This window comes from Felis catus, chromosome A1 (genome assembly GCF_018350175.1).
Source record: "Felis catus isolate Fca126 chromosome A1, F.catus_Fca126_mat1.0, whole genome shotgun sequence".
In the NCBI taxonomy this organism is placed as follows: domain Eukaryota; kingdom Metazoa; phylum Chordata; class Mammalia; order Carnivora; family Felidae; genus Felis; species Felis catus.
In genome coordinates, this window is record NC_058368.1 from 111,515,518 (window position 1) to 112,087,081 (window position 571,564).

General features: G+C 49.1%; 5 protein-coding genes and 6 long non-coding RNA genes across 27 annotated transcripts; 5 read left to right on the forward strand and 6 right to left on the reverse strand.

The window, feature by feature from the left end:
- Positions 1–20,316: 20,316 nt before the first annotated feature.
- On the reverse strand, positions 20,317–26,946 carry PITX1 (paired like homeodomain 1). Its single transcript, XM_023255424.2, has 3 exons — positions 26,453–26,946; positions 23,891–24,123; positions 20,317–21,867 (listed from the first exon to the last, which is right to left on the reverse strand). The coding sequence occupies exons 1-3, from the start codon at positions 26,616–26,618 to the stop codon at positions 21,325–21,327; spliced, it is 942 nt and encodes a 313-aa protein (XP_023111192.1). The 5' UTR covers positions 26,619–26,946; the 3' UTR covers positions 20,317–21,324.
- A 4,376-nt stretch (positions 26,947–31,322) lies between these two features.
- LOC109500635 lies at positions 31,323–32,250 on the reverse strand. The gene is made up of 2 exons (XR_002158318.3): positions 32,072–32,250; positions 31,323–31,519 (listed from the first exon to the last, which is right to left on the reverse strand). It is a non-coding gene; the product is annotated as an uncharacterized LOC109500635 (long non-coding RNA).
- Positions 32,251–94,224: 61,974 nt separating this feature from the next.
- On the forward strand, positions 94,225–316,525 carry LOC102900331. Of its 5 annotated transcripts, none has more exons than XR_002158304.3 (6): positions 94,225–95,291; positions 206,993–207,179; positions 209,693–209,898; positions 227,375–227,575; positions 227,921–227,999; positions 315,618–316,525. It is a non-coding gene; the product is annotated as an uncharacterized LOC102900331 (long non-coding RNA). The 5 variants fall into 5 exon arrangements; XR_006599095.1 differs by lacking the exon at positions 315,618–316,525 and adding an exon at positions 257,728–260,044; XR_006599088.1 differs by lacking the exon at positions 315,618–316,525 and having other exon boundaries at positions 94,241–94,316; positions 95,150–95,291; positions 227,921–229,120.
- LOC109500634 lies at positions 101,652–109,782 on the forward strand. 2 transcript variants are annotated; one of them, XR_006599112.1, is made up of 4 exons: positions 101,652–103,141; positions 104,020–104,265; positions 105,506–105,661; positions 106,052–109,782. It is a non-coding gene; the product is annotated as an uncharacterized LOC109500634 (long non-coding RNA). The 2 variants fall into 2 exon arrangements; XR_006599111.1 differs by lacking the exon at positions 101,652–103,141 and adding an exon at positions 103,171–103,657.
- An 11,890-nt stretch (positions 316,526–328,415) lies between the features above and the next one.
- Positions 328,416–407,635, reverse strand: MACROH2A1 (macroH2A.1 histone). Of its 8 annotated transcripts, none has more exons than XM_023255437.2 (9): positions 407,481–407,635; positions 397,085–397,289; positions 375,710–375,816; positions 375,085–375,282; positions 354,057–354,164; positions 344,210–344,300; positions 339,267–339,356; positions 336,629–336,803; positions 328,416–329,170 (listed from the first exon to the last, which is right to left on the reverse strand). In XM_023255437.2, exons 2-9 carry the CDS (start codon positions 397,254–397,256, stop codon positions 329,005–329,007), a joined length of 1,107 nt encoding a protein of 368 aa, XP_023111205.1. In that variant the 5' UTR covers positions 397,257–397,289; positions 407,481–407,635; the 3' UTR covers positions 328,416–329,004. The 8 variants fall into 8 exon arrangements, with proteins under 8 accessions (XP_023111205.1, XP_023111196.1, XP_023111201.1 ...); XM_023255428.2 differs by lacking the exon at positions 344,210–344,300 and adding an exon at positions 346,059–346,158; XM_023255433.2 differs by having other exon boundaries at positions 354,057–354,167.
- Positions 329,170–337,362, forward strand: LOC123385891. 5 transcript variants are annotated; one of them, XR_006599125.1, is made up of 3 exons: positions 329,170–329,386; positions 330,043–330,151; positions 330,796–337,362. It is a non-coding gene; the product is annotated as an uncharacterized LOC123385891 (long non-coding RNA). The 5 variants fall into 5 exon arrangements; XR_006599130.1 differs by having other exon boundaries at positions 331,632–337,362; XR_006599127.1 differs by having other exon boundaries at positions 329,170–329,381.
- LOC123385894 lies at positions 344,508–348,628 on the forward strand. Its single transcript, XR_006599132.1, has 2 exons — positions 344,508–344,838; positions 348,416–348,628. It is a non-coding gene; the product is annotated as an uncharacterized LOC123385894 (long non-coding RNA).
- Positions 407,636–449,790: 42,155 nt separating the features above from the next.
- TIFAB (TIFA inhibitor) lies at positions 449,791–453,598 on the reverse strand. Its single transcript, XM_003980889.4, has 2 exons — positions 453,463–453,598; positions 449,791–450,839 (listed from the first exon to the last, which is right to left on the reverse strand). The coding sequence occupies exons 1-2, from the start codon at positions 453,501–453,503 to the stop codon at positions 450,236–450,238; spliced, it is 645 nt and encodes a 214-aa protein (XP_003980938.2). The 5' UTR covers positions 453,504–453,598; the 3' UTR covers positions 449,791–450,235.
- LOC123385895 lies at positions 453,493–461,332 on the forward strand. Its single transcript, XR_006599139.1, has 2 exons — positions 453,493–456,676; positions 461,072–461,332. It is a non-coding gene; the product is annotated as an uncharacterized LOC123385895 (long non-coding RNA).
- A 62,347-nt stretch (positions 461,333–523,679) lies between these two features.
- On the reverse strand, positions 523,680–525,888 carry NEUROG1 (neurogenin 1). Its single transcript, XM_019832334.3, has one exon. The coding sequence runs from the start codon at positions 525,587–525,589 to the stop codon at positions 524,858–524,860; it is 732 nt and encodes a 243-aa protein (XP_019687893.2). The 5' UTR covers positions 525,590–525,888; the 3' UTR covers positions 523,680–524,857.
- Positions 525,889–559,679: 33,791 nt separating this feature from the next.
- Positions 559,680–567,827, reverse strand: CXCL14 (C-X-C motif chemokine ligand 14). Its single transcript, XM_011282200.4, has 4 exons — positions 567,570–567,827; positions 567,290–567,395; positions 563,408–563,521; positions 559,680–560,851 (listed from the first exon to the last, which is right to left on the reverse strand). Exons 1-4 carry the CDS (start codon positions 567,631–567,633, stop codon positions 560,836–560,838), a joined length of 300 nt encoding a protein of 99 aa, XP_011280502.3. The 5' UTR covers positions 567,634–567,827; the 3' UTR covers positions 559,680–560,835.
- Between the last annotated feature and the right edge of the window lie 3,737 nt (positions 567,828–571,564).

The window sequence follows — 571,564 nt, forward strand, 5'->3', positions numbered from 1 at the left end:
CCAATGTGAGGCTCAAACCGATGAACCGTGAGGTCATGACCTGAGTCGAAGTTGGATGCTCAATTGACTGAGCCACCCAGGCTCCCCTGATCTTGGAATCTCTTAAAGCTGGGCTCATCTTTGTGGGTGAGCACCAGGCAGAGCGTCATCTCTGTCTGTGGACCTGCTGTCACGGAGACCCCTCTTTGGAAGTTGACTCTGCTTTCCTCTAGGCTCACAGTGGTCATGGTGCCCCAGCAGGTGCAGCTGTGACTGACAGGACTGTGTTGTGTGGGCATGGAGCTCACAGTGGCCCGACCTGGGGGACTGACCTCCCAGCAGTGCCAGGGCACCTCATATAAGGGTCAAAGGAGCAGCAGGATCAGGCGCTTTGGACTGTTTCCCCTCCTACAGTTAGTGAGGACTCTTCACTTCAAAAGGTGGCATTTTCTGTGTTATTCCTGGGCCAGATGACTAGCAGAGTTGGCAAGGACCTGTCCCTACCTTGATGCAGCCATGGTGGAATCTTCTGAAGGCACGGGGAGGACAGGGTTGGCTGACACCCCTTGCTCCCACCTGGCCAGGCCAGAGGCCCTACAGTGCGCCACCGGCTCCCATTGCTGGGGAGGTATTCTTGAGGCCCTTCCCTTCAGCAGTGCCACCTCTCACGGAGGGAGGAGTGAGCTCTGGCTGGACTGGGAGTAGGACAGCCACACCTACAGCTGAGGGAAAAAAGGCCCCACACCCACACGGGGGAGTCAGGTCAGCAGAAAACACGTGGGGCAAAGTTGAGAGCGGCTGGACAGAGGGTCCCCTGGGTGGCCCCAGGATCTCCGGGCATGGGTGACAGCCCCTCTGAGGCCACAGGACAAGGGCACGTGGAACCCTTTACTCGGTGTTTTGTTCATACATCCAACTGCTATTTCCTGAGCCGTGCTGGGCGCTGCGGGTGCCATAATGAGAAACCCACAGTCTGGTCCTGGTCCTCTTGGGGCCCTCGGTTATACAGGGGAAAGAGTAATCCAGCCAGACTGGTTGAAAGAAATTTCCCCGAGGAAGTGCCTGTTGAATGCAGAGAGCACGAGTCTTCTAAGATACTCAGATCATTGCTGCTTGTGAATGTTCACACTCTCAGGGCCAAATTGAGAATTGTGTAAAAATGCCAGGAAGGCTTGCCATGGTGTATGAGACCCATCACCATGCCGTAGGGGAGCCCTCTGAGGGCAGAGGGTATAGCCTAGCTGTTTCCTGAGGTGCAGAAAACTTGATGCCAATGTCTTGGGAGGTGGGCCAGAAGTGAGCGGGATGTGTGTGCCCTTCTTGGAGCAGGGAGAAGCCCAGGGCCTAATGCATGCGGTGCTTGAACATGAAGGCTGAGGGCCTCCAGGGGTGCTCTGGGGGCACAGCCCTGTCAGTAGAACAGGCAGGCAGGCCTCAGGCCATGGCTCTGATTCAGGGCTGGGGCAAAGCAAACATTGCCAGCTGCTCACACTGTTGTGTATACTGTTGGCACGCTGTGTGCCTACGTTGCTTGGGAGAATATGAAAACACATTCCCTTGCTCTCACTAGGAATCTTGAGAATTGCCTTAGGCCTCTGGAAGTGAACAAAAGATTAAAAAATTAGCCTCAGGTAAGTTGGAAAGTACCATGGTTTTGGAGTGAGGAGATCTGGATCCCTTAATGGGGTGACCCTGGTCAAGGAGTCTGAGCTTCTGAAAACTCAGCTATTTCCGTAGAGAAATGGGCTGATAAAATGGACCCACTCTAAGGATCAAATGAAATACATGTGAGAGCGTGAAAAAAGATGCAGTCAGCTGTGGCTGGTGTGTTCTCGCTGTCAGCTCTGCCTCTGTGCTGGGAGGCCGGCTACTCTGGGCCGTGCTGACCCAGGGCAGAGAAGGACGGCACAGATGTCAGGGTGGCAGGGAGGACAGTATGGTGCGGAGAGCAGGCAGCAGAGGTCTGGAACCTGCGTTGGGGTTGGGCCGTGAAGGGTCTCTGTCGGGACCTGGCCCAACAGGATGGGCAGATGGCATGTGACCGGAAGGCCTGGGTCCCCTCAGGGAAGCCCCAGGTATGGGGCTCTGGGCTGTGGCACGGGAGGGCACGCTGCCTTTAAGGGCACAAGCGGAAGGTTGTCACAGAGCAGAGAGCTGGGAGAGGGTGATGTGCAGAGGGCTGGCCCAGCACTGCTGGCAGAATAAGCCAGCGGATATTTGGCGCAAAGTCCCAAAGCAGCATTTCTCTTTGGCTCTATTCGTCTGCAGAGCAAACACTGGCAGATTGGAATTCCCACTTGGGCCCTCACCAACTCAAACAGGCTTGGCCACGACTTTCAGTTGATTTGCTTGGGGCAGAAGTGCTCTGCTTGTCCAGGCCTGGTTGTAGAAAGCAGGACCTTTCTCACCGCCCCCCAGCCCTCTGATCCAGCAGAACTGTCCCCAGATGGCTTGTTTGTCTCCATGCTGCCAGCCTGGTGGTTTGGTAGCTGCATTGGGATGCAGGGGACCTGGGCTTGAGTCTTCTGGTCATGCTCAGGCCCTCCCCCAGCTCCTGTGGGAAGGAGATGGAATCCGGGGCTGGAGGTGTTTGGAAGGTGGCCGGATTTTTTTTTTTTTCTTTCTTATTTTAACAGCTTGTTGCTTCCACCAGCAGGAAGCAGTCTCTATATTATGGAGATCCAGGCAGTGAGTGAGAATATAAACTCTGCTATTTATTCCAACAGCCCCTAGAAATCCTACATGGAGAAGCTGGGAACTGCACACCTTGTATTTTCTTCAACTGTGGGTGAGATGGGATGCTTCCTAAATCACAGCGCCCTTCAGCCAGTCAGGCTTTGCTGTCAGTGGTCTCTCTCCTGGTTTTGGGCTCTGTCCCTGGCTCCAGGTTGCCTGGGCCTGCTCCTTTGTCTCCCAGGCTCTCAGGAGAGAAGATGACTCTGGATTTCTAAGTAGGCTGCTCAGCAAGGAGAGGTGATGGCTGCCGTTTCTAGTCTCAGGGCTTGGGAAATGGGGAGAAGGGGGCTAAATGTGACAGAGAGAAATTTGTCAACATGTGAGAGCCTTGCTCTTTCCCACGTTCCACCATCAGGAGCCCTGTCTGTGCTTGGTCAGCCCCATGCCTCACCGTCCTCGAGTTCCAGCTCTGACTGTATTTCAGGCTCTGGGTGATGCGGCACTGGGAGGGTGGGGGAGAGCCAGGTCTGGATTGGAAAGGAAGGAGGGGGCGCGTTTGTGATTTCTTGGTCTCTTCCATGATGGAGAATCAGGGTAATGGGCAAAACAGAGAAAATGAAGAGACCAGTCAGGCTTGATGGGTCTGCATAATCAGGAGCTGGGACAGGGAGGGAAGAAGGAAGTAAAAGTTGAGGGCTAAGAGTCAGAGACCTTTATTTGTTTGTTTATTTGTTTAGAGAGAGTGTGTACAAAGTGAGGGAGAGAAAGTGTGCAAGTAGGGGAAAGGGACGGGGGGGAGAAAGAAAAAGGGGGGGGGGAGAGAGAGAGAGAGAGAGAGAGAGAGAGAGAGAGAGAGAGAGAGAATCTTAAGTTGGATCCATGCTTGGCTTGGAGGCTGACCCTGGTCTTGATTCCACAACCCTGGGATCATTACCTGAGCCAAAATCAAGGGTTGGATGCTCCCAGTGCCTGGGTGGCTCTGTTGGTTGAGCATCCAACTCTTGATTTTGGCTCAGGTCATGATCCCAGGGTCATGGGGTTGAACCCCACATTAGCCTCTGCACTGAAAATGCATCCTGCTTAAGATTCTCTCTGTCTTTCTCTCTGCCCCTCTTCCCACTCCTGTGCTTGCTCACTCACTCTCTCTCAAAAAGGAAAAAAAAGAAGGGTTGGACGCTCAACCAACTGAGCCACCCAGGTGCCCCCAAGAATCAAAGACTCTTAGAGGTTCTGACCCAGCTGGAGTGTTAGGCCTGCAAAGGGGTGGAAGGGGGGTGGCAGGTCCTTGTGGGGTGACAACCAGATACTGTCTGATGTTCTCTCTGATAGGCAAGTCATAGCTGGTATCATTTAAAGATAACTTTTGGTTGCTGACTGTGCCTTTTAAAAATGGAACCCCATGAATAGACGTGACCACGTGGAATCTGGATTATATTCAGGCAGCCTCAAGATCATCCTGTGTAATTGGGACCTCTCAGGCTAACACTGGGAAATGTTAAGAGGGCTTTACACACCACCACCTGAACCCCCAAATGGGCTCAGAGGCTCCTAGGTGAAGCACCCCAGGGGGCGGAGGCATCATATGTGGCTGGCTTTTTGTAAAATGAAACTGAAATCTCAAAAGGAAGTGGGGAAGATGAAGTGTCTGTTCTAAAACTCTTGGGAAACTGGGGGCTGACCCCAGCCTTTGTAATGGGACAATGCTGGGTGATGGGACAACGCTGTCCTCATAGCAGAGGCACCCCACCGCCTCCCAGTTCAGCACACGTGCCACTAGACTCCCTCCTTTCCCCAGCAGGACCTTGAGACCCGGAATGGCAGTCTGAGGTAAGAAGCCTCTTCACGTCTTGCTGCTAGCCGAGAGGAGGAGGAATCCAGGCAGAGTTCAGGCCCAGGCTCCAAAGGTGGTATTTTCGTTGTTCCCATGAAACAGGTGATAAGACTAAGGTTCAAAAAGGTGATGTAACCTTACCCGTGTCTGTACGACTAAGGGGGAAGAACCAGGATTCACAACCATGCAGCCTGGCTTTTTAACCACTGTGCTACAATGCTAGCCACAATCCTCTAAGGAATTGTCAGTTCCATTTTATAGGTGGGTGAGCAGGCACTCAGAGGGACTGTCCCTTGGCCAAGATTGTCATTAAAGCGTGCAGTCAATATTTGAATTCAGGCTACACATGTGCCCCCCTGTTCTACAGCCCTAGAGTAACCTTAGTTTTTCTTCACAAAGCTATTTTTTGAACTTTAAAAATCAAACCATGATTGCCTTCCGAGCAGGGCCTGGGGCTGCAGTCTGCTGGCCCAATGGCTCCTGGCGTGGCTCTGGGAGCTCCAGAGATGGAGAACATGGCAAGAAGCAATCTGTGTGTGCAGATGGGTTTTGACTGTGGCGCCTAATCAGGAAATTACAGCCTAGGCAGAAGAGGGTTTGGCTTACAAGTCACCCTTCCCTGGGTTTCAGTGAGGCGGATGCACTTGGAGGCTTGGCCAGCAGATGGGATGTGTGCTCAGCAGGCAGGATGAGCCAGCCTTGTCTGTGCTGTCGAGCATCGCCAGCCATCCCTGTGCCTAGAGGGTTGGCCTCTTGGGTGGTAACCTTGAGGTGCATACTTTCTGTCTCTCTGCCTGCCCCTGCACCCACTGATAACTCATCAGCAAGGGTAGAAGCTGTGGGCACCCAGAGGGGGCACTTTGTGAGTGTCTTGGCTCAAGTAGGTGGCTTTTTACCTGACCCTTGGATGAGCAAGTGGAAAAGGAGTGAAAATTGGCAGGTGGAAAAAGCCAGGTGTAGTACTATACTTATATGACACCATCTGTATTTTTTTTTTTAAAGGAGAAATAAATAAAGCCACACACACAAAGTGGCATGGAGATATTTGTTTCCTTCCAGGTGGCGAAGATGATAGACAAAACCTAGTATTGGCCAGAGTTTGGAGACTGGGCAGCCTTGTCTTCTGCTGGCAGTGTCCATAGGTGTGGCCTTCTCCTAAGACAACTTGTAGTAGAATTTGTTTGTTTGTTTGTCTGTTTATGTATTTTTGATCTAAAAAATGTTCACTTTACACTTCCTGAAGCTGGCAGTCTCTACTCTCAAGAGTCCAGACAACTGTCCTGATTAGATTTTATGTACACATTCCTGTGGCTCTTCAGTTCTTCTTTAAAAAAAAATTTGTTTTTTAGTTTATTTATTTTTTTTTGAGAGAGAGAGAGAGAGAGAGAGAGAGAGATCGATCTGGGGAGGGGCAGAGAGATTCCCAAGCAGGCTCTGCACTGTCAGCGCAGAGCCTAAGGTGGGCCTCGAACTCATGAATCATGAGATCATGACCTGAGCTGAAATTAAGAGTCAGACACTCAACCGACTGAGCCACCCAGGTGACTCCTCAACAGTTCTTCTTGAAGTTTCCCGAAGGTGCCAGCTGACAAATGCACAGAGATGCATTGATAAGAATGTTTACCGTGGCCTGTTAATGGAAACACAACAAAAGAAAATAGGAAGTTACCTAAATGTCCACTTGGTGAGGATGATGGTTAAAGTATTATGAATCTATATATGTGGCCCTTAAAAATAGTGATTTTTTTTTTTTGGTAAGAATAGATGTTCTTGATATTATACTGATTGAAAAAGTGGCTTCTTGAGCAACATGTGACAGGATATCATTTATGTAATAGTGTGTGCACATGTTTACGTACACATGTGTGCAGGCTGAGGGATGTCTGAAAAGGTGTCATTAATAGTGGTTTGGTGCAATCCCTATCAAAATAACACCAGCATCCTTCACATAGCTAGAACAAACAATCCTAAAATTTGTATGGAACCAGAAAAGACCCCGAATAGCCAAAGCAATCTTGAAAAAGAAAACCAAACCAGGAGGCATCACAATCCCAGACTTCAAGCTATACTACAAAGCTATAATCATCAAGACAGTATGGTACTGGCACAAGAACAGACACTCAGATCAATGGAACAGAATAGAGAACCCAGAAATGGACCCCCAAACGTATGGCCAACTCATCTTTGACAAAGCAGGAAAGAATATCCAATGGAATAAAGACAGTCTCTTCAGCAAGTGGTGCTGGGAAAACTGGACAGCAACATGCAGAAGAATGAACCTGGACCACTTTCTTACACCAGACTCAAAAATAAACTCAAAATGGATGAAAGACCTAAATGTAAGACAGGAAGCCATCAAACTCCTTGAGAAGAAAGCAGGCAAAAACCTCTTTGACCTTGGCTGCAGCAACTTCTTACTCAACATGTGTCCGGAAGCAAGGGAAACCAAAGCAAAAATGAACTATTGGGACCTCATCAAAATAAAAAGCTTCTGCACAATGAAGGAAATAATCAGCAAAACTAAAAGGCAGCCGACAGAATGGGAGAAGATACTGGTAAATGACATATCAGATAAAGGGTTATTTTCCAAAATCTATAGAGAACTTCTCAAACTCAACCCAAAAAACAAATAATCGAGTGAAGAAATGGGCAAAAGACATGAATGGACACTTGTCCAAAGAACTCATACAGATGGCCAACCGACACATGAAAAAATGCTCAACATCACTCATCATCAGGGAAACACAAATCAAAACCACAATGAGATACCACCTCACACCTGTCAGAATGGCTAACATTAACAGGCAACAACGGATGTTGGCAAGGATGTAGAGAACGAGGATCTCTTTTGCACTGCTGGTGGGAATGCAAACTGGTGCAGCCACTCTGGAAAACAGTATGGAGTTTCCTCAAAAATTAAAAATAGAACTACCCTATGACCCAGCAATTGCACTATTAGGTATTGATCCAAGGGTACAGGTGTGGTGTTTCAAAGGGGCACATGCACCCCCGTATTTATAGCAGCACTATCGACAATAGCCGAAGGATAGAAAGAGCCCAAATGTCCATGGATGGATGAATGGATAAAGAAGATGTGGTATATCTATACAATGGAGTATTACTTGACAATCAAAAAGAATGAAATCTTGCCATTTGCAACTACGTGGATGGAACTGGAGGGTATTATGCTAAGTGAAATTAGTCAGAGAAAGACAAATATCATATGACTTCACTCACATGAGGAGTTTAAGATACAAAACAGATGAACCTAAGGGAAGGGAAGCAAAAATAATATAAAAACAGGGAGGAGGACAAAAACATAAGAGACTCTTAAATATGGAGAACAAACTGAGGGTTATGGGAGGGATTGTGGGAGGGAGGATGGGCTAAATGGGTAAGGGGCATTAAGCAATCTACTCCTGAAATCATTGCTACACCATATGCCAACTAACTTGGATGTAAATTTAAAAATAAATAAACTTTAAAAACTTTTTTAAAAGGGAAAAATAGTGGTTTGGTGGTCTTGATTTTTATCCTCATGGTTTTTTGAACTTTAAAATTTTTTTTTCAACGTTTTTTTTTTTTAATTTTATTTTTTATTTTTTTTCATTTTTGGGACAGAGAGAGACAGAGCATGAACGGGGGAGGGGCAGAGAGAGAGGGAGACACAGAATCGGAAGCAGGCTCCAGGCTCCGAGCCATCAGCCCAGAGCCTGACGCGGGGCTCGAACTCACGGACCGTGAGATCGTGACCTGGCTGAAGTCGGACGCTTAACCGACTGCGCCACCCAGGCGCCCCTGAACTTTAAAATTTTTAAGAATGAATATATGTATAATCAGGGCAGATAACACAATTGTCACCTTGAATGAAAAATGTTAAGTGGAGTGTGTGTATATGTGCACCCACACCTGTGGCGGGTGGAAGGGCGTTCCAAACAGAGGAATGACATGCACAAAGAAACAAAGGTAGGGGCGCCTGGGTGGCTCAGTCGGTTAAGCGGCCGACTTTGGCTCAGGTCACGATCTTGCAGTCCGTGAGTTCGAGCCCTGCTTTGGGCTCTGAGCTGACAGCTCAGAGCCTGGAGCCTGCTTCAGATTCTGTGTCTCCCTCTCTCTGACCCTACCCTGTTCATCCTCTGTCTCTCCCTGTCTCAAAAATAAATAAAACGTTAAAAAAATTAAAAAAAAAAAAAGAAACAAGGGTAGATCAGCAGAGGGTTTAGCAAGTACTGAGAGGTTGGTGTGGTCGCAGCTTGCAGGGCAGGGTGGGGTGTTGGGGGATTGGGCAAGTAGATTGGGGCCAGATCCTAAGGACCATGAGTACTCAGCTTGCCAGTGTGGAAGCGGGGCGGTAACCTGTCCAGATTTGATTTCTGCTGCCTGAGAGAGGCCTTATTACCCTCGCTTGGCACTTAAGCCTCCCCTAGTCTCTCTCCCCCTTTCTCTCTCCATATCTCTCAGGACCCCCTTTGCCAGGACTCAGCCTCACCTCCGCTCCTACACACCCATTCTAAACCTGTTTGTCCTTCAAGGTTCAGGGCCAGGCTTCCTATCACAGGAAGCCCTCCCAGATTGCTCTGGTGACCTTTGATTTCTCCTTCCTCATACTCTCACCCTTGACCTTTTATACCTGACCTTAACTCAGACTTAATTCCTCCATCCACAGATACTCCCAGGGGAGGGCCGTGGACTGGGAATCTTGCCCTAACACCTGGATGCCAGTGATGGACAGCCTGAGATGTGCCAGTTTTAGAGTCCTGGTGGATAGAGGATGAATGGGCAGCAGAGACCCAGGAGTGATCTGGAGCCTATGTCATGGCACAGTGGCAAACACTGTACATATCTTTTCACAACTAGCCGCACTTTGCAGATGAGGAAACGGGGTCTTGGAGAGGTTAATGTGGCAGTAAGTGGCGGCACTGAAAGTTGAACCCAGGTCCCGTCTCACTCCAGAGCCCATAGTCTTAACCTCTGTGATACTCTGGTCTTGGACCCTCACCCCAAGGAGGTCGGCCGGGCTGGGCTTGAGGTGGTGCCATCGTGTGCCTTGCTGCCCCATGCCCAGTGGAAATGGACTTCAAGGTGGAAAGGTGATGCCATCTCAGGTGGTAGCTCCTGATCCAGTGGGGGATCTGGGTGCATTGCAGCAGCCCTGCTGAGGCCTCGGCGGGTGTTATCATCCCCAGTGAAGCCAAATACTTGCCCATAGGGCCACCTGGCAGCGGTGTGGTGGGGGAATCTGGAGGGGAGGGAGGCTGAGCCTGCTGACCAACAAAGAGCTTGTAGGTTAAGAACAATTTTGTGCCTCTGAAGCAGTAGCCTACCTGAAAGTCTTACATGCTGGACCCAAACCTTGACACTGAACCTCTCAAGAGGCATGATGGCAGGTCCAGTGCCCATTTGACAGAGGGGAACACCGAGGCTCCACGAAGGGAAGGCTGAGCCCCAGGGAGAAGCCCGCCCCAGGGAGAAGCCCACCCCAGGGGCGAGGAGCCAGAGGGGTCCTGGCCTCCCCCAGGTGCCCCACCCGGCAGCCCCACCCGATCTCTGTATCGTGGGAGAGTCCAGGAGCTTTGGAGCAGTGGGCACCAAGTTCAGGAGAAGCCGGGTGTTCAGCATGAATTGCGTGTGCCAGACTGGGTGACTCAAAAGGAGTGCCAGCTTGGGGGATAGAGGAGGGGTCCTTGGCCACACCGCGTGCGTATGTGTGCATGTGTGTTTTGTGTCAACCTCTTTCATCAGGCCAGGTTTATCCACAGAGACAGACAGGTGTGTGCATGAAAAGGCTGGACTGAGGGTGGGGATAAGCATCCTTCCCAGTGTGTCTTGGAAAGTTCCCAGATAGGCCACAGGCGGGAACAGTTTGGGGAAACCTCTGCCGGGCCCTGCCACAGCCTGGCAAGCGGCAAAGTGGCCGGCTGCTTTGTGGCTGCAACGTCCGGGAGACTTTGCCAAGCACTTTCCGTGAAGTCACTGGGACGTTAAGCCCTTGGTTCAATTAAATGGGTTAATATGCTTTGTCTGATTCTGATGAATAATAATACTATAATGTGATAATAGCAATAATGGTGCTATTAGCTGTGGTTATTACACGTGCCTGCACTGTTCCAGGCACGGAGGGGAGGTACATTCCCACACACTCAGGCCTCATTTTCCTCTCATAAAATCCCATTCTTCAAAGCCTCCCAGACCGACTCCCCTATATCCATTTTCAGGACAAATTACCAACACTTAAAAAAAATTGGTCCATTTTGTGTGAAAGCCAAGTCCAAATTACTGTTACTTTCCCCTTTATGTTTTGAAATTTAAAAATGGGTAGGGGAGGGGAGCTGAGGGGGACACAGGGGATGGAGAGAGGAGGAGAGGAGGGAGAGGGGGAAAATGTATGATCGAAGAAGAAAAAACAAGTCTTCTTGTTTCAGTAAAAATGTATTTCTGGAATGATGTTTCAGTTTACTCAGGCAGAAAAATTAGAAATGGTGTGCTTATTAGGCAGGCTAAGTAAGCATGACTATTTTTAGTAGTGTAGTAAAACCTTGGTAATTTGGACCTCTTTAATAAAGATTCCATGATCATGCTGGCTGGCAGGCACACCCTGCATGCATGTGTGTGCATGTGTGTGTGCGTGTGTGTGTGTATGCGTGGGCTAGGTAGCAGTGCAAAGAGGTTGCTGTGTTGGAGGATTGGGGCCAGGGATTGGGGTGCATTGAGGGGACAGAAGGGACAGGATGGACTCCGTGCCTATGACAGCTGTTTTAAAAACGTGGGTCATCTTTTCCTAGCAAAAAAAAGAAAAACATTACAAATTCTTCTTCTTTCGAACATTCCTCTTGGCACCTATTAATTTGACATCCATTTAAAGAAGAATGTATTGAATGCAAAAATTTCGTTTCTGTAAAAATCTGGCCTGCCCCCTAAATGAGGCTGAATTCTGAGGGTTGACAAGTCATTTCAGGTAGGTGATGACTGATACCTTTGGGATGAGATAGGCACCTGTGGGCCGGCCACTCCCTGTCCTGCAGATCATAGGTCTTTGTATTTTTAAAATAATATTTGTTTCACGTCATCATTACAAAAGTAACACGTGCTCAGTGCCAAACACTTAGGACGAAAAAAAATGCCTCATATCCCACCACCCCAAGGTAGGTGGTGTTAACACTTCATGTACATTCAGATACTTCCCTGTGCATATGTAAGAGCAAAAATGGTACTGTGTTCATATATCCATATATATATATATATATATATATATATATATATATATATATCTAGGAATATATATATATATATATATCTAGGAATATATATATATCTATCTAGGAATATATATATATATATATCTAGGAATATATATATATATTTTCCTAGATACATTCATGTACATATTCATATACAAATTCATATACATACTCATATACATACTCATATATCTGGGGAGGACCCTGGAGTGGGCCCTGTGCTGCAGGACCACTGCCTGGGGACCAGGGGTGGGCAGCAAAGTTTGGGGGAGAATTGGGAGACCAGGTTCCATGACTCCCCACTGGCGGAACACCCCAACCCCAGGCAGATGGGCAACCCCCAACCCCAAAGGATCTTTAAACCTCAGTGCCAGGATGCACCAGGTACATGGATAGGGTGGGGATGGGCGAGGTGGGAGGACAGGTGTGGCACGGCCCACACCTCAACGCTGACCCCAGCTGCGGACCGATACTGCTGGCATGTGACAGAGGCACGACAGGCACCGCCTCACAGACCCCGCTGCCGCCACTGGACGCCATCATCGCCCCACATCCCAAGGACCCATTCCTTCTCCGAGGCCAACAGGGCTGACCAGCGGGCCCCATCCTCGCTTCTGAGTGCACTCCTGCCCAACACCAATCAACCCTTGCTGCATGAATATGCGAATATGAATATATATAAATATTCGCTACCGAGCACAACCCCACATAGCACCAAGGAACCCTCGCTGTAGGAATATGGGAATATGAATATATAAATAAATACATATTCCAATATTCATTCCTGAACGACCCCCGCCCATCACCAAACAACACTAGCTGAATAAATATGTGAATATGAATATATATGAGAACACATATATGAATATATATGAATATATGAGAATATGTATGAATATATAAGAATATACAAGAATATATAACAATATATGAGAATATACATATGAATATATTTGAATATATAAAAAATATATGAGAATATGTATATTAATAAGTATATGAATCTATGAATATATACATGAGAATATACATGTGAATATATATGAGAATATATATATGAATATGAATATATAAAGTATATATGAATATATATGAATACATATGAGAATATACATAAGAATATATATGTATATATATATAAGAATATATATATAAATGTATCTCAATATATATGAATATATATGATTATTTATATGAATAGGTACATGAATATATGGATATATATATGAATATATATGAGAATATACATGAATATATATGAGAATATATACATGAATATATATGAGAATATATACATGTGAATATATATCCATATATATATGAATTTATATGAGAATGTGAATATATATATGAATTTATATGAGAATATATATATGAATATATATGAATGTATATATGAGTAATATATATATGAATATATATGAGAATACATATGAATATATACATGAATATATATGACAATATATAAGAATAAATATGACTATATATTCATATATATGAATAAATATATGAATACATAAGAATACATATGAATATATATATGACTATATGAGAATATATATGAATGTATACAGGAATAATATATGAATTATGAGAAAATATATGAATATATATAGGAATAATATATATTCATACATATGAATATATATGAGAATATATGAGTGTATATAGAAATAATATATAGGAATATATACAGGAATAAATCTATGAATAAAAATGAGAATATATGAATATATGAGAATATATTTGAATATATATGAACATATGAATATACATGAGAATATATGAGAATATATGAGAATATATACATGAATAATATATATGTGAAAATGTATGTAAGTATACAAGAATACATATGAATATATATATGAATATACATGAGAATATATATAGAAATAAAATATATGAATATATATAGGAAAATATATATGAATATATATATATATATGAGAATATATATGAATATATATGAGAATATGTATGAATATATATGAATATATGAGAATGTATGAAAATATGAATATATGAATATGTATGAACATATATTTGAATATACATGAACATATGTGAATATATATGAGAATGTATATGAATATATGTGAATATATTAGAGTATATATGAATATATAGTTGAGTATATGAAAATATATGAGGATATATATGAGAATATATATGAATATACATATGAATGTATATCTGAATATACATATGAATATATATGAATGTATAGTACCTATGAATATATAGTATAGTTTTCTGACAGTGGCAGACCTATTGTTTAATTTTATGCTAAATTTATAGACAAAAATCATCCATAACAGCTGTACTCTCTTGGGTGCATAGTGGATACCCAGAAGAAGAGGGTGAGGTGAGGGCCTGGTCGGGAGTAGCTGTCACCGGGGCTTCTGAGTGGTTGTGATTAAAGATAGCTGTAGGGAATCGTTTTCCAACAGACAGCAGACCACCTCCTGCAGTGGTCTCAGTCCCTCAGAGTCCTGGACACCAGCCTCTGGTCACCACTCTGCATAAGGTAGGGGCATAAACACAGATCTACCTGTTAAAAAAAAAAAGTAGTAGTAAAATACACATGAGACATGAAATGTACCATTTTAACTTTTTTTACATTTTATTTTTTAAAATATATATTTATTATTGAGTGAGATATAGAACACAAGCAGGGGAGAGGCAGACAGACAGGCAAATCTGAAGCAGGCTCCAGGCTCTGAACTGTCAGCACAGAGCCTGATGAGGGGTTTGAAACCACGGACTGTGAGATCATGACCTGAGCTGAAGTCGGAGGCTTAACGAACTGAGCCACCCTGGTGCCCCTGGAAAGTTTATAGTTCAGTGACATTGCATACATTTACATTGTTGTGCAACCATCCCCACTATCCATCTCCAGAGCATTTCTTCATCCCCAAATAAAGCTCTATTCCCATCAAACACTAACCGTCCATTTCCCCTCTCCCTTGTCCCTGGCAACCGCCATCCTATTTTCTGTCTGTATAAATTTGCCTCAGATAAGTGGAATCACAATACTTGTATTTTGTACCTGGCTTATTTCACTTTAGTATAATGTCTTCAAGGTTTGTCCGTGTTGTAGCACGTGGCAGAAGATGCCGTCTGTTTTAACGCTGATTAGTAGTGCTTTGTATGTTTGTTGATCCATCTGTTGACGGACAGTTGGGTAGCTCCCTGGTTTTGGCTCTTGTGAGAAAGGCTGCTCTGAACTGGCGTACAAGTATCCTTTTGAATCCCTGCTTTTGTTTCTTTTGGTAAATACCCAGATGTGGAATTGTTGGATCACGTGGGAATTCTAAGTCTTCTGTTCTCAGGATCCGCCATACTGTTTTCCACAGATGCGGCACCATTGACATTCCTACCACCAGTGATCACAGGTTCCAATTTCTCCACATCCTTGCCAAACCTAATGTTTTGTTTTTGTTTGTTTGTTTGTTTGTTTGTTTTCCGTGATGGATGTGTAGGGGTACTCACTGTGGTTTTGATTTGCATCTATCTACCTAATGACTTGTGATGCTTAGCTCACTGGCCACGCATTTATCTTCTTTGGGGGAAGTGTCTATTCAAATCCTTTGCCCATTTTTGAATTGGGTGGTTTGTGTTTTTTTGTTGATTCCCTTTTAAAAGCTGTGCCCAGAGCTGCTTGTGCTGAAAGGGAGGAATAGGTGGTGTAGAGGAAGGAAAGAAGAAAGAGAGAGGAGACAAAGAAGCAGGGAGAGGGAGAAGGGTCCAAGAAATGTTTTGTGGAGTGAGGGGGAAGGGAAGGTAGCTCCTCAATTCTTGTATTCAGGAAATATTTATTGAGCATGACCGCTGGGTACACCTGTTGGCCTCTGCATCCTGGCTCTCTGTGACTGCAGCAACCGTGCCTCCAGGAGGCTGGGCTCATAGAAGCCAGTGCTGTGGGCACTGTGCTCAGGCTAGGAGCTGAGTTCCTAAAACCTGTGCCCACTTGGGCATGTTACACGACATCCCTGAGCCCCAGCTTCCTATCTATAAAGTGAGACTAAGAAGAGAAATAAAATATGTACAGGATAGCACAGAGTGAGATACAGCCACATGACCCAGACAGCCAAAATGGCTTTCCTCCACCCCAGTCCCAGTGCAGTTTCCTGCACCTTGACTTGCTCCTCTGCAGTGTCTCTTTTCCCAGGGTCAGCACCCCCAGCCTGGCTGGGCTCTGGCGGCTGCATCTCCTGAAGTTCTTATAGCCATTCAGTAGGTGGACACCTGCTCTGGGCAACACCAGTCAATAGGGAGGCACGGTCTAGGGCCCTGCAAAGGCAACATAGGAGTGTGAACAGTGGGGTTCCAATGGTGAGAGGTGCCAAGGAGGCAGGCTAGCAAGGGCTGAGAGGCAGCCTAGGAGGGCTTCTAGAAGGAGGCAGACAGGAAGCACGCATCTAGGAAATGATAAGTTTGTAATACTGCATGAGACAGAAGTTTGGATTGAATGGTTGATACTCCAGGGCCCTGCCTTCGCCAGAGAGTTTCCCTATGCCCTCATGTGCTCACTCCATTCTGCCGCCCTCATCCTGGGGCTTCCTCAGTCCCCCTGTCACCTGTGCCATCTGCTGCTGTCCCCTATAGCCAAGTGAGCTCAGTGAAGGCACATCCTGGGGCCTGGGGCCTTTTCCTTCTCCCTCCCAGAGCACCCCTGAGCTCAGCTTCTTGCCAGGAATCTATATGAATTATAATTGTTTATCTCTCTGCCCCTCCCCCTGCCACTGCCCAATACAAATATCAAGAGAGTATAGTGTGCAGTAGATACGACCATGGACCTGGGTCAGAGGATCCAAGTGACGTCCCAACTCTGCCTTCATTAACTGTGTCATTGCAGGTGAGCTATTGATTCCCTCTGAGCCTCAGGGTTGAACAGCGTAAGGACAGGGTACCCTTCCTGCCTGTGAGGAGTGAGCACTGTAATTGTTATAAAATGCATCATGGGGCCTGGCACTCTGTAAGGGCCTGATGTTAGCGGTAAGATAGCAGAACACAAAAAGAAGTGTCCGGGCCTCTTTATCCCATGATGCAGGGAGCCCTTAGAGCAGAATTCTGGGGTGACTGGCCCCTCTGCTCCCCCGGCTCGTGTCTCAGAGTACTGACTGCCAACGTGCCTCTCCTCAGGACCAGTGGATGGCAGGGATTGGACACAGTTCCTCTGGGCCTCCCAGGGCCTGGCCATAGGACACCGGTCTGGGTTCCTGAGGGTCCAAGTCCAGGATGGGTCCCAGGGTGGGATGCAGTGGGGAAGACATTCAGCAGGACAGTCCGTCATGAATCACATTCACAACACCCAGCAAACCTGGAGGGAAAACCAAGTTGGGCCCCAAACGACACTTTCAGAAATGACCTGTTGAGAAACTTAGAGAAGCGTTATTAATGTGGAAAGTGGGGAACAGGGCCCTCAAGGGGAGAGGCCGGATGTGCCATTTTAACAACAACATCACCAACACCATCAGTAATAACTATATGCCAGCACCACAACCAATGCCTTATGTGTTATCTCCTTTAATCCTTTAAACAACTGTGTGAAGTGATTGTTATTCCCTTTTATGGAAGAGGAAACAGGCTCACAGACGTTAATTGTCTCTTGTCCAAGGCAACTCAGTAGTGGAGCCAGAACTCAAACCCTTGCTCTCAAAGACCACACTGAAGCTTCCTATGGATGCCAGAGCCAAGAAACTGGCCCAGGAGATGGGGAGTTCATGGGCATAAACCACCCTTCCTCTCATTTCCCACGCTGGCTCTCCTGTGATTGAGGCCTGCTGCTATCTGCTGCAATCTCACAGGAGAGCAACAGACTCAGGCATGTGGAGCCGAAGGACAACACAGAGCCACCTCCAGGGCCTCGACTCCCTGGGCAGTGCCCCCTTCGAGGCAGACCTTCCAGCTGTGACTTCTTCACCCTTCTAGATGACTCTGCCAGCTGCACTCAGGGATGCCGTGGCTCAGGCGGAGGCCTGCAGCCTGGCTGGGGCCATAAAGCTAGGGGAGGTAACTCGGTTCCTCAATGACCAGGCACTCTGGAGGTTGTGCACTTGGCTTTGGTGGCCCAGAGTGTCTGCAGACAAGTGCTGGGCACCAGCCTCTTGCTTCCTGTTTCTAATTCATAACCTCTCTAAACCTGCAGCTGCCCTTTGGGGCTTTCAGGACCAAGTGAGACCAAATCTGCTTTTCTGTTTCCTGGGGTTAGTCCTGTGTGGCCAGTAGAAATCACTTATCTCTTCAAGGTCAAACTCTGCCTTCTGCCCACCATGTTGCCCACGGTGCTTGGCATGAGGTAGTCCAATGCAGAAGGTAGAGTGGGAGCTGACTGGGCTTGGATCTACTCCATCACTCCTGCTCTGGACCTTGGGCAAATGACCTGACCTCAGGGACTTCATCAGAGAAATGGGATAATGAGAACTCTTCCTCATAGGGTTGTTGTGCAGGTAAAGGGGCCAATCAGCGAGGAGTGTACACTTAGCCCTGGGCCCTGGACCCCAAACGGGCTCAATAAATGGTAGCGCTTACCCATTAAGACAGAGACAGAGCCACCTCTCCAGAGCAGCCTTGCCAGACAGAGCATCCTGTTAAAAGCAGGACTCTCATTTTTTTTTTCTTATTCACAGCACCCTGTTCTCTTTCTTCAAAAGCACTCAGCTCAGTTTGTAATTATACACATTTTTGTTTACTTGTCCATGAGAGCAGGGACTGTCTGTTTTCCAGCACTCGATCCCTAGCACCGAGAGCGGGAGCACAGTAAATGCTGCATCAATGAATGACACCCCCTCCCCAATCTTCTTTAGGCAGAGCAGGACTAGGACCTTCTTTTTTTTTTTTTTTTCAGAGGATTGGGCTTCCAGAACCCCATATATTTCTCAGCCTCCCTTCAGAGATGATTCTGTAGATGGTGCAGCTGGGAAGGGCTGGCTACTATCTGCAGCCACAGGAGAGCTGGGGGGAGCCCGACCCAGGGTCTTACACTCACCTTGTTGGCCATGGTTCTTGCTGGATGATGAGGTCATTCTGGGATTGCTTCTGCCCTGCCGCCCATCTGCAGCTGTTTGGTCTGTGGCCCCAAAGCCACACTGAGTCTCTACCAGAGCCCCTCGTTGGCCTGGCCGAGTCACCTGAGGCGGGGCCTGACTTCCAGGAGAGGCCTCTCTGCCTCCCTTTTTCCTCCAGTCCCATCTCCTAGGTCTCTCCTGCCTTCTGCCCTCAAGAGAGACCAGGGCCCCCTGGCCTTGGCAGATGTGTGAGGCTGGGGGAGGCACTCTGAGTCCAGATGTGATTATGTTTATGTTTCCAGAGAATGAGGGGTCAGAGCTCTGGACTGGAGCCGTTGGGGGAGGGGTGGTCTGGCTCCAGCCCCCTGCCCCAGCCTTCCCTCCACCCACCTCCCTCCTCTAGCCTGTGTATCTGGCCCTGTCCTTCTCAGAACCCCACAATGCAAATCCTACAGCATCATCCTGGGCCATCCTCCATTCCTCATCTTAATGTGGGAAGACCAGAGGAAAGATACTTTGGAATCTAAAGACTGTTGACTCTCTGTGATCTTGGCCCAGTTGCATGACATGATGAAGTCTTGGTTCCATCATCTGTATAATAGGGACAACACTCCTGACCTCAGAGGCAGGGCTGATCTGGTTTGTGAATGTGTGCACAGGGCTCTGCAGCTATTAGCTCACGATCAAGCCCGTGGCTGTGCCCCACTCCCGTCTAGGGCTTGCCTGGGTCCAGCTCCAGGGCAGCGCCAATCCTAGTCACAAGGTGATTCTAAAGCAGAATACCAACCCCTCCTTCCTCCCCCGCTGCAGCTGCAAACATTTTGTTTTGCCATTGGAAGTGACTTACTTAAGGGAAGCAGAATTTTACAGGCAGTTTACAGGCTGGTCTTGTTCAGTAGTTTCCAAAGCCTGGGGAGGGTGGAAGTGCCCGCAGCCTCCTTCCAATAAGTTGGGGTGGAAGGGAAGTGAGAAGTTAATTCTGTGTGATGGTCACTTTCTCCAGCACAGCTATGCCGGATGCCCCTGAGTGTCATTTCAGGAGGGAAAGGCTGAGGGAGGCCCTGGCTAGACACCGGCTGATCCTGCACCCTCAGTCCGCCTGGAGCAGTTAGGGCAGGGCTCCAAGGTGGGAGTACTGGGCCCACAGGAGGAAAGGCAACTCCCGGACCAAGGGGGCTCTCAGTGGCCCTCACCCCAACTCCCCCGGTGAATAAGGGCCACGAAGCACCCTGAGGGCTTCGGGGGTCCCCGCAGACATAGCTTGGGAAGAGCCTGCAGAGCCCGGCTGCCGGGGAAGTGGGGGTGCTGGCTAGGACGGCTGAGCACAGCGCTGAGGCTGAGCGGCCCAGCGGGTGAGCGCCTGTTGGGCGCGGACTCGGAGCCCGGAGCGCCAAATGGCGCCCTCTCGGGAGCCGGGCAGAGCAGGTCGGGAATTGCGGTGGGAAGAGAGGGCACCTCCCTTTCCACTGAAGGGCGGCTGCCTAGGCTCCTCTCTTTAACCCTCAGGACCCGCGGTGGCGGCGTTCCCTTTCTAACCCGCCTCCCTCCCCAGTGGAATGAAGCAGTCGGGGCTCGGCAGTGGTTAGCACGCTTGTACTATGGTTTTAATAGACGTACATGGACAAGTCGATATAGACAGATTTATAATTCTATACAGTCAGTCCGACATACACAGGGACGCTGTAAACAGGGGCGCGGGCCGGAGAGCGGGTGTGCAAAGTGGGCGCGGCGCGGGGACCCTGGCCGCGCCCCGAGCTCTCCCGGCTCGACTCTTGCACGGCGGGCGGTGAGGAGGGGGCTCTTCGCCGGGCCAAGGGGGCCACCTCCTAGCCTGGGAGCGGAGCGGAGGACCTGGGCCTGCGGCGAAGCTCGGAGGCCGGGTGCTCGGGAGACGAGCCCACCCCGTTCTCCTGCCACGTCCGCACCACCAGCTGCGTCTCCTTAGCCTTAAAAGAGGACTCCGGGGCTCTGGGCGGCCGACGGCTCTTCCGGGCGCGCCGCGGCCGCGTGCGGCTCCACAGCGAGTCCCCGATCCCAGGCTGGGCACCGTCATCCCCGACCCAACGGCCGCTCCAACTCGGATCCGAATCGAGCTAAGGTACGCTCGGCCGGGGTCAGCTTGGAGGGGGCACCTCGGTTCGTACGGGGCCGGGGCCAGCCTGCCCGGGCTCCGCACGTCCAGTCCGCAGGCGCGGCCACTCATTCCGGGTCCAGCGCGGCGGGAACGCGGGCTACGAGGGCGTCCTCTCCGGACCGCCCGCCTCCCGCGCCGCGTCCCCTCCGCGCAACGGCCCGCCGGGGCCCGAGGGAGCCAACACACACCACCCGCGCCATCCCGAGGGAAATTGCAACTCATCCGTTTTTTTTTTTTCGCAGCACTTTTCTCCGACGTCTTTTTGTTTTGTTTCGTCTCGTTTGGGAGGGCAGAGTGGGGTCCAGAAAAGCAAACACACAACCAGCCCGGAGGTGGGGAGGTGGGGAGGAGGGGGCTGCGCGGGCGCGGGGGCCGCGGCGTGGCGAGGTCCTCCGCGCCGCCCCCGCCCCGGCGCCGTGCCGGCCGCGGGCCCGCGGGGCCTGGCGGGGGCGGTCAGCTGTTGTACTGGCACGCATTGAGGCCCGAGGCCGGGCCCTGCAGCCCGCCGTAGCCGAACGACGAGTGCTGCTTGGACTTGAGCCGCAGGCTGGCCAGGCTCGAGTTGCACGTGTCCCGGTAGACGCTGTAGGGCGAGGCGGGCGTGCCGTACGGGCAGGCGCCCGGTGACATGGCCGAGTTAAGCGAGGAGCCGGTGAGGTTGTTGATGTTGTTGAGGCCCGAGTTGGGCATGCCGGGCACGGCGGCCGGGCCCATGCTCGACGGCATGGTCATGGAGGAGATGGAGCTGGGCGCCGAGAACATGGACTGCGACGACAGCGGGCTCATGGAGTTGAAGAAAGTGAAGCTCTTGGTGGAGAGCGGCGCTGGCGCCAGGCTCTTGGCGGCCCAGTTGTTGTAGGAGTAGCCGGCGGCGTACACGTCCTCGTAGGGCTGCACCAGGCCGCTGAACTGCGGCACGTAGCCGCCCTTACACAGGTCCAGCTGCTGGTTACGCTCGCGCTTCCGCCACTTGGCTCGCCGGTTCTTGAACCAGACCTGGGGGAGGGGGCAAGAGAAGGGTCAGGGCTGCCGAGCGCGGGAAGTCCCCTCCACCTCCACTCCCTCCACCGCCCCCCCACCCAGCCCTCCGCCGGGTTCCTTCTCTCCGAATTTCGTCCTTTTTCTCCGATATTTCCGCCCCTGCAGCCTCTCCTTAATGGTTCCTTTCCTGTCCCCAGAAAACATTCCTCTTTCCCCTTTTCTGATCTAGATCCTCTCCCCCCGAGTTAAATCTATTTTCTCTTCCTAATCCGGAGCGATCCTCTTTTGTTTTAGCAAATATTCGTTTGCTTTCTTCCTCTCTCAACCAGTCCATCTCCGGCCTTCTCCTCCAAACGGGTCCCGGTCTGTCTCCTAAATATTCCATTCTTTTTCTTCTCCCTCGAATACAAAAGGTATTTCTCTTCCCAGAAATATAAGATCTCCCGACTCCCTTCATTCTTCATTCTATTTTTCACTCCTCAAATAATCTGTTTCCATCTTTATCGGGAATGTTTGATATGCCCATTTCTCCTCCAAACGTTTATTTTCATTTGGTCCACCCCGCTATCTGAACTATCCCCCCCAGTCCATTTTCTCTGTTATCCCTCATTTTTGATCCTTTTGATTCTTCCTCAGATATTTAAGTTTCTTCCCCGTCTTTCCAAATATCTGACCATTACTGTTTCTTAAATAGTCAATTCTTTATTTTCCTCAAATGTTTGATCCTTTTGCCCTCCCTTAAATGTTTCTCTCCTGCTGCCTAAATATATGCCAAATATGTTTCTCTGCAAATATTTAATTTCCGTTCACTTCTCACTAGTTTCTCTCTAATCTCCCCTCCACTTTCTCCCACAATTTAGTAAGAACTTCTTCTTTCCCAACTCTTGGTCCTTGCCCATCCTCACCTATCCTCCCACTGTATGACCTCTACCCTCCTCAGCCCTCCTCCAACCCTGGGCTGAGTTTCCTGAGCTAGGCTGTGGGTCCCCTGCATCTCAGCCTTTTCCAGTCCCCCACACTGACATTGCCTGATTCCACCCCCACACCACTCCTGCCACCATAAACCCAGGCAGGATTAGTGAGTTCAGGATTACTGAGTGCTGTCTTCACTCGCGTCCCACCGGGCTGGCTAGCCTGACGGGAGGGGTGAGAGCTTGGGTTATAGGAGGGAGTCAGTAGGCCAGGTAGCACTCTGGGCTGGCTTGGGACTTGCTCACAATATCTGATTAAATATTTGCACACCCACAGAAGAAATGATTCTCTTGCTGCTCTGGCAAGAGAACATCGAATCTCTTGCTTTTACTGGGAACCAAAGGGCGAGGAGAGGGAGTGTGCAGACATCATGTGGTCATGGCTCAGAGATCTTACATCTCCAAAGGGACCCAGCCTGGGGGTCACTCTGGCACCAGAGCTGCTCCTCCTTCACCTGACCCCAGCCCTACAGGAAAGGGCATGAGGGAAAGGGTCGAGCTCGGCACTGGCTGAATGACTGGAGAGGAGTCAGGTGGGGACTATACTGAGATTCAGGAGAAGCAGGCTGTGGTTGGATCACCGCCCCAGGAAGTGTTGAGACCCCCAAGCATAGGTACCCTTCAGGCCTCTCCCAGGTTGCCAGGCAAGATCTGCCTTTCCCTTTCGTTTTCAGGGGAAGGCGCCAGCAGGTCCGGAGGTCCTCATCAGCGGGGAACCCTCTGCGCAGTGTAGGGTAGTAACACCCCAGAGGGCCCTGGGCCCTGGGCCCTGCAGGGCAGGGGAATGTCCCTTGGGGCCACGGATCTTGGGGTGAGGCTGCAGGAGAGCCCGAGGGTCAGGTAGGACTCGAGGTGGGCAGCAGCCAGGGTCACTAATCACCAACGGGCTTAGCAGCAGCGGGGCCTAAAGTGGAATCCTCTCCGGTGGAGGGAGGGAGCAGGTCTGAGTGGTGCCAAAGAGACAAAGTCTGAGCGCGGGTTTAAAGCTTTTCGAAGACTTAGGACCGCGGCAGAGGTAGCCAGCAGCCCTTCTCGCGGGTCCCCTCAGACGCGCACCCTGCGCTCACCCTCACACGAGGCTCGGTGAGGTTGGTCCACACAGCGATCTCCTCCCGCATGCTCATGTCGGGGTAGCGGTTCCTCTGGAACGTGGCCTCCAGCTCTTGCAACTGCTGGCTTGTGAAGTGCGTGCGCTGCCGCCGCTGCTTCTTTTTCTTGGCCGGGTCTTCCGCACCACCGCAGCCTGCGCCTCCTGCACCGCTGTCCTCCGGCCCCTTGACTTCCCCGCTGCGCTCCTTCTCTGAATCGGGCAGGACAGGCCCCGGTCACCTTGGGCTTCTGCCCTTTTGCACCCCGTCCCGGCTCCACCGAAGCGCCTGCCATCAGCGCTGGCGGCCCTCCCTCCCGCCAGGGGCCCTAGGATTGTCCCTATTGGAAAGAGCCCGCTGGGCGCCTGATCGTCGGTAGTCACCTTTGCTCAGCCGTGCCCCAGAGAAGAGCCCGGGAATGAGAGGCACAGGCCTAGGTTCCTGCCGGGCTGGGCCTGCTCTTGCGGCTGGGCTCAGGCTCAAGCCTTACTGCTTATGTCACCCGCAAATGTATGACAATTTGAGGGCTCTTGGGCGTCTAAATCTGGGGGTCTCTGCTTTCCTGAACTAGGATCACATCTTTCTAGCCCAAAGCTAGTGGGTCCATGGAGCACGAACCAGGCTGTGGCCTGCAGCCCCTGCACTTTCTTCTCCCCAGGGCTGTGTGGGAGCCACACTGGGCAGGCACAACACAGCTGTGTTCTCGGCCTTAGCTCCAGGCCTCAAGTCCCAAGGCCCAGAAAATCCCTCAGGCAGCAGCCCAGACCGACAGACTCTGTCTAGGTGACCTGGGGCTCTAGCCTCTCTCTCTTTCAAGCTACACAAAATACATTCAATCATAGACACATTGAAACAAACGACAAAAAAATGAAAACAAAACACAGAAGCCCAGATAAACTCAATTCTGTGCCTAACACCATAGAAAGGGTCACAAACTCTTAAAAATAGGCACATAGGGACACAGGGCAAATGCAAATTAAGAAGCCAAATACCTCCGTGCAAACACACCCTTAACTAAATACAGTGCTGCATGTGTATAAACTCCAGGCAGACACAGGCATTTATTTCTTTGAGATTAAAAAAAACCACCACCACCAATTTACTGTACTGTTGTAGATAGATTTTTTAACCCCTTCCCAATAATCCCCTTCTAGAGATAATTTTTAAATCCCAGGAAAATACAACACTATAGTTAGGTAACTGAAATTACCAAAATAACACCACTGCAAATGGATTTTGAAAAAATCCTGTAGAAACGCGCCATTTTGGATTGACTTTTAAAAATCTCCCCAAGAATAATGTTGCACGTAGCTATTTTAAATTCCAGAGAAATATGCCTAGTGTAGTGATTCTTTCTATATTGAAAAATACAGTTAAAATGTTAAATATATCCACAAAGATTTGGTTTTAAAAAGCAATCTATAACTTTATATTTCTCTGGATCTTAAAAGTAAAAACCAACCAAAGGCCACGCTTAAAACTTTTGAAAACAAAAGTACAATCCAGCGTTGATTGTTTTTAAGTCAAGCAAACAGAACCTCTCAGAGAAAGTCACTTAGGGATGCAAAACAGAAATAAATAGAGATTAAAAACGTGTAGAGAAACACTCAGCGGTGGATTAAGAAACGGACACAGCAGAGGCGCCCACGGCCCGGGAAGCAGAGAGCTCTGCGGCAGTGCCGAGTTAGGACGCCGAGCCCGGGAGCCAAAAGGAGACCCTGGAGGCCGGGACCGGCCGAGGATTAGTCGCGCCACTGCCCGCACCGCCCACCCGCCGGCCCAGCTCGCGGCCAGCCCGGGGTGGGTAAAAAGCTTGAGCTCGGACAAAAAGGCAGCGCGGAGGGAGACTTGCCCGAGCCGAGTCGGGGCCCTGGCTGGGCGGCCTGGCGCTGCCGCGTCCCGCGGCCCACGTGGGGCCTGTCTCCCTCGATTAGGGGGTCCTACTCCGAGCCGGGCCGAGCCCCTCGGCCCGCTCGCCCTCGCTGTCCTGTGTCTTCTATTTACTTGAAGTTGTCCTCCCCCCGCCTCCCAGTGTGTTTTTCTGACTTTTCCCGCCACCCCTTCTCTTCGATTTCTCCCTCTCGATCGTCGCCCACTGCCTGTCGGGGTGTCTGTCCCATCTCTGTCTCTCTGGGCACTTTCTGTCGCCCGCCGCCCCATTCCAGTCTCGAGGGACTCCCCTCCTGCGGTCGGAGAGGCCCTTGGGCACCCAGTTGCGCAAACCGAATTTTTTCCCCGTTCTGTTTGCTGCGGATCCAGAGGGGCTGTCAGTCCGACCTTCCCTCCCGTTGTAGGTTCGAGCATCTGCCGGTCTCTTGGCGCGTGGGGACCGGGTGGAAGTAAAGCACTGAATTTCGATTTATAAAGCGTGTAAATTTCTGCGTACACCCCCCCCCCCCGATCGAGAACGGGAAAAGAAATGGTCGTGACGCCCCTGGAGCGTAGAGGGAGACTGACGGCGCGGCGCGGGGGCCAGGCCCTGCTCCCCGCTCCGTGCGCCCGGCTCGGCTCCGTGCGCGCCTCGCGGGGAGCAGCGCTTACCTGGCAGCTCCGTGTCGGACGACTCGCTGGCAGAGTTCTCGAGCGGCTCGCGGGGGTCGGCGGCGCGCGCCAGGTGGAAGGCAGGCCCCATGTCGTGCGGCGGCGGCGGCGGCCGGAGTCCCTCCGGCAGCCGCTCCAGGCTCATGCCCCCCTTGAAGGCGTCCATGGAGGCGGGGACCGCGGCGGGCGCTCCAGGGGCCGGGGCCGGGGCTGGACGCGCCCGGCCGCCCTGGCTGCGACCTGCGGGGACAAGAGCACAGCGCCTAAGCGGCTGCCCCCCAGGGCTGCACACGCCCGCAACGACGCCGCGCCCGCCCCATGGACTGCCCGGGGCTGCGGGGCCAGGCGGGCGGCAGCGGCAGCGGTTTCTCGCGACCGGATACCCGGCTTCGCGCTCCGCGCTGCGCTCCCGCCGCTCGGGCCTCAGCCGCCCGCCCGGCCCCGGCTCCGGCTCCCGATCCGGGGCCGGTTTCTAAGGCTCCGGACGGCGCCGGCAGAGGCTGTCTTAAAGCGACAGTGCGCACCGCCAGGTTCCAGCAGTCCCTGCGCCAGGGGTGGTGGGTGGGGTGGGCCTGGGTGGGAGGGGGCTGGGGAGGGAGGGAGCCAGCGAGCGAGGGAGCGCGGGCGGAATCCAGCCCCGAGCCGCCCGCCCTCCCTCGCCCGTGCCCTCCCCCTCCGCAGCCACCTTCCCGCCGCCTCCCCGCCCCCTCCCCCCCCGCGGCCTCGCCGCGCCGCTCCCTCCTTCTCCGTTGACGCACCGACTTCTCCCTCGGCCGCACAAAAGAAACGCATCTGGCCTCCAAGTCCCGCGCGGCTCGTGCCCACCTCAAGCCCCAAATGACTTGTTTTGTTCAGAATCGACTCCTGTCTGGGCCGCCTCGAAGTCCCCAGCCCCTGGCGAGAACAGCCCAGGATGAGAGAATGTTCTCGGAGCAGGATCGCACCGAGCGGGCGCCTCCGAGCCAGCGCCAGGGCGGGGGCAGAGCCCGGGGCCCGTTCCGGCAGCTCCCAGAGGCGTCCTCGTCTAGGGGCCGCCGGCCCCTCCTTCCTCGGCCTCTTCTCCCGGGACCTGAGCCCGGCTGAGTGACAGCAGCCTGCGTTCTAATGGGCCCCCGGATGCTGCCTCCTAATTAGCTTGGACCCTGTCCTCCAAGGCTGCTTCTCAGGCCTCCCCCTCTGCACCGCAGTCAATTTTCCGGGATTGGGATAGAACTGATGGCTTCTAATCAGACGAAACGTTTCTGTTGGCTCCAGGCCTCTGGCGAGTGCAGCAGGAGACCCCAAGAGCCCCGCCAGGCCCCACAGCCTCTCCTGTGGGGCCCTCTCCCCTTGTTTTGCACCAGTCCGGCCAAATCAGCCAGGCCCAAGCCTTGGCAGCCAGGGGGTTGGCTTCTGCCCCCTTCAGGGCAGGTTTGCAGCGATCTGCGGCCTCTGCATTGGCTTCCCAGAGCTGCAGACACCTGGCCCAGGCCAGGTGCCTGCCGTTTCCCAACCCTGGGCCAGCAGTCCCGGAAGCCTTCCGCCTTCAAGCCTCTCCCTGGTACGGTGGTAGCTAAGCTGCAGCGCCACTGGGGCCTCCATGGGTGCAGGCAAAGAAGTTCCCCTCCTACCCTTCAGAATGATCCCCTCCTACTTCAGTGAAGTTTGTTGAAGGATTTTGCTCAGCGATTGTTAGCCGGCTCTGAGACTGCAGAGTCTTGAGCAAATAGACGGCAGATGGGGTGGTAGGGTGCGACCCTGACCTGTTCCTCTGGCCAGAGCTGGACCCCATGCTGCCCTCTGCTCCTCACCTGCGGACCAGCTCCCAGATGGGAGCAGCGCTGGGCAGGACGGCAACCTGGGGGAGAAGCACTGCCCTACACTCCAGACCCAGCACCTCACCCCAGGGCCTGGTGCACTCCCCATCTCTCCTGGGGGTCTCTGCTTGGGACTGTGCAGGCTGAGGATCTGGGATGTTCTGCAGGCACTGCCTTCCATCCCTCACCCTGGCTCCTCATCAGGAGACCCACAGCCTCAGGCTGACTTCTTTGGTGAGGACTGCAGGGATGCGGTGGGTACAGGGTGCAAACAGGCCTGCCTCTCACTCCCTGAGTGTCAGCCCCAGGCCCCCAGCTCTGGGAGCTGGGAGAAAGCACAGCTCTTTGGGATCTGGCACAGCCTCACTGGGTGCCTGTGACTATAGGAGCAGGGGCTGGGGCTGAGGCCAGAGGGAGGGTGTATCCCACGGGTTTGAGTTGGGGAGGCTCAGCAACTCTTGCCCTTTCCTCCCAAAGGGGAGTTTCTCGAAGTTGAGCTCCCCAGGATGAAAATAATCTTGGGTGTGTGTGGGTGGGGGGAGGGTGGCAGGAGGGGGACGTGGGAAGTATGGTTGTCCAACATTTGCCCTCAGCCTCAACTTTTACCGTATTTCTTGGCTGAGTCTCCTGCAGCAGCAGGTACCTCTTTTTGCGACCCAGCCTGCCTGGGTACAGACAGGACACTGGAGCAGGCACATACACACATGTAGTGCATACCCACCTAGGTGTGTGCTGTTCACACACATGCACACATGCTCCCTGCACATCGTGCACACACAGCCAGGCTCTGGGTCCCAGAACACTGCTCGGCACCAGATCGGGCTGGTAGGGGACAGGAGGTTTGTTCTCAGCCCGCCGATGTGGGAAGCATAGTGTTCTTCTGGGTGGGGACCTGGAATAAATGTTCTGCCTGTAGGTGTTCAGAGGCTGAGGGCCACCGCTTTTCACTATCCACGGAGTGTAGAGTCAGGATTTTCATAGATGGGGACTGTTTTGTGACTCTAGCTCTAGCTGTTCAGTCTGAGGGGCTTGGATCCCTCACTATTGCATTTAATGTAGTTATTGAGCACCTGCTGTGTGCTCCTCTGGACCCAAGCCTCCGGCAGTGTTTTGGACAGTCACATTAGTCCCTATATTTGGAAATCTTGATGCCTGCTATGTGGATGGAAAGGACTTCAGACTATTGCCGGTGAGGCCCCAAATCCCCAGAGGCCCTGGGCCCCAGAGAGAGACCGTGACTAGTAGGGACTGCCCGGGGGAGTCTGTTCTGCTGGGCCCAGGGAATGGCTGAATGAGAGGAGACGATGAGGATGCTGGCCGGATAGGGTGTTGGCTGGAGAAGGGACCTGGGCACTTTCTTCTTCCCCAGCCTCACCCTCTACTGGCCACTATCCCCGGCAGGGAAGGGTCTTTCTTCACACTCACAGATACATCATACACACGGGACAGCAGGCAGCTCCCTTGCGGGAGTAAGAGCAGGGGTTTAATGTTCTCCCAGCTTTGCTGTGTGACCTTGAACAAGGCTCCACCTGCACTGTGCCCCAGTTTCCATGTCTGACACGGACTGGGCAATCCCTACTTGCCGCTTCAACTTGCAGCTCACTTGAGGATGGGGACACGAGGAGAGGAGGGAAGAGGCTTACTGGGGCTGGAACCAGGTGTCCTATTCCCCATCCCTTTGGGCCATGCGGAGCTAGCAATGATTCTGTGACTTTCAGGAAATTTGGAGGCTTAGAGTCCGGGCTGGGTTGAGTGGAGGCGTCTGGCCTGTTGTAGGGTTTGAAGTAGTCACCATAGGGACCTTTCCTAAGGCCGGGCTCACTCAAAACAGATTCTGTGCCCAAGAACGGGTTAGCAGTTTTATTTGGGAAGAGTGGTTAGAGGGTCCTCATGGAGGGCATCCTTCCACGCACTTATATGGGGGTACGCTGCCCTAATCTCTGCACCAGAATCAAGGGATTTTAGGAAAAGGGAAGGAATGTGCCGTGGCTTGCCCTCGAGGCCATCCATGACTCTCTGGGACATTCCAACCCTAAGCCTCTTAGGCCGTGGAGAAGTTCAAACTAGAAAACCCAGTTTTGGAAGTGCATCTGGGACCACCTACCTCCTTCTGTCTGTTTTATCCCCCCCCCCCTTCCAATAAAAGCTCTGGCTTCTTTGAATATAAGCAATTACTGGGTGAGGGGGGAAAGGGGTGCTCAGGTAGGGGCTGGGAACCATCTCACCGGATTCTTTAGGCTTCCAAGGACCCCAGCCTCAGCCTTCCTGTTATTTGGGGTTCCCCAGCCTGTCCTGGTGGGAGACCTGGGATGTACTCAGGCAGGATGGCCAAGTGGGGTGCCTCAGGGAGCATGCAACTCGGAACTTTGTCAGCAGCTGGCAGGGCTGGCCTCATGGCTCACCCGAGTCCGAGTCCGCTCACTGGTCGTTCTCTGCTTCCTGAGAATAGCCGAGCGGAGGAGAAGAGAAGGCTGGGCAAGTGGCAGAGACTGGTCACACAACTGGGGGAGCCTAGGGTCAGCTTATGCTGTTACCATAGCTTCCCAGGAGCGGCTTTTCCGAGAAAAGCACACTCTGAGCCTGGCTGGAAGAGCAACAAATTCTGCCTCTACCTTCTTGAGTCCTGGCAGCCAGGTCTCCATGCCCCCGTCCACGTCTTTTCCTTTTCCGAGCAGAGCTGAAGAAAGGGGAGGGAGCCAGCAAGCCCCCTCCCGTGTCGCCCCTGCTGCTCTAGACCCGTGTCTTTGGCCAAGTGGACAGCAACCTGGCCTTGCTCTAGCCCCGATCGCTGTCAGAGGCCCCTGGGGTGCCAACGGGACACCCAAGCCTTAGTTTCTCAGTAAAGTGGGCTCAAATATTTTTAGATTCAGGGAATTCCTAAATCGGGAAACCTTGGAACCAGGATTCCAGCCTCGGGTTCCCTTTTCTGTGATCCCGGCCTCGGGGCCATCGCTTTACTACCGCCGAAACGGCTCAGATTTGGGAGGCTGGTCAATTTCAGAATTCCGAGACCCGGTTCTAGAGAAGCGGCTGTGTGCCCGGGAAGCCTGCGTCAACAATCAAACCCCGGAGAAGCCGCGGGAATGTCTTTATTGGATTTTGCGAAGAGCATTTGGGGTTCCTCTCTGGGTAAGGAAAAGCCCGACCCGTGCGGGCGAGGGCAGGCCGCCGTGGGCTGGGGGCGCCTCCGAGCACGGGCGGCGAGACGTCGGGGTCCTCGGCGAAGAGAGCCGGGGCTCCGGCCGATGTCTTTTGCTTTTCTGCGGCATAGCTGCCCGAAGGAACCAACGAACGAACGAATGAAGCGGTATTGTTTAGAAAAAATACCCTCTTGACACGAAGCTGCGGCTGCAGTCCCCGGGCGTGCAGAGGGGCCCGCGCTTTCGCTCGTTCTGGGGCCCCCATTCCGGGGCGCAGCCGGGACGGCGGGCGGCCCTTTCGGCTGCCCAGTGTCCTGGAGTTCCCCAGCGACCTGCGCCGCCACGAGACGTTGCGAAGGGCGTGGGGAGCTATGCCCTTCGCAGGGCTGGGACTCGCGTCCCCGGGGCTGCTGCCCTCTTGGGGTGCCCGGGGCCGAAGCGTGGGGTGGGCTCACCCGGTAGGCAAGGTAGCGCCTGGCGACGGCAGCTGGGACTGCGCGCTGGGCGCAGGAACGAGCTCCTCGTGCTGCCTCGATGGCGCCTGGCCTTTCCCGGGATGCGCTCAGTTGCGCGCCACCGGCTGGACCTCACAAACGCCTGGAGCAAACAGTGCGGAATCCGCCACCGCCTCCCTGCGCCCCAACACCGCGGAGACCCAGCGCTCCTAGCCCAGTGACTCTTACCCCACGCGGGTTGCGCTGCGTACTCCGCTCGTCGGCTCCGGGCTCGCTCGCCACGGACTCTGAGGTTTCGACTTCGGCTGGGGCCCCGGTTCCAGCTGTGTCTCCGGCTGTGCGCGCAGCTTCGGTCCTCGCTGGTTCGCTACATCGCAGCGCGCAAGGTCGGGGCTGCCTCGGCTCGGCCCGCTCCTCCCGCCACCGCCGCCGCCGCCGCCCGTCGCCCGCGGGGAAGGCGGGGACACGGGCCGGGGAGGCGGGAAGGGGGGAGGGGAAGCGAGGCGCTCGCCTGGACCAACGGGGAGGGGCGGCGCGCAGTCCTGCCGGCTAGGGGTCCGGGCCTCCCTCGGGTCGCAGGCAGGGGTCCGCGCGGCTCGCCGCCGGGGTCCGAGGCCGGGGAGCGCGCCCCGGGACTGCTAGCGCGGAAGGGGGACCTGGCCGCATGCGGACGAAGCCGCTGAGGGTACCGGCCTGGCCTCTGCGCTCTTTCCCACCTGGCACACGAGGGGTCCAGCCCGACCTCGGCTTAGACGGGCCCTGGTCGGAGTTTCCCCCCCGTCCTGCCTGACGCCAGTTTTAAGATTCGACCTTTCCCCTTTCTGCTCAGCCTTCGGGAGGAAGCTGGTCTTGCATTTTGGCAGGGAATGTCCGCAGCGCAGATTTTGGCAGCCAAGGAGGTTTGAGGACAGACCCCAGAGTTTCTGGGGAGGGGCAGACGCTGACCCCTGCCCTGCTTGGAGGATACCCCCCACCCCCCCACCCCTCCCCACTTCTCCTCCTCCGGGGGCTGGGCTGATGAGCAAAGAGTAGACCAACCCTATGGAGCACAGACAGTTCTGCGGCCACTTGTTCAGCCCCTCGCCTGCACACCCTCCAGCGATAGCCCTGTTCGGCCCTTGCACAGGGGAAGACTCCATCCCTATGGCCCCGTTCGCCTTTTCAGGGGAGATGGGCAGGACGAACGGGAACTGGGTCCCACCCGTGTTGCCCACGGACAGATAACCCCTCACAAAGCCTTGTGGGGAAACCAATTGGCCGACCAGGCTCCTGCCTTTCCCAAGCCCCCGGTCTGAGCCTGCAGCTGCCGGTCTGTGGTGGTAGGGACGGGGGTCGGGCGGGTCAGTACATCAGGCAACCACCCCGGGGGACAGGAGCCACCGAGCCTGTCTGTAGACGGCCACCGGGCTCTGGCGCTGCCGCTTTGGCTCAAGGTGCCGGGAGATGGCAGTGCGGCGGCCCGCATCTATGTTTCATGAGGTGCCGTCATCGGCGGCGCCTCCCTGCCTGGTTCTAGCCGACAGCTGCCGCCGGAGAGGCCACGGCCCCGTGCCGGCTTGCTCTGACGCTCTGCTTGCCCGCAATCTCCAGGGCCACCTGGTCAGGGAAATGCAGAGACAGGAACCCTTCCCAACAACTCCCAAAGCCTACCCGACCCTAGCTTGCAGATGCCTCACGCTCAGGCCCCGAGAAGTGGCCTCTGTTCCCTGTCTTGCTGTTTGGGGATTCCAAGTCTCCCCTTGACTGTCAACAGGAGGAATATCTCTCTGGTGGCTGTGTATGGTTCTGGTGCACACAGGGTCATAAGGGTTAAGAGCTAAGTCCCCCGTGCACAGGATTTCAGACCACGACCTGGGGGTGGCCTGGCAGAAATGCAGTCTCCCAGCTTGGACGATGGACTTTGGGAATTCTAGCTTCTGCTTCTCCACTGCCACGATATTGGCTGTTTTATGTGTGAAACTGGTTTGCTGGCAGATTTGGCCCCGGAGGCTGCTAAGCGGAGACACTTCCCACCTTGTCTCAGGCAGCCTCCCCACACACCCAAGGTGTCCCTGCATCGTGGCCATAAATGCAACTGCTGGGCCTTTACTCTGCATGGAGGGTGCAACAGTCACCTAGCTGGGTGGGCAGGGGTGGGAGGGGCGCTTACACTCTGGCACCTGCCCTGGGAAATCAGACCTTCTTACCCCTGCACATCAGCTGTTTTCCAGGTTTTGTTCTCCAGCAACCACTGGGCGTGCGTGCGTGTGTGATTCTCCGTATGCCCTTGTTTCCAGGCAGACCCTGTGGTACCATAGAGCTGCCCCTGCGACCTGAGGGCCAGAGGAGGAATCTTGTCTGCATCTTTTACCAGTCATGTGGCCTTGGGCAAATGATATAACCTCTTCTAGCTTCAGCTTTCTTACCTGTGAAGTGGGAATAAGAAGAGCTGTCATTTCGTTGAGCAATCTGTGAGATGATGGGGAGGACTGTCGCCCTGTGTGGGGATGGGCAGCCGGGCTGGATGTTCATGGTGAAACCTGGCATGTTGCTTTTCTCCTCAAGATGCTTTGCTCACTTTTGTTTCCTTCTTTGCGGTCTTGTTGTTTGAGTCAGGCAGAAGTAGGCTCCTTCTCTGATTTAGTAGACCTGCCCCTCATACCCTGCTTGCCATCTAGGAAGTCTCAGACCAGGGAAACTAGGCAGGTAAATGGGGCGGGACCAGGGCTTGAAGTCCTCAAAGTTCTTGGTGAACTGGGGTGGGGTGAAACCCTTTTGTTATGATCTTATTTTCACTTCCTCCACCAAGAATTTTCCACAATTTCCCTTTAGGTTGTGACATCTTGGGGGCACGTACTTTCCACTTTGGAGGCCGAGGGATCAGGCAGTCAGAGACAGCAAGGTTGGAGCTGGATCAGGGGAGAACAGGATTACTTCTGTTCTTATAGTACTTACACAGTCCTTGTACCTGAGTATCACGTTCGCTTTGAGCTTTCCTGGTACCTACCCAAAAAAGATCAGCAGAACTGCGGGTGCATTTGCTTTGTTTTTCCTTCCAAACTGATATACTTCCTCTAAACAAAAGTTTTTTCCCTAGCACGAAACTCTGACATGAATTCGTCACACGGGTTCATGTTAAACACAACGGGCAAATGTCTTCAGCCCCATTTATGCAGAAAGGGATACAAATTCTTCAAGCAGTTTATTATCTTAATATCCAGGAAAAGTAGGGAGAGTGTCCTTTCTCTTTACTGCTCTTATTGCGATAGTATTAATATCAACATTTGTGTAATGATTGATTAAAACCTGTTGCCCCTACCAGGGTCCTAAGCTCCTTAAGAGCAGGGCTGAGTCTCTCTTGCCAAGCCTAGGACCCTCCCTAGGGTGGGCAAAGGGATTTGATTATGCTGATTGGCTGGATGCAGCTCACATGCCCACAGCTGAACCAATTACTTTGTGGGGAAGAGTGGCTCAAGGCTGTGGTTGGCCAGGCTAGGGTCACAGTCTCCACCCCAGGAGGGTGGGAGGGGGAGCTCCACCATTTTAAGGAATAGTCACCACTCTACCCCAAGAATACTGGCTGCTGTCCTGGAACAAGTTCTCTGAGCTCCTTGTGGCAGGGAACGGGTTGGTTTTCAAAGAAGTCCCTGCCCTGTGAAGGTTCTCAGAGGGGTGCTCGTGGTGTTGGTAGGGTGTCTACTGCAATGTGATAGGGAGGCATTGGTTCTGTTGGGAGAGTTTGAAGTCCGTCAGGATTGTTCCTGCACTCATCTGTAGAAAGAGTTGGAGGGCTACCAGAAAGTCTGAGGGGAGCTTAGAGTCTATTGACCCTTATATAAGGATGGATATGCAGAGCAAATGAGGGACCTATTTATACTCTTTTTCATCTGTGAGGAGAGAATTAGAGGCTCCAAAGGCAGAGAGGAATCCCTACAATCAGGTAAGATAGAGGGGAACCCCTACGTTCAGGTATGATATTGATTTATTTGAACATAATTATATTGTACTCTGAGCATCCTGGCAGCCAAAGCAAAAATAGAAACCATTGGGACATCTTAAGTATTTTCTTTCATTGCAGACCTCCCGGCATCTGCATGGAGTAGTGGAAAGAGCCCTGACCTTGGGACCTTCCTGGACTGGTGTCTATCAGGTCAGCAAGTTTAGAGAGCACGTATTCTGTGCCTGTGATTGCAGAGGTACAGAGATGAATGGCTCCTGCTTGTTTGGGCTGAGCCAAGGAGGCAGACATACCAACCCATAACCATGTTTGGAGCACAGTGCTGGAAAGGAAAACTATAGCCTGATGTTGAAGGGCCTTGAGTGACACACAGGCCTTGAGATTGCCTGGAACAGCTTTTCCACTCCCCATTTCTCACTGGAACAGCACTAAAGTGGGAAGGCATTGAATGGAGGAAGAGGAAGCTGGAGAATTAAGTAGGAACCAGACACCGCAGGGCTTCATAATCCTTGTTAAGAGGGTGGGATGCTATCCCGAAGGCAAAGAGGAACAGACGGCAGGTTTAAACAGCGGGAGATCTGGTCAGATTTATATTTTACAAAGATCACCGAGCTTGGAGAGTGGAGGATAGGTATGAGATGAGATAAAAGCAGATTAATTCGGCACCATCACTCAGCCACTCTGTCCATCCTTTTACGTGTCTGTCTGTCCATCCATCTACCATGGCACAGGAGGCCACGGTTTGGCCTGAGAGCTGTAAAGGTGAGAAGTTATGACCCCTGCCTGCCTGGAGCCGTCCCTTAGAGCCCTCACATCACCCTCTGCGGGCCTGGTCTGTCCATCCCATCCTCACAGGCTTTGCAGTTGGGGCCTCGGCAGCCCTCCAGATGTCTGCTTGCTGCACGGGGAGACAGGGTGCCCAGGGCCTGAAGGGGCGCAGCCACTACTGCAGACAGACAATCCGGGGAGCCAGCTCAGGGCACAGCACTGTCGGAAGCTTTTAAAATAATTACCCCTGCCTGCTTTGGCTGACTGGCTGATGGCAGCCTATTAGCCCTGAGTTGGAAATTCTGAATTGTTTCATGACAATTGAAAACATGATTGGAGGCCAGGAGGAGCTGCCCATGAAATATTGATGTTTCTCAGTGTTGTGGGGCTGTTCCCCCTTAGCTGGGCAACCCTGGGTGCAAAGAACTGGTTGCTGCAGAGCAACTGTCCCCGGGCTCCGCAGGCTGACTGCTCCGAGGGGAGACGGGAATGTGTTTTTGTGCAGGGTTGGGAGGGTGGTTTGGGACCTGTACCTCTAATGCCTCACTCCAAACTATGCCCCCTGCCCCCCATTCCAGTTTCACTACCAGGGCCAAGCAGGAAAGAACTTGGGGACTCGAGATATTCTGTGTGTTCATGTCTGGCCTAGATTCTTCCTGGCACTCAAGGCTCATTTAGAGTCAGCCTGGGAATCCCAGTTCTGCCCCTTAGCATTGTGAGTCGCACCTTCTCAGCCTTTCTGTGGGGGATACTGAGTTCCTACCTCGCCGGGCCGTGAGGTATAGGGAGGCCCTTGTGTATGTGCTGGTGTCAGTTCAGGGCCAGCTAAGGGAGTCCCTTCCCTACTGGGTGCCCAGGGCTTCATGGCCCTTCTCCTTTGTAGAGTGCTTTGAAGTACTTTGTGTTTTCCCTTCTCTGTAAATTCTAAATAAGTAGTGCTCAGAAGGGGAGTGCTGGTCTGGCAGGCACCTCTGATCGATGAGGTGCCCTGGAGTCTTGGGGAGGGATTCTATGCCCAGCCCAGGCCTTTGCTCCCGGAGGTGAGGCTCTGCTGTAGCAAAGGAAACTGGTGGGTAATGGCTGCCTGGATTCCTGCCCTTAGAATCTGCCCAGGACACCAGGGCCTCTGTCTTTATGAGCCCTTGATTTGCCAGGCACAGTACATGGTTCATTTTCTTTATCCTGGGAGGTGGTATTCACCCATTTCATAGATGAGGACAGTGGGGGCCATAGTTCATTCCTTCCTTCAACAGACAGTATTTAAGCATTGCCCTATGTCCTGGCACTGAGGGACACAGGGGTAATGGACAGTGCCAGTGCAATCCTTCATGAGGCATTGGATCTAAAGATGACCCAATCCTAGAAGTATCCTAAGAATTAGGGCAGGTTAGGAGCCATGGGAGCCAGAACAGGGGCAGCAAACCTAACCCAGGGATCACAGCAGACTTTCCGGAGGAAGTGACCTTCCCACTGAGCTGTGGGGTAGCAGGCGTTTGCCGTGGGACTGGGGTGGGGCAGGGTAATGACAAAACTAGTGAAGGGCAGGCTCAGTGTGGATGTTCTTATGCACCTGACGATGGGCACAACTCATATCCACCTGCCCTGCTGCCGTGACGGGAGCCTGAAGAGGCACCACAAAGAGCCCCACAGCTCCAGGGTGCTGGGTTCATTGCCTATGGGCCTCTCCGGGCTTTATTGTCTTCATGTGAATAACAAGAATTTAGATTAGTTGTAGCAGCCGGGCACATTCGCAAATGCAACTTTACCAGGACTCCTAGGTAGGTAAATGTAGCAGTGCCCTGGCTGAGGGTGGGTATATGTGTGGGCTCGTGTGCCCTCCCCCTGTATCCCCATCTGGAGGAGCCTGATGAGGAGAAGCTCCAGGGCTGAGGCTCCCCTGAGGAGCCCCAGGGCTCCCTGGACCACAGTTTGCAAGCAGAAGGGTAAGGAACCTCTCCACGGGGCTGTCCAGTCCTAGCCTCCTGGATCCAGGGGGTGGCCAAGAAGCTCCCTCTTGAACCCTGATGGTAAGACCCCCATGGACCTGCTATTCCTTGTTCCTTTTCAGTTTCCTAATAGCCATTTGTGCTTCTTCCCAAGCATCTATTAAATACCTATTGGATGTGTACAGAGGGGCTAATGTTTTTGAGCATCAACTGTATGCTAGGTCCACGCGGGGCTCTTCATATCGGGTCATTTCCTCATCACAGATAGCTGTCAACCCGTTTTACAGATGAGGGGGAGGAGAGCTAGGAGAGGTTCAGTGATTTGCCCAAGATCACAAATCACAGTGACACTACCACCAGCCTCCATGGATGGATTAAGCGCCTGGTGTGTGCCAGGCCTTTGCTGATACGTTCCCGTGCATTAGCAACATCGTCTCTCAGAACAAATCTGTAAAACAGGCCCCATTTCCATCTATAAAGATCGAACAAGTGCAAACCCAGAGAAGGGAAGGGGATCTGCCTCTGCCTCTGGACTCTGCCCGCCCAGCCTCTCCCTCTGCCCTGCCCTGTGCTGTGGGGTCTGAGGCAGCTACCCGTGTGCCCCCAGGTGGGTGAGCTCCCTCCCATCTCTGTTCCGCTGTGAATACAGGGAAACCGAGGCCCAGAGACTCACTTCCCTCAGAACATCTCTGCCCTCTGGGACCCCCATCTGGCACAAGCCTCTCTCTGTTCCCTTGACAGTGACCGTGAATTCCAAGTCTGGCTTTTCTGCAGAGTACCCGCCTTTCTGGGGGCTGTCTGCCCATCTGGCAGCATTGGTCAGGGCACATTGACCTTGGCTGTCTGAGCAGCACCATCCTGAGGAGTTCAGGACACATAGAGGGGGAGCTGGGGGTGGGGGCGGTGAGCCAGTCATGGCTGCTCCTATGATCCCTCCCCTGTCCTTCCGTTTGGTTCTAGGTCATACTCGGCACCCCCACCACAGGGCCCTTCCTCCCCTCTCCAGACACCTCAAACTCACTGCCACTTAGGTGTGACTGTCCCATGGACAGGGCCTGCATGTGAGCTTTGCCCTGGGGGAGAATGCGTGACATTGAGGACAGGGTGGCATTTCAGACAAGGTGGAGGGAGGCTGGACTTTTGGTGGATGGAGGGACAACCCCCTGCTGTACCTGCAGGTGGAACCCCAGAGGATTGGGCTCCCTCTGAGCCTTAGGGGCAAAGCTTGTCTGTGCACAGAGCCCAGATCTCTGCCGAGTAGACAAACACACAGTGAGGGGACGAGTCTTGACAAATGTTTGCCAAGTCCCTGGCTGACTTGGAAGTCAGGAGTGAGCTTGTTTGGCAGAACAAAGAGGAGAGCAGCCTGCAAAGGGCCATAAATAGTGAGGAAGGAGGAGCAGCCTGGCCTGAAGGCTCCATGGGAACTTGTCCTATGCTTGTGTCCTCTGCTGAAGGATTCCCGCGTCCTCTCCCAGAGCTCTGGGCCTGCTGGCCACCGCCTGGACCACGCGAGTGGCAGCTTCCTGACCCTTGAGCCACATCTCTATGGGAACCCTTGGGTGCTGGGTCACCTGCTGGGAGGTCAGTGTGACCTGCACATCCCAACGTCCCCTCCCTCTATGAACCAGGAAGTTTGGTTATAGTCAACAGTGGCAATACTTCCGAGACAGAGCCGGTCTGGCACTAGACCCTGGGAGATTGTGACACCTGGATGTACCCAGGCTGAAGGGATACAACCCCCTCACCACTCTGGAAGGGTACAAGGTGACCTCCCTCTATCTGTCCACAGTCCAGGCGGATATGGCCACCCATTTTTTCAAGGAGCAGGGCAGAACAGGAGAGGTGGAGGGTGGAGGGCAAGATACCCTACTTGGGCCTCAGTTTCCTCAGCTCAAAATGAGATCCTTATCTTTGGCTAACCTCCAACCCTTGGCTTACTGTGGGCATCAGGTGAAGGTCAGCGGGCCTGGGGAATGGAAGAGGCAAGATTTCCTCCAGAGCAGATGGGGAGGCCGTGTGGGATAGGTGGACACATGCACATGGGAAATATGAGGGCTGTGTGGGAATCTGTAAATTAGTTTGGATCAGTGTGACCAAACCCAGAGGATGATGGGGGTGGGATGGGAGCTAGGCCAGGACAAAGGATCCCCTGAGGAAATGGGGAGCCCTGGAGGGTAACTGAGCTGAGAAGTGCTCTGAGCAGGGCTCTGCTCTAAGATGGTGGGGAGGGGGCAAGAGGCAGGTGAGGCAGGTCTGGAGTGAGAGGCCAGAGGTGGACTGCAGAGGGCCCCTGGCTCTCCTCTCTGGGCTGGGGAAGAAGGTTCCAAAATTGGGGAAGCCTGGTTGCTACCTTCACTCAGATGATCTGGCCTGTTTCCCTGGGCCAGGCTCCTTTCTTTCTCAGTAGAGGTGGCCCAGAGCCCCAGGCTCTGAATCCCCAGACCCCACACCAGGGACCTGGCCTGAGCTTCTAGGGCCTTTCTCTGACTTCCCATGCTTGACCATCGATTCTGTTGCCCCGTACCCACTATTCTCCAAGGAGCCTGATCCAGGGGTCCCTAGGAAGGGGAGGGGTGGGCAGCAGGCCTGGTAGACAAAGTCTTGGTGCTGAACTCTCCCTGGGCCCACCTGGAGTTACTGTCTAAGCTTCCCTGACTGTGCACCTCACTTTGAGGGTGGGGCTGGGGGGCCTCAGGACCTAAGAGGGGGAAGGGACTCAGTCAACGTCATATACGCTCTTTCATTCAGCAACCTTATGGGGCTCCCACTTGGATGGGGTCCATCTGTGTCATTGGCGAGGCCATGGAGAAGCCCCCTTCAACCTTCAAGGAAGGGCAGGAAAGGATTTGGGCAGGAGGTAGGCTACTCACTGCTTCAGGAAAAGGGGCAGAGGCCACCTGGAAGCCTAGTTGCGCACCCTGTTGGCGGGATAGAGAGATGCACGGTCCTGGCTTTTGTGGGGCTGGGTTCTGGGTCCATGTGTCTTCTGGGTTCCCCCCTGTCTGCTCATCACTCTCTGCTGGGGCTGGGGTGGGGCTGGGGGGGTAGGAGGGTGGGAGAAGGGAAGCAAGGTGCCTACCTCTTTGTTCAGGTGTGGACATTTGACCAGTGTCCGTGATGCTAAATCTCTTGAGCTCAGTCTCTAGTCCTCATCCTGATTTGCTTTTGGGGTGTGTGTGTGTGTGTGTGTGTGTGTGTGTGCGCGCGCGCGCGCGCGGGGGAGGGGTAGTTTTATTGTAAGTACTTAAGAGAAAAGGCCACTGCAAAGATCAGGTTGATGGAACAGCTTAGTATCTTGATTTTGGTGGTGATCCCACGAGTCTCTACATGTGATGAAATGACAGGATGCTACACACCCTTTATAGCAATGTTGGCTTTCTGGGTCTGGTGATGTACTAGTGATGTGAGATGTAGCCATTGGGAGACTTGGGGGGAAAGGCCCACAGGTCTGTCTGTACCATCTTGGCAACTTCCTGTGAGCCTGTGTTATTTTATTATTTAAAAATTTTATTTAGTTTTGAGAGAGAGAGAGAGAGACAGAGAGAGAGAGCCAGCACGAGGGAATCCCAAACAGGCTCTGCACGATCAGCGAGGATATAAGGCTCGATCCCACGAACTGTGAGATCATGACATGAGCCAAAATCAAGAGTCAGACGCTTAACCGACGGAGCCACTCAGACTCCCGGAACCTATACTGTTTTAAAATAAAATGCTAAAAAGCCAGTTTGGGGTCCTGTTTGGGGCAGAGGGCATCTCCCCACAGAGCACCGTAGGAGCTGGTAGGGGGTCCTTGGAAAAGAAGGAGGGCGAGGGCCAGGGAGTAGAAGGAGGGATGGACGATCATTGGCGTAAGAAGCTAGAGGGAGGCCTCACCTGGGCTGGAGCCCATCCAGGGGTGTGGCTGGTGGGACTCACAGATCCTGGGTGGCTACCAGTGCCATCTAAGGGGAGTGGGGGGCAGCTGGGCTGAGCTGGGCTTGGAGAGGAGCAGGGAGGAGAAGGTTTGTCATTGTACCTCCACACATACCTCAAGAGCAGGTGCTTGGGTGTCATCCAGCAGAGGAGAGGCATACATGGGTGTGTGCACCTCTAGGTGCCCAGGTTGCTCGGCGGCATGTGTCTGTGTCCAGGCCCAAGGAGGCAGGTGTCAGAGCCCGCTATGGCCCCTGGGAGCTCTGGAGCTCTCAGGGCTGAATTCTGGGGGCCTAGCTCTGGCCTCTTGGTTGCCCTCGAGGAACAGGTCCTTGAGAAAGTGCCAGCTGTGGTAGCAATTGTCTGGCCACGTGGATTTCCTGAAGTGCTGGCTCTCTGGTCTCGCATAGTTGACACCCCATGCAGCTTCCATGAGCCAGATTGCAGGTCATTCCCCCAGCTGCAGCCGCCTGCTTGTCCGATCTTCCCCGACCCTCCCCGACCTGCCGTCCTCCACTGTGATCCAAGAGAAGTTCCCCCGGAGCACCGTAAACTGATGTCACCACCTTGCCCCGCACCCTTCACTTGCCCTGGATCCCGCGTGCGGCACATTCAACATCAGGCTGGGGCTGCCCAGCCTGCAGCAGCGGCTCTTGCTAATTGGACGCCGGCCACCATCCTCTCTCAGCCCCTGCTGCCTGTGCCCAGCTGTCTCTGCCTCCCCTCCAGGGGGCTCGTCAGCTACCCAGTACCAGCCATTAACTGCAGGCAATGGCTTCCTTCTCCTCTTTCTTTTGGTAAACTCCTACTCACTCTCTCAGACCCAGCCCGGCCGTGCTTGTGTCTACTACCCTGCTCTCTTTGCACAATCCCAGAGTTTTGCTCTTAGCGTATCCTGTATTTGTAGGTTTAGTTTTGGCTTCAGCCTCTGGACTCCTTAGGGGTCAGGCTATGCTTTTTTCCATTTCTATAACACTGTCCCTTACCCCCAAGCACAGTGGCCCATGTTAGGAGCTCAGTAAGCTATGCCACATTGGTGGGGAACAGGGCCACCGTCATTCAGGTGAGGCTGATATGAAGGCTTCCGGCTTCCGGGGCATGGCCAGTCTGGGAAAGTAAGCAGTGAACACTGGCATCCTGGCTACTTTTGCTGGTGGGAGACCCAGTCACCTAATATGAAGACTGCTGCTATCTTTTGAGTCCCTTCAGTGTGTCCTATTTTGCAAGGTTAGGGACTGTTTGCATGGGCCATTTTACAGATGAAAAAACTAAGGCCGGAATGAGTTACTGCCCTAGAAAGCAAGGGAAGGAGCTGGGATTCAGACAGATCTAGGTTGCTTGATGGGAGAGCTCCCCAGTCCCCATTTTTTTCATCATTACATAATCCTGACAAGTTTGGGAGGCTGAGGATGGCACAGTCCCAGCCCCAGCCTTGGTGTGACCCTTGGGAGGCTGTCATGTCCCAGGCACAACGGGGAGCACATCTGGGGAGGAGCCCTGAGACTCAGTGGGTTTTGCGACAAGGGATCCAGAGGGGCCTGATGGGGGCTGCTTACTGGTCTCAGGAGAACCTTCGTCCCAGCCCCAGCCCCATTTTCGTGTGCCTGCAGCCCAGTCAGGACTGCCAGGAGGGCCTGGCTCTGCAAATTTACTGCCGTGCTCAGGAATTCCTGTCCAGCCCAGATCAGGGTGTCTGGGGCACAGCCGCCTGGATTGGGAGGGAAGCTGGGGTTATCTTGATCTCCAGATGAGGTGGTATCTGCTCGTGGAGTTGCTGGGGAAGGCTCTTCGCCTTGGATCTTGCTCACTCTCTCCTTCCGGCTCCTGATAAAGAGCCCCAAACACAGGGCTGTAAAGGTGGCCATAAAAACGGAGAAGAAATACTGGCGCAGCTGGCTTATCAAAGCGCATCTCAGACACCAGCCAGCTCTCCTACTTCAAGTTTATTTCTCCTCCTCTGCTTTCTCTCAGAAGGTGTCTCGTAAACAGCTAAGAGGGTCATTTATGAATGTCTTCTGCCTTCCCCTCTCAGCCCAGGGGCCGCTGCTTTGCTCTTTCTGTTCCTTCAGGCACAGAGATGGTGCAGGCACTCCCTTCTCCCAGGTGCCCGCAGAGGTGAGAAGTGGAAGTCAGAAAGGTCCTGCCATCTCCAGACAGGGGTGAGGCTCCCAAAGGTGAGTGAGGATGACGTCTTTGTCCTGGTCCTGTCAACATTTCCCCCACCCTGAGTGCCATCCCATTGATGGGGGAGGGGGTTGAGCTGGCCTCTGGGAGGGAGCTCCCTGCCCTGGGCTGGCCTCAGGGCTTGACCCATGTCACAGAGTGATTCCTATGGCATCAGAACAGAAAGGACTCAAGAGACGGCCTTATACAAGTCTCTCCTGATTCCACGGAGCCCAGGGATGGCGGCGGGGGGGGGGGGGGGGGGGGGCAAGTGAGAGGTGGAGCCAGGAACAGAATGCGGACTTATAACCCTGGAGCCTGTCTCAGGATGGGAAAGACTTCCATGTACCCCCATGTTGTCTGATCTCCGCAGTGACTCTTTGGGCAGAGACTATTATTCTCATTTTACAGATAGCGGAAAATGGTGCTTGCGGGTGCTGGGTGGCCGGCTTAGCTGGGGAGGGGTGGGCTCTCGTGACCATGACATAGCTGTGTTCTCTCTTTGCCCCTGCAGCTCCTTAAGAGCTTTGCTTGTTGAACTGCTCCTCACTTTCAAGACGTCACTTAAACACAGCCCTCAACCCCCCAGCCCTTCGATTCTAGCCTCTTGGCTTATCAGGCCCACAGCTGCAGAGCCACGAATGAAGCGGAGTGGGTAGTTTCCTGGGCCTTTCCCCCTTCTTCTCTGGGGGGTGTTTGGGTTCCTTCCAGCTGGGAGGCTTGTGGATGTGGTTGGGCAGAGCTCCCCAAACGGTCAGAGGCACTGAGCATTCTGGGTCATGGCTGAGAGAGCCCGAGATTTGGAAGGTGCGTGGGTGGGGGTGGGAAGGGCCCCCGGCTACGGGAGTGTGAACCTTGTCGGTGTCCCTATCTCCCTGGCAGCAGCCCAGGGCTTGGCGGGCAGCAGGAAATGCTAATTGCACAAATTAGCTCAGTCTACAGTGGCCAGAGAAATTGCACCTGCCTTGACCACGGTGGCTTCCTGCTTTACCCCTTTCTGTTAAAAGGTATCCGTGTATTATAACATGTTCTATCTGTATTATATCTAGAACCCCCTCCCCCCAGCCCCTCCCAGTCAGACGAGTGTGTTTCCACATTGGTTGCTCCTCAGCCCAGCAGGACTTAGAGGGTATTGCTGTCTGCTGGAGTGGAGCTCGCCTCTTGCATGGGGCCAGGAGCTCATTCTGCATTTCTGCACTTCCTGGGTCATGACCTTTCCACAGCTGATCCCTTCATGTGGCCTGATTAGATATGTGAACAGTCCTCCAGAAATAGTTACTGCCTGTTTCTAGAGAAGAGGCACTGCCCTTCATTCAGAAGGAAAGAGAGGCTTCACGTGGGCAGGTGACTTTCCCGAGGTGGGGGTCCCAGAGGGCTGGCGGCAGAGCCGGGGCTATAATCCTGGGCTCAGTGTTGCCTCTTGCCCCTTGTTTCTTGTTCTTCCCCGGTAAAACTTGCCGAGTGGTTAGGGGAGTGTGCAGAGTGCAGGCTGCCTTGGTGAGACCCTTGTGAGGCCATGTGGGGGAGGCCCGGGAGCAAGGGGAGGAGGCTGGAGTCTGTAATATATTTGAATTATCTCTGCAGATGAGCCCTGATTTAGCAGACAGTCTAGAGTAAACCACAGCTTGAAGACAAATACAATTGACACTGGGCTTGAGTGGTTCAAAGGTTATTGGCACAAAACTGTCGGCTTTGTTTAGCCGAGGGGCTGTATTTATGATGGGTCATACGGCAGTACCATCTATAACTTGTCGGCAGCGCGGCTGACGTCGGACCAGAGACAGGCTATTTACACTGAGCCTGGAGTTTAGTTTCTCTGCTGGGAAGTGAAAAGGCAATTCTATTCTTGGCCAAGTTGCTTTATGGGTTGCTGGCTTAGGTTTGGCATCGTAAGTTGGGTCGTCAGTGAAGCTTATTGGGGATGGACAGCACTCTAGGGAATAATTTCCTGGGTGTGTGCAGTCGGGGGAGCTGGGGTAGGAGAGGTCCTTGGGGCTGTCTGGAAGGACCCGGTCAGTGGGTTTCACTTTGACCCCTGAGTTAAGGTCCACATACACAGGAGTAGGAGCTCTGGGTCTCTGAGCCCCGGGGTCTTGATTTCTTCCTGTGTCTCCCAGATGTCGTGGTTAGTTTAGGAAAAGGAACCATGGGTAAGCGTTGCCCTGAAGAGATGCATTTGTCTGAGGTGCTAGACAGGCATGTGTTATGGACAGAGAATTCCTTTGGAGAGAAATTATCCCAGGAGTGAGGAAACTGTGGATGGAAGGAGCCATGGCCAGAGCTGGCAGAGGTATGTGTGGGGTGGTTTTTTGGAAAAGAAGAGGCCGTCTGTAATCAAGGGCCTTAACATGTGCCCCTCTTGTGATCCATTCATTCCACTGCTGGGAATCCAACCTGAGAAGATCATCATAGATGTGGACAAAGATTTGCGTACCTAGATGTTCACTGCAGTGTTATTTATAAAAGCACAAGGGGGAAACAGCTTCTATGATAGGGGATTTTTATTTCATTAGTTATAGCATATTAATAAAATGGAATATTATACATAAAGTGGATTAATATGAAGGATTAAATTTTGTTTAATGTTTATTTATTTTGAGAGAGAAGGAGAGTGTGTGCTCTTGCCCACACGAGCAGAGGTGGGGCAGAGAGAGAGAGAGAGAGGGAGAGAGAGAATCTCAAGCAGGTTCCGTGCTGTCCCCACGGAGCCTGATATGGGGCTTGATCTCACAAACTGTGAGATCATGACCTGAGCCGAAATCGAGAGTTGGATGCTTAACTGACTGAGCCACCCAGACGCCAAATAAGAAGGATTTTTAAAGATTTTAAAAATGATTCTACGTAGAGGAAGAAAATCTTTTACAGACTGTCTTTAAAGTGTGTTTTCTGTTGTGTAACACAAAGAAGGAGGGAAATACACTGGACTGGGAGTGGAAGTTAGCTCAGATGATGGGGATGGTGATTTTCAAATTCTCTTATCTCTTCATAGAATATATTTTAAATTTCTTCCAGGAGTATGTCTTACTTTTTTCCTTAGGGACAGTTACTGAGCGAATAAACAAAAATCCAAGTTCCCACCCCTTGAGTGGTCCTGCTGTTCTCTAGGCCTCAGTTTCCCTGGCATAAAAGGGGACTCTGGGCTGCTCTTGTTCTGCCCTGGTTCAGGTCCTGAGCAGGGATGACCCTCTGGGCAGCTTTGGCAGCCTGCCCATGATTGCCGTGTCCTGGGTCTGACGGGTCACCTAATTTTAGTGCCTGCTGGGGCAGCTGCCTAAGTGTGGCCCCAGCCGCCAGGCAGACGGTCAGGGTGGTGCCCACAACGTTGGCAGCATCTTTGCCAGGCTGGTGAGGTCACAGCACAGCTTGGGACCCAGGCTGGTTAAGTCACAGAGCCTCAGGGGGATTCTCAAGTGTCTGTGACACAGAACATCACAACCTGTGTTGGGGAAGCAATCCACTAGCCAGGTTCCCTGGACTGAGTGGAGGAATAGTGGCTCTTTGGAGGGCTGAGAGAAGAAAGGGCTGTAGGCCCTAAGTACTTGAAAAGTCAGTTCTCTGGAATTCCAGAAGCCAGTCTGCCATCAGGGGTCTCCAATGTATGTCAAGAGCTCGTCTCTCAGCCCAGTTCCATCTGTCAGCTGGGGATTTGCATGGAGACGTGAACATTTCCCCAAACGTCTTGGCCACTTCTGATAGCAGACCGCTGTGGGCACCGTGTTCTTAACTAGAATAGCTGCAAATGTGGGGTCGCTGGGGGTGTGAACTTGAGAACATCTCTACCAGGAAGAAAGTTCAAGGGTAAATGGAGACCAGAGCTCAGTTGGTGAGGGAAGACAGGCCACCATGGCCTCCTCCCTGGTCTGCTGTCTTTAGTCCTATGTCACCTGCTTTGCAAGTCAAGCCATCTTTCTAAACCCAGTTCTTATTTGTCACTCCTCCTCTGACTTGGCCCTGTGGAGTTGTGAATAAAGCCAAGAACCCTTAGTATGGCATTCAGACCTTTCCCCAAGGTCTTTGTCTCAACCTATTTCCTGCTTTTATGGCCACAAACTTCCTGTTCTAGCTAAACCATAGTCTATCCCTTCTCTATCCTTGAACAACCAGAAAACCTCAGTTTCCTTGGCTGGAATGTGCCTCTTCTACTCTGCCTCATTTAGTCACTACCTATTTGTGGAACACCCCCTATAGGCTGGGTGAGATTCAGCTGGTAAACTCCTGTTCAACCTTCAGAACCCAAATGGCTTCTAGTCTGATATGCCTTCACCCACATGACCTTCCACGTCACTCTTCACTGCTCATGATGCCTTGTATCTCATTTTCTCAGAATGTTGTGTCTACTTTTCCCACTGGGCCTTGGTAACTTTCCTGTGTGTTCCTAGCACGAGGCATAATTCTCTGTAAATAGCTGCTGGGTGTTGTCATACAGAGAAGAGCCATTAGTGAATGCCAGCAAAGCCAGTGGGAGGATCTATTCCCTGGAGTTGTAAGGACATGGGATAATGATAGCAAATAGTGTCAGCTTACACTTACCAAGCATGAACCATGTGCCAGGCACTGTACTGAGTGCTTCCCATGTGTTAGCCCATTGGATCCAACCACAACCCAAGAGATTGATGTGGTTAGCTTCTTGTTTTACAGTTGAAGAAACAGAGGCACAGGAGGGGTAAGTTGCTTGTTCAGGATCACACAGCCAGTAAGCCGATGAGCTGGGATTTGAACCTAGACAGGCAGGCTCTTAAGCTCAAACTCTATTGCTTCTTCCTTACCAGGTATCAAGGTGATGTTTGACTCCTGGGAGGTGAAGGGCAGCCCCATACCAGGTGGATCCTAGTGCTGATGTCTGTTGGCAACCTTGCATGGATGCATGGCTTGTGGGGGATACCCTCAGAGGGTGGAGAACTTTCCTGAATCTGTCTTAGTGATATATCTGGACATGTTTTTACATCTCTTCCCCCCGCCCCCCCCCCCCCCCCGCCTGCCATGCAGGGCACAGTAGTACCTTTTGCTTTGCCTCTTCAGGAAATGGATTCCCTTTATACACATTTATGAAGCTTCTCATGCCTGTCAATCCCTTGCTAGGCCTTGAGGGTATAGCAGCCCTTGCCCCGGTGGAACATGGTCAAGTCAACTAGCATGGCTTTCATGTGTAGTCCAACATGGCACAAATCCCAGGTGATGCCCACTCCTGCTGGCATTTACCTGGAGCCCTGGGGTGGCCTGGACATGTCTGAGGACCCCATGCCTTCCTCACCTTCTATCTGTTTAGGGCTGTATTTGCTTACTGTCTGGACAGAGGAGGCTGAGCTTTCGGCTGAGTGACATACTCAACATTAAATCTCTGGAGAACTTATTTTAATATTGTGGCAGAGGGCCCAGCTGGTGACAGCAATCCTCTAATGAGTTAACCTGAGTAGTTGGGAGCACGTTGGTGAGAGAAGGGACCTGTCTCATCTTGAGACCAATCGTGAGCTTCTCTGTGCCCGGTTCTCAGTACCTGCCCCCTGGCTTGAGCCAGCGTGGAGATGCCTAGATGAAGGAGTTGCAGGTGGCCATGGACTTGGAATTAGTGTCCTGGGGCCGTCCTAAAAATGTACTTCAGACAAAGTGGTTTAAAACAGCAGAAATATACTCTCTCACACTTCAGGAGGCCAGAAGCCCAAAGTCAGGGTGTCACCAGAGTTGGCTCGTTTCAGAGGTTCTGAGGGAGAACCTTTCCCATGCCATTCTCTTAGCTTCCAGTGACAACCTTGTCATTCCTTGGCTTGTAGATTTATGGTGCTTTTCTATGATTCCATCTTCATATGGCGTCCTTCTTGAGTGTCTGTATCTGAATATGTTTCTTCTTCTAAGGCCAGCAGTCATGTGGGATCAAGGGCCTACCCTACTCCTGTTTGACCTCATCTTATTTACATCTGCAATGACCCTATTTCCATATGAGGTCACATTCTGAGGTACCAGGGGGTTAGGGCTTCAGCTATCTTTTTGGGGAACACAATTTAATTCATACCACACTCCCTGAGGGAAATGCTTGGGGACAGCTGGTCTTGTAGCCTTGTTGCCCCTAACTCCTCAGGGGCACCCAGAAGAGGTGAGCTGCCTGAGGGGGCTGCTTGGTGTTGGTCCAGAGCCCATCGAGGCCTCAGCTGGAAGGGTTTCCTGCAGGGAAGGCCTTGGGAGAGACAAGATGATCAAAGATGGTGGAGAGGTTGGGGAGCCTTTCCTCTTAGAAATGCAAATGGCGTCTGTGGAGGAAAGGGATGAAAGCAGTTTTAAAAAAGACATTAATCTCCTCACTCATTTCCTTCTGATGGCTGGAGATGAGTGACAAAGCCTCGTAATTGAAGATGGTGGGGCTGATAATTCAGCTGTAGCCCGGGGAGGGATGTCTTGGGCTGTGAATCACTGCGCACTACACAGATTGGAGTGTCTCCCTGATGGTATCTCCTGGGCCCGTGGAGCCTCTTGCTGGCGCATGAAGGCCACATGCGTGTGAAGGCTTGAGCTGAGCTGGTTGTCAGGCTGCCCAGATGCAGCTTCCTGGCCCAGGGAAGTTTTCTGGGGAGCAGCTGCTGCAGCAGGCAAGAGATGAGTGCCTACTGTGTGCAGGCACCTTGCAAGGGCTGGGGAGAGTGCCTGGTATATAGTAGGTGGACTGGGAGCGTGAAAGACTCAGGGTAGGAGCCCCAGTGGTAGGAGCCCCATCCCTCCTCACAGTGGCTTAGAGGGCCCAAGCAACTCAGCCCATGGGGGTCCCTCTGCCCAGGAGGGTGCTGGGTCAGTGTGGGTACTCAGGGCAACTTGACCTTTCTATTGTAAACGCCCTCAGCCCTCTGCTTGTGCAAGTACATTTGGATCCCCTACCCTTGACCAAACCCATGCAAGAGGTTGCTTCAAAGGCAGGCAGGCAGCAGAGGGCAGAGAGGAAGCTGAGGGAGGCTTACAGACGGGGGTACCCCCAAACCCTATACCCCTTTCCGGGCTTCTGATGGCCAACACCTGGTTGGTGTTGCTAGCACCTCGGACAGGTCCAGTCCTGAGCCGGGCAAGGTCTGAGCAGTGGAGAGGAATGGGTGACTTCTCCCCTACCTCCTTCCCTGGAACACTTCCGGTGTGGGTGCTGCGGGGCCCCCGAGAGTGCAGCTCTTGGGTGTGTGCTATGGACAGTGTGCTGAGAGGCTGGGGAGAAGATTTGGGGCTACTGTGTGTGTGTGTGTGTGTGTGTGTGTGTGTGTGTAGGTAGGTAGGTAAGTGGGTAGGGAGTAGGCAATAATTTGTTCACTCATTCATACAATTATTCATTCACAAGTGCCCATCACCGTGTTTGATTCTGGGCTTTCAAGGTGGGAACAAAACCAGCATGGTCCCCACTCACATGGAACTCACAGCGCATATAGGGGACAGTTGTGATTCCAGCAGTCACAACAGGGGACACAGATGCACTAATGCCGAGTGTGAGGTTGGGGGGACTCTGCTGAGTTTTGTCACTGATTTGTGACTTTTCACTTCATGCCAGAACACTCACACTTCTTATTTATCTAAAGCCCCTTTGCTGAAGTGATCTCTTGTGTATATGACAGCAGAGCAGCTGGGGGCATTCTGGATCCCTGTTTACTTGCCTTTCAGACTGTCTCCCCCAGCCCCCAGAGGCCTCAGCATTCTGGGGATCAGTTTGGATGTCACGGCTCTGGGCACCGGGGAGCTGGAGAGAGTCTTGCAGCAGGGCAGTGAGATGTTGAAACTGCTGTATCAGGAAGATGCACATGGCAGGGTGGTCTGAGCTGGACTGTGGCTGAGATGACAGGCTGGGTCATCCAGACTCCTGCAGGTGGAGTGGCCTTGTGCCAGGAATGAGGGGTCTGAGCTGGCTGATGGCAGAAGGTTCTGCCAGGAAACACAGGCCTGCCAGGGGGCCCCCTGGCTCCCTGTGGGCTTGGACCTCTCTAAGCACACACTCTGGCCCTTCCTCAGAGAGCAGGCTCCATCAGACACAGGGCTGAGGCCCTTCAGCAGCCTCCGAGGGGAGACTCTTCTGTCCAGAGCCTAAGGAGTTGGAAGGCCAGGGTGGCTGACAGCTGTGGGGCAGTATTAGTTTTCTACCGCTGCTGTAACAAATTACAACAGACTTGGGGGCTTAAAACAACACCCGTTTATCATCTTACAATTCTGTGAGTCAGAAGTTAAGGGTCTCACTGGGTTACATGAAGGTGTCAGCAGGGCTGCGTTCCATCTGGAGGCTCTAGGGGACAATCTGTTTTCTTGCCTTGTCCAGCTTCTAGAGGCTGCCTGCATTTCTTGGCTCACGGCCCCTTCCTCCATCTTCAAAGCCAGCAACAGTCACATTTCTCTGGCTCTCCTTGCACTGCTGCTTCTCTCTGACCACAGCTGGGAAATGTTCCTCGTTTTTAAGGACTCCTAGGATTGGACTGGGCCCGCCCAGGCACTCCAGGATAATTGGCCCGTTTCTGGAGCCTTAAATTTAATCAGGTCTGCAGAAGCCCCCTTTTGTTATGTAAACGACGCAATAGAAAATTCTGGGAATTAGGACATGGGCATTTTGGGAGGGAATGGGGGGCTCATACTGCCCACAGCAGAAGCCCAGGGATCTCCACAGTCAGGAGCAAGGAAGCATGTGACTTCTCTTTGGCTTCCAGGGTGGGAGGTCCCCACATGACCCACAGCCATGGAAACCTCCCAACCAGAAATGGGTGTGGAAGACCCCTCCTCAGACAGCCCTTTCCACACCTCACCTGTGTCCTCTTCCATGCCCGTACCCCATTACCTGCAGTTCCCCAAAGTTACCAGCCTCTCTCTTGCTTCTGGACTTTGCACATGTTTGCTCTGCCTGGAACCCCCTCCTCCTTCCGCTTGCCTCTCACCCCAACCTGGTGGAAACTGCTTGCCCCTGGCTAACCACCCCCGGAACGCTGCCCTGCCTCCTTGCCTTCCTGCCTCTGCTTCTGGCTGGGTTAGGCAGCTGCCGTGCTCCCTGCCCGTGTCGTCAGGGCCCACGCGTGTCTTCACCTCCCCCTGTGAGTTCCTGAAGGTGGAGAGGGACTCTTCATCCCTGAGGCTCGTCTGGGCCCTGCCCTGAGCCTGTAACCAATGAGCTTTGTGAAATAAACGAATAAAGGAATTAATCAGTGGAGGGAGGAGAGGGCCTGGACTGAGGCAGGGGCATCAGGAATGATGATGGGGAAGGTGGGTGGGTGTCCCCAGCTGTCTAGGGTAGGGGCTGTGGTGGGGCAGCAGGAGACATGGGGCTGGGAGGTCTCTGGGGGCCGTGCGTCCATGTGGCCTCGGTCACATGGTAGGGATGCTGAGGGGCTTTGGGCAATGTGGGCGTGGCCTCACCATCAAGGGTCAGGTGCAGGCATCCTGACTCTGAGTACTGCCCTTCCTTGGCTTGTTCTACCCCCAGGTGGGTTTTTCTTCAGGCTTTCTCTGCAGCCTGTCTGGGGAGAGGGAGGCGAAATGACACAGGACCTTGAGCAGCAGGGGACAGTGGCTTCTGAGCTCCTAGGCTGTGAACCCATTTCTGACATCAGGGAAAGACACAGGTGCATCAAGGTACGTCTTCCCCCTGTCCAACCCCTGGATGCTGACAGGCTCCTGCTGAGCTCTGCATACTTCCTTCTCCAGAGAGGCCCTCAGGGGTGGGCGATGACCTCTCTGTGTCCTCACATAGGGAGACGTTGCTACAGGGTGGTGGAGGCCCCTCGGTTGGAGAGGATGGGCTAGGGGAGCATGCCTGCTCAGAGTGGCCTTCCTAGCGGTGCTGTGTTGAGCCGTAATGGAGCCTGAGGCATTGGAAAAATCAGTAACACGGGTCCTGTCTGTACTTAAAATTCTGGCATTTTATTCATCATGGACTTTTGCCTTAATTTTGATTTTAAAAAATACTGCGCGGAAATATCTCTAATCTTGACTACTGGATTTTTCAGCGCTCCCTTAAATTTGTGTCCCTTACATTTTGTGCCTCGCTCACCTCCCCCTGGTCTCGGCCCTGCCTCCAGGATAGGGCCCTAGGGTTCTCCATACCCACAGGAGCTCTCTCTGGCCTCCAGTCCTCTCACCTGAGGAAGGAGAAAGGGAGTGTTCGCTGGGTGCCCAGGACAGGAGGGGCTGGTGACATGGCCACCGGCAGGCATGATGGCGGGGGCCGCTCCTGGGTCTGCCCCAGCCCAGCACTGAGCGAATCCTGCCCTTCCTCCTGTGGGGTTGGAGGCCCAGGCCCTGGAACTGCCGGGCTGCCCAGTTGGAAGACGTCTTCCTCCTGCGGTGGGCGAGAGGCCCAGGGGCATGTGCTGCTGAGCCGGAGGACAGGAGAGGAGGCTCTCGGAGGTTAGGCCCCGAGCAGCCAGCCGTGCAGCTGTGGGTGTATCTCCGTCGCAGGAGAGCCGTGCCGTGTTGGCTGTCTGACGGCAAGCCGTGTTGGCAGGGCCTGGGCTCCCAGGCCTGATGCTCAGCACACTGTCAGCACTCAGCAAATAATAAATAATAATAATATCTCCAGCATGTCGGGGAAGCCCGAGGAGGGAGAGAACTCAGAAAACATGTGTTCTGTCTCATGGCGGGTGCCGGGAAGCTGAAATGTGTTCAGCGCCTCTCTCTGGGCGGTGTCTGAGGGGCGCCTCCCTCTCCCCCACAGCTTGGCATGGGAAGATGGTGAGCAAGCAGCCGGGGCCTGCGCTGGGGACTGGGGGCTTGGGGAGAGTTGTCTGGGGTTGCCCTGAACTGTCCCTTAAAAAAAAGGCTACGGGGCGCCTGGGTGCCTCAGCCGGTTCAGCGTGCGACTTCGGCTCAGGTCATGAGCTCGTGGCTTGTGAGTTCGAGCCCCGCATCCGGCTCTGTGCTGACAGCTCAGAGCCTGGAGCCTGCTTCGGATTCTGTGTCTCCCTCTCTGCCCCTCCCCACTCCCTCTCCCTCTCCCTCTCCCTCTCTCTCTCTCTCTCAAAAATAAATACACATTAAGCAAATTAAAAAAAGAAAAGACTCCCACTACCCTCAGATGTCCTCTGGTATTTGGGGGTGAACAGACTTGGGCTTACATCCTGAATCTACCCCTTCAGACAAGCCACCTTAGCCTCTCGGAACCTTCTCGCTTCTCTCCCTTATAAAATGGGATGGTTACAGTAACTGGTAGGCTGGGTTCAGTGAGAGTGGCTGCAAAGTGCTAGCACAGGGCTGGGAACTGGTAGGTGCTAGCATTGCTGGTGTTGTAGCTCAGTGGGCCCTTTCTGTGGTCCTCGGTGAGAGGCCCGAGTTTGGTCCTGTGTGGGGAGGCCGTGAGGGGCAGGGCTGGTGGGCGGCTGGCACTGGCCCTGGGTCCGGGGGAGGATTCTGCAGACCCTCCGTGTGTGGCAAGTTGCCCCAGTGTGCTGGCCCCTGCTACTGTTTGTTGACTGACTGACTGTGGGGCCCCAGGGGCTTTCATGGAGCCAAGGTTGGAGCTTGTGTACTTGGCGTGGAAGCCCAGTGGGGCCTCAGTGGCATGGGCGAAGTCCCCTCGACAGCTTCTATGCACGGCGTTCAGTGCAGACACTGGGCTGCAGCTTCTTGGGATGTGGGAGAGCTGACGGGGGCTGAGACGGCAGGGCTCCGGAGGGCTCAAGCCACAATCTGCCATGACCCCATTGCTCCCTGGCCTGCTTGCTCACGAGGTGGAGAGGGGCTAGGGACCCACTGCAGGAGTGTGGGGAAGTGGTGCCTGCTGTCTTAAAACAAATTTTTTTTAATGTTTATTTTTGAGAGAGAGAGGAACAGCGTATTGAGTCGGGTAGGGGCAGAGAGAGGGAGACACAGAACTCTAAGCGCACTCCAGGCTCCACACTGTCAGCACAGAGCCTGACATGGGGCTCGAACCCACGAACTGTGAGATCATGACCTGAACTAAGTTGGATGCTTAACTGACTGACCCACCCAGGCGCCCCTGTGGTGTACTGCTTTCTATCTAGCGAGGCCCAGTCTCCCTACCAGCTCTGGTCTCTGGGGGAGGGCACCTTGCCACGACCCTGAATCTGCTCCTGTGGCTGCAGGTGGCCTCCCAGCCTCCTTCTTCCCAAAGGCCTTGTGGTTCCCTTTCTCCCACTCCTCACTTCTCCCAGATGGGCCATTGTCCTACTTAGCCTGAGCCTCCTGCCTCCTGCCTCCTGCCCTGAGGTGAGGGCTCTCCCCGGGTGGGCTGCTGAGGCCTAGGTAGCTGTCCCCAATCCTAGCTCAGCGTGGTGCCACAGGGGATGGGCCACTTGTCAAATGTTGTTGTTTGATTTTCCTCGCTCAGACTCCGCTTGTTCCAACACCCTGCAATGACACGGGTGTTAACCGAGCACCAGGGACTATAATTACAGGGGTTGAGAGACAAGAATCTCCTGGTGGTGTAGCAGCTGCAGGCATGAGCCCCGCCTGATCTGTCCCCAGAGAGGAGCCGCTCCGGTCTGACTCGTGTCTGAAGAGCTGTGGGGTCCACTCCCCTCACCTTGGCATTTGTCTGACTGTAGCCCCACGGGGACTTCTCCCTCAGGGGGCCCCCACGTGCTTCTCTCGGTGGGGCAGATACATGGATGTTATTCAGACCGAGTGTGACGGGGAGGCACTGTGAAGGTGTGGACAGGACAGGCACCATGTGTGGTCTTGCTGACTGGTCCAGGCTGCCAAGCTGGGAAGGGGCAGTTTGCACATGGGTACTTAGGAGGCAGGGGGGGGGGGCGGGGGCGGGGGCAGGGTACAGCCAGTGACTGGGGGCTTTTCTCAGGACAAATGCAGTGTTTGTGAATCAGTTCCTGAATGCTGTCTGTGGAAGGACAGACCAGACTCAACAGCAGGGATTCTGGCTACAGAATTGGAGTCAACTTGTCACATGCAATGATTGCTTAATTGACGTCTATGAAGGCCACGTCCAAATGCTCTAATAGACGTTTAGTGCGTAGGTTGGGTGAGGGGATAGCATATCCTCTTGGGGATGGTTCTCACCGTAAGAGGCACGGGTAGCCTGGAATTATGAGGGTGCTTTGGGATCTGGGAATGGCCTGGGAAGTGACACTTACCTTTGTCCAGGTATGTGAAGGGCATGTGTGAGGGGATGGCGGCAGATGGCTGGTTTTGTATGGATTTGTATGGATTGTCACGACTGCTGATAGCCCGATGACCCAGAATGGAGACGATTGGGTTGCCAGGGACCGAGGTCCCAGCCATCAGGGTCCCCAGGAGGCAGACCTAAGGTAGTTGCTGTTGACATTTGGAGAGAATGTCAACATTCTACCTGGGGAGGGGCTCAGGCCAGGTCTCTGTGCCTGGGCCTGCGGGCCCTAGCCCTGAGGCTAGTCTTGGCTCTGCCACTAATGGACACCCACCCTCTGGGTTGGTCCCTTCCCTTCTCTGTGCTTCTGGTCTTACTGTCTGGGACAGGGTGAGGTCCTGCTTCCTTCCGATTTTGTCCTGTGGGTGGGGAGTGGGGTGTAGATGGGGGCTCTGGAAACTATCTGTGGGCACAGGGCATGGGCATGGGTGCTGTGGAGCCCACGGAGGTCAGCATTTGTGGATGGGCCACTTTTTTCTAGGACTTCGGGCTCCCAACGAGACTTTGGGACGCTGTGGCCTCGGGAACGTGACGTTCCAGTGAGAGTCTGTACCCCTGCGGCTGATTTTGGGATCTAGGACTGTGAGCGCCATCTGAGGCTGGAGGGCTGGGGGAGGAGCAAGCCCTCATCAGGTCTCCTCCTGGCCTAGCTCCAATGAGCACTTGCCTGGGCCAAGTGCACAGTAGGCTCTTTCTCGGTCAGCATATCCAGTGGGCTTGGCTAAGGGCACAGTTCTGGCTGCCAACAGGTGAGCCTAATTTGTGGGAGCCAAAGAAGGACTTGTTGAGGGTCCCCCGGCCTTCTGGGCTTGCTCTGGGGCAAGGGGACAGGGTCTAGGGGGGAAGGAGAAACTGGAGCTCACGGGGAGCATCAAAGGGCTGGTGCGAGGTTTATTGGGGCCTTTACTGCCCTAGTTTTCATTATTTACACCCTGTTGATTCTAGGAGCTCCTGTTAAACGTGTAATAAATATAAAAATATTTTACAGGCCAGTGAAAATTCCACAGCAAAAATAACTCTATAAAGAGGGATTTCGCCCCGCTCTGCCCGCTGCCGAGTTCTGTGTGGCATTGCTCTGAGCCTGTGGGCTGGCAGCAGGGCAACGAGGTGGCTGGGTTCCCGGGTCATGGGGGGCGTGGGCTGGGTGTTTAATTAGCCCCTTTACCAGCCTGTGAATGAAGTTGCTCCTCCCAGGCCAGGCCTGCCAGCTCTCGCAGGTGGTGGTGGGTGAGAGCCGCCCAAGTGCAGCCGGTGGAGGGCTGGGCTGTGGAAGCTGGGGAGCAACGGCAGGGGGTGATGGTGAGGGGAGCAGCTTCAGACTGCCTCCTGGCACTGCCCTGCCCTCCTGGACCTCTGGAGGTTTGGCCCAGGGGGTGGGTGGAAAGGGTAAGGCTGAGGAGACAGGGTAAAGCAGGGATTTGGAGCCTGGGCTGTGCGTCCAGCCTGCCTGGGTTCCAGTCCCACCTCTGCCACGTAGTAGCTGTGTGACCTTGGGCAGATGACTTGCCCTCTCTGTGCCTCGGTTTCCTCCTATGTAAAATCCTATCTCACATGATCGCTGTGAAGCATGTGCCTGACACATAGGAATGACTCAATGATTATTATCTTATACTCTATAATTAAAATGACTTTTAATCAAAAGCAAGGCATTCATGGTTCCAAGCTTGTCAAACTAAGTATAGGGAGAAGGACTTCTGCCACCTCTGTGAGATCTGGACTATCTAACTTAGGAGCCACTAGCCACATGATGGCTGTGGAACCCTGGAAATAGAGCTAATCCAAAGTGAGAGGTGCAGTGAGGCATGCCCAGGGTTTTAAAATCTTACTATGAAAAAAAAAAAGGCTGTAAAATATCTGATAGCTTTTTGATATTGATTACATGGTGCAACGATATTCTCTATTATTTTGAGTTAAACAAAATATGACATCTTATGTTTCTTTTTACTTAAAAAATTTTTAAAGTTTATTTATTTTGACAGAGAGAGAGAGAGAGAGAGAGAGAGAGAGAGAGAGAATCCCAAGCAGGCTCTTCATTATCAGCACAGAGCCTGATGCAGGGTTTGATACCATAAACCGTGAGATCATGACCTGAGTTGAAACCAAGAGTTGAATGCCCAACTGACTGAACCCCCCAGGCGCCCCACTTATTTTTTTTAACTTGTTTTATTTTTTTAAATTTACATCCAAATTAGTTACCATATAGTGCAACAATGATTTCAGGAGTAGATTCCTTAGTGCCCCTTACCCATTTAGCCCGTCCCCCCTCCCATACCCCCTCCGGTAACCCTCAGTTTGTTCTCCGTATTTATGAGTCTCTTCTGTTTTGTCCCCCGGCCTGTTTTTATATTATTTTTGTTTCCCTTCCCTTATGTTCATCTGTTTTGTCTCTTAAAATTCCTCATATGAGTGAAGTCATATGATGTTTGTCTTTCTCTGACTAATTTCACTTAGCATAATACCCTCTAGTTCTATGCACGTAGTTGCAGATGGCAAGATGTCATTCTTTTTGATTGCTGAGTAATACTCCATTGTATAGATATATCACATCTTCTTTATCCATTCATCCATCGATGGACATTTGGGCTCTTTCCATACTTTGGCTATTGCTGATAGTGCTGCTATAAACATGGGGGTGCATGTGTCCCTTCAAAACATCACACCTGTATTCCGTGGATAAATGCCTAGTAGTGCGATTGCTGGGTCATAGGGTAGTTCCATTTTTAGTTTTTTGAGGAACCTCCATACTGTTTTCCAGAGAGGCTGCACCAGCTTGCATTCCCACCCACTTATTTTTTTTTTTAATGGGCTATTAGGAAACTTAAAGTTATGTATGTGGCTTGCATTGATGGCACATGTTATATTTCAGCTGAACAGCTCCACCTTCCTCTGGGAAGGTCAGGCCAGAAACCCATGGACTCTCGTGTCCTGGCCTGGTCCGGCCACCCGTTTTATGGAAAGGGGGACCCAAGCAGGAGAGGGCAGTGGCCTCCCTGACATCTCCCAGTTGTTGGTGGCAAAGCTGACCCACAACTGCAGACACTTATCTCTGTGGATCTCAGAGATGTGGTGGCGGTTGGCGTTCCTTCCGACCCGTTTAGGTTGTAGGGAAAGATCGGTTCCAGGCAGTTACGACTGGAACGTGCGTTTGCAGGTTTGTTCAATGAGGTCTGTGGCATTTGGTGAACTTCATGACATGTCAGGGCCACGTCGCTTCAGGATGGGGGCTGAAAGAGAGATGCAGGGGGCTCATCTGGCCTGATGGAACGCACTCTGGTACTGCCCCTTGGAGGCGCAGCGAGAAGCCACCTATGCCTCCCGAGAGCCCTGCAGTTTGGGCCATGACGTGGGATGGGCAGACAGAAGTTTCAAGAAGGCTGGTAAAACTTTGCAATCACTATGTCCCGACAAGTGCCAGGCCTGCTGAGTGCTCTGAGCCTCGTGGCAGCCCCACTGGGGCTTGGGATTAGAGCATGTCTACTTCAGAGGTGAGAAAACTGAGACTTAGGGTGGTTAAGAGGTGGCAGACTTGAGACTTGAATCCTGGTCTGCTTAGTTTTAAAGCCTGTGATTGGAGTTCAGCTCATGCTACACCTGCTCACCTTCTGAGGGCCCCTTGTCCTCTCTGGTCCTTGTGGCCACAGACGTGTCCCGGTGTCCAGGTGTTTTGGTGTAGACTCTAGAGTCAGTGGCTTTACCACTTCTTGCTGTGTGGCTTGCGGTACGTCACTTCACCTCTCTGAGCCTTGTCTTCCTTCTCTGTAAAGTGAGGGAAACAATAATACCTACCTTCAAGTGCTGGTTAAATGAAATACTGTGCTTCTGGCCCAGAGTGGGCACTCAAAAAAAAAAAAATCATGGCACAGTGCTCATGCTGATGAGGTCAGCAATTTGGTGAGGACCGCCAAGCATGGAAGTACTCTACTTTTCAAAAGTAGTCTTCAGAATGGAGACAGATTAGAATTTTCCTTGAACTCATGTGGGAAGTGTGTCTCATGTTTGCTCCTCTCCCACTGGTGGAGGGCCCACGTGGTCCGGAGTCATGCTCAGGTACCTGGCCAGTGGGCGTGAGGGTTGCTTCTGAGTATGGCTGTGGCATGGCTATGCCTCCTGGTGCCCACTGAGCCTTGGTTCTGTATGCCCTGGGTGGTGGTCACTCTCCTCCCCTCCCTGTTTTCTCTGATGGGCACAGAAGCCCATTCTTGAAGGGCACAGAAGAGTGAGGCCGGCTTTGGCTCTGCCTGCAGGGCAGGACTGGACAGCCCTCACCCCCACGGCAATGCTTAGGGGACCTGGCCTCAGTTGGTGCCCAGGCCAACAATGGCTGTAGAGAAATGGCCCTGCAGTCGGGAAGCTGGCCAGATAGGTCTCAAGGCATTTGCCACTTGTTGCCTCCTTTGGTATGAGGTACTAATCTGGGGGTTGGGATAAATGGTGGCTGTTGTCCCATCCTGTAGATGAGGAAACTGAGGCCTGGGGTATGACTGTTTCTGGGATATATTCAGGGAGGAGTATTTATTTGGGAAACTCAGGACCCTTCCTTTTAGGACAGTTGCTTCCTAACTGTGCAGAGACTCAGGGACCTGCTTGGATTCTTCCCTCACTTGGGATGACCCCACCATAGGACCCTGGACCCCTGTCCTACAGATCTTGGCTCATTCTGTTGGAGTCCTCCAGACCCCTGGACCTGCTCCTCTTTGGAGAGAGACAATTTTAGGATGCTCACAGGTGATTGGGTTTCCTCCCTGCTGTCTCTGACTTCCCTGCCTCTGCCCATCCTAACTCTCAAGGAGTCCTGCATGGGGGCTCCTCCTGGTTAGTGGGGACCGGGAACAGGGGGCAAAGAGTGGAGGCAGCATCATCATCCCTGACCGACCGTGGGGCCAAACCCCTAAGCCCAGGAGTGGGGAGGAGAGAGGATGGCAGGATGCCAACCTTCCTATAGCCACTGCCTAGAGACCAGCTGCCCAGCATAGGCCCTTTGGTATGTGCGGCAGGGATGACGGTGTTGGGGAGGCTGGTGTGACAGCCAGTGATCCCTGGGCTGGACACGAGCCAGGATCTCTGCCGGTGGCTTTACACACTATTCCTCTTTATACATATTCAACCCCCAGCGGCAGGTGCTGTTGTGACTCCCATTTTAGAGATGAGAACACTGAGGCAGGGGAGTTTAGCCAGGAAGTAGTGGAAGCACAGTCTGAAGCCCGAGGAGTCTGAGCCCAGAGCAGGCTGCTCCACCCTGGGCCGCTCTGTCTGCTCCTGAAGTGGTGGGGACTGCCTTGTGCCTAACAGTGCAGCTTCAGGGCTGTTTTCCCCAGCACTCTGCTCTCCCTGGCCGTGGCCAGGCCACCCACCGTCTCTACCCCCTTGATGCTCTGCCTTTTCCTTGCTGCGCAGGAAAACAAATTGGAAGGCCAGTGATGAAAGGGATGTTGCTACAGGAACTTCCTTAAATCTGCTCCAAATCTACAGAAATGGTAAATTGTTACCAAATTTTGGTACTTAATCTTAGCCACAGATTGGAGACGCATATACGGGGATTAGAGCCTACTAATGAAAAGGAGCCCCAGGGTGAAAGCCACATGTGTATTTTGAGCTACACACTCCACTGTAATGCTTCCTCCTTTCTCTTTGAAGCAGGGTTACAATGGTGACCATTTCACAGATGGGGACACTGAGGCCCCGCGAGGTTATTTTATCACTCTTGTTACAGTGGATGGGATGATGCTTTGCCACACTTCCCAGTGGGTGGAGCTAATGTGGTGCTTTGGGTGCTCTCTTAGCTCCCAGAGTGGCCTAGACCCACAGGCAAGAGGTGACCAGCCCAGAGCTCCGCTCCCTGCTGTGTTGTCCACCAGAAGGGACAGCTCTGGGGACACTCGTTTCTGGGGCAGTGAGAAGTGCTGGTTTTCTGGCCTGGGCAAGTCTCTGCGCCTGGTGTGTGCCAATTACAGCCTCAGGGGGTCTGGCTGGGGCGCCACCAGGCTCCGAGCACAGTGACAGACAGCACAGATGTAGCCCTGGGACCTCAGCAGGGCTAGGAATGTGGAGAGCATCTCAAGGCAGCTGAGCTGGCACGTACATCAAAGGCGGCACGGACGAGGGCCTCAAGTAGGGCTTAGGGGCCGAGGGGTCTAGCCCCCTCAACGTGGGGGTTCGCCCTACTCCAGGGTCCCTGCTGCTGTTCCAGAGGCCCTGTGCTCAAATCTGTGGTCCAGGCTTTGTTGCCGTCTGTCCTGTAGACTGGTGGGTGGGGGGCCTACCACATTTGTGGGCGGGGCGGGACCCGACGGGACATGTGTCTGTCTGACCCTGCATCTTCCCGTCCTCCTGGCCCCTGCTTCTTCAGGGCAGGGCAAGAGCAAGGCTTGGGGAGACCTTTCCCTCTGCCAGACTATTCCTTGACTGGGCTGCCCTGCTTTGCTCCCTCCCCTCTACTGACACACGTTGGAACCACCCATCTCTGTTCGAGGGATTGAGCTTTGCTGCTGTTAAGACTCAGCCATGAGTCGTGATTCCGCACCGGGGCCGATCCTGGGCGGGTGGCAACCCTGTCCTTCTCTCTAGGCATGAGGGCCGGGATTGGGGGCCAGTCTGCAGCACTGGGGTGAAATGACTCAAACAGGATACCCGGTCCACAGTATCAAAAGCCTTTGTCATCCCCTCTGCCCTGGGGCACACACATCAACAGAGAGGCCTCATAAGAGAGAGCATTTGGGCTGCTCTGGGTTTCCCTGACACTTGCTGTGCCTATCTTTTTTTTTTTTTTTTTAATTTTTTTTTTTTAATTTATTTTTGAGACAGAGACAGACAAGCATGAGCAGGGGAGGAGCAGAGAGAGAGGGAGACACAGAATCCGAGGCAGGCTCCAGGCTCTGGGCTGTCAGCACAGAGCCCGAAGCGGGGCTCGAACTCACGGACTGTGAGATCATGACCTGAGCCGAAGTCGGCCGCCCAACCGACTGAGCCACCCAGGCACCCCTGCTGTCCACTATCTTTAGGAACTGACCATAGCGCTTTCCAGATGTGGTTTGGGAGGGCCAGACCCACCCAAGGCAGAGGGTTGGCAGGCGTGGGTGATCAGTTTATGACAAGAGCCGTGGCCATCAGGTCGTGGCCCCACAGAGGCACAGTGAGTCCACTTCGGCCCTGCCTCCCCCGTCACAGCTGGTAGCTTATTCTGTCCACATGACTTGGCCTTAGCTGCAGAGAAGACGACAATGTGAGGTTTGTGGCCATCTTTTGGGGTTACGGCCACCAAACAAGAAGGCCTGAACTGGGCAAGAAGTCTATGGGCACTGGGGCCATTGAGAAACCTGGAGCCTTCTGTACTAGAAGGCCATCATAGTCACAAAATATTGTGGAAGTAGATGCAGAATTTCACACAGATCATGGCTGCTGAAAACCTGTCCACCTCCTCCCTCTTGGACCCACATTCGGCTCTGGTCTTCTCTGCTTTTGGGATACAGTCTTGGCCTCCTTGGCCTGCGGCAGGCCGTGCTTAATCTCTCCTTTGTGTCGTCACAGGCTGGGGTGAGAGTTCACGGGAGAGGAGAGTACCTGGGCTATGTAATTAAGTCACATACTTGGCACAGAAACCTGGCTTTAATGCATGTATCCCCTTTGCTGGCTTTTCCAGGCCATTGTCCCCGGCTCGGGCCCATGGACTAATTACAAGGTGTGGGCCCTGGGGCGGTTCAGCGGCCTGGCTGGCTGTGCTGAGTGCTGTCCCTGGCCTCTGTGATGGCTATGCTGTGACTTGGCAGGCCGGAGGCCTGGGGGCTGCCCTTGGAACGGGCATGGGAGCCCAGCGCAAGGGGCCCTTCGCTGGGGGAGGTGTCTGAACTCTCCCATGCACTACTGGTTGGCCTGGCCTTTGGGGTGGGCTGCTGCTTCCCATGGAGGAGAGGGAAAGAGCGGGGGAGCAGAGCTCCTGCTGGGGCTCTCTGGGGGACACAAGAAAGTGCATTCTGGAGATGTGGGCTCTCTGGTGACCACGATGTGGCTTCCAGAAGTGTCTGTGAAGCTCTTGGTGTCTAACACATCTGGCTGAGCTTCTCTGTTTGAGGCTTCGTGTCCTGGTTCTTGGTTGTGGAGGAAGGGACTCCATTCATACAAAGAGGCAGGTGCCGAGGGAGTTGAACATGAGACTCGACGGCCTATCACAGAGGAAGAGCCCACCCGGTCGTCATCATGGTGAGTTACAGGAGTCCTGTGTGGATTCCAGCTGTACAGACAGGGGTCGATGAACTGTCCACACTCGCTATCCATGGTGAGCCCAGGAACCACGGGTGTGCACGGTGCACCAAGAATAGCTCCCCTCCCTCCCAGATTTGGTTTTGGATGAATATGTTCATTGTGATTCATACTGTGCTCTACAGCCTTTACTGTTTGACTTGCCTTAGATTTTAAAACAGATTTGAGGGATGGTGTGCTTGGTGCTCAAGTCTGTTAAAAAAAGTGCCCATAAAAATTATGAATGAATTTTTTTCTCCCCGAACTTCCTCTTCTCCCTGGCAAACAGATTTCCAGGGTTGTTTCTATTAGCCCCCATGTGTCCAAGCAGTGGAGGACAGGAAATGCTACTTGGGGAGGCCAGTGACAGCTTCCCCACTGGCATTGCCCCTCCGGAAAAGTACTGGACTAATAACGCCTAACATTACTGAGAGCTGGACTATGCCAGGATCTCCCGGACCCTCGATAGTCATTAATTTAAAGCTTCAAACAACTTCTTGGGCTACAGGCGATTAGGAAACCTATTTATGGGTGAGGAGGCTGAGGCGCAGAGAGGGTGAATGACATCCTCAGATCACACGGTGAGGAGGTCATGGTCCAGGATTGGACGGTGGGCTGTCAGCTGGCAGACATTCCCCACAGGGAAGGGCTGACTGGCCTTCTTACCTGGCTTATCCTGGTTGTCTGAGCCATGCAATGAGTGGCTTAGGGCTAGACTCTGACCATGTCAGCTAGGATGGATGTTGGTGACCCCACTGTCAAAGGTCCAAGTGGACCCTTGCTCGGTGTTCACAACCTACCCCATGGTCCCCTTGATGGCCAGGCCCAGCTCTCCTGCTCCAATCCCTAGCTGCCTGCCTCTTGCAAAATCAGGTGCAGTAGGGCAGTTTACCATTCTGAGACAGGCTTTAGAGCAGAAACTACAGAAACGAACTCTGTTTTAAAAATATGAACCCCTGGGGTGCCTGGGTGGCTGTCAGTGAATGTCCTACTTTGGCTCAGGTCACGATCTCGCGGTTCACAGGTTCGAGCCCCGCGTTGGCCTCTATCCTGACAGCTCAGAGCCTGGAGCCTGTTTTGGATTCTGTGTCTCTCTCTCTCTGCCCCTTCTCTGCTCACACTCTGTCTACCTGTCTTTCTCTCAAAAATAAACACTAAAAAAAATATGAACCCCAAACCTCAATCCAACAAAGGGCAGTTGGTCCCTACACTGTACAGCAGGTATTTCTGTCTATGAGGTAGCAGGAACCCTACCTCCATGCCAGGTGACACGTTGGCAGCAGGTTGCTGTGTGTGTGTGTCAGAGAGAGGCCATCAGAGGCACAGGGCAGGCCCCACTGGGGGTCCCGGGGGGGGCTCTGGGCCCACGTCCGTAAACATCTCAGCTGAGGCAGGCAGGTTCTGCCTGGATTCCGTGGTCTGAGTCAGGACCCTGGGATCCTGGAGCCAAGTGGAGGGTCTTACTCTGCCCATTTGTTCCACTGGACCCAGCCCAGAGCTGCCTTGAGCCTCAGTAAACACTTCTTTCTAGATGTTTATTTTGGAGTTTAATGAAAAACAAACTGGATAATTCCTGCACCTGTACAGGGGTAAAGTTCTCAGTGCCCTTTGGCAGGCAGTCCCCTTCATCCTCACAGTGGTCCATTGAGAGTGTCCCAGACCACACGTCCCTCACCAGTCCATGCTGCCCTTCTGGCCTGTATCTGTGAACATGCTATTCCACCTGCCTGGACTGTCCTCTGTTCCCCCTCCTCCTTTGGCCTGGCTTGGATAGCACCTGCTTGGCCTTCGGGGCTCACCTGGGATGTCTCTTCTTCTAGGGGCATTCTCTGATCCCCATTTGGTTGGGCAGGGGCCCTCCCCTGGGCTTTCCAGCGATCAGTGACCACTGTACAAAGCAAGCACCTGGGCAGTTCTTTCCCCCTTGGTGACAAGGACTGTCTTTTCTTCACTGTTGGATCTCCAGCATGTCATAGGATCATAGTAATGAGTGGCTATAACAATAATTAATGATAATAAGCACTTAGTAAATGTCAGTTCTGTGCCAGGCACTGTTCTTAGCATTTGACAGGTGTTTGCTGATTTACTTCTCACATCAGCCCTGGGAGGCAGGTGTTCCTCTTCTCTCCATTTGGTGTCTAACTGGTCCACAGTTACATAACTAGTAAGGACAGGAGCTGGGATTCCAACCCAGGCAGTTGGGATAACCTTAACCACCATGCCGGGCGACCTCCCGTGGGTAGCATCTGGAGGTGTTCGATCAGTATCTAGTCACTCAACGATAGTGAGTGGCTATCCAGATAAAGGCTGGGACTACAAGGGGAAGAGGCATGGCCAAGGTTATGTGCTGGCAGTGTGCCGCGGGGTGACTCCTGCCCACACTACACAAGTTCCTTGAGGACAGGGACTTGGACCACTTTGTCCTTTCACGTGTCACCACCTTCTGGCTTGGAGCCTGGGACATGGAAGGTGCTCATCTTTATAAATGACATCCTGTGAGACTTCTATGATCGCTTGTCAGTTACACCCCCAATCTCAGTACTGGGATGTGGGCCTCCCAAACGGGAGCCCCTGTAAATCGGTATGTGAGTTGATGGCTGTCAGATGGCAGACAGGCAGGGGCAGTGGTGTGGGGGTCAGGGGAGGTCAAGGGAGGAGCACGGCTCCTTCTTCCGGCCTTGTGGGGTGCTTTCCTTCCGCACGGCCGAGTTCACTTTTGTCTGGGGAGCAGCGCCGTCTGGGATCTGGGATGTAGACTCCCACAGAGTCCCCCCGTGGGAAAGGAGGTGCCTGCCTCAGAACGTAAGGTTTTGGTTCTCGTGAGCTTCTCCTGGGCCTGGAGGCCCCTCCTGCCCGTGGTGAGCAAACAACGGGCGCCGCGGGTAGTGGCGGTGGCGTTGCCTTTTGTTGGGCACACCTGGCTCAAACATCTCCCGGGATGGGAGTGACTCTGTCAGTCCCTCCTCCCTGCATAGCAGCACGGAGTCAGTGCAGATATTCTCATTTGGGCTCTGACAGCTGTGTCAGCTTCTGGCCCCACTCAGAGGCAAAAGGCACGTCGAAGATGAGGTTTAAACCTGTTGCCAGCCGCCTTCCTGCCTGTCCGAGTCCTGCCGCCCTGGCCTCTGCTGCAAATCTGTTCTGCTTGCCTGAGCGCCAAGGTCCAAGGCCCAGCTCATGAGAAGTTTCTTGATAGCCCCTAGTCACAGAGTAGGCTTCTATGTCATGCCCCCTTTTCTCCAGAGAAGTCCAGAGCCCTCTTTAAATAGGCATTGAGAAATTAGTGTCGCCAGATTATTATACCCAATGCCCTGTGGGGGGACACTGACCATGGCTAGCTTGGGTTTCTTCATCATTTGTGTTGAGGTTAGCAGCAAGCCAGAAAAAGGGTAGATCAAAGGCTGTTATTGCTGGCCCTTGAGCCTAAATTGAGAAATCCACAATTAGGCTGTTCAGTAAAATTATTTTTGATAATTCTCTTTTGTACTAGTAAGTCACGTCACCTGTGAAAAACTCAAGCTTTGCTCACCTTAGGCTTGTTATACAACAGTAATTAGAGGTATCTAGTCCTCTTTGTAAACTAGTAGCACAATGGCTGTTAAATAAAAAAAGGGAGCTATAATTTATTTTAAGATTCAGGGATTTTGTATGTGCAAGTAGGCAGTAATTATGGAACAAATACTGTAATTATAATCACTCTGGAGAAGTGAACGAGGTGGTAACTGGCTGAGATGTATTTTCTGGTTAGAAGATAAATTATCTCAGTTCTGAGAAAACTCTGCTGAGTAGCCCTCCTGTCCCTAGATTCTTGGGAGCTGAGTTGGAGAATGAATAAAACTTGGAAAAGCTCCATCTCTGTCTGGAGATTTGCCCAGGGATGGATGGACCTGACGCTTTTGCTGATGAGCAGAGATGTTCCCTCAGAAGTGAGGCAGGTGAGAGGTCCAGGCTGAAAGACAGTCCTCCTGTACCCCACGAGAGAGGCAGGTGTGAAGACTGCCCCTGTCCCTTATTTTGTCCTTGGGTGTCTAGAGCTGCCCCAATTTGGAGCCTCTGATGGGATCTGTCAGACCAGATCTCCTGCCAGGGATACATGCCTGGGACAACATGGCACTTCTTTCTTGACTCGCCTTTTGGAACATACTCTGGAACTCACAATTAGATCCTTATCCAATGTGACTGGATATGACCTATCCTTATCCAGTGATGTATTTTTCCAAGAGACGGTTTTAGCTCTCGGGTACTGCTTTCTTGAGGGCATCACCGAAGCGTCTCAGGACTTGCTAGATGTTTTGAGACCTCTCTGGATTCTTGGTAGGTGGTCTGATGCTCAAAGTTTTCCCACAGCTGGATGGCAACGCGTTCAGAAATGTTGAACATAGGCTGACATCTGACCTGTCTGGGGAACTCAGAAACAGAAGATAGGACCCCATGTTGTAATTCACGGGTCTCTTTTCTCAGCCTAGAACTGACTTCAGGATCATGTGGCCCTTTTAACAGATACATTGATGGGAACCAAGGTTTAAAAATTTGAGAAAAATCAGACTTGTTGTTGTTGTTGTTGTTAAGAGACAGCACGAGTGGGGAGAGGGGCAGAGGGATGGAGAGAGAGACTCTCAAGCAGGCTCTATGCTTAGCCCAGGGCCTCATGTGGGCTTTGATCCCACGACCCTGGGATTATGACCTGGGCCAAAATCAAGAGTCAGATGCTCAGCTGACTGAGTCACTGAGGCACCCCGAGAAAAATAAAACTCTCGACAGAAGTGTGAAGTTAAAAGGATTTTGTCACCTTGATTAGGAAGCAAATCAAGCAAAAGCAAAAGGGTAAGGATAAGGGTACTAAAATGTGAGCTCCATGAGGTTAAGGATATGCCTGTTCTGTCTGCTTTGTTCATTGCTGCTTTTCTAGGCTCTGGAACAGTATATAGATCGTATAGATACTTAATAGCTAAGATCGAATCTCAAAAATAGCTGGGCTTGCTTGTGTTCCCTGGCAGAATGAGACGTATGTCATAGATACACATTTGTGGTTAGGGCCCACCAGGTCTCCTGGAAAATACTTCTTTTTTGGGGACAGAGAAAAGACCAATCGATCTGTGCTCCAAAGGAGACCTACCCAGTTTCACTGCTCAGGAACACACAGAAGCAACAAGTGTTGATTTTTAAGGGTGTTGATTGAGCGAGAACCACATTACAGGTTTTTGTTAACACTTTCCAGCCTGTTCGGGTAGCGTTGACATTAGGCAGATTTTGTACATTAGCTACATGCCTAAATGTGTCTGTCTTTATTTATGTACATAAATAGCAAAGATCAATACACACGGAGAATTTAAGGCATAAAGTTTCTAAGTATCATAGTGGGATGTATTATATCGTTTGCTCATCTGAGCTCATGTCAAATATGTAACTAAGTAAATGTACCTCATTTTTCATGGACAGAAGTGGGCCTTGCCTGGTGTTTGTTGCTGTGGAAAATCAAAGCATTGCCTTGATCCTGATTCATTCTCCTGAATCCAGGCTATGATGGGTGCATGCAGCCAGATCCCTCTTGTCCCCTGGGTCTTGTGCTCTGAGGCTCCAAATGGGTATGTGTGTATTTTCTTTTTTAAGTGGACTTCTAGAAAAGATTTCCTGTGTGCGGGTTAAGTAACTGGCTTGGAGGGCAGCTGGTAGTTAGTTGCTGGCTGCTGATCCTGGGTTATTAGGGCCCCACTGTCCCTTGTGCCCTGGGACCAGAGTGAAGGTCCCCTTTGAGGTTTTGCTGGCGCTGGTGCTTCCTGCCAGGGTATCTCGAGCCCCTTGACTGTCTTCTTTCTAGGGCAGATGTGCTGGCAGAGCAGTGGTTTCCGAACCCCCAAGCTTTGGTTGGGCTGATGGATCAAAATAAACACGTCACGTATCGTCTCAGTTCCTGAGGCCCCTTTCCTCTCCCTCTGAATGCTTGGGGGTTCATCATCATTAGTATGGCTATTGTGGGCCTGATCTATGTGAAAGAGGTGGCCACAGGCCCGAAGGCCCTGTGGTGACAGACGCGGCCTGTAGCAGGCACCGCTCCCGTGGTGTGTACACAGCATGGGTTCGGGCCCAGGTGAGTCAGCGCCAGCCTGGGAAATGCACAGGCGATGATGGATGGCCACGGTGCTCGGATGCGCCCCTGACACTATTTGCACAAACAGGGAACTCAAAAGAATGGGGTTTTCATGAGCTTATGTAAGTTAGTTGGCAGTGCGCTGAGCCCCAGCTGTGTGGCATGACGGGACAGAGCTTTGCGTTCCTCTTCAGAAACAGGTGACTTTAAGAACCAGTTTGCCTATGTCAGGACTTGAAATGGTTTGCTCTGCCCTTCTGTTGTCGTTAACCCGCCCCCCCCCCCTTTTCTCTTTGCCTTTCTCTTTGTAAAAACTTTCTTTGCAAAGGGATTCTTATAACTGGGACAGTAAGGCTACTGTTGCTTCCAGAAGCCGCCCAAAGGGTTTGCTTTTCTTTGGGACTCTGACTTCCTTGAAGACGCATCAGGGAGGGGACAGCAGGTGTGTGTGGCTGAGCGCTCTGCGAGGTGGCGCGGGGAGGGGGGATGGGTGCAGTGGTAGGAGTGGGGGTTGGCTGGAAACCTACCTCCGCAGCTTCCTGGGGGCATCTCCAGATTTATGTCCTGGCTCTGTGAGAGTCAGGCATGGAATCGATGAGGAATAAGCTCATTCACATGTATTCCACTAGTGCCTGGCACACATTAGGCCTCTCATTTGCTCCTTCTGTCAGTACTATTGTAAGGTAGGCAGGGCAGGGGTTATGGTCATGTATAAAGATAACAGTGTCAGGGAGGGGCTGTGGCCCTTGCAACGTCCCCCAGCATGACAGAGCAGGTCTGGCCTGGACCCCCGACACAGTGCATTTGGTGCCATGCTCTGCTCCCACACTGCCAGCCTGGGGCTAGCCCCCTGGGCTGCTGACCTCCTGTAGGCCCAAGGGGGCAGAAGGATAGGGACTTGAGATGGGGAGCCTGTATTTCATGACCACATCCTAGTGTGGGTACCACCTATTGTCAAAGCTGGGGTACCATTCTTTCCCTGGGTGCTGTGGGATGTGCCGGTAGTGAGTTACATCCGATGGCACCCCATGATTGGGTGTTTTCATCACTCGAGATTATGGAAACCATTCAATGTATACAGAGGCAAGCATCTCACCCAAGCCTTTGCTCTAGCTTTATCATGTACTTATAAAAGTTTTTTTCCTTATTAAAAAGCAACATATGATTATTCTAGAAAGAAAATAAAAGGAAAAAAGTTTAATAATCTCACTATCTCGATATAAAAACCAAAATGGTGTCCAGACCACCTTTTTGTGACTGAGATTTTCCTCTTCTTGTACTGTGTGTGCATGTGGGTCTCCATGGGTATTCCCGACCATCTGCCCTGAGGCTGTGGCTCCTGTTCACAATGGTACTTTGTGGATGGAAACATAGGTTGCTTCTTCCTTTCTTCTTCCTCCACATGGGCGAACACCCTCCTCACTGGCTTTATGCTCACATTTATTATTCATCAAATATTGGGGGAGAGCATGGCACATTTTTCTTGGGTAAATTCTTAGAAGTGGATTTTCTGGCTTAAATCATATGGGTACTTTTTTGTTGTTTTATTGTCTTCTTTTATTTTTTTAATTTTTAAAAATTTAATTTAATTTTTTAATTTACATCCAAGTTAGCGTATAGTGCAACAATGATTTCAGGAGTGGATTCTTTAATGCCCCTTACCCATTCAGCCCATCCCTCTCCCACAACCTCTCTGTAACAGAAGTGATCATATGGGTGCTTTTATTTTTTCTTTCTTTCTTTTTAATTTTTTTAACAATTTATTTATTTATTTTGAGAGAGAGTGAGAGAGAGAGAGACACAATCCCAAGCAGTCTTTGCACTGTCAGTGTGAGCCCTATGTGGAGCTCGAACTCATGAACCATTAAATCATGACCTGAGCCAAAACCAAGAGTTGAACACTTAACCACCTGAGCCACCCAGGTGCCCCTTTATGGGTGCTTTTAAAGTTACCACATTCGTGGTTAAAGCTTAGAGTGCAGGAGGGAATATAGTGAAAACTTGAAGGCTATCAACCTCTGCTCCCTAAAATCACCTCTCTTAACAGTTAGGGATCCTTCTACAAGTTGTGTGTGTGTACCTCTTTAATATAAACTGACTCATAACTTTGATAACAGCGTGAACAGTGATTGTTCTACTTAAGAGTGGATTCTGGGTAACTTCCCACATCCACATGACAACTTCGTGGTGGAGCTGTATCATGTTAAAAAATGACAGAGCATGCCGCTGTGAACAGCCTTACATCTTGGTTTAGTTGTGCAGGTGAAAATGCTGGGCGTGGAACCACTGAGTTGGAGAGTCATCCATTGAAAATGGTTACAGCTATTGCCAAGTCAGTGTGGGTGTTTGAATGGTCACATGTATTGCTGGTTATTTTACAGAAAGGCTCTGCTTACACTCTTACTGGCAGAGGTTGAAAATGTCTGCTTCCTGATGTCTTTTACTAACTCTGGATTATCAATTAAAAAAAATGTCTATTGATTTGGTAAAAAAAAAAGAAGGGGTTTAGTATTTTTAAAAAATGTTTATTTTTTAGAGAGAGAGAGGAGAGAGAGAAACAGCACAAGAGGGGGAGAGGCAGAGAGAGAGGGAGACACGGAACCTGAAGCAGGCTCCAGGCTCTGAGCTGTTAGCACAGAACCTGATGTGGGGCTCGAACCCACGAACCGTGAGATCATGACCTGAGCCAAAGTTGGATGCTCAACCGACTGAGCCACCCAGGCACTCCATAGGGATTTAGTATTTGTACATTAATTTGCATTCTTGTTACTGGTATTAGGTCCTCTGTCCACTGGGACAATGCTGTGGAGCTGACATCTGTTATTTTGTTTTTAGAGGCTGAATTCATCTACTAAGTGGGTAACTTTGGGCAGGTTACATTGAACCTAGTTTCCTTATCTGCAAAACGGGGATAATAATATCTACCTCTCGGAGTTGTGGAGGCTTTCTGACCAGCCTTGCTGGTCTCTAGGGAGATTGCCTTATGGAGTTCAAGGAAGCTGTCCACTTCCTCATGTGTGCCTCTGGAAGGCTGTTCTGGTTAAGAACCTCTGCCTTTCTGGTAAGGGACCTGCTGGTGTTGTGTTTTGACACAACACTGTCATCCTTTGAAGTTGTGAGCTCCTCCACTCACCTCCGCACCCTCCCTGATCTCCCCTCTCCTCTGGTGCCTGAGGCCACAAAGGGAACCAGCTGTGGCTGGTTTTGAAGGAGGGCGGGCAAGCGATCTGCCCTGCTAGAACAGGTCTTTGGACCCCTCTCTGAACACCAGATAGGGATTAGTCAGGCACCTACCGGCACCAGGCACCTCGCTGACTACTTCATGTGGCTCATTCCGATGAATTCTCCAGCGAGCATCGTTATCTTGGCTGTGGAGGTTCAGAAGTGGTTGAAGGCCTTTACCACAGTCCCATAGTGTCAGCAGCAGAGCCCAGAGCTTGCTGACTCGCTCCCAGGCCTGTAGTCATTTCATGCTGCTGAAGACAGGGGGATCCCTAGCCCATGCCTGTTAGGAGTTTGGAACCCCACCACCAGAGAAGTTCTGTTAGTCAAGATTGCAAAGGTGCTTGGGGCCTTATGCAGGCTGCCAGGGCCGGCTTCCAGGCGCCAGATAATATTCCTACTTCACTGTAGCAGAGAATTCCTAACTGGGTTTAGGCCAGCTAGTCGCTCTCCTGGTCCCGGCCAAATGTCCCAAAGAGCCTCTAGGGAGCAGTGACATTGTGCCAGGGAGATAGAGAGTCCTGTTCCCATGGGGCCGACTGTAGGGCTAGTGCAGTTCAACATGAGTGTGGCTAAGGCTCCCAGCTCAGGAAGAGGGAGAAAGAAACACTTACAGATCCCAACTTTCTGCACTGGTCCCTTTCTAGCCTGGGTTGATTGGATCACACGTCCTTTTATATTCTCTGGGTGACATTTTATTTCGTAAGTGAGAACAGGGGCGCCTGGGTGGCTCAGCCGGTTAAGCGTTTAACTTTGGCTCAGGTCATGATCTCATGGTTCGTGGGTTTGAGCCACATGTTGGGCTCTGTACTGACAGCTCAGAGCCTGGAGCCTGCTTCGGATTCTGTGTCTCCCTCTCTCTCTGCCCCTGTCCCACTCACGCTCTGCCTCTCTCTGTCTCTCAAAAATAAATTTAAAAATGTTAAAAATTTTTTAAAAAATAAAAATGAGAACAAGTTTTAATTAATCATTTAAGCATTTATTTTTGTCTTACTTCTAAATCTTTGTTTATTTTCTGCTGATTCTTGTGATAAAAAGTCCAAGTACTATAGTACATACCATATTTAGGTGCTCAATAAATATTTGAATAATAGGTGAATGTAATATAGAAAGTGTCAGTTCCCTTGGTCTATCTCCCAGAAACAACAACCATTGTTATCAGTTGGCTGAATAAAGGTTTACCATTCTTTTCTAGGTGTGTGTGTACACACACACACACACACACACACACACACACACTTGTTACTTGCATAAATGGACTCATGATACATAATGGTTTGCATTCATTTAATAACATGTCTCGGGCATTTTTCTATATCATTAGCACACACAGTTCTCCTCTTTTCAGACATCTGCTTTGTGTTCCATTGTATGGAGAGCCTGTAATTTGTTTAGGTCCTTTATTGGTGAACATTTGGGATGTTTCCAGTTTTTCATTTTTTCAAATACTGTTTGCAAATACTGTATTTCGAAAAGCCTCTTTGAGATGGACAGAAAAATTCTGGAGCATGTAACTGTACTGGAAGTTACTGATCACCTGCTTTTCAGAAGGCTTTGCTGACCTTTGCCGCTCAGAATTCAGTCCCTTTCCTCCTGGGTCCCTCTTCCCATGACCTGCTTCTTGATCCTGTACTTGTTTTCCTGCCTGGCACGGGTGGGTTTCTTGCCTGCTAGTTTTTGTGCTTTTGATAGTGGCAAGTGCACTTTCTCTGGCTTTTCTTTCCCTTTTTTGAGGGGGGCAATTTTTTCTTTTTAATTTCCACTTGTTACCAAAGTTATACACTACCATGAAGAATCAAATACTTACACAACACTTGTTTATGGAAAAGAAGCCCTCCTTCCCCCTATACAGTCATCTGTCCTCAGTTTCACTTTCCAGAATCAACCATTTTCAGTCCTTTTAACTGATCTTTTTCAGTATCCACTTCCATCATGGTACAAAATGTGTTTGTATTGCTACTTTTTAGTTTTTTATTTCTAAGCATTATCTATTGACTTCTCACTGTGGAAAGTGAGCATCTAGCTTCTTTTTGTACGTCTTGTCCACTTGTTACACACATACACATGCACACACACACACACACACACTCTCTCTCTCATATGGTTCTCCCATGCTTCCAGGAGAGTTATAGTACATGTTTTAATGATCAGTATTCATTGTTTACATTAAATGGCCTATGTCCTATGAAACTGTATTTTCCTTTGGCTACAGAATGTTTTGTTTTCACCACAGTTAATAAGTGCTGCTGTTATTTGCTTAATTTCCTATGCCTCTATAATGCAATTTTATTTCTACACTACCTCCAGTTGTACAAATCTCCCTCAATGTATTCAGACACGAATATTCTACCAGGTTTATCTTCCTGAGAAAGTCTCTCCTGGAACCTTCTGACTTGCCCTGTTCTGGACTGGTTGCTCTCTCTGCTGGGTATCTAAACAAATTCTTGAGCTTTTCCTTCACCTTTATCCTGGGAATTGGCTTTACTTCTCTTCTGGGTAGGGTTTCCTGTTCCCTGTGTCCCTCACCTTCCTCCTCTTTGGTTTACCCCCTTTTTTGGCTTCATATTCTCCATGGCTTCCTGAGGAAACAAGCATTGGAGGTGAGGTTTTTAAACCTTGTACATGTTAACAGCCTCTTAATTTTCCTGTCACACTTAAAGTGATAGTTTAGCTGGGTATGGAGTTGTAATTGGGGAGTGTTTTCCTTAAGAATTTCAAAGACATTGTCCATTGTCTTTTAGCTTTTGAAGTTGCTGTTGAGAATTCTTATGACATTTTGATTCTCCAAGTTTTGTATGAAACCTGTTGTTATTTTTTCTCTAGAGTCTTCTGGGAACTTCTTTTTGTTCTCAACAATCTGAAATTGATATTTGGTATGATTTTATCTCCTTTCATTTGGTAGGCACTCAGTGGGCTATTCAATCTAGAGAATCATGTTCTTTAGTTTTAGGGCATGTCTTGGAATTATGTGTTTTACAATATCTTCCTATTTTATTTTCTGTCTTTCTTATTTATTTATTTATTTATTTATTTATTTATTTATTTATTTATTTATATGTTTATTTCTGAGAGACAGTGCAAGCAGGGAAGGGGCAGAGAGAGATAGAGAGTGAGAAAGAGAATCCCAAGCAGGCTCTGCACTGTCAGCACAGAGCCCGACACAGGGCACGAACTCATGAACTGTGAGATCAAGACCTGAACCAAAGTCAGATGCTCAACTGACTGAGCCCCCTGGTGCCCCTCTGTTTTCTATCTTAAAAAAAAAAGTCTGACTTGGGTTGATTGCAAAAATAGCCTCTTCCTCGAATCCATATCCTTTTCCATATAACATTGTGGTCCCCTCCTTTCGGATTCTGGGGTGAGGCATGTGGCTTGCTTTTGGCCAGTGGGATGTCATAATCATGATACAAGTAAAGGTCAGAAAGTCCCTTGTGTGATGGGATTTTCTTGCCATCATCACCATGAGAAGAACATGCCCAGGTCAGCCTACCATTTCCAGGAGGAAGATGAGAAACACGTGGAGCAGAGCCAACCCCCAGCCAAGATCGCCAACTACCCCAGATGCATAGACAATACATGCTTGTTATCATATGCCACTGGGGTGTTTGAGCTGTTTATTTAGCATTGTTGTGGTAATAACTGGTGTATCTGATTATTTAGATGTTGAACCTCTTAGCATCGATTGCTCTTTCTTTTTTTCTATTTACTGTTCCTTCTAGGAGATTCTCTCAACAATATCTTTCATCCCTTTGACTGCATTTTTCATGGCCATCATCCTATTTTTAATTTCCAAGAACTCTTAGCTTCTTTGCTTGTTGTCATTGCATTGTAGCATCGTATTGGAGTTTCATGGAAGCATATAATTTGACTGCATGAACTATTATTCTTGAAAGTTTTACTCTCCTTGCTTTGTGTGTTTTCCTCCAAGTTGCTTTTTTATTCTTTTTATTTTGTCCTCTATCTTTCATATTAGAGAATCTCTTCCAATGTCTGATAATCCTTGCCTGTTTATTCATATTCACTAAAAAGTGGGTTGAAAGCTGTGTGTGTGCTGTTCACAGAATAGCAGTCCTTTTGGGGACTCTTTTCCTAGGCCTGGCTGGGTGACCCAGAGAAGCCTCCTCCATTCTGCAGCTTTGAGGACATTCGCCAGGCTGCCAGCATTCTGAGAATCTGATGGGCAAACAAGTGAGGGGGTCTTAACATTCAGAGTGTAAACTTACCCTTAATTCCCGTTTTCAGTAAGGTATCCCTGCTCTCAACTGTGCCTGGTGTTCCCAGACCAGAGTCCTTCTGCATAACCCTTCAGAGAAAATAATCCTCCAGTCTTCTGCCAGGAAGGTGAGGGGCAGTCACCTGGCTGCAGGGAGCTGGAGAGGGATCTGTGCACCTAAGAGCTGATCACAAGGGCTTTCTGCCGGCCCTCCTGCTCCATGCCCCGCCTCTCTCTGGTCCCCGGTGCCTGTAATTCCTAAGGCTTTGTGTAATTCTCTGGTGAACATCAGGTGGCTTTTTGGCTTTCCTGACTGCTGACTTAGGATTTAGCTTGCTTAGGTCTGTTAAGTCAGCTCCTCTCATCTACGCGCTTCCTAGTTCCCCACGTTTTGTTGCTCTTGTTTCCCCTCCTATTCCTTCTTTCTTTTTTTAAAGTTTTTATTTTAATTTCAGTTAGTCAACATCAGGGTTGTATTAGTTTCAAGTGAATTCGACACTTTCATACATCAGGTGGTGCTCATCACAACACGGGCCCTCCTTCATCCCCATCACCGATCCACCTGTCTCCTGCTCCTACCTCCCCTCTGGTAACCATCAGTTTGTTCTCTGTAGTTAAAAGTCTGTTCCTTGGTTTATCTTTCTCTCTCTCTCTCTTATTTTTCCCCTTTGCTCATTTGTTTTGTTTCTTAAATTCCACGTATGTGAGTGAAATCATATGGTATTTGTCTTTCTCTGACTGACTTATTTCAATTATAGAATTATACTCTCTAGTTCCATCCGTGTCATTGCAAATGGCAAAATCACGTTCTTTTTTATGGCTGAATAATATTCCATCACACACACACACACACACACACACACACACACACACACACACACCACATCTTCTCCATCAATCAATGGACACTTGACCTGCTTGGCTATTGTAAATAATGCTGCTATAAACAATGGGTTGCATGTATCCTTTTGAATAAATGTTCCTGTATTCTTTGGGTAAATACCTAGTAGTGTGCTTGCTGGATCATAAAGTAACTCTATTTTTAATTTTTTGAGGAATCTCCACACTGTTTTCCACAGTGGCTGCCCCAGTTTGCATTCCCACCAATAGTGCATGCTCATTCCTTTTTTCCACACCCTCCCCAACACCTGTTGTTTCTTGTGTTGTTGATTTTAGCCATTCTCACAGATGTGAGGTGATACCTCACTGTGCTTTTGATTTGCATTTCCCTGATGGTCAGTGAGGATGAGCATCTTTAAAAAAATTTTTTTAAAAAAAATGTTTACTTATTTTTGAGAGAGAGAGAAAGAGACAGTGCAAGCAGGGAGGTGTAGAGAGAGAGAGGGAGACACAGAATTTGAAGCAGGCTCCAGGCTCCGAGCTGTCAGCCCAGAGCCTGATGTGGAGCTCAAACCCATGAACCATGAGATCATGACCTGAGCTGAAGTCAAACGCTTAACCAACTGAGCCACCCAGGCGTCCTATGATGAATATCTTTTCATGTGTCTGTTGACCATGTGGATGTCTTCTTTGAAGAAATGTCTGTTCCTCTCCTGTTCTACCCATGTGTATTTAGGTCTGTTTTTTTTCTTACCTAGTGCTTTCTTTTAATGGGATATCTTTATTATTTATTTGATAATACCTGATTCTTATAAGAAGTTAAAACAGTCCAAGGTAAGTGAATCTACCTCTTAATCCACCTTCTTTGTCCAGAGCTGATTAACAATTTATCTTTGCAGATAGTTTTGCCTTTATGATCTTTATGCCCATGTGTGCTGAAATACTCACACTTGCGGACCCCTGCCCCTACACTTTGTGAATATACATGAAATCATACTCTCCCAGCCTATCCTGTACCATACTGTTCTCTAACTGGTCTTGTTCCCTCAGCGCTTGGAGAAGGGTGGTGGGCATCCTTCAATCATAAATTAGAAATGACTGCTTTCTTTTTGACATGCTGCACAGTGTTCTTTTATGTTATAATTTATAGAGTGGACATTTAGTACGCTCTCAATTTTTTGTTACTGTAAAGAGTGCTGCTCTGAATATCGGTGTAACCAAATCTTTGCATACCTGTCTTTTTGTCTCCTTAGATATTTCCTGGGAGTGGAATTGCCAGGTGGGTGTACAACAGCTAAGACATTGGTAGACAGTCCCGATTGCCCCCCAGACAGGTGTACGGTTTATATCCCCCACTCTTTGGTGTATGAGAGGGCTCTTTTCCTCTTCTCTTTGCTTAATCCTCTCTTTTCTGCTTTGTAATTGTTGCCAGTAGGTTGGGTGAAAATGGCATCTCATTACTGTTTTGATTTGCATGACTTTGAGCAGTAAGGCTGAGCCCTTCTGTGTGTTCTGGCCATTGTGTGAACTGCTTGCTCTCTGTATGGTGTTTTTTTCCCTCTCTTCCAAAAGGAGTTCTCAGACCCCAGTTCATCCCTAGATTTGCGAGTGTTGTGGGCCGTGGGGTCCAGAGGCTGGCCGGCCGTGTGGATGGTGGGAAGAGGCGTCTTGCTGGGGAGTGCCAGAGAGCATTGTGCTCTCCCCAGTTTCTCCCCTTTCCTCCCACAAAGGCACTTAATTAGGTGTCGGCATAGTCTTCTCCCCCGTAAGTGCGGGCCTGGTGCTGGCAGGCCCTAGGCACAGAGTGGCCCCTCTGGGGTGCTTGACTCATTGGGCTGCTTTTTGCACATGGCCCTGTTAGTGGCTGAGTCCTGGGTGGTGACTCTGGCACTGGTCTGAGTTTTGGCATTTACCAGCGTTTATGCCTGGTTAACTGTTCACAAAGATGCTGCCTTTTTTTAATCTTAAAAAAATTGTGAAATACAACACATATAGAAATGTTTAGTTTACCAAATTATTATAAATTTTTTTAATGTTTTATTTATTTGAGAGAGAGAGAGAGAGAGAGAGAGAGAGAGATGGATGTGAGTCAGGAAGGGGCAGAGAGACGGAGGCACAGAATCCCAAGCAGGCTCCAGGCTCTGAGCTGTCAGCACAGCTGGCAATGAGGGGCTCGAACCCACAAACCATGAGATCATGACCTGAGCTGAAGTCAGACACTCAACTGACTGAGCCACCTAGGGGCCCCCAAATTATTATAAAGCTAACACCCATGTTACCACCTCCTTGGGAGATGGTTGACTTTTAACAATACTGTGGCAACTGGGGCTGGCGCCTTGCCCTGACTGTTGGGCTGTACCATTCCCTGGCATCCTACCCTAGGACTCTGGGCCAGGGAGAGGTACTCCTCCATCGTGGGAGGACCACTTCGGGTGTGGCAGCTGTGGGCAAGGGTGCTGTGCTCTGATTGGTGGGGGGATGGGCACTTGACTCTTGTGACTTTTGCTTTACCTCTCACCCCCTCCACTGACCTGTGTCCTGACAGACTCAGGGAACCTTCAGACCCCAGGAATTTGGATGGAACCCCAGGTAGCAGAGAAAGTCCAGGAATCCAGAGTGTGAAGATTTGGATAGGCCTGAAGGCCATGTCTGATTGGCTTGAGGTTTGGGGCTAGTCACGAAGCACTCACCCTCCATGACACAGCTTGGCCTTAGCCTGTGTGGGAGTGAGGCCATGTCATGTGGGTGCAGCCTCCCTCTCACAGAAGAGGGTTCAGAGGAGGACCACTCTCTGTGTGGGAGAGTGTCCTCATGGACTGGGCTGGGATGTGAGCAGCTGAGGGAATGTAGGACTATGGCTCTCACTCTGGGGTGGGCCAGCTGAAGAACATTCCTGTTCTGGTGCCTCACTTCCCTTTGCTGCATCAGCCCTTGGTGATTCTCCAGATGGGATGTGTTCCCCCAGTGACAAGCCCCCAAGGGGAATGCCCACAGCCATTAAAGCGCAGCCCCTACACAGAGCCCATGTGCCCACCTCTACTTCCTTCCCTCTCAGCTGCCCCATTGCTTGTTCAGCCCACATGGAGCTTGCCACTGTGTGCCAGGCACTGGGTGATAGTGAGGGGCAGGTGGATTCAGCCTCTGCTCTCATGGAACTCAAGGCTGAGAATGGCACTGTCCAGTAGAATTTTCTGTGGTGATGGAATGTTCCATCTGGTAGTGGACAGTGCGGGGAGGGACATGGATAGACAAGTTAACTGGGAACTACTGGGCTTAGAATGCAGCAGTGGAGGCCAGGGAAGACTTCTTGACTAAGCTAGTCATGAAGGAGGGAGAGGATGGGCCCGGCTGAATGGCCAAGCAGAGGGGTCGAGGAGGGGGCAGTAACAGGTGCAAAGGCCTGCTACGGACAGGACGTGTGCACGTTCAGGAGGAAGGAAGGGCAGCGCCCCTGGGGAGGAGAGGATAAGGGAGGGGCCATAGGAGCTGGGATGGGAGAGGCCAGAATTGCGGAACCCTGGGAACACACGGCTTTACCTGCAGAAGTGTTCGGATATGGGACTGATGTGGGCAGCTTTGCATTTGAAGATGTTCACTCTGGTGCCTTGTGGAAGGAGAAGGGTCTGGAAGGCAAGACCACTTAGGAAGCTGAGGCGGTGGCAGCTGTGGGATGGGGAAAACTGGAATGAGAATTGGAGGGGTAGATGCTGAGGGGGAGAAGGAGAAGCAGGGGTCACTGGGGACCTGACCCTTCCTGTTTGGATGCCCGGGGGCAGTGGGGCCTCTGTGGAGTCAGGGAATGCTGTGGAGGGGCACGTTTCAAGGGAAAGAGGCAAGTTCTGTTAGGTGAGCTGTGTGTGAGGTTCCCAAGCTGTTGGATGCAGGAGTCTGCTGCGAGTGGAGAGATCAGAGCTGGGGACAGGGCTGTGGGAGTCCCTGGCATGAGGGATACAGGCTTATCACTGGTTCTCCCACTAAGCTGTCACTCTTGAGTGGCGCAGCTCCAGCCAAACCTGGGGAAAGGGCGTCCCAACTGGGATGTGGCCACGGCTCTCCCATTTCTACCTGTGGGCTGTGCACGTGCACCTGTGTGCCCATGTGCACAGTGGGGCCTTTGCCTACCTCTGGCCTGCAGTTAGGATGCAGGGGGCTGGGAGTAGGGGAGGGAGGAGCAAGAAGGGGCAAAGTAGGACCTGCCTCAGAAAGATGGATTTTGCTGCATGGGGTTAGGCTCATCTCAGGGACACTAGCTGACCCTGGAGACTCTGGGCATTGGCTGGAGGCAGAAGAGCTGTGCCAGCCCCAAATGCTGCCTCCCGCCTACATAGTGCAACAGACTCATTTCTCTTTAGATTTTGATCTGACCACCAGCCTGTAGGTTGCCTAATTATACCAGTGTCCCTCTGGGGGACTAGTACTTTGGAGTACAAGCTGAAATTCAGTACATGCCAAATCCACTGTAGGCTGTTCATGTACAGAAGGTATTCTGTGGCCTCCTAGGATGCATGCCAGCCCCTACTCCTTGCCAGTCCATAGACAATCTGGACTTGGCTCCAGCTTTTGGTAGGGAATGCATCCGTTTGGTGTTCAAAAGTACAAAAATGGGTCATGTTAAGCCATGTGATGCCTGGATGGTATGTTCTATTGAGTCTGGTGGATGGGGCTCTGAGCTAAGGTTTTAGGATTATTTTGTCCTTACCTCCAGCAGTGCCAGCTGGGAGAATCTGCTCTGTCGGTGAGGACCCGGGCTATCGGGGGGAGCTGTAGAGGGATCAGTAATCTTGGCCTGTGGCCTTATGCTGGGCCACCAGTCATGGCTCCTGACTTGGCCAGGTACATAGCTGGGCCAGGTGCATGAGCATGGCTGTCTTGGGAGGCCTACCTTCAGGACCGGGTTTGCTTAGGATGCTTGTGCCTTTCTGACTGTGCCCCCATCAGCCAACTTTATGAACTCTGCCTTCATATTTTCTCCTAAACGTATCTACTTCTCTCCACCTGAGCCATTGCCCCTGCTCTGGTTCAAGCCTTCCTCCTGTGTCTCACAAACCTTCCTGCCTCTCTGATTCATCTGTCCCTCTGGGGCAGTCAGACCTGATCCTGTGACTCTTATCTTTGATCTCTTTGCAGATTCTGTTTGTTTTACCTAGAATATTCCACCCCTCCCCGCCCCCGCCCCTCTGCATGGCCAATTTCTAGCCACTCAGTGTCTGGCACATAGTAGGTACTCATATATTTTTCAAATGAATACATGTAAATTAATGTAGGATGGGTATTTTTGATCTCAACTGATTTTTCCTTTTTAAGGAAGTCATTCCTTGCTCACCTAATTTTACATCTGTACTCTGTGTTAGTAAGTGTAAGTGTGTGTTGTTCACCCGGCTCAGCAAATACTATTGCATTAAATTGTGTAGCATTATCTTTCCATACTAAGAAAATCCAGTGAATCTCTATTAGATCCTTCTTACCGGACACCTTTCCTGATATATGGTTCACCTATGATGAGATCTAGTCTTGGTTTTCAGCCTCTGGTTTCATGGACAAGGTGGCTTTTTGTGTGAACCTTGCAGGATGGGAACGTGTGGTCCTATGGACATAAGGTAGAGAAGGTCTCTTCAGGCAGAGAAAATCTCGAGCTAATGTGAGAAGTGTGAGGTGTATTTGTATTCCACTCAGCCCATAGGTCACCATCCCAGTAACCAGATGAGTATTTGTCAGTAGTCTGACTTTGAACATTGTCCTGGCGTAAGGTACCTCTGAAACTGAATCTGACCTTGTCTTGCCTCCCATCTTCTTTTTCTACTACTTCTCACCTCTGAGAACTTTGGGTTGTTGTCCTTGCCTAGGACACCATTTCTCAGGGGACACGTCCTAGGAGCCTCTGCTTTTCTACCTTCTATTGCCACTGCAAGTGTTAGCACCAGCACATTTTGCATCTTCCATGATGTTGCTCTTCAACTGCATGTAGCTTGCTGTTCAGATGACTTCAAGCATCATCTATCCATACAGTGTCCTTAGTTGTTCACTTATTTGTGTGTCCACTATGTGCTCGGCGCTGTTGGAATCTATGGAGGGATCAAGCACATTAGAGGTGTCTGCCCCCATGAAGTTCGTGGTCTTCTGAGAAGTCAAGACGTGAGAGAAATGGCTCCTCATGATGTTATTGTACAGGTCAGAAGAGGGAGCAGTCAACCATTGCTTCCACCTAGTTCCAGCATCAGGCAAGACATCATGGAAGAGGAAGACTATGGGTTGAGTCTTGGCATGTGAGGAAGAGATTCGGTCCTGCAAAGTTGGGGCAGAGAACATTTCCAGATGGGACAGTCTTGAGCAAATTTAAGAAGACAGGAAGGGGGGGGGGCTTGTAGAGGGGGATGGTGGATGTTGAGAGGATGCATGGAGGTGAAATGGGAGACTATGTCTGGAAAAGTAGATAGGGCCTGGGTCTTCGAGGGATGGAAGGGCTCCCCTCTGGGGATGGAGAACTCTTGCCAATATTGAGCAGTGACATGTGTTGCTATTTTTGATGAGTCAACATTGAGGAAAAGAAAGAAATGTGATTAAGTACCTTAGGTAAGATGGTTTGGGGTGGAGAGAGGTGGTTGTGATGGTCGTGGGGGAAACAGAAATGTTTTTGTGTTGAACAGAGCAGTACTGAGGGTCACCTGGCCCCTGGTTTCAGAAATTGCAGGTGGAGTGGAATTGTGTGAGCCGTACTCGGTGACTTCCCATAAGCCAGCAGAGAGTCGCAGGCCGTGGGATCTCCTGAGAGGAAGGGATGTTGCCACCCCATCTGCCCACAGTCCCTGTGTTGGGGTTTGGCTTTCATATTTCAGTTTGTATTCCCTTTGGTTTCTTTTGAAATTTTTACAAAAGTACAGGCTACTAATTCAAATGATAAATATTTTGTTTTAATTCAAAACAAAAGAGAAGACAAGCTGTCCGAAGTAATCTGGGTGCTGATGAGCTCTGCGGGCAGAGCTCCACAAAGTGGTTCTGAACTGTAGTGGGGCAGAGGTGTGTGGTTGCAGGGTGAGATGAAGTGTCTTTAGAAAACTGTGGCACCCAATCAGCACCTGCTTGGAAAGGGTATGTCAGGTTATGATACAAGACAAACTGTCATCACGGATTAAAGTGCTTCTGTGATCCAAGGGTAGTAGTCATTTCTTGGGACCTTGGCTAATCTTAAAAAAATTTTAAAACAAATGTGAAACAAATCAACTGCTTGAGACTGGCTCCTTAAAGGGTGGGTATTCATTCATTCGCATAAGTGATATTTAATTGATTTGTTGAACTGATCTGTTGATACTAAACTCTGCGGAACATACACTGGAAAACAAGGTGAAGAAGGTGGGTTCCCAAGAAGACAGAGACTAGCAAGTGTTCACTTTTTACCCCCGTAGGGACTAAGATGCTCTAGTTCCTGGAAGTGGGAAAAGCAGATCAAAGTGCAGGTTTATTATGATACTTACTATTGTCAGATTAATGTGAAAAATAGTGAAAAGTGCAGCTTAGGAAGGAAAAATCACAGATGCGCAGCATTTTGTGGGGGCCCCACAGGCTGCACGTTTTAAGAAGAGGGGTGGGTGCTGGGAACAAAGATGAGAGGTGGTAGGACCAGGGGAGAAACCACCGTGTTGTCTCAGGGCAGTGGGTCACATTGATGCCGGTGTAAAATCCCGGGTTCTGGCTAAGCATGCAGGTTTGGGGCCTGCCTCCAGAGATTCCTCTAGAAGTGTGGTCTGGAGCTCTGCAGCCCACAGGCTGAACCAGTTGCCCGTCTCAGGTGTTTCTGAGGAGTAGCAGTAACCTGGAGAGATGAGTCCCAGCCTTGCATTTTTCAAAGATAACTATTGAAGGAGGGGCGGTCATACTGTATCCGTTCATTTGAGAGGATGTAAGTTCCAGGCCCCTCCTTTTAATTCCATAGCCATCCCTTCTGCCTCTTATGTCCTAGGTGTCAACTTCCAGAGGCCTGGGCATCAGAGGCAGGCCGGCGGGGCTCAGATAGCAGGCTGTAGACATGGTGTGGGCTCTGCGGGGCAGAATAGCTCCTGGAGGGGAGGTCTTAAAGGGCTGGGAAAATCCTGGGAGCCGAGAGGCACTGAGGGAGAGACTGTTCTGCGTCCCAGACAGGTGGTGGAGGCTCTCCTGCTCCAGCTGTGGCCTTAGAACTCTGCTGGGGGTGGGGAGGCCTGTGTCTCCACATACCTGCTAGCCTTCATCCATGCCAGATCTTTACCAAGGGATGCATTAGAATGTTCTGATACCCGTCAGAGAAGCAGTGGGTGCAAGTGTTGGTGGGGGTTGAGAAATCATTTTTCCAGTCATATCCCTGTGCGGGTGGGGAAACCAGGGCTCAGGGAGGAGAGATGACCCATGGGGAGTGAAAAGATGATAAGATGAGGCAGAAATGGGCTTTTCTCCATCTCTGCCAGCCTTGCTGGATGAGCTTGAGCAGATGATATGGTCTCTCGGTGCCTCACTCTGCACATCTGTGAGATGAGGAAAATGATCCCTACACCTTAGGGTTGTTATCAGGATCCAGAATGACTTCTCTTGGAGCCTGGTACCCACAAGGCACGACCACTGTTGGTGCCCAGCATCTGGGTCTGGCTGCCCAGGGTCCAGCCCAGACTTCTGGTCCATGCCCCGCTGCTGCTAGGACCCTCTGACTCTCTGCAGCCTGGTCAGGCCCTTGCTTCAGCGATGGCAGTTGGGATTGGGGTGTGGGACAGTGAGCGGGTTCTGTTTGCTAAGTTTGTGTATTGCTTAATAAGGAAAACATGGCTTGTCCTGGCAAACAGTGGATCCGGCCATATATGGGGAAAAGGAATAACTTGGATACGGTCAAGGATACAATTCTGAGCTCTTCTTATTTAAAACAAAATCAAAGACAATATGGAATTGCCACTCTTCTTGGTCCACTTTAGTTATGGAGGAATTTCTGGTTATAAATAGGCAACATCTTGCAATGTCAACTTTAGAATAGCTGTGAACTGTTTGGGGAGCACATCCTTTCCACACTTGAAAGAACTTGGCATAGAGCAGGAGTCCCCAGTGGATGGAAAGAAGGCAAATGTTTTGCAGCCGTGCAGAGCAGATTAAGTCCTGCTGTGGCCCAGCCATCTCCAGAGTAAGCACCGTGTCTGTGGGCTGGGAAGGGCCAGGTCATGCCCCAAATCTGGGGTCCTCCTGGCCTCTCTGCAGTGGTGCCCCACTGACTGCATACACCTTCTTTCCTCCAGCTGTCTGCTTCGTGGTCTCTGTGTCACCTCCATTCCTTAGCCGTCACTTACTCATTAATTCATTGACTCAGCCACTTGATGAACACTCCTCAAGAGAGGTGGTGCTCCTGGTTTTCTCCTGCTCCTCTTCCCTCCTCTCCGGTGGCCTTATCTCCTTTGGCTACTCTTTGCTCATGGCTAGTGCCCTGGGCTCTGTCCTTGGTCCTTTTCTTTCCTTTCTCTGCACATTATCCCATCTCCTCTTGGCCTGATTTCCATCATCATCAGAGTGATGAAGTGGGGCCATCATGTCTGGGTCCAACGCTGGCTGTACAACTTCCTAGGTGTGTAACCTTTGGCAAGTTTCTCAACCTCTCTCTGACATGCTTTCCTCACCTGTAAACTGGGGGTGATAATAGTGCTTACCTCTAGGGTGGTTATGACGATGGATTGAGTTGATCGCTACAAATCTCCTAGAATGGTACCTAATAGCAGGTTAGCACTCACAAAGCTTTGGCTGCTGCCCTTCTTTGCTCATAGTGGCTCATTCTCTCACTGGCTGCATCTCTGGTCTAACTTCCAGAGAAAGATCTCCAGCTGCCCACTGGGCATCCTCCATTCAGTTCAGGATGAGCTCCTGTGCTGTGCAGTCACATGCGTGGGGTTCAGTCCAGGTGTATGGTATTGAGGAAGACGCAGTCCAGGTTGTGAGGTGTTGCAGTATATGTGACCAAGTATTACACTGCATGTCCTGACAGGTAGTGGGTGCCCTCTGGGCCACACTCAAGCTGATGGTCTCTGTCCACACCCCCTTCCCAGGTTTGTTGCCTCTTTCATGGGCAGCCCTCTTTTGGGGGGCAATTAGGCCAATGGCATGAGGAAGAGGCGTGGAAGATCCAGGTTTCTAGCCTTTTGGGTGGATGGTGCCACCCATTCTGATGCTGTAGTATTTCTTGATTCTTTATCTTCTCTCCATGCTCTTAACCCCTGCCTAGGTCTGGCCTCACCACCACTCCTCCACCCAGATGGTCTCTCTGAAAAACCTCTTCTACTTCCTCTTACTCATCCTCTGGCCTCGCTTGGCTAAAGTCAGGCCAGGCCTGCGTATAGCTCCCCAGAGGTTTCCTATTACCTGCTGTCAGGGTTTTCTGTGTGACGGAACCCCATACCCCTGCGCCCTCATCCTCCTCCATTGCCCCTGTGAGTGTTGACTTCATTTCCTCCTATTGGCTGAGAGCCAGCCCCTTGGGGACCTGAAATAAGTGGGTGCTGCCTACCTGGGGAAGGCAGGCTGGCAAGTACGTGGGCTGCCACAGGAGCACGGGCCTGAGCGATTCACCATGTTCTAGCCCTGGCTTCTTCCAGTCAAAGAAGAATCACTAAGTCATTAGCTCCCAGGTTCTTGGCGGCTCCCGGGTATCCCTGCTACCTCTCATGTGCTCTCTCCTATCATTCCTCCTGTTCTGACCAGAGCAGACCCAGCCACCTTTTGGCAGGGACCTCTTCTTGGGCTTCTCCTGTGGGTGTTTCTTCCCTGGATTCTGAAGTAGACTTTGCCTCATTCTTAGATTGGACCTCCAGATCTTCCTGAACTGTCTGCAGTCTCTGCGCCAGGAGTCACTCTGATCTCCAGATGGCTAATGTAAGCACTCACTCCTCTGATTTACCTCTGTAGAGTCCCTTTTCCTCACCAGACTGTGTGCTTCTGGAAAGCAGGGCTCTGCCTCCTCCTGATGAGGGAATGCCCCCTCACAGAGGAATAAGCACAGAGCTAGCACACAATAGATCTTTATCCCCCAAGCCTTCCTGACATGCAACTGCCTCCATGTGTGTTTTCTATCTGGGGTTCCACTTTAACCTTTGTTTGAGCAGAGTTTTCTGTGCTAAGACTTTCTTCAGACAATGCCTGAGATCCCCTTGGGTCGTTAATCTGATTTTCCAAACTCCCTTAACCAGATTCTTCTGTGTCCTGGGTTCCTTCTTGCCCCACCTTCTCCCTGCATTGTAGCCCCCAGGGTTGAGGCCTGGTGATCTAAGTACATCTACATATAATTGGTGGATTCTGAGCCAAAGCCTGGACCCAGGTGGACTGTAGATCTCAGGCAAGGCGTAGCAGGTGGACTCTGTGTGTCTAGGGCAGAGTATGGGTCATGGCTTGAGGACACTGATTGCCCAGGTGTTGGCCTGGCTCCTGAGCCACTTATCTGCACCCAGATGCTGGGCCCTTGTTGCCTACCCATTAATCTGGGGGAGGGGTCTTCCTGCCTGAGATGTTGGAGCAAAGCCATAGTATAGCCACCTTCTCTCCTCCTCACCCTATTGAGGGCAGGTGGCCAGGGTGTAATTCACAAACCTGCCCTCCATCACAGAGCATGGAGGTAGTCCCCTGTGGGTGCAGCCTCTTCTCTGGATTGGATCCCCAGGGCTCAGTGGATGCCTCCCCCCATCACCCCATCCCTCACACAGTGGGCAGAATTGAGCTGTTCTATTGTTTGTCAAGGGTCATGCTCAAACATGCCCTCCCCTCTCAGATTGCATCGTGCTGCCACTCTTGTGACATTGCTGATGGAGCCTTGAGCTTCCCACCTCTCTGGCTCACTTAGGCAGTAACACAGTGTTCTCTGAATACCCTAACTTAGTTGGCTAGTTTTCCCTTCATGAATATTCAGGTTGTTGTTTCCAATTTTTCTTTATTATAACAAACTTCAGTGAATATCTTTGTGGATATCTCTTTGTGGGGTCAAAGCATCTGCACATTTATAATTTTGATACATAATGTCAAGCAGTTCTCCTTGAAGGGCACTCACACAGCATGATGATGCATTTCTCCACATCCCACCCAACCTATTTTTTTTTTAATGTTTCTATTCTTCACTGGTGTGGCTGTGGAAAAATTATATATTGTGTCTTTTTGCATTTATTTAATTCTTAGTGGCCATTTTTATTTATTTCACAAATTGCCTGTTCACATCCTTTGCTCATTTTTGTAGTGGGGGCTCATTTTAGAGAATTGAGTAGTGAGAGCTCTTTGAATGTTAGGAATGCAACAATAGGTACTCAGTAGGCCCTTAAATGTTTGTTGACAAGTAACTTTTTTATGTCTTGCAAAAATTTCATTGAACTATAAATTTATTTTAAATTAGAAGTGTAAATCTTTCATGTTGTTAAATTTTCATTCTTGGGGCGCCTGGGTGGCGCAGTCGGTTAAGCGTCCGACTTCAGCCAGGTCACGATCTCGCAGTCCGTGAGTTCGAGCCCCGCGTCAGGCTCTGGGCTGATGGCTCGGAGCCTGGAGCCTGTTTCCGATTCTGTGTCTCCCTCTCTCTCTGCCCCTCCCCTGTTCATGCTCTGTCTCTCTCTGTCCCAAAAATAAATAAAAAATGTTGAAAAAAAAAATTAAAAAAAAATTTTAATTCTTTAATATTTTTTTAATGTTTATTTATTTTTGAGAGAGAGAGAGAGAGAAAGAGAGAGAGACAGACAGACAGAGAGACAGAGAACGAGCAGGAGAGGGCAGAGAGACAGGGAGACACAGAATCCGAAGCAGGCTCCAGGCTCTGAGCTGTCAGCACAGAGCCCGACGTAGGGCTCGAACCCACAGGCCATGAGATCATGACCTGAGCCGAAGTTGGACACTTAACCGACTGAGCCATCCGGGTGCCCCAAATTTTCATTCCTTTTTTTAAAAAATATATGAAATTTATTGTCAAATTGGTTTCCATACAACACCCAGTGCTCATCCCAAAAGATGCCCTCTTCAATACCCATCACCCACCCTCCCCTCCCTCCCACCCCCCATCAGCCCTCAGTTTGTTCTCATTTTTTAAGAGTCTCTTATGCTTTGGCTCTCTCCCACTCTAACCTCTCTTTTTTTTAATTTTTTATTTTTAATTTAATTTTTTTTTCCAAATTTTCATTCTCTATGGCTTTTTATTTTTATTTTTTTAATGACACACTGAAAGAGCATCCCTTTTCCCTGCAGGATTTTAAAGCCATTCACCTATGTTTTCTTCTAGAACTTTTAAGGTTCTATGGTTTATATTTGAATCTCTGCTCCATCTAGAATTTTTTATAGCTTAAGGAGAAAGGTATGGATCTAATATTCCTTCCCATGCTTTTGCCACCAACAAAAGGTAGCAATCATGTGTCCTGATACCATTTATTAAATAATTCATTTTAAGGCCATGGAGTAGAAATGCTACCTGCATCATACACTAAATTCCAATCGGTGTTTGCATCTGTTAATGGATTTTTCTCCTTGTCCATTCGTTTGCTAGTATTTCTGGTTATAAAAGTGCTTTTGATAATAACTACCAATCATTGAGTTCCTACTATGTCTCAGATACTTTATATACTTTATCTCAAATGTTTCCCAGCACTCTATAGGGTGTAGATCCAGTGTTCCCAATGTCAATAAGGCTTGTGGGATATATGATCTGGACAAATTCAGACAGGTAATGGGTGCAATCATTCAGGAATCAAACCCAGGAATACCTGGCTCTGAGTCTGGCCCTTCTCACTGCTCCAACCTGCCTCATGTGACCCCTCTCCATACTCTCCATGGCATGAGGGTGATGGGGCTGAGAGAATGCCAGCTGAAAGGTAACTGGCTTACTTCCCACCATTGAAAATGGAGACCATGGAGAACAGTGGCTTGCCCCAATCCCAGCCTGGTTAGAGGAGAGCCAAGTCTGGGACTGACTGTCAGCTCATTGACCTTGTATCCTCAATTCAGTGTCATAAGAGAGCTGGCCTGTTGGCATGGTGATGGGATTATCTGTGCCCTGTCTCAAAGCTGTTACACAAGATTGTGCTGCAGACATGGCTGGCTGGCGGTCACCCTCATAGAAGTAAGTGGGTCAGGTTAGTGCCCAGGTAAACTCTTGCCCCGATGCTCAGTGGATGGGAATTGCAGGATTCTTTTGGGTCTTACAGTCGTACAATAGAGAGGTCCTTAGAGGTCATGCAGTCCACTCCTGCCATGTTTAGATCAAGAAGCTGATGCCCAGAGAAGGGACGAAACTTGCCCAGAGTTCCCTGTGCTGTGGCGATCTTGGGCACCCTCTGAAATCCACACCTTGTAATGAGGTCTGTTGAGTAAGAAGTGTAGCTGAAACAGGTCTTGGTTGCCAGGGACAGTGTTAGGAAGGTATTAGGTAAAACCCCAGCCTAATCTCCTGGAACTCTGGGACAACCCTGCAGATAGGCCTTGCTAAACAGCTGTAGGAAGTGTTGGGAGAGTGGTGTGCTGAGGCTCCTTTTCTAGGCCTTCCCTGTTTCAATGATCTTTGTGGCTGACACCTTGGGAGTTCTACAAGAACAAGATAAGCATACACGCTGAGATTGGCACCTCCTAGTAGCACTTCCAAGAATTGCCTGCCAGCTGATTCCCACGGGAGAAGTGGCCTGGCTTCAGATTTGAGTAATCACCGTGGCCAGTGACGCAGTGTGTGATGTGTGTGTCCTTGTGCATGCACACACATGCCACATGCACACATGCATGTGTAGAGCTGTTAGTCTTTGGGACGGCTGTGTCCCCACATCCTGTCTGTGCCAAATCATAGAGTTACTTGGCCAGAGTCTGTGGGTGCGATTTTGTAGCCTAGTCTTGGGAGTCCCCTCTCTTGTGCTTTTGCTTGGGCCCTTCTGCCCAGCTGTACTCTTGTCTCCCTTTTCTCCACAGATCGAAATTCGGGCTCATGTTGAAGTGTCAGCTTGAATCTTCCTTTGGCTCTTCTGTGAAGTCCCCAGCCCCAGCCCAGTCCACAGTTCTACTGTTCTCACTCTTTTGGATGCCAAGAGCTTTCTTCTCTGTCAACCACATGGTACTTGAGCACTTTTCCATAGAGCTTGTATTGCTATATAGTTTTTCATGAGACGCAATCTTGTTGACTGAGGCAGTAATCTCATGTTTCACACCATTTTATATCCTCATCAGTGTCTGGTGCATAGAAGGCCCCCAGGAAATGTTGGTTGCCTGGTGGGTCTGGAGTTAGCCAGTATATAAGCACTGACTGAAACACTTTCAGGCCTGGGAGGGCATGAGGTGCTCACCTGTACATGCTGGTGGCCATTCAGAGGGGGTAAGATGGGCTCATTCAGCCCTGCAGGAGGCTCTGATCTGAGAGGGCCATGGTGGTGATGTGCCAGAAATGGGATGAGGGGTTAGTGAGCTCATAGGGCTCTGATGTTACAAACCTGACCATGCTTTATCTGCTGTGCAGGGGGAGAGGGCACCTGGGTGGTGGATGAGAGGAGGGGCTGAGTCTGAACTTAACTGCTCTCTCCACCTGGGAGGCTTCCTGGACAAGAAGGAGTAAGGGGTTTGGAATTCGACAGCGGATATGGTTAGTTCTCACTCTCTTTGGGCCTAGTTCTCTGTCCTTTCCAGTCCTGGGAGCTCTTAGAAGATTGTATCAGGAGCAGGACACGTTTCCTCTTTAATTCTAAAGGACTTCTAATTGCTAACTGGGGATCATTTTTGAGAGAGAGGTGTATTGCTTTTGCCTCTTGTTCGTTTGCTCATTTGTCCGTTCTGTGGTGGGCCTGATGATGTGAAGCTGGTCTGCTAACATGGTCTAACCTCGGAGTGCAGTACGAAAGGAGCTGGTGACTGTCTCTGGAGCAGGGGACAAGTTTGTGTCCTGCTCTTGGCTGTCCATGATAACACTCTGACTCCCAAGGCTGGCATGCAGTGGCCTCCTTCCCCAGGCTCTGCAGACTGCTCTGGCTTTGTGTTCTCTAGAACTTCTTCCCACCCTACTGTACCTCTTTTCTTTCTCAGATGTGTTGGCTGCCCCCACCACCATGCTTTTGCTTGTGCTGATCCCTCTTCTTGGACTCTCCCTGCTTCCTCCACTATCAGTATGACTGATTCCCAGTCAACTGTGTTAGACTCCCCAGTAGCATCCTGTGGGAGAAAGCATGGACTTTGGAGTCAGCTAGATGCAGGTTCAAACCCTGCCTTCACCACTTCTTGGCTCTTCATGTTACTTCTTTGGGTCTATTTCAAATACACAAGGGCATTGACCTCACAGGGCTGATGGGAGGGCTAAACTGAGGGAGGATGTGCCTGCCCTTTCTTCTCTTCCTGCTTCTACTTCCATTCTCACTGCTAGGCCTGTAGGTGCCTCGTCCCTTGGTTGTTTGTCTCGGTGAAGCCCTTTCATTCAACAGATGTTTACTGAGCACCTACTGTATGCCAAGTGCTGGGCAGTGAGAATGACTTTAGTTTGGGTGTTTGGTACCAAGGGTTGTGAGAGCCCATACCTGGCCCTGGGAGGGAATGACATTCCAGCTGAGCTCTGGTGGCTGAGAGGTGACGTGGAAAAGACAGGAAGGAAGACAGTTCTGGGCAGAGGGAAGCAATGAGTGGGACACAATCAGGCATGAGCTGTGCTAATGTCTTTATCCTAAGAGTAGTAGGAAGGATTCCCCACAGAAGTAGGACATGGTCCTATTTGCATCTCCCCAAAGATTGAGAAGGCCCAGGAGGAAGCTCAGTTGAGCAAGGGAGAGCCTTGGCTGGTTGGCGTGAGAGTTGCAGCCATGGAGACATGCTGGTCAGGTTGGTCAGCATGCTGGTGGGTGGGACACGGGTGGTAAGAGAGAGGGAGGAAAACAAGGCCTCCTCTCAGGTTCTGGCTCTTGTGACACGATGGTGTATGGATGCATGGAGAGCAGGTTGGCAGCCAAGGGAAGACCAGACCTTAACTCATCTCCCCCCAGGTGTGCAAGCTCCCTGCCTTCAGGTTCCAGGGCTCCTGTACAGCCCCTTAGGGCCCAAGAGGATTCCAGAAGACTGTTCCTGGTTGATGTTGGAAAATTAGCCCTTAGTCCTCTGTCAGCACACTTGACCATGGACATGCTCCCTTGGCCTCCAAGGCTCTCTGTGTTGGCCAGTTGGTCTCTGGCCCTATCTCCTGGAGGAGGCCCAGCTTCTCCTGGGGGCTCCATGCTGGGGCCAGTGTGCTGGGCCTCCTGGGTCTCAGGCAGAGCCAGCAAGGGTGGAGCTCCCACTGCCTTGCTGAGGTAGGCATGGGATCAGCTTCCCTCCCGGCTGTGCTGTATCCACAGGGAAACATTTAGAATATGTGAATGTAAGTGGCTGCTGGAAAGAAATCTACCATTTCTCCTAGTATTAAGAAAGAGCAAGACTACTGGAGGCTACCAGATGTTCTGTGTCATATAATGTATGTTTTATGGCAAATGAAAATATATATAAAATCTGTACCCAGAGAGCTCCCCGCTTGCTTAAAGGGAGCTGGATCCTTCTTTTCACTCTTACCCTTTCATATTTTAGGCAAGAATTCCCTTCCGGGCAATGAACTTATCTGCCAAGTTGGGGCCCAGAGGGAACTCTTATGGGGGACTTGTAAACCCCGTCTTTTGAGGAAATCTTGGGGCCGAGGCCACATTCAGCCCCACATGTTTACACAATAGTCTCTCTCAGCTCTGAGGGGCCATTAGAGTTAATTGGGTGAATAATCTGTGTTTAAAAAGTCCCCAAATACGTATTTACATAATCCATGCTTTGCCCAAGCCTGTTCAAGCCTATTTGTGGGATCTGGAGTGGATCCTGGGCTTAGCGTCTTATTCTCATGTGTCCAGAGAAGCTTCTCCTCCTGGTGACTGTCCTGTGGTGGGTATGGGGACAGGTAGGTCTACCTTCTGCCTGGTGTTGTGGCAGGGCCTGTTAGCCATGTGATCTTGCTGAGCCTTTGCCAAACATGTTTTATGGATCTCTGGTGGTGGCAGGTTCTACGTGGGAGAAAGTTTCCATGGTCTACTAAGTTTGGGAAGCACCCTATCTTATGTTGGCTCTTGGAGATTCCACGGACATTATTATACCAAGACTCCCTGAAGTCATGCAGTAGAGAGCCTGACCTAGCATGGTCTACTCTAGCTTCCATCAGAGGCATGTGAATTTGAGCATCTCTCTCTTGCATGGTCCTGATGAATATCCCATAGAAATAGTATCCTGTAGAAACCGTACTGGGGAACAGCAGTCCCACTCTTGTGTTTTGCAGGGGACACCTTCGGTTTTGGCCATCCACACTCAAACACTGCGTTCGCTGACTTTGGTCATGTCGGCTGCGAACACACGACCCCCAGGAATGCTTTTCACACGGCTACAGTTCTTGCCTGGTTCTTGGAGCAGGAAAGAGTCTGAGTATTTGAAGCGGGCACACGGGGGTTGTGTGGAGACACGGCACTCTGGGTCAGGGAGCCCTCAAAGTCCTGTGCCCCCCTGGTTGCTGGAGTCTGGTCTCTGTGGGTCACTCCAGTCCCAGGGATTTGCTCGGCATCAGGAAGGATGCATCCAAATGCGGGCTGAGGCCAGAGCCTGCCTGGAACACAGGTGGACCGTTCACACTCAGGCTCTGCTGCTACTGTGAATTGTCCTCCTCATCAGTCATCACACAGCTCTCCGTCTTGGCTGCATATTAGAATCACCTGGAGAGATTAAAAAAATAATCCTGATGCTCAGCCGGCAACCTGGGTTTGTTAAATCAGAATCTAGGTTGATGGGAAACCTGGCCCGAATACAGGCGATTCCGGTGTGCAGCCAGGGTGGAGATGGGGAAGAGTCTCGTGAAGAGAGTAGGTGTCCTAGGAAGCGGGGAGGCGGGTGGCAGGAGTTCACGGCTCTACTCCTGGCGTCGCCACAACTGCATCTCTTTGCTCTGGAGAACCAAACCAACCACAGTCCTGCTCAGGCCACCCTCGGCTATGTGGCAAGCTCCTGGGGCGAGGAAGTGGAAGCATCTTGCTGTGTTTGCATCAAAGCTGCCTCTGTCAAGTGGGTGATGGGGAGGATAATTGCCAACATTATCGGGTATTTACTGGTGCCACATGTGGCCTCAGTTAGCCCTCTGCTTCCTCATGACCTAGCATTTCCATCTTCGTGGAAGGTAAGGTGCAGCATAGTTATGGAATGTTCCAAGTCACATAGGTATTCTCCAGCGACGAGCCGTGATTTCAGTGGTCTGAGCTGTGGAGTTCTTGGTGTGGTTCCTCCCAACTGACTTCAGTGACACCCCCTTGGAAGCTTGGAGTCAGCCCCAGTGTGCGTATTGACACCACAGAAATCGGCAAACACCACAAATCAGATATTTATTTATTTTCTCAGAGAGCTGGCTGTTAAATATTTGCCAGTGCATCGTTGGACAGAGCCCAACACCCTAGGCCTGGCTCCTTCAGATTCGGGACGGAGGAGAAGCTAGAACTTAGGAGAATTGAATGGGAAGCTGTTTGTGCAGTGGAGTAAATAGTTGCATCAAGGGAAATGACACGAGAGGGGAAGGCACGAGCTCCTGTGACTTAGGGTGACACTTGGGGTGAGACATGGTTAATGCTGAGTAAATGTTTATTTCTCTTAAAATTGAGGTTACTGCAAAAAAAAAAAAAAAAAAAAAAAAAAGACAGTGGAGACCAGGCTAGAGATGAGGGAAGGCTAGGGACCATTCTTGAAAGATCTGTGAACTGCTAGAAGGAAGTTGTGCCACACCATGGCAGGCGATGAACTCACGGGATCAAGTTGCAGCTTGCACATGCTGGGCCACAAAGCCATTTGCGTGTCCATGTTCTGAGTCTGCCTTTCCGAGGGGTGTGGGCAGGGGCTCCAGCCACGAGACGGTTAAATCAGAATAACAAGGGGTGATTTAGCCCGCAGCCCCAACATTCCCTTGCTCACTGCTCCGGCTGGCCCTGCTAATGCTCCTGGGTTGCAAATCTACCTATTTGTCAAGCCTCTCTCCACTGCCTGGCTCTCTGTGGCTGCTTGTGTGCTTTATTAAAGAGGCGTTTGCTACCTGTCATCTCAAACGGCCTCCTTTATCCAAAACAGAATAATAGAGATATCTCCCTCCAGGGACTCCGGATGCAAATGCCCGAGGACAGGTTGCCAATTTGCTGTGTGTATTAGGGGAAGGAAGCTGTCAAGGGAAACGGCTGGGATCCAGACTCTTCTAACAAGCTCATTTCTGGGTTGAGGGGAGACATGGGCCGCTCGAGTTTAGATTACGCGGGCACGAGCCTCCGCTTTCCTACGGACAGCTGTCAGCAGCAATCTCGTTTCTCTCCGGGAAACAAAATTGGCTTTTCTTCCTTCTTCCCCTCCCCCAGCCCGTCCTTGGGTAATAGAGGCCCTGCCAATAACTGTCAAGAAGCCCTTGCATGGAGTGGAGATGTGGGCAGCATGCTCTCTGCTGTGTGGCGGATCGGGCCTTGGTTTGCAGCCTGGAGGATGTAGGTCCTGGCAGGTGCAGCCTTGTTTCTGGGGGGCAGACAGGAGAGAGCTCATTTCCTCCTCCCTCCCCCAGGGGAATCTAATCAAAGCAAGAACACTGTCCTGGCCACACCTGGGCAAAGATGCTCCTCCTGGCCCTCATCACAGAGGGATGCACCGGCTTCCTTCCCTCCCTGGAATCTCCCCACCCTTGGTGCCCACCATTAGGGAGCCCACATAAGGACCTTTGGTTTGACTTTTGCTCACCCTATAAAGGGGAACTGTCCTAGCTCTGGGATCATTCAGCATCACACTCTGGATCCAGGGACTTTTTGCCCCCAGGAAGACTTTTGGCAGTGGAGGACTTGGGTACAGGAGAAAGGTCCTGCAGCACCCACCTGGGGATCCTTTCCTCCCCTCCATTTCTCATAGGAAACCTGGGCACCCCCCCCCCCCCCCACCGCCCTGCCCAAGAGGTAGCTTCTAGGGAAGAAGCTGTGGCTCAGGGCCTTACTGGCAGCTGGCAAGTGCCAGGCTTTGGGTTCAAACCTGAGATAGGACTGTTCCATGTTTTGCATGGCTCTGCTTAGGGTCACAGGGGCCATGCTTTGCAGGGGGTTCACTAGCTTCTACCTCTTCTGGGTTACTCTGCAATGTCACATCCTTGTGGGCTCAGAGCTGTCCAGCCACCCCGGGGAGCCTATAGTGACTCCCCTGACCAGGGAGTGGTAGTCCGGTGTATGTGAGACCTCCTGTTTTTTTCTTTTTAATGCTTATTTATTTTTGAGAGAGTGCAAGTGCAGGAGGGGCAGAGAGAGAGGGGGACAGAGGATCCGAAGTGGGCTCTGAGCTGACAGCAGAGAAGCCTGTGCAGGGCTCGAACTCATGAAGTGCAAGATCATGACCTGAGCCAAAGTTGGGTGCTCAACTGACTGAGCCATCCAGGCACCCCTGTCAAGTGGGTTTTTTTTTTTTTAAAGTTTATTTCATTTATGGGTTTTAAAGAGTTTTCTTGACCAACAGGACCTGCTTGCCACCATATCCTCACCTCCATCCCTAACCCATGCAGCCTCAGGATCGTGAGCATCCAGGGAAGGGCCTAGAGTGCACACAAGTGTTCCCTGAGTGTGGCAGGGGGTTGTTTGGGACTGGGCAGAGGTGACCCAGTATGTAGAAACACCTACTGGGTCCTGTGCCTGGAGGCACAAGTTGGCTTCACTGGGAGTCAGGCAGCGCCCTAGGGTCATGGAAATGAACCTCAGGGTAGAGTCCAAGGCCATGTGGGACAGGGAGGCCCCCTGAGCTGTGGGCACCATAGCTCTACACATTTGGTTTCTCCCCTGTCCTCTCACCTGTTTTTGGTAACTGCTTAATTAATGTTTGTTGCTAGTCTGTCTCACACCTTTCTCTTCCTTGGTGGTGTTCTCACCCATTTGGGGCTAAAGGGTGCACCGAGCGTGTGCCATACCAAGCCTCCCTGGTAGGTCTGGCCCTGCACGTGCTTTGCCCGTCCTTCCTTCACAAGGAAGGTGCCCTAACTTTCTTGCGCACCTGTTGTAACCTGCCCTCTCCCAGCCCTTCTCCGAGGCAGGAGGCTTGGCCCACCCAACCCCACCACCCTGTCAGTATCCCCATTTCACACACGAGGGAACAGACCCTCAGAGAGGTGAAGGTCAGAGCAGAATTTGAATCCAGACATTCTAGCCCTTCTGCTGCCAGGACTGCATGTTGGAGGTAGCCGAGATTTGGGGTCAGGAGTAAGAACTCTGTAGGATAGAATAACGTCAAGAGTCTACATCACTTGGTTGTTGTGGGTGTTGGTTCTTCTGTGGGGAGGGTTTAAGATGTCCCACCTGGGGGGAGGAAGGACTGTGTGCGTAAGGGGAGGAGGAAGGGAATCGGCAGAGCAGGGGCATGAAGGCTCAGGTCCTTTGGGGCTAGGCTTGCTGCTTTGCCCTCCAGCTTTAAGGGTACTGGGCTGGGGCTGGGTTTTCCTGCAGACGGGGCTTTGAGCTGTGGCTCTGAGCCAACACATGCCCCACCCCCCAGCCCCTGTATGCGGTCCCTGTGGGGGCTCTGGTAGTGTTGGCCACCTAGACACAAAGCAGACTTGACATGGGTCCCCACAAGAGCCTGTGCTCTGGGGCAGGATAGCTGTCCCCACTGCCAGCCCAGTACAGCTAGACATAGAGTCCCACTGTGGCCAGGGAGTGCGCAAGCCTCTGTCATGAGTTCTTTGTTCACAGTCCATGCTTCCTAGAATACAGTGTCAAAAAGGTAGCTTCGAGGATGAAGAATGACAAATCCAGGAAGAAAAAATGGAGTATTTGTGGGATTCTACCCACAAAAGACATTGGTATGCTTGAGGTTAGAGTCCAACTTGAAGCAGGACATCACGGCCGCCTCACTAAGCTGCCAGCTGTTTCCTCCAGTGCCTGACACATGGTGAGCAATCACACAGTAGTTGAGTGAATCTGTAAAATGGGATTCATCTGAGTTCCTATCTCAGAGGCTTGTGGGAGATGGAATCAGATAAAAGCACTGGGTACACAGTAGACGCTAAGGAAGTGCTCATAGCTCTTCCTTCTCGTAGGTGGGGCGGGGGAGCTTGGAACGTGGTGCTTCCGACTTGTTCTAGCTTCCGTTTCTCATCTGCTTGCCCTCTGTTCTGGGACTCTAAGGCCTCAGTGCAGAGCACAGATGCTGTGATTTCTCTAGGGGAGATTCCCCAGGAGCAAATGTCATGGAAGTCTTGGGAGTAGATGTGTGAATGCCAGAGCTGGAAAGGCCCCCAGAGGCATCATGGAACAGGCCAGATGGAGCTGCATCTTCTCCCAGCACTCCAGCCTACCAGCTGTGGCCTGGGGCAACCCACCAGCTCTTGGTCCAAGGGACCTGGTCTGTCAGAGCCTGGGCCTACATGGAGGGACTCTCCTTCGAGGTCTTCCATACGCCCTAGAGGTAAATGAACTCCTGCCTCTCATGCTGCTGCCTTCCTCAAGGCCAGGAAAGCCCAGGCCAGCAGACATCCTTTGCCAGGGCCTAGGGAGCCAGGCTCAGCTGAGGGAGAAGGCATCATGGAAGGGTTTGTGCATTAGGGGAAATCAGCCCCAAATAACTCCCAGATTCAGGTCTAAGCATTGCAGGTGAAGGCAGGTAGGAAATTACAGCCACTTGAAGCTTTCTCTCCCAGAGACTTGATTAAAGCTGAGGAGTGTTGGAGCCAAAATAGCTGGGAAAAGTGCCCTTTGATATGCTCATTTGGTTTTAATTTTGGGGGGCACAGGGCAGCCCCAGCTTGTTTTATTTCTGCTTCCTTTTAGCGGCTTTCACTTGGCTCCTATCCCCCACTGCCAGCCCTCCCCTGCTGGAGTTTGTGAATTTCAAGGTCAGCTGAAAGTCAAACTTTACCATGTTGGTGATGAAATGCAAGCAGATGTGGCTGGTTTGGCTGATGGCGGCCACACCCTGAGAACCGTGCTCAGTCCTGTGGGTGATGCCTGGCAAAATTAACAAAGTCTGATCGCTTACAACCCTGGGTTTCCATCTCAAGAGATTCAGATTTCAAAGTGAGTGCCAGTCAAGCTTGTGTTTACCTCGGGGCGGGGGGGTTGAGAGAAGTGAGGCCTGTTGGGGAAGGTGTGGCCACCCCATCCCAGTGTGCTAGTGACTGAGACCGGGCGGATGGGTGCCTGCTCTTGGGGTTGGCCTTTGTCACGTGGTACTGGCTTTGCTGGGGACGTGGTGCCCTGGCCCTTCTTGCTGGAGGAGGGGACTGCTGGATTTTCCAATGCTGGTGACATCACATGCCCATCTAGTTGCCCTCTCCCCCTTTGAATCGGCTTAAGCCATTGGCAGATGCTTGCCATGTGACCAGCACTGTGTTGGCAGTGACCTCAGGGAGAAGGTCAATTTTCAGCTCGGCTTTCCGGCGTCACCCACACCCCTCTGTGACTCAGAAAGTGGCCCAGCCGGCTGCCTCCTGCTCCTGCAGTCTGGCAGACATGGTCGAGTGGTGCAGAGAGAAGTGGCTTTCTGAGGTCCCAGCCGCTCCTGGCACGACCCCAGACGCTGCCCCTCAGGCTCCAGGAAAGGTCTCCTAACTGCTCCCTGACTGGGGATCTGGTGAGGGACTGTGGCAGCTGTATCCCCAGCATACCTGGGCATCCAACGCCCAGTCACATGCCAGGACTGGCTTACCCAGCAAGCAGGGAGACCCACACTTGGGTTTCCTTTCCTGGGCTCACCAGTTCCGCCAGCACAGCCCAGCCATCTCCCTGCACCCAGTGCTTCCCAGTTCCCCAGTCGCAGGGTGGAGCAGATGTGAGCACAGCCCGAGAGGCAGGGGGGGCTGAGGGACGGGCGCTTGGGAGTCAGCACCACGTTGGAAACCCAGCTCCATCGGTGGTCGGCTGTGGGACCTGGGCACCCTCCTCAGCTCCTCCAGGCCTCAGTTTCTTTGTTTGTAAGAGGGGTAATGGTGCCCTCCTCAGAGCTGCTGTGAGCACGAAATGAAATGGTGCGTGTAAAGTGCCTGGCTGGGTGCCTGCCGCCTGGTGCTCAGTAATGCCAGCTATTATAGCTATTGTCCAAATCCAGTGAGAGCCGTGGGGAGGGACCTGCCTGGGTTCCCCTGTGGCCCGCTGGGCTTTCCTAGCTGTAGAGCCCAATTACGCAGCCTTTCCCTGGTCCAGGCGTGCTGCCTCTCCCCCCAGGGTCCTTGCCCCAGCTTGGCTGGGAGCAGGGGCAGATGGGCATTGGGAGTTAGCCCTGAATCCCCCCTCTCCACCCTGCCTTTGTGAGTGGCAGCCTCGTGCAGAGAAGTGACGTATAGAAAGTGCCCTTTAAATTGAGGAGTTGTCCAAAACGGGGCTGGCTTTCAAAGCACATTTTTGGATCAGAAATCCCGGAATAAGAAAATTCTGAACGCAGAACAAAGCACAAGAGCCTGCCACAACAGCACATGTGAGTCAACCCGGAGCGCCTCTGAAACAACCTGCCTTGTTAAAATCAGTCCCTTGGTGCGGGGGGATTAGCGCTCTGCAAACTTCCCATCCCAGGCCTGCCTGCATTTTTACTTTCCCTGCCCTGAATCTCTTGCTCCCCGCTTCATACCAGGGGGGACTTCCCACACAGAATGGGGGCCACTCCCATTGCTACAGTGATGGAGAGATTTTTTCCTTTGCTTTGGGTGGAGAGGCAGACACATTGTCTGAAACAACTCTCCCTGCTTCGTCCCCCACTCTGGCTGTTGTCAGATCAGGGAGACCTGAGTGAAGGAGCCCCAAAGGAGGGCCCTCTCTAGGTTACTGTGTGGGAGTTCCAAGAGTCCTTCCTTTCCTCCTCTTCCTCCAGGGTGGCTTGCCTGGTCTATTTACTCTGCAGAGGTGGGACCCCCCCCCCCTGGGGTTCACAGACACAACTGATCACACATGGCACCCCAGGGGCTCGGCAACGTGCAGCACCCACAGGACCTACTGACTGCCCCCTGTCCCGCTGACCACCTGCTAGTGTGGCTTGTGTGCTAGGAGAAGTACGTCCAAGATGGAACAGCAAGGACACACCCAGGAGCAGGTTCCAGACCTTCCTGCCCCACTGCTTCCCTACCACTCTGGGCTGGCTGGAGCAAGACTGGCCGGCTAGCCTGGGTTCTGGAGCACAAGCCTTTTCCTCACTCTGTTTGCCGAGCCTCCCCAAGCTTTGGCAGCTCATTATTTCTCCACTGGCGGGTGAGTGGGAGAGGCCGCGCCAAAGGGACGGCCAATTACCAGGGCCTCGCCGCCACGCACCGCCTTGGATGCGTTTTCTCAAATGGCGAAGCCCTCTTCGGGGAGAGGCAATTTGTGGGGAGCTCAGGGCAGCATAATTTATGGGCCCCCTCTCTCCTGGTTAGGAAAGAGGTGGCTGTGGCTTAATTTAATTAGCTGGGTTCGGCTGAGCACATGACCAGGATGGGCCTGGAATCCTGGTAAACGAGGCACACTTCTTTTGTGAGTAAAGCACAGCCGAAGAAGAAAAGGTCTAAAGTTACTTGATTCATTAGGATCCTTGGGTTAGAGTTGTCTTCCAGTTTGAAATATAAAGCCACTTATTTTTCTTAACAAGAATCCAGCCCACCAGCTACGGTGTTCTGCTCATGCATTTAATAGGAATAATTGCATGGAGCTCAAATTATCATAACCTAATGCTCTTCATGGTAGATCCAGCCTCGTCACATTTTTCCCACAGGGAAACGAGTGTGTTCTGTAGGGCGGGGAGAAGCCGCCAGCTCATTCGCCCGGTCGTTCACAGCCTGCCTCTGCTCTGCCCTGCCTTGTTGGTTGAGTTTCTGGGGGTGCAGGCCACCAGGCTGGGAGCATTGAGGGGGCTTCTAGAAGAAGGGGCCAGGGTAGCAGTTGCTCTCTATAGGTGATCCATAGCTCTCAGCTCGGCCTAGCTCTCTAATTTCAAAGGAAGGTCACAGTAAGAGAAAGCTAGGTTTGTAAGGGATCATGAAGTCCTGATATTTCTGGTGGCAGTAGCAATCATAATGACTGGGCATAATGTCAGGGCAGTGCCCTTATTTTATAGTTCAGGGAACTCGGGTGCTGAGAGGCTATAAGAAAGGCTGGTCATGACAGACCCTGGCCCCGGGTTTTCGGATGTCCCAGAGCACGGAGGGGAGGTGCCAGCGATCTTAGACACAGATCCCTTGAGCAGATAGGATGCACAGACTGGGGAGAGGGCCGTGAGATCTCTGTCACCAGCCACTTGATCTTAGGTAAGGCTCTCTCAGCCTCAGTTTCCAGACCTGCGAAATGGGGATCCCAACACCTGCCCTGAATCCCTCCCAGGGTTGGCTCATGATGCCCGTGAGAGAAAGAATCCAGGTGCGAGGGCTCAGCAAAGTGCTGCCAGGTTGGTTGAATCATCACAGCCAGAGTGCTATCACCTGCAGAAGGAGAAGCTTCCTGGCTCAAGCCAGGCATCCCTCTGAGCTCAAAATGACCAGCGTGGCCAGGATTGCCAGAACTCGGGCTGGGCTGCTGCCTGTGGGGGGCCTGGATTTGAGTCCTGGGGCTTCCCCAGGTATGGCCTTTGTGCGCATCTTGCACGGCGAGCCGAGGGTGCTGTGTTTCTGAGCTGTCCCTGCAGGCCACAGAGGCAGGCCCCCCGGTGAACCACTTGTGGGAGGAGCAGGGGCATGTGAACGGAGGACCACTGCATGTCCATTTTGCAGCCAGTGTGGGCCACACAGGAACTGGAGAGGGGCCTTGTCTATGTAAGTCCTCCATTACCCCGCTTCTTGTGTTTCTTTCTTTGTGGAGCCCCAGGTAAAGTCACCGGGAAACCCAGGCTGGGTTCTGCCACGGGGGCTGGGGCAGATGGTGGCAGGGGCCAGTCACGCCGTGAACACTGCGATCCTCACCAGGCCAGACTCAGAGGCTCAGGGCATTTGCCTTCTACCCTCACGGAAGCTGTGCGGCTTCTTTATCAGGAGATACAAGTGTTGCAGAGGCCATGGTGATCCCTTTCCCCCGAGAGCACTGCTTGTTATCCTTCGGTTACTTCGCAAAGCAAACGGTGCCTTCGTCTTCAATCGCAAATGGTGTTGTCGACTACTTCAAAAAAGCAGAGTGAATATTATTCCAATATTTATCTTAGCACAAAACTAACATTTCAAAGCCTGTGCCCATAATTCAAATGTTGATGGGGAACACATTGTGTGGATGTGGTGCAAATATATACAAGGGGGAAGTTGCTTATATTTAATAGGGAAACAAGAAGTAAACATTTTTGAATAAAAATGGCAAAGCCTTGGGTTCTACGAGTTGCAGTTTTTCAGTTGAACATAATTAACTGGCACCTCTTAGGAGCTGTCATGTGGTCTGAGGGTTCAGCAGGGTTGAAGTCAAGTTCTTATTAGCAAGCAAGGATGCCTCTCAGAACCGGGGCCCAGGATTTCGTGTTCCTGGCCTTACTGGGCTGATCTAGAAGCTGGCGTGTGGCTGGGAAGTTCACTGCCGCTGCTTTGTCTCTCCCCATGTTTGCTTCACGCAAATGCTCGAGCGTGCCAGGAGCCCTTATAAAGGCGCATGGGAAGGGGAGAGCGGCCCCTTCTTGGGGGCGGTTGTCTTGTGGCTGCTTTGTAAGAGTACCCCCTCATGCTGAAGGCTGACCTGCCCTGTAGCATCCCCTGTGTGGAAGAGAGAGGTGTGGGCCCCTGTGGTCTTGCTCTAAGAATTCTTGAGCAACGGGAACCACGGCTGTTTCTGGCATCTTACATCATGTGAGAAGGGCTTGCAGGCCTCTGTAAACGCTCGGGTGCCTGTCTGTACAAATGTGGGGCCTTGACACTGGCAGGCTCCGTTTTTGTTACTGAATCAGGGTGTGGGCACTCGCACTTCCTTCTGGAATCCTCCAGCCTGTGTGTCTGACTGGGGAAGCAGCTGTGAAGGTGGCATCTGCATAGCCCTGGCCCCATCCTGCTGCGACAATTCGCCAGGTGATAGGTTTGTGGAAGTGGAGGGGCTCTGTATTGCTGCACTCTGGTTCCTGGGGCATTAGTTTCAGTCCTGAATGGGCTTTTCCTGCAAGGAGACAGCCACGTGACTTCTCCAAGTCAAGCAAGGACACTTCGGATTTGTCCTCATGGCTCTGTTCGCCATCATTGTCTTGTTTTCCAAAGTTGAATTGGTGCTTTTTTGGGGGGGGCGGGGCTTCCTTAGATGGCAGGACCATATAAATCCTCATGCCGCACTTAGCAAGGACACCCAGAAGTTCATGGGTGTGAGGGGGCACCTGGAATCATTCTGGACCACTTCGGCAGATGCTGCTGGGCAAGGCTGTGTGCTCAGAGCCGTGTGATGTGCTGGAAGGGGATGGCAGAGAGGGAGGTGTGGCTCTCACCACGTGAGGAGGACAGAAGTTAGGATTTTACACAGGAGATTTGGAGGCCATTTGTTTGAGGGGCTCTTCTCTGGAAACTAGAAGTAATAATAATTAAATTGAAAATTAAAAAATGATAAAGCTGGGGTGCCCGGGTGGCTCAGTTGGTTGAGCGTCTGACTCTTGATCTTAGCTCTGGTTGTAATCCCAGGATTGAGACCTACTTCGGGCTGTGCCCTGAGTGTGGAGTCTGCTTGAGATTCTCTCTCTCTCTCTCTCTCTCCCTCTCTCCCTCTCTCCCTCTCTCCCTCTCTCCCTCTCTCCCTCTCTCCCTCTCTCCCTCTCTCCCTCTCTCCCTCTCTCCCTCTCTCGCCCTCCCTGCCCTGCCAGCTCTGCCCCTTTCCCGTTGCTTGCACACACTTTCTCTTTAAAAAAAAAAAATCATAAGGCTGACGGAGTGTTTATAAATAGGTCAGAAAGCGTTCTGGGTACCTGATGGGAATTAATTCTTGTAACTCTCACCACAGGTGTGTGAGGTGAACATTACTCCTCCTCTTTTACACATGTAGTAATAACATTTCATGGGGGTCAAACAGCTAGAGTGGTAGAGCTGCCTCTGACCCTGGGCAGTCTCCTGGGCATATGTGCCTATGGCTGGGAGGTTCTGGCATGTGCCTGTGGCTGGGAAGAAGCACCTGCTTCTTCACACTATTTCTGCTGCAGCTTTTTTTCCTGGGGACTTGGTATTTTCCTGAAGGCCATTCCCCCTCTGTGCCCAAGGATGTGCAGGATAGTGTTAGGTGCTGAGAGGAGAGAGCAGGTCAGGATGGGGCTGCTCACTGTCCAAACCCAGGGCTGAGCAGCCTTCCTCTCTTCTTTTTTAACAATGTTTATTTATTTTTGAGTGAGAGAGCGCACAAGCAAGGGAAGGACAGAGAGAGAGGGGGACAGAGGATCCGAAGCAGGCTCCGTGCTGACAGCAGAGAGCCCCGGGCAGGGCTCGAACCCGTGAGCTGCGAGATCATGACCTGAGCTGAAGTCTGATGCTTAACCGGCGGAGCCACCCAGGTGCCCCAGGCTTCTTCTCTTGCTTGCAGAGTCTGGGACTGAGAGCTTTGCTGTGGCTCAGGTCCGGCTTGCTGTCTGGGGAGAGCATGGGGCCAGCTCCGGCCAACCAAAGCTAAAGAGCCTCATTCCAAGGTGGGAGGTAGAGCTGGAGCAAGACTTAGGTGACTGAATTGAGATCATACCATGTCGTTCTTCCTGGCTGTTTCCAGGGGCCGCTTACCAGGAGGTGGATACCATAGCACGTTCTTGCCCAGCTCACCGATGGTGCTCTCAAACATGTCAAGAGTTTCCAAGGCATCACACTCTTACATTGCACCCCTGCCACTACGATTATTATCTATTCCTGGCTGAAAAGCAGACAGCAATATGGCTAGGTCCTGTCTGAGAAGTGGGTGGTTGGAAGCTGGGACATGCTTGGGTATATGTGTGGTGTGAGAGTCGAGTGAGGAAGAAGCAGAATGTATCTCTAGGCTCAGGCTGGGGCAAGAGACGGGGGCAGCTGGCTGCAGAGGTGTGTGATGGGGAGGAAGGGGTGGCGGCGGTGGTGGTGATGTTGCAATGAGATGCCAGTTGTGAGATTAGTTCTTGATTTAAGGCATCGTCAAGGAAACTGCTGGATCTCCCTGTGTATAGTTTGGGGACATTTGGCCAAAATGGATGGGTTCGTCCACTCTGTAGGTCATCGGGGAGCATTCAGCTTGGGGTCGGGGGCTGTGGGAATAGTTTTGGGGAAAACTTGAGTCCTTGCTGAGATGGCTGCATGGATAGCAAGGGAACAGGCTTTCGCCAAGCACATTGAGAGAAGATACTTGTTGAGGCTGAAGGATGAAGTAACACACCCAGGGCCATCGGTGTGTCCGGGGATGGTGAAAACTGTAAAGCTTGGTACAAAGATTATTGCTTCTGAAAGCCCTTTGTCTTCCAACATCAGCATATTGTACCCCTTCTTGATGGGGTCGCGTGTTGTCTAGCAGCAGCCTAGCCAGGTGTCTGCTGGGTGTCTGCCACCCAGGGAATGGCCTCAGGGGCCACCTAGTGCAGTTTCTGAGGAAGAACACAGTAGAGGGGGTAGAAAAAGCAGGAGCATTTGCCAAAGCGTCTAGTTTCTTCTTTCCTTGAAGTGGGCCCCCTGGTGTTGCCGTGTTGGTGCCCGGGAAGGACACGGGTGGAGCCTCTCGTGGTGTGAAGTGACACCATGTCGCTCTGGGGGCAGTGAGGTCTCCTTGGGTGATGTGACTGGTCTTCAAGGCTTGACAAACACCTGGATAGAGGACAGGCAGTGGTGTCTCATTTTAGGGGAGCTTTTAGACGAAGAAAAACCATTTGTCTACCTTGAGAACCATCTCCTGTTGCCATGGAAACAGCCGGATGGCAGGGGGTGTGGTCATGGCAGGAGCTGCAGGGTGGCCCCATAGTCTCTGTCCCTCTGTGCTCTTTGTGGACTCAGCTAACCCCCTGCAATGCCCTCATGGGGCAGAAGGCACTGGGTGTGGAGTTGAAGTGCTTTGAGGGCCTGCTGTCCTTCTGAGCTGCTGGTCTAAGCCCCTCTTGGCTCTGCCTCCTCGCCGCTTTCCCTGCCCTAGGCGGCGCTGGGTCCCCAAGCATCTGGCTGATGTCCGCCTAGCACCAGAGTGAGAGGCTCCCGCCGTGGCTCCGGACCCTTTTTCTCCTAGCTGGGTCCTCTCCTCCCTCAGGCAGGGTTTTCTGGAGTGATACCCTCCCTCTAGGTTGATGTAAGAATTACGTGAGTTAATCTCTGTGAGGCATTTAGAAAGTGTTTGGCACATAATTCGTACTGTGTTGGCGTCGGCTCTCGCTGCTGTTGAATATTCTTGTTAAAGAAAAATATCGAGCCCATAATAGTGAAAGACGTATGCAGACAGCCGACCTGGAAGGTGTTGTTCTTTCTGCACAGACCGTCCTGGGATTCATATTTCTGCTCTGCAGCCCATCTCTGTGTGTCCTTGGGAAGATACCTTTGCTGTCGAACTCCTCAGTTTATTTATCTGTATCATAGGGAATGCAATACTTGCCTTGCAGACTTGGGAGCTTTACAATATAAGAGCCACCTGGAGAAGCCGCCATGAGCTTCTAAGGGATGGGGGCCCTCTATGGTTGTGTCAGGTGCTAGACAGGCCCAGGGTGGAGAAGATGGGGCGGAGAAGACTGAGCAGCCATCTGTTCTGAGAACAGGTTCCTTCCAGTGAGGTGCCGGGCGCATAGGGCTGCTGTCTGAGATGGTCGTCTTGCTGCAGGGAGATATGTGAGGACTGGCGAAGAGAAGGGTCGTGTTGGGATCTCAGGCTGCCTGGAGTCTCAGATCTCCACTTGGGGGAACAGCACAAGAGGAGACTGGGCGAGGGGGTGTTTGAGCCCTAGTCCCCTGCTTAGCCCTCCTTGGCCACGAAGGCCACGACTCGCCCTCCCAGGACCTGGTGACGTGTCATCTGTGAACTGAAGTTGATCTTCGCAGAGCCTGCCTTCCCATCATGCCCTGGGCTCCACAGCTGACTTTTTGTTCCCAGTGGGAACCAGGCTGGCCCCTGCCTGCCTTCCTCCAATCGCTGGAGTCACCTGGGCTGTGACGGCCCTCAGGAGGCACCTTCAGGAGGCTGGCACCACGGCCAGCCGGGCTGCTTTTGAGGCCTAAAGAAGAGGCTTCCCCAGACCTTATGTGGGGAAACCTGACAGTTCTCCTGACACTTGGCCTGAGGGCATGTAGGGTATAGGGTTGGGAGCATTGGAGGGGACACTGGAGGGGAGTGTTAAGAGGCCCCTTTTGAGTGGCCTGGAGCTCCCTCCCAGGGAGAGGAAGTTAAGGTTCTGGTATCTGGCCTTGATACTTGTTTAAAAAAATTTCTTTAATCTTTATTTTTGAGAGGAAGAGAGACAGACAGTGTGAGTGGGGGATGGAACATAGAGAGAGGGAGACACAGAATCCAAAGCAGGTTCCAGGCTCCAAGCTGTCAGCACAGAGCCTGACTCGGGGCTTGAACTCACGAATCACAGGATCGTGACCTGAGCTGAGGTCAGACGCTTAACCGATTGAGCCACCCAGGTGCCCCATGGCCTTGATACTTCTGTCGGGTGAGGTCCTCATTTGATTGTGTGGGAAAACAGAGCAGGGGGTGAGGCCATAGCTGTCCGGTCATGAGCTCTGGAGCTCTGTGGGGGCCATGGGCTGTTTTTGTGAAATTTCCTTTTTTGCCTTCATATTTTGCTTGGAGGGAGGGTATCCTAGTCTCTAGGTTCTTTGTCTCTCGTTTTCAATTAATGTGTTTGTAACTTTATTTTATAGCTGTGTGTATCTTCAGGGGACAGAGGGTGGCCATCTGTATGGGGGAAGAGTCATAATAATCAAAAGATAGTGTTGCCAATTAGATTACTACTGTTAGGTCCACATTTAATGTGCGCCTCTCTTTGCTTTTACATGTGCTGCCTATGAGCCCCAGGAGGTAGGTGTTAGCTCCATTTTACAGATGAGGAAACTGAGTTTTAGAAATCGTAACTGACCACTCTGGAATTAAAATAAATAAAATAACTCCTCACTGACTGTTGTAATTACTAGTTGTTAATATTATTTAAAGGAACATGATACACAGCGTAGTAAATACACTCAAACTCAGGACTTAAAAAAATTCAAGTATAATTACTGTACAGTGTTGTATTAGTTTCAGGTGTACAATATCATGATCCAATAATTCTATACATTATTCAGTGCTCATCTCGATGTGTTCTCTTAATCCCCTTTATCTAGTTCACCCATCCTCCCTGCCCCTCCCATCTGACAACCACCAGGTAACTGTATTTAAGAGTCAGTGGTTTTTTTTTTTTTTTTGGTCACTTTTTTCTCTGTTCATTTGTTTTGTTCGTTAAATTCCACATATGAGTGAAATCATATGATATTTGTCTTGGGCTTACTTCTCTTAGCAATACACTCTCTAGATTGACCCATGTTGTTAGAAATGGCAACAGCTCATTTTTTTTTTTCAAAAAATGTTTTAACGTTTATTTATTACTGAGAGACACAGAGCATGAGCAGGGGAGGGGTAGAGAGAGGGAAGACACCGAATCTGAAGCAGGCTCCAGGCTCTGAGCTGTCAGCACAGAGCCTGACGTGGGGCTCGAACTCACGAACCGTGAGATCATGACCTGAGCCGAAGTCAGTCGCCTAACCAACTGAGCCACCCAGGTGCCCCAGATCTCATTCTTTTTTTTTTTTTTTTTATGACTGAGTAATGTTCCACTGTGTATACATACCACCTCTTAAATGTCTTTTACTCAGGAGTTTCTGATTCTGAAGTCCATACTCTTAATCTCTTTTAACAGCTTTTATATTCTCTCGATCTTGGTCCTATCATGTTAAAACAAAGACAAGGGTGGGGGTATGCTTTCATCCTCCTGCATCTGATTGCTCTCAGAGCAAGGATTGTGTGTTGGGATGATTCCGGTGCTTAGCCCTTCCTCTCCAGTTTGTGGCCACAAACCCTTTGCCATCCTCAGGGACCATACTGAGTGTGGTTGGCTGATCAGGGCTCCACTGAAGAATTTGTGTCCAGTATTGGTGGTTCTAGGAAGTTTTCCCTCCATTGGTAGGACCCCCAGGGATGATGAAGTCCTATCTAGAGCCTGGCCTGGGTCTGTGATACCTCTAGAAGGGCTGCTCTGGTGGCAGGGGCACACAGGACCCTCTCCCTGGCGAGCAGATGCGTGGCCTGCCTCTGACTCCGGTGGCACCTTCCTGAGAGACCCCAGACATCCTCTGGGGGCAGATGGGTGATCTTTGTCCTTTTGAGGCCAACTCTGAAACCTGTGCTGTCATCAAGTCAGAGAGAATGTGATGGATGTGATACGTGGGATTTGTAAGATCTGATTCTCCTTCCTGTTTAGCCCCAGACCTTCTGTGTGAGGCTGCATGGGCTGTTGTCCATGTCTTGGCCACTGCCCCTTCCTCTGTAAAGTGGGGATGGCCATCCCTGTCCAGCCTCTGAAACGGGGTTGCTTTGAGGACCGCTGAGATGAGTTAGTGAAGGGCTTGTGGGTTCTAAATCTAAGTCAGTGTCTGCCTGTACCCACCCTCTGGCAAATCCTTGATTTTCACTGGGTTAGAGGTCGCATGTCTGCAGCCCCTCATATGTCCTCCCATTGGGTTATCGTCACACTGTAGCAAGACTGCTAGTCGGTGAGGTTATGTCTCCCCCATTCTGATTGCTCTTGAGGGCAGGGACTGTGCCTTGACCACCACAGAGTGGTGTGATGACACAGAGTTGACATTCATTAAATATTGTTGAATCAATAGATGATTGAATGCATCTGTTTCCAGCCCTGGAAATTGGCTGGATGTGCTTGGGTGTCTCTTCTGGTCTCCAAATCGGCAAAGGACTTTGTCAGAGAAAGATTAGGAATGTGAGGGATCACATGGGATATTTCCTTAATATTCTCTGAGTTGTCTATGGCTAGATCAGGTTTGGCTTGATCCAGTACCCAAACTGTCTCTATGACAAGGCTTATTTCTCCCCATTCCTTGATTCCTTTAAGCAAAGTTCTATTCTCAAGCTCACATGGTTTAAAAGGTGGCTGCAGCAGGTCTCTCCCCACATCCTCCTTTATTTGGTCCCGAGGAATAGATGGAGAATTCCCAACTTTCCTAATGGAGATCCTGGGGCTCTCTCTGATTGGACAGCTTTGGTCACGTACCCTCCCCTGAACCAATTACTTGGCCAGGGGAAGGCCCTGGCTTAGATTTGGGATGTGTCCTCCACCCCATATGGAATGAGAGTGTGGGAAGGATGGATCCTCCAATAAAATTAAGTCCCCTGCTGGAATGAGGGGAGATGGATATGATGGAAATACAAGGTATTTTCACCATAGAGAACAAGTTATATTAAAAAAAAAAATCTGTGCATCAATTCTGGGCCCCTTCAAGATCAGAAGGTGTTTTCCTCTTCAGTTATCAGCTCCAGCCCCTGAAGTACTGTGTTTACCTATCCAGTTAGGGCCACATTGCCCTGCTGGTGCCGGCTCCCTAGCTTACCTAGGGACTGGCTGTTGGTGCTGGGCTCTTAGGTGCTTTCTGGCTGAAACATCTCTCCATCTGCCTGTCGTACTCACGGGATGTCAGCTGTGTGGGTCCCTAGATGTCTTGTGTTCCAAATGCCCAGGCAAGACAACTAAAGCCAGAAAGGCAAAGGCTTTTCCCTGATGGCACAGCTAGTCAATGCCAAAGCCAGGATTGGAACCAGGCCTCCTGGCCCTGTCCGAGCTCTCTTCCTTATACCCCCCTCCCCCACTTCTCTCACTATGATTTCTCCTTTGCAAAAAGATTTTAGAGCCGTGGACAAAGGCAGGAGAGACTCATTGCAGGAGGCTAGAGGTCTCATTATGGGAGGTCAAGCACCAGAATGACGCCCTGTAGGTGGGCCCAGGCTCCAGACGCAATCCTGAGCCTTCCTGCCCTCGGGTGCCCAGCTCAGAGTGTGGGGTAGGTTTCCATCTCCAGAAAGTCAGCAGTTATGTGGGCCAGCCTTTACATTTCTCTGAGCTCAGTGATTAGGGTCTCTAAGACTAACCATTATCCGTGTGTCTTGGGAATGAATGTTTTTCACACATGGAGCCTTTGCAGAAAGATTTAGCCTGGGGATGAAGCGGACGGGCTCTACATTGAGGGCAGATACCAATCATTTTTACAATTGTTTGCAACAGGAGAGGAAGCATGAGCTTAACAGTTCTGTTGTGGATAGATTTGGGGGAGAAACAGGAATGAACTGTCAACAGGATGGCTTCTGCTTTTATCCTGGGATCTGCTGCCGTTCCCTGCAATCCGGCTGCCCTGTGCAGAGCCCCGGGATTTACAGACATTCTTGCAGGTGCGGGCCTCATTGTGCGGAGCTGTCCCAGGGGCTGGGCCGGCATGTGTGGAGGGGAATCTGTCAGGTGTGTTAGGGCAGGGAGCACCCTCCTTAGGGGGAGTCTGGAGCAGGCCCCACATTTCTCTTACTTGGGGGAGGAGCCCAAGCCAGGAACCCAGACCTGAATGAGCACCCAGTGGCCTCCTGAGCTGGACTAAGCCCCGCTTATGTTTTCAAAAGCACTAGACAGCAGTAACCACGAGGAACAGTCTTTTCAGCAAGGGAGAGAAAAAAAAAAAAAAAACAAAAAAACCTCCTGCTCAGAAATCCATTTGTGGGAAGTTTGAAGTTTGAAGCCCTCCAGCTGCAGACTGGCGGCCTGGGTGGTCGAATGGGTGGGACGGGTGTCCTCGGAGTGGAAGGAGAGCAGAGCCTGGGGCAGCTGGGGAGCAAGGCAGGAGGGCAGCAGTTTGCTTGAGCCACAGCAGTGGATTTGCCATGCGGCAGACCTGGATTCAGGTTTTGCCTCTTATTTTGAGCCAGCTGCAAGATCTTGGCAAGTTACTTAGTGACTCTGAACCTCAGTTTACTTACCTGTAAAATGGGGACAATGCCTTCTTGGTTATTAAGAGAATTAAATGATAGGATATACGTAAGCCTCTTGGCACAGTGCTTGGTACAATCTCTGGTGGTGGTGGTTGCTATTAAAAACAGGGTTGGCGCCAAGGATGACCGTGTCCCAGTCTCCATCAACACCTCCCAAAGATACTTGAAATAAACGTATAATCCACGCACAAACAGTGTGTTTCTAGACAGGTTGCTAGCCTTCTAAGCAGCTGGCCGCCTTTATGCCCCTGTGTTGTAGACATTCTAGAGCCATCACGGATTAATATTGATACAGGAAATACTTCCACATGATTTGTCACTTTCCAAATAAGAGGCAGTTATGGGTGGGAAAGGACTCTGGACCTAATTTGCATGATTCCTGGTTCAGGGAAGATGCAGGTAGGAGCTGGTCACACACACACCTGGGCTGCTAAAACGTGGGACAGGTGGAAAGATCGGGAGAGAGAAACAGAAATTGGGGTCCAGGATGGTTTCCCATACTGCACCCTCATAATAATCAGAGAAGGAAGCCAGGGGAAAGGAAGTCCTCTGTGGTCAGCCTCTGGGGTCTGCCAGCAGCTCCTGGGCAGACAGTTTTACTCCATCTTAGACAAAAGGGATGCCATTTATCCCAGATCTCACAGCTGGGAAGGAGCAGAGCTGAGACTCAAACCCAGGCTTGTGCCTCACTTCCCCAAGTAAGTTTCTTCAGAAGCTTGTACTTCTCCATTTCTAGGAGAGCAAGGTGACCTGGATGGTGCCACATCATGACATTGGGGCATTGAGAAGCCCGGAGACAGCTGGCAGGGGTGGTTTGATAGTCTTAGAAAGTCACCAAGATAAAGAAAAGTGCCTGGGGACTTTGGGGTTCCATGTGTTCTGGGCATCAAAGGACCCTGTGAGCCCTTTCATGCCTGTTGCCTCCTGCAGGAGAGCAGGGACCTGGAACTGAGTTTCTGCAGGAAATCCTCTCCAGGCAACACCCTGCCCCACCTGGTGGCTGGTGACATTGCTGAGTGGGTAGTCTTCTATGGTGGAGGGGTGTGCCGGTGCCCGTGCTGGCAGAGGCCAGGGGGTGTGGGGTTGGCCCACTGGGAAGGTGGCAGACTCCTTCTCGCTCAGCATCTGGGTTCTTCGCTTCCCCGTTGGGGAAATGTTCCACTGTTACCTTTGTCTTGCCTTTGCGGGCATCCTCATGGCCCTTATTGTGTTTGCAATTTAGTTTTTAATCATCTTCTGATTTGGTTAACTGCATTTCTGGCATCAGAATGTAAGCGCCATAAGGCGGGGACCTGTGTTGAGTTTGTTCAGTATCAGTTCCTGAAAATCCGGCATCATACTTGGTATTCATTCTTTCATTGACGTGATACACATTTACTGAGCAACTTTTGCTCTCATTTGATGCTAGGACGGGGGTGCAGCAATGAGTCCTCCAGGCGAGTCCCCCTCTCCTGGAGCTTACAGTCTAGCGGTGTGCACTGGGAGCTCCACAGGTGGCAGGACCAGTGACCCAGTGAACGGGGTCCGGTTCACAGCCCTGTTAGGTCCTCTGGCTGGTGGGCGGTAGGGCTCCAGCTCTTCCCTCCTGAAAGTGGACCAGACCGGAGCTCTGCTCTCCTCTGATGAAAGAAAGGGGCTGGCGGGAAGCCTGGGGCTCACCCGCCCAACCTGTTGGGGTTTCAGATTTGTTCCATGTGAGCAGTCAATTAATTAGTAATTGGAGCTACCCATCGTCCTGGGCTCTTGTGCGAGCTGTGATATAATTTGAAACTGGGCCAAGAAGCAATTAATGTGCTGTTTGCTGACAAGGATTTGCTGCTGCTCCGGGAGCAGGGGCTTGGGCCGGGAAGGCCAGTGCAGGCGAGAGGAGAAGGGAGGGCAAACATAGGTGTGGACGGAGGTGCTGCTACTGGGCTTGGTCTGGAAGGCCGGGTGGGAGTGGCCCTGCTCTCCTCGGACCCTGTATTGCCCCTCCCTGCTCAGGCTCGTGTGCTGCAAGGATGGGGTTGGGACAGGTTTCTGGAAATTCTGATGGCAGGCACCAGTTACTGAGCTCTTGGCATGTGCTGAGTGCCCTGGGTAGGAGTCCCTTCATCCCTCATGGCACCCCTAAAGGGGGAGGGTCATGAGCCCATTTGAGAGGCAAGGGGACTGAGGTACCAGAAACAAAAGAGTTGGCCCCGCGTGACCCAGGCAGTGAGTGGCCGGGTAGCATCTGGGCGCCTGGAAGAGCCTGTCTGTTCAGGCAGGTACCCCGCGGGGACAGGAAGGGTCAGTCCCGGGGCCTACTGCCAGGTCACCGTGACTTGCTGGGGATGCAGGACTTGATAAATGATGGCATTTCGTAATCAGCGTCTGCCTCTGAGGGGTGGTGAGGTGGAATCTGGTAGAGTGGGCTGGTCCGGCCCAGCCCACGTGATGAAGCACTGGCCTGAGACAGAGTGAGGGGCCAGTCTGGAGTGCTGCTGAGGATCAGCGAGCACTTCCCCATCCTAGGTATTCGTGCTGCTCCAGGGCCTGGGGGGATTATCTCTGCAGAAGCCACTGTAGATGGAGGTGGCCTGATTTGAGGGAGGCCTGGGGCTGGGGGCTCTCTCTCAGTGGCTGGGGCACCCAGTGCTCTGCCCTCTCACCCTTCTCAACAGCTTTGGGGCTGGCCTGTGTGAGTTCTGTCTGCCCTGCTGTTGACTCATTCTGGGTGGAATTATGTACAGAAATTAGTCAACAGAAGCCATTCCCAGGACCAGAGGCAGCTCTCTGCAGGCACTGTGCAGGTACCCTGCCTACCCTGGTGGTCTTTGCAGGACACAGAGCATTGGCCATCATGGGTACGCTTTTGGGGATCGTGGGGTGCTCACTGCAGAGCAGTGTGGTTGCGGGCTGGTGGCCTGGCCCAGCCGCCTCCCCCATATACCCTGGGTGTGAGAGCGAGGCCTGGTCTCTGCTAGCTTGCCAGGGATAAATGGAGACCTCGGACCTGAAAGTGCTGGTGCCATCCCAGCCAGCCCCTTGCTGAGCACGCCATGTGCCAGGCACAGTATTGGGCACTGAGGATTCAGGGAAGACCTTTCTGAGTGTTTTCTTGAGGTAGGGGCTGGAAGAGCCTAACAGATGCGTGTCCCATGGGAGAGTTCTTTGATTATTTTTTTCTTTAAGGTTTATTTATTTTGAGAGAGAGAGAGAGAGTAAGAGCAGGAGAGGAGCAGAGAGAGGGGGGCAGAGAATCTCAAGCAGGCTCTGCACCAGCAGCGCTGAGCCCGATGTGGGGCTCAGACTTATGAACTGCAAGATCGTGACCTGAGCCGAACCCAGGGGTCCGACGCTTAACCAGCTGAGCCACCCAGGCGCCCCTTTGTTGGTTTCCTTAAGGTAGTATGGCCACACGGTGACCCTCTGGTTGGTTAGTTGGTACTTAAGGTGAAAGCAGCATCCCTCTGCCTGCTTCCAGCCTGCTTTCCAGGTGCCTGCTTGGTGCCCTCCCAGAGGTGTGCTCAGTCCAGCAGGCAGGGATGTGCATGGCTGTGACCCCTCCATCCTTCTTCTTTTCCGTGGACAGTAGCATTCTCTACATGTCGAGCTCCTCCATTGCCTTTTTTCCTTTTCATGCTTGGTGTATCTTGGCCCTCCTTCTGTATCAGCTCATGCAGAGTGGACTCCTTTTTAACGGCTGCCTATTATTCTGTTAGAAAGCCGGGCCATACGTATTTTTATGTTTTGACTCGCACCCCACTGATGGGCTTCGCACTTGCTTGCTTTCTTGGCTCTAATAAGCCACGCCACTGCAGTGGGTGTCTCAGTGAACGCGCACACCTGTAGGAACAATTCCTGCAAATGGAAATGCTGGTTGAAGCGTGTATGTGTTGTTGACTTCTGTTGATTCTGCCATGTTGCCCCGTGAGGAGGCTGTGCCAGTTTCCTCTCTGAGCAATAGTGTGTAAAAGGTGTACTTGGCCCTAGCTCCACCCATTCAGAGTGTTGTCGAACGTGCTGACCTTTGCCGGTCTGACTGGTGAGAAGTGGTATCTTCCTGCACTTTTGGGTTGGTGTGGTTGTATGTGGGTGAGCTCTTGTCCATATGTGAAAAGCCAGGTGTGGCTCTCGAGGCAGGTCGAAGCAGAGTGCTCTCTGAGTGATGCTGTGACCTTCCCTCTGCAGGTGGGTTTACTCCCTCTAACAGCCTGTATCGAGTGCTCATTCCTTTATAGACACCGGGTGGGAAGGGGCAAAGGAGAGCTGGGACAGGGCTGGTGGGGCCATACCGTCAAGGGCTGGGTGAGGAGGGGGACGCCTGTCTGTGGTGCTGGGGAGGGCCTGGCTGTGTCTCACTGGAAAAATGGAGCAGCCCTTTAGACCAAGGGAAGGATGGGGTGCAGCTTTCTCCATGCAGGGCCTGGTGGGCAGTCCTTCCTGGAGGCACAGAAATAGATGCCTTAGAGAGTTAGGGTACCTGCTGGGCGACACCTTGCTCCTCACTGCCAGGCTCCAAGCCAGCGGATGCTCACTGCCTGGAGCTTGCTGTGTGGCCATACCTATGTGGTGGGGGAGCCCCACAGGTGTCCTTAGGAGGCATAGCCCTGCTCCCCAGCTCCCTGCCCTTGTACGCTATCAGTTGTAGAGGACTGTTCCCAATGCCCTACCTTCTTCCCTTCCATGCCCCCCCCCCCCGCCTGATGCAAAGGCATCCCTTGGCCCTCCTCACATTGACCTCAGTGACTCCATCCGCTCCCACTCTCTTCCCACCCGCTGGGCCACTATGGCTCCTTAGCTAAGTCCATCACCTAATGGCAGTGCTGGGCATGAGGCCGCACACCTAGAAGCTTCGTGGATAGAGAGCAGAGTCCACCTCTGTGGCTGGCCCCTGTGTCATACTCTTGTCTCCAAATCTCCATGTGTATACACATCTGCCAGCTCACCCTCTCCAGACTTACCCGGGAGCTTACCCTGTTCCATCCACCTCTCTAGCCTGGGATGTCCCTCTTTCTTTGCTTCACACCTGCGTCCCTTGAGACGGCAGGCAAGGCCACCACCAAGGTGGTGTTCTCCTGCTGCACTACATGCTCTGTTTGCCCAGGGGTCATGCTGAGGCCAGTCTCTGGGGTCCAAGGGAGGAGTCGTGGCAGTGGTAGTTGTGGAAATGACAGCCAGCACATGCAGTGAGTGGCGGATATGAGTCTTCAAGTCTGACTGTGGAGCTCGTGCTCTTAGACGCTTAAGATCTCACCTTAGCAGGGGGAGCAAGAATTGCTTACTCAACTAGGACATCAGCTTTGGTGTCTTACCTCCAGCACATGGCAGGGGCTCACGAGCTGGTGGATGTAGGGAAGATGAGAACCACTGAAGGTTTTTGAGTGGCAGAGTGGCGTGATCCGACAGTCACCTGGTCACGCATGGATGGACCGGAGAAGAGGAGGCTGTTCTCAAGGGTGATGGAGCAGGAGTGCCTCTCCGGTACCTTCTAGACCTCCATCTCTGGGTGCCAGGCATAGATCTGCCTACCAGGCTGGGCAGGGCAGGGCAGGGCAGAGTGGGGCCGGCTGTTAGAGCTTCACCTGCCTCCCGCACAGTGCCTCGCACATGGGTAGCTCAGAGTAGGTGCTCAGTGGGGAGATGCTGGCTGAGGTTGGATCTGGACCCTGACATTGGGTAAAATCTGGGTGGAAAGGCATTCCCAGTGGGCTGCCTATCACACTTTGTTCTTTGCAAGAAGAGACGAGAGTCAGACAGAGCGAGATGTAGGTGGTGTTTGGGTTCTCCTGTTTCTCAGGCGGTGACCAAGGCAAGTTGTTGAATGGGTTAATAGGGTGATGATGAGGCTTTCCGTGAGGATCACTTCGGGCACTGTCTGTAAGGAGCCTAGCACACCTGGGGCACAGCAGGTTCTTAGCTCACGGCAGCCCCTTGATGGCGGTGAGAGAAGTCACGCAGAGAGCCAGTTTGGGTCTGACCCTCCAGGAGTCAGATCACAGTGAGAATGACACCCTGGATCCACTGCCAGAGCACTCCCTCTTGCCAGCCCCCCTGGGTCTGCTGTGTGGCCCACCGTGTGGCCGTGGTAGCAGAAGCCCGGCCTTGCTGCCGTGTCTGTGGCCTTCAGCGGGCGGGGTTGGCAGGATGTGGTCAGGATGCTGATATTTGTGCCCTGCTGGCCTGTCTGATGAGGTGACCATGTCACCGACCTACCTGGTCCTCATGAGAGCCCTGATCCCTGGCTGCACTGGCCATTGGTGGACATGTTGGCCTGAGGCTGGCTCGTGGAGGGGAGGGAAATCGTTGACAGTATCAGGACCTGGTGTGTGGCCAGAACCTGCACTCAGCCCTGTGCCAGGCTGACATCCCCGGGTGTGAGTCCTGTCACCAGGCACAGGGGTGAGAAGGGGGAAGGAATGTCTTGGGAGGCCGGGCAGCCATTGTTGGCTGGCTTATTTGGATTAGGCTTTTCATGTGAGGGGAAGAAAGGAATCTGCTTTGTCGCAACTAGGGCATCGGGCTGGAGGCACAGTTGGTGTTTCTGGCAATCCCCGGCACTCTCCAAGGCTTATTTGTTGCTTTTCCGAGACACATCCAGGTGCTCTCTGTTATGATAACAAGTGGTGACACAGTTAGCTTGAAATGGGATAAACAAACAGACTGAAAATAATTGGATTTGGGGTGGCTTGGCACTGAATCTAGGCTGCCACTGCTCAGCCGAGGGCTGAAGGTAGGCACCATCAAAGGCACCTCTCCCCCCCCCCCCCCCCGGAGCCATGGGGGCGCTGGGGTTGGGTGTGGCCAAGTCCCTCTCCCCTATTTCCTCTTCTACTGCCATGTAGCTGTGGGCTGCCTGAGGGTGGAGGTGCCAGATGGTGCCTGAGGTCCAGAGCAGGGGCGTGGTGGGCCCGGATGTGAGTGAGGCAGTTTATGTCTGTTTGGAGGAAGCTGGGCCAATGTTTGGACATCTTTATGGCTTTGGAAGTTTCTTGGCCTCACCCAGAGGAGCCATGGTTGCATCAGAATCTGAGGTCCTCTCCTTGGTGGCCCATGTAGAGGGAGAGAAGAGCAAAGAGCAAATCCGGAGTCTTGCAGGACGAATGGACGGAAGTGAGATGCCTTTCTAACTCTAGGCTGCTGCTTCGACCCCCTTCTGCCTCATGAAGGGATTCACATTGTGCATCTGGAGGCTAGTCTGGGCAAGGGAATGAAGTAGGAGGAATAGGTCTGGTATGTGCAGGGCCTCTTGGGTGGGTACTCATGATTGAGTCTGCATCACAGCAAAAGACTTAGAGGGGGAAGTTTCACTGCGGGGAAGGACGGGCAGATAGGCATGGTTTTGGACCTCACTTACTCTCCCGTCGTCCATCGGAGTCCTTGGTTTCATTGGAGACATTTGCACCTGTCAGTCAGTGACGTTGGTCCTACTGACCACAGGCCAGTTTCACTGGGACCCCAGGACCCTATGCATTAAGTAAGTATTTGCTATGGTATTTATAAGTCCTGCCTATCAAATACTTCTGTTCTAATCCTGGCCATGTAATAGGACTGTACTTCTCTGTCCTCTTGATGTTACATGTCGCCGTATACAAACCCAGAGTACCATGAGCCTTCCTTTCTTTTTCACTCTGGTGCAGAATTCCAGAGAGTGGCTGATCTGTCTGCTCAGCCCCAGAGTGAAGTCAAGGCCAGGTAGAAGCTCCAGCTGGCTTGTGGCGAGTGTGTAATATGAACAAGGAGGAGCCCTGTGTGGGTTCAAGCCATTGAGACTTTGGGGTTGTTTGTAATTGCAGCATAATCTAGCTCATCCTGATGGCAAAAGAGGGGGGAGAATAAAGGGACTAAATCCGGTGTCCAGCCTAGAATCAAAATTTAAGAGCTTATAAAAGTAGCAAGTGGCTTTTTTGCACTGCCTTCTTGCTCATTAAGCACCAACTACACTGGATTTCTTATTTGAACAAACCACCATCTCTCCCACCTCAGGGCCTTTGCACTTCTTGTTTCCTCATAGTGAAGCACTGTTTCTGCAGGTTTTTGCAAGGAACACCTCCTTCTCATTGTCTCAGCTTAAAAGTAACCTCTCAGAGCATCTTATCCGGAGTTCCTCTTCCCCCTCTTATCACTTAAATACCTTACTATATTTACCTTCATAGCACTTAACCTGTTTGTTTACTTGTTTATTCACTGTATGATCTCTGAGGTCAGCTGCATGAAGGCCAGGACCCTGATCATCACGTTTACATTAGGCAATGTGTTCAATAGTGCTGGTCCAGTATGGGACACCTCGACATACTGGATGAGTACACACATTGGAGGGTGAAGGGCACGGGATTTATTGCAGTGATCTAAGGGTGGTGCCTTTTTATATAAATAAAAAAAACTTAATGTTTATTTTTGAGAGAGAAAGAATGTAAGTGGGGGAGAGGCAGAGAGAGGGAGACATAGAATCTAAAGCAGGTTCCAGGCTCTGAGCTCTTAGCCCAGAGCCCGATGTGGGGCTCAAACTCACAAACGTGAGATCATGACCTGAGCCAAAGTTGGGTGCTTAACTGACTGTCACCCAGGCGCCCCTGTATAAAATTTTTTAATGTTTATTTATTTTTGAGAGAGAGAGGGAGTGCGAGCTGTGGAGGGGCAGCAAGAGAGAGAATTTGAGATTCCTAAGCAGGCTCCCCATTGTCAACACAGAGGTGGATGCAGGGCTCGAACTCACTAACCGTGAGATCATGACCTGAGCAGAGTTGGACACTAAACTGACTTAGCTACCCAGGTGCCCCAGGGTGGTGCCTTTTAAATACACTTGTCGAGTACCGACAGCAGAGTGGAGCTTAATAAGTGTTGAGTGAGTGAGTTCTGGGAGGGAAGGGGTAATGGTAGTGCCATTTCAGAATCTGGGAGAAGACTGAGCTCTTTGAGGGCAGGTACTGTAGTACCTTGCATCTTCTCTCTGCCCCCAGCGTGTACATGCAAACAGCAGAGAAGGTGCCATGGATTCTCTAGGGAGGGAGAAAGTTACTAGGGTGGCGCCTGGGGCCATCCACTGCCACCCCGACTCAGTTTACTTGGCACCAGAATCCAGTGACGTTAGGGCAGAGGCATGACTGGCTGGAGAAGCTTCCCAGGCTGCAAGGCAGTGCCCTATGATGGTTCTAGAGGGTGAAAGAGATAGAGTCCACGTATGAGAGAGAAGAATGAATGAATGAATGAATGAATGAATGAGGGAAGGCTGGACACCACCAGGGCCAGCTAGAAGAGGAGGCTGTCTGATTGTGTGCCCTCGGGGCGGGGGGCGGGGGGGGGGAAGCAGGGCCTAGACTGTTCCATGAAAATTGGTGATAGATGTCAGCTCACTTTAAGGTGGAACTTTTTGTCTAACAGAGTGGCCTTCTAGGGACCCAGCCTGGGGCCACTTGCCATCTCTGGAGGTGGGTAAGCAGGCATGGCATGAATTCCCACCCCTTACCATTCCAGAAAGGAGACAGAAGCATTAGATTTGCCAGCCCCCTGTCAGAGATTTTAGTGAGCCCTTGTGGACTGGGGTCTGGAACAGATGTGACACGAGGTAGCTGCCAAGGGGCTGAGTTGAGTGTTAGGGTCCCAGGTGTTTCCCAGATGACCAGGGTGTGGGCCCTGAGGGGTGACATCCCTGAAAGGTAAGGTTGAGCAGCTTTGTCAAATGCCCTGAGCACTGGAGATGGGAGAGGAAGGGTTCCTGACCCCACGATGGGCATGAAAACTCTGGTTCCGTGTGCTTGCATAACAAGCTGGGCAACCTGGGCAGGGCCATGCCATGTGGTGGCCTCTGGCCTTTCGAGTCTCCACTCTCCTGCATCCTCATGGGCTTTCCTGAAGGAGGCAGTCACACTGTTGTCCTCAAAGGGCTCAGGGTCCCTCTGGCAGATGTTCGACCCCCATGCAATCGGTACACCTGGCCCTATGTTTCTGAGTTGCCCTAAGGCAGGAGGAGGAAGAGGCATCCCCAGGGGCAGGTTGTTGGTATTGTGAAAATTAATTAAGGGCAACCTCATTGGAATAGTCAGTAGGTTGGCCAAAGGGGAGCTCTCAAGCTCTACCACTCATTGTCAGTTGCAGACCCAACGGGAAGTGATGGACCTTGCAGGTGGATACTACTTTACATCACAGCAGGAGGAACAAAGGCTGACCTTGCCCGCCCCCAGCGATAGCCCAGCCAATGAGAGATGTTCACAGCTCACCCAGTGAGGAGCCACTGTAGTTCCAGCTCCCAGTTTACTGCAGTGGATTTTCTGTATATAACAGGGTTCCCGACTTCCCCTTTCCTCCATAAAAGAGCACTCCTCTCCTGTGTTCTCCAGACTTGCCTATAGTTTTGCTATGGCTTCCTTGTCTTGGATCGCAGTTCTTTCCTATTCCTGAATAAACCCATTTTTGGGGGGAGTTTTTTTTTTTTTTAATGGAAGTTAATGTTCATTTATTTTTGAGAGAAGAGTGTGCAAGCAGGGGAAGGGCAGAGAGAGAGAGAGGGAGACACAGAATCCAAAGCAGGCTCTAGGCTCTGAACTGCCAGCACAGGGCCCGACGTAGGGCTCAAACTCACAAGCCTTGAGATCGTGACCTGAGCCGAAGTCAGATGTTCAACTGACTGAGCCACCCAGGCGCCCTGGGAGTTGTATCTTTAAGGTTAACTCTATTGGGGCGCCTGGGTGGCGCAGTCAGTTAAGCGTCCGACTTCAGCCAGGTCACGATCTCGCGGTCCGTGAGTTCGAGCCCCGCGTCAGGCTCTGGGCTGATGGCTCAGAGCCTGGAGCCTGTTTCCGATTCTGTGTCTCCCTCTCTCTCTGCCCCTCCCCCGTTCATGCTCTGTCTCTCTCTGTCCCAAAAATAAATAAACGTTGAAAAAAAAAATAAGGTTAACTGTATTGTAATCGGGAGCATTACTGGACTGGGGCTCCGGGATCTCCATCTCTGGCCTTAACCTTTGCCCTGGCATACCCCACCTTCCCCTGCAGTCTGGCCTCCCCTCCCCCTAATGGTGCCAAGCCCTGCTACCCATGTAGCTGTTGCTATCTCACCACCACTCACCATGACTTGTCCAGCGAGGGACTAAAAGGAACCTCTTCAGAGTCCCCCACCCCCAGCCAGGGCTTGCAGACAAAACTCATAGGTGTCTGCACTTGGCCCTAACTCTTTGTTTGTCTAGGTCAGAAGGTTCTCCATTCTTGGAAAGTAGATCCCAACTACAAAACATATTCTTCTCTAGCCTGACGAGCCCCAGAAAGAGCCCCCAGAGAAAACTGACACTTCGTGTTCTACCTGGCTGAGGGCCGACCCCCTCCTCACCCTCACCGTGGGTGCAGCTACACCCCTTTCCCATCCTTAAACAGTGAAAAACCTTGAGGAGCCCAGCCCAACAAAAGCTTGGGCTGCCGTCTTTCTTGATGTCTGGCCCCTCTCCTCCCGTGGGGAGTGGATAAACTCTCGGTGCAATTCTTTGCTTCCCGAGTCACTAGCTACCCTAACAGGCACCCAGTGGTAATGGCTGGAGGACGTGCGGAAAGAAGGCATGGGTCGTTATCTGCCCTCTGATGGCAGGGCTGGTGTCACTGTGTCCCCATGCCAGTTGAGCTGCTCAGCCGAGGGCCAGGTGTGCAGCAGAAGGCCAGTCACACACTGTGGTCCAGGCAGACCCATCTGGCCCTGTAGGAGGTGAGATGTGGATGGGTCAGGGTTTCTCCATCAGGACAGGTAGTATACTGGTACAACTTCAGTGTGACCTTGTTGCATGGCTGTTGCCTCAGCTGCCAGATGGGGTTAGTGGGTCTGGCCCATCACCCTGGCTGCTGGGGTGTGGTGGTGGGCCCGAAGGCATGTCTGAGCTGGTTATTGGGGGTGAGTGATACAGTCGTGGCAGGGAGGGATGTGGAGAGGCATTCCATGAGTCTCTTGTCCTGTCTGGGTGTTACTGTTAAGAGGGACAAAATGTGGGGTGGCCCTGCCTGTGGGGTGGATGTGTTTTGGGGGGGGCAGCTGAGGAGCACTTATTGGAGCATCTCCTGAGTTCTGCTTAGCTTCTTCAACCTTCCAGAGCACCTGCTGTGTGGTGGTTACTGGGCAGGACAGACGAGGTCCTGGCACTTAGGGGAGGTCATACAGACTCACTATGAGCAAGGGCAGGAGGTCTTGGTGGGAGGGGTATAATTTGCCTCTGGGCTGAGCCTTCAGAAATCATCCCTGATAATGAAGTGGCAGCAGCAAAGACAAACAGATTCCAGCGTATTCCGTGAGGCTACCTGACCTTTGGGGCCTTGTTCACGATTCAGTGAGCCCAGCTATACTGTGATGTAGGATAATAAACTATCATACACCACAACTAATAGTGATAGATGATTCTTAATATATTAATGTAGTACAATATTACAGTAGCTCTATTTTCTAGCCCTATCGGGCTCACATGCATGGCCTGGTGTGACTTTAATCCCTGCTCTGAATTAGCACCCCCAGTGCTACCATGGCTCCCTGTCTGGCGTGTTCATGCCGCCTGCATGATTGGAAATTTAAGTCCGTTCGTTGGTTACTTGCTGCTAGAAGGGAAGCCGCGAGGATGTGGATCTTGTCACTCATTGTTCTGTCTCCTGTGCCCAGGGCAGGCCTGGCATGGGGTAGTGACTCAATAGGTATTTATTCAATGATTAAATGAACGGTTCAAATGCAAGTTGGATTTTTATGTCGTTCAGTTGAATTCAGTCTTCCTGCTGTCCCGTGCTCCAGAGGAGGCAGATAAGACTCAGTGAGATGAAATGGTAGGTCCATCTGACTCAGCTGGTAGGCACCAGGGGTGGAATTTGGACCCCTATGCATGCACAGGTCAGGTGAGTATGGGCATCGCCTAGTTGCGGTGTGTGTGGGTAGACCCTGGCATGCGTAAAGGCCACGTTCGAGCAGCTGTCACTTTATTGCACGTGGCATGTTGAGATGGAAAGGCTTTGCAGGAATTTCGCTTTATAGGCACATAAAGGCCTTTATTACCCATAATGTGGACGTGGGTCCAAAGAGTATTCTACTCTGCTTTCTACCAAGGGGTTTGTTTGTTGGAGGTCCCTGTGGAGGCCTTAGCTCCTGACTCTCTCTGAGGCTGGACCCCAGGCAGGAGGAAATGCTGGCCGTTGGCAGGGCTTGGGACCCTGGGCGGCTTGACATACAGGGGGCAGGATGGAATGGTGGCATCCTTGGGTGAAATGCAGGTTTAAGCTGCCTCAGTGGGAAATGTGACGTTATGTGGCTTGTTAAATCCTACAGGAGCATGGAAGAGAGCTGCTTCCAATTATCAGAATGAAAATTAATGAAAGAAAATCTCTAGCCAGGCTGCCCAATGGTGGGGCAGGGAGAGTTTTTGTTCTGTGGTCACGATTGGCCAGCAAGTGTTGGGGCCATCATGTGCAAGCCAGGGGAGGAAGCATAAACTGTCTGCAAATGATTGGACTGGGGGCCAGGGGGTCCTTGCTAATCCTCACAGCTTTGTCCCCTTCGCCAAGACCAGGAAGGGAAATGAGGCTGAATAGGAAGCTGGACACAGCTTGGTTTGCGGAGAGTTGAGACAGGAGGAAAGCCCCTTGGTGCCCTGGCCAGCCTTGAGGACCAAAGGAGACCTTGGATTTGGTCTCTTGAAGGAGTGACGTGGAGCTGTGGGCTGCCAGTGAGATTCAGACCTAGGGCAAAGCTGGGATGGAACTTGGGCTCACTTTTGAGCCTTTGCTTGAACACCTTGTACTCCGGTGTCTTGACGGTGAGGGGCAGCCCCCAGTGGGCTTGACTGTCTTTGCTTTGGGTCCTGAGGACAAGTGCAGGGTACCACAGTTGAGCAGATCAAGTCACTGGTTACACCAGCCATCCTCTGCTGCTACTCTGGATAAAGGGGGTGGTGTTGGCCTGAGCTGAGAACCACAGGCTGAGTCCTGGCCTTTTGGGTGGATCAGAGTCTGTTGTTTGTGTGTGGGAGCAGGTTCCAACATGCGCAGCCTTTTTGGAACTCATTCTCGAAATGGTGCCTGAGTACCGTCTTCCACCATCTAGCCAGTGGGCACTCAAGGCCACTCACGTGATCTCACCTGGCTGTCTTCAGGTTAGGAGACTAGATACTCAATACGTGTTCAGTATTAGTAACAACCTAGGAGGTTGATACCACATCATCTCCGTCTTACTGGTAAGAAGCTGGGGGCCTGGTGAGGTGACTTGGCCCAAGGACATGCAGTCAGGAGAGGCTGGGCAGAAACTGGGCGGTGTGACTCCCATCAGAGCCACTGCTGTGAGGCACGGTTTTCTGCTACCTCCTTGGATGGCTGACTCCCATGACCTCCTGTGACTCTTAAGCCTTCCCCTGTGGTGTTTCTGGACTTCTCATAGCACTCTTTGCAGGTGGCGAGTGTTGGGCACTGTCAGCTTTGCTTTGCCAGTGGGGAAACTGAAAAGCTGAGTGGTTTGCCTGACTCACACGGGAACTACTTGATGGCTGTCTGTGGAACATGGTGCTGGGATGATGGCCATGTTTTGGTTAAAGTAGTTGAGGTCCTTGGATGCCAATGGTTTATCACATGGGCTGTTGTCTGTGGTTCCCTTGGTTTTGGTGAGCTGGCTGTCCTGTGTCTGGACCCCAAGGAGAGGTTAGTGATCTCCTGTGCTTCTGGCATCCTTGGCAGAGAGCTTCTCTTTCCTGGGGACTGCCCATGCTGGTGGACCACCCAGGGTGTTGGCTGGCGGGGTCCCGTGGGTTAGTGCCTGCAACCCTGGACGGAGCGGGCGGTGGGATGCTTGGGCTCAGTCGGCTGAACTGGACTGTTTCCTTGGATAGTTGTGTTATATTTATTCCCGCTAATCTACTTCTCTGTTTATACATTGCAAAGATCTAATAAAATGTATTTGAGGCCAGAGCAAAAGAGGAACATTACAGAAAGAAATAGAAGAGGAACGATCTCTTAGAATACCTAGCTAATCTGAGCGGCTGTTGGCTCTGAAGTCCTGCCTTCTGAAATGCCATTTCTCCTCTCCTTCCCTGTAAAAGTGAGAGTGTGACCCAGAGCATGGAGCACGGGCTGCTTTTGGGTGGGGTTTGCATGGGGCCGCTGGAGGGCAGGAAGCTCTTCCCAGTCGGGAAGGCTGGCATCGTGGCTCTTCCATCTAAGGATCCCTGAGGGAAAGCCGGCTGATTTCGCTGCTTACGTGCCAGGACCCCGGATGCCGTGGCAGGGGAATGCAGCAATCTAAACATTTACATTCTGAAAAATGGGAAAGCATCCGCTTAGATATAAATTAGCCAGGGCCTGACGGGTTTATTACATCCTGGAATGCTTTCATGAGGCTTTCAGAGGGGTCCATGTTGCAGCCCCAGGTCTCCAGCTGGGTTGGTCTGTGGCACGCTCCTAGGGGGACCCCATGAATCCATGGCTGGGCCTACTTGTCCTTCAATAGCCATGGGCCCATAACCAATTGGTTGGGGACACGGGAAGAGGGAAATGCAGTGTCTCACTCTGAACAGTGAGGCAGCCGGAGCCACGATCATCTTGAAGCTGACTGGGCGAGGTTAGTTGAGGAAAAGGGGAGAGAGGAACCAGATGTCCAGGCCCAATCAGCGGCTCCGGATGAAGGTGGGCGGGAGTAATGGGCTCTGCCCTTGCATAGCTCCAGAGCATGTGAGACAGGACTCACCAAGCAGGAAGAGGGCAAGGAGGGGAGTGGAAAGTGTCCAACAGAAGGGGATCTTATGTGCTAGGTGGGTGAGGGGTGCTTTCACACGTGTCTTGGACTGTAAGCCCCAGGGGCCAGACTGGGTGTGAACTCTGCAGGGATCCTCCTAGCTCGCTTAGCTTCTGGCTCCCCTAGAGTGGACTCAACAACTGTTGGGGTAGATCATCAGGGGTGGGCCCATGCTCCAGGGAAAGCTAACTGAGTCCCAGGCTCAGGAAGTGTAGAGGAACTTCGGAAATTAGTGGCAAAAACACAAAAACATAACTTGTTAAAATTATTGTGGATATATTCATGTGCTTATGTGTATTTCCCCTTCAATATTATATATACTTGTGTATATGTAGGTATATGTAGACATACATTGATCAGGTACTGAATAAATGATTCTGGAGGAATTTGATATGATGCTAATAATGCATAATCTATGACATCAAGACATCAACTCCCCCCCCCCCGCCCCCAGAGGAAGAAGTTTGCTTTGTACAGGGTTTGTGGGCGGGTTTTTATCCAGAGCAGTGGTTCTCAAACCATCTTGCTTTAGAATCACCTCCAGAGCTTATTAAAACAGATTTCCAGGTCCTACGCATCTTCAGAATTTCTGATTTATTAGGTCTGGGGTAGGTCCTGGAAATTGACATTTTTAACAAGTTCCTGGGTGATGCTGTTGCTGTCGATTGTGGGACCACACTTGAGAAGCAATGATCTAGAGAGAGAAGTATGTCAGCTTTAGTGGCAGGGGGCTTCTTTATAGAACTCCTTTGGGTCTGAGAACTGACCATTCGTGCCTTTGATAGAGTGAAAAAAGACTCTGGTATCCAGGGAACAATTACCTTTTTTTTTTTTTTTTTCCCTGAAAGAGGCCAGAACCTCTTATAAAGTGGGCAGAGCCAGCTTGCTGGCACACAGAGAATTGTGGGTTTACATATTCATTCAGTAGACACTCTGTGCCCAGCCCTGTGAGTGACCCATCTTCAGTATCAGGAAATGCTCTCAGGATGTTTTTAGTACAGTTCAAGCTAACAAATGTTGGGGGAACACCTCCTTGTGGCCAGCTGGGCTGCCCTGCATGGGAGTTTGGAGGGTAAATGATGTAGCTCTTGCCTTGGGGATGCTGGCCTGCCACTGTGCTCTCCCCATGACCCTGGCTCTACTTGGTCCTCAGGAACAGCTCGGGACCTCTCTGGGAAGTCAGGTATTTCCCCTAAAGCCTGTGGATTGCTTTGACACCCAGGCATGTCTTTGTCCTCTTGGGATTCCCAGTAGCAGACTTCACAAGCCTGAGTGTCTGGGGACCTGGACCTCAGCCCTGCTCCCTCTGCAGCCAAGCTCCACTGTGTTCTCCTCTTGACTGGACCCAACCATCACGTATTGTAGTGTCTGTTGGCATCCATTCTCCACTGTTGTCACTGAAGAGGAAGATCAAAACTGGACTTTGGAGACCCAGGAGTGGTTCTTCATGCTTATCAACAGGCCAATCCCAAAGCTTGAATGAGGACAAGGAAGGGGCCTATTTTGGGTAGAGCTGAAGGGCTGCCTGAAGGTGAGTCAGGCCAGCTGGGTACCTGTTTTGTGGCTTCACCCACTTCCCTTCTTCTCCCTGGTCTAAGCTTCCTTCTCTCTCAGAAGAGGTGTAATTCTGCTGGTCCTGCGTCCTTGCCTGCCACAGTGATGTTCCAGTGGCACATGTCAGCTTTCTTTTAAATATATGTGAGTAATTGAGGGTCTCTGGGATGATGGGCAGACTTTAAAAGACTCTTGAGGGGAGCAGGTGATGCTCTGAGGTTTGCAGGGAGTGGGAAGGTGGGTGAGGATGTGGAAGCCTCAGGGAAAGAGGTGACAGCTGGCTTGGAAGACGAACGTGGGTTTGAGAGATGGACTGAGCCCCTGGCCTCACATCCCCGCTCTGCAGCTGAGGAACCCTGGGGAGTAGGTCCTGCCTCTTGGCGTGGCTGAACATCACTCTCATCTGGAGAAAGGAGGCAAATGTCGGTGTCTGGCTTAGTGGGTCCTATCATGCTTATGAGGCACCTACTGTGAGCTAGACCTTGTATGAGGATCCTGTGAGTGGCAATGACAATGACAGGGCTGGTTGGGGGTAGCTTCAGTATCAGCGACAGGAGAGGTGGGTCACGCATTTGGACAGAGGGACCCAAACTGCCTCTACCCCCTAATGATGCCAGGCTGCCTACTCAAAACTGGCCCCATGGTTAAGGGTTAGAGGCAAGTAAAAATTCAAGGAATGTTTATTAGAGGCTGAGAATGAGAAGGGGAGTTTGGCTCTTCTGGTGACTGGGTAGTTTTTAATTTCACTTTTATTTTTATCAAAGGAATACATATTCATGGCCAAGCAGTAATAAGCTCGTAATGAAAAGCAGCAGCCTGCTGCCCCATGCCTCCCACCATGGTTCCTGCTTTCTAGAGGTTGACTGTTCTTAATTCTTTCAGTTGTTTGTTTTGGTACCTCCCATATTTCTAGATAATTTACGTATACTACTTCAGGTATATTTTTCAGGTTTATTGTTTTTTGACTTCCAGTTATGAGAGATGGGGAATTCATGTTTCCTAGATCACTTCTCTCGTGATCTAAAGAGATAAGAGAGATTCTTTCCAAAGTGTGGCAGCACACACTTGTAACTGTAAATACCCGAATGATGCCTGTATCCATGTAGCGTCCTGCGATCACCTTCTTTCCGATAGACTTTTTGTTTTCCTTGGAATTAGGTACATAGCAACCAACTTGCTTCTCTGTTGGCTTGGTTTTCTATTTATTCTCCAGTTCTCTGACTTCACTGAATATATTTCCTGAGTATGTTCAAAGGCATCAGGTAATACTTGTTTGGTTTCTTTCCCCCCAGCGTGGACACTGCAGCCACACTGTGTGGCCCCTTCACCATTGTCCCAGGAGTTTTGCTGCCTCACCTCTGTCCTGGGCTCCAAGCCTCACTTTTCCTGTGTCTAGACTCCCCTTCAAGGAGCATACCTTCCAGGATCTTCCTGAGAAAGATGTGCGATGTAAAAATTGAGCGATATTGCATGACTGAAAATATCTTTGTGTGGCTTTTATACTTGATGACTGTTTTGGCTGAATATCAAATCCTAGATTGAAAGTGCTTTCCCTTAGAAGCTTGTCCATTATCTGACAAGGCAGGTGCTGTTCGGTGTCCCACTTCTCAGGATGTGCCCGTTTCCACACATTCGCCACGTCTGTGCACCCTACCCCCACCAAGGAGCTTGGAGGATTGTCCCTTTCTCACCAGGGTACCAAAATTCACATTTCCATTGCTTCATTTGAATTTTTTTTTTAAAAAAAGGCATTGCTTTTGGCCCTTGGTGGATACTTATAGTCAACTCTAGGGATTTACCTTATGTATACGATAAAAATTTCTGCCCTCTGTTCATTTTCTCCTTTTTGGAATTCCTGTTTTGTTTTTGGTTTTGTTTTTGTTTTTTTTAGATTGAGCCTCCTGAGCTGATTCTCTCATTAACCTTGTCTCCTAATTTCCATCTTTTGGTTGCTCTTCTCCGACCTTTTGGTCTCAGGTCCCTTTCTAGTCTCAGGATCTATTCACATTAAAAAAAAAAAATTTTTTTTTATTTGAGAGACAGCGAGCGAGCCTGAGTGGGGGAGGGGTAGAGAGAGAGGGAGACTCAGAATCTGAAGCAGGCTCCAGGCTCCGAGCTGTCAGCACAGAGCCTGATGTGGGGCTCGAACTCATGAACCACGAGATCGTGACCTGAGCCAAAGTGGGATGCTTAACCGACTGAGCCACCCAAGTGCCTGAGAATCTCGTCGCACTCTTAAAGATCATTGAGAATCTCCAGGAGTCTTTGTCTATGTAGATTATACTTATTGATATTAGAAATTAAAGAAATTAAAACATAGATGTATGGAGTAATTCATGAAAAATTATAATAAACCCACTGCATGTGAACATACATAACATAATTTACGAAAGTATGAATGTATTTTTTCAAAGCAAACATTTAGTGAAAAATGTGACTGTGTTTTCTATTTTTGCCACCCTTCTTAATTTGCTGGTTCATAGAGATAGCTCTATTCTCACCAGGTTCTGCCTTGCCATCTGTGTGATACATTGTTTTGATTGAAGTCTGTGAAGAAACTCTAGTTTGATTCAGATGTGTAGTTGGAAAAAGGCAGAGTATTTTTACTACCCTTTCATGCACTCATGGGTTCTCTTCTTTGATGTTATACCAGAACTCTACAATGGTAAATTCTTAATGATTAGTTTCAGTGTGGAATCTGAAACTTGATCGGTGAACTTTGTGTTCTCTGTTAGATTAAAAGCCATTGGTCTGTCTTGTTCTTTGAGTGGATTTTACCTCTGCCTGGTTTTGTAACATCATTCCTTGATCTTTTGGCAAATATTGGTTCACTGAGTTATACAGATCTATTCAATGTTGCTATGTTTCTTCATATAATATCAAGCAATTAGATAGGTAAATATCACTACCAGTCTAAGTAGGAAAGTATGTTCTCAAGCTTATGACAGTAGATAAATTACCTATGATTCTAATTTTGCTGGAAAACTCAACTTTGATAGTAACGAATATTGGCAGTTGCTTTCCTTGCATTGAAAAGCTGGCTTTGTCCATTATGGAGAAAAGATTTCCTGACATTTATTTTTACTGTGGGTGCATAGTGGTAAAGAATATAGGACTCCTAGTACATTTTGCTGCCATGGTCTTAATTTTTGTTATGGCATCAGGAGTTTGACCCACAGTTGCTCTAGCATCATCAGAGTAATATCAGTGCAGTAGAAAAAGCAAATAATGGCTTTGTGTTATTATGAAAATAATTCTGGTTTTATGGAGCCCTTGAAAGGGTTTCAGGAGCCCTTAGGTGTCTGAGGACCACACATTGCAAACTGCTATTCTAGACCAAGTTTTCAACTTTATCTTACAAACTTCTGTTGAACTTTTTACTCTTGCTTTCCAGGTTTTGATTTCTTAGAGCTCTTTTTTGTTTTTTGTTCCTTGCAGCTTTTAGTTCCTGTTTTATATATTGTTTATGTTGTCCTCTTGGTTGTAGTCCGTGTGTGTGTGTGTGTGTGTATGTGTGTGACACGTGTGTGTGTGTGTGTGTGTGTGTGTGTGTGTGTGTATGTGTGAGGCTCTTAGCAATATCTGGTGATTTTTGGTTTATACTTTTTTTTTTTTTGGTTTTTGGTTTATACTTAAGAGGAGACACCAACATGCTGGTGTGAAGTCCTCTGGATATGGGTGGGACTTGTCGACAAATGGGCTTGTCTGCAATGTGATTGGGTAGGAACCAGCTGGGGACCATCAAATAAAGGTGTCTTGAGTTTTTTTCAGGAGCTGGTTAGTTTCAGGGAGAAATGTCCCATCATGGCATATGTAAGTCTTAGATGCAAAAGGACAAAGGGGTCTGGGGGATTTTGCTGTTCTGTATATTACTTTTCACAGAATGGTACCCCATCGCTTCTGAGTTTTGCTTTGTTGTTTTTGAATCCAGAGGATAGAACTGTCTTCTGAAAGTTTGGGAGAGAAATAATAATGTGGATGATGAGGATTAGGGAAAGCATCTAGGGATGGAGGTCTCACCTGCTCCTTTTAAAGACTTTATTCATTCTCTTTTCCATTTCAGCTGCACCTCTGCCTTCAGAGGCATCATTACCTCTAATTCACTTGAACTTCTGAGCTTCTGGAACACAGCAGCTTGCTTCTTGAAGGCTGGCCCAGTGCAGGCTTAGCAGGCTGCAGAATGCTGGAGCCTAAGCGAGCATCACTCATCCATTTACTTGCTGGCTTCCAAAACAGTGTTGACATCTCTTATCTACTATTGTTTTCTTTTCCTTTCTCCTGGTCATTTTGGATTTATGCGATAAATCATTCTAATTTATGCAAATAAAAAATTCTTTACTTTGTAGTTAGGCAGTGTGAGGGACACTATAAATTGACCCCCAGTTATCCTTTCTTCCTGGTACTCATGCCCTTATACAGTTCCTTCCTGTCTTGGATGTGATCGACAGGGACCTGTGACATCCATCCAACTACTGGAATGCGGCAAAGGTGATGGGGTATCACTTCTATGATGGCTTACATGAGATTGTGAACATCAGCTTTGCCAGAAGGCTCTCCGCCTTGCTGGTTTTGATGAAGCTATGTGGGAGGCCCACATGGCAAGGAACTGAGGGCAGTCTCCAGCCAACAACCAGCTAGAAACTGAGAATGGCTTCTGGCTGAAAGCCAGCAAGAAACCCCGTTTCAGGTTGCAAGTAACTGACTTATGCCAGCAACCACGTAGGATGGGAAGAGTTCAGTCCTTCCCTGTTTGAGCCTTGAAATGAGATTGCAGATCCCTTTCTGCAGGTTTGTAATGTGGTCGTGTGCCATCAGATAGTCCTTACAGGCAGTATTTGAGGTGCTGGGTTCAGCTGGAAGACTAGGTATTGTGCTTTGGCCTCACAGGCTGATAGCCATGTATAGCTGAATATGGGACGTGGCCCCTCAGGGCAGGACTCCAGGTCAGGAATCTGGTGCTTAAAGACTCCATTGACATTGGCTGCTGGTGGTGACAGAATTCAGAAGACTCCACCACATCAGCCTCCTAAGTTCAGAGAGGGGTTCCTCACAAGGGGCCGTTCTTTGGTGTTGTGGGTTGCTGAGGTCTGCAAACCTTTGCACCCAGCCCCTGGACTATGCATCCTCAATTATCATGCTTAGAAGGGGTCTGCAGCCCAGCTCTCCTCTACTGGGGAGGTTGGGGGATGCAAAACGTCACCTGAAACACTGGAATTTTAACTGTAAGTGTAGATTACAATTACAGAAGGCAAGAAGGACTGTTTCTATTAATTTCTATTAGTGTTGAGTGGGCCCGAGGGAAGCAACATGTCGCTGTGGCAGGTACATTTAGTCAGGAGCCCGGGATTGGCTGCTCATCTTTGATTTATCCTTAACAGCTGGGGCACCTTGCACAGGTGACTTGACTGTCCACCCTCAGTTTGTCATTCATTCAATCGATCATTTACCCAATGGTTAATGAGTCAATCAATCATTTACCCAATATTTAATGAGTATGTCTTGTGTGCCAGGCTCCGTGTTAGGTGCCAGGGCAATAGACACGAAGGTGATGTGGTACCTGCTGTCAGAACTTGATTTGAGGTAGGTTAGAGGGGCACAAAACCAGGCAAACTGAGGACCGCTGAGCTTGCAAGTGGGATGTGTGTGTGCCTGCAGACACGTTTGTTTGGTTCATTCTGTGTTTTAAATTACTGGAATTGGTTGCTGGTATTTTTTATTACTATTTGAAAAAATTTGGGGGGTAATGTTTGTTTATTTTTGAGAGGCAGAGAGCACGAGTGGGGAAGGGCTAGAGAGAGAGGGAGATACAAACTCGGAAGCAGGCTCTAGGCTCTGAGATCACGACCTGAGCTGAAGTCAGACACTTAACCGAAGGAACCACCCAGGGGCCCCATTGGTTGCTGATATCTAAAAGTTAGGATATTTTAGCTAACACTTTGAATTTATGACTTGTCTAGAGAAATAGAGAAATTTTGCAACAGTCCCCAGGAACTCCCCTCTTTAAATGGGCAAGGACATATGTCTTTATAAAAGAATAAGAGAGAGGCTGGGGGGGGGGGACTGTGTTTTAAGGAAGAGGAGAATGTGCACAGGTAGCACCTGTCTTTTGTTGAGGTGCACCCTGGGGACTTCCCTTTGGGTGAACCCTGCTCTCAACATGTGCCAAGTGGGCCCATGGATCAGAGGACAAAGGGCGTGATGTCTGGGGTCGCAGGTGCCCCTTGTGCTTCTTAGGGCTGTTGTAAAGAGCAGTGAGGCTGACCAACACGAGTGAAAGCTTCTGGGTCCTTTGTAATAGGCATCCATTCATTAGTCTGAGGGCCAGGCGCTTTACTGGTGAATCTCTCCACACCACAATCTATATCATGCACACAATTCCTTGGGTGCAGGAATTCCGTTTGAGCACAACCAGAATATGGTTATGGAAATGGATGTTGGTTCCAGGTGGCCAGTGGTTGGTTGGCTTTTCCTGATTGAAACCTCCTGGCCAAAGACAGTTCCCTCCAGTATCTGCAACCTTCCCCCTCCTCTTCTGCTGCCACAGCTGCCACTATCTTGTAGCCCCAGGGGCCTCATTGTCCTGTGGGGGCCGTGCGGATCTGCCTCTTGGTGGAGGGTCCTGTCGAAGGAACCTTTTAGGAGTGGCATCCTGGTGGGCTTGAACTGAGTGCCCCCACCCTAGACTTGCCTGAGGCAGTTCTGGGGGGAGGGCTAGGGAGTCTGGCTACTTATCTCACACCATTAGGCTTAAGGCAGTGCTGCTAGCAGACAAAGGCTCGAAGGGGATTAGGGGTAATTACCAGGCCCGCTCTTTATTCCCAAGGTTTAATGGGCCCAGCCACTGTAATTGTACCTGCTAGTGTCGGACTGTTCCCTCCCATCCAAAGGCCAGGTCCCGGGCTGGGGTATGGGTGTCAGAAGCCAGGGCCCATTGCTTGCCCACCTGCCCATTTATTGCTAGGTGGCAACTGGAGCGTCCAGTGACCTTAGGTGAGTACATTGTGGAATGCCATCCTGGCAAGGATGGATAGCTGAGCTCATCAGGGAGAAAACAAAGAGCCCATTGTGTACTAAGGACCTTTGGATGGGGTTTAGGAGGTCCTCTCTGCCTTGTCCAAGGCCTGAGCTGCTCCAGGAGTCTCTACCCTTGATGCAGGGGTTATCTCTGTGGCCTCTGGGTCTGTTGGTGTGTCCACGAGGTCAGCGGAGGGTCCTTCTCAGCCTTATAAGGTGGGACCTGCCTTAGGGATGAAGGAGGGATGAGGCTTGAGCTCTGGATGGGGGAGTGCTGGCCTTTGCACCCTACATGCTCTGGGGGAACAGTGGACTCAGGTAGTCCTTCCTGGCTGTGGCCATGGGCATAAGCTGGAGGGCCTTGGGGTTTTAGCTGATGGAAGTCACCCAAAGCAACAGAGGAACTGCTGTTTTGTTCAGGGAATCCCCGCTCGGACCCTCTCTGAGGAGCCTTTGCCTAGAAAAGACTCCAGAGGAGTTCAGCAGAGGGCATTTGAAAATTCAGACTATGCATCCTTTTAATCCTTTTGGGGAGCCTGTAAGGTGATATGTTGGCGATGTTTTTATTTCTTAGAATTATTTTTCCAGCCATTCACGTGAACTCAGAGTGCCATATCGGTTTTCCACCTTAAGTAAGAGGATTAAAAACATTGCATAATGTAGGACCCCAGTTAAGTGCTCCAGCCCCAGCACCTTGTCACATCGTGTAATTGGGAGTAATTGCCAGTGTGGGGTTAGAGAAAGGCATCCATTCGGGGGCGGGGGGGGGGGCACATCTTGTTTGAACCCTTATTATGGGGAGGCAGATTAATCTGGGAGAGTGGGCTCCTTCATTCAGACAGGAGGGTGTGTTTTGAACATGTTTACCTGGGTATCATCAGAGGAGGAAAGTGAGGTAACTTTGAGAGTGCTACAGGTGTGGGGGGGCATGGAGGCAAGGATGACTCGGGGTGGGGGTCACAAGGACCAGTATCATGACCTTTTTGGGCTCTTCTACTCCCTGGCTGCCCCTGCTTCACTCTGGAGATGGGGGGCTGACCCAAGACACTTAGTCCTTCCAAGCTGCCTCCTACTTTAGCTTTGGTCAGATGAGATTGAGGAGATGAGGTGAGAGGATTGTAGTTGCGGTGACAGGGCTCACCTTCTATGGGGTGTGGGCCTTCAGATGCAGCATTCCTCAATTCAAACCAAACTGTGCTCCAGGTCCTGTGCAACACAAGTGCCTTGACACAGTGCATAGACGCTCCTCAGGTAGAGCATTGCTCGTTGCTAGGAGTGTGAGGTGGAGGGTGAGAGACCCTCAGCCCTCTTGGAAGTGACTGAGTCACATGGAAGTGTTTTGAGAACAGTGTGTTGGGGCCCTTGAACTGGCCGTGTCCCGTCTTTGCCCTGTGCAGTCACCGTCTAGCCATAGATGTTACTTGTCTTCCCCAGGTTTTGGTGCCTCCTGCCTGAGGTGGGTGGTTTGAGGTGGGAAAAAGAGACAGAACCTGGCTGTCTGTCCAGAGTTCCTGGCTGAGTGGTTTGTGGAGGCTCTAGGAGGTGTGGGGGGAGCAGAAGAGGGAATGGAAGTGAAACACAGTTGGGAGCAGGGATTTTGTCTGCCCTGCCAGGATGGTCTGTGTGCCCCGCAGCGGGCTGGGAGGAGAGAGGCGGTCTTGACCCTCTCTTCCTCGACTTTTATCAGTCCTGCCTTGTCTTCCTGTGGTCACCGTTGTCCCCAGGGGAAGGAGAAGAGGTTTGGGCTCCACCACAGTCATGATCCTCTGTCCACCCAGACTGATTTTCAGTGTAGGGTCCTCTTGGGTGTGGAGACAGTTGCAGGTGAGGTTGGACAGGAAGCAGAGGCTGAGGATGTCATCGGTCTGTTGCACTTTGAAGCAAATCTCAAGTGCCTGGCCCAGGCCCATGTTGCACCAAGCCCTGTGTGGTTCATTGCTCCCAAGGTCAGCTTCTACAGGTGACTGTAGCCCAGCCACATATGCCCAGCACATGTTGCCTGTGAGGACTTGTGCCCCTCCCAAAGGATTCAGAGGTGAGCAAGACTCTCCCTTGTCTTTAGAAACTTGCTGGTCATGGGGGAAAGGACAGATGGATCCGAGCTCCCTTCTGAGGCTGAACCATTGTGCAGGCTTCAGCCTCTGCAATACTTTATTTACAGATGGGGTACTTGCAGCACAGAACACAGGTGGACTGCCACAGGCCACACAGCCACTGAGACAAGAGTCTAGACTTGATCTTGGATCATTGCTCCCAGATAGATGCCCCAGGATGTCCTATATGAGGGTGGGGCTGATCAGGGGCCAAAGACAACTCATGGGTCATCCATCTAGGTGCATTGCTGAGGACAGACTGAGAGAGACAAAATGTATGTGTGTGTGTTGATTTCCCAAACCATCTGCTGGTACCATTTACATTCTGGACCTGTAATCATGTTTTTTCCAGGCCCTAAGAGGGTTAGGGAAGTTCTGAAGAAGGGACCCTTAGTTTCCAAGGCCCCAAGTTAGATGGCTCTCATTTGGATTCTGGTCTTCCAGCTCCCTTCAATCCTTTGGACTGTCTAGTTGAGGTTTCTAGTTGAGGTTCGGCATTAAGAAAGCTGTATTGACTAAGATGGGGAGGGTATCAGAGGCTTACCCCTCTTCTCTTTCTGCCTCCTTAGTACCTCCCAAGCCACCACCCTACAAGTCTAGGGCTCTTTGGTAAATACTTTATAAACCACTTTCCTTGGCCAGGTCCCTTTTGTGTGAAGGTGTGGAGAAGAAAATAAGGGGCTGTAAGATCAGGCTGTGTGGGTTCAGTTCTTGGATCTGCCACTCACTAGCTGTTGTGACATTTTGGCATGGTTCTTTTTCTTTGTGTGTGTGTGTTTTTTAAAATGAATGTTTATTCATTTTTGAGGGAAAGAACATGAGTGGGGCAGGAGCACAGAGAGTGGGGGACAGAGGATCCAAAGCAGGCTCTGTGCTGACAGCAGCAAACCCGATGAGGGGCTCAAACTCAGGAACTATGAGATCATGACCTGAGCCGAAGTCGGACGCTCAACTGACTGAGCCACCCAGGTGCCCCTGGGCATGTCTCTTTATCTAAGTCTGCTTTCCTCATCTATAAAATAGGCATAAGAATACCTAAGTCATAGGCTATGAGGAAGATTAAATAATTCCACCTGTGTAGAATGTTTAAAACTGTGACTAGTGCATGTGCTAAAAATGTTAGTTATTAAGAGGGAATTCCTCAGTCTTACCCTGTCTCTGGCCTCCGAAGAAATTCTCTCTAGTAATGAGTACTGAAGCCACGAGAAGTGTTGGGAAAGATTTTAGGGTGGAGGGAGGGCCTTCCTTCCCTCTCAGGGTCACCTCCAGGTCACGCCAGGCCTAGTCCTCATGGGTAGTGACCTTGTTTGCAGGTGAGTCATGGTGGAGACCTGCCTCTTTCAACCCCCCTCCTCCCAGCTCTTTGCTTGCACGGAGGTTGAGCAGGATTGATCGGGATGTTGAGGTGTCCTCCTGCCTCTGCCTGGGGCAGGAGGGATGCCTTGTTCACAGCTCTGGGGAGACGTGGGGTGGGCCTAGACTGTGAACCTGTTGCAGCCTGGAGACCTGTTGAGAGTGGCTGGGAACTGGCAGGACCTGAGGACAGATTTGAGAACCTTTCCTGAGGGCACCCGGACCCTTGCTTCCCCGCCTTTCTTCTGTAGAAGGAACTGAACAGTTAGGATAAAAGGTATCACCTATGCTGTTAGGCCCTCCTCTTAATGGCTCTTTTGGAAGTACTCCTTTTATCCCCATTCTACAGATGGGCTAGCTGAGGCTGTGAGAGTTGAAGCTGTGGGCATGGGTGATTCAGGATCTGAGGCCATGGTCTCCTGACCATGCTCAGAGGTCTTGGTGAGTCGTCTTCAGGTTGGCCTCAGAGGGATTCATGGCTGTGATGGAGGGCAAGGCCAGAGGTCTGGAGGAAAACACAGCCTGAGAGAGTTCCATTTGCTCCATCTCCAGTTGAAAGGTCTCTGCCTGTCCCCATTGTGCTGGAAGCACCTCTAGTTCCATGCTTGCTGCTTAGTAGGCACTGAAGGGAAGCTGTGGAACAAGTGAACGTTGCTTGGCGGTATCTCTGAAACATGACTGAACCACTCAGCACTCACAGAATTAGAATCGTAACTTGTGCTGTACAACCGGTACAGCTGCCACAGTATAATCACGGTCACATGAAAATAGATAAGTACTGTCAGTTGAAGCATCTTATGGTGGAGACCTGCCACTGCTACACCCAGATAATTTACACCAGTCCTAAAAGATCTCACTCATGCAGATGATCATCCTTAATTTCTCTGTCCTGGGGAAGAAATCATGACTTGGAAAAGAAGTCTTCCAGAATGTTCTTCAGTGCAACTGCACGACAGAACACAAACTGCTGTTTTCCTCTGGGCACTATTGCTGGTGTCAACCTGGTATTCAAGGCAGGATGGGGTGGTGGGGTGTTCCCTCTGAAGAACTTGCTACATCAAAGGGTCAGTTGCCTCAGCACTGTAACTTTGCATACAGCTTTTCATATGCTCTTTTGAGTTCTGCTGTGAGAGCTGTCAGGGCACGTGCTTCTTGCAGTGAAAAAGTCATGTAAGCTTCTCTGGAGCCTGGTCCCCGGGCCTCTTGTTGACTTGTTGTACACGTGTAGAACCAGGTCATGGACCAAAAACTGTGTGCTCTGTAGAGCTTACAAGTCTTCCCTAACAATGGTATTGTTCAACTGATAGAGCTTCTTAGAGCAAGGAAAGCTGATGAGCTGATTTCATCTAGGTAAACTGAGGCACTGGGCACTTGAATGACTTTGAGAATTACAATGTCAGGACTACAAGCACAACACATGCTCATCAGATACTACTGTGTGCCAGACACGATGCTGGATGCTGGGAGTCTGGGGCTTGTGCAGCCTTGTCTGTGACTTCATGGGTGCTGCCTCCCACTAGGGCAGAGCCCCATGATGTGCCAGTTCCCATCCTGTGGCAGGTTATAGAGGAGGGCTCATGTAGCCAGCCCACAAGGTCATGAGGACAGGGGAGACTGATTACCACATCCTATGCCAGTGCTCAAGGTATCAACTCATCCAAATCAGATGTGGGTTTTATCTTGAGGAAATTTCAAAATTGAATGAGATTTCAAAATAGTTGTCATATAGATGTTTCAAAATTAGAAGACCCAAAACCCTCTACTGTCAACCTATCCTGGCCTGGTCTAGGCGGGACACTGCTTCGGCTCTTCACGCTCTCTTCAACCTCTTGCTACAGCTCTGTGGGGTTGGGCTCCAGAGATGAAATCTTGGCCAATCATTGGCTCTGCAGAACAGCATGTTGTGAGAAGGAGCCCAGGTCATATTAGTGTAGCATCCTTTGATGGTGGCTGGGCCACTGTTTTTGCAGCCAAGCTTTGGGCACGAGCCCCTACATGGCTGGCTGACTGCTCTTGGAGAAGTCCCTTTCCCTGTAGGCTGGACTATCCCTCCTTGAACAACAGTGATGATGGTGGCATGGCTTATACCCAAGAGGTTGCCACCAGTCTGTGGTCCCAGGATGAGGGTCCTCACAAGGCACTATGCTCATTCTTGTTAGACAGTTTATTAAGCCATTGCTCTGTCTATATTCCACCCAGCTAAGCTGGAACTAATCAGGAAACCTGCCTGTCTTATCCATACCAGGATATAGTACTTTTCCTTAGGAATCCCACTGACCCGTTAACTGGGCATATACCCTACATGTGCTACAGTCTGTGTGTGTGTGTGTGTGTGTGTGTGTGTGTGTGTGTGTGTGTGTGTGTGTGTGTGCTTTCCCCATCTAGACAGAGAGCTCACTGGGAATAGATTCCAACTATTTTACTCTTTGTCTTTGCCATTTCCTTGGCCAGGTTTTGTGGACCTTTTTGGAGACAACAAACATGACCATTTAGCAAAAGCCATTCCATGGCCTATGGAATGAAATATCCTCTTTCCTGAGGTCCACTGGGATTCATGAAGGACAAGGATGAGGATGGAAGTTATTGGGATCCCACTGCATAGATTGACGTTGTGCCTACTGTTCCCAGTCTTTCCTGGGAACATTACTGGGTTGAGTCCAGAGGGAATGGGGGCAGCTCAGCCAGTGTTGTGGTTTTAGCCTGCTGGCTGAGGCCCAGTATGTGCAGATTATGGAGATGTGGCCCCTTTCTTTCCATGCTGGAAATGAGCCCCAGAAAGCTACTGCCAGTCTCTCCTGTTGAGAGGGCAGGAGGAAGCATGCACTGCAGATACTGTGAAGTCTGCAGGTTTCACTCAGTTGGGATTTGTCACTTGGCAAACAGTCAAGTATCTGCCATACCTGTCCATGTCAGCTGCAGCCTCCATGGCCAATCCGCATGATGAAGTATCCAGTCAAGTTTTGGCAATTCCGAAGGTGTGGCAATCTTGGTTCTTACAAGGGGCCAGTGGGGAGCATTGCAACAGAGGCCCATGTGCCGAGCCTGCAGGATGTCCTGGGAGGGAGGCGGAGGGTGGAGGGCACCTTTGACAGTTGACATCTGTGTCAACAGCACTCAGTGACACACCGGGGGAGGACGAGCCTGCGCTTGGCAGGCCAACAATAGGCTGATTGACGAAATGAACTTTTCCTCAAAGGCCCCAACACTGCCAGGGGTGCTTGGGCTGACAGTGGTCTCCCCTGCACCACACACTCCAGGGACTCCCTTGGCATGCTCAGAGCAGGGAACAGGGGTGGGCTTTGGTCCCTGATGGGGTCACGACCTGTCCATGGTCCTCTGGAAGGCTGCTGTGGGGTGAAGGGTGGGCTGGTGGCTCCATGGCATGCAATAACAAAGACCTGGTGGCCTGTAGGTAATGAATGCTGTATGGGTGGGAGTGCTAGGGCTCCAGGTGAGTGATGTATCCACAGCATCTCCCATCTGGCATGAGGAAGGAAGAGCTTCATGAGGTGCTCCTGAGGTATGCTTGTTTTTCCACAATATGTAGCTCAGTTGGTGGGGGTTACAAGTGCTCCCCTCAGACCTTAGCCACACTGCACTTATGAGCTCAGTTCAACATTGAGGATGAAAATCTTGGCCCTTGTTTTTTCTTGCCCCACCCCTTCTCCTACACATACATACATGGGCATATACACACGTCCACACTACCTTGCCTGCTGAGGGTACATGACTCAAGTCACCTGGGAGCTCACACTGCCCAAGGCTGTGCCAAGAGTGTCTCTCTACAGATGTGGGTATTGAGGCCTAGCAGGCCTCAGGCAATGGGACCGCCTAGTTGACTGTCAACAGGGACTGCCCCACCTATATCTTTTCTGTGTTGTATTCTCAGACAAAATGAGCCCAAAGAGACTTAGGTTACTCTGCAGGTCCCTTGACACAGGCTACTGCCTTGCTCACTTACTCTTGAGGGCAATATTAGTTCAGTGTGGATCTCAGGATTGTTGTGTGAGTTCCCCCAGGGTAAAGGGAGAAAGGGTCTGTCCTTTCAGAGATGAGCAGAAGACTAGAATGATCCTCTAAAACCCCAGTTTATTTATTTCAACTTTTATTTAAAATTCTTTGATGGTAACTTTAAGTAGTTGTTCTCAGGACGGAGACCAAAATGCTTATCAGAGTCTAGCCTCTGGTCATCTTGGTTCTTTAACATTGTACCATGTCTTGTCCCTTGTTTTCTGCCCTTGAGCCCTTTTGGCCTCTTTCCACAATATCTAACATACAGTGGCTTTGTGGTGGGATAGAACATGGAGCCTCTTGGCCCTTTTGCTGGGAATGCCTCACCTCTCACATCCCATCTCCCTCGCCCTTTATACCTAGTTAACTTTTATCAGCCCTTCAGTTCTTTGAGCATTTGTCCCTGTAGATGTTTTTCCATCTTGTTTTTGCTTTTTTAAAATACATTATAAACACAATTTTTTTCTAGATTGTGAGAAGATTCTGTTAGTTGAAATCTTTGTAAATTTGTTTCAGTTGTTTGTTTCCTTATGTGCCTGGTTATTTTTGACTATGTGCTGGTCATTAGTTTAAAAATCTATTTTAGGAACAAGTCTTTCAAAGAAGATTTTCATTTGCTTCTGCTGGGCTATGGTGGTCCTACTAGCTATTCAAACCTGAGATTCTTTGCTCCCAGGTTATTTGAACGCGAGCCACAGGCTCACAAGAGGGCCTGTTTATTTCTGATTCATCTTCTCTCTCAAAGTGAAGTCCTTCAGAGGCTCAGCTCACTGCATGTGTTGAGTTCAACTCCCCACGTTGGGTGGGACCTAGATTTTGACTTGAGTCCCTCTCATCCCAGGAGGTCACCACAACTATAGTTCAACTTATATATTTCTTCTGGATCAGAAAATGACCTCAGGCCTAAAGTAGCTCTGAATGCTTATCTTGTCTATGTCCGAGTCTTTTTGGAGATGTTGGCCTGGTAACTCTTCGCTATCTTACTAGATTTTTTATTCTTTTTATAAGATTAAAAAGTATTTCGTTAAAAGTTTCTAAGGTGTCCACTGTAAGAGTTCAGTTCAAATTAACTAGCTCCTCTTAGGAGGGCAGAAATCTCTTGGTATAATTGTAATTTCCCCAATGCAGCCTTCTCTGATTTTCTACATAGGTCTGAGTTCCCCATTCTATCCTCTACTGGTACAGTAATCCTCTCCCTTTACTGGTTATTACTATGCCTGTACTTAAGAGTTTATTTGACTAATACCCTTAGTACCTAGAGCAATACCTGATATGTAGTATTTACTTAAGGACTACTTAGGATTGTGGTGACCTCCACTTGCTTCACTTGGTCCACCAAGTTTGTTTTTTGTGTAACTTTTTGCCATTACTTTGAACATGCAAATCGGTGATCCTTTACATTATATTTTGGTTTCCTTGACAATCAGTGCAATGCATGCCATGATTGAGAACATGAACTTGAAATTCAGAGACTCTTGAGTTTTATTTCTGTTCCTTCCTAACTATATGGTCTTCTGTGAGTCTCTTAACTCCTCTGAGCTTCCTTGTCTGTAAATTGGAAATAATATTTGTGTCTCTTTTATTGAGTTGCCTTGAGGATTTAATGACATGATATTTAGCATAATGGGTGACTTTGGGTAAACTGAATTGGCACTAGGTATTCATTCCAACCTCCTTCTAGCATACCTTGCTGTATACAAATGGTGATAAGACAAAACTATGTCTCATATTCCTTTATAGCTCAAGTCAAGTTGTAAGTTAGATGAAAGTAGATCCTATTAGTTAGATGTGTTTGTGCAAGATTTGGAAGATAGGAATGAGGTAGAGACTGTCGTCTTGTTGCCCTGGCAACAAGCCTGGTAACGGCAAGCATGGCCATGATGCTGTTGACTTTTCCATGTTTGAGTTCTAGTGTCTGGTCACTAGCTTTGTGGGTGTTAACAAGCAATCGTGGCAGTGGCAGTACCTTTATGTCACTGGATTGCAGTTACAAAAGTGCATTCTTGAAGTCAGTTTCAGTGGCAGCTTCTTAATTTTCCCTGAATCAACTGTGAGTGAGGCTCTGGGTATAATCCATCCTGAAGCACAATTCCATTTCACCTAGGAGACTGTGGAATTAAAGAGACAAGTTTTCCGCTTCAAAAATGCAATGGTTAATAGGGTAACAGTTAAAGACATTTCTGTTCAAAATGAGAGAAAATAAAAATTGCTGGTCCCAAGCAATTTTGAAATCCAGCAGAGCAAACTCTAGATTTGGTTTTAAGACCTTGTTTCTGATTCTTGGCTCTGTCCTTGGGGATCAAGGCTCCACCCTCTGAGTCAGTCATCTTTCCTTTTTCATTAAGGGTAGCATGGTTTGCAGCTGAGGGGTTTTAGCTGCCTCTTCTTGCCTGCAGAATTTTGGAGATCATACAACTTTTTTTTTTTTTTATCATTTTTGTCCCCTTTCTGCCTCTTTAAGTACAAACTGGCAGTGTTTCTACTAGTATAATATTCTCAAGAATCTTGTGGCTCTCTTCCTCTATAGATAATCTCATCTGTCTTGCCTTCTACTGAGATGGCTGAGGGGACCTATGAGTCACACACTTAATCTTTTCAAAGAGCCTTTTGTGTGACTGAATGCTCTGACCTTTTGATCTTACTGAGGTACTAAAAAAAGATTTTTGTAAAAAACCTTCAGTTTTTTACCATAGAACATGTTTTCCTGACAGTGAAGTTTTTAATTTTAGTCTTTTTCAGTCTGGATTGGCTGAGAATTCCCCAAATGATCAAATCCAAGTTCCTCCTTGGTTACTATTTCTTCTTTCCGTTTATCTCTTTCCTTTTGCATTTTACTAAGCAACAAGAGCAAACCTGGCCGTACCTCCAGCACTTCTTGGCACTTGGCATGGCTAAATATCCAGGTTCATCTCTTACAAGTTGTGCTTTCCACATAACTGCGGGGTACAATTCCACTAAGTTTTCTGCTGCACTATAACAAGGATCCTCTTTCTTCCAGTTTCCACTGACATTTCCTCATTTCCTCCTGAGCCCTTCCTGGCAGCACCTTTAACATCCATATTTATACCAACAGTCCTTACACAACAATTTAAGGATTCTCTAAGGTAATTGAGGTTTTCCCTACCATGTTCCTCACTCCTTCTGAGTCCTTACTGGTTGAACTGTTAACATCGATATTTCCGCTATGTTCTGTTCAGGCCAATCTAGTCTTTCTAGCATGTTCCTCAGAATTCCTCTAGTCTTTATGGTATTTGTTAGAGGAGCCCCGTCCCCCAACTTCTGGTACCAAAGTATTTTTAAATTTATTACAGCAGCCATAGGAAACTATGACAACACAAGTTTATTATCTTACAGTTAGCAGGTTAGAAATCTAGAATGGATTCCACTGGGCTAAAGTCCAGGTGTCAACAGGATTTCATTCCTTTCTGGAAGATCTAGGGGGTAGTATATTTTCTTGCCTTTCCAGATTCTGGAGGCTCACATTACTTGGCTCATGAGCCCTTCCGTCTATCTTCAAAACCAACAGTAGCTGGTTGTGTCTTTCTCACATGGCATCATTCTCATATGGACTCTTCCTCCTCTATCTGCCGCATTTAAGGGCCCTTAAAATTTCATTGGACCCATTCAGATAATCCAGGCTAATCTTTCTATTTTAAAGTCATCCAATTTGAAACCTTAAGTCTATCTGCTACCATCATTCTCCTTTGCCATAAAATGTAAAATATGCATTCATAGTTTCTATGGGAGGCTGTTACTCTGCTGGGCACATCTGCCTTCAGATTGGCAGGGTTCTGAAAGTCTTTCTTGAGGCTTCACCACCACCCATTTTTTCCCCTTTGAATAATTTCATAAGCCACCAATAACCTGATGATGAGTAACTGTCTTCTCCTCTTAGGGTTTCCATTTCTCTATCTGTAAAATGGTGTGACAGCATCAGTTTTCAAGTGGCAGTGGAGATAAAGAGAGTACCGATCCATCTTCCAACCGTGAGGGAGGCATGCTGTGTGGACTGAGCACCTGCTACCCCAAGAGGACTTCAAGGAGGTGGCATGAGCAGTGACAGGTCACAGGAGTGACTAGAAGTTATGGGAAGGGTGAGGGGTGCTGGGCCCTGTGCTGGGCTTCTCCTCCCCCCGCCCAACATCAATTGTATTAATCAGTTTCATCTGTGATGAAGGAAATGTTCTGTTCTGTTCAATATGGTAGCTTCTGGCCGTGTGTGGTTCGTGAGCGTCTGAAATGTGGCTACTATGAGTGAGGAAATAAATGTTTAGTGTTATTTAATTTTAATTAATGTTCTTTTAAATTTAGTTACCTGTGAGTAGCAGCTACTGTATTGGATAGCACAGCTCTGACAGTTTGAGTTGTCCAAGGTTTGACTGTGACACAACTAGTCACTGATGGAGAAAGGGTCTGGAGTTGGGCAGTCCTATCTCATCATATTTTCTGTGACTTGCTTTTGGGGGCACTGCTCCTTGACCTTGGCCCAGCCTTGAACATTTCACTTCCCTCGCTATCTGGCCATTGGCTAACACCGCTCCTGTAAGCCTTTTCTGTAGCTCCTCCAAGGCTGTCCCCACCAACCCCCACCCTGGAGTTGGGCTCTTCTACAGTCCATGATGTTAAGGGAGCCAGTAAGAGATTGGGGTGTGTATGAAGTAGCAGAAGCCCCTGTGGCCTGGGCTGGTTCCTCTTGGACACAGCCTCTAGATGCTGCCACCTGAGATGTCATTGTAGCACCTTTGCCCCATGTGGGTTTGGCACAGTCCTAGAGCCTGCTTCCTCAGGTGCCACCAAATATCACTTGTCAGTTCAGAGTCACTGGCATTCGCCCTCTTGGGGTCTCCTTTTCTGTCGTGTCTGCATAATCACCTTTCTTGGCACCAGTAAGAACAGGTGCTGTCACAGAGGTGGAGGTTGGCAGGGCTGTGTAGTGGGGGCTTGTGGCGTTGGGAATGCCAGGGCCCCCTGAAATGGGCTGCTTATCTCTGAGTCCCCATGATGGCCCCATGGTGGCTTGGCAGAGCTGAGGGGCTCTGTGTGATGGGGAACAGCCTGTGGTTGGTAAGTGTAGGGATCCTGGTGGAGGCCGGCCAAACATTTGCCCAGGTAGAGGTTTCAAGCTTATGGTTTAGGGGATGTGCCTGAACTAATCCTGTTATTAGCTGGATTATCTCTTTAAACTGAGAACCAGCTTCTGTGGGTCCCCTGTGAAATGCTCAGTTGGGAGCCAGGGTGACAGGCCCCACCCGGGGTGTGTGCCCAGTGGCAGCACGCCTGCTCCCCGCGTAGCAGCCATGCCAGCTTCTGTTCCTGTTTCATCTGCTAGTTGATTCACTGGTTCACACATTCATCCGGCAGTCCCTGGGCACCAGCTGGCATGAGGCCTGGAGCTGGATGCTAGGGACCTGGGGGTGAACTGAACCAGAGGAGGTCTCTCACAGAGACAGACACAAATGCAAAACAGTAGAACAGCATTAGGTACAGAGAAACCGGAATGTTCAGGATGAAAGGTTGAGGTAGGACCAGAGAGGTGGGTGTGTGAAGGGCTTGGAGAGGCTGCTGAGGAGGTCAGCGTCCATGCAGAGGTGAAGTAGGCTCCTGACAAGTGTTGGAAGATGAGTGGGCTGACCAGATCTGGTAGTGAGGAAGGATGGATGAGAGGACACTGATGGGTGTCAGAGTGAGACCCCCGAGGGGGCTGTTGAGTTAGTCATTCATGTTTCACCAGCCAGTATTTAATGTCCCGCTACTGGCCAGGCCCTGTTCTAGAAGCTAGGGATGTTTCCTTGAACAAAAGACACAGAAGCCTCTGCCCTTCAGGAGCCTGTGTTCTAAGAGAGAGTGATGGCGGGGAAGAGTGGAAGGGAGGGACAAGGAGGTGGAGGGGGAGAAGAGAAAGAAGAGGAGGGGATCAAAATATATAACTATAATAAGGGAATGACGTAGCCTGTCAAAAGGTAGTAAATGCTCCTGAAAGAAAGGGAGAAAGGAAAGAGGGAAGGAAGGAAGAGAAAGAAAAAGGAAGGAAGAAAAATAAGAAAGAAGAGGAAGAAAAAGGAAACAAAGAAGAAACAACAAGGAAGAAAAAGAAGAAGGAAGGAAGAAAAAAAGGAAAAAGGAAAGGAAGAAAAAGGAAGAGTGAAGGAAAGAAAGAAAAGGAAAAGGAAAGAAGAGAAAAGGGAGTGAAGAAGGAAGGGAGACAGAAAAAGAAAAAATAAAGGAAGAAAAAGAAGACAGGGAGAAAGAAAAGGAAGCAAAGAAGAAAAAGAATGAAGGGAGAAGAAGAAGAAAGGAAGAAAATAAAGGGGGAAAGAAAAGGAAGCAAAGGAAAAAGAAGAAAGGAAGAAAAAGAAGGAGGGAAAAAGGAAGGAAGGAAGGAAGGAAGAAATGGAGCAGGACTAGAGGTGTGGGAAATGTTGGCAGTGATGGGGGCACCTCTCCTGAGCTGTAGGATGTGAGCAGAGACTTGAAGGAGGTGAAGATGTGACTGTGCAGATAGGGGCAGACTCTCAGGACAGAGTATACTTGCCTTGGTGGAGGAACAGTGGGAGGCTGGTGAGCCTGGAGAGAAATGGTGACATGGAGAAGAACAGGCAGGGCAGAGGGTGGGGGCACTGCTGATCAGGAAGAGCTGAGGTTTCATCCCTACTACCCTTGGACCCCTCGGGGGCATCTCTGAGCTTAGGGAAAATTTCCTCTGTATTTCCATTAACCTTTAAGTGAAAATCAGCATACATTTCCATTATGATTAGAGCCGCCCACCCCCTGCCCAAAAGAACCATCCAGACTTTATCAACAATGGAAATTATAGACATTTTTATTACCTATTAAAATTGTATCAGATATCTTGAAATATTTCTTCTCATCACTAGTTTGACTTGACAGGCACAGGATCTTAGGACTTAATGCACACGCATCACTGTGTCACAAATTTTAAACATTAATTATTTCAATGTAAGTGCTTTTGTTTGTAATACTATGGAATCTTGATGCATGTAAAACATTTATCTAAGTCAAAGTCCTTTGGCTTCCTCCGACTACTGGGAGGATCCATGGCCCAAAGATGAAGAAGAAGCCGTGGTATGGAGTCTGGGAAACTGCCCTAAGAACTTTGACCCTTTGGAATGGGGAGCCATTGCAGGATGTGGAGCACAGCCTCAAGATGGGATTTACATTTGAAAAGGGTGATTCTGGCTGCTCTGTTGCCCCAAGCCTGGCAGGGATCAGGGTGGAGGCGTGTTACAGTGATCCACATGGGAGACGGTAGAAGCTCAGGCCAGCATGGTAGTTAGTGGAGGTCAGGAGAAGGGGGCACATGTGGATGTATTTTGAAGGGAGGATCAAGAGGAATTGCTGCTGGATTGGATGTGGGGTGAGTAGGAGGCATCAAGGATGGTTGGCTGCAGCAGTCTAGCTGCTCTGTGAGATAGGATGGGCACACTCAGGAAGGTTTCCCACAGGAGGTGACGCTGGGGCTGTTCTTGGAAGGCAGCTGGTTGGCCATGTTAGAGCCTGGCAGCTGGCCTAGGACCCACCATAGGTGCTCAGGAAAAATCCCTGCAAAGCTGGAGGGCAGGTGGAGGGTCCATAGGGTTTCTCAGGCTTCTGGCTTGGGTGCTGGGAGGGATGGCTTTGCCACGATGGAGGTCCTGCCACTCACAGGAGAACAATGGGCAAGACCCTGGGTGATGAAGAAACTCCCAGACTAGAAAGGCTTCAGTCTTTGCTGAGCGTGGGAAGGAAGCTTGCTTGAGTCCTCAGGTCTCTGTTTAGCTGGGGGGAAGGGGGGACTGATTGATGGCCGTGGATTTAATAACTCGGTAAACCAGGACTACTCCATGCAGGATGAATTTGGTCGAGATGTAAATATTTTATATCAGAGTATTAACTGCTTATTAAAAGTGTATTGAGATTTATATGCTATGTGGATATAATTATAGACATCACAGAGAGGTCACTGGCTTGCGGAAACCTCTCTAACAGAACTGTTAATCCGGAAATGTGTGTCCTGCCGTCAGCTGGCCTTTAGGTAGAGCATTTTACGTGTCTTATTAAGCAGAAATTAAACACAGGTATAAAGGCTGCCGTGCACGCAGCTCCATTTTCTGGACCCACCACATGCAGATGATGTGGAATCGCCAAGCCCCGACTTGACTCCTCTGAGATGAAAGATGGCGTTCTGTGGCAGGAAGGTCTTCCTGGCTTGTGGTGACAGGGGGGCCCAGAGGACAATTGGGGCCATTCTGTCCTCCACCCAAGTCTAGACTCTGACTGCCCCAGGATGGGGGATGCAGGGGCCTGCTGCTGACAGTCATACACCCTGTATCCCACTGCTGGGGAGTGTTTGCTGTGTTGACCCCTTCTTCCTGTGGCTTGGAGAGAGAGGGACACTGGAGACAGTTTGGAGCCTGATGCAGGTAAGTGACATTAGCGTGTAGTTTTTTTGAGCTGAACGTCTAGGATGTTGTTGGTATAGAAAATGGGATCAGTGCAAAACTTGAGGTGACTTCTGGGAAAGCAAATACTTCTTGAATGTTCAAAGGCTGTTGAGTTTAGGGGGAGGCTTAGAATAAATCCGTCCATCCGTCCATCCGTCCGTCCATCCATCCATCCATCCATCCATCCATCCATCCATCCATCCAGTGGGCTAAGTGCCAGGCACTGGGATACAATGGTCAGTGAAATAAACTCCAGCCTGCACGGAGCTTATATTCTTCCTGGGGAAGTCAGTGTATCCAGACGTCAGGACGCAGACAAGAGTATTTTTTATCAATCAAATTTAAATGATTGCTGAATCCTTTTATGTTGTTTGTTTTTATTTTTGTTGCTTTTTTTTAAAGTAGATACATGTGTAGACACTCATGTCATTGTGTCCCCTACAGTCACATCTTTGTTTTCTGGAAAATAGGCAGCTCCTGGCTACCCGGATAGCTCACAGCTTCCTTTTACTATTCTTCCTGGAAATCTTTCATAATGTTTTACTGTGATTCAGAAGGCCAGAGTGCATCAGACGAACTTGCGCAGTAACTCAGGCCACTGTCATGCTGTTCTAGGCTGTGATTTGGGGTACGTGTGGAAGTTGGGGCATGCTGTTTGTCCTGCCCTATATGGACCCAGGGGCTCTCCTTTGTGAGTCCCTGGGTCTGCTTTTTTATAGTATTCTCTCTCTTCCCTGCTGGCAGGCTGGCCCACCTAGCTTGTGGTCTGTCCTCCTCTCTTTATATCCAGAGAAAGATACTTCTAGCGTGCACATAGAAACAATCAAATGTTGGCTCATGTCTTCAAAGAAAAGAATAGTTAGCACATTGATAAACATCATCATCATTTTTGCCTTGATGTTCCAAGAATGTTTGTGAGCAAAGTCTTTGGCTATGGAGAAAGGCACATCCATGTAGAGTTGAGGGGCCTCTCCTGGCCCGGGCAGCTGCGAAATTGGCATAGTGGGTGGCTCGGGATGTTTTCTGGGCCAGAGCTGGGGGAACAGGAAGTTCAGCAAGAGTAGATGGTCTACAAGGAGCCCTCAGGGGCATCACCTGCCCCGGGGGCCACTATAGCCCCAGCCCCGTACAAGTGGCCAATTTCTGCTCTGATGGAGCCCCTGCTCCTGCGGTCTTCTGAAGGTCTCATTTTTCTGGGATACCTAAAAAGCTGTCCAAGACAGTAGCCACTGGCTTTGTGTGGCTTTTGAACACTTAATATGTGTCGAGGGGGAGTGAGGAGCGGAATTCTCAGTATTTAGCAGTTTTAATTGATTTAAATTCAATTTTTAAAAAAGTCTCCTCCCTGTCAGGGAGGAGAGAGAAAACTATCAAAAGCAGACCCAAGAACTCAAAAAGTTACGGGTAAACTTAGAGGTGTGTTTGGAACAACTTGGTAATGTGAATTTCCTTGTACAGCTGTACATTTTAGGAGACCTAAATGCTGGTCGCGTACTTCTAGCATCTGAGCTGACATGAGCTGTAATGGTAAAACACACACTTGAGTCCAAAGGCCAAGTGTTAAACAAATGGTAAAATATCCCATTAGTAATTTTTTATATTTGTTGCATATTGAAGTGGCAATATTTGGGGTATATTGGGTTAAAGAAAACGTATTAAGATTAATCTGATTGGTTTACTGTGTTTACTTTTTATTTTTCATGTTTTTAAGAGAGAGAAGAGAGCATGAGCAGGGGAGGGGGCAGAAGGGGAGAGAGAGTATTTTAAGCAGGGTCTGTGGTGAGTGTGGAGCCCGACACGGGGCTCAATCCCACGAGCCTGGGATCACGACCGGAGCCAAAATCAAGAGTCAGATGCTCAACTGACTGAGCCATCCAGGCACCCCTACTATGTTTGTTTGTCTGTTTGTTTGTTTATTTATTTATTTATTTATTTAAAAAAATTAAAAAAAATTTTTTTAACGTTTATTTATTTTTGAGACAGAGAGAGACAGAGCATGAAGGGGGGAGGGGCAGAGAGAGAAGGAGACAGAATCGGAAGCAGGCTCCAGGCTCTGAGCCATCAGCCCAGAGCCTGACGCGGGGCTCGAACTCATGGACTGCAAGATCGTGCAAGTCGGACACTCAACCGACTGCGCCACCCAGGCACCCCAATTTATTTATTTATTTTTTAAAGTGCCTGGGTGTCTCAGGGGGTTAAGCGTCTGACTCTTGATTTTGGCTCAGGTCATGATCTCGTGGTTTGTGAGATTGAGCCCTGTGCGGGGCTCTGCACTGACAGCAAGGACCCTGCTTGGGATTTTCTCTCACGTGTGCACACACGCCTGCTCTTTCTTTCTCTTTCTCTCAAAGTAAATAAATAACCTTAAAAAAAAGTGGCTTCTGGGTGCGCCTGGGTGGCTCAGTCGGTTAAGACCTGACTTCGGTTCAGGTCGTGATCTTGGCGTTTCTTGGGTTTGAGCCCTACATTATGCTCTGTGCTGACAGCTCAGAGCCTGGAGCCTGCTTCAGATTCTGTGTCTCCCTCTCTCTCTGCCCCTTCCCTGCTTGCTCACACTCTCTTTCTCTCTGAAAAACAAATAAACATTAAAAAAGTGGCTTCTAGAAAATTAATAATATATGTGACTCATGTTATATTTCTATCACACAGTGTGGATCTAGACCTTTCTGTGACCCTTGCTCAAGTCTGAGGCTGTTAGATAATCTGATGGGGCTATCGCTTATTGGACACTTACATGTGCCAGACTCTGTGCTAAGACCTTTATCTGTTACCTGTTCTCCCAAGAGTCCTGTGAGGTAGATACTATTATTCCACTTAAAATATAAGGAGTGTGAATCTCCGAGTGGTGCACTAACTTGCTCAGGGTCACACAGCTAAAATGGAGCAGAGCTGAGACCCTATAATTGGACAGGCTGGGTTAAAGCTCCCTCCTGGCCCCCATGACCACTGTCCCACATTATTCGACTCCAGCCCCCATGAGTTCAGTGCTCATCTTGAAGCTCAGTATCCCAGAGCCGAGTCAGCAAGTGACCACGAGGACGCTAAGAATCCGTGGGGAATCATGCCCTTGGGTTTCTCTCTGGGGCACGTTTTGGAGAGGAGGTGAGTCCTGGGAGTGCTTGGGGTGTATCAGCACGCTGGTTTAAGGGCACGGTCTCCAATTCTGGGAGCATAACTTAAGCCTACATCCCAGCTGCATGCAGCCTTGTCTCATTCTGTGCCAGTCTTTTCACCAACATCATGAGCTGACAGCCACACCAAGATTGTTCTGTCCATTACGCAGATGAGCAAACTGAGCCTCAGATGGGCGCCATGGCTTCCCCAAGATCATAGTGAGAGCTGGTACTCGAGCCCGGGATTGTGGTTATAAATGCACAGTTCTTTCCCCTAACTAAATCTGGCTCTAAACACAGATAAAGTAAAAGTTCTCATAGGGTTTGTAGTTGGGGGAGCGAGTTCCACAGGATCACCTTCATGGTGCTGAAACCATTGTCTGTTACAGTACTAGATATGCTTCCATTAGGATGTGATTTCTGTCAGGTAAGTCAGCCTCCCAGCAAGTGGGTTCTAAGAAGATCCCTTTTCTTTTCTTTTCTTTTCTTTTCTTTTCTTTTCTTTTCTTTTCTTTTCTTTTCTTTTCTTTTCTTTTCTTTTCTTTTCTTTTCTTTTCTTTTCTTTTCTTTTCTTTTCTTTTCTTTTCTTTTCTTTTCTTTTCCTTTCTTTTCTTTTCTTTTCTTTTCTTTTCTTTTTTAATTTTTTTTTAACGTTTATTTACTTTTGGGACAGAGAGAGACGGAGCATGAATGGGGGAGGGGCAGAGAGAGAGGGAGACACAGAATCCGAAGCAGGCTCCAGGCTCTGAGCCATCAGTCCAAAGCCCGATGCGGGGCTCGAACTCACGAACCGCGAGATCGTGACCTGAGCTGAAGTCAGATGCTTAACCGACTGAGCCACCCAGGCGCCCCAGAAGAGCCCTTTCTGAATGGGCGAAGGGCAATGGCATTGTAGCAGGGAGGGGACCAGGGCAGTCTGGCAAGTGGGCGAGATGGGACTGCTCAGGGTGGAAAGGAGGCAGACCCCTGTTTGTCTTTCGCTGTGCTGACCCTGAGGTGAGAGATCTCTTTCCTGGGTTTTCTCTGGATGCCGGAGAGCAGACAGTGCCGGGTAGGAGGTCCTCAGAGGAAGCAGGTCTTGGGCTTGCCTGGTTCTTGGCTCTAGGCTCCCGTGGCTTTTGGAGCAGTGGGCCATGTCCTCAGACTCCTATTTACTGCCCTTGTGTTCCGGGGCACCTTATGTCCCCCGTCTAAACTTCGGTTTTCTCACTTGTAAAATGGGATTTCACCTTCCGGGGTGAGGGGTTAGCCCAGAGCATATGAAACACCTGGCATCTGGTGGCACAGGAGACGCTGGGACTCGCTTGTTCTTTGGGGTGCTCCTTGTCTTTACAAAGGGAATTGGGACCCCAGGCTGCAGCGTTTTTTTCCTGGTCTTCCAAGCTCTCAGGGCAGGAAGCAGGACTGTGGGTTCTCTCTGGGTCCAAACTTGATGTTAGGTTTGAATGCTTGAGTTTTCTCACCAGAAAATTGGTAGCACTGCCAGTATGCTGGGGCTGAGTGGGGTGGGTGTTGCCAAAATCCCAGGTATTCAGAGATTGGTCCTGCTGAGCTGGAGAGAGACCCCTATGGGAAAAAATATGCCTAATGTCACCTTCATACAAAGTTGTTTCTTAAGGGGCTGGCTGGTTATAGCACCTAATTTTTTCAAAAGTATCAGTCAAGCAGGGGCCAAAGGGTATCACTCCCCCCCACCCCCGAAGTCCCTAAGGCAACGCAGTCTTCCAGAAGAGACTGCAAATTCTGGATTGTATAAACACTTTCTGCGCAGGAAGCGTCTATGGGAGATCTCATTCTAGCCAATCTGTCTTCCAGGTAAAGAACCTGGCCTGCCCTGCCAGCCAAGGCCCCAGGGCCAGGACCTGAGGCTCAGAGTGGCCTAAGCCTTGCAGGGAAAGCCAGTGATGCTGATCATTGCTTGTGCCTGGTTGGTGCTGAAGAGTGCTTCGGGGATCCCTTGTTTCCCTCCTTTCCCCCCTCCTTTCCACCTTGGTCACTGGGTACCCAAAGGCCCTTCCTGACAGACACAAGGGGTCCACTTGTGCAGAGCCAATATGTGCCCTCTCTTCCCTCTCCCTGGGCTGCTGCATCAAATTAGGGCCCAGATTGAAAAGCGAAGCTGTACCCAGCCACCAAGCAGAAAGGCCCCTTCTTCTGTCCCAGGGCCCAGGTAAGGAGGAGGGTGAGCAGACTGAGAGCTGATGGTGCTGGGCTCTTGGCCCTTTAAGACCCTGGCCTCCCTGGCCGGCGTGGATGGTAAGCCCAGGCAGCTCCTTGAGTCTGCTGATGGTCACTGGGTGATAAGCGGTAAAGCCTGGCTCCTTCTGCCTTTGAACTAAGCGCTCTGTCTCTTTCCCGCCTGGGAGCCGTTTTGAACTGTCAGTTCCTGGGGATTAGATGCATGTTTAGGCTGGATGAACTCATGAATGAAAATATTTTGCTTCGTGGTTTCAGCAACAGCGTCCTGCATAGTGGGCCCCCTTTGCTCTCCTCTCCCTCACTAGCACCACCCACCCAGGTCCACTCTAATAGCAGGGCCAGGGCCCTGCCAGCAGCCCTCAGGGTGCCCCCTGACACTTTGGACAGGGCCACTATGCTATGATGAGACCAGGTGGCTGGCCGCTTTTAGACCAGGTGAGCACTTTCTTGATATTTTTTCCCCCAGATCCATGATACTATCTTTAGCACAGGATGGCAGTGGGGTGGCCCCAGGCTCTTCCGTTTGTGAGCAAAGGCAGGGCTGGAAAAAAGGAATTGGCCATGGGCTTATGTACTTCAGTCAGCTTTGATTCCAGTGCTACGGGCTTCTTGAGCTCTGGTGGTGCAAGTCATGTGGTTGGGGAGCGGAGTCCTGTAATCGGGGAAGTGGTATCTTGGAAGAGACAGGAAGATCAGAGTTCCAATTTCAGCGAGGCCTCTTAGTTGGGTGATCTTGAGAAGGTCACATAACTGCTTCCTGCCCCCACATCAGAGATGAGAATGCTGAGATTCCCGCATCTCTTGTCAAGTTGCTCTGAGAGTTTTAGGGTGTGAAGTGCAACCAGTGTGCCTGGTGTGGAGTCAGCATTGCATCACTGGGCTTGGCCTGGCCAGGAGCCTCGGTGAACATGCACTCGATGTCCCCTCTGCCCCATGCTGCAAGAATGAGGAAGACCCAAGGAAAGTGCTTACTCGGCCTCTTTGTGATGGATGAAGTCATGAGCTCTTAAGTGAATTAATGCAACAATAATTAATAGAGGAGGGCTGTTACTGGCCGGGTTACACCCGTGGCTGGTTCCACCATATCATCTTTATCATCATGTGGCTTTGGAGCTCCATGGACACGTGAGGTCAGCAGGCACTGTCCAGGGGATACCTATCTCCTACCACCTTCTACAGGGGGTGCTGGGGGCTTCCTGTAAAGGGCATCCATTGGTAGCTATTAGGAATCTGTTTGGGGGGTGCAGTGGGTTACACTGCTTGGTGAATAGTTGAGGTTCAAAACAAGCTTTGGGGTAGTGGCTGGCAGCTAGTGACCTAGCCTGGCTGGGTGGGGAATATAAGTGCATGCATAGACCTAGGTTATGACTGATACCAACTGGTGTGTGTGTGTGTGTGTGTGTGTGTGTGTGTGTGTGTGTGTGTGTGGTGGAGGGGGGTGTGGTAGGATGAAGGTAGACCTGGGAGTATCATTGGAGGATTTTTCCTGTCTTGACTCCTGGTTAGAGGCTTTATCAGTGAACAGTTGATATTTTGTGTAAGTACTATAGACGTCAAACTTTAGAAGAACTGGAGCAAACAGAATAGAGGGAACCATTGTTAACATTTTGAAGTCTTCTAGTCTTTTTGTTTCTATGTGTACATCTTTTTCTTATAAAACCGTATGAACCATTTTTATAACTTATTCTCACTTAGCAACGTATCATAGTATATATTGTTATGTGTATCTCCATATACCATGGGAGCCTTTCACATTCTGCACCATCATTTGCCAGGAGTGCTGGTGGCCCAGGGTATAAATGTACTTCAGTTCTCAAAACCACTCTTCTATTTGATTATGTGGTTATTTCTGTGTGTCTGCCCTCAGCAACCACACTGTGATAAACATCTTTGTGTGAGCATCACTCCTACAATTGTTTCCTTAAGATAAGTGCTTAGGAGTGAAACTTGTGAAAAAGGTACCTGTGTTTTTTGGGTTTCTGATGCCTTTTGCTAAGTTGCCTTCCAAAAAAGTTAGGCTAGTTTACATTCCCACCAGGAGTGTTGGAGAGTGTTTGCTTCCCTTTACTCTCCCCAACATTTGGTATCAAATGTTTAAAGTTTAAATATCTCCTCTGTTTTCCTAGAGAAAAAAGGGGATGTCTTATTGTTTTAATTTGCCTTTTTTTTTATTACTTAAAATGTATTTTTGTGTGGTTCCTCACCACTTACTATTGCCTGAATTAGCTGTCTACATAATTTTCTCATTTCTCATGGAATGTTTTTCCTGTTAGTGATTTATATGAGCTCTTTACATATTAAGGATACGTATAAGGATAATATATCTTATGAATATCTGAATGTTGATCACACATCTCCCTCATTCATTTGTTTAGATTTTTTTTTTTAATTCCAGATTCTGTTAAGGGTAGTTGTGTACTGGTGATTAACCCTTGTTTGCCCCCTAATTCAGAGGAGCTTAGAGCTTGTGGGATGATGAAGTATGGCCCTAACCAGGTGGGCTAGGACAGTTACACCCAGTTCTGATTGGAAATGAGGAAGGAAAGGTTAGGGTCGGCAGGTCAGAGAATGTGGGCATCCTGGAAGTAGCATTGGAAATGGGTCTTGAAAGAGGTACTGTCTACAGGTATGGGGTGGGGAGGGCACTGGAGGTGAGCGAGAGGGAGCACGACTGAAACATGAAGGTGGGACCGAGCATAGAGCATAACCTTGGAATCGGCTGAGGTTGTAAGTGACCAAACAGATTTATTCAGGGCTAGCTGTAGGGGGATAGGATGCTTGGTGAGGGGGGGTGACAATGATGCGGGGAGGGGAGTCTCCCCCTTTCCCTCTGATTCCATGTAGGATTTTCTTTCCCAAGTAGAAGCAGCACTGTCCTTTACCCGTTCTGCATACATTCCTTGTGCCTGGCTACATGTTTTTTAGGGGAACTTGCCCACAGTGGAGGGGGCGATGGTGGGGTATGCGCTCCTGGGTCAAAACCCCCTTTGGGGTGTTAAATCCTTTTTAGAGAAAATAATTGAGGTCCAGAAAGGCAAGGGGACCATGTGTGTGTCAGCTTGTGGGGGGCCTTTAGAACTATGACCTAGGAGAGCCAGAATCATGTCAGGGTAAGGAGGGAGCCAGCTACCTGTCTTAGTGACCTGGGAAGCAGAGGAGAGGCTTCTGGGCTGCTTGGGATGAGAGCCATGTAACTGCCCTGGCCATGAAGCCAGGGGCTCACCCTGCAAAGTCAGGGCAGGAGCAGCCCTGGATCTTTGACCCTGACCGTGCTTCCTCCTCAGGGCCAGGGTCTCGCCCTGGGAGACCGGTCAGATAAAGTGGGCAGGGCCTGTCCAGGGTGGGGTGTGCACACAGTGGAGGGACTCGGAGTCTTTGGTGAGCCTCCCGTCTGTGTGAAGCATTGTCGAGGCCCAGGCAGGCACTGGAGGAGCGGGAGGGGGTGCTGGGCCTCATGCCTGGGGCCAGTGGTCTAATTGGGAGATGGGATGGGGCCCCTTTGGTCCAGAGGTCAGGACGCGGGGCTGTGGGATTGTTGCTTCAGCTGGTATTGATCAAGCACAGACGATAGCCCAGGCAAGAGTTGGGGACACAGCCTGGGTGAAGAGGCTAAACCAGCCTCTGCCCTTGGGGTCACAGTCCTATGAGGACAGCCCACCAGAAGCAGGGAGTGGCAAACTGCTGACCACGGTGGCACGGGGGGCTGTGGGAGTATGGGCGGGGGTGGGGGGGGAGGGAGGAGTGGCGTGGGAGAGCACTGGAAGGAAGGCATGTCCGGGTTGAGGCCTGAAGAGGGAGTAGCTATTAGACCGGTAAGGGAAGAGAATGTGTATGTAAGAGACGGGTGGCTTCCTGCAGTCCTGATAGGCTTCTCTGGTAGCGCTCGGGCCTTTGGTGGATGTTTGAGGGTGGAGAGGCACCCCAGGTTGGAATCTGGCCCTGGGAAACAGGCAGGGAAGCACCGAGGAAGGGGCGTTCGCCCCACCTGCGGTGGCACAGAGCTACCCTCCACAGGCAGGAGTAGTGGGTGAGGGCAATGTCATGCCCTCTCTCCACTCTGAAGTCTCAAAGCATTCATTCATTCATTCCTTCATTCATTTATGTTTATTTTGAGAAAGAGGGTGCAAGTGCTCAGGGGACGGGCGGAGAGAGAATCCCAAGCGGGCTCTGCACTGTCAGCACAGAGCCCGGTACGGGGCTTGAACTCTTACAACTGTGAGTTCATGACCTAAGCTGAAACAGAAAGCACGAATGGGAGAGGGACAGAGAGAGAGGGAGACACAGAATAGGAAGCAGGCGCCAGGCTCTGAGCTGTCAGCACAGAGCCTGACGCGGGGCTTGAACCCATGAGCTATGAGATCATGACCTGAGCTGAAATCGGACGCTTAACTGACTGAGCCACCCAGGTGACCCCCAAGAGTTAGACGTTTAACCAGCTGAGCCACCGAGGTGCCCCTGAAGCACGCAATTTTGATCTTCTTTGGGAGGAGTCCCTTGGAAGGCTGGAGGAGCATGTCCTTGGATTCAGAAGGTGCTCATGCTGTGCATCTCACCCTTCCAGGAGGACCTAGGTGACATGGAGCCAGCAGCACCCCTGCTGTGCGGGGCGTGAGATGTTAGCTTGGGGAGGAGGCATGTCCCTGCCCGGCTCTGCTCTTCTCACTCCCAGGAGCCTCTGGGGTCTCATTGTTGCTGCTTGCTCCCTCCATGCTGCTTTCTCACCTCTACACCTTTGCCTGTCTGGCTTCCTCTACCAGATCTCTGTCCTGTTTATTGAAGTCCTCTTCATCCTTCCAGGTGGACAAAGCTCGCTTCCTCCCAGAAGGCTCCCCAGCTTTCCTAGCCATCTCAGGCAGCGCATGGCCATCCTCGCCCAGGGCTGGTGGTTGTCACCACCCCGCTGTTGCCCTGTGTTTGAACTGGTTCTGTGAGCTCAGAACTAGTAGCCAAGGGGTTCCTCCAGCCCACCTGTCCCTCCTCCATGGGTCCTCACAGGGCCTGGCCCCCTTGCACTTTGGGGGCTCAGGTGTCCATGAGGGAAGCGACGTAGATTCATGAGGTAGCATTTCCTAGAGACCTGGCAGGAGTTGCTCAGTGGACATCTCCCTACCCCCATTGTTTGAGGGTAGAACAATAATGAATGAAGAGCAAGCAACAGTGTGAAAGGGTCAGGAACACAGTCTCAGCTGCTCAGACTTACCCTCTTACTTGCTGTGTGACCTCAGGCAAATTATTTAACCTTTCTGAATCTCCATTTCCTCATCACTTTAATGGAGACAAAAATGCGCCTTGGGGTGTTGTGAGCCCTGAAAGAGATAATGGGTGTGTAACCCTCATTGCCCCAGGGACCCACACACTGTCTCCACACGGTCCTGCAGCCAGAAGTAATGAGAAAGCTGTCCCATCCCTGGCTTGTCCTCTGCAGGAAAGTTGCAGGTTGTGAGCCTCTATCCTGTGTAGTTCCCTCCCACACCCAGCTTTTCCTTTGCTCTTTGTGCCCCCTGCACCCCACCCTTTAATGATTCGATGGGCCATCCTCCAACTCAGTGTCTCCAGCTCCTGGGCAGAAATAGGCTGAGGGACCTCAAACTCTCTTAGAGTGGGCATGGGGAGAGAGGGATACGTACATGTGGATGGATGCACCATCAGAGATGTGCAAGGTCCTGGCCCATCATTAATGCTTTGTAGACGTAAGGCTCACAACTCAATCCAGTAAATGTTCACGGACTACCTGTCATGTGCCAGGCACCAGGTTTGATTTTGGTCTCTAAGGCACTTTGAGGGAGGTGGTGGTCAGGCTGTTGGTCAGCTGTAGTGTAGTGAAACTTAGGTCACACACACTGCCTCCAGGTTGTAGAACTCGAGGGTGCTCATCACTCCCAGGGCTGGCAGTGAAATGCCAGCGGCGTGCCAGGCTAGGTGGGGGGCTCTGGTGGGGGGGGGGGGAAGCCCCTCACAGTCTTACCCTTGTTCCAGGGTCCGACAGGGAGACTGTTTGGATGAGGACAGAACAGGGTGAGGGCAGGTGATGGGCAGCTTCTCAATGAACAGGATTAAATATTTACATTAGGTAAAGATGAGGGTTAAGTGCCTCAGCGGCAGGCAAGGGAAAGCAGGGAATTGCTGCTGGGGCAGCTCCAAAGAGCTTTTGAGAGCTGCAGGAGGGAGGACCCTCTTCGGGGGCTCCGTGGAACCGGCGGCAAGGGGCTGGGGCCAGAGCGCGAGTGAGGGGCCGCGTCTCCTGTGAGATGTGTGAGAATGTGTGGTGGCCAGGAATGTGGGCGCCACATATTTTTGTGTAATTAGGTTGGCTCCTCCGCTGCGGCTGCAATTAGCTGCAGGCGGGTGACAGGACTTCCTGCAGCCAAGGTCACTGCTGCACCTGGGGCGGCTTACCTGGGCTCCTGCTGTCCGGGCCCGGCCTGTGCAGTTTCCGGCAGGGGCAGCCAAGAGGCAGGTGGGGCTGTTGGGACTCCAGGGCCACAGCTCCTACCTCGCAGCAGGAGGATGAAATTGTCCTGGCCCTCCTCCCGCTGTTCAACCCTATTTACTTACCTCTTCTCTGAGGCACAGCTGGATGGGGGTCCCTTGCTCCCTCCTGTCACCTTTTAGGTGGCCGTTCTGAGTTTTTGCCACTTTCTCTGCATGTGAATAGCACTGTCAGTATCCTGGAGGTAATGAGCATCATGATGGGTCAGTGAATGCCTTTATGCCTCCTTCCATGGAGAGCTCAGTGGCAGGAATATTCTGAGAATTTGGATTGCTCTTTTGAGGAGCTCAACCTATCCTGCCTTAGTGGAGAGATGTAAAAAAAAAAAAAAGAAAAAAAGAAAAAAACGAGGATTAATGCTGCTACTTTGTTTCTCTTTAGCATCCAGGGAATACTACTTTTTCTTTTTTTTAATGTTTATTTATTTATTTTTATTTATTTTTTTCAACGTTTATTTATTTTTGGGACAGAGAGAGACAGAGCATGAACGGGGGAGGGGCAGAGAGAGAGGGAGACACAGAATCGGAAACAGGCTCCAGGCTCCGAGCCATCAGCCCAGAGCCTGACGCGGGGCTCGAACTCACGGACCGCGAGATCATGACCTGGCTGAAGTCGGATGCTTAACCGACTGCGCCACCCAGGCGCCCCTTAATGTTTATTTTTGATAGAGAGGCAGAGAGAGAGGGAGACACAGAATCTGAAGCAGGCTCCAGGCCCTGAGCTGTCAGCACAGAACCCGACACGGGGCTCTAACCCACGAACTCTGAGATCATGACCTGAGCTTAAGTCAGATGCTCAACCGACTGAGCCACCCAGGCATCCCCCAGGGAATATTACTTGATTCATTTAATTTCAGCAGCAGCAATAACAGCCACTGTCTTTGTGATCTTCCCTGGCTCTGCTGGTGTGGTCTCTGCTAAAATGGTGAGATCGTAGATGTGAAGCATTGGACGCAGGAGAGTGACTCTTGCCATTTTGAGGTACAGACGGGAGAAACTGGAGGTTAGAGTAGGGAGCTGTTTGCTCAGGGCCACATGGGGAAGCCAGTAGTGGCCTAGGGCCACCGTGGACCAAGTGGGACCATACTCAGGCTTTCACATCTCAGCAAGGGTGGGGTGGAGCCTGAGATGAGGCTGGCGTCTGGGCTCTTCCACCATGCCAGGCTGGGAAGGAGAGGGTAATTTGCCTGGTGGCTGTCACACTGGGCAAGGGGAGTCGGTGTGGTGCCTCCTGTAGGAAGGCCCTGACTGAGGCTCAATGCTGGTGAGTTTGGGGGTATAGGTTTGGGAGGGGGCACAGGCTGCCTGCCCTCTCAGGCCACTGTCTCAAGGCTGGACTGAGTCCCGGGTCTTGCCTCCCTTGCTGTGCACCCCAGAGTTGGAAAATGGTCTAAAAATCTTTGCAGTGATGGCCTTCCTCAGGTTGCCCAGCCTTCTCCTTGGGGAACCCAAAGCAGCGAGGGTAAAGACCACCTTCTATGAAAGCACAAGTGCCCTTGGGTGTGAGGCCCTTAAGCACCCAGTTTCCCCGGGGCACCACGAGATGAGATGGGGTGCCGTGTGATCCATGTGGAGTCATTAGTATGTGCCCAGCTCATGCTATTATTACTATTTTAAATGCTATGATGAAAAAAGGGTTCTAGTCTGAGAAGACAGTCTGCAGGGATAGGAGCTGACACCAGCTGCTGGCTCCGTCTATGCCTCCTTTCAGTTTGCATTCCTTGATAGGCTTAAGCCACCTTCAGTAGGAATAAAACCCCAGTTGCTGCTCATGATTCACGGTGGTTACGTTCCAGAAAGTCACCACGACCCTGAAATAACAAGTGCTGGTCTGCTGTTCCTAGGGGAGATAGAGAGTTCAAGTCCTGTGAGCCTCTGGTCCTAGCATATTCATCAACTGATCGATACATAACCTAATGGGTTTTTGTTTAAAGAGACCCTCTTTAATACGCGTGTGTGTATGTAAATATATATTTGGTTGATTAACCTGTATTTGACTGATACATACATTTGTTTGATCAACTATAACTCATGGTCAGTAGCACTTTAACTGATGTCTGATCAAAGCTTATCCAGCGTAGGTATTATCTCCAGGAGGCACACCACAGCCTTCCTGCCTCTTAGGAAAACCAGATAGCCCTTGAGCACTACATAGAGGTTATTTCCAACAGCCAAATCACCAACAAAAAGCACGAGTGTGTGGCCAACATGGCCCTGTATAGACGGTGAAAAGGGTACTTGATTGCTAGATGAGAGCTCAAACAGGAGGCAGGGGGTCGCCTCGTTTAACCTGTGCTGGGAACGTGCATAGCTGGGGACTCAAAATTTTTGCTGCTCTATGCATGTCCACATGGGATCTTGAAAATGCTACAGGTATTGATTCTTGGGGTAACACAGTTGAACAAGGAGGCAGTCTGCATATACGGAACGTGAATACTGAAGATAAGCCGCGTGTGGTAAATAACTCAAACGTCCGAGCCAGCTCAGCTGTGGGGGATGGAGCCAAGGTTGGGAGATGGCAGCCGAGCCCTGAGCCACATGGAGAGCAGGGAGGTCTTCGAACGACAGCTGGGCCAGATGCTGGCCCAGCCCTGAGCAGAGAGAGGCCCTGGGCAGGGCTGCGGCTGAGTCGGAGGGCTTTGTCTGAGGCGTCCTGATGGGTTCTCCACGTATCACACACTTGAGCTGTTTACAGCAGTGGGTAGGAGGGATATGCTTCTTTTTACACTTTGGACATATTTTGAACATAGAAATGGAAAGAAACTTGTCTTGGCAGGATTTTCACCCTGTAGCCCCCTTCTGTACCCCCACTCACTGGTTTCATAGAGCATTGGCAGACATGGAGGCATCCTTGGAAGTGGTTGTATGTTCTGTTGGGAGCCTGCGCATCTGTGCAGGTGGAAGGGGGGGAAGGCAGGGGCTATGACTTCCACCGTAGAGAATCCCTTCAAGCTTGGCTCAAGGGGGAAGGTGAGGGAGGGCTGGAAAGGAGCAGGGCAGGTCACCTCCTACAACTCCCCTATCTCTTGGGCCTCCTGGCAGACTTACATACATTCCATTAATCTTCTAGAGGCTGAGTTTGAGACCATGAAGGGTCCCTGGGCTCCAGTCACCTTAGGTTTAGGTGGCATCTAGGCTCAAAGAGGAGAGGTGCTTCACTGATCACCACAGAGCAGGGCTGGAGCTGGAGCCCAGGCTCCTAGACTCCCAGTCCAGTGCTCTCTCCACATCAGTACAATGCCACTGCTGTTTCTTCTTACAGAGCCACTTTGCATATGGTGGATGGATTTGTTCTGTGAAGGGCTTTTTGTGAAGGATTGCCTGCAGTCCTGTGGACTGGTTAGGAACTTGGGCTTTGGGGTCAGACTGTCAACCTTGGCATCTTGTCTTAGTCACTTGCTTTGTGACCTGGCACAAGTAACTTAACCTCTCTGTGTCTCAATTTGTTCATTTTCTTCTTGTAAAAACATGTCTATTTTGGAGAGAGAGAGTATGAGCAGGGGAGAGGCAGAGAGAGAAGGAGAGAATCCCATGCAGGCTCCACACTGTCAGTGCAGAGTTGGGCGCAGTGCTCGAGCTCATGAACCATGAAATCGTGAACCGAGCTGAAACTACAAGTTGGACACCCAGCTGACTGAGCCAGCCAGGGACCCCTGTTCACTTTCAGTTAAGGATAATAATACCTGTTACTCGAGACTGCACTGAGGATTTAATCAGTTAATATTTATAAAACATTGAGAACAGCCCCGAGCACAAAATTAGAGCTATGTAAGGATTTGTTAAATAAATAAAATGTATAAAGATGCTGTGATCTGGGGGCGCCTGAGTGGCTCAGTCAGTTAAGCATCTGACTCTTGATTTCGGCTTAGGTCGTGATCTCAGGGTTCGTGGGTTCGAGCCCTGCATCAGGCTGTGCGCTGACAGTGCAGATTCACTCTCTCCCTCTCTCTCTGCCCCTCCCTTGCTCTCTTTCTCTCTCTCTCAAAATAACTAAACTTAGAAAAATGCTGTGATGTGGGGCCAATTACTCTTAGCCTCACTTTTACCATCTGAGAAATGGGGATAGATAATAATACCTGCCACAAAGGGTTGTCGTGATGACTCATTGTGACGAACATTGAATTTAAGATGCTTAATATGGTGTAACCTCTTAAAAACTCTCAGTAGCTTTCATCATTGGTCTTCTTGTCTCCTGGTACCCTCGTTTCTATTGACACACGTCTGCCCTGAATGCAGATGAGGGGAAGGGAGAGCAGACACAAAACATGGGCCAGGAGGAAGGGAGATGACAGGGGCCGCTGCGGTCGGCATGCCCATGAAGCCGGGGGGTGGCTTTGGGCCTTGAGTTGGCAAAGACCCTGTGACCAGCTGGGTGGAAGGTTCCCAGAAACAAGCGAGTGGGGAGGTGTTAGCTGTTGTCGGAGCCACGCCCTGCAGGGGGCTGCCTTCCCCTACCCCTGGGGACTCTGAGAACCCTCCCCATCAGCCCTGCGTCCTCCCAGGAGCCTCCTGCACAGGCTTTTGTTTGTCGGGGGCGGCCCCTCCACCTGCCCAGGCATCTGAGTGCAAGCAGAGCCAAGGGCACCAACAGGCAGTGAGAACGGCTGTCAGAGGAAGCGAGCGCGTGCAGAAAACTACCCCCCAAGCTTTCTTTGGAAGGCTCAAGATACACTTCACAGGAAGCGTCAGCACAATTTTCTAATCAAGTTGAAGTCCGTGGCCCGTAGTTAGAAACAATAAATGAAATGCAATTTGAGCCGGCAGTTTGCCTGAGTCCCCGTTTCTGGAAGTGGGTGTGGGTGAGAAGCTTGTCTTTCTGAGGGAAGAACTTGCCCTCTGTCACCCCCCTCCCGCCCCTGAACCCTGACCATTTCGCCCCCAGCCCCACCATCGGCTTGCAGGGGTGGGACCCTAGGACTTCATTTGAGGTAATCACTCCGAATCCTGATTTTGGTCTGTCAGGTCAAAGTCCACACTTCGCTCTAAATCAATGCAACTATTTAGCCCACTCTTTGTTTTTTCTCCTTCCAGCTCCTTCTACCTACCATGTTCAGAGTTTAGTCTCAGAGGTCATTGTTTAATCAATATTAAACCATTCACGTAGTTTAAGTGTTTACTTATGTGCTTTGAATCATAGCTCTCGGTAAGAACAAGTGATGCCCCTAATCTGCCTTCGCTGCGCTCCCCAATACCCTAATTATGTAATTTAGAAAAGAACATTTCCTGACAGCAGTTTCTCAGTGCGCAGCAACAAATGCCGACTGGGGACGGGACCAAACAACCTGGTAATAGCTAGCACATGGAGACCGCTGCCTCGGTCCAGGCAGCTCGGGGTTGGGGCGGCTGCCCGTCCGTTTGGGTTAAGGCTTTCAAATGATGGCGTATTAGTGCCAGAAGAAGTAATTCCACATGAAAAGAGCTGCAGCTAATAGCCCATCTCCAGTCTCTCTGAGTTTGTGGAATAGGTCCTCACTGCAAATTGTTACTGACTCAGACAGTCAGGAACAAATATCTGACCCAGCCTGAGAGACTGACGCGGCCAAAGACGTGTCCAAGAGGCCAAGGTTTAGACCAAGTCGTTCTTCATGTCTTTGCCAACGCCCCCATCTTTGGTCCAGAGGCCGGGCCTGAGCGTTTCTCATATTTTCTTACTGCTTTTTGGAGGAGACCTGAGGGACCGCCATGCCCACGCCATCAAGCTAAGTAAGCATTTGAGGCGGTGTGGGTGTCAGGTTGTGCGGTCGGCAGAAACCAGGGTTTCAGGATACATCTGTACCTCAGTATCATCTGAATGATGTGTGTCACTCAGTGGTCGGTGTGGCCTTTCGGGGCAGGAGGGCCCTGAATGCCTTTCCCTTCGCCAGTCTGCCAGTGTCCGTGACTGGGCATCTCAAGCCCACTTCCCCTTGGGAGCAGAGCCCAGGGTGAATTTCTGTGGCCACGTGAGCCTACATGCTCACTAACCCAGCCGTTTCCCTAGCAGGAATGGAAAACTATCTTACTGCTTCTCCTTACCCTGTGGAGACCTCCGTCCAACAAATATTCTGTTGCTATAGGAACCCAGCGGACGCCTTTGGGGGGCTCACCTGTCTCAGCATCTGGGGCATGTGGGGCCCAGCCCATCCTCTGAGAAATCCCGCAGCTGTGGGCTGGGGTTGCTCTGTAGCCATCCAGCCGCCATGGACCCGAGCTCTAGAAGGTCCCAGAGGAGGAGGAAGGGATGAGTTAGGAGCAAACTGAGCTGCAGAAATTTTAATTTGGCTCTGAGTCCCAAACCAATGCATTCGCCTTTCTAGAAGCACCGGTTGCTATAGCGATGGAAGCAGTGCCAATCACAAGAGTTGTTTTTGTGGTTAGGGTTCCTGTCTTAGACAAAGAGAGTGAGGCCAAGCCTACAGCCTCAGTCCTGCCTGCCTTCCAAGGATTGGATATTGTCAAGGCTGGCTCCAGGAGGAGGGGTGATAGCCACCCAGACAGGTCTTTTTGCCTTCAAACTATGGTGAGGGTCCACTGGGTCCTTGCGCAAAAGGAGTGATCACCTAGCATCCCAAGAGAGAACCCACAGGTGGGTTTACCGACAACGAAGAAGTGACTCTTTGGTTGTGGCACAAACTAGAAAGTCCTATGTCGGGGCAAATTTACAGTAGAGCGTTCTTGATGAGCTTGTCTGTCCCTCGGAGCCTGGCCGCGGGCCCATAGGGGTCTGCTCATTCAGGCAACATTTAGGTTTGGGCTTCAAATGTTACCTCCCCTGAAAATTTTCCTAAGTGACAGAATGGAGGCCTTCTCTGTAGCTGGGTGCTTGTGTAGCTCGTTAACTCTCAAAGTGTCTTACAAATATTTATCCACCTTAGGTCATTTGCAAACCTAACCCTGTCATCCCACCTCAAGGCTGTCCCTTCTAGCCAGGTTGCCCAAAGTGAAGTCAGAAGCCTTGGACTGGGGATTCCACGTTGGCGGATTCTGAAGAGCTGGCCCGAGCCGTTTGTTTATTTCTCTAGTCTGCCCTTCTTAGAGTTCCAGAATGTATCAGGACTTCCCAGTCCAGACACGCAAAGCCCTTTGCCCTCCCTGTCAGAGGTGAGAATATTTTATTTATGAATTCACCTTAAATCACTTTTAAAATCAGTTGTAATGAATGTTCTTTCTCTGCGATTATGTCAAAGCATCCAAATAGAGAGGGCGTTGGATAGGAGTGCGGTTTATTTTAGGCCAGGTCACCAACCAGTCCTCTTTGCCTTGCTTTCCCGGCTGGCATGGACAAAGCAGGGGAAGCCTATTTCGTTTTGTTCTCTGAGATCCCTGAAGTATATGTATTTCCTTGTAAAGAGGAAGGCCCCTGGGATTTGGAGGCCTGGGCCCTTCCCAGGGGCAACTGCCTGCTGCATGTCAGTGATATTTTCCCCAGGACCCACCCAGATGATTCCTGGGCTCCTGCCCCTCCCTGTCTCCTCAGCAACCCCTGCTCTCAGTTGCTTCGGGGCTGCTGGCCTCAAAGTGGCCAAACCTGAATTTGCCTTTGCTCCGGGTCTCAGAACTTCTGACTAATGAAGGCTGACCCCTGGCGAATTTTCAGAAGCCATGGCTTGCCGGCACCCAGGCTGTTGGGTTGATAAGATAGGCTTTTGTGTATAGCAGGCAGGAGGGTACCAGCTTCAGTAAGGGCCATATCAAGGTGTTACTAATCCTTCTGCTGGCTAATGTTTGCCAAATAAATAGCCTCATTAGGAAGGGCTATAAAAGTCTGATAAGATTCTTCTAATTATCCCCCAAAGCACAAATACTTGGGGTTTCAGTTTAGTATAATAGGAGACATCCAGAAAAGAGGGGAAAATGCGTGAGAGGGGCTATGTTTCTAGCCATAGCTTCTCCCCCGCCAACCTTAACACCGACCGGCGCATCTAGCATTTCATATTTTGCTTTTGCAAAAAAGCACAAATTGCTGAACAGAAGAAAAAAAAAGACAATGACATATTTTAGGTTACTATTTCACCTTTGCAAATCAATATACAAGCCATTAAAACTACATTTTTCCATTAATGATAAGTGTAATTACCTCTCTCTTGCCATAAAAACTTGTCCTTATTAAATGTAAATATTTAAAAATGATTGAAATATATTTGAAGGGCACTTTATAGCTTGATTTTATATGCTGACATCTGGGTTGCCTTTCCTAAAACACTCTATTTCTTGGAGAGTTATTAAATTAGTATTTTGAAAGGACTAACACTAGACTTGTTCCTTGTTTCAATTTTAATTTCGTACATATTTAGATTTACTGGGAACTCAGAGAGGGTTTACATTTAACTAATACATCGTTATGTTTGCAGGGCTTGTACACATAGAGGCTGTGATACTGTTTGTAGAGGGGATCTTTAAACATTTGGAAACCCCCGTCTCCGCATTTATTTTGTACCCCTGCAAAATATGAGTGGGAGAGTCGAGATTCCAAGGTTCTTGGCTGCAAATGTTTGATTTACCAATTCTTCTTTGGAGCAGGGTGATTGTTTTAAATATTTACTATACTTTTAATTGTGCATCATTTGGGACAGCGAGTACGTGATCGGTTTCTTTTAGAGATCTGTCCGAAGGTATTTAGTTTCTCTCCAAGAAAGAGACAACAGTGTGATAATTTTTTTCAGCTTCGCTCTTTGGAAGAGATCGCTTTTTCTTTAAAAGTTCACATTTTTAGTTGTCTCGCCCCACCTCTGTTTTTGGAAAGGTGAGATTGTTCAGCTCTATGCTGGAGAGGGTGTCAGCGAATGATAGAAAATCTAATATTTGAAAATACAGGCTTCAGTAGAATACCTAATTCCAGATGGCAAAAAGACCTTGCCCAAAAATGTGAAAGAATTCAATATTTGGTGGCTCAAAGGTTTTTTCACGATCAACAAATATTTCTGGGATGGATGTATTCCTGAGCTCTGCATAGGAAGGCAGCCATCCATGCAAGCCGCGCCGGGCTGCCCTTCAAACCCTCTTTGCTCTTTCCCTTCCACTGTGCTAAATCCTTGAGATGCGTAAAGATGTTATGATAGGCAGCGGGTCAAGTAATCTGCACATGTAGCTTTTTATAAATTTTTCTTTGCGAAGGAAAATTTTTCTTCAAATAAATCCCCCCAAATAAATGGTTTGTAAAAACAAAAGTCTGTTTGTTTTGAAATAGCACACAAGAAACCACATTATAACAATATCTCTCCTTATTTGAGTTCTGCCTGAGAAAAGAAATGTACCTCTCGTCAGCAATTTCCCTCATGATAAGCCTTTAAAAAATAAAGTTGTCTCTTGGGAGAAAATAAACATCGGGGAAGTGTAGGTATTGGTGACGAGGTGGCCTTGATTCACTTGTCCACTGGAAGTGCTTTATCTTTGTTTTCTTGCCTCCTGCTCTCTCTCTTCCTTTCTTTATAGTTCTGTTTGTGCAAATTTCCAAACCGTAAGCGTTTTCGAAATGTGTTGCTTTTGATTACATAGATACTTCTTGAATGAGAAATGTGCCATTTTTTTCTCCCCTCAAAGTGGAAATTTTAGACAAGTTTTGAAATCCATCTTTTGCCGAAACTCCTGGCAGCGTGTCTGGACTTTGCGGGTATTTTCACAGCGCCGCTGAAGGTGAGCAGATGAATGGGGAACCCGCAGTGCACCAGTCAGTAACTTGGGGATATTTCAGGAGGCATCGTTTTCTTACGTTAATGCCTTTGTAGGTTGCACCGACGTTCAGACATCAAAGAGCGTGCAATTAATAACGGGCATCTGGAGGGCCGATCACATGCTTCCGATGTTAGTGTGGTGTACGAACGACAGGGAAATCAGCCGTGGTCAGGTATTAGCTCTAATTGTCATCGTTTCTAAACAGCAGCAATGAAGGCTTCTCTTTTGTGCTTGTGCTCTCAGAAACACAAGGGCTCACATACGGAAGGTTCCCGTAGACGCTTTCCCTCTGGTGGATGAGTGAATAATAAATGATTTGTAGAACTAGATTGTCAGCGTTGATTCAGATCACCTTAATTTCTTCAATAAATGCAAGCCCAGGGTTGTGTGAGCTTTTCCCTTGAAGCCCAGCATGGACGTGGGGCAACAGAGAGCTGGTTGTATGATTGGAGGGTTTTGTTAATCCTCACAGGTCTGCCCCTCTATTTGTTTGCATTTTCCAAAATAAATGCGGAGCTCCTAGCACGAGGATAAGAGTCACTTTCTGCTTGCTGTGACCGAAGCCGTCTTTACTAATTCTTTATTTTCTCTCTTTTACGGTAGCCTGCTTCTCTTTTCCAAAGCGATATGCGTTACCCAACCCCAAGTAATATAAGATAGGGAGGTAAGACTGCATTTAAGCTCAACAAAAATGCTCCAGAGAAATATGGCGCTCTGGGCTCTAAACGCTCGAGCACGTATAAAAACCTGCAACTATTTAACAGTAATTCTCATTTGAGTAGGTCACAGATAATAAAGGAACGCTTGTTTCTGGGAAATTAAAAAAATGACATGGGGGGGAAATATTTATTTGCTCTCTACATTGGTCAAATGACTGGTGGATATTAAAAACTTGTAAACAGACAGATGCAACCAATTCTCTTTCATTAACGAATTGCAATTTCACAATCAAGAGAACGCATTAAAAAACGTCTACACTTGTGAGAAGCTGAAATCATCAGCGTTGGAGCCTGCCTTAAAAGTTATTTAAACATTTAATATTCTATGATTATATATTCTCATCGGTGCGGGGAAGAAAATGTTTTCTTGTAAATCTTGAAAGAACCAACCTGAACGTTAAAGTCTCCGTTGGTTGTTCAGCGAGCAAATGGACGGATCAACCTTGCATACATTTCTGTACGTTTGCCCCTTGACGAAATCTACCCAGTCACCAGCTTTGTTTCCCTGCTAAGGACAAGCCATATCAGCAGCTTGTTTTAAAATTAATTTGAAGCAGGGTGTATATTGCCATCAGCAAATACGTTATAGGCTTATTATTTAATAGTGATTCCCAGGCGAGGCCATCATCCTCTCTCTAAATCGCAATATAAATGCTGAAGTCATATTTGTTAAAACTGTCATTTTGGATTTGCGGCCCAGATTGTTTTCCTGAGTGCGCTGGGCTGGAGGCTCAAAGGCAGCTCCCAGCCGCAGGCACCCGGAGAGCCCAGCAAAGCTGCTCGCGGCCGGTGGCTGAGACGCTCCAGCCGCCCAAACCGCCTGCTTCCCCCAAACAGAGCTCGAGCTCCAGCCCGCTCATGGCTTTTCCACATTGTAAAATCATTTGATTTATTTGTTTGGTTTGGTCTGGTTTTTAGAAGCCCTGCAGAAATTATTTCCTACTGGCAGAGAGGGCACTCGGTGTTACACTACATTAGTTTCACATCATTAGTTTAGGGTTCTCAAACTTAAAATTGTAAAGTATATGGGAGGCTTCTAGAGACCTCAGTTCTGACCAGAGCAGAACCAATTAAACCTGATGGATTCCTTTCACTGTCTGTAACGTGTGAGGCCGTACGTAACAAAGTGCCGTGGCACTTCTGCGGGGTTCCCTCTGTTAGCTTTGGAATTTGGTGGTAGGAAATGTTACAGTTATTTATAAAGAGGAAAAACTCCTCTGTTGCCATTCCGGTTCTCAAAACACGTAATTTTATCATCGCTGCTTGTAGCCAGAAGCTAGGAAGGGGGTGCCGGTGACAGCCACGAGCCCCTATCTCTGGGCTGTCTCTCTCACCTCCAGCAGTTACTCGCGCTCTGGATTCTTGATCTTTACAAGTAATTCTAAACCTGCTTGCGGACAGGGGACGAGCCTGGATTGGACCGCCCCCCCCCCACCCCCCCCCGCCTGTGGTCTGTCCAGGGGCAGCCGGGGTGGAGTGGGTGTTGCCGGAGCCTGGGGGAATCTGTGCCCTGAGTTGGGGACCCTCTAGGCCCAGGCTCCCATGGAGGTGTGCAGCAAGCGAGGTCAGCCCCCAGGTGGGGAGATGCAGGGCTCGAGTTCTGGAACACCTTCTCTGCACAGGGCTCCACAGGACGCGTCTGGCTGTGTGGCTCCCGGGGACCCATTCTCCTTCCTCTGTCTGGCTCTTCTTGCCCCGCGTGCTGGAGCTACACCATGGCCTTTGCGGGCAGCAGCCATGGGACCGGCTGCAGCCCTCAGGTGAGCACTTCCCAAAGCTCTCCTGCCACCTGTTGGCCACTGGCGGTGGTGACGCCGGCAGAAGCCGCACTTGTGGGACCCGCCAGGCCTGGCTTTTGCACCCCGTGTAGGACTGCGAATAACTTCTCTGTGACAGTGCTCTTTGTTCCGGGGCCGAGGCCCACAGGCTGGCAGACCTAGAGCTGTCCCCTCAAGCCTCCGCAGGCTGCCCCCTCCCCTACCTTTCCTGGGCCCTCAACAAATGAAGTAAGCTGCCCAGGAGTACAATGTCCCAGGGCCCCGCCAGGATGCCTCCTATTCTGGCATTGCCATGCCTCTGAGGCAGCTGTGGTGCTGATCTAGGGTTGAGAGTTTTGCTGAGAAAGGAAGTCCACATGCCCTAGATCCTTATATGGCAGCGGCGTCTGGAGAGGCCTCGGTGTATGTCCCGGGTAACAGGCATGGTGGGAGACGCGACCAGGTGCCCCTGACGTGGTGCCCTTGCTCTGCCACGAGACAGTGGAGCAAAGAGGTTCCGGGTCAACCTGCTCAACTTGGGCTTTCTGGCCCCTCGGCAGGAGGTTCTGCACAGGCTTCTCCTATTTCCTTTTTCACCCCCTTTTCCTAGGGGGTGTTCCTAGGGAGTGGATAGACTACATAGCACACGGCCCTTCAGCCAAAGGTCAGAAACCGAGGTGTGGGAGGTTGACGGTATAGGAGAGTGCGATGCCTTCTCATTGGAAGTTCTGGGCCTTGCATTGCATGATGAGCCGTCCCTAAATATTGTAGGTGAGCTGTTGTGTTCTGAGGAGGAGGCTTTCTGGGCTCTCATGTTGAGAATGTACCACAAACACGTGTGGGTTCCCCCTTGCAGAGAGCTCTGCGAGGCGCTCTTTAACCTGGCGGGCCTCTCGTTTGGTAGCCGTTTTGGGCATTTTTGGTACCCAAGCAGCGTAGCACTTGCATTTCTGAACCATCTGGGGGCAAAAGTAAACCTCTTTCCAGGTCCTGGAGGCACCGCGTCTTAGGAATGGATTTGGCCTGGCTTTGAACATGTCACATGTGGTTCAGGAGCCCTGAAGGTGGAGGTTCTGTGTGGTAGTGATGCTCTCATTCCTATTTTGGAGTAGGGGGCCGGGAGCTGTGGCTTTCCCCTGGGCCCCTCTAAGGGGGCCGAGAGTCACAGCTGCTGCTGGCCCACAGACTGGCCCATGACCCAGTTAGAGATGCGATGTTTTCTCATTCCGTGGTAGTTTTATACACAAAGTCTACGTCACCCTCAACCGCACCCGCCTGCAGCCTGTGAGCGTGAAACAGCATCCGAGGTCCGGCGGGGCGTCCGTGCTTGACGCAGCTCAGCGGCATGGAGGGGCTGTTCAGGCATCCTGGTCTTGCGGCATGGGCCAAGGTGTTTCCATCTGGCTGATTTCCGTCTAACCCCAACACCTTCTCTCGGCTCTGTGGAAGGGGTCGGCCTTGAAAGCTGAGGGCGCCTGGTTTTAGGTGGTTGTCTCCTGGCTCATCTAAGGCCCAAAACGTTCTTACCTCCTGGCCTCTGAAATCGTGGAGAGGGACTCTGGTATTTGGCCAAATGGCTGCTGCGAACCCAGCCCTGAAAAGTTATTTTCTTAGTCAAGGGGCTCATGTGAGCCTTGGACTAGGGGTGATTTAGTCGTGTTTTTTCAGCTCACCTCATAATTTAATGTAGGAGAAATTCTTTGGCATGTTTCCTCCTGGGTGCCGACTGCCTTTGGAGCAGTTCTGTACAGAGCAATGCCCCATAGTCAGAAATCTTGTTACGCAGGCCTGGGCTTTCGGTAACTGCTGAGTGGTTCCCTGTAATCGCCCAGGTTGGCCAGCTCCGGGAGGGACAGAAATCCTCCTTAGCCTGGACTCACGTTTTTATGGAGAAGAAGGAATGCTGGAGAAGTGCATAAACCTCCAGTCCTCCCAGCCCTGTGAATGTGAAGAAAAGAAGGAAAAATCCTAGCCAGCTGGGTATTTACCCCGAGCACAAAAGCAGCCTCCCTCCCATCCACCGCCCTTTCATTTCCAGCCACTCTGACAGAAATACATTGCTGGCTGAATACACCTTCCCACAATACCGTCCATCATGCAGGTATTGGGGCACCAAAGGTAAGATGAACTTTAAACACACCTGGCACCGCGCACTCCTGCCTTTGTGCTTGGAAGGGCCACCAGCCACCTGGCTGCCGTGTCCCCCATTCACAAGCTCTCCAGAGGAATTCTGACAGACTGACTTTTTTTCTGGGGCCACATGGTGTTCTCAAATCAGGGAATGCAGCTGCCGTGGGAGAGCTGAGGCAGCCTGTCTGGTGAGCAGCCTTGTCAGACCCTCAAAGCTTGAAGCTGCTCAGCCAAGAGAATGATTTGGGCATGAGCCTGAGGTGCGGGCGGGGCAGGGGTGGGTGGCGCTTTCTGGGATTCTCGACTCTCACCTTCAGCAGTGAACAGAAAAGGTTTTGCAAGCCTCCCAGGTGATCGCTCCCCACCCCAGCTCCCAGCTGATGTGGTACCTCTAGCCTCCACTGGGGTCTCAGAGGGGAGGCAGGTGACTGAGCTGTGGGCCGTTTCCCCAGTTTTATGCATCTGGAATTTCCAGCCTGCCTTCTAAGTTGGGGCGACTAGAGAAGGTGCTTTATGGGCAGTAATTCTGTACGGTGAGTCGCTGAACTAGGAAGACGGCTGCTCCCCCTCGTCCCAGACAGCTTGAAGGGGCAACTAGCGTTCGACCTTCCCCACAACTGGGTAGGAAATGACCCTGTCTGGAGTGAAGTGGAAGGGCTCCTGAGTCATTCTGTCTTCCTCCCCAGCTGCTACAAGTTCATTTGTTTTAACTCTCACTCTCCTGAGATAACATGTTCCAGAGGCTGGTGAAAAAAAATGTGGTGTGTGGAGAAGTCTTGTAAGTGGGAACATTCTTGGCTGGGAGATTGAGCTGTTGAGGGAGACGTGCATGCTTTCCTGGTCCACGAAGGTGAGAGGTGATGAGGCTGTAGCGGCACTTTGGGTTTGGGGCTGATAAGACTTTTTCTTACACAATGCTGCAATCTCTGTGGTTATCACTGGAGAGGCGCATCGTAGCGTCAATCTGTAAGGGAAGGAGAAGACAAGACAGGCTTCGACACAGTCCATTGAGTTGCCCATTGTCAAGCAATCACTTAGTATTTGCTCTGGCTGTGGAGTGTCATTGCTATTAGCCACTTAATCCCTGGGAGAGGCTGTGCTCTGGGTCACCCCCATCTTAAAGATAAAATTCAGGGGCACCTGGGTGGCTCAGTAGGTTAAGCATCTGACTTCAGCTCAGGTGGTGATCTCACCATTTGGGAGTTTGAGCCCCGCATCTGGCTCTCTGCTGTCAACACAGAGCCCACTTGGGATCCTCTGTTGCCCCTGTCTCTGCCCCTCTCTCTCAAAAGTAAATATTAAAAACAAAAAAGGTAAAATTCAGCCCTGCTTTTCTGCTCTGTGTGATGTCGGCACAGGCAACTGAGTGTTGCTTTGACTCCAATAGACAGACCTCTGTGACCAAAGTCCTTGTTACCAACTCCAATCCAGTTTGGATGCTGAGCTCAAATGAGGTTCAAGAGCTTAGGAACAAATGCTTATGGAAGAACTCAAGGAGGTGACAGAGGCATCATCATACTTCTCAGGCCCCTCTCTGTGAATTTCCATGCCCCCCTCTCCCTCCCTCCCTCACCCCTGCATGCCCCACTGGAATCGCTTCATAGTCACCTGGCTGTGGGAGAGAAGGTTGTGAAATTTTGGAATGCTACAGCAATTTGAAGACATGGAAAATGCACACTCCTTGGTTGGTCTGTCCTGTTTTCTGCCAATACAATCCGACGGAGGGGTGGGCGTGCTGATGCCAGATATAATCCAGCTAAATGAATCTCTAAGAACATAAAAGCTGTCTCACATTTTTCTTTTGTTTTTTTGTACAAGAGTCATTCTTGGCATTTGAGTGGTGTCAGATGCAATAATCCGGAATAAATCTCCAGGAAGAAAAATGCAACTAAATGTGAATGATCACTCATTTCCCATTTGTGTATTGGATGAGTCACTGGGGTGGCTACCGACAACTTCTGTTGGCTGGTCGGGATTGGGGGCAGGATCACACGGACCTGCTAAGGCCAGATCTACATCAGTCTTTGAGCCCCAGCTGGGAGAATTTTGGATTTTTGCCTTTGGGGCCATGTCCATTCTGGCTGAGGGTCACCAGAAGATGATACCGCTTGCTTCCAGGCCTCCGCAGTGACCTAGGCTTCTTCAGGAGGTCCCTGGGTGTTCTCGCCAAGTGTATCTGCTGTAAAAGACGGGCACATCTGGGGCGCCTGGGTGGCTCAGTCAATTGAGCCTAATATTCGGCTCAGGTCATGATCTCGCAGTTTGTGAGTTCGAGCCCTGCATCAGGCTCTGTGCTGACAGCTCAGAGCCTGGAGCCTGTTTCAGTTTCTGTGACTCCCTCCCTCTCTGCCCCTGCCCTGCTCATGCTTGCTTGCTCGCTCTCTCTCTCTCTCTCTCTCTCTCTCTCAAAAATAAATAAAACATAAAAAAAAAAACAGGGCACATTTAAGTCACATGTACTCTTTGGACAGGTTAAAGTTGATGAGTTGGGGGCTGGCCTCCTGGGAACACCTGCTTATTCATCAGTGAAGGTGACGTGGCTGTGAGGCAGAACACATTGGGGCATTTGCTACAGCAAATTTGCTAAATTTGCCCAACTTGGTAAAGCCCGATTTCAAGGGTCCCCTTCAGAATTGGAAAATCCTGCCATTGGATAGTTAACCATACATTGTTTACCTTCCCATACGGTACCTATTCCAGATTTTTCTTTTCAGTATAGGACCCGTCCATGATCACATACTGCATTTTGCTGTCTGCTCGCTTTTAATCAATGATTAATCTGGAACAGTTCTTCAGCCTTTCTTTGTCTTTCACAACCCTGTTGTTTTGTTGAAGAACAGGTCAGAATGCAGGCTGTCTGTTCCTCGGATTGGGTTAGTCGAATCCCTTGTCATGACTGGTTTCAGATTGTTCCATCCCTGGTTGGTCTGTCGTGTTTCTTCAGGACACAGCATCTGGAGGCACATGCTGTCTACCCCTCCGTGGTGATGTTCACCTGGACTTCCTGGGCAAGATGTCTGGTTACTACTGCCCTGTGTAATTAATCTTCCCCCTTGTAACTGATGACCGGTCTGTGGAGACGCTTTGTTGTGCAAATATCCTCCCCATCAGCCCTCCCCCAACCACCCAATTCAGCACCCATTGATCATTCTTCCCCAGCCAGTCGTCATGTTGCTTACACAGTGGTGATTGTCCGGTTTCAATACCTTGTCCTCATTTCTGGGCCGTCATTGTCCTCTGATGGAGAACACACCCTTACATCCTCCTTCCTCCTGTTCCTTTCTGGCCCCCTCCTTCCCTACTTCTGCTTCTGCATCCACTCTGCTGCGTCTCCTGCAGCATCACCAGTACGGTCTCATAGATTTTTAAAAATATATTTATTGGGACACCTGAGTAGCTCAGTTGGTTAAGCGTCCGACTTCAGCTCAGGTCATGATCTTATGGCTTGTGAGTTCGAGCCCTGCGTTGGGCTCTGTGCTGACAGCTCCGAGCCTGGAGCCTCTTCAGATTCTGTGTCTTTGTCTCTCCCTGCCCCACCCCCCCACTCTGTGTCTCTGTCTCTCAAAAATAAATAAACTTTATTTATTTATTTATTTATTTATTTATTTATTTATTTATTTATTTATTTATGAGAGAGAGAGAGAGCATCAGCAGAGGAGGGGCAGAGACAGAGGACCACAGGGGATCTGAAGTGGACTCTTGGCTGACAGCAGAGAGCCCAACACGGGGCTTGAACTCAACAACTATGAGATCATGACCTGAGCTGAGGTTGGACGTTGAACCCACTGAGCCACCCAGGTGCTCCTCTTAGATTTCTTTTTTACTCAGCAAGTTATAATCTATTACTACATTTTTTTATTTTGGTGCTTCAGTTGTCTCACATGTAGCCAATGAGATACCCTTCAGGTTGGCCCCTGTGTCCTGTTGAAATGCCCCCATCATGACTTTGAGTTTCATTTCTCATACTAACCAGGCTTACCTTGTGTACCTTTCCTGCCCTAGTCTTGGAATCAGGCAATTGGCTAAGGAACCCTGTTTCCTTTTCCTGGGAAATATTTAAAATTTAAGACCTAGACACTGTGTGTGTCCTGTGCTACCGACCTTTTCAAGACTAGGATCTATATATTATACACTCACACACACTGACACATACTAGGTTTGAAACTTATAAATACATACACACATTGAAATTATATACACGTATTCAAAAATTTACATATATACATATGATATACATATACAATATAGTATAAATCATATATACATATATAATCTAATATGTATTATAGATATATATACAATATATTGTATATCGTATTGTATATATTATATATATTTTGTATACATATACAATATATATTATATACACACATACATTATACAGCATAATATATATGGACATATGCAATATAATATATATTATGTATACATATACAATTTAATACATAAGATATATACAATGTAATATATATACAATACAATATATATTAAATATAATATACGATATATATCATATACAATGTATATATAACATGTATGTATATATAATATATATATCATGATTTCATGCTGTTACCCTCTGATCCATTCCATTCCCCCATGTTCCTCATTGCGTCTCCTTATCCTGTATTCAAATCTCACCTCTTCTACAGTGAGTAATCCTGGCTTCCAGTACTGTCACACAGTTATACATATTCTGCAGCATATCTAAAATAGTTGCAAATTGCTACACCCATACCACTGTTGAGAACAAGCCTGGTTAAGAGAGTTCATGATTAGTTTGAAGCCCTTTTTCCCTCTAGACCATGGACATACACTTTATGTAATTGTTGAACAAAGTACCTTGATTAATTCTTTTTTTTAATGTTTGCTTATTTTTGAGAGGGACAGAGACAGGATACGAGTCAGGGAGGGGCAGAGAGAGGGAGACACAGAATCCAAGGCACGCTCCAGGCTGTCAGCACGGAGCCCGATGCAGGGTTCGAACCACCCAGGTGCCCCTAGATTAATTCTATTTTACAAGATTTTTTAGAGTTTAGGGGCACGTGGGTGGCTCAGTTGGTTAAGTGCCCAACTTTGGCTCAGGTTGTGATCTCATTGTCCATGGGTTTGAGCCCCGCGTCAGGCTCTGTGCTGACAACTCAGAGCCTGGAGCCTGCTTCAGATTCTGTGTCTCCCTCTCTCTCTGTCCCTCCCCCACTCATGCTCTGTTTCTCTGTCTCAAAAATAAATATTAAAAAAATTTATTTTTAAATGAAAAAAATTTAGATTTTATTTACTTATTTTGAGAGAGAACGAGAGGGGGAAGGGCAGAGAGAGAGAGAGAGAGAGAGAGAGGGAGGGAGAAAGAGAATCCCAAGCAGGCTCCATGCTGACAACAAGAAGCCTGATGTGGGACTTGAACCCATGGACCATGAGATCATGACCTGAGCCAAAACCAAAAGTTGGACGCTTAACTGACTGAGCCACCCAGGTGCCCCTAGATTAATTCTATTTTACAAGATTTTTTAGAGTTTAGGGGCACGTGGGTGGCTCAGTTGGTTAAGTGCCCAACTTTGGCTCAGGTTGTGATCTCATTGTCCATGGGTTTGAGCCCCACGTCAGGCTCTGTGCTGACAACTCAGAGCCTGGAGCCTGCTTCAGATTCTGTGTCTCCCTCTCTCTCTGTCCCTCCCCCACTCATGCTCTGTTTCTCTGTCTCAAAAATAAATATTAAAAAAATTTATTTTTAAATGAAAAAAATTTAGATTTTATTTACTTATTTTGAGAGAGAACGAGAGGGGGAAGGGCAGAGAGAGAGAGAGAGAGAGAGAGAGCAAGAGAGAGAGAGGGAGGGAGAAAGAGAATCCCAAGCAGGCTCCATGCTGACAACAAGAAGCCTGATGTGGGACTTGAACCCATGGACCATGAGATCATGACCTGAGCCAAAACCAAAAGTTGGACGCTTAACTGACTGAGCCACCCAGGTGCCCATAGATTAATTCTATTTCTTTTCAGTGTGGTTCTCCCCTGGGGTTCTTCAGATGGTTTCTCCTAATTAGATTTACTTGAAATACAGTGTGGTTCATTTGCTTTAGTTGTAGTTTTCATTCTCATCCTTGTTGATTTCAGTGTTGCTTATGTAGAATATCAACATGCTAACAAAAGTCAAAGCTATAGAGAGGTGTCCTTGGAGAAGGGTTATCCCTTCCCACAGCCCTTTTACTGTCTCCTCTCTCATCGCTTGGAGGGAACCAATCTTATTTTTTCTATTTCTTTTTCTTCTTGTGTTTCTTCTTTGCAAAGATCAGCAAGAAACGGCTGTTTTCCTATTTCTCCATTCTTTGTTGCACAAAACGTAATGTACTATATATATTATTTGGCATCTCACTTTTTCCGCCTAATATATTCTAGAAATCACTCCATATCTGTTCATAGAGATTTTCCCCATCCTCTCTCTGTCTTTTTTTCTAGCAGCATATCACTCCACTGCATGTATATAACCACCTATTTTCAACCAGTATCCTATGTTTGAGAATTTACGTAGTTCCCAGTGTTATGTGGCAGTGAAAATGATTTATGTGTGTAGATTTTTATGCTTGGTTGTGTATCTTTAAGGGTGATTTTTTGGAAGTAGGATTGCTGGCTGAGTCAAGGTAAACAAATTGCCAGTTTTGTTAGTATTGCCAAATTCTTCTTCTTAGGGGTTCTGTAATGCACATTCCTACCAGCAGTGTTGAAGATTGCTTGTTTCTTACAGCTCTGCCACCAGGGTATAGTGTGAAGATTTTGAATTTTTGCCAATATGATGACTGAAAACCAGTGTGTCAGTGAAGTCTTAATTTGCATTTTCTGATGATGTGTGATGTTTGTTGAACACTTTTTTTGTAGGTTTCAGAGCATTTTAATGTCTTTTGGTGAATTGCTTGTGTATGTTTCTGGTCACTTTTCTATAGGGTTTCGGGGTCTTTATAAAGATATATTAGCCCTTTATCTGTGATATATGTTGCAAATAATATCTCCCAGTTTGATGTTTGTCTTTTGATTTTGTTTGTGGTGTTTGTTTTCTTTCATTTTTGTGTTTGTTTTGTTTTTGTTTGGTTTTGCCTTGCAAAACTTAAAAAATATTTTATAGTCAAAAGTAACAATGTTTATTTGATTTCATCAGATTTTTGACTCATAATTAGAAAGCTGTGCTATACCCAAGTTACAAAATTCACTCATATTTTCTTTTCATGCTAGTATGATTTAGTTTTTAGTATTTAGATCTCTAGTCCATTTGGAACTTATTTTTAAATGTGAGTTAAGGAATGGATCTATTTTTCTTATATAACACTTTCTTTTTTAAAGCTTATTTACTTATTTTGAGAGAGACAGTGCAGCAGGGGAGGAGCAGAGAGGAGGGAGAAACAGAGAATCCTAAGAAGGTTCTGCACTGTCCAAACTCAAGAAAACTGTGAGATCATGACCTGAGTCAAAACCCAGAGTCGGATGCTTAACCGACTGAGCCACCCAGGCGCCCCAGGAATGGATCTAATTGTTATTTTCTTCCAAATGTCTATCTAGTGTATCAATGCCCTTGATTATAACATCCGTCTTTGTCTGAGTGATTTGAGATGTCACCTTTATGAAACCCTAAATTTTCACAGGCAGTTTGGCCTCTTTCTGGAGTTGGCAGTTTATTCCATTAGTCTGTCTCTTTATATGCCATTACCACACTGTTTTAATGATAGAGGCTTTGTAATACTTCAAAATACGTGGTAGGGCTAGCCCTCTTTTCATTGTTTGCCTCCCTATTCTGACATATTAATTTTTCTCTATGAACCTTAGTGTCATCTTGTCCAGCTGCAGAGGAATATCTGTTGAAATTTTTATTGGGATCATATTGATAAATGAACTTCGAACTGACACGTCAATGATCTTGAGACAGCCCAACCACAAACAAGGATGTCTTTTCCATTTGTTCATGTCTACTTTGCTGTTGTTTCAGAAGTGTGTTACAGTTTTCCTCCTATTGGTTTTCAACATTTCTTTTTAGATTTATTTGTAAGTGTGTTATCTTTTCTGCTGCTGTTGTAAATGAGGCCTTTCTCCTTTGTTACATCTTACACTTGGTTGCTCTTTGTGCCTAGGAAGGCTGTGGACTCTCCCTGCTGATTTTACATCCTGTGAGTGTATGGAGCTATTTTATTGCTGGAGTTAGTTCAATGGCTCTCACTATGTGGTCTGAGTTCCTTTGGGGTTCCTGAGACCCATTTAGTGGATTCACAAGGTCAAAACAATTTTCATAATAATACTAAGACATAATTTGCCCTTATAGCTTGCATTCTCTCTTGAGTGTACCGTGGAGTTTTCCAGAATCCACATCATGTGTGATATCATAACAGACTGCAGAAGCAGAGTGAAAATCCAGCTGTTTTCTATTAAGCTCAACAACAAAGAGATGTGCACAAATGTAAAATAATGTCATTCTCATCCCTGAAAGTGTTGGTTTATGCTTATTTTTCAGAAAATGCGGTACTTAGGTTAACATGTTCATTGTTACTTATACCCAAATTGATCACCTTTAAATTTTCCTCAGCTTTAATTTCTAATCCAGTAATATAAAAAGATATCCCCTACATAAACACAAGCTCTTTGAGGTCCTTAATAATTTTAAGAATGTGAAGGGGTTCTGCTTTATCAAAGATTTTGAGAAATTCTGAGTTAGCTTAATCATTTCATCTCTAGTTCTCTAGGTATGCTGTCCTGTCCTCTGCAGTCGGGTCTGCTTTACTTATTTTCCAGTTCTCAAGCCTCTTACTGTTTGCTCCCAATTGCATTAGCTTATACTTCCAGCACAGTGTTAATAGTGGAAAAGTGGGCATCTGTGTCTTGTCCTTCCCCGCAGTGGGAATGTCTCTGGTATTTCCCCATTAAGGAATGTGCCAGACTCCTTAGGGCTGGCTTAGAATTGTGTGTTTTGTGTGTACTGAGACCTGTCTCTGAGTTTGATGCATTTCCATCATTGCCTAAAAATTCCTTTGGTGGGGCGCCTGGGTGACTCAGTTGATTAAGCGTCCGACTTCTGCTCAGGTCATGATCTCGTGGTCTGTGAGTTCGAGCCTCGTGTCGGGCTCTGTGCTGACAGCTCAGAGCCTGGAGCCTGCTTTGGATTCTGTGTCTCTCTCTCTCTCTCTCTCTCTCTCTCTCCTCCTCCTCCTCCCCTGCTCATGCTCTGTCTCTCTTTCTCAAAAATAAATAAACATAAAAATATAAAAATTCCTTTGGCATTTAGAAAAGTTTGTATTTTTAATCTACAGGTTACCTTTGTATTTATGCCTTTTTTGGTTCCCTTAATTCCTCCTTTTCTTAAACCTATACTATCTGGACTGTCAGTTTTAAATGGTATCCTTTGGCCCCCACCTATAACCTGAACAATAATCTCTGGTCATACTTTGCCTTCCCCTTTGTTATCATCTTTACGCTTTGTCAGAACGTGTAATGTTTACACTTGGATGTTACTTTGACCTCATACTTGTTTTTGTCTTGGCTCTATAATTAAATGTATTAAATGATCACCCTCAGTTCTTTTGAGTAAGCTCCCCCAAGTTATCTCTTACAGGCTAAAGCTTCATTGGAGGAAGGGTAGATATTAAATCCTTGGCTTGCGCTCCGTCTCCTTGTGTCTTGAAAATGCTGCCTCACTCCTGCCCTATTCTGTATGTTGTTCTTAGGAAGTCTTATGCCAGCCTAAATTTCTTACTTGAATAATAATTTGATGTTTTTGCCTAAAGATCCTGAAGGTTTCGTTCTTTGTCATTAGAGTTCAGTCGTTTTACTGGGATACATGTCTGAGTTGATCATTCTAGATCAATTTTCCAAGGCACACAGTGGGCATCTTAAATATGTTGACTGAAGATTTTATTTCTGGCAACTTTTTTGCATTACATTGCCAAATATTATTTGTGTTGTATTGTTTTACATTTCTTCTTCATGGACTCCAATTGTACATGTGTTGGACTATCCTTGCCTGCCTTCCATTTCAACTAGTTTCTCTCTGATTATTTTCAATTTTTAAGCTCATTTTTATCTTGCTTTATGTCTTTTTACCTTCAGTGTCTCTTATCAGATTTTCATTTGGACCTACTCTCTCTTAGTCTTTATTCCTGAAATAATTTTGACTTGTTCTGCAAAAATTTTTCCCGGAATTTGGCAAACCCTCATAGAATTTCTTCTTGATTTTCTAGGTCCCCTTCTATTCTTAGATTTTATAAGTGAATCTAGTTTTTGTTTTAATCTTCAAATGCTTGTTTTATAATATTTAATTCAGTTTGAAAGATGATACTTTTCTTCTGCTTCATGGTTGATTTTCTGGAGGGTGGAATTTTCATTAGCTGAAATGTTTTGATTTGTATCTTATCTTTGTATCGTATCTTAGTATGAAATTAGTCTGATTTTTCCTCTTCCCCACCCCTCAGCGGTTTGTGAAGAGGGTTTCCTGTTTCAAGGGCACCCTCTTCTGTCAGTATAGCAAATTGCAGCTGATTGAATAAGTAGTTCTGGAAGTGGGGAGAGGGAGGGCTTTTGTTTTTCTTTCTTTTTTCTTTTCTGCAGGATTCTTGGTTTTCCACTCTTCCTAATTTTTCTCGACTGCCACATCTCTCAGGAGCAGCACATCTTGTTCATTTATTTCTTCCTCCTTTGAGAATCGTATTTCTTGACATTGCCACCTCCAACCCTGCTCACTTTGAGGTAACTTCCCTGCAGCCAGTATTGTGAACTATTAGGTTTCAGACTTAAGTTCATCATTTTGCATTTGGTGGATATATTTCTTAAGCTTTGTTGAGATATAAGTGAGGACTATTTTGCATTTAGGCTGGACTTTTCCTTTCTGGATGATTCTGTGTTTCAGCTATGTTCTCCACTCCCTTCTCCTTTTCTTCATAGAATTTCTTAAGTCTCCCATTTGTGCTGCCCATATCTACAGACTCGCAGTAATGGTAGGTGATCTGTTGGAATTCGGTGCTTATCTCCATGCTTACATGTTATTTGAAGTGCATAGTATTGTCCAGTTAGTGATGCTAAAAGTATGGGTCATGTGTAGACTTTTGTGTGTGTGGCTTGTTTTTTCCCCTTGTTGATTGTAGCTTTGTTTTTCTTGCCTTCAATTTTTAGATGTGAGGAGTTGTTAGGATTTAGGAGGTCGCCATTACCTTCCAATCTTATTGCTGACTAAACAGTGAAAATAGTGATTTTCAAAGGAACTTCTGTCATCCAACAAATGATTGTAAAATGACTTAGATTAATGTATTTGGTGAAAAGACCACTAAATGTGTTAGCCATGTTTACATTTATTCAGCGGGGGAAATGCCCCATAGTGGAAGATTTTAGAGATTGTTTCATACCAAATAGGATGTAAATGTCTCCTGGGAGAAATGAGGCCTCTTTAGAAAGAGAATTGTTCTTAGAAACACTTATCCCGAAACCGTTTCAATTTTAATGCCGGCATTTTCCTACTATTCCTATGTTCAAGAACCCCTGCTCTCATCTTTTTTGCTGGTCATTTGCATAATGTTAAGTTTTCAGTAATTTTTCTTTTTTAAGCGTACAGAGAAATGCTCTGAACACTTATTTTTTTCTTGATGGGGATAAGTTCAGTCTGAACTTTCTCTCTTCACCTTTATAGGTGAGAAGAGCCTGGATTCTTCCAAGCAGCTGCTAACAAAGGAATAAAAAAACAAATCAGGAGGTTGTCTTTCTAATGAGGCAACCACAGATCAATTGCTTCTTGGAGCTATTGATTCAGTGTTTCCATGTAGTGGTTTCCTAGGGTTTTTCTTACTCAATTTCCAATAGGTTTTTTTTCCCCCTCAAAGAATCTTCATAAAAATGAGAGCAGCGTAGGCAAATATTTCTTAACCAAGACACAAAAACTGTTAACCATACAAGAAAATAAGTTAATAAATCTGACCATTTAAACTTAAAAATTTCATCAGAAGACGCTGTTAGGAAGGCAAAAACGCAGTCTACAGAATGGAAGAGGAGTTTTCAGAACCTCTGTCTGGCAAACGGCTGGCATCCAGAATATATAAGTAACTTTTGTAAATTGATAGGAAAAAGAAGACACCCTACGGGAAAAATGTACAAAAGACTTGAAGAGATATTTCATAAAGGAGGTTATCCACTGGCCAAGAAACATAAGAAATAGTGTGGAGCTTCATTAGTCCTTAGGGAGCTGCAAGTTAAAACCATAAGAAGATACACTCCACCTACCAGAGTGAGAACAGCGGAACAAAGAAACAAACCCAGAAGATACCCAGGTGTTGGCAAGGATTTTGTAAAAAAATTTTTCTATAGAAAATTTATTGTCAAATTGGTTGGCAAGGATGTTGAATACCAGAAATCACATCTACTGTGGACACCTCTTGGTATGCACTGAGGTTAAACATGTGCCACCTTATGATCTAGCCTTTCCATTCTAGATATATATATCCAACAGAAATGCATGTATATGAACAGCAAAAGGTGTGTTAGAATGCCCCTAACAATATTTTTAATAGCTCCAAACTGGAAACAATCCAAATTTCCATCAAGAGTAGAATGGATAAGTGAATTGGAGTAGATATATGTACATATTCACACAGTGGAATGCTATAATGCAATGAAAACCAATAGTCTACAACGATGTGTGATAACACAGAATGCAGCTCACCATACATACAGTTGCACTTCAGTAAAAAGTTAAAACAGAAACAAAACCAAAAACCTAGTGTGAGCAGAACCCCCAAACATGCTCACGGGAGGCATTCTTATAGCTTTGTGTCATCATGGCATCTTCCACATGTAGGATAGGTTGACAGGGACATCTCGTGCTAGCCAGGCCTCTGGCCCACTGAGGTGTTCACCATGGCCACCTGGCCAACCTCTGAGCCATGTTACTGGGATAGATGGCAAGGGGAAAGCCTTGGCCTGGGCACAAATTCAAACAAGGACAGAGTCTCCTCAGCCTCGAAGTTCTAGCTTTGAGGATGCCTTTGTTTTTAATTAAGTTTTAAATACCCAGGTAATATAGAAATATAGTTTCCTTGTAAATTTAAAACTTTACAGATGTTATGATGTTTTGGATTTGTATTAAAACAGTAAGAGATGGGGAGTGGCTGGGGCCATAGCTGATATCAGATTGGTCATGAACTGATGGCCTTTGGAGCTGGGTAATGGATACCTACCACCTTTTATCTATTTTTTATGTGCTTGAAATTTTCTGCAGTAAGAACAAAACACACAGCACATAATTACTGAAAATCACTGATTAACTAAGCCTCAGATGCTGTGGTTCACCCCTCTCTTTCTCCACTCTCCCCAGTTGACCATTCTTACCAGTTTGGGTTTTATCTTGGAAGAAAACAATGGCACTTTTTAACTGAGATAATTTGAGCTTTTTTTTTTTTTTTTTTTTTTGAGAGAGAGAGAGCAAGCAGGGGAGGGGCAGAGATGGGAGGAGAGAGAGAGAGAATCCCAAGCAGGCTCTGCACTGTCAGTGGAGAGCCGGATGCACGGTTCGAACCCATGTACTGTGAGATCATAGCCTGAGCCAAAATCAAGAGTTGGATGCTTAATGGACTGAGCCACCTAGGTGCCCCAAAGGATAATTGGAGGTTTTAACAGAGGAACAATATGTATGGTATGGGCAATCCAAAAAGCACAGTACAACACTCTGGGGCTTGCTGTAGCAAAAGCATTTCTCACCTTTAGGCCCAAGAAACCAAAACCCTGGAGAAGAGAGTGGGGCGCCTTCAAAGAAGCTATGACCTTTGGCTGAAGGTTGTGGCCAGTTTTTGGAGACCTCATCGGTGGAAACTAGGAGAACGCATATTCCAGTCTCCTTCTCTTCCACCCTTTTGATCTGCTGGTGCTCCTGCTTGGCTGGGAGGCATGGCCAGTCACTGATGCCATTCATACAGGCCAGCCTCCCCGGACAGAGAGCAGGGCTGAGTGTGGATCTGCAGAGGCATGTGGAACATTGCTGGGAGAGTGTGGGTATTGCCAGAGTTTTCCTGGGCATTTGCATATGTGTTTCTGAATCCAGAGACAATATGTGGTTTTGTTTTCACTGCATATGTGTAGAGTCATATATCAAGGCTCATTCAGCAACTTGGGGCTTTCAGTCATCACAGTCCTGGTGTTGTTTCCATGCCAGTACCTCAAGATCAACCTCATTCTTTTTTTGTGGCCAATGGTATGCCACAGTGTGGACATATGATAGTTTGTCTTGCCATTCCCTCTTGACTAAAACTTAAGTTGCTTCCGTCTTGACAATGTTGTCTTCACCCGAGAACTCCCTTCCCGTCTTGGGAACATCTGGGAAGTTGCCATATGCCGTATCGTTTGCTCCCGTGGAGTCTCATGCTTGGTTGAACGTTTTTCCGGGGTGCAGTGTTTACTTCAGTGATCCTAACGTCCTGGGTTTTGGCAGCTGTGGGGAGAATGTCAGGTGAAGAAGGCCGTGAGGACAGGATCAGGCACTGGGAGATGGGTTTGGGGTCCAGGTCTGCCCCTGCCTTGCTGTGTCAACTTGGGCAATCACTTAGCCTCTCACCCTCAAGTTTTTCTTTGCAAACTACAGATGTCACTCCTACCTTCTTCACCTACCCCACGGGGTAGCTGTGTGTCCTGAGACATAGTGTAGGAAAGTGCTTGAGATGGAAACCACGGATGTCCCCTGTCAGGGTACAAGGCTCGAACTCCCCTCCTCCAGGCCCCCCTGCAGTGAGGACACGGGGATTGGGGCCAGCTAGTCCGCTGTCTGCCTGCACTCCCCATCCCTTGTTCTGACCCATGGCTCACACTCAGTTTCCCTGAGTGACAGGGCTACCCCAGAACAAGGACTGTCTGGCCCTGTGCTTTTGGGTAGTCTTTTCCCTGGGGCTAATTTGCTATGGGATTTGGGACTCCTTCATCCTAGAAGACTGAATCGGTTCTTGGAAATGGATTGATGTGTCCCTTGGTTGGAGGACTGGTAGCTGGCCCTTCCCTCTTCTCCGACTCCAGACCAAAGAGATAATGTGTGCCAACGTCACCACCCCACAGGGCAGGGTGACAAGCTAGAGAATGGACCTCTGTCCCTCTCTTCTTCCAAGGCCTCAAAACTGGCGTTCTCCAGAAAGCTTCTCTCGCAGTAAAGCACAGCTGATATTTCTTGAGTGCTTCCTCTCTGCCAGCCCCTTCCCAAGTCCTTCCCATACGCTGCTTCGTTACATCCTCTCAAGAACACTCTTGCTCCTATTTCTGTCTCCATCATACAGGCAGGGAAAGAGGCCCAGAGGGTTTAAGCCTTTGTCCCAGGTCATAGTTAAAAAGAGGCAGGGTTAGGATTCAAAGCTCAGTGTCTCCGACAGCAAGGGCCGTGTGCTTGGCCACTAGGCTGTACTCCCATCTGGCTCCCCTGCCATGCCTGACGGCACTCTGCCGGACTTTGGTTTCATATGGTTCTTTGTGATTTGACCCACAGTAACTGCTACCTGTGCATGCCTTGTTTCCTTGAAAGGAGTGAGAGTGGTGAAAGAAGTAAAGTTGTGTCTTCTTCTTTTTCTCCCCCCAGAGTGACTGGGACAGAGTTGTGTATACAGTTGGAGCTTAGCAAATGCCGGTTTCTTGTGAAAATCCCCCTGGGGCACTGTTGGCAGGCCCTGCATACCAAAAAGGCGGATTGGCCCTTTATGGAAGTTATCAGGAAGATGAATAAGGCTTGAAATACAAGACCCTGGCGGGGCTGACTCAGACCTCACAGAATGGCTCGCCCAGCCTTTGAAGAGCAGAGAGCTATTTACATCCTACTAATGGACCTCACTGGCTGCAAGCAGTCAGAGCCTGTATAAATACCCTGGCCTAAGGCCACAGAGCGAGTGAGGACAGGGACAGGGAGAGCCGCTTCACTCCTTAGTATGGCATTCATAGGCTGAGAAGCTCCGAAGGTGAGGGTTCTAGTTTGGTGGGAAGCCACATGCGGCAGGCCTGTGCGTGGTTGCAGAACGGTTTTTAGTTGGCCGTGTGGTATGTACAAGACTCTCCCTGCATGAGATTCTTTGCATAAATAAATGGTGACCAGCTGTTAGGGCTTGTTTCAAATATAAGTCTGGGAGGGAGAAGGTCAGACTCCCATGAAAGGCAAAATGTTACAATGATAGTCCAGCCCAGTCTGGCACACATCTGCCTAGAGACACTCACAGACTGGAAGCACTGGCTGGGATCTATCCCCAGGGCTGGGCTAGAGGGTCTGATAGTCTCTTTAAGTGCCCGCCACCAGTAGAGCTCCGCTCACCCAGGGAGCTGTGGTTTTTGTTGTTGTTGTTGTTGTTGTTGTTTGTTTGTTTGTTTTTTCAGTAGGGAACACATGAGACCGGGCTCCTGTTGGGGGCCTGTTTGGTAGAGCCCGCATAGTGCCAGTGACTTCTTCTCTCTTAACGGATGCCCTCCCCCATCCCCTGCCGCTCTCCTTGCCGCATAGCAGACTTTGAGACGGTACAGGTTGGCTGGGAAGGGAAAGGTCTCCTTCCTTAGGGCGCAGCCCCCAGCCTGTGCCTGGTGGTCATGGCCCACCAGCTGTTTGTGACGCCTTGATTTGGGAGTAGCTGGTGACAAGTGAGGCAGAAAGTCACCCTCAGTCTGGCTGATTCTCCAGTGCCATTCTTTGCCTGCTGCCGGTGCAAAGCCACCATGGCAGTCTGGTCTGCCCCCCAGCCAGGCTCTCGGAGGGAGGCAGTGTCCTGTCCTGCTTGTACCCCTTCTCCCCCCACTGCCCCGCCCCCCCCCCAAACAGGGAACTCTGTCACTCTCCTCAGACATTTTGGATTATTATTATTACTGCTTTTCTTTTTTTGTTTTTTCCTCTGTGAACTCATTCATTCACCCACCCATTCTGAAAAGATTTCGTTTGTATCTGCAGCATGCCAGGCCCTGGGAATACAGGGGTAAGCAGGACAGACATGGTCCCAAGTCCCTGGAACTGACATTTCACTGGAAGGGGGAGCGCAGTCGGACAAAACAGAAGAGATGGAAAGAATGGCAAGTTGGAGAGAGTGCTGCTGAAGAAACAAAGGGGAGAGGCAGCAACAGGAGGAAGTCTACATAGAGTGGCTTTTCTGAGGAGGTGAATGTGCTGAGGCCTAAAGACAGAAAGAATCCGTCAAGCGAAGAATAGGGGAAAGAGAGACTGGCATATGCAAAGGTCCTGGGGTGGGGCAAGCTTGGTTCCCTTGTTGCATGAAAACCATCAGCGTGGCTGGCCGTGTAGTGAGTGAAAGCAAACTGAGAATATTCATACGGGGTGGCAGGCCCTGTGGCAGGCTGGTGTGGAGAGGAGCTGCACAGGTTCAGATAAGGCAAGGAGGTTTCATGGGAGTCGGGTGTGCGGTGCACCGACAGTGTTGCTTTCTGAACATCTGGTCTATTCATTCTGAGCATTTCCTGGGAGCCTCGTGCTTGCCAGGCATGGTGCCGAGTGCTGAGGCAGATTAAACTTAGGACATACCTCTTGGAAGCAAAGAGGAACCCACGGGGATCTGTACTTTGGGTGACATGGTGAGAGCAGGAAGCAGAGCAGCAGTAGGGGCCGTGGCTTCCGTGAATTCTCTATGAAAAGCTATCCCAGAAGGCCCCACTCCTTTCCACCAATCCCCCTTCTACCTGCCAGCCTGAGCCTGGGGTTTGTTTGGGTTCTTGCTGCCAGGGTGGCTGAGTGCCACCCAGACCTTGTGGAGTGTGAGCCCTGGGGACACTGCCCTTGGGAGGAGAGGGCGGTCTGCATTAAGGCACAGAGGCCTCAGCCCTACCTGCAGATGCGGTAGGGCAAACAGCACTTCTTTTTTTTTTTTTTTTAATTTTTAAAAAATGTTCATTATTTATTTTTTAGAGAGAGAGAAAGAGATAGAGTGTGCGAACAGGGGACGGACACACAGAGAGAGAGACATAGAATCTGAAGCAGGCTCCAGGCTCTGAGCTGTCAGCACAGAGCCCGACACGGGGATCGAACCCACGAACTGAAGTCAGCCGCTTAACCGAATGAGCCACCTAGGCGCCCTGGCAAACAGCACTTCTTAAAGCTGTAGTGCACTGGGTGCTTGTCACTTCTCCTCCGTGTAGGTGGAGAAATTGAGCCCTGGCGAGAAAGTCACAGTTTATTGACTAGCTGAGAATTCTCTTTTCGATTTCTTGTTTGAAAAGTACTTAATGAAATCGATGACTTTATCCGCACAGCTCACGGATCTACCTTTGGTGCTGCGAAGATGGCTGACTGTTCCTGAGAGCGTCCAGCAGCTGTGTCCTGGAGAACCCTGGGGTTGTGCATCCCATGACCTTTATTCCTGAGGAAGGAAGTTATGTCTGGCCTGAGAGGCTCTGTACCCTCGTAGTTTTGGAGGGATCATTTCTTTCCTTAGTTTCTTTGCTTTCCTTGCAGGTTTGTGGGAGGTGTTTCTCGGTTTTACCATGCTACCTCTGGGTGGCGCTGTGGAGAACATTGTCAGTGCTTAGGTAGCTTTGGGATGTGGGCTTTCAGTGGGAGACACGAGGGTGTAGTGAGGAGGCTGTGGCCTCCAGAGCCATGTGGCCTGGCTTCTAGCTGTTTGACTTTGGAGAAATGGCTTCACTTCCCCGAGCCTTGGGTCCATCAGGGGAGAAGGGAGAGAGTCGGACAGTCATTCCTGGAGCGGTGACGACTCCTTGCTCGTCAGGTGCTTGCTGTTGAACAACTTCCCTGCGTATGCCAGTGATTCCAAACGTGAGTGGGCCTCACAGCCACTTGGAGGGCGTGTGCACAAGCCCCACCTCAGAGGTTCCCATTCAGTAGGTCTAAGGTGGGGCCTGAGAATCTGCATTTCTCCCATGTTCCCAGGTGATCCTTGATGCTCTTGGCCCCAGGTCCCCCCTTCGAGAATGACTGCATGGAGCTTATTTAATTCAGTCATCATGGCAACCCCTTCAACTTGCCATTCTTGTAATTGTCACTTGGCTGTTCAGGAAATTAAGGATCGGAGCAGGAAGTAACTTGCCCCGGGTCACACAGACACGAGGTGCTGAAGCTGCGATTCGAATCCAGGGCTGTGCTGTGCAAAGCCGTTGTTAATAGATTCTGTGTAAGGATAGTTGTGACCCCTGATGTGGTGACTGCCGGGTAGGGCTGAAATTCTCAGTAAATGCTGCCTCTCGTCCCTGTACCTCTTGAGACCAAAATTGGATCTTTATACAAGATGGTAATTGACACTAAATGGTTTTTGTTACTGTTTTGTGGTAAAACAGAAAAGTTGGATGAGAAAATCCAGACTTGGGAGGCTCGGGAGCAGGACGGGGGCTGACCCGTCACAGTGTTGTTGGCCTCCATGGCCAGGAGGGGCCGCAGACTCATTTGTGTAGCCTCCACTTGGTATCCTATAGTCCCTACAGCAAGGGGGCTCCCAGCGGGGGCTCAGGGAGGTCTGGGAGCTCCCTCCCTCCTCTGACCATGGGGCTGTGTGAAAGGGCTTCCTTTTTAATGTGGAAATTGGTTTGATGCAAGCTAGCCCAGCCTAGCAGCCTTTCCTCTTTCTCTGCCTCTCCTGATGCCCTTGAGGACAAATTGTCCATGCTGTGAGTCCCCCAAGCCTGTATAAATAGCACGGGTGCTCTCACGGAGGGCTGAGCTCCCGGGAAGCAATGGGCACCTTAATGCTGGGCCTTATAGGGAGGGAGCTGGACAGTGGAGAGAAGGCAGGGCAGGCCTGGCAGGGGAACAAGCAGGAGCAAAGGGTCAGAGGGTGGAAATGCAAACGTCCTGCTTGAGGTGTAGCATTAGGCTTCTTCCTATGCTCCAGTCCTGTGTCTGCAGCAATGGTTCCCCTATGGAAGCTTACCTTCTCCTCTGGCCAGACCATAGGCAGCTTGACTACGAACTTGAGGCTTTATTAGGATTGTCTCCTGCTGAGATAAGGGGCCAGGACTGCAGGGTTCCAGGAGGGGCCGGTCTCCTCCCCCAGTCTCAGCCTGCTCTTGGGGCTTCCTAGGAGCATGTTGGCTTTCTTTCTCGATTCTCAGTCCAAACGTTTGTGCTAGGTCTCCATGTGAATTCTCTGGAAGCTGAGTTATCACGGGGACTTTAGGTAGTCTGTTCTTTGCTTGCCCCACTCCACCGCACCCCACACCCTTATTTTTTTGCTGGCAAGAAGGAGTAGATTCTGGGGAGTCGTGCTCTCACATCCAGCTCCCCCAGCCTGGAGCAGGCCCTGACTAAGCTGGTACCTTCATCTCATTGAGCTCAACCCTAAACTCTCTGGGTCTTAGCTGGATTAAGGGCCTAGATTGTTGCTGAGGAGGAAGGAGGTACCTCAGTAATTGCTGGTTAAATCTACCTAACAATAGCCACATGTGGAGGCAGATTTGAGGGTTATTAAATATGAGCACCATTCTTCCCCCAAACATGCCTTTGTTTGCAGAGCTGGGCAACCTGGGGAGGGGGAGAGAAAATGCTGCAGAGTCAGAAAGGGGCTTCAGAGGCCCTGTCTCCAGGAAGGAACACATGCTTGGTTCATGGCGAAGCCTGGTGACCAGTGTCCCAGCCCTGGCCTGGGCAAGCCGCCTTCTGAGGGCACCTTGCTCACAGCCCACGGATGGACTGTGTCTGACTGTAAGCTCTGAAGTCCATGCATGGGCAGCTGCTGTAGCAAAACCAGTCCCTGCTGCTGTTTTAGACAGTCTTGTCACCCTGCAGCAGCCACCAACAGTCTCAGGGTGACACAGAGGGAAGGACAGGGTACAGTGCAGGGCCATCCCTAAGCCGGCCCCTCTGCAACTATGGGGTACATGGCTACATGCATTTCAGCTTTTTCCTGGTGCCCTTTTCCCACACTAGAGAGTAAAGGGCAAAAAAGTGTGATTTGAAGGCATGCCATTGGCTTCAAACTCCGGACGGCTCAGTTTCCCTGCTCTGCGCTGTATGGCCTGTGTGCACACTTTGGGTGGCATGGGCTCCTTGTGACCAGTTGCTTTTTTGGAGACCTAAGGTGGGCTCGTGTGTGTGCGAATCTGTGTGATGGGGAACTGGGTCAGGGAAAGGCCTGGAATAAGGGTGGAGCTGCCTGTCAAGGGGGTGTTGGGTTCTTCCGTGGCTCTCTTGTCCGGAGCCACGCTTCCCCTGAGGTTGGGCCTCCGGAAGCAAAGGTCCAGCAGGCTCTAGGGCCCTGGAGGCAGGGTAGCAGGTGTTGGCTGGGGCAGAGGCCACGCGAAGTCTGGGCGCTCTGGAAGGGCTCATGGTCACCAGCCCCTGGTCTGAGGAGCCCCAGAGCCCAGGGCAGACCTTCCCTTCGGAGGTTTTCTCTCCTGCTGCTCATCAGGCAAGGTAAACGTTGTCAACCATGGAGAGCAGAGTGCAAAGTCCTGCAAAGGGGTGCCTTTGCAGGTGACGGATCCTTGGATTTTAGCTTTAAATTATGGATTTAAGTGACTCTGTAAACTAGGTTACTAAAAGTTAATTTTTAGAAAGGAACCTCGAATATAATAAAGGCAAATGAAAGATAGGGAAATTACATTATTTACATTATATGATAGATCAAGAACATAGGTATGTTCTTACGAAGAAGTATAGATTTCTTGGGAGGATGGGAGGTAGTTATCAACCCTCCCATAATGCTGGGGGTAGCCAGGGGTCACGGGGGGCAGTCGGGACCAAATGGCTACAGTGTTTCTGAAAGGCACTTTGGCAAACATTAAAATATGTGCACTTGAAAATAGGTACAATGCTTTATCTTTTGTCTGTTTGTACAGGGCTCCGTTTCTTACAATGTTTTTCTCCCATTTTTTTTTTTCTGGTAGTGAGCAGCAAATTTTCCTTCTGTGGATACAGTTATCTAATATATTTGTTACAACATTTATTATGTTTGTATATTTACACATTATAGTCGGTCCCGAAATGCTGTTATACATAGTGTCTACCCTGCCTGGGGTCCACATCACCAAGGTCAAGAGCCCTGTTTCCAAGAGCCCTGTAATACCACCTGTTCTCATTAAAGGCAAGAGAGAGGGGTGGGGGGAGCAATGGGAAAGATAGCTGAAGGGGATCAAGATGTACAGACTTCTAGTTATAAGATAAATAAATCGTGGAGATGGTAAAGTACAGCGTAAGGAATGCAGTCAGTAACATTGTATTAATTTAGTGTAGTGACAGATGATAACTGTACTTATGTGGTGAGCCCTGAATTACGTATATAAATGTTGAATCACTCTGTCGTACACTGAAACCCATGCAGTATTGTATGTCAGCCGTACTTGAGGAGAAAAAAGAAGAGTGGGGATAGGATAGAAGATGAGGGAGAAGAGAAGTGGGCTTTGGTGTCTGTCAGAGATTCAAATCCCAGGAAGGAATGTGGGCAAAGCCCCTGACGCTGCACCAGCACAAGGGGAGGACTTGGTGAATGGAGCAATTGTTCCCGGGTGTGTAGGGTTCCTGTGACTGGGGCTTAGTCACCTGGGCCCGGCGAGTGGTGGCTGTTGGTCAGGTCCGGTCCCTACCCTAACCCTTTCAGGCATCCCCACGGGACAGCAGTCTACCCCCAATCTCACAGACCTCAGGGGAAGGAGTGCCCAGACTCCTGCTTACTAATGCATTCCATCGTCAACCCCTCAGAGCCAGGAAGTCCTCCTGTGTGTCTACACTTAATCCCCCTCACCAGATCTGAAGCTTATTTTCTTTCGCTCTTTCTTTAGGGGGAAAAGACTGAGATTCTGCTCAGGCAAGACATCTGACTTGCGCAGCAAGCGGCTCTATGTTGCAATCTCCCTGTGAAATCACTTCGCAAGGAGATCCAGGAGGAGGAAGTGAGAGGGGCTGAGGAGCGAGGGGTAACATCCCCGCCTTTGTCCTTTAACGGCTTTTGGAAGGGACGACATCGCTGTACGTGCTCATATCTGCCCTTGGGACTTATATCCTCAGCGGCGTGCTCCAGGTCTCCATGTGGCCATTTCAGAGGAATTCGAGATACACTCTGACCCTGCTCCTCCAGCACACCGCCTTGCACCTCCTCCAGGGCTCCCGAGCTCAGGGCACGTGTCTCTGTCCATCTGTTCACACAACCGGGCCCCTGGGAGGCACCCTCTAGCACACCCCGTCTCCCGCCCCTGGGGCGATCCAGCCCGAAGTCTTGTTACTTTGATGTCCTACAGCCCTTGACTCTGTCCACTTCTGCCCATCTTCACAGCTGCCCCCTAGTCCAGTTGCCTTTGTCCCCTCCCCAGCTGCAGCAACATCCTAGCCATCCACCCACTTTTATCTTGCCCCCCCCCGTTGGACCGTTCTCCATGCAGGGCCCAGAGCCAGCTCTGCCAAACACAGACTGACTCTTGGACTTGCCTGCTTTAGCCTTCCAGTGGCAGCTCATTGTCCTTTGTATAAAGACCAACTCTTTTGTATGACCTACGATCCCTTATCTGTGGTCATGATGCCCCTTGCCCTCTGCTTCCCAGGCACTTTGGCCACCTTCTCCCGTTTCCTCAAACTTACTACTTTCTCTCCAGGGCCCTGACACACGCTCTCACCTTTTCCTGGACTCCTTTCTGCTCTACCCCAGTCTACCAGGTTAATTGTCCCCTTAGATGTTAACTCATTGGTTACTTCTGGCAAAATCTCCCCTGACCCTCAGACTAGCTCCTGTGTTGTTACGAAAATCTCCGCTAGGAGCCTCTGGACTCCCCCCTGGTTAATCCTCCGAAACTTGATTTCGGCTCAGGTCGTGATCTCACAGTTCATGGGTTCGAGTCCTGCGTCAGGCTCTGCGTGGATAGCGTGGAGCCTGCTTGGAATTCTCTGCCTCTCTCTCTACCCCTCCCCTACCTCTCTCAAAAATAGATTACCAAAAACCCCGCCACCACCACTACCAGCAAAAGCTCTCCTAGGCCAGAATTCCTTTCCTGTGGCGTCCCTAGCTGAGTTTGCAGGGAGGCATTCGTGAGCATGTCCGTTTGATTGACAGCTGTCTCAACAGCCCCGCACACGCACACTGTAAGCTCTAGGACAGAGGAGTCCTGTTGGTTTTGTTGTGCGTTTGACCCGGTGTCTAGCATGAAGTTGGGCATGCAGTAGGCACGCCTGTGGAATGAGTATTTATGTCTCAGTTTTGACAAGGACGAGGACTTTCCCAGCCTCCCCTTTGGGGATTGTCTTGGAGCCCATGCCTAATTCCCTGGCATCCTTTCTCTGGTCGTGCTCCTTTCTCACCACCTGGGTCACCTTTGGGGCAGGAGGTTCAGTGTTGAGACCAGACATGAGCCATTCACCCGATGCCTTATGCAGAGCAGTTGTCAAACCCTGACCTACAGTAGCTTCGTGCTTTTGTGTGGCTGGTGTGCCATCCATGGATGGTCTTTGCAAATGGGATTATACGCAATTGCTTGTGGAAGGGCTCTTGTTTTTTTATAGGAACCCTGTGGTAAAGAAAAAAACCAATCCTTTGGTAAAGCAAATGATGACCAGCTAATTTGTCCCTGCTCTGACTTCAGGTTAGTGTATGTACTGAAAGAACTTTGTCGGCCATCTTTTAGAGAAATGAGTGGCATCAGCTGGCCAGAAAATCCTTGAGGGAGTGAGGTCAAGGGGCCCTGGTGATGATGAGGTCTTCTTAGTCACCTGGTTCTGCCTCTCAGTCTCAGAAGTGAGGCAAAGGGCATTTGGTATTTCCCATAAATGAACTGTCACTGTTTCCAAACTTTCCATTGGGTTGAAGAGCTAATTCTGTGCATCCTCTCCTACCGCCAACAGACCCTCTCTCAGCCCCTGTGCAGCCCTAGCGGGTCAGCATGGATGGGGGAAAATACCACCTTGATGGTCCAGGTGGTCTCCTGGGAATGTTGGCCTGGGTTTTCATCCCGGTTTTGTCACTGGCTCTCTGTGTAAGCTGAATCGTGACTTCATCTTCTGAACTCAGTCTCCTGCCCGATACATCTCTTACAGGTGTGTGGGGCTCACTCAAAGGTAGTGTTCAAATCCAGGAAAGCCTGAGGGTTGAAATATACCAGTTAGCAAATTCTAATCTTCTAGTATGATTTTCAAATGCTTGATCTTCTTTTTTTTTTTTTTTTTTTTTGAGAGACTGGGAGGTAGTGGGGGAGGGGCAGAGAGAAAGAGGAAGACAGAGAATCCCAAGCAGGCTCCATAGCTGTCAGCGCAGAGCCTGACACAGGGCTCAAACCCACGCACTGCGAGATCATGACCTGAGCCGAAACCAGGAGTCGGACGCTCAACCGACTGAGCCACCGAGCTGCACCTATATCTTCTGTTCTAATGTGTAACCTTCGTGCATAGGTTCACCTTACTTCCCTGGGCCTTAGTTTGCCCATCTGTGAAACAAGATGGGTTGATCCTGGGTTGGCACGGAGGAGAACTAAATTCTCTCTCTCTCTTTCCTTCCCCAGCAAAGGCAGACATCCCTAATGAACTCCCAAGAATGCAGTCCTTCTCAGAAGAGCAATCGGATAGCCTGCCAGGACTAAGCTACCCAGGTTTGGTTCAGGGCTGAAGCTGTTTGCCAGTCATGGAGAGTAAATGCTCACAAATCATCTGGGAGGTACGGACAAGAGAAGCAAGGTCCGGGGAAGCTGACTTGCCTAAGACTTGGGAGGTAAGGGCATCTATGAACTGACAGCTGGCTTTGGAAAGATTGTTTGGGTGGATTCTCATGTTAGGAACATACTGAGCAGGTCTAACCCCAGGCCAGAGTGGGCCATTCGTGTGTTCCAAAGGCATCAGCTTTCTTTCCTGCCCGTCCCCCCTGTCTCCCCCCCCCCCCCGGGGCCCTTGACTTTGTCCTCTGATAAAGGTCATTGTGTTTGTGTCCTTTTGTCTGCCTGCTTCCCCTCCGGGGGTGAACACAGTAGACCCTGACAAGGATGCTGCCAGTTCTTGCCAAAACAGATCCGTGGCCATGGCCATGGCCCTTCCTGGGGCCTAGGGCCTGAGAGCTTTCTCTGGAACGAGGATTTGGGGCTGTGTGTCCTAGGGTGTGTCAGCCTTTAGAAGCAAGCTGATTTCCCACCTTTGGAGAAGTCTTTCTGCTCAGAAGTGCTCCACGCAGAGTTATTTGGGGGGCAGGGAGGAGGACGGGGAGAATGTGCTGCCTCTCTGTGTGCGTCCAGTTTGAGTGTTTCTGGACGTTCCTCACCTCGCTTTCTTCATTGTTGGGTGGCTCAGGAAGGAAGGGTCTGCCAGGTGGGGCCTGAGCTGAGATCTGGAGTGAGGAGCCAAGTAGGCAGTGCGGCATTTGGTTTGGGCTTCCCAGCTCTGTAGAGTGGTTGCTGGGGGGTCTGCCTCCCCGTTCAGACCAAGGGTTGGAGGTCCCACGGGAGAGGCACTGGTCCTCTCTGGCGTCTGTCCCTTCTCGTCCCCTTCTCTATTTTATTCTTTCCACTTTCCTTAAGAAATTGATGTAATGAAGACGGTCAGACCCCAGTATGCGACTTCCACACCCCAGATCTAGATTCCCCTCCCCCCACTCCGCAGGCATGTCCCAGGGGCCACGTGCCCCTGCTCGCGAATCTGGGCATCTCAAACAGGCACTTGGCTCTGACCTGGTTATTTAACAAATTCATTTGGGGGCGAACTCAGAGATGAGGATCGGAGGAGAGAAAGAATTGTCTTTTCTTAACTGTCCCCAGGACGCCTTGAGCAGGCTTGGAGGATTCTCGCTAATCTAATCCCTGTCAGAAAAGGAACGATAAAACAATTCAGGCTTTAGAAGCCAAATCCCCTTCCTGCGCTTGCACTGTTTCTGTATCTCTCCCTTCCCATCTCCCCCCGTCTGCAATGAAGCCGAGGTGCCTTTCTCGGTGAGGGTTTCAGTGGATAAAGGATTTCATACTTCGCTCTTTCATTTTTCATATTTAAATTTGCTTTGCTCTCCGGTTTGACTTTCCACTGACCCTTGAAGAATTGGCGTATTTCAAGGAGGGGGAAGAGATCTCATTATAGGAAATGAGAAAAATGGAGCAGAGTTTTAAAACTTTTAATGACTAAAACACAGTGTTCCAAATCGGTATTGCATCGGAGTTGAAGTCACTGTTTGGTTACAAGTCTTTTAGGCCTAAACGGGGTTGATGACATCTGTTTAATTTTAGATGTCTGGAATACATTCTGAAAATAATGAAATCCAAATGTATGACCAAATTAGAGAACAATTTTATCTGCGACAAAGAAGTTTTTAAAATAAGAGCAAACATTTCGACCAAAGTTTTAAAAGACCCATCAAACCTTTGGTCATCTTGCCTTGACTTTTCCCAGTGGATCTCCACGGTTGAGAGAACTTTCCTTTCCTTTTTGTGTGAATCAGACGTTATTAAGTAATTTTATACCCATTTTCCTATCCTTTCTCTGGGCGTGCGCCCTGCTCTGTGCTGCCAGCCCTGGAGAGACCTTGTTTAGGGGAGTGAGGAACCTTTCCCAGGAAATCTCTCTTGGTGAAGCATAGGGCTCAGGTCACAGACACTCAAGGGCCACTTGTTAGCTGTTCCCTAATAAGCTGAGCAACCTGGGAGGGGCCTCAGGGAAAACTGAGAAGTGCAAAGGCCTTGCTGATGGAGGAGGGTCCTACACTGGTCATGTGCTGTGTGACTGGGGCAGATCCCTGACCCTCTCTGGGCCTCACTTCTTCCATCTGTGTGAGCAGCTCAGGATTCTGGGAGCCTTGTTGTGCTGGCTTCTCTGCTGGTAGGTTCTGTTGTGGTGAGAACCCCTTCCTGTTGGGAGGTGTTCCGGATAGTTCTTCTCCCACTTCCTAGGAGCCCAGCACCTAGGCCGATAGGGAGACTGCCCATGTGAGTCTCCTTGTAGGCAGACAGACACCCCCATGTCTACTCTACACACTGGTAGATCCAGTGTGTAGACAACTCCTCCATCCTTGGCAAGACTTTCATGTATAGACAGTAAGTGAATTATGGTCGCAGTTTTACCTGAAGTCTTAAAATACTTGGCTGCTTGGCAAGGTCATTCTGCCTTTCCTGGGTGTTTGCACCTTCCAAACATCTATAGACTCTTATCTCCCTGCCTTGTCCCCTTGCTCCAGGGTCAGCTCAAGTCCTCCCCTGAGAACGAGCCCCTTGTCTCTTGAGTTCCCCCAGTGCCTCTGCCGAGTGCTGTTGGGCCAGGCTCAGCCGGCCCAGGGTCAGCTTCCTGGACCATCGTCTACACATTTCACTCATGGCTTGGGCTTGTCTTGCTTCCCAAAGACAGGAGAAGGTTTCCCAAGTGTTTGCCTTTGACCTGTGACCACAGAAAAGCCTGGAAATGGGGATTATAAGCCTGTGGTGCTTGGGCTTAAAGGCCTGGGGTGAAGCTTGGGCTTAGTGAAGGCTCTGGGCCCGCTGCCGTCTGTGGAAACGAGCAGGTTGAGATGTTGGCTGCTGTAGGCAGATGACAGATGGACAGATAATGCTCAGGTGAGTCCTGGCCTGTCCAGAATGTTGGGCTGGGTCTGTACCTTTTGTCCGTTAGCCCCTTGCTTGTGCCATCTGGCTGCTTCTCAGGACTTGATTTTGTGGTCAGTGTCCCCCCTCACCCCTTAGGAGGCATCATTGCCTGTGATCTGGGCACGATCGAAGGTTGGCGTGATGGCAGGTATATTTGCTACATTCCTGGGAACTCTCAGAGCCCCCATGGTCAAAAGGCATGGACTCTGTTACCTCAAGGACAGTGGGCTGAAATCAGCAAGAAGGAATTCTGGAGGGGACAGAGCCGCCCCTCTGACGACAGGTAATTGGTAAGAAATGTGAGGTGGGAATTTCATTTAGGTCTGGGGGCTGGTGGACAGAGAGCATGGCGCCCTGGGATGGGGGTCAAGAGACCTGGCCCCTGCTCCACGTGACCGTGAGTGGGCCACGCGCCTTGCTGGGCCTCAGCTCAAACTCTGTACAATGTGAAGTCAATACCAACCTGATAGGCTCACGGGGGAGCCCGGATAATAAATTAGAGTGGAAAATAATGATAAAGATGGCATTTCATGAAGGCCCAGACAAGCGTGAGGTGTTTTCAGTTGTGTTGGTACTAGTAGAGATTTATAAGGAGTAGTGAGATGATGATAAGTTCATCCTTACTGTTGTTGTTGTTGTTGTTTTTAACCCATTCGGGACGTTGGGGTTGAAAGAACGTGGAAGTAGGAGGCAGGCCTTTGGATTTCCTGGTTTCTTGTACCTAACTCTCTGTGTGGCTTTGGGCGAGTCCTGCCTGTCTTTGGGTCTTAGTGGCCCTGTCTGTAAAGAGAGGTCTGTAGTTCCCATTCTTCTTTCTCCACCGGGCCACTCACAAGGTGGCAGGGTGGCATGAGCCAGTGATTTTGCAGCCTGGAAGCACCGTGGGGGTGGGTTGGGCTGGCATTGATCGCCGCAGTTGCTGGAAAGGGCATCCAGGCCAAGATATCTTGATGCAAATCCAAGGGCCAGTGCTGGCCTTGGGGACTGTTCTGAGCTGGACGTTCTGCCGTGGCCCAGGTGTACCCTGTCAAGTAACTAGGCTGTGGGGCTCAGCCCCTCACTCTGTCTGGAGTCAGGGGCTGAGTGGACCAGAGGTTTGTCAGTGTGGCTGTAATTACAGCTCGTGCTGGGCAGGCATTACGCGTAGCTTAGTGTTCTCACCATGGCGTAGTGAGTTCACAGCGTCAAGGTTGGGTCTGGCTGCTTGGTAGACTGAAGGCATAAGGAGGCATAGGCACGTTTTGCCAGATGTGAATCAGAAGGCAGCCCTGGGGGCCAGGCGTGGTGCTGTTTCATTGTTTGGTTTTGTTGTACCAGACTGTAGTTTTCTGAGCAGTTTTATGTTCACATCAGATTTGAGGGGAAGATCCAGAGAGCTCCCCCATACCACCCCCACCCCCCAGAGGCATAGTCTCCCCTGTTATCCACCTCCCTGATCAGGGTGGGACCTTTGTGACAACCGATGAACATTCACTGACCCATGATGATCACCCAAAGTCCACTGTTTGCATTAGGGTTCGCTCTTGGTGTTGTCCATTCTCTGGGTTTGGACAAACCTGTGATAACACGTATCCTCCGTTATCATATTGTATAGAGTACTTTCAGCTCCCTAAAAAGCCTCTGTGGTGTTCACCTCTGCCCCCCACCTGCAATTGATCTTATTGTCTTGGGAGAGGTGAAAGGCCCTTGGCTGTAACATATGGGCCCTGCCTGTGTGACTCCAGAGCTGGTGCTTCTGAGCATAAGGCTGCCGGCTTGGCGGGTAGTCCCCAGGCCCAGGGCAGGTGTGGCCCAGGGCAGCTCGGGCAGGGGAGAGGTGGAGCGTTGGCCCAGGCTATGATTCTTTCTCCCCTTCTCTGTCACCCATTAACTCTGACATAATAAGGACATTGATCGCCACCATATGGATGCTGGGCCTCATGGGAAAGGCCAGGGTCTTGGGGGAGGTTGGGTGGGTGGTGGGCGGAGAGATGGGGAGATGGGAAGAGGCGATCCTTCACATCATGGTGACTGAGCATCACGTCTGCACCAGGGACTGTGCTAAATGCTGGAGATACTGCAGTAAGCATGACAGATGAAGTCCCTGGCTCCCAGGGCTCATATTCTGGTGAGGGACACAGCACAAACATATATAAATAAATACGAAAAGTTGTCAGTTGTGACATATACACTGTAGAACATTAAAATTGGGTGATGTGATGGTGAACTCTTTTAAACTGGGTGGTTAGGGACAGTGTCCCCGAGGAGGGGACAGTTCAGTGGAGATCTGTGTACCAAGGGGTCAGCTGTGAGAAAATCAGGGAAAAGCATTACAGGCAGATGAACCCACAAGTGCAAAGGGTTGGAATAATCCTGGTGTGTTGAAGATGTAGCATGGACAATGCAGTTGGATTTAGGAACCAAGAAGAGAGCGGTAAATGAGGGTACAGGCGAGGGAGAGTGTAGACCTTATGGGGCTATACAGGGTAATGTCTGGGAGTTTGGATACGATTCCAAGTATAATGGGAAGCTCCGGTGGTGATAGTGGTGGTGTGATTGGATTTGTGTTCTAAAAAAATCCCTCTGACCACAGAATGGACCGTGGATTGCAGGGAGCTAAAGTGAAGACAGGAGATCGGTTAGGCTAGTACAGGAGTGTAGGCGCAAAAGGATGGTGCTGTAGGCTAGCAGGGCGCTGTGTGGGCAGAGAAGTGGGGCATCAGGGTACGTTTTGAAGGTAGAGGTACTAGGATTTTCCCTTGGGTTGGCACTCCATCGCGGCGTTGTCCGAGCCGAGGATTACTCCCAATTTCGCTCCTTCCCTCAGCCCCACAGCCATTCCTGAGATGGGGAGAGGAGGAAGAGCAGGCTCAGGTGAGAGGCAGTTGGGGGTGTGGCTTGGGACTTGGTAAGTTCGAGAGCCCTATCACTCATATAAGTGCCGCTGTCAAGGTGGCTGTTGTGAGCGTGGAGCCACGAGGAGGGTCGGGCTGGAAATCGATACCCACTGTCGCTGGCTTGGTGGTGGCATTTACAGTCAGACACCGGGAGGAGGTGGTCGGCAGAGGAGAGGAGAAAAGGGGTTCACAGAGTGAATGCTGTGACTGTGCAGCCCATAGATGTGGGGGGAACCGGCCAGCAGGGGTGCCTGGGAAGGTACAGCCATGGGCGTGTGGCATTCTGGAAGTCAGGAGGAAAGAAGGACTTGGGGGAATGGCCGATGTCAGGTGGGGACGCAGTGATGAATCCTGCCCGGTCAGGGCAGAGAAGACAGGGTGCCATGGATGACGATGTGCCAGGCATGTGCCCATGGATAGGCCACACAGCTCTTGAGTCGTTTTGCCAAAATACGAAGCGGAAAATCGGGGTGGCAGCTTGAAGGGGATGTATGAGTCAAGGCAGCATTTTCGAGACACAGGAGACATTCCAGCAAATTTGTATGCTGTATGGTGATGCGGATGGGAGGAGCTGATGGTTCTTAGGGGAGAGGGGACACTGATAGGAGCCACATCCCTGCCAGGGTTTGGGAGGTGGGACTTGGTGTGCAAAAGCAGGAGTGGGTGGTGAATAAGAGCAAGTGTACTTTCTTCAGGCCCAGTCACTGTAGGGAAGGCAGAGAGTGTGGAGTCGGTGGAAGAATCCCTATGGTTCTCTGACCCCCAGATGTCTGTGCCCAGAGCAGACCTCTCTCCTCAACCTTTTGATTCCCCATCTGCCTCCTGATGTCTCCAGCAAAATGCCTCAGAGGATACTTGTCCTTTCCCCCTGGGGCATCCTGCTTTACCCCCTTTTATGGCCTTCCATGTTTCAGCCCATTCTCCTCCAGCCTCTTATCTCCTTCCTCCAGGGAGCCTCCGGGATTACCTTAGTCCACAGTGCCTTTTCCCCTGATTGGGCTGCTGGGGCCCTCAAGATCCAGGACCCAGATACACCTCTGGTCACTAGGCCTCCAGAGACCTGGGAGGGACGTACTTTCATCACCCCTGGGAGGGATGCTGCCTTGTCATGTCTTGGGTGCCATTGTTGTGAAGTCCTCTGCAGCTAGGGAGCAGGCCTTTGGTTTGTGGAGAGAGAAGAGATTGAGGGTTTGGGTTCCAGAGTCTCACTCCCCTGGATTCAAATTAGAGGTCCTTGCTAGTTGTACAACCTTTGGCAGATTTTTAGAAGCCTCTCTGACCTCAGTTTCCTCATCTGTAAGGTCAGGTTAATAGGACTTAACTCCCTGGTTATTGATGCTGGTTAATTGAGCTGACACACATAAACGGTGCCTGGCACATTATCAGCACTCAACCAATAGCATCATCATAACGATTAATATGTTATTTTTTCCCCTACTATTTGTTCAGTGGGACCTTAGGGAAGTCACTTGACCTTCCCATGCCTCAGTTTCTTCATCTGAAAACTGGAGATAGTCATGGTGTCCTCCTTAGGGGGCCATTGAACTTACTGAGCCGAAATGTGCAAAGAGTTTAATCCAACAGCTGGCACATAGTAGGTGTTCAAGAAGAAGAGCTTGCTGCTGGTGACGATGGTGGTGGTGGTAATTATCCCTCGCATTCCCATGTCCCCTGCTGAACCCCTGCTGGGGCTGTGGAGCTGGTTGCCTGGGGGGTCCTGCCCCCTCTGCCATGCTCAGGCCAAGGTGCCCCCCCACCCCCACGCCTGCTCCCCCAAGGCTCAGCTGTTCATGCTTGGTTTTTCACCCTTCCCCACGAACCCATTCATCTCTGAGTCTCTGTAAGGTTACAAGGCTTTGAAAATTAATTTAAAAAAATTATACTCTTCTGACCCTTTAAACTTGATTTTAAACCTTCTTAGTGCTGTAATGAAGCCCAGGCTATTTGGGGCATTTTGAAGGAGTGTGGCTGACAGTGCCTTTTTAATTTACATAGAAACCTGGGAACACACATGGACCCAAATATGTATCTGTATAATTAAGGATAAAAATCATAATCCCCTAAGCGAGCTCTGCTAGTGAGCATCAGGTTTAATAGGGATTATGAGGAGGAATTAAAGTTGCCCAAGGGGTGCACCGAGAGACTTCAAACACCTTTCGGAAAACAAATTAACGTGCTTTTCAGAAATCATTTTCCAAGGGCGGCAGAGGGTTTTCCTCGGGCTTCCCTGTTTTCTTTTGAGATGTATTTTTAACACTTGTATAAACAGTTTGGGCCCTTGATATGGGGCTTCCTGTGCTCCTTTCATTAGCTGGTGTCTCAGCAAGAATTCGGCTCATTATCCGGGACATTTTGATTTCCCTGGCCGCTGTTGCTGGTGCTGCTGCTGCTGGGCCCAGCCTGGGGCCATCCTATTTTCTTTACTATTGCCTAGTGGTGTGGAACCAGTTGGTTTGTGGCTTGGCTTGTTTCTCTGTCTTCCCACCCCAGCCCGGCTTCCCAGAGGTGCTCTCAGTTCCCTGGAGGATGGGACTTCTCAGGCAGGGGGCAGTGGCTGGGAGGTGGGAGGCTGGACCTACCTCAGGATCATGTGAGAAGTTGGCCGAATCGGCCTTCATCACCCAGGCTCCACTGGCCCCTTTGTTTATTTCCCCTTCCCCTTCCCTCAGGTGCATCTGCAGTGGACTATGTGGCCTCTACAGGTACTGAGTTCCCCATCACTGGAGGTGTTCAAGCGCTATCCTGGCTTAGGTTATGAGGGAATCTGTGCCCAGCTATAGAGCAGACCTGGATGGTCCTTAAAGTCCCTTGTGAATCTGAGATTCTGCAGTTTACACTTTACACATGGATTTGGGCAGGGCTTTGCTGAACCTTTACAGCAACAAGGGTACGCAGCACTGGGCTCTGAACAGTCACTGTTGGTGACCCCCTGTTCTGCTGTCCTTGCTTGGGGCGAAGGAGAATATGGTGCTCTCGTCTCTTCTGGAGGTTTCAGATTTATGCTCAGTTACAGGATTTCCTTTAGAAATTTGATCCTGTAGGGCCTCAGAACAAAAATTCCAAATTGGGTCTACCTAGGTTCCCTTTTAAAGCTCACTTTCTTCCTTTGCAAAACGGGAGTGATAAATGATAATAGCTAACACGTATTAAGTGCTTCCTGTGTGCCTGACATTGCTTACAAGCACTTGTTTGCTTATAACTACTTAGGCAGAGGTAGTATTATTGTCCCCACTCTCTAGAGCAGGACACTGAGACTCAGGGGGGTTAGTAACTTAGTCAAGGCCACAACTGGTAAGTGATGAATAATCACTTCCAATTATTCTAATTAGAACTATTCTAATTTAAATTATTAGAATAGCATCTAATAATCAGCCTCTGGGGGTCTGCTGAGCCCTTCACAGGAAAGTGGAGGTGCTGCCTTGACCTACCCCGAGTAGAAAGCCAAGTGGGCATTGTCCAGCCATGGGTCTTGACCTCCTGAGAAGGCTCACAGTAGTGCCTCTCAACTTGGTCAGTGCCTTGGCTAGAGCCAGCAGGGGCCAAGTGGTGACCGTGACATTGCCTTTGCTGCAGAGGGCAGAGCTCCTGTGAGCTGGCCAGCTGGCAGCATCTGGGCTGGGCTGGTGGGCGTACATCTTCTAGAGGTTTTTCTCGGCTTTGCAAATGGGTTGGAAGTTGGGGGTGAGCTCTTTGTGGCTGATTCATGGTGAGTTCGCATGAGGCCATGTGCCCACAAGTTGCTTTTACTTCCTGTTACTGTTGGTCAGGTGCCTGTGAGGCAAGAAGGAGGGAGCTTTTTTATCTGGAAGAGGGGCTCTTAGAAAAGGAGGGAGCAGGGGCTCCTGGGTGGCTTAGTCGGTTAAGTGTCTGACTTTGGCTCAGGTCATGATCTCACGGTTCGTGAGTTCGAGCCCCGTGTTGGGCTCTGTGCTGACAGCTCAGAGCCTGGGGCCTGCTTCAGATTCTGTGTCTCCCTCTCTCTCTTCACCCCTCCCTGCTTGTGCCCCCCCTCACTCTTTCTCTGTCAAAAACACATAAATAAATCATATATATATATATATATATGTATATGTATATATAGATGTATATACATACACACATAAAGAAAGGTAGGGAGCATATATTTCCCTGATCTGGAGGTGAGGACACGGAGAGGACTTGGCTGGAGTGCTCATGTAATCCTGCTTCCCATTGGAACTGTGTGTAAATCATCATGCACCCTCTGCGCCCACCCCCGGCCACCCCGGCTGCCTGCTCTGCCCTCACAGGGGTCTCTGGTCTCTTGTCTTGTGTCAGAGAGCTATGGTCACCAGGAGCGGGCGGCTAAAAGTCAACAGGAGATTTCTGCTGGGTTCACAGGTCTGGCTTCACCAAGGAGGTAGGATTTAGATTGAACCTTAAGGCACTGGTGAATTTCTGGCAGCAGGGAACGGGGCACTGTTGTTTCTGAGCACATCCATAGAGCATGCGCCATGCTAAGCTTTCAACATCCATGCTGTTACTTCATGCTCATGATGGCCCAGTGCTACGTTCTGCCTTTTATTGGTGATGGAACAGAAAGGGGAGATGACTTGGCCAGGTCATACAACTGGATCGGAACTCAAGACAGAAGCCTGCCCTTGCTCACTCCCCTAGCAGCTGGGGGCAAGTGTGAGCTATGGCAAGAAGGCCTGGGAGGACCTGTGGAGGTCCTTCACCTGGGTGACCAGCCGGAGGGGAAGGGTGGGAGGGTGGAGGTGGCACAGTGTGAGGCTGGTGCTGCTGGTGGTGGTGGCTATGTATGCCCAGAATGTCAAAGTCCTCAGTGGTGTGCTGGGACTGTTTACCAACCAGGTCTCTGGAGGGGTGGGGGGAAAGGAAAGAAAAGGAGCAAGCAGAAGGCCCTGATGTGAGGTGTTTGCTGATGCCCATGGTATGAATGTTTCCACCTTGGCCAGCTTCGAGTTGCCAGGGTGATGGCAGTGAGCACTGAGTTCTCCTGAGCCATCAGGAGCTGCCCTCAGCACTTGCAGTGGCCGCATGTCCGTGGTGCTGGTGTTTGGGGTTTATCTGGGAGACAGTAAGAGAGGAGATGACTCTGTCAGAGCTTTTTATCAAAATGCAACTCTGAGGGTTGTCTAGTGGTGGGAAAAGAGGCTGGAGAAGATGGCCACCTGGGGGAGGCCAGTGCCGATCCCTGGAGCTGGAGGGGCCGGGACCTAGGGCAGACAGCGGGTGGGGTCCCTGGAAAGGAAGGGCCAGATCCATTCGGTGTAGCTGATGTCTTTGCTTCTGTCGGAAACCTCGTGGGTCTCTCGCTCCAAACATGTGTGTCTCCGTGGGAGGCTTTTGGAGGCAGTGAGACCTCAGCGCCCCATCTCCCTTTTCCCCTCCGAGGTCAGGCTGGGCTGTGAGCAGTTTCACACGGGAGTGCTGGGCCTTCTTCTACACGGTCCAGTCCAGTGATTTAACAGCAGCAGCAACAACATTCCCCCAAGACATGACCTGGGAATTTTCATTTGGGAAAAAAAGATGGTCTTGGAACTAAACCCAGTTGGGGAGTTCAGGGCCAAAGGGCACATCAGAGTTTGTGCTCAGCTGTGACAGAGGCCCGCTGAGCTGCTGGGACCTCGTTGGGCCTGGGGAGGGATCCACAAAGGCCTTCTGCCCTGACCCGGGTGGTCAAGGAGACCGAGGCCAGGGGAGTGTGGCCAGACAGACAGAGCAGCGCTGGCCCAGAACCAGCAGTCAAGGCTTCCTGAGGGAAAGTGGTTCTAGCTGAACTTTGAAGTGTGGGCAGCATCTGGAAGTGAAGGGGCCCTTCGGGCAGTGTCTGAGGGTGTGTTTGTGGCAATCATCTGCCCCTTACTTGTCAGATCTGTTCCCTGCCTGGCTCTGTACACAGGGCCTGGCCCCGCAAACTACAATTCCCAGCTCTCCTCGGCAATGGGTTTTGGTTAGGTCTGGCCCGTTGGATGCACCAACAGGAGAATGGAGGGGCAGGAGGAGGGGAGAGGAAGGGGCACTTCTCCCCCCCCCCCACCCCCGCCCCTCTCTGGCTTGGGAATCCAGCAGCAGTGTCTCCTCTGTGGCTCTGATGTCACTGTCTCACGTCTCCTCACAGTCTGGCTTCCTCAGCCTGACGAGGCCTCCTCCCCAACAGCCCTGGCTTCTGGGCTCTGGAAGCGCTTCCTCCTAGTTTTCCTCCAGCCCTGGGGTTGGTGCTGGCTTTCTCTTGCTACTGCTGGTCTTTGCATCACCTCACTGTCCCCTGCTCGTCTTGCAGCTCTGTAACCAGGTCACTGTGATGGCTTACTGGGCCTTGGCTGTGGGCTTTGCTGCCTTGACTGGCTCCTGACTGATCTCTGGGAAGAGACAAGGGGGCAGGAGAAGCCTCCCGGTGGGTGGGGTGTGTATCTTCCCCCCATCTTGCTCTTGGGTCAGACGGCCAAATCTGATGCCCAGCGACCTTCCAACTCAGTCTCTGCCTGTCTGGGCCCCCGACCCCTGAGCTTTCAGGGACTTCCAAACCTGATTCCAAGGCCACTGTCTGCTGGAGGCCTGGTACCTGGCTCCAGAGGCCTGTTATCATGTGGTTCCCTCATTCATGGGGTCAGAGCTACATACTGACTGGCTGGCTTTCATTCTTGCCCGACCCCCCTTGCTGACCCTGCCCTGACCTGCTCAGGTCGGAGGGACCTCGGACCTCTGGCCCAGGTCTCTCATTCTGTAGCTCCTCAGGAGCCCATATCTCAGTGGGAAGAAAGGGTGAGGCTGGAATTCTGTCTTGTGAAGGGGAAACACCTGCCCAGAGTTACGCAGCAGGGACAGGAGGCTCAGCCGTGGTAGACTTTCAGGCCACAGCGTGTCCCCCGGGGCTTCCAGGGAACAAAGCTGGGAAATCGCAGTCTAGTCCCTGCTTGCATTTCATGTGAAGATACGGGGGTCTGAGAGGAGCAAGAACTTTGCCAGAGTCACTCTGAGCCAGTGGTAGAGCGAGAGCTCAGGCTATGCTATGTCCGCCTGGCGCCTGGCGGGCATGCTTCCGCGTCCTCAGCGGCTTCAGGAAGTACCATGGGATGGGCCAGATGTGAGCGTGCTGGGAGGCTAGTCTGCTGCCTGCTGCCAGAAGAGGCCTCTGCCGGGGCAGGGTGCTTATTCCCCAGAACCCTTGGAGGTCAGCAGAGGTCTCTTCAGAGCCTGGGGCACCAGGCCACCATTCTCCAAGTGTGTGGTACGCATGTGTGGCTGCCTGCCCTGGGCGTGGCCCTGGAGAAATCCCCAGGTACACAGCAGGTCGGTGCCAAGTTGCGCAAGAGCTGTGGCAGCCGTGGTGCTTTGTGCAGGACCGAGAGGGCATCATGGTCCTGGGAGAGGGATGACTCAGCAGTGCTGGGCCTCTGGGGCAGCTGCCAAAGGAGGCCAACCTGGTGGGGACACCCCGCCAGGGCGCAGGCAGTCTCTGGAGTCCTTTGGGGAGTGCCCTTGGCCTAGGTTGGTGACCTGCCATGCACACACTGAGTCCCCTCCATACCCGCTCCCAGCTCTGAGGAGTGCTGGACCATGCACAGCCCTCCCCAGGCTGAAGAGCTCCCCCAAAACTTTGGCACACTCAGCTGCTCTGGGCAGCGGACCTGGGTTTGCACACACTTGAAGTTGTGGGGACCTAGAGACAGACCATGCAAGGAGTTCAGTGGCTAGTCTCATCTGAGTGGGAGGTAGTGTCTGTGTAGGAGAGGGTCCCCAAAAGGTGTCCAGGGAGGCTGCTGTCTAATCACAGAAGGCCTTTAATGACTGGCCTGCCCGGGGTCTAGTCTGTGAAAATAGGGAGCCATGGAAGGTTTCGGAGCAGGTAGGTGATAATGCCAGAGATGTGCTTCAGGAAGGTGGGGAGGGAACAGATGCAAAGCGTGTATGAACTTCTGCTAGGGTGGGGCAGGCCAGGCGAGGGTGAGGCCACACTGTGTCTGACCCAGGCATGGGAGAGGGCTGCTTCAGGCAGCGGCCACGGCGCTGGAGCCAGCTCAGTTCTTCTCGCTCAGCTGGTCGAGGTCTGAGGAGGAGCTGCTTTGGCCACTGTGGGAGGGGGGCTGGGCTCAGGTACACGGAATGACTTGAGAGCTCGCTGCCACCTGCTGACTGGCACCTTGGGCAAGCGACTTACAAGCCATTAAATTATTAAGCAAATTGAGACCCACCTCTGAGCCTCAGCACATCTGCTAATTGGGAATGATCCGTGCTTTCTAACATTGTTGTGAGCACTGATGGTAGGTAGTAGCCCAGCAGGGTGCCCTGGGGGAAGCTGCTAACAGAGAGGGGTGGCCAATCCATGTGCTGGTTGACGATCCCCCCCAAAGGTCCAGTTCAACATCCTGCCTCTCAAATGTTCTGTTGGCCCACGTGCTCCTTTCCAAGGCCCCTTCCTTCACAACCTCTTTGAGGTGCCTGTGGGTCGAGGTGGATGATATCAAAGCCCTACCCCTCCCTCACTGCGCCTTTGCCTCTCACTGTGGCTTTGGGTAGGACGAGGCAGGAACCAGCCTGCCCTCGAACCTACTGGGGTCACTGGAGGGTCACAGCTGACGATCCTCTGTCCTCACCCATGGGGCTGGGCCCTGAGTCGGCTCCCCCACCGGCGTTCAGCTGGTGGGGAAGATGCCCCATGGGGTGGGTGGCTTGACCAGGCTGCTTACACTTGTCACTTCTGAATCCCCCTTCTTGTAATGGCTGTAATTGTCAAGCAGTTTCCTCAGAGACTTTTTAGTAAAGATATGCGAAAAGAATGTAGCTACTAACTGGAATGGGTTTCTGGGAAGGCCCTGAGTTCTCTCTCATCAAAAATGGGGCTAGGTTGGTAGGGGACGTGGACAAGCCCCTCTTCCTCCAGGGACCCCAACTTCCTTTCTGGGGCTATTGGAGCTGAAGATCAGGGCCTTCTTGTGGGCCTGCTGGGGGCCCTGGCAGCATGGAAGAGGACAGAAGGCTCCCTGAAGTCAGACGAGGGGGAGGTGGCTATGGAGCTACATCTTGGGGGCCCCTGGAAGGGGTGGTGTCTCCCTGGAGGGGGGGTGGTGCTGCCTCAGGTTGATGAATGGTTCCCAGGCCTGTTCTTACCCACGGACACCATGCCCTGGGTTGCCCTGAGTGCTGCGTCCAGCTTGGTGGGACTGCCAGGCCTTTGTCTCCGTCAGTCCCTGGCTCCATCCTCACACCTGAGCCGTGAGCAGAGGTGACTGACACAGGGCGATGCTTTCTCGGCAAACAGGGCACTCCCTCCTTCTCTTGGGGACCTTCAGGGCAGGAGGCTACATTTGCCAGAGTGGAGGCCGTGTGTGTGTGTGTGTGTGTGTGTGTGTGTGTGTGTGTGTGTGAGAGAGAGAGAGAGAGAGAGAGAGAGAGAGAGAGAGAGAGAGAGAGAGAGAGAGACACCTTGAGGAGGGTAAGGGGCTGGCCCTTGGGTCACACAGACAGCAGCCTGAGATGTAGTCTTGTAGCTGGAATCTTGGAGAGATTCTGTGAGAACTGCCTCCTTCAGCATGAGGGACAGGCTGAGGAGAGATTTTCCTCCCTGCACGGCGTCTGTACTGAAGACTGTCTTGAGCATCTGGAGAGACTGAGGGTGATGGAAGGCCTGAATGAAAAGGAGGCTTGTTTTGGCTTCAGTCTGATGCCCCAGGGAGTCTCAGCCTTAGGAGAAACCACTGAGTCCCATGGTTACGCTGGGGGCCTGTGTGCAGGCAGATTGGACAAGCTGACCCACTGGCCAGATGACCCTGCTGTGTGACCTCAGCAGTGGCTAGTCTTGGCACTGCCTCCACTGATGGGTGTCAGCTCAGGAGGGCATTGGGGCAGGGTGCCAGGGTCTGGCCCCATTGCAGAAAGCCTCCCCCTGCAGGCAACCACCCGTCTGGGCAGCCTGGGACTTAGAGTTCCTCCATAAAACAGAGTCACGGTGCTCTTGTCCATATTGGCAGGGGAGACGGAACCCAAACTGGAGAGAGTGGGTATAATGTTCTCAAGTGTAAGTTGTTCTCTTGTAAATTTTTAAATAAACCTTTGGCACCCGTTATGTCTTCATCCCGGGAAAGCCCTTGCTGATGCCAAAATTACGGAACTGTTTCAAAACGTGTGAATCCACTGAACTGATTTGAAGTTCCACATGAACACTGCTGAGATTAGAACTTTAATAGTTCAGAGGTGCCTGGGTGGCTGAATCAGTTAAGCATCCAACTTTGGCTCCATGATCTCAGGGTTTCGGAGTTCAAGCCCTGCGTCAGGCTCTCTGCTGTCAGTGCAGAGCCTGGAGCCTGCTTCGGATCCTGTGTGTTTGTCTCTTTCTCTGCCCCTCCTCCGCTCGTGTGTGTGTGTGTGTGTGTGTGTGTGTGTGTGTGTGTGTGCATGTGCTCTCTCTCAAAAATAAATATTAAAAAAAAGGAATGAAGATGAGGGGGTTAAGAGTTTATTTAGGGCAGGTATTAGTATTGCCATAAGGCTCACGTGGCTTTAAGGGAAGGGGCTAGCTCTGCAGAATTGTCACACGATTCCTCATTGACATTGGTGCTGTAGGATTATGGCAGAGTTGTAGTTTTGTATGCAGCTGGTTGTCCTTGCAAACAAGGCCTTGAAGTTATCAGTGCCACTTGGTTTGCCTCCCTCTGTCTGCAGACATTCAGTCTCTGTGTTGGTATTAATTACATCAAAAGTCAGAAAAAGAGCTGGCCTGAGGTTACATCTTTCTCCTATTAAATCCATTCTGGGCAATTTGACTTTGGCACAGCACGTCATCCAATTTTGTTGGTAGTTTTGTTTGTATTTAATTTCCAAAATTTCTTGGGCTTTATAGGTATTCAGGAGTGATAAATAGGCGTGGAGGGCTCTAATGTTTGTTTCTATACATGTATGCCTTCAGTGACCAGTCTATCATAGAAGTTCTGCTGTGTGACTCTGTTCCCGGCACATTCTAGGCACTACGGCACAGCAGTTAACATAACGGTAAAATTCCTGTCCTCCTGGAGTTTGTAATCTAGAGAGGGTAATAGACCCCTCCCCCCCACCCCTCAAAAAAACCCCAAACAATAAAAACTCCACAAAACCAAAAGGCAAAACCATCCACAAACAGTGAATAAATTTATGGTTTAACATTAGGTGAGGATGAGGAAAAAGTTAGCTGGGGAGTGGGATAGAGTCAATGAGGAGGGGCTCTTAGGTAGGATGAGGAGGACAGATCTCTCTGGAGAGGTGACATTGCTCAGAGACCTGAGTGAAGCCTGCTGATTGGGAGAAGAGAGTTCTAGGTTCGGGGGCAGTAAGTACAAAGACCCCTGAGATGGGGATGTGGTCACTAGATGTTGTATAATATTATTTTAATTAGGATATGAATAAAAAATGTGATACTGATCAACAGTGAGAATGGGTACTTGGGGTTTGGGGCATGCCGGCAAGCAATGGGGTAGCTTCTCAGCCTTCTGGGAGTATGGGAGCCCAGGAGGACTCCAGACCCAGGCAGAGGAGTAGTTGGTGGGGTCACAAGGTTCCCTGAGGCTTGCTAGCTAAGAGGTGGCACAGCACATTGGACCAAAGGAGAGCAGAGTAGCTGATGGCACCCTGTCCCCAAATCCAGCCCCTGACAGCATGGCCATCCAGAGGAGTTGTTCTCTAGGCTTAGCTGCACCAGAATAACCTAGAGGGCTTGTTAAGACAGAGGCTGCCTGGCTCCATGCCAGATTTCTGATTGAGGAAGTCTGGGGTGGGACCTGCCAATACCTTTCATCCTATTTCCCAGGTGCTGACATTGTGGCTGGTCCAGGGACCACACCTTGAGAACCTTTCCTGCTGGCATCTATCCAGAGTGACTGTGGAAAGACAATAAGGCTCGAAGCCTCGAGAAAAGAACTGGTCCCGGTCCCTCAGGATGGTTGTCTGGCCCACTGGGTCTCCTGGAGAGTATCATTCATGATCCTGGTGCCCCCAGGACCCTGTCCAGGTTGGCACCGTCCCTTGCTGAATGTGGGTGTGTGTGTGTGTGACAGACATGGCTCATGCCTCTGTGAATCCATGCTGGTTGCTGTGGTCGCCATAGTTGGAAGCTTCTTGGGTTAGAGCCTACAGCTCAGATGGGTGAGGGGGGACACACCTCTGGCCCAAGGCCCTGAGCAGGAGGCCCTCAGGAAATAGGGGGGGCTGACACTGAGAAGCAGCAGCACTGTCATTCTCACTTAGTGGTTCTCATTCCTGCCCTGCGAACCTCAGGTCCAGCGCTCTGCTGCCCTCTCCACCCTTCCCCACATGGGTATGTATAAGGGCTTTCTCCTTTGGTTTGTTTTTCCAGAAAGGTGAACTGGTGTTGTTGAGGACGGACCCCTGGCACCCGGCTTGGTTTTCCTGAGTGAGGCCTTCTGTTGTCACAGGTACAGCTCTGGTTGTCGGTTGGAGTGTCAAGGGAGAAAGAAGAAGGGAGGCAGCCGGCTATGCTTGGTGGCCTGGAGGCCTGGAGGGAGTTGATGGAAAACATCTGAGCCAATGGCTCCGTGCACTCAGAAAATAAATCCTGGCTTCCGAAGAAGCTGCAGAAAATTGATTTTTCGCAGCTTCAGTGGTCATCCTGAAGGATTTGGTGGGGCGGAAACTGGGCCCATTTCTCATCCCTGTGCTCTGTGCTGTCGGGTCAGGTGCTGAACGGGCTTCTGTTAGAGGCAGAGAGGCCTGGGCCAGCCCCCAGCTCCTGTCATGTACCTCCCACTGCCCTGTGCAAATGGGGAGGGGTGGAGGGCCCATCTCCCTCAGCTTGCCCTCACACCCAGCTGCATCTCGCCCGTGGCTTGCCTCTTACGCCTGCTACCATGGACGTGAAAGGTGCGTGTGTTCATGCAGCTGAGCTGGGATTAAGGCATTTGTACACGGGTGCAGCTGTGGGTCTTTGGTGTCTGGGGCACTGTGGGGCAGTGGCGAGTGGATGCCTTGGGGAGCTCAGCCTGTCTGTGTCTGTTTAGTCCCTCGCTGAGCACTGCCGTTGGCTGCTAAGATCTCAATTGGCCACGAGCGCCACGCGGGCTGCCCCAGGGACGGGCCTTGTCTGGGGAGAAGGATTAGCTTTTGGTACATTTTCCCTTCATGTGTGGAGCATGCACTTAGCCCAGGCCCAAGGGAGCTGAAGGTTCCCACAGCCAGGGAGGGAGCCGCAACTACAGACTGATGGTTCCTGGAGCTCCTGTTGGCTTTGGATGATTTTATGGAAAACTTGGCTAGGGTGTTGTGAGGCATAGCTATGACCTCTTGGCCCAGCAGCCAGCACAAGGAATGGCTTAGCCTTCCTGAGACGTGTGGTGTGGGCTACGACGTCCCTCCCCCGGCCAAGAGTCCAGGGGACAGAGGACTTGGCTCTGCCCCAACTCTACCCCAAGCCCTGAGACACCCTGGACACCTCCCTGCCTGTCTCTGGCCCCCAGCCTGCTCCTTGGCTATCAGGAGGGAATAACCCATTCCTTGCTGGGGTGGTGAGAATATCCACTGAGATGGGACTGGATCTAAAGTGCTCACCCTAGGGGCGCCTGGGTGGCTCAGTCAGTTGAGCATCCAATGTCAGCTAAGGTCATGATCTCATGCTTCTGAGTTCAAGCCCCACCTCGGGCTCTGTGCTGACAGCTCAGAGTCTGGAGCCTGCTTCTGATTCTGTGTCTCCCTCCCTCTCTCTCTGCCCCTTCCCCGCTCATGCTCTGTCTCTCTCTCCCTTAAGAAAAAAAAAAAAAAAAAAAAAAAGAAGACCCTTTGTCTGCCCGTGGAGGTGGGAAATCAGATACAGCAGGAGTCCAGGCCTCTGTTGAGGTCTTCAGTTGCCGTTGGTCAGGTTAGGAATCTGGAAACGGACCATCTTTCCTGGTGGTCTTCAGTGGCGTGGCCTATCAGTGCCTTTCCCCCTGAGCAGCGGTGCCTTATATCTCTTGCACGTTTCCATCTTTCTGGACTCATTGGAAGGAGCTATAAGTGAACACACTGCCAAAAAATATCAAGTTCCTCAGGGAGTGGTGATGCTCAAACCCCTGAAAAGTGGCAAGCATTTCGGTATTTCTTGTTCCTTGTTTGTAGCGGCAGCATCAGTTACCTACACCTCATGGCCCTGGTGTGTGAGCTTGGGGTTGCGGTGGGGTCATGAGCGGGAGGAGGAGGGAAGGAAAGGGGAGCACTGGACAGTTGATCAAGGTGGAAAGTAAAGATACTTCCTTTAGGTGGAAAGTGAAATGGGAGGGGCGTCTGGGTGGCTCAGTCGGTTAAGTGTCCGACTTCGGTTCAGGTCATGATCTTGCGGTTTGTGGGTTCGAGCCCCACGTCGGGCTCTGTGCTGACAGCTCAGAGCCTGGAGCCTGCTTTGGATTCTATGTCTGCCTCCCTGTCTACCCCTCCCCCACTCATAGTCTTTCTCTCTCTCAAAAATTAAACATTAAAAAATTAAAAAAAAAAAAAAGAAATTGAAATGGGAACCCAGATAGAAATAATAATAATGTCCTATGACACTGTGATAGATATCAGTATTTTCCCCCAACTTGGACCTGCTCAGGGCTTATATGCCCTGGCATTTCATAGATATAAAATATTGATATCATAATGTTGTTAATAATAATTCTTGGGGTGCCTGGGTGGCTCAGTTGGTTAAGCGTCTGACTGGCTCAGGTCATGATCTCACAGTTTCATGAGTTTGAGCCTATGTCGGGCTCTGTGCTGACAGCACGGAGCCTGCTTTGGATCCTCTGTCTCCCTCTCTCTGCCCCTCCCTCCCCCCAAAATAAATAAATAGATGTTAAAAAAATAATCATAATTCTTAAAGAGTAGCTCATTTTTTATCAGACCTGTATTTACAGATACCGCAAAGTGCTAAGCACTTTATTATCTCACATAATAATCTCAAGAACCCTGTGGGTGATTATTCTTTCCATGTCAAAGTGGGGGGAAAAGAGGCTCACTGAGGCAGATGATGGGAGCCAGCAGCTTGGGGCCGGAACTCGGACAGAACCTGGGTTCGCCCTAAGGATACCACTTCTTGGGTGCTTGATTTTGCCTGGAAGGGGCAGATCAGCGGGAGTGTGCATGCTTGCCTTGTAACGATGACGAGGATGATGATCCAGGCCATGGTTAAGGACCAAGCTCTGGAGCTGGACTGCCTGAGTCTGAATGCCCATAATACCGGCTACCAGCTGGTTGGGAGTGGGGGCTGGTGGGGAGGGGGGGGCAAGATCCCGTGCCTCATCTGTGCCTACCTCAAGAGTTATCAAGAATTTCAAACTGTTGATACCTGTGAGGGTCCTACATAGACAGGTGCTATTAGTATATGCTGATCGTTGCTTTTACACATTCTCACACGTCTGCACTTGGGAGGTGTTTCCTGGGTTTTAGAACCTTGAGATTGGCAGGTAATGGATGCCTGATAAATATTCACTGCATGAAGGAATGGAATTTATCAAGTGGCTTGGAGGTCTCACAGTAACCTTCTCTTAAAAGGATCCTCCCCATAGCCTCCCCTTGCCTGAGACCGACCCACAAGTGGGGCTGAGCGTGGCTCTCATCCACATTGGCCAGCACGAGTAGGATGGCTTGGTTGGCTTGGCGGGATGGTCATGGCCATGGCCCTCGTGGACCCCAGTGCCCGCGGGAGGCGCGGGCCTCTTGAGGAGGCAAGTGAAGGCAGATGGCAGCTCTCTGGCCTGCAAGGTTGGGGATCAGGGAGGCTGGCTGTTCTCTGACGAGAGGGGGCTGCTGCATGTGGATGTGTGAGCTCTGGAGCTGGAGCCGTTCCCCGAACCTCTTGAGGGTGCTGGCGGAAAGCTGGGCCATCCAGAGCAGGAGGCTGCCCAACCTGTCAAGGTTAACAGATAGGCTTTGGCCCTCCCCTAGGAAGCCATTCAACTTCTCCCCTGACTCAGGCCACATTGTTTCAAAGCATGTGGTATAAACTACTAACCACCGGGGAATTGCTTGAATTAACAAACTCGTTTTTCCCGAGACCTGAGGTTGAACTTGAGTGAGGAGTTCAGGGCTCTTTCCAGAAATCCAATAGATCAGGAGAACTCATGTTACACCATGTTTTCAACCTTGATCAAATGCACATTTTGCGTGGTGGGGCCTTCTCCACGCCTGCACACTTCCAGCTGCACCCGATTGCTCACAACCGTGGCGGACCAGAGTAGTAGCTGGCACCCGGGCCCGGCTTTGAGGGAGCCAGCCTCTCGCCTGAGTTGCAAGGCGTTTCAGAAGGTTTCCTTTCTTCTCCTCTCCCCGAAACTCCTGCCTCTCCCACACCTAACCGTCTGAGTACTATTACTAAGAGGAGGTATAAAGGTTTTGCCAAAATGATCCCGGGCCCTGGGCTGAGTCATGGGCCCCAGCTCCATTCTCTCCTACGTCTTGTTGCTGCCTGTGAAGATGGGCTGGGCCTGCCTCCCTCCATCAGAATGCCTGGCCCAGGGGTCACCGCAGATCCAAAAGGTCAAGAGGAGTTGATTTCTTTCCTGCTACAAGCCCCACCCACATAGCCACATCTGAGCCTGAGCCTCTAGTGGGAGCTCAGGGGAAGTCCAGAGATGGCTCTGCATTTTGGAGGAGACAGCCCTATCCAGTAGGCCGTGGGCTGTGCAGGGACAAGCATTTCCTGTGTGGTGTAGGCTGAAAACCACAGGGAACCTTGGGTATCAGGGTGTGGGAAAGGTGGGGCTCAGGGAAGAGTTCCTACAAGAAGGATGGGCTTCTTGGAGGAGGTGGGGTTGCATTCGTAAGCCCGAGAGAGGAGAACAGGTTTTGCTAGACTGATGTGGAACTTCCCAAAAAGCAACACTGCTCCTCAAACCCTGTCTCCTGCCATCTGAATTCTGGGGTTTCAGTTTTCTTGAGGGAAGGGGTATGTGACCCAACCTAGTGGTTTCTAAACCTGGCCCAACATCCTGACACCTGAAAGCTTTGTAACACTGTTGGTATACAACCTCACCCCAGACATACCCAGTCAGTAGCCTTGGGAGGCTCTACATATCTGCACTGCCACAGCACCCCGGGGGAGTCACAGTGCTGGGCCCCATTCCAGAGACCTAAACTATGGTCCACCCACTTCATTCCCTGCTGGTGGCTGCTAGGGGTTCAAGGACATCTGTGGAGACACCTTTGATGGAATCTCCATGAGTTTCATTGTATTTGTGGCCTGGAAGCAAGCTCCCAACTCAGCTCAGGCAATTGGAGGCAAGTTCTGGATTACATGACTCTGGGCCCCAGGGGTAGGAGATTGTGGTTCAACTACTCCCCTCTGTTGGCCTCTCTATACCTGGGCTTTCACCCTCCCCTCTGCCCCTTCACCCCGGCTTCTGTCTTCTCAACCTGGGGCAACTTCCTCAACTTCAAACTTCTCAGTTTTAGGAAATGTTTACATTTTTCAGCAGACTCTGCTGCTGCACCTGTAGATATCTTAGAACTTGCTCGCTTCTGAGTTCCAAGGCAAGGAATCAGATTGACCCAACTCATAGGTCAGTGGTAGCACTATGGAGTGTTACCTCACGGGCAGACAGTACAAAAGATGGCTGTCCTCAGGCCAGGGGTGGGGCAGGCAGGTCACGGCCCTGCCCAGCCCAGCCCAGCCCAGCCCAGCGAGTCTCTGTGTGTTGAGGTAGAATCTTCTGGGAAACAGCACCTTGGCAGAAGCGTCTCCCCCAGGGAGATGTAGAGCAAATGGCCTTGCTTTGTTTCATCAGAGGAACTCAGAGTGGTCCTCAGAATCTTTGTCCTCCCTAGTTACTCTCCTGGCGGCTGCTGGTACTATAGGCATGTTCCTGGGAGGTTGTCACCCAGAAGAGGGTACGTCAGCTGACTGCACAGGGGCTACGTTGTGTGTGTTTGCGCTTCCTTCTGCTGCCTGGCACCTGGCTTGGAAGAGCACTTAGATTTGAGTCCAGGAATATTTTTTGCCTCTCCCCTCATTCTTCCAAAAGAGCTCCCCAGGGCTCGGGGAGCCCTGAGCACTTCCTGGAGGGCATGCCCATAGGGATAAAGAAACTCCTTCAGTTTTGTGCTCCTTTGGCGGCCATCATAGCTCCAGGCGGCTTAGGTCCATGACCAGAGTGTGTTCCTGCTGGGCTTCCTGTCTAGGTCAGGGCCACATATCCTGGCTTTTGGGAGTTTTCCAAAAGGATCAGAGCCAGTGATGAACGTTGATGAACGTTGCCACAGCCTCTCCTGAGCATGACGTATTAGTTATCTGCCAGAAAGGTTCTGACAGAGTCACGCCAATGCCCTTGGTGGGACTCCCGGAAACAGTGAGGGTGCAGGTGCTAACTCTGGACACTGTCACCTTCCTGCAGCCCGTGTTCCATGTGGACGCATGTGTACTATTTATGAAGCTAATAGGCTTCCTGATGGAGGGTGATGTTTACATGCTATAAAAAGTCCATTAACTAAATTTAAGTTTCTCTAGAGATCATGGGGCTTAATCTGTATTCTGCAGGTGACATGGAAGGAACCAGAAATCCCAATGACCTCTTCTGTTAGTCTTTGACTGAGATCGGAGATGTGAGCCTCACTGAATGAGTAGGTAGATGAATGAATGCATGAGGCGTGTGAGAGCATAAGAGAATGATATGGTCGGGCCAAGCGTTTGTCTTCTAAGGCTTATGAGCAACAGTTAGGCTATTTTTAGCTGAGTCTTCAGTAAACAGCCTTTTATTTTGACTGCCAAGTGGCACAGTAAAAATTCTCTATGGTAACAAGACAGCTTTGTTATTTTTGAAGATCAAAGTGTTTTCAAATGCCATTCCCTATTTTTAAATGAACTATTGAGACAGCATTTTTGTTTTCTTTTTGGCTAAAGACTTTGACCAGGTTGAGAATCAGTAGGTGTTGAACTTTACCTGGTGTTACATTCTAAGCCTGAGATGAGATGAGGATTGTCTCGGAATTCAGGCAGGGCCCTTTGGCCCGTCTGCAAATGGGCCATCTCTGCTGGGTCCCTCTCCTACCATGCAAAGGTCACCCAAGTCCCTGAGTTGGAGACAGGTACCATGTTTGTTGAAATAGGGTCTCTGCTGCTCTTCCTGGGCCACAGCAAACCTTGGGCGACTCAAAGACCCCCTGATCCAAAAGGTTTCCCTGATCACCTCACACTCCCACATCTCATGGAGAGCTTCCATCCTATCCCTCTTGGGGCTCACACTTGGGAATAATCCAACTGTGAGTTCCCAGAAGCCAGGGCCAGACCTCCTTTTCTGGGGGCCTTTTTTCAACCCGTTGCTGGACAGGTAGAAAATAGTCACTGATACAGTATCAAACAGCACAACGTGAGGTGGTGGGAAGGCATAGAATGACACCTTAGATCCTGGGAGGCAGGTGCCATGGGAAAAACAGAAACTTGAGAACCAGGGGATCCTGAGCTTGAATCCTGGCTCTTGCACTCACTGAGTATATGACCTTGGTTAAGGGACATGACTCTCCTGTGCCCCATTTTGCTTACCTGTAAAATGGGGATGTTGACATCCGTACCTCATGAGTTGTTTTGAAGGCTTTGTGAAAATAATGATCATTAAATTCCTGTGCTCAGTGTAGATAGGTGAGAACAAACTTGTAGCAGCCTGGATCTGAATCCCGGCGCTACCGCTCAGCCTGCATTTCCAAGAGAGCGAGTGACTTGCAGGTTGCATCCATCATTGGTGTGCTGTCACCTCCCTCTTAGTGATGTCCAATGTCTCAGGCCCTGGGCTCAGCCTGTTGGTGGGCATGGTCATGTCATGAGTGCTTTCTGCTTGCCACTTGGGCCAGCCACAGGAAGGTGGCCCCATGGGCTATGGCTGCTGCCTGGCTCCTGTGCCTATGTTGGGGCTACAATGACTTCCTGATCATCCTCCCAGTCTAGGTTTGTAGGATTTGGAGGAGAAGGACCATAGCAAGCTCCCTGTTTACCAGGCAGGCCCAGGAGCCCACCCAGCCTCTTGATTGCTAGCAGGCCTCAGGACTGGCCAGGCTGTGGTGCCCCACCCAGCCCTGACCTTGGGGCCCGGAGACCCCGTGGTGCCCTGCTTGTCATCCACAGCCCGGTCAGGGTCGGCTCGTCGCACCCAGGGGCTGCCCCCACGTTTTTCGGAGTCCCCAGCCGAGCACGCCGAGTTATGTAATGCTGCTGAGCCAACATTTACGAGTCGCGGCCAATTTGCTGGCCTCGAGTTACACTGTGCAGATGCTCTGCGTTACGGTTGGCTTTTGTCTCGGAGGCCGTAAGCAGATAGCATAACTCCGCTTACCATTAGACGTTCCGCAAATCATCTGGGCTCGAGCGTGCTGCAGCCAGACAGTTCATTTATGCTGCGAATGGTATGATTTGTAAAGTAATAAATTTCCCGTCTCTCTGCCAGCAATAAAGTACAGCAAGCAGGCGAAGCCAAAGCCCTCCAAAAATACGCTGGCTCCCAGTGAGACCTGGAAGAGAGTTGTGTCAGATTCTGTCTCTCTCTGTTCCTGCCTTCATTGGATTCTGGGAAATCAGGTTTGGGCCATAAATCCCCCTCTACCATCTGGGTGACTCTGGGCCCCGGCACGGACTTGTTATTAGCATGTGTAATTGGCCCCTACCATGACACATTTGTCACTTCCTGGGCCCCTGTCGATTCTGGCATTAAAGGAGACAGGAGTGATGGAGAGCCCCACCCTCTTGGTGTGCTTGGGGCAGAAGCAAGGCTCTTTGTCCTGGGAAGTTAGTGGCAGACAGTCATGGCGGTGGGCGGGTGTCCTGGTGGGAGCTTCTTACAGCCTCCTGTGCAAGTGTGCAAGGGCATTGTGTCACCCACTGTACGGGGATCTCATTGTGAAGGTGGCTGCTCTGAGTAGCAGGTCAAGGACAGAACTGGACTGAGTCTTAGGGTATCTGGGTACCCCTTTCCTACACTACACAAGACCATTTTGCTGCATTTCCTCTGAGCTGAGGTTTCCATGCTGTTCTTTGGTGGCCCTTAAAGGGACAGTCTCCTTTAGGCGGGGCAGTTCTGCCATCACCTGCAGAGACCCCGGGCTTTCACAGAGTTCTTTGTCTTGTGTTGGGTGGGGGTGTATAGATTCACCCCTCCTGGGGGTGCATGAGGAAGGCCTGAGCCACAGGAATTTGCTGTTGGTAAAGCTGCTTCCCAAGTCGGAGGCCAGTCTTGGAGGTGGGTAATAGGAATGTGGGAAGGAGTTACCACGGCCTTCCTGATTTTGCTGTCTACACCACAGCCCTTCCACCGATGGGCCTACTACCCCTTTATCTCCTTCCAACCTGGGTTAGACCTAACTACCCTCACTCACTGCATGTTGACCTTGGGCCCTTGGCCTCCCTGAGTCTGAGTTTGCCCTGAGGTGGATGATCCTGCAGACGCAGGTTTCAGTAAATGTGGACCAAAAGTGCGGATTCCATGCCCGTATTGGGTTCCCCCCTCCCACGGTCCAGTGTGCATGAATCCCTCCCCTCCTTGCCCCAGTTGGGCAGTCAGCACACAGCGTCTGCCCTGGAGGTGGCAGCTTGGGAGGTGATGTTTCCAGCCTGACTGAAGACTGGAAAGTCTGACAGAGAAGTTTGTCGGAAAGCAGGGGCGTCCCGCATGAGCGTCAAGGGGAAGACTTGAGTCTTGGACCTTGGACCCTGTTCTGGGGGAGAGTAGACAAGGGTAATTGTGATGATCCAAGGCCACAAGGACAAAGCTGCTTGTCACAACCTTTGTCTCTTTGGAGAGAGGTGAGGGCTGTAGGCAGAGAACGTGGTCAGGACTTAGGGGCCAAAAGACTGCAGAAGAGAGGGCATAAAGGAAGAAATTGTTCTACCCTTGTCGGAAGGGATGACCTGAAGCTAGTGCTGACACTCCAGGGGGTGAGGAGTCCCAGGACCCAGGACAGGGTGACAGTCCAGGGGGTGAGGAGTCCCAGGACCCAGGACAGGGTGACAGTCCAGGGGGCCAGGAGTCCCAGGACCCAGGACAGGGTGACAGTCCAGGGGGCCAGGAGTCCCAGGACCCAGGACAGGGTGACAGTCCAGGGGGCCATGAGTCCCAGGACCCAGGACAGGGTGACAGTCCAGGGGCCAGGAGTCCCAGGACCCAGGACAGGGTGACAGTCCAGGGGGCCAGGAGCCCCGGGCAGGGGACCCAGGACAGGGCTCCTCCCCAGTCTGAGTGTCAGGTGCCCAGATTCCATGTTGTCTAGACACAGCCGGAAGGGTCAGTAGGGATGGGTAGAGGGCCCCATGGTTTTGGCAGGATGTCACAGATCCCTCTTCTTCTGGCAAAATGGTTGATGTTTGCTGAGCAGCCATGACGTGCCAGGCCCCGTGTGAGGCACTTGATGCATATTAGCTCTTTCTCAGAATCCTTATAACAGCTCTCTGAGTAGACATCAGAAAAGGGAAGCTGAGGCTCAGTGAGGTTAAATGATTTGCCCAAATTTTCCCAGCCAGGAGAGGAATGGAAATGGGGTTCCTGTCACATCAGAAACTTCCACTAGACCGCAAGCTCTGTGAGGGCGGAGCCGCGGCCAATCCCGCTCCCTGCTGAAGGCCCAGTGTACTGCAAGGTGACTGGCCCACACCAGGACCGGGTGAGACAGCCCGTGAGCACACACAGGGGCCAGGTGTGCAAGGTTCTGAGGCCGCTGCTGGGGTCTCTGGGGCTCCACCTGGCGGCTCTCTCTGCCCTGTGGCAGCCCTTCTGCCTTGCCCGGGGGGTTGCACTTGCCGGTGGGGAGACCTCGGGTTCCTGACACCTTTCCCCCAGCTCCTCAGACCCTTTAGGTCCCGAAGAAACTTTTGAGTCACGTGTTTCCCTTGGATTTTGGTGATTCGTGATTCATGGTTTTGAGGAAGGCCGGAGAGTGACTCATGCTGATTTAATAAGCCTACGAATATTTTCAAGAAGCGGCTGATAAATCGCTGGCCGGCAGCCCTTTCCCCCATGGCCGCCAGTACCAAGTGCTCAGAAATCACCAAGTTAAACAAGTCTGCAGAAAATTCAATCTCCCCAGCATTATTTTCCTTATTTGAGCTAATAGCGTGCGGCGCCTTTCTTCTGGCGCTGTGAGGTGCACCAGGGGGCCTGTGGAGAAGGAGAGCACATGCTTTACTTCCAGCAAGTTCCTGAAGGTTCCACGGTGATCAGGGGTGCTAGGACCTCCCAGGGTTTTGCGTGTGCCCTTGGAACCAGCCTGCTGTGTCGCCGGGGGAGCCGGCCCCGTGCCCCAGCGCCTGAATGACGAGGTAATGTGAGCGAGGCCCCTTCTCCACAGAGGAATGAGAGCAAGGCCGACAGCAGGCGTCCTGGCCTCTCTGGGCCATGTCAGGACTCTCACACCTCGGTCAAGCCCACTGAGCTCAGGTTACTTGGGATAAACAAGTAAAGGTGAAATGTGGCGGCTGGGAGGAGTAGGCCAAGGTGACAGGGCATGTGGCATATCAGACAGCTCTCCGGTGACTGAGAGGATCCCTGACCTGTAGTACGTCTTGACACCGGGGTTAATCCTAACGGGTTACAGTTCCATGCCGACGGCCTGCATATCTCTGCTCCAGCACGCTCAGGCCGGCCGGCCGGGGAAAACATTCAGAGATGCATTAAGTCAGCATCTGTACAGGGATCTGGTTACTGCTGGCAGTCTCTCATTTGGGAGCTCCAAGTCCCTCTGAAACTCCTGTAGTCACGGGAGGGTGGGGGTGGATAGGCCGCGGGAACGGGGAACCCCGTTCCGGTGTAAGAGACTCACTAAATCTCATCTCCTTTCCGTAAGTTCTTCAGTGTCCCCTCCCCACGTTACTGAGCCCCTAGTGGAAAGTTAAGCTCAGGGCCAAGTCCAGACAGAGGAACAGGGCTCCGCCCTCCTGAGTGTGGTGCTTGGTTAGAGTGAAGCCTTTCCTCCCCTCCTCTCCTCCCTCCTTGTATTCATCCATCCATTTGCAAAATATTGATTGAATGTGATAGTGTATGGAAAGCATTTAGCATCATGTATGGTCAATAAAGGTTAGTTTTTGCTAGGCGAAAAGCGGTGAGTAATGGTACACACTGGTGAGGGTGCTACGTGAGACTGGGTATCTTGGAGACAATCTAGCTTTACCCCTCGCTGCAGGTGGGCACACCGAGGCCCAGAGAGATACAGAGAGAGACTAAGGGGGAGGTCTTACAGTAAGCATGTAGCTAAGCCAAACCTAGGATGTGGGGCTCCTTCCGCTGTGGCGTGTGACTGATGCGCTGGCATGGGTGGTCTGAGTAAGCTTCCTGGGACGGGTGGGTTTGAGATGAACCCGGGAATGAGCCCAGCAGCAGGGAGAGGGGCGGGTGCATGGGGGTAGCGGAGGGTGTTGCAGCAGAGAAGGGCCTGGGACGTGGGAGAGGGACCACAGCCCTCTCTGTAACATCATTTGAGGAGCCCTGAGAAGGCTTTATTGTCCCCAACTCATTCTCTGTGTTACCACCAGCAAATGGTTCTTTCTGGCATGTGCAAATCAGACATAGTGGCTCTGGCACTCAAAGCTTGGTCTGCTTGCTTGCCTCTGTGCTCAGCAGGGACCCATGGGTCCAGGCTGGATGTCACAGGCCAGGAATGGATGCTAAATGCATCTCCCTGGGGAGAGGAAACCCTTTCAGTCACAATTTGCTATTGACCCCTTGCATCTGTTTCCTGGGGCTGCTGTGACAAATAACGACAAACCTGGTGGCATGAAACAACAGAAATGTATTCTCTCTCAGTTCTGGGGGCTAGAAGTTCAAAACCCAGGTGTCAGCAGGGTTCCTTCCATCTGGAGGCTCTGAGGGAGTATCTGCTCCACACCTTACTTAAGGCTTCTGCTGGCTGCTGGCAGCCATGGTCTTTCCTCGGCTTGTAGCTACGTGACTCCCATTTCTGCCTCTACCTCCACGTCACCTCCCCCTCTTCTGTCTGTATCTCCTCTTCTTTAAAAAAATTTTTTTATGTTTATTTATTTTTCAGAAACAGAGTGAGACAGAGCATGAGCGGGGGAGGGGCAGAGAGCGAGGGAGACGCAGAATCCAAAGCAGGCTCCAGGCTCTGAGCCGTGAGCACAGAGCCCGATGCAAGGCTCGAACTCACGAACTGCGAGATCATGACCTGAGCTGAAGTCAGACGCTTAACCGACTGAGCCACCCAGGTGCCCCTGTATCTTCTCTTCTTAGAAAGACACGTGTCATTGGATTTAGGGCACACCAGTTAATCTGGGGTAAATTTCTTAACCGCATCTGCAGAGACCCTTTTTCCACATAAGTTCACGTTGATAGATTTCGGGTGGATGTGTTGAGGACGGCCACCATTCCATCCACTGTGTCCCTCCAGCCGTATGAAAGTGTAGCTTGAGAGATAGATCCCACGGTAACTTGACGGGATGAGGAGACAAATGTGGTTAAGACACTGTAGTGGGGACAGTAGGAAAATTCCCAGAAGTGTTTGGGCCTTGGACACAGGTTTTTTTTTTTTTTTTTAAGTTTATTTATGTATTTTGAGAGAGACAGAGACATCATGAGCGGAGGAGGAGCAGAGAGAAGGAGAGAATCCCCAGCAGGCCGTGCACCGTCAGTGCAGAGCCCAATGCACGGCTCAGACACACGAACCGTGACATCATGACCTGAGTGGAAACCAAGTGTCAGATGCTTAACTGACTAAGCCACCCAGGACCCCTGGATACAGATCTTTTTCCTGAGACTGAAGACTTAAGGCCCAACCTAGAAGTGATGATCAGGGCTGTATGGGCATTCAGCTGGGCCTGTTGACAATCCACCATGTCAGAGATGGAACGTTGCGACCATCTGGAATGGTCCAGAGCGCTGCTGTCCGGTAGAATTTTCTGTGATGATAGAAATATTCTTGAGTATCTGAGCTGTCCAGCGCAGTGCCTTCCCGTGTCTGTGGAGATTTTGAAATGTGGCTAGTGCAACCGAACGCCTCCGTTTTTCCTTCTATTTAGTTCTATTTAATTTCAATTAATTTAAACTTAAGTCGGCCTGTGTGGCCGGTGGCTGCTGTGTTTCCCAGCACAGCCCCAGAGCGTCTTGATTTGACCCGTTCCCCGGGTCTGTTCCTCATTTCACTATCAAAAATAAATTTCATCAGAAAGAGCTTAAATTGCTCTTGGGCCGTTTTAGGTGTGTAATGCTTGGAGTTTTAACTTTTGGCCGAGAGACAGAGGCCAGATGGAGTTGACTTGGTTTAGACCGAAGGCAAGAAAAGGTGGCTTTTACTCTTCGAGTGAAGTGGAAAGGACGAGTGTTTTCCTCTTGACACTCTTGTGGCTGACAGTTGCCTGGTAGTTAAGCTGGAGGAGCAGCTAGCGAGGCCCAGTGAAATCTATCCTCAGAAGGAAGGGAGACGTGAGAGCCCACGTCTCCTCCTTTGGCCCGTGTTTGGGAATCTGTGAGTTTGAGGTTCGCTGCTCTTTTCCACGGCTCCTGGAGAGCCACAGACAACATTTAGCTCTCATAAAGCTATTTCCCCCAAATGACTCCTTGTTTCCCTGCTTCCCAGATGGATACTATATACTGTCTTGCTTTAGAGTGAGGATATTTATTTCTGCACACTGTTTAGACATGATCTTAAGCAACACTTCATTTATTTACACGTTTGCATGTTTTTGACCCTTGGGGATGAAAAATCAAGTGTTTGCCTGCAAGCAGAATATCTCAGAGGAGGTGGCTCCAGGGGTGAGAGGGCCTGCGTCCGCTAGACCGACGCGGGGCCTCAGCTCGTCTTGCCTCTTTCTCCTCGCTTCTTTCTGGAGTGTGTTCATCAGATGGGGTGGCTCTGGGGTGTGAAGCTCAGTCCATCTGCCGCCTCTGTGTCCATGTTCAACGGGAGCCCGTGGGTCCAGACTGGAAGTCACAGACCAGCACAGCCGAGGGTTTGGTAATGCGGGCAGATCGGTCTGTTTTAGGTGAGGCACTGCGGCAGGAGGGGAGCGCTCAGGGTCATGCTAACACTGCACTGTGTACATGTAAGACACAAATGAGGGATTTAGAGGCGAGGAGGCTGATGAGTGTTGCTAGGCAACCCTTCCTCTGGGTCTGGAGGTAACATAATCTCTGGGAGCAGCCTGGGAGGAGGGCCTCCTAAGGACAAAGCTGAACTTCTGTTCCTGTGCCCGCCTGGCCTACCTCTAGGAGGGGGCGGAAAGGTCGGCAGAGCCACGTCGTTATATAAGCTGCTTGGATGACGGATGCGTCCGTGGCTTCCGTGTTGGTCGTGTTCTCTTTTTCTTGTATTTATTTGCACCTTGCCTTATACAAAAGAGGATCTAAGGGGCTTTCAGAAATACAGATGCTACAGCAGGATAAATACAGTAAATAAAGGTAGAAGCTGGGCAAAGGGAAAAGAAGGGTAAGAACAGGGGTGTGGCTGGTCAGTCAGCAGGTATTTATTGAGTATCGACCCTGCGCCCGGCTCTGTGGCTTTAGCAGTGAACCCGACAGCTGTCAGCCCTGGTGGTTCCTGCTCTCCTGAAGCTTACAGTGTTAAAAAAGAGGTGTTTTTTGGTTTGTTGGTTGTTTTCTAAGCCACAGGTCCAGTGGCTTTTATTAGCTGTAGGCTGCAAATTAGACTGAGCCTCCTTAGCAGCCAAAGCAAGAGGAGAACACAATGGTGAGGGGCTGCGTGTATTCTCAGTGTTGTATTGGTTACAGTAGAGCAACCACAGTGAGCCTCATTCTCCTGCTCTGTACATGCAGAGCACAGCAGAGGCCCCATCTGCCCCTGTGCAGTCAGCCCCCTGGCCCCCCGTGTCACTGCTGCCTCATTTCAGGTACCAGCTTCCTGGCTGGGTCCAGAGTCAGCCCAGATGTCCTGGCCAGCTGCCTGTGGTGAAGAGCTTGAGCATCTGGGGCCTGGTGAGTTCTTGAGCTCTCTCTACACCCTCCCAGGTGCCATGTCTTAGGCTAGACTGTCCCTTCCCCCTGGGATGCCTCCATCTCCGCGATTGTGACTGTGTTCTCCCCTTACCTATTGGGGGGTCTCCATAGTTTTTGCTGTTCCCCCTACTGTCACTATGTCATTTGGTTCTCCCAGAAACACCTGTAAGCCAGCTGCGATTTCAGTCATCTTAACCATGAAAGGAAGCAGAGGCGCAGAGGGCCGGGCAGGTTGCCGGAGGTCCTATAGCTTCATGACTGTAACCCCTATCTTTGGCCTTTTCCGATTTGGTATTCCTTATTCTTCCTATAGAGGGAGCTGGCTTGCTCATAGACCCTGGAGGAGCCTAATCCGTCAGCCCCTGGCAGCTCTTTGGGAAGCAGGAAGCACTTCATCACCCCCTTCCATTGGCAGAAAGGACCTCCTTTTGTCCCATGGAGGGGTGTGTTGGGCAGCTCTTGGCATCTGGGAATCCATCCTCCCAAGGCAGTCATTTTGTTTGTCTTTTTGTTCATTTGTTTGTTCAGCAAATACTCATTTATTCATACATTGCGGAAATACTTCTTAAACATGCCATGTACTGTTAACCCCCCATCCTCCCTGCCGACAAGGAGCGCAAAGTTCATCTGAGGGAGAAACGTCAGTACATGTGAGGTTAGAGGACAGCGTGAGAAAGCTATGAGCATGACTTAGTATGAATGCTAATCAGCAGACTAAATTCGTGCCGCCTGAACAACCAGGTCATGTGTTCTCATTCCAGAGCTCCCCTCATCCTGTGCCCCTTCCATATGTCTCTCTCTGGGCAAAATTCACCGTCATGTGCAAGGGTTCAGAATACAACACACTCCGTACGAGTTAGTCGTACAGAAGTTAAGAAGGACCTCACCTCCTTGTTCTTGGAAGCATACTTCTGTTAATGCAACCTTTATTTATAGTAGCCTACTGTTATAAGACAGAGCCTATGACAGGTAAGCCTGCAATACCCACCTCTTGTACGAGCAGTACTTTCCCAAGTGCCTGGAGCTCTGGGGCCCATTTCTTCCCGAAGAATGTCCAGGGAATCTTTCTTACTGACGAGAGGTCATGTTGCTTATGTGTCCCCCTTTAATGAATGTGGCCCACACTGACCTTACACAGCAGTGGTTTGGGATGGATTTCAATGTTTTGATCCCTCTTTAAAGAGAGCAACCACAGCTCTTCCACTTATGAATTCTGAAATACCCTTTTGCAGCCACTGGGGTGAGAGATGATTGGGCCGTCGTTAGCATTCCATGCATCTTCTTGAGATACAGACCTGCATAAGTAAAAACATACTTCTGTTTTCTGAGATCCAAGGTACCAATCTCAGGGACTGTCAGACGGGATCAGGGGGCAGCCCGTGGGTAACATTCTCAGACTTGGTAAGTAGCTGGCCCGCCGATAGAGGAGATTAAGGTGCTTTTCATCTCCTTGCCCCTAATGGCAATATCTCTAGTTTTTAAAGTGACTTGGGAAAGTCTTCCTTTGAACAGTCAAGAGATTGTTTCAGGAAAAGCGAGTCCTATTCTAAACAGCTTGCCTGGGGGATGCTGCTGCTGAATTGTAAATGTAGGTACACGAATTTTCCCTTCTATTTGCTTAAGAGTGAGGGTTTGGCTTTCTGGTCCAGCAGTTGATGATGTCCTACAGTGCCCCGAGGCTCCTCACACCCTCCCCAAGTCGGACTGTGTGTGGAGGCCTCCAGTACATTAGGGGCTGTCTCCGGACAGTCAGATCATCTCTCTTTATGTGTCCAAGGACTCATCTGCAGGCTGGCCCTGCTACAGGGGCACTGCCCTGGTGCCACAGTCTGAAACTAGGCTTAGCCCTCAGCCCATTACGTTGGGTGGGTGGACAGGAGGAAGGCACCCTTGAAGGCAGTAGGCTGACAGAGGGATCATCAGTGTAAGAAAATTTAAGTTAACATTTAACTAACCCCTCAGTCCTTTACAAAATGGAGGCTCCGAGTGTAGACTCCAGAATCTAGAGTGCTTGGTGTAGACTCCAGAATCTAGAGTGCTTGGGTTCAAGTTCTGGTTCTCTAGTTATTAGCTGTGTGGCCTTGGTTGAGTCATTATGTTTCTCTGATCATGAATTTCCTCAACTGGAAAGCAGTGCCTAGTTCACTGAGACATGAGAAATGAATCAATGCATATAAAAAAACACTGCCTGCTTTACCTGTTGTGTGCTCAATGCACATTTGTTGGTATGATTATTCTAATGTTATTCATTCTTTCTTTGTGCACAAGTTCCTTACCTCATTACCATTCATTAGCTTATGTACAAGGAGCTGTAGGACTAGGGGATAAAAGTAGGATTTCATTTTAATTTCAGTAGAAAAAAATAAATGCACACGAAGTAAAAGTGTGTCAAAAAGCATATAAATACCAAAAAGGAGGGTTTGTTATTAATACTGATATTTAATAAGAACGTCCACCTAGGCTGTAAATTGCTGCAAGAGAAAATTGCTCCCACCCTAACAATAAGAACAAACCAGACAGTTTATAAGATCATGTACGTTCAAGTCTGTCAGAGATCTGAGGACACAAGGTAGCCTGATAAATAAAAATCCAAAGGGGGACAGTCTCTCCAAAGAGAGACGGGACACCAACCATTTCATGTTGGGCAGAACAGCACGAAGAGGAAGTAGTCGTCATCGAAGCAAGTAAGAAGGAAATTGCTGAAATCGTAATGAATTTTTTTAGAGCAGAGTGTGAGCTAGTATAACTGTTTAGAATTCTTGGAAACTCTAAACCCAAGAGGTGTCTCCTCGCTCACTTTTGTCTATGAGGCTTCACTGAGAGCTTACAAGCAAGATTGGGAACAGGACAGAAGAATAGAGAACTCTCTGAGTTGCAGCCATGCAGGACCTGCTTGAGCCTGCAGTTAAAGCAAAAGAAACAATAAAAACCCTCCTATGTTCCTGACCTTTCAAGAGTGAGAGGGAGAGGTTACCTACTAGGGGGAAACAGGGAACACTGGACCCCCTTCTCGCAGAGGCAGAGGTACACAAGACGTCTCTAGCACTGAGGCTAGAACAGGAGAACCGAGAGAAACTCTTTTGTGCCAAGAAACTCTCTTAGGCACTGCATGGGAAGGAGTCAGTGGTCATGTGCTTCTGGGTGAGAACCGGAAACCTACCCAAGTTCTTTATTCTGTACTGAGTATGAGATAGTGGTCATCTCAGTCCTGGGGAAGGCGGGGGAGCTGAGAGTGATCCTCTCTGAGCACTGCTATGTAGAGCTACCTGAATACGTTGTCCTGAACACTGGTCTTGCAGTGAGCCCCAGGCAACAGTGTACCACAAGGAGGGGGGCAGGACTGCTGAGAGAGTCTCTTCTGTAGTGTAGAGCCTGCTGAGAGCATTGGTAGTGTAGGAGCATTTAGAGAAATTCTGTTACCTTAGCTTCACCCTAAGTACGGGGTACTACTAACTCCGGTAAGCCTCAGTATGAGATATGATAGTCTCCCACTAAGAAAATTTGAAGCCTGTAGTACACAGACTATAACTAAAGCAATAACCAAATCCCAAATCAGCTCAACTATAGACTAAACACTAACTCAACTTCTCACCTTAACAGCCTGATAGAAGAAGAGTGTTCTCCATTTTGGGAAATATTTACCTCAGTCTGTACTATATTTTGCACGCAATGTGTGGGATTCAGTATAAACTATGACACACGCATCCCAAACAATGATATGACTGCTTGTCAAGAGATAAAATAATCAGTAGAACAAGATTAGAGTTGGCCCAAATCGAATTATCAGACAGGTACTGTACAATAACTATGGTAAATATGCTGAAAGATCTAGTGGAAAAGGTGGGCAACGTGTGCATACATGGAGAATTTCAGCAGAGATGAGGAAGCTATAAAGAAATATCTTTAAAAAAATTTTTTTTAATGTTTATTTTGAGAGAGAGAAAGAGAATGAGCAAGTGGGGAGTGGCAGAGAGAGAGGGAGACACAGAATCCGAAGCAACTCCAGGCTCTGAGCTGTCAGGACAGAGCAGACTTGGGGCTTGAACTCAGGAACTGTGAGATCACGACCTGAGCTGAAGTTGGAAGCTCAACTGACTGAGCCATCCAGGTGCCCCCTATAATGAAAGATCTAAATGGAGAAGCTAGAAATGAAAAATACGTTGCAAAATTCTGTTGATGGACTTATCAGGAGATTGGAAACAGCAGAAGGAAGTATCAGTAAACCTAAACGCAGGTCAATAGCAATGATCTAAATTGAAACAAGAAGATAATAAAAGAGAGAAAACATGAAGCAGAGCACCTGAGGTCTATGGGAGTCTGCCAAAAGGTCTAATCTGTGTGGAATTGAAGTCCTAGAAAAGTTGAGAGAGAAAGGGCAGAGAAATGAAAAAAAAAATCACAGCTGCAAGACTTCTAGAGAACCTCAAGCAGGGTCATAGTCACATTGCTAAAAGCAAAGGACAAAGAAAATTGAAAGCAGTCATAAAAGAAAAATCTCATATAGAAGAAAAATGTTTAATTTCTTTTTTTTAAATTTTTAACTAGGCTCCATGTCCAGTGAGGAGCCCAGTGCAGGACTTGAACTCATGACCCAGAGAGCAAGACCTCAGCTGAGATCAAGAGTTAGACACTTAACTGATGGAACCACCCAAGCACTCCTAGAAGAGCAATGTTAAGAGCAGCTGAACATCCAATTCTTGATTTCAGCTCAGGTTGTGATCCCAAAGTTGTGGGATCGAGACCCCCATCAAGCTCCGTGCTGGGCATGGAGCCTGCTTAGGATTCTCTGTTGCTCTCTCTCTTTATCTTTTTCTCTCTCTCCTCCTCTCCCCACCCCTTCTGCCTTCTCTTCTGCTTGCACTTTGTCTCTAAGGAAAAAGAAAAAAAAAGAATGACATTTGACTTCTCATCAGAAATAATAGAGATCAGAAGACATTAATGTCATCTCTACAACGTTGCAAGGGAAAGCAAAAACTCTTGCCAATCTAGAATTCTATATCCTGTGAAAATATACTTCATAAATGAAGATGAAATATAGACATTTCATGATTGAACAAATCAGTTTCCAGGGGAGAAGAAAATGTTAAAAGGAGTTCTATAGATTGAGTCTCTGTCTCTCTCTCCCTCTCTCTCCCTCTCTCTCGCCCTCCCTATCCCCCTCTCCCTCTCCCTCTCTCTCTGTCCCCCTCCTCCACTTGTTCACTCTCAAAATAAATAAAAATAAACATTAAAAAGTACTTTTAAGTCTCTAAAAATAATTGGTCATTTAAAGTAAAACTAGTAACAGGAACATGGGGATTTATAGTCTTTTAGAGCTAAAACCTGTGGCAACAGGAACACAGTGGGAAGGTTGTAATCGGAAATATATTGTCATTAAGTTCTTACATTGTTCATGAAGTAATGTTTTTTGAAAGTTAACTGTGACGAATTAAAGATAAGCCTCTAATCTCCAGAAAATGCCTTGAAAATAAAATATAAGTAGGCATGCCTAAAATGTTAATAGAGGAGTTGAAATGAAATACAAAAATACTTGTTTCATCCCCCAAATTCAGGATAGGAATAACAGAAAAAGGTCATAAAGGAAAAATAACGAACCCAAATTTGGTATATTTAAAATAAAAATATATAAGTAATTGATTTTAATGTAAATGGATTAACTTTCCCAATTAAAAGGCCCAGAGATTGTCATACTGGATTAAAGTATATGGAGTATATGGAGCCATATGTGGTTTATAGAAAGTACAACATAAGCATAAAGTCGTGATCAGGTTGAAAGTAACAAGTTGGGAAAAGGTACCATGTAAACACTATGCATAGGAAAGCAGGTGGTGCTATACTAAATTCATAATGACTAGGCTTCAAGATGATTAAAAAGATGAAAGGGGAGTTTTCTAATGCCATTAAGGGTTAATTAACCAAAAGATGTCAAAATATATTTGTATCTAATAACAAAACTCCAAAATACATGAAGCAAAAATTGACAGAATTAAAGCTGAATCCTATCTGAAGAATTTAAGCCTTTCTCTCAGTAATCAACAGGTTGAAAGATTAATGAGTATCTGGAAGATTGAACAACACTGCCAATGACCTGATGTAATTGACATTTATAAAACACTCTACCCAACAGAAGCAAAATTAAACAACACACAACGAAATAACCCATGAGCCAAAGAAATCATGAGATAAACCAGAATATATTTTATTTATTTATTTATTTATTTATTTATTTATTTATTTATTTATTTATTTATTTATGGTAACATTTTTTTTTTATTTTTGAGAGATAGAGGCAGAGTATGAGCAGGGGAGGGGCAGAGAGAGAGGGAGACACAGAATTTGAAGCAGGCTCCAGGCTTTGAGCTGTCAGCACAGAGCCTGATGCGGGTCCCAAACTCCCAAACCGCAAGATCATGACCTGAGCCGAAGTTGGACGCTCAACTGACTGAGCACCCAGGCATCCAAAAATTTATTTTAAATGTAAAGATAATGAAAAGATCACATCAAAAATTTTGAGTGCACAAATCTTAAAGGGACATGTAAAGCTTCACGTGCTTATGTCAGAAAATAGGAAAGGCACAAAATCAGTGATCTTTGTTTGTAGCAGGCTCTGTGCTGTTGGTGCAGAGCCCGACTCAATTACTGTGTGATAATGACCGGAGTCAAAATCAAGAGTCAGATGCTCAACCAACTGATCCACCCAGGTCCCCCTGTTTCCATCTTAAAAAGCTAAAAGAGATGAGCTGATTAAACCTCAATAAGAGTGGAAATCATTGAAATAGAAAACAAAGAATAGAGCATATCAGCAGAAACTGAAGTTGGCTTGTTGAAATGATTAATAAAATTGATAAACACCTAGGAAAAGTTATTGTTTAATGGATAGAGAGTTTTAGTTTTGCAAGATAAAAAGTTCTGAAGATAGGTTACACAAAGATGTGAATACACTTTTTTTTTTCCAAATTTTTATTTAAGTCCTAGTTAGTTACTATAGAATGTAATATTGGTTTCATTAGTAGAATTTAGTGATTCATCACTTACACATAACACGCAGTACTGAACACAAGTGCCCTCCTTAATGCCCATCACTCAGTTGGCCCATCCCCACCTACTTCTACAACATCAACCCCTAGTTTGTTCTCTATAGTTAAGAGTCTTTTATGGTTTGCCTCCCTTTCTTTTTTTCCCTTTTGCCTATGTTCATCTGTTTTGTTTCTTAAATTCCACTTATGAGTGAAATCATATGGTACTTGTCTTTCTCTGACTTATTTCGTTTAGCATAATATACTCTAGCTGCAGCCACACTATTGCAAATGGCAAAATTTCCTTCTTTTTGATGGCCGAGTAATATTCCAGTGTGTGTGTGTGTGTACATCCATCCATCCATCCATACATACATACATACATATATACATATCACATCATCTTTATCCATTCATAATTTGATGAACATTTGGGCTCTTTCCATAGTTTGGCTATTATTGATAATGCTGCTATATCATCAGGGTGCATGTGCTCCTTCCAATCAGTATTTTTTAATCCTTTGGGTAAATACCTAGTAGTGCAGTTGCTGGGTCATAGGGTAGCTCTATTTTTAACTGTTTGAGGAACCTCCATACTGTTTTCCAGAGTGGGTGCACCATTTTTCATTCCCACCAACAGTGTAAGAGAGGGTTGCCCTTTCTCCACATCCTTGCCAACATTTTGTTTCCTGTGTTGTTTATTTTAGCTATTCTGACAGCGTGAGGTGGTATCTCATTGTGGTTTTGATTTGTATTTCCTTAATGATGAGTGATGTGGAGCATCTTTTCATGTGTCTGTTGGCCATCTGGATATTTTATTGGGAAAAATACCTATTCATGTCTTCTGCCCATTTCTTAACGGGATTATTTGGTTTTTGAGTGTTGAGGTTGATCAATTTTTTGTACATTTTGGATACTAACCTTTTATCAGATATGTAATTTGCAAATATCCTCTTCCATTTTGTCCTTTTAGTTTTTTTGGTTGTTTCCTTTACTGTACAGAAGCTTTTTATGATATGAATACACTTAACACTATTGAACCGTAGACTTAGAAATGGTTATGAAGGTAAATTTTATCTATTTTTTTAACCACAGTAAATAATTATAAAAAGGAAAAAGAAGACACAAATTACTAATAATAGGAATAAGAGAGAGGACATCATTAAAGATATTAAAAGGATAATGAAGTGATGTTACAAACAACTTTATGCCAGTAAATTCAGTGCCTCGGATGAAAGGGACAAATGACATGAAAAACATAACTTAAAAAACCAAAAGAAGAAGAAATAGAAAAATTTAAACCTATATTCATGAAAGAAATTGAGTTTGTTATTGAACAGTTTCCCACATACAAAACTACAGGCCCAGAGAGTTTTTCTGGTGAATTCTTTTGCATATTTAAGGAAAAAGATAATACCTATTCTACACAAACTTTTTCAGAAAATAGAGGATTATGGAACACTTCTCTACTTTTTATAGATACAGCATTACTTTGATACCAAAACCAGGTGAGGATATTATAAGAAAAAATTACAGATCAAAATTCCTCATTAACATGGGTATAAAACCCTTAAGAAAACATTAGCAAATAAAATCAATAATACATAGAAGAGGGTAGAGTTTATTCTAGGAATGATATAATATCTAAAAACCAGGCAGTATAATTGGTCAATCTGTATTCACTGATATAATTAAGGGAAGAAATATATTTCTACAGGTGAAGAAAAAACATCTATTCACCTATTCAGCATCTATTCATGATAAAAACTCAGTAAACCAGCAACAGACGGCAGCTTTCTCAGCCTCACAGGTATCATCTACTAGAAATCTATAGCTAACATGCTTATTGGTGACTAAATGCTTTCCTCCAGAGACTAAAGACAAAACAGGAGGTCACTCTCAAAACTTTAATTCGGCTTTTTACTAGAAGTCTTAGGTAAGGCAATAATATTAGAAAATGAAATGAAGCGTATATAGATTGGAAAAGGAGAAGTAAAGTTGTCTTTGCTTATATGTGACATGATTTTGTTTTTCTTTTCTGGAATATGTGTGTGTGTGTGTATATATATATATACACACACACACACACATACATATATATGTATAAATACACACACATATGTATACATATATATATATACACACACATACACATATACATATATATGTATATATATTCATATTCAGGAATAGATTTTAGTGATTCATCACTTACATATAACATCCAGTGCTCATCCCAACCATTGTCCTCCTTAATGCCCTTGTCCCTTTAACCCTTCCCCCCACCAAACACCCTGCCAGCAAGCCTCAGTTTGTTCTCTGTGTTTCAGAGTCTCTTATGGTTTGTCTCCCTCTCTGTTTTTATATTTTTTTGCTTCCTTTCCCCCGTGTTCATCTGTTTTGTATCTTAAATTACATATATGAATGAAATCATATATTTATCTTTCTCTGACTTATTTCACTTAGCATAATACACTCGGGTTCCATCCACATTGTTGCAGATGGCCAGATTTCATTCTTTTTGATCGCTGAGTAATATTCCATAAGACACATCTTCTTTATCCATTCATCCATCAATAGACATTTGGGCTCTTTCCATACTTCGACCACTGTTGATAGTGCTGCTATAAACATTGGGGTGATATGTCCCTTCAAATCACAGACACATTTTTGTATCCTTTGGATGAATACCTAGTAGTACAATTGCTGCGTTGTAGGGTAGCTCTATTTTTAATTTTTTGAGGAACTTCCATACTATTTTCCAAAGTGGCTGCACCAGTTTGCATTCCCATCAACAGTGCAAAAGGGTTCCCCTTTCTCCACATCCTCGCCCACATGTGTCATTGCCTGAGTTATTCATTTTAGCCATTCTGATAGGTGTGGGGTGGTATCTCATCATAGTTTTGATTTGTATTTCCCTGATGATGAGTGATGTTGAGCATTTTTTCATGTTTCGGTTGGCCATCTGGATGTCTTCTTTGGAGAAGTGTCTATTCATGTCTTTTGCCCATTTCTTCACTGGATTATTTGTTTTTGGGGTGTTGAGTTTGATAAGTTCTTTATAGATTTTGGATACTAACCCTTTATCTGATATGTCATTTGCAATATCTTCTCCCATGCTATCGGTTGCCTTTTAGTTTTGCTGATTGATTCCTTCGCTCTGCAGAAGCTTTTTATTTTGCTGAGGTCTCAATAGTTCATTTTTGCTTTTGTTTCCCTTGCCTCCAGAGACATGTCAAATAAGAAGTTGCTGCGACTGAGGACAAAGAGTTTGTTGCCTGTTTTCTCCTCTAGGATTTTGATGGCTTCCTCTCTTAGGTTTAGGTCTTTCGTCCATTTTGAGTTTATTTTTGTGTATGGTGTAAGAAAGTTGTCCAAGCTCATTCTTCTGCATGTCGCTGTCCAGTTTTCCCAACACTGTTTGCTGAAGTGACTGTCTTTTTGCCATTGGATATTCTTTCCTGCTTTGTCAAAGATGAGTTGGCCATAGATTTGTGAGTTGATTTCTGCATTCCCTATTCTGTTCCATTGATCGGAGTGTCTGTTTTTGTGCCAGTATCATACTGTCTTGATGATTACAGCTTTATAGTATAGCTTGAATTCTGGAATTGTGATGTCTCCAGCTTTGGTTTTCTTTTTCAGGATTGCTTTGGCTGTTTAGGGTCTTTTCTGATTCCATACAAATTTTAGGATTGTTTGTTCTAGCTCTGTGAAGAATGCTGGTGTTATTTTGATAGGGATTTCATTGAAGATGTAGATTGCTTTGGGTAGTATTGACATTTTATTTGTTATTCTAATCCATGAGCATGGCATGGTTTTCCATTTTTTGGTATGTGTCATCTTCAATTTCTTTCATAAGCTTTCTATAATTTTCAGTCTATAGATTTTTCATCTATTTGGTTAAGTTTATTCATAGGTATTTTAGGAGTTTTGGTGCAATTGTGAATGGGATCAATTCCTTGATTCCTCTTTCTGCGGCTTCATTATTGGTGTATAGAAATGTAACCAATTATGTGACATGATTTAGTACAAAAACTCTTAAGAGATATTTAAAAATGAATACAACTAATAATTTATTGTGTGATGTTGGAGGATATAACAAAGTTATGATTCCATATCCTGGCAATGAACAATTAACGATGACACATTAAAAATTTTTTTAAGTTTATTTATTTTGAGAGAGAGAGGGTACAAGTGGGTTAGGAGCAGAGAGAGAGGGAGAGAGAGAATCTCAAGCAGGCTCTGCACTCTCAGCACGGAACCTGATGCGGGGCTTGAACTCAGAAACTGTGAGATCATGATCTGAGCCATAAATCAAGAGTCAGAGGCTTAACTGACTGAGCCATGCAGGTACCCCAACGATGACAATTTTAAAATACTACTTATTAAAGCATAAAAAATTAAATACTTAGGGCTAAATTTAATGAAGCGTGCTTAAGATAGAAAGTATAAAATTTTTCTGACAGAAATTGAAGAATAGCTAAATAATGAAGAGACGAACCATGTTATAGGTTGGAAGACTCGATATTATTAAAATGTCAGCTTTCCCAAATTGATCAGTTTCAACTGAAAGCCTGGCAGACTTTATCTTTGAAAAAATGGTCTTAAAATTGATAGGGAAACCAAGGGGCCTAGAATAACTAAAACAATATTGGAAAAATAGAGTAAATTTGGAATACTTATCTTACCTTATGACAAGACGGACTCCTATAGCTACAGTAATCAAGACAGTGTGGTAGTGATGAAAGGATGGACAAATAGAGAAATGGATCAGTACAGAGTCTATATATAGATCCACAGATAGATGGCCCAGTGAATTTTGGTCCAAGAATGTCAAGGAAATTCAATCAGGAAAGAAAATCTCTCCACTAAACGGTATGGAAACAATTGGATATCCAGTAGAAAAAAAAGAATCTTGGCTTCTACCTCTAAGTATATATAAAAATTGATTCAATATGGGTCATTGACCTAAACGTAAAAGCTAAAGCAATAAAATTACTAGAAAAAACTTAGAATATTTTTGCAACCTTGGGCTACACAGGGAAAGATTCCTTGGAGAGGTCACAGAAAGGGTGGTCCATAAAAACAAAACTTGATAAATGGATTATATGAAAATTAAAAATCTGTGCTTATCAAAAGACACGTTAAGAAAATGAATAGGTTAACACATATGTTAACTTATCGGTAACCTATAAGTCTGACAAAAGAGATCCAGAATATACAAAAACTCCTACAATTCAGTAATACTAAAACAATCCAATTAGAAATGAGCAAAAACAATTTGAATAGAAACTTTTCCTTAAAGAAGATACACAAATAGCCAGTAACACATGAAAAACATTTGACATCATTAGGCATCAGGGAAATGCAAATTAAAAGCACAGTGAGTTATCCACTGGAGTTACCCACCAGAAGGGTTAAAGTGAAAACAGGCGACCGAGTGAAGTGTGGGAGGGGTGTGGAGGTCCTGGAACTCTCGGGCATTGCTGGTAAGTCTGTGAAATGGTATAAGCACTTTGGAAAACTGGTACTTCCTTAAAAAGCTAAAAATACATTTACCCTATGACTCCCCAATACCACTCTTAGGTGTTTACCTGGGAGAAACGAAAATGTATTTTCGTATAAGTTCTTGTATCAAAATGTTCACAGGCATCTGGGTGGCTCTGTTGGTTAAGTGTTCAGCTCTTGATTTCGGCTCAGGTCATGATCTCACGGTTTTATGAGATTGAGCCCTGCATTGGGGTCTTTGCTGACGGTGTGGAGCCTGCTTGGGATTCTCTCTCTCACTCTCTCTGCACATCCCCCACTTGTGCTCTGTCTTTCTCAAAATAAATACACTTTAAAAAAAAAGAATGTTCATAGCAGCCTTATTCATAAAATTCTGAAACTGGAAAACAGCCCTGGTGTCCATCAGTGAAGACTGAATGGAAAAACACACAGAGGTGTAGTCGCATAACAGAAAACTGAGCCACAGAAGGGAATGGACTGCGCTAACATGGGCAATATCATGGATGAATGTCAAAAATATGATGAGTGAATGAAGGTACAAAAATGTGCATGTTATGTTGTGGTGCATTTATGAGAAACTCTAGAATAGGAAAAGCTAACTTATGGCGATAGGAATCAAATTAGTGGTGGATTCTGGGGGTGGAAAATTGAGAAGAGGTGTGGGGAAATTTTGGGGTGAGAGAAATGTTCTGTCTTTATATATATTCATCAAAACTGATTGAAAAGAACACTTAAGACCTAAGCATTTCACTTTTTGTAAATTATACCCCAGTTTTCAAAACGTGGGCTAAAAAATCATTTTCTTACGTTGAACTTTAAATTATAGTTAACAGATTTGAAGGAACGATATTTAAAACAACCCATTGATATAACCATTACATTATGGTGGGGAAATGCTCTGCTAGGACTATCAGAAACCTGATTTAAAATATTTAATGGGGTGCCCGGGTGGCTCAGTTGGTTAAGCGTTGACTTTTGATTGCCGCTCAGGTCATGATCTTACAGTTTGTGGGACTGAGTCCTACAGAGGGCTCTGTGCTGAGTGCAGAGCCTGCTTGGGATTCCCTCTCTCTGCCCCTCCCCCACGCTCGCTTTCTTGCTCACTTTCTCAAAGTAAATAAATAAGCTTAAAAAACATATATTTAACGAGAGCTACATACTGTCATTATCAAACCCAGATCTAACCATTCAGCATAAACTTCGGGGGGAGGCAAGGAGGCAGGTAAGAGGCGGCCCCTGCCTGCCTTTTGGTGAAAGCACAGCGTCCGCTGATAGGAGCTTCAGTGGTATCTGTTAATCACCTGTTTCTGAATCTGGAGTTTAGGAAATTCTCTTCACCACATTTCAAAAGCTAGGGAGTCATCTCGGTTATCTTTTGGAGGAACCCTGTTTATCCCCCTCTCCCTGTCCATGACATCAAAGACTTGGTTTTGTTGCAAAACTGTCTGGCCCAATGGCGTCAGGCTGGCTCTCCTTGGGAAGAGTTTCGAAAACAGGGATGACTCAGAGCTCCTCTGAGGAGCCTTTGTCCCTCCTCTTTTCCTCCACATGCTTTAGACCAGGGTGGCCGGGGGGACCTGGTTCCCATGGGAATGAGGACCAGCAGCTTTGCTGATATGGAAGTGGGGCTCTGCGAAGATTTGGAGCTAAGCCCTCCCTTCTCCCTGTGGGGAAAAAAACCCCTCAACCCAGGCTGGGGAAGGGAGGGTTTATTTGCTCACTCGCCTTTTTTTCCCCCCTAGGTCGTTGTTATCGGTCATAGTTTTCATTGACTACGGAGTCAAACTGTATTCCTTTCCTGAACTGACAGAGCATGACTGGTAAGGGTCAGCTTTGAGTCTGGTCTTTGCTTTTTTCCTCCTTTTCTTTGAGTGCGAGCACTTGATTGACATCCTTGTCTGGTTCTTAGGTGAGAGGCTATTTGTTTCTATTTGTTGGGCTCCCCTTGTTTCCCCTGCTAAAATACATTTTGTTTTTCTGAAATAATAGAAAGACTAATTTATGTATTTTTAAAACTAGGGACGTTAGCTGAATTCATCTGTGGACGCAAATGGAAGGAAAGGTGGTTTCCCCACTGGTTTCTCTGCTCCCTAACGTGAATTGTGGGAAGTTGAAAGTCTGGGTTGTTGCTTCCTCTGGTAACATTTCCCATCTCCCTAAATCATGCCACAGATGTGAAGTTTCAGTTTGATTTGGATTCTGGTTTTATGCTTACAGAGGTACATGAAGACCCTGGCTTCGTAAATCTTTTTTGTTTTTCCACTTTTATTTTTAAATGTAGCTAGGCCCAAAGTTTATGTCCATTTAGCTGACCTTTTCAATAGTAAGAGCTGTTTTATAAGGCAGCAGAAGTGAAAGTTATCAGCAAGGCTGCTTAATGTAAAGTATTTATGAATGAACGTGCAAAAACCAATCTGGGGGTGTAAAACGTGGGGCTGTAGTCAGGCAGAACTGCTTGCGACTTGAGCCTTCTTTGCAGTCAAGCATAATTCATGCTGCTGTTAGCCCTTAAAACAGGAAATAATATACCCATTTAACTTAATCACAATTTATATTACATGTGCATATTTCTAAACAAATGTTGTAGATGGAGAGTTTGGTAGCAATAATATTTATGAATTACACTTTTAGTTAGCAAAGGAAATGTGTGACCTCTTACATTTGGTTTGACATTTGAATTTGGTGTTCAGTATATTTGACAGGGGTGATGGATTCTCATTAGCTCCACGTATAAACAGGAAATGCTTCCTTGGTGAACAGTTATTAATGTGGGACATCCCTGAATTTGAATGTTTAGTTGCTTTTTCTGCTGGAGACTGTGAAACTTGCTTCAGGTCTGTCTTTAAAAAAACAAAAAACAGAAAACAAAACCCAAAAAGTAAAAAACCAGGTTTTAATTTTGTGTCTTGCAAACCTGCCCAGCATACAAATTTATCCAACATCCAAGCTCTGAGAAATGGGAAATGGTTGACAAACTGGTGGCAAGTGAGGTCACCGAGGTCTGAGAGACAAGGAGCAGCCCCGGCTGCAGACACCCCGCCCCTGCCTTGTGGATTTTGCTCGCCTTAATTTCTAAATAAGATAACCTATAGGAATTAGAACGCGACGTGGGGGCACATTTGAGTAAGCTCGTACTTAACCTTTACTCATACCAGGATTAAAACAGTTCGTGCAAAACGGGAATCAGAACACGTTTGTGATGTGGCTTAAGGCAGCAATCTCATTGTCAATTTTTAGCACTCACTTGGTATTCTGCCATGATACCAGGAAATGGAAGCTGGAGGAAGGGTGTGGGGAGCTAGGAGAGACCTCTCATCTCGGACGGGAACGAGGGGAAACCAGGCCAGTGGGCTGGTGTCTGCCGTGGGCTGGGGTGGGGGGGGGACCCTGTGCTCAGCCCCCTCTGAGGAATGCTTAGAATCTAATTAGAAGTTAGTGAGAAACCCGGAAAGTGAAGCTGGCAGGCCCTTAATCTGAATTTCAGGTCTTCAGAAGGAGAAAGTAGCGTTTTTATTGTTGGAGGTCAAAGTTTAAATTTAGTTTATATCAGATTACCAAAATACGCTTTTGGTAAGGTTAGATTCTCATGCTCGGAGAGTCGGAGTGTAATGAAAGCAAACAGGGCCAGAGATAATCCCATTACAGATGAACTCTTCACTCGAAGCTCAGCCATTTGGGAACCATAATAACACCATCTCAGCAAGAAGATAAAGGCCAAGAGCGGGCAGGGCTGCGAAGGAACCTCGCTGACCATCCTGTTTAACATATCCCCTTCCCCTCCTGGCACGCCCTGCCCTTGAGTTGGTTAGTTTTTCTTCTGCTTCCCCTACTAAAATTTAAGACCCCCGAGGGTAGAGATTTTTGTCTATTTTATTCACTGCTCTGTACTCACCAAGTAGAGCACAGCCTGCCTCCTACGAAGCACTCACCAAATATTTGATGCATGAATGCGTGAAGAAACCTCGTTTCCTTTGAGCAGAAAGCGAAGGTTTTTAAAATCAAAGATTTTTAAACTAAAGTAGGGGGCCAGCCTCTCTTTGGATTTTAGGAGTAGCAGTGATTGCCCCGGAAGGAGGAAGGTGTCATCATTCCTATGGGTTCTGGAAGGGAAGCTCCAAGTCGTAGACTGGGGGCGGGGCGGGGGGGTTGCTGCCAGCTCTGAGGCCGTGAGGTCAGGAGTCATACCTGCCCTGGTGCCTAAGGCCTTGCACCTAGCTATGGATGCTCCGTAGCTATGCTCCATGGCTGAGTGTCGAGCTGGATAGAATTAATGAGGAGTTATGTTGGAAGAACACTCAGTTGTCTGTCTGGAAGGTACTGTCTCCCCCCTCAGGACCATGAATCAGTATAGGCCGAGCCGGACCAAGTGAACACCTCCAGGGGCCGACTGGAAATGGGCAGGTGGATTCTCCTGCACATTCCCAGGATATGCACCTAGCAGGTCCATGTCATCCAGGTTGGGGAGAAGCGTCTGAGAGAAGGGGCTGGCTGGCAGGAAGGGACACATCTCTCCTTGGAGCCGGCCTTGCTGTTCCTGAGCAGTGTTCCTGAGGCAGAAGCCTCAGCCAGACATTCCAGGATTTGAAATAAAAAGTGTCACTGTTTTTGACTAAGGATGTGCCTGTGGGAAACCTACCCTCCTTATCTTGATTCCTCCTTTACAAATCATGGGAAGTAGACCAAACTGCTTATGCCTCTAATGAAAATAATTTGCAGACGAGCCTTTTTCCTCCTTCCCCCACGGAAAATAATCCACAAACTGTCCTCTTGTATTCAAATACTCCCTTAAGAATATTGTTAGGAGCCACTGTTTTCTTTTGGTCTCTCAAAACTAAACATTGTCGATTTGTGTTCCAAGCCCCAGATCCCAACTCTTAGCTCCCAGCCCCTTGGTCGTATTATCGCTCTGCCAGACACTACGGCAGGAAGGCAGAGGCTTCTGCAGCAAAGACCAATTCCTTGAACCGACTCTGATCCTTCACTCACGGCCTGAGCTCCTCTCTGGCGTGGCACCTTGCAGGGAAGCATGAACCTGTCAGGTCTGGTTGTTGGCCTCAGCAGCTTAGATAGATACCAGCCGGCAAGATGGCAGCTGTCTGGGAGCTTCTGAGTGGGGCGGGTCGGCCTGAGGTGGGGGAGTGGGGGGCGGGGTGCTGTGGGAGCGAGTTGGACTGGGCCGGGGGTGGACACAGATCTGTGACCCCAGAGGTGATCCTCACAGGCCTGCGGTCCCTGGGGGAGGCGCCCATCCTTTGGAGGGCCTGCCTTTGGCTCAGCACTGGGGCTGAGAGCTGTCTGGCTGTGAATCGTTCCCCAGAGAACCGATGCAGTGAAGGGAAACCGAAACCGCTTCTTTGTGGCGGCAGGGTGCGGACCCACGCGCAGACTCTCGTTTACCTGTGCCACCGAGGCCGGCGGAGCTCAGGGAGCGTTGCTGGGCACCGCAGTGTGCCAGGCCCTCTCCTGGACCCCGGCCTGCCGTTATCCGGCTCGTTCACAGCCAGGGCCCTTTTGTTCGGGCTGCTCCAAGCTTGTGTTCCCCTAATCCTCCGTTCATCCAAGTCCTTGCGTTCTCAAAGCCAGGGGAGCCTCCGCCATGAAGCCCCCCCAGAATACCCAGATCCTGCCTCTGAATCCGTGTGGATTTTCAATGGTTTCCTAAGGGCTTTGTGTTTCCAAGAGCTCTGTGAGCTCCTTGAGTGCGGGGGCAGTGTCGCTGCGATTAAGTAGTGCCCTCCCCATGTGAAGGCTTAGCTACCTCCTCTCCCTTCCCACTGGACTTTGTCTTTTGGAATGAGTAAAACATTCCTGCCTAAAAATTCTGTAAAACTAACGTGTTGATGCTAAAGAGCCAAACAATACAGAGTATATACAGAAAAAGTTAATAGTTCGTGGGTCTTTCCTTCTAGTCTCATTGCCTGGGGGATACCCGTGTTCACGATACAGTGTGTTCACTACATGTACATCTCTTTCCATACACAAACTTCAGTTAAAATGCATACACGTATATTGGGATTTTACTTTTTCCTCCTTATTTATGAAGTGGAATGTGGCTCATACTAAACATCTTCACATTGCTTTTCAATGAAGCACCCCATCATGGTATGGCATTAGTCAATTTGCTTTTTAAAAAAAGGCTCCTTTATCAATAGGGGGCATAGGCAAAGTCATCCTTCTGACATGCATGAATAGCTTTTAAAAATAGTAAGAAATTGGGGCGCCTGGGTGGCTCGGTAGCTTAAGCATCTGACTTCGGCTCAGATCATGATCTCACGGTTTGTGGTTCAAGCCCATGCGTTGGGCTCTGTGCTGACTGCTCAGGGCCTGGAGCCTGCTTCAAATTCTGTGTCTCCCTCTGTCTCTGCCCCTCCCCACTCATGCTCTGTCTCTCTGAAAAATGAAATAAACATTTAAAAAAATATTAAGAAAATATTAAGAAAATATTAAAAAAATATTAAGAAAAAGGAAAATAAAAAGAAGTAGACTCAGTAATAAAAACGAACGATGTTAAAGGATGCATTATAATACGTGGGTAATTAATAATGAAAAAAAAAAACATCCTGACTTCTTTCTGGTAAGCTGTCATTTATTCTATCATTTATCTTGAGTGGTATCACACATAACACAATTTACTCAGTACTTCACCCGAGGGATTGATTTTAGTTTTTTGCCCTAACAAACGATGCCACAATAAACATTCTTGTAGGTATGGCCTATTGGACATAATTCCTAAAAGTGAGGATTTGGGCATTTTAAATTTTCTTGGATGCTTCTAGACACTCTGGCAGTGAATGAGTGCTCCTGCTTCTCTACACCCTCCCCAGCTCTAGCCTAGTTTGCTTTCATTTTGTCAATCTGATGGGTTACATTTGTTATTAAAAAAAAAAAAAATTAATGTTTATTAGTTTTGAGAGGGAGGGAGAGGGAGGGAGAGAGAGGGAGAGACAGACAGACAGACAGTGCGAGCGGGGGAAGGGCAGAGAGAGTGGGAGACACAGAATCCGAAGCAGGCTTCAGGCTCTGAGAGGTCAGCACAGAGCCCATTGTGGGACTCAAATCCATGAACCGTGAGATCATGACCTGAAGCGAAGTCGGACGGTTAACCGACTGAATCACCCGTGTGCCCCTATACTTTTTTTTTTTTAAATTTAGAGCATTAATTTGCCAGGAAGCCATCTATGTATAGACATGCAGAGGCATCTAGTTTTATGTAATAGTTGCTTTTGGACTGACTGAGTATCCACAGGGGGAAAAAACTGAAACAAAATATCCTTTCCCACTGACTACACCTGTGTCATATATGGAGTTACTCTACCCTTGTGATATATTAGGTTCCCAGGCCTTACTTTGAAAACCTTACCTTTGGGGTAGAAGACAGCACCCATTGTCCACATAACATACAAGGCATCCACATGAGCACCAGGTAAATCTCTCTTGGCTTGACATTTAGCTGTCAGCAGAGAAAGGGGTGGGTTTGGATCACTTACTCTCAAACTCAGTCCTATGCAAAGCTCTCAAAGCAGCAAACATCACTTCTTTTGGCTTGGAAAAAAAAAAAAAAACACACCAAATTTTGAATTATGGCAACCCCAAGCGGTGCCCTAAATCACCAGGCTTCTTACGTGCTGGTGACAACAGAGCCCGGGTGTAAGAGGTCCTGGTCAGAGGCACCCTTGTCCTCGGGAGGTTTGGGGGCGGTGTCTGTCTGGCTTTCTTTTCAGTATCTACTCCGGGGCTGAGATTTTCTTTAGGCCAAGTTTCAGCCTGGAGCAAATTTTTTATGGCTGTGAGCTAATCCCCTAGCAAACCCTGGTTTATATAGAAATGCTGACACAGTGCTAGTTCTGGTGATTCAACTGGGGCGGCTGGGCTATTTATGGTTCCCTGATGCCAATCAGGGATAATTCTCATTAAATAGAATCAGTTTCTGTTGGGACAGGGATCCCACTTTTTCTCCCCATTGGGGTGGTGGAACTTCTTGCCCCGAGACCTGAGCAAGTGGGCGGCTGCCTGTTGGGAGGCCTGCCTGAAAGGCGGCTTGAGCTGCAGTAAGTTACAACCAAGGTGGGCTTTTCATCCTGGGATTGCAAGAGCCTTAGAAACAAATAAATATTTTCATCTCCTATTTTGTCTCTGGGCACTGGGCCTAAAACGCGTCTTGATTCTTCTCAGTGAAACTAGGGGGAGAAGCTGAGGATGACTTAATTCCCTTTTCCTCTTCCCCTTTCGGCACTTCTTTCTTTGTTCTGAGGATTTGGAGCTGGGGTCCTGAGCAGCCACTGTTTGCGGGCATGAGCCAATGGAGCTGGATCCGGGGGCGTGACGCAGTGTGCATCCTGGACGCCTCCGGCCTGTGCCCAGTGTGGGCAGCCTCCGGGTGGGGCTGATGGGGACACGGTGTGCATTTGGGACTAACAGGAGGGGCTGGTCCTTGGGGTGGGCTTCTTTTCCATTATCAGCAGATAAGAATCTTCAGTTTTGGTTTGAGCCTTTGGAAGAGCCAGGAAGCACATTGTTTCCATTCTTTGATTGTCTCTTTCTACCTAAGGGCCAAACTTAAAAAAAAAAAAAAATTTGTGGTAAACTAGTCATAACATACAATTTAAACATTTGCAGGTATACAGTTCATTGGTATTAGGTAAATTTACACTACTGTTCAACCTTGACCACCATCCATCTCCAGAGTTCTGCCTCTGCCCCAACTGATGCTCGGTCCCCGTTAAACACTAACTCCCCACTGCCTGGGCGACAGGTTTTTGCCACTACAGGATGAGGGCATTGGAGCCCTGAGCTCTGATGGGTCTGAGGTAGGTAGAGGGGGGAATTGACCTTGCGGATGCCATGTGGCCTGGGTCCTTTTTATACTCCTTTTTCCCCAGGGCCACCTGCCAAGTTCACTTGTCACTGCTACCCGGGGTCCTATTAGGATGGCTCTCAGGGGCCCCGAGGAGCAGCCATCTCCCTATGGAAGGGGACCTCTTCACCTTGTCAAACCTGTCCCAGGAACATTCATGGGATTAGACAGGCCGGCAAATGTCATTATCCCCTTTTGTCAGGGGAGATGCTGAGAACAACAAGGCAAGCAATGTGCCCAGTTATCAAGTGGCCGAGCTGGGACTTGAACTGGGGCCACTTCCCTCCAGAGTCTGTGCCCTAACCAATTCTGGGTATTTATCGACAGATGCTGGGCTCTCAGAATGGTCCCCAGGCCAACAGGGTCATCCCAGGAGCACCCAGATTTTCCTTTAGCTCATTGAGGCCTCCAGAGTGGCCCCAGCTCATTCATGGCCTTTGAAGTGAGCCCTGTCAGAAGTGGGGCAGCCTTGTATTTCACCAGCTTTTATGGGGCCTGTCAGGGGATGGAAGCACTTAGAGATGGCAGGCAGATAAAGGATGGGCCGGGCCTGCCTTGATAAGGTGGCCCAAGATGGGGGGAAGTAAGAGGGAGGGGAGTTGGACACTGAAGCCGCCAGGGCTGTGGTTTCTGCATGGGAGTGTGATTTCTGCCAGAGCCGGAGAAGCTGTGAAGACAGGCTGGCGGCCACAGGATTTAGTGGTTTAGCTTTGTTGAAATCCTCAACTTCAAGGACTTCCTCTGGTGACTGAGTTTTGTTAGGCTAATTAAGAGCAAGCCCCGAAGAGTGACTGGCCAGCTGAGGAGGAGGGACAAAAAGGGTGGGTGAGGGATGCCCAGATGGCTGGGGAGGAAGGAGCTGGTGTCCCTCCTGATGGGCGAGGGCCCGTTCATGACCCCCAAGACAGATGGTGAGGAAGATCCTGGGGTGAGGACCTGTTCCACCTTTTACGGCTGCTCTTCCTTCCAAGGACTCTTCTTCTCAAAGCCCTGCCAGGCCTGGGAACCCATCTGGGGCTGGGACCAGTGGGGGCCTGGCCCCTGGTGGTGCTTGTGCATCCTTGAATTCAGGGTCATCATCTTGCTCCCACAGATGAGCCTGGCTGGAGACTACAACTTGGGACATGTCTTGTGAGGGGTCATGGGCTTGGGATTAGGGGAGGAGGCTGAGCATGGGGCGGGGGAGGGGGGCAGGCAGGGGCAGAAGACACTCTTGGATGAAGGGCTCCTCAGGGCTTTTCTGCGTTCAGAAAATAGGAAGGGCCCTGTTAACTAGTCTAATCCTCCCCTGAACCCCTGTGATGTGAGATGGGTATTATTATCATCCGTATTTTACAACTCGGAGAGTTTGAATCATTCATCGGGTGTCACAGAGAGTGTATTTGAACCTACGTCTGATTCCAGAGCCTCTTAAGTGCAGGTTATAGAACTGGCAGAAATGCTTGTTTTGGCCGTCTGCCCTCAGACAGATGGGAAGAGTCAGGCGTGGGATAGGGTCCAGCTCACCTATGGCCTGACTTCAGTTCCCTCAGTTTAAGAGGCTTCCTGGGTGCAGTCTGTCAGAAGCCAAGCTTGTGACAGGTAAGGGTGAACTTGGAGGTGCCCACTGGGCCCTCTGGGGGATAGCTGTCCCCTAGCCTGGAGGGCTGTGCCTGCTGCACAGTGCTGGGAACAGGACGGAGGAAGCCTTGGAAGGCAGGGCCATGTGGGAAGTCCCTGCTCACACCCCAAGAAGCCGAATAACAAGCCAGGCGCCTCCTGCCATGGAGAATGGAGCAGGAGGCAAGGCAGAGGAGCCAGCTGAGGCACAAGAGGTAAGGGAGGAGGTCTGGGAGCTGGGAGCTCTTGCCTAGGGTGGAGAGCAGGAAGCTGGGTCTGGTAGGATGAGCAGGAGTTGGAGGGTAGCCCCAAGTCAGGGAGAGCATTGCTCCTAGGCAGAAGAGCCTAGTGGTCTTTGGGAGTTAAAATCCTGGCTCTGCTCTTTGTGGCCTTGAACAGCATGACCTCTCTGTGCCTTCCCTCATCCCTGGGGATAATGATAGCACATGCGGTGTGTGGTTGTTTTGAAGATCAGAAAAATTAACGCAGATAGAAAGGTAGGTCTGTACCCAGTAAGCTGTGGGGTGACTGGGCTGTGGGCTGCTATTACTTTCCCAGCTGAGAAACACGAGTAGCCACAACGTTGGGGCGAAGGTAGAGGAAGGGGGCCGGCTTCTTGGCCTGGGAGTGGGTAGGCCACCCTTGTCTTCCTGGCCTGGCTTCCTGGCCACCTTCTCTCTTACATGGGTCTTCCCCAGTACGTCATGTCCATGCTGCCGGAGAACATTTCCTGGGACTGGTAGTGTTGCTCCAACTTGATTAAGAATTGAAGCTTGTAGAGAACACAGTCTCAGACTGTGGAGAGTCTTGCACACTTTTCGCTTTAAGAGAAAGAGCATGTAAGTGGGGGAGAGCAGCAGAAGGAAAGAGAGAGAGAGAGAGAGAGAGAGAATGTCAAGCAGGCCCCATGCTCAGCACAGAGCCTTAATCCCACGACCCTAGGATCATGACCTGAGCCGAAATGAAGAGTTGGACACTCAACCAACTGAGCCACCCAGGCACTCCTGCGTCATTTGTTGATTGGTCTTCATCCTCCCCATGAAAGGCCTGGGAGGACGAACCAGCCCTTGGTTTTGACCTCAAAGAGCTCATAGTCAAGAGAGCAGACATTCATTCATTCCTGAATTCACTCAGCTACCACTTCCTTAGCACCTACTTTGTGCCAGGGACCTTTCTAGACACTGAGAACCCTGTAGGAAACAGGACAGTCATCTCCTGCCTACATGCCAGACTGGTGGCTTGCATTTCCAGAGTGGCCTCAAGATGCATGGGATCTGCAGTGGCCAACCTGATTCTTAGTCCCTACTCTGTGGCAGGCACTGGGAGTCAAATAGTAGATGATATGGCTGAGTGGTTAGCGCCTGGGTTTATATCTGAGCTCTGCCATTTCCTGCTCTGAGACGCTACACACGGACTTGACCTCTTTGTACCTATTCTTTGTCTGTAAAATGAGGATACTAACGAAACCTTCCTCAAAAGGTTATGAAAAATGAGATGGTGTGTGAGAAGTGCGCAGCCTTCAGCACCCTAGCAGTACTTAGAGAATGTCCACCTGTCAGGACCACTGTCTTTCTTGCCCTCTCCTTGCCTGTAGGTGCTCAGAGCAGACCCTGGAAGGACTCTCCTCTCCTTCTAGTTTATTACAGGATTTGACATCAAGTAGTATTCAAAAAATAAGGTGCATAATTCTGGTTCCAAGTTAACTGAGTTCCTTACTTTCTAAATAATCTTTAACAATTGGTCAGGAAAAAACGCAGATAACCGAATGGAAAGATAGTTGAAGGCTTGAGCAAGCAGCCCACAGAAAAGAAAATAGGTACAACTTTGAAGCAAATGGGAAGAAGCCCAGCCTTAGCTATATTTTTTTAAAATGTCTATTAACACAGCCAGATGCATTTTTCACTTTGCAGACTGGTGAAGGCTTGCACATTTTCTGGTATCTTCTGTTGCACAGGGTGTGGCCAAGAGGCATAGTCCCATATGGTGGAGAGTAGGAGCTAGTGTTAAGACCTGTGGAGGAAAGTTTGGCAATGGTGTTAAAAATGTACCATCCTCAGGGCGCCTGGGTGGCTCAGTCGGTTAAGTGTCTGATTCTTGGTTTCAGCTCAGGTCATGATCTCACAGTTCATGGGTTTAAGTCCATGCTCAGCACAGGGCCTGCTTGGGATTCTTCCCCCCCCCCCCCGCCCCTCCGCTGCTTTCTTGTTTTCTCTCTCTCTCTCTCTCTCAAAATAAATAAATATTTCAAGAATGCATCATTTCTCTGATTTAGCAATCCCACATGCAAGATTTTATCTTATGGGTATGTCCATAAGTAAATGCAGTGGTATGCATTTGAGGACATTTGTTACATCCCTGTTTATCCCAGAGAAAAAACAGAGCTAGAAACATCCCCCGATAAAAGACTGGTTAAGGTACATCTGTGTAATGGAATACCCACAGCTGTTTAGAGGGCCTATTCTGTATTTTGGAGATCATCATACATCGCCAAGAGGCACATTAAGTAAGTTAACAGAACAAGGAAAGTTCCTAGCAGTATGCACAGAGTGCTCTCATTTGGATAAAATAAATAAAAGGTATGTGGCAATACATATGTTTATGTGTTTGGAAGCATACCCTAAGAAATGCCTAACAAACTTCTCACAGTGACTTGATTTTCTTTAGATATAGGTCCCTAGGAGCTTGAGAAGAGAGGGAGACCGTTTATCCTACCTTTTCTTTTTTTATGTTTATTTATTTATTTTAAGAGAGAGAGAGAGAGAGAGCGCGCGTGCGCGAGCGCATGTGCAAGAGAGGGAGAGACTCTCAACCAGGCTCCATCCCCAGCAGAGAGACCTACATGGGGCTCTATCCTGTGAAACTCAACGTCATGACCTGAGCCAAAATCAAAAGTCACAGAGCCACCCAGGCACCCCTCACGTACCTTTTCATACTGTCAGAATTTTTAAATTATCTGCATGAGTTACTTTTATAATTTTAAAGAGAAAAAAACCATGGAAGCTTCTCATTTGTAGTTAAAACTTTTGTAGTTAAAAGATGAAACCTTGTTTCAAGTTGTGTGTGTGTGTGTGTGTGTGTGTGTGTGTGTGTGTGTGTGTGTGTGTGTTGGGACTGATAAAATGTTTTCCTTTGAAATCCTCCTAACTGTCCAAGAAGTTGCTTTCCAGCATAGTAACCCTTGTAAATGGTTCAAGCATAAACCAGGGTCCTGCTTTGCTTTGATTAAAGTGAACTGAAAGCTTGGAGATTAGATCAACTTTAGGTGGGCTGGGAGCCCTTTCCTGCCCAAGCGCTTTAAGAATTGGTAGCCAGTCCCGTGTCCTTGTCTCCTCTGTAGAAACAGAATACAGAAGCCCACAGGGCAAGTCCTGGGATTCTTAGGGCACCCTCGGAGCCAACCTTACTGTGTGCTGATTTGCAGATGTTCTTCAGGAGAGTACACAGGCAGGTGGTCCTGGGTGGCTATGACTCACGTGATCCTCTATTGAGTTAGCAAGCCTGTGCATTTCCTGAGAAGGCCATCAGGGCAGCTTTTGTGTGTGTGGAATTTGGGGCATAATCTCTGCTCTCTCTGTCCCTGGATCCTTGGTAGCTCCTATCATGAAGGAGTCAGACAGGTGGGGGCCTTTGGAAGAAGTGGCAGGCACAGCCCACAGGTGGTCTCTATAATGACCCTTCAGGAGTCACAACACCCCTATCTTTTTCTTCCTCCTCCTCCTCCTTTTTTTCCATTTAGAATCTTTTATTTGTTTTTGTTTTAAGTTTAATTTTATTTTAAAGAAATATTCATTTGTTATGAGAGAGAGAATGCACATGCATGAGGGTGCTAGTGGGGGAGGGGCAGAGGGAGTGGGAGAGAGAATCCCAAGCAGGCCCCATGCTGTCAGTGCAGAGCCCAACACAGGGCTCAGTCCCACAAACTGTGAGATCCTGACCTGAGCTGAAATCAAGTGTCGGATCTTCAAGCAGCTGAGCCACCCAGGTGCCCCTTAAATTTAATTTTAAAATAAATGTTGCATTTGCCCGTAGTTTAGGGAGTCAAGTAGTTCTAGAAAGAAGGCTTGTTGCAAGCGTATGCACACACACACCCATCCTGAACTTTTCCTTCTCCTGCCTTTTCTACTTCCCAGAGACAACTACCTCTCATAATTTAGCTGATTCTTTTGATATTTACCTCTATATTTGTAAATAATGTGTTTATATTTATGCTCCTGGGATTTTTCAGTTTTGGGATTGTCTATTGACTTCTCATTATGGAAGATGAGGTTTCTATTCTTTTTCATCACTACCCACGTCTTATCTCCTATCATTACAAAATAGCTGTAGCATAATTTTATTAGATCAGTATTCAGTGATTAAAATATTTTGACCCTGAAAACACAATTCATGGCTGAACTGTGCTGCCTCGTACTTTCTTGATGAACATTTCCTCTCTGGAGTTGATTGTCTTTTTTTCTTCTCTGTCCAGTGTTTTATTATCCGTCACTAATTCAATAGCATACTGTCCTCCAGTTGAATAAAATTAGTCTCAAAGTTGTTTTCACAATGCCCGTTCTATTAATTTCCTTTTCTTGAGGAAAGATCTCCCAGAACCTTCTCAGCTGGGTCGGGAGCTTTCTAGATCTCTCTGCAGCTTTTGTTTGGGGTTTCTTCATTCTGATCTTGGTGATCCCGCTAGTGTTCTTTTCTGTTGGATCTTCTGTTTCCTGGATCCTGGATCGTCCTCTTTCCTCACTTTGGTGGAGCACATTTTTCCCCATTTACCTACAAAGAAGTGAACAGTCATTTTGGTGTGACCTTAAACATCTGAACATGCCTTTATTCTCTCCTCATACTTAATTGATGGTTTGGCTAAGTATAGAATTCTAGGTTAGAAATAATTTTCTCTAAGAACTTTGATGGTCTTAATGCCACTATCTACAAGTGTCCATTGTTGCTAAGAAGACCATTATATGAAATCAATCTTTCTCTCCCTCCCTTCTCCAGGCACTTTCTTTTGTTCTTCTTGTTTAGAAATTTCACTGTGCAGCTCCTTGGTGTGGATATATTTTTACTCATTGTGTAGATTGCTTAGTGAATTTTCTTTGTTTTGAAATTCATATCTTTCAATTCTGGTTATTACTTGTAATCCCCCCCCCCCTTTTTATGTTCTACCTCACCAACCCCTCCTCAGAACAAGTATTGTTTAGATATTGGACCCCCTGAACTCTTTCCCCAATATTCTTATTTTTCCTCCTTTTTTCTGTCTTTTTGTCTTCTTTGTCATTTCTTGAACTTTGTCTTAAAAATTTTTTTTTGCATTTTTTTCTGCCATCATTTTTTTAAAAATTGCCAAAGCTTCTTTTTCATTATTTTCTAAGCACTCCATTTTAAGAAAACATCTTGTTCTTGATTCACAGATGTAATATCTTCTCTGAGAATATTATAGTCACTGAAAGTTTTCTCCTTGTTCCCTATGTGGTTTGGCTTCTGTATTTCATATTATCATTTCTATACATTTCCTGGTGATTCTTGATTGCTTATATTTACAAGTAGAGGTAACTAAAAAGCTGATTTGAAAGTTCTAGATGCTTAAGTAGGGCTATTTAAACTATGAACTTAGTGTAGCAGAAATCTACCTGTGCTGTTTTCATAAGCAATTGTCACTGTTGGCATCTTTTGGACTTTTCTCTTGCATTAATCTGATTACTTAAAGAAATTGTCCTCAGCCTCCTGCCTGGAGGATATATTTCTAGCTACCAGCATTCTGTGAGCTTAGGGGGAGAAGCAGGCTGTTTCTCGTTCACTATATGTATCACTAGTCTGCTCAGGCTATCATAAGAAAACACCACAGACTGGGGGGCTTACACAGCAGAAATTACTTTTCTTACAGTTGTGGAAGCTGAAGATCCAAGGTCAAGGTACCAGGAGGGCTGGTTTATGGTGAGGCCTCTCTCTTAGGCTTTCAGAAGACCACCTTCTTCTTCTCCTTACCCAGTCTTCCTTGTGTATATGGAGAAAGTGGATACTCCAGTGTTTCCTCTTCCTCTCTTGGGGACACCAGACCTGTTGGATTAAGGACCCCACCTTATGACCTCATTTATTCTTAATTACCTGCCTATGGCCCTGTCTCTAAATACAGTCATATCAGGGGTCGGGGCTTCAACATGTAAATTTGAGGGGGACACAATTCACTTCATAACGTTTTGTAGAATCTCAATATTTCTGTTTTCATTCTTAAACTGTCGCCTTCAGCTGTGCTTTGTGATCTTGAGACTGTTTCACCCTTTTTGGAAGGATTCTTTTTCTTTAAATGATCTGTTGGAGTGGTGATGAGGCTGTCACCTGGCTACCTAAAATGAAGATGGGCATCTGAAAGCTTGGAAGGTTCTTAAACAGATTATAAACCAGTCCCTCTTTTTAAAAATGTACATTCGTCCTCACTTCTAGAAATAATGTGATTTTTGGTTTTCATTACTGTTGACTTAGGACTATGTTTTTTGGATCTGCTGAATTGGTTAACTCCTTATCCAGATTTCAAAATATTCTCTCCTGTTTTCGTTGTCCTTGAGGATTATACCATAAAACATCTTTTTGTTGTCAATTAGTGGTGTTTCTGGAGAGAGTAGAGGTAAGTGTATGTTTGTTTAATTCTCTGTCTTTAACTGCACACCATATGTCTCCTTTCCTCAGGTGGATGCCCATCTGATGAGTTAGACTCATTCCATCTCTCCCTCCAATCCAGCGTTTCCATAGAAAATCTCCGTTGTGTCCACATACGTTTGATTTTGATGCATTAATTGATTCTTGAGGACTGATAGTCTGACATCACTTGACTGAAACATAGGGTGTGCCTTCTGGGCTTATCACAAATACACAAATCTTTTTAATAAACTTAGAAAATGATTTGTGCTTTGAATTGAACAAAACCTCCACATTTTCCTGAGCACCATTTCCTTACATTTTAAAACTTGATATATTTTCAGGGGAATCCAATCCATATGTGGTTGGGTTTTTTGTTTTGTGTTCTTATTCTTTTAATACATCATAATATTTCTTCATAAAGCACTGCTTAAGTCAACATTTTTTATTAGCTTTTTTCTTAAGCCTTTTTCATTAGCTTTTATTTAGAGCCATTTTTTTTTTCAAAATTTCCCAACCACAACTGAACTCCCAAAGATCTGAGTCTCATTTGAAATGTTGACTTTTGTTGTGTTCTAATTAGGACAGACCAGTGTTTTCTAAAATCTCGTAGGCTTTGTCTGTGTTGCCCAGATGAGCAAATCTACATCCAGAACCCATTCCACAAAGCATCTTACTACACGTTACTGTAGCCCAGAAGAAAGCACCTACCTGCAGCATACCTCTTGCTGTGGTCATCTGCTCTGCCATTGCATAGACGAGAATAGAAGGAGATATGCCCCTGCCTTGGGGAGCTCACATCTAGTTGGAAAGACTAGGAAAGAAGGAGAGGCTGTATCATTTCTTCATACCAACTATGTGCCCAGTAATGGACTAGGCACTTTGCCATTATTGTCCTATCTAACCTAAGGATAGAGACATGTATTTCATCAAAGCCTTCATAGTAAGCTTTCAGGGTAGATATAATTGTTATCCCCATTTACAGAATAAAGGTACCAAGACTCAAAAGTTACTTAATTTGACCAAGATGGCACAACTAATAAGCGGTTGAGAGCCTGGTTTACAGTGTAGGCAGGATTCCACCATATGGACATCAGGGAAAGGATTAGGTACATGGCCTAGAGTGAGTATTCACTAATGATATGGAATTGATGTAATGGAGCCAACGATACATTGGACGATTCAGAGGGACAGAGTGTAAGATAGAGAGAAGATATGTGAAGGCTGCCACCATCAGGGAAGATGTGCTAGGGGGACTGTTATCCTGCATCTGTCTCCGTGTGCACTTCTGCCATGTCCATCCAAGTCACTGACGTCAGTTTCCTGGATACCATTAGGGCCTGCCAGCTGCTCTGTGCACTTTCCTTCTTGCTCTGTTACTGTCCGTTCTCCACACGGCAGCCAGAACGATCCTTTTTTAATTCAAGGTAAGATTTACCTACGGTGAAATGCACATAATTCAAGTGTGTAAACTGATGACATTTTGACAAATGTATACTCTTGCGTAACCAACACCACAGTCAAAACATAGAGTATTTTCATCACCCCAGAAAGTTCCCTTATGTCCCCTTGGGGTCATTCCGACCTCTGATAGGCAACTATTCTTATTACTACAACCATAGATTAGTGTTGCATGTTCTTGAGTTTCATATAAATGAAATCACACAGTGTATACTCATTTGTGTCTGGTTTCTTTCACTCAGCATAATGTTTTATGATTTACCCAAGCTGCCGTGTGCATTAGTAGTTCACTTTTTAAATTGTTGAATAGCGTTTCCATTGTATAAAAATAGCATGGCTTATTTATTAATTTTCTTGTTGAAGGAGCTGTTGGGTTGTTAGAGTTTGGGGCTAGTATAAATGAAACCATTACAAACATTGTTATACAAGAGATTTTGTGGACATACATTTTTATTCATTTGGGTGAGCAAGAAGAGTGCCACTGGTCATAGATAAATATATTTCTAACATTTTAAGAAAATGTCAAAACTTTTCAAAGTAGTTTCACCATTTTACACTGCCACCAGCAACATATGTGGGTTCTGTCTGTGTCTTTCCCACTGGACATTAGAACAGGTGAAGACAAGGAATGCTGACAACATTTAACATTGGAGGGGCAGGGGAGCTGGGATAATTGGATATTGATATGGAGGAATACAAAGCTTGACACTATTATCTATTTCAAATTAATATTTGGAAATAAGGTGTGAGATAGGAGTCAAGGTTCATTTTCCTTCCTACTGTTATTGAGTTGTTCTAGCTTTGTTATTATTATTATTATTATTAATCATCATCTGGTACTATTTGAAGAAAGACTTTCCTTTTTCACTTGAACTGCCTTGGCTCTTTTGTCAAAAGTCATCTATGTGAGAGTGTATTTCTGGGTTATCCATTCTGTTCCATCGGTATATTTGATGATCTTTATGCCCCTGCTATGCTATCTTCATCTTTAAAAATTGTTATTGAAGTGTAATTGACATAATATTATATTAGTTTCAGGTATACAACACAGTGATCTGACATTTGTATGTATTGCAAATGATCACAATAAGTCCAGTTATGTTAACTCATCACTGTACTTAGTTACCATTTCCTTTTCTCATGATGGGACCTTTCAAGGTCCACTCTCCCAGTTACTTAGAAATAGGCGGTACAGGATTAGGAGCTGTAGTCACCATGCTGTCCATTACATCCCCATGACTTACTCATTTTCTAACTAGAAATTTGTACCTTCTGGCCACCTTCACCCATTTCACCCTCCCGACTCCCTTAACCTCAGGCAACCACCAGTTTCTTCTATCAGGTTTTTCTTTGTTTTGTTTTTTTGTTTGTTTGCTTTGTGTTTTTGTTTTAGATTCTACATATAAGTGAGATCATATGGTATTTGTCTTTCTTAGTCTGACTTATTTTTTATTTAAGACTTCTCTAATTTCTCTCCTATCTTGTAGTCTTCAGTGTAGAGGTCTTACTTATCTTTTATTTAATTTATTCCTAAGTATTTTGTGTTTTATGATGCAACCGTAAATGGTATTGTGTTTTTTTTATTATTTATTTATTTATTTATTTATTTATGGCACAAGTGAGAGAGGGGCAGAGAGGAGAGAGGAAGACAGAGAGAGACAGAGAAGTAGGGCTCAAGCTCACCCAGAATGGGGCTTGAGCTCACCCGGAGTGGGACTCATGCTCATCAGGGAATGAGCTCACCCAATGGGGGGCTCGAGCTCTCCTGATGTGGCACTTGAACTCTCAAACCGTGAGATCAGGACCTGAGCAAAGTCAGATGCTTAACCGACTGAGCTGCCCAGGCACCCCGGTATTGCGTTGTAATTGTTTTGCATTTTGACTTTTATTCTGTGACTTTGCAAATTTCCCCTACTAATTCTAGTAGTGTGGTTTTGGGGGTGGGGGGTATATATATTTTTTTATAATTTGCCACATAGACAATTCTATATCAGAAGAGAGACTGTTCTATTTTTTTTTCTGACCAATCTCTATGGCCTATTTGTTGGTTTAGTTATTTATTTAGCTTCATGCCTTGAAAAGCTCTCCAGTACAGTGCTGAATGGAGCTAGTAAGAGTGTATATCCTTTGCTTGTTCTCTATCTTAGGGAAGAAAGCTTTCAATAGTTCACTATTAAATGTAATGTCTTTTTTGCTGTCATTTTTTCATAGGTGCCTTTGTAGTTGACAGGCTCTAAGATGGCCTCCAAAGACTCCCACCTTCTTTTATTTACACCCTTGTGCAGTCTCCATTCCTCGAGTATGCACTGGGCTTATTGACTTGTTCTAATGAATAGACAGTGCAGAAGTGAGGAGATGTCACTTTAAAGTTTAGGTCTTAAAAAAAACTGCTTTTCTTCGTGGGGTTCATTCTCTCTTGCTAGTTTGCCCCGAGGGAAGCCACATGCCATGCTGTGAGCTGCCCAGTGGAGAGGCCCATATGGAAAAGGACCGAGGGCTCTCTCCAGCCAACAGTGACTGAAGAAATGAGGTCCTGTTTCCAACAGCCCGTGAGGAATTGAATCCTCTCAGCAGCCATGTGAGTGCCCTTGAAAGTCTTTTCTCTTCCAGCAGCATCTGATGGCATTTTCAGAGCAGACTGAAGCCCAACTGGCAGAGGGACAGAGGCTACTCTTCCGAGAGCTCTTGAGGTGCTCTGTTAAGCCACACCCAGATTCCTGACCCCAGAAACTGTGAAATGATAAATGTTTGTTTTTCCCTCGCATTCCTGATTTACTAAGAATTTTCATCGTGGATTGGCACTGAATACTGTCAAATTCTTTTTTGCACCTGTTGAGGTTGTTATATAGTTTTTATCCTTTTTTCTGGTAAGGTGGTGAATTACATTGCTTTTCAAAGAGGCCCCACGTGGTTGTAATGTATTATCCTTATTATATATTATTGGATTCAATTTGCTAATATTTTCTTTAGGATTTTTGTATCTATGTGGGATATACTGGTCTGTGGTTTTGTTTTTCTTTTTGAAATAAAATTCACAATTTTAAAGTTAATGTACAATTCGGCAGGTTTTAGTAATTCCACAGGATGTGTATACATCACTGCTGTCTAATTTCGTAATGTTTTTATCACCCCAGAAAGAACCCCTGAACCCATTAGCACATACTCCCCCCTTCAGCCCTTCTCCAAGCCCCTTGCAACCACGAATCAGCTTCTGTCTCTGTGAGTCTGCCTATTCTGGACATTGCTTATAAATGAAATCATACCGTACGTGGCCCTTTGTGTCTGACTTCTTTTATTTAGCATGGCATTTTTAAGGTTCATACATGTTGCAGCCTGTGAGAGTACTTCATTCCTTCTTATGGCTGAATAACATTTTCCAGTTTGGGCTGTTAGGAATAATGCCGCTTTGAACATGTGTACGCGTTTTGACGTGGACATATATTTTCAGTGCTCCTGGAGATACACCTGAGAGTAGAATTTCCGGGTCATCTGGTTAAGTCTGTGTTTAAGTTTTTGAAGAGCTGCCAAGCCCTTTCCCACAGTTTCCCACCATTTTAAATTCCCACCAGAAACGTATTCCAGTTTTTCCACAGCCTCACCAACACTTCTTATTCTCGTCTTGTTGATTATAGCCATCTTCGTGTGCATATAGTGCCACCTCATTGTGGTTTTGATTTGCGTTTCTCCAACGGATAATGATGTTGAACAACTTTTCATGTGCTTATTGCCATTTGATGATCTTCTCTGGAGAACTGTCTACTCAGCTCCTTTGTCCATTTTTTGAAAAGTGGGGTTGTCTTTTTATTATTAGGGTGTAATGGTTCTTTACAGGTTGTAGATACAAGTCCCTTATCAGATACATTAGTTGCGAAAATTTCCTCACATTCTTGTGGGTTGTCTTTCTACTTTCTTGTTGGTGTCCTTTGGAGAATAGACCTTTTGTTTTGTTTATTTTTAAGAGAGAGAGCATGAGTGGGGATGGGGCAGAGAGAGAGGGAGACACAGAATTTGAAGCAGGCTCCAGGCTCTGAGCTGTGAGGGGCCCTAAACTCACAAACTGTGAGATCATGACCTGAGCCGAAGTCGGATGTTTAACCAACTGAGCCACCCAGATGCCCCTAGAGAATAGACCTTCTTAATTTTGATGCCTAGTTTATTTTTTTCATTTGTTTCTGTTAAGTCATATCTGCAAAACCATTGCCTTATACAGGGTCATGAAGATTTGTGTCTAAGTTTTCTTCTAAAGACTTTACAGTTTTTGCTCTTCCATTTAGGTCTTTGAACGATTTAAAGTTTGTTTGTTTGTTTGTTTATTAAAGTTATGTTGAGAGAGAAATAGACAACAAGTGGGGGAGGGGCACGGAGAGAGGGCGACAGAATCCCAAGCAGCACTCTGTACTGTCAGTGCAGAGCCCCATGTGGGGCTCGATCCCACCAACCCTGTGAGATCATGACCTGAGCCAAAGTCAGGAGTCAGACTCTTAACTGACTGAGCCACCCAGGTGCCCCTCTTTGATCCATTTCAAGTTAATTTTTTTTTTAATTTTTTTTTTTCAACGTTTATTTATTTTTGGGACAGAGAGAGACAGAGCATGAATGGGGTAGGGGCAGAGAGAGAGGGAGACACAGAATCGGAAACAGGCTCCAGGCTCTGAGCCATCAGCCCAGAGCCCGACGCGGGGCTCGAACTCACGGACCGCGAGATCGTGACCTGGCTGAAGTCGGATGCTTAACCGACTGCGCCACCCAGGCGCCCCTCAAGTTAATTTTTATATAGAGTCTAAAATAAGGATCCACAGTCATTCTTTTGCCTGTAGATCTCCTATTTTCCCAGCATCATTTGTTGAAAAGACTGCTCTTTCTTCCATTGACTTGTCTTACCACCTCTTGTCAAAAATCAGTTGGCCATAGATATTTGGGTTTTGTTTTTATGGAATCTCGGTTCCATTTCATTGGTATGTATGTTTATCCCCCAGGCTGGCACCACAGTTTCTTGATTACTGTAGCTTTGTAGTAAGTTTTAAAAATGGGAAGTGGAAGTCTTCCAACTTTGTTATTCTTGTTCCAGTTTGTTTTGGCTGTTTTTAGTTTCTTGAGTTTTTATATGAATTTTAAGATTAACTTATCAATTTCCACAAAAAGCCATCTGGAAGTTTTATAGGGATATGTTCAATCTGTAGATTAATTTAGGGAGTGTTGCCATTTTAACAGTCTTAAGTCTTCTGACTCATAAATATAAGACAACTTTCCATTTATTTAGCTCTTCTTTAATTTCTTTCAACGACGTTTTGTAGTTTGTAATTTTCCTGTAATGGCCTTGTCTGTTTTTTGTATGAGGGTAATGCTGACTTCAGAGTATTAGTTGGAAACCATTCCCTCCTTTTCTGATTTCTGAAAGACTAGTGTAGGGTTTCCTTATGTGTTTCTTTTAACTCACCTTTAGAGCCGTCCAGTCCCGAAATCTTGGGAATATTTTAAATTACGAATTCATTGTTTTTAAAGGATAAAAGGAACTATGTACCAAAATAGTCAATTTTACTGTGTACTGTTAGAAAAGAAAAGAGAGCTTTTCAGATTTTTTATTTCTTTTTGAGGCAGTCCTGGAAATTACATCTTTCAAGAAACTTCTCCATTTCTTTGTAATTGACAAGTGTATTGGCCCGTTTATAAAATTCTCGTTATCGTTTTAGTGTCTGTAGAATCTGTAGTGAGACTCTCTGCCCTTTAAATGTACTGTTTAGAATTAAATTTTTATTTTGTAATTAAATGTAATCATAGATACGGTTGGATTTGGTTTAAGTGTACTGTCATGCAATACTTATTTTTCTGTTTCTGCTGTTTTAATATATTTTAAAAAAGCATTTCCCCCTGTTTTTCTAGAGTAACTGAGTTTCTTGATGATTGCATTTTAACTCCACTAATGGCTTATTAGGTTCACCTTCATTTTACTGTGTTTTTTTTACTTTTATTTTTAGTGGTTGCTTTACGTTTTAACATCTTTAACTTGTCACAGTCTATCTTTAAGTAGTTTTATGCCACTTCATTTACAATGTGAGAACTTTACAATAGCATAGTTGTATTTACCCCATCATATCCCTTGTGCTATTTTATTTATTTATAAAATTTTTTTAAATGTTTATTTATTTTTGAGAGAGAACAAGAGAGAGAGAGAGAGCGCACGCAAGCGAGTGAGAGCGCACAAGCAAGGGAGGGAGGCAGAAAGAGGGAGACAGAGGATCCAAAGCAGGCTCCACACTGACAGCACAGAGCCTGAGGTGGGTCTCAAACCCACGAACACAGAATCATGACCTGAGCTGAAGTCAATCACTCAACCGACTGAGCCACCAGGCACCCCACCTTGTGCTGTTTTAAAATTAAATCTTGGATCCTGAGAAACTCAACAGAAACCCATGGAGGAGGGGAAGAAAAAAAAAAGAGGTTAGAGTGGGAGAGAGCCAAAGCATAAGAGACTCTTAAAAACTGAGAACAAACTGAGGGTTGATGGGTGGGAGGGAGGGGAGGGTGGGTGATGGGTATTGAGGAGGGCACCTTTTGGGATGAGCACTGGGTGTTGTATGGAAACCTATCTGACAATAAATTTAGTATATTGAAAAATAAAATAAAATTAAATTAAATCTTACTTCTACATAAGCCATAATGCCATGTATGTATGTATATTCATTTGCATAACAAAATAACTCTTAAAGGAAATTTTGTAACTTTTTATTTTGTAATAACTTGAGACTTAAATAAAAGTTAACAAATTCACAGAGTTCCTATATACCCTTCACCTGGCTTACCCTAATGTTAACTAGCATCTTGTATAGCCATGGTACAGTTACTAAAAGTAAGGAATTAGTACTGATACAAACTGTTAACTAGACTTTATTCAGATTTCACCAGTATTTCTACAAATGTCATTTTTCTGTTCCAGGAGCCAATCCAAATTCCTTCATTGTACCTAATTATCACCCTCTCCTTACTCTCTACCAATGTGTGGCAGTTTCTTTTCGTTATTTCTCTTTGATATTCTTGATACTTTTGAAGTTATTTCATGGAATGTCCCTCAATCTGGACCTCGTGTTTTTTCATGATTAGGTTGAGGTTGTGCATTTTTGGCAATGATGTTATCAGGGGGCATATGATGTCAATACATCTGATTGCTGGTAGGGTTAACATAGATCTCCTAGTTCAGGCAGTGTCTGCCAGGTACTTTTTTTTCTTAACAAATATCTTGGAAGAAATACTCTGAGACCAGGGGCGCCTGGGTGGCTCAGTCGGTTAAGCGTCTGACTTCAGCTCCGGACATGATCTCACAGTTTGTGGGTTCAGGCCCCACCTCGGGCTCTGTGGTGGCAGCTCAGAGCCTGGAGCCCGCTTCACATTCTGTGTCTCCCTCTCTCGCTCTGTCCCTCCCCACTCACACTCTGTCTCTCTCTCAAAAATAAATAAACATCAGAAAATTTTTTAAAGATTAAAAAAAATACTCCGAGACTCTACTAATATCCCATCTCTTCTCAAACTTTCTCTCACTAATTTTAGCACCCATGAGTGGATCTTGTCTGCAGCACAATTACTGTGATGTTCTAATGGTGATTTTCTATTTCCCTTATTCCTTCTGTCTGTATTAATTGGAATCCTTCTGTAAGGAAGAGCTATTCCTTCCACCTCCCTCTCCCTCTCCCGACACTCTTTCTTTCTCTTTCTCTTTTTCTTTCTCTCAGTGTTGACCCACATATATTAACTTTATGCTATAGGTTACTCTCTCACATGGCGTCTTGGGACTCAGATTGCCCCAGCGTCGCCATTGGGAACTCTTAGAGGTTGATTCATGAACCCTTTTCACATGTCCTCATCCTTTTTTGAGCTCTTCACTTTCTGGCACCCACAGGGCTCCACGCCTCCACTTGCATTTCCTCTGCCCCAGCTTTGGCTTTAACCTGCGCACCCAAGGAGCCCCGGTGGTGGCGGTGGGGGTGGTTTTGTTTCGTTTTTGTTTTCTAGTGGGAGAATAGGATTTAGAAGCTGAGATCTGGGCAGTAAATATAGTCGTTGCTACTGGGATGTCATTGTTTCTATTAGTTCTAGTACCCCAGCTTAGATGTGTGTATACTAATATTAATAATACTAATCCATGGATATACTCATTCACATTTACTTTCATCCCTGTCTCAATATATTTTAAAAACCATTACTTCAGGGGCGTCTGGGTGGCTCAGAAGGTTAAACATTGGACTCTTGATGTCGGCTCGGGTCACGATCCCATGGTTTGTGAGTTCAAGCCCCGCCTCAGGCTCTGTGCTGACAGCCTGGAGCCTGCTTGGGATTCTGTCTCTCCCTTTCTCTGTCCTTCCCCCACTCCCTCTCACAAAATAAATAAATAAACCTAAAAAAACCCCCCACTGTTAGTTCATATTGATATTTCTGGTATTGATCCTCGTATCTGCCCCAGAACCACTGTTCCTTCTGACCCTCCTCATTTACTTATTTGTAACTACCTTTTCAGATGGTTAGAAACCTGGTTTTTATTATTTCCAATATATCTATTTATCTATTCAACTCTAGCATACATGTAAAGTTGCCTGAAAATTCCTAACCCATATCTCTGTGAGAAGCAAGTTTACTAACGACACCATCATATTTGACTACATTTTTTTTTTCTCTTTAACTGTAGAGTCTCTCTCAAAATAGAGTTTTTGACAGTTACTTAGGTTAGTTCTTTTCTTCCCTACCCTGAAGGGTGTGCTTATACTGTTCTTTGTAATACACTTAGGATACATTTGTGTTCCATCTGGGGTTCTTAACACATCCCTGTTGATTTTATTTTATATAAATTTACATGCAGTGAATTTGCTCTTGGTCGTATATAGTTCTAAGAATTCTGACAGATGCATAGTCATGACTGCATCACCAGAGTCCTGAAGCAAAATGGCTCTGTAACCCCCCAAATTCTCTTGTGCTTCCCTTTTCATCAGCCTTTCCCCACCCTCTGTTCTTGGCAACCACTGATTTATTGTTTCTTTGCCTTTCTCAAAATGTCGTAAAAATGGAATCAGAAAGGGGCGCCCGGGTGGCTCAGTTGGTCATGTGTCCAACTTCGGCTCAGGTCATGATCTCACAGTCCGTGGGTTCGAGCCCCACGTCGGGCTCTGTGCTGACAGACCAACGCCTGCTTCAGATTCTGTGTCTCCCTCTCTCTGGTCATCCTCTTCCCACTTTCTCATAAGTAAATAAAACGTTAAAAAAAATGGAATCAGATGGTATGTAGCTTTTTAGGTCTGACTTCTTTCATTTAGCCAAATGTAGTTAAGATTCAACCAAGTTGTATGAATCATTAGTTCCTTTTTCTTACTGAAGAGTATTGCCTCGTATAGTTGTCCCACTGCAGTGGCATTTATCCATTCACTGGTTAAAAAGCATCTGGGTTGTTTCCAGATTTAGGTGATTAGGAGTAAAGATGTTATATATATGTACAGGGGTTTTGTGTGAACGTAAGTTTTTATTTCTCCTGGGTAATTAAGTAGGACTGAGAATTTTTGGTCATACAGTAGTTCTGTGTTGAAATCTATAAAAACCTGACAGATTGTTTTCGGCGGGAGCTATATCATTTTGCATTTCCACCAGGAAGGTATATGAGTTCCAGTTGTTTTGCACCCTTGTCAGCAGTTGGTATTGTAATTTTAAAACATGTTGCACACTGTACTAAGTATGTAATGATCTCATTGTGGTTTTAACTTGTATTTGCCTAGTGACTAATAACATGGAACATCTTTTCGTATGCTTATTTGCCCTCTGTATATTTTTGATGAAGTGTCTGTTTAGATTTTTTGCCCATTTTTAATTAGATTGCTTGTTTTTTTTTTCTTGTTGAGTTTTGAGGGTACTTTACATATTATGGAAACAAGCCCCTTATTAAATACATCTTTTCTTCTGTTACATAGCTCATCTATTGCTTCTTGTACCAGTGTATTTCATGGAGCAAACATTTTTCACTTTGAAATTGAATTCATCGCTTTTCCTTTTATGGATTATACTTTTGGTGCAGCTAGACCATTTTGGGGAGAGTTAACATTTGAATAGTATTGAGTCTTCCAATCCATAAACACAGTGTATATTTCCATTTACTTAGCTTTGATTTCTTTCATCAGGGTTTATAGTTTCATCTACAGATCCTGTATATACTATGTTACATTTACACTTAATTATTTCAGTTTTTGGTGATACTTGAAATAATACTACTTTATTAATGTTGGATTCCAATTGTTCATTGCTAACATAGAGCAGTACAATTGATTTTTGTATATTGACCATGTACCTTATGACCTTGTTAAACTAGTCGTAGGAGCGATTTTAAAGGTGTTTTTTAAAACTTGTCTATGTGGACAACAATGCCATCTGCTAATAGAAACAGTTTCATTTCTTTCTTTTCAATAGGCATGCCCTTTATGTCTTTTTCTTGATGTACTGCACCTGCTAGGACTTTGAGTACGATGTTGAATAGAAGGGGTGAGACAAGATATCCTTGGCTTATTCCCAGTGTTAAAGAGGAAAATGTTCCATCTTTCACTGTGAAGTGGTTTATTAGTGGTTTGTTCTGTAGATGGCTTTTATTAGGTTAAGGAAATTTGCTGCTGTTACTCGTTAGATGAGTTTTTATTATGAGTGGATTTTGCACTTTGCCACGTCTTGGTTTTTGTTCTTTCATCAGCTCACACAGTGTATTACATTGCTTGACTTTCAGATGTGGATCCAGCCTTGCATTCCAGGGATAACCCCACTGGGTTGTGATATATTATTCTTTTTATGTATTGCTGGATTTGACTTGATGGTATTCTGTTGAGGATTTTTGCATTTGTGGTCATCAGGGATATTGTTCTGTAGTTTCTTTCCTTATGATACGTTTCTCTGGTTTGGGTATTAGGGTTATGCTAGCCTCATAAAATAAGCTAATATTTTATCCTTTTCTCTTGTCTGTCAGACAATAACTTAGTTCAATTAACTGAATTTAATTTTAGTTTAACTTTGTTTTGGTCAGAAAACAAATTTTGTTTGATTTCGGTTTTCAAAAACAAATGAAGGCTTATTCTGTGGCTCATTAATATGCTCCATCTTGGTGAAATATTATGTGTACTTGGAAAGAATTTTTATTGTAATATTTTTGAGACGCATGTTCTCTGCATGCCAGTCTGGAGCTCTGTCATTAGGTGCAAAGACAGTTGGGATCACTATGTTTTCCTGATGAGCTGAGCCTTTTATCATTACATAGTCTTCTTCTTTATCATTCGTACGTTTCCTTGTTCTAGAGTCTGCTTTGTGTGATACTAATATATCATTCCAGTTTTATTTGATTACTGTTTATATATGTCTTTTTCATCCTTTTACTTTTAGCCTATGCATGTCTTTGCATTTAAAGTAGATTTCTTGAACACAGCATACAGTGGGACTATTTTTTAAAGGTACAGTGTCACAATCTGTCTTTTAAAAAATTTTTTAATGTTTATTTATTTTTGAGAGAGAGAGAGACAGACAGACTGAGTGCGAGCAGGGGAGGGGCAGAGAGAGAGGAAGACCCAGAATCTGAAGCCGGCTCCAGGCTCTGAGCTGTCAGCACAGAGTTCAACAAGGTGCTTGAACCCATGAGCTGTGAGATCATGACCTGAGTCAAAGTCAGACGCTTAACTGACTGAGCCACCCAGGCATCCCTACAATCTGTCTTTTAACTGATGTTTTTAGAGCATTTCATTCAATGTAATTATCAATATTTACATTCAGGTCAACTATTTTATTGTTTTTCTATTTGTCTCCTCTCTCTTGGTTTTTGTTACCTTGTTTCATGCCTTTTTTGGATTAACTGATTATTTTTTGAGTATCCCATTTTCATTTATGTGTTGGCTTTTTGATGATATCTTTTTAGATATGTTTTTTTGTGGTTGCTCTAGAGGTTATACACCACAAACCCAACTTTTCAGTCTACTTAGAGTGAATGTTCTACGATCTCAAGTAAAATGTGGAAGATGACTTACAGCCATGCAGATTCTCCACAACCCCTCTCTTTATGCTACCGTTGTTATGGGCATACATTCATCGGGCCTTTCTTTCAGCGTTCCGTCGATGACCACATTTTCTTTCAACAACCACGTGTGTTTTTAAAAGCCTAAAAGGAAAAAAATAGTCTTCTTTACTTAACCATCCTGTTTCTCTTCTTTCACTCTTGAAGATCCAAGGGTCCTAACGGGATCATTGTCATTTAGGGTGGAACACTTCCTTGAGCATTTACTTTAGCACCATTCTGCTGGTGACGAATTCTCTTAGGTTCCTTCATATGAGAATATCACTGTTGTGCTTTCATTTCTGAAGGATATTTTCACTAGATAGAGAACTCTAGGTTGGTATTTCTTTTGTTTCCGCGTTTGTGTGGGGGTGTTTCACTCTCTTCTGACCCCCATGGTTGTGATACAATTTCAGTGATATTTCAACTAGTTGTTCCCTTATATATAATGTGTTGTGTTCTCTAGCCGCTTTCAAGAGTTTTGCTTTATCTTTGGTGGTTTTGCAGTTTGATTTTATTGTGCCAGGTGTGTTCCTTGCTTTTCCTATGCTTAGGCCTCCTGGCACACCTTGTTTTATTGTGTTTTGCTGCACTGCATGTCGCAGATACTGCATTTTTCACAAATGGGAGGTTTGTGGCAAACCTGCACTGAGCAAGTCTATGGGTGCCATTTTTGCAACAGCATTTGCTCACGCTGGGTCTCTGTGTCACATTTTGGTAATTCTCACAGTGTTTTAGACTTTTTCAGTATGAAATTTTTAGGGTTATTTGTGATCACTGACCTTTGATATCACTATTTTAATTGTTTCGGGGCTTCCTGAACTGAGCTCATAATAGACAATGAGCTTAACTGGTAAGTGTGTGTGTTCTGACTGCTCCAGCGACTGGCCATTACTCTGTCTCTCTGATCTTGGGAGCACAGGCTGTGTATGAGAGTGTTCGTCATACTAGCTGGCTGACACCTGGGTAGTGTTATGCTGGGCATGTTGACATGGCTGATTCATTGGTGTCATTCAGAAGCATGACATACTCACTTGGCTGTTCTGACACGGGGACACTTTGACATGGTCTAAAGAAAAACATTTTAAAATGTATTAAAATTAGAGCTTATATTGTTTGTTTTATTGTCTAATGATGTGAGAAGTAGATATCCCTGACTTAACCCCCATCCCCAAAATACAACGGTCTAGAATGGAGGAGGCTCTGGTTGTGGTTGGGGTGAGGAAGATGTGATTAATTTTTTTTAAACTTTTAATTTCTTCTCACTAGGCAGACATTAAGACTAGGCTGATTTCTTTTTGGATGATGCATGAAAATACCCTACATCTTTCTGAGAGGCCATTCTTCACTGGGCATCCAAGGGGCAGGCCTGGGAGTCCAAGCACCAGTGGGAACCAAGGCCAGGGTGGTCCCTGACCCATCAGAATGGAGGCTCCACACTCTCAGAGCACTTGCTGTATCCCCATTGCCCCAAAACACTTTGATTCCCATCTCCCTTGTGCCACCATGTCTGCAGCCTTTCCCCTTGTGGGCTTATCCACAAGATCGCTTGGGTGTGGTGTATGAACACAGACTCTGTGCTTTTTCTTAAAACTGCTTTTTTGATATCTCACGGTTTTGATTGCTCACTTTTGGCTTTCCTTGGCGCATATGCTGCCTTAGTAGAAACAGGAGCTCAAATCAGAAGGCCGTCTCAAATCCCAGCTTTACTAGTGGGAGAGGTTGTCTATGGAAAACATGAGCTTTCAGGTCACGTGGACAGGGGTTCAGCCTGGCTCTTACCACCTAATTGAGCAGGTCAACTTCTCTGAATCTCGGTGCTATGGACTAAGTTGTGTCCCCTCAAACTCATATGTTTGAGCCCTAACCTCCATTGTGATTATATTTGAAGATGGGGCCTTAGAGAAGTAACTCGGTTTGGATGAGATGGGGGTGGGGCCCTCATGGTGGGATCCGTGCTCTTGTATGAAAAGACACCAGAGAGCTTGCTCACGGGCTTGGTCACCACCTCCTCCCCTCCGCCCTGCCGTGTGAGGACATGGTGGTAAGGTAGTTTGCAAACCAGAGACAGAGCTCTCACCAGGGCCTAAGTATGCCACCACCCTGATCTTGGACTTCACAGCCTCTAGAACTGTGAGAAATTCAGCTGGTTGCTTAATACCACCAGGTTTTGGCATTTTGTTACGGCATCCTGAGCGGACTAAACTGCTTGGTTTCCTGTCCTGTAAAACAGAGGTTATGATACTTTCTTTATAGACTTTAAAGAATTTGAACTAATTGTATATCCGTGAGTAGTAGCCTTCATATACCAGGCATTTCTTTCATTAATAGTACCACGGATATCAATATGATAATTAGAAATAATAGTTTTCATTTTAGGGAATGGGATGTTCCTCTGGAATGAATGATGAGGATCCATACAAGTTTGCTTTCTTAGGCAACAAATTCTAAAACAAAATATGTTTCTGAACCAAATAACATCTATCACACACTTTCCTGCCTTCTTAAATGGTAATCTAAAGATAATACCTCATTGGTAAGGATCTGGTTTTCTCAAATCTGTTTCATGTATTTGTGTTTGGAATATTGGGCATTTTTCATGTGCTTATTTTCCATCTCTATAGCTTTTGTGATGAGCTTTCCAGATCTTTTACACATTTTAAAAATTGGGTGGTTTTCTTATTGTTGAGGTATTTAAAAAAATTTTTTTTTAAGTTTACTTATTTATTTTGAGAGAGAGGCATCATGAGATGGGGAGGGGGGGGAGAGATAGAATCCCAAGCAGGCTCTTGCACTGTCAGCTCAGAGCCTGATGTGGGGCGTGAACACATGAAACTGTGAGATCATGACCCGAGCCAAAATTGAGAGTCCGATGCTTAACCGACTGAGCCATGCAGGTGCCCCTTTTATTGTTGAGTTTTAAGAGTTAACCCAATATGTGGGCTTTCTTTTTATTCTCTTAACTGTGTTTTTGGCCGAGCATAAGTTTTAAAGTTTATTAAATTTCACCCTATCACATTATCTTTACATGGACGTGCTTTTGGTGTTGCATCTAAAGACTCATTGCCAAATCCGAACAGCTCTACACCTATAAAAGTAATTGAGTTTGCTTTTTAAAAACCTATACACAAGGAAAACTCCAGGCCCAGGTGGTTCCACTGGTGAATTCTATCAAACATTTAGGGAATACCTAATAGGAATTTTATACTAACCCCTTCAGAAAATACAGGAAGAAGAAATGCTTCCCAGTTTGTTGATGAGGACAGCATGACCCTCATAACAGAACCTGACAAAAGAGTAAGTAAACTCTCAATCAATATCTTTCTCGAACGTGAGAACACATGAGACACATTAAGGAGACAAAAATCCTTCATGTAACTGTATCACAACAAATCCAGCAATATGAAAAAGGATAATACATCATGACCAAGCTGTGTTTATTCTAGGAATGCAAAGTTGATTTAATATTTGAAAATCAATCAATATAAGCCACATAAACAGAGTAAAGGAGGAAAGCAGTGATTATCTTAAAGGCATAGAAAGTGCTTTTGAGAAAATTTATCAGCCATCATTATAATAAAAATGCAGCCAGTTAGAAAGAGAAGGGAATTCTTCAACCCAATAAAAGGCGTTTATAGAAAATCTACAATTTACTTCACGTCTGTTGCTGAAATAGGAAGCACTTTTCTCCCAAGATTAAAAATAAGATAGTGTTGTCCACTCTGGTCACTTCTATTCAGCGTTGACCTGGAAATCCTAGCTAGTGCCAAACGTCAAGTAAAAGAAGTGAGGTATATGGATAGGGATGGAGGAATTAAAATTGTCCTCATTTGGGGGTAATATGATCAGATATGTAGAAAAATCCTAAGGAATCTATGAAAAACTAACTAGAACTGAAAAGTGAATTTAGCAAATTCAGAGGCTACATGGTCACTTTTGTAAAGGGATTGTAATCTGTTTTGCCTATATACTCGGAGCAAACAATTAGAAAATAAACTTCAAGAGAGAATTCCACTTGTAGTAGTTATTAAAAAAAAAACCATAAAATATGTAAGGAGAAATGTAATGGAACGTGTATAGAGCTCTACGCTGAAAACCACAAAACATTACTGAGGATATTTGAGGAGACTTGAATTGAGAGAGGTGCCATGTTCGTGGATTGGAACATTCAGTATAGTTAAGATGTCCATCCTCCCCAACTAATGCAATTCATATCTGTCACGGTGAATTTTTTTGTAGAAATTAATAACTTGATTCTAAAATATATATGGAAATGCAAAGGTCCTACAACATCCAAAGTAATCTTGAACAAGAAAAACAATTCGGAGGGGCACTGGCTGGCTCATTCAGTTAAGCGTCAGCAGAAATTCAGATTTCTGCTTAGGTCATGATCTCATGGTTCATGCGTTCGAGCCTGTGTTGGGCTTCTCTCTCTCTCTCTCTCTCTCTCTCTCTCTCTCTCTCTGCCCCTCCGCAGCTGTCTCTGTCTCTCTTTCTCAAAATAAATAAATAAATGAACAAACATTAAAAAATGGAAAAACAAATTTGGAGAATTTAAACTGCCTGATTTTATTTCATTATTATTAATTTTTTTAATGTTTATTTATTTTTGAGTGAGAGACAGTGTGAACTGGAGAGGGGTAGAGAGAGAGGGAGTCACAGAGTCCAAAGCAGGCTCCAGGCTCTGAGCTGTCAGCACAGAGCCCGACTTGGGATTTGAACCCATGAACTTCAAGTTCATGACCTAAGCTGAAGTTGGGTGCTTAACCGACTGAACCATCCAAGTGCCCCTAAACTACCTGATTTAAAAAATTTTTTTTTAACATTTATTTATTTTTGAGACAGAGAGAGACAGAGCATGAATGGGGGAGGGGCAGAGAGAGAGGGAGACACAGAATCTGAAGCAGGCCCCAGGCTCTGAGCTGTCAGCACAGAGCCCGACGCGGGGCTTGAACTCACGGACCATGAGATCATGACCTGAGCCGAAGTCGGACGCTTAACCGACTGAGCCACCCAGGCGCCCCAAAACTACCTGATTTTAAAGCCTACTCTAAAATTACAGCAGTCTCTAGTATGAAGATCAGAAGACAAAAGTAGCAAAATCAATGATATCTATAAAAATTAAGTGGTACACAAAATTAAAAATGTGAAATATGATATTTTCATAAAACTCAGAGGTGGAGTTAAAATGTGGTGCTTTCAGATGTATTTGAATGTAAGCAACCATTAACTTAATGTAGACTGCTATTTACATAGGATGTTATGTATGAACCTCATGGTAGCTACAAACCTATAATAGACACACAAAAAATAGAAAGGAACCCACACATAACACTACAGAAATTCATCAAATCATTAGGGAAGAGAGCAAGAGAAGAAGAAAGGAACAGAGAAGAACTACAAAAACAACAAGAAAACAGTGAACAAAATGGCAATGAGTAAATACTTATCAATTGTTACTTTAAATGTAAATGGACTAAATGCTCCAATCATAAGACAGGGTGACCTAAGGAATGAAAACAGAACAGAACCCATTTTTTTTTTTTGGTGTCTGTGAAAGACTCATTTCAGACCTAAAGACACAGACTGAGAATGAAGGGATGCAAAAAGATAATCCAAGCAAATGGACGCAAAAGAAAAGCTGGGTTAGCAGTCCTTGTGTCAGACAAGGCAGACTTTAAAACAAAGACTAACAAGAGACAAGGAGGGCATTACATAATGATAAAAGAAGGGGTCACTCCAACAAGAGAATACAACAGTTGTAAATATCTGTGCACCCAACATAGAAGCACCTGAATACATAAAGCAAATATTAACAGACGTAAAGGGAGAAGTTGACAGTAATGCAGTAATAGTAGAGCACCCCACTTATATCAGTGGATAGACCGTCCAGGCAGAAAACCAAGAAAGAAACAGTGTCTTTGACTGACACATTAAACCAGATGGACTTAACAAACATATACAAAATATTCCAGCCAAATATACATTTTTTTCCAAGCACACATGCAGCATGTCCAGGATAGATCACATGATAGGGCACAGAACAAGTCTCGGGAAATTTAAGAAGATTGAAATCATCAAGCATCTTTTCCAATCACAGCAGTATGAAACTAGAAATGAATTACAAGGAGAAAATGGGAAAAAACACACACACATAGAGGCTAAAAAACATGCCACTAAACAACCAGCGGGTTATCAAAGAAATCAAAGAGGAAATAAAAAAATAGCTGGAGACCAATGAAAACAGAAACATAATGGTTTAAAATCTTTGGTATACAGCAAAAACAATCCTAAGAGGGAAGTTTGTAACAACACAGGCCTACCTCAAGAAACAAGAAAAATCTCAAACAATCTAACCTTATACCCTTTAGATGTAGAAAAAAAGAACAAAGGCGAGAGCTAGTAGAAGGAAGGAAATAAATTAGAGACTTAAAAAATAATGGAAAAGATCAATGAAATTAGAGCTGATCCTACACTTACCATGGTGAGCACTGAGTAATGTAGAGAATTGTCAAATCACTATGTTGTACACCTGAAACCAATAAAACATTACATGTTAATTATGATTCAATTTAAAAAAGAAGATGCTATAATTAAGAATTCTTCAAATATCACTTTCTTGTCCCTGGGGAATGCAGTGACATGTTCTTGTGTTCAAGTCAGTGTGCAATATCTAGAAAAGATTATCATAGATTTTGCAGTCATTCTCAGACTAAAATATCCCAAGCATTGCATTAATCTTTTGAGGAGACACAAGATGAACCATAACTGATTGATCATAAAACAAAGAAAAGAGCTGGTTCTTCATAAATAGAAAGAAAATTGAAAAACCTTTTGCCACACTCATCAAGAAAAAGAGCATACATACATACATACATACATCAGAAATAAAAGAGGATATGTTACAACCAATACTACAGAAATACAAAAGATTGTAAGTGACTACTCCGAAAAAGTAGACACCAAAAAATTGGACAACTTAGAAGAAACGGATAAATTCCTGGAAACATGCAATCTTTCAAAACTGAATCAGGAAGAAATAGAAGGTCTCAACAGACCAGTTGCTAGTGATGAAATTGAATCACTGATCAAAAATCTCCCAGAAAACAAAAGTCCAAGACAGGATGGCTTCACCAGGTGAATTCTACCAAATATTTAAAGAAAATCTAATCCTGGTCTTTCTCACACTGTTGCAAATAATGGAAGAGGAAGGAATCCAGATCAGTGACGGCTGAGTATTAAGGTTCAGGGCAGGGGATCCCACTGTACTGGGGCTCAGTGAGGGACAGAAATTTGGGATAGACATGTTCTGTATCTTTTTTTTTATGTTTTTTTTTTTTAATTTACATCCAAGTTAGTTAGCATATAGTGCAACAATGATTTCAGGAGTAGATTCCTTAATGCCCCTTACCCCTTTAGCCCATCCCCTGTCCCACAACCCCTCCAGTAACCCTCTGTTTGTTCTCCATATTTAAGAGTCTCTTATGTTTTTGTCCCCCTCCCTGTTTTTATATTATGTTTGCTTCCCTTCCCTTACGTTCATCTGTTTTGTATCTTAAAGTCCTCATATGAGTGAAGTCATATGATATTTGTCTTTCTCTGACTAATTTCACTTATCATAAGACCCTCTAGTTCCATCCACGTAGTTGCAAATAGCAAGATGTCATTCTTTTTGATTGCCGAGTAATACTCCATTGTGTGTGTATGTGCATCTATATCTATATATCTATATCTGTATCTGTATCTTGATTGTGGTTGTGATTACATGACTATACAAAGTTACCAGAGTGAATCAAACTGTATCCTTAACATAGGTGAGTGTTACTGACTGTAAATTATACCTCAGTAAATCTGTAGATCAGGAAAATATTTTAAATATAAAAAAACTGACACTTCCAAGTGCTAGTGAGGATATGGAGTAACTGTAACTGTCATATCCTGTTGAAGTGTTTAGCATTGTACAGTCTCTCTGGGAAATGGCTTGGCAGTTTGTTTTATTTAAAATTTTTTTTAATGTTTATTTAAAAAAAATTTTTTTTCAACGTTTATTTATTTTTGGGACAGAGAGAGACAGAGCATGAACGGGGGAGGGGCAGAGAGAGAGGGAGACACAGAATCGGAAACAGGCTCCAGTCTCTGAGCCATCAGCCCAGAGCCTGACGCGGGGCTCGAACTCACGGACCGCGAGATCGTGACCTGGCTGAAGTCGGACGCTCAACCGACTGCGCCACCCAGGCGCCCCTTAATGTTTATTTTTGAGGCAGAGGGAGACAGAGTGTGAGTGGGGGAGGGGCAGAGAGAGAGAGGGAGACACAGAATCCGAAGCAGGCTCCAGGCTCCGAGCTGTCAGCACAGAGCCTGACCGGGGCTCGAACCCACCAACTGTGGGATCATGACCTGAGCCGAAGTCGGACGCTTAACCAACTGAGCCACCCAGGCGCCCCAATGTTTATTTTTGAGAGCACGAGCAGGGGAGGGCCAAAGAGAGAGGGAGACACAAAATCCAAAGCAGACTCCACGCTCTGGGCTGTCAGCCCAGAGCCGTATGTGGGGCTCGAATCCACCAACCGTGAGATCATGACCTGAGCCAAAGTCAGATGCTCAGCTGACTGAGCCACCCAGGCACCCCGGCAGTTTCTTTTAAATTCACATTCCCATTTAACTGTCTTCCATTTCTAGGTATTTACGCAAGAGAAATGGGAATATATGTCCACCTCAAGACTAGTAGTAGCAGTTTCATTCATAAGACAAGGAAGGCCTTACATAATGATGAAGGAAGGGATCAATCCAACAAGAGAATACAACAGTTATAAATATCTGTGCACCCAACATAGGAGCACGTAAATACATAAAGCACATGTTACCAGCCATAAAGGGAGAAATTGAAAGAAACTAGAAAGAACCCAAATACTCATCAGTAAGTGAATGGATAAACAAATTATGGTACACTCGTACAATGATACAGTGAAATACTGCTTCAAAATAAGAAACAACAAGGTGCTTACATACACAATATCGGAGTGTCAAACCCATTCTGCTGAGCGACACAGAAGTACATCATATGTGATTCCATTTGCATGAAGTTTTAGAACAAGCAAAACGATAGTGATTGAAGTCCCATTCATCATTGGCTGGGGTGAGGGTAACCGAGTGCCGAAGGGTACAGGGGGGGTTTGTACCGTGCTGGTTACGTGTGTATGTGTGTGTCTGTCTGTGTGTGTCTGTGTGTCAACGAGCAGCCACATACACAAAAGGGATGCATTTATTTCATGTAAATTATGTTTTAACAAAGTTAGAAAAAAAGATATCTACCAAGACCCTCAGTTGACCAGAAGTTTTACCAGGTTCCTAAAATCGTTGCCTAATTTGGATATTCTCATTAAGATCCTGCAGCCTGACTGGAGGCATTCTTAGTTAAAAAAAAAAAAAAAAGGAGAAGGAGGAGGAAGAGGAGGAAGAGGAGGAGGAGGGGAAGAAGAAGGAGGAGGAGGAGGAGGAGGAGGAGGAAGAGGAGGAGAAGAAGAAGAAGAAGAAAGGAAGGAAAGAAAGGAAGGAAGGAAGGAGGGAAGAAATGTAAAAGCTTCTTCTTTAAAAAGGTCTAGTTGGAAGGTAAGGTCACACTCGTGAGGATTTTTCCTTGCCACCATTTAACATGAATTTTGTACCTCTCCAGAGATGCTCTTTAACTTGTTTCCCAGCCTGGAGCAATTCTTGTAGGACGGGGAATTGCATTTTTAGTTCTAAGGACTCAGCATGCTTTCTGCAAAGACGAAGCTGTCCTTCTGATTTCTGGAAATATGACCAGGGGCTGGCTTTTCCAAGAGGGCCACTAAGTCCCTTGTTTATCTGTTCATATCTATTGCACACACAAGGAACTGGAGGCTATTTAGATAATTTCCATGGGGAAAAAACCCTTGTTATTTCAATTACCTAGTGATGGTCATTTAAAAACTGTATTTTATCTAGGTGATTGATCCACTGCCCCCCCCCTTGGGAGTGACATAGATCTGCTGTATTGGGAAGTGGACTCTGTTATTGGGGGCAGGGATGCACTGGGCACAGGGTCAGTGCTTCACACACATCACCTTGTTTAATTTCACCCTCACGACGGGCGCCTCAGGGACCTGCCATCATCTCCACCCTTCACCTGTGGCTCAGGGTCACCGTGGGTGAGCGGTGCTGCTTGTCAGTTGGGGAACAGGATTCAAGCCTGGGACCTTACCCCCAAGACCCCGATCCTTCTGCAACACCTCACTACAGACAATAATTTATGATCCAAAGATGGTCAAGGAAACAGTCCCACTTTTATTTTCTCTGAAATGCCTTTTTGCTTCACGCTGCCCGCTATGAGTCGCTGGCATGTTCCGCATATCAGTGGCTCAGGACCATGGCAAGGGACAGTCCACTGCCACATCACCATCCCGCAGCTGCCAGCACGGACCTGTCTCTGAAGTCCCTGAGAGCCTCACCCAAGCTGGTTCCCCCCTAATTCTGCAGAATGTTTGCCTCCCCACCTCTCAGCCCACCTGGAAGATCCCACACTTTTCTTGTGAAAAGACCAACCAAAAGTTCTCAGGGTTTCAAGAGCTTGTGTTACCCCCTCCTCTACCAAGCGCATTTTACACTGGATTGAATTTCTCCTCTTTATGCAGGAATTCAGCCCTGTGCACACGAATATCACCAGAGTCATAAATATTAAGAACGGATTTTTTCTTTCATTTTTCTCCTTCTGCCCCAGCGGCAGTACAGGCGGCAGAACCAGGCAGGTCTGTAATTCTGCAATGGGCCGTATGGGTTCTGTGGGCTCCCTGGGGGCGGGGTGCGCCGGGCCGGGTGGTGCTGGCGTTACCAAGACAGGAGCAATGCTTTTGTGCGTGTTTGGAGGCTGGGGGAAGGTTCATGGCCAGGTCACTGCGCCAGCATTCTTTCCTCGGCCACGGCGGCCACGGTGGGCCCCAACGGGAGAAACCTAGGCAGGGGGGCACGGGTCTCGGGAAGCCGAGCTACAGCTGCTGTGTTTGGTTTCCCTTTGGTCCCAGGGATTTAGATAAAAGGGCTGCTTTTATTGATTGGGGAGAATGGGGGAGGGAGGAGGCTGTAGAAGCCAGCCTTTGGCTTTTTGTTTTTCTAAGCAAACATTTATTGAGCATTTACTGTGTGCCAGGCATCATGCTAAATGCTTTTCATGCGTTATCGGTTTGAATCCATGTGACACCCTGCCGCTGGAGTCTCCTTTTGACTGAGGCGGAGACTGTAGCTCAGAAAGGTTAAGTAATCTGCCCAAGGTCACACAGCTTATAAATGGGAACGAATGTGGGCCCAGGAGCCTTCTGTCAACGCACTATTACTGTGGTCCCCTCGCTGCTCTCCCCACCCCCACCATTGCCACCAGAGCGGTCTTTCTGGGACTCAGCCCTGCTCTGCAGTCATACTGGCTTCCCTTTTCCCCTGTGCAAATTCACACTGTGATTTGAGCTCCCCTTCTTCCCCCCGGAGTCCCACTGAGCCGAGGCCTCTCCACCCTGTGCTTCTGTCCCTTACACCTTGCAGTCCTTCACAATACCTGAGCCCAGGCCTCCTGCCAGGCTCTCAGAAGCCCCTCCTGTAGGGATCCACTCCCTCCCTGCCAATCAAATCTCCTGTCTCAGTGCCTTTGGGCCCCTGGCATGCATGGTCTTGGTAAGATGGGGTTCTAGAGGTTAGGTGGTATATGTTTCTTTCTGCCCGACTGCCTGCATGGGGACCGGCACATGGTGGGTATTCTGCTAATGCTTGTGATACTAACTTGCATGGGAAAACTTAATTTTTGCCTCTGTCTCCTTAGCACCCAAGGTGTTTGATGATCTCAGGACTCTTTCGGGCTCCTGCCCCAAGTGGCATGGCCCCCATCCCTAAGGCCTCAGTGGCCATTCCCTGCATAGGAATAAAGGTACAGGAAGAAATTGACCAGTTTTGGAGATGAAGGCACTGCCTCTGGGTGCACAGGTGGGTTGAGGCAGGTAGAGAAAGATGACAACCCAAGGGCCCAACATCTGGAAGGTAGATTGGGGACCAGTCCTCGGCTGAGGGTCTGGCTGGCTCTGGACAGACATGGGAGATGCTGGGGTTAGACATGGGGCTGGCCGGGGGTAGACCTGACACGCACACAGGGGCGCAGTGAGAGGGCAGGTGAGGGGACTCTGAAAGTGCAGGTGTTACCTGGCTAACAGGAAACCAGAGGGGCAGGGATTATCCAATTTAAGATCACAGAGACAGATGCCATTTGCTGAAATGAGTTAGGACCCTGGCTGGGTATTTGCGTTGCAAAAAAAAAACAAAAAAAACAAAAAAAACAAAAAACAAAACAAAACAACCCTCATCAAGGTATTACTGGGGGATCAGTGTTACCCACTCTAGTTAATGAGCTGATAATGCTTCCATGGGAACCTTTTCACAGAGCCCTCAGGGGAAGTCTCCTGGGCCTCAGTTTCCTCCTCAGTGGTATGAAGGCCTGGCACAGCAGCTCTCCTGCCATGCAGGTGGTGGTGCCCAGGAGAGACTGTCCCAGCCTGTGCTGCAGACAGTGATGAAGGGACTGCTCTAGTAGGTAGCACTCCTGAGCACTTGCTCTGCAGGAGGGGATAGAACATGACTATGCTGCTTCCGGCCTTTCCCGTGTAATAGTTCATTAAGGTTCCATCGATTCTGAGTCGTCATGTGAGTTTCTAGGTTGGGGGGCAAGTCTCTTGCCATGCCTAGCCTAACATGTAGGGTATTGACCGGTTAGTTTTGATCCTGACACCCCTTAAAGCTGGGCGGGGGTGGGGGGTTGAAATTCTCATTTGTGAAATGGAGCTGATACAGCTCCGACAGGGCAGGTCACTGTCCCAAGGTCACACAGGTGAGTGGCGGAGGTAGGGGTGAGTCAGGTTTGGCTTACTTGAGGACTCTTACCCGGGGTGAGTCTGCGGCCTTGATCTGGCCAGCTCAGCCATCCGTCCTCTCTCCCGGGCTCTCCCAAAGCACACGATCACAGGGTGTCCCAACCACGTTTCTCTGCATCCTCCCCTTGGTGAGGCCCGGTGGATTGTGGCTGGCACAGCCCTTCTCTTCCTGAGCTGATGGGCCATGTGTGCCCGGTGGCCTTGCCCTCTGTTCGACACACTCGCTCTGGAAGGCTCTTGGTGGAGGCAGCTTGGGGCAGCATTGCTTTGTTTATAGTTAGTTCCCAAGCTTGGTGGTTCAGATGAAAACAAAAGAGAATGACAGTTTGGGTGACCACACTGGCTTGCAGGTGTCTGTTGCTGCTCACAGAGCACTTCCGCACCCATGGTTATGTTGGAGAGGCCCAGAGGCTGACTTCGTCGCCGAAGGACATTGGAAGGTCGTCTGGAACGATGACCAGGGCCTGTGGCTTGCTGACTGCTGCTATGTGAGTGCCGAGGGGCAGGGCCAGACTGTGGGTGAGGGCTCGTGGCCTCTGATTCTGCCGCTTTTCTGGTGTGTGAGCCGGACGGTGTCGCTTAGTCTCCATGCCCCCACTTGTGAAACAGGGATGATCAGGAGGAGGAAGAGGAGATTGCTGATGACAATAGGTGCTCCCCATGTGGGGTGTGTGAGTCCTAGCAGGGACCTGATCATGGAAGGCAGCCCCTAAGCGGTAGAACTGGTGTGGGTTGCTGTGATGGCCCTGGGAGAGGTGAGTCCTCCCAGCCCCCTCCTCCCGTAGGCTGGAAGGAGGCCGACCGGCCTGCTGACCCCGCAGGACAGGTTCCTCTGCAGTGTGGGCCCTGCGCCTGCCCAGAGCCCCTTCTGCACAGGAGACACATGGAGATCCTGTTAAAGCCCTGGCGTCCATCGTTCAATCAATCAGGCTAATCTGCCTGGCCCTCGATAAGGGCGGGGATCAGGTTTCAGGGAGATTTTCCCGGGATTACTTCTAGTAGCCGCTCAGTCTAGACGGGCCTCTCAGTTACAGGCGCACAGACAAAGGCGAGGACCGGGAGTGCCCGGCCGCGAGGCTGCCGGGAGCCCTGCCTTGAGCTTCTCCCTCCCTCCCAGCCCCTGCTGTCTTCCTGGGGGGGCCGGGGCTGGGGAGAAACGGGCTCACACCCCAGGGCCCTGGTTGGTGGAAGTGAGGGTCCTGAGCCCCTGCAGTGTGCCCAGCAGGGCCCCACGGCGCCATTGCGATATGAGGATATGAGCGGCTGCTGTCTCTGATGTACTCCCTCTGTGCCAGGTGCCGTGAAGGACACAGCTCGCCTTGATCCCCTTCAGTGACCTTATGGTGTTGTCACTCTTGTGCCCATTTTAAAGATGAGGCCAGTTGTGCACGGGAAGGTGTGGTCTCCACTAGACAGTGGTGGAACTAGGATGTGAATGGAGGCCTGTCGCCGAGGTTACTCTGGGAACTCGGGGTAGGGATTAGCTATCGGGAGAAGGCTGTCCAGTGCTGCGGGGAGAGGCAGTGAGGTCTACCTGCATGCCCCCCTTCTGGGTTCTCAACCTGGTTTTGCTGTGTGCTCTGGGACCTGGGCAAGTTACTTTTGGATACCCATTTGCTCATCTGTAAAATGGGCCTGATCTCTACTGTGCCAGACAGGGACATTGTGTGGGTCGGCCAAGAGAACGTGTGTGAAATGTTTTTGGAAATTGTGGAGTGCTGCATTACTGCCAGTCACCGGCTCCTAGTTTGCTGTCTGGCCATGAATGAATGGATGGATGGATGAATGATTCTGAATAACCTGCCTTGTAAGGTAGAATCAGTAAATCTTGTCTACTCCCTGTCTCTACTTCCACCACTCCCACTGATCCCTGGAAATGTGGGGAGCAGCCCTGGAGGCCAGGTGCTCCTAGTGGAAACGTGGGGAGAAGCTCAAGGCCACAGGGGACAGGGAGCTGCAGGTAGGACCTCTCTCTCCAGTTTTCCTGGAAGATGAGCAGGAGGCATGTTCAGCCTTCACCCTTCTGGGGTCACACCTGTGTCTCCCTCTCAGATACTGCCATGTCCAGGCGGAATGTGCCTGATCTTCTTGGGCTTTTGGAATAGCCCAGAGAGGGAACTTAAGGATGTGTCCTTTGGGGGCTAGACTGTCAACTTTGGTCATGTATGTGTATGATCAAGGTGAAAGGAGACAGACAGACAGGAGGCGTATATGGCTCTTCATCTGAGGACTCCTCTCCCTTGAGTTTGCAAGGTTCTATATTACTTTCTGGTTCACGTCTTGCCCCCATGCCATCCAACAAAGTTAAACACTTAAGAGAACAAAGCATCACTGGTGTAATGGATTAGCTTTTCCCAGAGCAGCAAAAACAAAAGTCAAAACAATAAAAAACAATTATAGCAAAGTTTACAAGTTCGATGAGACCCTCAGGCATTGTTCTTCTATATAAATAACTTCTAACTCCAGCGTTTTTTGTTTTAAAGGCGTCAAATCAGGAACTGACCTTGTATGTGAATGTTGGAGGGCAGAGGTTACCCAGAGATAGCCTTGGGTGAGCTGACATGCACACCCCTTCCCCAGGAATGTATAGCTATCCGACCTATACACTGTGTTCTTCAGATCGGAGTATATAATGATCAAGGGAGCGTAGTGAGGAGGGAAGAGGAGGTCTATGTGCAAGGGATACTGGAGAGAAGCATGCCGAGCCCATGGAATTTTGAGTCTCAGTGACCTGAGTTTGAAGCCTGGATTCACCATGTTACCAGCTGCGTGACTCAGGAAAGTCACTTAACCTCTCTGAACCTCTGCTTTCTCATCTGCGAAATGAGGAGAATGATAGGACTTAGGTCAGGTTGTTGTTGTGAAGATGGGTCCAAGATGGACAGGCAGGACAGGGCTGTGTGAGGAGGAGAAGGCTTTGCCCTTGGGAGGATGAGCATGGGGAACTGTTGGCACAGCCACGAATCAAGAGACTGGGCCTTCGTTGTGGGTTCTGGGGGTGTTTAACTTGCCCTTTGTAATCGGCCTTGGGTGCCTCGACTCATTTCCATTTTCACAAATGCATCAAAAATGCCACTAGGCTCAGAACAAATGCCAATTTAACTCTGTAATGGAGTCTTAAATTTCCACCGAGCCATGCATGGCTGCTCCCAGCAAGATGAGCAGAATTACAATGAAATCAGCATGTGTTCATGGACGTTGACTGTGTTATTAGCATCTCTGGATTTGATGAACCTTGATCTTTTCCATGGTCCACGAGCAAATGATATCAGTGAAAAAGAGGTGGGAAAGGTACCCTTGGGTGCAAACCAGAGACATGCACTGCAGAAAAGGAAAAATGGCGGCATTTCTGCCACCTTCTCTCTGTAGAGTCTTGAATGAATCACTTGGCAGCTGTGGACCTCAGTTCCCTTAATCTGTCAGACGTGATCGTTCCTGTTCGGTCTACCCAGTGGGCTTTTTGGGTGACCACGTGAAAAGACGTACCAAAAAGATGTTTAAAAACAGAATTTTGTACAGATGTGTAGAGTTGTTATGGGTGGATGAGCATGGTTCATGGATAACCACTGGCAACAGACGACTTGTCGGATTTTGTAGTTACGTTTTCACTTGCTGAGATCTATGAGCAACTTGGAAACTAGGCCAACCAGGCAAGGGTTTACATTTCTAGGAACCCACATTTTGTGTGTTTTTTGTAATTACATATTCTTCCATTTCTAGAAACCCACACTTTGTGTTTTGTTTGTTTGTTTTTTGATTAATTACATATTCTTCCAATAGAGCAGCTTGGAGGCTGAGCATTGCCTATGCGCCTTACCCGTGTTATCTTATTTAGTCTTCCTCACAAACATAGGACACGTGTCCTATTATTTTTTCTGATTATTATTTATTGTGGTGATGATACTGAGGCTCAGACAAGTGAGACAACATGCCCCAAATCATACAGTTAATAAGAATTGGTGTTGGGGCACCTGGGTGGCTCAGTCAGTTGAGTTTTTGACTTTGGCTCATGTCATGATCTCACGGCTCTTGAGTTCGAGCCCCACGTCAGACTCTGTGTTGACAGCTCAGAGCCTGGAGTCTGCTTTGGATTCTGTGTCCCTCTCTTTCTCTGTCCTTCCCTCGCTCATGCTCTGTCTTTCTCTCTCTCTCTCTCTCTCTCTCTCTCTCTCTCTCTCTCTCTCAAGAATAAATAAAACACTTAAAAAATTTTTTTAAAAGAAGTGGGGTAGTGTGTGAGGCCCTGAAATCCATTGTCCTCTAGTCTTGCCAATAAGCCCATTACAAATATTTAATCTTTCCTCTGTTTCCTTTTTCCCTCCTTTCTCTCTTCTTCAGTAAGGCAGTCAAAAACTCATTGGGTTTTGTTATGGTGGAGTGAGAAAAGAAACTTGGCAAATCCTCTCCACCCCAAAACAGTGATAAAACTAGACAAAAGTGTCCAAAGCAACCATCTAAGAGTTCTAGAAACTCACCAAAATCATACATTTCCGATAAGAATGTAAAATGATACAGCCACCTTGAAAACCTATGTGTAAGTTTCTTAAAAAGTTAAACATAAACTTATCATCCAATCCAATATCCACTTTTAGGTATCTCCCCGTACAGACCTTCTTTGAATTACAGCAAGTTTATATCCCAATAATCCCATCATAAGTTGGCAATAATGTAAGTGGCAAATGCATTTAATACACCTAACCTACTAACAACCTAGCTTAGCCAAGCAAGCCATACATGTGCTCAGAACACTCACATTAGCTTACAATTGAGCAAAATTGTGTAACACAAAGTGTTGAACATGTCATGTCATGTATTGAATATATAGTACTGAAAGTGAAAAACAGAAGGTTTGTATGGGGACAGGGAGTCTGTAAATTATTGGTGGCTTATCTTCAAGGTTGCATGGCTGGCTGGGAGCTGTGGCTCCCTACCCCTGCCCAGCAGTGAGAGAGAGTATCGTAACTGCCTATCACTAGCCCAGAAAAAGAGTAAAGTATAAAATTTGAAGTGTGGTTTCTAGTGACTGTGCATGGCTTTTGTTCCATCATGAAGTCCAAAAATGATAACTTGAACCATTTTCACTCGGGGACCCTCTGTCTTGGTTTTCTCTTATTGTCATAACAAATCACCACAAGCTGGGTCACTGAAAATGACACAAATGTATTATCTTACTGCTTTGGAGGCTAGAGGTCCAACAGGGTCTCACGGGGCTAAAATCAGGGAGTCAGCAGGGCTACCTTCCTTCCTGGAGGCTCTCAAGGACAAACTTTGCAGTTTCTACAGGCTGCAGAGGATCCCTTGGTTCATGGCCTCCTTCCTCCATCTTTAAAGCTAGCAGCAGTGGGCAGAGTCCTTCTTACAGAACATTACTCTGACTTCCTCTTCTCCTTTGAAAGGACCCTTGTGTGTACGTTGGGCCCACCTAGGGAGTCCATGGTAATCTTGCTTTCTTAACACCAGCTGATTAGCAACCTTAATTCCCCTTTGCTGTGTAACATAACATAGTTACAGGCTCTGGGGATTAGGTCATAGACTTCATATAAAAGAATCCAGGATAATCTTGGTTTCTGAAAGTTAGTTGATTAGTAAGTTGGGCATCTTTGGGAGCCATTATTCTGCCTTCCATACTACCCACAGTAAAAGAAAGTATGTGTCCACACAAAGACCTGTACTTGAGTATTCATAGCAGCACTGTATGTAGTAACCCCAAACTGGTAACATTCCCGTTGTCTGTCAACTGGTTAATGGATGAACAAAATATGACATGTCTATAAAGTGGAATATGATGTAACAATAAAAAGGAAGTGCTGATGCATGTTACATCATGCATGGTGAACTTCAAAAACCTGATGCTAAGTGAAGTAAACCAGGTGTAAAAGATACATTTGTATCTTTATAGGGACATTCCAGAAGAAGGAAATCCGTGGAGACATAAGCAGGTCATTGGGTGCCTGGAGCTGAGGAATGGGGTCAGTCTGAAATGGACACTGGCAAGTTTGTTGGAACGATGGAAGTGTTGTAGAACCAAATGGTGGTGATGGTTATACAGTTGTGTAAGTTGACTAGAAAATCTTTTAAGCTGGGTTAATTTTATGGTAATTTATAATTCACTAAAGCCACTTGAAAAAGGAAAGCATTTGTGCCGGCCCAACAGGCAACGTGACCTAGCGGAGGTTGAAGGCCACAGGAGGAAGGTGGCTGAGTGTGGTGGCAGCTTAGTGGATTTGAGAAGTTGGTCATACACACAGGGATTGAGCAGATAAGTAAATACACTGAGGGTTAAGGAGGCTGGTTTTCCAGGGTTAGAGGAGGGAGTCGCTGAAGAGGAAAGAGGGAAGTGAGAATGAACATAGTGATGTTAGACTGGTATTGGAGGTATCTGTGTAAACTCGTGGTTTTCAGTATAGACAAATGTAGAAGGTAGCATATAGGTAAATATTGCATAGACATGTGTATATGTATCTGCATTTGCAAATGTTGGTGAGCTCTTTCCACTGGAAGGCCTTGCAACCAGGACAAATGGCACACCAGGTTGCTCAGGTAATGGTTTCTAATAGCATTTTCCACTAAAGGAGACTAGGAATCCTTGGAGAAATGGCCGATTCCAGGGCTGGGACAGGTAAAGTACACTGTGCTGGAAATCTTTTCTGCCAGAAAGCAAGGAGATGATTAACAAATGAAGTGGGCATGTTGAGAGGACACGGAAGCCATCTTGAAGGGGCTCCCATTGGCACAATCTGGGACATTTGAGCATCAAAATATATAATGATGGTAATGGTTTAACACCCACAAAACTGCATCCCATGAACCCACACTGGTGTAAATGAGTAAGTGTGGAATAAGAGAAAGCTCCACTTCACTGTAGAATGCCAACCAATCCATGTGGAAGGAGTCATGGGGTTAGATAAATCTCCATTCAGGGGCACCTGGGTGGCTCAGTCGGTCGAGCATCTGATGATTCTTGATTTCAGCTCACGTCATGATCCCAGGGTCGTAGGATTGAGCCCCGTCAGGCTCTGTGCTGAGAGTGGAGCCTGCTTGGGATTCTCTCTTTCCCTCACTCTCTCCCTCTGCCCCTCCCCCTTGTTCATGTGTTTTCTCTATCAAAAAAAATAATTTGGGAAAAAATAATTATTTAAACTTGTTTCACATTTTTAAAAAAGTTTTAAATTTTTAAAATTTTAATTCTTTTAATGTTTATTTTTGAGAGAGAGAGAGACACAGCACAAGCAGGGGGGGAGCTGAGAGAGAGGGAGACACAGAATCCTAAATAGTCTGCAGGCTCTGAGCTGTCAGCACAGAGCCCATCGCGGGAGCTCGAACTCAAGAATCGCGAGATCCTGACCTGAGTCAAAGTTGGACGCTTAACCGACTGAGCCACCCAGGAGCCCCTACACAATTTTTAAAATACATTTGCATGTGATGATGTGCCAGGCCTCATTCTTCTCTGTAATTTGGAACTTACTCAGGTGTGAAGCACTCTTTGCTCCTGAATGGTCACAGGCTACTGTTTCTTCAAGTTTCTTTTCATCTGGACAGTTCTGCACTCTTTCTCTCTGTGTCCTTGCTGGCGGTTAGCAGCTGTTCCTGTCTGCTGTTGGCATTGTGCCACCTACAGGTGCGCCTGCCTGTCATATGCTGTGTGCCCTGGCTGGAATGCCACAGGAACAAGCTCATTGGGGGCCGCGTCCCTGGCTCGGAGGGACTTGCTGTGCGAGGAAGGGGCCTGGGCTTTCTTGCGTGGATGTTGTGACCACTCTTGTCTGCCCAGATTCCTTGCAGTCTATTCTTTAGCTCCGAAAATGTTCTAAAGAGGGGAGATTGCCTGAGGATTGGGTATTGGTCGTGACCACCTTTGGTTTGGGGAGATGTCTGGTTTGTTATCTTGTAGGAGGGTTGCTTGACAGACCAACGTGAGAATGAGGGGTCACCCTGCTGCTCAGAGATTGCCAGATGTCAGTAGATTAGCCAGTGCCACCTGCACAGTACGGTAACCATCGACAGCCTCTTGTGAGGGTGACTTCTGGGGTGCCATCCAGGGAAATACCAGCCGATGATTCTGTATTATGAGCTGAGTAATGACCTGCCACACCTCCACCCTCAGATCATTTTGCCATTTCTTCCCTTGCCAGCCCGCATTTTCCATGAGCCTCTGCATTTCTGTGTTGGCCGGACCCCTCATCCCCAAAGCTGTGTCTGTCCTTCCTTCTTGGGGCCTGTGCGGGGAGTCGTTGTGAGGACAGATCTCTAAGACGAACTGTCATCTTTGGAGACCACACTGCCAGTGGCACCTTTGAGCTTGGGGATCTGGGCAGGACGGATGGCCCTGGGCTCTGGGAAGCCGTCCCAGGAAGTTTGGTTTACCACACGCAAATAGACGGTCATCATCCTGGAGCTGGAAATTTGGTTTCTGGACTCATTTTTGTATGCTGTTTATGTTGGCCACTGTCCTTGGAACAACCTTGGCCAGCTGAGGGTTGAGGGAAATCATGCCTTGTCGACTTGGAAAGGGTCATTCAAAAAGGTATGGGTTGTCTGGCCAGGAACTTTTCTGATAGGGTCGGCATGCCCCTGCCTGGCACAGCTTGGTTTTGATTTGGCCTGAGTGCCCTCTTGGGAATGGTAATAGGGGGTATGCCATGCCAGGAGAGGCCCCAGCAGCCAGCTTGCATCATGTGGAAGGCACTTTTTTCCCAAGGCACAACCATCATTAGCTGAGGAGGGTCTGCCTATGTGGCCTATGCACGAGAGCCTTTAAAATGTATTTGGTTGTATTGTATTTTTAATATTTTATTAAGTTCCTTTTAAAGTGTTTTGGAGCCCCAGCTGCTTATGCCAAAAGCCAGACCCACAATTCTTTTGAGGTCTACCCCTCCCTCCCTCTCCTTCTCTTCTTCCCCTGCCCTCTGTCTTTGTCTCTCTTTCTATCCCCTCAGTTATAGGTGTTTTGATGTAATCAGGTTTCCATGAGAGGAAAGCCTGATTTTGCCCTTCACCTCCCAGGAATGACCTTCATCCATTTGGGTTTTAGCAAAGGGTGTGTCTGGCCTCATCTGTGATTTGATCTCTCTTCTGAGCATGTCTTAAAGGCCATGGCCTTCAATGGGTTTTTGACCAAATCTGCATCTTCGCGGCCACATCCTCAATTTGGTGAGGAGACCGCTCCGTGTCACAACTCTGGAAACCCAGGGACATCAGGACCCCTCACTTCTGCTTGTGAACTGGTTGGTCTTTGAGTTCACTTCTTTCTTGTAGTACCCTTTGAAGTACAGGCAGTCATAACAGCTCACACAAGGGATCATCTTTCCTGATGCTTCTCTGCCAGGAGCCACAAATAGATGAGGTGTCTATATTCAGTTTTCCACATCTCGTGGGCAGCATTTTTTCTGCCATGTAACCCAGGTGCCATGTTTCTATCCCTCTTTAGGTTCCCTTACCACTAGCTATCCAGTGCCAAAGCCACTGTGCCAAAGTTTGGGTTGGCATAGCACTCCACCTGTAGGTGCCGATTTCTGTTTTACTTTGTGCAGCACAAATACCTCCCAATAGGTCCAGTGGCTTATGACAAAAATATGTTTTATGACTCAGGGTTCTGTATGTCTTCTGTTTTGCTCCACGCTGTGAGTCAGGTTCAGGTCGTTGTACTTTTTGGGCCCCAGGTTGAATGGTACCTGCTGTCTAAGGCACGCTCTTCTCATGGCATGTTCCAGGGGGTGAGCCCCAGCTTATAATTCTTTTTTTTTATTAAAAAAAATTTTTTTGGCTTAGTCAGTTAGGCGTCCGACTTTGGCTCAAGTCATGATCTCACGGTCCGTGAGTTCGAGCCCTGCGTCGGGCTCTGTGCTGACAGATTGGAGCCTGGAGTGTGCTTTAGATTCTGTGTCTCCCTCTCTCTCTGCCTCTCCCCACCCCCCCCAAATAATTAAACGTTAAAAAAATTTAATGTTTATTTTGGAGAGACCAAAAGAGAGCACAAATGGGGGAGGAGCAGAGAGAGACACACACACACAGAATCCAAAGTAGGTTCTAGGCTCCGAGCTGTCAGCACCGAGCCCGATGTGGGGCTTGAACCCACAAACAGTGAGATCATGACCTGAGCTGAAGTTAGACCCTTAACCCACTAAGCCATCCAGGTACTCCTATAATTCTTAAAGTGTTTCTTTCATGTCCCCACCCCTGTCCCATTCTCTGCCACTTTCTGAGTTGTTTCTTTACATCTTTTCCAGTTAATTCTCGCATCAGCTGTATTTATTCATTGGGCTTCTGGTTTCATTTTTCATTTCTAGGAGTTCTAGGTGATCCTTTCTTAATCAGATACACCAGATCAATTTTAAAATGTTCTTCTCCCATTGTGTTTAAGCTTATAGTCCTTATTTCATATCTGTACCTTGGCCCTTGGGGGTCAGTTTTGCTGCCCTTCCTGCTGAATCTTACTCACAGTGGTTTCTTTCCTTGGGTGTTTGGTAATTTTTCATGGTGAGCTCACATTTAACCGGTTATAATCTGCAAGATCCTGGAGAGCCTGGGCTGAGTGTGCATTCTTTCGGAGAGATTTTGTGAATGGTTCTTCTTGGTGTCCAGTGATGTCACCTACCTGAAGACACTTGAATTCTACCTATCTACTTGGTGTTTCCTTGACTGAGGAAATGCAAATTCACCCAGGTGAGAGCAGACTTGGGCCACGAACTCCATGGGACACTCCCTGAGTATTTCTCCCTCCAAGCCAAGGCTGGAGATGGCCAGGTCTCCCGGTTGTCTCCTTTTCCAGTGAGTGGATTGCCCGAGGTATAACTTTGAGAGTCCTAGGTCCAGACAGAGGTCCTAGTTTAGGCCTCCTTCTTTTGTAGGTCAGAGGTTTCTTTTCTGCTTCTGGGATTGGCTGATGACCTTACGGCAGCCCTGTTTTCCGTACTTACATGGGTTGGGCATCTTAATTCAGCTAGAGCTCTTAGCATTGTAGATTTCCCATACCTGTTTGTTTGTTCCCTCCCTCCCTCCCTCCCTCCCTCCCTCCCTCCCTCCCTCCCTCCCTTCCTTCCTTCCTTCCTTCCTTCCTTCCTTCCTTCCTTCCTTCCTTCCTTCCTTCCTTCCCCTTCGCACTTATATTTATGTTTACTGTGTCTTACCCAGCATTTCTGGATGATTATGGTGGGTGGGTGACCCAGCACATTGGCAGGAGCTGGAGGCCTCCCTCTATAGTACACTTATCTCAGTCCTCCCTGGGCACACAGAAGGTCCTGTTTCTTAAGAGGCCTCAGGGGCTCAGTGCAGGGGCACCCAGGGGAAGGAAAAGACCCAATTTCTCTGTATGGGCTTCTTGTCTGAGAGAGGATAGGGCATATAGACACAAGGAGGTTGAAGAGGAAGGGACCCCCATGCATTTATTGAGCACCTATCGGGCATGTGCAAGATCCTGTGTCTGTACCACGCCTGTCTACTCCTATCGTCTTACTCTATCCTCACAACAACTTTTGAAAGACTCAGAAATGTCAAGCAATGTACCCAGGGTCTCACATCAAGCCGGTGGGCTGAGCTGAGAAGCCAAGTCTACCCCTTCTCCTAGTCCAGTGCTTCTTCAGAAGACAAGGTGCAGGCGGGCCTGCCTGCCCGGAGCAGGTGCGTGGGAGGCTGCATGACCTTTCATGGACAACTCCGCTTGCCCGAGTCTCTGAGCTTGTGTTGGCAACATGGCGGTGGGCACCAGTGAGTAGGGGCTTTGGGCAGATTTCCCCCCTCCCCTTTTCATGATGGTTGTGGAAGTTCCAAAGGAACAGATAAGTAAACCTCTTGAATGGGGTGCGGGGATACCGTACTACATGTGAGGGCAGGGGGCTGTGGTGTGGTTGGGGCTAGAGGGGCCACATCTGGAGCCACTGGTGAGCGGGGCATGGACGCTTTGGGAAGAGAGACAGGTGTGTGTGTGTGGATGGGGGCTTGGCCAGGAGACCATGTTTCAGACTCTGTATGAGTCTAGCTGCCGTGCTGTTGGGTCATTGCCAAACACTTAGCGGCCGTGACTCCCCGGGCCCCGGACCCTTGGGTATTTGTTTTTTTAATGACGATTCATTCCCAAGGATGGCAACAGCTTTAGCCCACAAGTCTGAACTTAGATCTTGTCTCCCAACCCAGCGGTGTTTGCTTATGCCTTTTCCGTTGAGAAAGTCCCATTCCGTGTCTTCTCCCTGGCACTGCCCCCACCCCCGGGCAGTCATGACATGTCAGGCTCCAGCATATGGTCATGGCAGAACAGAAAGAGACTGCTCCTCAGGGTGCACGGGGCCCGTGGGCTGCGTCCCCACCACTGTCCCAGTCAGCAGGGGCAGGAGGCTGTCGCGCACAGGAGTGATCGGGGGCAGCTCAGCTGCCCCAAGCAACGCCTGGAGCTGGCCGTAGGTTCACCAAGGCTTCCTGGCCCAGCAACCTGCAAGCTGGAACCTCTGGGTGGGGTTCTGTGATGGGAAGGGAAACCCCAGGGCCGGGTGGGGAACAGAGTGGTTAAGAAAGCGGACGCTGGAGTCAGACAGAGCTGGATTCGGGTCCTGGCTCTGTCAGTTGGTTTGTGACCTCGGGCAAGTTCTTTAACTTCTCAGAGCCTCAGTTTCCCTGCCTCTGAGAACAGGAGTAACAACTGTACGTGGCCCTGTGTGGCTGCTGAGGGCCTTCCACACAGGACCCGACACGTGGTAAGCAAGCAGTAAATGCCACCTGTTGTTGTCATCGCCGTCCATGTTGAAGGGACCCTGGAGGCCATGGTGCCCGATTGTGTTGGCTCTGGTCTGAGCAACAAGAGGAAAGCCCAGACGAAAAAGCCCAGTAACTTAGAACTTGGGTGTAGAAATTGAGTGGTCGGTGTTGGTGCGATTGTGGCCCTTTAGCTGTGGGAGGAGGCTGTCTGAAGGCCCAGAGGGGTGACCCGGTGGTCACAGGGGATGGCCACTCCCCACAGCGTTCTCCAGAAGCCTGGCAAGTAAACCTGCTGCTCCCCACTCAGATCGGCTGGCTAGAGGCCAAGGAGGCTGCAGTGATGCACCCGTGCCTCAACCTGACTTGGGCTTCCAAGGGCCTTTCTTTTTTTAGAAAAAAAATTTAATGTTTATTTATTTATTTATTTATTTATTTATTTATTTATTTTATTTATTTATTTTTTTAACATTTATTTATTTTTGGGACAGAGAGAGACACAGCATGAACGGGGGAGGGGCAGAGAGAGAGGGAGACACAGATACGGAAACAGGCTCCAGGCTCCGAGCCATCAGCCCAGAGCCCGATGCGGGGCTCGAACTCCCGGACCGCGAGATCGTGACCTGGCTGAAGTCGGACGCTTAACCGACTGCGCCACCCAGGCGCCCCTAATGTTTATTTATTTTTGAGAGGGAGGGTACAGGAGAGGGGCTGAGAGAGAGAGAGACATGGAATCAGAAGCAGGCTCCAGGTTCTGAGCGGTCAGCACAGAGCCCAATGCGGGGCTTGAACTCTCGAACCACGAGATCATGACCTGAGCTGAAGAGACGGTCACTCAACTGACTGAGCCACCCAGGGGCCCCTGCAAGGGCCTTTCTTAACCTGAAGCGGCCTGGGTTCCTGGGGATGGGAATCCGGAGAGAAAGCAGACATGCGAGGACCCCAGAAAGAATTAGGAGAAAGCCACCAAGCCTGTTGTTTGGGAAAAGATAGCTGGTCATTCTCTAACCTGCAGGGTGCTTGCGACTGCGGTTGTATCGGGCCCTGCAGGCTCAGTCATCTGCAAAAGTAGGCGTTCAACCTGGGTATCTGGGCTCTGGAGCCCGCTCTGGAGCTGGCTGTTCTCAGCTGTAGTATACCTGTGTGCCTGGGGGCTGTCCAGAGCCTGCTCCCTGGGCCCTCCGTGGCCCTGCACTGCCCACGTTTCACAGTCTGCTAAGATTTTGCAGGATGGGGGCGCCTGGGTGGCTCACTTGGTTAAGTGTCCAACTTTCACTCAGGTCATGATCTCCTGGTCGTGATCTCTTGCAGTTCGTGAGTTCAAGCCCTGCGTCAGGCTCTGTGCTGACAGCTCAGAGCCTGGATCCTGCTTTGGATTCTGTGTCTCCCTCTCTCTCTGCCCCTCTCCTGCGTGTGCATGTGCTCTCTCTCTCTCTCTCAAAAATACATAAACATTTTAAAAAAAGGTATTCACAGTATAGAAAATGGACTCAAAAATCAAGTGGCAGGAGTCTTGCATTTGAAGCTTCTCGGGTGGTACTCTGAAAGGTGTGTGTGGGGTGCAGTCTGGTGGGGAACGGCTGAGGGCATCATGGACCCTGGGGCCCACCCAGCCATGGGAAAGGGACTTTGTGTCTCCTGGACCAGAAGGTACTCTCACAGTCACATTCGTCAGGTGACACTAGGAGCCCAAGAGCTTTGTAGGGAAAGCTGTACCTCACTGAATGGATTTCCTTCCCTTGGTGACAGATTCTGTTAATCCTTTCCTGATAATGACAGCTTACCTTTCTGTTTTTGTAGATACGAGGAGCATTTATGTCCTGAGGGTCTATGAAGACCCTCTCGTCAATAGAGTCCTGCCCCCCAAAGATATCCACATCCTAATCCTCAGACCCTGTGAACGTGTGTGTTCCCTTGCATGGCACAGGTGACTGCCAGGTGTGATTAAGTTAAGGGTTTTGGGACGGGGAGCTTACCCTGGATTTTCCGTTGGGCCCAGTGTTTTCACAAGAGCCCTTGTCAGTGAGTGAGGGAGGCGGAGTGTCAGAGTCAGAAACGGAGAAGAGATTATGGAAGCACAGGTCAGAGAGAGGCAGAGAGAAGTTAGAAGATGCTTCTGGAATGGCTTTATAGAGGGGGGAGAGGCACAAGCCCAAGGATGCAGGCAGCCTTGGGAAGCTGCAAAAAGGCAAGGAAAAAAATTCTCCCCTTGAACCTCAAGAAGGAGCACAGCTTGGTGATGCCTTGATTTTTTGTGTAGTGAGACACAGGTGGGACTTGTGACCCCCAGAACCGTAAGATAACTTGTGGTGTTTCAAGTTACTAAGTTCCCGGTAATTTGTTACGGCAGCAGCGGGAAACTAATACAGACACTAAGACCTGAGGTTCGGGGCAGGAGACGGTGAGTGCAGTGCGTGTCCTAGACCCACCCCAGAGATCTGTCTCCTGCCTCACCCTCCTGGGCTCCAGAGCAGGGATCCAGACCGCCCCTCTTCAGCAGAGCTTCATGGGTGGGTGTGTCCTTAGCCCGTGTGTCCTCATGAGCATGCGTTTCCTTCAGGGCTAAGTCTAACAGCACATTAGGAGCAAAGAGAAGGGAGGGTAATCACGCGTGACATGGAACCACCGTTCCATGCACCTTCTTTCCTATGGAGTCAGGACTGTGGACTTTTTGACCACACTTTGTCTCCCTTTGGTTGCTTTCTTCCATAATTTTTGGCTCTAGGTCTGTGCTCCAGAGTACAGAAGCTCCCAGGAAGGTGAGTGCCAGCCAAGAGATGGGTTTCAAGTGCAGTCAGGGAACCACAGGGAGCCCACTCCACGTTCATGGCTGTAGACAAGCCAACATGGCCATGGGATCTGTGAGGTTTTTTTCAGAAATACCTTTGGCTTTGGTGTATCCGAGAGCAAGCGCTAAACCACTCTCTTCACCATGGCTTGCAGAAGTGAGCCTACCACTGGCAGTGGGCTTTGTTGAGAGGAACTGTTGGGTTGCAGGGATGGACAAGCGGGGTTCGGGGCGGGGGAGGTGAGGATAGAGGCAAACAGCCTTGGGGTTTTGCTTTATTTAAGGCCTCAGGAATCTTCCCTGAACAGGCCAGCCTTTGCCCATGGAGGGCTTCCTCCCAGAACTGGATTGGTTTGCATATCCCTGGACCTTTTAACAACTTAGAAAAACACTTCAGTTCTTTATCCAAAGAGGAATTTAGCACAGACAATTACCACGGGCTTTAGGCATTTCAAGGTTGTTATAAAGGAAGCTGGGGCAAAAACAAAAAGGCAGAAGGACCGAGACAGCACTGCTTGATTTCCAGCACTGATACAAGACTGGTCCCTGGATCTTGAGCAGACCCCTCTGTACCTGGTTCTTAGTTTCCCTGTCTCCTACATACACATTCCCCATGGGTCCATCCACTTCTGACTTGTACCCTTCATTGATTCCAGGCTTGAACATGGCTGCAGGTTTGCAAGACTTCACACCGAGGAGTCCTTGATCCATTCAGAAACAAAGAGAAACTGTTTTGTGAGTTATTAAAAAAAATTTCCCTTGGAAAGTAAGAATTCCACAAAGGTAGTTAGCACACAGTCCTCAGAATTTGCAGAGAGATACCAATTGTCCCAATAATTCCAGAGCAGGATGTGGCAGAGAGCTAGATGCCAGCCTGCCGTCCCTCCCTGCCCCACCCCTCCCTGAGAGCAACCAGAGGGGCTCCCATCAGCCTGGCCTCTGCTGGCTGGGATGCTGCAGGGACTGGCTTCTCAGGAGCCACAATTACCAACTGCCTGTGGAGTGAGGGTTTGATCTCCGACAGCAGATAATACATTGTTCCCATGCACTAAACCAATTCCCCTGAGCCCTGGAAACATGATAATTCCACCCTCTCTCTGCCGTCACTAACTCACGCCAAGAAACCACACTAAACCATGATGCTGAAATTAAAATAATGCCTTTGTAGATCTGCTGATTACAAAATTCTAGGTGGGTTTCTTGACACTAAGTTTTTCTCAGTGATTCAGGGGCTTGCTGTCCTCCCATGCCTGGGGTACTTTGCATTACAGCGTTTATGATTGTCGCCCTGGAGCCTTGAAGAGCTGGGATTGAATCCAGTTCTGTCCCTGTTTCCTATGTGACCTTAAGTAAGTTATTTAACCTTTTCTGTTCCCTTGTTCTCAGGGGAGAATGGGATCTTCCTCACAGAGCTGTTAGGGCACTAAGCTACCGTTTATTGAGTGCTTACTGTGTGCTGGGGCACATGTACCCTGCCATTTAGCATTCGCAGTGACTTCATGGTGGTGGCGTCCAGGGGGGTAGTATTGTTCCTATTTTATAGATAAGTTGCAGACCCCGAGAAGCCAAGTGACTCACCCAAGTCCACAGCTGGTGAGCAGCACAGCTGGGACTCGAATCTGGAAGTGGACTCAAACGTCCTCCCTCTCTCTCTTTTTGTTAATGTTTATTTATTTACTTTTGAGAGTGAGCAGGGGAGCAGCAGAGAGAGAGAGAGAGAGAGAGAGAGGGAGACAGAGAATCTAAAGCAGGCTCCACACTGTCAGCACGGAGCCCCATATGGGGCTCAAACTCACAAGCTATGAGATCATGGCCTGAGCTGAAGTTGGACGTTTAACTGACTGAGCCACCCAGGGGCCCGCAGTCATATGTCCTCTTTCTCAACCACTGAGACAATCCTTGCCCTTGGAAGGGCTTGCGTGCAGTAGGTACACAGTACAAATGAACGGACAAAGAGAAGAGAGCTGAGTGCGTTGTCTGTAAACCTGATCCCAAGGAGTGTGTCAGGTCTCATGCATGAAACCTGGATTCCCAGGATCTCAGCATGATGGCAGGCAGGCAGATGGCCTCCTTGGGGATTGTTCCAGGGCACGGCTGGGCAGCAGAAGGCCCTCTGGAGTGCCTGAGCAGTCTTCTCCCCTCCCTCCGGGGCAGGCAGGGATGTCTAGAGTTCGAGCCCAGATCCTAGATCCTGGAGGCAGGCGCAGCGTTGCTTAGATTTAAGGAGTAAGTTCAAAGCAGAAAGGAAGCTCTCTTAAAAACGAAGGGCAGTGTGGGTGTCAGGGCCAAGGGAGGATGGTTGAGAATTCCCAGTAAAACTTTACAGCTTCCGCACTTCTGCTCCTCTCAATCTTCCCATGAAAACCGCACGTCTGGGGGAGTGTCTCGACTGAGTGAGGCCAGGAGCCACCCCTTAGCCCCGCCAGGCAAGGCTTTCCGGCTTCATTAGTGCCCGCGCACAGCCCTGGTGGACGGCAGCCGGCTAATTGGGGGCCACACGGCAGGCCTGCAGGGAGGAGAAGTGACCACCAGTGCCCGTGGGGGCCGGGATGGCCCCGACGCTGCCCGCCCACCCTGCTGGCCCTGCATCTGGGCAGAGGACACTCTGCTCTTGTCCCTTTTATGCGTATTGACTTAGCGGAGTGCAAACATGTTAAAAGTTCACTTTCTCCTTTATAGGAGTCTATAAAAAGGCTCTTAAACTGGAGTCCTAGGGCTTGAGCGAGACAAATGTAGGATCAGGCCTTAGGGATGGTGTAGTCCGTCCCCCCGCCTTCACGGAGGTGTGAGCCCATTTCGGATGTTGCTTCAGCTTGAAGCCTGGAAACCCCAGCTTGGCTCATACAACCACAGCAGACCCATGCCAGCGGGCAGAGGGGTCCGGATGTGGGGGCTGCCTGTGCACTCTATCTCTGGTGTGTCCCTAGTGAAAGTTGGCTGGCCTGCATGGCTCTCTGGGGTGTAACAGCAGGAGAGTTGGCCTTGCCCAGGGCCAGTGGGGGGTGCCTGAGATCCCGGGGTCTCTAAGCAAGTACAGGAGAGGAAGTGTCCCACGTGCCCAGCATCTGGCTAAGTGAACTTCCTGATCATCGGCCCTGGTGACTTAGAGCCTAGGATGGCCTGTTGGGGTGCTGGAGAGGGTGGGGGTGCAGGATGGACTTGTACCTCTGGGGTCCTTGTGTGGCCACAAGAACCACAGAGCCCACGGCATGCCCTGTCCATGTAAAATGCTCCCTTTAAAGAGTGACTTGGTAATCAAGTGATGAGCCCTGTAGTCAAGACTTGCGAGTGGGGGGGGGGGGGGGAGGCGGGCAGTTTGCAGGCTTTGGGAAACTGCTTTTGTTCCTCAGCCCTCAGTTTCTCCGTTTGTCAAGCTGGGGGGACCTCCCTGCCCTGCCTGCCTGCCTCTCAGGGTTGTCGTAAGGCTACAGCGGGAGAGAGGCATTTGGGAATGGTGGGTGGGACAAAGGTGCTTTATGGCCCAGAGGGACCTGATCTGCAGAAGGTGACCCTGGCACTCCTTTGTTCAGCAGACAGCTAATGGAGGGGTGAGAGAATGAATGTGCTGGGGCTCACTCCCAGGGCCTGGCCAGTCACTGTGTCCTCCTCGCTGTGTCTCAGTGTATTCTATTCTGTAGGTATGGCTTTGGGCAGGAACACAGGATCTGGTCCCACTCACAGGCACACACCCTGGGGCATCTCCCTGATACTGGCTGTCCCTTTTGGCTCTGCTGATCTGCCCCTCGCATTGGGCCGTGCTGTCCGAAGAGGTGTGGCAGCGCGGCGGGGGCCTCCATCTGTGGTCTCCCCACGTGGCGCCTGGGCCCAGTAAGCAGGTCCCTCTGGGCACCAGGGGTGGTTGATGGGGCCAGAGCAGCCCCAGTGGTCAGCAGCAGCCTTCACAGGCCTGTCCAGCCCAAGGTATTCCTCCCGGCAACCAGGGGAGAGCATGCGCCTTGGCCTAGGCTCAAACAGGTATGAGCTTTCCTGAGAGCAGGAAGTATTCAAAGCTAAGAGAAAGGCAGGAAGGGGATAGAAACCTTTTGGAAAGAACAGTTACCCTCCGAGTGTAAATCTGGTCAAAGCACAGAAGAAGGTTAGCGTGGGTTCTGTACCTGATGGGCAGGCTGGCTTTCAAGTCCAAATTGGCCTTGCCTCTCTACCTTGCTTGAATTCTTTACTCTCTCTGAGTCCATTTTGTCACAAGTAAGGTGGTGATAGGTCACAAACTGTAGAGTATTTGGGGAGCGGGGGGAGTTTAATGCAATGAGTGTGAGGCACCCAGTGCAGTGCCTGGAACACAGAAATGTTCACTACATGGATATTATTATTTCTACCACCATGATTTTCACTATCGGTAGCATAGAACCATTGGTTGATCGAAATGCCCTGGCCATGGTTGTTGCTCCGTACGCTAAGTTAAATGGTATGAAAAGCTTGGAGTGTCACCCTGAAGAGCTCCACCAACTCAGGTTCCAGAACAGTGTTGCCCAATACAATAGCCACTAGCCACATGTGCCCACCCAGTGAGGACTTAAAATGTGATAAGTAAAAATGAGAAACTGAATTTGAAATTGTACTTAATTTTAATTTAAATAGTCGCATGTGGTTCATGTGTACCATATTGGTCCTGAAGGTTCTAGAAGGTTCCCTCCAAAATGGACATGGCCTAGGTCTTCTCTGAGCTGTGTTAGCACCGGATGGAGAAGGGTTTACTACTAACTCCAGCACTTCCAGCTACAAACAATAAGGTTGGGGTTACACATGGTGTTGGTAACCACCTGGCCAGATTCCTTTAAACTTGGCCCGCATGAAGATGAACTGGCTGCTCTCAAACACTGACCATAGCCAGAGTTTGGATTCTGGCCATGGCAGGTGCCTGGCTTCTAACCTTTATGGGAATCAGAGCAATAGTAAGAAATAGATCACGTGTATTGAAGTATTTGGCCCTGACACTGTGTTGCCAACTCTATTTCACAGATGAGACCACACCCCCAAGAGGTGGGGTGACTTAACTCGCTCCTCCTCCCTTCTCCGACCACAAAAATAGAGGCCCAGCCCGTCTCCTACTATCGGAATGCCAAAGTATGGCTCAAGGTCACGGGCTGCAGAGCAGTGTTTCCCCAGCCAGAGTAGGGAGTAGCTTCCCATTTTATAGCTGTGAGAGTGAAGGCTCAGAGGGTCCAGAGGACCTCCCCGGAGGTCACAGGGAGTTGGTCATTCCATGAGGAGGCAGTACGGTACTCAGGGCCCGCTGGTCCCTGAAGATCACTTCTCCTGTCACCCAAGTCCTCCCTGCCCTGCTTCGACTTCCTGTGGCCACTGTCAGGGTGGACAGGCCGCACCGCAGGGCACGTCCACACGAACTGGAGTGAGGGCAGGGCCCCGAGTGGGGTGGTCCTGCCTCAGCGGAGCGGGGTGCACTGGTGGGGGACTGACAGCTGACGGCCTTAATGGGCACATTGTCCCCTTGCTGCCGAGAGCACCGCCCGGCCACTTCCTCACACGCCGCGCGCTGGATGAGCTCATGTCTGAGGCTGCGGGCGGCACGGGGCAGCCGAGCTTGGCTGCAAGGAGGCCCGGGGCCCGCGAAGCCCAAGCAGGCTGGGGCCGGCGGAGTCGTGAAGCAGAACGTTGTAATGAGCGACGCCGGCTGGATTTATGGGGCTGCGCACGTGCGCCTGGCCTTCCTGCGAGGGCCTCCGCACGGGAACAAAAACAATTCCTGGCCCGAGAACGGCGCGACTGGGTCTTAACAAGAGCCCACTAATTACTGGAAGGCCCCGGCCAGGTCCCCAGCCTGTGGAGGAGCAGAGCGTGGGGCTGGTTCCTGTGTCAGCTTAGGCTTTGCTGGAGTCTTCGGTCTCTACTCAGGAGGCCCAGCGGGAGGCACAAGACATGCCACTTGCTACCTATGGCATTGCAGAAGCCGCTGACCTCCTCCTCACTTTTCCTCATCTGTAAAATGGGGCGATGTGCCTTCTGAAGCCGGGGGGTGACAGCATACCAGGGTGAACAAGGGTGGACCTCGCAGATGGCCCGTTTCTGGTTCTGAGTCTTGGTTATCTGCCTCGTTCTGCTGTGTGGCTTGCCGAGAAACTTCACCTCTCTGAGCCAGGCTCCCTCACCTAGAAAGTGGGGATAACGGTGCTCAGTTTGCAGGGTGACGAGGAGGATTTGACAAGAGAACGCACGTGGACTCCTTAGTGTACCAGGTACTCAAACCGCTGCCACCTCTGCACGCGGTCACGGCTGGCTGTGTTACTGTCATCTTCCTACACAAGCATGCGAGTGGCAGATGGGTTCTTGAAGGCCCTGTGTCAGTGTGATTCTGCAGCTGTGCTGTGGAGTCTGGGCTTCAGAGGGTCAGACCCATACCCTGTCAGGGGCACGTCGGAGACTCATAGGGGCCAACACGTCCCTCGTCCTCTTTCCGCTGGTAGAATCTGGGCCTTGGACTGAGAGCGGGGCTTGTCCTGGGGCTGGGTCTGTGAGGAGATCCCTGACTCGGGCTTGTGTGTTGGGCCATCAGGAAGTGGTGCTAGTCTCCCCCCAAGGACACCTGCCCTGTGGCCAGTACCCTTGCCTGGAAAGTTTGTGCACCAGGCCCCCTGGCACGCAGGCAAGAAGCTCTTGGCTGCGAGAACTCAGAGGTCTCTCCTGCAAACGTTTTCTACTGTTTTCCCTGTTTATGGATATTGTGGATTTAGCATCTGGCCAGAAAGTTCCCATGACCACTCCCTTTTCAAATCGAGAGCCAAAGAAAGCAGAAGCACCAGGTGCCACGAGATCTGGGCTGTGGTTAGCAGTGTGGCGAGAGGGTGCCGTGCCGGGGCCTGGGGCCAACGTCACACTTCACTCTGAAGCCACCGTGTGCCCGCATGAAGCGAGAGATCCAGCAGGGTGGTGCCCCTGGCTGACTTGCACAGGGATGGATTTTCGGGAATGACCATGTTCTCCCCAATCTTCTCACTGCCTTGTCTGACTCAGGCGGTCTGCCTGGTGACTAGCCTCTGAGGTCCTGGTGGAGTCTGCTCACGCAGTGATTCCCATCTGGGTCCTTGGGGTAAGACACCGAGGGTGCCCCACAGGGCAAAGGCCCCTCTCCCCGGCCTCATGGAGGGCAGGGTTTCTTTTGCTTGTCCACTGCTGCACGCCTAGGGCCTCGCCTACTGATGGGTCCAGAGGGCTCAGGGGTTGTGTGTGAGTGAGTGATCCTCGCTGGGTGATGGGGAGACAGCCGTGTGAACACATGACAGCCATCCAGGAGGCACAGTGTTGTGGCTGCTGAGTGTGCCTGGTGCACCGAGACAGGGCACCTGGCCTAAACAGACAGGGGATCGGGGAAGGCTTCCTGAAGGAGGAGGAATGGAGGTCTGAGAGCAGAGACCTGAGGGTTGGGCAGGATGACGAAGAAACGGTGGCCGTGGCATGTTCCAGACTGAGGCACTGGCATACACGGTGGCCTGAAAGCGACGTAAGAGAGGGGTGCAACAGTCTGTACTGGTGGAAAGAGGGGCGGAGGCGGGGAGGTGAGGCGGGGGGAGGCTGGGCAGCCTTCCTCGGGACCCAGGCCCATGTCCCCTTCAGGAGGCAGCTTCTGAACTTCCATGGGTCCCTCTTCCCTTGACCGTTCTGCAAACGGAAATGCTGTGCCGTCATCCCAGCCCGTTGTGAGGCCTGAGGCAGCCGTGTGCGTGCACGTGTCTTGTGTGCTGTAAAGGGCTGCGTGGCTGATGGCTCTGGGTGCTGCCCTGTAGAGGCCCTGGAGTGACTGGGGCCACTTGAGGTCCAGAGGTCCAGGAGGGTTCAGGTGAGGGCCCCCTGCCTAGCGAGGTTGTTTAGGGGAAGTTGTGAACATCCCCTTGGTCATTTGGATTTGCCCAGAATTAAGGCCGTGAGTAAGCGAGAGTTCCTCACGGTTGGCCTATCCGTGAGGTGGCGTTTCCCTAACCGGGATGTGCCACAGGGCCAGGTGACCTCTCTCCAGGCCTTTAGGGGCTGCCTCCAGGTGGGACGCCACGGGCATGACCTCCGTGGCACGTAATGAGGAGCTGCCGGGGTTCAATTAGGCGCCGAATCCGGCACTGCGCCGTGTGACTGACAGCTCATTACCCCACTGCCATTTTGGGCGGTGGAATTTAATCTCCCAGATGGCAAGCAAATCAATTTGTCCATCCACTGCAGCTGAGCCTGCTCGAAGCCTACTCTAATTTATTCTCTTAAGCTTCAGAAGCCTTGCCGTTTCAACGTACAGCAATACCAGCTTCCCTGGCCAGCCTGGGCATGGGGTGTACAGGCGGGCATAGTGGAGAAGGTTGAGTGGGCGGCCTGATCGGGCGGCTGGAGTGCTCAGGCAGGGCCCATGCCATCAGCCAGGGTCCTAGTCCAGGAGTCTGGGCTCATAGGTGGGAAGGTTGTATGTGGGAATAGGAGTGGTAGGACATCTAAGTCCCTGAGACCAAAGTCCCTGAGACCAGGGCTAAGGCCAGAAGGCACTTTGGCCAGCATGGCACAGGTGATCTGCTTCCATGCATTCTAGGGCTGGGTTTCCCCGTGCTGTGGTCATGGGCCTGCTAGAAGATTTGGAGGCTGTAATTCTGGGACTCTGGGCTGTCTGCCCTCAGTAAAGTATGGTCACAAGCCCACAGCCGTGGCAGGGACCTTCACCTTGCGACGCTGGGACAGTGTTCAGGGACATCCGAGGCCTCTTCCTCCACGATTATAGTGCCTGTGGCATGTGCTGCAGGGCGCATGATGCCCCTGCTCGACTTTGGGTGCCGGGCCCCAGCAGACTCTGGAAGGCAGTCTGGGTGACCCCTCTAAGCATACTCAAGGGGGCTGTTAGCAAAGGTCTGCATTTACGGGGCAAAAACAGCCTCTCCGAGGGGAAATTTCAGCTGCTCTGTGTCCTGGGTGATCCTGTTCAAGGTGGGTATTTTTCTGCATATCCCTCAGTTCTGCACTCTGCCGACATGGGGCTCTGGAGTCTCCTTCGGCGTGTGAGGTGGGGGGGGGCGTGGGAGGGGTGAGTGTCGCTTTGGTGGTAGAGGGATTTGAGGAAGACAGTACCTTCTGTGGAGAGAGCATTTGTGAAACACTTTCTGGAGTTTGACAAAGCAGCCCGGCTGAGTTGGTTTTTAGGGGTCAGGGAAAGGCCAATCTATTTACACACCTTTGCTAAGGAGCATGGCGGGGCAGTGATGGCGGCCGGGATTAATGAGCAGTTTTATTGCCTCGCCTGTCAGGAGGGTCATGGGATATTATTTTGATATCGGGGGGCCCCCAGAAGCAAACACATCAGGTTAAGTTATAAACAGAAGAAATGCCAAAGGAAAGGTGGCCTCACCCCTGGCCATTGAGCGTTTCCTTTTCTTCTCAGCCAGGGATGGGCCCAGGACCCTCCTCCCACCCCGGTGCTTTCAGGGGGATCCCTCTGAGGCCGCACCAAAGCCAGTTCCCAAGATAACATTGGCCGGTGGCGCCGGGCCAGGAAAATTAAACATCACGGTTGCTAACGAAAGGAAACGTCCGGGCCATCCCCCAGCCTCCGCTGCCTCTGACAGAGGGAGTGCCGGCCCACTCAGGGTGAATGATGACACAGCCCGAGTGACATGTTGAGGAAACTGCCTGAGGACTGCCTGCACCCGGCCCTGACCGGCCCGGTTGGGTCTTCCACCCCTCCGGCCTCGAGATGGGGACCAGGATTGGGACTGCGTGACTGGACGAGAGACGGAAGTGACTGCTCATCTCTTGTTTTCTTCTCCTGTCTTCTTGCCTTCTTGCCTTTTCTCTGTCAGGGCAGACTGTAGCTGTGACCAGACACAGCCGCCTGACCCTGAACGGGCAGGAGGAATTCTGCCAGATAAACACAGGCACAGATGGACAGCTCCACATGCCGGGGCCAGAGCCAGGGAGCAGGGGCCATGGCGGATGTGGCTGGCCTGGCTGCACGTGGGGTGCAGGTCTGGGCTCCTTGGCCCCCGGCAGACCCGTAGCTCCCCTGGCTGGCACCGCCAGGCCTGTGTGCCGTGTGGCCACTTACCATGTATCACCCTGACCTATGAAGTCCTGTCTATGTCTTCTGCTGCACAACCCCAACCCCCACCCCCACCCCCTGCAACACTGAGCTAGTGCGCACAGCTCCCTCCCGAGTCCCTGCCCATTTAGCACGCATGTCTCTGGGTCTCCCACTTGGCTGGACAGAGGCAGGGTCTCACCTGCCTTTGCCCGTTTGAGGCTCTTTTCATAGTAAGTACCCAGTAAATCCCGTTGGCCCCTAGATGGCTTTAACATACATTTCTATTCATCTGTCCTCTAACACGTTCTGTTCATGCTGCCAGGGCTGGCCACACACGACCTGTCTGGAATAGGCAAGAAGGCCTGCCTAACTGCAGCAGAACTTGGGAGTACATACCAAAGGAGAGGCCACCTTGGAGGTTCAGAGAACATACAATGGGGAGCACTTTGTTTAGTTAGACAACTGGGCTCATGTCCCAGCTCTAGCACTGAGAGCTGTGTGACCTTGGGGAATATGCCTCACCTCTCTGTGTTGTAGTTTTCTCGTCTGTAAAATAGGGCTAGTATTACCAACATCACAGGGTTGCCATCCAGCTGAATGGATGTAGAGGACTGGGATATGGGTGTGCATACACACACACACACACACACACACACACACACACAGTAGTTATTACTGTCATATTAGTCCCAGTTGGAGCTATGGTGCTGTGTTAGATCTCAGATGCAGGAGGCGGAGGAAATTGTCTGGATTATTGAGGGCAGAGCCCAGCTGCCGAGGGCAAGGGCTGCTCCTCAGGAACAGGGAGTGGGGGGTGGCTGTTGTCTATCTAGTGCCACCACCAGATTGCAGGGCTGCACAGCCCCTAGCTTACAGAATAATTTCATTTTTGGTAAATTTCACTAACTGCAGCGGCTCTTTTGAATGGAGGCATGTGTGCATTTCAAGTTTTCCTTGCAGTTACACCAAGTTTTCTTTCAAGTAATGAGCTGTTTTCTTTTTCCCCTGTAAACATGAGGCTGACATCAGAGAACAATTTTTGATCCTGGTTTTAAAAACTAACTGGGTGGTTTAGACATGATGGGAATCCCAGGCAGTTGGCTGGCTCTCTTTTCTGTTTCACTGAAAAGCATTTCTTCAATGAGCCCACATCTCAGGGGCGAGACGCACTTTGGATTAGTGAAAGTTTAGAAACATTTAGGTGATTATGGTAAATAATTCACGCAAATCCCGACAACTGCAACTTATTTTGTGTGTGCTGGAGGAAGAGCCTAAGCTGGCTCCCTTTCCTGCATTTGCTTCCCAGTCCTCTTAGCGCCATCTAGTGGAGGCCCCTTGCTAAATAATAGGATTTGCTCCTGTGGTCCCTTCTTCAAAGTTGAGGAAATGCAATTCACCTAGAGGCCTTTTAACCCTCGGTTCCTTTTGTGTTTCAGTCTCCAAGTTAGAAACACCACCACGGTGGGGGTACCTGGGTGCCTCAGTTGGTTAAACGTCTCTGCTGTCAGCACAGAGCCCACTTGGGAGCCTCCGTCTTCCTCCTCTCTCTCTGCCCTTCTCCAGCTCGCTCGCTTTCTCTCTCTCTCTCAAAAATAAGCATTAAAAAAAATATATCACCATGGTTAACTGGATTTCCTTTTGTTGCTGATAAGAGTGAGCCATCAGGGGCCCTGCACTGTAGTTGTCAGCATCTCTGCATCTGAGTCTGGTGGTGACTTACTAGTCGTGTGATCACTAGGAAGTTACTTAACTTCTCCCAGCCTCAGTGTTCTCAGCTGCAAAATGCCTTTGAAAACAGGAAGTGCCCATCGAATTATCCCTGAGGCACAATGAAATTATGCCCCTGAGGGGCTCAAGACAGTGACTGGCACACAGCAAATGATCACCATCCCCAGCTAACAATAGCACGGTTTATTTCTCGTTATCCTGCATGCTGAGGATTCTACCTATAGACAAAATGCTCTTGGGTGAATGACTGCACCGTGTGGTTTGTCCGAGCAAACACTTTGAAGATACTACTTTTGACCTGATGACATTTTAAGATGCGTCTTGAAAAGACCACAATAGAGTTTTTCTTTCTTTCTTTTTTTTTTTTTTTTAATCAAATTCTAATCAAGAAGTAGGAAGTGTAGACTCAGTAGAGATCTTGGGGAAGAAAAGTAAAAGTATTAACAACACCTTACCTTTATGAGAAACTTGGAAAAAACTGTCTTTCAGGTTTGAGTTAGAAGCAGTTGCCTTTTCATTGAAAAGCATGGTTGTGTGATGGCTTGGGACTTCTATTTTGATTTCATTAGGCACAGTTGGGAAAGGAAAACTGATCCTTTATGTTCATCTCTGATATGTGTGTGCTGCATAGTTTCTCCTGGTTAAAGTCTGTTCTAGAAGCAGGCCTATTTCTTTTTAGAGAGAAACGGACTTCTGTGCATTTTAGGCAGATGTACCTTCTGAAGCAAAGAGTGTCTGTGTTTTGCTGAATTTAGGTAACACAAGGTTTAGCCACTGTCGTCCAGCTGGGATCTCCGTAAATACAGCTGACCCTTGAACAAGATGTGTTTGAACTGCACAGGTCCATTTACGCGAGGATTTTTTTTTTGATAAATGCAGTATAACACGGTGTATGTATTTTGTCTTCCTTCCGTTTTTCTTAACATTTTCTTTTCTCCAGCTTTCTTTATTGTAGCAATACAGCCTATAATGCACGTAACATACAAGATAGGTTAATCGGCTATGTTATTAGCAAGGCTTCCAGTCAGCAGTAGGCTATTGGTAGGTAAGTGTTGGGGGAGTCAAAATTAGACTTGGACTTTCAACTGGGCGTGAGTTGGTGCCCCGAACCCCCACCTCGTTCAAGGGTCAGCTGTAATCTGCATCACTAAACACCCACAGCTGTGAGAAAGCATGTCAAAGCTGGGAGCACATCTCGGGGACCTTGGGAGTGGCACCTTGCCCTTGGAAAGTTTTTGCCCGCAGGGACCCTGTCCTACAGGAACAAGAGGCCCGACCCGGCTCCGGCAGAAGTCTCCAGGCTTCGCCAGCTCCATGTGGCAAGTGGCCCGGAGACACTGGGCCCGTCCATGAACCAGAGAGACTGTCAGGAGGGGGCAGACGGGAGGAGAGATCTGGGCTCAGATTCTGAAGATCTGGGCTCAAGTACCAGTCTGCCACTTACCACCCACATGGCTTTCAGTATACCTGCTTCCTCACCTGTGAAATGGGGAGAACGCCCTTGCCCGAGTGTCACAAGGATGGAAGGAGAGACTTTAAATAAGCTCCCCCTACCAGTCATTAGGGCCTGAGGATGCTCCTGTGTCCAGGCAGCGGTGGCCCTGTGGTGGCTCTGGGGGCAGCTGCTCTCGTCCCCCATCCTGTGACAGGAGAAGTCCACCTAGGGCTCAAGGGCACAGTAACTTGAAACAAGCCAGTCACCACAGCAATTTAACATTTTACTAAATCGATTCACACAAATTCCAAATCGCAAATATAATTAAGGACAACAGATTCTGTTCTGCCTTTTAAATCTTTCATTTTCAAATCCATCATTAAGACAAAAAGTAAACAAAAATGAAGTCTGCTGCAAATTCATGATCTTTCTTCTTGAGGAAAAAAAAGGAACATTAGAGTAAAAAGAACGCCACTGGGTGTACAATAAAGCACCACGACACACGGTTACAAAACAGGCTTCCTGGATTCGGCCACACGTAGAAGACACTGCTCTCCCCGCTGTTCTGCGTCAAGCAGGATTTCATTAAAATAAACTATAAAATCTCCTAGGTTACACTAAAGTCAGACACGGTCTGGAACACAGTGCTTAACAACAGTAATGCCAACTATCAGTGCTAACGTAAAAACATTTTAGAAGGTCAAAAACAATTAAACTGGAAACCAAAACCTTATCTTCCCTAGATGAGCAAAACTGGAAATGAAAGGGTTCCGCCTCCCAACAGGCGTGAAGGGGATTTTTCTTTCTTTCTTTCAGATCGGAGGCGGGGGCGCGGCGCAGGCTGCTTCTGTACTTCAGCCTAGTTGGCGTCCAGCTTGGCCATTTCTTGTACGTAGATGCCTATACTCTCGCTGTCAAAAAGCACGAAATACACCGTTTTGATGGAAGAGGACATCGTTGACACGAAGTAACTGGAGATGGCCTTCAGAATCAGCTGAGCTGCCGTCTGCTTTGGAAAGCCATTCCTGCAGGAGAGAAGGGGGCTCAGCAACCAGGGGCCGCCGTGGCCATGGGCCTGCCGCCCTGCCGCCCTCCCTCCCGGAGGCCCCCAGGGCTGGGTGCTGTGCTTCGCCTCGAGGGGCCTCAGTGCCTGCGAGGGCTGCTCACACACAGGGGAAGGGCCAAGCAACAAGCACATACGCACGACTTGTGTCTCCTGCGTGGAGTCTCCCAAGGGTAGTGTGAGTTCCCACATTTCTGTTCCCAGCGTTACTGTGACTAGGACGGGGCTTGACGCCACCCCTCCCCCATGGGACAGCTGGAGGCTGGAGCTTCTACAGGAGGGGACTGTTGGTCACACACATAGGGGCGTTAAAGCCTTCATGTGGGCCTTAGACTTGACAGGTGCTGGGGCTGCTGGCCTGGAGTGCATCCCAGGACCCACCAGCTTGCTATCACCCATAGGCCAGGCCATGGGGGGCTGGGAGTGCAGGGGACGACTCCTGGCCGAGGGGGCTCTTTATCTCAAGAAATGGCATTCAAATTTCCCTGCCAGACGGCTGTGAATTCACATATTTCCACTTAAGGTAAAAGTCAGGTGGGAATTTTGGAGGTAGGGCTCAGACTCGGGCAGAATCTGAAATGAGGCCTAGAGAGACTGGAGTCTCTTGCTCTACATGTGCCTGGGGCTGTTCCTGGTCAACACCGCAGGTGCAGGACCCAGGAAACCCGGGACAGTGGCAGGAACATAGCGGCTTGCCTAGGCTGGCAGAAAGGATGTGGGTTTTGAGCCAGTGGTCTGGATTCAGATCCCTTACTGACCCCCTGGGTACAGTTAAGGATCCTCAGGTGAGAGTCTGAGGCCAGGTTTCATGGGGATTTCTTTTTTCATTGGCAGATCTGCAGTCTTCCAGAGCCCCCAGCCTGTGGACCATTGTATCCAAAGTGCTGGGCCAGCCTGCCGGCTTAGGCCACACCCCTCCTTCAGATGGGGTGCCTGCTGCCAGGTGAGAGGTTTTCAAATGCATAAGGTGGAGGCTTTCTTAGAACATTCTGAGCCTTGCTTGCTAAGTGCCTCTGAGTTTTGAACTACCTTAGCTTATTCCTCTGGAGAGCCACACTTACTCTCCAGTTGTCAGTACTAAGCACATCTCAGGGCCACAGGGCAAAACCATTCTAGTGACTTGGTTTTCATCCAACGGGGCTTCGCCCAGCTGGAAGATGGATCCCTAGTACTTGTAGATGCTTTGGAAGTGAAGCTCATTCTTAGCAGACAGGGGGTGTCACCCGGGGCATGTTCCCAGCCTGTCCCGAGGGGCCTCTGGGCAACAGTGGGGTGTGAGGCTCGTCCTCAGCCACACGGCGCCCACAAGGCAGCCAGCCAGCACAGGACTGCCCGGGAGGAGCGGGATTCAGAGGCCGAAGGAAGAGCTGCACAAGTGTACCAGCTGCAGGAAGGGGGTGTCAGGCCCAGACTCCCCTGGAGCAGATCCTGGGTGCTCTGTCTACCAGCAACACAGGAATGGTGCCCAGCAGGTGGGGCAGGACGGAGGGTGGTGGGGACCATGCTGAATGAAAGGTTTCGCTGGAAGGGGGGAGAATGTGGGACCCACAAAGCAAGTTATTCCCCTTCCCCCCCATCCACTCTCAGATCTGCAAGCTCATTCTGGGAAGAAGCTGTTCTCATCACCCCTGACAGAGTTGCCCTGACCATTTTCACAGGATAGGTTGTCTGGGAAAAGGCACGTGTTGGCAAGTATTCGAAGACATGAACTCGACTTCCCATTTTAGGGGCACGTTCCTAGGGGCACGTGTATACATGAGTGTTGTGGGAGGTCCACCTCACACCCGCTGTGGGTGCCTGAGCGTGTACAGGCTGCCCTTCACCCAGCCCCAGTCCTGAGGGTGAGACCAGGGCCAGCTTTGGGGGAAGGCTATGCCGTTACAGGGTCATGGGGGGTCACTGGAATAAGGGACCCTTTAAAGTGTTTCACCAAGAGCCAATATTTACTTTCCCACTGTAAACTCAGATTACGGCCTCTAACTTCATCCCTGGCGAGAAAAGCCAGTGGCCAGATCTGCAGGAGTTCCGGGAGTGCCTGGAAGCCGAGGCAGGACGGGGAGCCTGGCCCACCCTCCCGAGCAGCCTGTGTCAAGATCAGGGAGGGCTTATTCAGATGCAGGTTGTTGGGCTCTGTCCAGGGAATCGGACTGGGCAGGTCGAGGGCACGCCCTTTGAGAACCACTGTTCTGCATGGAGCCAGCCAGGGAGGTTTTAATCTGAGCTCACAGGGTGGGCCCCAAGGTTAAGAACCTTGAAGTGAGGGAGAAAAGGTGGGATCGAAGGCTCAAGGCCTGTAGTAGCAGTATCTGTCAGCCCTACTGTTAACGGAGCACGGGCTGGTCTCTTTCCAGGTTGTTGGGTGCAAGTGAATCTGATTTATTCCAGGAGAAGCTCTTATTGACAAACCCATCCCTCTGTCCTAGGCAACCACAGCCTAAAGAAAAAAATGCAGCCAAGGGACCGTAGCTGTTCTGGACCACGCAGGCCGCCAGGAAGGAGTGGGGAAGGTGATTCCTTTCTTTATGCTTTCAGGGCTCCAGAATGTTTTCTCGTGGCCATAGTGAGCGGCGCTTGTAGCAAAATGGAGCATAGCAGCAGCTGTTCTCATGGCGGTGCTTTACACACCACACCCGGAGCCCTCAAGTCAGGGGCAGCTGTGTCGCTGCAGAGGCCCAGATGGCCTCCCGTCCTCAGGAGCGCCGAGCAGCAAGGGCAGTTAGAGGTTCAGGCCGTGGAGCCACACAGGATTTGAGTCCAGGCCCTGCCTCTGTGTCTTGTTTGTCATCCGGGGAAATGGGGTAGGTAAGCAAGGCACCTGTTATCCCTGGGGGCTCTGAGTATTGAACAAGACAACGTGCAGAACATCCTCAATTGGTAATGGCGTCTATAGAACAGGCAGTCTGGCAGCATCTTTCTAGAGGCTCATGTGGTCCAAAACTGTCTTCCTCCCGGGCCCCGTGATCGCTGTCACCACTGCGCTTTCCCTGTGCCCACAATGTCGGCCTCAGGCCCCCAGAAGGCCATCGGGGTCAGCGATGACTACTGGCACGCATGGTATGGCAGGGTGACGCAGGGTCGCTGGTGCTGTGTGGGCCAGCTTCAGAGGCATCACTGGTCTGTGGGGTCTCTCTCATCTCCCGGCTTCCTGGCTGGTTGGGGTCCCTGCGGGTTGCTTCCCTGCAGCCGTCCCCAGTGGCCATCCCTGCTTGGCCAAGTCTTTGGGGCCACCTCCCCTAGCAACAGTCACTCTGTCCACCTTCTGGAGAAGACCCGATGCCCCCTCCCCCAACGCACAGTAGAGTAAGGGGAATGGGGCTTCCCTTGTAGTGTTAGATTTGGGTTTGAAGCCCAGCTGCCCTGGGGCAGGGGCCTTAACCTCTCCAAGCATTAGTCTCCTTGACGTGGGTACATGGGGTGCTGATGCCAAGAGGCAGGTGTCCCTCATATTCCCATTTAGGTCCCATGGGGCCTGCCAGGGGCCATGGTTAAGGCATGTGCCTTAAGTTACTCTGCAGGCAAGTGTCCTAGATTCCAGCCTTTTGGCCTTGAGCCAACTAAGGAGCTTCCCCTGAATTCATTTCAGTTGTCTTCAGCCTCATTTTCTCTAGACTAGTGAAAGGGGACCACATGAGCTGTCGCACCCTTTGGGTCAGCCTGCTCAGTGATGGCTGGGGGCTACATATTGGTTGTCTGTTCTTGCATTCCACCTGGACCACAGGGGTTCTGGGTTCACAAGGGCCATGTCCCATAAGAGATTGTCATGCCTCCAGCCCTGCTGGGCCCCCACCTTTGATGGGGCATCACTAAGTGTCTCTGTTATCAGTGAACTCACCTGCAGGGCTGGCCACAGCAGGCACACAGGACTCTAAGCCAAGAGCTGTGTTGCACAGCCTGATCAGGGACCCTGGAAGCTCCTGTGGGGAGAGACTATGTCTCGGGGGTTGGAAGAGTCCAGGCAGATTCTTCTGGAGGAGACAGACTGGCACCTTGCCTTTGAAGGCAGAGCAGGATTAAAGGTGGATTCTAGATGGACTCTGGTTTTTGTATGGGACTGGTCCACCTGTCTAATTGTCCTGGCGGTTTGCAAGAGGGTAGGGCTGGATGTCACAAAAGGTTGAGTGACTTTAGGAAAGTGTGTCGCTGTGTGGTCATTTTTTCTGGTAGGATTAGGTTTCCCTCTCACGGTGCTCCTGCGCCTCTCCATTTTCCATGTTCTATGTAGCTTTGAGCAAGTGCCTTTGTCAAGTTGGGCTGCCTGAAGGCCACTCCCTCCAGAGGCAGAGACCAGGGCAGCAGCTGAGAGCAGTGGGCTCCACTTCCAGAGGGCATGGTGGGGGGGATGGACTGGGGAGCACAGCCCCCGTGTGGCCTGTAGCCTTCTTTCCAGATGTTCTTGTCTTAGGCTAGCAGGTAATTCTGCCCGTTCTGTTTGGTTTCTTCCTATCTCTTCTAAGGCCAATTCTCAAGGCAGAGGGAGGCTGACGGCTGGGCAGGGAAGTCAGAGACTTCCCCAGTGGGGTTTCTGAGCTTCCCTAAAACCTCCTCCTGTACATCACCCTCAAGCAGTGGGGCGATCCTCTGGTGGAGAGCAAATGGGGTCTGGAAGGGGCTCCATGCCTCTCATCTTGGCCAAGGACTTGCCCTAAAATTCGGGCTCTCCCCCGTCTAAGTCGTGTCACCTCAGGGGAGTGAGTTAACCCCTCTCAACTTCCTTTTTATTTTTTCTTTTAGTGGAATTAATGACAGTGCTCACCCTGTAAGGGTGTTGTGAGATAATGCAGATCAAGGGCTTAGCACAGTACGTGGGACTCAATGAATACCCATAAATGGTAGCTTGAAAAAAAATGAACTGGCCTTGAAGCTCATAAATCTACAGAGAGTTTAATCAAAGTTCCAAACTACCCATTCCCTATATCCTACCCCTCCAGAGAGGGGGTCGCCCCCTAATGTCACACAGAGCTGAGAGAGTGGGGGTATCCATGAATGTCGTGACCGCAGTACCCAAGGACAGTCTCCCTGAGGTCAGGGTCTGGCCTCCGGGGGGCTACAGGGAGAGGGCATAAGGGTGGGATGGCCCTCCACATGCTGGGCCTTGGCTGAGAGAAAGTGACCCCTCTGCCCCTTGCCAACATGTTTGCATTTCTATGATTTTCATTCCAACCCGACTTTTAGGCCGGAGACACTGGATGCCACAAACAAGCTTTTTATTTCCCCTCCTAAAACCCACTGTGATTTACAGGCCGGCTCTGGTGTAATCCTAATCTTTACTCATGAAAGAGAGGGCAGCTGTTTACATGGCTCTGTGGGGCAAGGTCTGCCTGACAGATGTGGGGCCGCTGGCATTGCACATGTGCTTGCCTTTGGCATTCTGCCCTCTTAAAAGCTTTCAATGGATTGTTTTTAAAAACTTCTTACTCCATGAAAAATGTAGAGAATTACTTTTATGCTTCAATTAAAAGTTTCCCAATAGCTATATGAAAGAATATGAAATTATTACCTCCAATAAAGGCTCCTGTTGCTTTCTTCGGAAGCACCTTTCATCAGAGCAGATCAAAGTGCATCCGAAGCACTAATTGAGCCTCAGGACCATCTGTGAGGGAGGGCCATCCCCAAAGCCGTGCTCACTGATAAGGGAGGCCACGGACAGAGAGGCTAACTCGTTTAGCAAAGGTCACACAGCAGCACTGTGCCAAAGAACAGACCGTCTACAGGATGTGGAAGAAGCAGGAAGCTGACTACTTAAACTCTCATTCAGAAGCACTTTGTCAAAAAAAGGTTCGGAATCGACTTTGGCACCCATTACACATCTCCCTAGTTCTGGGGAAATTTCAAGCTAGGGGCGGGGCGGGGGGTGTGTGCTGACGACCTTACAATGGTGGCTTTTGTCTTTGCCACCGGCTGTGACAGCCAACTGACAGCAGCCTGACAGCAAATGGCTTTCAATGGTCCCTCTCCTTTAGCTTTTCTTTTAAGAGACCCTTAAATGGTGTTGCAAAGTGATGTTCAACATGGGCTCTTGGCAAAAGAGAATAGGATTTAAAAGCACAGACCGGAAGTGTGGACGGCACCCAAACCAACACGTGTCATCACATACCTCTGGATGTCCCTCACTTTGGCAGTGAAGTGGCACTCAGCGTACAGGGTAGGGAGACTGTGGGCATGCATGAGGGTGGGGCGCTGGCATGAGCTATCACTGTCCCCTGAGGGCCCCTCTTCCCCCCCCCCACATACTGTGGGAACAGGGCAGCTTGGGCAGACCTCCCGGTGCCACGTGATAGGAAGCCTGCCCAGGGCTAGCTCTGTCACTTGAGGTGTGGAACCCCAGTGGCAGCAGTGTTCAGAGAGGCATCATTACAAAGCCTGCCCAAGATGGCGCTCGCAAACTCTACTCTTTGCTCCTCGTGGGTTCGGAGGGGAAGTGCTTTGAAAAGAGGTGCTTTCTCTAAACATGAGGAAGGGGGTTGAGGATGGTCACCCTGTGCGGCCTGCAGTGTCAAAGGAAGCTGGTATATGGCCACCACACAGCCCTGCCTGGGCACCGGGAGGGTCCGATGGCAGAGACCCAAGTGGGCGCACAGTCTGGATCGGATGCCCCAGGTGCAGCCACGGCCAATACATAGCCCTGGGTTATGGCCCTCTTGGGCCCAAGATGTCCACAGCTGCAACCTCTGGTGCCAAATCCAGAGTGTGAGGCATGAGGCACAGACCGGGACAGGGAGGACCCCAAGATGTGATGGGAAGTGGGACACCGCCCCTGCATCATGGCACGGAGTTCCCAAAGCACTCTCCCTTCTTAGAGCTCTAATTTCTTTTAATGCACACCCAGAATTACTGGGGGCTACTTCAGTGCTGGAAGCCAGAGCAGACCCAGCCCTATGTCACTGTCACAGAAGTGTCCGCCTTGCACAAGGCAGACAACAGGACACATGGAGACAGAGCTGGCAGGTTGCGGGGGTGGGGGGGGGGGGGCGAGTGAAGGATGCCAGAGATACAAAGGTAAGGGGCAGAGGCATGCTGTGGCTGGGAGGGTGCTCCTGGAACGAAGGTCCTGGCTTTCACACCACCCCTGTCCTCTCCACTTCCCTCATATCTGAGTCTTCGTGTCCTGCCAGGTTCACTCTCTAAACCGCCATCTCTGATGGTCCCACTATACCCTGAAGTCACTTTCTATGCTGACATCTGCTGTCACAAAGGAAATCTGATACATTCCTCAGTCTTCCTGTCTCACTCCGTCTCTTCAATTGCTGTTCACCATTGCTTAATGTTTGTATTCTTTCCCCTCCTGTGCTTTGGGTCTTCTCGACTAAAGCAGATGGCTCGAAAACAGCCTTAGCTGACCGTGCACAAGTCAGAGCACCACGATTATGGGCTAAGTATGCAGCTAAGTATAATGACCTCACAAGCCACGATGTGCCCTTACCTGCCGCTGCCAATGGACGGGAACGCGATGGACTTGAGCTTCTTATCGTCTGCCAGGGCCAGACAGTTCTTCACCGTCTTTTCCAGAAGTTCCTCACACTTGTCGGCACCCCAGACCGGACTGTTACAGTGGATCACAAACTTGGCAGGCAGGCCGTGACCTGCACTGACAGCAGCTGGAGGAGACAAGACAGGAACAGTGAGTTCTGTCCCTCACACACCCAACACAGCGCCCTCCAGCTGCAGCGCGCCCCCAGGCTCCCCTGTGGCCTGCATCCAGGGAGCGCTGCAGCTGCCTGCCATCTTATGCTTCTGACGTCCCCCTAGAAATTGTCACCAGCGAGTCTTCTCGGGAAACACCAGGCCAAGAGCCACCCTTGGAAAGCTGGCATTGAGATGCACCGCCACTAAGAATTTTAGCCAAGATTACAGCCAGCCCTCTCTGTACATCCTCCCAGAGGCGGCCCCTGAACCACCTGACTTGACTGTGTCAGAATGTTTGCAGCCTCAAATTCGCCTCTGGGGATCTCTAAGCCCCCTTCCTCCCGTGAACTCCTGTACACATAATTATGATGTGTCTATAAATCTCCCCGGCAGAGTTCAGGATAAACCTATTAGGAAAGCAACTCCATTTAATGAGCCACTAAGCAACATGACTGGCAGCTCTGGTGCCCTCCTCTCCTCCTGAACTGATCTTCGTTTTTGACAGAATTAAATTGTTCTTTCACGCTGGAACTGGTTTCTGTTCCGGGGAGAGCTGCCTTTTCCCCACTGCACATCTCTACACCCCACCCAGCTCCCTCCCTCAGGCTTTGCCTTCTCATCAGAACTAAAGGCACTGGCTTCGGGCGTGCTATCCCTTAGGAAGTGTTCCAAGTCAGCGCCGGGTCTCCCAGAGCGTGTTCTGGGACTCCTGTTCCCAAAGGTGCAATGCACAGGTGGTGGTTCTGGGTACTGGGTTTGCTGAGTGCCTCCTGTGCCATTTCTGTACAGGAACACACTGAGGCCCCACATCGCTGCTATGGTCTGATTGTTGCCTGAGCCCACTTGGGGTGACCGTCCTCGTGGGTAGGACTGTCAGGTCTGCTGTGGCACTAGTAGGTACTGGGGAAGAGTGATCGGTAGGTATTGCCTCATGGTGCAGAGAAACAGCTCTGAACTAAGAGGTCTCAGTTTGACTCTGGGCTCAAGTGCTGACCTATAGCAACATGAGATGTGGGGGGTTTATGCACTGGTCTGTCCTCGGGAGAAGTCACTGCTGAATGATGCGTGGGGAAAAGACTGGAAAGAAACATCGGTAACTGTGATCATCATCCGTTAGTGGAGCCAGGGCTAAGGTTTTACACCACCTTTAAATGTTCTAAAACTTTTTCTAAAATTGATCTTAATATCAAGGACAAAATGAGTTATTCAAACAGGCAACCATATCCTCAGCCATGCTAAATGTAATGGGTTTGCATCAGCGGTGGCCCAGGTGTCACCTGCTGAGTTTGGGGTATGGAAGCACCAGGCTGACCTCTCATCACACCTCCATCTGAGGGCCACCCATGGGAAGCACCTCCAGGGTGGCACAGAGGGGTTCTGGGAAGGGATTGAAGAAAGGTCAGGAGCCCCTGGCTGGGTAGTTAATACTACATCAGTTCTCCCTTGTTCAATATGGGACTTTGGTGGAAATACCTGTAAGGACTTGGAAGTGTACCCTACCTGATACCACACTCATTGCAAGCAAAAGAAAATGGGCAAGGCAGAGGCCCAAGGCAAAGCGAACGCTACCCTCTTATCCACACCCGGCTCCGTGCCTAGCCCAGGATGACTGGTGAAAGAGGGTCACTGGTGTACCCTCTGAAAGAGGGCTTGTGTAGAAGTCACACAGTAACCGTTGACACCTGTATTCAATTAAGAGTCATTTTTAAAGCAGCAGTAGGATTTGCAAGACAGCTTGGACACTGGGGACCATCCAGTATGAAGAGGAACCAGAGCCCAAAGGAAGGGAATGGCTTGTCCTCACATCACTGGTGGAGTGAACCGGGCCTCACCCCACTGTTTGGACCCCTAGGTCCTCAGGAGGCCCTCTGTCCTTCACCTCCTACGGACCACCTCCAATTCCAAAATCCAGGCCAGTAGCAGGAAGAAGGCTCTGCCACTAGCTCTTAGCAATCATCCTCCACACATCCGGTTCCAAGTTATTTTCTTACCCTTGGTATCAGGAAAGGTGTGACTGGCAAATGAAAAATGTCTATTTCTATTTTGCCCATTAAACACACAGATGGCTGAATGAAAATGATTAATTTGCACTTCTCACCAGCACTTTTGCAGATGGCTCAGTATCACTGCCTACAATTCTCAGCTCTCAGCTTTGCCAAACTCGAATGCTGTAATTCCTTAAAATCAGAGTCTAGACACCAAACATTTAAAAGCTATTTTGAGCAATAAAGAAAAAAACTGGAAAGGTAGTTTTCACAACCCTTACACTCCCCCCGACAATTTGCATGTGTTTTAAGTCCAAATTTGTAAGGCTAACCGGCTCCGAGACAGGTTTGCGTGGACACGCACTCCTGAGTTCCAAGATGCCTCATAATCAGGCTTTCCTAATGCTGCACGGGCCACGCCCAAATAAGCAAGGCGCTGCCCCAGCTCACCTCCAGCTACTTCCAAGGGCCCGTTCTTTTTTCGGAGTTCCAGAACAGCTTCCACAAACTCCTTGCCACCTTTCTTCTCCAGCGTGTTTCCTAGACAAGGACAGGGTGAGGTCAGACTGTCATTCTTGCATCTCAGGGCACACACAGACACTTAGCATGTCAGGTGATTACATACTTCAAATGATCTGACCAGCTAAATTTCCATACAGCTGCAAAACAGGAAACTAAGACTTGGTTAAGTCATGAAAGTGAAATTTAGAAAAGATTCGCCACTCGGCCAATTACCACTGAGCTGGCTTTGCTATCCGACGTTTGGGGGTGACTCAGGGTAATCCTGGATATGCCAGAGATACGAGGGACATGGGACACGCCTGTTCCCTGCAAGCGTGCCTGTCCTGCATTTCTCGCCATGAGAAATCAGATGGTGTTGGCTTCTGAGGCTCATGCCCCCCGCCCCTAGATTTTCTTCTCTCTGAGGAGAACCCCCAAATATGAAGGCTTTAGGGGAAGCATACCAAGTTCCCATCAGGGAGCCAGCTCTCCCCTTGGCAGTGTGCCCAGAAGAAAGCATTCAGATTTGGTCACCTCTGGACCACCGTTATGACCATACTTCTTTCCTATTTTGCAGCTCTGGTGTCAAAGGTGAATACAAAAAAAAAAAAAAAAAAAAAAAAAGGAAAGGAAAGAAAAAAGATAAAAAAAAAAAAAAAGAAAAAAAATGGCCTCAGACAGTATTTCCTTCATCACACTAATGACTCAGAATCACTTTAGGTAAAGGAAGGCAACATCAGAAGCAGAGCTTAAAGGGGAGCTTGTACTACATGAAAGTTTGTAAAAGAAGATGACTGTTCACCAGATTTTCAAGGTTAAACCCAGCGGAGGTAGGCAGCACCTTTTCTGGAATTCGGGTTCTTGCTAAGTACCCAGTTCCTGCCAGGAAAACCGGGTTCCCACACAAGGTTACCAACACCTGTGAGGCCTGTTGGTTAAGTGCCTCGTGTGGCACAACAGGCGCCACTGAAAACGTGTGACAACATCGTCCTTTAAAGTTTGGCCAGAATGGGGTCTCTCTTCCTTAAGCTCTGATTCATCAGTTTTGCACATTTTAAAGTACTTTTCCTCACATGAGGATAAAATACTCCCCTTAAGATTCACCATTTGTCTTGGAAAATTCGGAGATGCACTCGGCACACTGTAGTAGGTGTCAGTCAGGGCGCATCAGAGTGCACCAGCCCAAATTCTCTTTGGATTCACCCTGTCGGGACTAGGTCTTTTTCTCTTAGAAAAACCTGCCTCACTGGCTTGCTTGTTCTGCAGGAGTGAACTAACCCCAAGAAGTATCTGGAAGGAAGAGCACATCGTCTGGGCACTGTCACAAAAGAGACGGCACCGGGGCTGATGGCAGGCACTGGCCCGCAAGCCGGCCCACTGCAGGAAGTCTGGGGTTGTGTGCATGAACGTGACCGGCAGGCCGGCACCCCCAGGGAGCTCTAGGATGGCGAAGAGCAGGCCCTGCTTTTAAAGAGCAATTAGCACGGGATGCTTGGGGTAGGATCCAGCATCCCTTATTAGCCCAGACTGCCCTCACGCCTCCGCCTGTCTTGGAAAGCAGTCACAGACACTTAAAATAGCAGAGGTGTCAGGAGGGAAAACACATCCACTCCAGAGACTTCTAACTGCTGTGACAGCCGCTGTCTGTTTCTGACAAAGACCAGCGTCACAAACGGTGGCCGGACAGGCATGAGGGAGCAGGGTCAGGCCTCACAGCCACCTCCACCCGGCAGGAAGGGGAGACTCTGAGGATTCAACCCAGAGGAGTGAGGCCCAATTACGGGTTCACTCAAAATATCATGCAGCCGAGAAAAACGCCTCTGAATTCTGAATCTGCTGGGTCCCAAACACTGCTGCCCGCCACACCTGGTCGGGCCTTCCCTCCTGACCCATTCTCAAGTTTGCAGGAGGGAAACAAATACGCACTACGTGCAACTATTTTAGGTGTGCATCCTCTACCCCTATATGCTCTTTGGGGAGAACTGAGAAATTTGGGAGGCAAAATAAGATCAGCACTGGAGGAATACTACCAGCTCCTCTCTCAAGCAAAAACGATTAAGAAAATGGGCTTATTTGGAATTAAAGGTGTTTGATCTTAGGAAGAGTGTTTACTTTAAAATTTTTTTACTTATAATTAAATCTCGCTTTAATTAGAAGTGAAATTTGCAAGTTAAAATACACTCAATGCATTTCCCAAACTTAAAAATTGAACCCTAGGTTGCAGGCAATCACCCGGTCAGGACTGGACTCCTACACACACATATGTACGCACATGTTCATGTAGACACACGTGTACTTTGTAACAAGAAACAGGCCCATTTCGACTGTATTGTCAACACTAGTAATGTAAGACTCTTGTTTTTTAGGCTTCACTTCAGGGTTAATCATAAAGCAATTGGCTTCTTTGCCCCCAAGCATAAACACGTGTTACTCCCATGAGAACAAGAACATTATTTCATGCTTAGAAAGCAGGCATAAGTATTGGTGTTCAAAACAGCCTAAGCGAAAATTTAGGCTTGGGCATATGTCAGGCTAAGCCTGTGGTCTATTTCACTGTTAGAAAGAACTGTGATGGGTAAGAGTTAATCACGGGGCTAAGCATTCCTGCACTGGCATTCCTTCTTCCAGCAGTCTTGGGTCTCAGGAATTCACACCCAATGGGAGAAATAGAGTGATCGTGTCCTGGCTTCTTCTTTTCCCCTCTCACACATCAAAGTGGGAGCTGGAACCAATTGAGGCCATGCATGAATCTGGTTTGTCATTGTTTTGGCATTGTAAAAGATAGGTGGGTTCAGTACTAGTCTGGACTGGTTCACTGAGAAAAGGCACTGAGGTGGGCTTTGGAAGACCTGGGTTCTGGCACAGTCATTTAGGGTTCCGGCCGGCCAGTGAAGCCATCCATCCGGACCTGTGGAGGTTCTTTTCCAGCCGTGACAGTGTCCGTGAGTGATGGACCCCCTGACCTCGGGCAAGCTCATGGACCCAGGGTACTTAGAAGTCACTGAGGCTCAGCATGCCTCCCCTGTGCACCTCAGTGGGGGGAGGGCAAGCACATCACAGGGGAAAGGATTAGCACCAGTTCTGATCACGGTTTAGGAAGGACTAGGTTCTTTCCCTGCTATCCCCCGGCTGGTTCCTAACTCCATCTCAAAGCCTCCAGCTCTATGTCCCAGCACAACTAATCCTGCTGAACGTACCCCTTCCACAGCCACAGCAAAGAAAGTCAGCTTTCTCTTCTCCTCGGGCCTGGGGGAGACCCCTTTGTGCCCGAAGGGCGCTAATTTCCATTTTACCCAAAGTCCTGGATGGCAGGATGAACCCAGGCGTCAGTCACTCCTGGTGGAAAGATAAGCCCTTAGCTGTTCTGTTTATTTCCCTCCCAACAAGTGTTCATTTGGTCAAGAAATAAAGAGAAAGAATATCTTTCTCTTAAGCTGTCTGACTTAGGAGCTCTTAAACTCCTCCAAAATCTTGTGAAAGTGGAGTTTATTTTAATTGCCTACAGCCTGATTTCATTTTGGCCTGGACGACTTGGCGAATCCCAACTTCCCGTCCAGTGTGTCTTTTCCATCCACGTCCGAGATCCAAAATGCCCAGGAGAGCAATCAGCCCAAATCCCAGTGGCTAGGGCGGGCTGTGAACAGCGGGCTTTGCTCGTGACACTAAACAGAGCTGGACAGCCTCGCATTGCTAAGCTGTTGGACTTCCACTGTCTGGGACGCTCATGAAAATCCCCATAGCCTCAGCCTTCAACATGACTTCACTTCTGCCCGTAGCAAGGGCACCACTTTAGAAAGTGGTGTTCAAATATACACCTAGGGCACCACTCTCAGGACTAGCACATCGATGGTAAAAATCATTAGATATACGTGAGAGTAAGGCTATACGGTAAGCACCAATCAGGAGGCAGACACAAAACAAGGTGCTTTGCTTAAGTTATCCTAACTCTCACTATTATCACTCTTGCGATAGGACAGAGAAACCGAGGCACTGGGGAGTTAAGTAACTGGCCCAGCTCTCATGACCTACAGATAGCAAGGTTGGGATTTGCGCTCCTTCTACCTAGCTCCAAAGCGGTGCCTTTTTGCCATCCATCCGGATGCCCCCTCATCACGTAAGCAGCACAGCATACTCTTAGAGCAGGGCACTACCTGACTTTCATGCAGCAGGCCAGCGGCCCCAGGGCTTGGCACCCAGCCTTCCCTCTCTCTCACCCCACCCTCAGATGTCAAGCGCCAGAAGCCAAATGACTATGGGTGTCAGCTGCCAGGGAACAGGAAGGAGCTTTCTGGGTCTAGCAGAGTTTCTCAAGTGGTCTAGGCACCCCACATCAGAATGAGGTGACTTTCATGCAATAAAGGTCTGAGAACCTCAGTGTGGGAGAGTGTTCTCAAAATGCCCGAGGGCACCTGAGGCCTTGAGGCCATCTTCAGGAAAGCGTGCTTTCGATGCCAAAGTGGGGGGAGCGGTGCTGACACCTGTGCCTAGGTATTGCTATGTGTCTGGTCCACAGCGGTCACATCAGTGGTCTTGGAGGCCACTCGGCCGACCTGGCTGCATCCCCTTCACAGCTGAAATCACGGGTGAACCCAGTCTCCGACAAAGCTGTGCCTCGTGAAGCAAATGCAGAAATGATGCTGCTGAACCAGTTTCCAAACCAGAAGCGCGCCCATCTGTGAGCTGCATGACACACGCTGGCTGCCAACTAGCTGTACCTCTCGTGTCTGCAGCCCGGGGACTGGAGACCTTAGCAAGGTCGACCTTGGGGAGGCCGGGGACAGCTGGAAGTGTGAAATGAATGCAGCCCTGCATAGCTGTCAAAGGATCAAGCTGTCTGCGGCGGCCGACTGACCATGCACACACACACTCGGCAGCACCCGGCTAGGCATTACCTACTTCACCACCGGTGTAGAAGTCAGTGTTTGTCGGGTGAACGACAGCATCACTGTCGATCGAGGCAATGTCAGCCTGTACAACTTGCAACTATAACAGGTAAACAAATGTATATCAACTGTGTTGGACCGAGACCCACGCACAGGCACATTTACTAATGCCCCAATGGCGGGGCTGGCCTACCTGGTCGATTCCAACATGTGAGCCCAAGGGGCAATCAGTCCACGAAGTGTGCGCACATGTGGATGGGGGTGAGGAGGAGGAGGAGGAAGAGGAGGAGGAGGAGGAGGAGGAATATCAAATGTGACATGTTTAAATTAAACATTTGAATGACATGTCCAAAAAAAGAGAAACACACACATGAGATCATTTCCAAAGATTAAAAGAAATAACAAAACAACGAATGCCCCGTTTCACTTCGCAAAAGCCTATAAAACTGGCACCCCACTGAGAAGGCTACTAAAACATGGCATCTGTTTTAAAAAAAACGTGGACTATCAGGCCAACCACAACAACGAGTTTCTCCATTTTGTTGGCAGCCGTCAACGTTCAGAGCTGGAGTTTTGGTCTTACGACATTCAACGTTTGGTCTGCCTTCAAGGGACAGCTCTTGAAAACCAAGAAAACAGTATGTGTGCATAGAGAACTGCCTTTATGTTTTCCCGCTCAGTGTGTACAAATGTTTTTCCAGGTCTACCATTTACTCTAGTCACTCTTTATTTTCATGTATTTTACACATAAAACATACTTTGGATAGATAGGATCCCTGCTTTTTCTAGCCTGTGGCCTTTTTTTTTTTTTTTTAAGAAAATATCCATATGAAGAGAGTATGTGGTCAGAAAACAAGGCCGGGCAGGGCATTCTTGAGTCCCAGTTCCTATGTTTCCGGCCCACTGTTACACCCAATTGGTGTGGGTCGGGCCTGGGCTCTGGAATGAGCATCTGTGCCAGTAAACGAATCTGCCACCTTACAAAGGTAGCCTAAGGTCGGGGGTAAAGGTTTATAAAACAAACCTGGGTCGGCATCAGGCCTGAAGCTACCTTGGTGGGCCTCTGCTAGTCTGCTGCCCCTGTCAAGGCTCAAGGCTGAGAGGTCAGGAGCCCTCACTGAGCCCCTGAGCTGACAGTTCTCCAGGCAAAGATCAAGCCACAGAATGGGATGCTGAGGGATCCCTCTCAGCTTGCCCCCAACCAGGGAGACACCGTGGCTCTGAGGCAGAGTTGTCCTCTGTAGGAGCTCACCCAGAAAGAGATGCTGCCCTTCTGTTTAATATCATCCCGTAATCAAATAATTCATGAAGCTGGCATGCAGTCATATACTGTTTTCAGTTGTAGAAAAAATTGAGGAAGTGACAGTAAGTGGTAAATTTAGGGGAAACCAATTTACTGGTGGATTAAAGACAACTTAATGATATACTGATGCAGTTTAATTTTCTCCCTTTTCAAGTGCTTTTAAGCTTTGTCATTTCTAATTAGGGCTTAAATGGAGAAACTATCATTTTGTAGTAACCTGAGATTTTTCAGTTCTAAAAAAAAAACAAACACATTTTTAAAAAATCCCTCCCAAGTAACCAGCAGTCAGTATGATCATTATGGAAGAGAATTTAGATAGCAATACATTTACAATCAAGGGGAAAATAGCCAATTGCACTCAATGAAACATTATCGGATCATTTCCATTTGAAATGGCTTGGAGTGAGTAAACACTGAGGATTTCCTTCCAATGTTCAACTGGGATTTGGGAATTTGGCTTGACCATCTGAAGTTTGAGACTATGAAGAGCCTAAATTCTGGGTTCCATAACTTTTCATCTGACAGCTGGCGGTGCCAAACCCCATCCCCAATTACCTAGGTCATCTTTAAGGTCAATGTCAGCATTGGTAGGATTGATTATGGCCTCCACCTCAAAGCCGGCTAAATTACTGATTTCACTGTGAATAAGGTTCAGCTGAAAAGAAAAGCATGAGGTGGGAAATAACAGGACAGCCGGGAAGTCACAGAGAAGTGAGCCTTGGGATACAGATGAAGGGCAGTGCACACTCCAGGGGCACTGGGCGCACGGGGTGGGGGTGGGGAGGCGGGACAGGGAGTCGCTGGCTAAAATGAATCCAGTTCAAACAAGGCTCCAGGGCTGCTCGGGATGCTGAAAGGAAGCAAGCTAGGCTGAGGCTCCAGAACCTGCTGGGTGATGCTTGGGGCCAAAGGGAGGCATAAGCCATGTGGACTAGTGGATCCACTTCCCTTTGAAGGAACAAAGTACAGCAGCTATCAGGACCCAGCATGGGGGTACTCATTGCCGAGGTGGGAACGGTGTATGTGACCTCTTCTTTGAGCCCTGGGATGGTACAGAAGTCCCAGCTGGTGTGGGAAAGCCCTAGTAGCTCTGCCATTCTCCTCTAACTGGCCATGGGTCTTTAAAGTTGTCCCCGTCACCCTGACTACTGGCTGGCTGGCTCCCCTGCCCTGCTCGGAGGTAGCAAGGAGCAAGATGGTCTGTTGCTTAGAAACCTCTAATCCTGAAGTTCTGGTGAAAGCCAGGAAGAGAACCAGCAGTTCTCTGGCAAGACCGTGTGTCTCTTAAAATGTTTCACCTTGTGGAGGCCCACTGGGTCGAGGATTTTCCTCGAGTTTCATGAGCATGGAAACCAACTGGCTCTCTTTGAAGAGCCAATGAATGTCCTCCCTTCCCACAGGTATTCCATTGCTATAGCAAGCATCAGGATGAGAGAAGCCCTGAGTTCTAGATTTGCGTGTCAGAAGGACAAGTGGAATTAGCTGGCCCAGGACTACTGTCCTGGGTCCTACCCTTTCCCCTCCTGTTCTTAGGTCCAAGTGCCTGCAGCAAAGTGCTAGCTCACTCTCTAAGACGCTTATCCTTCAGTGACAGGAATTCCTAACAGCTGCAGCCAAGAGCAATGCCTAAGCAGCCCTCAGAGGAGCTGGTGCCTGGGACCCACTGTGATCCACGCTGGAAGAGCTGCCCGCAGCCGCAGGGCCCAGCAGGACAGGAGCCTTTGTCCAGGCACGCACTTGGAGGACAGGGCCGTGTGCAGCCACTTGGCAGGGAGGCTCTTGGCAACTAAGCTCCAATGCACTGAATTTCTGAGGCCAAGTGTTTTGTTGAAAACAAAACCCAACAAAAAACCTGACACCCTATAAGCACCAGAAATATAAACCCGCATTTCTGATTCCCAGAAGTAGACAGGAGATTCTCAAAAAAGACCCGCTGAAACTAAGTCATTCTTTGTGAGAAAGCACTTCTGCAAAGAAATCTGGTCATACGACTGGGGAAAGGCTCAGCAGGGTCCCATTTCTAGTTAGGGCTGGAAGGTGGAAGAGGAACAAGTTTTCTGCACCGAGACTTCCTGGGATATGGTTCCCAGCACTGCAGGTGGTTCAGGGGCCACCAACATCCCCGAACCTGGAAGAAGCCCACAGGGGGGTGGGGGGGGGGTGACCTCACACAGCAGAGCACTCAGCACTGCAGGACAGAGGCATACAAGAGACCAGTACCAAGGTGAGGGTGCTAACTGCTGTGCTGAGGGAGAAGGGGTGTGCATGGGCAAGACTAGGGGGGCTCGAGGAAGGCAAGTGAGGAGTCGGGATTCAGGACAAGGGGAAGGGTTTGATTATCATATAAGTATTGCATCTCACTTCAAGCAAACAGTGTTTATAGCAACTCAAATTAAGTGAATCTTCCCTGCTCTTCCTCCTAAAACAAACACCCCAAGACCCTATACTGTAAAGTAGTAGCAGGTTGTTGAGGGAGGAAGGGAAAGGACAAAAACCGGGAAAGCAACACTTTACTTGGTGTGGTATAGATAAGTACACTTTTAGGATACCTAGGAATTTCCTTTCTTTGTTGTTTTAAAAAAAAAAGACATGTTCAGATCCCTAAAATTCACGCTATTTTTTTCCCAATGGTGTAGATGCTTCTGAACTTATACTTGGAGATGCCTCATTGGAAAATCAGCTGTTTTCCACAGGCTTTGATTTGGCTAGCAGAGAAGACCCCAGAACATGGTCTCTGACTCTGCCTGAGGGGAAGCCCCCTTTTGCCTGTGGGGTGGGCTCTCTGGACAAACTGTGTGTGGGGGGTGGGTTCCGGGGGCTTCATGGCAGTACTGAAGCGAGGGAATGGTCGCAGACAGCGCAAATTCCTCGGAGAACTCCCTATTCACTCTCTGCACCTTCCTTTCTGACAGAGGCAGCCTGCTTTCTGAAGCACCGCACCGAGCCGCGGCCCCTGCAACAGAGAATTCCCAGCCAACCAAGTACTCTCACTCTCCCTCACATCTGAGTCTTGCTTTTCCGACTATATTCCGCTGTGTACCAGGCTTAGTACAAGTCCTCAGGGTGAGGGGCTGAGCCGCAGAACCATTCTGCTATTAAATATATAGAGGTACTTTAAAAAACCACCTCTGGACTATATAGCATGTGTTTGGGGTGGGGGGAGCCTTGGGTGTGTCTGGGAGAGACACGGGTGCGAGGGGAGAGGCCACATGGCTAGAGGCACTTTGGAAAGACACCTGGGTAACCAGATTGGCTTGGGCGGGCAGGCAGTAGACAGAAGCCAACAGTGAAATGATCAAGAACAAAGGCCAAAGCTCCCCTGAACAGGAGGAGAAAGCCCATGAGCATGGGATACAAACAGGCCACGTGTGCAAATGTCTTGCAAGGATCCTGTTGTCCAGTGGGTACATACAAATAGGCCTGGTGGGGCCAGGAAAGATGGCCAGTCCTGCCAAGTCCCAACCCCCTTCCCCCAGGAGCCACATGGCTCTATGAAGCACAGGGCAGAGCAGGGGGACCTGTGGGCTGGGAAATACGATTTCTGGGTAACTGCGAAAATTCTCGTATTTAGTTTGATTCTCTGGGAGGTGGGACTAATGATTTCGAAATTTGAATAAGGTCTCTACTTCTTTGTCTTATCATTGGGAATGATGGGAAAATAAGTTTTGGGGGCACCTGGGTGGCTCAGTCAGAGCCTCAGACTTTGGCTCAGGTCATGATCTTGCAGTTCATGAGTTTGAGCCCCATGTTGAGCTCTGTGCTGACACCACAGAGTCTATAGCCTGCTTCAGATTCTGTGTCTCGTTCTTTCTCTGCCCCTTCCCTGCTCATGCTCTCTCTCTCAAAAATAAACATAAAAAAATACACAAATAAAAGTCTTAAAAAAACAAAAAAAAAAAAAGGAAAAATAAGTTCTGAATGACAGCACGGGGAGTTTAAAACATCTGAAGATTGCTGGCCACCGTAGAGAGTGACGAAAGGGCACTGCCAGTTAGAGAGCAGAAGGGGGTCCTACTTGGCTGTGGAGGTGGAAGAAGGGGACCTCGCTAAGTGTCCCGTGAGACCCTTCCACCTCCGGGCCCTGACTACCCTAATCTCAGCTGGGTTTACCACATCCGGTCTCTCGGTCTGTAGTACCCCCGTATTCCCTCCAGTGGTTATGTCCACATTAGTCCTTGTTCTCTACTCACAAGTGAACTCATTAGGAGAAGCTCCCAGAAGGCAGAGACTGGGTTGTCTCTTAACCCTGAGTGCCACAAGAGGCCCGAGACAGTGCTCAGGCTGCTACAGGCACACAAACAGAGCTGGAAGTGAATGTCAAACATCCCGACAACTCTGAGGTGAAATGCACATCTCTCTTCTCTTAAAGCAGGGCTAATGGAAATGCCAGAGCTCAGAAACCGGGCCCTTGGTCTGCAATGGACCTCAAGTGGCTCAGGGCCAACCTGGCCTTTCTGGAAGGCAGGCTGTGGCCCCCACCACTTAGGGCAGGTCAGAAGGAGGCCTGCCAATGATAGGGAAGGAGCCAGTGGCTTGGAACTACTAGACAGATATGTGGACTGCGCCTTGACATGACCTATTTGGCTAGAGGAATCCTATTTTTTTTTTTTTTTATTTATCAAAAATTCCATTTTAGGAAACAAAAGTAATTGATAAACAGTATCTGAAGGACATGTTAAATCCAGCCTGGAATTATTAAATTTTGACGTCTCTTTGACAATGCCTTCACAATGGACAAGGAAGGGAAAAGACTGACCAGTCTTATTTCCTTGTGCTGGCCATATACAAGGCAACTCTCTTCCTGTCACCCAAGTCCACTTCAACCAAGGCCAAGGGAGAGGGCACTGTTTCTAAGCCCCTCATGGAGAACTGTGTCTTCTCTGTGGCCCCATCCTGCCCTGCCTCTGGGATCAAGGGGTTTTCTTTAACGGTGCTCTGATGCCCTGCCTGCACACATCCCCAGATCTCCAGCTTTAATTCTCCTGAAGATCTCAGGTCTGGTGGTAGCATCTGGCAGGTTTCAGGCTAGACCTGCCACACAAAGGACACATGTGAGCACCGCTGGAGGCCTAGAAGCCCGGAGCCAGCACCCTTCATGGCATGTGAGAGGCCCATTGTCAGCTGTAGGGGTAGAAAGACGGCATCAGCCCTTTTCTCCTCACTGCCGTTTCAACTGCCCCCTCTCCTTATAGTATTCCAGCCTCTGGTAACCGGGTGTCTCTGCGAGACAGACAACCCAAAGTACCCTGCCCCATGCCTTTAGTGGCCTACGGGGCTGCGGCTCCGATCCTGACAGTTGGGAGGCTTGGAGACTCACTCACATTCTCCTTACGCTGCGGTCCCTACTGCTGACCAAGGAAGCCCCAATCAGTTACTACCACTGACACAGATTTATAGAAATACACATTGGAAGAATTTTTTGGAAATAAAAAAAACCCATCAGGTTTTTCAATCTCTGGAAGGAAGCTGTGAATCTCTGTTGAAGCACAAAGCAAAGACATTCGGTAGATTCAGATTCACAGCAGTCTTCTTTTTGAAAACAATTCAACAATGTGTGTGAACGCTGGATAAAAGCAGAGTAATGAGGACGATCACTCCTGAGACTTGAGAACCTGAAATACACCATCGTCAATGATAATTAGACCCCAGGCTCCTGAGCCCTGGGCCAGCTTCTGTGAGTAGCTTAGCAACCAGGGCTTGCAGGGCTGTGCAGGGCGCAGTATCACCTTTCTCTACCTTCTCCTGCTTGCAGCGTTCAAGCATGGGTTTCATGGTCAAAGATGGGAAAACAGGACTCGTGGGACAAAGGGTACGTACGGTCTTCATCTTCAGGTACCCTTCTTAGGACACTGCCTAAAATCCAACTCACAACTAACGTCCATAGACTCTTGAATACAGAGAACTGAGGGCTGTTGGAAGGGAAGGGGTGGGTGGGGGAATGGGCTAAATGGGTGATGGGCATGAAGGAGGGGACATTTCAGGATGAGCACTGGGTGTCGTATGGAAGAGATGAATCACTGGGTTCTACTCCAGGAGCCAGGACTACACTCTATGTTAACTAGCTTGAATAAAAAAACAAAAACGAACTAAGGTCTGTAGTAACATTTTAAAATGCGCTTTGTGTGAAAATTCTCATCAGTTTTAGGACTCTTGCCCCTCTTGCATTATTAAGCCATGACTTTCACCCACAGTAATAGCCAATAAAGGACCAGAAAGTACTGCTTGCAAAATAACGCTCCCGACCATAAATACGTGCTCTACCTCACACCTCAGGGCCCAGCGTTCCAGAAAGGGTTGCTGGCACACTAGTTTCCGATGCTGGCACCCAGGCTGACTTGAGGTGTTCCCTTATTCTGTGATGCCACAGTTGGGGAGATAGAGTTTACCCTGCTAAAGGGCATGTGTGGTGCTGGATTTGGGGGTACCTCGCCCTGGATGTGTGAGTTTTGGGTCATTAACCTGGCAGCACATTTGACGCGGAGGGCAGCCTCTCGGTAGCTCGGTGTTTGTTCTCCCCACTGACACTTAACTGTGGGATGTGGGAAAGAAGGTGGGTGGTCTATCTGGGTCTGCACGCAGCCTCCTCTCTGACAGCTGACCGCTTTACACGGGGTTCAGCTCAACCAAACAGAAGTCAAGACCTCAGACAGGCATATTAGTTTCTTTGCCAAGTCTACTTCTCCCATTTTCCTGTTTCTTAAACAACATTAGATGACACATCTGTAGGTTATTATGGAGTGTCAGTACTTCCCTATAGCTTTTTGCTCTCCCCTCTTCCCAATCCTGAATGGGGTACAGTGTTTGCCGATTTGTACTCTCTTGTACTGTTAGGCCTGTGGCACCTGGTCCTGAGACCCCACATGGTGGGGAAGAAGGCACTGCGTGGCTGCAGAGGAATTAGCAAGGTGTCTGCGGCCTTTGCCAGCTCCCTTCCAGGGCTCACAGGCAGCAGAACCCAGACAAGACCCTGACCCCTGAGATCGAGAAGGGCATCCATTTGTACATGGACATCTGTGTGGCTGAGTGCTGCTATTCTGAGGGTACTGGAGTTCGTCCAGTAAGGGTGTGTGAGGCTGGCTGTGGGGTAGTCAGCAGGAGACAGCAAGACCACCACAGGGAAGGGAGAGGCCAGGGGCAGGGCACCCAAGGGTGGGATGGGAGAAAGCGTGAGAGACGGTGGGGGACAGCAGGAGGGCCTGAACTGTGCTACCTGCTGAATCGGCTTCCAGGCCTGGCTGACGGTCTGCAACAGGGACCTAAAGACACTGGAGCTACCCCTCAAGAGCAGGCTGTTCACACTCGAGTTCAAACCAAAGCAAGTGGGAAGGCGCTTCGCGTTAACGTTCCATGTATTACCCAGAGGACACGTTAAAGGGTGTGAAAGTAGACCCAGGTGGTTGCCTTCACTGCTGAGTTGAAACTTTTAAACAAATAAAAACAAAAATCTTTTAAACGAAAACTCTGAAAGCCCCAGACCTTAAGATGACAAGCGCTGCTTATTTTTCCCTTTGAAAAATGCGTACAAAATACAGATAATGGTTATAAAATGTCAGCTGCAATGGTTATTTGCTGGAACACAAGGTCCACCACAGGAATTGCATCATGAGAGCCTGAGTGCAATTAGTGACAGGAAGGGGGGAAGAGGGGAAGGAGCGCTTGCAATGCAGGAGCAGGAGGGCTGTGTCACTGAGATGCAAAAGAAAATTGACAGTGAGGTTGTAAAAATGATGCAGCTTCAGAACCAAGTTGTTAGCCACAACGCAGTTTACATGAAGGTCAAATTCATTCATGCCTTTAATTGTTTCTCACGTAGGACTGAAACATTAAGAGAAGCGTAATTCCCTCTCTCTCCACCCCCCGCTTTTTTTTGTTTGTTTTTTGTTTTGTTTTGTTTGTTTTTGGTGTTAATAGAGCATTATTAATTAACTCTCACTCTCAGGTCTTAAAAGCCTTTGCATCATTTTTATTTTCAACAAAAGTGAATCATCTTTTACAAAACCATGGCGTCCTGGCAAAGCTGCATCACTGGGATGGCTGAAAATACATTGCCCACGATTAAAACAAACAAAAGATTGGCTTGAGGAGTCCAGAGGTGGCTCAGTGCACCCATTACCTAAGGACGTCTAAAAACAATCCCGCCCCCGGAGCAGAGGCTCTGACTTCAGTGCCCACCCGAGCCTGTGCGCTGCCTACTAGACCTTTCCTTTTCCAAGACCCAGCTTTGACTTGGGGCAGTTTTGCTGGCCGGGGGCTACATGATGACCAGTGTATCCCACATTAGTAGCTTCTTCTGCAGACTAACCCCGGGGTTGTCCCGAGCCCCCCACCACCACGGGAGCGGCTTTCCCGCTTCTTTACCACTACCTCTTCTTCCCACCTGCCACTCTCCCCCACTGCTCCTGCCGCAGCCCCCCGTGAGGCTACCCACTCCTCCTTCCACACCCACAAGGCCAGGAGTGGCCTCCGGGAATCCCCAGGCCTTCCTGCAACAGAGGTGGCCTCCACCCGTCTGTCCCAGGGCCGCGAGCAGACCGAGGCCGCACATCTGCCTACCTTCTGGCCGAGGAAGAGGCTCTTGGTGGAGAGTACTGTGAAGCCATCGGCCGGCGTTCCCTCGGTGGTGCTGTCGGCGCTGGCTGCCTTGCTGACTTCGCCCTGCTTCTTCTTGCACAAATACAAGAGTCACTATGAGGCCCATACAGGCAGAGACCAAAGGAATCTGGGCTTTTCTAATGGGGAGGAAGCTCACACGCCCTCCCCTTAATACTGCAGAAAACAGGAAACTAAAACACAACCAGTTTGGGACCTGTCTCAGCTCGGGAACTGCAGGCTCACTGTGAAGTCCGGGAGTTCTATGAGGACAGTTAGCTGTATTTGCATCACTTTGTCATGTAAACACACAGCTACTTAAAGGCAAAACTCTACTGTGGAATGATAATCGAGAACAACTATTTTTGTAAGTTTAGACCAATTAAGTATCTCTTACTTAAGGGTCTTTGCTTTCTCGATGTCTGCACACTATTCAAGTTGGAGGGGAAAAAGCAATCTGTTCCTGGTCACTAGTTCTCAAAGAGCAAAAATCAGACCAAGAACCATAACCCTGCAACCTCTTCCAGCCCGGTAGGTAAGACACTCCCAACTGTCCTTCATGAAAACCAGCCTTGGAGAAGGATCCCTATGGTGGCTGTTGCTGAGTCCCGCTGCCCCTGGGGACTCCCCATCCTCATAGTGGGCATGGATATCAGCATCTCATGGGCCTCCTTCCAGCCCCAACCCGACTCAAATATGTATACCCTGGGGTTCCTAAGGGCCTTGCAAGGTCTGTTGTCCAGACAGGTTTAATTCATTTCCAGATCCTCAACTTTCTCATGTACTTTTTCCTGAAAGTGATCTACCCTAAGTGATCTGCACATGTGATAGAGGTCTCATGTCAGAACTCCCTGCACCACCACCCTTGTCCTGCTTCCCACAGTGACTAGTAGCCTGGCACACCCCCAGGGAGGGAAAAGGGATACAGGACTTTACCAGTCTTTCATGCATTTCTGTTAAGCATGAGGATTATAAGAGAAATGGGTATTCTGGCTCATTTGGGGATGTTCTGCATTCACATGTATCATACACTGAGGATAGCGGGAACAATGTCAATTTGTGTTTAGATACTTCGCCTTTTCCCTTCCCAAGTACGATCAAAAAGGACATCAGTCTTGAGAGATGCTCCAGTGTGGGGAAACCAAGAAAACGGGATGAAAGGTATCCCAGATGACCATGCATTTATGGAGGAAGGCTCTGGACCACAGACCCTGTCCACATGCCAACTTAGGGATTCAAATTCATTAACATATTAACATTTTTGCTTACATTGAAAAAATAACGGCTAGTTTTACTCAACACTTTAACAAGAAGGAATGCTTTGACATTTAAGTTCTACGGCCAACCTCGAACATTTTCCATAAACGAAATGACCTAAATCCGAAGCTCCAAGGTTTTGATATAAATAAGAGAAAAATTATTTTATCACAAAACAGGGTATTAGCAAAGATATGATAAAATGATCACTATTATGGCTTTCCTAATTCTTCCGGTACGCCAGACTGGACAAATGATAGACCAACAGTGAAAAAGGTATAACCCACAGTTACGTGGTAAGTCTTAGTAAGCCTATTTTTGATACACTTTCCAGGAAACAAGAAAGGGAAAGGCTGGGTGACAAATCCTTTCACTACTCAGATGTTTCTAATTCTGTGCTTTCAACAAAACGGGAGAAATACCAAAATGACTTAACAGATGAGAGATCATTAAAGAACAGACTGATGGAGTTAACAGTGCCAGTTTCTTAGTTGTGACAAATGTACCGGGGTTATGGAAGATGTTACGATGGGGAAACTGGTGAGGGGCATTCAGGAACACTCTGGACTGTCTCTGTAACTTTTCTGTCCATCTAAAACAATTGTGAAGTAAAACATACTAAAAGAAATTGATGACAGATTACTATGTGACTGCTGCCACATAACTCAAGAGTTCGGAGGATCGAGTGATATTGCTGTGCCCTGAAATCCTTTCCATTCCCATTCAACTACTTTCTGTGCGTAAGACATTCCAAGTACTTACACCTATAAATATCCAAATATAGGATGCTGAACCCTGTTTCATTTTATAAGTAAGTAACTGTCCTAGGAACCTGAGTGAATTATAAAAACGATCTCCATCTATCCCATTACAAGACACGGTTACGGGAAAAAAAAGATACAGTTGAGGGAATATTTTCCTTAATATTTATTAAATTTGCACAGTATTGGTGTGATCAACTGTGTGTTAATAAATGTGACAATGATCCAGTCCTGTAGAATCCACAGCATTTAGTGGATTTATGATCACAAGAAATTTTTTCCAAGTAAATTTAAATTTATATACATTATTTTTGTTCTGAACATCAAGAAAATACCAGCAGCATAAAATGTTTGACATTAGGATAAAATATTGTGGGACAAGTGAAAGGGAAATACGGGTTCAAGGAGAAAATTAATGTAAATTTGCTGCCTGTTAAAAAAGAGCTTGTCTATATGTTTTTAAATGATGGTACTCCAAATCAACGTTGTATTTCAATTTCTTTGGATACATGTAAATGAGTGATGAAACAGTGTTTTGCATACCAAAAATTATACACTTCACAGATATTTAAATTTATTATGAAAAGTTTAGCTGTCAAAATTTAAATGTGTGAGATACAAAGATCTTCAAAATTGTTTTAGGATGTAGGCAAGCAAAAACCTTTGAGAACCACTGCTCTACCCAGGGAGCGCAGTGCATGCAGGGGGTCCTCAGTAAACACTTGGGAATGGGATACAGTTGATAAGTAGATAAGGATTTAGTGCTTATGCCCCCCAAATACTTGGACTTTTAGAGGTGAGAAAGCCTTAACTTTCAGAATTTCAGGTATCCAAGAAAGGGAGCTGGTTTTACTAGAAGGTTTTACTCTGGGACCCGCGTATAAGTCAGCAGCTGCCTATGAAGCCAAATTATAAGGCTTAGCCTGTGATAATTAATCCTGGTGGCTTTCAGCAATGGCTCATTTGCTCAGGGCCTCCACCATTAAAGCTGTTGCCCATGCTGTACACTGGGACAACCACTAGGGGAAAACGATAGGAAGCTTCCTCAAAAAATTACAAGTAGAACTACCATATGATCCAGCAATTCCACTTCTGGGAATATAACCAAAGGAAACAAAAATCCTGTGTCAAAGAGAGAACCATACCCCCTGATCACAGCAGCATCATTTATAACGGGCAACACACAGACACAATCTAAGTGTCCACAGAGAGATGAATGGGTAAAGAACTGTGGTATATATATACTGAAATATTCAGCCATAAAAAAAAGAAGAAAATCCTGACAGGAAGCCCACAGAGCTCCAAAAACTATGAACCCAAAGAGACCCACACCAAGACACATTATAATTAAAATGTCACAAGTTAAAGATTTTTGACAAGGAGAGAATCTTCTAAGTGGCAAGAGAAAAACAACTTGTTTTCATACAAGGGAACCCCCATCCGACTATCAGATTTTCAGCAGAAATTTGTAGGCCAGAAGGGAGAAGCACAATATATTCCAAGTACTGAAAATTAAAACAACTTCCAACCAAGAATACTCTACCTGGCCAAGGTGTCCTTTGAAATTGAGAGAGAAATAAGTCTCCAGACAAGCAAAAGCTAAAGGAGTTCATCACCACTAAACTAGCCTTATAAGAAATGTTTTTAAAAGGACTTCTTTAAGCTGAAAAGAAAGGAGTGCTATTAGTAATAGGAAAATACATGAGAGTATAACTCTCACTAGTAAAGGTAAATCTATACTAAAGGTAGAGAATTAATCGCTTAGAAAGCTAATATGAATGTTAAGACACAAGAGTAGTAAAAATAAGTGCGATAATTAGTTAAGGGATGCACAAGATTAAAACACATAAAGTGTGACATCAATAACATAAAATGTTGGGAGGGTAAAAATGTAGAGTTTGAGAATGTGTTCAAATTTATGTTATTAGCTTAAAATAAACTGTTATAGGTTGTTCTATAAACCTGTGTGTCCATGATAAACACAAAGCAAAAGCCTACAGTAAATGCACAAAAGATAAATCTATACCACTAAAAACACTCATCAAATCACAAAGGCAGAGAGCAAGAGAGGTAGAAAGGAACAGAAGAACTACAAAATAGCCAGAAAACAACATAATGGCAACAAGTACATACCTGTCAATAATTTCTTTTGAACTAAACTCTCCAACCAAAAGACACGGAGGCTAAATGGATAAAAACACAAGACTGATCAGGGCACCTGGGTTGCTCAGTCCGTTGAGCATCCTACTTAAGCATAGGTCATGATCTCGTGGTTTGTGGGTTCCAGCCCCGCATCGGGCTCTGTGCTGACAGCTCAGAGCCTGGAGCCTGCTTCAGATTCTGTGTGTCTCCCTCTGTCTGCCCCTTCCCTGCTCACACACTCTCTCTCTCCCTCAAAAATAAACATCAAAAAAAAACAACCCACAAGACTCATCTATATGGTGCCTCCAAGAGGCTTACTTCACAAGGACAAGACAGACTGAAAGTGAAAGGACGGAAAAATATTTTTCATGTAACTAGAAACCAAAAGGAGGCTGGGGTACCTGTACATGTATCAGGTAAAATATTCTTTAAAACAAAGACTACAATAACAGATAATGAAGGCTATTACATAATGATAAATGTGTCAATCCCACCAGAAGATATTTGTATATATTTCATAAATTCCGTAAACATTTATGCACCCAATCCAAGAGCACATAAATATATAAAGCAAACACTAAGAAACCTAAAGTCAGAAGTAGAAAGCAATACAATAATAATAGGGGACATTATACCTCCATTTTCATCAATAGATAGATCAACCAGACAGAAAAATCAATGACACATTAGACCAGGTGGACTTAATAGATATATTCAGAACATTGCGTCCAAAAGTAACAGAATACACATTCCTCTCAAATGCACATAGAACATTGTGTGGTAAAGATCATGTTTTAGGACACAAAACACATCTTAATAGATTTGAGAAGACTGAAATTGTATGAATCATCTTTTCTGATCACAGTGCCAAGAAACTAGAAGTCAATTACGAATAAAAAAAAACCTGGAAGATTCAAATATGTGGAGATTAAACTACACACTACTCAACAACCAGCGGGTCAAGAAGAAATCAAAAGAGAAATAAAAAGATACCTTGAGACAAAGGGAAATGGAAATACAACATGCCAAAACTTACGAGATGCAACAAAAGCAGTTCTAAGAGGAAAAGTGTATAGCAACACAGGCTGCTTCGAAAAAACAGGAGAGGGGCGCCTGGGTGGCTCAGTCGGTTAAGCGTCCGACTTTGGCTCAGGTCATGATCTCGCAGTTTGTGAGTTCGAGCCCCGCGTCGGGCTCTGTGCTGACCGCTTGGACCCCGGAGCCTGCTTCACATTATGTGTCTCCCTCTCTCTCTGCCCCTTCCCTGCTCATGCTCTGTCTCTCTCTGTCTCAAAAATAAGTAAACAATAAAGTTTTTAAAAAAAAAAAAAAACAAGAGAAAGCTCAAACAATATAACCTTACACCAAAAGAAACCAGAAAAAAGAAAAAGGAACAAATGAAGCCCAAAATTAGTAGAAAGAAGGAAATAATACAGATCAGTGCAGCAACACATAGACAAAAATAGAAAAGATAAATTAACCTAAGAGCTAGTCCTCTGAAAAGATAAACAAAACTGACAAACCTTTGGCTAGACTAAGAAAAAACCCAGAGGAGTCAAATAAATAAATCAGAAATAAAAGAGCTGTTACAACTGATACCACAGAAATACAAAGGATTTTAACAGATGACTATGAACAATTATATGCCAAAAATATTGGACAACCTAGAAGAAATGGACCAATTCCTAGAAACACACAGACTACCAACACTGAATAACGAAGAAATAAAAATCTCAACAGTCCGATTACTAGTAAAGGTATAGAGCATCAGTCATCGAAAACCTCACAACCAACCAACACAAGTCCAGGACCAGGTTTCAATGGTTTATTCTAATAAACATTTAAAGAAGAATGAATACCAATCCTTCTAAAACTTCCAAAATATAAGAGGACATTTCCAAACTCATTTTATAAGGCCAGCACTACCCCGATACCAAAACCAGACAAAGATGCCATAAGAAAAGTAAATTACAAGCCAATATCCCTGACGAACAAAGATGCAAGCCACTCAACAAAATACTAACAAATGAATTTGACAATGCATTAAAAGGATCATATACCATGATCAAGTGGGATTTACTGTGGGGGGTGTAAGGGTGGTTCAATATCCCACAAATCCATCAAAGTGATACACCACATTAACAAATGAAGGGTAAAAAAAACCCCACAAACCTATGATCACCTAAACAAATGCAGAACAAGCCTTTGACAAAATTCAACATCCATTTATGATAAAAAATCTCAACAAACTGGGTATAGAAGGAACATACCTCAACATATTAAAAGCCATAAATGTCAAGCCCACAGCTAACTTCATATTCATTAGTGGAAAGCTGAAAGCTTTTCCTCTAAGATCAGGGACAAGATAACAATACCCATTCTTGCCACTTTTATTCTAATATATATTAGAATATATATAAATATATACATATACACACACACATACTATATATGTATATATGTATATGTGTATACATATACTATACATGTAGTGTATATGTATATATATACACAGTATGTATGTATACATATATGTATTTTATTCTAATACTATATTAGAAGTCCTTGCCAGAGCAATTAGGCAAGGAAAAGAAAAGGCATCCAATTCAGAAAGAAGTAAAACTGTCTCTGTCTGCAAATAGCATGATACTATATATAGAAAACCCAAAAGACTCCATCAAAAACCTGTTAGAATAGAAGCACCTGGGTGGTTCAGTCAGTTAAGCATCTGACTTCGGCTCAGGTCATGATCTCACAGGTGGTGAGTTCGAGCCCCGCATCAGGTTCTGTGCTGACAGCTCAGAGCACAGAGCCTGCTTAAGATTCTGTGTGTGTGTGTCTCTCTCTCTCATTGACTCTCCCCTGCTCACACTCTGTCTCTCTCAAAAATAAGTATACATTAAAAAACTTAGAATAAATGGATTCAATAAAGTTTCACGATACCAGATTAATATACAGAAATCTGTTCCATCTGTATATGCTAATAACAATTATCATAAACAGAAATTAAGAAAATAATCCCATTTACAGTTGCATCAAAAAATAAAATATTTACAAATAAATTTAACCAAAAAGGCAAAAAACTATATCCTCAAAACTCTAGTACATTAATTAAAGAAACTGAACCAGACACAAATAAATGGAAAGATATTTTGTGCTCATGGATTGAAAGGATTAATATTGTTAAAATGTTAATACTACCCAAAGCAATCTACAGATTCAATGCAATCTGTATCAAAATTCCAATGGCATTTCTTATGGAAACAGAACAAACAATATTAAGATTTACATGAAATCACAAAAGACTCCAAAAGCCAAAGCCATCTTGACAAAGGAGAACAAAACAGAAGTCATCATGCTCCCTGACTTCAAATTATATTACAAAGCTGAGATACAAGTGTAATCAAAACACTATGGTATCAACACGAAAACAGACACACAGACCAGTGAAACAGAATGGAGAGCCCAGAAATAAACCCACATATACATTATGAATTCATGACATAAGAGCCAAGACTATACAACAGGGAAAGGACAGTCACTGCAATTAAACAATGTTGGGAAAATAGGATAGCCACGTGCAAAAGGATGAAACTGTACCGCCATTTTACATAATACACAAAAATTAACTCAAAATGGATTAAAGACTAGAATGCAAGTCCAGAAACCAAGAAACTCCTAGAAAACAGATGGTAAGCTCATTGTTAATGCTCTTGGCAATGATGTTTAGTATATGATATCATAAGCAAAGGCAATGAAAGCAAAATAAAAAATGGGACTACACCAAACTAAAAAGATTCTGCAGAGCAAAGGAACCATCAACAAAATGAAAAGGCCACCTTCAGAGAAATTATTTGCAAATCATGTACAGACAGGCCCTGACTTTGAATTTTTCTGCTTTCCAATGGTGCAAAAGCTATATGCATTCAGTAGAAAGTATACTTTTAATTTTAAATTTTGATTTTTTCCCCCAGGATAGCAATGTGCAGTACTATACTCTCTCGTGATGTTGGACATCAACACGTAGCCACAGCACCCGGTCAGTCACACAGTCATGATGGTAAATGATTGACAGACTTACACAAACATTCTGTACCCATAGAACCATTCTGTTTTTCACTTTCAGTACAGTATTCAATAAGTTACACGAAATATTCAACACTTTATTATAAAATAGGCTTTGGGTTAAATGATTTTGTCCAATTGTCGGCTAATAAGTGTTCTGAGCACGTTTACAGTAGGCTGGGCTAAAGCTATGATGTATGGTAATTATGTGTATTAAATGCACTTTCAACCTGATGATATTTTCAACTTACAATGGTTTCATCATGACACAACCCCATCATAAGTCAAAGAAAATCTGTATCTGATAAGGGGTTAATATCCAAAATATATAAAGAACTCATACAACTTAGTAGCAAAAGAAAAAGAATTTTTTTTATTAAAAAGTGGTCAGAGACCTAACTGTGAGACCTGAAACCATAAAGAGCCTCGAAGAGAACAGAGGCAGTAACTTCTTTGACATCAGCTGCAGCAACTTCTTTCCAGCTATGTCTCCTGAGGCAAGGGAAAGAAAGGCAAAAATAAACTGCTGGGACTGCATCAAAACAAAAAGCTTCTGTGCCGGGAAGGGAACAATCAACAAAACTAAAAGGCAATCTACAGAATGGGATATTTGCAAACGTCCTATCTCAAAAAGGATTAGTATCGAAAATATATAAAGAACTTATAAAACTCAACACCCCAAAATTAAAAATCCAATTAAAAACTAGGCAGAAGACACAAATAGACATTTTTCCAAAGAAAATATCCAGATGGCCAAAAGACACATGAAAAGCTGCTCATGATCACTCATCATCAGGGAAACACAAATCAAAACTACAATGACATAACTTTGCACCTGTCAGAATAGCTAAAATCAACAACACAAGAAACAACAGGTGTTGGAGAGGGTATGGAGAAAGGGAACCCTCTTGCTATATTGACTGGAATGCAAACTGGTGCAGCCACTGTGGAAAACAGTTTGGGGGTTCCTCAAAAAGTTAAAAATGGAACTACCCTATTATCCAAAAAACACAAAAATACTAATTTAAAGGAACACATGCACCCCGATATTTATAGCAGCATTATCTACAATAACCAAATTATGGAAACAGCCCAAGTATCCACTGACGAACGGATGAAGAAGATGTGGTATATGTTCACAGTGGAATGTTACTCAACCATCAAAAACAATGAAATCTTGCCATTTGCAATGATGTGGAGGGAGCTAGAGAATGTTATGCTAAGCAAAATAAGTCAGAGAAAGACAGATACCATATGATTTCACTCATCTGTGGAATTTAAGAAACGAAACAAATGAGCAAAGGGAAAAAAACAGAGAGGCAAACCAAGAGATAGTCTCTTAACTGTAGAGAACAAACTGATGGTTACCAGAGGGGGAACGGTGGGGGGGGCGGATGGGCTAAATGGGCGATGGGGATTAAGGAGTGCTCGTGTCACAATGAGCACTGGGCATTGTATGGAAGTGTTAAATTACTAACTGTTCCCCTGAAACTGATATTATTACACTGTATGTTAAATAACTGGAATTTAAGTAAAAACTTAAAAAAAAAAAGTGGTCAGAGAATCTGAATACACACTCTTCCAAAGAAGACATACAGACAGGCAACAAGTACGTGAAAAGGTGCTCAACATAACTCATCACCAGATACATGCAAATCCAATCCACAGTGAGGTATCTATCGCCTCACACCTGTTAGGCTATTATCAAAAAGATAATAAATAGTTAAGTCCTGGTAAGGACATGGAGAAAGGGGAGTTCCTTGTGCACTGTAGTTGGAAATGTAAATTGGTGCAGCCACCATGGGAAACATTATGGAGGTTCCTCAGAAAATTAAATAGAACTACCATATGATCCAACAATTTTTACTTCTAAAGAAAACAAAACACCAACTCAAGAATATATGTGCACCTGCAGGGTTACTGCAGCATTATGTATAATAGCCAAGTAATGAAAATAACCTGAGTATCCATCAATGAAAACATGGCTAGAGACAATGTGAAAATTTGATAAAGATACTTATATATTATATATACTAACATATTTTATATCCTGATATATATGTCCTTACATATAATATGTCCTATTAGATATGTTATGTATCCTATTATACATTATCTCCTCATGTATTTTATATATACATATACACACACATATACAAAATAGAGTGTTATCACTAAAAAAGAAGGATGTGACCTGGAGGGCATTATACTAAGCGAAATAAATCAAGACAGAGAAAGACAAGTAACAGTATGTTCTCACTTATGTGTGGAATCGCAAAAAAGAAAAAAAAAATCCGAGTTTACAAATACAGAGAACAGACTGATGGTTGACAGAGGTGGGGGGGGCGGTGAAATGGGTGAAGCTTGTCAAGAGGTACAGACTTCCAGTGATAAAAAAACCAAAGTCACGGGGATGTAATACACCGCACGGTGGCTATAGTTTTTAATACCGTACTGCATATTTGGAAGTTGCTAACAAAGCCGACTTGAGAAGTTCTCCTAAGAAAAAAAACTTGGTAATTACATATGGTGACAGATGGTAACTGGACTTACTGTAGTGATCATTTGCAATATATACAAATATCAAATCATCATGTTGTACACCTGATATTAATATGATATTAAATGCCAATTATATCTCAATAAAAAAAGAATTCATATCCATAATAAATACGTACTGTAAGGCATTTAAAAGAGATAGATAATCCACATTTTTAAAACTGCCTAAAACACTAGCACAAAAGGACCTATCCAAAGGGCCAAAATTTGTTTCAGCACATGCGAAAGCTAAATGGTCATGAAGACAATGCACAGCCATCAGACTGGCTAAAATTTAACTCTCAAAACAGCCTGCCTTGGCAAGCATGTAGAACTGGAATCCCCATTTGCTGCAATGGGAATGCTCACTTTCACCACCACTCGGGAAAACTATTTGGCACTCTCCACTAAAGCTGAACATATGAATACCCTATGATACCACAATTCCACTTAAAAGTATACTCCCAAGACAATACAACATGTGTGCACCAAAAGGCATGTACTTTCATAGCAGGAATATTGGTAGGAGCCTCAAATTGCAAGCAACTTAAATCTCTCAAGAGCAGAATGGATAACCACGTGGTGGTAAATTCCAACCATGCAACACGCAGACTCAGTGCTGTATGCTACATACAATAACCTAAATGAATCAAACACCATGTTAAGACAAAAATAAAGAAAAAAAATACACCCTAATGGAATTAAATGTACTATGGAGATTAAAAAGGTCCCTTACCTCGCTCAGATTCCACCTAAGTGTCTGTACCTAATTTTTTATTTATAGTTGTATATTTGTGGGAGAACTGGATGTCAGTGGTCAAAAGGCTCAAACTTTCAACTAGAGTTCCAGTCCAAAAGTATGACGTGGGAAGACCCTGACCCTCACCTCCACCATAGACACACCCAATCTCCAGCTACTGATAGAGCAATTCCTTCTGAAGAACTGAAGGCTGACTGAACAGCTTTTGTCCAACAAAGATAAAGAGACCACACAGAAAATAACAGAAGGAAAGAGACACAGTGATGAAGGGAACCCCCCACCCGCTGCTGCGAAGTGCAGTAGGGAAGGAGATACTGAGGGACCGGGAGCAAATTTGTTAGCCTTGGGCACAGAAAAAAAGCCTCGATTTAAAACAGCAGCTAGTAGGGATGCCTGGATGGCTCAGTTGATTAAGAGTCCGACTTCGGCTCAAGTCATGATCTCATGGCTCATGACTCCGAGCCCTGCATCAGGCTCTGTGCGTTGACAGTGTGGAGTCTGCTTGGGATTGTCTCTCTCTTCTCTCTCTGCCCCTCGCCCTCTGGTTCGTGCGTTCTCTCTCTCTCTCTCTCTCTCTCCCTCTCTCCCTCTCTCAAAATAAATAAATAAACTTAAAAAAAAGAGTGGCTAGTATATAAAAGATCTAGATCCTCTGGCCCTCTTCTGCTCGTGCACATTCTTTCTCTCTCTCTCAAAAATAAATAAATATTGTAAAAAGAGCAGCTAGTGTATAAAAGATCCAGTGCTATAACTCCACCAAATGACAGGGAAGCTGCTGGAACTCTTTTCACGTCGGAGGGGCTGATGAGTGCCATGGTTTACATTTCCCCTATACCTTGGTAGCATGGGTGGATGAGAGCAGGGTCCCAGGGCTCCAGATCCAATATCCTTGATGAACACAGATGAAAAATCCTCAACAAAGTATTAGCAAACTGCATTCAATGCAAGAATACATTAAAAGGATCATTCACTATAATCAAGTGGGATTTTTAGTCTAAGGATGCAGGATGGTTCGGTATTAGCAAATTAATCAACATGATGTACCACCATCAACACAATAAAAGATAAAAATCACATGACCATCTCAACAGATACAGAAAAAGCATGTGACACAATTCAACATCCATTCATGATAAAAACTCTCAATAAAGTAGGTTTAGAGGGAATATACTTCAACATAATAAAGGCCATATATGAAAAACAGCAAACATCATACACTCACTGGTGAAAACGTGAGAGCTTTTCCTCTATCAGGAACAAGACAAGGATGCCCACTCTCACCATTTTTATTCAACATAGTACTGGAAGTCCTAGCCCCAGCAATCAAAAAAGAAAAACAAAAATAAAAGGGATGCAAATTGGTGAAGAAGTTAAAGGGTCACTCTATGCAGATGATGTGATACCATACATAGAAAACCTAAAGACTCCATCAAAAAGCTACTAGAAGTAATCGATGAATTCAGTATAGTTGCAGGATATAAAGTTAATACACAGTAATTGGTGTGTATACACTAAAAATGAAAGAGCAGAAAGAGGAATTAAGAAAACAATCCCATTTACAATTGCACAAAAAAGAATAAAATACCTAGGAATATACTTAACCCAGGCAGTCAAAGACCAGTGCCCTGAAAACTATCAAGAAATTGAAGACAACACAAACAAATGAAAAAATATTCCACCCGCACAGAATGGAATAATATTGTTAATATGTCCATACTACCCAAAGCAATCTACAGACTCAACACAATCCCTAACACATTTCTCACAGAAGTAGAACAAGTAAAACCAACATTTGTATAGAACCACAAAAGACCCCAAACAGCCAAAGCAATCTTGAGAAAGAAGAACAAAACTGGAGATATCACAGTCACAGATTTCAAGATACACCCCAAAAGCTGTAGCAATCAAAACAGTACGGTACTGGGGCGCCTGGGTGGCGCAGTCGGTTAAACGTCCGACTTCAGCCAGGTCACGATCTCGCGGTCCGTGAGTTCGAGCCCCGCGTCGGGCTCTGGGCTGATGGCCCAGAGCCTGGAGCCTATTTCCGATTCTGTGTCTCTCTCTCTCTCTGCCCCTCCCCCGTTCATGCTCTGTCTCTCTCTGTCCCAAAAATAAATAAACGTTGAAAAAAAAAAACAGTACGGTACTGACACAAAAACAGACACACAGATCAACAGAACAGAATCGAGAAATAAACCCATGCTTATATGGTCAATTAATCTACAACAAAGGCAAGAATATACAATGGGAAAAGACAGTCTCTTCAACAAAGGGTGGGGGGAAACTGGACAGCTACATGCGGAAGAAAAATACTGGACCACTTTCTCATACCACACACAAAAATAAGCTCAAAAGGGATTAAAGACCCAAATGTGAGACAATAAGCCATAAAAACAGAAGAAAACATAGGCAGTAATTTCTCTGATATTGGCCTTAGCAACATTTATGTAGATATGTCTCCCCACACAAGGGAAACAAAAGCAAAAATAAACTATTGGGACTACATCAAACTAAAAAGCTTCTGCACAGCTAAGGAAACCATCAAGAAAATGAAAACGGTGGTGGCGAGGGGGGTGCTCCTGGGTGGCTCAGTCAGTTAAGCATCCGACTTCAGCTCAGGTCATGATCTCACAGTTTCTTGGAGCTGGAGCCGGCTTCGGATTCTGTGTCTCCCTCTGTCTCTCTCTGCCCCTCCCCTGCTCGTGCTTTGTCTCTCTGTCTCTCTCTCTCAAAAATAAATATTAAAAAAATAAGAAAATGAAAAGGCACACTACTAAATAGCAAATGATATTTGCCATGATATACCTAATAAGGTATAATATCTAAAATATATAAAGAACTTATACAACTCAACGCCAAAATAATAATCTAATAAAAAACAGGCAGAGAGAGGCACCTGGGTGGCTCAGTCAGTTAAGCATCCAATTTTGACTCAGGTCATGATCTCACGGTTTCTGAGTTCGAGCCCCATATCGGGCTGTGTGCTGACGGCTCAGAGCCCGGAGCCTGTTTCAGATTCTGTGTCTCCCTCTCTCTCTGCCCCTCCCCCACTCACACTCTGTCTCTCCCTCTGAAATTAAAACATTAAAACATTAAAAAAAAAAAAAAAAGCTGAGAACATGAATAGACATTTTTCCAAACAGGACATACAGATGGCTAACAGATACATTAAAAGATGCTCAACATCATTAATCGTCAGGGAAAACGCAAAGCAAAACCACAATGAGGTATCACTTCACACCTATGAAAATAGCTAAAATCAAAAGGACAAGAAATAACAACCGTGGGCGAAGATATGGAGAAAAAAGAAGCCCTGGTGGGATTACAGAATGGTGCAGCCACTATGCAAAACAAGAAAATACAGTTGCCATGTGATCCAACAATTCCACTACTGGCTATTGACCCAAAGAAAACGAAAACACTAATTTGACAAGAGACACGCACCCCTATGTTTACTGCAGTATTATTCGCAATAATGAGTACAGAGAAGCAGCCCAAGTGAGTATCAATAGATGAATGGATAAACAAGTGGCACATACACATTTAATACACATTCACATACAAAAGAATATTACTCAGTCGTATCAAAGAATGAGATCTTGCCATTCGCAACAATATAGACAGACCTAGAGAGCGTTATGCTAAGTGAGATAAGTCAGAGAAAGATAAATACCAAGATTTTGCTTACTTGCGCAATCTAAAAAGCAAAAGAGATAAGTAAACAAAAAGCAGAAACAGAATCATAAATACAGAGAACTCGTGGTTGCCAGAGGGGAGGGGGTTGGATGGGAAGGGCAAAATGGGTGCAGAGCAGTAGTAGGTGCAGGCTTCCAGTTATGGAGGGAAGAAGTCACACGGATAAAAGGTCCAGCATGGAGGATAAAATCAATGCTACCGTAACGATGCTGCACAGTGACAGATGACAGCTACACGTGCGGCGAACGCAATAAAAACATCCAGAGAAGACCCATCACTGTGTTGAGGGCCCGAAACTAATTTCACATTGTAGGGCAACTACACTGCTTTTTTAAAATACTCCCCCAAAAGGTACAGACTTCCAGCGAGGAGGTAAGTACAGGGGATGTAAGGTGCGGCCGGACAACCATAGTTAACACTGCTGTATGGCATATGTGAAAGTTGTTGACAGTCAGTCCTAAGGGTTCTCATCATCAAGAAAAACACTTTTTTTTGTATCTCTATGAGACAAGGGACGTCATCGAAACTTAGTGCGATAATCACTTCATGATGTATTTAAGTGAGGTCCTTATGCTGTATACCTTGAATACGTGTAGTGCTGCATGCCAAGCACAGCTCAATAAAACTGGAAAACAGTGCAGTAGAGAACGAGAGGGGGAAATTGTAAGCTGGGTATATACTGCAAAGGCACAAATATATTCACGATGAGCCCAGAATGTGGTATTAAAAAAACTTTTTAAGCTGTTGCCCCACTCATCTACAACAGAAGGCGTTCAGCCCTCCACCAACAGAACAGAGGGGCTTCTGCCAAGGAAAAGTAAGTGGTCCACGGTCAAAGGTCATACAAGTGACACTATGTTTGGGCTCTGAAATTCCGCATTTCATTTCTGGTTCTACTAGTGATGTAACCTTGAGAAAACTGCTGGACTTCCCTCTGCCTTCAATTCCTTGTGGGGAAAAGGAGTCTAAGGTGAGAGAACTCCTGATAAGCCACTGGCCTTGATAGAAGGCCGCCAAACCCTGTCTGTACAGGATGGGCCTTTCCTCCCCGGTTCTCTCCAGCCTCTCTACCTGGCAAATGGCTGTCTCTTCGGCACAAGGTTCCCAGCCCAAGACAGGGTAGTCGCACTCAGGGGCCTCGTGAAATATCACTACATTCAAATCATTAATTGTTTCATGAACTTTCACATAAAGCCTGTAGTCAGGGACTATTTCCCTTCCCAGCCTCTCGGATTAAAATGCCATTTTAAGAAATGGTGATAGTGGTAGATTCTTTTCAGATCCTGGCCCGAAGGGGAAACGCTAGCAAGCAATACTCTTTGTCCATCTCTGAAATGTTGATTTTGGAGAATTCTGTATTGTTCTACAAATCTCAAAGCCCCCATGCATTGTACCTGCACCCTGTTTTGTTCTGAACGGCACAAATCCTCATCAGTCAGAGTCAGTGGCCTTTTTAAGAACACATAGGACTGAGTGTCCAAAATGCCTTATGTGAAATCATCAATCCAGGATTCACCCTGATGTCCGACCTGCTAGAAAGCTCATTAAAAGGCCAGCAAAATTGGCCTCTTAATTGCAAGGATGGCGGCTTCTCGAAAGAACCAACCTCTTTCTTTGGCATCCCTAACCCGAACATTCACCACTCAATTTTCAGTTTCAATATTTATTTCTCAAAAAAGAAACAGGTGCTCTCCCAAAATCACCTCGGGCTTTCTGCCAGGCAGCGAGGAGCAAGCCTATCTTCATGATCCAGAGGGTGATTTCCACACGGGGGTGGAGTTCAGTTAGGGTGGTAGTGCGGATTTAGGTTTAAATAATCCTACGTGAGACTGAATCACTGTATTGTACAGCTGAAACTAATATGACGCTGTAGGTTAACTAACTGGAATTTGAATAAAAACTTAAGGAAAAAATAAGAAAAATCCTAGATGAGAGCATTTTTTATACAGATGTTTGGCAACAACTATCTATCTTCTTGGAGATCTCGTAAAGACTATCCTATGGCTCTCGGTAAACATTCTGACAAGGGGTGTTAACCTGGAAGATTTAAGCATAAACGGTTTCCTTTGAATCTTCAGCATTTTATGCCCTTGAAAACCTTATCTTGGGAAGGATTCCTAGGCTTCTCCAACTGCCAAAGGTGTGCATGTTATGGAAATGTTGGAACCTCACATGCCAAGTCCTGTTGAGTTCTCCCTGGGAGGGGGACAGGCACACTTACTTGCTGGTCGTCTGCCAGTCACCTCTCCTACCAGTCACCTGAGGGCCCAGACACCTTACCCTCTCAGGTCTGTGTTCAAGGGTCACCTTACCAAAGAAGCCTCACCTGTGTGAAGTAACACCGCTCATGCTGTCACTCTGCTGTATTTTTGTCACCGCACCCGCCTGTACCCACAGCCCTTCTGGAATGACTCTGCCTCTCCTTGCCAGACCAGAGCAGAGCTCACCGAGCACCAGGGGAGGGCAAGGGCCTTTGTTCACTGCTGTGCCCTCACTCCCAAGAGTAATAATGGGCATGTGCAGGCTGGGTGAATACTGATCGAACGAACGCATCTTCTTTCGACAACTTTGGCGCTGAATGTTAAAAGAACAAGGCAGATTTTGGAATTTCTTAATGGCACAAAATGTTCTCTATGTGACCAAGAGCCATCAGAAAACGGTCTGCTTCAGCAAGTTCACACTGGGGACTTGATCCTACGGGTGCGTGGGCACACACACCCATCAACCATCGCGGTCACTGTGGCACTGTCTGTCCGAACGCTCGGGACAGCTGTAGGCTCATCCACAGAGACGTGGTTAACACGGTACTGCACACTGTAGAGGCCACTCGCACCACATCATGAAACAGAAAGAACCAGCCGTATAGTCAGAGCTGTAGAACAAGTCAGTAATAGCAGCACTCAACCCGTGTGCTGCACACCCTTCCCGTCCTTCTCCACAAAGCCAGTGAGCAGGCGCCCTTAAGCACTGCCCCACCCTGCGAAAGCACTGGGTAACAGGACTTATTTATATCCAAAGGCAGGTATGACGAGGAGGACTGTATGGGCCTATATGCTTTTCCATGCGTAGACTTTCTGAAAGGCCCATAAAAATTCACTGCAGAGACTGCTCTGGGGAGGAGTGGGGGGCCGTGGCAAGAGGGGGACTTCTTACAGCACTCTCTTTCATACCATCCCAACTCTGACACCTATTACCTCGTCAGAAACATGATGCAAATAGGCACAGTCATTGAAGCATAAGGCTGGATTGCACCCCTTCATTTCATAGGAGGGGGTAAACTGAGGCACAGTCTTGGCTGAGGCCACCCAAGTAGGAAGGAGGAGCCCTAAGGCACCACCAGGGCCCCGGACTCCTGGCTGCGGTGGGTTTTGGCACCTTCTCCAACCGGTTCCACAATAGCTGACTCAGCTGTCACAACTGGAGACTCTCATAACCTTCCAATTACATAGAACTGGGGGGAAAATTATGATTTGGAATTCACGTGTTGACACTTGAAAAATACCAACTCCCTTTTACTCCAAGTGCTTTAGCATGTTAGGAAGGCTTTCTCTGCATGTCTCTGGAAAGGTTATTTTCAGAACATTCCACTTAAACCTGGAGATGCAGGTTTTCTGCTGTTTCTGGGAGCTGACACCACAATTTACATTAAACAAATGTTTTGAAAATTAGCTGTTCACGGTTCCAATTTCAGCTTCCCCCAGGGTTTAATGTTAGCCAAATACTGGTACAGTAAGCAGACAATGTGTTTTATTGTGTGGAAGAAAAACAGACCACCATAACAGACTTCCTGCTTTTGTAATCAAGGGAAAAGCTGAATGTTCGAGTGATTATTGGCATATGGTTATTAGAAACACTGAGTTCCAAATATAGCTACTAGGAGCTGAACACACACACACACACACACACACACACACACACACACACCCTTCATTTGAAGTCCAAAAAGAAAGACACAGCATTCTTAGTGTTCGCTTAAGTGGGAAGGCAGAAAGTCATCAGGCAGAAACTAATAGGGGAAGTAGTGGGATGACGAGAGCGAGGTTCAGCCCAGGGTTGCCCGAGACACAGAATCAGAGAGGCTGCTCAGACGCCAGCCAGCAGTGGGCCTGTATTAACAAGGGCCATGGCTAGGGCCACAGCCAGAAGAAGGCTCAGCCAAGCACTAAGGGCACCAGCTCCCTGAGGCCCATGTTCAAGAGATGATGGACTTGGCATCTTGATCCTCAAACATTTAGAAAGGCTTGCCCATGCACCTTTCCCCTGCCTTCCCTGCCCCACTATTCCCAGCAAATGCAAATGCTAGAACGGTTCAATATGCTAATTTTACAGTTGGTGAGCATGAGTAAGAGAGCATTCTGCGACATCCTCGCCTGGTCCTGAGCCTCCCCCAGGGACTAGGTGGAGCACAAGCGCCTGGCAAGAACCTACAGGACACTCCTCAGGAACAGGTTTCTCTCTCACAGAGCTGGGAGTGATTCTCAGGTGGGGTGGGGTAGGGCAAGGTGGTGTCCTGGTGGCAAGAGGAATTCAGATTTTGTTTTTAGGGAATCATGTGTCTGCGCCCAGAAGGGTGTACAAGAACTTCAACCACCAAAGGCCAGCGAACAGCGTAGACACAAACTTGGGAGCCTGGGGCCTGCTCTGTGGACTGGCTCAGAGGAGAGGATGTGCCGGGAGTGTGGCCCCGAGCCTAGCCCCGGGTCAGTACTGCTGCAGCCTGTCCTGGGAAGGTGTCCTCACCACCTCATCAGGTAAGAGGCTTGGGTTTTGCTCGGAAGAACGTGCTGACACTGCATCTGATCCACAAGGCATTTCCACCAGCTACTACTAAGGGTCTCACAAAACAGCCAGGTCGCCTTCTGCCAGGGGTAAATTCCTCCTCGTCTGGCTGGAGACCAGAAGGATCACACCTGAGGGGGGGGGCCCAGGGCAGGGCAGCTAAATTCCATTTTACTGATGATGAGCTTTCATTGCACTGTCTCTCGTTTGTTGGCCCCGGGAGGTTCTGACAACAGCTCAAAGGCGGGGACGGGTGAGGGAGGAACACGGAGCACGTGTTCCAGTTGCTTCCAGTTGCGCCAGCCCTTGATCCTGCTGATACTCAGACAGGTAAGAGCAACCACCTGCAGGCCCAGACCTCCCGAGGGTGGGCTGCTGTGCTGCATGCAGTGAGGAGCGAACATGGGGATCAGCTGGCCTGCCCCACCCAAGAAAACATTAGGTCACACTAATGAGAGGGCTTCACTCACCACAAAAAGACCAGCACCTAGGACCTGCTCGGTGTAGGCTGGGTCTGGTAGGGGCACCTGAATAACACATCTATTTTTCTCCTTAACAAGGCAACCGTCCTACAGAGCCAACTGTCTGAACCATCCTACTGGAAGATGCACAGTGGAGGACACGCAGGCACAGTAACACAGTGACAGTTCCGAGAGGCAGCCAGTACCTGTGGGTAGGACCCGATGGCAGCCACCACTAGCACAGGAAAGCTCCTGCACACGCAGGTCCCTTCCCAGAGGTGGAAGCATCTCCCTGGCGGGCCAGGAATGGGCTCTTCCAGCCTGGGGCTATCTGCCCCAGACCCTCCTCACACCCCCTTGCCTACTGGGATCCGGTCCCCCAATTCTGCCCACCTGAGCTGGACTAGCCTCTCCGCAAGCAGCTCCCATATGTTCCTCCTTAGTCCTCAGAGAAGTCTCAGCACAAAGGAGCCACTCATGACCTCACCTGCTTGCACCTGCCCCAACCCGCCCACTCCTGCCAAATCACGTACCTTGGATTTCCGAGCCCCTTTCTTGCCTCCTGCTTTCTTAGACACGGGCTTCTTCTGGGATGGAGACTTGGCCTTTTTGGCTGGGGGTGGTGTGATGATGGCTTCCAACTTCCCTTTGGATCCTCGTTTCTTTGCTAGCAACTCCGGATGGATGTTTGGTAACACTCCCCCACTGGCTATGGTGACTCCTTTTAGCAGCTTGCAGGAAAATCAAAGTAGCAGATGGTGAGCCAGCCCACCCTGTCTCTGACCTTCAAGAAGCCAGCCCTGCCCATTCACATTCTTGCTTTGGGTTGGGATGAAGAGCTCCTTCATCCACGGGATCTACAAGGATGCTGATGAGACCCAGGCTCACTATACAGGGAATAAGTCCTCAGGGTCCCTCACTCTGGTGAAATTTCACTATCTTTCCTCCAGGGAGAGCCAAATACCTTGTTTCATTCCCTCCTGCATCCAAATAAAGCCTGGAGGAAGAACTGCCATGGGGGCGGAGAAGCTGCTAACGGTCCAAAATGCAGCCCAAACCTTCGAGAGCCAGCCAAACACCAACCTCCCTCCGTCTCTCGGCCACTGTGACTGCCTGCACAAGCGTCTGGCGCGCGGGACGCGGAGGAGAGCCCCATACCTGATTTAGCTCTTCGTCGTTGGCCACGGCCAGCAGGATGTGCCGGGGGGTGACCCGCCCCTTCTTGTTGTCTCTTGCTGCGTTGCCAGCCAGCTCCAGAATCTCAGCTGTGGGGAGCAGAGGGGTAGAGCAGCTGGTCATGTTAGATCATCAGAGGGTCCCGGGCATCCTCCTGATCCCCCCCACAGTTCATGGTGCTGTGAATGGGCACAGGCAGCAGCCTCATCAAACAGCTGCCCTGAGGTATGAAGCTGCAGGGGTCCTGCCTGGCCACACTTTGAGCGAAGCCACAGAGGTACCGAACGGAGCCAGGAGGCCCCGGGTCCATGTCCTTTGTTTTGGAGATGCGAACACGGAGGCTTAGAGAGAAGGGAGGAGCTGAGGGTCTCTGGGTGATAAGTGGTGGAGCTGACATGTGAACCTGTTTCCCAGAATGGGCTGCCCGCAGTCGGCACTCCACACGTCACCAGGACCGACCCTGCAGAGCCAGAGTGTGGCCCTGAGAGGCAACCGAGCACCATAAGCAACGGCTCATGCATGTGTCCACGGGACGGTGGGGGGAGGTGGCTGAGCAAATCTGTTGACCAAAGCAATGTCCAACACTGCACATTCACACTCAAAGCCAAGAAAAAGAAAAGTTGTAATAGTCATTCTAGAGAAAAAATGAGATCTGAATGTCAACTGGATATTAGATACTAAAAGGATTATTAATTTTCTGGGGTGTGACCATAGCATCAGTACCCTGTAGAGAAAACTGTTCGTAGGAGATACCTGCCCAAGTACTTGGGAGTGAACTATCTTGATGTCTGCAATTTAGTCTCTCAAACAATTTTGACAGACGCCATTGAGTAAAACTAACGTGGGGATACGCTACGTGCTATTAAATCTAGGTGTGTGACACAAGCGTCCCTCCTTCAGCATTCTGTACGCTTGACACTGAAAAAAAAAAATGTTACCAGCTAGCAAGCTAGGTCGGTCCCTGGTTGGTGGTTAGTCAAAGTCCCCTGGCCGGTCCTTCGGGGCAGGCTCCACTGGACAGGGTGACAGCTCTGCCACAGCACCCAACCCGGGGGACAGCCAGTGCCCTTTGGCAAGAGGGTTTTTCTCCCTGGCAGCACAATGCTCTTGCTGTCAACATCATCACTGCGTCCTCATTTCTTTAACCCAGACTGTCTTAAAATGTATCTTACGCCCCCTCCCCATGTCTGCAATTCTGCCCATGCTGTGGTCCTCTGGGCCCAGCTCAAGCCTGACCTCTTCCTGGTACTAAAGATTTCCTAGTATTCCAGGTCACGGTGTCAACACTGGATGTCTCCAGCAAAGGCAAAACTGAGACTCATTACAAAGTAAGTAGGGCAAACCTTCTAGCTACATGAAAATCCTGTCTTCAAAGTTTACAATATTCCATGGTACACATCCACAAGTGCCAAGTGCCGAATCGAATGCAGTAACTATGGTGTGTGTAGAATGCTGAAAAATTGCTTGGCTACTCACACAAACTCTCATATTGGTAGAAGTGAAAAACCAGTCACACCTGGGACAGGTTTCCACTCTGAACCCAAGGCAGGACTTCATTTACTCCATAATCCCGTACATAATCCCATACACCAACACTGGAGGCACCACAAGGCCCCTGGCCACCTGATGCTCCCAGGCCAGTGTCCCTCATGTTGAATTTCACAGTTGGGAGTCACCAGAGTGAGGCCCGGGGAAGGCCCGGGACAGGAGGAGAACCAGCCCACTTCCCACCCTGACTCGTTAGTCTCAGCAGGACTGTTTCCCAGCGCCCTGAGTGCAGGTGCAGGGGGAGACAGCCCCTCCAGCCATTTCACTGAAGCCTCCCTGTAAGTGATCATGGCGGAGTGTCCCTATGCCTAGCACAGATGGGCCTATTTTGGCCAATGCAGAAGAGGGTGCTTGGGATGCCTCAGTGGTGCCAGGCCCCAGAGGCCATGAATGCAGAAATGAGCCCACCTCAGGCTTCTTCCTGCTGTGTTCACCGAGGAGGCAGCACACCTGTAACACTACTGTCCTGCCCATGGCTGGCGAGGAGCTGAAGTGGGAGCCTCACCTGGTGTGAGCACAGGCTCTAGGAGTGAGGGCAGAGGGAAGACAGTGAACTGTGGCCATCTCTGGCCGGAGACCAAGTGGCAAGAAGGCCAGAGAGGAGCAGGTGGCACCACAGAACTGAAGGCCATCTGGCATTCTTCCTGGCCTCAGCCATCCCCTCCGCTCCTTGCCACCCCTCCCCCCCACTTTCTGACACCACAGGGAAACACGGGGCCATCCATATCTGCAGAGCCAGAATGCACACAAGGAGGCTGTGGGATTACAACCTTTCCCCAATAAGGTGCTAAGAATGCTTTACCTGGCCTGCATTAGAGACCCACAACGGAGCCGGAAGTCCTCCGGCATAATGGATTGACAGGATGGCTTCTCAGGCACGTGGACGTGGCCAGTTTCCTCTTCCCGCCCCCAGAGTGTCAGTGGAAGGCTCTCTCCCATGAGAAGGCACCATGGCTACTGTGGGCAAGGGCTGTGGTCTTAGGTTAGGCAGCGCTGCTTTAACTTTTTCTGTGGGCAGTGAAGATGATGATGACAAATGCAAAGACTCAGAAGGTGGGTTTGGGCCGCTAATTTGGGTGGGAGACAGGCAGCATGTACAAGCATTTAAAGTACAGGAAGGACTGTGAGTAGCACCCGTGGCACAGCAATCTGGAGATGAATTCTCTAGGAATTTCCCCCTCGCTTCCAGCAGCGTTTGTGCCCCCGCCCGCTGCGCTCTTGCTTTGTGGCTAAAGGTTCTAATGGCCTGAGCTTCCACACTTGGGCCATCGCAAGGCCTGCACTCACTTACTGCTAAGTCAGCACGGATCCACGTGGAAGCGACACTGAGGGATAGGTGTGTTGAGTGGGATGAGGAGCAGTGTAGCTCCTTGGAAAGAGCCAGGCTGTCACTCCTCTGCCTCCTTCACCAAGGAGCAGGAAAATCCCCAACTCTTTTCTGGCTGCAAACCCCATCCAGCATTCAATCTGCGAGTGCCAAGAGGACTGGCCCTCCTGCCCTCTAGCCCTCTACTGCCAAAGGGCAGGCCCTCAGCTCAGCCTGTGGGGAGGGAGAGGAGGTGTGGCAGGTGGGGAGAACAAAGAGGGGCACATATTCACACTCCAGCTAGTTAAGCAAGAGCCATACGTTCAGTTGACTCCTGCATGTTTTCCAGAGGGTAGTTACCATAGCAACTCCTTTGTCAAGGGACACACAAGACAGAGCACCTCTGAGACACACCTTTTATGAGAAGCCTGTTCCACGCCCGACCGTGCCGTGCACCGCAGCAGGCAGAGAGCCGGGGCAGTTCACAGCAGCCAAGAAAGACAGAGGCCGAATCTGACAGCTAACAAAGGCAGGAGCCCAGAGCACGAACTCAGCCCTGGCCAAGTCTCCATAAATGCCCCCCCCTGTAGTCCTCAGGCCAGTTTCAGAAATAGCAATCACAAGGGGCTTTCCTGGCCAGGAGACGGCTGCCCGCCGCAGGCGGGGAGGAGAGGGCTGCAATGCCAGCTGCTCGGCCCTATGCAACAGTCCCCATCTGCTCTGCAGAGGGAGTGGGTGCTGGCTGCTGGGGAACTGGGGCAGGGCACATGCCACCAAAGGAGATTTCCTCGTTCAGTTTCCTTCCTAGTAATTGATCCCGTCTTTGCAAATGACAGCAAGGGCAGGGTCACGGAAGCCTAAGGTCAGAGCTGTTATGTAGGTTCCTGCCACGGCCCCCACCACATACACAGTGGGAAGGGCTCATGCCCCCACAAACAAGGGGGAGGGGTAGTCCCGGGCCAGCTTCAGCTCTGTCTTAACCTGAATGGAAACCATGCCTTCCTGCAAGGGACGGTTTCCTACACTTTATTCATCTTGTATTTTGGAAGGTTTTGTCCATCTCTAAAATTTTTTTTTCCCTGCCTACATTAAGAGAAAAGGATTCTGGGAAAGACAATCCAGAAAGCACCAGATCTACAGACACAAGTCCTTTTCTCTATGGTGTCCAGAGCTTCATGGTTGGATCCTCCTTTGGAGGCTGCTTTTAGGAGCTACAACCCTGTGGGCGGTAACCAATACAAATGGAATCTGCAAGAAACCACAGGAGGAAACTGGGCAAGAGCAGTTAGGAAGAGAAAAAACAGACCCCTTACCAGGTTCTCCACCCCCTCAAGCCATGTCTTCCTGGCCAGTGATGGGAAAAATTTCATTACCAATGACCAACAATGAACTGGTTTGGGCCCAAAGGGTCAACTGGTTTGGGGTCAGCCTTGGAAAGGACTCTAAGGGTGGTAAGGTTCCCAATGATAAATGCTGTAAAGGGTAAAGGGGACATGTTGAATGACAAGTAACACTGGCCGACTTCTGAGCTATTTTTTTTGTTTTGAGATCTTTTTGTTTGTTTTAAGATCTAACTCACAAAACACCCAAGCGTCTCTGGCTCCCACTCCTGGCCAGGGCCAGTCTCTGGCAAGTAGTGAGCCACTGGATCCATCATTTGTAGTGGCCCAGACCAGTAATGAGACCTTATTCTCTACTCAGAGCAGCAAGCACTGCAGACACCCCTGGGCCCCCCAGCCCCCAGCCTCATGGAACGTGATCTCTTTAAGGCCACTTGACAAAATTCCCACAGCCGTGAATAATGGCATTATTTGGCAGCCTTTTCAGCTATAGACCAGCTGTCTGAACGTGAATACCTCTGACAGGTCTACTTTCCAAGTTCACCCAGAGACCAAAGGCTTAGTCTTTCCCCACCCTGCCCCCCACCCCCCCACACACACACACATCTTGAACTGAACCCTAACTGTTGTATTGAAGCATTCCGTCTATCTTCCTTTAGGGAGATGAAGTCATGGCTTGCAGAATTAGACTCCTAACAGCTAACAGGTGACGTGTGGAGGCTGAGCCAAACTCTAAACACAAACCTTGCGAAGACTCAGGGGCTTCTCCAGAGCTGTTTGAAGCATCTCCGTTAACAAAAGAAATATTGAAAATAACAACCAGAAATCAAAGGAAAGCAAATGCTCACGTAATCCCAAGGAGAAAACAGATATTTGCTACAAGGCCAACAACATGACGAGCAATCTGTTTATTGTATTTCTTTCAATTCATCGGGCCTCCCTCAGCAGTTCACGGAGTTCAGAACTGTTTTACACCATTCTGGAAAGCTTTAACCCAATCAACTCCAATTGGAGAGGAAATGCTAAGAGTTTCCTGCATCCCGACTGCACCACGAGTTCCTCCAATTCCCCTGGGGGCCCAGAATCCACCGGCCCGCACCTCACCTTTTCAGGAGATGAGCGGCAGAGTCTGAAGCCTGCTAAGCTGTCAACCCAGAGCTCCAGGGCCTCACTTACAGGCCACAGCAAAGCTCTCCAGTCTGCCTGTCCCGGGGCCTCAAAGGAACTGGGGATTCCACAGAGAAAATAAAACCAACAGCAGTAACAGAAGGTAGCATTTTCTGTGCAAGATGCAAGGTATTTTGTAACAATGAGCCATTCTGCTGCTTTTCTGCAGATGTTCCAAGTCTGACACATACTGTCCCTTGCTGTTAAGCCCACGTTACAGACCCCTCCTAAAAACCCATGAGCATCTGGTCTAGTCTCCCACCTTCCCCACGTCTCCCAGTAAGACAGAGAAATACAGCTTAATTTGGGAGTTTCTAAAGTAAGCTGGTTCTTAGACTTCCAAGTAAAAAGTAGGTCATTCTACATGATACAGATTAACAAAAAGGAGGTCTCATTCTTGACCAACATGACCTTCCTCTAACCCTGCAACCCAGCCCAGTGCCTGAGTACCTTCCCTTTCTGGAACATCTTCCTGTATCTTCCCCCAAGTCTCCAGCACTTCTGTATAAGCTTACCTCCTCGGTCTGTCTTGAACGGAGTGCAAGAGCCACAAAGGGCAGCGTGCTAGAGCTAGGGTCTGCTGTCAGACAGCCTGGGTATGAATCCCAGCTCCTGCACCTTGCTGTGAATGGCCAACGCACACCCAAGGCAGGCTTTCCCTCTCTATAGAAAGGGCATAAAAATTAGGTCACTCCAGGGCTGGTGAGGATTAACGAGTTACCAACTTCCATGGTTAGAGCATGGTTACATAAATGTAAACTACAGTTATTGGGGCTACAACCACACACTTCATCTTTTAAAAAGTGTAGCAGGCTGGATTTCCAGGAGAAGAAAACTAAACTTCCTATTCCTCAGTTTCCTCCTACCACACTAACGGCCTAGCTAAACGGATAGATGCACGCGCATGAGAGTTGGAAGGAGGAGGAGGAGAAAAGCAATATAGAAAACCTGGTGTTTCCTTGCCCGATAGTTTACTCTTTGCTGTTACACTTAACAGTTTACATATGTTTGAAAAACGCACTTGAACCTGATTAACCTTGGGGCTGCCAGACTTACCTTGATAGAATGCAGCACCCAGGGCGGCCCCACAGGCAGTCTCTGCCTGGGGATGGGGTCTGGGGCTGTTGTCTGACCCCCACAGAGTGTGCCACAGCAGGGGCAGAACCAAAACCGTTTGCTGAGACAGCACAAGTCAAGGCCCAGGAAGGTAGGTGGAAGGATGAGGTGCGGGGGCGGGCCCAGGAAAGCCTGCTCTAACTCTCCCCACCCTTGGCTGACAGCTGGGCCAGGCCCTCTGCCCTCCCACTCACTCCCTTTCAAGGACGCCAAGTTAATCTTCAAGGAAGCGGTTAATATGTGTGTTTGTTTTGATACGGAAAATCACAGCCATTTGTTCTTAATTCATCTCGGGAAGGGGCGAACAATCAGATGTCTGCTGAAATGAAAAGATCTGAAGGGGGTAACGTAAAGAGGAAACTCACTGCAACAGCCCTGACGTGGTGACACTTCCCTGACAGAGGGACGTTTAAGGAGGAGAACAGGAAGTGCTCGTGGGGCTGGCTGCCCTCGTGAGGGGGGCGGAGGCGGTGCCTGGCCTCCGCACTTAGGCGCGCATGCGCGTTCACGGACCTGTGACGCAGACACGCCTACTCTGAGTGGAACTCCATCGGGGGAGAGCATTTTGCTCTACCCTCTTTGGTGCTGTTTCCCTTATGCACAGTTTGTCTTTTCAAAATGTCAGAAGTGAAATGAAAACGCAGCGTAAATGAACAGAGGTAACTGTGGTATGTGCACCGCCCCCCTCCTCACCGCCCCCCCAGCTTTCGCAACTCTGGGTCACAGGCGCCCCCCCAGGCCCTGACAGCTGCCCCAGCCTGCTCAATCCTGCTTCTCACAAGTTATGAGCATTTGGACTTTTTAGGTTCTTTGCATCACCGACTCTCTTTAGAGCAGTATGAGGGTACTGACTTCCTCTCTCCTAGGGGCTCTTTCGCTCCTCTTTCCCCCAGCACCCCACTTGTCCTGCAGCTGCTACAACCAGCACCTCGACAGTGACCTGACCGCCCCTTCTCTATAGCCCAGCACAGGTCATGCCAACGGCCACGGCCCTTCTTGTGTTCAAACCCATCTCCTTCCTGTCGGTGACTCCTCACCCCTGCAGGACCCCTGTCCCCTCTGCCCACGCCAGGCCACAGGACCCTGCAACTGCTCAGGGCCTGCCCCTCTTGGGAGGCTTTATCTGCCTCCTTCACCAGGCTGTGGCTCCACCCAGGACCAAGCCAGCCTTAGAGGACTGGGTGCATACCATCCTCCTGTGACGTCCACTGGAGACAACGGAGATGCGCAGTATACTGAGGGACCCTGAGACCCCCATGCTGTCCTGGTAACTGCTAAGGTCTGAGCTCCTGAAGAGAGCCTACAGGAGATGCTCTTCTAGAGACGGGTCACTATGCTGAGTGGCCTCGCAGAGGTTACTTACACTCTAAGCCCCAATTTCCTTCTAAGCAGAATAGGAAGTGTGAGGATCCTGTGAACTACCAAATGTGAAGCACTTAGCCAGTGCCTGGCACATAGCAAGTGCTCACTATAAGGCAGATGTTTCATTCCTTAATCGCTCTGCCTTTGCCTAGCACTGAAAGCACCGGCCTCCATGCCCCCAAAGCTAACATTACCACAAGCCACTCTCAATCTGGAATGGGGACCTGCCAGGGCCTGGGGAGGAGGCCGGAGGGCAAGGAAACCAACGCTCCTCCAGGTAAAAGCCCTCATTTTCTGATACTGACTTTCAGCAGCCAACAGCCAGATTTACAGAAGCAGCAGATAAATGTTAACCAAAGACTACCTTAGTTACCAGTTACCACAAGGAGCATCCGTCAGGACAGACACGGCAAGGGAAGCCTACGATTAGCCTTTTACAGAGGTCCTGGATTCCCACATGGCTCCCACAGTCCTGCAGGCAAGAAATGTGGGCTCTGGCAGAGCAAGAGCCTCCTTGTAATGAGGACGACATTTATAAATGTCTTCTGTAAAGGCCACTCTACAAATGTCTCCCTGTGTACGCGGGCATGACAGTAATCCCGTGAGACGACACCTCAGCATCAGGCGCCGTCACAGGCCTCTGAAGTACCAGGCAACACGCTCTTCTGGCCACCACACAGAAGGCACTTGCCTAAAAAGGAAGGTGGGACATAAAATGAAGGAAGGAAGACATAAAGGAAAGGAAGGTGGGAGCCAGGGTCAGAGCCGCAGGCAGGCTGAGCAGCCTGGCAAATGCGAGGAGAGTCCCTGTGATCCTCTTGGCAGCTGGAACTGGAGGCGGCTGGGGGGTGGGGTAGGGGGGACGGGAGAGACAGGGAGATGGAGGGAGGCGCACTGTCCTGAATACCCTTTGGGTCTGTCTTCTTGCTACAACGTATTTATAGCTCTGAGGAGTGGCTTTTCACTTTCACGATATTTTATTCTAGGTTGACTAGACATAGAGGCCCTCAGGCAGGGAAAGAAAGCAAGAGGACTATAAATATGTTTTATTAGTTGCTGATATTTTAACGGGAAGATATCAAGAGAGAAGATATTGGTAGAATTCTTATCACTTCCTTCTCCTCTTAGTAAGTAGTTCTTTAAAGCCATTCTTGGTGGTCATCCACAGAGAGACCCTGGGGTACTTCTAGCATGGCTCCTGGGATGCTGCTATTTAAGTCAGTGGAGTGGCTCCTCGCTTCCTCTGCTTTTCAAGGTACAGACATCCTCAGTGGCTTTTGTGTCAGAAGTGAGAGATCAGCTCTTGATAAACTTCCCACGCCTTCCCATTTGCCACCAACAGCTGCCTGACACTTGCTGTTGCTCAGGTCGGTCTGGCCCCCGATGCCCTGGTGTCATTAGCATAACCCTAATTATGCCACATTTAAAAATCCAGGGGTCTAGTTCAGCTCCCATCTCATCAATTTCCTGGCAGCCTGTGACCTTACCGACATTCCCTCCTCCTGAAATTCATCCCTGTAGCTGGTCTTCTTACCTTCAGTAAAAAACTATTTACTAAGCGGCTGCAGAATGTAACCCCTCATGCTGGTAGTTGAGCACACAGTGATGGGGGAGGGGTGGGGAAGGCACAGTTCCAGCCCCGGGGTCACAAATATGACCTCCGATATGTCTGACCCATCACAGACACTCAGTACAAATCTTCTGAAATGAACACGGATTCTTTCAACTTTCAGCACCCAGCCTGGCACCTTGCACCTGGTTAGAGCTTGGTAACTCCTTCACCAATAGGTCATTAAGGATGGATCACTAAACAAGTACACTAAGCACTTGCACCACTGAGACCGTGATTAAGGATGGAAGTACAGGGACATTCTCCAAGGCACTGGCCTGGTTTCATGTATTAGAGCCAACACTCAGGATCCATGGCAGGCAGTATGAACTAAACTATAAAGCAGTCATCCAAGAGGAAAGTCATCCCAGCCCCCTGATGGTCCAAGATCCAGGCAGGCCTCACCTCACAGTCTCAAGTGAGGTCTCAGGGTTGGCTCAGGGGCCTGGGGGGTACTGGGGAGATCAACAACCCTCAGATTCTCCCAGCCAAGATTCTGGCTCAAATATCAGTGTCAGTCTGTGCACATCACATGTACCCATTATCCTGATTCATTATTTCTTGGCATTTCATATTTTAGATTTTGAAATGAAAACGGAGAAGAAAAATATCTTTAGAAAGATAGATAACTTACATATAACTAATAATACTGTCTCCTGGGAGGAGAACTGGGTAGGAAAAAGAGCACGAAGGGAAATGAATGTCTCACTGTATGTCCAGGGGAACAGGGAAATTTTACCATTGGTAAACATCACTTAGTAAAGAAAACAATCAAAGACAATAAAAGACCTACCAGATATGAGAAACATAAAGTATGTAACTAGACAAACCAATGAAACAGAAAATAAAGCCCAGAAATAACCCTAAATATATCTAGAAATTTCACGTATGGTAAAGGTAGCATCTCAGATTACCAGGGAAAAGATGAGATACTCAATTAATTGTGTTGAGAAAACTGGGTAACCATCTGAAATAAAATTAAGTCTATCCTTATCTCACACTATGTATCAGGATAAATGGATCAAAGTAAAAATGTAAAAAATTAAAACATAAAAATACCAAGCAAAAGCACAGGGGGAATTCCTTTGTAACCTTGAAGAGAGGCAGACTTTATGAACAACAAAATCTGGCAGAAATAGATTTATGAAGACTTCCATTATTAGGATAATTCAGATAAACTTGACAATCATTCCACAATATGTATGGATATCAAATCATCACATTATATGCTTTAGATATATACAGTCATATTTGTCATTTTCCTTGATGAAATTGAAAAAATGAGCTATTCAAATAAATACACAATAACTTTAGTTAGAGAAATAATTTTTAGAGAAAACTTTGGAAATGAAGAGAAAATAAGAAATTATAAAGAACAACCAAGCCGATTCAAAAGAAAACCAGACAGGACTTCTAGAAATAAAAGTTTCAAAGCTGATATTGAAAATTCAGTGACTGAATTAAACAGCAGATAAGACACAGCTGAAGAGAGAATTATTAAACTGGGAGACAGTTCCAGAAGATAGATCAGAAATAATTATCCACAAATAAGACCTGCAAGACAGAAATGAAAAATAAGAATGAGATGAACAGATATGGAAGAATGAAACACTAACATATATTTGATTTGTGTTTTATAAGGAGAAAGATCCCAGAATAGAGACACTAAAGAAGTAACAGCTAACGACTTTATGGATGTGACAGAAGCGTGTTCAAAAACAGCCTGAGAAAGCTTATCACTAAAAGACCTCATGAAATGAAATCCTAAAGGAAGTACCTCAGTCACAATTAAGTGATCCCAGATGGCAGGTCTGAGAGGAAAGAGGCACACTTAGTGTTGGGCACACCTTTTTCCTTGCCTGAATCCAAAAACAGGTTTTGTCTTGCTGTGTGCTTTTCCACTGGCCCCAGCAAAAACCCAGCCCTTGATAGGGAACTTGTCGATGCATTTGCAGACCCCAATGGCAGAAATGAAAGTGGCATGTCACCGTTCCCAGGGAAATCATGAAGCAACAGTGAGATTCCTTGACCACCGAGCATTCCCAGGCAATGCAGCTTATCTTGGAGAAAACAGAGAGGTTGTCAACAAATGGCGCTAGCGCTGTAAATCCGCGTCCCAAGAAGTGAATCTAGACACAGACCTTATACCCCTTGCAAAAATTAACTCAAAATGGATCATAGCCCTAAACATAAAACACTATAAAACCCCTGGAAGATAACATACGAGAAAATCTGCATGACCTTGGGTTGGCGAGGACTTTTTAGAGACAACACCAAAGGCATAATAGGTGAAAAAAGAAATAAGATGCCAGACTTCATTAAAATCACACACTTCAGCTCTGTGAAAGACACTGCTTAGAGAGTAAGAAGACCAGCCACACCCTGGGAGAAAAGAAAGCAATGAGGCCGTTCCTTTCTGATCCCAGTGACACAGTCCAGCCCCCGGCCCTGAGAAGGGAGGGGTAGCAGGGCCATTGTTTCATGAAGTGGACCCCAGTCACACTTACACTCTCATGGACCACCTTATGGACCCTTTGGAAGGACTGGGTGGTGGACTAGATAGAAACTCAGTGTTTGAGCTCCATGGCAGATTCACGTGCTTGTGGGAGAAGGGTGCTGTCAAGCCGGGCTTCTACCTCCACATCTTGCCTGGGGTAGCGAAGCTCCAGGCATCGCACCCTGTGGCGGTTTCCAGGCGCTCTCCTCAAGCCCCGAGGCCTGCCCACCCTGGATCTGCTAACAGGCGGGCAGGCCGACAGCACACGACGAAGAAAATGTCAAAGGCACCTTGTGATAAACTGCTTTCCCAAGCACTCCTCGGATGTCTACCCACCATGGAATCATCTACTCCCCCAGGGAGGCTGAGGGAGAACTAACAGTGCAGCACAGGTGGGAGCACCTCCTAAATTAACACATGATTGACTCTGCAAGATTATGTATAATGATGATTTTCTGTGATGGGCTATCAGTGGAGATCGTTAATCGCAGATATTAATAAAAACAAATAATGAAGCTAAAATCTAACTTCCTTTCATGCGTGTGTGCATACACACAAGAGGCAGTCAGGCCCAGCAGCTATCTCTGGGCAATGGCATTATGGATGAGCTTTAGCTTCTTACATTTAAAAAATATGTGTTTTGTAATGTTTATTTATTTTTGAGAAAGACAGAGACAGAGTGCAATTGGGGGAGGGGCAGAGAGAAAGGGAGACAAAGAACCCAAAGTAGGCTCCAGGCTCCGAGCTGTCAGCACAGAACCCGACGCGGGGCTTGAACCCACGAACCGCGAGATCATGACCTCAATGGAGGTCGGATGCTTAACTGACTGGGCCACCCAGGTGCCCCTGTATTCTTACATTTTTTTCAACGTTTTTTTTTTTTTTTTATTTATTTTTGGGACAGAGAGAAACAGAGCATGAACGGGGGAGGGGCAGAGAGAGAGGGAGACACAGCATCGGAAACAGGCTCCAGGCTCCGAGCCATCAGCCCAGAGCCTGACGTGGGGCTCGAACTCACGGACGGTGAGATCGTGACCTGGCTGAAGTCGGACGCTCAACCGACTGCGCCAACCAGGGGCCCCTATTCTTACATTTTTAAACACAAACTGCTCATATCACCCAAAATGGGAATATGAATTTAACTATGGTCTGCACACAATGGGTGTCCAGTACACTAGTCTCAACTCCAGTGTTTCCAGCTTCATTCTAGTTGCAGCCCTGTGGCTCATTAAATCTCTTCCCTTTCGTGTGTGTGTGTGTGTGTGTGTGTGTGTGTGTGTGTGTGTGTGTGTGTTCAGGAGAATAAAACTGGCAAAGGGCTTTGCAGAAGAATGAGCACTGTGGGGTGGTGAGAGCCTGAGGGCAGCATGAATGCCCAAGATGGTGCCAGCAAGAGTTAGCTGGGTCCTGGCCTGAAGTGTTAGTCTAAGGTAGGAGTGGTCAGGCAGACCAGCAAGAGACTCAGGAGGAATTTGGGGGGGCCTCAGAGCATCAAGGAGCCAGCCTGACTGTCCTCTTGTTCCTGCCCTATTTTTAGCTGCAGGAGTAACAGGACACACTCGGGTGTCCTGGATAGGAAAGTGGTAAAGAGGCCAGGTAAGTGATGGAGCCAAGGGCAGCCTCTGCCTACCTCAATCTGCCAAGCTTGTCAGATCCTTTCTTTCCTAGGCCAGAAGCACCAAGTCCGATAGGTGTTTGCTGAACCGAGTATCCGTGTAACAGGACGGGCTGCTGAAAGGGAGGGTTCCCCGTCCTGCACTGAGAGGAGACAGGGCGGGGACGGAGTGCAACCCAGCCCCTAACACAGGAGAGATACGCAGCATCTGACCCAGTTACAGATCAGAAATGAAGCAAGCTGAAACTTGGGATAAGGATGATCATTTCGTCAGCCAAACCAGACAGCAAGGTATATTCGCGAGAGTCACCCCTTTCCCTTAGGGTTTTATTGTAGGATGTGGTTAGGCACAAGGGCTGAGACTCATCTAGTCTGCAAAGTGGCCATAAGGTCACCCAGGGGACCCTGCTTGTTCCCCAGGTCAGGAGCTGGCCCTGTAAACTTCACCACGGCAGCTTCTGACTGGAGCATCTATGGGGAGAAGATTCCAGGTACTGATTAGAAGACAGGGAGGCTCTGGTCCCCAACAAGAGACAGGAGAGGGAAGACCAAGGCTGAAACATGGGCACTGAGAGGGGCAGGGCTTGGGAAAACGGCAGGAGTGGGGTTTAGAAATATAAAACTCCAGAGGTCATCATTTTGTAGTTTAGATCCAAAGAAGACAGGAAAAAAAATTCTAGCTATACCCTTACCTTGTGAGAGGTGGAAATGCAGTCCTATGGTGCTGGGTTTTTATTTATTTTTTTATTTTATTAAAAAAAAATTTTTTTTAATGTTTATTTATTTTTGAGACAGAGAGAGACACAGCATGAACGGGGGAGGGGCAGAGAGAGAGGGAGACACAGAATCTGAAGCAGGCTCCAGGCTCTGAGCTGTCAGCACAGAGCCCAATGTGGGGCTCGAACTCCCGGACCGTGAGATCATGACCTGAGCCGAAGTCGGACACTTAACCCGACTGAGCCACCAAGGCGCCCCTGGTGCTGGGTTTTTAAATGGACCACAATTTAGGGACCCATACCAGCAGGCTGCTCCCATAGCCACCTTGGGAGAGTCTATACCCATCACAAGGTGTCAGCATTCAGTCTTGAGAGCTGGCTGCCAGGGCTTGACATCTTTCTCAGAGAAACCCTCTGGGAGTGCACTGAATTTCTGCAAATAAGCTTAAGTACTAGGAGGGAAGTTGGTAGAGTAAGGTTTGTGTTCAGGCCACGTGACAGGGTTTCTGCCCCCCACCCCCCAAAAAAGGAAAAGATGTCATCGCACATCTTTTTAGATTTGATGAACAGGAACCAGGCCTGTTCTTTGCTCACGGGTTGGATAAAATGGCTCCAAAGGCACTTCCCTTCCAGGAAGTAAGTTCCTTGGGCAGAGACTTTTGTCTTGGACCTCAATGTCTGGCACAGAGCCTGGGGTATGATAGGCCATCTCCGAGTCAATATCTGAGCAACTCAGCAAAGTAAGTGCTAAGGGCTTCCCAAGATACCACCTCACCTAGCAAATGTTCAGGCACCTTCTATGGGTTGGGCCCTGTGTGGAAGAGGAAGACCCAAGGTCTCCTTATCTATCAGCCAAGCTTCCTGCCTCAATGCCACAACAAACCAAAGCTGGTTCTTCATGACAGCTTTCGATTTTGTTTCCTCACTGAGCCTTCCCTATAGTGCCATCTGTCATGGGCTAAAGCCACACCAGTGTTCCCTACACTGTACTGTGCAAGGTGTTTAAAGGTGTTCCTTAAAGACTTTTGTGATAAAAGTTTGGGAACCACTACGTAGCACAGCTCCTTCCCATGGGGATTCACAGTGACATCAACATGTTAAAGGCTCTAAAGAGTCTTGCCATAAAGAAAGCTATTTCTTGCTGGTTCCCAAACTAAAATAAATTCCTTTACTGAGAAAATTGTCGAGGTTATTCATAAATCCACCTCAAAAGAGGGGATGTGAATCTAGCCATCTTCTGACCTCAGTCATACGGCTGTGTTTTTTTGGTGGAATACCTCTCGAATTTCACCAGATACGTAGGTTCTGCTGAGCACTGTTTGAGCAATGCTGACCCACAGGACCTTGACCCATGACTCAAGACCATCAAATCATAAGGGTGCTTGCTCTTTGCTCTACCACACACTGTTCATTTCCCACCACCCTCCACCCCCAACTGTGGGACTCAAGCACCTTTAACTTATCCCCCCCACCCTGTTTGCCCTATTCCCTTATTGGTCTCTGGGCTTGGGGATCCCCATCATCAATGGAAAGGTCACTGGGACAAAAGCCACACCATATAGTTCTCATTTCACATCTCCTATACCTTCCAGTAGTGCTATGCTAGGCACAGAGGAGAGATTCCAGAAGCTTCTGAACTGATTAAAGTCAGGTTCCCTCTTCCCTTACATATCATTTAAGGGAGAAGTACCACAGTACCATGGGGGCAAAGACAATGAATGGACTGGGGCTGCCCTGACTGCCTCAGTTTCCATGCAGTAACACTTACTTCCATCTACCATGTATTGAGAGGTTACTAAGAAAGCTGGTTAAACACTTTAGATGCAGTGTCAATCCTCACAGAGCCCCAAGAGCAATACAGGCTGCTGTACTCCCCTGGTGGAGAATGGAGGGAGGCCCAGATAGTCCTCCACACTGAGAAGACAAGTGGACAGTGTCACACTGCTTGGGGAGAACTCCAGAAAGAGTCTGGCAGGGAAGCTGGATCTGGGGAAGGAGCTACCTGGTTGCCACGACCAAGCTGGTTCCAAGTGTTGCCTTTTTCCTTTTAAGTGCAGCAGATGATTGGGCTCTGGACCCAAGAGGACAAAGAGAGGCCTGCTTCACTTTTCAGAGCAAGATGCAAAGCTACAACCTCCTCCCATATCTACCCCAGCCGGGAGCAGACTGTACGAAGGAGAACCTATGTGGTCCCTCACCACTGAAAACACGCTCTGCATGGCGGGGGCGGGAGGGTGGTGGTGGGGTGTCACTGGGCTCTGATGGTCCCCTGTCTGAAGGGCTGCTGGTGGTTCAGACACTTTTTTTTTTTAAACATGTATTCATTTTTGGGAGAGAGAGAGAGAGAGAGAGAGAGAGAGAGAGAGAGAGAGAGAGAGAATAAGCAGAAGAGGGGCAGAGACAGAGGGAGACAGAGAACCTGAAGCAGGCTCCAGGCCTTGAGCTGTCAGCACAGAGCATAACGCAGGGTTCAAATTCACGGGCTGCAAGATCTTGACTTGGCTCAACCCAAGGCACCCTGGTTCAGGCTCTCTTAATGGTGGTCTGGCCTCAGCTCTGGCATGCTCAGCTCCTGGCTAACTAAGAAATCTTCCGAGAAGATTTCCATGCATGTGCCAGATGCTCAGTCAGAAGTGGCCTCCAACATCAGACAGAAGAGTTCGGTAACAGGACATGTTGGTGGTGAGGCCAGTACAGGCTTCAGGAGGAGGAATCGAGTGCCACTTGAAACAGAGCAGGGAGAGTAGGGCCTGAAGCTGCCAGGGCATCCTGCGGGCATCTGGTGAGGCCCGGTGGCTTCTGGCGAGTTGCAGGATAACACGCATGAGCGGGCGGTGACAGCCCCCATCACCAGCCCTAAGGAAAGTCACCTCAGCAGCCAGAGCAGGAGTACCAGGGACTTCCTCCTCTCTCAAATGCTAACATGAGATTTGGGCACTTACACCGTGAGGGCGTGGGAAGAGCCCTTCCCCTGCATCCTCTCACTGCAGCTTCTAGAACTCTGGGAGACACTCCCCACAACCCCATTGTACAGATAACCAAACCACAGCTCAGAAATGTAAGCGACTTATCTGAGGCCACAGTAATGAAAGGGCGGCTCTGGCACCTGGGTCCACATCTTATCCGTCCAGCTCCACTGCCTCTTCCTGATGTCTACTGAACACTGTGGCGTCCCACATGGTCCCCAGGGCCGGCCACCAAGGAGACGTCAGCTCCCTGCTCCACAGCCACCTAGTCCCACCAGGGCCCTGTAGCTCAGCAGTCCTCTTAGCAAGCCCTCTCAGACCCCTCATCTCTCCAGTGAGGCCTGCTGAAGGCAGGAGGCCTAGCCCAGCCATGTGCAAGGGTACCATGGGGCACTCCGCCATCACCGTGCCTGCAACTGTGTGTACCACCTGTAAGAGTCTGGGTCGTGCAGAGAACATAATCCTTCCACAAGCCTCTTCAGGTGACGACTGGACAGGCAGGGAAGCTTTGGTTACCGGGTTAACAAGCATCCTCTGGCCTGACACCTACCAGCAGCACGTACCGTTCTGCAGCATCACCGCCTTTTGCTTGCCTGGGCCGGACTCGGACAGGCAGCTCTGAGGGGTGAGGAAAGGTCTTACTCTGGATTCGATCCCTGGGCCAGATGCAGGTTCGGTGAGGACCTGCTGAGTGAGTGGTGCTCACTTCACATGCCTGGTGTTAGAGCATGATGTCTGCGCCGCATCCTTGTCTAGGCCCTGAGCTGTTCGACAGCTGCTGCTCAGGCTTCTCGCTCTTTCCCTGTCTTCCCCAAGCTCTGGGATGAGCCTGGCACCCAGCAGGCACACGGAATGCAGTTGAGTGAGTGGCACTGCGCCTCTCCCAGCTCTCACAGGGCCGGCTGGCCGCACAGCGTTCTCCAGGTCTCAGCTGAGATCTCCTCAGAGAAGCCTTCCAAGCCAGTTCATCTCCAGGCCCCCAGTAAGCCCGGCCCCGCTCTGGCCTATTTACACTCTCTGTGGCATCTATCACAGGCAGTAACCATCTGGTGTGGTTGGTTCTTTCTCCCAGACTAGACCATGAGCCCCACAGAACAGGCCCCAGTCATTCCTGTGTTCTCATACAGGGCCTAGCATGGTGACTGGTACACAGCAGGTGCTCAGTAAGTGTGTGGAACAAACCAGAAAGTGTCTTTGGGGAAATAAAATCAAAGAGCGGGACAGAAAGCAGGCTTGTCCCACCTTCCCTTCTCACTCATGGATCAAAACCAAAGCTGTGACTGGGCAGATGCTCAGAACTTCCAAATACCCACATGCTCCCACATCCCAGCCCAGGGAGCTTAGGGCTGGTCAGTCAGTGTGGGCATGCAGTACTGTTCTGAGGGGCAGAACGGAGCAGTGTTTTCACTGGATAGGGCCCCAGAGCTCAGCTACTCTCCCATCAGGGAACAGGACTCAAGTAACCACAAAAGTGACTGATGGCTCAGGATGTCTCCCGAGGTGTCTGTCACGTAGGCCAGGCACCGTGCTGGGGGCAGGCATAAGGCAACGGTCAAGCCAATGACTCAGCAGTATGTGAGGGCAGCAAAAAGTGGCTCAGATTCAGCTAACTGTAGCTCTCCTGGGAGGACTTGGTAAAACTTAAAAATATGTATGATGTTTAATACACAGGGGTTAACAAGGCTGCTGCCTGAGTACAGATTTGCCTTGAGCTACTTTCTAGCCCTAGTTATGGGCTGTCCTGACCATTCCCACACCCCTCTGTGACCACTCCCACACACCCACGAGAGCGGGGGCGGGAAAGGCATAATGCTGTGGGTGCGAACAGAGTCAGGGTCTCTGGCCCCATGAGAATGGACCCACTGTCCTCAAACTCATGAGCACTGTGCTCAGTTCCAGAGCCAGCCAGGCAACCAAAGATGACTAGATTTTCTGCGTGGCACACATAGTAACTGCCTCAGATATGCCGGAGCAATGGTCTCCCCCCCAGCAAACTAAATGGTAGAAGCTTGACGGAAGGCATGAAACTGATGTTGTACTTGACCTACCGGTAGTGTCTGTGGACATCCCCGTGACAGGGACATCATGGCATTCGGGCACCAGGAACCGTGGCCTAGCTGGGTATGCCCAGCACATGAGCTTTCCCGTTGTGCTCAAACAAAGACCTGCGGCTGTCACAGTAGCCTGGGGCTGGTGGGACATGGGCTGTTATCAACATTTTGAGTTGTAGGGGAACTGGGGTCCACACAGGTTAAGTGAATCACTCTAGGTCACAGAGCATATACAACCGCCAAGCCAGAATTAGAAATGTCCTCTGCTTCCTGTCTAGTAACTTCGCCCCTGACTGCCAACGTTATACATGGTTTTCCTGCCTGCGTCACGAGCTCCAGTCCTCTGTTTCCTCATCTACAGAAGAGAAGAATCACGACTAGCGCATGCTGCCAGGCATGCCACCTAAAAGAGTCTCTGAGGAGCCAAGGGTTAAATGTCCCAGAAGTACAGATGCCTCCCAACTGTAATACACCCATGTCTTTTCCTGCCTAGGTGCTCTCAAAAGAACAAAGACACCATATCCCTCAGGACCATGTTCTTTATGGAAGAACCCTCACTCTTGCCTTAATGAGAGACCAGGGAGAGCAAGAGATAACCCAGCTCTTCTGCTTCCTCTTACCACTTCGGAAGAGGAAACCTTGTCTTGCTGAGTCTCCTCGTCTGGCTGGAGGAGGGCTGGCTGCAAGAATCAAGGGTGCCCCTCCTGCCAGCTACCCTGACTGTGTATGGAACAGTAAGTGGTAAAAGCATTACAACAGGCCAGCAGGATCTGCGTCCCGTCCCAACTCCTCACTGGCTATGTGCAACCCTATGCAAGTTCTCTTATGCTTTAAGGCGGGTTTTGTCATCACTAAAAATGGGGGTGACATCCCTGCCCAGCCGGCTTCCCACAATTGCCATGGAGCCACCAGTAAGACCAGTAAGATTATTTCTGGGAAAAGGACCACCCCTTCTCTCCCTCCCCCCCACCCCCCGCCCCCCGCCGCCAGAGAGAGAGAGCTGATTCCAAGACCGGTGCTGGGAAAATTCAGGGTGAGTCTAGAACATCGCATTGTGTGAAAAGGCAAGAAGATGTGTAAGAATGGAAGAGGCCGCTGCAAAGCACAGCAGAACCAGCTTGAAGGTCAAATGTGGGACAAGGTGAGCACCATACAGAGCAATGAAAGGATAGTGTATTACCCACTAAACCAACGAAGTCCATGAAGCAACACTGAGAGTACAAGAAATAGAGAGGAAGGGCAGAAGGAAAGTAAGTTCATTACTGAAGAGTGCCAACTGATAAATGTAACAGAAATGACAGAAATAGAAAAATCACTCTTTTATAACCACTACAGTTATAACAGATTCAGGGAAGGTCATCAAGTGATGCCAAAGCCATCGGGTGAAGACTGTGACTCAGGAGGTACAGAAGTCCATTAGACACCACCTTAACCAAATGACCAAACGGAATCACCAATGGCAGGACGAATCCACATCAGGCGCCCCCCGGCGTGATACCAGGCAAGGCCTCAATGCCACTTAGGCAATCCCCCTACCAAAATGTTTAACTCGAATCCAAGCCTGAGACCAGCCCAGGTTGAAGGACATTCTGCAACACAGCTGGCCTGCACTCTTCAAAAATGTCCATATCACGAAAACCGGGGAACGGTTTTAGCTTCAATAGGACGAAAGAAACCCAACAACCAAAGGAAATGTGTGATCTTGAAATGGATCCTGGGTCAGGAAAGACAACCAGACAAAATTATAGAGGACGTTTTGGGGACAGTTAAGGAAATTTCCACATGGACTGTGTAACAGCCAAAAATCAAGGTACAAACGTGTGCACACATGCGTGTTCACGTACACACACAAGGTGGGGGGGAGAAAAGGGAAAGGGGCCAAAATGTTAACAACCGGGACACCTAGGTGAAAATGTTCATTGTACTACTCTTACGAGTCTTCCGGGGGTTTGAAAAGTTCCAAAATAAAAGGAAGCAGACAGGTCTCATCAGTCCTGGGCAAGTGTCAGAACAGCCACTCTGAGCACAGCGGAGCCCTTCCTCGGTGGACCCGGGCACACTCACCTGTCAGATACTCCAGGACGGCAGCCATGTACACGGGTGCCCCCACTCCAATCCTGTACTTGGGGTGGCCTTTCTTGATGTACCGCAGCATCCGCCCCACGGGGAAGATGACTCCCGCCTTGGCGGACCGGGAGGTCTTGGTAGATTTCTTCTTCCCACCCCGGCTCGACATGGCGGCGGCCCTGGAGGTGAGTCAGTAAACACACTGTGGAGGCAAGAGGCACAGCCGTCAGGATCATGGGGGCAGTGCACCCCTCTTCCCCACACTCTCCGGCCCCTACAAGAAAGGCCACTCCTCGCGGCCACTGAGTCCTCCGGGCCCAGTTCGTGCACTTGGTTGGCGCACTCTGGCCCCTAAGAAGAGATTGGCTACGCTTTTCACATTTTATACCACGACATCAATTTTATCGGCCACTTACATTTAAACGTTACTCTGACAATGAGTGCTCTTAAGTGCCCTGCCTTTATGCCACGTGGTATAAAAAAAAAATGGGATTTCTTGGCTACGTCCAATATGCTTGTTTAATAATTGCATTTTCATACACTTGAGACCGGGGCTGATAAATTTGCTGAAGTCTTCGTGGAAAAAAAGCAAACGATGTCACCTTCCCCTGGAATAAAGACGTAAAGCCTGACACCTAGGCCGCCTGATGGAAGCAGCATCTCTACCTCGTGACCCTTTCCCCGTGAGGGGCAATGGCAGCTCACAGGAGTTCAGCAGATAGTCAGGCTGCAATCACAGGCCCTCAGAACATGCCCAGTCCACTAGCTGGGCCTGTCCTTAGAGAAGAGGGAGAAGGGCTTTTCTTACCCTGATCCTCCTCCCAATCCACATCCAAAATGCCACGCAGTCCAGAGGATGCCCCCTTTTCAACACCTCACGGAGGGTCCTCTCCTCTCCACCCCAACTGTGACCGGATCCAGGTCATCTCTAACCAAATGATCGCAAATATGTCCTGAAGAGATCTCCCCACTACTCGCCCTACTCTCCAATCCACTGGCCCTCTGAGGGTGGTGCATACGAATCCGAGTACTCGACGGCCCCGGTGTTAAAGCTTTCTCTGGCTGCCACAGTTCCTAAGGTCAAATCAAGATCCTGGGCCTGTCATGCGATGCCCTAGAAATCTAGGCCTGGCACATCCATCCAGCTTCACCCCATACCTCCTGGGGTCCAAACTCGGACATGGGGCAGGGGTGGGGGTCACACACAGTTCCCTTCAAGTGCCCTCCCCTGCAGTGGCTGTGCCCTTTCGCCAAGACCTCCTCTATTCCTCACACTTGCTTCCTGCTCTCTGCCATCCCTACCCTGAGCGCTCGGGTACAGCTCCTCCATCCACTGGGCTCCCTTGCACTTCACACCACGGCAGTGATGTGCATACAGCCCCCGCTTTCAGAGAGCTGCCCCTGGCTGGGCCCCTAGCACAGTACCACTGAGGTCTGCATGTTTGCTAAGAGCACTCAAGGTCTCAGATATTTGCTAAAAGCATTCCAGTCATTCATGCATCCACTTTAGGAATGATGCTGGAAAATGGAGACGGTAGTACACAAGGCAGATGAGGTCGCTGTCCTCCCAGAGTTGGTGGGGAAGAAGGGAAGAGAAAGAGGAAATAACCCTACAGTCATTTAAATGATCATCATGAAAGGCAGTGAGGGTGCTGGGAGAGGAGCTGTGAACAGGCCTCTCAGCCTGTTCTCCGGCACGAGGCAAGCATGTCTTAGAGGACATTTATGCTCAATCATTTAACCAAATGGGCAGGTCTCCCATCTACTGGTAAACTGAGATCAGGCTGCGTGCTGTGTGGGTGCCTCCAGCTCCAACAGGCCAGGCCTCTATGCCAGTGGAGGCGACAGAGTTAGGAGTCCTTGTTACTCTGATGCCCAACCCTGTATTTGGAACATGCTTGTGGTTCATACCTAACATTAGTGTGACCCCTAAGATACCTCAAGTCATGTGCCTGACAGCCATGGCCAAAACAACAGAGAGCAGAATTTGGGGGCCCTCTGACAGAATGAAGGTGGCTCAAGCCCCAGCTCTGAATAGATGTTTGGAGGGCTGAGGCAGGGGGAGGGGCACTAAAGACGACTATGATAATACCTTGTATTTCTCATCAAGGGGTACCAAGTGTTAATGGATCACTGAGTGCTAAAAATAGAGTCCCAGAAGGGTCTGCACTTCTCTGAAACAATGAGATGGCTCCATTTCTTGCTGTAATGAGCTCCATCTTGAGACATTCCCTGCAAACAGGTGCACATGCTCACTCTGAGCAGGAAATGGTATATGTACACGTGTGCATGTGTGTGTTCGCAGGGAAAGCTGCCGCTGGGTTTCTTAGCAGTCGTTTGCTTTACCACAAATGTGTTTCACAGACCAACCCAATGCCTCTGGACCGGAGTTTTCAGATCTGAACATTTCCCCTCTTTCAGCAGGAGAGGCCTGCAGTCAGTGATGATGAATGCAGCTCAGTCCCATTCTTACTGGAGCACAGGCTTCAGCCCTATCTCCAGGCAGACCTGTCTGGGTAGGTTTGGGGCTGCCTCTGTGGGAATCAGTAACGTCCTGCCCCAGGGAAGAGCCACTAGCATTCAGAGACCTGATGGGCCCTAGACATGCTCATTCTTTAAAAGTGATGCTCCTGGTGCCTTCCTTCCACTCCAGCCAAGAGTCTTGACGTGGACATGGACAGGACGGTGACTCCCAGGTCTCTAGTCCAGTGCACACCTGGCTACAGAGCCCCAGAGCTCTGTTCTGACTGCCTGTGGCTAGGACCCACTTGACAATCCCATGGGCACCTTGAATCCCTTCCTGTTCCAAATCCTGTGGAATTTTCAGCTCCAGCAGTGACAACCTTGTGCATGAAGCCCCTAAGTGGGAGTCAACATGGGCCATTCTCTCTGCCCACTTTCTCAGCACCCAGACATTAGCCAAGCTCTGTTGAACCCACCTCGTAACTGCCGAAGCCTCTTCCCTCCTCTTCAGCCTCCCTGCCTCGGTTCAGCTTTCTCTACTCCTCATCTACCCTCCCCAGCACTAGTCTCTCTCCATGGATGCCAGGGGATCTCTGCTCCCTTGCTGGTTCCTCACCACCCTGAGCCAGCCACAAACAGCATCCTTCAACTACTTCCTCAGCATCACTTCCTGCCACCCCTCCCCCTGGGGGCGATGCTCCAGGCCACCACTGGTTTCCTGTCCTCGGATGCAGTGTCCAGAATATCTTTACACAGGCTGTCTCTCCTGCCTGTGACACCCTCTGTCCTTGTGCCAATCTGCTGCACTGGCACTCGTGAGATCCCTGTCCTCGGACCCAGCCATGGACTGGAATCGCTCACTGCTTCACGTTCCCAGAGAACATATCCTGGCACGTATCTGTGTGCCTGCCTGCCCAGCTCAGCCGAACCGCAAGCTGCTTGATGCCAGGCACTGTGGTCAGCTCATCCCTAAATCCCGGGGTCCCAGGCAGGGCCTTAAACGTCATGGATCCTCAAGGGGTATTATGCTGAGAGGAAACCATCTTCACATCTAGTTTTCAGTCAGGCTCCTGATAAAGCAGCCCCGTCTTCACCCCTCCCCTGGGGGCAGTCCTGCCGCTCCTGCTCCTCACCCTTCCCCGCATTCTTCCTGCACTTTTTTTATTTTAGAGAGAGTGTGTGCACATGCAAGTGAGCGGGGAAGAGGGGCAGAGAGAGAGAGAGAATCTTACGCAGGCTCCACGCTCAGCACGAAGCCCACGTGGGGCTCAGTCCCACGACCCTGGGATCGTGACCCGAGCTGAAATCAAGTCGAGTCGGATGCTCAACCGACTGAGCCACCCAGGTGCCCCTTTTTTATTCCCTGCACTTCTAACTAGGTCCCCAATGTGCAGCCACAGCTTGGAAAGACGTCTGAGTCAGCCATGCGGCTTCATGACATCCAGTCATGTGTACGGACTTTAAAAACATCTTGGAGAAAATCACCTTGTGGCTGGGCAGTCTCCAGATGAACCTGTGAATGTGCCGGCTCCATACTACTCTTCAGGGGTCTATGGAGATGTGGGCACCCACGTTGGGGACAGAGCGGCCGTGATGGAAGTGGCTGTTGAGCACTAGGCTGCGTAACTCAAATTCCAAAGTCAGACTGACCTCATTCAAGTTGTGGCTCTGCCACTTACCACCCATGCGTCCTCGGGCACGTGATATGATGTTACCCTCTGAGCTTATTTTATCATCAGTCAAGCGGGGATGAAGGTAGAATCGACTTCAATCATTTGGTGGGAAAACTGAACAAAACATGCATATACGGGGCCTGCCAAGAACTCACTGAGTGGGTGCTCAGGTAAGTCAATAAAAACAACAACAACGAACAAAGGCCGCCTCCTCGAGAAACCAATGTTGGGTATTTGAACTGGCAAGGACAGCACCAGTTGCTGTAACAAACAAGCCCCCATAGCTTATTTCTCTCTCGTGGAAAGTCCAAAGTAGGTTTCCATGATTGGTTAGTGCTTCTCCACATGAGTCAGGGACCCAGACACCACCCCCCATCCTTCAATGCACAATTCCCAATGTCACCACAGAAGGAAAGAGGTCGTGGATGCTAACACATGGAGGCCTTCGGGGGCCACACCCAGAGGCGGAGCATACCACTACTGACCATGATTCATCGACTAGAACTTGGTCACATGGCCACACGTGATTGCAAAAGAGGTTGAGAAACGCCCTTTTGCTATTTGCTCAGAAAACAGCCAGTCTCTGTCCTATAACAAACCAACTTGAAAGCTGACCCTGAAGCCAGGGTGGGAGCAACCAGCCAAAGCCTGTTGGGCCCTGTTTGACCCATGCCCTGCATCCAGCCTCTTCTGAGAGATGGACAGTCCTACGTCACAGAAAAAAGTGGCTTCTTGCACACTCGGCTTCTCTTCAAGGCATGGACATTGCTCAGGAAAGAAACAGCTGTACTATCTTGTCAGACTGACAAAGCGATGTCCTTCCTTCCCAGGCTAATCATCCAGGAGAGCCCCCCCTTCAATAAACCAGAAGTCCTCACCCCTAGGGAGGACCCCAAGTGCTTTGAAGACAGTGACACGGCCTCAGGCAACCTCACTACACATGAGCCTAGCTGCTTTTTTGACTGTTATCGGGCCAGGAAATGAAGACTCTGTGGTTGATCCCAAAGGGATCTCTGTGGTCTTTACCTCTGCAACTCCTCCAACTATAAATCAATCACAGTAGACATGACCCTTGCTTGCAGAAACCCAAGGCTTACCCAGAGACAAGCTAGGCTTGAGTGATAGGCAGGTCTCTGACCACTGGCTCCTCAACAACTGAGCTGTGACCGGGGCACCTGATCTGTCCTCTTGGCGCAGGACTAGCGAGAGGCCTGGCTGTGAGGATCCCACGAGTAAGATGGACACAAGAATGACAAGCCCTCTACTACCACAAGGGCCACAGAGGAAAAAGGGTCAAAGGGCTGTCCTACCTACTACCACACTGTTGCACTCTTCCCCAACAGGGCACCATAACAGGCTCCACACTGCCCTGTAAACCACTTTCGTCACTTCGGCACATACCACCCTCTCAGTCGATAGCACTCTCTCCAGCCCTGTGTCTGTTCCTGCTGTGGCAGTGCCTTGTGCCCGCCAGTCACAGTCTAGTTTGGGCCAGCCCTATGCCCAGACTCCAGCCTTGCGCACAAGGCCCCACTGACCTCCCGCCCATCTCTCCCTATTTCCAGCAACGAGGGCTCCACCAGGCCGAACGGCTCCCGGAGTCCTTAGTGGACATTCCTGCGTGTGGCCCGAGCCCAGCTACAAATCCCTCGTGACGTTCCTCACCCTGACACCATTCTTTAATATGTTCAATTGCTTTTCTCAATCTTATATAAAGTGCTCTGCAAATGCAGTTCCCAGCCCTTTCTTCCAACTGGATTGCTACTCAACATCCAATTTATATAAATATCCTGAAGCCAACCTCCCCAACCTTAGCAGCTGCTATACTGTATCATCACTGCCAATTTCCTTGTCTGTCTTGGTGGGACGTACCAGTCTGCTCCCCAGTGTACCTCCAGGAACCCACTGCCCTGCCTGGTACCTGGTAGGCCCTCAAATGCTGGCTGGATGGTGACTAATTAGTTGGATGCGTTTACAGTTCTCTGGACAAAGATGAGGACAGCATTTCCAAAGGCCACAGGACTCAGAAATGTGGCAAGTGGGACAGCAGTCAGGGACCTTCATTGAAACCATTCACGGACACATACCTGGCCGATCCCTGTGGGAGCTCAGACCCTTGAAGTTCAGGGAGCTTGTGGGGCCATCTTAGAGATTCCCAGGGAGGAAACACCACAACGGCCCTGACGGCTGAGGTGGGAGCCCCACAGAGGCCTTCCCACTCCCTAATAATTCTGTGGCTCCAGCCACCTCTCCTCTTGCCAGGCAACTAGCTCAGTAAGAGACTGGAGGGAAATACTTCCCTTTCTCACACCTGTAAGTGACTGACCTCCACTAAGGCTACAGCACAGAAAACTCTTAATCAGGGCACTTAGAAAACCACCTGAACTGGAGATTGTGAGGTCCTCTGTTACCTAAGCAATGAATTTGTGCATATTGATACCGAATGAAATGTTGACCAGAATTGCTGCGGAGCTGGCAGTCACACGGCCCCCATCCCAAGCACCTGAGGACAGGGAACCTGAGCGATCAGCGCTTACAGTTGCTATCGCCGAGGGAGGACTGCACCATCCACTCCCTGCAGCTGGATGAAGGCCCACGTGTCCACATGCATTTGTCAGCTTCCCATCAAGTCCAATCATGACAGCAAACCTGAGACACTTAATTCTGAAGCACAGGACACTAATCCTGTTTACAGCATTCTCTTCCATTTACTCCTACCATACCAGATGATTAACGGTGTCACTGCTGTCAGGTCTCCAGAGGCAGGAGGATCTACTACACAAGTATCGCTCACAGAGCTGGGGTTCAGAAACAGCGTTCTGATTGGCCGAGAACAGAGACTTGTTCTGGTGCTCGAGCCAATCAGGGAAAACCTCTCTCTCCATTCATAAAACACGAGATCATAAAGGGAGCCGGAGGATTAAAGAACTTACAGTCCACCCTCAGTGAACCAAGGGATTACAAACAAGGAGAAAAGGACAAATTGAGATAATAAATAAATCCTAAATGGCACTTTTTGTTCCAGCACACATGTCTTCCTCGTGTGTTAGGTTTTTAGTGGTGGGGAACAAACAGAAACCCGAACCAAGTGTTATTCAGGAAAGAGTTTACAAGAGGCTAAGGGAGTCAGCACGACATTTCAATAGCAAAGCACTGTCTTCCTGCCTCACAAGGAAACTTTAATTCACACTCCTCTCTCTTTTAAAAGTTGTGCCAAACATTAAAATAATTTCAACGGAAGGTTATCAAAGGAAAACTTTAAACGTGAGCTTCAATAGGGCAGGACCCTGGCTGGCTGGGCTTGCCATCCAGAAGCTATTCAGTATTTGTGGAATACATGAAGCATTCACAATAACAATAAAATACATCTGGCCATGATTCTTTCCTGCTCAGAACCTTCAACAGCTTCTTCTAGCTTCACCTGAGTTCCCTCCACGATACAGCCATTCTGAGCCTCTGGCAGTTCCCCCATATGACCTCTATTCTCGCTGTTCTAAGACTTGACACATGGGGTTCCCCAGGCCTCAAACACTTGTCTCCATCTGCCCTCCATTGCCCAGCCAACTCCTACTTGGTCTTTCTGTACAGTAAGGGCTTGCTTCCACTTATGTCACCTTTCTGGGGGTTACTATGGGAGCTCCTGTGGCCTTCTGCACCAAATTCGCAATAGCCCCTTGCCTGTCTTCTCCTTGTGTCAGTTTCCCAAGGACAAGGACTGAGCACTTCTTGATCATGCTTTTGTCCCCAGTGCCTGACTCAGAGTTGATTCTCAGGAAATATTTATTGGAAGACTTTAAGACACCAGTCAAGAAAACAAGCTATACAACTCTTTGGAACCCATCTGGGCTCCCTCGTAAGAGCTGGGGCGGGACCTAATGTACTTCTAAAACTGTAGAACGTGGGGAGGACTCACAGGATAGGTGCGGGGTCCCTCTCGTCCCTGCTCCTTCCCAGCATATGTGCCAAGAACGGGGCTATGAAAAACCCAACACAAATCCAAAGGCACAATCAAACCAAAAACTGGAAGCTGCTGCAATTCTGATCAATACCACACATAGGCTCTTATTGGACTTCATCAGCTTGGACTTTGCACTTTTTTTTATTTAAATAAATCTCCTTTAAATGACTGGGGGCAGCATTAGCTCTGAAAGTATTGGAGGCAAATCCCACAAAACATGTACTCCAAGCCTTCCTGTGGGGAAGAGATGAGGACTCTTGGGAGTTCTGTTGTCACCAGGACCAGAGGAAATGGCAGAATAAGATGTACCACTCCCTGTGTCTGGGCCCTTTGGTATAGACCACGGTAGTGACTTAGGACAATGCATTAGACTGTCACATGTGATGTTCCAGACTACTCTTCATTCTAAAGGACCTACCTACCTCAAATAATTTTCACTTAAACCCTTCCCACCTCCCCAATGCCTTTAGGGATCAGCATTAACAATGGTGACAGGTTAAAACGAAATACAAGAATGAAGAGATTTCCCACCCTCCACCTAAAACTATAGGGGGCAAGAATTTAAAGACTGAGGGTTTTTGGTTTGTTTTGTTAAGAAAGAAAAAAAGTTTATGGGACACCTGGGTGGCTCAGTCAGTTGAGCATCCTACTTTGGCACAGGTAATGATCTCACAGTTCATGAGTTCAAGCCCCACATCAGGCTCTGTGCTGTCAGCTTAGAGACTGGAGCCTGCTTCGGATTCTGTGTCTCCCTCTCTCTCTCCCCCTCCCCAACTCACACTCTCTCTCTCAAAAATAAATAAACATTTGAAAAAACTTTTAAAAAAGGAAAAAAACATAAGGTTTAAAAGCATATTTATCTTCATTGGAGAGCCTCTTGTGCAAGACAGAGATGCGGCTACCCAACTTCAGCTAGTTGTTGTACGATGGGTATTAATTCCAGTTGCAGGCAGGGAGTGGCCATTTCAGAGCCGGTAACCCCCCCTGAAGGCGCCCCTGCAATAGGCGGATTCCACCAAACTTACAACTAGAGTCTCCCATTCAAACCTAAAGCTGCTTGAAATTCCCCTAGTCTGTGGGGCAGGAAGCCTTGGAACAAAGCACCTTGCCCCCTCTTTAACGGTAAAACCTCAAACCACAAAGGTGGAAGAAAAAGAGAAGCTAGCAGGAGTGCCCCTCTTAATTGTCTATTTTTATATGCTGTTTATTTGGTCGTTAAAATCTTACAAGGATTTCACGGTAATTGTAATTGTTGAATTCCAGGTTTGTCTTAGCTGATTGTACGGACATTTCTCACTTTCAAACTCAGCAACATTTTTCCTAATATCTTGTCTAAAAGAACCTTCCAGTCTGCCGACCAGATCCTTGAGTGATCCGTGGTCCCTGCAGGAGTGGAGGCAGGGCGCGCCACCCCGCACACCTGTTGTCAGGTGACACCGCCTGCAGCATCCAGCGCACTCACCTCTCCACTCCACCCCACCCCCAGCGAGTCCCTTCCCTCCCGGCCTTCTCCACCGGGAAGCCTACAGCCTTCTGGAGTTACCTTAAAAAGGAAAGAAAGAAAGAAAAAGAGAAAGGAAGAAAACACAAAAACCTCCCAACCACAAAGCAAACAAAAGGCCGATCATAAGATGAGCGAGGGCAGCGGGGGTTCCCGCGTCCCCTCTCCAGCCAGTCCCTGGACAACCCCCACCCCGGCCCTGCCTGGCTCCAATCCCACAAGTATCCCCCAGCCGCCAACCCTCCCCTCCCCGCAGAGAGCGAGCCAGACGCCTGCACCACGGCCACCTGGCTCTCGGGCCCGACTTATTGTGCTGGGGCCGGCAACTCGCGGGCCCGCGGGGCCCTCACCAAGTACAACTCCGAGCACCGCAGCTCCCGGTCGCCCAGGCCCACGCTGGCCGGCCAGCGCCGCGGGGCCTCCCCGGGCCTCTAGCTTAGCCCGCCCGCCCGCCCTGGGAAGGGTCGCCGGGGGAGGGGCCAGCACTGTCGCCTTCCCACAAAAGCGCCCAGGCGCGGGCAGGAGGACGCGGTTTGGAGAGAAGTTGGCTTCCGGGTTCGCTGTTTGAACAAAACCAAAGAGAATCCCGCGCGGCCGGGCGGGGAGGGCCTGGGAGGGCGCCGTGCGCGCGCGAGGCCCCGCGTGGGCCACGCCGAGCGCGGCGACCCGAGCCCGGCCGAGCGCCGCCCGTGCGCGCCAGGCCCGGCCGCTCCCAGGCCCCCGCGGCCGGAAGCGCGCGGTGGCCGGACCCGGCGGCGGGGACCGGGCGCGGGGCGAGGGGGCCCGCGCGGCACTTACGGGGCGGCTCGGCGGCGGCGGCGGCGGCAGCAGCTAGGTGTCCGGCCCGTGCCCTCTCGGCCGCTCGCGCCTTTTCTCTCCGCGCTCGTCGCTGGCCCGCCCGCCCGCCTCCTCGCTTCCCGCCCGCGCGCCGCGCGCTCGCCCCCTCCGCCCGGCTCCGCTGCCGAGTGAACTGGAACCAGTCGCCGAGGCCCCGGGATTCCCACAATGCACAGCGCGCCGCTCGTCACATCCCATGCCGTCCCCGCGCGTCCGGCCACCCCTCCCGCGCCACCCGGGCGCCCCGGCCTTGACCCCAGCCCCGCGGCTGCGCGCGCCGCGGCCTCCGCGCTCCGCCGCCGGGACGTCTGTCCGTCTGTCCATCTGTCGGCGGGCCGCCCCGAGGCCCTGCCCGCGGGCACCCCGCCCCGAGGCTGGGCGCCCGACGCAGGGCGGGCCCCGCGAGCCGGGGCGCGCCCTGAGCTAAGTCCTCAGAAGGGGTCTGGTCCCTCGCAAAGGCGCTTCTCTGGCGCGCGTCGCAGCCCGTGGGTCTCGAGCGACACTTCTTGAGTGCCTACTGTGTGCCTGGCATGGAGCACGGGACTGTAGCTGACTCAGCCCTAAAAGCCTTCTCGTTAAGCCAGGGAGGGGGAGGCACAATTGCTGTTACCAGCAAGCACTTTTCCCTCCACCACCAATGCAAACCTCCCGCGCACCTGAGAACGTTCGCCGTGTTTCCGTTCGAGCCCCCATCAAACTCTTTCCTGCCCCACGACCAGCCACTGCACATCATGCTCACCTGGGGTTCTTTATAGTGACCCCCGGAAGTCTGGACCTGCTTTGCGCATGGGAGCGGTTAGCTACTTTGATTCAGCCAACGTTCACTATTGGACTCAAACTGGGATTTACAACATCAGAAGTGATTATCACACACACTTTTTTTTCAAACTGCAGACAAGCAGAAAGAGAAGGAACCACTGCAAAGCCCATCTGTATATTCCTAAATTGGTTCCTTGCTCTAGAGCGTTAGTGCCCCATCCAGGTTGCCTAAATAGGGACCTTCTCTCTGCGTCCCTCCCTCTCCTGGCCAAACTGTGAAGGGGGAAGCCACCTCAGCACCTAGGTGTGGACCAAATTTAAATAACAATACACGCCCAGCAGAAGTTTCCTGTGCTCTTGCTGGAGGTGACGGGAAGAGATTATGGAATTAACCCAAAACCGCTCCTCCCAACTCTCAGGCCGCCCGTATAGCAGCGGTGGTGACCTCCTCCCCTCACTATGCTGCTTTCACACTTCAAAAGTTTGCAAAGCAGTGTCGAATACAGGCCATTCATGCATTCATTAATCCGGTTAACTACTGTGGTCACACTTTGTGCCATGCTCCAATTTGGGTGATGGAGATGAAGCAGTGAACGAACAGGCAAAAATCCCAGCGTTGGAGTTTGAACCCCATAGGGAAATAGGCAATAGGAAAAAGGAGAAGCAGTCTCCTTAACAGGAGAGAACCTCTGAAAGGAAGACCAAACCTGTCGGGGGGAGACTCGTAAAGCCTGTTGGTGCCCTGGCAGCAGACAGATGTGAAGCTTCTTCTTCGACAGGTCCTCAGTGATGGCCAAGGCCAGACACAGAGGATGACCGTCCGATGGATCCCAATCTGCAACCTTAGGAGGCCAAGAAGTAACTCATTCACCGCCACCCCAGTATTGGCTCTGACTCAGTGAAGATCACATATACCCTATAATTTCACCCTCATGACAGGCAGGCTAGTTCTGTACGTTTCTACTTCCATTTTACAGATGAGGACGCTACAGTTCCAGGAAGCCAAGAAATCTGCCTGAGATCACACAGAGTTTCAAACCCAGGTTTGTCCAGGACCTGAGTTTTCATGATTCAGGCCTGAAGGGAGCCCTTCTGGAGGTTCGGTTTTCTCTATGTGCACAGTCCAGTCTTCCGTGTCCCCCAATGCAGAGAGTGGGTCTTTTTGTTCCCACCCAGTCCCACACCACCATCACTGGGTTAGAGTCTGTACCCTTCCAGAGGTGATCTTAGTGCCACCCCACCCCCAACCCCCCTCTCCGGCACACTGTTCTCATAGAACTCACTAGGAGTATCGTCCCCCAGAGCTGTTCAGGCAGAGGCCCTGTGTCCATCTCTCTTTAGAAGGCTCCACCTTTTCTCTCCTTTGTCTCTCCTCCTTATTTTGTATGCCTTTGGTGACCTGTCCCCTCACCTACTCTGGCTCAGGGAGGTTCACAAGCTGTTTCCCCTCCACTTGCAAAATAAAATGCATGTTCACCGTGTGGAACTTGGAAAATAAAATTGCACAAAATATAAAGATCACTCTTCGTACACCACTAGGAGAGAACCACTATTCCTCTTTCAGCTTTTGTATCCATATCTACTTAATATTAAATATATTTGGGTTTCTACTGCATTTAGTGCTTGTCACCTGCTTTTTTAAAAATATGTTTCAACGTTTATTTATTTTTAAGAGAGAGTGTGAGCGGGGGAGGGGCACAGAGAGAGGGAGACACAGAATCTGAAACAGGTTCCAGGCTCTGAGCTGTCAGCCCAGAGCCCGACGCGGGGCTTGAACCCACAAACCATGAGATCATGACCTGAGCTGAAGTCAGACGCCCAACCGACTGAGCCACCCAGGCGCCCCTGTCACCTGCCTTTTAAGCTTAATGGACCTTTATGAACATTTTACCAGACCATTATTCTAACACAGCAGTTCTCAAACTATTTGGATTCAAAAACCTTTGTCCTCTTAAAAATTAACGAAGATTCCAAAGCACTTTTGGTTATGCAGGTTATATCTATCAAGATTTGCTCTATTATAAATTAAAACAAAAATTTTCAATATTTATTAATATATTCACTTTAAAATGTATAATATATATAAATAATGTATTTGTATGAAAAACAGTCTCTAAACAAAAAAATGTAAAAAGAAAAGTGTCAATGTTTTGCCACTGTGCACATTTCTTTAACGTCTGACTTAATCGACGATAGCTAGATTCTGATGTTGTTTTATTTGAAGTATACAAAGAAAATCCCATCACACACAGAAAATTATTTCTATGTATACAAATCCTCTATTAAAATGGAGAATTTTAATAGCCTGCTTAGATTATTTTGCCTGTTCTTCTTTAATATTATTCCAAAATTCAAGAAGTAGTAGTTTCATAAAGGTTCATTGCGATGTAGAATCTGAAACTGATTAATAAATTTTGTGAACACAAAAGTTCATGAATCTGTCTTGTATCTTGAATGGATCTTTTAGCCATGCATGATTTGGTAAAATCATACATTGGTCATTTGGAAAATGTTTTTTTTTTTTCAAATGAGTCATATAGATCTTCCAGTCTTCCAAATATGAACACCTTTCATTGTACAGTATCAGAAAATCACATTTTTTAGTATCAGCATTGATATCATCAAAAGACTTTTAAGTATTGGTAAGTTGTAAAGCTTATGGCAGCAAAATACAAGTGTCCCAAAACTGTATTAAAAAAAAATTTTTTTTTTTAGTGTTTATTTTTGAGACAGAGGGAGACAGAGCACAACTGGGGGAGGAGAAGAGAGAGAGAGGGAGACACAGAATCTGAAGCAGGCTCCAGGCTCTGAGCTGTCAGCACAGAGCCTGACCCAGTCTCGAACTCACAAACCATGAAATGATGACCTGAGCGAAGTCAGATGCTTAACCGACTGAGCCACCCAGGCACCCCCAAAACTGTAATTTTTGCTTGAAAGTTCAAATTTATCATTGGCAACATAATTTTGGTTATTTTCCTTGAAGTGACAGGTTCGTTTCCTGCATTTTCAAGAAACTGTTTATCACATACACAGGACTGCATTATGACTTCTGCAGGCCTTAGGCATTTTCCCTTCATGGGTCCCTTCCTCCATTAAAACAAAAACAAAACCCAAAAAACCCTGCATTGTTATAAAGACAAATATATTAACATTAGATATTAAAATTGTGCCTTACAGAGAATTCAGCCCTGCACATTCCAGGTCTAAACAACCATAGTTTGTCAGTCACTCAGCCAACTTCTCCATTGCTGAGGCTCACAAGACTTTATGGGCCCACAGAAACATTTTCTTTTAAAATCAGAAAAAGAAGGGGCGCCTGGGTGGCTCAGTTGGTTAAGCGTCCAACTTCGGCTCAGGTCAGCATCTTGCAGTGTGTGGGTTCAAGCACCGCATCGGGCTCTATGCTAATAGCTTGGACCCTGGAGCCTGCTTCGGATTCTGTGTCTCCCTCTCTCTCTGCCCCTCCCCTGCTTGTGCTCCGTCTCTCTGTCTCTCAAAAATAAATAAACGTTAAAAAGAAATGAAAAAAATCAGAAAGAGAAAATGAAAGTTAATTCTTTTAGATAGAAGAAAATATCTTAATAAAAAATATTAAAATATTTGTCTTTCTACCATTGCAATCATAAAATACAATTTTTGTATCTTTTTATGGAGAAAAGGGTCCACAGAGGCAAAAATGCTCAGGGCCCGTGACAGTACTAATGAAGTCCTGCAGTTACTGTTTCAAGAACAAATGGTGTTCATTGTAAAAAACAGCTAGGTTAGCGCGCAACTCAATCCCACAAAGGTTTTTCCTCAAGGCGACCATCTTTGTGATATGGTGAAGCACTTTCTCCAGGCTTCTCATGTGGTCACATAGAATGTTTAGAAATGTATCCTAAAAGATCAAGATTCAATAAAATTAATACTTTTTATTGCTTAGTCACGGACATTCCTAAGTGAAACTTTTTTTTTTTTCCTGCAAGTGTTTGGCAAAGAAGAAAATGAATATCAGTGCAGTGTGGTGTCCTTGCTGATCTGTACTAAGTCACCAGCGGTATTACTCACTTCTGTGTTTGCATCCTTGGTGGAAAGATGAAGACAGTGAAATGTCTCAATAATGTCTTAGTTTTGTCATAAGAAGTTCTGACTTGTGGACTCCTGGAAAGGGTCTCAGGGACCTTCAGGGCTCTGCAGACCCCATTTTGTGAACCACTGTCCCAAACATCCTGGGGCTGTACCATTATACTTTGTTTCCTTCATGTTATTCTTTTTTCTTTTAGACTGTTTCCAACTCTATTACAAAGACACAATGAATACCCTAAGAGATACATCTTTGTGCACATCCCATTGCTGATCAAAGAGCCACTGCATGAAGCTTTAACACAGGGAGCCAAATGGCCCTACAGAGAAGGCAGGACAGCGTGCCTTGGTGGGCAGCCTGAACATTCCTGCATTCCCCAGCACCTCTCTGCCCCACACTGAGTGTTCTGCAAGACCTGTGATGATCTGAGGGTCTGTTTAGTCGGGTGTCACCTCTTTCCCAACGTCCCTTTACCTTGATCTTGATTGTGGAAGGGCAGTGAGTGGGTGTCCAGTTAATTCCTAAGCTTTTGATCAATACAAACCACACCAAGAAGAATGTGTGTGCACTTGAGGGAGTGGGGGGAATCCCAGGAAACAAAGCCTCTGGTACACATCTCCCCCACCACCCTCTGCCCCCACAAGCAGACAGATGTGTTCTTTTCCACGGAACAGGTGCACTTGTCATCTCTACTGGCTGGGGACTTTCTTCCTTACTTGATTACTTCAGAGATTACTTTTTCTTTGATCTGCAATTGGCGGCAACATCTGACACTTTCCCTTGTTTTCAACAACCCATACCCCATCTCGTCTTTGTTAAGCAGTTAATGCCCTTCTCCAAGAGGAGCATACGTACATATTTACCCTTAGTAAGGTGTAACAAGGGGCTGAGGAAAACCCTCCTAGGATGGGTGTGGGAAGGAAGAGGGGCTGTATTACCTCTTTCCAGGCAACTCTAAATTTAAATATCTTTTCCCTAGTGAAGTTAGTGCTGGATTGAAAAATATAGTGTGAAGGATTTAGACTACCTGTAGAGCAGTGGTCTTCAAAGTGTGGTCCACGGACCATGGTGGGGTGCCTGAGCAACTTTAATAGGGTCTGTGCATCAAAAGTACTTTCATAATAATGTTAAGGCCTTACTTGCCTCTTTCACTATGTTGACATTTGCACTGATGATAGAGAAACACGGGTGGGTAGACCGTTGGTGCCACAGTATGAATCAAGGCAGTGGTTTCAAACTGCTAGCAGTCATGGGATTCTTCAACACACACACACACACACACACACACACACACACACACACACACAGCTAGTTTCATTTAATTTAAAATGTCCTTAATGAAACAGATTTAAAAGTTTTTGTATCTGCCACCATGACTTAACAGCTTCCCAATACTTAAAATTTTTCTGGAGCACCTGGGTGGCTCAGTCGGTTGAGTGTCCAACTCGTGATTTTGGCTCAGCTCATGATCTCATGGTCATAAGATCAAGCCCCAAGTTGAGCCCTGAATTGGGCTGAGCTATGTGTGGAGGCTGCTTAGGATTCTTTTTCTCCCTCTCCCTCTGCCTCCCTCCTGCTTGCACTCTGTCTCTCTCTCTCTCTCTCTCTCTCTCAAAAAAAAAAAAAAACTATAAAAAAGAACATTCTGATGAGACTGGTGATGGTATTAACAGACATTTAAAAAATTTTTTTTGACGTTGTATAATAAAATCTGTCAACATTTGGAAAGATCTTATATATCTTAGTGATTTATGACAGTACAAGCTAGTGAACTAGTATTTTCCAAATGACTAATGTATGATGCTACAGCATCATGAGTAGGTTTAAAAAATCCAAAGTGCAAGATAAAGCAATGGATTTAATATCTCAGAGTATGAACAGCTCAGTGATATGTTTTAACCCACATAATGCTAAGAAGGTATTTTAAGAAACTACCACTTGTCAAGTTTGGGTGTAGAATCAGAGAACAATATCTACAATTATTTGAAAAATTATTATAATATTCCTCCCTTGACTACATAAAAATCAAAATAAAATTTTTGCATGGAAAATAATCCAACATAAAAAAGTCAGACAAATGACAAACTGGAAGAAAATACTGGAAAAATATAACACAGATAAAAAGGATTGTCCTGGTGTTAAATCTGCTCAGGCTGTTGTAAGAAAATACCATAGACTGAGCGGCTTAAAAAAAAAAGAATTTTCTCCGGGTGCCTGGGTGGCTCAGTCAGTCTTCAGCTCAAGTCAGGATCTTGTGGTTCATGAGTTTGAGTCCTGTGTAAGATTCTGTGCTGACAGCTCAGAGCCTGGAGGCTGCTTCAGATTCTGTGTCTCCCTCTCTCTCTGCCCCTCCCCCATTGGTTCTCTCTCTCTCTCTCTCTCTCTCTCTCTCAAATAAATAAAAATATTTTTAAAATTTTAAAGTGAGAATTTTCTCACACTTCTAGAGGCTGTAAAATCCAAGATTCAGGTTCTGATTCAATTCAGTTTCTCTTCCAAAGCAAAGCCACTTGTCCTCACATGACCTTTCCTCTGTAAGTGTGTATGGGCCCAGGGGTGGGGTGAGGGTGAGGGGAGGGAGGGCTCTCTATTGGATTAATGTCCCATCCTTATGATCTCATTTAATGTCAATTACCTCCCAAAGACTCTATCTCCAAATACAGTCAGATTGAGGGTTAGGATTTCAATATGAACTGTGAGTGGCCATAATTCAGTCCATAGCAGTCATATATATATATACATATACATATATATATGCATGTATATGTACATATACATGTATATATACATATATACATATATATACATATACATATGTATATATACATATATACATGTATATGTACATATACATATATATACATATGTGTACATATGTGTACATATACATGTGTGTACATATACATATACATATATATATACACATATATATATAGTGAAAATGTATATATATATACCTATATGTATATATAGTGAAAATCACCAAGGGTAATTAAAACCATTGAAAGACTGCTCAAAAACTGTGAACAATTAACAAACAGAGATTAAAATAGTGCTTACAGTATGAAAAGATGTTCAACTTCACTCATAAGTGCTAATAGAATCACACCTCGCTATCATTTCTACTTACCAGGCTGGTACAAGTTCCAAAGCTAGAAACCGTTAGCACAGGAAACCGGCTCTCATGTATAACTGGTAGAACTACAAGCTGCTATGGCCCTACAGAGGGGGCTTTCACAGTGTTTAATAAAGTATCCCTAACCAAGCAATTCTGCTTATAGAATTTACTCTGAAAATGCACCCCAGTGATATGAAAATACAAACCCACAAGATTGCTCTTTGCTTCATTATTCGTCATTGCAAAATATTTATTGCAAACACTGAAATATCCAGGCATGGGAGATTGGTTGAATAAACTATAATAGGTACACACTAAGCACCATACACTGTAAAAACAAATGATGATCCCTGTGAACTGATGACGGAGTGATTTCCAGGAGATATTGTTGTGAAAAACGCAGACGGCAGGCGAGCATATATATAGGATGCTACATTTCGTGTAAGAAAGTAGGGAAAATAAGAACACAGCATATTATCTGTACAAATGGCAATGCAGGGGGATAAATGAAAACCCTAAAGACAGTTACCTATCTGTGAGGGGTGAGGGACAGAAAGAAAGGGACACAGTGGCATTTCTCTGAGTATATTGTTTTGCATACTTTTGGCTTTTGGAATAATGTTAGTGCTCTGCAGACTCAAAAACTAGCATTTCATCTATAATAATAGACAGGAAGAAAATTCCTAAAACTGAAATCAAACTAAAACCCAAGTGTATCTCAAGTGAATGTCATAATCCTCCTGAAGGCAGGGAGAAAGAAGTAATCCACTTTATTTATGAACACAGTATTTGGTACTTTTGGTCTGTGGTGAGAAAGCGCGTCAGGGAAGAATTACAAACAAATCCTGGACCGCTTTTACTGACTTGGTTTTTCGTAGTGACATGAGAAAATCAATTCTAATGCAACTTTGGATCTACTATAGGTTTTAGTAAATGAGTACACGTGTTGATGCTGTTGGGAGTTAGGGATCTCAGAGCAGGAGAAGGGACATCCAAGTATGAAATGAGGGAAGTCAAGAAGGAGCCCTGTGAGGATGAATTGGGACTGGAGGTATTGGTGTGAACTCACTTCTAAAACATACATACATATTTATGTGTCTATACCTGTAAGTGTGCACACATGTATATATGCATGCATATGTATGTATGTTTGTATATATGCATGTTTCCTAGCTCTGTCCACAAGCAAAGACACCCCTTTGCAATAAACACATCTAGCACTCATCTTGGTTTCTAATACTACTACCTACTAAAAGAAGCCAGGGCTCCTTTGAGAAATGGCTGGAGCAGGAAGTATGCAAGATAAGCCTGTGATATCTTGTTATGCCAGAAAAATAGGGAAATACACACACACACACACACACACACACACACACACACACAATGGGGGCATGTCACAAGAGCAAAGTGGCCAGTTTGAGGGGGCACCCCATGGGCTAAATTTGGGACAGTATGAGGGATTCTTAAGTCCATACTGAAAATAAAAAGATCTCATACACATATGATCACGTATACTTATTATACATATATATATGTGTGTGTGTATATATATATATATATATATATATATACACACACATTTTAAATATGCATTTATAAAGGTGAGGGGAAGAAGTTCTCCTACTCTAGTAGAATATTGAAATAACTGGTAAATGTTGAGGGAAGGGTGAAGTTAGAAGAACATCAGCCTTTCGCAATGATGCTGATGAAGATTAGTTTGGGCAAAAGTCCTCAGTGGATACTGCATTAGTTTCTGATTCCCGTTACAACAAATTGCCACACATATTGCAAGATGTGCCCTCGACATTTTACCAAGAAATTGTTTTTTCTATCTTTCCAATGATTACAAGACCCCAGAATATTTAACCGAGGATATTTTAACTCTTTCAACGTTTCATTATTCTCATGAATCTTCTACATCTGCTTTAAATTCAGCTACATCACTAGGATTATTTTGTGCAGTTCTACTCATTTATATTTACCCTTTTTGGTGTTCTTCATTCTCCTTTGCACCACCTATGCTGTCATGCGGATCATTTTTATTTTTCCTGAAAAAAAACCACCATTAGTGCCGGCAACTAATTCTCTGTTTTTCCTTCTTTAAAGAAGTCTCAAAACTTCTTTACTTCACCTTCACTCACAAGAAATTCTGTTATGGAAAAATTAAGACATTTACAAAGTAAAGAGGAGAGTGTAACGCATTCCCATGGATTCATCACCTAGTTGTGACAATTATCAAATTCGGCCATTCTCGCATCTTCTCCCAACCGCACCCCAACTTAATGGTAATGCTGATGATGATGATGATTTTTTTAAATGAGGAATGTTGCACAATGGTCTTTAATTTTTTTTCTTTAAAAATGGGAAAAGAGAAGGAAATGCAAGGCATTTCAGTGAATCAATTGCATGATAAAATCTGATACAGATAGAGATAGAGATAGATAGATGTATGCATATATCAAAAGATAAAAGGAAAAAATAAGATACTGTGGCTGTAGAGAAAACAGTGTTAGAGAAAATGCAAAGGAAGGAAAATTTTCATAAATCATGGAAAGCACCAGCCTGACAGCTTTACTTTGTCAGTGTTTCTCAGAAGATAGACTATAAGCCAGAAAGATTTTTTTGTTTAGATCGGTTGTAAAAGTAGGCAAAAGAAATCTGACACTTCAGAATCTGTCTCACAAAATCAAATATGGAGGAAACAAAACCCTAAAATTTTAGTATCTGAATATGTAGAAAGGCAAGTGTTTTGACAAGTAAAACAGGTTTTATGTTGGTGAAATCAGTTATTTTTTTCTAAGCTGCTTCTTTATGGTGTAGACTAATCCAATTGTTTTATTTTTTTAATTCTTTCTGACGTTCATTCATTTTTGAGAGACAGAGACGGAGCATAAGCAGGGGAGGGGTAGAGAGGGGGAGACACAGAATCTAAAGCAGGCTACAGACTCTGAGCTGTCAGCGCAGAGCCCTATGTGGGGCTCGAACTCATGGATCCTGAGATCATGACCTGAGCTGAAGTCGGGCACTTAACTGACTGAGCCACCCAGGTACCCCTAATCCAATTGTTTTCTGAGGAAGGAAGTTAGGAACTATAATTGCAACAATGGTGAAAAATACTCAACTATGCCCTGATATTGTAATCTAGCAACTCATAACTTGTGAATTGAAGTTTTGGTAGGTTTAGGTAACCTGTTGCAAATGATTTTTAGAAGATGGGCAGTGGAGTATGGCCTGACCAATAAAAACAATGATGATGATGATTTTTAATAGCTCTTTTATTTTTAAGGTAAAATGTGCATCATGGAGGTACACACACTTTAGTTGTGTGATTTTGACAAACAATACCCTACTTTAATTGCCTCCTTCATCACAATCAGAACATTTTCATCATGTTAAAAAGTTCCCTTGAGTCCCTTCCCAGTGAATCTCTACCCCCAGAGGCAACCATTGATTTGATGTGTTTCACCTCACATTGGTTTTGCCTGTTTTAGAACCTCATAAAAATGGCATAATACAGTTTATCTCTTTCATGTTCCACTGTTCTTGTTTGAGGGATCGACGCATTTTGTTGTGTGAATGAATACTGCATAAGTTTTTTATTGTTGAATAGCATTGCATTGTATGAATATATCATGATTTGTTTATTTATTCTCCTCTTGATGGACCTTTTACGTTCCTACCGGCAGTAGAAGAGTTTGGATTGCTCTACATCCTTGCCACTTTCCAGTCAAGTATCTTCCTTTGTGAAATGTCCCCTAAAAAGTAAGATTGTTTGTTCTTTTAACCATTAAGTTGTAGGTGTATTTTTATGTCCTGGACACTAATTACTTCTTAGTTATATATCTTGCAAATATTTTCTTTTGGTCTGTGTCTTGCCTGTTTATTATTTTTGTGATGTCTTTTGATGAACAGGTGTTTTTACTTTTGATAAATTCCATTTTGTCAATGATTTCTTTTACAGTTTTATCAAAATCTTTGGCCCCTGATGGTGAAGATATTTTCCTTCAGAGCTTTATACTTTCAGCTTTCACATTTAGGTCTACCATCTATGACACATCAAATCTTGTGTGTAGTGTGAGACAGGGAAATCAAGCTTTGTTTTGTCTCCTTTGGGTCCTCAGTTGTTATGGCATCAGTTGATGAAAACATTTCTTTTGGTTTGTTTTGGCATATTTCTTGAAAATGAATTGACCATATATACACACCTTTCAAAAGGAATTTGGTGTTCTGCAGTCATTTGGTGAGAGGTCTTCCCTCGTGAAATCTTATGTCCTTCAATCTCCATTGCCTCCAGAATTCTCTGATGCTTTAGAATATATGATTTTTATGGGTTGCCTGGGTGGCTCAGTTGGTTGAGCATCTGACTTCAGCTAAGTTCATGATCTCATGGTTTGTGGGCTCGAGTCCCGTGTCTGGCTCTGCTGCGAGCACAGAGCCCACTTCAGATCCTTTGTCTCCCTCTCTCTCTGTCCTTCCCTGTCTCACACTCTTTTTAATATATATATATATATATTATATATATATTAATATATATATTATATATATATTAATATATATTATATATATATTAATATATATATTATATATATTTTTAATATATATATATTTAATGTTGTCTGCTGTTTCTAGGTCCCTGTCTCACACTCTTTTTAATATATATATATATTTATATATATATATATATATTTATATATATATATATATATAAATATATATATATATATATATATAATGTTGTCTGCTGTTTCTAGGTCCCTGTCTCATACTCTTTTTAATATATATATATATATATTTTTTAATATATATATATATATATATTTTTTTTTTTTTAATGTTGTCTGCTGTTTCTAGGTCTTGTCAGTGGGAGCATTGCCTTGCCACAAGCTACTTCATCAACCGGGAAGTGGAACCCTGTGTCGAATTTGCTGTCGTTATCTTAACTTACCAGAGACAGACGCTCTTTCCTCTTTTCTCTTACGTGAACTCCAGGGGATAAATTTCCCTCTAAGCCCAGGTTTACTGTATCCCACAATGTCTCAGCCAGCTCAGATGGCTCTAACAAAATTCCATACATGTGTGTGGCTTAAACAGCAAACATTTATTTGTCATTGTTCTGAAAGCTGGAAATTCCAAGATCAAGGTGTTGGGTGAGGACCCTTTTCCTGGTCTGCACATGGCCACCATCTTGCTGTGTCCTCACATGGTAGAAAGATGGGGAGGAATCTGGTCTCTTTCTCATCTTACAAGGGCACTATTTTCATTACGGGTGTTCTGTCAGTGTCACCTCAACTAAACCAAATGACCTCCCAGAGGCCCAATCTCTGAATGCCATCACACTGGGGATTGGTGTTTCAACATACGAGTTTTGGGGAGACATAAGCACCCCATTCCATAGTACACAAGTTTTAGTACGCTGTCTTCATTGCTATTCAATAGGATTCTCCTTTCTATTGAGATGTCTTCTTTGATCCATGACTTACTTAAAAGTATATCACTTAACTTCTGAACATTTAAGAATTTGGGGGGTAATTTTATTGTATTTTATTTACTGATTTCTAACTTCATTCCACCGTATTTAGAGAATATCTTCTGTATGGTTTCAATTCTTTGAAATGTGTTGAAATTTGCCTTATGGCTCAACATGTGTTCAATTTTGGCCAATGGTCATGTGCTTGCAAAAATAATGTAAATTCATTCTTTTGCTGTTGGGAGGTAGTAGTCTATATATGTTAGTTAGGTCAACATTTTTTATTGTATAGTCAAATTCTTTTCAATCCTTACTGATTTTTTTTCCTTGTTATGTCATCAAGAAAAATGTATTGAAGTTTGTCCCTTTCCCTTTTAGTTCTTGCAAGTTTTGTTTTTTATATTTTGAGCCCCTGTTTTGAAGCACATACAAATTTGGAATTGTTATATATTTCTGGTAGATTGACCCTTTTAATATGCATTATCCTTCTTTATCTCTAGGAAACACTTTGTTTTAAATTCCACTGAGTAAACTAGCTTCCTTTTAGTGACTATTTGAATTGAATGTCTCTTGCACCCCATTAATTTTTTTAAGATTTTTATTTTATTATTATTTTTTTATTTTTAGTAGGCTCCACAAACAATGTGGGGCTTGAATTCACAACCCAAGATCAAGAATCACATACTCTAGTAACTGAGCCAGCCAAGTGCCCCCATCCCATTACTTTTTTTAAAGTTTATTTATTTATTTTGAGAGAGAGAGAGAGAGCATGAGCATGAGTGGAGGAGGGGCAGAGAGAGAGGGAGAGAGAATCCCACCCTCGTGGTGTGGGATTGGTCCCACCAACTGTGAGATCATGACCTGAGCTGAAATCAAGAGTAGGACACTTAACCGATTGAGGCACCCAGGCACCCCCATCCTGCTAATTTCTAATAATTCTGATTCCTTATAAAGTATGTATTTAAAGAAGCATTTGGTAAATGTTGTCATTATTTCTAAATCTACTCTAACTAAGACTTTTAACTGGAGCATTTCCATCATTTATATGTGATGTTAGAGCTGATATTTGGGGCTAAGCGTTGCAATTTACTATTTATTTTCTATTTATTCCACCTCTTTTATGTTCCATTCCCTTTCTTACTCTCTTTTCTATTATGCACTTTTATTATTCTATTTTTTCTCTATTAGTTGTGAGTTACACATTTAGTAATTATTTTGTTAGCGATAAGCCGAGATTACAGTGTGCATTTTTGATTTATTAAAATCTAATATAAATGAATATTTTTACAATTTTCTGCATAATACAAGGATTTTAGAACGTCTTCACTTACCTCCCTCCTCCTGCATTTTCTGTTACTGTTGGATGTTTAATTATGTACATAATATAATTGTGTGTGTTTATTAATATGTAATATGTGTATGATTTAATTACAAGTAATGCTAAATATATACTTTTGCAATCCCACATGACATTATTATGGATGTTTTCAAAGTGAAAATTCATTTGGTTTAAACTACTTGTTTACTTTCTTTAAAATAAAAATTTTATCAGGGCGCCTGGGTGGCTCAGTCTATTAAGCGTCTAACTTTGGCTCAGGTCATGATCTTGCGGTTCGTGAGTTCGACCCCGCGTCGGGCTCTGGGCTGACACCTCAGAGCCTGGAGCCTGTTTCAGATTCTGTGTCTCCCTCTCTCTCTGGCCCTTCCTCTCTCTCTCTCTCTCTCTCTCTCTCTCTCTCTCTCTCTCTCTAAAGTAAATAAACATTAAAAAATTTTTTTTAAATAATGAAATAAAAATTTTATCTTTGTTTTAGGTTTGCAGAAAAGTTGCAAAGATAGCGAAGCAAGTTGCACACACCTTGCACCCACTGTTCCCTGTCACTAATGTCACTAATGCACTAAGTGGTGCATTTACAACATAAGGAGCCAGCACTGGTACTGATCATTCCCTAAGCTCCATACTTTATTTGGATTTCCTTAGTTTTTCCCGAACATACTGTTTCTGTCCCAGGATACTACTTCATGTTTGGTCACCACGTCTCCTCCTGCTCTAGTCTGTTACAGGATCCAATTTTCCTTGACGTTAATGAGAGTGCCAAAGAGTCCTGGTGTTGTGTCGAGCTCACGGTGCCCTCCCTCGCACCCATGTTCCTCCTGCTCTTCCCCACTTCCCTTTTGTCCTCTCTCCAGCCCCTGTTACAAGTGCATTTCTTAGAAAAGTGTCAGCATGCAAGCTTTTGCCTCTGGCTCTTTCTTCTAGGAAATCCGCAGTAAGACTCTCTCGTTCTAGGCTCTGGATCTTTGGGGTCCCGACCAAAAGCCTGAGTGGCCCTCCTGATTGACAGATCTCGAACTCCAGCTCTTGTTCCTGCTGAGAGGCTGCCAAAAGTTGTACTCGGCTTCTCAGCCGCCACTTTCCGATCACCTTTTCCACCAAAAAGTCCCAACTGGCCAATATCTCAAGGGGAAAAAGAGTGCCAAATATCAGGCTCAGTTTCCTGGGGTCCCCTTCTCTCCGAGATCTTGCTTCTAGAAATCCTGCATTGCTCTTTCTTGCCATCAAACCATTTAAAGATATATATTTCTGCCTTTTTTTTTTCTTTCCCTAGTTATTTTTAGCTAGAAGCTTGGTTCAGAAAAAAAGCTAGTTCTCCATTTCAGGAAGCAGAACTCACAACCCTGGGTTTTCATAGGAAACCACAGGGTACCGCTAGAAAAACTGCTGTTTCCTTACAGACTCTGGCAGGCCCCAGGCCCGGCAGAGAACAGAATAGGGCTCTGCCCCTCACGCACCTTTTTATTTCTGTCGTTTCTCACTGCCTTTGTTTTCTAACAGCTTTCCATGTTTGAGTGTGTTGGTGGAAGGTAGCTTTAGTATAATTTTCCTTGCTATATACAGTTGGATCTCTCAGCTGGAGAATTTTTTTCCTAATATATATTTTCCTAGAAAATGGTCAAGGTTTTGAAAAATGTTGATGTAAGATCATACTTAACATTTACCTATAATTTTATTTTTTGTTAAATTTAAAAATGTTTAATTCCAGTGTAGTTGACATACAGCGTTATATTTGTTTCAGGCGTATAGTGATTCAGCACTTCCATACCTCACCCTGTGCTCATCACAGCAAGTGTAGTCCTTAATCCCCATCACCCATTGAACCCAACCCCCCACTTACCTCCCCTCTGGTAACCATCAGTGTGATCTCTAGGTAAGAGTCTGTTTCTTGGGGTGCCTGGGTGGCTCAGTCAGTTGAATGTCTGTTTGACTCTTGATTTCAGCTTAGGTCATGATCTCAGGGCTGTGGAATCAGGCTCACATGGGGCTCCAAGCTGCTTAAAACTCTCTCTCTTTCTCTCTCTGTCTCTCTCGGGGCACCTGGGTGGCTCAGTCGGTTGAGCGTCTGGCTTTGGCTCAGGTCATGATCTCACGGTTTGTGAGTTCGAGCCCTGCATCAGGCTCTGTGCTGACAGCTCAGAGCCTGGTTCCTGCTTCAGATTCTGTGTCTCCTGTCTCTCTGCCCCTCCCCCGCTCATGCTCTGTCTTCCTCTCTCAAAAATAAATAAACATTAAAAAAAATTTTTTTTAAAAAGACTCTCTCTCTCTCTCTCCCTTCATCCCAGTCTCAAATGCTATGAAGGCCTATGCTGTGAAGGAGTGTTTACCATGTGCTAGGTCCTCAGAGCACCTGAATGGCTCAGTCGGTTGAGTGTCCAACGTCAGCTCAGGTCATGATCTCATGAGTTCTTCCAGCCCCACGTTGGGTTCTCTGATGTCATCGTGGAGCCTGCTTTGGATCCTCGGTCTCCCTCTCTGCCCCTCCCCCGTTCTCTCTCCAAAATAAATAAAATAAACTTTGTTTTTAAAGATTCTTTCTCTTTTCCTTTCCCCTCTCCCATGCTCACGTGCTCTCTTCCACTCTAAAAAAAAAAAAAAATTAAAGAGTCTTCTTGACTTTTCTCGTTTTTTCTTCCCTTTCTTCGCTTTCTTCATACGTTTCTTAAATTCCGCATATGAGTGAAAGCATATGGTAGACTAAAGAACTTTCTACGTGAAGGAAAAATGCAGAGTTAGTCCTTGGAACAATTGCAAGGGAGATAGGGGTGGGGAGCGTGCATCGCCAAGATGCTTACCTCACTGTCCCCCATTCCATCACCCAGAGAACTTTCCACAGTTCTGGTATCTGCCTCCTGTCCCTTTCCATAAATGTTGACTCCAATTTTCCTTTTCATGATGATTGTGTTACCATCATGTGCCCCAGCTATTATATAGTATCGCCCTCTGGTGGATGGAACTGTTGGTCCCTTATAGAATGGGCCCAGAATGCTGCCATTTTGAACGCTGTCAACAAAGGAGACAGAACAATTAAAAGAGAAAAAGGACTGCCGACTCTCACATCTTATTACAAGGAGTCTTTTCCCCCTGGATCTCTTGCCCTAACTCACCAGGGACTGGTGAATTGTACCTGTGATAACTGTTTCTGAATTAAGAATCAATAAGTAACAAGCAGGACTACACTTTGGCCTCTTGGTTTTAAAAAATACCCTGGGGCTGGCTCTAGGTTGAGAAGGTAGGCGTGATTTGGGGAGAATAGGATTTGCCGAATTTCAAAACCGCTCTTGTATTTTCCAGGGTAGGCTAACTGCTGTAACACCTAAGCTACACATTTCACTACTTTACACAGGAAAGTTTATTTCTTCTGCTTCGGGCTTTCCTACATAGCAGAGCAACTCCCTTGCTGTGATGTATTGAGAGTCAGCCCTCAATAGAAGGGTTTGTTAAAAAAAAAAAAAATTGTTTTCTTGCTTGTGCAGTGTCCCACCATAGATTTTCCTGGTCAGGTGACTCTCCTGTATGGCACTCTTCCACCTGATGTCACAGGAACTCAGGCTGCTTCTGTTTGATGTCTCTGCCCTCTTCTAGGGCCTCAGAGAACTCTCCAATCAGCCGGTAGCAAGGAAAAGGTAGTCAAGGCTTGCATACAGGGAAGTTTATGAGCCAGACTTGGAATTATACCCACTTTGGGCATTTCATTGGCCACCATCCAGTCAAATGGCTGCACCCACCTGAGAAAGAGGCTAGGAAGTATAGCTTAGTGGTGGCCCAGGAGGAATAGGTAAATGGTTTGTGAACAGCTATCAAGTCCCTACCACAGGTCTTGTGTCTGTGTCTGTGTGTGTGTGTTTCTGCCTTCCAAAGAAAAAGTAAGAAGAACGTCTCAGGTGTCGCAAAGAGCCTCCAAACCTTCTTAGATCATTAATGTTCTCAGTCTACTCAAATCCTGAGTTGACAGCAACACGGGATGTGATTTTTTTCAGCCACTTAAGACTAGAAGGAAGAGGCTTTTCAGTTAAAACACGGAATATTTTCCTGGTCCTGGGATAGATCTAATTGGCCAATATTATTTTAAGTAAGCTCCTTATTGAAATTTGACATAATATAGAAAAATGCAGAAAAACCACCGGCCCATAAGGAAACAGCTCAGTGAATTTTCACAAGGTCAATACAGCCATGTGACTATCACCATCAAGAATGAAAACATTACCCCATCTTAGAAATTGACAAGTAAGGGTGGACAGGAGGGTTCTTGGTGATGGACAGGGTATTCTAGGGGCACTGAGTTGTAGTACATTGCTTGGGTTCTCCTTTAAATCTTAGCTCCAGGGGCTCCTGGGTGGCTCAGTCAGTTAAGCGTCCGACTCTTGATTTCGGCTTAGGTCATGATCTCACAGTTTCATGAGTTCGAGCCCCACATTGGGCTCTGTGCATTGACTCCATGGAGCCTGCTTGGGTTTCTCACTGTCTGCCTCTCTCTGCCCCTCCCCTGCTTGCACTCTCTCTCTCTCTCTCTCTCTCTCTCTCTCCCTCAAAATAAAAAAAAATAAACTTAAAAAAAAAAGTGCTAGCCCCGAAGTTGAGGAAATGCTAAAGTGGCCTGAGGCTTGCCCTCCCCTTGATTCCAGACATCTGAATTACCTCTGACAGGTTAGTTCCTCTTTTAGAACCTCTGTTTTCCCATGTGTACTATGGGAGGTTTGGACTGACAAACCACTAAGCTTTCTCACCTTGGGACAATTCGGTTTTAGGACTTGCTCCAAATCCTACAGGATGGGTGTGATGGGGGAAAATGCATGATAGGCCTGGACAGCATCGCTTGTGCAGACAGATGCCATAGCCCCAACTTGTGCCCAGGCCCGGGGCCGTCTTCATTGAGTTCTCCAGACTGTGGTTCGGGCAGTCATTCTCCAGTGCTGTGCCATGAGCCGTGCTCACCCCGCTGGTGTTCATTTGTTTTGGCTTCATCGAGTCTGTGTGTGCTGTGTGGGCTGCCGGACCTTGTAGAGTTGTTGGTGCACAGTCATAGCCAGGAGCTGAGGGTGTAGAATATGGACTTGGGCAGACTCGAGTGCCAACTCTGACTTTATCAGAAGCTGGCTGTGTGACCTTGGGTGAGTCATTTAACCTCTCTGAGACAGGCTCCCTATCTCTGAAGTTCCGAGGAGACAGTCGCCTATCTCCTAAGTTGTTGTGTGGAGGAACTGAGCTAATCCTTGATGCCTGGCCTCTAAGTGCCAGGGATGAGGTGGCTGGCAAGCCTGGTTGTGGAGAGTTCAGGAGCAGACCGGAAAGGTAGTCACCAGGTCCTTGTGACAGCAGCTGTGGTGGAAGCTCTAGCAGCTTCCCGAAGTCTCAGTCATGCGATGGATCCTTATATTCGACAGCCGGCTGTCGCTCCTTTGCGTAGGCTCCTCCAGCCCTTACCATAGCCTCCTAAGCATTTGACTCCTGGCACAAAAGCCCTCTTTTGCTAGAAACACCTAGAACAACTTCAGTTCGTTGCACTGAACCCAACTGGCACAGGATGGTGGTACTGCTAACACTTACACAATCACGGGCTGAGGCAAGCTTTCTGAAGAAGCACTCCATCAATGGTACTCAGTAATGGTTGCCGTAAGACTACCTGGTTAGCTGTTCGAAAGTGGGGAAAACCAGTTCTGTAAATGGCAGCTTGCCGCCCGCCGGTGCTAGCAGGATTTTTTCTTCCTCCCACTTTGGTTTTTCCAAGCAGTCAGCAGGCATCTCTAACAAGAGGAAAATGATCCTTGGCTAATGTTGCTTTCCCCCTTGTGTTCTCGCCAACAATTCATGTTGCCTTAAGAGATTAGGCCTTTTTATTGCTTGCCTCATTGCCCTGCTGTCTGCACCAAAGTTATGTCTTGGCTGGCTGGGCGTGTCCTTCTGATGGAGTCCAGGCCTGCTGCACAGAGAGCAAGGGGGTTATTTGATCTCTTGACTGTGGCTCTCCTAAGCCCCATTGAGGGTGCGCTTACCCACAGAGCTCTGCTATGCTAATTGGCCCCGGGTAGCCGAAGAAGCGAAATCCCACCTAAAGCAGTGAGTGTTTCTTCTGGCAGGATTTGATGTTTGGGAGAAGGCAGCCTCCACGGGGGCTCAGGGGTCAGCTCTGGATCCCACTCGACCCTTCCCAGATTCAGTTAATGGGCAGCCATTTCTTGATCAGGGTGATGGAGGGTCATAAGGGGCATCTCCTGCCTCCGGAGAGATTTTCACTCGGCCTGGACTTAAATCCTGGAATGTGAGAAAACCCCTCTGATTGTTTGTCTGTCAAGATGAACCCAAAGCCTGATATCTTGCCCACCAAGAGCTGTTCCACAGACACTGCTGGTGAGAAGGTAGAGAAGTTAGCCTCTCCACTCCTGACTCACTTTTTTTTTATTATTATTATTAAAAGCTGCATGGCACTTTTCCCGCTCTGAACTCTCATTGCAGCTCTTCCTAAAAGGCAGAGTGATCCTACAAAGCCCAGAGATAAAATCATTAGACCCTAGAGAGAGGTTCAGACTCAATCCCTTTCACTGGCAAAAGCTTAATGAGAGCGGATCCCCAGCACTGAGTGGCTCTCCCCCAGCTTGGTCATTCTCACCTGCCCTGGTCTTCCCAGAATTGCCCCTGCCCTGGGAACCCCCAAACCCTTCACATTCTCTTCACTGCTGTGATGTGCTCTTGATGGGCCCTGAACTCAGCATTAGGAAACTGTTTGTCTGCAAAAGAAGAAGAAGAAGAAAATTCACTCTTTGAAAAGTAACCCAAATCCCCTTTTGTTTACTGTGAGTCCCTATCTCTCTCTAACGAATGTCCCGTCTCCTTTGTATACAGCAGAGTTCTCCAGACTTAGTGTGCTTGAGAATTACCCGAAGCAAAAGCACAGTCAGATACCATGTCACCCCTACTAGGATGGTTCTAATCAAACCATGGAAAATAACAAGTGTTGGTGGAACCCTTGTGTGTTCATTGCTGCTGGGAACGGCAAGTGGTGCGGCTGCTGTGGAAAAAATTTTGGGGTCCCTCGAAAAGTTAAACATAGAATTATCATGTGACCCAGCATTTCCACTCGTGGGTATATTCACCCAAAAAATGGAAAACGGGGGCTTGAGCTGATACCTGTATACCGATGCACACATAATGTACTCACGATGTCCTCGCAATAGCCAAAAGTAGAAGAACCCCAAGCGTCCATCAATGGAAGAATGGGGGCACCTGGGTGGTTCAGTAAGTTAAGTGTCCGACTCTTGATTTTAGCTCAGGTAATGAACTCATGATTGTGAGATCGAGCCCTGAGTCAGGCTCAGCACAGAGAGAAGAGTCTGCTTGGAATTCTCTCTCTCCTTTCTCTCTGCCCCTACCCCACTTGTATGCTCTCTCTCTTTCTCTCTCTCAAAATAAATAAATAAACCTAAGAAAAAAAAAAAGGATGGGTACACAAAATGTGGTATAGCCATACACTGGAATAGTATTCAGCCATAAGAAGGAATAGAGTTCTTTTTTTTTTTTAATTATTTTTTAACGTCCATTTACTTTTGACAGACAGAGAGACAGAGCATGAGTGGGGGAGGAACAGAGAGAGGGAGAGACACAGAATCTGAAGCAGGCTCCAGGCTCTGAGCTGTCAGCACAGAGCCCGATGAGGGATCATGAGTTGAGCCAAAGTCGGATGTTTAACCAACTGAGCCACTCAGAAGCCCCAGAAGGAATGGAGTTCTAATACACACGACGACATGGGTGAATCTTGAAAATATTTATGCTAAGTGAAATAAGCCATACACAAAAGGACATGCATGGTACATTTCCACTTACACACACTCTCTAGCATAGGCAAATTCATAGAACTAGACAGTGGATTAGGGATTATCAGACCCTTGGGGTAAATGAGGAGTTACTACTTAATGGGTACAGCTTCTGTTTGGGGTGATGAAAAAGTTTGGGAAACCGTGGTAAAGACTGTACAACAGGGTCGATGTGATTAATGCCTGCCACTGAATTGAACATTTAAACATGGTTAAAATGGCATATCTCATGTGGTATTTATTTTACCGTAATTAAAAAAAAAAGTAACCTCAAGAGCTTGCTGAAATGCGCCTTCCCAGGACGCTCCCAAGCTTGTTGAATCAGTATGACCAGCGTGGAGCTCCATCATGACTTGTCAAGTGTCTCTGATGTGGGTAATCCAGGGGATTCTTTTAGGATGCAGATATGCATAAGGATAGGTCAGGCCACCTGCCTTCCTTGGGAAACGTAAGGAAACAAAAGAGGAGGGCAGGCCAAGCTTTCCTGAGGCAGGACACGCCCACTTCACACACCCTGATGAGGAAAAGTAGGCCATGCCACGCCCTGGCCTGGTGAGGACAGGCACACCAGTCTACTACACAGCCTGCATCTGAAGGTGGCGCTCTTGGGACCAGAGGAAGAACAGGGACCTTGCGACCAACACCGTGACTCTGAGGTCCAGTCTTGTGATGGCGCCTGCCGGTCTCCGGGCCAGTCCTCAGAGCCCTGCCCCGTGTCCTTCTCCAGCCTGCCCCTGCCCAGCCAGGCTTCCCTCCAGGCTCCAGCAAAGGCCAGAGTCAGGAGCTGACTTGGGGTTCTGGCCGCTTCTGGAGTTGGTCATGTTGTCTTCTTTCTCCCTAGTTCTCCCAGTGCCAGGGTCAAGTTTGCTGTTCTTTCCTCGGTGGTACATAATCTCCGTTCCGGTATTCCCCTCCCCATGACCAATGCACTTTACTGTATTTATTGACCATGTCTTTTCTTGCATGCAAGTAATCAAATTACTAGCAAAGAGAACGACCCAACAATGACACAACCTCGCTGGGCTGATATCAGAGAGTTGTGCTTGTGTTCTTTTGTTGCCTGGCAACTCAAATATTCTTTGAGATTGGTTTACGCTTCTACTCTGAGTTCCTAAGACTCATTTTTAGAAACTATTCTGATAATGCCCCATCCAGAGAAAAGCTGAGAAAAAAAAAAAAAAGGCTGAACCTGGAAACTCAAATCTAAGTCTTGTTCGTCTTCAGGACGGAAAGACGAAGAAGGGAAGAGGCTCGCTCGTTCACTCCCCTGCTTTCTACCGAATCCCGACCCGGGGCTGGGTCTGCACCTTGGGAAGTGAGAGTGGACAGGACACAGCTCTCGCCTTCGGGGAGCTCAGTCCCAGGCTGGGTGAGGGTGGGGCTGGGGAACACATGTCAACTGGCCACCATAAAATAGTTGACTGGTGGGCAAGGCAGGGGTGTGGAGGGAGGGCCAGAGGCTTGGCCTGATGGGTCATAGATTGGAGGATTCAGGGAAGATCAAAAATGAGAGGACACTTTGAGGAGACTTTTGAGAAATGGGTATTTTTTTTTAGGCAGACAGGATGTGGCTCGGACCTGAGCTCTCCAAGCCGTGAACAAGATCACCAGTCAATATGGGGCCAGATGAGGGGAGGGGAGGCTGCAGGATGCAAAGCGGCCTGATCCCTTGCACTGGAATGACACCCTTACAAGTCCAGACTGGATCCTGTAGGCAGTAGAGAATACCAGAATATTCTGAGCAGGAGAGTGCTGTGGTCAGATTTGCAGGGTTATTGAATGTATGGAAAATTCCGTAAGAAGAAAAGAAGAGTGTGATGAACCAGGAGCCCATACTTAAACTGAACAATTATGAATGCTTCTCCAAATTTTCTTAATGTATTTCTTTGCTAAAATATTTTAAGGCAAGGGGCGCCTGGGTGGCTCGGTCGGTTAAGCATCCGACTTCGGCTCAGGTCATGATCTCACGGTCCGTGGGTTCGAGCCCCGCGTCGGGCTCTGTGCTGACAGCTCAGAGTCTGGAGCCTGTTTAGGATTCTGTGTCTCCGTCTCTCTCTGCTCTTCCCCTGTTCATGCTCTGTCTCTCTCTGTCTCAAAAATAAGTAAACGTTAAAAAAAATTTAAAAAACCCAATATTTTAAGGCAAATCAAGCCATCTTCTCTAGAAACTTCAGTGTGCCTCCTTTACAAATTCGGATTTTCTTTTTACTTGCTATCACACCTCACACACTTAACAGTAATTTCTCAACATGTCATCCCAATTTCACAACCAAATTTCCCACATTGTCCCCAAACGTTTTAGTTTCAAGGTTGCTTTGTCTGAATCAGGTTTCAAAGCCAGTGTGCACTTTCCAGTTACAGTTTTTGTTTTAGAAAGCTCACCCAGGGAAGGGTGGCCTCTGGAAGGTTCAAATCTTCTAGCCCCGGGGAAGAGGCCAAGTTACATTGTTTCAGTCGGAAACATGGGCCTGCAGTTCAGGCGAGCAGGCCCGGCGGGAAGTTGCTCTGCTCCTGGGTGAGAAAGGCTGGTGTCACTCGGAGCCCTGGGAGGATGGACCCTGAGGGGTGGAGGGCTTGGGCATCTTTTGCAATCTTTAAGAGAGATGGGGGATGGGCGCTTACCGGTGGCAGGTGAGCGTTGAAAATCTACCTTGATGTCATAGAACTCTGGAGGCAGTCGCAGGGGAACAGTGAGGGTCAGAGCCTTCTGCGGTGCCCCGAGCGGTGGACACGAACAAGGTGAGGGGACAGGGATGCGGACAGCCTTTACAGGAATCTTTAAGAGAAAGTGGATGGGCCATAGTCAGAAAGGACGGTGGGCGAAGAGGAACATCCCCAGGTATGGCAGGTCTGTGACCCTCTAAAGGCTAAAAGGCTCTAGTTTGTCACTCCAGCAGTAGAGGAAAGGTCAGGTGGTGAGTCTCAACTGAGGCCGCGTTCTGGAAGATAACCCAGCTCTTTCAAGTGGCCTTAGCATCGAGCGTGCCCACAGAAGCTGATGGCAAGGAGGTGGACATGTGCAGGAGGGTTTACCTAGCAGGTGTGTTGTTGCTTCATTCGTTCCAGGAAAAGCTGAAAGTAGCCTGTAGGTGTAACAATAAGGATATAGAGAGACACGTTTTCTCAGCCTCAGCTGTCAATGTTTGAGGTCAGGTGACTCTTTGTTGTGGAAGCTGTCCTGGGCATCATAGGGTGTTTAAAAGCATCTACCCACTAGATGCCAGTAGCCACCCCCACCCCACCCTGCGTTGTGACAACCAAAAATGTCTCCAGACATTACAAAATGCCCCCTGAGGGAGGGGCGAAATCCACTGCAGTTGGGAAATACTTAGGTGAACCCGTGATGTGCCCTTACGGTGACATATTACAGCATCCTAAAGATGTCTTTTAGGGGGTCCCTCGGTGGCTCAGTCAGCGAAGCACCCGACTTCAGCTCAAGTCATGATCTCCCAGTTCGTGGGTCCAAGTCTGTGTCGGGCTCTGTGCTGACAGCTCAGAGCCTGGAGCCTGTTTCCGATTCTGTGTCTCCCTCTCTCTCTGCTCCTCCACCACTCATGCTCTGTCTCTCTCTCAAAAATAAATAAAAGTAAAAAAAAAAAAAAAAAAAAGATGGCTTTTAGGAGTGATTTAGGATGTGTGCCAGAATCCTTACAATATAATAATAAGAAGAAAAAAGTCGCACATATAATTTTTTATACAAGAATAATGCTAAATGTACAAGTAAGCACACATCATACCTGGGAAGAGGTGGGAAGGAAAAATACTAACATATGAAAGGAAATTAATTCTGGATGATAAGTGACCTCTTTCCAAGTTTTCTCTTTTCAGGAATAAGGAAACCACCACATTTTCTACACGGATCCTGGGTGTTTTATATTTATTTATTTGTACACACAGCGTGGCCATGGACCCACTCATTTATTTTAAGGAAATTTATTACTGATCTAACATATGTCCAAAAAGAGTTTGTGGGCATATAGCTCAATGGATTTTCACCCAGTGAATATACTTGTGTAAACCGGTGCTCAGATCAAGAAACAGAATATCAGCAGCCCTCTCAGAAGCCCCGTGTGTCGTCTTTCAGTCATTCCCTCCCCCCAGGATGACCCAGGTCCTGATTTAAATACCATAGATTCCCTTTACATACTTTACAGCTTTATATTCTTTATATAGATGCGATTGTGCATGCAGCGTGAACTATTTTGTATCTGGCTTCTTGGGCTCAATGCTGTTGGTACGATTCATTTATGTTATGGTGTGTGGTTGTAGTATTTTATAACGAGCGTATATTATTTTTAAAATCATAAAGCTATTTTACAAAGACGGCAGATGGCAGCTATTAAAAACCTGGGATGGTTTCCACTTCCCGATGAATGTTCTACAGTTCTCTGCTGGGGAGCTGGTCATGGCCTCCAGCCCTTGATCCTCTGCCTCCTGCCTTGCTCTTCCCAGTTGGCTCTCCGAGTCTAGGGAGGACGTAGGCTGATCTCACCATCCCCTGGCTCACCTGCTGTCACCAGTGATGCACATTCGTGTTTGAACCCCCTCCCCCCACCCCCGATGAGGAGACCGATCAGACAAGATAGGGAGAGGGGCATGTGCGGCTTGCACAAGGCTGAACAGGAAGGGGGGCCTGGGGCGTCCCAAATGGGGCTGGGCACTCCTGAAAAGAGGGTCTTCACTTCTGTTCCCATGGTGACTGTCACTGGCATGCCACGGGTAGAGACACAGACATCATTTGCCTCATCTGGTCCCCTGGCTTGTCACATTCATCAGGGTAAAGCAACCTCCTGGACACTCCTTTGTTCCCCAACATCTTACAGAGAAGGGACTGTCATGATTTCCCAGTTCAGGCACCAAGAGTCCGATGCCGAAAGAAGTAACTCGTTAAGGCCCCGAGCTGGGCCACAAGCATTGCCTCTCAAGGCCACTGTCTTGCCCTCTCCCGTTGCCGGCTGAGATGGGGGCAGGGGGGCAGGACTCCATCCGCGGTGATGTTCTCTGTCTGCTGACCTGGTCACAACCAGCTGTGTGGTCAGGCAAGTCATTATCTCAGACACCGCTTCAGTTGGTTTGGCCGTAAAACGGGCAGCTCACTACCTCCCTTCTTCATGCCCCAAGCCCCGCCTCCTCTAGCCAACAGGAACCCCTGGAAAAATGTTCTGGCAAAACGGAGGCATTTTTATGACTCTCTCCTCACCTAAACCTGCTGGGCCAGGACAGAGCGCAGACCCTCGGGCCCTGACCGTTATCCTACACTTTGGACCCCGGCGCCTCCGGCTTTGATGTCGTCTTGGTAAATGTCCCTGAGTCACCAGTGGGCTCTGATCTCCCCAGCACCTAATAATTCAAACAGCCTGGGCAGTGAGCAGCTAATCAGCTGGGCAGCCTCTGCAGCTGCACAGTGAGGTCAAGAGAGAAGGGGTCCCTTTCATTCTTAGGGTCTCATTCCACAACCCGAGGGCCAGGGCAGACGCCACCATCTCCTGGCCCAGGGGGGGAGGTTAATTCCTGCAAGGACCCGGGCGGGCATCTGCCTGGCCGAGGCGGCCAGTTGCACGGTTTGAATCATGGCCGTGGCGGCCAGGCCATCGGGTGGGAATTAAAATTTAATTTAGAAAGTCCCGTCTCTGCGGCCCTGGTGGCCGTCGTCTGGGTGATTGACTGGCTGGTTTCTTTCACCTTTGCACGCCTTGGGTTTTTACTGGCGGAGGAAATGAAGGCTGAACTGGGGCAGGAAATTCCATGTACACAGGTGTTTCTGGTTAGCCCCGTGCACCTCGCCCAGGGGCACGTTTGGGGGCCAGGGATGCCTGTGAGCCCGGGGCTTCTGTGACCCGGCAGCTGCTGTGGCTCTGCCCGTGGGGAAGGCTGGACAGGGCACTCGGGCCCCTGCAGGGCAGACAGGGGTGCCGACGAGTGGTCCCACGGCTGGCCCCGGGTCCCCCGTGCCTGCCCACCGCTGCCACAAGATCACGCAGGCGACTTGGCGAGAGGCGCCCCAGAGTGGCGCCTGGTGGCACCAGGGCCTGACCTGGAAGATTAGCGGCGCCCTGAGGCGGTGTTTACACGTTGTAGCCAGCTCTTCACGTGGCTGACCTGCCCCCATTTTCACATCTTCTGAAGGGCTTAAAGAGCCACAAAGCATGCCCTCCCTTGCTTAAAGGGGCTCTGGAAGGGCTGGGGAGGCCGCCTTGGGCTCGGTCTGAGACAGCCATCTGGGGGCTTGTTCCAGAGGCCAGAGAAGGAGCTTTCCTCGTCCTATGGCTTCCCCATGCTGCCGTAGGGGCATCTCCACCAGCAGCCGTTCACTGTGCGAATGAAGGTACCTGGGGCTCCCCGTCCATCCAGAGTGCGCCTGGAGGGAGCAGGCCTCCTGAGAAACGGCACGGGGAGGTACACTGGCTAGCTCTGGGCAGAGGCTCACCCCCACCCACCCACCTCAGTTTTTTAACGGGCATCCTAGGAACGAAGTCTGCTGTGTTGGCCGATTGAGGAGATACCCTCGGTCTGTGAGGAGCCCACAATCTTCGCGCGGCTCTCAACTGACCATCCAGCTCCCGGGAACGTTCCCAAGGGAAGTGCTCAAAAGGAAAATCATTTTATGAGCAGTTTAGAGTATTACTTTAGACACAGCACAACAACAACAAAAAATGTAACCAACGAAAACGCCCTTCAGTTGGTTGCAGACTGAGGGATGTCATTGACGTAATACCGAATAGCAAACAGATCACCGTGTGGAGTGTGAAACCACGTAAAAGGCCCAGGAAACGACTGAAGACAAGTCTATGCCCCCCGATTACGATGTGTGGAAAATGTGTACCTCAAGGAAGACTGGAGGAAGATGCAAGTAATTGTTCATTTAAATATATTTGTCATTCAATATTTAAATGCATAATTTAAAATGAAAATTAAGTAAGAACAGAGATCGATATGAATATGTGTAAGTTATCGAGTTCCCGCTAGGATGAGACCCCGTGTCGTCTGTCCAGGACAGGATGTATGGGATCTCAAAGGCTGGAGAAAAGCCTGTGACTGGAGCTTGGCCACCGTGGGGGGACATAAAAGCGGGGTCATCACAGTGAGTGTGGCCACCCACGTGAGGTTGTGGTTAGGGTGTTCTGGGCATCCTGGGGGAAATGGGGCTAAGCCTCTGGCACAGTTCAGGACCCCGCATAATCCCCTGGTCTCTGAAGAGGGGTGGGAGGGTCCGCGGGGCTCTGACCAGCACACGGCTGCCCCGAGCTGTAGGGTGCGAGAAATGGGTTTTCACTGTAGTGAGGAGTTCTAAGGCTGGGTTACCTAAGCAGCACTGTAGAAGGGACATCATGTTTTGGTTTTGTTTTTTTTTTAAGTTTATTTATTTATTTTTAGAGAGAAAAGAGAGAGCATCGGGGGAGGGGCAGAGAGCAAGAATCCCAAGCAGGCTCTGCACTGTCAGCGCAGGGCTTGAATTCACAAACCATGAGATCGTGACCTGAGCTGAAATCGAGTCGGACGCTCAACCGACTGAGCCACCCAGGCGCCCTGGGACCTCTTGTTCTTAGTGAAGCACAAATGAATGGCTGCCACAAGTGACTGTGTAGGTTGAGGTACGGAGGGGGCTAAAACTGAGCCCCCTGAGCCCCCTACCCCTACCTCTACCTTGGCCTCGGACCCCTGCCAGGTATGCTGCAAGGCACCTAGGGTGGGCATCTCTCTTGCTCAACATACTGCCCATATTTCAAGGCGTAGCTCCATCCTCCTGCTCCCAGGAACCTCTTCTGAGCAGCTCAGCTCTTGCCAGCCTGCGCTCAGAGTGCTTCTAGAATCTGGATGTGGTCCTGAGTCTGAGGAGGGCAGGGGCCAGGCCTCACCCTTTCTGGACAGCACCTCCTTCCCCACCCTGGGGCTTTCAGAGCGGATCTCCGTGCCTTCTCCGTGCCACAGATGCAGAATAGCAGTTGGAGTAGTAGCAATGATTTGTGAATTTCAATTCCTCTTCTAAAACCGCTTGCAGATATTTCTGCTGCTTTCCTCCACTCCCCCATCCTACTTCTTCCTTCGCCGCAGACAGGACTTAGGAAACAGTAACTCACACTCCCCCCTCTGCTTCTCCTGCTCCTCCTGTGGGTATCACTATGGCTACTTCGGGGATAAGCCTGATTCTGATCCACCTCTGAGCACCCTAGAACCATCAGACAGGGTGCTGTTCACCTTTGGGCGGGGGGAACAGCAAAGAAAGAGAGCTTCCCAACACTGACTGCTCACTGAAAGCCAAACACTGCACTCAGCACCCCGTAGGCATCATCTGGTTTCATTCCCCCAAACACCCCATGAGACAGGCGGTGTGCTCCTGCTTATAGATGGGAGACCCTGAGACTGGAGGAGATTGGTCTCTTGCCCAAGGTCACGGAGCTAGTAAGAGGTAGAGCCAGGCTCCAGACTTTGACTGTCTGATTCCAAAGTCTAGGCTTTCCTTTGCTCTAAATCCCTCCACTCAACCTTCTCTTTTGTCTGCGGAATTCTAGGAAGTGTTGGTTCTGTTTCTCATCAGCAGGGCCTCGTGCTCCCCGCAGAGCAGGGTCTCTGGGCATTTGCACATCATCCCTACAGGCAAATGTTGGGTGTGCAGAGCCTCATCTCCAAGTCCAGGGTGTCCAGAACCAGCTGGACTCAGAGGCATTCTGGCCCTTTTCCCTGCCACATGGAAATGTCATTTGCAATCAGCCGGCTGTAGTTGGAGAGCTGCCTTTTAGGTGCAGCGACTAAAAGGAGCACATGGAAACACTCAGTGCCTGAGCCAGCATCAGAGAGGCCCTGGCTCTTAGCCATGAATGGCGGCAGGTCCAATAATGTTGAGCTCCAGGCATGCGTGTTGCCAAGAAGCCAGAGGGGTTTGGAGATTGACCAGCTCTTGCAGCACGTGAAGATGCCTTGCACAGTGCTGGGCGTATGGGTGCTTGAGAATGTAGATCCCTGTTTGGTGACAGAGGGGCCGTGGTCCTGTGGGCTAAGTGCCCGGTGATGAAATGTTCTGTGCCATGGCTGCCTTGGGGGTGGGGCACGGTCTAAATCAGGGGACCATGGGCTTCTGAGGTTGTATGCGAGTGTTACGCATGCTCCTGTATCCAGTGGGCGGCCATAGCTTTCTCTGGGCTTTCAGAGCTATCCCAGACCCAAGATCCTACTATCCAAGAGGCTGCAGGTAGGGACCAAGAGATGAAGCCATTCAGCATGTTCTAAGATACGCTCACCCCTGGGACGGCTGGCAGGGGGAGATGTGCCAGACTGGCGAGAGTGTGAGGAGGGGGAACAGGTACCCGGGTCAGGCTGCCTCTCTGAGCAGAGTGGAGCTCCTGCTGACTCCCCTCCTACTCTGACCACACAGGCTGCAGGGAGCAGAGTCCTCCGGCCCTTGGGGGGAAGATGGCCTCCCCCACCATCATCTGTGAACCTCATCTCCAAGTTTAGAGCTTCCTCCCCAGGTGGGGTTGCCCCCTCTCTGAGCTCCAATTTCCCCATCGGCCTGTGGCCGTATATCTTCTCCTCTTTTCTCCTGGCTGCTTTATAGCTTGCTGGAAACACCTTCCCTTAACACTTCGAAATGTATCACTTGAAAGCATCTTAACGTTAACCAATGCGATTCTTTTTTAATTTGAAGGGGCTTATTTCTCTGAATGGCTTTCCTGATCATATAGGAGGGCATGCTCCCTAATATTAAACTTTTTCTTTAAAAAGAGCAAAAAATGACTCACATCTGTTTGATATTTGATTCAAATTGAATGGCAGGACAGGAACAGAATTACACTGCAAACGGCCATAAAGAGCCGAGCGTACGGAACCTACACGCCAGACGACTTGAAATGACAAAGGATTGAGGGGGATGTGGCCTGGGCAATGGGGCATGTCCTACCCAGAAGCCAGAGCTGTAGTAGCAAAGCCAGGAGAAGGTGGAAAGTGGGAGAGGGGCTCCCTTTTGCACTGGAGGATTTTGTAGCGACTGATATCTAGATGCATGTAAGTTTGGGGTCTGGGATCCAAGCCCCCAACAAGCGTCCTGATCCCATCTGGAATCCAATGCTCGTCGCTCTACGTTGGGGTGGTGACCTGTCTGGGCTCCCCAAAGGGCTGTCGGGTAATGCTCGCACACAGCCTGGGTGACCAACCAGTCACTGCCCTGATCTCGGGGTCCTGGAGGCCTTGGGGTTGGGCTACAGCTCGGAGATTGAGCTCAAAGTCTCCCTGCTCCCTGCTGATCAGTTCACCAGAAACTCCAACATCCAGTGTCTAAGAGGGCAGGGAGATGAGGTGGGGCCTAGAGAACTGTGTTTTCCTCCCTTCTCAGAAAGAAGGTGACTTCTAAATGCCAGGCGACCTGTACTTCCTTGAGCTCTGAGAGTGAGATCCCAGGAAAGAAATGAACACAGCCTCTTAGCTAATACCTGCGGGCATGTTTGAAGTCAGGGGACTGATTACAGGGTCCAGGCACAGCACTTTAATTGTGAACCATGTCTCGTGGCATCTGCTAGGTGGGCATCGACAGTGGGGTTCTACAACCCAAGCTCAGCCAGAGCTTGTGGGCTTCCTCTCACCAGGTGTGCACGGATGGTGGGGATGAGGAGAAGGGCAAGAGTCCCCCACTTACCAGGTGAGTGCATTTGGGAGCCTTTCCCCTCCCTGCGCTTTTGTTTCTTCATCTGTAGCATGGGACGGTTTAAAATCCTCATAAGGTTATTTGAAACATCTAACATTATAAATACAAATGACTTCACTTTTAAAATGGCCAAACACCATACTGTTTTCTTAGAATGGTTACCCTGACCTCTCCAGCACTTCTGTGTAGGCACCATATGCATCTCAAGGCATTTTCACATGTTTGTTTGTTTATTTGTTTGTTTGTTTCTCTGGCCCACCGTTCTCAGGTGCTGGAACCTTTTCCACATGGTGGTGTGCTAAGAGGGTCCCATACTGTCTTATAAGAGCCGATTGTTAAACAAGCCACCACTGAAAATTAAAGCACAAAGGGGTGCCTGGGTGGCTTATTTGGTTAAGCATCTGACTTCAGCTCAGGTCATGATCTCCCGGTTCGTGAGTTCCAGCCCCGCGTCGGGCTCTGGGCTGACAGCTCAGAACCTGGAGCCTGCTTTGGATTCTGTGCCTCCCTCTTTCTCTGCCCCTCCCCCACTCACCCTCTGTCTCTGTCTCTCAAAAATAGACATTAAAAAAAAAAGAAAATTAAAGCACATGAACTTAGTGTTGAATAAGTTACACTAAATACAAAGTTAAATAATAAAAACTCACAGTTTCCTAATTATTTTACTATATTTGGCTATATCTGTGCTCTTGGGGTATTTGCATCCAGTCTCTCTGTGTGTAGAAGTGCTATCTGTGTGTGTTTACTGCACATCTCTTTCCAACTCCAGGTTCAGTGGTGTCACCCTGATACCTTGAAACTGACGATGGTGGGAGAATTTCCATCACGGAACTCAGAAATCGGCAAACACTACACAATCAGAGGTCTCCCACCACCCAGAGAGCTGGTGGTTAACCGTCTGCCAGCCCCTGAGTGACTGTAGGGATTGGCAGAGTGAAGTCTCTAGAGCCTTTGGTGACTTTCTCGGTATGCCGCGTCGGTCTCTCAACCTGCTGCTTTGTCCATCAGACTTAGATCTTCCAGCATTCCCAGGCCCTCGTGCGCAGGGTATACGGCATTGCTTTATTCAGAACACTCTGAATTTGGCCTCCTCCGAATGCCTCCTACCATTCCTGTAATGAGGTCTCTCCTTGGCTTCTGGTTTTTTCCCTGAGCTCAGCCAAAATATTCACCCTGGTTTTGTGAAGCATGCTGCGAGTCTCAAGTGGAGGTATTTTCTCTTTAACTGAGAAGCAAAACTCACAGCTCATAATGACCCTGGGGATTTCTAACCAACACCTTACCCGGGGTGCTAGACAGAGCCCAGAGGCTTGCATGTGCGTGAGAGTGTGTGAGTGTGTGAGTGTGTGTGTGCGCATGCGAGATGGGGAGTGGCATGGAGAAGGAGAAGTCAAACCACATGAGGCTTTCCTGACATTTCAAATTGAAATCTGCACAGCAACCGCAGCCCCAGGGGAAGAGGAACGTAAAAGTGAAAGATGGAGCCCCCTGATTATTAGCTTCCCTCCTGGGCCTCCAACAAGTGTCTACAGGGGACCATGTGTTCCTCAGTAACGAGGGCCAGGATGATTCTGGAAACCTCTGACATCAAGCATGCAGCCTGCTTACTTCCAGTGTTCCCCGGGGCAGAGGTCCAAGTCTGGGAGCTCCGCACCTCGTACATGTGTTTCTGGGTGGTGGGGGGCTGGGCACTTGTGTTGAACCATAGACATAGGACTCATCTGGAAACGGGAAAACCTATTGGCAGAGAGTAGAAGAATCAGGGGTGTGAGCCCTGCAGGGCCTTGCTGGATTTGTCCTTGCCTCCTGGACTTAGGGTCCTATAGAGAAGATGAGGGCACTCATGGAACAAACCACTTACCCTGGCCTCTTCTCATTCTGAGTAATTCATTGTTTAAAGTCCATTTTAACCTGTTAAACCAGCAGCTTTGTTGTGACGTGAGGTTCTGCTCAAAGCTCATTCCCGAAGGCCTGCTTTCACCCCACGCAAATTCTTTGTCCCAGCTCACTTTCTTGGCAGTCAGGCAATAGACCCCTGCTGGGGAGCCGGGTGGCTGTCCCATCCGTAGACGCAGACTCGTCCGAGTTGGTCTCTGCCTTGCCCGGGGCCATGTTGGCGGGGCGGAGCACACGGCAACTACACGTATTCCCAGCCGAGGAGATACCATGTGGTGGATACCGTGGATCACTGCCTGGAAACCCCTCTGAGTGTCCCACAACAGGCTTGGAGCTTGGGGGGAGGCCATTCCTTTCTGGAAAAAGTCAGGAAAGCTTTCTGGAGGGAGAAACGTTTGGGGAAGGGTGGTGGCAGTTCACACTCACGGCCGACAGTCATTGAGCGTTTCCAAGGCATGCATGCTAAGTTCCATTACACATATGTGTGCATTTCCGTCTGCACAGAGGGGGCGCGGGTACTGACAGCATTCCCGTTTTGTACTTGGGCGTCGGCGGCTTGGGAGATGAGGCAAGTTTTAGGGTCAGTAAGTGGACAGCGGTGGGGATTTGGACCCTCCTCTGCTGCCCTGCCTCTGAGGTGGGGGGAGAGGGGTTTTCAAAGCAGGAGCCCCGGCTGGATTGCATGACCCAGGCCAGGATGGCCCCACCTGGCTCTTCTCTGGACCTCACTGTCGGTACCTGTCCTCTTGTGCCCTCCTCTTTCCTTTCTTACAGAGGCCAAAGGATATGTGGTTAGGGTGATGTGTGGGAGAGGGGGTCTGTGCTCGCCTGTTGCCTCCAGGAGGCCCCCAGGCAGGGGAGCCCTCTAGGCCATGCCCCCTTTCCTCTCCCTTTCTGGTGGCCCAGGCCCCCTTCTCCCTTTTTGCCCTCAGACCCTCCTTCTCCCTTCTCTCCTCTGCTTACCAGGGCTGGGGGGGGGGGGGGCAGTCCACCCTGCAGTCTGCATTCCCCAGGTTTGCTCACCAGCTTCCTTCTGCCTGCCTTCGGCCAATAAGAACCACAAGGGGTGAGTGAGGGGAGCAGCCAGGATGTGTCACCCTCTCTTTCAGCGCCTCACGCTGGGGAGAGAGTCTGGAGCGGCAGGTGTTATCTCCTCTTTGGCTCCAGCCTACACCCCCCCCCCCCCCCGCCCTGCCCCCAGATGGCCTCTGACCCTAAGGTCCCAGCTTCTGCAGGGACAAGGCACATTCGTTCTAGCTCTGTGCCTGGCAATGCCTGCTCTGGTTGACTCTGCAGCCCCAGAGGTGGGAGCAACTTCTGCTCTTGCTGACTTCTGAGGTGCGTGGCCTGTTATGTTTTTGCAGTGCTTACAGTGGTTTTTGTTTTCTTGACTGGATCCTGCTATGCACCCTCTCCTACCTCCCCCCCTACCCCCGCCGCTCCCTCCCCCCAGGCAAGGTGACCTAAATAGGATCCAACGTGCAGAAAGCTGCATATGAATGGAGGAATGATATCATGGTGTCCTGATCCCTCAGAGAAGGAAACCCATGGCTGGCTGCCTGACTGAGCTCTCCCTGGGAACCCCCCCCTGTCCCCCCCTCCCTGTCTCTGCTTTATTCTGAAGAGTCCCCACCCCCTACCCCCTGCCTCTGTGTCTTTAAAGGAAAGCAAGGCAGATGTCTCAGCTGGGGCTCCTTCCAGCAGTTTGAATGCTTGGCTCAGAGCCTGGACGTCGTCGTGATGGTTTTGCTCCGGTACCTGCTCTGTGTAATTTCTCTGTTAGGTAACACAGAGGATCGGAGAAATAACAGAGTGGGGAAGAAAGCCCCCCCTTCAGAACTCCAGACCCCATGGGTCTTTTCCCTCCTTCCAGGACTGTGATTTGAATTTTATTCAAATCTGCCCCTTCTCAGACTCCTTTCTGGTTCCCAAAGGTCTGGAGCTGGGCACTGTAGCTGCCAGTGCCCCTTAAAAAGTTAGGCACTGTGGGGGAAATGGAGGCTATGTTCCCCTGGAAAGAAGAGGCAGAGAACAGTAACAGTTCAGGGAAGGCTGGCATTATCGGGGGAGGGCACATTTTTGCGGAGCAAGCCCCATACCAAACGACACTTTAAAGCCTTTTCAACTCACGTCCTTAAAGAAGAAAATAATTAAACTCTTCTGCTGGGGATCACCTGGCTTCCCACATCCCTTCACTTAGGATGTTTTGTTCCCACTGGAGCGTGTGATTGGAAAACAAAGGTAAATGAGAGCAATTTATTCCCGGATCATTTCTTCCCCCGGCGGGCTTAAAGCTGCCTCAGCCATAAAGAGTTTACAAACTCTAAAGAAAGATAATAACTTCCCTTCTCACGGCCCGGTCATAGGGAGGTAATGTATGTTTCCAATCAGCTGAGAATGTAATTCAAATGGTAGGTTTTATTTCACTTTAATCCGCCTGTGAGTTCACATTCAAGGTAAGAGGGATCACAGCCCTGCAATGTGAATAGAGTTCATTAACTTGGCATCTCCACTTAGAGGCGGAGGAGCTGGGTCTGTCTGCTCCTCTCCCAGAGCCTTGCACAGGCTTGGGCCTCGTGTGCCGGCCAGCAACCAGAGCGCGCCGGAATGTGGGCGGGGTGGCCACAGCGACCGGAAGCTGGAGGGTCCAGTTTGGGGACCAGCTAACCTGATGGCAGCATCAGCATCACCAGGTGCCACGGGGTAGAAGCTGAGGAGGAAGAAATGAGCTCACACAGTAGATAGAGTAGATAGTCTCCCCTCCGCAGCCCAGTTTGGGGGTGGGGGAAGGTCCTGGAGGTGGTGATGAACTGTCCACACTGCCTGTGGCTTACTTGCTTCTACACACATCTTTGCTGACAGCAGCCTAGCTGCTCAGTGGGCTGTTAGGCAAAGAATCCGTTCTTAGCTCTGTTGGAATCCTGTCTCAGCTCTATTTAGTCACAGGGAGACCTTGAAGCAGCCACTTGACTATGTCTTGCTTTATACATTTATGAAGTGACTATCCATTTGTGGGGAAAGGGACATGTTTTCTTCATCGGCCTACTGTGAAGCCTTTTTTTTAAAGTTTATTTATTTGTTTTGAGAGAGAGCGAGAGAGCACGAGCAGGGTAGGGGCAGAGAGGGACAGAGGCAGAATCCCAAGCAGACTCCATGCTGTCGGCACAGAACCCGTCGCGGGGCTAGAACTCACGCACCATGAGATCATGACCCAAGCAGAAATCAAGTCAGACAGTTAACCAACTGAGCCACCCAGACGCCCCTGGCCTACAATGAAACGTTTAATGCCACTCGTTCTACAATGAAACTCACTCCTGCAGGGTAAGCGTTACCCTCTCCAGCCCTTTCTTTGGAAATACTGATGCCTTCAGCAGTGTGATATCTTAGCTTCCCAAGCCACAGGGAATCCCTTCAAGGAATAGTTCTGGTCTGTGCAGGTGGGGTGTCGGTTTAGGGAGGCAGCGTGTTCCTAGCGAGTGTCTGGGGGAGGAGGTTCTGTGGAGGGTGGCCTCCATCATATGGGTGTGGAGCAGAGGTATCAAACCAGATCCAAGGAGATGTGGGGGGCTGGGGGCCCACACTCTATCCTGCCGGTCCAACTCAAGACTCCTAGTGATTGGAGCCCCTCCTAGAGTCTCCTGGAGGTACCTATGTGCCTCTAGGAAGTGCTGAGAGCTGTCTCTCAGTCACATGGGGACCTGTCACATCTGCCGACCTTCCCCAGCAGTCATCTCACAGAATCTCAAAAATGCAGCATCCTGGCTGGCTTGGGCTGCAGAGGCTCGAGCCCCAGAGAGAAGCACAAGCTGTGTTCTGCCCCAGCTGGAGGATCTGGGCTCTCCTCACTGAGGCCTAGGGCTGGAAGAGACTTACTGTCTGCCCACGGCTTCCAGGCCCTGCTGCCCCAGTTGGCCGACCCATCTCTCCTCCTGTCACTACAAGCCTTGGCCATGCCCTCACCTGCCTCGCTCACGCCTTAACAACTCACCTTGCCCGTCTGTCCATCCATTCTCTGACCAGCTCCCCAACGGCCCCCTGGAACACAACAGCAAACCACCCGTGGTCCTCATCTGTGTGGAGCCTAAGTCTCACAGGGAGACAGACACAGAAACTACGGCGACAGCATTGGGGTGTCCGGTGCCCTTCCTTGCTCCAGGCCACAGCCACGGTTGTGCTGTCCTGCCATCACATCCTCACCATGCTTGCTCACGCCTCAGAGCCCTGCACATTTATGTGGAGTTCTCAGGTCTCCCTGGAAATGGGGCTCGGGAGGTTACGGTGTCCCACTTACAGACAGGTTGGGGAGACTCCCATTCTTGGAAGAGCAGAGGAATGTGAAGGTTAAAATGTCTTAAAGGGCACAAGGGGTGATTTCTAGATTTCCGGACATGCCTTCAGAGAATCGCAGTGCTCTGGGGCTAACTGTTGTAGCCCTTTGTAGCAGACGTACGCATGTGTGTCTATGCTGAGTGTATGTGTCAACCCGCATTCAATTCATTCCACCGAATTGGACAGTGAAAGCTTACTCTACTGAGTACCTACTATGCGCCAAGCACCACACTAGGTGCTTTATATGCACTGCTTCATTTTACCACCACCGCTGGCTGTCACTTTTCCCATTTTCCAGAAGAACAAACAGAGGCACAGGGACATTCATTCACTTGTCCAAGGTCACAGAGCTAGTAACGGTGGAGTAGGAATTCCAACCCAGGCAGCACCCGATTGCAGAGCCCCGGCTTGGAGCCGCCCCAGCGGGTGGGCGTGGCCCGTGTCCGTGCGTGCACGTGCACCCCCTCCTCGCCTCCGCGCACTGCCCTGTGTGTGGGAGCTGAGAGAATGCAGAGGAGGTTTCTGGGAGGGTCTTTCCAACCTGCTCAGGCTGCCTGTGCAGGCCAAGTGTGCAAATGCGGGTGGGTGCAGGGACCTGGTGATTTAAATGGTTCTCTGGTCAAGAAAGATGGAATCCAGCACGGAGCGGAGCTTTGCTGCCCTGCAACCTGGTACGAGGCAAGCAGTGAGTTTTCCAAGGAGAGTTTGTCAATCAGCAGAGTCCGAAACAACGAGCCGGACGTGTCTGGGCTCCCTCCTGCCTCGTGTCTGGCAGGCATCCTGCAGCCTGCTGTACACTTCATCCTGGCGCCCGGAGGGACTCCCAGACACTTCCCCCTGAATCTCCCACTCCTCATGGGGGAGGTAACTCGTTTCCTCTCATAGACCCCCAGCGGCTAGGGTTTACTTTCTTCCGGGGGGGAGGGGACCCCTTGAGTGGTAGAGGTTCCGTGCTGGAGCAGGGGAGCTGCCCCCTGGGACTCTGGGGTAGCGTGCCACCAGCCAGCTTCCTCTTTTCTGCCTTTGAAATTCAGGTGCGGTCTCCAGGTTGTGGCTTCCCTGTTCTGTATCTGCTCCCTTATACACAGTTTGGCGAACGTTTTGGTCTCCGGAGGGATCATCGCTGCATTTTGAACCCCTGCGTGAAATACAAAGGCAGCTCCAAAACAGTGGGCTTCATCAGACCGCCCAGCACACGGCTTCTTCTGCTTGCCAGCCCCGACCGTGTGTCTCCCATCCAACAAACTCTAAATATCGGGCCTTCTGGTGCAAGGAACAGGTTAAAGCCCCCTCCTGACTGCCCACCAGGGCCGCAGCAAAGGCAAAATCCTTTATCAGGAAATCACAGACTGCAGGTGAGCCCTTGGGTACGGACCCATCACGTTCCCTCTGTCAGGTTTCATGATGGTATCTAACCCTTCCTGAGTGCCTACTATGTGACAGATGCTTCACTATGAGCTCCTAAGACCGTCATAACATCACCAGTGAATGGTGACTGTTATCTTACCCACTTGCCAGAGGGGGAAATGGAGACCAAGAGCAGGCTAAGTCCCTGGCCCAACATCACACAGCCAGTAAGTGGCATGATATTGGGCAAGATACCTTTTCTAAGCCTCAATTTCCCCAGGTGTACAATGTGTTAACACCACTGTCCATCTGAGTGTTTTGAGGATTCAGCTGGGCAAGGCACAAAGCTCCTAGCAGAGGGCTAAGCACACGTAAGCACTCACCAGACATGGCCACTTAATGGTAGAACTAATGTTAACACCAGCCCGAAGAGAGAGAGAACACAATGTTTACAGCACCAAGAACAGGGGTGATCAAATAATTCAGTGATTAGTTCCTGAACAGGGGTCTTTCATGAGCCCAGGTAAACTCTCTGGGGTCAGGGACTTTGTCAGCCTAGTTCACTGCGGGTTCCTGGGGCTTTGCATAGCATCTGGTGAAAGTTTGTTGAATAACTGAGTGAAGGACCGTTTGGGGGGCCCCCACATGCATTCACAGCATTCACCCTTCTTCTTACAGCCCTTGCCCTCCTCTGCCTTTTGCTGTAATCTGAGTGTCCTATTCCCCATTAGAAGGGAAGCCTCCCAAGCCAGGACAGGCCTGGTTCCTGCCCACTGCTGTCTTCCCCATGGAGAGGATGCTCAGAGAGTGCCTGGCAGACCAGCTGAATCTTCTTGCTCAGTGTCTCCAGGCTCAGTGTCTCCAATATCCTAGAGCATGGTCTAAGATGATGATGGCCATCTGAGTTTGTAGGTCCCTCCCTTCATGGCACGGGTGAACATTGTTTCTCAATGATGCTTGCAAGCCCCCACTGGGGAGTTGGAATGGAGATGATGTGGAGAGTAGGTACTTGTGCTCAGCCCCTCTGTTCACTGAGAAGTTGTCCCACCCTTAACCTGCATGGCTTACTAACTAGTCCCTTATATTGGAAAGACCACCCCACCCCCGTTGGTATATGACCCACTTTGAGTAAAATTACCGTTGAGCTGAATTTTACCACAACCTCTTCCCCCCACCCTCACGGACTTAGTCCTGAAAGATTTCTCTGCTCTGGGAAGCCACCTTTCCCTGGAGGTCTTGCCCTCCCATCAGCCAAGGCTTTGATCCAGAAATAACAGAGGGAGGGAGTGTGAGGATGACCGTGTGACAGTGAGTTTCCCGGCAGGCCCAGCCCCCAGCTCCCCGCCCCCAGGAAACCCTGAGCTCTGCCCACATCCTTTCCAGAAATGTGAGCCCCCACCTTTCCAATTTCCTCTTACACCTCTTCTGTATTTCCCGCCCCTGCCTCTGCGTGACAACGTGGCGTGCACGCACCCCGTCTGGCGATCAGGGAATCCTACTGGGCATGCCAGCTTAATGAAATACTTACAGTTTATTAAACACAGGCTTCCCTAAGCCCTGAGTGCCTGTGGGTATTAGAAAGCCCAAGGTAACCCCGAGCTACCACGAACGTAATTGGTACATGTGTCCATGCATTCCTCGTGCAACCTCAGACTCCAGCTCTTAAGCGGCTCACGAAATTAGCCACATAAAGTAACTCCTAGGCAGACAGGCCAGGGGAAATGTGGGGAAAGGCTGAGAGAGGCTCTCAGAAGCCCTCAGGGCCTCTAACGTATACAAAGTTCCCGTTCCTTTACGTAGCTGTAACCATGGAGGGTGCTCCCCCAGCCCAGGCTGTTCGTGTTTGCAGAATCTGTTCATTATTACCAGGCCCGTCTTGCTTGTCAGCCTCACATGATGTAGCTACAAGAGTTCAAGTTCTATTTCAGGTAAGCCTTGCTCTGGGCCTCTGGCGGGGCTAGCAGAGCATACTTTCTGAGGGCTCCTTCTGGACCTGTGTTTCTGTTCCTCCTCCAGGGCTTGGATGGGAAGGGCCGTGGAGAAGCCCCCGGTGATCTGGAGCTTGCTGCCCCGGACTTGGGGGCGGCTGCTCCTGGGGTTTGCTTTCCCATTCATCAGTCTCCTCAGCTTGGGGCCTGTGAATCAGGGGCGAGGAGCTGAGATGGAAGCAGCAGACAAAGGCCTCCAGGGAGGTGCCTCGCTCTATGCGGACCACCATCTGGATGCCGGAGAAGGCAACCCTGTTGACCACGCTCAGTGGAACCTGCTCCAGGAACCTCAGAGTCAGCCCGTTGACCCACACACAGCCTTTGCGGCTCAGGGCCTTCAGGCAGAAGGCCAGGGGAGTGCCACCCTTCTCCCGGTAGGGCTCCAGCGACAGGTGTTTGCGGGAGAGGCACGGGAGCCGAAGCTGGAGGTGGGCGTCCGGGCCTCGCCCCACCAGCAGCGGGTTGGTGTCATGCTGCAGCTTCGGTGGGACGTTGGCAAAGGTGTCTGGGTCCTGCGTGGGGTGGTACAGGCTCACATGCAGGACCGTGAGGGGCTTCTCCGTGGATGGGAGCCTGGGAAGGATGGAACACAGACAGAGAAGTGTGGTTGGAGCCTGACACCTCTGTGACTCCCTGAACCTAGACATGCTTGCCCGGCTCAGGGGCCCTGGACCCCTCCAGCCCAACAGAGCAGAGCACGGAGTGTGGACACGGTCATCCTGCTCAAGCCAGGATAACACCGAGGCTCAAGCTGGTGTGGAAGTTCAGCCCCACTGGTTCTTTTTTTTTTAATTTTTTTTAACGTTTATTCATTTTTGAGAGACAGGGACAGAGTGGGAGTGGGGGAGAGGCAGAGAGAGGGGGAGACACAGAATCCCAAGCAGGCTCCAGGTTCTGAGCTGTCAGCACAGAGCCCGACATGGGGCTCGAACCCGTGAATCATGAGATCATGACCTGAGCCGAAGTCGGACGCTTAACCAACTGAGCCACCCAGGTGCCCCTCAGCCCCACTGGTTCTAATCTCAGTGTCACCTTGATCATATTCTGTGAGTGGGCCTTACCACCCATCCACTCTGAGCTTTAGTTTTCTTTTCTGTACTGTCAGTATGCCCCTCCTTGTCTTTGTAAGGTATATGGGATACCAGCTTCTGCGGTGTGGTTATGGTGGTGGCCTACTGACATCTGGAGACAATCTGGCCCTGTTTTGAGGGGAGGGAAGAACAGACAGACAGGATACACCTTCCTCGTATCCAACCGTCACACAAAAATACCCTTGCTGGGCCCTTGTTTGAGCCAGGCACTGAGCAGCTGCTGGCAATGAGTACAGGCAACAGGAGAACAAGAACTTGATTTCCGGAACACCCAGCTGGGGGAGGAGACAGGTGCCTCTTGCATCAGGAATTATGGAGAGAGAACAGGGAAGCCCAGCTGGCTCCTGGGGGAACCAGAAAGACTCCCTGGAGACCCAGAGGATGAAGAAAAACAGCTAGCATGTTCCAAGTTGCTTCTATGGGCCTGGCCCCATGCCAAGTGTATTTTGGACATGAATGTCTCACTATATGGGCAGAGGACAGATCCTGATGGAGAAGGTGGAGAGCCATGAGAGATGTCACTCAGGAACCAACAGGGGCTCACGGCGTCTGGATGGCTCAGTTGGCTGAGCACCTGACTTCGGCTCAGGTCGGAATCACACAGTTTGTGAGTTCGAGCCCCGTATCAGGCTCGCTCTGCTGCTCTCAGCACAGAGCCCTCTTCAGATGCTCTGTCCCCCTTCCCCCTCCCTAAGTCATGCATGCGCGCTCTCTCTCTTAAAAAAAAAAAAAAAAAAAAAAAGAACTGACAGGGGCTGTGTGGAGGCCAAGTAATAAGGTGGCCACAGTGTGAATCGCACACATCCTTTGTTCCAGCAACTCCATCTCTGATCATTTGTCCTTTAGAATGTCACTGGCACATGCAGTAAGGCTACTTACAATAGTCGGCTTTGCTCCTGCATGCATTTGAGGAATATAAACTCTCTGGCACATCCCCCAACCCCATATGGCCCAGAACCTGCCAGAGCCTTCACTGGGAACCAAGGGGATGAGTGGGTTTGAATAACTAATTGTACACTTTCTCGGCACCAGACTTTGCTTACAGGTTTTTCTCTGCTAAGAATGTATCCTCCATCCCAAACCCTGACCAAATACCGCTCCTCTTGAAAGGCCCGGTTCCAATGTGGCGTCTTCTAATGTAGCTCTTTTCCTGTCTCTGCCCTCTGGCCCTTTCCGGACACCGCCATTCAGTCCATCTTCTCATTACACGTCAGAATTATGTGGGTCCTCGTCCTGTCTTCCCTGAGCCCTCCTGCTCTGTCCCCTAGACTTCCCAGGATCAGGCTGTGGTCTGAGCCGCCCTGTTGCCCAGTGTCCCATTGCCCTGTACAAACAGGGCCTGGCCACATGTGTCTGGGGGCACATTTGACAAATGGCTCAGTGAAGACACGCTCACACAGGAAAATCATGTGAAACCAAGTTTAGGTACGCGGCAAATGTGAGCCTAGAGCTCAAGGGCTGTGTGTGGAGTGGCGGGGGGGGGGGGAGCGGCTGGAATCCTGTCACAGGTGGTCTGAATCTGGGACCCTCCACCCCTTCTGCATTTTGGGTGAAGTAGGTTCATGGTGAAGACCTTCCACTCTGGCCCCTCAGGCCCCTCCCTTTTCCCTAAAGCACAGACATACACATGTCTCCATCCACAACCCGCTCTGGCCCCAGCCTGCAGGAGACCTCCTGACTACAAAAGACAAACTGGGCCCGGAATGGCCAAGAGGGGTATCCAAGTCCTCAGGCCAGGCCAGAAACTCAGAGTTCACTTCGAGGACCCGATCTCACATCCCAGGGACCCTGAGAAAATCCCTCAGAAATGAGGGTTCACCGCTGCTCGGGAGACATTACTCTCTGCTCCACTGCGCGCTCCAGAGCCGACAGAAATCCCCCAGCAGCGCAGAGCCCCGGGAGAGGCCCTCACATCTCCAGGACCCTCCAGTTGTTCTGGGGAAGCAGAACCCAGCCCTACCAATGTCGTCTCTGGGAGGAGACAGCAGAAAGAGACTGAGATACGTGCCTGGTGAGTAGCCAGCAGGGGCTCTGCTCCCCCCCTCCCCCGCAGCCCAGCCCCGGGCCATCTCCCCTGGCTATGTGTCAAGTCCCCCTCCACCTACCTTACCGCCGGGGGCACCTCTGGCTGTGACTCGGCAGCCATGAGCTCTCAGGAGCAAATGGGTCCCGGCCAGGGCAGGTCTGGCTTGGCACTTAAGGCTGCGGTTTGGGGATGTGATACGTCAGAACATTCATCAGTTTTGCTGCTTTCTTCCTTTTTCCCGTTAGGAAGGAAAATGTACGTGTGATTTCCCATTGCAGAAGTGCAACCCTAGCGCTGAGTGGTTGAGAAACCGCAGCACGGGATCCTTGCTAGGCCTGGCCCCTGGGGGGGGGGGGGTTCCCGGCTGGGCTTCAGTACACTGCCTGGGTCTGCAGCCTGTCCCCAGCACCCCGGGAGCTGTGTCCAGGGCACCCTTCACTGGTGCTGCTACTCTTCTCTGCTGCCAACCGCGGGGGTGTGTGGGTGTGTGGGGTGAGGGCCTCCCAGGCTTGTTAGAAAGGAGAGGCTTTTTGAACAGAGAGCCAATGAGGGGAGCCCCCACTTAAGTGGGAGAGTGTGAGGAGAGCGTTACAGATGGGCCGGCGGTGGCCAAGAGGGCTGTGGGTGACAGAGCAGTCCACTCAATATCTCGGGAAGGGCAGGGCCTCAGCGGATGGGGGTGAGGGCTGCTCATGGTGGGCGGCCTGTCCCACAGGACAGCAGAAAGTCCATCTTCTATGCTCACCCCTCCTGGGCTCTGCTGGCCTTCCAGAGCAGCATGGAAGAGACTGAGATAGATGCTTGCCCAGCACTGTGAGCCCCGGCCATGCTGGAAGTGACCCAGTGTCCACTGGTGTATTCATACTGCCTTCACTGTACCCCCCAAGCTGGCAAGAGACAGGTGCCCATGGTATACAGGGGGTAACGGGGGCCCTAAGAGAGGCAGTGCCTGGCCCAAGGCCCCAGAATGCGTCAGCATATAATCCTTCCTCTTTTTCCCATCAAACCTGGGCTATCCTGGGGATTCTTGGGGGGTATCTAGGTGGGTAGTACAGCCCGCTGGTCTCCCAATCTGTCTCACTGTCCCCAACCCACAGCTTACTCTCCCTCCGAGAATGACCCTTGTAGCCCCTGAGATCTCAGCAGGCCACACTGTGGGGGCCAAGCCCCTCTGGGCACTATTCAGTGCTTCGTCTGCTTTATCTCTTCTGAGCATTTAGACTCTACTTGGTTGCTTAGTAACTAAGAAGGAAAATAGGAAAATCTCGAAACGGTCATCCGTCCCCATGTGTCCCAGCCAGTGTGACACAAGCACGAGGGCTCCCCCAGGAAACCAGGTCCTCCGGAGATGGGAACTGTATCTGCCCCTGGGGGGGACCAACTGTTAACTCCAGGCTGCCTCCCTGGAGGCATCTTCTTCACTAGCTGTCTAAGCTCCAGCATGCACAGAGCTGGGCCAGGTGTGTGTGGGGGATGCCTGTCCCCATGGGGATCCGCACAGAATATCAGCATTCCTGTCAGGAACCCAGGGCGGTGGGCAACAGGCAGAATCCGGGCAGGGGCTTTGCTACCTCTTGCTCTGTGACCTTGGGCAAGTCCTATCCCCTCTCTGGGTCTTAGTTTTCCTTCCTTGGGGATGGGACACCGCCTTCCCGTTGTACCCTGCGACCATGTCTCAGAGAAGGGCTCTGTCCACACTTCCAGCCCTGGCATGGGACAGTAGGTGGGCAGAAGAGATGTGTTCATGGCCCCCTGTGCCCTCAGGACCTTGGTTCAGAGCATTCCCTAGCAAGAGAACTGAAACAGCCAGGGAATCCATCAGTACGAGGAAGTCTTGCCTGGGCTGTGTCTTCTGAAGGAGAACAGGAAGTCCTGTTCGTCACTGGCTGGCAGTCTCCTGAGGGGACAGCGAGAGTAGGGGGAGAGCAAGTGCTGGCTTCTCTCTACTTGGCCCCCTTGGCCAGGATGGCCTTCTCTAGTTGGTGTCGGGACCCCGAGGAGTGTACCTCAGTGAGCAAATGTCTCTGTCGTGTGCTCCCGGGAAAACTCAGGGACAGAACAACAGTTTCCAGGGCTTTCTACAGTGGCGGGCAGGCGAGAGTTCTGGGGTCACACAGGCTCTGGTGTGAGGCTTGGTTCCTTCTTATAGCAGGTGTGTGTGTGACCCCAGACAAGTTACCTGGCCTCTCTGAACCTGATTTCTGCTCTGTGAAATAAGGACAGTTTGTTGTGTGAGGGCTAAATGAGATAGGCGCCAAGTGTCCAAGACATGGTTCAAAGCTGATACGTGAGGGCTGCTCGTGGTAGAAGCCTTAACAGCAGAAGACCGCGAAGATGCACCTTGTGAGAGACGCTGGAGGAGCAGACTAACAGCCTGCACAAACCCCAAATTCTCAGAAGGCCAGGTTTTGCTTTAAAATTTCTTTTTTGATGTTTATTTATTTTTGAGACCGAGAGAGACAGAGCATGAATGGGGGAGGGTCAGAGAGAGGGAGACACAGAATCCGAAACAGGCTCCAGGCTCCGAGCTGCCAGCACAGAGCCCGACGCGGGGCTCGAACTCACAGACTGTGAGATCGTGACCTGAGTCGAAGTCAGACGCTTGACCGACTGAGCCACCCAGGTGCCCCGACCCAGGTTTTGCTTTAAAGGAACATAATTTTGGAGTGCAATACCTAATTTGCACGCATTTAACATAAATTCCATTTTCAACGATAATGAAATTAAAAGGGCGTGCTCCAGGAAGACTCTCCAGGTTATGGCCTGGGGCATGTGGCCCTAACACAGGAGGACAAGGTTACGTATTTGACAGATGAGGCAGCTGAGGCCCACAGCAATTAGTCAACTAGCCCCAGGGTCTCGTATCTGAGAAGCTGCAGAACCAGGACTGGGACCCATTCCATGGCACTCTTGGGCCTGATCGTGAAGCTGCTGGGCCTCGAAGGTGGTATTCTCTGGAGTCCAGCTGTCCTGCCTTCTGCAAACGTGCTCCTGCGGCCTGGCTGGCAGTGCGCTCTGGAGAGAGGGGCCGGCTTCCGGCAGCCGGCCAAACTGTGCGGAGGCCACTCTACTGATGTCCCGGTGGCCTGTGGCCACCAGGTGGCAGCACCCACAAACCTAGTGGCCTGCTCTCCCAGGGGGAAGGAGAGGATGGGCAAAGCATGGGTGAGTCATTCACCAGAGGACCTCAAAACTCATTGTGCGTGCGTGAAGATAAAGCAGGAAGCCAGCGCAGGAGGCCCCGTGGAGCAGTGGTCACAAGCACGGGTGCTGGGCCAGACAGGCTCAGAAGGGTAAGTAAACTGCCCACGGACACAGACTTAGTGCACAGCAAGGATGGGTGAGAAGCCGGGTCGGCTCCGGTAAAATGGAGTACCGCGGGTGCCCTCCAGGGAGGGGGGACAGCAGGAGAGGAAATGCATGCAATGCGCAGAGCCTAGGCCAGGACCTCATGCAGGGGAAGTGGACTATGGCCGCAGTTACCATGTCTGTTACGATTGTTACCATGTACCTACTGTTACTCTGATCTTGCCTGATTGCTCCCTGCCCCCACTGAGCTCTCCCGTAAGACAAAGAGCACCTGTAACTCATAGAGATAGGTGCTGTGAGGGGGGGTGGGCACAGAACCACGAACCTCCGGGAAGAGCATCTAACCTGCCAGGGGTGGGGGACACCTGGGAAGGCCTCCTGGAAGAGGGGACGTTTGTGCTGACTCTGTAGGGTGGGACGTGGGATGGTGCCTGGTGGAGGAAGGTGGGAGACCGTACCCAGTCTCCAGAGATGCGTCTGCCTCCCCCTGCCCCATGCTCTTGGCTAATAAGAAGGCTAACCACCAGGTGATGGTTGGTTAATGAGAGGGCTCACTGAATGAGTGACCAGGGTTTGTCCAGCGCTACCGGTCTCTTGGCCTGAGCCCCGGTGGGAAGCAGATGGCTATCGGGGTTGCCCTGATTGCTCGTTCCCTCTGTGTTCACTCCCAGAGTGCCGGCTGGGCCCCTTGCAGAGGCTGGGCTGGCCGGCAGACCTGGGTGGCCTCCTCCTGCCGAGAGCCAGAGACAGCGGGAAGGCCCTCAGGAACTGCCACCATTGCCACCCAGGCCCTCCCCCCCATTCCAGGGGCCACTACCAAGCCTGATTTCACTGATTTCACGATTGTGCTAAATGCTTAATATATGTCCATTTTACTTATTGTTAAATCCCATAATAAGGACTCACCTATGAGCTAAACCCTGGAGCCCTGACCAGTGCCTGGAACAGGCCTGGGGATGGGGTGCCTGGGATTTCTGAGGCCTTCTTGGCTCTTACCTTGGGGTGGGGTGTTCAGGACCCATGGAGCTGGTGCCTGTAGGCCCACCAGTTCCCTTACAGTTTGACCTATTTTTTCCCCACGGAACTAAGAGCCAGCCCTTAGGTTGCCTGGGGAGCAAGGGCTCAGGGAAGGAGGAGGCATCCTGGCTCTTAGCCAGCATGCCCTCCCTCCACCTCCACCCACTGGCTCCAAAGCAGCAAGGGTCCAAAAGGCAGAGAGAGAGAGCCCTCATAGGGAGCCAGCCTTGGCTTTCCTGTGGACATAATTTGGGGCAAGTCGCTTTTCCTTTCTGGGCCTCAGTGTCCTCATCTGTAGAATGGGGATCATCATGCCTGCTCTATAGCCACCGTCTTCATTTAACACTTTATGAGGGGTCAGCTTTCACTTGGTTGAAAGGACTTGCCTATGGCTGCTTTCCTGTTTCCATCAAGAACCCACATTGAAGAAATACAGCTTGGTCTTATTTAGAGGATGCATCTGGCTAGGAAAGATGGCCTCAAACACAGCATAACACACATCAAACATGGCCTTTTTGTTTTTAATTAAGTGAGGTAAAAGCCTAGCATAAATACTTTTAACTAAAGTTTAGGAATAAAGTGTATTTTGAAATTAGCGTGTCTTCAAAGGCAGACTTTTAACATACCATGGGGGAAAAAACCATGGGAATTTAGGTGGTTTCTGGCGCCTAGAAACACTCCATGCAGATCTGATAGCAACCCAGGAGGGAGAAGAAAAAGAAAACTCTCCTCTGCAAACAGTTATCTGCCTTTACATTGTGGTGAAGTGTACAATATATAAAAGTTACCACCTCAACCATTTTAAATGTGCAATTCACAGTGGTACGTATATTCACATTGCTGTGCACCTAATCTTAGAACCTTTTCATCTTGCAGAACTGCAACTCTAAACTCGTTACAAAACTCCCCCTCTTTCCAGCCCCTGGCAACCGCCATTGTGTTTCTTTCTATGACTACTCTAGAGACCTCATATAAGTAGGATCGTACAGTAATTGTCCGTTTGTCACTGGTTTATTTCGTGTAAAACGATGTCTTTAAGGTTCATCCATGTTGTAGCCTGTGTCAGAATTGCATCGCTTTTTAAGGCTGAACGATACTCCAATGTATCACTCCACCGAATACACCACATTTTGTTTATCCATCCATTTGTCCATGGATACTTGGGTTTCTCCCACCTTTTGGCTATTGTGAATAATGCAACTCTGCACATGGTGTACAAATACCTGTTTGATTCCTTGCTTTCAATTCTTTTGGAAATATACTCGGAAGGGGAACTCCTGGATCATCCGGTGATTTTATGTTTAATATTTTGAGCAACCACCATGGCGGCCATAGTGGCTGCACCAGTTTACGTTCCCCCCAACAACGCACAAGGATTTGGACTCCTCCGTATTGTTGCCAACATTTGTTATTTTCTGTTTTGTAAAAAATAGTAGCCATCCCAATGAATGTGAGGTGATAGCTCATTGAGGTTTTCATGTGCGTTTCCCTAATGATTACTGATATTGAGTATCTTTTCATGTGCTGTTGGTCATTTGAACTGAACCTCTTCTTTAAAGAAATGTCTACTGAGGCGCCTGGGTGGTTCGGTCGGTTAAGCGTCCGACTTCAACTCAGGTCACGATCTCATGGTCCGTGAGTTCCAGCCCCACATCGGGCTCTGGGCTGATGGCTTAGAGCCTGGAGCCTGCTTCCAATTCTGTGTCTCCCTCTCTCTCTGCCCTTCCGCCCTTCATGCTCTGTCTCTCTCTGTCTCAAAAATAAATAAAACGTTAAAAAAATTAAAAAAAAATAAAGAAATGTCTACTTAGGTCTTTTGCCCATTTTTAAATTGAATTATTTTTTCCCATTATTGTAGGCATTGTTTTTTTTTTCTTTCTCTTTTTGAGAGAGAGAGAGAGAGAGAGAGAGAGAGAGAGAGAGAGAGAGAGAGAGCGCAAGCAGGGGAAAGTGGCAGAGGGAGAGACGGAGGGAGAATCCTAAGCAGGCTCCACCCTCAGCATAGAGCCTGACATGGAGCTCGATCCCACAACCCTGGGATCATGACCTCAGCCGAATTCAAGAGTCAGACGCTCACCGGACTGCACCACCCAGACTCCCCCTGTACACTTCTTTATATATTCTGGATATTAACCCTTATCAGATATAGGATTTACAAATACTCTCTCCCATCCCATAGGTTACCATTTCTCTCTGTTGATTGATCCTTTGATGCAGAGTTTTAAATTTTTATATAGTCCAGTGTACCTATTTTTAATTTTTGCCTGTGGTTTTTACTATCATATCTAAGTCATCATTGCCAAATCCAGTGTCATAAAGATTTTCCTCCAAGAGCTGTGGGGTTTTAGCTCCCACGTTTAAATTTTTAATCCATTTTGAAACAATTTTTGTATACCACCTAAGGTCAAGGTCCAAATACATGTGGATGTGCAGCTTTCCTACAAAGAGTTATTTTTTTGTTGGAGGCGAGAGGGGCGGAGAGAGAGGGAGAGAGAGAATCCCAAGCAGGTTCCACACCCAGCACAGAGCCTGATGTGGGGCTCGACCGTGAGATCATGACCTGAACAGAAATCAAGAGTCGGACGCTTAACCGACTGAGCCACCCAGGCACCCCTACAAAGAGTTATTTTCAGATAAGATTTATGACTGATGGTGACAATGTACCGTATTTGACCATATGAGGCAACATAAAATATTTTACATACCTTGGTAACAATATAAAACAAAGTGCCTCCAAATTTACCTTGTAGTTTTTGTTAATTTTATGTTCCCATCTTTATGGCTGAACAGAAATACTCTTCATTTGGGATAAATAACATGCCACACTGTCAGCAGTACCGATTATTTTCTGACGATATAAGTCTCACGGAGGTGTGAGTGGGAAAATCGGTGATGGCTGTGAGCTGCCAGGCTCCCGAGCCCACCATTTCCTGCCTGTAAACTGGGCCCCATGCCCTTGCTCTCTGCCCTTGCCTGATGCTCCTGGCGTCACAGATTTTAAGGGCAAGGGTTAGTGTTAGTGCTGTGTTTTTGTTACCACGGGCTTCTGCACAAAGCCATAGCCAGACAACCTCCACTTCACGGGTTTGGGTCCCAGACTCAGAGCCCATGAGGAGAATTCTGAGCCCCCAGTACAGTAGATTCACAAACCCCAGAGGTTCAAAGCATTTCAAAATTTTTGAGTTTGCTCATAACTTAAAACTCTTCCTAGAAAGTTGGTTGTCTAAACCGTTGGCTCATTCCCACAAGGAAAACTGGTCCCCACTGTGGGGACTGCCGCCAGGAGAGGAAGTTTGAGGGGACTGTGCTGCCCACAAGTGGGGGTCCACTCACGTCTACCACCTCTGTCTACCCCCCCTCAGGCCCCCGCCTGCACGTGGAATAGTTATCATGAGCTGGAGGAGGACCCAAGTTTCCTGGGGAAAGCCGCTAAATCGTGGAGGTTTCTGATGCCAAGAAAAATAGGCTTGGCCCAGCTCTGAGGCCGTGAACCTCAGATGCCACCTCAAGAGGCTGCCATCACCGTGGGCAGTGCCATCTGGCTTCATTTTGTCAAAACAAAGGCAAGGCCCTCCAGCAATTTCTGTGGATTTGTTTTGCAAAATTAAATTGTCTGCTTTTAATTCTCCTTGACCAGTTTAATACCTATTGGAATTTCAAACCCAGTGACATTCAGAAAACCCACTTTGGAGTTAGGTGTCGGATCCACATGACCTGCATTTCAGCCTGGGACCAAAAAAAAAAAAAAAAAAAGAGACACTATGGAAACTTCCAGGGAGCAGGGGCCTTGGCAGAGTGGGATCTCTAGGCTTTGCAGCTCCTGGACCACCCCAATGTGTAGACATGCTCTGGGTCCATAGGGACTATTAGCTGTCTCTCCACACCCAGAAACAGAACCAGGCTTCCCTGCTTCGGGACCCTACCCCGGCTCCAGAGCCAAGTTCCAGCTCGTGCTTTCTTTTTTTTTTTTATTACTATTATTTGTAATGTTTATTTATTTTTGAGACAGAGAAACACAGAACATGAGCAGGGGAGGGGGAGAGGGAGGGGGAGACACAGAATCCGAAGTAGGCTCCAGGCTCTGAGCTGTCAGCCCAGAGCCTGATGAGGGGCTTGAACTCACAGACCGTGAGATCATGACCTGATGCTTAACCGACTGGTGCCCCCAGACACCAGCTTGTGCTTTCAAGTGGGCCTCCTGGACCTCTTCCTAAGAGGTCCGGGCCCGGGGGGGAATTGGCCTCCTCTGCACCCAGCCCTGCATGGGCTCTGTACTGGCCGAGCAAAGAGACAAACTCTACTTCGTGGGGATCCAGGCCAGTGCACAAGACAGACTCTTGGACACATACCAGCCGGAGGGACCAAGAAGAACATCATGAGATCAAGGGAGTTTCAACAAGGTCCAAGACAAGGCTGGGGGCATAAGGAGGGCTTCCTCAAACAGGTGATGCCAAGGCTGGGTCTCGAAGAAACAGTATGTGTTGGCTAAGTCAAGAAGGAGGAGCGGGTGTTCCAAGAGGAGGTCTTGCACAAGCAAAGTCTCCCTTGGAAAGTTCGAGAGAGCCGATGTCAGGAGAACCACAGAAGGAATGGGCTACTTCCTCTGCCTCCGAACAAACACCTGGGGCTCTGCTATCATCACTGCTCGCAGCTACTCCTGCTCTTCCCCTCCAATCTCTCCCTTGACCCTGTCAAAGCCCCCAAGGCTGGTTGATGCGGCATATTGGCCTTCATTGCTTAGCTCGTTGTCCTGTCTCTGCTGTGCTGTGGAATGTCCTATTTATTAGGGTGCAGCCACAGCCCCTCATAAAGAACATGCAGTCACTGCCCCCCGGGACCAGGGGGGAAAGAGGCTGCAGCGTCCAGCTGGGAAGTCTGGATGGCTCCATGCCCAGGGGACGTGCTCAAGTTCATGGCTCAAGGGAGGAAGTTTCGTTTCTGAGGTTGTTTTCTCCAGTCTGGATATGCAACATTTCCCTGAACGTTCTAGCTCCGTTCTGAGATGCAGGCTCACAGAGTGAAAGGCTTTGTGTTTGTCTTGTTTATATGCAACGTTTTGAAAAAGTAATAGACTCACATAGTTCACAACCCTTGAAAAGATTAAAGGAAGCCGAGCGAAAAGTCTCTGTCACCCTTCCTATCGGGTAACTGCCTGTGTCCTGTGCATCCTTTCAGATATTCTTATTTTTTTTAATGTTTATTCATTTTTTGAGAGAGAGGGAGAGACAGAGCACAAGCAGGGGAGGGGTCAGAAAGAGAGGGGGACACAGAATCTGAAGCAGGCCCCAGGCTCTGAGCTGTCAGCACAGAGCCCGACGTGGGGCTCGAACCCACGAACCGTGAGATCATGACCTGAGCCAAGACGGACACTCAGCTGACTGAGCCCCCCAGGCGCCCCTTTCCAGATATTCTTTATGCAGTTCCAAGCATGTATGAGTATACAGTCTGGCCATGCCCTCCTCTTTCCTAAACACTGGCTGGTGCCTTGCATTGTGGAGGTGTCCTTAAGACCAGCAGCTCACGTTCTCCCCAGCGGTTTCTCACTCTTAAAATTATTCTCCCTGTCCTATGATATTTCACACAACTAGCCCCAGCCACGACAACAAATATTTCATACCCTTCATGCATGACATTTTTCACATATGCTTTACAAATGTGCGTCTTCATTCCGAACCGAATGTCGTGGGAAATATGTCTTTTCCACATGGCCGCTACTATAATATAAAAAGCATTTTCCCCTTTCCCTCGGCCCCAGGAGGGCACTATATCATGAAAATGGAGAAGTGAAGAGAAAATGAGAAATCCTGCCTCCAGAGCTCTCTCTCCAAGCGGTTTGCCAGAGGCTCCCTGGGACCGTGTCACCTCCCGAAGCGTAAATCACCACCGAGGCCTCCGCTCAAGTTGTCACCCGGTGGCCTAGCGCGTGGCTATTTCTGTTTGGCGGCCATCGACTCAGAGCGTCCACGCTGTGTAAGTGTTGCCCTCTGCGTGTCTGCCTCCATGCCTGCTGCCAGCGGACCTGTTCCTAAGATGGGCATATGCTCCCCTCTGGGTTTCTACTTGAGGGTTTCAGTCCTTCAAGGCAAACCCCGCTGCTGACGGGCTTGCTGCAGACCACGGGATGCCTCCAACACCTTTAAATAAAGCCCAGGGGGTTCTCTGCTCCACCTCGGCGGGCCTTTGAGAACCTCTAGTACAAGCCAGTATCTGGCCTGCCTGGAAACCTGGGAACCTGGCTAACAACCAGGGCCAGGGCTTGGCAAACGCCAGCCTCAGCCTGCCTTTCTTTCCCTCCCTTTCCTGTCCCTCTAACCCCCAACATGCGCGGGTCATGGATGAGTGTGGCTCAAAGAAGCAAGATTTCCCCCCAGTCTCTTGCTCTGCGATACTTAATCTGGAAGCCCGATGCTAAGAACGTTTACGGTTTGTGAGTGCTAGGAGGCACTGTTGGGCAAGTTTTGTATGCTCCAAAAAGGGTCTTGCTTGTATGTATGTATATATATATATATATATATATATATATATATATATATATATATATCCCACATACCCCTCGCCATGCCTTGACATACAGCCCCCTCCACTGTCAACATCCTGCACCAGGATGATATGTGTGTTGTAATCTCTGAATGTACCCCGACACGTCATCATCACTCAAAGCCCGTAGCTTACATAGGGTTCACTCTTGGGTTTGGAAAAAATGTATAATGACGGGTAACACCATTACAGTCTGCTACAAAACAGTTTCACGGCCCTAAAAAATCTCTGTGCTTGGGGCACCTGGGTGGCTCAGTTGGTTAAGCGTCCGACTCTTGATTTCAGCTCAGGTCATGATCTCACGATTGGTGACTTCAAGCCCTGCAATGAATGAGCTCTGCGCTGACAGCACGGAACCTGCCGGGGATTCTCTCTGTCTCCCTCTCTCTCTCCGCCTCTCCCCTGCTCCCTCTCTCTCTCTCAAAAATAAATAACACCTCCCTCCCCTGTAAACTTTGGCAACCATGGATCTTTTTGCTGTCTCTGTAGTTCTGCCTTTTCCAGAATGTCATAGAGTCGGCATCAGGCAGTACATAGCCTTTTCAGACCAGCTTCTTTCGCTGAGTAATACGTATTTAAGATTCCTCTAGGCTTTTTCACGGCTTGATAACTCATGTCCTTTCTGTGCTGAATAACGCTCCATTGCTGGAATGTACCGCCGTTTACTCATCCACTCACCCGCTGAGGGGTGTCTTGGGTGCTTCCGATTTGGGGTAATTATGAGTAAAGCTGCTAGAGACGTCCCTGAGCAGGTTTTTGTGTGGACTTGAGTTTTCAACTCATCTGAGTATGCAGCAAGGAGCATGCCTGGCTGGATCCCTGGCTGTATATTTGGAGGACGGGACGCTCAGTGGGGCAGGCTGTCCCATACTCAGTCAGCTCACTGGGGCCCTAGCAGAGTCTCTCCTCTGTCAGGGCCAGAGCTCCCCCTACCTCACTTCTTCAGAGTCCACTTCCTGTCCCTCTGGGTGGCATCAGCCCAGTGCCTCTTAGCGTGGGTGGAGAGGCGCCGGGGAGATGTGAGTGAGCAGGACTGCATCTTTCCCCCTCCCTCCCCGTACTCCACAAGTTCAAGGGCCCGCGGGATGTTTTGGTATGAACTGAATTCCCCCCGCCCCCCAAACCAGCATTAAAAAAAAAAATCCAGAACACAACATTTCATTCATTTTTGGTATTTTCTGTCATTATTGGAATGACTGTCATGACTCTAGTTAGTTAGTTAAATATTTATTTTGAGAGAGACAGAGCACGAGCTGGGGAGGGGCAGAGAAAGAGGGAGACAGAGAACCCGAAGCAGGTTCCAGGTTCTGAGCTCTCAGCACAGAGCCCAACGCGGGGCTCGAACCCCTGAACCGGGAAATCATGACCTGAGCCAAAGTCGGACGCTTAACTGACTGAGACACCCAGGCACCCGTGTCATGACTCTTATTTAAGTGTTGCAAACACAGAGCCACATCGGCATTCAAATTGGTTATGGTGATTTACCTCAGGAGAATCACAGTCCCCCATGGAGCCCTAGGGAAGTCCTACCTTTCAGGTACCCCAGATGAGCCGAGCAACTAGGACTTTGCCCCTTCTGTCTCATGGATTCTCTGTCAAAGAAAAAACTGGCGACTATCGTTGGCCTGCAGAATGTGGTATTTTAAACATTCTAGGTTGTCAACGTTTGAAAACTAGGGACCTGGAAGTATAAACCTTGCTTGTAGCTTCTCTTGAAAAGTCATAAAATGAGGCCACTGGGGCTGCTGTTCACCCTCGGGGTGAGCTGGGACTCGTTTGCCCAGCCACTCCCCCCCCCCCCCACCGCCCCTGCCGTGTGTCACTTACCTATTTTACGTTCTAGGCTCCTGTTGCCTTGAGTTTGCAGCTCTTAGGTGAGGTGTGTTCACTAAGATGTGATTTTTCTTCAGCAGTGAATCCCCAAAGGACCAAATGACAGAAATCACTGCCAAGTAGTGAGTGGGTGGCCTTTCTAGACTGGGATGCTTTGGGGGTCCCCAGCTGTGCTAGTGTGTGCCAGCAATGCTGTGAGCACTTTCCACACATTGGCCAATTGGATTTCTTCAATAGGCCTATAAAGCCAGGGCCTTTCTTGCCTTCATTCTACCAACGGGGAAAACTGAGGCAGAGGAGTTAAGTATCTCACCCAAGAGCACACAGGTGATAAACATGATGTCTTTGAAGTCTTGTGACCTTAACCACCCCACACACTGCCTCCTGATAAAGATACTGTGAGGGCTAAATGGGCCCCCTCAGGAAAGCGGGACCTAGCCCTTGGGAGTGGAGGGGAGCCCTGTAGGGTCTCCCAGGTCCCACGCAGGAAGTGGGGGGCTCCTCAGGACTCAGGTCAGCCGCCTCTCAGGGAAATGATGGGAGGGCAGCTGGCTGGTGCCTGGACAAGACCTTCAAGCCCCCACTCCCCTCTTTGCCCTCAAAGCAGGCGGACCCACCTTTCCACTTGCCTGTGTACTTCATCCCAATCTCAAGTGCTATGAAGGGCTGTTACGCACTGAGTGTTACCACACATTAAGTACTCTGCAGTCATTGTCTTCTTTAACCCTCTTGATGACCATATAATGTCAGTCTGTTGCCCCCATTTTATGGAGGAGTAAACTGAGGTTTAGAGAGTTTCCCTCACTTGCCTGAAGTCACAGAGCTCGTCAGTGATAGAGCAGGCCGTGAACACCGTCATAGACTGAGTGCTCAGTCCGCACCACTTCTCTCTCCAAAGCTTGCCCCTTGCCCCCGCCTTCCGCTCCCCCTCCTTGGTTGTGATTTCTGGCCCAGCTTCATCTCCAGCTCCCAGGTGGCCCCACAGCCCCTCCTCCCCTGTCTGAAACGTGGCCTGCCTTTACTCTTTCGTCTCCATTCACTCACCGACGGGATCCAGCTTCTAGTTGTCATGGTCAACTCTACCAACTTACTCATTTTCCATTTGATCCATCCATTTTTTTAAATGTTTATTTATTGATTTTCGTGGGGCGGGGGGAGGAGCAGTGAGAGAGAGAGGAACGATTCCAAGCAGACTCCGCGCTGTCAGCACAGAGCCTGATGTGGGGCTTGATCCCGTAAACCACGAGATCATGACCTGAGCCCAAATCAAGAGTCAGACGCTTAACCAACTGAGGTCTGCATCAATTTTGAGAGGAACGATACAATTGCCTACTATGATTATTTTCTCATCTCTATCACCTTTTAATCCTTTTCATTTAGTCGAATTTTGCTTTATCTGTATCGAGATCAAGCTGTTAGGCACCCACACACTCCCCATTGATGCCCCGTTGCCTTACTATCTACTCTGCTCATAATGTAGCAGCTCCGTATCTCCCTGTTTTCTACCTCTTAGAATGCATGTTCTCTTAGAACCTGCAGCCGTATTTCGTTGTTTTCTACCCCATCCATTTTTCTGATAGTTTGGTTTAGGCACAGTTTCTTTCATTCAATAACTTAACACATACATATCGAGGACCTGCTGTGTGCCGGGCACTGGTCTGGCCCGGGGGGTTCAGCAGTGAGCTGCTGGGTTGGCACGTTCACTCCTTGTAGCTGTTGTAACAAACTAACATGGACCCTAAGCCCATGCTGTTCTGGAAGCCAGAAGTCTGGAATCATTATCACTGGGCTGAAAGGTGTCAGCAAAGCCATATTCCCTCCTTTTTCTCCTCTGTAAAGGAGAGACACAACAGTGACCGCCTTTCAGCATTGTTGCGAAGATGCAAAGAGCTAAAACAGGCAAAGGGCCTATAGCAGGGTCTTAGACTCGGAGATTAGAAATGTTAACTGTTGTTGTTTGAGCTTTAGTTTCTGCAGGAAACGACTATGAGAGTAAGCCATTGCTTTGTTTTTCTGAAAAGTGGAAAAAATCACTAATAGGAAATTTGGTTTTATGTAGAAAAAGCCATGATGTTGTCTTGGGATGGAGAGCTTCCAGCCCACCAAATAAAAATACCTGAGAGTTTTGTTTTGTAGAATCACACGAAAGGGGGCCTTTGTTCAGGGGAGAACTGGGTCTCTGGCCAGTTTGCTTGCAGAAATATGAGGGAAGCAATTTTCCTCTCAGGGACTCAGAAAGCTGGATGCTTCTGGAACTGAGGGAGGGACTGGACTCACCCTTCTGGAGGAGATGCTAGTCTAGGACCCCAGAGAGACAGAGTCAGGAGGAACCTGGGGCCAGGCTGCCTTTAGGACTTTGAGCCTGGCCACCCCCAGCAGCTACTTGCGGGTGTCCCAGCATGCTCTGTGGCTCCTGTCATTCTTTCAGGCAAGTCTGGTCCTTTTGGGTTTTGGGGTATTTGGGGGGCATCCCTGACCACGTTTGGGATGAGGAGGTCTGGGCATCAGTGGAACCTGGGAAATCTTGTTATGAGGTGGCAAGAGTTCACTGGAGAAAAGGAGAGTGGGGAGCCAGGGTCAGGAGGTGTAACAAAATAGGAGCCACAGCCAGGACTTGACAGAAGGGCCAATTTAACCTGCAGACCCCCAGAAACACTGGGGAGGGAACCTGATCAGAGTTGACCATACAATGAGCAGATAGGGTGAAGGCTGGGTCTCTTGTGCTATTTGGGCCCGAGAGAGAAGCCTGACCCTTGGGAGCAGTGGGTTCTGGGTTACAGATATGATTTCCATCTTCACAGCAACCCTCTAATCACGGAGCTTGCGTTTCAGGTGGGGACGCAGACGCGCAGAGAAAGCAGCATGCCCTTAGTCACACAGCTAGCCAGCAGCAGAGTTGGGTCTGTCTGACCCCAAAGCCTGCTGGTCTCCCAGGGAGGAGGCCCTTACCTCAGCTCTGCAGTACCTGTAGTCGTTGCATCCTGCCCAATGCCTTCTACGCAGGAGAGTTTCCTGGTAGTTCCTGCCCTAGACAAGCTGGTGGAAGAGAAGCCCTTCCTGCATATTCTCAACACCATCCAGACTTCGACTCACTCCCGGGCCTTACTCTTCTTTTCTCAATGAGGCGACCACGTTTTCTGGTGATTGCGAGGCAGCGTGCAGAGCGTGGACTCCGGAGAAGCGTTGCAAATCGCGGTTGACATCACAGCGGTAGGGGGCGGTAGGGAGGCGCCCTGGATCTCTCGGCTTCAACAGCCCTTTCCTGCCGGTCTGCAACGCTGCCTGTAGATGGCGCTCGGACCCCGCTCCCTGCCGCTCTCCGTGCTGGGGATCCCAGTGTCAGCCCGCCCGACCCAGAGTCGGTGGGAGGCGCCAGACGTTCAGAGGGCGAGCTGTCTCTTCACTGCTCTTCCTTTAGCAGAAACTGTGTGACACCTGCTGAGTATCAGGACCCGTGCTGTGTTCTCGGTGTTCAGTGTTTACGGTCCAATGAGGAGGACAAATAAGGCCGTGGCAATTCAGCGTGACCTCGTCTAGGACACTTGGGTCCTGGGCAGGAACTCGAGAATTGGGGAAACACCAGGCTTGGTGGCCTTGCACCGTCTAGGGTGAAGGCTGGAGTTCGTGTTCTCATAGGCTGTGCCTGAGGGAATATTCGGGACCAGGCACCGCCAGGCACACCGTTGGGGCTCGAGAAATGAAGGAGAGCAGATGAGGGCATGCTGGGGGCATGGCAGTGGCACCAGCAGCACCGATAACAGCAGTGTGATCATTTTCTGGGGACTCCTGGGCTCCTTAGGGTCTCACTGTGGCACTCTGGGCACCTTCTCTGAAGCTGTTGTCTCCTTAGGACTCAGAGCTGCACCTGGCCTCGAAGAGACATCGAACCACAGGGCAGCTGGTGCAGTAGCCCGCAGAGGGAAGCAGAGCAGAAGGGAGTAAGTGGAGGCATTGGGTTGACAGAAAAGAGTATCCTACAGACAACACCTCTCCTGTGGCCAGCACCGTGCTAGGCACTGTATCCCGTGTTTTCCTCACGACAAGCCTTTCTGGAGACCTTCTCTTTTTGCTTAGGCAGAGAGGATCACAGTGGTTCAGGAGAGGGACAGCCTCAAGTCCTGGTGTACTTGGGGTGAGTGGCCGATGAGAAGCTGTGCTGTTGTCACAGGGAGTGGGGAACCTGGCAGACACTAGGGCCAGGACCCCTTTGCTGGTGAAGGAGTGGGGGCTTGTTAGCATATATGTGCAGAGCTGGGGAGTGTCTCTTCCTGAGTCAGGCCAGCTCCTGACCACACGCCCAGACCAGCTCTGCTTGTCCCCTGGGTACTTGGCTCCAGGGTCAGACTGCCTCTGAGGGCTGCAGGGTACAGAGTACAGAGGGTAGGTGGGGGAGGGTAGGTGGGGGAAGGCATGTCCTCTTAGAACCTGCAGCCGCTTCTGTCCCCGTACAGAGGCTGGGTCACCTGGCCCACCTTGGGGGGTTCCGGGTTTTCACTCGCCCGGCCCTGGGTCCTGGGCAAAGTTCTGCTTACAGCCTGTTTCTGAGCCCAAGTCGACCAATAATGCCCACAACCCACGCTGTCTCTAACCCCGGCTCTCAAGCGACTTCTCAAAACCAGCCTCTTGAATACTCTCCCAGCCGTGCTTGATCCTCGCTCTCTCGCTTTTTTCTTCCTTCAAATAGTTCATTATTTTGCACGGAGATTTTGCTTTTCTTTGACTTTTTTTTCCCCCCTTCATATATAGCCCGATAAAAGAGCTCCCGTTATTTCAGAATATATTCTGGGACCTATTTTGTGCTCAATTACACACCATCTATAGTTGATTTTCATGAAATTTAAATAACAAAGGCGGATGCTTATGTCATTTCTTCCTTATAAAAATACACCCTTGAAATCCTCTCTCATTGGCAAGCTGCGGCGTGTCCACAGTTTAACAGCTTGTGTGTGTGTGTGTGTGTGTGTGTGTGCGCGTGCCTGTGTGCTGCCTCATTAGAAGTGCACACAGAGTGACGTGTGTCCTGGTCACAGGAGCTAAATTTGCACTCACTGTCCCCAAGTGGAAACAGACTGCCCGGAACGCTAGCACTCGATGGCATCTGCTACTCTCGGCAACAGGGTCAGGCCGGGGCGACCCGACGGGGAGGTCAGAGATTCTGTCCCAGAGGCTAGAGATCCAAGACGAGCGCGCGTTGGTAGGGGCTTCGGGACTGCAAGTGGACCGGGCAGGATCTCTGGGGCGCAAGACATTCAATACCCACCCTGGACTTAGGGAGCCTCATGAGCCCCAGGTGGCAGTGGACAGCTCTGGAATCTGCCTGCCTCATAGCCCAGGCAAAGTAAGGGTTTGTATCCTAGAAAACTTGACCGAAGTCGTGGAACTGAAGGGGGTGGCTAAGAAACAAGAGGGTTTGATGGGAGCCTGGTGATGGGGCTATTCTGTTCAGCCATGAGATAATGATATTTGACGTGTGATTTTGCTTTTCCCCCTTCTGGATGGGATTCCCCATGTAGGGCCCAGCAAAGAGGAGCGAGGGGAGTGAGTCCCTGGATGGGAGGCTGCCTAGGGCTGGTGATCGCAGAAGTATCTAGACTTGGAGGAGAGGGGCTTCTGTCCCAGATCTAAGCCCGCTGCCTGTGCCCCTCTAGGAGGGACTCTTCACAGAGAAAACAAGGTGCTTTGCTCTAGATCGTGATCCCAGGGTTTTCTGCTGGGCGCCTGCTTCCCGCAGGCTCCACGTGGTAGGAAGACTTGGTTCAATGTGCACTGAACCTGACTCAAGGTCTCCGCTTAAAGAAGCTGAGGCAGAGGCAGAAGGGCGCCCGCAGCAACAGGAGCCGTTCTGGGTAACGGTTGGCAATCTGGAGATGGCCTCCCTTGGGCCCAGTCTGCCATTCTGACAGCTTGGAGGGCCACGCCTTCACCTGGGCCTTAAATGGCCTGATGCCTGAGAGAGCAGATAGGGGATGTCTGCGTGAAGGGACAGCACAACAAAGGCCGGGAGTGGGGCATGTACAACTCAGGTTTGGAAGGAGAGAAGAGCATTCGTGGCTGCTAAGTTTGTAAAAGATAGTGGGAAAGCGTCCCGGAAATGTAAATCAGGATGAAAATAGGTATTGTTGTGGGGCTAAGAAAAACCATAGAACTAGGTCCAAAAGCCCCACACTACCCAACTTATTCAGGGCCCACGCCTGAATAAGAATTGCAACAGTAGTTAGTAGTTAAGGATCCAGGCCCCATTAAATCAACCGTGATGGAGGAGGAAACCCTAAAAATAGAAACAGATGAACCTACTTGGTGTTTCCAGTGAATAACATAACCATACTGAAGGAAGAAACAGAAAAGTAACCCGAGTAACTTTTGAACACAATACTTTGACTATATACCCTCAGGTTAAGGCAAAAAGAACCGCAAATATTAAACTCTACTTGTAATGTGTTTTTCACAGTTACACGAGTATAGCAATTTTCTGTGGTATTGTGGGATTAAGCAAATGAGTAAATACATAATGCTGAGAGTCAGATTCTCACTGTTGGAGAAGGGAATACAAAACAGAGGATAGAGGAAGCCTAGAAAGAGTTCTGTGGGGCACCTGGGTGGCTCAGTTGGTTGAGCATCCAACTTCTGCTCAGGTCGTGATCTCATGGCTTGTGAGTGCAAGCCCCAGATGGGGCTCACTGCTGTCAGTGCAGAATGTACATCGGATCCTCTGTTCCCCTCTCTCTCTGCCTCTCCTTGCTTCTCTCTCTCAAAAATAAACATTTAAAAACAAAGAAAGAAAGAAAGAAAGAAAGAAAGAAAGAAAGAAAGAAAGGAAGGAAGGAAGGAAGGAAGGAAGGAAGGAAGGAAGGAAGAAGGAAGGAAGGAAGGAAGGAAGGAAGGAAGGAAGGAAGGGGAGAAAGAAAGAAAGAAAGAAAGAAAGAAAGAAAGAAAGAAAGAAAGAAAGAAAGAAAGAAAGAAAGAATGAATTCAGGGGTGCCTGGGTGGCTTAGTCAGTTAAGCGTCCGGCTTCAGCTCAGGTCATGATCTCACGGTTTGTGGGTTCGAGCCCCGCATCAGGCTCTGTGCTGACAGCTCAGAGCCTGGAGCCTGTTTTGGATTCTGTGTCTCCCTCTCTCTCTGCCCCCTCCTGATTGTGCTCTGACTCTCTCTCTCTCTCTCTTTGTCTCTCTCTCTCTCTCTCTGAAAAATAAACATTAAAAAAAAAAGAAAGAATTCTGTGAGTTGGATTCGAACTGTAAGATTGAAGGTATCAGTACATACAGTATACGTAATATATACATACATAAACAAATATGCATATATACATACGTACATTTTCTACCTTTGTACAATGAAACGTCCTGAAGCAAAAGCACCTTAGTTACAATGAGCACATTTAATATCTAAATCTTGGTTTCTAACTGCCATTCCTTACTAAAAAGGAACAAGGGTTTGTTGGAGGATGGCTGGGGCAGGGAAAGCGTAAGATGAGTGTAAGACATCTGTTTATGTCAGAAAGAATGACAGGGACAAATTAAAAAGTCTCAGAAGTCAGCTGGAAGCGGCTCCCACAAGTCATATCTGGAAAAATATAAACATCAAAAAAAAAATAATGACAGTGAAAGATGATAACCCATTGAATAAAAATGAAATTCCATGAATCCAAATGGTATAAATGTACACATGAATGAATGAATCGATAGGTGAATGAATAAATGGGGGGAAAGGGAAACTTTTCCTTACAGTATAATGCCAACTAATGAATAGAGAAGGAATGGCGAAGTTAGAAAATTGTCATTTTGCAAACATTAAGTAATAATTGTTATAGGCAAAAAATGGACAATGGATGCTAAAACTGGGTGAAAGCTCGATGTGAATCGGAATATTTAGAGTCCCAAGGAATCTTCCTGTAATAAGCTTACTAATTATAAGAATAGTAACTTTACAGTGGAGAGTCCTGGAACACATCACCTTAATCAAGTGCTTAAAGTTAACATTAACAATATTGGAACAATTCAGTAAATACCAAGTGCTTCCTCGTCTGACGAACCGAGAAAGAATCACTTCTCACTTCTCACACATCACTTCTGTAGTATTCCTGCCAAAATGTAAAACTTGAATCTGATGATGAGGAAAGATCAGAAAAGTCTATATTGAGGGACATTATACAAAATAATTGGCCTAGAGACGCCTGGGTGGCTCAGTCGGTTGAGTGTCTGACTCTTGATTTCGGCTCAGGTTAGGATCTCACAGTTTGTGAAGGACTCTGCACTAACAGCATAGGGATTCTCTCTCTCTCTCTCTCTCTCTCTCTCTCTCTCTCTCTCTCTCTCTCTCTCTCCCTCCCTCCCTCCCTCCCTCCCTCCCTCCCTCTGCCCCTCCCTTGCTGATGCATGCATGTACACACATATTCTCTCTCCCCCTCTCTCTCAAAAATAAACTCTTAAAAATACATAAATAAAATAAAATAATTGGCCTATACTTCTCCAAAATGTCTAGGTCACAAAAAATAAAGAAAGGCTGAAAAAACCATTCTAGATTTAAAAAGATTGAGGAGACATGACAACCAAAAGCAGTATATGATTCTAGATGGGATCCTGGCCTAGGGGGGAAATACTTAAAGAGGACATTATTGGGACAACTGGAGGAATTTGAATACAGATTGGACATTAGATATTGGCAGATGTCAATATTTAATTTCCTGATTTTGATAATTGTCCTGAGATTACGTTTTTAAATATTCTTTTCTTAGGAAACACACTGAAGTAGGACTAGTGGGCATGCTCTAGCCCAATGGTTCTCAAAGTATGTTCCAAGGACCCTGGCAGGGGGAGGGGGGATCCCTGAGACCCTCACATGGAGTCTGTAAGGTCTTTGTCTTCCAGCTATCTATTTATGTGACAAAGCATTTTCATATAGTTCAAAATCACATCAGGCCAGCTTGAATGCAGAAGTAGATATGTGAATCTAGTTGTCTTCTATTAAGCCAGATATTAAAGAGATTTGCAAACATGTAAATGTCACCTTTCTCGCTAGTTACTGTTTCAAAAAACAAAGCTCTTTTTCATTAAAAATGTCATAGGTTAACATGAAATGAGATTGTTACTTCATTCATTTAATTTCAGCTTTATTGAGATACAACTGACAAATCAAATTGTAATATATTTAAAGTGTACAGTGTGCAGATTTGACTTATGTATACATTGTGAAAGACTTCCCACCATCAAGTTTATTAACATACCTTCACTGCCCATATTTACTTTTTTTTTTTCTTTTTCTTTGTATTCTTTTGGGTAAGAACAATTAAGTTCTACTCTCTTGGTAAATTTTGATTGTACAATACGATATTATCGACTCTAATGTATAATGTTATACATTAGATCCCTAGACATTATTCATCTTACAACACAAAGCTTGTACCCTTTTAGCAGCCTCTTTGTAGTTTCTTATCCCTCCATCCCTGGCAACCACCATTCTACCATTCTACTCTGTTTCTATGAGTTCAACTTCCTTTTTTCTTTGTTTTAGATTTCACAGGTAAGTGATACGGTGCAGTATTGACCTTTCTTCCTCTGGCTTATTTCCCTTAGCATAGTGCCCTCTGGATTCATTCATATTGTCATAAACAGCAAGATTTCCTTCTTTTTTGAGGCTAAATAATATTCCTGTGTGTGTGTGTGTGTGTGTGTGTGTGTGTGTGTGTGTGTGTGTGTAACATTTTCCTTATTCATGCATTTGTTGATGGACACTTAGGTTGTTTTCTATTTCTACCTTTGCTATTGTGAATAATGTTGCAGTGAACACGGGAGTATAGATACCTCTGCGAGACAGTGATTTATCTTCCTTGGCATATATACCCAAAAGTGGGATTGCTGGATCATATGGTAGTTCTATTTTTAATTTCTTGAGGAAACTCCATATGTTTTTCATAGTGGCTGCACCAATGTACGTTCCCACCAACTGTGCACACGGGTTCCCTTTTCTCCACATTCTTGCTGGCATTTGTTATCTCTTGCCTTTTTGAAAATAGACATCCTAAAAGGTATGAAGTGACATCTCATTGTGGTTTCTATTTGCATTTCCCTGATTAGTGGTATTGAGAATCTTTGCATGTACCTCTTGGCCATGTGTATACCTTGTTTGGAAAAATCTATTTGGGTTCTTTGCCTGTTTTTAAGTTGGGTTATTTGTTTGTGTGTGTGTGTGTGTGTGTGTGTGTGTGTGTGTGTGTGTTTTTGTTTTTTTTTTTTTTTTTTACTCTTGAGTTGTATGAGTACCTTGTATGCTCTGGATATTAACCCCTTATCAGATATGTGGTTTGCAAATATTGTCTCATTCCACAGGTTGCCTTTTCATTTGTTGATGATTCCCTTTGCTGTGCAGAAGCTTTTCAGTTTGATGTAGGCCCTCTGGTTTTTGTCTGTTTTGGTTTATTATTATTTTTGTTGCTTTTGTTATCTTTGCTCTTGGTGTTAAATCCAAAAAATCATTGCCAAGACTGATGTTAAGGAGCTTACCCCATATGATGTCTTCTAGGAGTTTTATGGTTTTAGGTCTTATGTTCAAGGTCATTTCTTCAACACCAAAATGTTTAATCCCTTTATTTAGTTTTTTTTAATGTTTTTATTTATTTTTGAGAGAGAGAGAGAGAAAGAGAGAGAGAGAGAGAGGGAGAGAGAGAGAGAGAGAATGAGCTGGGGAGGGGCAGAGAGAGAGGGAGACAGAAAATCCAAAGCAGGATCCATGCTATCAGTACAGGGCCAGATATGGGGCTGGAACCCACAAGCCTGGAGATCATGACACGAGCTGAAGGTGCTTATTCAACTGAGCCACCCAGATACCCCCATTTAATCCATTTTTAATGTTTATTTACTTATTTGAGAGAGACAGAGAGAAAGGGAGGGAGGGACAGAGAGAGAGGGTGAGAGAGAACCCCAGGTAGGCTCTGTGCTCGGGGATTGATACCACTAACGGTGCGATCATGATCTGAGCTGCGATCAGGAATCAGACGCCTAACTAGATGAGCCACCCAGGTACCCCTGTGTTTAACCCATTTTGAATTTTTGTGTATGGTGTAGGATAGCAGTCCATTTTCATTATTTTGTATGTGGCTGTCCAGTTTTCCCCATTGTATATTCTTGGCTCCTCTGTTGAAAATTAATTGACCACATATGCATGGGTTTGTTTCTGGGCTTTCTTTTTGGTTCTACTGATCTGTGTGTTTGTTTTTATGCCCATACTATACTGTTTTGATTACTATAGATTTGTAATATAGTTTGAAATCAGAACATTGATGTCTCCAGCTTTGTTCTTCCTTTTCAAGACTCCTTTGACTATATGGGGTCTTTGTGATTGTCCAAGCAGCTTACTCTGTTCTTAGTGGATCCCAGTAATTGAGGGTATGCCAAGACCAATCAGTGTCAAAGGGGAGAATCACAGCCCATGGGTGCAGGCTGACTAGAAGCTAGGCCCACAGACAGTGGCTTGTAAATATGCAAACTTCTGTCAGGGAAAGACTCACAGATGAGTGACTTTGCCCATTTCCAGGACAGGAGAGAGAGCCTGCATGATGAAACACTGGGATTTCTGGATTATGCAGAAGGTTCAAGGAAATGACATGTGGAGCACAGTACTTGAACTCAGGGTCATCCTGAGTAGAAGGGGGTCAGGGCACCTGAAAAATCAGGGATGAGTGGTCACCAACTTTTTCAAACTAATCCTATGCCCACCACAGGGATTTGGGAAAGGGGAAGACATATATGGCCATAGGAGAAATACTGGGAGTTCTCAGGAAGATAGGCACATAAGCACAGATCATTCATTTCAGTTCCCGCTGCCTTGAGTAACCAGATAGCATCAGGTGATGACAATTAGGAAATCCCTGAATCTTAGAACATTTGGTTAGGGAAGCTTATAAAAATTAAGTCTAAGCATCCATTGTTTTGTCTAAGCACACATGAGAATAATTGTAAACACAACAACAAAAACCTCCTGACAGCTGGCTCACTGTCGCTGACCTGGGAAGAGAAAGGGTCTGGCAGGAGCAAGCCTTGATGGAGATCAGAGCCAAATGCAACGGGAGCCCAAACCAGCTCCAGGAACCAGCTAACCCCGGGGCTTATATCGCACACAGTCTAACTCAGGGCAAACTAAAGCACCTGGTCCCCGAATTCAACGTGAATCCAAGCATCAGTTGCCTAAAGCTGTCAGAAGTCATCATCAACATCGTCTTTACATTGCATCTTCCTGGGACTGAACTGATATTTCATTCACGTGAAGCTTCCAGACTAGGAGTAAAAAAGGAAAACACAAAAATAAAATTAAACACAGAATCGCCATTCCATGCACCGTTTCCATTTCCAGGTGGAACACACCCAGTATAGTTGAAAGCAGGGATTCGGGTGGCTAGTTGTACACCCATGCATAGCCACATTATTCATAGGAGCCAAAGGTCAAAGCAACCTCAGGATCCACTGACAGATGAATGGAGAAACGAAATGTGGTCTCTACAGACGATGGAATATTATTCAGCTTTAAAAAAGGAAGGAAGTTCTGACACATGGTACAATATGGACGAATCTTGAAGATATGTTAACTGAAGTAAGCTAATCAAAAAGGACAAATAGGTATGCTTTCGTTTCTACGAGGTACCTAGAAAAGGCAAACTCATAGAGACAGAAGTAGAAAGGAGGTTGCCAGGGGCTGGAAGGAGGAGAAATGGAGAGTTATTATTTAATGGGTATAGGGCTTCATCTGGGGATGATGAAGAATTTCTGGAGATGGGTAGCAGTGATGGTTGCACAACAGTGTAAATATACTCAATACCACTGGACTGTACACTTAAAATGGTAAATTTCATGTTATTTGTATTTTACTACAATAAGACGAACAATAGGAACACGCCCCCTCTGCTCTCAGTCTGTACAGGTTCTTGGTAAAGGCGGAACTCAGCTTCTAAGTGCATGTCCCGGAGGCGTCCCTGTGATCCAGGTTCAGGAGCTTTCTGGGCTGTTCCAAGGCTCCGATGAGGCACGGGCAGCAGAAACGCCAGAAGAGGTCTCCAGAACTTGGGCTTTCTTTCACCTCCTTGGTCAGAGCCACCACCTCCTGGATCAGATGCCAAAGAACCGAGGGGAGCAAAAGCCAGGAGCGTATCTTAAAGGTGCCCTGACCCCCTTGTACCCTCCCGGAGTCAGGGCACACCGTTGTACTGGGTTTTCCCCCTTTTCTACCAACTACCACTGATCAGAAATATGCATAGATAAAGGAGGCTCCGGCCCTGTCCCAGTTCTGCATTTGGGCTCCCCGACAGTGGGGAAAGGACAGGTCGTTCTCCAAGTCCAGCAGAACTCGTGTGTCCAGCTGCGCAAGACAACTGGCTGAACCTCACCGCAGCCATTGTAATCACCACGTGCAGAAGGGGTCTTATCACATAACAACTTTCTCACCCCTCAGGGGGCAGGAGGTGGGGCCCACCGGCAGGCAACCACGGGGACTGTGCCTCCGTTCGTTCATTATTTTCCAAACAAGTCAGTAGAAAATTGAGGTTTCTGAGCCATTTGCAGATTAGTGAGGACTCAAGATGTGGGTCCACATAGCCTGGCTAAGCCCAGGACTGAGACACTCCCCTCTCCCCTCCTCTTTAAGGCGAACCTACCCTACCGTAGATACATAGACAAGAAAAAAAGGGAAAAGCAGAGACGTAAGTAACCTTTCCAGCTCTCCTTGTGGCCCCACCGCGCAGCAACTCCTGGATTAATCTTTCTTTCTTTCTTTTCTTTTCTTTTTTCCTTTTTCTGCTCAATGGATTGTGGTCAAGGCCATTGTAACGTGAGCAGTGCCTCGGAGGGGATTGGCCGAGGGGGCTGCGAGGGGCCCCTTTCACAGAGGGCTAATTGCGTTTCAGACCACCAGTATTCGGGAGCTACAGATGTCTTCCTTCATTTGCCTAGGCAGCACAATTGGACCCATCTGTTGCATTTATTCCGCGGGCTCCCCTGCCCGCCCCCGCCCGCCCCCACCCCCTCACCCCCATCCCCTCCCTTCCCTTGTCTGCTGGGCCTAAATTGAAAACTCATCAAAATGTAATCCAAGAGCAGTTTGGCCGCGGAGCCGCTGAGAAGGGGCTCGGTGGGAATAAAGGCCCCCCGCCACTTTACACACGGGCCAGAGCCTGGGGAGCCGGGTCACAGGCAGCCTTAGGGGGGAAAGTGAGAAGTTAGCCGGCAGATGGGCTGCTCCACGCGGCCCTATAACCTGATGCCTCCGAAGAGGGGCCCTAGCAACGGGCTGGCCCAGGCGCGAGGAGGCCGCTGCCCTGGAGGTAGCGACCCCACCTCACAGGCCTTGCCCCTGGCCCAGGATGCTTCGATTTCAAACGGGGCTGGGGCCAGGGCTCATCACTCTCTGACCCCCATCTGCCCTCTGGAGCTCAAAGGGATTTCCAAGGCAGAGAGGGCAGGGACTGTGTGGCCTCCCAAGGGCTGGGGAATGTGGCACTCCAGAGGGCAGCCTGTTTGCCAGCCCCACCCTCCTGCGCGGCCCGTGCTTCCCTTCATCCACTCCTCCCTCTGCTCTGCCTCCCTGTGATGTCTTCAGGCTCTTCCCTGCACTGCTTCTCTTCCTCCCAAGAGGCACTGGGCTCTGGAAGGTGTGGAGGTGGCTGCTAACGCCTTCGTGCCGCCCAGGGCTCACAGGCTGGCTGGGAGGCTGGCCTGGGAACTCGGGGCTTGACGTAGCTACAAACCCCAGCTCTGGTGTCTTTTAGGGTCCCCTTTCCCATACCTCACCTATCCTGGGCCAGAAATAGGGCCATTACCCTGAGGAGCAGCTGGCGGCTACACCCTCCCACCTGTCTGCTGCTGACCCCTGGGGGAGGGCAGGCTGCTAGCCGGCGTGATGTTTTCCCATCAGTAGGCTTGGAGGAACAGCTATGGTAATGTTTCACTGCTGGGCACATCTATGAGCTGTGTGCCTAGAGCCTCTCTTTGTTGCTGAAGAGTGGGTATGGGGTTTTCTAAACTTTCTTTTTACTGAAGCCCATAGTAATATATATGCATATATATATATATATGCACATATATATGCACATATATATGTGCATATATATGTGCATATATATATATACACACACACACATTTATACTTTTTTCATAGCAATCCAATATACACACATAGATGTATAACTAAAGCAAAAGTTTCACAAAATAATACTTCCCCTGAGTCTAGGCAACGCCCTCTGATACTCCCTATTCTAACATTCTGTTCCATTGTTTACAATGCTGATCCACCACACTGCTTTTACAACCTACCAGAGCAGTAGTTCTCAAATGTTCATGGCCATGAAACCCCTCCTGCCGCCCCTAACCTGGCATGTATAAAAATACAGGCCCCTGGGCCCATCTCTGAGAGGTGGTTCAGAAGCACTGGGATAGGGCCCGTGAATGGATGTTTTTGACAAAGCGCTCTCCCTCCCCTTTAAAGGGAATTCTGTTGCACCTCGACAAACCCTGCTGCTTCCAGTGTGCTCTGTGGTCTCAATCTCATGGTCTGAGCTGGAAACAATAGAGTGACCAAGATGGGCAGCTCAAGGTGAGGCCTTCCGAGGTCGCCACCTCCCCACCATGTCTTAATTAAATCCTCACCCAGTGAGAGTGTGGATGTCAGGTCTGGCTTGGCTGGCTTTTAATTGAAGTGTTAATTTGTAGCTGCAAGAGCGAGGGCCCTGCAGTTCTGGAGCCTTCATTTGCCGCCATCCTAAGCTGATTAGCTGTGCTGGGGCGAGAGAGGGGCACAAGCCATCAGCAGGGGAGCTAGCTGGGCCAGAATCAGGCCTTGGAGCTGCCTTTGCGGAGAGGGGGGCAGGCCAGGGCCAAAGCCTTCTGCACCTGTCTCGTCTGCCCACCAGCCGCCAGGCAAACACCTGCCCCAACGGGCCTCCCAGGCATTGACCTGGTTTCTGCTCCCCCGATCCCCAGGTCCATCTCTGTGATAAAGAGTCATCTTTATCCTGTGGGTCTTGCACTCACACACCATTGTCTACAGGATAAACAATCAGCTCTTCAGCCTGATGCCCAAGGCCTCCCAGAAACTGGCCCAAGAGCATCTCCCAATGTCCCCCTCTCCTGCCCGCCCCCCATTCATCCTTGCTGCGTCGGGCTGCTCTCAATCCCCACCCGGGCTGGGAAGTTCCATTCCAGCCTCCAGCCCTTTGATCTGATGTGCCTCTGCCTGGAATGCCCTTGCTGATTCTCGTCCATCCTTCAAGGCTCAGCGTCACTGATACCTCCTCTGAGAAGCCTTCTGTTCTGTCAGGTTGTCAGGAACAGGACTTAGTGCAGAATGAGATGGGCTTGGGGAGAGAAGAAACTGAAAGGAGACACGTGCCCAGGCACATAGGACAGCTGGATAATCAAGCCTTGGGAAGGCCAGGACAGGCAGCTCTGGGGTGGGCCCGGTCCTTGTGTCCCCTGCTCCTTTCCCTCTTGGGCTCTCTGCCTGTCCCTGGATATCTGCCCTTGTTGCTGGTGTGAATCTGGCTCAGTGGTTGTTGGCTCTGGAAGGAAGTAGTCTGGGCTCACAGCCTGCCCTGGCTACTTACCAGCTAAGTGACTCTGAATAAGTGACTTCACCTTCCTGGCCTGTTTCCTTGTTTGCAAAATAGCAACAGCCCCTGTCCTACCTGCCCCTGAGATGAGGCCTGTGTGAGTTGCTTCCTTCATCGGAGGCACTCTTCCCCAACCACAGGGTCTTCGCACATGCCATTCCTACCGAGCAGAACATCTTTTGCGCTCTCTTCCCAACTGAGCTCCCATACATCCTTCCTCTTAGTAGCCGTCCCCTTGACCCGGTCAGAGTCCCCCACCCGCAGCAGTCTCCGCGCTGGTACCTTTACTCTGTGACCCTTGTACTAGTAAGACATTCACAGAAAAATCCACATGAACAGTTTCTCAAAACTCTGTCTCCCCACCAGACTCTAAGCTCCATGGAGGTAGGGCCTGTGTTGCTCTTGCTCACTTCTCTATCACTGCTTTATCTCCAGGTCCTAGCACAGTGCCTGGCACAGAGCAGGTACCCAATTAATCCTTAATGAACGAATGCATGCAGAGTGATCGAGCTAGGATTTGAACCCAAACCTGGGTTCTCAGCCTGACCACACTGGGCTTCCTAGGAAGGCATGTAATGGGATCAGCAAGTTGGGGCTTCCAGGTGTTCAGGAGTCACATCAAGTTGGGGCTGCAGGTGGCCTGGGGTGGGGCAGTAAACGTTGCCACTGAGGGAGAGGGATGGAAGCATCTGGGGGTGGAGGGGGCAGCTCAGGCTAATCCTGCACTGAAAGGGTTAATGGAGGTCTGTGGAAGACTTCCCACCCGGTGGTAACCACCTGAGCCCTCACAGGACTGATCGTCCACACCGCACACAGTAGAGCTCTGGGCTCAGAGTGAATCCCAAGACCAGCCTGGCTCACAGCACCCAGCAAGGCAGCCTGGGGTCCAAATGCAACATGAACAGAGCCGGCCACTCCCTGCAAGGCCAGGTCTTCCTTCTGGAGCCACGAGGTCACTGCAGCACTGTAGTGGCCTCCAGGGAGCCTTTCATCCCTCAACAAAGAGCACAGCCTTGGGGGTGAGGCCTGGGGGTTAAGCGCCCGTTTGGAAGATACACTGCTGGACATCTGAGGCCATGTCATTCATAGGACTGGTGGTGCTGCCTTACTCTCAGCTGAGCCTCAGATGCCCTCTAACTCCTGGGACCTGGGGACTGGACACCTCTTGGAGGCTGGGTGATGGTCAGCAGGCTCCACCCACTTGGACAGGGGGACAGTGGGCAGCCCATGAGGTCAGGCCTAGCACAGACAGCTTCAAGGTCCAAGGGGGACCCTCAGGTTCCCGTCTGAGTCACAGAGGTTTCCCGCAGCCAAGCCACCTTGTTCTAACTGCTCCGGCCGGTGCACCATGCAGAGGGACTCGCCAAAGTCCTTTCCAAGCTCTTCTTCCATTATTTTGCCCTGCACATGTGTGACTTTTGGGACCAAACAAGCAGTGTGGAAGGGAAGAGTGTAAAAAGGTGAAGGGCCTGTTCTGACCTGTATGCCCACCGCCTAGAGGTAACCAGCACTCTGAGCCAGTTGAAGGCCACTTACTATCTCTTTAACTTTGGTCTATGTGCAAAGCTCTGTGTGCCTCAGTTTCCCCAGCTATAAAATAGGACAAATAACAGTACCAATCCCACTGGAATGCTGTGAGAATAAAATGAGATAAAACACGTGGAGCTCTCAGAATAATGCATTTACTGAACACACGCCAAATGCACATACATAAAAGGTAGGTTTAGCAACAAAGTGTTGTGCGTGCGACTTCCAGAAAATTTTATGTAAATTCAAACAAATGTGCGTGTAAATGTAACTGTACTTGCATATGCGTGTGCCTCCTTTAAAAAATCACAAACTTATGGGGCGCCTGGGTGGCTCAGTCAGTTAGGTGTCCAACTTCGGCTCAGGTCATGATCTCACAGTTTGTGGGTTTGAGCCCCACGTCGGGCTCTGTGCTGACAGCTCAGAGCCTGGAGCCTGCTTTGGATTCTGTGTCTCCCTCTCTCTCTCTGCCCCTCCTCCCTGCTCCCATTCTGTCTTTCAAAAATAAGTAAATGTTAAAAAATAAAAATAAAAATCACACACTTATTGGGAAATATCATGTACACTATTCTACACCTCATCTTTTTCACTTAATGATATAGCATGCATGTCTTTCCATGTGGGCAAAGATAAGGTCCTTTGTGATGGCTACATAGTTCCATTATGAACAAATAGTTCCATTTACTTAAGTAAGTACTGCGATGAGTATTTAGATAGTGCCACATTTTTGCTATTAAAACAACACTGCCATATCCTCATTTACTGTAGTGATGAGTGCATTTTCATCTGCAAATGTTAGAAACCTAAGGTAAACTGGCGTCATTGAAGAATAATTCATTGGTTCATGTGGCATAAGTCTGGCTACAACTTCCATGTCCGTGCAATCATGCTCATATGATGGCTTTAGCGCTCTCTCTCTCTCTCTCTCTCTCTCATTTATTGGCTTTGCTCCTCTCTGTCTGGCTTTGTTCTCAGTCTCTCCACATGCAAAGGCAAGATGTACTCCAGGCTCACATCCTCCCAGTTAAGCCAAAAGGAGGGTGTTAATTTCTTGTTAATTCTGGCAAAGTCCTGGAAAGGAGTCTAATTGGCCTGACTTGAGTCACTTACACTTTCAACTTTGTAGTTGAAACTTTTCAACTGTACACATGACAGTAGACCTAGAACATATTTTATTAGAAGTGCAATGGTGGGTCAAAGGGAAGGCTGATTTGCAGCATATAGAATCTTCTCTGCCAATATTTGAGCATCACAGAAGCCCTTGGGTTCATGGCAGGGGAGGAGGTAAGGGAAGCTTTTGGCCAGTTTGTGGCAGGGAAAATGTAGGCATCTACCCAATGATAGCTCACAGTTCTCATGGTGCCCAAGTGGCTTCAAGAAGAAGACTCCTGGCCTGGCATTCAATCTTTCTTGGGCATCCCATCCACCACCAGCTGACTTCACCAGTCATGTCATATCACTCCCTGCTTTCTGACCACAACAGATCCCTCACTGTCCCCTGAACGTGATACCCTTGGGTCTTCTTTAACAAAATACAGCACAAAATTCAAGTGGTAACATTTTATTGGGAATTTTATTGGGAATTTATTGGGAATTGTTATTGGTAACAATTTATTGGGAAGCAGGAATAAGGGGAAAGGGAATGAGAGAGGCAAGGAGAGAAACAAATATAAGGGAGAGCTGGCCATTGTGTGGCTTCCAGCATAGCGGATTGCTGTCTGTGGACATCTTCAGAGGCTGTATGAGGTGACTGTAACTCCAAACAGTCCGGAGGAGGCAGAGAGAAAACTTGATTGGCTTCTGTCTCTCGTTGGCCAAAGTTCACCTCCACAGGGTGCCGATTCCCCTGCCCTTCTAGGTTGTGCCACCTAGCCCTGCAGCAGTCACAGAGAAACCAGGTTCTGAGACAGCAGTGTTGGCCTCCAAGTGTGCCCCAGCATGTCCACCCACCTGTATAGCCTTCAGCTTCACAGGCCTGGGGAAATGAGCTGGTTGGTGTGCCTGTGTGGGAAGTCCCTTGGCAAACGGGATGGTCATGCTCTAAGTGACAGGAGGGACCAGAAACAGCTATTGGAACAATGCAAACTAGAAAGCAAGGCCAGTGTGCAGATCTGACCTAGTACATACTTGAGTCTGGGACAGTTTGTGCATGCTACCGCGCTTAACACTTATCCTCCCTAGGCAAGTCTTTCATTCCAAATCTTTGTGTCTACTCAGCAAACAACGATTTGTTTCTCCATTGACTACTGAGTGCCTACAGTGCTCCCAGATGGAGGGGGCAGTGTTGAGTTAGATACACCCCTAGCCTCAGGCAGCTCACTCTCTAGGGGGCAGATCCACAAAAAGTGACTGTATCACAATAGGATGTTCTCAATACACCTGCCATTTAGAGAGGGCACCATGGAAAGATGCTCTTTGGAGTGACCCAAAGCAAGAGTTGCTTATACAGCCTAAAGGTTTATTTTTCTCTCTGGATTTTCTGTCCATGACTAACATGACAGCTCTACTTCATGAAACCCTCATGAATCAGGTCCCTTCCATTCCTAGCCTGGGACCTACATCTCATCATCCAAGATGGTGGCAGTGTTGCGGGGGGCAAGATGGAGGAAGAGATGAAGAGGCAAAGGGCACAACTTCAGCTCTGTCCTAGAAAAGGCCCCTGATGGCTGCCACATGCCACTTTTGCTTATATTCCATTGGCCAGAACTTAGCCACATGACTACATCTAGCTGTAATGGAGGCTGGGAAGTGTAGTTTTTCTCTTGACCATTTACCATGGGAGAAGAAAAGACAATCAGCCATCTCTCTGTCACAGACACAGGTGGTGGTGGCAGTAGGAATTAGGGGAGGTTCCTTGGGGGAGGTGGCCCTTAAGTATCTTAAGAGATGAACTGGAGCAGACTATTTGCAGAAGAGGGGAAGGACATTCCAGACAGAGGGGACCATGTGAGCAGAGCATAGGGTTGGCATATGGCAGCATGCCAATGTTATGTGTGCACAGGGGTGTGTGTGTGCATAAATACATGTACCCGTGTTGACAGGGGTCAGCGTCCAGGGCTGATGCTGGAAAGACAGGCAAGCCTTAGGTGTGTGCCCTGTGCACCTCAAAAAGGGATTTGGCTTTATCTCCAAGTGTAGTGTATAGTCTAAACTATAGAACTGAACTGTAGGTCAGTTTCTAAACTGAAATATTCCAGAAGTCAAATCTGTAAGAGAAGATGAAGCAGGAGAGGAAGTACGAGTAAAGGAGAGAGCCTCTTAGGCCTCTTAGCTGGGTGACCGGTGGATGGAGGAAGGCCAAGGTGCAGTAGGAAAGAGAAGAGGGGTTCCCTTTCTTGAGTTTGAGGAAGTTGGCCAGGAGTGAGGAGAGCAGGTGGGGTGGAGGAGTATCCAAGGAACAGAGGGTCTAAAAGCTGGACAGAGAGAAGGCCAGAGACTGAGTTAAGGGTTGTAGTGATGTGTGTGTGTGTGTGTGTGTGTGTGTGTGTGTGTGTGTGTGTGTGGTTGCAGAAGGGGAAGGAGTAGTGGTGAAGGACGATCACATGTAGAGTGTGGCTATGAGAGGAGCAAAACTCAAGTGTCAAGAGGTGAAGGTGGCTGGTGGGCCTGGAGCATGAGCAGGTCTTTGGGGGTGAGGGCTGATTATCCCACCAGGTGTCAGGGTCTCCAGAGGGAAGACCACGTGGAAAAGAGGATGGAGCCTGGAAAATCACACTGCTCAAGAACTAGCCCCTCTCTTAGGGTGACTATTATCATGGTTGACATCCTTGTCGGTCAGCTGGGGTGAGGGATGTGTGTGTGGTATCCGGGGGCGTGGAGAGCCATTGCTTCTTGTGTTCATCCTCCTGGGTGGAGAAACACATCCCCGGGCCGATCAAGGAGAGGAGCCAGGCCCTCGCTAGGCCACAGTCAAGAACTGTGGGTCAAGGTGCCAGCGCCTGCGGTCCGGTGGGGTATGTATGGGTCGCTAGGAAACCAGGCAGGCCTCTGCCCGGCGGAAAGCTCCCTGTGTGGAGGGCCCAGCGCTGGGGCCTGTTCTCCCAGTGCCCCAGGGATAATAAGGACTTCAGAAAGGACAGCCCTGACTCAGGGCTGAAAGAGGCTTTAGTTCCTTGTTTGGCGGCTTAAAAAAGGCAAACAGAAGCTTTTCTCCTTTGGGGATCAATGTGAATCCCAGAAAATCCCATTATTTCCCTTTGAGATCAGTGGCCTGCTCTTGAGGGCTTTCTCTTCCCCAAGGCAACAGCCCTCTCCTCGCTCTGTGTGAGCATCCTGCCCCTGCGTGGCCCCAGAATGGGTTGAGGTAAGGGATGGGGGTGGGGGACGAGGCACAGGTGAGCCCCACATTACAGCTGTTTCCTCCTGCTGACTACTTAAACCTTATTCCAGCCTGATCCCTCCCTGCCCCTATGAGCAGGGGAGGGGGGTGGGCCAGCAAAGCCACTAGCAACATGTGTTTCAATGTTCTCCTCTTCCAGGAAGCCATTTTTGACCCCAGGAGAGGCCCGAGAGGTCTTGCTTTTCTAGACTGCTATGTCATTCAGGGTCTGCATCTGGACTGTCACCTCCTATCATGGTTGTAGGGGGTGAGAAGCATATCATCATGGAAGGATGACCGTGATATCGATCGACGACATTTATTGAGCCTTTACTCTGATGCATGGCCCTGGGCTCAGCTCCCTTAATGTGTCTGACCACCCCATGAGGAAGGTATTATTATTGTCCCCATTTACAGATAAGGAGACTAAGGTAGGAAGAGACCGAGTACATTAGTCAACTCAGGCTGCAGTAACGAAATACCACGGATGGGAGAAGTTAAACAATAGAAGTTTGGGAAGCTGGAGACCCAGGATCAGGGCTGTCATGGTCAGCTTCTGGCGAGAGCTCCCTTGCTGGCTTACAGATGGCCACCTTCTCAGTGTGTCACCCATCACGTCGCAGAGGGAGAGAGAGGTCCCTTTCCGTTCTTCTTTTTCTAAGGCTACCAATCCTGTCGGATTAGCTTCCCACTCTTACGACCTCCTTTAACCTTAATTACCTCCGAAAAGCCCTATCTCCAAATACAGCCACCTTGGAAGTTAGCGCTTTAGCATAAGAATGGGGAGGGGCGTTCAGTCCAGAGCACCCACAGGCCCATATGGTAAGGAGCAGACCCCTGGCTGATTCTGACGGAAGTGAGGAATCTATCCTGCACCTTTACGCTTTCTGGGAAGTTACTCCTATTCAGTCTTCTGTTCAGATGAAAACCTTCAGTCAAGCTTTTCTGAAAAGGCAATCTATGAAGCATGCCTGAGCTCTTACCCAACTTGGTCACCGAGTGCCAGCCACACATCCAGGACTTACCCAGGGGCCTCCTTTCCAAAGTTTTCATCCAAACCTGCCCGTCCTGGGTTCTTCCTAAGTGCCGAGCGCTGAGCCAAGGAACAGAGCAAGACTCACCACGTGGAGACGACACCCTGAGGGTTTGCCTGCTTGCTGTGTGCAGGCCCTGTGCCAAATGCTTTCCAAAGCTCCTGGCCTCGAGGAGAATCCTCACCATTTGACAGACACTGTCAGTCTCAGAAGGGGGTTCGGGAACCTGCCATGTGAGTGCAGAGCCAAGACGGGAATCAGGGACTCACCACTGTGATCCACTGAGGTCCTGGGCACAGCTAGGTGACATCTCCTGTGCAGCCTGGACATTTTTTTTTCCCTGGCTGGCTGCCCAAAGCTCAGTGGTGCTCCGGGAAGGGGTAGGTCTCTTTGAAGCGATTTCTAAATAGGTGAGATGTTGGTGACATGTCCTTTCCAGTCACATCACACGCTGGCGGGGTGTACAGTGAAGCCCCAAGCCTTTTCTGGAACCTGTGTTTGACTCAGACACTTGCACACAAAGGCACACAGACACACAGTAGCTAGAAGGAGGTCTTTTGGAGATGTGCTCCAGTGAACAGGGAAGAAGGATCCTTCATTAGCATAACAAGAGTTTGCAAAGAAGTAGGTGCTCCAGAGAGCCCTTGAAAGCTATTTGTTCTTTGAAGTAGGCTAACATCCCCTCCAGCCTCAAGCTTTCCTGCAGGAGCCTGCTCTAGATAGGGCTGTGGGGTTTTCAACCCTGGATGCTTCCCCCAAGTCCCGAGAGCATTTGCACATCCCAGGCATGGTATTCGGCCCGGGGAATGTGGACAGAGGGGCCCTTGTGGGAGCCAGGAGCTGGGCCTAGCCCAGCTCTTCCCTCCTGCAGCAATTATCCTGCCAGGCGGCAACCCTGCTCCCTCCAGGGTTCCCTTCACTGAGGAAAGGCTGATCCGCTTAAAGGGGCTCTGTGCTTGCCAGGCCTTTTGGCCTCGCTGTCCCCCCAGGTGGCCTCTACACAGACTGATGCTGGATTTGTACTCACTCAGCCCGGGAGATGGAGTTGGGGCCAAGAGGGGACTGATGGCCAGAGATCAAAGGTTAAGAGGGGTTAAGCTTTCACCCCTGAAGGTCACCCATCAGCCATGAGACAAGTACCTCCAGGTATTTTCCTAAACCCTAGAGCAGAGGTAGGCTTGCAGGGAATGTCGATTCATTTACTAAGGAAATACACCATCTTCCTGGCTTGGACGCTCTCTTCCCCCAGTTTCTAATTACTGAACTGGTTCTGATTAGGGTAAGTTACTGTCTCTCTGGGCCTCTGTTTCCCCATCTTTCCAGTTAGGACCTTGGATTTGATTGGTTACCAAAGGCAGATGGCTCATTGTCTTGGTCCATTTGAGCTCTGAAATATATTTCTGCTCTTGGGCAGTGAGAGGAGGTTAGGCTAGACACGGTGGTTAACATGGAAGATGGCCAGCAAGCTGCAAGGTGTTTTTTCTGGAAACGTTGGGGATGAGGGCAGGCCCCGCTGGACTATAATGGAGCAGTGAGGGGGGATGAACCCCAAGCTGTGCATCAGCCTCTCGCATCTGCCCATCTAGATGGCTCTGATTCACAGGGGCTGGAGTCCAGCAGGCCCCACCAGTGGGGTGAGATCAAGGCTTGAGGGGGTTGATTTGTCCTGCCAACACAGCAGGGTCCTTCCAGAAGGGGCGGTGGGATATTCTTCCACCTGCTTGCCTCTGACCAGTCAGGTACAGCGCCAAGGGGAAACTGTCAGGATGGTGGCACCCACGCCCGCTGTGAAGCCCAGGGGTTCAGAGCTCTCGTGGAAGAGGCACACTGAGTGTTGTGGGTGGTATGATGGAGAAAGAAAGGGAGGGGAGACAAATTGCTCAGCTTGCCCTTCCCCCCTCAGGGGGCTTTCTGTTCTCATTCACAGGAGTGCTCAAACCTCCCCTTCAGGGATCTGGGGCCAAGGCCACAGGCTCTTCCAGGACTGCCCTTTCCTGTCTTGGTGGGTCAGAGAGAGGCAGCTGGCCTAAGGAAAGGACAGCAGATGTGGGCAGAGGAACAACCAGGGGCCCACTGGGGTTTCATAAGCACGGCCCTGGAGCCAGGAGGTAGGAGGATCAATTCAGGCTCCATCACTGGCTGTGAAATCTGGCAGGTCATCAACCTTTCTGTGCTTCTGGGTGGGCTTTCCATCTACAAAGCCAGGTGTTAAGGCAGTGTCACTTATTGAGCGCCATGATGAGTGCTCGATAAATGACAAGGCAGGAACAATAACAAGGAGAAGAAAGGATTGGATACTCTGCTTGATGTTCGAAGTTCTTGGGGGAGTCTCTTTGCAGCCCAGGATGGCGAAGGGATGAAAGTCCCGTTGGTGGATGAGGATCGTTGACGTTTGTGGAGTGGCTGCTCCCACTGCAGATGCCCACCGCTTCTAGTTCCTACGGCATTTGTCCCTATCAGCAGCCCCATGGAGGGGTGCTCCTACTCTCCCCATTTTACAATGAGCCCTATACGGCTTCGGGGTGGAGCTGGTTTTAAGCCCATCTTGGATTCAGAGCCTGGGGTTTTTTAAAATGTATTTTTAAAAAATTTGCATCCAAGTTAGTTAGGATATAGTGCAGTCATGATTTCAGGAGTAGAATCCAGTGGTTCATCCCCTACATATTAGCACCCAGTGCTCATCCCAACAAATGTCCTCCGTGATGACCCTTGCCCGATTAACCCATTTCCCACCCACAACCCTTCCTGCCACCCTCAGTTTGTTCTTGATATTTAAGAGTCTCTTATGTTTTATCCCCTTCTTGTTTTTATATTCTTTTTGCTTCCCCTCCCTTATGTTCATCTGTTTGGTACCTTAAATTCCACATATGAGTGAAGTCATAGGATATTTGTCTTTCTCTGACTGACTTATTTTGCTTAGCATAATACACTCTATTTCCATCCACGTAGTTGCAAATGGCAAGATGTCATTCTTTTCGATTGCCGAGTAATATTCCATTGTATATATATACCACGTCTTCTTTATCCATTCACCCATCGATGGACATTTGGGCTCTTTCCATACTTCAGCTATTGCCGATAGCGCTGCTGTAAACATTGGGGTGCATGTGCCCTTTCGAAACAGCACACCTGCATACCTTGGATAAATACCTAGTAGTGCAATTGCTGGGTCGTAGGGTAGTTCTATTTTTAATATTTTGAGGAACCTCCATACTGTTTTCCAGAGTGGCTGCACCAGTTTGCATTCCCACCAGCAGTCAGAGTCTGAGTTTTTAAACAAAAGCTCCCCCAACTACTAGATGGGCCCCTACCACCTTCAGCTGCTTCAGAAAGTGGTTTGGGGTTGGGTAGAGAAGAAGAAAACAGAAGTCCCAGAGTCACCCTGGACTTGTGGGGGAGGGGACAGAGAAGGGAGCCCACTCTGCCTTCCCCCAGAGAAGGGGCATTGAGGCTTCTCTGGTCCTGGGCCTGGGGCAGGAGCCTAGAAGGGGTGTAGCTGCTCCATAGCTAGGCTTACCCTGGCCTTGGCCCCGGGCATGATGCACCAAAAGAGTCAGAAGGCTGTGCCCCTACCACCTTATTGTGTCCTTCTATGAAGAAGGGTAGGAGGGGGTGAGGAAAGCCTGTATCCTCAGGATAGAAAATAGGAGATGTGAGAACAGAAGAGTTTAAAGTCAAAGGAGATGTTGCTCTGATGGCCTGGTTCCTGGCTCCATCGGGCTGAGGACACAGAGAAGGTCCCTGAGACTCAGCAACTCAGCAAGGCCCAGGCACGGACCAGAGACAGTGGATCGAATGGCTGGACTGAGCAGCTTCCCCATTCTTCCCTCTCCCAGGGGGGCTCATCGCCCCCCTCCACAGCAGTGATGGATATGGCAGTGATGGAACAGATGGCCGTCCCCGGAGAGGCAAAAGGGAAGAGAAACCTCTGGCTCATTGAAGGAGGAGGCTTAGGCTGGGAGCAAAGCTCACGGAGAGAGACAGTTCCCTCTATCGCATTTTTATCACTGGGGACCTTGCCTCAGTGATCCCCCTAGAACAGGCTGGGGACCTTGCCTCAGTGATCCCCTAGAACAGGCTGGGGGCCCTAGTAAGGTGGCTGTGCCAGGACAGACAGGAAAAATGGTGCAGGTAAGAACTGGGGTGGCAAAGCTGTCTCACCCTGGGCGACCTCAGACAAGCCCTCTGTCAGTGTGTGAAATGAAGCTAATGCCACCACCAGGCACATCAGGAACATCAAGGCCCAGGAACATCAAAAGAGCCTCACTCAGGCCAGGGCTGGGCCTTTCTTGCCCATGCCTCTGCCCTCAGAGCTTTTCAGGAATCTCTTACTCCTATTATGTGGATGCTGAGGCCCAGAAAAGGGAAGAGATTTTTTTTTTTTTTTTAATTTAGACGAGATTTTTCTTAGTGTTATTTTTGACCTCGGAAATATCTGAGGGCTCTAGGTGCTAAGTGAGGAGACTTAAGGAAGTGAATCAGGTTGGGTGATATATGTGTGTTGGGGTCGGGGGGTAGGTGCTCTTTTTCCCTTGGAGGATGTGATAACATAGGAAGAGGGACTAGATGACACTTGGTTTAGGTGAGACTGTAAGCTGCGGTAGTCCTAGACTTACAGCGTAAAAAAAAAAAAAAAAAAATCTCCAAGCGGCTCTAGCGAGTTACTGAAAAGCCGTTCCCTAGAGGCAGTGCTCCAAGGCCAGTGCCAGTCTCCCTCATCCCTCCAGGAGCCCACTGGTCTTCTCATACTTCAGAGTCAATCTGTGGGGAGGCCACTTCCCCCTGGAGCCCTGGATCCCGATACCCTGCAAACTAGCCCCTCTGTGCCCCTCCCCCTCCTACTGCCCCATTCTCTTAGTGGACAGACACTCAGAACTGGGAAAGACAGAGCCCCAGACAGAAACCACAGGCCCATCTCTGCGTGGCCTTTGACAGGGTGAGTGACCAGACAGGTCCTTTCTCTGCTTCCCATCTCAGGGTGTCTGGCTCACTGGGGGGGCCAGTCACTATGCCTGAGAGGATGAGGGTAAGGGTGAGGTGGGTGCAAGGCAGGGCCAGGAACCCCAATAAAGCAATCACAGAACATACACGAGGCACCTACCTGCTGGCTTTGGATTCTACCTGCCTGGCTCCCAGTTGAAGTTTACAAGGAAAATTTTAAACCTTTAAAAACTTCCTGAGCTGCACCCTACATCATATCAAGATATAAAAATATGGGTGTCTGGGTGGCTCAGTCCGTTGAGCCTCAGACTCTTGATTTTGGCTCAGGTCATGATCTCATGGATGTGGGTTTGAGCTCGGGGTACAGCTCTCCTCTGGCAGCGTGGAGCCTGCTTGGGATTCTCACCATTATCTGTCTCTCTCAAAATAAAAAAATAAAAATAAAAAAATAATAAATTTTTTTAAAGTTAAAAAAAGATATAAAAATACCCCCAGATCCCATGTTAAATTTAATTTTTCTATGAGTATACAAGTTAGGTTGATTTACAGTTGACTAATTAACGATGTTATATATACAGACATTTAAATGTTTATTCATTTCAATTTTGCTGGAGTTGGATTGTTTTGTTTTTCAGAGATAGTAATTTTTTTTTCAAGTTTCAAGCATTTCCTTAGGCCTGTGATAAAGCCCGAGGCTTTGTGCTTCTGTTTTGTGGGGTTGTGGCTGCCGGGGGATTGTGGGGGGAGACGGCCTGTCCCCCTCCGCCAGCCTCCGCAGGCCCTTAGGGAGGCGCCAGATTGTGTGGGCGGCGTCGCCTGGGGATGGTGGGATGTGGCTCCCACCCGGCTGAGGGCAGGGGAGTCTTACGGGCACGCCGGGGAAACTCGGCCCAAGTGGCCCCCCTCCCCTCCCCCAGGCCGGGGAGGAGGCCGCCGAGAGCTCTCCAATTGGAGAGCCTTTCATCTCTTTGTTTTTACAGTGATTAACCGGTCCGAGCGCGCTCCAAGCGTGGCTCCAGGCAGCGCAGGGGGAGGGGAGCGCAGGGCAGGGCCAGGAAGGGAGGGAGGGGCTCTGGGCTTTGTCGCTTTATGGGTACTGTGCTGCCATAGCAATGGGGCTTTCTATGGCCTGACTTTCATTCGATTCCATTAAAAAGCCTGTCTGCTCAGTCTCGCGAGCGGAGAGGGCGTTCCGTCTTCTCCAGTCTTGCCCTGCGCCCCTCGCCCTTGGGGAGAGTAGGGCGCAGACTGGGCTAGGTCGCCGGACGCGCAGGGGTGCGGGGGCGGCGAGCAGAGGACTTGATTTTGGGCACACAGCACCCTTCCCCGGGTCGCCAAAGGTGGGAGGCTAGCCTCGCGCTCCGGCGCCCCCGGGAGCCCCTTCCTCTCCAGGGGCGTTGGGGCTGGAGGGAGGCACGCAGTTCAGCCCTAGTCCGGCAGGAGGGAGGCCAGGGCACCTGCCGGTCGCTCCACCTCTGCATGCATTTCACACTTTCTATCCTGTTAGGCGTCCGCACTCCTATGCCTATGCGGACTTTTTCCCCTCTGGTTTTTATGTCATGTGGATTTAATCTAGTTAGACGATTTTCTGCTTAAAATTGCATTGTTAACAGCAATTGTTTAAAAGTGGACCGAGAGCCTAGACGCCCAATCTTTGAACCGGGCGGGTTTTGCATGCCTCTGCTCGGTGCACGAATCGGCCAGCACGGATCCGAGAGAGGAGGGGGAGGGCGACATAGAACAATCCTCGAGCTTTCTCGCTCTTGAGCCTTCAGGGCCTTTCCCCCAAGCGCAAACAGATGCAAATGTCTCTGCAAACATTTCACAAAGCTATAAAGAGAGAGGCGGCCTCTCCAGGCCTCAATAGCCTTTTAAACTCAGTCCAATTGCCCCTAAGTAGAGGTAAAGGGTCCGCACGCATTTTTTCACTTTGGCTGGAAGCGGGGGTGTAAGAAGAGAGGGCCTTGTGGGAGCGGGGGCTAAATAAGGGCTCCTTTGGTGCAATGGTTTGTGCCGTCTACCCCGGCTGCCGCGCACGAAGACAGACTAGAGGGTGCAGTGGCTCTGGGGACCCCAGCACCTCGGGCCGTCCGGGACCGCGATGCCGAGGAAGCTGGTGCCGCGAGAATGCGCTCCCGGAGGGGGCGCGGGTCCTTTCAGGCCCACAAAGGCCGCGCTAAATCGCGGCGTGCACAATAGCATGAAAGGGCGCGCTCAGGCCCTTCAGCAACAAAGTGGGATCACACCGCTCCAAGGGGACTGATAAGCTTTTAACTAGTAGGCACGACGGCGTCGCCTCGCCCTTTGTGCGTGCCGCGCCGCGATGAGAGCGGGAGTGTACCCTCCTGGCCCCTGGGGGTAACGGGGACTCTGCTTTCCGCGTCCCTCAGAAATCCAAGGGCAGCCGGGAGCGCAGAGCACCAGGCTTTTCCTTCCCACCTCTCCAGCAGAAGCTCCTGAGGCCTGAGGGTGCAGTCCCTAGCTCGCCCCAAACCCATGCGTCCTGCGCGCCCACGTGGGCCTCGCGGGCTTAGAGGCTTGGGCACTTCGTCATCCCTCCGAAGACCGTGTGAAGACTTCGGGATCTTAGAGCTGAGGAGGAAGTAGCTCCAGCAAAAGACTCCAGCGTGGGTGCGAACTCAGCTGCTGGTCCCCAGCATGTAGCCAAGTGGCCACCGCCTCCAGTCCAAGGCCTTCCCTCTCATACACCGCTGGCAAAATGTGCCCTGGGCGCGCTGGGCGGCTGAGCGCCTGCAGGCACCCGCCGGGAATGGCCCCTCTCTCCTTCACCTTCTTCCCGGCACTGTGCGACCTAACATACCATCTATGTTTGTTGAGGCTGGGTGGTGGGTGGTTGCGGTGCGTTTGGGGGAATTGTGGTCGCCGAACCTCCGGCCTGGTGGTCTCAGTGACAGAAATCAAATTATACATTAGGTGTAGTCCCAGAGAGTCACCAACCTTTCATACCTGAGCTGGGGTCGGTTTAATCCAGTCGCTGGGGCAGGAAGAAATGATTGCCCTGTGGAAGGACAGGAGCGTTCGAGCTTCAGTGGCAAGCCTGGGGGCATTTGAGTCTGTGGGTGTCTCTGAACCAGATCAGTCCCTAAAGTGTACTTTGAGGGCATGGGCCATATCTCACTCCTGACAGGCAGTGGCCCTTAGGGATGTTCCCTGGGTGTCCGGTGGAACAAATGAATGAGTTGCATGGAAGGGCTCAGGGCAGGAAGTCTCCAACTGTCCAGCAGTGAGAGATTTTGGAGTTTTGAGTGCCAGGGAAGGAGAAGCCCTCCCTTGATGGCACCCCCCATCCCCCCACCCTCCACCCGGCACATTCTCACACACCAGCCTTCTCTGCTCCCAGGCCCCTTTCCCTCTGCCTTGGTGTCACTTTCACTTGTCTTCATTTGCTATGTCAGCCCCGGGCTGTCACTTTCTGGAAGTAGCGGATCCCAGCCCCAGACCTGATCCAAACATGCCTCTCTTAAAGCTGGTGTTTTGTGTGTGGCCAACAGCACTTTCCTTCACCTCAAAGACCTGGGCGGCCTTTGAATGCCCCCCAAAATCGTGGTGGTAACGGGGGTGCTTACCTAGATCATAGGCTGGCTAGTGTTGGCCCCCCGTTATTTTACTGAGGCTTTCTTTGGGCAACCTCCTTTAACATCAGCGGTGCCAAGCCCCTGAGCTGGTACCAGTGTTTATCCCCATGGTACAGATGAGAACTTCCAGGCCTAGAGTTGCTGTCGCTTGTCAAACAATGGCAGAGTCAGGATTTGAACCTTGGCAATTGGTTCCAAAGCCCAGGTTCTATTCCGAGTTTGTTACAAACCGAGCGTCTTTCTCCTCTAACTCCACCCCCACCCGTGGTACGAGAGACCAATTCTCCAGGCTGGGGGACGCAGCCTGCCTCCCAAGAGGCGCGTCCCGGTCGCCCTGGGCAGGTGCAGGGCCCAGGCGGGCGCGTAGGGCGGGGCGGGGGCGTTATCTCCTGACCGATGGCGGCCTGCACATCTGTTTATCTCTGAAGCCGCGCTGGATTGGATTTCTCGATGTTTATCTCCCTCGGAGGAGCAGTGCGCTGGGGCCGCGGAGCGCGCAGCTGCGAACCCGGCCGTGATTGACAGGTCGGGAACCTGGCCTCCCGCCCCTTTCCGTGTGGGTGCGGGAGGCTCCTCGGCCCACTGCTCCCCCTGATCCTCATCAGAGAAAGCGCTGCAGGTGAGCGTGCCGGCAGCCAGGTGCCTCTGGGTTCCCCGGTCCGTCAGCGCGCCGGCTAGGTCTCTCCTTCGTTAAGGACCCCTTAGCTGAGCCAGAGGGACAGTGTTTATTTAGCGATGTAGATTGGGGACAGAGGATGGAGATGAGGGGCGATGGGCAGTGAAAAGATGGAGGAAATCCCAATGAGTGCATTTCCTAACCTGTCAGGTAGGCAGCGTCAGGGAACTGAGGGAAGGTCCTCAGAAGTGCCCTCTGCTCCAGATTGCCTGGGGTGAAGAGGGAGGCCCACGTGGGGAAAGGGGACTGTGAGGCCACAAGTACTTCCAAGTGAGGCCACTTCAGGAGGCTACAAAGGTCAGCGAAACTGAAGATTTGACCATTTAGCTACCTTTCTTGGCCATACCCCCACCCATTCAGGTCACCTCCCATGGTCTTTTGTTATTGCAGTTTGTAGTTCTATGTACGATCACTGGTGTGGTCGTGTGACCGATGGGGGAGGCTGGGTCAGTGCTGAGGCACCCTGGCTTGTTACATGAGTGTCAGCATGTATTGGTGATTTAAATTCCCCTGTCTCAGTGGCTACCTAATAGATGTGATCTGTCCCTCTAAAGTTTATTTCAATTCCCACACTTCATCTACCACTTAGCTTCCCATTTTCACTGTCCAGCCCCCTTGAGAGGGGGATTATTGAGTACCCCTTGTGCTCCTGATGTTAGGGACAAATTAGCACATCTGTCAAAGCCCATACCCATCACTTGCAGTAGAGGTCTGGGGTCTTGAGCGACAAGAGATAGGACACTCAGTGTGAGAAGTGCACACTCTACCCGAGTTGCTTGCTAAGGACTCAAAGTCTACAGAGAGCAACGGCTGTTCTTACTGGCTGTGTGGGTGGCCCTGTATGTTCACTGATGACATCCAGACACCTGGATTTATCGTTTCACGCAGACTATACTGAGCCAGCTAGTGGCAGTAACCCCGAAGTAAATTGAAGTGTTGTCATGGGCAAACGGATACTGGGCGACTCCACACGGGACACATGTGCACCTCTCCTGGCAGAATGGGCAGGGATTCTCTGGGCTGGAGGGCCAATGCGTTGTTCTAGAGTGCCAAGAAATAGAGATAGGACTGTTGTTAGCAACCTCAATTGCCCTTCTAGCCCTGCACCAGACTGGCTGTCTAATGGCATGAGGTGTGGGACTGGTCCACAAATGCTGGCTTGTTGGTTTCCTCACTGTTTATGCTGCCCTGTGGAAGCGAACGATGGTTCTCATGAACCTTTACTGAATCAGAAACCAGAACATCCATGGAGGCCCACAAGGAACAGAAAACCAGGGTTCATACAGTGAGGGATGAGAGGGCCCAAGTCTACGAGTGTGTTTCTACTGAGTGTTAGCCTCTCTTTTCCAGAAGCCACCGGGGACTCAGACCTGGTTCTCTGTAGCCGGAAGCTCTGCTGGGAGATCTGAAGGGCAGAGAAGGCCTCACCTGAGCTCTCTTTCTGGTCACTGAGTCAGGTTCAGGATATTGTAAAACAAAGCCTGTTTTGAGACATGACTGGTTAGGGCTGATTCAGGCTTCGAGACATGGCTTCTGTTTTCCTTTTGTGAGTTGGCATCCACCATGACAGAGGCCAAGACAGGCAGAGGGAGGGCCTCATCCTCCCAGTTACTTTGGACAGGTGGAAGTTAATCCATTCTTTCTGAAACAAATCATTATGTCCCTGAAGAGACACTGATGGCCTCTTACCACCACGAGGAGGCTTAAAAGGTTTTCCCTCTAAGAGCCAGGTCATGAACATCTTGAGGTGAAGTCAGGAATGGAAGGAATTTAACCATCCACAGTTGCTGGCCAGCTGCCAGGGGAGAGCCCCGGAGCCTTGTTTGGGAAACAGACTCTATGGGTGGCTTAGCTGAAGAGAAGAGAGCAACAGAGTGGCTGGAAAGAGGGCATTGGGGAAGGACTGAGGAGTGGACGTAGAGCCTTCTCTGCCCCCTGGAGCCTTGAGAATATTTGCTTTTAGGGAAAGAGGCATGGGAATTGTCCTGAGCATAACTCCCAGCCCTACGGAGAGCTGAAGGTAGGGCTTAAGGCGCCATGGGCAAAGGCTCCCGAGGGGTGTCCTGGAGAATCTGGGCAGAGACTCCCTCGTTCTGGGTGCTGGTGCAGCTCTCCCACACCTCTGGGTCACCTCCATTATTTAGGCCACAGCATTGGTTGGTCAGGCTGCTGCTGCTCCCTCTTCTTCCCCCACTCTCCCCCCCGGCCCCCCCGCCCATTGTACTAGACCCTCCATCTGACAAAGTCCTAACATTTAGAATAAAGAGATAAGGGCTGGACCTTTAAGGAAGAGGCTTCTCTTTTCTAACTGTTTAGCCTGCTGCCCTGATGAATCATTAAGATTCCCTTGGTGTGGGGCTGCACAGACACAAATCCCTCCCCACACTGTACTGCTCTGGCATGACCAGGGGTTCAGGTCTCCCTGCCTTGCCCCTCCAGGACACAGGGCTGGAGCAGCCCCTCTATCCCACACAGAGGCCCCTGGAGGCCTGCCTCAGATCTGGGGATGGAGGCCTGGAGAAGCAGCAGGCCAATTTCATTGGCTGACCTGAGAGGCTGGGGAGGTCTCCCTGCAGAGGGCCTGGGCGGGCTGGTGGCCTGGAGACCTTGGGAGGTCCCTGACAGTGAAGTCTAATTTCTTTTTTCCTTATGTGGTCGAGGGGTAGTTGAAGATTGAGGTGAAAGTTCTCTAAGCACATGATATGCACTTGGCCTGGTTTTTCCTTTCAGGGTCCTCAGAACTTCTGCTAAGTCTGACACACAGCAGGTGCTGAGGAACAACCAGCAGAATTATGGGGCAGCTATAGGAGTGAGGAACCAAAGAGAGAGACCCCTTCACAGAGTTTTATTACCTGGGGCTCTGACATCATGTCCTAGGTCGGTTGTAGCCTTTTGTGTCTTTAGAAGACTTTTCTTTCTTTTTTTTTTTAATGTTTATTTATTTTTGAGAGAGAGACAGAGTGTGACCGGGGGAGGAGCAGAGAGAGAGGGAGACACAGAATCTGAAGGAGGCTCCAGGCTCCGAGCTGTCAGCACAGAGCCCGATGCGGGGCTCGAACTCACGGACTGCGAGATTATGACCCGAGCTGAAGTCGGATGCTTACCGACTGAGCCACCCAAGTGCCCCTTTAGAAGACATTTCTAGAAAACTGCACACATCAGATAGTTGTAAATTGGAAACTTGGAGTTTTCCTAGATTTCTAGAAACTGGGTAAGGAGTGTGAGAGTCCTTACCTGAGTGGCCTCTGGGAGATAATTAGGTCATAAAGGTGGGGTGCTCATGAATGGGATTAGTGCCCTTATAAAAGAGACCCCAGGGAGCTCCCTCAATCCCTCTGCGAGATGAGGACATGGTGAGAGGTTGCAACTGAGGAAGAGGGCTCTCACCAGAACCAGACTGTGCTGGCATGCCAATCTCAGACTTTCTGCCTCCAGAGCTGTGAGGAATAAATATCTGTTGTTTATAAGCCACCCAGTCAATGGTTGTTCAAGGAGGTCAACGAAAGGACATGACCACCAGGTGACCATTGAGCTGGGCCCAGAGAGTCGGAGGCTTCTTACCTCCTACTCTGGCCTTGGAATGTGCATTCTACACACCCACTGTTCCTGTGCTAGGAGCCACGTCAAGGACACAGCCTTGAGAGAGTAATGTATTATTGAGACCACCTTGGACCGAACCCCATTAAAGCCTATATATAAACTCTTCAGATTCTAACAGGAGGGCACTGAGATTTACTGTTCTTGCGGCCACCTGAGATAAGCCCGATATGTAAATTCCCTTGCTTGTTAAAATTGCCATCTACCAATCTTTCCTTGGGCTCTCCTTGCTGCCCTTGTCCAGGGACCAGTTTCAAATTTCACCCGAGGAGTTCTGGAGGTTCCCAAGTGACAGTAGTCGTTGGAGCTGACGATGACAAGGATGCAGGCAAGATGCCACTTGAAGGGATGACTGGGGTCAGAGGATGTGCTTTCAGGATGGCTCACTCACAAGGATGGCAGGTTAGTGCAGGCTGTTGGCAAGGGCCTCCGTTTCTCGCTTTGCGGACCTCTTCATTGGGCTGCTTGAGTGTCCTCAAGACAGACTAGCTGGCTTCCCCCAAAGCAAGCGTTTCAAGAGAGACCAAGGAAAACCTGCTCTGTCTTTTCGTCCCTCCCCTCGGAAGTCGTATGCCATCACGTCCAGGACATCTGGGGGCACTACACAGGGCATGAGTAATGGGAGGTGAGGATGGTCGGGGGCCTCTGGGAGGCTGGCTGTCACACCTTGTAATGTAGTCTATACCTTCTTAGGTATCGCCCGCGGTGTTCATGGTTACTCTTTCTCCATTAGCTCTTTGAGAGCAGGGATCTTTGTCCTTTTGACTTCGCACGTGTCCACATGTCCATGTGTCTGCCACATAGAGGCACTCAACAGATAGTTGTTAAATTGTAGTTAGCGTGAATGGAATTCTTTTCCCAGGGCCTGAAGGGGGTGAGGGAGGTGGTAGTCGGTGCGTCTGACTTATGTTTGTAAAACAAAAATCTCCTGCCTCTCACTGTCGAGTGTTGGCTCTGTGGGCTTTTTGTTGTCGTTGTTGTTAAAGTAAGGCCCACCTGTATTTCAAGGTAGCTAGCGAGAAAGGGTTATGGGCACATGACTTCTGCTTCGCGGGAAACAAAATGAAAGGAAGTCTCTTCATCTCTTTACGCTGTAGTTTTCCTCGTGGGAGACATGGAATATTGCTGGGTATTTTTAAGGATTAAGTGGCACAATGAATGCAAAGTACATCTTAAGCAGTAAGCTCTCAAAAATCGTGTTAATATCACTTGAACCTCGGAGGTGGTTGACTCTTAAGACAGGCTGCAGGAGAAGTGGAGAAACTCTCTCAGGTGCTTCAGCGCTGCCTGGATAACGCCTCAGGCGTGTGTCCTTGCCAGAAGCACCTGTGCACACCCATGCTGAGGTTCCCGGAACCACCCAGGAACGTTCCTGGGCAAGTTGAGGAGGTAATGGGGTCCTTCAGTCACATCCTTCAGTCAGATCCTACTAGTTGCTGGCCCTGGGCTTACACGCAGCACAACCCTTGGCCTCAGGGGACTCACCATCTAGGGGAGGGGCACATGGGTGGGCCAGTAGTCCTGGGACAGTGTGGTCAGTGCAGTGTATAGACAAGTCCTAGAGGCTGGGGGTACAAACGGATTCAGAGTCAGCCTTATAGAGGTGGTGAGCTTTGGGGCTGCGTGGGAGTTGGAGGGCCTGAAGGACATGAGGTGGGGGGAAAAGAATGTCCCAGCATAGGAAATGCATAAAAGCCGGAAGTCCCAGAAAACAGGGTATGGGGGGGCCCATGTGGAGGCATAAAGAGAGATGACACTGGGGAGGTGAAGAGGTGAACCGTCTGGAATTTTATCGTGTATGGTTTTTATTTTGTGGCCCTAGCGAGACTTAAAGAATGAGGTTGTCAGACCTGTTTGAAAGCCCATGGGTGGGCTTCTGGAGGACAGAATGGGTGAGACCCGAGGCAGGGAGATGGGAGAGGATGCTCGTGCAGGGACCCTGAAGCAAAAGGTAGGAATCCCAGCTTGCAGGACTGCACGGGGCCTAGCCCAGGGACCCTCCAGTCTGATCTGCAGGTCCCTTCCCTGGGGTCTGCCCAGTGACTGCTCATGGAGGAGGCCTTGGGTGACCACGTCACTACGTGACAGCAGAGAGCGAGGGGTGGGGGGCTTTGATCTGCTGCCCTTTTAACTCTGTACTGCTTCCACTGGAAAAGAGGGGACTTGTTTCAAAAGAGCTCCACCACCTCTCTTTCCCCTTTTCTCCCATTGGAAATGTAACGAAAGCCTTGTCATTAAGTCTTTATGTTCTCCCAGCACTTCTGCTATGCCTGGCTCAGTGTACCCTTGGGGTAAAGACAGTGGTTGCATTTATTTCCCCTGAAGACCAGAGCCTGCCCACCCATCTTTTCTCAGCAACTTGTAGCACAGGGTCTAGCCCTTTTGGTGGAGGCCCAGTAAGCCGATGATGTTGGCAAATGGATTCAAGCACTGTTTTCTTTTTTAATGTTTATTTATTTATTTTTGAGAGAGAGAGAGAGAGAGAAAGAGAGAGGGAGAGAGAGCGCACACGATGGGGAGGGGCAGAGAAAGAGGGAGACACAGAATCTGAAGCAGGCTCCAGGCTCCAGCGCAGAACCTGATGCGGGGCCCGAACCCATGAATTGCGAGATCATGACCTGGGCCAAAGTCGATGCTTAACGGACTAAGCCACCCAGGTGCCCCTCGAGCATTGTTTTAAAGCCCTTTCTGCAGAGTCCTTTTTTCTGTGCATGCCCCCACCTCACAGAGCCATCTTCCAGAATGGGATTTATCAGATCTGTTTCCACCCCATTCCCTCCCCAACCCAGGTTCACAGCCAGGGGAGCGACAGATGAGCTGGGTGCTTGCTTGCTTGCTTCCTTGCTTGCTTGCTTTTTTTTTTTTTTTTTTTTTGCTAAATGACTGGGATCTCGATTAAAGGAAGCTACATCTGTCATGCCCAGCCTGAGGACTTTGAGGCAGGCTCTGGGGGGCAGCCTGCAAGTGTCTTGAACCAGCCCTCTCCATTTGACGATGGTAGGGAACCCTCAAATTGACCCTGGAGGGTCCTCGTGGTCTCTTGTACCTCTTCCCTTCACCCCTGACCCCCACCTGGCCCCATGCCAGGTGCTGGGCTCTCACCTTTGGGATCGTCAGCTCCCACTCTGTGTGTGAGATGGCGGGGGAGGAGAAGTGTCAGGTTTTTGTAGTGGAGAAAATCTGGCAGTCCTGAATTTATTCCTGAATCAAGCATCTGCTGAGTGTGTTTTCCAGGATTATGATACATTTTTTGAGGGAGTCGGGGAGAGAAGAGAGTGAGGAAATGGTGATTCCTTCTTGACTTTTCCCCTGCTATTCTCAGAGCCCTGGGAGGCTTGGTGTCAGACCCAGCATCAGGTCTGACTCTGCCACTTGCTTGATCCTTTCTGTCTGTTCCCATCCAGAAATGGAGACAAACACGTTCATGCTCTTTACCTGAGGATCCAATGAGCCATTATCTGCAAAAAGTTTTATAAACTATAGATTGATGTGATCCTGCCTGTTTTTCCCATGTTGGGGAAGGGAAGGGCCTGAATAGCAGGCATTAGATGAGTGTGGGGCACCCTTGGGACTTCGGTCCAAGGTGTCATCATGGCTTTTCCTTCCTAGCTTCCATGGCAGGGGAGTTGGGGTGCAGCATTGGAAGCTGACCTGTGGTTATCAATTAATTAAAACCCACTGACTGCTGAAGCAGGTGGGGAAGGGAAGGAATGAGTCTAGCACCTGCTCCAATGGAGTGAGCCACCAACCCCAGCATCCTGGCTTGGCTTCAGTCTCTGACAAATGTCTTTCCTCATGGCAAGAAATGAGGAGGGGGCATGGCCTGAAGCTGGCCTCCAGAAGGAAGTGCACAGTTGAATCAGATGACCCAGATTTCCAATGGCTTCTCTTTCCTGCCCTTTGTGAATACTTCAGATCCCAGAAGAAAACCTTTCCCCCCCAGGAAGGGTGATCAGCTGTCCTGGTTTGTCCCAGACTGAGGAGCTTCCCAGGGTGTGGGACTTCCAGTGCTCACACAGTGACTGTCCCAGGCAAACCAGGATAAGTGTCCCCTGAGAGTTTATTCCTCTTGAATCGATCCCTGTTACTACAGAAGTGGCAACATCACCCCCACCCTCCCCCGCCCCCAGGAGGGAGAGGGAGGAAACTTGATTTTATCTTCGCCTTCTGCATTGCCAGCCTTGTGGTTGGTGTGAACTGGTCAAGGAGTGGGTCACAGTTCTTGGATGAGTCACTGTCTGATTAATGTAATGTTATCTACCCAGGTCATGGTGAGAGTGTTGGAAGATAAGAGGACCATGAAATGCATAATTCATATCAGGAGGGTGAGATCAAACAATGTTTGTCTAGCTCCATCTGAAGAGAAGTCTAGAATAGGAGACAAAGGAGGTTTATGTTTACCTTTTTTGTCTAGAGTTCTAAGTGGTAACATTAGGGATTTGGGGGTTAACATACTTGAGGTAAGCAGAGGTGACCTGAGGTGTTAGGGTGGGAAAGGCAGGGACTTTGCAAGTTGACCTACCCCTGAGTCCTTCTGCTTATTTCCTGTGTTACCTCAAGTATGCACTTGACTCCTCCCCCCCTCAGTGTTCTTATCAGCAGAATGAGAAACTTATTTACTACAGGGTTGCTTTGAGAGTCATGTATCACATTGTCTGGAAAGTGCTTAGCATATGATCCCTGGCACATAGTAGGGACTCAATCCCTGTGAAATTCCTCAAATCTCTCAGGGATTTTAAATAGGCTTGAGAACTTTTGCTTTGCTTATACATGCTTTTTTGAAGTGTTTTTTTTTTTTCTGACCATGTTTTGTAGTATTTGCTTCATGCAATAGAACACATGTAAGGTGTATATAAGTTATGACACAAAATTGAAAAAAGAGCCCCTGGAAACTCATCACTCAACTTAAGATCTAGAGCATTCCTGTAGTGGTTCCCTAGGGCTGCTGCAACAAATCGACACCAGTGAGGTGGCTTAAAACAACAGAAATTTTGGGGCACTTGTGTGGTTCAGTCACTTAAGTGCCCAACTTCAGCTCAGGTCATGATCTTGCAGTCTGTGAGTTTGAGCCCCTCATTGGGCTCTGTGCTGGCAGCTCAGAGCCTGGAGCCTGCTTCAGATTCTGTGTCTCCCTCTCTCTCTGCCCCTTCCCTGCTTGCTGTCTGTTTGTCTCTCCCAAAAATAAATAAACATTTAAAAAATTTTTGAGACAACATGAATTTATTCTCTCATAGCTCTAGAGGCTATAAGCTCCAGAATGCAAAGTGTGAGCAGGGCCACGCCCCTTCTGAAGGCTCTAGGGGAGACTTTGTCCTTGCCTCTTCCAGCTTATGGTGGCTCCTGATGTTCCTTGGCTTATGCTAGCATAACTCCAGTCTCTCCATTGTCTTCCCATAGCCTTATTCCCTGGGTCTGTGTTTCAAATCTGCCTCTCACTTCCATTAGAAAGACCCAAGTCATTGGATTTAAGGACCACCCTAAATCTGGAGTGATCTCAACCTAAAATCCTTAACTTCATTATAGCTGCAAAAACCCTATTTCTAAATAGGGTCGTATTCACAGATACTAGGGGTTAGGACTTGGACATATTTGGCGGGGGGCACACTGTTCAGCCCGCTGCAATCACCGTTACATTTACCCATGTGCCCCTCTTGTATCCCTTTGCCCTGCCCTTGACCACCATCCTGAAGTTAGTATTTTCTTTTTCTTTGTAAAAAGGGTATTACATAGCTTACAGTGCCTTTGTGCCCTGCTTTTTTCGTTCAATAGTATCTTTCTAAGACCCACTCATGTTGACATATGTAGTGGTAATGCATTCATGCTTAATACACTCTACTATGTGCTGGTACCATAGGATATTTATTCCTTTTCCTGAAAATGAATATTCACGTTGTTGTTGCCACTTTGGGGCAATTAAGCGATGTTTCTTTCGCCTCTCTGCTGGTGCTCACGTGCAAAAGTTTTCCCAGAATATATGACTAGGAGTGGAATCACTGGGCTCCAGGTGGGTAACGTTTTACAAAATGAAGTCAATTGTTTTCCAGAGTGAATGTACCAATTTGCATTCTCATGAGCCAAGTCCACCATGCTCTCCATTCTCAAAGTGATTTTTTTTTTTGGTCTAGGAAATGCAAAAACCTCAGAATTTATCTCCTCTGTATTGGTATTAGATGATAAGATCTCACCTCCCCCCCCCCCCCATGATTTTCCTCCACAAAGATGATTTCTGGTGGGTCTCTGCCCTCGGAGAGAAAGCGCCAGACCCTGCAGCCTCACCTGCTGCTGACTGCGTAGTCTGCCTGCTCTGCAAATCCACCTTAATGGGTCATTAGAGGTGCCTGGAAACTGTAATTATGGTATAGCATTTCATGGGTTTGCAATTGCAGGCTGTGTTTTCTAGACGCCCGAATCAAGCCTACTGTGGCATGATGCCTCTCGGGAAGTTTGCATATTATATTCTGGATAATGGATAAAAAGAGATGCTCACCTTTAGCTCAAGGCACGACTTAGTCCAAGGTGAGTGACGTAGGCATCCCCTGGTTGAAATAACATATATTAAAACTGGCAGAGTGGAAGGCATGCTGCTGACCCACGAGAGCTAGCGTATAGCAGTATATTCTGGGAATCTTTTTCTTCAGGGGAAGGCGGACAAAGCATCATTTGTCCCAGGTAGATCACACAGATTCCTCACTAGAGGTGACAGAATGTGAGTACAGCAAAGGGTCCTAATCGGTCCCCTGACTGGGGAGACTGAAGCCCAGGGAAGAGACATGACAACGTAGGCGTTGGGGCTAGCTGCATCCTTTCCTGGAAGCCTAGTTAATTGCCTAGGTTGCCTTCCCAGAAAGCAGAGCCCGATTCAAGCATTCTTGAACAAGTGGTTTATTGAATGAGTGTTCCCAGGGTGCACAGGGGTGAGGGAAGCAGGGCACGGCAGGGGAAGAAGTTAGGCCAAGGTGTGGATTCAGTTGCTGATAGGAGTCAAAAATGGTACAACCACTTTGGAAGGCGGTTTGGCAATTTCTCATAAAGTTAAACATGCCCTTCTTATATGGCTCAGCAACTCCACTCTTAGGTGTTTCCCCCAAGAGACGTGAAAATATATGTCGCCTTAAAGACTTGTGCATGAAACGTGTATAGCGACCATTTTTCTTATAGGCCAAACCCAGAAACAACCCAAATGCCCATCAACAGGTGAAACACACATGCGTGGGATTATCACTCAGCAAATAGAATAGTTTGTATCACCGATACACATAACAACATGACTAAATCTCAAAGACATAAAACAGTTCATATTATATGATTCCTTCCATTTATGTGGAAACTAATGGCAAAACTCACCTAAAGTGTCAGAAAGTGAATCAGTGGTTGTCTGGGGTCAGGGAAGGAAGACAATTGAATGGAAGGGGACAAAAGGGAATTTTGTGAGGCGATAGACATGTTCTGTATTTTGATAGAGATGGTGGTTAAACCAGTGTATTCTTTTGTCAATACTCAACCTGTACACGTTTACAAGTTGTATGTATGTGCACCTTGCATTGCCTATATATTATACCTCATAAAGTTGTTTTGATGAGAAGGGAAATGTGGTTATTTTGGGGTGATGGAAGTAAAGATATTTTTCATTTTATTCTTTTTTTAATGTTTATTTATTTTTGAGAGAGATAGAGACAGAAGAAGAAGCAGGGGAGGGGCAGAGAGGGAGGGAGACACAGAATCCCAAGCAGGCTCCAGGTTCCGAGCTGTCAGCACAGAGCCTGACACGGGGCCCGAACTCACGGATTGTGAGATCATGACCTGAGCTGAAGTCAGACGCTTAACTGACTGAGCCACCCAGGCACCCCTAAAGTTTTATTTTATTCTTAATTTTTCTCTGTGCTTCTAAATTTTCTACAGTAATGATCTCATCACTTTCCTTTCGACTTTCCACATACACTGTCACTGTGAAAACATTCTCTCCATCTTTAAAAAAAATTTTTTTAATGTTTATTTTTGAGAGAGACAGAGTGCGAGAAGGGGAGGGATGGAGAAAGAGGGAGACAGAGAATCTAAAGCAGGCTCTAGGCTCTGAGCTGTCAGCACAGAGCCCGATGCGGGGCTTGAACTCATGAGCCAAAGTTGGGGACTTAACTGAGCTCCCAGGCACCCCACATTCTCTCCATCTTTGAAGCTTCAGCTCAGATGCTCTCCCCTTTGCGAGCCTTACCCAGTGCCTCTGTCAGAGTTAATTGTCCCCTCTTCTCAATCCCCTCTGACCGTGTTGGGACCACTGCCAATCCATTTGCATTCTGTCCTGGGCTACTGTTCCTGCCTCTGTACTCTCTTCCATGCTCTGTGGTTGCCCAGTGGTGGGAGGGTTGTGTTAGCACAGAACCCTGTGCGTGGTGGGCAGCTGTACAAAGTTTGTCAAATTCAGCTGGGATTTGTGAGACTGGGGAGAAGTTTCTGGGGGAAGTTCAGAGCTGGCATCACCTCTATATGCTCTCACTGTAAGGGCGGGGGACTGAAGCAGAACCCAGAGCAGCTGAGAACTTCACTTCAAGTGGAACCAGTTGCTAGCTGCATAACCTCCTTTGACAAACCCCTTGAACTTCAGGATTCTTTCTGCAAAGAGGGGGCAAACCTCTCCCTGTTTGTTGTGAAGCCTAAGTGGCACAATGCTTGACACACGGTAAATGTCAGTTCATGCTGGCTGCTATTGCAATTATTGTCATTATAACAAACAATAATAATATAAAGTAAGGGAAAGTACTAAGATATACACAGGTAAATGAAGCAAGGGTTTTCTTCCTGGTAAAAGACTTCTGCTTTGATTAGTGGTGTGTAACATCAATCTTTAAAAGCCAATCAAAAATTAATTTTCTTCCACATTAATGGTTTTTGAGAAAATCAAAACCATTTCCCACAGGAGCAGGCATCCCGAAAGGAGTTTGGATTTTGCTGGCTCTGCTCTTCATTCAGGTATCAGGTGGCAACCAAGGCCCAGCCTGGAGGAGGCCGGCTTTCTCCAGAGTGTTTGCTGGAGCCGGCCTGACACAGATCTGATAGAGGTTGTCAGATCTCCGAAGAACAATCGAATTTCTAAGCAGAGCCCCTTCTCGGAGCTGCGTGGTGCTGCGTTACATTTGTGAATGCCAGCGCGCTGCTAAGCACGTCCTGGTGAATAGAAGTGTTTTGATGTTTTGTTTTTGGTCGGAGATTGAAGTCCAGTGTCTTGGGACCCAGTGACTTCAGCTGACCTTCCTGCTACATGGACAGGGCTAAATTTCAACCCCTGGAGGCTTCTGCACACAAAACCTCATGCCTTGCAAGGGCAGGTGCAAGGAAACCCAGCGGAAATCTGAAATCTTCGCTGCTTCAGAGACCCGAGCTCGCTTCTGTCAGAGGAATTAGGTTTCACAAGCCCTTTTTTATGTAGAAAGCATATCATTAAGGGAATCTGGACAGGGCGACTTATTAAAACTGCTGCCTGTAGCTGAGGGAAAGCCGTAAATGCCTAAGGACATTTAAAAGCTAATGGTGTGCATTTTTATTACTATCAAATTTTGTATCTTTGCAAGTGAATCACTTGGCTACAGTAAGGGGCTTCTAGAAGTTATTTTAGGTCTTGACCACTCTGGAAAACCTGTTTTCTTCAAAACTTGTATTCCAGTTTTGAAATCAGTTTTCATTTATAATTTTTAATTGACTAAGCAGGCTTATAAAATTTGTAAGTTTACTTTCTCACCAGTTTTGAGCTTCTGTTGATAGTTTTAACTCCTCCAGTCTCGATTTTCACACATAGCTAGTTTTTGCACCATTTAAATCAATGTGTATGTAAAGTTTATAATCTATTTCCCTTTACCATCTTATTTAAGCTTTATGTGCCTACATAGTGTTAACAGCCATTCTTAGCAGAGTATACTTTTTCCATGGCATGATTCTGCTCTGTTTCCTGGGTTGTTGCCCTGGGGTTGCGTACGTCGAAGTTTGTATGGTAGTTGCTGTTATCAATGGCTTATTTGCATCTTTGGCCATTGAGGGTTTCTTTAAAAATTATCTTTAACAGTTACTATTTTTGAGAGAGAGAGAGAGAGAGAGAGAGAGAGAGAGAGAGAGAGAGAGAGAGAGAGAGAAGGGGCAGAGAGAGAGAGGGAGACAGAGAATCCGAAGCAGGCTCCAGGCTCTGAGCTGTCAGCACAGAGCCCAACGCAGGCCTCGATCTCACGAACCATGAGATCATGACTTGAGCCGAAGTCAGATGCTTAACTGACTGAGCCACCTAGGTGCCCCAAGTGTTTTCTTTTAAAAAATATTTCCTTTAACTATTTTAGAAAAGGTGGCTCTGCGAGGTGCTTTGATATTTGCAAGGGTCCCCAGTCTTCCATCCCCAACCCTTACCCTTCCTTGAAAAACTCCAGGCTGCTCACGCACCTGCAAGGTGTTCCTCAGCCCCTCCTCTGATGCCTGGCAGTGCCCCCAACATATTGGTGGTCTTGTATAGCCCAAAATCAGGGAGCAGACTATTTTTGTTCTTCAGGCAATCTCCAAGAGACGGTTTCTGTATGAACCCAGGTTGACTGAGCTCAGCTGGGGTCACAGAAGCTGTATTCTTAAAAAAAAAAAAACAAAAAAAAAAAAACCCAAGGTATGTTTAATTTGTTAAATATCCATTTTCTGGATGGGGTACCTGGTTGGCTCAGTCAGTCGAGCATCTGTCTTCAGCTCAAGTCATGAGTTTGTGAGTTTGAGCCCCGCATCAGGCTCACTACTGTCAGCATAGAGCCTACCTTGGATCTTCTGTCCCCCTGTCTCTCGGCCCCTCCCCCGCTCACATTTTCTCTCAAAAATAAATAAAACAATAAAAAAATCCATTTTCTGGAGATTTATGCTAGCTAAGTTATCCCCCCCCCCCCGCCCCCCAGCAAGCGGTCACCTTACAGATGACAGAGTTGCTGAGGCAACTTCATGGTCCAGGACTGAGGACCTTCTTCAGCGTGGTGATCCTTGCCATTATGGCTGATGGGTTCAGACTGAACGCGCTTAGTTGTGCACACTGTCATTTTGACAGGAAACATCCTTGGAGCTTCATTAAGACCCACAGGACCTGGCTCCTGTCTCTTTTTATGTTGTAGCCTCCACCACGCCCCCTTTGGGCAGAGCTCCATCCATACTGGTCCTGTCACTGTCCTTAGAGCACACGGATCTCACCCCCCCCCCCCCCCCCCGATCTGAGCAGGGCTGATTCTGATCACTCAGGTGTCAGCTGAGAGGCTCTCTTCCAAAAAACCTCTAGACCATCACTTCTAGAGTGGTTTCCATTCACTCGTTAGCACATTTTCCTCTTTAAGTCTTTGCAGAGCTTTTGATCACGATCTGGTGTTTTGTGCATTGACTGTGAAAGCAGGGATCTTGTCTGTCTCATATCCTAGAACAAAACCAGGCACATAGTAGGCACAAAAAATAAATATTTGTTGAATAGCTGAGTGTCTTCTCAAGGAGCACGTACAAAAAGTTTCTAGGGAGATACTGCGGCATTCAGAAAATGTGAGCCAGGGGGCACCTGGATGGCTCAGTCATTTAAGCGTCCAACTCTTGATGTCCGCTGGGGTCATGACCTCTGGGTTCATGAGGTCGAGCCCCATGTCAGGTTCTGTGCTGACAGTGCAGAGACTGCTTGGGATTCTCTTTGCCCCTCCATGCTCATGATTTCTCTCAAAATAAATTTAAAAAAAATTAAAAAGAGAAAGAAAATTGGATTGAGGTACACAGTCGATTCTTAGTAAATACTAGTGTTGATGTGGCTATTTTGCAGATCAGTGGTCAGCCCAGGGAGAAGAGACCCACATTCCTGGCTGTTTCCTTGCAGCATTATCTCTCTGGGAGTGGCAGCCTGTGGCTTCCAAGAAATGCTATTAGAATGTTTGTGACACAGTGGCCTGTATACAAGGAGCGTTCATTACATGCATTCATTCATTTGGCCAGCTCTTGCATTGTACTGTCAAGAACTTTGAGTTTGATCATTTCCTACTTACAAGCTAACAACTTAGCCTGCCTTAGTTTCGCATTAGTAGAAGATATGAGGCTCTCGGGTCAGAGGCAAAGGATTGTTTCTTACTCACAGCACTAGCAGTAATCAGAGTATTACCATCTTTGTGATGGTTTCCCAAGCCCCGATTTCCAAAGGGTGACACGAAGAGGGCCGGCTGACATCCACACACACAGTGAGTTACAGGAGAGGAAACCTGAGCTTCGGGAACCTGATTCTCTTATACTGGATAGTTCCCTTTGCCCACAGGGAGACACTAACTCTGTCTTCCAAGGATGTTTGATATACAAATATCTTTGAAAAGGTAATCTGAAGTGAAGAGTAGCCAGTGCCTCGACTCACAAGATGTATAGAGATGCTTGAGACTCATGGAGCATTGTCTCACAATAAGTATGGTAGGCCCTCAGATTTATTGAGCAAAGGCATGAGTGAATAGCGAGTGTTGCACACAGCACTACACAGTCAAGTAAGACATGGTTTCTGTTATTAGTGGCTTGTGTCTTCGGAAATAAATGGTAAGGCAGTATACTGGTGAAGCATTTGTGCTCTGGGCTCAGATGCCTGGATTTAAATCCTGCACCCATCGCTCATTAGTCTTGCAGCCCTGCTATCTGATTCCTCATCTCTAAAATGGAGGTAACAGAGCTATTGTGATTAGATAAAACCCCAGTGCAATCATAAAGCACTTGGCTTAGTGCCTAACCTGTGGTAAGTATCCAAGTAAGTGTTAGTTACTAGGTTGAACCATATGGAAGTGCCCTTTCCGTAGTTTAAATCTTGGCAATTTTATGTGGTTCCACCTAATGATATCATCATTATTATTCATCTTTTGCTTGGTTCCAATTCCTGATGTATCAATGGCTGCGAAGCAGAGGTGTGCCCAGGGTCAGGTGAGGCAAGCCTGGAGACGCAGAAAAGTATCTGGGAAAAAGAATTGGGCCTAGAACCAGATGCGGCTCTGAGCCCCACCTTCTCCTCTCATTAACCCCGTGACCTTGGGTGAACCACTTAACCTCTGAGCCCCTTGTCTCATCTGTGCAATAGATACAATAATCCCTTCTACCTCACTGGACATCGTGAGGCTAATATCAGATGATGGACGTGAAATTGCTTTGTAAACTGGAAGGCACTGTACTTATACTCAATATGAATAGTTCTTAAAGGCTGTGAGATTTGTGTCTGGCTTCAACCAGACCATCACTAGGTATAATTTAATATCCCTCCTAAGTCCTCTAATCACAGTTTTACATTTGAAGTATAGAATCGGCCCCTAAACTCAAATTGCTGCATTAGAATCAAGTTACACTAGTCAGGTTTGTATCTAAGGCCTATAGCCTTCAAGCACCATAGGGACCATCTGGTGACCAAAGAAAGAGATCATCTCATTACAAAGGATAATTGGCTTGCAGCTAAATCAGTCGATAGCTAACATTTATCAAGTTCTTTTAATGAGCCAGGCACAGTTTTAGCTGTTTATGTGAATTACTTCTCACTGAAACCTTAAAACATTCTATGATAGAGATTGGTGATGTCCCTATTCCCCGTTTTACAGATGAGGAGACTGAGGTGAAAAGAGGTGAGCAATTAGGAATCGGCAGAACTGGAACGATGAGTTACATTGCTGGGGCACTTTCAAGAATAGTAAGAAGCACCCATTCCCAGTAAGTTGGTCCCATTAAGGGGAGGCTGGAGAGACATCTCTCCTGGGCAGCAACAGTCTTTCAGCTGCCACTGATATACTGCTCTACTGGAAGCCCTGCCTGTCCCACAACCTGTCTGGGCAAGCCAAGTCCTGCTGGGTGCTTGCAGGGTGTTAGAATGGTTCCACGTTCCATCTTTGCTGCCAGCCTGCCTGTGCCCTGCTAAAGAAGTGCTAAAGAGCTAAGAAGAGTTTAGCTCTTACCTCCTCACTTGTGTGGGGACTCTCTGTGGTGTGAAAACGAAGGCTCACCTGTTTGTTTTCCCATATATTTTGAGCCTGTGCTCTCTCCGGAAAGAGCTTGCTTCTAGCTCTTTGTGGGATGAAAGCATTATCTCAGAGTCAGCAGGTAGGATGCCCTTGCGGTGATCCCAGACAGTTAGGGTAGGCCTCGGTTTCTATAACAGAGATGCACAATGATATGGTGGCTTAAGGAACAAAATTTATTTCTCTTTCACCTAACACTCCAAGAGGAGCATTCTAGGTGGCCAGGTGGCTTTACTGCATGCAGTCATTCAGGGCTGCAGGGTCCTCCGATTTGCTCTACCATTCCTTAGGGCTCTATCATTCTCTTCTTTTCTTCTTTCTTTTCTTGTTTTTTGTCTTTCCTTTCCTTTCCATCTTCCTTCCTTCCTTCCTTCCTTCCTTCCTTCCTTCCTTCCTTCCTTTCCTTCCTTCCTTTTCTCCTTCCTTCCTTTTACTTTTTCTTAACATTTTCAATCCATTTCATACCAGCATTTTTGTAAAAAAAAAAAAAATCAAAAGGTGTTACTGGAACAATGTAGGGGGAAACCTCTCAAAGACATGCAAAGTACAAGCTCAAAGTATTTTATTATTATATATAACAGATTTATATTGGTATAAAATGAAATCTAAAATAATTACTAAATACACCTTTTTCCATTTCTGTCTGTATTTCATCAGGGACTAGTGCTGGAGAACCCTTCGAGTGGCATTGGTCTGGATATTGTTATCATCCTCAGGGCTGAAGCTGGGTTGCCTCATGTCCAGGTGACAGTCATGGGAAGGAACTCTACCTCACTCCATGATCATTTCTTTGTATTTTTAAGTCAGTCTTATTGAGATATAATTTACATAAAATAAAATTCACCCTTTGAAGATGTATGAGCATTGGCAAATTGTGTAACTATCATCACAATCATGATACAGAGTATTTCTATCACCCCAAAAAGATCTCTGTTGCTCCATTTCTTTCTTTCTTTTTTTTTTAATTTTTTAACGTTTATTTATTTTTGAGACAGAGCATGAACGGGGGAGGGTCAGAGAGAGAGGGAGACACAGAATCTGAAACAGGCTTCAGGCTCTGAGCAGTCAGCACAGAGCCCGACGCAGGGCTCGAACCCATGGACAGTGAGATCGTGACCTGAGCTGAAGTCGGACGCCCAACCGACTGAGCCACCCAGGCGCCCTCTGTTGCTCCATTTCTAATCTTCTCCCCGACTTGCCCCTGGAGATCATTAATCAAATTTCTATTCCTATAGTTTTGCTTTTTCTGAATGCTGTGTAAATGGAATCATACAATATGTAGCCTTTAAGTCTGGCTTCCCCCCCCCCTCAACCTAGCTTTATGATTTTGAGACTCATTTATGTTCTCCTATAGGTCAATTAACTACTTTCAGTTGAATAAGCAACAGTTTCTTTATCCCTTTTCCTGTGGATGGCCACCTGGGCTCTTTTTAGTTTTTGGAGAGTATAAATAAAGTTAATATAAACATTTGCATAAAGGTCTTTGTATAAACATATGGTTTCATTTCTCTTAAGTCAATACCTATGAGTAGGATTGCTGAGTCCTATAGTAAACGTATGTTTAACTTTAGAAGGGACTGCCAAACTGTTCCAAAGTGGTTTTGCCTGCATTTAACTTTTAGATTTTATTAATATTTTAGCCAATATCTTCTTACCTATTTGTATGGCAGCCACTTCTCTCTCCTATGCTTTGCCCAAGGTGAAACGGTTCACATGCTCTGTCTCTCCTTGGAGGAGTACTCTCTTCCTGTAATTCACTTTATTTAAATGACTCGTGACCTTCCATCTTTGATTAGCTGACAAAAAAAATCATGATTTTGTAGGTTATATGACTTTTTATTATTTTTTAGACTGGGAGTGATGTTCTTTGCAGCTTTCTATGTTTTATACAAGAGTGCAAATTTCCACCATCATCATAAACTCTTTTTTAATGATTTTTATTTATTTTTGAGAGGCAGAGACAGATCAGAGAGGGAGAGAGACACAGAATCCAAAGCAGGCTCCAGGCTCTGAGCTGTCCCCACAGAGCCCGATGCGGGGCTCGAACTCACAAACCGTGAGATCGTGACTTGAGCCGAAATCAGACGCTTCTTAACCGACTGAGCCACCCAGGTGCGTGCCCCTCCACCATCATCATAAAAGTGTCATCCTAGAAGTGGCTTGCAACATTTCCACTCATGATCCAGTTCAAAGACCCGGTCATATGGGCGTGCTTAACTGCAAAGAATTCTGGGAAATGTAGGATAGTCATGGGCCCAGGAAGAAGAGGAGAATGGGCTTTGGTGAATAACCAGCAGTTTCTGTCACTAGTCTCCAAACAAGTGAAATCTAAAATAATTCTGGACTGTGCCAGGTGCACAGTATGTACCCAGGTCGTGTTGAGGGTGAGGTTAATCTGATAGATCCAACCGGAATATTTTCAAGGGATAAGTGCAATTCTTTGGGTAGAGCAAATATCAAATTTGAGGTGACAAAGTAGTAGTGTCTTTTCGTTTGTGACTCAATAACTTGAGACCACCTTGGCATATGCTGGGTGCACATTGTCCTTTCCTATCAAAACTGGAGAAAGGCATGCTGGTCAGTGGCATAGCGGGCTTCGCCTGAACCAGAGAATGACTTCAGCAGGCAACCGGGACTGCTGCCAGAAAGGAAGGCAGGTCAGCCACGTGAAACCCTAACCTCCAGTTTTTGCATCCTGCCTCCAGGATGCCTGGCTCTCAGACACCAGCCCGGCGGGCAGCAGGTAAGCACAGTATTCGAGCTAGGTGTTTGTTCTGAGCTAGCCCTAGGAAGTGACAGCTCCAAAAGTTACGTACACCTTGGGCTTTGGCTTATGGGTTATACAGGCCATCGGTGTGACCAGGCTCCTGGCTTCACCATTAGGCTCTTAGGTGTAGAGCTTTAGAGCCTCGATTCCCTGTGTAGCCTAGGTTGGAACAATCCCAGAAATATTTTCTAAAGGAACCGTAGGACTTGGTAAGATGGATGGGGACTTTCTAGCCAGATATAAATAAATGATGAAGAAACTGATTTTTCACACAAGGATGCCACCAGGTTCTGAGCCCTGCTGGTTTTGCAAGCTGAAATTAACAGTGACACCCCAGCTGCTTGCCAGAAAGCTCACCCCATACACCCTCCAGGCTCTCTCAGCTTTAGGCAGGAAAAGGCACATTCAGGTGACCATCCTTGCGTCTAAGCCAGGCTACTAGATAAGCCCTTAAAAATTGTACCCCAGCCACAGCCCACACAGGAGGGGGAGGGGTGTCCACGCCCCACTGTGCAGCCTGCCACAGGGGTGATGTACCTGGTGGAGGGAGAGGAGAGGTGCTATTCCTCATTCCTCCACAGGCCCTGTACAGCAGCTGCAGCCCTGTTGCTTGGTTAAGCTTACCCCTGGATCATTCTGGGCCTTTCCACTTGTGGCCTGCATGCTTCCATTTGCCTTCCTTCTGAGACAGTGTAACAAGCAGCAAGCTTGCTGGAGGATTGCCTAGGTTCAAACCCCAACTTCACGACTGTGTGGTTTCAGGAAAGTTCTTTGACTGCTCTGTACCTCAGTTCCCTCATCTGAAAAATGGGCATAATTGTATTATTGACGTCACGAGTTGTGAGAATTAAATAGATTAATATGCATTGTGTCTTCAGAAAGTACCTAGAACACAGAATAAGTGCTATATAAGCATTAGCTAGGATGGTGATGTCAATGGTGATGATATTGTTGAGGACGTTGCCCAGGACATCAGGAGCCCCCTTCCCCTATCCCATTGTGAATTTTCTCTGGGGCATTTTTCTTTTAGTCCCAAGCCCAGAGCAAGTTATGGTCGTTTTGAGCAGCAATCTGTCTTTAATATTATGGACACCGCAACTCACATTCCCATCTTTGCTTTGGGTGCTAAATGAGCAGTTTCAGCAAAATTACCCACTTGCAGAGGGCTTTGGGGGGATGGATTCTGTGTGTTCATTGCTCCTGATCTAAGTTGTTGAGGGCATCCTGGATTTCTCTCTTTCTTTCATGACCCCAAACAAATCCTGCTCTTGGCTTCTTCACAAGTTGTACTGGTTCTGACGGGTCTTCACCCCTTCTCCCACTATAAGCCTTTCTTTAGGACGAATACACAGAGGCTTGGTTGGGTCCCTGCTTCTGTCCTGGTCTCTGAAGCCTACATCCCTCTGTGTGGCTTTTAAAAATATAAATCAGTTTATTAAAAAAAAAAAGTTGGGGGGCGCCTGGGTGGCTCAGTCGGTTAAGCGTCTGACTTCAGCTCAGGTCATGAACTCGCAGTCCGTGAGTTTGAGCCCCGCATCGGGTTCTGGGCTGATGGCTCAGAGCCTGGAGCCAGCTTCCGATTCTGTGTCTCCCTCTCTCTCTGCCCCTCCCCCGTTCATGCTCTGTCTCTCTCTGTCTCAAAAATAAATAAACGTAAAAAAAAATTAAAAAAAAAAGTTGGAGGGGAGGAGGGGCACCTGAGTGGCTCTGTCCTTAAGCGACCAAATCTTGGTTTTAGCTCAGGGCATGGTCTTGCAGTTTGTGAGTTCCAGCGATGCATTGGGCTCTGCACTGACCTGTGGAGCCTACTTGGCATTCTCTCTCTCCCTCTCTCTCTACCCCTCCCCCTGCTCATGCTTTCTCTCTCTCTCTCTCTCTCTCTCAAAGTAAATAAACTTATTATATATATATATATATGTCAGTATATATATGTGTTTATACATATGTGTATATATATATATGTGTATATATGTGTATATATAATGAACTTATTATATATAATATATATCAGTATATATGTGTATACATATGTATATATAATAAAAACTTATTACATATAATTTACATTATATAAGTTATATAAGTTTATTATGTTATATATATATATATATATATATATACACATATACACACATCAGTTTTCAACTGTTTCAACCTTTCAATTACCTTGAAAAAAAGAATCATGATTTGCACTGCCCCTCATCTGTCTCCATCCTTACCACCCCCCCCCCCCCCCGCCCCCTGCCCACCATGCCCTGTGTGCCTGTCACATCAGCCTCCTTGCTGTCCCTCTATACACCATTCACGGCCAGGGCTTTCTCCTTGCAGTCTCGTCTCCCTGGGACACCTCCCTCCAGGTGATGCCATGGCTTGCTCCTCTCCTCTCTCACCTGAGCCTCCCCTCAGATGTCATCTCATTAAAAGCCCTTCCCTGACCATCTTTTCTGAAAGAGCAGCCTCCCTTGAACTCTGGCATTCCATATTTCCCTTGTTTTATTTGATTTCATGTTCTCCCCCTCAGCAACTACCACAGTCTCTCATGAATTTATTTTGTCTTTCCCTGTGAGACTCCAAACTTTCGGTGAGCTCCTTTTGGGGTGTCCTGGTCCCCATGGTGCCTAGAATGCTGCTCAGCACACAGCAGGGGCCTCACAAAGAGTTATTAAAGATAAGGGTGAAATCCTGCATTTCCTGAGCATCCCGGGCTTTCCTGGCCTGGTTTCCTGCAAGCTTGGAAGCAGTGTGTAAAAATACACATTACACCAGGACAGAAGCCAACAGAGAGACAAAGGTAGAGAATAAATAAGCCTGTCTCATTGCCTTCTGATTCCTCAGTGGAAGTTTCTGTTGAAGAAGTGAAACACGGCTGTCAGCAGGAAGTTCTGTGCTCTATCCTTGAGCAGAATATTTTAGTAACCTCTGGTCTGTCTTCACAGATGCCAGTGGATAGATGAGAGTTTGCTGCAGGAACAAAGAGGCCCCTGAGCTGGGGATGAGCATTTTAAATCACCTTCCTTCTTTCCTTCCATTTGAGAGCTCTAAGGGCTGAACATAGATGCTTTCTTCTTTGGAAGGACAACATTAACTGGCAGGGGTGAAGACGCCCCCCCCAGCAACTGATGTTGCCGAAGATGTTCCTTTAGATGCAAGGTGCTCTGGGCCCTGCACCTTAAGTTGTGAGCCTGTTTTGGTAACAAAGTTGGGAATACGGTTAGCTCTTCTACAGTCCTGGGGGTAGTGATGTTTCCCATTTTCGGTGCTGACTGTGTACAGTTATAGCAGACAAAGGTCCTACTGTAGCTGTGAGCTCCAGGATGCCTGGGGGGTTTCAGGGTGTTTGCTGCTAGTTTTCCCAAGGATTTTGGACAATGATAAACATAAGCAGCTGTTCTCTTCCTCTGGCCCAGCTACGTGCACCTACACCATGGCTGAGCAGGGTCCCCTGCCCGGCTTGCAGTCCCGGCCTGAAAGGGAGTCACTTCCGAACATCCTATGCACAGGAAAGCAGAAAATCTGAGGCAACCCGTTTGTGTCTTTTGCTATAGGAAAATGCAAAGCTAGTAGAGTGAATTAATTCCGGGACAGACAATAGAGTGGGGCCCCGGGCAGGGTCATTCAAGAGACACAACTTCTTCCTTGAAGCTTTTAGCAGAAACAACTCCACTCTGAGCCCTCACAACTTCTGAAGCTTTTCTTGGAGGATTCTTTGTTTGCTCCAAGGGCAGTTAGAGAAGGCATTCAACTTTCCAGAACCTTCTGTAAAGGAGCCTTTTTATCTGAAAGAGGGCTCCTTGCCGGGGACTAGGCTTAGCGATGCCTGCTGGAGACCCAGCATATGAGTCTGTGGAACCAACTCATCAGGATGTGTGAGGAGGGTTAACACATGCACAAGGGGAAAATGCTATTAATGGCTCTCCTTTTGGCCCTCTGCTTCTACTCACCTCCTAAACAGGTACGATTTCTTTTAACATTAGAGCATACTATTTTCCTGAACCCATTTCTACCTCCTGCCTCTAAATAATTCAATTCATGAAAAGGGACAACCCAGTGGGGAAAAAATTTGGTCTTCACGTGTGGTAACTTGTAAGCCGGGGAACAGGCCACAAGGACATTTTAGGGAGTATCTCTTGTAATCATCCACATTCTGAAATTTACAACAAAACTGCTTGTGGCCAATGCTGTTAGCTACTTGTCAGACAACAGACAAACTCACTGCAGTCAGAAAAATCCCCACTGGGTTTGCACGGCTGGTTTCTCTGGCAGCAAATGAAAGCTTTGGCTGCTGCCCTTAAAGACGGGCTGAGCAAAAACAGGACTGAGCCCACCGAATGTCTCCCTACCCGCCCCCCTCACTGTAGGCACAGCTGGGGAGATATATGTGTGTGTGGGGGGGTGTGTGTGTGCAGGCACCCTAACTCACAATTTTAGGCAGGTGCACACGCCATCCAGACATACCACACCAGGGTAATTCATCCCACACCTCACAGCCAGGGTGATCCTAGCCTCAATGGACAACAATTTGGAGGCATTGTTTACCAATCAATTTCTCCCTCTAAATAGGCTGTTATAAGAGTGGACCCTTCTGCTTGCCCAGCCTGGGCCCACCTGTCACTGGGACTTCCTAGCCAGTGGTCACACTGTATTGATCTTTTTAATCCCCTCTCTTTGAAACACAGAGCCAGCTGATGTGGAGTTCCTCAAAAGAAAGAGTCTCCCACCGCCCCTACCTCTACAGGTAGCTGCATATCCGGGGCTAATTCCCCACTAAAAAGTCTTAATTGGCTTACGGGGAGCCTGAAAGATCTCCCTTGTGCTTATAAGGTGAAAGGAAATGATGTCTCCCAAATGCCCTGGCCCGTCTTTATCCATTTCTTGGTGGAAATCAAGTGCATTGTATATTTTTAAGTGTTTTTGAAAAGGGAGTGGAGAGTTTGGAGGTGGGTGAGGATAGTGTTTCACTTTAGTGGTTGAGCCGCCAGGGGATGGGAAGAAAGCCTCAGAGAGACACCAACATGAGGCGAGAAACTTGGTGACTTATTTTTTTACTTCGTTTTTATTTACACGAAACATCTGCAGTACAAAAATGTAAACTTTGATACCTCATAATAATAGAATAAACTCTTTATGTACAAAAATACATTTTCATATGAAAGAAGCATCTTGAATAAATTAAAGTACTTTCCAGCCCCGTGCCTGAATAGCTACGCAAGTCTGGGTTCTTCCTAGAGCAAGCCTGCAGTGGTGGGGGTCGGGATCCATAATGCATGAAGCCCACTCCTTGTCTCTCCTTTTTAAGCCTTTTCATTGTATTGTCAGCCGGCTCAAACCGAATTTTCATGCTCGTTTTTCTTCATTAGAGTTCTACAAATTGTAAAATTGACTTTTCACCTCGTCTTCAGGGGCTGAGCTGTCCCTTTTCTAAATCACACTGAAGTGGTGGCTGGGGTCAGCTCTGAGCCAGCCACAAAGGAGGTTTTGTGGAGTTCAGAAAGTGCAAAAGGAAAGGCCGTCTAGGGGCGGGCAGGAGGGGCCCAGGGCTGAGGGCTGGAGAAACAGACCAAGGGGCAGCCACGGCGGCGAGGGTGCAGCGACCTAACAAGCGGCTCAGGTATCTCCCACCCCTTTAAAGCTCCCGCTTCCTCCCTCCGCCCAGACTGGGGGTCCTGAGACTGCAGCTGGGGCTCCATCTACTGCCTGTTGCCTTGGGAGGGGGAAGGTAACGGTGTCCCTGAAGGGCCTAGTGGTAAGGGATGAAACAGGGCGTCGTGTGGAGCAAGTCTTTGGGCAGCCCGGGGAAGGAGAAAAGGGGGTCGCCGGGGCCGTAGGCGAAGTCTTCCGAGGCAGCGGGGCTACTGGGGTCAGAGAGTGGCGAGGCCGCGGCGGCGCAGGGAGAGGCGGCTGCACCGGAGCCCCAGGACTCGGCGTCGCTGGAGGGGCTCGGGGGCCCGGGCAGGCAGGGGGCGCACTGCGGCGGCAGGAGGCGCTCCCGGGCACCGCTCCCGGGCAGTCCCTGATCGGCCAGGCGCAGAGTCTCGGCCAGAGCCCAGATGTAGTTATAGGCGAAGCGCAGCGTCTCGATCTTGGTGAGCTTGGTGTCGTCGGGGAAGGAGGGCAGCACGCTGCGCAGCGCGTCCAGAGCCGCGTTCAAATTGTGCATGCGGTTGCGCTCGCGGTCATTGGCCTTGACACGCCGGCTCCTGCGCAGCGAGTGCAGCAGCGCCTCGGAGCGCACACGCGCTCGGCCCCTGCGCCGCCGCCGCTCCTGCTCGTCGTCTTGCGCCCGGGGAGTATTGGAAGCTGCAGGAACCGCGGGAGCGCCCCTGCGCACTGGCACGGGCGTCCCCGAGGCGGAAGCTGGCGGCTGGAGCCCGGCACAGTCCTCCTCGTCGGTGAGGAAGCCGGACAGGTCGCTGCTGCTGCTGCTGGCGCAGTCGAGGTCCGAGAGGCATTTCTCCAGAGGGGCCGGCATCGTTGCGTGGCACAGGACCGACGGGCAGGTAGGAGGGCGCCTGGAGGACAGGAGCCCGGACAGAGGGTAGGGCCGCCGGGGCGCACTTACGTTCCAAATGGCCCAGGCCAACCCTGTGGCCGCTGCGGGCTTCACGGCCAGGAAAGGTGCTGGGGCGCACCTGGAGCTGGGTTTCACCTCCTCGCCTCGTCTGCTGCAGGGGCCACGCTCCCAGTCGGTCTCCCGAGTGATCTCGCCGGAGAGCAGATCAGCTCGTGTGAGTACCGAGTGTGGCACACGACCGGCCTCAGGACCCCTTAAGTACCCGCCCCAACAATGGGCGCCCCCCTCCCTTGCCACCTCCGCCCCCGCGGCAGCCCCCGTGAATGGAGCGAGGCGGCAGGTCAGCCCCGTGCGGCGCCCGGGTATTTGCATAATTTATGCTCGCGGGGGGCCGCCCCGGCCCCTCCCCCCTCCCGGAGCGTGCCCGTAATTACCGCGGGCCAATCGGCGGCGTCGCGCGCGGCCCCGGGAGCAGTCTCCGGGCTAAGCTGGCGGGGGCGTCTCCAGGCAGCGAAACGGAGGCGGGGGCGCCCGGCGATTAGCGGCCGAGGCACGCTCCTCCGGGGGCGGGCCCGGCGCCCCTCGCTGGGGTGGGATGGGGAGGCGGGGCTCGGGCTGGAAAGTGTGAGCCGCGGAGCAAGTTGCGGAAACCTGGAGCCGGCTGGGAGCCTGGGTTCGTTTCCTCTCTCCCGCTGCTGAATGGCCGCGTGACTTTGGGCAAGTGATTTGACCTCACTTTCCCCGTCTGTAAAATGGGACACACGTCTACCCTGTTGAGGATGTTGTGAAATGATGTTCGGAGGACAGTTGGCGCGGCGCTTTTGTAACGCAGCGCGGGATAAATGGTTGGGAGAGGCAGCGCCCTCAGAACCGAGGGAAAACCCTATCCACAGACGGAGAGTGGCCGGGTGTGGACCATAGAGCAGAGGGCAGGCGTAAGCGCTCTCGCTTCTTCCAGGTTGGTGAAGAAATAAGGGAAGGTCTCTGCTGACCGTCGTCGCCTAGGGGCCGGGGACCGGGAGGCAGGAGGTGGAGGAGCAGTTTGGAAAGTAAAAGAATGGATGATTTTTTCGAGTGCAATCTTGGCCAAATACTCCTAACACCACCCTAGTCCCCCAGCCCTCTTATTCCAACACTTTCAGATGACTTTTAAAGTAACAGAATCCCCTCCCCTCAGGGAGCCCTCCTTGCTCCTCTCTGCCCCCCACCCCCTACTTTGCTCTGTCTCTCTTGAAGGTGCTTGCGGCCTCTGAGGCTCCCTGGAATGTGAGCCAGACAGGGGACCTGGCTTTCCTGGCCCAGGAGAAAGGGTAGCAAGCACTCAGTAGCAGTCACTACCCACCTCCCTGGATTCCTTTCTATACCTTAGTGATATAAACGCACCTATTAGAGCAGGTTTTCACTCTGCTGGTCAGCAGTCGCTTTTCCACCAGTGTTCATGTTGGAGCAGAAGATCCCAGGCACCCCCACGTTTGTACTTAGGGGGAAATAGTCACTAAGGAACAGCACCAGACGATGCAGGTGGGAAAGTTAAAAAACGAAATGAACACCTTTGAGCAAAGTTTCATTGTCCTCCCTGTGACATCTGGATGATGGCCTCAGGCCTGGTCTGTGGCCTGTTGTCCTCAGAGCTGTCTCTGCCTGCGACGCCGTCCCCTTTCTACAGAGGTGTTGTCTGGAGGCAGAGCCTGCCTCCGCAAACTGTCCAGTGACAGTCTCCAGGCTTCGTGGACTCTATCCAGCCCTGCTTTCCCCTCTGCTGCGCCTTACGTGTACTCCCAACCTGGAGAGGAGGCTGGACACGGTCATGTATAAGAGCTTTAGGTTTGTTAGAAGTCGCAAAAAGTGGATTTGATCAGCTTAAGCAAGAAAAGGGAGATTGTTGGGTGATGCGAGGCATTTCAAGGAACACAAAGCTGCCGGCATTTGTGTGAGCCTACAGGAGCCTAGGTATCCTCAGCCCTGCTCCCAGCCTGTTTCGTCCCTGCTTTCCTGAGGCCTTGGTGCATTCCCACTACCTGTGACTTGACATTGCTGGGCCCCTGTATTGTATTCTTGAGACTGGAGTACTAAGTCACCACAAACGAGGCACCTTAAAACAACAGGTATTTATTCTCCAGGAGGCTGGGAGTCTGAAGTCAAGGCATCAGCAGGGTTGGCCCTTTTTGGAGGCTCTGAGCCAGAATGTGTTCCAGGCCTCTCCTAGCTTCTGGTGGCTCCTGGTAGTTCTTGGCATTACTTGGCTGGTAGCTGCTCTACTTCAATCTTTGCCTTCTCCTTCTCTGTGTTTCTGTGTCTTCTGTTGCTTATAAGGATACTTGTCGTTGGATTTAGGGCCTGCCCTGATCTAGGATGAGGTCATCTTGAAATCCTTATCTGTATTCCAGCTGCAAAGAACCCTACTCCAAATAAGTTCACATTCTGAGGTTCTGGATAGACGTGTCTTTTGGCGAGCCGCTATTAACATGCTACATACAACTCCTTTTCTGAATCCCTGGAGGAGAGAATCTGTTCAGGGGACTAGGGTCACTGGAGTGGCCATTTGTCATTTCTTGGCTGCCTTGCACCTGAGGAGCCTTCCTGTTGAGGAATCTGAATGCATGAGCACCTCCCTCCCCATTCTTGGCAGTTGGAGTGTGGCTACGTGCCTTAAGTGGGGTCAATTGTATGCCCTGCTTGGAACTTAGGCTCTGAGCCAGTGACAGTTCAGAGTATACATGTGTTGTGCTGACAACCTGGAAACCAGTGGCCAGTGGTGGAAGGGTTGGCCAGGAGCAGTGGATATCCTGCCTTAGCTCTTCCTTGGGTCTGCCTGTCCCCCAAGCCCCCCAGATTTCATGCCTGGTTCTCTAGTCTTCTCACTGACTGCACAAGAAACTCCATCGTAGTGCTTTTCCTAGTAGGGCTCTTTTGCTTGAGTTAGCTAGGTTTGACGTCTGTGTGTGCTAAATAAAACACCCAAGTTAAACATTCAGTTGCCAAAGCATGGTGATTGAGGCAACCCATATACCATATTGCTTGCCTGTTCTGGGGCAAGAACTGTGCCAGACACTGGGTTAACAGGGATGAAAACCTGGCTGATGGGGGTCACGGGCTCTGAGCCTCATAAGCCTAGGGTTCACTGCTGGTAGAACTCTTGGAGATTATTCATCCATGCATTGTACCTCATACTTAGGAAACTGAAGTGGCAGATGGAGGGGTCTTTTCGCCAGGTGACCCCAGGGATATCTGGTGGTCAAACTAGAGCCGGATTCAGGAGAACTTCCAGCCCCTATTCCATGTTTTCCCATCACAGTTAATCAGTAAGTACATGGTGAGCATTTTCGCCTTTCTGCCCTGTGCCAGATGCTCATATAGAGTCGGGCAGACCTGTAGTCATGGGGCAGGGGAGATGTGGCCACAGAAAAGTGATCTTTCCCTGGCTGAGAGAAGTACTGAGGGCCTACTAAGGGAGCAGACCTGAAGAGCGCCGTGCACCTCCAAAGGGAAAGGAGGTGGTTAGGGAAGCCTTCCTGGCAGAGGGAGGCTTGAGAAGGCCTTGAAGAATGAATGGGACATGAACGGATAATTTAGGTAGAAGGGGCTGTGTGGGGATGACTGTGGCAGCACTGTGGGGGCCAGCGGGAAGAGGGTAGGAGGCAGTTGTGATGGGCCTTGAATGGCCACGGCGGTCTTTCTTCTTCCTCTTTGTCTCCTTCTCATGGTGCTTTCTCTGAGCAGGGCTGTCACAGTTGTTCGGTGGTTTACTGCACAAGGGCATCCATCGCAAGTGGGGAATACTTTCTAATCTCTTTACCACGTGCCGAGCCGTGCACCGTGATGTGAGATTGTATCTTTCCAGAGAGGTGTGCTTTTCAAGTGTGCCCAAAGGCACTTTATGAGCTCCCAGTGGCTCTGTGCTCTCTCCTGCCTGTGTCCCCCTCCTCTGCCAGTACCTTCGTGACCTGACTGGGTAGGCATCTTAACCTTGCCCTGCCTGCTCCTGGCTCTTGGGCGGTGCATGGGGCAGCTCCTCCCTGGACATTGGTGCCTGCCCACTTTGCTTTTAGTAAGTGCATCTGAGGCTTGGGAGGGGCACCTCTCCTGCAAGTGACCTGCTGAGGGTGGAGCTGAATCCTGGGAGAATGAGAATGAGGTGGTAGCTTAGGCTCAGGTGTGTCCCCTTTGAGGCTCAAGGCTTTCCCTTCCGAAGAAAAAGTTTGAGAAGTTTCTGCTGACCCCCCACATCCCTTGGAGCCTAGTGCAGGGCACGTCTGTGGAAGGGTCCTTCTGTCTCAGAGCACAATAGGATGCTATCTGGGCACGCAGTAAATCCAGCCACAGCAGGTGCCCAGGTGGCGAGGGCTGCAGTAGGTATTCTGGCTGCCTGATGTGTGAGCCATCCAGCTGCCCTTCTGCTGGGGGTGGAGCTAGGTGGGTGGGTCAGATGTTCCAAGGGTTTGGGTTAAACCAGAGTTTCTCACACTGTGGTCACCTGAAGCGGTAGGGATGATGGGGGACCCCAGCCCAGATGATGGGGGACCCCAGCCCGTCAGAATCTGGAAGTACGGACCACATGCTAAGTCATGATTGACTGATACTTAGAGCCTCTATTTGCCCCTCATATTGGAATAAAAGCCTTTCTTTAGCATTCACCTTACTGTCGCGCTTAGCTAAGCCCTTGAGGCAGATCAGACATGTTTCTGTGACAGCTCAGAGGTGTTCTAAGTGATGCCAAGACTGGGGCTTCTGTTGTTCTGCTTGCCTGTGTGACACCCTGGGGTGTCCCTGGGGGAGGATTCCCGGAAGGGATTCAGGGGCTGGAAGGTGCAGCCCTCATCTGGGCAGTTCTGGAGGTCTGACTCAAGACGCTGTGGAACCAGCAGGGAGGTGATTTCAGTCCCTTACTGAGAGGACCATTCTGCTGTGCACACCCTGCTGAAGGAACCAGCCTTCTGGAGAGATGGGAGGAGAGGCTCTCAGGGTTGAGGAGGGCATCTGATGTTTCCAGGGAAATTTGAAATTCTTGGTGTTTTTCTTTTTTTAAGCTGAAGAAAGGCCAAAATAGGAGAAAATAGTGGCATATTATGTTTACCTGTAATAAATTGATATGGTCAGCATGTACATATACAAAGCTGACTGTGTTGTTCACAAGACAATTTCAGAATTTTTAACCGATTTTATTTCTTTTTAAGTAAACTCTACACCCAGTGTGGGGCTCAAATTCACAACCCCGAGATCAAGAGTGGCATGCTCTACTGACTGAGCCAGCCAGGCACCCCAGAAAATTTCAGAATTTTTAAATGAACATCAAATCATCACACATGTAGATATGGAAATGCAAGGATGGAAGCAGATTTAAATTTGTTGTTGCACATCCTCTTCCTCTAGCCTTGTCAGTGACTCAGTGGCCGTGTGTGTGACTTCATTTGGAGTTAGTGCCCACAGCCTTTGAGCCCTTTTGTGGACACGAGGCTGAGCCAGATAGCCTCCTTGCCGTCCTCCCTTTCAATTATCAGAAACATGTAAGCCTGAGGTTGAACAAACTACCTACCTTTTAGAGATGCTGCTTCGGGAATGAGGCTGAAAGGTTAGTGTCTTGTAATTCCAAGTGCTGGCATGAGCATCTGAATGTGTTGGGGCATGGGGAGGACACCATCACATTTCATACTTTTCTCCCAAACTGTTTTAGCTGAAATTTATCATTCCCTATCCACACCAGTTGTTAGAATATCAATTTCAAGAGTGCTGTGGCATCTACATGTAGATCTGAGTTTTGTTATGGGCAGTGTCTGTCCTTTTTCCATTCCTCCCCCCCCTCCCTCCCTCCCTCCCTTCCTTCCTTCCTTCCTTCCTTCCTTCCTTCCTTCCTTCCTTCCTTCCTTCCTTCCTTCCTTCCTTCCCAGTATACATGAACTCTCAGATGCCATTTAGGATAACATAGGTGAAGGTTGTTGGCGTGTTACTCAGCCACTCATCCACCTGGGTCTTGGGCACAGGGCTGGGCAGTGTACTGAGTTTACAAGGCAGATTTTTGCACAAAGTACAGTATGAGGGCCACCCTTTCCAAACAAGACCGTTAAACTCCCATCATAGTTTTCTTTCTGGAGCTACCTGTGGGGAGCGATGGCATTGGTTTGGTGGGTGGCATTTTAGAAAGAAAACACTGTCATCTTTTTTAGAAAAAAAAGAAGAGAAAGGTGCAGTTACTCCAGAGGAAGCGATGAAGGATGATGTTGGACCCAGAGGCACACAGTGTTCCTTTCAGTCTGTTAAATACACCCGCAGATATGCGTTTCCATCTAAGAGAAGCAGGGTAGGGGTGGGGAATGGAACGGAGAAACAATTCCCTATTTTCTTTACTGATGACCCATGACAGTTGTGGAAGGGGGGGTAAAAGGGAGGGGGGAAACGAGGCAGGAGGGGGGAAACAGAGGGGTCTTTCAGTGACAGAGCAAGGAAAATGGCAAATTATCCATGGTTTCCAGAAATCCGTGGAGGCCCCCTCGGCCCCTGCTCTGCTAAATACAGTGCCGGCTGTATGCATTTCCCACCTCAGAGATGTCTGCTTGAATATTCTGGGGCATTGTATACTGATGTGTTTGGTTATGTACAGTCTGCCTACTTGTGGGATGAATGTTGGCCTCCAGGGGAAGTCCTGGTGCAAATCAACTTTATTCTAGTGCTGTGCAAGAAGTGCCTTCCAAAAACACATGGGGCAGTTCTGCAGCTGGATAAATTCTTTCCAAAAGAAAGTTTCAAATTTGATTGGAGTTCTCAAGCCTCGTAGCAGGAACAGTATGTGCTTGGGCTCGCCCAAGGTTTGAGGTGCGTTTGTGGTTTGGGCCAGTCTTGGGTGAAACAATGTCCTTTTTGTGCCTTAAGTACTGTGGGGGAGGCGAAGGGGGGTGTGCATGCTTGTGGCGGGAGGGCCCATGGGGTGCAGACCCTGAAATGAAGAGGGAGAGGGCAGAAGGTACCCACCCCCCCTTCCCCACCCCCCTCAGGAGTGAGGCTTGGAATCATTTTCACATCAGCTGTTTGAGGCTACAATCAATCCAGAACCTCCTTCAAAGCCTCTGAGTTTTGCCTGCCTAGATTTCTTGAAGTGAAAACTTTTGGACTCAGATTTAAGAACAGTAGGCCCTGCTGTTGCTGCCACCAGATTCAGCTTCCCACATCCAGGCCGCACCTGCCACGGGATATTGCTAAAGCCAGAGTTCATTTTTGTCTGTTTCATGGTTTTGCATTCTTAAGAACATCTTCCCTGGGGATTAAAAACACAACCCCCCACCCACCCAAAATGTTTGTGGGTCAAATGTGGGAAAACCGTATGAGGGTGTTTTCTTCTGTGTGTACAAAAGAAGTCACGGTGAAATTTATCCTAATGGATTTGAAACTCTCGTTTTATGGAGACAATTCTGAAATAAACACAGAGAATGGAGATATAGCTGAAGTGTTTTCCTTTTGCTTTTTCTCTACCTTAACGCTCCGTCACATAAATTCATGTTGGGTTGGAACACAAATGCATTTTGTTTGTAGTAATTAAAATGTTTTAATGAGACAACCATAAAATCCGCCATTAATTATTTTATTTCAAACACTTCTCCCTTCTTTTGAACCAGGTCTATTTAGAAATAGTTTAGAGAGTAGCCTGCAGTTTTATTCTTTCCTCTGCATTATACACAGGAGTGGAGAAGTCATTTATAAATAATTACACAATGTTTTGGGTCTTTGGGCTTGTATAATATATCAAAGCGATTAGTACACTTATTGTTCCATTGTAAATGCTTTTTTTCTCCTTTCAGTTTCACTTGCCTTGTCTTCTAGCTAAACCTTTTTCTGGAAATCTTTTGTCTTCTTCATTCTTTTTGCTTGTTACAGTCCGGGAGCATTCTTCTTATTCAAACACTCACAGCAGGGGCAAAGAAAGCGACTTCGGCCGCATCTTAAGTTTTACCGTAACTTTCTGGCATTTTCTTTTCTTCCAGTTTTCCCAGACTACCTAGGGGCAATGAAGAATTATAACATACATGAATTATTGGTACTCCCCTCGAGTTAAAGGGGGAAGAAAGTGCCTCATTTTCTATGCCACCCCCCCCTTCCCCGGTCCTGAGCGAGCGGGCGGCCGAGAAACAATGTATTTATCACTTTGCACGTCTTCGGGACGCCGGCCGCGCCCGCGCGCCCCCTCCCTCGCCGCCGCCACTCCTTTCACGAGCCCCCAATACAGGCTCCCGGGCGGCGCGGCCGGGGAGAGCGCCCGGGCCAGGGCGCGGCGGGGCGGGCCGCGTGCGGGGATTAGGGCCGCACGAGAGGCGACTGCGCTGCGGCCTCCAGCCACGTGAGGAGGGACCGGGCTTCAAAGGTGCCCCCCCAACTAATCCTTGTTATCCGGCGGGGCCCGCCGCTCCGCGCTGGCTCCCCCGCCCGCTCCCGGAGCCCGCCGGCCTCGGGGGCAGCCCCGGGCCAGCCTGCGGGACGGCGGGGCGGGGCCTGAGACTCCGCTGGCTAGGGTGTCGTCGGGGGTGCTCGGGCATGCGCGGGTGGCCGCGCACGTGGGGAGCTTGCCAGAGAAGGAGTTCGCGGGAAGAACGCCCGCGGGAGCCGGCCCGATGCCCCCACCCCCCAGGGGGCGTTTCCGAAGCCGGCGCGCGCTCAGCCCCGCGGTCCCCGCCCCGCCGGCCCCCGCCCCCGCGGCCCCGGCGAGCGCACGTCGCAATCTGTCAAGCCCTCGGCCCCGTTTCCATATGAAGGGCGCGCCGGGCGCCTTGGGAGCGCTGAATGGCCGCTCGCGGTCGGGCGGGCGCTCACGCCCCGCGGCCCGGGCTGGATTTGGCCGCATTTGCATAGCAGGTGCTGATGCTTGTCCATTCTTACTTAAAGAAGTTTTAATATGGGATAAATTACCAGGAATTAGGAGCAGGCGTGGGCGGGAATAAAGGAACCGTGTCGCCCGTCTTCTTATCGCCGCCTGGCGCAGGGAAGGAGAGAAATCTTAAGTGAGATTCGACTTTAGAAGTCGTCTCCTTAACAAGCTACCACTCCCCACCCCAACCGAAAGGAGCCAAGAGAAAACAGGAGACAACTTTAAGCAATTTGATTTTAGAATCTTTTCTGCAGCCAGTAAAGCAATGATCCCAGGGATAGTAATACGATTAGCGATCGAAGATCTTTGAGTCAGAAAGTCCGCTTGAGTTTCAAATGTTAATCCTGGCCCTAATCCACCCTGTTGGCAGACTGGAGTGCAGTGCTACAGTCGTTTATGCTTTCTTTCCCTACTCTTACGTCAGGTGAGGCCCCTTTCGGCAGCCCATTTCTTGATGACAAGGAGGGCACACTGATTTGCCCAAGGTGACATCCCCCACCATCTCTGGACAGGGGTGCTGCGCTTCCCCCGCCCCTGGGAACCAGGCTCCTGTCGCTGTGCTGGCTTCCGAGGTTCATTCCATCTGTTTGGCATCTTGCAAAAGCTTGGAGCAAAGTGGATTTTCGAGGCGATGGGATTTTGAGGAGATAGGGATGGGACAGTTCATCCACCCAGCCTTGTCTCCCATCCTCCTTTAAGCCAGACCTCAGGGTGTCCTCTTGAAATGGGTGGCTCGTGTTCAGGTTTTCAGGTTCTTGGGGACTGGGGAAGGGGAATGGCTGCCTCAGACTCCAGCCTGCCAGACAGTGGGTCTGCTTATCATATTTGTGCAGAAAAGGCCTGAAGTCTGGGACCCTTGAGGGGTCTCCAGATACTTGGGCCGACTAGGAGCTGTAGGGAAGAAAGGGTAGGCCTAACATGAGCAGTGATACTCCAGTGCTCTCCACACCAAGATGCTGCCACATGTGCTGTCATAGGTCTGGGATAACAGGCTGCCTGTTCTGTGAGGGACAAATGTCAGGGTTCTCTCCTTTGCCTTCTTGCTGAGGCGCTTTTCTCCTCTCTCAGGCCCACACACTGCTTTTTCAGCCCCCTCTGATCTCTGGCACTTTCTCTCTCTGGGCCCAGAGCGACCCTGCTTTGGGCAGGGTTGCACCTGGGATCTTGCAGGCAGGCCTCTGGCTTGTCCCAAGCTCTACCCAACAAGCCCGCTTTTCCTGGAAGGCAGTGTGAGATGCCCAAATGGACCATATGGTTTGGAGCGAGAGCCTTGGAGCCCACAGACAATGGGGGAAGTGAGAGGCCCAGGTCAGTGGCGGAGCTCACGCGGCTGCAAACCTCTCTTTCAGCCTAATGAAGCTGTTGTCTGGGGGTAATGATGCAAATGCCCCAGCCCTTTCTCGCCATCGATAGTCTAGAACGTGATTTGTCATACAATCTGAATCTTTGGGAGGACTTTAGACGGAACCTCCCCCAAAGATGGAGATGAGCCATATGTGCACTTTGCATCTGAAGTGGGGGTGGGGGCGGTGGGAGGGAGGACACAGCCCACTCCGACTTCTCAGAAGGACTGCCTTCTGACAGCCAGGAGGACTCAGTCCCCAAGAGCCCCAGTGCTGCCTGACCCAGGGGGCTCATGAGTGGGTGCAGTGCCCTATTGTCTGATGACAGATCAGCAGTGTGTGTTGGAAAAAAGATGCAGAGGATCTGGTTATTCTGAGTAGGGTGCTGTGCCGAGTGCCTCAGCTGATGTTAATTGCAGCCAGGATGGACACTTTAGTATTTCTGAAGCAGAAATAGTGAAAGAAAAGTAGGGACCAGGCGAGAGGCATCCTGAGCGTGGAACAGGTGGGGGAAGACACAAACCAGAGTGAGAAAGATGAGCAGGAAAAGTGTGCAAATCAGCTCACACTGTGTGTGTGTGTATGTGCACACGTGTACACGCGCATGTGAACCACTCACAGGCATATGTGAACACCCAGTGCCCACACACAAATCCCCTCTGTCCGAAGATATCCTTCGGGGGCCAGGCATGTCAGGCCAGGCACTGTGTCTGAGGGCACAGAGAGGGTGTGGCAGAAAAGAGTGGCCTCACCTGTGGGCAGATGTGACTCTGTCACCTTTGCTTCTCCTGTTTCCTTTCTAGGGCAGACTCCGCCTCAGAGACCCTTCTTCCCCCTTCATTATCATTGCTATTATTAGGGCCTCTGGTGCTTCTCTATTGCATCTAGCACACGCTGAGGGAGAAAGTAATGATGGCTCCTTACAGGAAAGGAGGCAACTTCTCAGTGCACCTGCCACTGAGGTCCTATGAGTGCCCGCAGAGCCTGGGCACAGGAATATACTACTCATTAGCAATCTCAGCAAAGCAGACTGCCACGGAATGATCGAATAGCCCTTGTTTACTGCATGCAATAGATTTGTGTGTGGGTACTGGGTGTTCACATATGCCCGTGTGTGGTTCACATGCGCATGTACACATGTGTGCACATATACGTAGCCCTTCCTCGCCTTCAGAGCAGGGAGTTGGGTTGCATTTCTTCTCTGGGATTACCCCACGTCTGTAACCTGAGTGTTGGCCCTCAGGTCGGCACCACAGCCCTAGGCTCTGCTGGGTGCCCAGCCCCCAGCTGGCAGAGGGCTCGCCGGAGGGTATCTGTTCACTCATTCTGTGGTGGTTTAAGTTTAGGAGTTAGAATGGGATGGGCTGGGAAATGGAGGCCCATAATCCAGCGAGAGGTCCCTAATTACCCCTGCTGGCTTGTGGGGGTGAGGCAAGGGCAGATTGAAACCTTGGTCACGCCTCCACCGCCAATCACACCCATGGCCACAGGTAAGTCGTAGCCAAGCTCTGCCAAAGCCCCGGCCACATGATACTCTTTCTGCACCCTCAGATGCTCCCAGCCTCCCCTCTGGACACTGAAGGAGAGGGGAGGGGGGGAGCGATCGCGGTGACAACACCAGCTCTCAAAGCCCTGGCCACAAGCTGCTCACCGCAACACCTGTTACCATCGAGAGGTATATCCTGGGGTGGGGGCTGGGAGGCGGCCGTGCTGCAGTCTGGGGTGGGGTGCTGGGAAGCCGGTAGGACTAGAGTTTCTGCTTATTTGAGGGCTTTGCAGAAAACTTTGGTTAGAAACATGGAGATATTTCTAAAGCATCCCTGTCCTCTTTCCTGCTTTAACACATACGGTCCAGATACCCCTGGTGAGCATGCGCCCTGGGAGTGCCCAGAGTCGAGATGTTCCATGACAGTCCTCTTTACTGCTTGACTCCACCATCCTCCTCCTCATCAACATTCATATTCATATAAATACCCTTCTGAACAGTTTTTTTTTTTCCTAGAGGGATGTTAAGCTTCACCCTCAGTTTGTGTGATTTTATTAAACTTGCAAGCCCGTGCGTCGTGCATTTTAATCTGCCTCTCAAATGTGAGGCGACTGAGGCTCAGGGAGGTTAAGATACATGACGAAGGTCATGGGGCTGGCAGGCTGTAGAGCCAGAATGGGAGCCCAGGGCTACCTGGCTTCAGCATGCAGGACACTGACCACTGGGCATCTCCCTTTTCTCACTTGATGTGAACATCCACTCTGTGGCCAGCTCCACCCAGGGGCTGGTGGACACGGGATGGAAACCACAGCCCTACTTTGTGGGGAAGGGCAGCTGTTGCAGGTGTGGGTGAGACTCTGTGGAAAGAGGTCTGTTCTTGTCTGTTGGTTGGTCACTCTTGTGGAGAAGGGCCGTGACCCTGGACTACAGGAGACGTTGTTGTTTTGAAGTCAGCTTCTGTTCTCGTTTTCTTGGTGAGAATCGAGCAGTCTGGGTTCTGTGCCCCCCGCAGCCTTGAGAAAATTCTTCTCTCACTCTCTGAATCTCACAGAAGAATGATGGTGTGGGAGGTGGAGGGGGTGTAAGGTGTCCCCAGGGGCTTGCAGTCCAGGGGGGAGACATCTAGGCTCCAGTACTGCTGACACCTGAGGTCTTGGGGAGTCACCTGGCCATATGACATCAAATGGTTTCATCTCCTCTCTGGTCTCCCTAACTGCTCGGTGAGCAGAGCTTATGAGGGGCCAGAGAGCTGACCTGTGCTGAAGCCGAAGCCAGCAGCCTCCCTGAGTGGCGAGGGAGGCATTCTGTGTGCTCTCTTTAGTGTGGAGTTCGTGCTTCTAGAGTGTGTGGGCTGTCCCAGTCTACTTGTCCCCGTGTCCCTGAAGAACTCAGCATGATCTTAGCACCCAGAAACTCTTAAGTTACTCATGTTCTTTGGTTCTGTGGCTGTTCATGCAACTCATTCACTCGCTCTTTCATTCATTGCCAGGATGTTAAGTCAACTTCTCTTGGGTAGAAGATCATTCAACTTCCCTGCCTAAAACCCTTCACAGTTTTCCCACGGGACTCAGTATAACGTGCCCCATCTTTTAATTTGAACTCTAGTTAACAAGGCTCTGTGCTATCTGTCCCCCTCCTGCTGACTTGGGGGTGTGTTGTGGGGTACCTCAACCTCACAGCCGGTTCCTCTCCCCTTGGCCCTCTGGGTTCCAGCAACACTGGTCTCCGTTTAGTGCTTTTAATGCTCTTCGGGGCCTTGTCCTTGTCATTCTGCTTGAAGCGCTCTCCCCACGTGGCTCCTTCTCAGAGGAGGACCTCCTGACGATCCTGAGCAACCCTTCGTCACAGCACTGCCCCCACTAGCACACAGATCGATGGGTGGTCTGCACACTGCTTGCTGCTGCTCCTCGTCCGTGTCTCTGACTAAACTGAACGTTCTGTGTGTGGCAGTTCCCTGTCTGGCTTATTAACCTCCGTCTCCCCAGTAGCTAGAACAGTGTTGGTACATAAGAGGTGCCCAGGATGTTTTGCGGTGGAATGTGGACGTGCATTTGGATGTATTTTAAATGGTGAAATCTGTGCGTCTCTCTATTATGTGTGTCTCCACCTTCCCAGCTCTGGGAAAATCTGGGCTGAAGAGAGACTGAGTCATGGGCGAGGGATTTAGTTTGACACAGTGGGACACTGGGTGCTTCTGGGTGGAGTGTGTCCAAGATGAGTGTCTCTCTAGGCACGGGGACGTTTTCTGACTTGGCTGGATGGGGCACATTTCTTACTTGGGTCTGACTCCCGTGGGATGATCTTGTGTCTTCCTGGAATCCACGGGACATCCTGAATCACACTGTTTGTGCCCAGAGGAGACACTGCTGAAGGAGATGTCTCTTCTCTTTATGAAAGAGGTGTGTGGGCATGCCTCTCTAAGCAGTGTGGGAATGCACGGGGCAGGCTTTCCAGTCCGCAGTGGAGAATGGACCTCCCTGGAATGCTCACAAGGGGCAGGGAAGAGGAAGGAACCCCTCAGAGTAGAGTCGGGACTGAGCAGTTGCTGGGGGCAAGGCTCACCTGCGTAGGTGACCATCAGCAGGAAGCAAGCTGGGACTGGTTCTTAGGAAAGCCATGTGGAGTGGCAGGGGCCAGAGGCGCATCTCTGTCATTTCCTGGAATCCACGTGTGATGGTATGTTTTGGGTGGAAATGTCAGCGATGCCACCCTCCAGCAAGCCCTCAGCAGCCCTCTCAGTTGCTCCCTTTCGTCCCCCAAATCCTGGCTCTGCTCACTGAGCACTGGCAGGGGCTCTAGCTGAGGGCTGCACGTGGGAGCCATTCCTGCCCTCAAAGAGGTGGTACTCTGGGAATCAGAACACGGGTGTGCAAAGCAGCCAGTGGACAGAGTTCAGAGTCCAGAGTGCTAACCATTACATGATAGAACCCCAAGCCAGTGGACAGAGTTCAGACACAACTCTGCCTGCGTGCTTTCATCCCCTCAGCCAATCACCCACCAGTCATCTACGGGGTACCTCCCAGGTGGAAGGGTCACTGTGTGCAGTGCTGGAAAACCCAAGAAAACTGGAGCTGCCTAGAATTTACATTCCAACAGGAAGAGACTACAGTCCCAAAGATGAATAAACCCCTAAGATAGCAGGTGGTAACAAGTGGCAAACAAACAGGGTGCCACTAAGGGGCAAAACAGGAGATACTTACTCTGGCTGAGGTGACAAGGATGATCTCTGAGGAGATGACATGGAAGTTGATACTTAAAGGATGAGAAGGAGTCAGCCATGGGAGGTTCTAGGGGGAGAGCATTCCAGGCAGAGGCCCTAGGAAGTGAGGACTCTGGGGCAGGAACAGGCTTGTGTGTGAAGAACTGATGGAAGGCCAGTGTATATTGAGAAAGCCTTCCTAAGCGAGGTGCAGAATTTGGACAGGGGGTGCGTATCTTTGTAACAGGTACCATGTGCCTGGCACAATGCTAGTGTTCCACCTGATTTAATCCTCCCACAAACATAGTGCTGTGCTCCTGTCCTACGGAGGCAGTGGATGCTCAGACAGGTCAAGCCAGTTGCCAAAGGCCACGCAGCGAGACAAGTGGTGGAATCAAATTTTGAACCTGAGTCTGGTTCAAGAGCCCAAGTTCATAACCACTAGGCGATTTGATCTCCCAGTGTCCAAGGAAACAGTACAAACGGCATGCACCTGTGACATGGAAAAGGACAGAGAAGGGAGAAACCAGAGAAAATTGTAGTCATGGCCTTAGGCTGTTGGAAGATCATGGACAGAGGTGTGTGGATAATCATACGATGGAAAAGTCATCGTTTGCTTCTATCCTCAGGAGTTTCCCTATTCTTGCTGGAGCAGGGCTTCCCGTGGGGGGCGGGGGGGGGGGGGGCGGGGTGCCTTAGCTGTCTAAAGGCGGAAAGCAGCGCCACCTGTTGGTGAAAGAGAGTGATGATCGTATGACACGAGATGAGGCCGATTCATCATCACCCGTGAAATATTTGCTAGTCATCTACTGGGTACGGCCTGCCCTGTGTGGGGTGGGTAAGAGTATGCAGGAGAACCCGGAGACATAGCTCTGCTTCCAGAATGGAGAGGGCTGAATTGGGAGGTGGAGCTCCCTACTTTGGTCTTTCCTTATGGGCACCAGGGGATCTCAGAAAATAAACAGAAATGGATGTGCCAGAAGTAAGGGATCTGGGTGGGCTTGAGGAACTTGGAGAGGTTCTGGCAATGAGGCAAACCTGAGCAAGCAAGTGTTTTTGCATAAGATATTCACGGCAGTGTTGTTTGACGTGTAAAATTTTGGTAAAAACGTGCCATGTGTCCATCAGTAGAGGAGTGGTAAATAAAGTATGTTGCATTCCTATAAAAGCGTACAATGTAGCTATAAGAAAACAATAAAAAACCCTCTTTAGGTCCCACAGGGAATAGTATCCAAGGTGTATTAAGAGAGAAAAACAAGGGTGAAGACTTAACTTTGTATGGTATGCCATGGGATAGAAATAAATACAAAGAGAGGGTATAAGAAGAAATATTTTGCTTACCTAAGCTAAGAAAACTCTGAGGCCTCCTCAGGACACTGTTAACACAGTGGTTGCTGGAGTGAGTGGATGGAGGCAGGAATGGGAGGGATAATGTATCTTTTGGTTATTTTTTAATTTTCAAATTAAGTATATTATTGCATATGCAAGCTAGTGGTTTTTTAAACAGGAAAATTATAAACAAACCAAAAATAAAATGAAATTCTGATCCCACTGGAGCTTGGCCCTGCTTCTCCTCCCCTGGGTCTTTGCTTCCTTGGGTCTTAGAGCTGACCAACTTTTGTGGATCATGCGTGGTCCAGAGTTCTAGAATCTGAGAACTTTTCTGGAGGATTACCCACTGATTTAGAAACCCTATAGACCTCGTATGTGGAAGATACGTTGTTTCTCAAAGGATTCTTGTAAGGCTTTGCTTCTGATTTCTGGGTATCAAGATTCACCAAGTTGCATTCATGAGCCTTTTGTACTTAATTGTAATTAATGATGAGTCCGGGTTGGTGATGCGTCATTTAGTTGCTGTCCCCTATTTACTGAGCACCTACTAGGTTTGGGTACTGCGCTTATTCCTGGGATTGTCCCAAAGAAGCCTTGGACCCAGGTTCTGCCCTAGGAGGGGCTTACTGCCTGGGAGGAGAGAAGGGAGCACTTGGTGAGCCCCAGTTAGGGAGTCCCTTGAGTCTGCCTGACAGAACTAGGAAGGCTTCAGGGAGATGGAAGTGCTTACGTGGAGACTCAAAGCGTGAGCGGTAAGTGAATGTTCCTCCAACATAGAGGGTCAAAGAGAAATGGCGTTTTTTTTTTTTTTTTTTTTTTTTTTTTACTGTCAGAGCAGGTGTGTTTTATTTTTCAAGTGCTCTGTGTTCGTTTTAAAAAACAAAGGCATGCCTTCTGTTTCTTTTTCTTAGTTTCCATTAAAATTATTGTAAGAACCACTTCGGCTACACCCTGGTCACAGAGAGGTGGTCACTGCTTCCAGTCTTACGGTGGCAGAGGTCACATGTAGCTGGTAAAGCCTCTGATCTTCCTTCCCTCGCCCTGCCCTGCGGCCCCTGCCTGCGTCTTAGGCCTGACTCTGTCCGCCACAGCAGCTAGGACATACTGCACTGTGGCTGGTGCCAGGGCCTTGGTCATGGGGGTCTTGGCCTGCTCTTGTTACCTCGTATGCTGTGGGGGAGCCTCCTAGGCCTCCTATCTGGGCTGTGTTCCCTTTCTGACCTCAGTTTACCTGTTTGAGAAATAAGAGGGTTGGACCAGGGGACCTGCTAAGGCCTTCTAGAACTCACCCCCTGTGGCCATGATGCTGAACACATTGGGAAGCTCACGATATTTCCCAGGGAGTGGGGGTCCGGTGTATTCAGGTGGGCATGGCCTCTCTCCACCTTTCTGTCATGATTTTAAAGATGATCTTTCTCTGAGTCCCAGTCAGGGTCAGTGTAGCTCCTTGAAGGAACATTGGAGAGGGAGTTGGGGACAGGCCTGGGTCTGGGCTGAGGTCTTTTCCCCTTTCAGGCCTCAGTCTCTTCCCCTGGGTTGCCAAGAGGCGAATGGAGGAGGCATTTTCCAGCTCCAACTTTGCCAGAACCATCCCTGGTCCCTCAATGGCAGGTGTGGAGACCAGGTCCTTTAGGCCAGCCTCTCCCCTTGGTTTCCTGAACGTGCTTCCTGAACATCTAGTGGGAATGAATCAGAGCCCTGTATGTGTGCAAGTGCTGTGTGTGTTCTTGCTTAGCAAGTGTTCCCTAAAGGGGAGCTAGGGGGCAGCTGCAGGAGCAAGGGGGTGAGGAGGAGGGGCCTTGAGTGCCATTTGGCCCCTCCTCCCACTCAGGGAGGGGCTGCCATTAACTTTGAATATTATTATTATTATTTTTTTTTGAGAGAGGGAGAGGAGAGTAGTGGTGAGGAGGGGCAGAGAGAGAGGGAGAGACTCTCAAACAGGCTCCACGCCCAGCACAGAGCCCGACGTGGGGCTCAAGCTCACCACCGTGAGATCATGACCTGAGCTGAAATCAACAGTTGGATGGAGGCTCAACTGACTGAGCCGCGCTGACACCCCTAACTTTGAATGTTATTATCTCCAATGAGTTTATAATTAAAAATGGCAGGCTGGAGAGAAGACAGGTCTCCTCCAACTTTGAATCTGCCTCTATTTCTACATCATACCATAAAAGTCTGCCGGATTACAGACCGCCTGGGTGGCTCAGTCGGTTGAGCGTCCAACTTGGGCTCAGGTCATGATCTCGTGGTTTGTGGGTCCGAGCCCTGCGTCGGGTTCAGTGTCGACAGCTCGGAGCCTGGAGCCTGCTTCGGATTCTGTGTCTCCCTCTCTCTCTGCTTCTCCCCTGTTCTCTCTCTCTCTCAAAAATAAATACATATGAAAAAGAAATTTAAAAGTCTGCCAGATTTTAGGGGTCTAGGACAAAATGTCATTTAGTGATTAGCAAAGGTTAAAAGCACCCACTCAATAAATGGAGAACAGAGATGCTACAGCGTTCTGTTTTGGCATTTTGTCCTATGGAAGGCCTCAGTGGAGCAGTGTGAAGAGGCCCTCCGAGGGGCTTTTCGGAGCTGCCCTGCAGCCGTGATCCCGGTGGGACCAGGGCTAGCCTTCACAGGGGCGGCTCTTCCTCTGAAGGCACAGTGTTGACAGGGCGAGAGCAAGGAGGAGGCAAAGGTGTCCCTGAACTTGTGGGTGAACGAAGCGTATTGGGAACGTTTCCCAGCCCCTGCACTCCCTTTAGGACTCCCTTGCCCCCTCCAGGTCGCTGACGGAGCGGCCACCAGGTGGAGCTCGGCACCAAGCCCCCAAAGACCTCGGCTCCCTCCGGGAAGCCTTTTCCAGACTCCCGGGCTGGGAGATGGGTGCAAAGGACTTGGAAAGAAAAGTGTTCAGAAGCAACCCCCCCACCCCCACCCCAGTCCCTTGAAGGAAATCCTTTCTCCTTGGCACCACCCCGGCCCCTCCTGCCCCACCACGTTAGGGGCCGTTTCCTTCCACCACGGGCCAGGGAACGGAAGCTTGGAGGGCTTGCCGGGTTCCCAGAGCCAATCTGGGGCAGAGTCCAGCTCCCAAGTCCACGTTCTCCCCCCCACCCCCACCCCGGGTGCGGAGCCTACCTTCTGCCACAGGGCTCTGTGCTGTCTTCCCCTTAGGTCGCTGCATGGCATGGTTCCAGGTGTCCATCTCTCCTCAGCAAACGAAGTCACACACTGTGGCAGCCCCTTGCTGCCACACCAGATGAGAGCTCTGCCCTGGCGCGCCACCCCAAGTGTGTGAAGAGAGGGAAAAACGTTGCTGTTTAAAAAGGCTCGCTGCTTTGTAAAAGTTTTAATGTTTATTTATTTTGGGGAGAGAGAGAGAGAGTGAGCAGGAGAGGGGGCAGAGAGAGAGGGAGACGCAGAATCCGAAGCAGGCTCCAGGCTCCGAGCGGTCAGCACAGAATCTGGCGTGGGGCGTGAACCCACGAACCGTGAGATCATGACCTGAGCCGAAGTCGGACGCTTAAGTGACTGAGCCACCCAGGCGCCCCTGACTTCTTTTTAAAAAGGTAATATATGTGCAGGAATGACAGTTAAACAATAGCAAAGAGAGTCTAATGAAAAGAAAGTCTCCCTGTGTTGACCCAGTTGCCAGCATCCTTCCCTGGAGGTAACCACTGTTACCATTTGGGGGCTCTTCCAGAAATACATATATGTACTGGTGCATAGACTGTGTGTGTGTGTGTGTGTGTGTGTGTGTGTGTGGTAACAATTGGTGGCATATTGTTCTGGATACAGGGTGCCCCAGATCCACCTTCTACCTTTCATCACTCTGCATGGTGCCCCCGGGGCTAATCGTTATGGACCTTGTGGGGTTGGGGGGGGGGGTCCCGCGCCCTCTGCTTTCAGGTGGGCTCCATTCATGGCAGGCGGCAGCCAGAGGTGTTTGGTGAGAAGGGGCTGAAATTGGAGTATTTTTTTCCTGTCTCCTGCATGCTACATTGCCTCTGTCAAAGGTTCTACCAGTTGCCCTGCCCTCCGGCTCCCGTGTGGGTTTGGTGCCATTCCTTGCTCCTTCAGGGCTTGACTGCTGACAGCTCCCCCCTGTCGCTAACTCCAGAGGACTGCATTATCCTACTTGATTTCCGTTAACTTTGCCCACATTTTTATAAATCCTTCCAGGGGTGTGCTGGTAAATGTGTAATCACTGTCTCTCTGGGGAAAACCCTAACCAAACCAATTTGATTTGTAGCATTTCCTGATTCCTGTCGTGCAAATAAATGCTCCCATCACGGCTTGTTCTAGGCTTAGCACAGTTTAGCGGCTGGCTTATAAACATTATGAAAATGTAGCCATTGGCTCTCGTGGGCTGGTAGTGCTGGCCCCAGCACGTCACTGACTTTCCTTTATTAAGTTACCTCTAATTGCCCGGTTGGAGTGTGCTATCCATTTAAGGAATACTAGTCAGATCTTTTGTAGGGTGTCAGAAATGAGTATTTGGGGGGCACCTGGGGGCGGCTCAGTCGGTTAAGTGTCCGACTCTTGACGTCAACTCAGGTCGTGATCTCACGGCTCATGGGTTCGAGCCCCACGTTGGGCTCCATGCTGACAGTGTGGAGGCTGCTTGGGATTCTCTCTCTCCTCTCTCTGTCCCTCCCCAGCTCACTCTCACTCTCTCAAAATAAATAAACTTAAAACAAAAAAAAGAGAAACGGGCACTTTTGATACTAATAATTCTTTTGATAATGACAATTCTGCCAAACTACTCTCCAAAATGGCTGAACCATTGCCGCCTTTGGATCCCAGGCTCCTTGAGCAGGGTTTTTGCATACACTTGGTTGGCTGACTGGAGTGATGAAAAGAGAGAGTTTGGAGTACTACTTTGTCGGGGGAGACAGGTCAGAGAACATTTGCTTGGGAACAGCCTGTGTGAGTATGTCAACAGGAAGCCTCTCGAAGAGGAGGAGGGAGGCCTCCCACCTCGGTAGCCCTGTCTAAGCTACAGGTGTATAGATCTCCTCATTTGCAGAACCCAGGATGTGGAGAGGGGCAGGGGTGTGAAAGGTTGAGGCAGGAAGGACTTGGACTTGGGTCCGACAGCTTTGGCTTGACTCTGGCTTTGCCCCTTGCTGGCTGTGTTGTTTTTTCAAGAGTCTGGGTTTCAGGTTCCACATCTACAGAATGGGGATAAACGTTCCTCTTTGTAATTTTGAGGATTTGATAAAGTATGTCACGTGTTCCAGGGAGGGCCCGCACATTTTAGCTGCCCTACGAGTGATAGTTTTGGTGATAATGATGATGAGTGGCCCATAGAGGAATTTGGGGCCCAGAGAAGGCAAGAGATCTTTGCCTTTAGAAGGTGTTTATTCTTCAAGGCACTAGAAACAGCCTCTGTCCTACCTGGGAGGGTGTGTTTCCAGAACCCAGGCGCCTAAGTCTGCCTTTGGCTTTTCTTTCAGGATACGTATGCTCTTTTAATACAAGTGCATTCGGCCAATTTCCACAGAGTGGCTTCTTCAGAAACCTGCCTGGCATCTTATTTGGAAGGAATACAGTTGAGGCTTGTTTGTGAAACTACAATGCATACATTTCTTTGTATTTAGAAACCTGAGTTAAAAAAAATATGTGTTTCTGAGTGTACTGATGTTTTTCAAAAATGGAGGTTTCAAGGTTCTGAAAACCAAACTGGTCCTACCAGAATGGGGTAGAAAGTGGGAACTGCCCACCTCCTGAAAATCTTCCACTGACAGTTTGTGAACTTGCAGGAACGACGTTGAGATGTGGAGGAGAAAAGCGATCCAAGATTTCTTCCGGGGATTAAAAGTGAGTCCAAAATTGCAAGGACTCGGGAGAAAAAGGCTCTTGTTAAGCTCCGCTTTGAATAACCGAGCCCCTTTCTCTCTGAGCGCTAAGTGTTGAGATGCAGCGTCCTTACTGCCTAGAAACCCAACAAAGACTGGCTTGGTGGCTGCTTTGAGGTTTCTGTTCTATGTAGAATTTTAACCGTGAAAAGACACAAAGATTGGTTTCTTCTGAGTCCTTAACGGAACACCACAAAGGGACACAATTAGTGGGGAGCTGGGCTGCTGTCTCTCACCAGCTATGCCGCTGCTGCTCAGAACCCCTCCAGGAGCCACGTGGGGTACACCACCCGGCCCCTCTCTATCTCCGGTGCTTGGAAATGTGCCACAGACTCAACTGTGCAGGTGTGGAGATTGCTGGACTCCAGAGAGGCCAGGCGCTGTGGGGTCTTTATCTGTAAGCCTGGTTGTGCCACCTGCTGGATGTCCTAATCTGTAAAATGGGATAATAATGCCCGGATTGAAGGCCTGCTCTTTGGATGAGGTGAGAAATCATGGACAGCGTTGGCTTGGAGTAAGCGCCCTATAGTAGTAATCCTTTCTGTAGTATTAGTGTTCTTACTGTTCCAGGCTTTATGGTACAGATATCCTTCTGCCGGACTTTCAGAGCCCTTCAGACCATTTCCAGCTCTGCATCCTCTCCTGTGGCTGGGCAGGTCTCTGCGATTTTCCCGTTCATCTTCCCATTATACATGTGGATAAGAGGCCATGCCCCTGATCAGGAACAAAGCTCTGGTTCTATCTGAAGTCACCTCCCATAGAAATAAAGGTTTTGTGAGCTCTCCTCTCTGGGGATCATTGCAAGAGTTAATGGAGACAGTGGAAACAAAGCATCTGGCTCAGTGCCTGACCCCTGGGAGATGCCGAGAAGGGCTCTTTACTTTGCTTCTGCTTGGACCTTGAGCTGGAAAGGACAGCTAAACATACAGAGTACCTCCCACAAAGGCCAGGTGCTGCCTCTACACGTAACCCAGGTGACCTCGTTGCCTCACCTGGTTCGTGGAGAATAGCATAGGGAGCACGTGTGTGGATTTTGTATTAGGACTACTGGATTCCAGTCCTTTGTCGCTTTCACCAAAAAGGTGTAAACTCCTTCAAACCTTAGATTACTCATTTCTAAAAGGGTTGATAAAGATGTCCATAACATTTAAATTGTTTCAGGGTGAAATGTCACGAAGGATGTAAAATATGTGGCCCACAGTAAGAACTCAGTAAATCATTGCTGGTGTTCCCCGAGTGTCTGAATAGATATTTTTGTAGTTGGCGTAGGAATAGGTTGTCTGACTATGTGTATATAATAAATTGAAGTATGTACCATAACATATTCAATTGTATCATAACCTCTTGAATTTGCTTAGTTATTTGTTTATTTATACCTATCGTAAATAATGCTGCAGTGAACATCTCCATGCAAGTATTATTTTTTCCTGAGTGGGATTCTTTTCTTAGGATGGACTCCTAGAAATCATATTGGCTGAAAGGATATATCCTGCAGTCCCTGAGGATATTTCCGTATTTCCACAAGGCTGCAAAGAGAGATTTGAGCTGCTAGGAATACTCTTTTTAAAAAAAAGTTTTTAAAATGTTTATTTATTTTTGAGAGAGAGAGACACAGAGTGCGAGTGGGGGAGGGGCGGAGAGAGAGGGAGACACAGAATCTGAAGCAGGCTCCAGGCTCTGAGCTGTCAGTACAGAGCCTGACGTGGGGCTCGAACCCACAAACCATGAGATCGTGACCTGAGCTGAAGTCCAGCGCTTAACCGTCTGAGCCACCCAGGTGCCCCTATGAATAGTTAGTCTTACAAGCCTCATTAAAAAGTTATTGCGAGCATCATTTATTCCCTACGACTGGGCTTAATATGTTTTCTCTTTTATTCATATATTATGTCTCTTGATTAAAAGTGACAGAGACCTGACTCTAAGCAAAACCAGAATGAGTTGGCTCCTGTAATTGAGAAGAGAGAGCGGGTGCAAGTTCAGGCAGAGTTTGATCCAGGGGCTAACCCATGTCGTTTTTGTAGTCCCGGCCTTCCGTTTCTCTGCTCCGATTCCTTCTGTGTTGGCTTTGTGCTCAGGCAGGTTTTCTTTCAACGATCCCACACATGACCTCTGGTGCTCTGAGTCCACGTTCTTATGACTTGTGACCAGAGAAAAGAGAAGCCTCTTTCTCCCGCTTCCACCTAGTAAATCTTGTGATGTTCCTGATTGGCTTTCTTGCGTCCTGTGTCCGTGTCTCAGCCAATCAGCATGCTTGGTGGAGGATGCTGGGCCCCGGCTGGCGGTCCTGGTTCAGGGACCGTGCCTACTGCTGGGGTCAGGTGGGCGTGGACGTCGTGATTCACAGCCCCCTCAGGCTTTCCGGGCTGGGGCACGGGCAGGGGCAGGGGCTTGCAGAGGAAAGTGCCAGAGGCTGGCAGGGTGTTACTGCCGAAGCGGAAAGTTAGGCAGCATGCATGTTGTCAAGTCACCACAAGGTGGCGCTCTCGCTCTTTCTCCTTCACGTGAACACTGCCTTTTGCCCGGGTCTTCCTCTGCGTCCGTTACCCCGCAGATCTTGAGTGGGACTCCTCCCTGGTGGCTCCCAGAAGAATTCAGACCTTGCCGCCGGTAGTGAAAGGAGCAGGCCATGGGAGGGGTTGTATGCCACGAGGGGCGGTGTGCCAGGAAACGTGGTGCTGTGTGGACATCACCCCAGTGGTGATGTTCCGACAGTGTATTAAGCCCCTTTCCCTCAGCTCCCCTCAGCCTGATTCCTCAGTATAAAAGTTCTGTGAGTTCGTTCCCAGAGTCCATTTCATGAAAAAGAGCGTTTGAGTTAGTCAGGGATGTGGGTGTCCTCTCAGGAATATTTGAGAAATCTCAGGCCTCGGGCTTCCTGAACCTTCTCTCCCGCACCACGCAACCTCCTGTGCTGAGGAGGCCAGCAGTGGGGTTGGGGACACACTGGGAGAGCCACCCCTGGGTTCAGGTGGACCGGGCTGTGAGTGCAAGGCCACCCTCTGGTCAGCTTTCCGATGACTTGGGTGAATGTTGCAGTGTTAGGGCCAGCATGACCCTGGGGGACCTGGAACCTTCTGGTCACGTGTGGACCGCAACGTATCTTCAGTTTCCACAGGGTAGATTAAATGCTCTTAAGGAAGAACCTGAATTTCATGGCTCAGCTCTAGAAGCATTTTCTCACACACCGGCCCCCCGGTGACCCCTCTCCTTGCTTTCCTTTCTCTACTGGTCTTGAAACAACTCCTCTGCCCCAGGCACTTGCCAGGGGCTGGGAATTCAGAGACAAAACCCATTCACTATTACCAGAGATCCCACAGCCTGGGTGCAGTGACAGACGTTTCTAGAAATAAAAATGCCATTCAGTGTAGAAATGCCGAAGGTGTGGTGAAATAGTACGGCTTGGACAGGGCTGAGTTGAAGTTGTGGCTCAGCTGTTTAGTACCTCGGCTGTTATGCGAGTGACGGACTCTCCGTCAGACTCCATTTTGTTTCATAAAACAGGGCTGACAGTACAGACGTCGATGCCTAGTTCATAGAGTTGACGTGAAAATTTAACGAGAACATGTGTAAGGCACTTTGCCCCGAGCTTAACACAGGGAGATGTGTAAGTCTTATTGATTGGCTTATCTTGGATGCGATTTGCAAATGTCTCAAAGCTGAGAGACAGAGTTAATATACCGGGTGATAGCATGTGAATTTCAAACACTCCCGAGGGGTTTAGAATGTCAGGGAAGAAATCGGTGAGACTAAATTTGATTGGGACAGATGTATAGTGGTGGGCTTAGGTTCAAAAGATCAGGTGGCCGGATGAAAGGTTGGAGTGGGAGTATGTGTGGCATGAAACTCTGCTCTTGTATGATGAGGCCTTGGGGATCAGTTCAATGCTTGCCTAATGGATGTGATGAGGTGGCTAAGAACAGTAGCTCAGACTTAGGAGGGTCCCTACAAGCACAGTGTCCTAGATAAAGGACCCACAGCCATGCAGGAGGTGGTTTGGGCACGGCGACCTGGATGGCAGATGGCCTGGAAGCCATCACCTGGAATGGCTGGGAGGGCACACAGGTTAGCCTGGAGAGATTAGACCCGTCAGAGCATGGGTCCTGCTTTCCACAAATGTCAAGCGTTGGCCGCTGAAGAAGGTATCATACTCCCTCTGTGTTGCTCCAAAGATAGACCTTGGGAAGCATCTTTCAGTTTCCTGATTCAAGGAAGAATCATACAACTTTTTAGCACTTTTCCAACCACGGAGTGAGCTGCTTTATGCCTTGTGAGGCTCCCGGTAGTAGTAGATGCATTCAGGCAGCCTCTGGATGCCCCATCTGGGGTGGTCTAAGATAGGACTTGCTCACACAGAGTCTAAGGAACCGTAAAGATGACTTCGGGATAATCCCAGAATCTCCTGAAATTGTTTGTAAAATAGCCTGTGCATGTTTTTCGGGGAGAAGGAAACAGCATTCATCAGGAAATTTTGGGGGAGGGGCGCTAACATCCCAAAGCAGTTTAAAAACACATAATTTTAAAGAAATTTAGCTATTGGGTGTAAGGTATGACTGTACTTTAAGGTGGTTTTTCTCCCAGACGTAAGAGTCTTTGTTAAACTGTTAAATATATTCTTGTGAGTAACGTGAAATTGTTGTTATTATTAGCTGCCAGTTTATGTGTGCCTATTATGTGCCACACAAAGTTTTACATATTCTACTTGCATTGTCTCATTTAGTGTTTTAAAAAAATCTTTGAGGTTAAGTATTATTTTTTTCCCATTTTATGTGATGAAACTGAGGTAGGAAAGTTCTCAGAAGGTTCCAAATTCTTTTCTTGATAGATATGTGTCCCCACATGTAGCTTTGTAAAAAATGTTTATTTATTTATTTTGAGAGAGAGAGAGAGAGAGAGAGAGAGAGAGAGAGAGAGAGAGAGAAGGAGAGAGAATCCCGAGGATGCCCCGTGCTGTCAGCACAGAGCTGGATGGCTGGGCTCAATCCCACAAACTACGAGATTGTGACCTGAGCCCAAATCAAGAGTCAGACGCCTAACTGATGAGCCACCCAGGTGCCACTGGCCCTTTTATGCCTAGCAGACGTGATGTTATGTTGGAAATTTTATTTATTTTTGTTGTTAATTTTAGAGAGAGAGCATGTGCAGGAAAGAGGGGTAGAGGGAGAGAGAGAATCTTAAGCAGGCTCCATGCTCATCGAGGGGCTCAATCCCCCAACCCTGGGATCATGACCTGAGCTGAAATCAAGAGTCAGATGCTCAATCGACTGAGCCACCAGGTGCCTCGTGTTGGAAATTTTAAAGGCAGGATGATAATAATAACAATAAGCAACCATGTATTGACTTTTACTTTCTGTGTTGAGACATTTATTTCATTTAATGCCCACTACAGCCCTATAAAGTTGGGCTGGGAGAAATTAAGTCACTTGCCCATGGTCATTTAGCTTTTAAGGAGAGGACCCAGGGGGTGCCTTGGGTGGCTCAGTTCATTAAGCATCTGACTTCAGCTTGAGTCGTGACCTCACATTTCTTGAATTTGAGACCCACATCAGGCTTTCTGCTGTCAGAGCAGAGGCTGCTTCGGATCATCTGTCCCTCGTCCCCCCCCCCCCCCACTTGTTCTCTCTCTCTCTCTCTCTCTCTCTCAAAATAAATAAATAAACTTAAAAAAAAGGAGAGGAGCCAGGATTTGAATAGGCCCATCTGGCTCGCAGCCTGTGTTCTCAGCCTTGTAGACACTTGGGGATGGGACGTGGAGCTGGGGCCTGGGTCCCTTCTGTGTATCTGTCCCACGAGGGGCTCTTTGAATGGCTGGGGGAGGGGAGAGGTCCAGAAAACCCCTTAAGGATCTGGGACAGGTCAGGTCAGGCAGAGCAGCAGCTGGATGTACCCTGAAGCCTCGGGAGCAGGACGCCAGCCTATGGGGCTAAACACGGAGAGGACAGCTGAGTCAGGGAGCCTGAAGGACTCCCGTGCCCCCCAGCGCTGCCCCAGCTCAGGTGGCCCCGCGAGGTGAGGCTCCAGCCTAGCCTGCGAGTTGGGGCCGTGCCCTCTCTCACCTCAGCTCCTTCCAGGCTCAGAAGGAGCCTTTAAGGAAAGCACTCCAGACTTGACCAAATCCGGCAGCAGGCAGTCGGAGGGGAGTAGTTTTCAGAACTGATGTAGGGGGAGGGAATGCACTGTGGGTCTGCGGGGGGTTTCCCCAGTCCCCCGGATATGCTTCAGCTCTCCATCCCTGAATCACAATAGGATGTCGGTGGCCCACCCACATCCCCGTTACCCCTCACAGAGCGTGCCAACCGAATTGTCAAGGAACGATTTACCTCAGTCCTCTGGGAAGTACAGCCCCTTGGCTGATTTTGTTCTCTTGAAACCAGAGTCTGATACTCCAGTTGTCTGGGGAATTTCAGACACACGGGGAGGGGGTAGGGATTTGGATTTGGACCTTCACTGAACAGATGGGTCTCCAGAGTACCGTGTGCCTGCCCCCCCTCCTCCCCCAAAGAGAACAGTCCATGGGTGTCAGTCAGCTCCAGTCTTTATCTAGCCAGAGAGGCAGGCCAGGGTGGAGCAGGAGACACCGGGAGACTGCCCCGGATTCTGTAGGGTGCTCTTTGGCGTTAAAGAGGCACCATTTCTTCCAAAGGGCCAACGCTTGCTTCGAACTGGGTTGTTCAAGGGCGGAAATTGAAGAAGCATGTCTCAGATACCGCACAATCCCATGCCCTGTGTACTCTCCTGCCAGGCCCAGTGTACTCACTGTGTGATCACAGTGTATCAACCACCCTAGAACTCTTTGAAAGGAGCAAAAGGGAACACTCGTCATCATTTCCCTGGGACAGCAGTCATAGACCAGGCTGGTCCCAGACAAACCAGGACATATGGTCACCCTACCTGGAAGTGTCCAAACGAAAATCAAGACCCCCTTGGCCACTGTGTGAACATGCACAAGTTACTCAACTTTCTAAGCCTTAAGTTCTCCATCTGTAAAACGGGGCTACGGACAGCGTTTGTTGAGAAAGCACTCGATAAATACCATTTGTGGTGGCGGTTACAGTTTCTATTAAACTTGGTTGCCCTTCCAAGTGCGGGGAATCAGCAGGGTTGGTATCTTAGCAGCTATCAAGGACTTGGAGGGTATTCTTTCTCTCTTTATTCTCTCGGTTTATGATATTTTTTTGACTGTATTAATGCAAGCAATTAGGTCTGTCTTTGCAGGCCATTATTTCGAGGGGACAAAAGCCTTTGTAATTTAGAAACATTCTTAGGAAACAATGGATTGAAAGAAAGAGCCTGTTGCTTGCTTCCACCTTCCCTTTTGCTCCAGGGGAATAACGTTGAATAGCAGATGAGAGTTTCATTTGCATCCAATTAGACATGCCTGCAACTCATCCCACAATGTCAACTCTCATTAGGAAGTGGGGTTGATTCTTTCAAATCCAGCTTTGAATTAATTTTTTGAAACCAAAAATGGCTTCACCTTGTTTCGAGCTTAAAGGTCGAGTCGAAGTTGATGCTAGCACAGCACAGCCATCTTGCTTGCTCAGCCTCCTTGGTGGCTGCGGGAAAAGGCTGTGGCTGCTGGTTCTCAAGCAGAATTTTCGTCTGCCGGACGTGGGCCAAGAGCAGCCGTTGCGCACTTGTCGGGCTCACTTTGTTGGGTCAGCGGGACAAGCCCGGAGGAGTGTGTGGTGATTGCAATCTTTAGCCTCCAAAAGACGAATGAGGCACACTCAGGACAAGCCTGGCTAAGCCTGGCGCTCTGGGTGGTCCAGGTTAAGTGCATGATTGATCTCTGTTCTCTAAACAAGAGTAAAGCCCCAGGTGAGGGCAGAGCAGTCTTCTGTGGGCCTGGGGTCAGCAGGAACCGGGAGGCAGTGTGCACTTCAGGGCGCAAAAGCCCTGCCAGATACAGCTGGGTTCAAATCCTGTGTCTACTGCCTGGTAGCTTCATGAATGTGGACAGTGCATTCATTTCACTGAGCCTTGGTTTTCTCATCCGTGAAAGGGAGCTACTGATAGAAGCCCCTGCTATGGCTGTTTGCAGGATTCAGTGTGATAAGGCACAGCAGGTCCTCAGTACAGGGTTTCACTGGCTGTCTGGTTCACTGCTGTTACTGTTCTCACACGGCCCCCGGGGGACCTTGGAGAGCCTTGGGCTCAGGTACATCTGCTCTTTGCTGCCCTCTGGTGGCAAATATCAGAGCGCTCTGGAGAGCAGGAAGCTGGGAGAGGTTACCTTCAAAGTAAGACAATTTGGGTTTTCTTGCTTTCTTGATGACCTCTGAGAATATCTTTTCAACTTTTCAAAAAGAGGAGAACAGGAGAATACCCTGAGGTACCTAAAGCGGGATGATGTCTTCCTTGTGTGGGAGGTTGCCCAGAAAAGCCGTGGTCGGCTTGCTTGCGCATAAGGTTGGGGAGGCTGGCCGCAGCCATGGATCACTGGGCAGGCCAGACAGCAGACAAAGACAAGGGAGAGGAAGAGACATGCATGAAATGGGGGATAGATGTTGGAGCTGTGGCTGGTTTCCCTGGACATTCAACTGGGGCATGGCTGGTGTTCTGAATTCCTCCAGCAGTCCCTGTGGTATTCCCTGTCTTTGCTGGCCTGCCTTATCGCCACTGGACACAGAAACCACAGGCCACATCAGAGCCAGGCTGGAATCAACACTTCCTGTTTTTGTCTGAGAACTACTGGCAGTTTGCCATGAGCCCTCTCCAGGCTGGTAGAGGTCTTGGTCAGGGGTTGCTTCCTCCAAGACTAGGTGGGCTGTCCCTTTGGAGTAGCCCCCAAATTGGCCACGCAGCCCTCTAGCATAGTGTGCTTAGACCAGCGGGCAGTTTCAGCTGGGTTTGTGACTCCCTCGTAGCCTGGGAGTTTCTGGAGGGGTCATTCCCAGCAACCAACACGGTGTGCGACATGTAGCAAATGCTTCCTAATGAGACAGTGGCTGGGTGGATGAACCATGGACTCTGGCTGTGAGGACGGGACGGCACCTCACCAGACCTGCGTTCCCCACGGTGTTCGCTGCAGGCCTCTGCACGCAGTGGTAGCTCAGTAAGTGGGTGCAGAGAGCGTGCTCTGAGGGTGCTCCAGACAAAGATTAATTCACAGTGTTTGAGTACCTCACAGGTGCTGTCCTAGGTTCTGGGAGGTTTTTACAAAGAAGTGTAAGACATGGTCCCTGGTCCTAGGAACACATCTTGTTGGATATTCAAGTCGGGGGCGCCTGGGTGGCTCAGTCGGTTGGGCGTCCGACTTCGGCTCAGGTCACGATCTCGCGGTCCGTGAGTTCGAGCCCCGCGTCGGGCTCTGGGCTGACAGCTCAGAACCTGGAGCCTGCTTCGGATTCTGTATCTCGCTCTTCCTCTCTGCCCCTCCCCTGCTCATGCTCTGTCTCTCTCTGTCTCAAAAATAAATAAAACGTTAAAAAAAATTTTTTAAAAAATGTAAATTGTGGAGAACAAGTCATATAATAACTCAGGGCCAAGATGAGCTGTCTGGATGGGTGTTAGAGTTGCTAGAAGGCTGGGTCCATGGGCTTGCCACATGTGAGTTACACAGAGCCCTGTGCTGGGGTTTGATGCTCTGGTCTTGCTGTCTTGACCTTTTTAATTTTTGACTAGAGGGTCCTGCATCTTTCTTTTGGCCCGGGCCTTGCAGTTATGTAGCTGGTCCTGATGTGGTGTCCAAGCTGACCAGGAAAAGCTCGCGGTAGAGGGTTTGGCCGGGCAGAGGGCTGGGCCAGAACTCATGAGGACGTGGCCATCCTGGCGTCAAGCCTGGTGTGGCGCTGCGGACTGCTCAGGAAACTGGAGGAGGAAGGGGTCGGGGGCGTGGCATTTGGAACTCAAGCTGTGCCCCACTGTGAGGAAGCAATGGTTCTGGAGGTGGAGCCTGCATGGGGGCCTGGGCTGCCTGTGTGCCCCAGTGCCCTTGCATGCCTCCCCAGGGAGGCCCAGGCGAGCCACGTAGAAAGGTGGCCTGGCCTTGCTTTGCTGCACTAGAGTCCTTCTCCTTTCTGGAATGTGGTAGGTGGATACCTCATAGGGCTGCTGAGAAGGCCCAACGAGAAAAAGGATGAACAACAGCTGTGTAATCAGCATCTTCCCTGGGCAGAGCCCAGTGTCTGGCATCAGAGGACCCTTGTTTGGTGTTTGGTGAAGTGTTGGGGCCCAGAGCCTATTCTTAGTGGTCCAGCTAATAATCATCTGTTGGTGGACAGCGTCTAAGCCATCCAGGAAGCATAGCCCAGGGTTTGTTCTCCAGGGACACACGGTCTCTATAGAAGAGGAGATATTTACACCAAGTCTCTCCCCCCTTCTGCTCCCTGACACAGTAGGGCTCGAAGTCCACTTCTCCCTCTACTGATTGTCTGTGTCTCCTAAACAAATTTCTTGACCTGTCTGGGCCCCTGCAGCACAGCATGGCTGGCAGGGTGGACATAGAGTGTGCAGGGCAAGGGCCTGGGTCAGTGCCTGGCATGCCATGAAGGGACATTGTTACTGTTCCTAGGAATCCATTCTGTGCTTTGGGAGGTCAGAGAACCAAGGGGACATCTGGACCAGCAGGGCTGGGGAGAAGGTACTCATCCTGGAACCACAGATGGGACAGAGAGAGCAGGGGGAGGATGCGTGTGTGGTGTGTTTAGAGTGAGTGGAAGGTGAAGCCTGAAACTCATGTTGCATCACAGAGAACCCCATGCCCTGTGGCCCCATGCTGTTGTGGCTTTGCGTTGCCAGGCTGGTGGAGGGGCTCTTGCAGCTGACTTCTTACACTGGGCCCGCCTCATGAGGCCCCACGGCGTGCTGATCTGGGGCCAAGCAGGGTTCAGGGCTCCCAAGGAGAGAGGCCTGGCCTCTGCTCTCCCCGGCCCTGGTATGCCCCCTCTTACTGGGACTCTCCTCCTCTGTTCTGTCGGTGTCTGGTGTCCCTGTCCAGTCTTCCTTCTCTCTCTGTAACACAGGGAAAGGCAGGACTAAGCCCTGGTATAGTGGCCCTCGCCCATTCTCTCCTACTCCCCTCAGCAGAAACGCTGTCAGGCCCAGCTATTGGAGCAGTGTGATGAGTGACCGTGGGCAAATTTCTTCACCTCTCTGGTCCTCAGTTTCCTCAGGAATACAGTTGGTTTAACTTGGCGTTGTCAGGAGGTGAGGCCATGCTGGAAAGGGTCGATAGTTGCATTCTGCTGAGGACACGCCAGGGCAGGGTGCTTGCTGTGTGTTCCCCTAAGTGCTGGCAGAACCAGCCGTGCATGTCAAGAAACTGTCCTCAGAGGTGAAGTGCACCTGAGTGCCTGGCTGCTGGTTCCTTGCATAGTGAACAAGAAGTGTGGACAGGGTGGCTGTCCCTTTAGGTAGCCCTGTGGAATGTGGGGGACACAGGTGGGCACAGGGAGGCCTGTCCACCACCTTGGATACAGTGGGCTGTGGGGTTGTGGGTAGTTTGTGCAAAGTACGGAGAGGCCAGATCTTGTGAATATTAAGGGTGCTGACGTTTACCATGCACTCACCAGGCACTGGTATCCTGAGTAGGTATGCACTGGGCACCCCCGGCTTGCAGAAGCAGAAAGAGAGCTTCAGCATCTCTCTGGATGTGCCTTCCAGACAGCCTGGCTCCAGAGCCCCACAGCCTCGAGCTGGGCACTTTCCAACTCTCCCTGCACCCCAGTGGAATCATGGGGGCCTGGACCACAGGGATCTTGACTGGTCCCCCATCTGCCATCTTCCCTGAATGGAGACCCTACTGTGACCCTTTAATTCCATATGTATGGACCTGGTTAATCCGATGAACCCATCCTGAGACTTTAAGACCTAGCTTTCTGGTTTTAGGACTGTGACGGCATCCCGCAAAGGTGACAATATTGACAGGTATTTGGGAAACGCCAGTTCTCCTTCCTTCTCAGTGCACTTGTCCCAGTTTATTCACAACGTGGTAAACATATGGTTGTCATCCTGGCCTCAGTGGATAGAAAAAAAGTCAGTAGTCTAGAATTTGGGTACGTTTCAAATATATTTTATTACTTTTCTTTTTGTCTTAGAAAGAATATGAAACCTGCATGCAATGCTAATGGTTTCTGACACGTGCATAGCATATGACACAGCAGTACAACGAGGCATATACCAAAGGGGCAGTGTGCGGAGGGGGCGTTCTTAAGAGTCTATGTACAAAGGAAAGGGCGTGGGGTCGCCGTAGCTTTCAAGAGAGGACTGTGCTGTTTAACGTTGAAGAATTACACGGGGCGTTACAGGTAGAATGCTTCCGTACCGCGTGTTCTGCCACCAGGAGGGAAAGAAACATGCTTTGAAGGTTCTCCATCATCAATAGTGTGTCTGTAGCCATGTACTGTGCGTGGATTGGTCTCTTTTTAAGTGTTGTTGTAAGGTTTCGCTAACAGTGTTGGGAACTTCGCGTGCTTCCAAAGCAGTAAATACTGAAGCAGTGAACCTTTCACAAGAAGGAGAGAAGACCCAAGCCCTTCCTTAAGGGCCCCGTGCTTTGCCATCCCAGAATCTTGGAAATGTTTCCTAGAATATGTAAAAGTTAGCCGGGGGGGGGGGGGGTGAAGCACATTTCTGTAGCAGACAAACTTGAGTCCCTCACACAACAGATGCAGAGAGATTGGCTTCTGCTTGCCCGGTGACGGGGTCCACTGTGGTGTCCCCCCAAGGCTGTGACCAACCGTGAGCCCAGGAGAGCCCATGGCAGCTGTGTGGAGGCGCCAGGACCCCTGAGCGGAAGCGTCCCGCATTAGCAACGGAGCAACGCTGCTATGAAATGTTTCAACCAAGCTCTGTGTTCCTCCCAGGCGCTTATAAAGCTCAGATGTAGTGATGTCTGGACAAATACAAAAAAGCATTTTTTTTTTTTTTTTTTTTTTTTTTTTTTTTTTACAAAGGAAAGGCATGAGTCCCCCCTTTCAGTAAAAAGCAGTGTGTGATGAAGTCTGGAGCACAAGAGAGAAGGGTCTCACATCTGGAAGCCTTTCGCACACAGCTATAAAATGTAAAAACTGACCCTTGGTAAAAAGTGCTTTGTAACAATATATAATTTGTGTCTTATGCCTGTGAGAAAGAGAAGGTTTGTTTTTTATCTGCAGAGTCCTTTGCTCGTCTCCCAGCTGGTGTGAAGTTTTCCTATGAGGGATTTTTCACCCTACTCTTCGTAGACCCTGGGAAGAGAAAACACCCACGTTAAGTGGCTCAGGACATGACACAGGGCGGGGGCTAAGCTGCTTCATCCTTGCCTTCGGGAGTGCCCTTCCCGGGAAGGCAGGAGCTTGGGAGAAGTAGGAGGAGGGGGGGACACCTCAGAGGAGGTCATCGCATGGACCTCAAAATCTTACCCGACTCTGGCTTTGTGCATTCTCAACCTCTGCGATCCTCAAAGCCCTATGGAGCAAGCCCTCTCTATATATGAGGAAACTGAGGCACAAGGGACTTAAGATTTGCCCAACGAACACTGAATGTCCACGGTGGGAATGAGGTCTGTGTCCAGCATGAGCAGGGATGGGGCAGGGGAGGACAGGGCATCCCGTCCTTCAACTCAGGCTTGTATCTTCCCTTGTGTTTTGCCCAGAGAATGCATGTCTTCCGGAAAAATGCTAGTTCTAGAAGCTGCTGCCTAAAGGCTGAAGGGTGGTTAGTGGGGCTGGGGCCTGACCCAGAGGCCTGTGGCTCCAGGTCACTTCCTTTTAGTGGTTGTAGGATCTGCACGACCTCCCCCCCCCCCCCCCCCCCCCAGACTGTCTCTATTTCAGATCTTAAATCCCTTCTGTTCTGCCCCATGGCTGTTTCAGGGCCATGCTTCGTACTCAGACAGCCCACCCCTTCCTCTGCCTCGTTCCTTGTTTCGAGTAAGACCACCTGACTGTACTCCGCCCGATGCTGCTGCTTCCCGTGGCAGCCGTGAGCTCTGGGCTCTCAGATGCGGAGCTGCTAGGCTGGCTCCACAGACCAGCAGCTCCTGGGCCTGCCAGCAGCCCCCACGACTAGCCTGGGCCGGCCTGCTGGCGTCTCCTTCCTGCACCCCACATTTAGCATTCTGTTGCTGTCTCTGCAAAGGGGACTTCACGGTGGTTTCTTTCTCTCCATTCTACATTTGTGGAGACATTTCCAGCCTTTTACAGGGGGAGGGGAGGTGGGGAGGGCAAGTGATCATCCCCTTCCTCTCCCAGGATGCCTCGGCCTCCCTAGAAAAGAGGATGAATTCATTTTGTAATGAAGCCACGGGAGGCTTGGTCACCGAGTGGCTCTCCTCACTGGAATTTGCAGATCTAAAAAGAGCAGGGCCGCATTGTCCCATGCCTGCCTCCCCGTCATCAGAGCCATGGCCCAGGTGGAGGGCTGAGGGACAAAGTGTGTGCATCACCCAAGTGTCTGCCCTCAGTCCTGTGCAGACGGTCTCAGCCCCCTTCACAGACTTGCCCTGCATTTAGCCCCATTCCACTTGGATGACGCAGGGCCTGGAGAGTGGCAGTGGACAGGACGGGTCCTGCTTTGGCCACGTGAGCTGCCTGCCCTGACCGGAAAGAGGGCTTCATTCCCATCAGATCCACAGAAAATAACCTCTTGCTCTCATCAGTTTCTATTTCAAGCAGTTGCAGACGAGGCGGTTTCGGAGGCCGTGCAAAGGGCTCAGATAGTGGGGTTGGGCCTGAGTGTGGGCTGTGGGGGAGCCGGTCATGGGCTGAACCTCGAGTGGAAGGGCTGGGGAGGGGGGAGCAATGGGAGGGGTGGCTCGGGCAGCCACTCCAGGCAGGGAGAAGGTGACCTTGGGAGGCCTGGCTTTCTGCCATGTGCTCCCAGGGAAGTCACTCCCAATTTCCACTTCGCCCTGGTTTCCCTCTCTGCAGAATGGGGTGCTGGGCCCAGCTCCCGAGGAAGTCCCCTCTGTGTGTGTGTGCACATATATACGCACGCTATATAGGTACAGGTGTAGACAGGCTCTGAGTGTGGGAGGAGTAGGTGTGCCCTGGGACACGCTCACTTTTATGTGGTATGGGGAAACGGGGAACTTGCCAGACATGGGACCACAGGAGATCAGAGATGGAGAGTAGCCTTCTGATTGTGGAAACAGAACCCAGAGAGGACAGGGGTCTGGTTCACAGCTCTGGTCATCCGGCCACTGCTGCCCCCTGAGATTAACAGTGGCTCTGATTTTAAAGGGTCAAGTCCAAGGTCCCTCCCTGCACCTGCTTGGGAGGGAGTCTGTCAGCTTTCTGGGCAGTAGGGGACACGGGGGCCCCTTGAGGGAAGGAAGTGTTTGTTGGTAAGGTATTGTCCTCATCGTGTGGTGGGGGGTACCCCGTGTTACAGTTAATAAACACAGTTACTTAAGTGGTCATGTTTCACCACACAAGAGTCCCAGAGAGCCATGCCAGCCTCTTGCCCGTTCACTTGACAGAGGGAAACTGAGGGTCAGAGAACTTAGGTTGCTTTAAAAAGAAGAGGAATTGAGACTACAGCTTAACACGTTAGCATGGTGCAAACTTTAGTTCACGAAAGGATAACTTTTCGATGCTTACAGTTGTCCAAGGGAGCAAGGGCCTGCTTTGTGAAGCGGTGAGTTCCTTACCCCATGGGGTTATGTGAACAGGCTTGGCTCTCTGCTCGCCGTGGCTACTGTGGTGGGTGTTCACCCCTTCGACGACGCTAGAGGAGCTAGCCGGGGTCTGAGACCTGGGGCTGGTGGGAAGCTAGGTGTGAGGAGGTGGGGGCATGCATACCTGCGTTTCTCGTTCCAGGCGTTGTACCACTTGATGAACCGCTTGGTGCTCTGCAGCTTGGGGTGCAGGCAGTGCTCCTGACCCCGGTACCTGGACACGCTCTTGGTGGTGATGCTGAAACGGAGCAGCGTGGGGTGCAGGATTGAGGAGCCTGAAGGGCAGCCCCTCGGTGTGGCCTGTGGGCCGCCCTGGTCTGTCCCAGTCAGGGAGGGCCCTGAAAATGTGGCCGCCTCCCTCCTGTCAGGGGAACGCGCCCTGGTGCTCACTGCCTGGCTGCCTCTTTGGAAGGTTCTGGGTGTCCCCTTAGTCTCCGATTTCACATACAGTTTAACCCTGTACGGAGTGATTGGCTCTTACTTCTCCCCTGGAGTTCTTAGGGTCTGGGATAGTCCCCCTCCCCCTATCCCCTCCCCCACAAGGCTGTTGCCTACAGGGCTCATGCCTCCCTTGGAGAACAAAGCTCTGGGGACTCTTCCAGCTCCTCTAAACCTAGGATTGGAGAGGTGGAGAGAGCTAATATCAGCAAGGTGCACACGCCGAGACCCCTTTCCTTGGGTACAAGGAACTTGCTCGCGGCAGGGCTCAGACATGCCCTGCACATGGGTGGTCTCTGTCTGACCCTTCAAACCCCAGCGCCCCTTGATCCTCTGAAGTCTGTCCCGGGGCTGGGACATGACAGATCCTGAAGTTAAGTCTTGCTGGCCTTGCAGCCCATTTTGATTCCTGAGCCTGAAGTCCCACTTGTCTCAGCCCCCAGCAAGAAAATAAGACCTCCTCCCCTCAGGCCTCTGTCAGCCCATGTGCCAAACCGAGTGGAGGCCCTAGCCGTGCGGCAGAAAAGCAGGTGGCACTGTACAGAGTGTAGGGCCTGGGTGTGAATCCCAGCTCTTTCTGTAGGACCTTGGGTAATTTCTCTTAACCAGTTTGCCCATCTGTAAAATGGGTTTAATAATAGGACCTACCTCTTAGGGTTATCGGGTAATGAAAGGGTATAATGTATGCAGAGTGCCTAGCACCTGGTAGACGCAACGTGGAGAATTCCTGTCATTAGTAATTGTCTTGGAAGATGAGATGGCCAAGGAGAAAGAGAAGCCTTAGTGTGTGAGCTCCAGCCTGGACGGGGAAAGCAGGACTGCTGCCCAGGACTGCCATGCCCCTCTCACCCTGGGCTGGGCCAGGGTGGCAGGATTTTAGGAGGAAGCTTCTGGGTAGGGGAGGAAGGATGGTGTTCTAGAACAAAGGACCACCTAGGGGATGTGGAAAAGTGGAAGGTGAGAGGTGCCCCTCCCTGAGTGGTCATGGCACGAACAGATGATGGTGGGCTGGGGAATGAGCTGAGGGGGCAAAGAGGGGCAGTTGGAGGCTGGATTGGGAAGAGAAAGAAGGGAGGGAGAGAGGGCAGTCAGGGCCCTGCAGGTTCCCAAAGGTGAAGTGTCAGGGCACATGGGCCAAGTTCTGGATGGGAGCAGGGCCACCACAAACTGAGTCTCCCTGTTGACAGGGAGAGAAAAACCGAATCTTGCCACCAGAATGGGGGCAGAATATTTCTGGGCAACTTGTTCTCTTCCCTTCTCTGTGCTCAGAGTTTCCAAGGCCCCCCATTGCAGCCTAAGCTTCCTAGAGCAGGGGTGGCTCTTCTGCTAAATGCTGTGGACTGGGCTCTGCCTTCACTGGCCCTCTGAGACCAGTCGCTCCCCGGGTCCTGTCCCTCCTGCTAGGTCTTCAAGCATGGGGCCAGGCTTCCCAGTGCAGTCTGCCTGTTCTCCTCTCCATGGTACTCGGTCACTCTGCGGGAATTGAACCCGCTGCTCTCTCTGCCTACAGTGCTGCTTCTGCACTTGAAGTGAAGGGATGTGGGCAAGCCTGATGAAGATGCCCTCCTCAGTTAGGTCACTGTGCAGGCTGGGGATTCCCAATTCTGAAGGTCGGGGCAGCAGGGAAGACACTCAGCCCTCCCACCACAGTCCTTGAATGTTTGTCACAACACTGGGACTGTGAAAATTGGTTGTGGGGTGAAGACATAACGATTTATATTCCCAGCAGTTGCTCAGAAATTCTGGGTCCTGTGTCCCCTCTCCTCAGTGGTTCTGGGGTGCTGAGGGTTTGGGCAAGAGTTCATAGGGCACAAATGGCCCTTTATAAAATCTGGAGTCTACTCCCACTTGCAAAGCCCACTGGCCTCCCCACCCCACCCCCAGCCTCATCAGAGATTTCTGGGTGACTCAGGGTGAACTGGAAAACTTGCTTTTGTTCAGCGTTTGTGGCTGAAAACCTGCTTTGGCAAAAAGTGCTGGCCCTGCATCTGATCTAGAGACTCTTAGGAGCTTGAGACAGGAGAGGATGTTCAGCCCTTCAGTGCTGTGGGCGGGGCTGGGTGTGGGTGAAGGTTTAGGAAGGAGACTGGTGACTGTGTTTGGACCTCCGGAGGCCCCTGCCAGTTTTCACAAGGTTGCGTAAAGCCTTCTCGCACGTGCCTGCTGTCAGTTTCCTCTCTATTCTGAAAAAATTTAGTCGGGAGAAAGAGTAAACCTGTTTATTGAGGGTCCTTTAGAGAAGTCTCTGCACCCCATACCCTGCTTCTCTTTCTCTGCAAGGTCTTGGCACCTGGCCATGGGGTGTGGGGTGGTTCTCAGTACTTCGAGGAGTGCAAACTTAATTTGCTACGTCCCTGTCATCTTCAACCCCCAAGCTGGAAACCATGAAGGACTTGTAGCTCCTCCTTTAGCTTGTGGGAACACTAGCCCCCACCAAAAAAAGATTTTCCGGCAGTTCTTCTGGACTTGCGTCTACTAGGCAAGGGACAGGGGTTGATTTATGTGCCTGGGTAGAAAGGCAGTGGGGTTCGGCTTAAGCCTGGTGGCTTTGCAAATTCCCCTAACTTCAGCCTGACTGTGCAGCCCCCAGGTGGCAGTGTGTGGGGGGAGGTGGGCTGCCTTTGCATACACTGTGCGGAGGCCTTGGGACCATCGGGGCCAGCGGATAGAAGGCACTTGCCCAGACTGAGAATAAAGTGTGTCCTGTTTCTGGGGGAGGGGAAGAGGGGCCAATGGTCCGTGGCAGACCACGGTAGCTGCTTTGCCAAGGGCTTCCTTCCTGGCCAAGTGCATACTGATGGGGAAACAGTGGTGCTGGACTCAAGTGGTTAATTGGGAAGGCAGAGGAGCAAGGAAACTCCGTGTTCTCTCACTCTGTCCCAGTTTTAAAAATATTCTTTGCATCCCCACCAAGCAGGGCTACAGCCGCATGGCACGTTAACCCCAGCAGATCACTTTGCCCAGCACTGCTCAGGCTCAGGGACCCACAAGAGTCCAGCCGGTGGTGGAGGATCAAGGATCAGTCTCAACATGAAATCGCTAGCAGCCAAAAAAGCTGGCTGTGGTTCCCCTGGTAAGGAAAAGGCTCTGAAAGGAGGGTTGGGTCTGAGGACTTAAAGACAGCATTTGTTTTAATTCTCTCTCCAGCAACAGGAAGGCAACATGCGTCCCAGTTTGGGTGCAAGTTCAATAGTTCTGGGTGAGTTTGGAGCGCTTTCAATCCCGATGCTCTAAAGTTGGCACGACCAGAGCCATTTTAACCCTTGATCACCCCAGAATGGTGGGCAGTGCAAGCACCTAGGCTACCCATTTGAATCTTAGCAAGGGTGAACACCCAGAGGCTGTTTCCAGAGAACAGGGCAGTTGTCCCTCTTTCCAAACTCTTTCAGACTGTCACGCCAGCGTCCTAGGGACTTGCTGGGCAATTACAAAGCCTCCTCCAAGGCCTTGCCAAAGGCACAGAGGAATGTCTGTTAGCCCCACCGACCCAGCCCCATGCTGTGCCCCAGCACCGGTTAAGAGCAGCCCGCACACACGCTCACGCTCACGGTGAGGAGCCAGAACTCACATAACCATCTTCTCCTCGCAGTGCGGGTACTTTGGCTTCATTTCCAGCTTCTTCACGTCGCTGTATCGAATCTTGGGCCCCTTTCGGGAGCATTTACATTTGGACCCTGGGAGAGAGAGCGACGGGTATCATTCAGCTGCATGTGCGGTCTCCTGCCCACCCCCCTCCACTGCCCTAGGTGCCCACCCAGGACCTCGGGGGTCCCTGGAAGCCCAGCAGTTGGCGCCCAGGTGCCCCAGGACGGGACGGGACGGCGACAAGAGACCTCCCGGGCACTCACCGTCCACGCGTGCGGCGCACAGCGCCAGGAGCAGCAGGAGTAGCGCGGCTGACAGGACCCTCATGCTGGCCGGAGGGGCGCGGCGCGGGAGCAGGGACTGGGGAGGGCGCCCGGCCGGCCGGCTCAGCTCTCTCTGCTCGGAGCGCGCCTCCGGCTCTGCTCCGCTCGCTCCCGCTGCGCCCGTCGGTGGGTGCCTGGTGCCGGCTGCGTTCCGCTCTCGGCTCCGCGCTGTCTCCGCAGCCTCCCTCCGCCCGCCCAGGCCTCTTTTAAATCCGCTCCTGCCCTCGCGGCAGCGAGCTCATTAATATGCAGAACCACTCGGTGACTCACTGAGATTTCTCAACGAGGTGGGGGGAGGAGACCTTCCCCGCCCCGGGACCGCGATCTCCGCGGCGCACACTGGGAGCCACGCGCGCACACACCCATTCATACCCGCTGCCCTCTTGCTTCTATACACACTTGCACACCCCGACTCCAGCCCGCGCACACCGCCAGTGCCCCGGCAGTACCGGCTGTTCCGGACACTTTAGAGGCTGCTTAAGGGCGCTGCTTTTCTGAATCGCATGGTTCCCTCTGGCCAGACAAGCATGCTGTCCTGAGCTGCTGAGAGACCCAGGCCCGCGGCCCAGATCTTCTGAGAACTGAAAGGGTTTTGGAACAGGTGCCAGGTGTGAGTGCCAGCAGGCCTGACTCCTAGGGCGTGAGTTGTCCCTGTTGGGCCAGCAGCCTTGGTGGCCAGAGCACAAGGCCAGGTCTGGAGGGAGGTTGCCATAGGTTGTACAGGAGCAAAGTCATTGCCTGTGGTCACTGCGGCTGGCTCAAAGGATGCGCCCGAGGGATTTTTGGTCACTCTGAGAGGAAGACTTCCTAAAGTTGGTACATGGCTGTGCGAGCTGCCTGCGGAGTGGTGAGAACCAGCCAGGGGTTCCTTGCTGTCGTACCATTCTCTAAAGGCTCTGCCCAGCAGGGAGACATGGCAGTGGTAACCATTTGGACAAAGTTCATGTTCCAGACATATGCCAGGCTCTGTGGCGTAGTGTTGTGGGCCAAGGCAGGGCAACAGAGATTCCTGCTTCATCACTTACCAGTCAGTGCAAGTGACCTCACTACTCTGAGCCTTCATTGTGCCTTCTGTAAAGCAGGAGTGTCATAGTGCATGTCACAGGGTGGCTGTGAGAGGTGTGGAAGATCACACGTGTAAAGTGCCCGACAGAATGGCTGACCCATAGTTGGTGCCCAGGAAATCTTACCTATCGATATCGTTATAGTATGTATTTTAATCTATGTTATTTTGAATCTTATAAATCATTTTCCATGTTGGTATTTTCATTCTTTTTTTGACAGGCATGGGAAGAGGTTTAGAGAGAAGAAATAACTGGTCTAAGACCACAGAGCCAGGTGGCTAGGTCAGAAGGGGCTGGAGAATTGGGGCTCCAGCCTCTGGGCTACCCTGCCTCCCTCAGGCACTTGGGGAAGTGCTTCCTTCTTAGACCCAGCAACAGGGGATGGAGTATCTCAGGCTCCAAGGGTCCCTGGGCTTGGCTCCCAGGCCAGAGCTGAAGCCAGGGCAGAAACTGCCAGGTTCTTCCAGCTCACACAGCTCTGTGCTGTCAGCCCAGCAACTCCCTGGGGGTGCAAGTACCCAAAGGGGGTCCTGGGAGGATGGGGAGGGCAGGCTGCTGGGGACAGAGTGGAAAATGTGTACCGTCTCTTCCCAGTTTGAGCTCCTTGGATACCTGGAGGGGATGCGGAGCCACGAAGGGCCGGCAGAGCTTATGAGCTGGCTTCAGGCCATGTCCTGAGTCCTGTGCATGCAGTTGGATTTGTACTTGAAGCAAGGCGAACCGCTGGACATGTGGGTTTATCTAGAAGATGAGACCAAGGGAGTGATTTGGGGCAATAGCATTACTTTTCAAAATGTTTAGTCTTTCAAAAAAAATTTTGGTACAAAACCAAAATGTTACAGAAAAATCAGAAAACACAAGCAGAGGAAAACGTAAAAGAACACGCTTCCACCCACTAGGAGGTCTACACCAAAATGCTAACAGTGTTATCTTTCCCAGCACTTTTGTGTTTGCTTACATGCATGTATGTGCACAGGTGTGATCAGTGTGCGTGTCCTGTTTGAAAACCCACTTGTTTTACCTGTCTCTGTATCGTCAACATTCTCCCATACGACGGGTTTTGCTTCTACGGTCTCTCTTTTAATGGCATCATATATGGTCACCTAGCATTGTGGCTGAGAGCTCAGTGTCTCCATGTCAGACTACCTGGGTGTGAGTCCTACTACCAGCTCTGTGACCTGGGGCAGATGACTTCACTCTTTTCAATGCTGATTTTCTAACCTGTGAGGTTGTGATGATAATGGGACCTATGGCAGAAGGAGAATTAAATGAGATGCTGCATGAAAAGCTTTTCATGTGGTCCCTATGACAGAGTAAGTGCTCAGTAAGTGCTATGGATTGTTGTCATTATTTTGGGTGCAGCCCGGTCCACTGTACAGATGTACTGTAATTACATTAAGTAATTATTCATTGCTAAATGTTTAGATTGTCTTCAACCATGTTCTCTCAGGGGCGTGTGACATATACTCTTGTAGCTCCATTTTGGGGCAGCCCTTTAAAAATTGATCGTGTCTCAGAATCACTGGGCCATTGGGGCATGCTCATCTAAGGCTTTTAATACAAATTTCCCTTCAAAAAATATAATCCATTTTATTTTTCACAAGGAATTTCTTACCTGCCAAGGTTTCTCAGAGCATGTGGCATAGATTTTTAAGTTAACAATGCTGATTAGGTAAGTGGGATCTGACAGCATCAGTGATCATGGGCACCAAGCTTTTGTTGGAAAAACTAGTTGGACCTAAACATACAGACCAGTTTCCCAACTTCCAGGACCAGACCAGAGGTCAGACCACCCATTGTTTTGCCCCCAGTTGTACTCCGTAGACTAGGTATGCTCATCTTTTGTTTGCAAAATACAGCCATGTGTTTTTGCAATCACAGCTCACTCCTGTTTGTGTGAGTTCTTCGGGGGGCCATGGGTAGAGGAGAGGATGGGGGCCTCCTGCTGCCAGCCTGTCTGTGGATGATGCTGCTCAACTGGGAGAGAGAGGGGGGTCTTGACTTTTGACTTGCCTTTTGGGTGCAGACTCTCCCAAACTCATGTGGGGGTCTTTGAGCAGGTGGAGGAGGCAGGGTGAGGTGGATAAGGGTGAGGCAGTTCTGTGCACAGTGGCCCTAATTCCTGGGTGATCCCTGGGGTGTGATGAAGGACCACACACACATTCTGCCCTTTGGGGCATAGTCTGGTGTGTGTGTGTGTGTGTGTGTGTGTGTGTGTGTGTGTGTGTGTGTGCATAGGTGCCTGCAGCTATTTATGGTCAGGCTGGCTTCTGTGGAAGGGGTACATGCAACGTGTGGGGGACACAGAGGTGGGAGGAAATAGAAGCAGGAAACCATTCCTTGAGGGAGTGGAAAATTGGCTGACCCTAGGGATTTCCATATTTATTCTATTCACAGTGATTGAGCACCCACTGTGTTCCAGGCTCTGTGCAAGGTGCTGGGGATAAGGTGAACAGAGGAGGGATGCGCCTGTCCCCAAGGGGTTCAGAGTGTAGTGGGGAAGATGGACATTAATCAGACAACCAGAAATGCACCTGAAATTGCTGCAGAGCTAGATGTGATGAAGGGAAGCTGATGCTATGGGCCTCGCCAGGGGATCTGACCAGGTGGGGAGGTGGGGATGGCTTCCCAGAGGAAATGTCCACCGGGCTGCAGTCTGAAGGATAAGGAGGAGTTAACCAGGTGGCAATGGCAGGGGCCCATTCCTGCCCCCTTGTAGTCTGTGCTCCTCACACAGTGATCTCCTGTAGGTAAACCCCTGCTTAATGCCCTACTGGCTCCTGATTTCACCCAGAGTCCAAGCCAGTCCCTGCCAGTGCCCCGTCCCCTCGTGACCATCTGCCATTCTCCCCTTGGCCGTGCTCTACCACA

Excerpts from the sequence above, each read along its gene's own strand:
- PITX1 (XM_023255424.2), bottom strand. The coding sequence starts at position 26,618 with ATGGACGCCTTCAAGGGGGGCATGAGCCTGGAGCGGCTGCCGGAGGGA. Across the intron at positions 24,124-26,452 it reads GTCCGACACGGAGCTGCCAG|AGAAGGAGCGCAGCGGGGAA; the intron begins GTAAGCGCTGCT and ends TGCCCGATTCAG. Across the intron at positions 21,868-23,890 it reads TCACCGAGCCTCGTGTGAGG|GTCTGGTTCAAGAACCGGCG; the intron begins GTGAGCGCAGGG and ends CCCCTCCCCCAG.
- MACROH2A1 (XM_045059149.1), bottom strand. The coding sequence starts at position 382,768 with ATGCTCTCCCCCGATGGAGTTCCACTCAGAGTAGGCGTGTCTGCGTCA. Across the intron at positions 375,283-375,709 it reads ACGACGAAGAGCTAAATCAG|CTGCTAAAAGGAGTCACCAT; the intron begins GTATGGGGCTCT and ends TTTTCCTGCAAG. Across the intron at positions 346,159-354,056 it reads GCCTCTTCCTCGGCCAGAAG|CTGAACCTTATTCACAGTGA; the intron begins GTAGGCAGATGT and ends TTTTCTTTTCAG.
- TIFAB (XM_003980889.4), bottom strand. The coding sequence starts at position 453,503 with ATGGCTGCCGAGTCACAGCCAGAGGTGCCCCCGGCGGTAAG. Across the intron at positions 450,840-453,462 it reads GAGGTGCCCCCGGCGGTAAG|GCTCCCATCCACGGAGAAGC; the intron begins GTAGGTGGAGGG and ends CATCCTTCCCAG.
- NEUROG1 (XM_019832334.3), bottom strand. The coding sequence starts at position 525,589 with ATGCCGGCCCCTCTGGAGAAATGCCTCTCGGACCTCGACTGCGCCAGC.
- CXCL14 (XM_011282200.4), bottom strand. The coding sequence starts at position 567,633 with ATGAGGGTCCTGTCAGCCGCGCTACTCCTGCTGCTCCTGGCGCTGTGC. Across the intron at positions 567,396-567,569 it reads GTGCGCCGCACGCGTGGACG|GGTCCAAATGTAAATGCTCC; the intron begins GTGAGTGCCCGG and ends TCTCTCTCCCAG. Across the intron at positions 563,522-567,289 it reads TGCGAGGAGAAGATGGTTAT|CATCACCACCAAGAGCGTGT; the intron begins GTGAGTTCTGGC and ends GCTCCGTTTCAG.